The sequence below is a fragment of the Scyliorhinus canicula genome, chromosome 15 (assembly GCF_902713615.1).
Source record: "Scyliorhinus canicula chromosome 15, sScyCan1.1, whole genome shotgun sequence".
NCBI lineage: Eukaryota > Metazoa > Chordata > Chondrichthyes > Carcharhiniformes > Scyliorhinidae > Scyliorhinus > Scyliorhinus canicula.
In genome coordinates this window covers 142,239,285-142,816,000 of record NC_052160.1, presented here as the reverse complement: position 1 = coordinate 142,816,000, position 576,716 = coordinate 142,239,285, and the positions used below count along the sequence as shown (strand labels likewise).

Below are 576,716 nucleotides of genomic sequence, written 5' to 3'. Positions count from 1 at the left end.
CTTGCATCGGAACGGTTATTTGCCAGCCACGTTAAAGAGCCTGTTTCATCTCGTTTCCATTTGGGTCACTGTGGCCACCATCACTGTTGTGTTGTGTGTGTATTTCCGTGGGTGCCTGCTTTCCTCGACAAGGCTGTTGGGGGCCTGGTCAGGAACACGGAGATCTACTTTTCCACCGGCTTAACAGGCTGATGGGGATGTTGTTCTGAGGGCGGAGGGGGGAGACCCTGCTAGAAAGTAAGACTGAACAGTTTCTGGGTGCATGGAACAGGTCACACGAGCTGAGTGCCACCCCGCAGAGGGCCGTGATTGTCCTCAATCACTGGAAGATGAAAATAAGCCCCTGAAATCTTGATATTCTTGAGAATTAGAACCACCAGAATGACAAGGCATTTACTGCAGTTAGATCATGGCCCAGTAGAGCCAGAAGCCACCTCATTGTTCCCTGTACAGGACACACATTTCATTTTAATGGGAGTGCACTATTATTTTGGTGAGTAGAACAGAATTTTCTACAAGACCTGAACCACCACGGTGGCCAAAAGACAGATTTTATGAGAGAATCAACAGTCGATTGAGAATTCACTGCTGGCCTCAATCAAGCTACAACAGTGCCCCCTGTACGATGCTGTTGACATTGTCTCACTCGGGCCCAGTCCGTACTTTCTGCCAGTTGAAAGCTTGACAGTATGTGGTTAGGAGATGGTGAATTTGCCACACAGGAGAATCTCTGTTGCCCGGCATGCTCCAGGAATGAGAGGGGCCGCTTCATCAAGTATGCCTATATATCAAATCTGGCATGGACAAGATGGGCTGAATGGCCTGCTTCTGTGCTGTAACTTCTCTATCGTTAGAACATAGAACATAGAACAGTACAGCACAGAACAGGCCCTTCGGCCCTCGATGTTGTGCCGAGCAATGATCACCCCACTTAAACCCACGTAACCCGTATACCCGTAACCCAACAATCCCCCCATTAACCTTACACTACGGGCAATTTAGCATGGCCAATCCACCTAACCCGCACATCTTTGGACTGTGGGAGGAAACCGGAGCACCCGGAGGAAACCCACGCACACACGGGGAGGACGTGCAGACTCCACACAGACAGTGACCCAGCCGGGAATCGAACCTGGGACCCTGGAGCTGTGAAGCATTGATGCTAACCACCATGCTACCGTGAGGCCCCGAACCGTTCTATGTTAACTGAGAGGGAAGGGGAGTTCTGCAAGTTCCCCTCCAATCCCCTCACCACCATGAAGGCGGCACAATGGTTAGCACTGTTGCTTCACAGCGCCAGGGTCCCAGGTTTGATTCCCCGCTGGGTCACCGTGTGGAGTCTGCACGTTCTCCCCGTGTCTGCGTGGGTTTCCTCCGGGTGCTTGGGTTCCCCCCCCAAGTCCCGTAAGATGGGCTTGTTAGGTGAATTGAACATTCTGAATTCTCCCTCTGCGTACCCGAACAGGCGCCGGAATGTGGCGACGAGGGGATTTTCACAGTAACTTCATTGCAGCGTTAATGTGAGCCTACTTGTGACACTAATAAAGATTATAAATATCACCGTTCCTTCTCTGCCGCTGGGTCAAAATTCTGGAACTAACAGCACTGTGGGTGTACCTACAACACAGGGACTGCAGCGGTTCAAGAAAGCAGCTCACCACCACCTCCTCAAGGGCAATTAGGAATGGGCAACAAATGCTGGCCCGGCCAGCGAAGCCCACGTCCCGTAAAAATAAACAAAAATCGCAACATGATGCAAAGAAAATAATTGACAGAGAAAAAGATTCACTCTTATTAGCATCAGAGTGAGGAGTAATTTTCTTTAAGATACAACACATGCTGCCCACCCTCTGTGCAATCGGTGTGCCGAATTTCAAGTCAGCTGCAAACTGGAAATTGAGACCAGAGAGTTGTCGCGTCATCGAAATGTCCTTTCCTCACGAAAAGAAACAACACAATGGTGTCAGTGACTTCACACAACCAACGGGCAGGAACAGAGAGTGAGGAAAGTAAATCCCACAGAATGCAAACCAGGTCAGGTCACCCTGAATGTTTCATGTTCTGTTGGATGTTGTCTCAAGGTACCAGCTAAATTATACTCAGAAGCATATCTTGATCAATCCGCTCATTAGGTTTTTTAATAGCACGTCCAGTGCAGCCTGACCTTGTCAGGAACACAGAGACCTGTTCTTCAAACCTGCTGAACAGGATGAAGGGGTTATTTTACTGACAGCAAACCAGGAGACCAGTGAAAAGGTCGGGCTGAACTATGGTTTGTGGTTATAATTGTGAGTGTACCTCCCACAATGAATGAAGAATAAAAAGCCCCTGAAGTTTTGATATTCCCGAGAACTGGGTCCACCAGAATTACATGGCCTTCACGGTACAGAAATGACCAAGGCCATCTTTTTTCCGCCACATGTGCTGACTATTTATTTTCTGTCGATTTGTTTGAGTCCCATGTCACTTGGAGAATCGAGTGTCGGGCTAAAACCGAATCGGTACCCATTCCGATGTTCTCGTCCCCCACCATAGGAAGCAGTAAGTTACACGCCCCTTGCTGATGGGAGGATGCAAACGTGTTATTTGTACCCATTTGCATCCTATTAACAGGAAGCCTGATTTTCCAGGGCCCCATGGTGCTCCCAACCCCTCGACTGGGGTGCATGCAGGCACATATTGGTGCAGGTATTTTCCAGAATGGCCTTGACGTGGTGGATCCTGCGGTGGGTCAAGGGGGTGTGGGTATTTAAGGTTGGTGCCCCCAAAGCCCATCGGAGATCCTCCCCCCCCCACAAAACAAATCCTGTCCACCCACAAGCCCCCCCAGTCAGGCGCCACCATCAGACCCCCCACCAGACCCCTATAATCAGACACCCCCTCCAGATCAGAGACCTCCCTATATTAAAGAACCCCCATCAGAGATCCCCATATCAGAGAGCCTCCATATTCAGAGATTCCGCAATCAGCAACCCCTATTTCAGAGACCCCATAACAGAGACACCCCCATATCAGAGATTCCCCATTAAAGACCCCCATATCAGAGACCCAACATCAGAGAACCCTGCCCCCCCCCGCCCCCCATATCAGAGAACCACCCATCAGTCACACCTACCTGGAAGCTAAAGAGCAGTCGAGGCAGAAAGAATGAAAAATCGTTTTTTTTAACTTACCTGTCACTTACACCTGCTGCCTCAGGCAGAAGTGTGGAAAGGAGCAACTGTCACTTCATACGAAGCCTCAGATTCTTTGATCTGCGAGGCTTCTATTTACTTTCAAGGCTAAATAGCTTTTAATAGGCTGTAATCTTCTAGACAGCCAAGTGTCGAGGTTGTTTATTGTAATTTCCCTTCATGCTTAAATACATCTCAAGTACCCTGCTATCAAGTTAACCACAATGTTTATAACATTCAGCTATGATTGACAGTCATCACCACATCAAAAGCAGTTATGTGATTTCTGCTGAGAAAAGAGAAAGTGAAAGTACTTACCTCTTAGGGTCTGATGGGGGTGGCTAATGGGGGGATTATATGGGAGTCTCCGTTGGGGGTCCGATGGGGGGGGTCTGATATGAGGGTCTGATGGGGGGTCTCTGTTGGGGCATTGATGGAGGGTCTGATATTGGGATCTGATATGGGGGTGTATGATGGGGGGCCTGATGGGAGGTTCTGATGAGGGTGTCTCTGTTAGGTGTCTGATGAGGGGTCATAGGGGAGGTTGGGTTACCCTCAGATGCGTGTGGTGTGGTGGGGGGGGGGGGGGGGGTGACCCCGAATTCCCTTGGTGTTGGAAGCGGGGCGGAGGATGACCCTACCTGTCAGTGGGGGAGGGATAGGATTTGCTTTGCAGTGAGCAGAACGGGGCAGCCGCTGGACCTTGATATCGGGCCACCTGCTCAAAGTGGCAGCCGAACGGAGCCATTCAAATCCGGCAGGAGAACTTAGTTCCCCAAAAGTGGAAATTCCAGGATCTCCTGCCCGGGAATTTCCACATCCCAAATGTGTCTCATCCCAAAGGATCAAGCAAGGCTTTGGGGAAGAAATGTTTGATAGGTTGAAATTAAAGTAATCGGTTCCGAACAATTGGATGAGTTAAATATGGACAAATGGAAGGCAGGATTAACCAAGAGAAGGAGTAACAATGAAAACCTTCCTTTTTAAAGTTCACCAATCAGTAAATACCACAAGAGCAATTTAGGGATGACTTGCCAGTCACACTCGCACCCCAAGCTGTGCCCATTGACTCCCCACCTCCATTGATACCTTAACAGTGACAGGGAAGGGTCAAGCAGTCTGAACACACTTGGGCTAATTGAGGCCCTTATAAGGCTAATTAATGGCCACTTAATGACTTCCTTTGGCTGCCGCTGGTATTTTACCAGAAGGAAAGGCATGGAGATCCCAGCAATGGGATGAGCCCAAAAGAGACCATGGTACTTCATTTATCAATGCCCTCCTGAAACATTCCTTTCCCCACCCCCCACCCCTCCCTTCCCACCCAATAGAGCCTTTCAGGCTGGCCACGGAAAGATCCATCATCGCCTTCTCCCCAGCTCCGCCAACGATGATTGTTGGGGACTGGACGCAGTTCCATCAGTGGCCACTGCTCTCAGTGGCACTGCTGCCGGAGAGGGCTGCCAGCCATGTGGTCGGTCAGCAGCTCTCGGACGTGGGATTCAGGCAGGAATCCTACCCCGAGCCAATTAACAACCCAACAGCTGGAAAATCGTACCCAATCAATTGCTTTTCAAGTTCATTCGCTGTTCTTATTTGAGCAGATTTATTGATTGATTGATTGATTTGTTTATTGTCACGTGTACTGAGGTACAGTGAAAAGTATTTTTCTATGAGCAGCTCAACAGATCATTAAGTACATGGGAAGAAAAGGGGATAAAAGAAAATACATAATAGGGCAACACAAGATATACAATGTAACTACATAAGCACCGGCATCGGATGAAGCATACAGGGTGTAGTGTTAATGAGGTCAGTCCATAAGGGAGTCATTTAGGAATCTGGTGACAGTGGGGAAGAAGCTGTTTTTGAGTCTGTTCATGCGTGTTCTCAGACTTCTGTGTTTCCTGCCTGATGGAAGAAGTTGGAAGAGTGAGTAAGCCGGGTGGGAGGGGTCTTTGATTATGCTGCCCGCTTTCCCCAAGCAGCGGGAGGTGTAGATGGAGTCAATAGATGGGAGGCAGGTTCATGTGATGGACTGGGTGGTGTTCACGTCTCTCTGAAGTTCCTTGCGGTCCTGGGCCGAGCAGTTGCCATACCAAGCTGTCATGCAGCCTGATAGGATGCTTTCTATGGTGCATCTGTAAAAGTTGGTGAGGGTTAATGTGGACATGCCCACAAATTAGCAGCTAATTTGTGCCCAGCAATATCCCACAAATAACAAATAATAAATGCCCACTTACACTATTTGGGCGGCGTTGATTGGTTGAGGGAGAGACTCGTCCTCACAGTTGTAGTTTTCACACTTCCTTTGTAAGGCTCACATGTGGCCACTGCACCCCTGTGATGCCAACGTGACGTCAATCAACAAGGCCAGGGGAGTGCGAGCTCCAGAGGTGGAGGATATGTTTTTGAGAACCACAATAACCCGTGTGTGCTGTGACTAGTCAAGTGGAAAATTCGCTAATCTGGTTTCCAGTCTCTGAGGCATGAACGGCAGAACAATATAAAGGTTTCCTTCTCTTTCATCATCTCATCTGTTTCAGGCCAGTTTTTGATCTTTTCAATGTTTGGCTTGGTGAAGGTGTCAGATGACAATTCTGAATCAATGACATTATTTTGGACAATCTGAGTTGCTGGGAAGATTTGATGTTGTCATTGGAACCAGAATGTTTACGGGATGTTTTGGTTCTGCATGGCCTCAGATCTCAGGCCTCAGTGAGGCCCAGACTAAGGTGAATAACCAGCTTCTCAAGATATATGATCATTGTTTTTTACCTTTACATTAAAGGACACTCACTGATGTGTTTAAATGTGGCAACCAGGTGCGGATTTATAAGTGCAGCTGAAAATGAGTTCACCATAAAGATAAGCATTGTTAATAAAAATGTCCAGTGCTCCACTTGTGACTAAGCTGATTTGAAATGACTGAAATTGACTTAAAAATACTTTACTGTACCATTTACAACTGTCATTGATAGATAGATAGATAGAGAAATACAGCACAGAACAGGCCCTTCGGCCCACGATGTTGTGCCGAACTTTTGTCCTAGGTTAATCATAGAATTTTGGACACTAAGGGCAATTTATCATGACCAATCCACACAACCTGCACATCTTTGGACTGTGGGAGGAAACTGGAGTACCCGGAGGAAACCCACGCACACACGGGGAGGATGTGCAGACTCCACATAGACAGTGATCCAAGTTAAAATCAAACTTGGGACCCTGGAGCTGTGAAGCAATTGCACTATCCACAATGCTACCGTGCTGCCCTTAAGAAGAAATTAATCTACACTCCATTATTCTACCCTAATCCATGTACCTATCCAATAGCCGCTTGAAGGTCCCTTACGTTTCCGACTCAACTACTTCCACAGGCAGTGCATTCCATGCCCCCACTACTCTCTGGGTAAAGAACCTACCTCTGACATCCCCCCTATATCTTCCAGCATTTACCTTAAATTTATGTCCCCTTGTAATGGTTTGTTCCACCCGGGGAAAAAGTCTCTGACTGTCTACTTTATCTATTCCCTGATCATCTTATAAACCTCTATCAAGTCGCACCTCATCCTTCTCCGTTCTAATGAGAAAAGGCCTAGCACCCTCAACCTTTCCTCGTAAGACCTACTCTCCATTCCAGGCAACATCCTGGTAAATCTCCTTTGCACCTTTTCCAAAGCTTCCACATCCTTCCTAAAATGAGGTGACCAGAACTGCACACAGTGCTCCAAATGTGGCCTGACCAAGGTTTTGTACAGTGGTGTACTGTGGTCCAGGGTATTTCAAAGTGGAGGTTGCGACCCGCCAGTGGGACAGGGGGGGCAGTTGGGAGGGTCACGGAGCATTCGGTCGCGTCACTCCGGCGGTTGTCCCGTTCATGGGAGAGCGCTCAAGGACTGCGACCAACTTTCACATTGAGAATGGCGGCCTTTTAACTGAAAATAAATGAGGCTGAGTGGAGTCTTCCAGCCAGAAGCGGCAGCAGAGAGCAGGTCACACGCCCTGCATGTTCACCTTACATCAAGTGCCCGCCATGGGATCGGCCCGGTGGCACAGTGGTTAGCACTGCTGCATCACAGTGCCAGGGACCCAGGTTCGATTCCAACCATGGAGGACTGTGTGGAATTTGTCCATTCTCCCTGTGTCTGCGTGAGTTTCCTCCGGGTGCTCCAGATTTCTCCCACAGTCCAAAGATGTGCAGGTTAAGTGGATTGGCCATGATAACTTTGCTCCTGAGGGTCTGTGAAGATGAATCTTTCTTTTAGAAGGTAAGAGACAGCCAGAGACTCAAATAAATAGTTTAACTATTGGACAGGATCTCACAACACAATCTGCTGGAGAGAGCTGCACAGGTGAGTCCAGGGTAGGTCAGAGCAGTGCTAGTGTTATTTCTGTATAGAACTTCAGGGCCTCTGGTTAACAACCTACAAAGAAGAAACTTAACTCGGGAACAAAGCAGTATAAAGATGATTTTTTGAGGTATGGCTTTGTCAGTTGTACCAATGCAAACAAGGATGCAAAGCCCAGGTGTGTTATATGCAGAGAAGTACAGGTAAATGAGAGGAGAAGTTTCAGATTTTGAAAGAGAATTGGTCGGTGAAATTTTCTTTTTGAGGTTGAGACCCCAGAGTCAGTTATTAACTTAGAACTGACTCCAAATTAAAAGACTGTGGTGCTGTAGCTGACCTGTGATACCACATTAAAAACATTTCGAAAGCAAATGAGGCTGCCAGCATTCTGGATTGGCATCCAATGCTGAGTAAAACAAGCATTTTGTTGCTACTGCCCTTCACAATGACCCACATGTGTGAAGTTGGATTTTCCATTTTGACAAAGATAAAGACGGCACAAAGGAACTGGCTGGAGTCTGCACCTGAAGGCCCTGCCTTCTCAATCTTTGCTCCCCACCTGAGGTGTGGTGACCCTCAGGTTAAATCACCACCAGTCAGCTCTCACCCTCAAAGGGAAAAGCAGCCGATGGTCATCTGGGACTATGGCAATTACGATTATTTACACCTGATATGCACATTGCCCTCTCCTCCCTTGAACTTGATTCAAGTGAGATCATGATCCTTTTGAGATGATGACCATGATGACCAGGCAGGCTCACTTTTCGCACACACTTAGTGTGTGTTGTGTAGATTGGCCAGCGTGAGTCACGAAGGTCGGCAGGCATGAGTCGCGAAGGTCGGCCAGCGTGAATCGTGGAGGTCAGCCACATTGTTCAGTTGTCTTACTGGATGAAGTTGTATAGAGCAGACTTCCACATTATTATTCCTAAAAGACCTCAGTTTGTAGCAGATTTTGCATCTCAGGATGGTTACTTTGCAAATCTGGGTGCAATACTTTCACGTCAAGAGTGTACCATCCACAAGATGCAATGCAGCAACTCACCAAGGCACCTTCAACAACATCTTCTAAACCCGTGAGCTCTACCAGTTTGAAAGACAAGGGCAGCAGATGAATGGGAACATCATATGCAAGGTTCTTTCCAAGCCACCATCACCCTGACGTGGAACTTTATTGTCGTTCCTTCACTGTTGCTGGGTCAAAATCTTGGAACTCTGTCTAACAGCACTGTGAGTACCTGCAACACATAAACTGCAGCAGTTCAAAAAGACAGCTCACCACCAAGATTTCAAGGGCAATTCTGGATGTGCAATAAATGCTGGCCTCGATAAAACAGTTTCTAACAGCCCTGCTGGCTGTATGTTCCGGAGAAATTCAATTCCCATATCTGCTGTAATCATTCTTTTGTGGAAGAGTAACTGCATTTTGATGTCTCATCCTAGAAACGTTTGAGCAGCTTCAAGACAGTGTAAAAGCCAATAGGGGATGGGGTATTTGACTCTTCCCTGAGTCTGTTCCTTTTTAATTCCACTTGAGTGGAATGCAAGTTGTAGACCTGGTTCATTTGCAGCTATTCATTGTCTAAATAGCATTTCAGTTTATTGGGTTTGTAAAAAATCCAGCTGAAAAAAATGTTTTTTTTAAGCACATCCTCGTAACATTGTTGTGTGAACAGGCATGGCAGCTAATCTGTGCACAGTAATCTGGACCACAAAAGTCAAATATTAAATGCCCACTTCAATCTATTTTGGAAGTGTTGACTAAGGGATAACCTCTTCTGTTCTCTGAATCATCTCATAGGGCTTTCTGTATCCTCCTGAATGGGTCCTTGATTTACATCTCACCAAACAAATAGTGCCTTAGACAGCTCTCCTTCCAGATGGATCCATTTCACACATCCACCTCGTTCTCCATCCAATCTCACAAGTGATGAGTGAAAATATGACCTATATTTACAAAAGTGATCATTTTGCAAGGTTAGGTCTAGCAATGAACTCATAAAATCCGGGCCACAACATTCCAGTTCTATTTTCGCTGCTCGAGAGGTCCTCTATTAGGAGTAGGGTTCCACAAAGTTAGCCCTAACGGGTTTATTACAAGGGTGACAACATGATGGTGAGGCGGGCAGATAAGTGCAATGTGCAAAAGGTGTGAAACGATACATTTGAAGACATAATACAGAAAGACAGTGAATGGTGCATTGTCGAAACGTGTAGATGAGTTTGGTGTCCAGATACTGATGATAGGGTAAGATGAGAAAATGGTTCTAATGCATATGATGTGGAGATACCAGCGTTGGACTGGGGTGAGCACAGTAAGAAGTCTTACAGCACCAGGTTAAAGTCCAACAGGTTTGTTTCAAACACGAGCTTTCGGAGCACAGCTCCTTCCTCAGGTGAATGAAGAATACTCTTCTATCACCTGAGGAAGGAGCAGTGCACCAAAAGCTAGTGTTTGAAACAAACATGCTGGACTTTAACCTGGTGTTGTAAGACTTCTTACTAATGCATGTGGGTTGCTTGGGTTTGTAAATAGAAGAATAGATTTGAAAAACAAAGAGATCATGTCAGAACATTACACATCATCAGTTAGGCCTCAGCAATAACACTGTGAGAAATCCTTGGTTCCGCATTTCAGGTAAAATATAAAGGTCTCAGAAAAGGTACAGAGAATGTTTACCAGGATGGCACCAGGGAAAGATGCCTTTAGTTACTATTAAGGAGGGGAGGTATAAATTAAGAAAACACTGGCAGTGTTTCGGAGCACTGCGTGCGGTAAATTAAACTGGCTGTAATTCATTGGGTTTCCATGTTCAGGCCAGCAGAGCACCCCCACCCGTGGGTTTCCTGGCAACGTGAGGTGGCTTGAATGGAAAATCCCACTGACAAGCGGTGGGATTATGAATCCTGCCACTAGCGAAAGGCACCCCCCCCCGAGAAACAGGCAGGAGATCCAGCCCCATATGTCTAGTTCCTCGAAGCACAAACAGGGCAGCATGGTAGCACAGTGGTCAGCACTGTTGCTTCACAGCTCCAGGGTACCAGGTTCAATTCCCGGCTTGGGTCACTGTCTGTGCGGAGTCTGCACGTTCTCCCTGTATCTGAGTGGGTTTCCTCCGGGTGCTCCAGTTTCCTCCCACAAGTCCCTAAAGATATGCTTGTTCGGTAATTTGGACATTCTGAATTCTCCCTCTGTGTACCCGAACAAGCGCGGAATGTGGCGACTGGGGGCTTTTCACAGTAACTTCATTGCAGCGTTAATGTACGCCCACTTGTGACAATAAAGATTATTATTATCTCCTCTTAACACTGTTCGGCTGGGAACAGAGAAGGTTAATAATTGATCTACCGTAGATCGTGATGTATAAGTCAACCCTCCTTTTCATTCACGTCATGCTACACTCACATCAGTCTCCAGTTTTCACCTCACAAATTAATTTAAGTTACCGTAATTGGGTGTAAGGTATCAAGCAGACAGTACAGGTGGTGTTTCAAAGATGTGCAGGAGTTTAATGTGCCCACGCAGAATAGAGCCCACAGGGCAGATGATAAAGATGGAGACCACAGACACCCACCCCAGCGGCTCATTTCTATACTCAATGTATAAGTTGACTTTCATTTTGGGAGGGACCTTTTGGGGCTTCAACACCAACTTATATGAACAAAGAACAATGAACAATACAGCACAGAAGCAGGGTCCTTGGACCCTCCAAGCCTGTACCAGTCATGATGCCAGTCAAAGAACAAAGAACAGCAGGCAGCCTATAGGTATAGAGATTTTCAAGATGATGATGGCATGGTGGTACAGTGGTTAGCACTGCTGCCTCACAGCGCCTGGGCCCGGGTTAAATTCCGGTCTGTGTGGAGTTTGCACTTCCTCCCGTGTCTGCGTGGGTTTCCTCCGGGTGCTCCGGTTTTCTCCCACAGTCCAAAGATGTGCAGGTTAGGTGGATTGACCATGATAAATTACCCTTTAGTGCCCAAAAGGTTAGGTGGGGTTACTGGGTTCGGGGGATAATGGGCGGGGGGGGGGGGGGGCCTCGGTAGGATGCTCTTTCCAAGGGTCAGTACAGACTCGATGGGCAGAATGGCCTACTTCTGCACTTTAGGATTCTATGATGATCGTTTTTTTTAAAAAGTAGAGTGAGGAGAACTATTCTCTCTGGCAAGTGGGTCAATAATCTCTTAACCCAATAGAATGAAATAATTTGCAAAAGATCTGAAGGGGAGATGAGGAGAATTTGCTTCCTTCAGAGTTGCCAGGGTCTGGGAAACTCCACCTGTAGCAGCAATAGAAGCTGCTTTCATAAATAATGTGAAAAGGAATTTGAACAGTAAGTTAGGCTGAGGAGTTTACAGGGACACGGATTAACGTGGACTGCTCTTTCGAAAAGGCAGAATAGGGGCAGTGGGCTGAATGGCTCCATTCTGCGCTATATGTCTCCCTATGTGCCCTAATTTATCTGTTAGTAAATGTGGTCCATTTATTCAATGAAGGCTCAATAATTTTCTTTTTTAAATAAAAATTTGAAGTGCCTAATTCTTTTCTTTTCCCCCAATTGCAGGGCAATTTAGCATGGCCAGTCCACCCACCCTGCACATCTTTTGGGTTGTGGGGGTGAGACCCACACAAGCACAGGGAGAATGTGCAAACTCCACACGGACAGTGACCCGGGGCCGGGATTGAACCCGGGTCCTCGGTGCCGTGAGGCAGTAGTGCCGACCACTGCGCCACCTCCCCAGGCCCAACACATTTCCGACTCAACTGGGGAACGCGTGTGGATTGATTTGTGAATTCAGGCAGTCATACAAAATGAGGTGTGAGTGAACCTCGCAATTAGTGCCCATTGGTGCTTTGGGTTTGCGTCGACTACAGTCTGCCTAAGCATCATTTACATTTGTCCCTTTTTTTAGTTACCAGCAAAGGAGACTTTTGTTTCTATTCATTCGGAGATTGATACAAATGCAGGTCTCTGAGGAGAAAGGGTTGTATTGTAAACCACGGCAACACATAGTCTCTCAAAGAGAAAAAAATCAAGTCTCCTTTCAGGCTGACCTGTCATTTCTGTCAACTCTTTACTAAACTTCACCTCATTATGGTTCGGTTTAGTATTTTAATCTTCAGCTGTAAGAATTTAAAGGGACCATGGGACCCTCTGAGCTATTTGCTCGGAGCGATCTCAGCCCTCTTTACGTTGCTGAGTTTTTAAGATGCCTTGGTCGTAAAAATCACTTTACGGATAAAATTCAAAGAACAAACATGTGTTTCTCCTGTGTGCAGTCAGTCGAATTCAGGGTTCATTTGCCACGTTGGTGGGCATGAATACCACACGAAGAAAAACAGGCCTCATTGTGAAACCGGAGAAAAAGAAATACATTCTCTGAAACATTACACCATGAATTACTTGAAGTGCACTGATGTGGTTATGTAGACAAAGCGGTAAACAGTTCATGTGCTGCAGGTTCCCATGGCAATGAGATGAATAGCCAGCTAATTTGCAGTTATTTTCCAATTTTCTGTGTCTATATATTATTACAGTGTACAGTAAAAGTACACAAAATACTGGTTAATCACCACCCATTCGCTCTCGATAATACCTTCTCTTGTTCCTCCTTGTAAGGCATTGAAATCCGTTCCCTTTGTTCTTCTCCTGTAGGTAATGACTGATGCAGGGTTGCCAACCCTCCAGGATTAGCCTGGAGTCTTCAGGAATTGTAGATCAATCTCCAGGATAAGTCTGAGCATAACTCGGGAGAAAAAAACGCATTGGGACGTTAAAAAGGTTGGGGTTTTTTCTGTGTCATTTCCTTTGACCATTTCTCTTTTGAAAATGGAAACAGCTGGGCATCATCCGATTGGACAATGAGTCTTATTTGATTCAGTGAGTTAAAGGATGGGCGTGTTGGCCGTATAAATGGCTGGAGCATTGAGACAAGGCATGCGGAGAAAGCCCCAGGAATACGTTTAATCACAGTTGGCAACGTTCGATCCATGTGGATTCCATGAAAAATGTCCTCTTACACCTTATCCAGGGGTGGTTCTCCACATGTGAAACTTTGGAGGGCGTGGAGAGAGAGAGGTAGCAGCTGGATGACCTTGCACCACGCCTGACCTTTTTACCTGGACTCTGCACGCACACATTTATGTTATCTGGGGAGATAGCATTAGTATAGGACTGTGACCCTTATCAGGCATCAAGGTTGTGGAACAACAGCAGCTGCTCTAGGTACAGAACTAACAGCCAATAAACAGAGTTAAGAATGTTCTAGACGGAACAGTATTTTCTTTAACGTGTAGATCCGAAAAATAACAAAGAAACCAAGGTTGAAACCCAATAATCGGAGTCAAATCCCAGTTATAAACCACCTCAGTGTTACTCTCCCAGTTGAAATTACAACCTTGTTATTCAACATCTGGAACATATAAAGTTCACTTCATGTTAAAAATTCCCCAAAGGTACTTCAAAGGTGAAGCGAAGATCGGAGGCTGACAAATTGTAGGGTGTGAACCAAGATGGTGTCTGATTATAGAGAGCAGATTTTCAATGCAAAGAGTGAAATGAATGAGGCGGAGAGTGTTTGGGGAATTAGTTCTAGACACTAAGGCAGCTAAAGGCCATGCCACAGATGGTGGAGCAGGGGGCGGGGAGTCAGAACCAGAGGATACAATGGACAAGAGGGGATGCAAGGCTGGAGAAGACTGTACAACTCGTACTCGGCCAGATTGTGGGTGGATTTGTTGATGAGTATAAGGGGCGGGATTCTCACAGCCCACGCCGGACTGGAGAATCGCCGGGCCGGGCGCGAATCGCTCGACACCGCCCCCGACGGCGGTCCGCCAATTCTCCGGAGAGCGGAGAATCAGCGGCATTCACAGCAGTCACATGCGCAGAACCACGGCGCCCATTTGATGTCGGCATCGGCAGCTGGAGCGGCATGGATAGCTCCAGTGCTGTGCTGGTCTACTGAGGGGCTCAGAATCACTGCTCCTGAGGGCCTATTGACGCTATCGTGAAATGCGACGATGTCAACACTTAGCCTCAGGATCAGAGAATCCCGCCCAAGGACTTTAAGTCCAATCCACTGTAAGCACAAGAAAGTTGTGCAGTAGAGCAAGCGGGGAGTCCTGCCCACATAGAACATAGAACAGTACAGCACAGAACAGGCCCTTCGGCCCTCAATGTTGTGCCGAGCCATGATCACCCTACTCAAACCCACGTATCCACCCTATACCCGTAACCCAACAACCCCCCCTTAACCTTACTTTTTATTAGGACACTACGGGCAATTTAGCATGGCCAATCCACCTAACCTGCACATCTTTGGACTGTTTCTGTTACTTCCTGATTTCTCCTTTTTCATCGATGATTCACAACTATGATATTCAATAAACAAGCCAAGGCATGTTTCAAACTATTTTAGTATTTCTCCCACCTGTTTATTCCTTATTCTTATTGATCCTGCAAAGTGATCTTCACTTTTGGCCTCATTGACATTAAAGTTGAAGGCTAACTCTTTAAGTGTGAGATTGGTTGCTAACACTCCTGTCTCTGAATTCCCACTCTGGCACACAAGCAGGAAAATCAAGCTGACACTCCAGTGCACTGACACCCTGTTCCATTGTTGGAGACACTATATTGAATGTGATATTGAACCGAGGGTCCACCTGCCCTCTCAGCTGGATGTAAAACAGGATGTTACTGTTGTGACCTGACCAATATTTATAATCTTTATTATTGTCACAAGTAGGCTTACGTTAACCCTAACCCAAATGATGTTACTGTGAAAAGTCCCTAGTTGCCACACCCTGGTGCCTCCTCGGGTACACGGAGGCAGATTTCAGAATGTCCAATTCACCTAACAGCACATCTTTCAGGATTTGTGGGAGGAAACTGAAGCACCCGGAGGAAACCCACGCAGACACGGGGAGAACGTGCAGACTCCACACAGACAGTGACCGAAGCCGAGAATCGAACCTGGGACCCTGGCGCTGTGAAGCAACATTGCGAACCACTGTGCTACCATGCATCCCTCAATTAACATCGCAACAACTGATTGTCAGATTGGCTGTGGGAGTTTGGATACAAATTGGGTGCTGTATTTCCCAGATTAAAACAGTGACCAAACTTTTAAAGTACTTTGTTGGCTGCATCAATGTCGCCATAGTCTCAGGTGACCATCAGCTGCCCCCCCCTTTGAGGGGGTGAGCTGACTGGTGGTGATTTAACCTGAGGGTCACCACACTCAGGCAAGGGGCAAGGTTGAGAAGGATAACCCATGGATAACCTCAGCTGGTACGGGAGTAAACTGCATTGGACATCCTGTGGTCATGAAAGGCGACATATGCAAGTCTTTCTTTTCTTTTCAAAAATGTGAACAAGCTTCACCAATGTTGCTTAAAAAATGCAATGACTCTGAATTCAGGTTTCTAATCATAAGGGAGGGGGTGGCGTGGTGGCGCAGTGGTTAGCACTGCTGCTTCAGGGCTTTGAGGACCCGGCTCGATCCCGGCCTCAAGTCACTGTCCGTGTGTAGTTTGCCCATTCTCCAGGTGTCTGCATGGGTCTCACCCCCACAGCCCAAAGATGTGCAGGGTTGGTGGATAGGTCACGCTAAATTCCCCCTTAATTGGGGGAAAAAAAAAGAATTGGATACTCTCAATTTATTTTTAGAAAGTATTCATAAGGGAGATGGGGCAGACATTGAATGTGAGTGTGGTACAAAGGGATCAGGCGTATGAGTGAAACTGTTCCATTATATACCTGCCAGATTTCCCATTTCGGGAATGGTGTTTAGCAGATGGCCAATCCCTACCATCTGTTTTGCACCCTGCCCAACTCCATTTCACCCTCGCTGTTCAGTACTGGTCTCCACAAATGGGGACGAGATGGTATGGCACTCATGGGGGTCTCCCAGGGGATTGGAAGCCCACAGGTGCTTGCACTCTGGGCAGGGTGGTACCCTGACACTGTTGGTAGGCAACCTGGCACTGCCTGCCTGGAGCAATGACACTGCCTGCCTGGAACACTGGCAGTGTCACCTGGGTGCCAGCCTGGCACTGCCAAGGTGCCCAGATAGCACTTTAAGCTGACTTTTTTGCGCAGTGGTGATCGGGCCAGGGGTGCCCTGCCTGGGTGTTGGGGGGTGCGGAGGACCCTCCCATAATGCGTTGGGGCTTGGAGGGTTTGGGGGTCGCTTCAGGGGCTCCAGAGACTGGGACGCCATTAACAAACGACGTCTCAATCTCTCACTGCACTAAAGAATTCCAGCAAGTGGAACTCCTCATGCATAAAACAGGGCAAAGTGCGGCGTCGGCCGCACACTTCCTGCTGAAACCCCCTGTCTAACCCGGGTGCAGTTCTGTAGCGGTGTGTTTCTCACTGCTGCAAGGCCAGGAAACACGCTCGCTATGGAACTTTATTCCCATTCATTAAAACCCTGCCCTCTATTTCAAGACCACCAAGCAGAGCATCAGCGTGCCATTAAATTCCTTGTTTGAATGTCAGATTCTTTGTCTTGTGAGTATTTCTCCCCTCCTCGTCTGAAGACATTAACTGAGGTCAAAAATTCCACAGGTGCTGGTCTCCCATCCAAATGATTGTGTGCATCTTATTGCGAAGTGAGATGGAGTGTGCTGAGAGGAGAACAAAACCTTTGAGTCTGACACTGTTCTCACCCATGTCCATTAACTCTGTTGTCCAATGATTATCACAAATGGCAACTTCAGATCGATGTATTCTCCTTCCTCGCTCAGAGAGGCCGAGACTAATTATATCATCCTGAGCACCACGTTAGCGAAGATAACCAACTCAAAGTGCAGACACATTTAAATCCCATCATGGCTTTGCCCCTCCCTATCTCTATAACCTCCCCCAGTTCTCCAACTTCACTACCTGTTCTTTTAACTCAAGCCTCTCCTCCATTTGCCTTAACCTATCTCTGGTGGGTGTGCTGCCTTCTCCACCTCCTTTTCCTTCTTTAAAATCCCTTTAAAACTCTCTGTTTGATCAAGCTTTTGGGCAGTCCTCCTCGTGTCTCATTCTTTTGCTCCGCCTCCATTTTTAGGAAGGCTTTGGGGCATTGTTCTACCTTTGAAGGCGTTATAAAATTCAGGTTGTTGTTGTTGGTATGGCGTTAGAAAGTGCCATTCTCAATGGAGCGATTAAACGGAGCCCCAAAGAAGCTTTGCATTAGTTTTCTTTTCAAAGTGATCTTTATTTAACGCGAAAATTGGCAAAGTCTGGGAGCGAGAAAGTCTCACATTGTGAGTAGATGGATGGAAACAGCCAAAGGAACGAAAATGAAGATAGGTTAAATGAACACTCTGTACTTTTGTGAATACGCAAGGCCATTGTTCAGCTACATTTACAATGCAACGTCCAATTCATTTGTAATATTTCACCTGGTTCTGTGCAAACAGTGTGTCGGAAGAAGGAGCTCACTGAACTGTGAAAAACACACGTACAAAGGTTGACGTGAGTACATCATATAATCAGCAGCTGGGCTCTCCTGTATTCACAGCTGTAAGGTCGGGCGAATTTCCCGAGGCAGGTCAAAAGTAACATTTGGAACCAAAGGGACTGGCGTGGAAATTAATGTAAATGCGAACTGAAAATGGAATTGAATGGTCGAAGGAATTTTGGATCCACCCCATATTTCTGCAGAACCCTGTTGACATTGTCAGAGTTCAGTTTCCAAAACTGTTGCTTGCAGATTGAGTAGCCCGGTACTGAACATAGAGATACCTGTCATTGGACTGTGAATAGCTTCTGACTGTGATGTCCAGAAACTCTTGCAATATTAGTTTCCACTTGCGTGTCAGCCGTGGCTCAATTGGCAGCAAGAACACGGCTCAGTCAGAAATCTCACTCCAAAATCATGAGCCCAAAAGTAAGGTGACACTGAAAGGAACATAAGAACATAAGAACTAGGAGCAGGAGTAGGCCATCTGGCCCCTCGAGCCTGCTCTGCCATTCAATGAGATCATGGCTGATCTTTTGTGGACTCAGCTCCACTTTCCGGCCCGAACACCATAACCCTTAATCCCTTTATTCTTCAAAAAACTATCTATCTTTACCTTAAAAACATGTAATGAAGGAGCCTCAACTGCTTCACTGGGCAAGGAATTCCATAGATTCACAACCCTTTGGGTGAAGAAGTTCCTCCTAAACTCAGTCCTAAATCTACTTCCCCTTATTTTGAGGCTATGTCCCCTAGTTCTGCTTTCACCCGCCAGTGGAAACAACCTGCCCGCATCTATCCTATCTATTCCCTTTATAATTTTAAATGTTTCTATAAGATCCCCCCTCATCCTTCTAAATTCCAACGAGTACAGTCCCAGTCTACTCAACCTCTCCTCATAATCCAACCCCTTCAGCTCTGGGATTAACCTAGTGAACCTCCTCTGCACACCCTCCAGCGCCAGTACGTCCTTTCTCAGGTAAGGAGACCAAAACTGAACACAATACTCCAGGTGTGGCCTCACTAACACCTTATACAATTGCAACATAACCTCCCTAGTCTTAAACTCCATCCCTCTAGCAATGAAGGACAACATTCCATTTGCCTTCTTAATCACCTGTTGCACCTGTAAAGCAACCTTCTGTGACTCAGGCACTAACACACCCACATGCACTGGTAATGTCCTCAAAAAATTCCACTAAATTAGTTAGGCATGACCTGCCCTTTATGAACCCATGCTGTGTCTGCCCAATGGGACCATTTCTATCCAGATGCACAGCGGCATGCTTTAATATTTTATCGTTTAAATAATAATCCCGTTTGCTGTTATTCCTACCAAAATGGATAACCTCACATTTGCCAACATTGTATTCCATCTGCCAGACCCTAGCCCATTCACTTAACCTATCCAAATCCCTCTGCAGACTTCCAGTATCCTCTGCACTTTTCGCTTTACCACTCATCTTAGTGTCATCTGCAAACTTGGACACATTGCCCTTGGTCCCCAACTCCAAATCATCTATGTAAATTGTGAATAATTGTGGGCCCAACATGGATCCCTGAGGGACACCACTAGCTACTGATTGCCAACCAGAGAAACACCCATTAATCCCCACTCTTTGCTTTCTATTAATTAACCAATCCTCTATCCATGCTACTACTTTACCCTTAATGCCATGCATCTTTATCTTATGCAGCAACCTTTTGTGTGGCACCTTGTCAAAGGCTTTCTGGAAATCCAGATATACCACATCCATTGGCTCCCCATTATCTACTGCACTGGTAATGTCCTCAAAAAATTCCACTAAATTAGTTAGGCATGACCTGCCCTTTATGAACCCATGCTGCGTCTGCCCAATGGGACCATTTCTATCCAGATGACTCGCTATTTCTTCCTTGATGATAGGTTCCAGCATCTTCCCTACTACTGAAATTAAGCTCACTGGCCTATAATTTCCTGCTTTCTGCCTACCTCCTTTTTTAAACAGTGGTGTCACGTTTGCTAATTCCAATCCACCGGGACCACCCCAGAGTCTAGTGAATTTCGGTAAATTATCACTAGTGCATCTGCAATTTCCCTAGCCATCTCCTTTAGCACTCTGGGATGCATTCCATCAGGGCCAGGAGACTTGTCTACCTTTAGCCCCATTAGCTTGCCCATCACTCCCTCCTTAGTGATAACAATCCTCTCAAGGTCCTCACCTGTCATAGCCTCATTTCTATCAGTCGCTGGCATGTTATTTGTGTCTTCCACTGTGAAGACCGACCCAAAAAACCTGTTCAGTTCCTCAGCCATTTCCTAATTTCCCATTATTAAAATTCCCTTCTCATCCTCTAAAGGACCAATATTTACCTTAGCCACTCTTTTTTGTTTTATATATTTGTAAAAACTTTTACAAGGAGTGTTGCACAGCTGGGTTTGTTCTCTTTCTGAGGTGCTGTTAAAGTGAGGCTCCCTAGTCTCGAAGGTGGCTGTAAAAGATCAATGTGGAAGAAGTTATTATTTTTTCAAAAAACAATATTTTATTGGTTCAATGTACACCTGAATTCACATTTGAACACGTGAAAAGAACAAATAAATGACAGTTTGCCGTGACTACTTTGCCACAGATTACAAGTCACAGACCTCGTCAGTACAAAACCAAATATAGCTGACGGAAGTCTCCGTTCCTGACGCTGGCGTAGAATTCATGGACTTTCACGAAAGCAAAACTGGCGCAGCACCTGGACCGATTCAGTGACTGTGGAGGGGCTAGCACCGGCGCCACGTGGAACACGATCGATTCCAATGACAAATGGTGAGGGATTCGTCAGGTCCGTGATTGACACTCGGGAGGCTGACGAGCTGTCGCCACATTTATACATCACATTCCCCACACACGCTCATCCCAGCCAACAAGATGGCACTGGTTGTGCTGGAGCGCGCCCATACGGCTGATGGGTCGACTGGGGCCAGAGGGCACCTGGGGGGGGTGGCCTGGGGGGACATCCATATGACCCGTGGCCCTAAGTTCACAGGCGGCATGTGGCGCAGTGGTTCGCACTGGGACTGCGGCACTGAGGACCCGGTTTGAATCCCGGCCCTGGGTCACTGTCTGTGTGGAATTTGCACATTCTCCCCGTGTCAGCATGGGTTTCACCCCCACAACCCAAAAGATACGCAGGTTAGGTGGTAAATTTCCCCTTAATTGGGAAAAAAAATAATTGGGTACTCTAAATTTATTAAAAAAGAAATTCGTAGTTGGCTGTTAGCAGAGTGCCCAGCTTCATGGCTGCCTTTCCGGCTGCGGCAATGATGTTCCGTGCCTGTCCACCTCGACCCCACAGCCCACCTCCTGGCCACCCCCTGCTGCTCTCCCCCGGCCCTGGCAGTAGACCCCCGGCCAGCAGCACACCTGGCAGCAAACTATGGCGATGTTGGCACTTTCCGTACCCCCTCTCTCCCCCTCAGCAGCCGCGGCACCAGTTTCATGATTTTTAAAAGCACAAGTGAACCTCGGCGTCGGGAATTCTCCCCGGTGGAGATGGAGAATCGCCGAGGCTCCGAAAGCTGTAAAGCGCTTTGTCATATTCTGAGGTTTTGAAAGAAACAATCGAAAATCAAATTTTCTGAAATTGAAACACTTGCATTTTCCAAGGACAGGTTTGTTTCATGCCTGCTGTCAGGACATGGAATGATGCAGCAGAGAAGACCATTCGGCCCATAGTGTCGGTGCTGGCTTATTGAAAGAACTATCCATTCAATCTGAAACTCTTGCTTCTTCCCAATGCCCCTGAACTTTCTTCTGTTTCAAGTAAATATCCCTTTCCCTATTGAAATTTGTGACTGAATCAGCATTTCCCACCCTTTCAGGGAGCGTAACCCTGATTATAACAACTCATTGTGCAAAACAGAAATCTTCTTATCTCTCCTCTGGTTCTTTCACAATTATCTTAAAATGACATTCTCTGTTTACTTGCAGTGGGAGTGACGGGCGTCATTGTGACAAAGATAAATTATTCCCCCAGCCGTCTCAGCCTGTTGCCGTGGTTGAACAAACCATTTTCCCAATGACTCTCCACCCTCGTCCAGCTGGGTGGGCCTATATTCACTTGACGCCATTCTTGCCGATTTAATCGCAGATGGAGGATCACCTGCAATGGTTTCCCTTCACACTTCCACACCATTAATTCTGGTGTCCCCAAAGGGTCTGTCCTTGGCCTCCTCCTATTCCCATCATGCGATGCCACTCAACAATATCATCTAAAAATTCATCAGTGATTTTCAAATCTACACTGACAACAGCGAGTTCGTTTTTGAAACTTTTGTTTCAATTAAGGGGCAATTTAGCGTGGCCAATCCACTACCTTGCACATCTTTTTGGGGTGTGGGGGTGTGACTCATGCAGACATGGGGAGAATGTGCAAACTCCACACGGACAGTGACCCGGGGCCGGGATCGAACCCGGGTCCTCGGCGCCGTGAGGCAGCAGTGCTAACAACTGCGCCACCGTGTCGCCCTTGACCACAGTGAGTTCTAACTCATCAACAGCACTCTCCTGGCTCCACGCAAACCTCCAAACAACCCATCCATCAATGCACCTGTCTGCAGATTGTATATTGGACTTATTAATGATCTCAAAACTTATTGAACTGGAGCGGGAGCAATACAGAATGCCTAACAAGAAGTCTCTAAATTACCGGACTCCTTGTCCATTATCCAGTTTCAAGTTTTACTCAGGTGTTGGAGAAATGTAACAGATGCCTCTGGGGTGCTGGAGGTTTGAAGAATAAATGGGCCTGAATACAACCCAACCGATTGTAAAGCACTGGCCTTTGCTGCGTTTGTTGTAACTGATTTGACAAAGGGAAACCGGGAGACACACAACCATACAGTGTGGCTTCTTTTAAGTAACGCGTCCATCTGTTGTACCACGGAAACCCTCATTAAACTACACACTGTACACGTGAAGCACCCAAGGGGGTAAATTATCTTTGGGTCAGCTTTTGTGTTTGAAGCCTTATGTCTATTTGTTTCTGCTGACAAGCTAAGAGGAGCGACGAGAGTAAACTATTTGTTGCAGCTTCTGCCAGAAGTAATCGGCGTCGCCAAACAGATGGAGTGATCGGCCAATGGTGATGCAGGGATACAGCCGCTACTGTCTCGGTTCCAGTGTTAATGTGAGCCTACTTGTGACACCAATAAAGATTATTATTATTAACAGCTTCTTAGAGGACTCAGCAACAACATCTTACTTTCACATGGCACTCTTAAAAATCAATGAAAATGTCTCAAGGCGTTTCACAGAAGCATTGTAGAATCATGGAAGGATTACAGCAAAGAAGGAAGTCTTTTGGCCTGTCAACACCCTGCTAGCTCTTTGCAAGAGCAGTTTCGCTTGTCCCAATCTCTGGCCCTCTACCTGCAGCCCTCCTGAATATTCAGGAGCATGCCCAATTCATTTTCGAAAGTTACCAGTGACTCTGCCTCCTCCTCACTCACAGAGGGTGACTTTGCCTCCTCCTCACTCACAGACAGTGACTCTGCCTCCCCCTCACTCACCGGGAGTAACTCTGCCTCCTCCTCACTCACCAGGAGTGACTCTGCCTCCTCCTCTCACTGGGAGTGACCCCGCCTCCTCTTCACTCACCGGGAGTGACTCCGCCTCCCCCTCACTCACCGGGAGTAACTCTGCCTCCTCCTCACTCACCAGGAGTGACTCTGCCTCCTCCTCTCACTGGGAGTGACCCCGCCTCCTCTTCACTCACCAGGAGTGACTCCGTCTCCTCCTCACTCACCGGGAGTGACTCCGCCTCCTCCTCACTCACCAGGAATGACTCCGTCTCCTCCTCTCACCGGGAGTGACTCCGCCTCCTCCTGACTCACCGGGAGTGACTCCGCCTCCTCCTCACTCACCAGGAATGACTCCGTCTCCTCCTCTCACCGGGAGTGACTCCGCCTCCTCCTGACTCACCGGGAGTGACTCTGCCTCCTCCTCGGTCACAGTGACTCCGCCTCCTCCTCATTCACAGGCTCTGTATTCCAGATTGTAACCACTCGCTGAATAAATACATTTTCCTCACGTCCTCTTTGGTTCCAATCAGTGCCCCCTAGTTTGTGACTCTTCCATCTCGATCTACAGGAACCAGACCCCTGGAGACCAAAGGAGAACAGCCTTGGCTATATAATAATAATAATAATAATCTTTGCTGGTGTCACAAGTAGGCTTAGATTAACACGGCAACTAAGTGACTGCGGCTCACAAAGAAGTGGCCACACTCCGGCGCCTGTTTGGATTCACAGAGGGAGAATTCAGAATGTCCAATTCGCCTAACAGCACGACTTTCGGGATTTGTGGGAGGAAACCGGAGCACCCGGAGGAAACCCACGCAGACACGGGCAGAACGTGCAGACTCCTCACAGACAGTGACCCAAGCCGGGAATCGAACCTGGGACCCTGGCGCTGTGAAGCAACAGTGCTAACCACTGTGCTACTGTGCCGTGTGCTGGATGTCAATGGGCAAGAAAGCTTTACCCCAGTTAGAGTTGATGCTCCCATGAGAGGAAGGATTGTCCTGTGGGAGAAAAATCCACCAATTCAATCTGGATGCAGATGAACAAAAAGTAAAGATAGCTGTGGGCCAGCGTTTTAAGGTCTTGCCCCCCCCGTACGGAGCCATTTAAAACTCCATTCGGTTTGGCTTGGGCTGTAATATCCCGCTGGGTCCATGGGTTTGACCTGAATATCTGTTGTGGGTTTTGTTAGCAGCGAACACGTGCAGAGTTGTTTTTCTTCATGGTTCCAGTGCTGTGCTGCTGCCTTTATGTAGGGCAACGCACAAAAAGGCTTCAGCTTCGACCGAGGTTTACCACTTCACTGCAACGTGCAACTTGAAAAAAAAACTCCACTCCACTGCAGGTGAAAAGAAGGGGCTCCCATTTCAACTGGAAATCAAACGGCATCTCCCAGCTGTGTCAACAAGAGGGAGTCTGTGAAACCACACACTGCAGAGGGAAATCAAAAGAGCCATTCACCAGAGCTGGTCACATCGATCTGTTATTCTACCCAACAAATGGCCCAAAGTGTATGATTGCTGAGAGCTCAGGTGGAACATTAACAAAATACAGCCTGGCTTGCAGCAATTCAAATCCTCTGCAACAGGAAAGGTCTATCAGCTTCCCCATTGATGCCACAGCAGGCGGCGCTTGTTAAAAGGCTAAGATGTACAGTGATCCGTGGAAACACATTCCCTTTCAATTTTGTACAGGTGGGGAACACAAGGATTGCTGCACTCCCAGTATTTCTGATTGAATGTTCGCACGTTATAGGTGGATTTTGCGCAGTATTAATTATCAAATGGATTCAACAAGGAATGTGCTGTTGCTGCACCTGTTTCCTGAATGCTTTGTACCAATCACATTTGTATAACTGAGCATTGAAAGGGGGCCTTTTAGACATGTGCAAGACATCAAATGGGTGCACATGAAAGATAAAATTTAATAGGCCTTACTGAGGGAAGAAGGAATACAATCTGAGTCAATAAACTAAAACTGGGAACATAAAGCTCCTCTGTCCAGCAGGAGCCAAATGGGCTGAATGGCCTCCTTCTCTGCTGTCGTGACTCTCTGGCTCTAAGATGACGGCAAATTGTTGGAATGGATTTCCAGGAAGGAGCAACTTTGGAGTGATTTAGATGTCAGGAGCTAAGAAAGGGGAGGAGGGGGGCATTTTTCCAAATATTTTTATGTTTGTCCTTCGAAAGGTGATTTTGTGGCTCAGTCGGTAAATGCATGGAATGATTCACTGAGCTAAACAGAAGAGGGAAATCTGAGATTCCCCCTTGACTTGCTGATTTAGCCTATCTCACACTGAGTTGGTGTGGGGGGAGGGTAGCTGTGCCATCAGCTGCCGGGCCCTAAATTCTGCAATTCCTGCCCTTAACCCCTCCTCCTCGTTACCTCCTCTTTCTTCCTTTAAGATTCTCTTTCAAACATATCTCTTTGATGAAACTTTTGGTCATCTGTCCCAAGTGGCTCACTGCCAGTCTTGTTTGATAGCTCCCCTGTGAAGTGTTGTGCATTGCCTTCCTATATTAAGGTGCTTTATAAATACAAATTGCTGTTCTGTTCACTGATGATGGTCGTTGTTGACTGTATCTATATTCCTTCATGTGCTGTAATGGGCCAGCATCTTCAGGAAAGGGGTGAATAAGCAGTGAAAGAGGGGGCAAAAAGGAGTGATATGTTTGGGTTTTATATAGGCTATGGCATTGAATTTGCGTTCACTGACCTTAATTACTTACGTGAGGTCATTGAACTTCTTTCAGTGTTGCATATTGGCCAGGGGCGGTGCGGTGATTAGCACTGCTGCCTCACGGCACTGAGGTCCCAGGTTCAATCCCGGCCCTGGGCCACTGTCCGTGTGGAGTTTGCACATTCTCCCTGTGTTTGCGTGGGTTTCACCCCCATAACCCCAAAAAATGTGCAGGGTAGCTGGATTGGCCACGCTAAATTGCCCCTTAATCGGAAAAAATCAATTGGGTATTCTAAATTTAAAAAAGAATAAAATTCTCTTTTTTTACAAACCAAAAGAATAGGTTTTGCATATTGGCCTTTGAGACTACACGGCCAGCCATAATTACTATCTCCTCTCCTTGCCCACTCAGTATCTGTCTGTGCGGAATCCTGACTCCTTATGGGTAGAGCACATCCGTTTTCAAGACCATCTCCTGCACCGGCCTCTCCAGTGCTGTGTCATGGAAAACCCTGTACTGTAGTATGTTCCCTGCCCAGCTGCAGATCTGACACTTTCCTCCCCCAGCCACTTGCCTCTACAGCCAGAATGCAGATCCTCTTTAAGAGGTGCAATCTGACTTTACTTAGTGCAGGCTACATTGAAGTGATGACACAAACTATGACACCCTGCTGAGATCTGCAGCCTCTCAGTATCATGGTTAGCACCAGACTACCATTTAAATTAACGGGCAGCGCAAGATTTGAGGGCCTTATCGAAATTCCCCTCACCCCGCCACAAAGTCCCTTTCTCCAAGGCCAGTCAGCAGAAGAGGAGATGACTGAGTCACCACTCCAGAAGGACAAGTCACCGCTCCAGGACGAGTGAATATGCTGCCTTCGACCTGGCTCACTTGTGGCGCCGTTGGTTAATGTCCCAGCCTCTGAACCAAGAGTTTTAGGTTCAACTCCCACTCCAGGTCTTGATGGCCAAGGAATGTCTTCATAATGTAGCTAAACAGGTTTAGTGACTATTGTAAATCCTCCCAACATATGACAAAGGCAGGCAATAAGACAGGGAGCGATTCCCGGTCAACCCTGTGATGGAAAGGAATTGGAGCCTCTCCCAGCACTATCCATAGCTCCAGGCTGCAACATAAATGTAGAAGTTGTCATAATATACATCTATGAATAGAAAAAAGTGAAAATTGCTTATTGTCACGAGTCGGCTTCAAATGAAGTTACTGTGAAAAGCCCCTAGTCGCCACATTCTGGCACCTGTTCGGGGAGGCTGTTACGGGAATCGAACCCTGCTGCTGGCCTGCTTGGTCTGCTTTCAAAACCAGCGATTTAGCCCTGTGCTAAACAGCCCCTGGCTGTGTATATAATGGAGTGCAGACAGGCAGTCCCGCCTATCCGTGTGCAGGCGGCCCCTGATCCACCCTTGCGGCGATCAACCAGAATTCGTCGCCCGCCACAGAGACTAAACTTATCGACTAAACTTTTGCACAACTTTGTTACCTCCTCGTTTTGACCGCTGTAAATAGAACGTTACATTTTCCAGCAGAGGCTTCAGGGTGAGGATGAACAGTTTTCAGTCCTTTTTGACCAATCTCCGCATCCTCTCGCAGTACTGTCACTATGACTCGACAACTGAGTCCATGATCCGGGATCAGATCATTTTCGGGGTCCACTCCGATTCCCTTCGCCAGCAGCTCCTGAAAGTCAAGCAGCTCACCCTCACCATCGCCATCGAAACGTGCGTTCTCCACGAACATTCGGTACTCCCACATCAGGGCGGCAGAAACGGCAAACCTATCCTCCCACGAGGCTGAATGGGTGCAGGCTATCACACAAATGCAGGGCCTAAGTATCGACGAGAGTGGCCATTTCACGCGTTTTTCCCGGGCCCCTGCGCAAGCGCGCCACGACCGACGGGACGGTGAGACCGACGACCAGACGGCGCAGCAGCGTACGTCGTTCGACCGCACTGTGCATGCACGATGGCGCACGGAATGCGCTGACATTGGCATCATGACGTGTCCGAATTGTGGCTCCGCCCATTTAAAGCGGCAATGTCCGGCAAAATCACGACGGTGTCTACAGTGTGGCAAGCTTGGCCACTACGCAGCCCTCTGCAGATCTGCTCCACTGCCCAGCATCCAGCGATCCCAGCCATGACGCAGAAGTGTCCGTTCAATACAGCAGGCCATGCCAGACTCCGATCCCGACAGCCCAACAGATCCTGATGCTGAGTGCCTCAAATCCCCATTCCGGGTGGGCATCATTACGAAGCATGCACTGCCTTTCTCTAAGGTAGTGAAGCACCTCTCGATCCTCAGTGTGGATCCCGATGACAAGTGGTGTGCTGTCCTCACAGTTAACAAGGCTCGCATCCGGTTCAAACTGGACACCGGCGCATCGGCGAACCTCATCTCGAAATCCGATCTCAACACTATCTGTGTCAGACCAAGTATTCTTCCACCGATCTACCAGCAATCCTGCCGACCCCTGCGACCACCGCATCAGCGGCAGTCCCGCCTATCCGTGTGCAGGCGGCTCCTGATCCACCCTTGCGGCGATCAACCAGAATTCGTCGCCCGCCACAGAGACTAAACTTATAGACTAAACCTTTGCACAACTTTGTTACCTTATCGTTTTGACCTCTGTAAATATCGTTTTTACTAATTAATCTGCCCTATATCTGCACTAGCGTCACCTTCCTATGTATATAAGTTCCCTGTTGCACATTCTGTATATAGTCACACACATATCCACATCCACACGCACCTTAATATTTATTATCTAAACAAAAGGGGGGGAGATGTCATAATATATATCTATGTATATAATGGAGTGCAGACAGTGATTGACAGACAGGATGACCAGTGAGCACACAGAACGGAGCAGCCAATCACCAGACAGGACACTACCACTATAAAGCCAGAGTGCACTAGGTTTCCCGTTCTCTCTGGACCCAGCCACTGAGACAGTCAGAGTTCGCGAGCTAGTCAGTGCAAACACCATGTGGTAGCTAGTAAGTCTGGTCAGGCTAGTTCTAGGTCTCAAGTCAAGTCAGTATAGTAGTTAAGACGTTAAATAAAATTGTGTTTCATCTTATCATGTGTTGGAGGTCTGTCTCTCGCTACACTGCATCAAGTGCAGTCCACATCGACCCAGCCTGCCCAACACATCAGAAGTGTACATTGCCACAGCAATTTAGTCTCATTAGGGGGCTGGTTGAGTTAGTTATAGAGTCATACAGCACAGAAAGAGACCCTTTGGCCCATCACGTCTGCGCCAGCCATCAAACACCTATCTACTCTGAACCCATTTTCCAGCACTTGGTCCGTAGCCTTGCATGTGATGGGCTAACAGCATGGAGTTCAATCCCCATTCCAGCTGCAGTGACTTTGGGACCTGCCTCCTTAACCCAATGCAGGTGAAAACTGCAACCCTGAGGATCAGACCTTCCTTTGGGCGGGGACCTCAAGAAGAAAAATTGGTTTACAAGACTTGCCAAGATGAGCACGTCTGTCCAAAAGTGATCTTATTGGTCTGGCTGCAAATTAAATAGTTCCACTCAAAGTGTAAGTAGTAGACATCAACTTATCTAATTCTATCTTCTTATCATCCTTTTAATCATTCGGAAATCCAAGAAATAGGTTCACTTAAGTTTATTATAAACTTGAAGGTTAAGGCCACTCCGCAGCATACACCAAGAGGGTCCCAGTTGGGGGCTAGCGACAGTCCTGCTCCCGGTTCAGATGGGTATTTAAAGGGTTAAATAACAAGCCCCATCTGGGTGGACCTACGCCCACTGATGGCGAAGCTCATATTCTATGAGTCTCACTGGGGAGGTCTATCACTATATCCCTGTGGGTCTCGTGAGGATTATCATATCCCCCCACCACAAATCCAAATCATGTCCCTCAGTGTCCTGTTGATGGGGCCTTCTTTGCCATTTCATGTGTGGCCATGTGTCTGCCAGTGGCAGAGCTGGGCTGGGGTGCGTATAGCGAGTCGGGGAGCGTCTGTTCCACGTGGAGCGCCGAAGGGCCACAGCTGGGGTTTCTCCACACATCTTCTCTACTGAGTAGCATAACACTCCGTATGCTTCACCCGATGCGTCTATGTATCTACATTGTGTATTTATTGTACGTTAATGTTTTTCATTACGGAATGATCGGCCTGAACTGTACGCAGAACAATACTTTTCACCGTACCTCGGTACACGTGGCAATAAATCTAAACCTAAATGTTTGGCTACACCATCCCCTGGGAGTTCTGTCGTCTGGTATCCATATCGGGGGCCAAGTCTTCATAATCCTGTTGGCTCAGACATTGGTTCCTGGCGGGCTATACCGCTTGTCTGTCGGATGCATGAAGGATGGTGAGGGTACCGATTTGCCTGGCGTGGCTCCCTCTAAGATGGGCTCCCTGAACCTGAGGTGGTCTTCGTGTTTCAGACGTTTTTTTCCCTTGTCTTGATGATACCGGCTGTTTTTCACCACCCTGGGTCCATTGAGAGCTGTCCCCGATATTACCGACATGTACGCCGTCTCCCGGTCTGAAAGCTCTGTCTTGCGTCCAGTGGCTGTGACTTTTTTGTTTTGTAAGTCTTGTTTTGCGTCCACTTTCCCGTTGAGACTCAGGAACGTTAAACTCAGATGGGTCCTGAGGCGTTGACCATTGAGTAGTTCCTCTAGAGCCACATTGGTTGGTTGTTACGTGCAGCATGGTCCTGTAGTTAAACACAAATCATGCCAGCTTCATATTGAGACTGTGTGCTGCTTCCTCATGCCGCATTTTAATGGACCGCCCGCTTGGCTAAACCATTCGAGGACAGGTGGTATTGGGCGAGGTGAATGTGTTCTGCTCCATTGGTACACATGAATGCTTGGAACTCCTTGCTGGTAAATACGGTCCCATTATCCATGACAAGTTCCTTTGGTATTCCGTGGGAACTGAACGACAGGTGCAGTTTTCCACTGTGGCTCTTGAGGTAGTGGAGGCCATCGGTACACGTCCAGCCATTATCAATGACCGTCTATGAGAATCAGGAACATCGAACCCATGAACGGTCCAGCAAAACAAGCATGCCCCCACTCCCATGGCTGCCCTCCCACTCCCAGGGCTTCCCTCCCATTCCCAGGGCTGCCCTCCCATTCCCAGGGCTTCCCTCCCATTCCCAGGGCTGCCCTCCCATTCCCAGGGCTTCCCTCCCATTCCCAGGGCTTCCCTCCCATTCCCAGGGCTGCCCTTCCATTTCCAGGGTTGCTCTCCCAGTCCCAGGGGTGGAGCGAGGCCAACAGGAGGAGGTTTCATCTCTCCTGGCAAGCCGAGCACAGTTTTACCATGTTCCCGATGTCCTCGGTCAGTCAGTACACGTCACCACACACATCTCCTTCATCTTCATTTTCGAGACGCTAGGATATCAGTTATGTCGTTCTTACAGTATTGTACGTTGACCTGGTTGTGGGACGACCACTCGCGCTTCCCACAGAATTATACCAATGTCTATGCTGAGTTTTTGCCACGTCATAAGGAAGGGCTATCATTTTCCGTGGGGGCTCCCTGGATCCCACTGCTTGTGGTGCAAGTTCATCAGTGCAGAGTTCCTTTGTGTCCGTATGTGGATCTGTTTGGCTGTCACAGGTAGGGTTTAAGGTTACCACAACTTTGTCCATCATTCGTGGGGGTGGGTTTATGGACAATGGTAGCTGACTTAATGAAATGAAAAATGAATGAAAATCGCTTATTGTCACAAGTAGGCTTCAATGAAGTTACTGTGAAAAGCCCCTAGTCGCCACCGCTCCTGGGGGATGCATTAATGCATACTCATCGGCTGCTAATAGTAGCATCCAGTGTTGGACCCAGACCCAGGCTATCGGGGCAATTGCCTTGTTCTCCTTGGTGAGGCCCAATAGGAGTTTATGGTCCATAGTAATGGTGAAATGGGGTCCGAACACACATTGATGAAACTTCTTCACTGCTGATACCATGACCAAAATTCCTCTTTCACGATCTGGCCGTATCACCCCCTCCTTGTCAGCCAGGGATCCTGGACACTTACCCTATTGATTGCTCAATGCCATTGACCCACCTATGGTATAGACCACTCCAATTCAATAAGACGAAGCTTCAAAGGTGAGGATGAGCGGTCTTGAGGGTTCAGAGCATTCCAGTATTTTAGCTGTCAGCAATTGCCTTTTTACCCTGGTGAACATTTCTGCCTGTAGCGTTTGCTAAGAGTGCGTAGAGGGCTGCAAGCAGGGTAGCTAGATTTGGTATGAATTTCCCACAGTAATTTACTGGCACCAGGAATGATTTTCGTTCTGCTTTGTTTGCCGTTGTTGGGGCTCCTTTATGGCCTGTACTTTCCTTCAACTCGATGCAGGCCATCCCTATTTATGCAATATCCAGACTACGTGATTTCCTTTGCCTGGAACACGAACGTGTCTCTCTTTAGCAGGACGTCTGCATTGGAGAATTGCTGGAGAACTTCTTCCAGGGTGTTGTGTGGCCCCCGGTCAGTTTTGCCTGCAGGTCCTCGATGTGAAGCCAGGGGTACCAGTCCAGGCATAAGGCTCTGTTCACCGTTACCTTGTAATTGCTGCAAAAGCAGACAGACATGTCCAGCTTCAACACCGGGACCACTGGTGCTGCCCATTCTGTGAATTGGACCGGGTGTACAATGCCTCGGGTCTGCAAACTATTGCCATTCGGACTCCACCTTCGTTAGGAGGGCGTAAGGGACCAGACATGCACTAAAGTACTTGGGCTGGATCTCTAGATTGACATAAATTTTTTCCCAGGCCCTTTTTATTTTCCCGAGGCCTTCCTGGAAAACTTTCCTGGATATTTCCCAAGGACCTCGTATAAGTTGCCAGTGCACATCTTGAAGATCTGCAGCCAGTCGAAGCAAAGTTTCTGCAACTAACCTTGGCCTAAAATACTGGGTCCTGGTGCTGTACCACAATCGGACTGTTGTTGGTGGGTGACTAAAGTCACGATGGCTCCGATTTTAAATGGTTCCACTGTATATGTTGCCAATCTGTCCCTGGTGTCAGGTAAGCCTGAGGGTGTCCATTCGGATTGAGAACAAGGTCTCCTGTGGCTCCTGTGTCTAGGGGGTGACCCTTGACCTGAAGTTGAATCCGGATCGGGGCCACCTTCGGGGCAGTGATGCAGTTCCGTTCTATCAGCTCTTCCTGGTCAATGTCAAAGACCCTGTTCAGAAGTGGCTTCATCTTCTGGCTGGAGCAGTATGCGTCCTGCCAATTCTGGCGACCTTGGTTTTGGCATGTCTTGCAACCGCATGTGCAGCAATGCTGTGACTGCTCTCTCTAGTCCTCTGGGGAGATCTCCCATCTGCCTGTGGTAGCCCGTGGCCATCGAGCCTTGTCTTGGCAACGTTTACCTGATTGTTGACATAAAGGTGGGTGGATCACTTGAGCAGCGTCCCTAGGGGGCGTAGTTCTCTTGTCCAGGGGTCATCCGACACTGTTGGCATTGTAATTGATGGAACCCTGGAGTTCCTGGGCTCCTTTGTTTGTGTTTTCATGAGATATAGACAGCTCAATGGCTCTTTTTAGGTGCAGGGTTAGATCTGCCAATAGGTGAGGCTTTTGATGATGCTGAACGTTGGTGCCCCTCAAGCAGTCAGGAGAATCCCCTGCTGTCAGTCTTCTCTGTCCAAGCGTTTCTGGAAAGAAGTATCGCATTCGAAAAGCAAATTGACCACAATCCTGTCCACCTGCATTGTGTAGCGCCAACTTCCCGAACAGCGGAACCTTCGAATCTCCTTAGATTTCATTTTCTTGTCGAACTATTTGGTTGCGGCAAGGTTGGCCAGAAACACTTTTTTTTCCTTTTTCCTCATCGCCAGTATACTGTTCCAGGAGATCGAGAGAAAAGATTCACTTAACTTTAATATAAACTTAAAGGTTAAGGCCGCTATTGCGGGATACAACAATAGGGTCCCTATCGGGGACCAGTGAGAGTCCCAGTCCCAGTTTGGGCCGATATTTAAAGGCCTAAGTAATGAGCCCCAGCTGTGTAGACCTCCGCCCACTCACGGGGAAATTGGTATTCCATCAATTCCCACAGGGAGATCTATCAGTGTATCCCCGTGGGCTTCGTGAGGGTTATCACAATCCTCTTCACTCCCATTTTGATGTCTCAATACCATGCATGGTAGCATAGACTGAAATTCAAAGAGTGAGGTTTAAAAAAAAATTTAGAGTCCCCAATTATTTATTTATTTCCAATTAAGGGTCAATTTACCATGGCCAATCCACCTGACCTGCACATCTTGGGGTTGTGGGGGTGAAACCCACGCAAACACGGGGAGAATGTGCAAACTCCACACGGACAGTGACCCAGAGCCGGGATTCGAACCCGGGTCCTCGGCGCCGCAAGAGTGAGGTTTTGACTGAAATTTCAAGGGTGCGGTTTTGAATCTCAAAGAGTCCAGAAAGTTTGCCAAACAACCGGTACAACTGGGACACACATACAGACTCCGCCTCATTTGTGACAGGGTCAGCCACCAACCGGGAAACACGTGGCTAAACGGGCTCACTATGGGACTTTGTTCCCATTTAGTTAAATCGCACCCATGGATGAAGGCTCCTGTGGAGCATTATCACTGGCACAGGCCTATTGAGCATGAATGACCCTGTTCCTGTGGAATAAATCCACTGTAAATATCTCTCCAGTGGGTGCACATTGGATTCAATTAGCATAAAAGCTGTGTAACTCACCGTGAGGGTATTCACCTGTGCTGTTTCTTTCAGGTAAAATGTTAAATTGAGGTCTTATTTGTGGTGATATGCCTGTAGATAATATTACATATACCCAGCAGTGTGACCTCCTACCAGCAGGTGGCCTTGTACTCAGCAGTGTGACAGGTGGGGTCAGACAGTCGCACATAAGGGTAGTTCCAGGAGAGTGTACTGTAACTCAATGATAACTTGGTCTGTATCTGATCATTACCTTACCACGTGTACATTCATAAATTCTAGTTCTAGCGAAGTCACCAGCAGTCCTGTAGATTCATTGCAAGACAAGATCACGGAACACAACACTATGTTACTTGTTCACCTGGGCTTTATGGAGCTTATTTGAAGAACAGCCCCCAATGCCATGGCTGGCTTCACCTGAAGTCAACTAACTAATCATTCATCTTGTTTGCCATTTGTGGGAGACTGCTTCTTGCCAAGTTAGCGTCTATTCTGTGTCTACAGAACAGCAGGTACGCTCCAAGAATAAATCACTGGCTGCAAAGTTCTTTGGGATGTTTCAAGAAATGTTAGCTACATCAATGCGAGCTGCTTTTTTATAGCAGCACAGGACCGAAAGGCAAATTGTTGTATTAGAATCCGAGGGGAGAGCAACTGCAGAGAAATTGATTCCTTGCCACTTTCTGTTAGTAATCTGAGGTTATAAAATGATTGGCACCCTGATGGTTATCCAGTGAGGAACTAAGCCATTCAAAGCAAGACCGTCCTTTGCTTGATCTCTGGGCTGCACTGAGCTAATTGGCTTCAGCAGAAATGATAGTTGGACAATTTGCCTTTAGAGTGTTCAATGTTTCTGTGTTTGATTATGGGAATCTGATTACTATTGATGCTCACTGTGCTTGACTGGTTAAGCCTGGGTGTGGACTTAGAGGAAAGTTAGCAAACGGTGGAAGGAACTGGGAGCTTGAGTTGGAAATATCAGTGCAGACATTGGGTGACTGCAAAGATATTTTAAAGAATTCCAAAAAAGTTCTTACATATAGAATGCAGTGCCATCTCAGCACAGATATAACAGCCTCATCGTCCCTGGGTTAACAAAGGGAAAGGTCAGCCATGACTCTTCCTCCTGTTGGAAATGTGGGGGCAGAAGGGGAAGGCAAATTAGACCTGTAACCCTATCGAGGAAGCAACATCTCCAGGGGGGGTGATGGAGAGATCAGTGCCCACACAAGAATTAGCAAAACCGCATTGATTTTCAAGTGGCTTCACATGGTGTGAACATCCAACAACCATCAACACAGCCAAGAAGCTGCTACTTGACATGTTCATTGTAGATCCAATTCCAATCTATGCCAGCGAGGTGTAGAAGAGAACACCAAATGTGCCATGAAAGCTGGATGCCTTTCACCACTGCTGCCTATGTAAGATCCTAGATGCCACATGAAACAATAACATCACCAGTGAGAAAATGCTACTCAGGACTGGTCAGACGCCTGTGTGGGACATGGTGGCAGAGAGAACATTGAGACTGGCAGGTCAAAGAACAAAGAACATTACAGTACAGGAACAGGTCCTTCGGCCCTCCAAGCCTGTGCCGATCATGAGCCTGTCTAAACTAAAAAACGTCTGCAATTCCGGGCTCCGTCTCCCTCTATTCCCATCCTATTCATATCTCCGTCGTGGTGCCTCTTAAACGTCGCTATCATATCTGCTTTCACCACCTCTCCCGGCAGCAAGTTCCAGGGGCTCACCACCCTCTGTAAAACAAAAACTTGCCTCTCACATCTCCTTTAAACTTTCCCCCTCGAACCTTAAACCTATGGTCCCCATGGTAATTGATTTTTCCATCCTGGGAAAAAGCATCCGACTCTCCCCTTTCTATGCCACTCAATTTTGTAAACCTCTGTCGGGTCGCCCCTCAACCTCCGTTGCTCCAGTAAAAACAATCCAAGATTATACAATATATTTACATATTTCATGAATCATATATTTATTGTCCTGGACTTACGACCCACCAGAGAGTTAGTAGAATGGACACCACCAGATGGAAAAACAAGATGGGGATGGAGCGGTAAGTCTAAGGAAGTATCTTAGTGCCTTCATGATTAAATGCTATAAATGGGCAGCTAAATCCGAAGATTACACCAATTTTCCAACTGCAACCTATTTGGATTAGGCTATGGGAGGTGGTGGGGGGGGGGAGGATCAACAAGCGCAGCACAAACCTAAACTGCGTACTCACCAACCATTTGGCAGATTCAATCAAGCCTTTGCACAAATGCACACTTGTTTTCCATTTTCGTGCAGATGTGGAACTGCAAACAGATGTTCAGCCTTCAACACCTTTGGGAGAGGCAAGTGGGGGATGGGGGGGGGGGGGAGCAGGGCTGAGAAAATGTAATTAAACAAAAGCTGAACATGTGAGGGGGTGGGTCTCTCTTGAGTGTGTTGCGTCTCCGAGCTGCCAACCCAGTTAACCCCAAAAATGCTCAAGAGAAACAAGAAGAGGTTTTTTCAGTTCGTAAGAATGTGACAACCGCATACATTCGCTGGTATGAAATAAGCTGGCATAACTGGCAAAATTGTTCCTCTTACAGGTCTGCCCGACTTTGCCACAAACAGCCCGCAGAAGCTTCCCTCTCGTCGTTTCAATTCAGTGACTGAAATAGAAAATAAAATACTTGCTTAAAGGACAACCGGGTGAGTGTTAACTGTGGGTGGGCTGATATAGGTCAGTCAATGGCGTGGAATTTTTGTTTGCTCTGCCCACATAAACAGGGGCACCCCCCCCCCCCCCCCCCCCCCCCCCAGCCAGCTGAATCAGTTTCCAGCACAGCAAACAATGCTTGAGCTCAATCGAAGTGTAAGTTTCCACGTGAGGTTGATAGCCCACAGCCAGTGACACCCCTCACCCGTCCATGCTAGTAGCTAATCCAGCCTGGCTGAAACTGTTAAAGGGAAATGAAACCAGAAAGAGTCAAGTCATTGAGCTGTTGATGGAGAAATGAAAGCCGGGAATATTGGCTAACTGTTTTTCTAGGTGTAAGGCAAGGGGGGGGGGGGGGGGGGGGGGGGGGGGGGTTGGGGAGTGGGTTGCCATAAGTTTGTGTCGATTCTAATGTGTTTCATTTTGCACTGCTAAGTAAAGTGGAGCACAGTAAGAAGTCTTACAACACCAGGTTAAAGTCCAACAGGTTTGATTCAAACACGAGCTTTCGGAGCGCAGCTCCTTCAGGAGCTGTGCTCCGAAAGCTCGTGTTTGAATCAAACCTGTTGGACTTTAACCTGGTGTTGTAAGACTTCTTACTGTGCTCACCCCAGTCCAACGGCGGTATCTCCACATCAAGTAAAGTGGAGTCAGGGTACCCTCCCCCCCCCTCCCAACAATCTAAGCGGTCTGCCGATGAAAGCGTTTGAGAACCACTGACCGAGAGACAGCGAGCGGGGGGGGGGGGGCCTCCGCAAACACAAAATAAACGAAAAGTCAGTTGCTGGAGGACAAGGAACACAATGGCTGTGCTTTGTTTCAGAGCAAGATTTCAGTGCCTGCCACCTGGGGAAAGGCAGAAACCTCTGTTCCACGTCCTGGGGGAATTTTCTCGTTAATTTTAGGTGTTGCTTGAGGTTTGACAACGGTGGGTTGCAAAGGTCAAATTGGTGATGGAAACACGGCACTTGCAGTTCTGCTTTATTGCTTCTTAAATGTTGCCTTGAGAAAAGGAACCATTGGCACCCCACAGAGCGGGCTCCTGAAATAAGACCATAAGACCATAAGACATAGGAGTGGAAGTAAGGCCATTCGGCCCATCGAGTCCACTCCACCATTCAATCATGGTTGATTTCAACTCCATTTACCCGCTCTTTCCCCATAGCCCTTAATTCCTCGAGAAATCAAGAATTTATCAATTTCTGTCTTAAAGACACTCAATGTCCCGGCCTCCACCGCCCTCTGTGGCAATGAATTCCACAGACCTACCACTCTCTGGCTGAAGACATTTCTCCTCATCTCTGTTCTAAAGTGACTCCCTTTTATTCTAAGGCTGTGCCCCCGCGTCCTAGTCTCCCCTGCTAATGGAAACAACTTCCCTACGTCCATCCTATCCAAGCCATTCATTATCTTGTACGTTTCTATTAGATCTCCCCTCAACCTCCTAAACTCCAATGAATATAGTCCCACGATCCTCAGACGTTCATCGTATGTTAGGCCTACCATTCCTGGGATCATCCGTGTGAATCTCCGCTGGACCCGCTCCAGTGCCAGTATGTCCTTCCTGAGGTATGGGGCCCAAAATTGCTCACAGTATTGTCTATTGTTACTGACATTCCTAAATTCACCCAAGTTTGCCCTGAACCACAATCGTTCATAATTCCCTGGTGGGGTGCTGCCAAAGGTAAAGGTGGCACCAGCGATAGAGGAGGATTCATCAATTCCCTCCCTCACCTTCTCCCCCTCTCTACCTCCCCTCCTTTGGTTAGCTCCGCGCATCATCTTTGGTGGCTTGAAGTCAGGTTTTGTTTGGTAACTTACCTGTGAAGTGACTTGAAATGTTTCAGCCACATTAAAGGTGCTTTGTAAAATGCCAGCTATTGTTGAATGTCATGCTAAATCAGTGGTTAGCACTGCTGCCTCACAGCTCCAGGGACCCGGATTCAATTCCGGCCTCGGGTCACTGTGTGGAGCCTGCACTTTCTCCCCGTATCTGCGTGGGTTTCCTCCGGGCGCTCCGGTTTCCTCCCACAGTCCAAAGATGTGCAGGTTAGGTGGATTGGCCATTCTAAATTGCCCCTTAGTGTCCAAACAAGGTTAGGTGGGGTTACGGGGAGGGTGGAAGTGTGGGCTTACATAGGGTGCTCTTTCCAAGGGCCAGAATGGCCTCCTTCGCCATTGTAAATTCTATGATGATGATTCTATGATGCATGTTAATACAAACCGATTTCATACAATAAACAGCAGTAATGTAGCTGATAATCAGAGAAATTAAACCTAACCTAACAATGCGGTTGAATTGTTTGCACACTCTGTTAACAAAGTTGGTTTTCAGTTCCACGGGGCAAATATTTGACAATGTGTTTGACCCATTGTGGGGTGCGCTCTCCGTGAGAATTAACTACACCATGCACTCTTGTGGAGCAGGATTGCAAGAACCATCTTGCATAACCGGTTTTTCAAAGCAAGATGTGCTAGTCTCTGCTGCCTCCTAGAGGCAGAAAGCATTTCGCAACAGGGGTGAGATTGCAGAGGCTTTGCGATTTGCATGTTCTTGTCAGGCCCTTTAGAAAGAAAGAATTTGCACTATTATGGCAGTTTATGATACCCTTACAAAGTACAAAAACTTCGGGCAGCACGGTAGCATAGTGGTTAGCACTGTGGCTTCACAGCGCAAGGGTCCCAGGTTCGATTCCCGGCTTGGGTCACTGTCTGTGTGGAGTCTGCACGTTCTCCCCGTGTCTGCGTGGGTTTCCTCCGGGTGCTCCGGTTTCCTCCCACAGTCCAAAGGCGTGCAGGTTAGATGGATTGGCCATGCTAAATTGTCCTTAGTGTCCCAAAAAGGTTCGGAGGGGTTATTCTGTTAGGGAGATAGGGTGGAAGTGAGGGCTTAAGTGGGTTGGTGCAGACATGATGGGCCAAATGGCCCCCTCTGGACTGTATGTTCTATGTAAAACTGGAGTCAATACGTTCTAGTCACAGTTCATGTACATACGACAACCAATATGCAAGATTTCACAAACACCAAGGAAATAATTGAGAAAATCATTGGCTTTTGTGGATTTGGTTGATGGGAAAATTTTGGCCAGGACACTGGGAGGATTTGTCTACTTTTCGTGCTGCTCCATAGGACCTTTAACATCCATCTGGGAGAACGAGACAGGGAGCTGGATTCTCTGGTCCAACATCCGCATGTTTCCCAGCGGTGCGCCGTTCGCTGGCTGCAGGATTTACTACTCCTGCCTCTTGTCAATGGGATAGAACATAGAACATAGAACATTACAGCGCAGTACAGGCCCTTCAGCCCTCGATGTTGCGCCGACCTATGAAACCCCTCTAAAGCCCATCTACACTATTCCCTTATCGTCCATATGCCTATCCAATGACCATTTGAATGCGAGTCCACTACTGCTGCAGGCAGGGCATTCCACGCCCTTACTACTCTCTGAGTAAAGAACCTACCTCTGACATCTGTCCTATATCTATCTCCCCTCAATTTAAAGCTATGTCCCCTCGTGCTAGACATCACCATCCGAGGAAAAAGGCTCTCACTGTCCACCCTATCTAATCCTCTGATCATCTTGTATGCCTCAATTAAGTCACCTCTTAACCTTCTTCTCTCTAACAAAAACAGCCTCAAGTCCCTCAGCCTTTCCTCATAAGGGGCGGGATTCTCCGTAGCCCTTCGTAACGCGGGTTGCCTGCGAGAAAAATCGGTGTTAATGACTCCGGCGTAGGGGCCTTCTTTAAGGCCGCTATTCTCCGTTCCCGGAGGGGCTAGCAGCTGACTGACGCGATACGCGTCAGTTTCTCCAGCTGCGGAAGTGGTGAGACCCGGCGTTTTTGGAGGATAAGGAGGAGAGAGACAGGGGGGGGGTGTGTTCCGGCATTTGGGTGTGTTCCGGCATTTGGGGGGGGGGGGGGTGTGTTCCGGCATTTGGGGGGGGGGTGTGTTCCGGCATTTGGGGGGGGGGGGGTGTTCCGGCATTGGGGGGGGGGGGGGTGTGTTCCGGCATTGGGGGGGGGGGGGTGTTCCGGCATGGGGGGGGGGGGGTGTGTTCCGGCATTTGGGGGGGGGGGTGTGTTCCCGGCATTTGGGGGGGGGGTGTGTTTCGGCATTTGGGGGGGGGGGGGTGTGTTCCGGCATTTGGGGGGGGGGTGTGTTCCGGCATTTGGGGGGGGGGGGTGGGTTCCGGCATTTGGGGGGGGGGGGGTGTGTGTTCCGGCATTTGGGGGGGGGGGGGTGTGTGTTCCGTCATTTGGGGGGGGGGGGGTGTGTGTTCCGGCATTTGGGGGGGGGTGTGTTCCGGCATTTGGGGGGGGGGGGTGTGTTTCCCGGCATTTGGGGGGGGGGTGTGTTCCGGCATTTGGGGGGGCGACGGATGCCCGGGGCCAACGCACCGTCGCCCCCCCCTCTGTACGCCGCTGCCCCCTACCCCAACCCCCCCCTCACCACCCCTACCTCAACCCCCCCCCTCACCACCCCTACCTCAACCCCCCCTCACCACCCCTACCTCCCTCCTCACCACCCCTACCTCCCTCCCCACCACCCCAAACTCCCTCCCCACCACCCCTACCTCCCTCCCCACCACCCCTACCCCCCTCCCCACCACCCCTACCCCCCCTCCAACGCCGGGTCTCCCCCTCACCGCCGGGTCCCCCCCCCCCTCAACGCCGGGTCCCCCCCCCCCTCAACGCCGGGTCCCCCCCCCTCAACGCCGGGCCCCCCCCCCCCCTCAACGCCGGGCCCCCCCCCCTCAACGCCGGGTCCCCCCCCTCAACGCCGGGTCCCCCCCCCCCTCAATGCCGGTACCCACACCCCGTCCCCCTCCCTCTGAAGGCCGGTACCCACACCCCCCCCTCTCTTCTCCTCCCCCCCCCCTCTCTCCTCCTCCCCCCCCTCTCTCCTCCTCCCCCCCCTCTCTCCTCCTCCCCCCCCTTTCTCCTCCTCCCCCCCTCCCTCCTCCTCCCCCCCCCTCTCTCCTCCTCCCCCCCCCTCTCTCCTCCTCCCCCCCTCTCTCCTCCTCCCCCCCTCTCTCCTCCTCTCCCCCCTCTCTCCTCCTCTCCCCCCTCTCTCCTCCTCTCCCCCCTCTCTCCTCCTCTCCCCCCTCTCTCCTCCTCTCCCCCCCTCTCTCCTCCTCTCCCCCCCCCCTCTCTCCTCCTCCCCCCCCTCTCTCCTCCTCTCCCCCCCCTCTCTCCTCCTCTCCCCCCCCTCTCTCCTCCTCTCCCCCCCCCTCTCTCCTCCTCTCCCCCCCTCTCTCCTCCTCCCCCCCTCTCTCCTCCTCCCCCCCCTCTCTCCTCCTCTCCCCCCCCTCTCTCCTCCTCTCCCCCCCCTCTCTTCCTCTCCCCCCCCTCTCTCCTCCTCTCCCCCCCCTCTCTCCTCCTCTCCCCCCCCTCTCTCCTCCTCTCCCCCCCTCTCTCCTCCTCTCCCCCCTCTCTCCTCCTCTCCCCCCCTCTCTCCTCCTCTCCCCCCCCTCTCTCCTCCTCTCCCCCCCCCTCTCCTCCTCTCCCCCCCCCTCTCTCCTCCTCTCCCTCCCCTCCCTCCTCCCCCTCCCTCTCTCCTCCCCCTCCCTCTCTCCTCCCCCTCCCTCTCTCCTCCCCCTCCCTCTCTCCTCCTTCCTCTGTTAGTGGGGGGGGGGGGGTGCGGCGTTAGTGGGGGTGTGGGGGTGCGGCGTTGGAGGGGGGTAGGGGTGGTGAAGGGGGTAGGGGTGGTGAAGGGAGGGGGTTGGGGTAGGGGCAGCTGCGTGCAGAGGGGGGGCGACGGTGCGTTGGCCCCGGGCATCCGTCGCCCCCCTCCTCTGCACGCCGCGGCCCCTACCCCAACCCCCTCCCCTCACCACCCCTACCCCCTTCACCACCCCTACCCCACTCCAACGCCGCACCCACCCCCCACTAACGCCGCACCCCCCCCCCCCCACTAACGGAGGAAGGAAGGGGGGAAGGAGGAAGGAAGGGGGGGAGGAGGGGGGAGGAGGAAGGAAGGGGGGAAGGAGGAAGGAAGGGGGGGAGGAGGGGGGAGGAGGAAGGAAGGGGGGGGAGGAGGAAGGAAGGGGGGGAGGAGGAGAGAGGGGGGGGTGTGGGTACCGGCCTTCAGAGGGAGGGGGACGGGGTGTGGGTTGCGGCGTTGAGGGTGGGGGGTTGCGGCGTTGAGGAGGGGGGGGGGGAACCCGGCGTTGAGGGGGGGGGGGAACCCGGGGTTGGGGGGGGGGGAGGGGAACCCGGCGTTGAGGGGGGGGGACCCGGCGTTGAGGGGGGGGGGACCCGGCGTTGAGGGGGGGGGGGGACCCGGCGTTGAGGGGGGGGGGACCCGGCGTTGAGGGGGGGGGCGGTTGCGGCGTTGCGAGAGATGGGGGGGCGGCATTGGAGGGGGGTAGGGGTGGTGGGTAGGGGTGGTGGGGAGGGGGTAGGGGCGTTGGAGGGAGGTAGGGGTGGTGAGGGTAGGGGGCAGCGGCGTACAGAGGGGGGGGGCGTTGGCCCCGGGCATCCGTCGCCCCCCCCCCTCTGCCCGCCGCTGCCCCTGAACCCCCCCGATGCCGCAACCCACCCACCCCCCCGATGGCCGCAACCCACCCCCCCGATGGCCGCAACCCACCCCCCCGATGGCCGCAACCCCCCCGATGGCCGCAACCCACCCCCCCGATGGCCGCAACCCCCCGATGGCCGCAACCCACCCCCCCCCCGATGGCCGCAACCCCCCCCGATGGCCGCAACGCAACCCCCCGATGGCCGCAACGCAACCCCCCGATGGCCGCAACCCCCCCGATGGCCGCAACCCACCCCCCCGATGGCCGCAACCCCCCGATGGCCGCAACGCAACCCCCCGATGGCCGCAACCCCCGATGGCCGCAACGCAACCCCCCGATGGCCGCAACCCACCCCCCGATGGCCGCAACCCCCCGATGGCCGCAACGCAACCCCCCGATGGCCGCAACCCACTCCCCCGATGCCGCAACCCACTCCCCCCGATGGCCGCAACCTACCCCCCCCCCCCCGATGGCCGCAACCCAACCCCCCCCCCATGCCGCAACCCACCCCCGACACTGAACGGCGTCAACCATCATCAATGGTTGACGCCGTTTTAAATCAACTGTGATTTTCGCCGACGTGACCCGTGGCCACGTCGGCGGGACTTCGGCCCATCCGGGCCGGAGATTTAAGGTCAGTGCAAATAAAATGAAATCCCGCCGGCGCCAGCTGTTTTCACAGGCTGCCGGCGGGATTTGCACAACGCCGGTTTTTTACCGGCGGGAGAATTCGAAAACCTGCGGGAGCGGAAATAACGCCGCTTCCCGCCAATTCTCCGACCCTGCGTGGGGTCGGAGAATCCCGCCCATTATCTTCCCTCCATACCAGGCAACATCCTGGTAAATCAGCTAAAATCGCTGGCTTTTAAAGCAGACCAAGGCAGGCCAGCAGCACGGTTCAATTCCCGTACCAGTCTCCCCAAACAGGCGCCGGAATCTGGCGACTAGGGGCTTTTCACAGTAACTTCATTGAAGCCTACTCGTGACAATAAGCGAGTTTCATTTCATTTCATTTCATCTCCTCTGCACCCTTTCCAATGCTTCCACATCCTTCCTATAATGTGACGACCAGAACTGCACGCAATACTCTAAATGCGGCTGCACCAGAGTTTTGTACAACTATTTCCCATTGAAGACACCCCACGGCCGCCGGGAAATCCACAAGTGGAGGGTGTGCTGCCAGCGGGAAAAGAGAATCGTAAAGGCCGGAGAATTCTGCCCAGGGTTTCAGCTTAATAGCAGCACCTCCAACAATACAGATGTTTTATTTTAATTATTCCAATTCAGGGGCAATTTAGCGCGGCCAATCTACCTACCCTGCACATCTTTGGGTTGTGGGGGTGAGACCCACGCAGACACGGGGAGGATGTGTTAACTTCACACGAACAGTGGCCCGGGGCTGGGATCGAACCTGGGCCCTCGGTGCCGTGAGGCAGCCGTGCTAACCCACTGTGCCACCGTGCCGCCCTACCCCCAACATTCTAGTGCTCTGACAATACTGGACCGAAACCCCAGCCTAGATTATGTGTTTAAGTTTCAGGAATGTGGCTTTGAATGCTCTTAGAGGTTAGAATACTACCACTAAACCAGGTCTGACATGTTTAACACATTTCAAATAAACAGGCAAGCTATCTGGATATTGTAAACCAGAACAGTAGCACTGGAATTCTCTGCGTGGAATTTCCGACTTTCAAGAAGAACAGTGTCATTTTGGAGAAATTGATACATTTCTAACATTTTTGAATCCCGGCTCACGCAGGACACAATGAAACAATGGGTTAAACTCTGCTCTAATAAAGCTATCTTCATGTTAACCTCTGAACAGAAAAACTTGGTTTGTGTACGGAGCTCAGTAATTCTAATTGTTCTCATTACTGTGGTAGTATGACTAGAGGTACTACAGTACCTGGGAATGTGAGCTACCATTGGTGGAGAAGGCTCGCTGCTCATTGGCCCAAGTGTTTGCCTTTTCATTGGTCAAGACATAAGGTAACCCCGCCCAATGAGGCGGGGTATAAGAACCCGTGTTTCCCAGCAGCCGGCCTTCTTTCTGTACTCGAGCTGCTGGGGAAACATCTTGTAGTCAATTCGGACTACTCCTTCGTTTCAGTAGTTATTGATCGTGCATCAATTACATACGTGAGCCCCAGGGTTTTCACGCCTGTTGCCTGTCCAACTTTCTTGTCCGGCAGGTGTATTAATGATTATGGAAAGCGAGGCGGGTTGATTAAGTTCGGACACAAATCCACCCTGATCTATTGAAAAGGTGGAACAGGTTCACGGGTCCACTCTTCCTGTGGGACTATTTGGAATGTGCAACTAGTTCCATAAAATAATGTATATTATCCTTAAGGAATTTCTCGTGCGATAGTTTTTCTCAGTCCGATACCCATATTGAATGATCCACACAAGGGTGTCATTGAAAGATCCCAACTAAAGCAGTTCAACTAATTAGCATATCGATACTGTGTCGGTGGCTTATTCAAATCTTCGGGAGGTTAGATGGTGTGAAGGCAGGTGCTTAATTCAGGAATTCTCTCATTCTAGCATCGCATTTATATAGATCAAGTGTATTCATTCCTATTTCTACAAAACTTGCTGACAGATTAACATTTTCATTCATTCTAAAGACATTGGGATTGCTGGCAAGGTTGGCATTGACTGGCCATTTCCAGTTGCTATTGGGCCTTCTTCTAAAAGCTCTGCAGTTGTGTGGTAACGGTGCTTCTCCAATGTTGTTAGGTGAAGAGGTCATTCTTTGCAGAAGTTTAATACAACTGAGTGACTTACTCTGCAACTGCAACAGTGTTGAGGTGGAACTGCCACTACAAATAGATCACCGGATTACGAAAAGGATGTTAAGAAATCGGACAGGGCACAAAGGAGATTGTCTGTGTGGTGTTTGCACGTTCTCCCCGTGTCTGCGTGGGTTTCCTCCCACAGCCCAAAGATGTGCAGGTTAGGTGCATTGCCATGATAAATTGCTCTCAGTGTCCAAAAAGGTTAGGTGGAATTACTGGATTATGGGGGTGGGGTGGAGGTATGGGCTTGGGTAGGGTGCTCTTTCCAAGGGTCGGTGCAGACTCGATGGGCCGAATGGCCTCCTTCCGCACTGTAAATTCTGTGAGACAATGCTCCAGTGGAGCACAAACACTAGCATGGTGGGCTGAATGGACTCTTTCTGTGCTATTTGTTTGAGAGATTCCTATGTAAAACGCTTAGGGCACTAGTCAAAATAGCAGTTGGATCCCAGTGACATCAAAATGCAATCTACATAGTTAAAGAAGGACCCTTCCTCTCTCAAGGAGGCATGTTCGCCTTTTGCCTCAGCAGAGAAGGTGGCAAGGGAATGAGATGTTGACAGATAAGTTACCGAGCTGGGTTTGGACCACCCACTGTTTTTTAAAAATTTAGAGTACCCAATTCATTTTTTCCAATTAAGGGGCAATTTAGCGCGGCCAATCCACCCAACCTACACATGTTTGGGTTTTGGGGGCAAAACCTACACAGACACGGGGAGAATGTGCAAACTCCACATGGACAGTGACCCAGAGCCGGGATCGAACCTGGGACCTCGGTGCCATGAGGCTGCAGGGCTAACCCACTACGCCACCGTGCTGCCCTTACCCACTGGGTTTTTGCTGGACCAGTAGTGGTGTTAAAATTGACCCAGCAGAAACAAACATAGGTGGAATTGGGCTGGATTTTCTCTTGGGCGTCGGGACGCCATTTGGTTCTGACGTCAGGGTCCTGGCGCCCCAGGGAAAATTCGGCTCATCAGCTGACAGCAAGGGCAATGGGCCAATCTTCTGCCAGGCAGCATCTTAATTGTCCGCCTCTGCACTGGCGCCATGCTATCAGTGACTGCGGGCAGGCTCCTGATGCTGCCAGCCCAGGCTCCTGATGCTGCCAGCCCAGGCTCCTGATGCTGCCAGCCCAGGCTCCTGATGCTGCCAGCCCAGGCTCCTGATGCTGCCAGCCCAGGTAGAGGGATGGCAAGTCTGGATCTTCACCTGGAGGGATTGGTGCTGCGGAGGCGGTTCGGAACCTGAGAGGGTCCCACAGTGAGGAGGCGCTCTCGGGGGATGAAAGTAAAATGTTACCTGGTATCAAAGCAGTCGGCCTCTCAAAAATGGAGGGACACCCATCTGGCGGAATTGTTTGGGCCCCAGGGGAGGCCTTTCCTGTCAACGGCTCTGTCATTGGGGGTTGCTGCCCCTGACTCTGATGACCATACCCCTCCAGCTCCGACAGGAGGATCGCCTCCGTTGACATGGTGGGGGAGGGGGTGGGGGGGGGGGGGGCTGCTCTGTCAGCGGATAAATGCTGGCAAGGCTGAAGATTCGTCCCAAACTCCCCAATGAACCTCCAACCCAGTCCCGGGGACATTTCGTCCATTATTTTCTGTGAAGTAGCAGGAGCTCATTAGCACCACCAGGGGGTGACAAAGTTTAATATGACTGATTTGAACGACTTTTTCAGAATATTTGAGCAGATTTAGGGCGTTATTCACTGATTCGATTGATATTATCTTATTGGCATTGAGAAATGTTGTCCCTTAACTCCTTCAGACCAATATTTTCATTTTCTTTTGGAATGCTGATCAATTGGTAAAACGATTAAGTAAATAACTCAAACTGGCCTTTTACGGACGGGCAGCATGAAACAATGCACGGAATGGGGAAAAGATGATTCGGCCCATCGAGCTGCCAAAATTGTGGTCAATTCTGCTCCGCCTGGGCTTCACACAACTCCACACAGCCTCACAATGGTAACTGGCGGATGAATTTCCAACCTTAATTCCTTCATTTCTTCATCATTGCACAAGCTCAACGACTAGTCTCGCCAGTCTTCCCCTCAAAATAAATTGGCTAATGCCTACAGCGAAATACAGGGCAGAGGAATGGCGCACCAACATGTTGACAGTGATTGTTTTTGTTTAAGAAGAGTGTATCACACACCGTGGGCTCTGACACATCGCTCATGCTTCCTTCCCAGCAGATAACGGAAATAAAATCCCAATCAGTTATTTTGCCTCTGAGCAACGATATAAAACGTGCAAAACGCCGCCCCAGTCGGCCAATACTCTTGCTGCACTGGTGGGCTCAGCTCTTTAGTGCAAGAAATGTGTTGAGTGCCGCATCGGTGGGGCATTCACGACCGAGGCTAAAAAACCCGGCCCCGTTAGATAGCGGGGGGGTTCTTGGAGCTGCGGGCACCAAGAACAGGTCTCTGATTTTTTTGCACAGCAAGTTGTGCCCAATGAATATTCTTGATGTTTATTAATGTTGCTTCATGAACGTTCGGTGGCAGCCATGAGCAGAGTGGTGGCACGAAAGGTGACTCTCATCTAAGAACTTCGACTACGGCCTTTTAACCCCAACAATTGGGCATCGACTACCTATAATCCCCCAGTTTAACCCCCCTCCCCCAATTGCCCACACTGACAGGCAGGATGGGAAAGAAGCAATCGCCCTGCCAAAAGGCCATTGGGGATGAGGGGAGGGTAACCTCAACCTCCGAGCAGGGAAACCCATGTGGAGGCCCAGAACCTGGTGAGGATCGAACCCACGGCACTCCCACCGCAGACCCAGCACAGACCCAGTGCTGACCCAGCGCAGACCCGGCACAGACCCAGCGCTGACCCAGCACTGACCCAGCGCAGACCCAGCGCTGACCCAGCGCAGACCCAGTGCAGACCCAGCGCAGACCCGGCGCAGACCCAGTGCAGACCCAGCGCAGACCCGGCACAGACCCAGTGTAGACCCGGCGCAGACCCAGCACAGACCCGGCACAGACCCAGCGCAGACCCAGCACAGACCCAGCGCAGACCCAGTGCAGACCCAGCGCAGACCCGGCACAGACCCAGCGCAGACCCGGCACAGACCCAGTGTAGACCCGGCGCAGACCCAGCACAGACCCAGCGCAGACCCAGTGCAGACCCAGCGCAGACCCGGCACAGACCCAGCGCAGACCCGGCACAGACCCAGTGCAGACCCAGTGTAGACCCGGCGCCGACCCAGCGCAGACCCAGCACAGACCCAGCGCAGACCCAGCACAGACCCGGCACAGACCCAGCGCAGACCCAGCACAGACCCAGTGCAGACCCGGCGCAGACCCAGCGCAGACCTAGCACAGACCCAGCGCAGACCCAGCACAGACCCAGCACTGACCCAGCGCAGACCCAGCGCAGACCCAGCGCAGACCCGGCGCAGACCCAGTGCAGACCCAGCACAGACCCAGCGCAGACCCAGCGCAGACCCAGCGCAGACCCGGCACAGACCCAGCGCAGACCCAGCACAGACCCAGCGCTGACCCAGCGCAGACCCGGCACAGACCCAGCGCAGACCCAGTGTAGACCCAGCGCCGACCCAGCGCAGACCCAGCACAGACCCAGCGCTGACCCAGCGCAGACCCAGCACAGACCCAGCGCAGACCCAGCACAGACCCAGTGTAGACCCGGCGCCGACCCAGCGCAGACCCAGCACAGACCCAGCGCAGACCCAGCGCAGACCCAGCACAGACCCAGTGTAGACCCGGCGCCGACCCAGCGCAGACCCAGCACAGACCCAGCGCAGACCCAGCGCAGACCCAGCACAGACCCAGCGCAGACCCAGCACAGACCCAGCATAGACCCAGCACATACCCAGCGCAGACCCAGCACAGACCCAGCGCAGACCCAGTGCAGACCCGGTGCAGACCCAGCGCAGACCCAACACAGACCCAGCGCAGACCCAGTGCAGACCCAGCACAGACCCAGTGTAGACCCGGCGCCGACCCAGCGCAGACCCAGCACAGACCCAGCGCAGACCCAGCACAGACCCAGCACAGACCCAGCACAGACCCAGCACAGACCCAGCGCAGACCCAGTGCAGACCCGGTGCAGACCCAGCGCAGACCCAACACAGACCCAGCACAGACCCAGCGCAGACCCAGCACAGACCCAGGGCAGACCCAGCGCAGACCCAGCGCAGACCCAGCGCAGACCCAGCGCAGACCCAGGCGCTGATGGGGCAAATTGACAAAATTCATCACCCCAAACTCCAGAGACACAGGGAGGAGATGGGAAGAGACCTCCCACAGCTGTTGACACGGCAGTGGAACCTGTGACAGTCCCATGAGGGGGGCGATGGACATATGATGAGGGAGCTAGAGGCCCAGTATACAATTACCTGGGACCTCAAAAAAAGCCGCCACGGGTCAAGGGGACCACATCGTGGCACTCGAGGCCAAGCTAGGGAGCCTGGTCAGAACCCAGAGGGGGCTGGAGGGCATAATTGATGACCAGGAGAACCAAACTCATTGGCAAAATCTGAGAATCGTGGGGCTGCCGGATGGAGGGAGCACATAGCAGTGATACTCAGGAAACTGGTTGGCGAGGTGGGCTTTGCCAAGCCCCTGGAGGTAAACCGCACCCACAGGTCGCTTCGGCATCAGCCCAGGTTTGGGGAGCCACTGTGGGCGATAACTGTGAGGCTCCACAGGTACCAGGACAAAGAGCAGATCCTGAGGTGGGTGAAGAGCGCGAGCGGGTGCACGTGGGCAGGACATTCTATCTGCCTGTACTAGGACATTGGTGCCGACCTGGCCAAGCGTTGGGTGGAATTCAACGGTGCCATATCCACGCTCTACAAAAGTGGGGTACGGTTTGGCATGGTCTACCCTACCAAGCTTCAGGGTAAAGAGCATTACTTTGACACCCCGGAGAGAGCCAACAAATTTGTCCAGAAAAATGGATTGAGCAACCAATGATAGAGGGCAAAGGTCAGATGCGGGCTGCAAGAGGTCGAGAGGGGCGGAGCAAACACAAGCAGAGGTTCAGAAGGAGAAGAGATGGGGGAGAGAGGGAATCAGGGAATAAATGGGGGAAACTGACTGATAGGGGAGCTGCTACACTAGCGAGCAGGCTGGTGTACCGGAGTACCACGAAGGAGGAACCCGCGGCGTGCCTCCCGGGAGGGAGGGAGGGACGGCCTAACAGAGGGGAAGGGAAAAACAGAACTTCGGGGGAAACAAAGGGTGAAAAGAGGGGGAGGGGGGTTTGGGAAGGCAGAGAAGTGGGTAAAGGGAAGGGGGAGGGAGGATTTGGAGGGAGGAGCACAAGGATAGGGGATACAAGGGGAGAAACAGAGGGGGTGAAGAGGTGGGGGTAGGGTAGAGCGCTCATTGCAACAAACGACATGTGGAGATGGCGAAAAAGAGGAAGCAGTCCGTGGCCATTTTGAATGGCCCGTGAGTGAGGGTAGGCCCGAACAAACAGGGCCAGGCCCACAGGGTGACTATGGTTGATCCCACAGGAGAGGAGAGGCAGCCCCCCCCCCCAATCCAGATTGTAACATTTAACGCGTGGGGCTACAACTACTACCTGTGGTAATGAATTCCACAGGCTCACCACTCTTTGTGTGAAGAAGTGTCTCCTTATCTCTGTACAAAATGGTTTACCCTGAATCCTCAGGCTGTGGTTCCTGGTTCTGGACACACCCATCATTGGTAACATCTTCCCTACATCGACCCTGTCTAGTCCTGTTAGAATTTTATAAGTCTCGATGAGATCCCCCCTCATTCTTCTGAACTCCAGGGAGAACAATCCCAACCTAGTCAATCTCTCCTCATATGACAGTCCCGCCATCCCTGGAATCAGTCTGGTAAACATTCGCTGCACTCCCTCGAGAGCAAGAACATCCTTCCTCAGAGAAGGGGACCAAAACTGCACACAATACTCCAAGTGTGGCCTCACCAAGGCCCTGTACAATTGCAACAACACATCCCTGGTTCTGTACTCGAAACCTCTCGCAATGAAGGCCAACATACCATTAGCCTTCTTTACCGCCTGCTGCACCTGCATGCTTACCTTCAGTGAATGGTGCACAAGGACACCCAGGTCCCGCTGCACACTCCCCTCTCCCAATTTACAACCATTCAGGTAGTAATCTGCCTTCCTGTTTTTGCTTCCAAAATGAATAACCTCACACTTATCCAAATTATACTGCATCTGCCATTGGTTTGCCCACTCGCCAAACTTGTCCAGATCTTGCTGTAGGATCCCTGCATCCTCGTCACAGTTCACCCTACCACCTAATTTGGTATCATCTACTAACTTTGAGATGTTACATTTTGTTCCCTCATCCAAATCATTAATATATATTGTGAATAACTGGGGTCCCAGCAGCAATCTCTGTGGTATCCCACTGGTTACTGCCTGCCAATTTGAGAAGGACCCATTATCCCACTGTTTGTTTCCTCTCTGCCAACCACTTTTCTATCCACCTCAATACATTTCCCCCAATCCCATGTGCTTTAATTTTGCAAAATAATCTCTTATGCGGGACTTTGTCAAACGCCTTCTGAAAGCCCAAATATATCACATCGACTGGCTCCCCCTAGTCGACGGTACTGGTTACCTCTTCAAAGAATTCAAACAGATTTGTCAAGCATGATTTTCCCTTCATAAATCCATGCTGACTCTGACTGATCCTGCCACTGCTTTCTAAATGTTCCGCTATAAAGTTCTTGATAATGGATTCAAGCACTTTCCCCACTACCGATGTTAGACTTACTGGTCTATAATTCCCTGCTTTCTCTCCACCTCCCTTTTTGAATATCGGAGTGACGCGAGCTACCCTCCAATCTGCAGGGACAGTTCCAGAGTCTATAGAATCCCGGAAGGTGACCACCAATGCATCCACTATCTCCAGAGCCACCTCCTTAAGTACTCTGGGAAGCAGATTCTCAGGCCCTGGGGATTTATCCACCTTCAATCCCATCAGTTTTCCCAGCACCATGTCTCTACTAATGTTGATCTCCCTCAGTTCTTCCCTCTTACTAAACCTTTCATTCTCCAACATTTCTGGGACCTGATTTGTGTCCTCATTTGTGAAGACAGAACCCAAGTATGTATTTAATTGCTCAGCTATTTCTTTGTCCCTTATTATGCATTCCCCTGTTTCTGTCCCTTTCTTAATCAATCCCTTTGTCCTTCTTTGCTGAATTCTAAACTGCTCCCAATCCTCAGACCTATTATCTTTCTTGGCCAATCTGTATGCTTCTTCCTTGTATCGGATATTATTTCTAATTTCCTTTCTAAGCCATGGATTGGCCCTCTTACCCCCTTTGCTTTTGTGCCAGACAGGAATGAACAGTTGCTGTAGTTCCTCCATGCGTTTCTTGAATGTTTGCCATTGTCTATCCACTGTTATCCCTTTAAGTAACTCTCCCCAATCTATCAAGGCCAACTCACGCCTCATATCCTCATAGTTCCCTTTATTAAGACTCAGCACCCTCGTCTCTGAATCAACTACTTCATTCACCATCTTGATAAAAAATTCTATCATGTTATGATCGCTCATCCCCAAGGGGTCTCGTACAGCCATATTGGCAATAATTCCCTTCTCATTACACAGTACCCAGTCTAAGATGGTCTGCTCTCTAGTTGGTTCCTCCACATATTGGTCAAGAAAACCATCCCGTATACACTCCAGGAATTCCTCCTCTATGGGATTGTGGCTAATTTGATTTGCCCAATCTATGTGAAGATTAAAATCACCCATGGTCACCGATATTCCCTTATTACATGCATCTCTAATTTCTTGTTTAATGCCATTCCCAACCTCACCACTGCAGTTTGGAGGTCTATAGATGACATCCACTAATGTTTTCTGTCCCTTGGTATTTCTCAACTCTACCCATACAGATTCCACATTGTCAGAGCTAATATCCTTTCTCACTATTGTGTTAATTTCCTCTTTAACCAGCAGTGCCATACCACCGCCTTTTTTTAATGCCTGTCCTTCCTAAATACTGAGAACCCTGGGACATTCAGTTCCCATCCCTGTTCACCCTGCAGCCATGCCTCCGTAATCTCAATTATATGATACCCAGTTATATCTATCTGCGTGATTAGTTCATCCACTTTATTGCAAATGCTCCGTGCATTAAGGCACAGAGCCTTTAGGTTTGTCTTTTTCACAATGTTTGTCTTGCTCCCAATATTTCTCTCTACTGCCCTGTTTGAATTTTGTCTTTGATTTCTCCACCTATCACTTTTCTTATTCATTTTTCTACCTTTTGCTTTTGTCCTTGCTCCCTCTTTCTCTGACTCCTTGCATAGGTTCCCACCCCTGCTGGCATTTTAGTTTAAACCCTCCCTAACTGCTCTAGCAAATAGAGGTCTTCAGTTCCAGTCCTGCCCAGGTGTAACCCGTCCAGTTTGTACAGGTCCCACCTCCCCCAGAACTGGCCCCAATGCCCCAGGAATCTGAAACCCTCCCCTTCACACCATCTCTTCAGCCACGTATTCATCCTATATATCCTGTCATTTCTACTCTGACTAGCACGTGGCACCGGTAGTAATCCTGAGATCATTACCTTTGAGGTCCGATTTCTTAACTTCCTTCCTAGCTCCCTGTATTCTGACTTTAGGACCTCATCCCTTTTTTTACCTCTGCCGTTTGTACCGATGTGTACCACGGCCACTGGCTGTTCACCCTCCCCCTCCAGAATGTCCTGTACCCTCTCCGAGACATCCTTGACCTTAGCACCAGGGAGGCAACATACCATCCTGGAGTCTCGTTTGCGGCCACAGAAACGCCTGTCTATTCCCCTTACAGTTGAATCCCCTATAATTGTTGCACTGTCACACTTATTACTCCTCCCCTCTGCACCAGAACCAACCGTGGTGCCACGGGTTTGGCTGTTGCTGTTTTTCCCTGAAAGGCCATTTCCCTCAACAGTATCCAAAGCGGTATATCTATTCTGCAGGGGATTGGTCACAGGAGACTCCTGCACTACCTGCCTCGTTCTCTTGCTCTGTCTGGTGGTCACCCATTCCCTCCCTGCCTGCGGAGTCCGAGACTGCGGTGTGACCACCTCTCTATATGTGCTATCCACGATGCTCTCCGACTCGTGGATGCTCCACAGTGTCTCCAGCCGCCGCTCCAGCTCTGAAACTCGATCTTCCAGGAGCTGTAACTGGAGACACTTCCTGCACTTCCAGACATTCTCCCCATGTCTGCGTGGGTTTCAACCCCACAGCCCAAAGATGTGCAGGTTAGGTGGATTGGCCATGCTAAATTGCCCCTTAATTGCAAACCAAAATAATTGGGTACTCTAAAATTATACAAAAAAAAAAGAAAACGATGGTGAAATCCTGGACCTAGACACCCATCGAAGTATTATGAGGGTCACTTTAACTGCGTACAGGATCCAACAATGGACAGTTCGATCCCCAGGACAGGAATTGTGTCAGGTACGACCTGAGAATTGAACGCCTTTATGGAGCAGATGGAGTGGGTTGGGTTGCCGGGGTGTGGGGCGCTGCTGACCTGTGGAGGTTCATCACCCGAGAGAAAAATAATTCTCCTTTTTCTCCCACGTGCACAAGGCCTATAACACATAGGGAAAAGGCTGTTTCCAGGGATAACACAGGCAGGCTGCTCTGTGATTCTAATCTCCGACCATGTGACACACTACATGGACGTGAGGCTGGTGAATGGACGAGCTCAAAGCGCCCCTTAATGGAGGCTGGACGCAGGCTCCCCTCCCCGATAAGGAATTCTGCACACAGATATCCCAAGCCATCGACGGTTATGTAACCTGCAACTAGATTGGGGAGGCCTCACCTTCCACATTCTGGGAGGCACTGAAGGTGGTGATGAGGGGCAAAATCATAGTTTATAGGACAGAAAAGAATGGGGAACCAAACAGCAGCTGATAGACTCAATACTGGAGGTATCCCCCCCCCCCCCCCCCCACCCCTCCCCCGCCGTGGAGCTGCTGATGGGATGGAATTTGACCTACTCTCCACAAGGAAGGCAGCCCTCCAACTCCACCAGGCAAGGGGCGGAGGGGGGGGGGGGGGGGGGTGGCCCTTCCACAAACACGGAGACACGACAGCTGCATGCTGGCACGCCAGTTGAGAGAACAGGCAGATGCAGAAGAGATAGTGCAAGTTAGGGTCAGAAATGGTAGGAGGTTAACAAGTGTTTTTCAAACTTCTACCGAGGGCTATGCACCTCCGGACTCGGTGATGGTTCCTCAACAGACTGGATATACCGGTGGTGCGGGAGAACAGGATACAAGGGCTGGAAGCACCGCCAGAGCTGGGCAAAACTGTGGAATGCATTAATTCCACGCAGCCAGGGAAAGCGCTGGCACCGGATGAGTTCCTGGTAGACTTTTACATTTACATCTCAGACGTCTGTCTGAGCACTGCCCCCCCACCCCCTCCCCCCCCCCCCACCCCCCCCTCACACACACACACTCCAGGAACTCCAGGAGCCCAGCGATGCTGGCAATACAAAAGATATGGAACCAATTCAGGCGCCATTTCAAACTTGTTGCAGAGGCCCCATCTGCAACAACCATAGCTTCACACTGGCGAGGATCGATGCCACATTTGGGACATGGGGGAAGACAGAGGGGCACTGAGACTCAAGGACATGTACGCGGACAACAGACTGGTGACCCTGGAGAACTCTCTAGACAGGCTCCAACTCCCAAAAGGGAATGAGCTCAGGGATCTCCAGCTGGGCGACAGGGAGACGGAAACGTTCCCCAGAGACCCGACACACATTTCTGGACACAATGGTAGTGCTGGACTGGTTCGGGGACGATAAACGTGGCGACATCTACGGATGAGGCATGGAAAAAAATCAGGACCCCACTGGACGAGTCCAGACGGAAATGGGAGTATGAGCTGGGCATGGAGATAGGGGGAGGACTCTGGATCGAGGCACTGCACAGGATTAACTCCGCCTCCTCCTGCACCGGGCTAAGTTGATGCAACTCAAGTCGGTGCACAGAGTGTACCTTACGAAGAGGCGCATGAGCGGGTTTTTCCTGGAGGTGGAGGATAAGTGCGAACGGTGTTAGTGGGGCCCGGCCAACCACACCCACATGTTCTGGTCCTGCCTCAGACCCGGGGTTCTGGGTGGCCTTTTTTGAGGCCAGGTCCAGGGTGGTGGGGGTCGAAATGGAGCCGTGCCCATCAGTGGCGGTCTTCAGTGAGTCAGAGCTCCCAGAGCTCTGGACAGGGAAGGGGCTGGACGCCCTGACCTTCACCTCACTGATCGCCGGGTGGAGACGTCTACTGAGCTGGAAGTGAGCAGCGCCACCCAGATCCTCGGAGTGTCTCTTCGACCTGGCCGAATTCATGCAATTAGAAAAAATAAAATACTCGAAGGGGATCTGAGGAGAGATTCCACAACACATGGAAAAAGTTCACAAAACACTTTACAGAGATGTTCGCAACCAGCATCAACCTGGGAGGGGGGGGGGGGGTGTAAATTGTCTTGGCAATAGTTGTGAATACATCTGTAAAGTTGTGTGTAACTTGTATCACTAAATGTTACGAGTCCTGACCAGAACACTTCTATTTACATTTGAGTGTATCTTATAGTTTTTCAGAAAAGATAGAACTGGGCTCATTGATACAGATGCGGGACAGCCTGTGGTACCTGCATTGATGGTGTTACCGTGTTGATTATTGTTGTTGTTTCCCTATTCTGCAAAGTTTTGACATTAAGTGCAAAATGCCAATAAAAATATTTGAAGAAAGATAACGTTGCCTCGTTTAATTTTTATTTCCACTGCTCCATTCCTGAGTTATTTTTCTTCCTCCACTTTCTCATCATTCCCTCAGAGGGCTCCTCGATCTCGAGGTTTCTTGATTGTCTAACTTTCCCTTTGACGTTTCCGTGGAGGTGTTTATTGATTCGTCGCTGTGCCCTTTTTCTGGTAGCCAGCTGAAACGAGATCTCACGGTGCGGGGAATGGTACAAGGGTGCTGTACTGCTCCACAATACAGTGCAGCATAGTAATTCACCAACTTACTGAGACACTTGATCACTCCTCTGGCAGGATCCGAAGGACTTTCAGATCATCTGTAATTACAACTGTTAAAATTAGATTAAAATTGAATGAAACATGAAGAAGTATATTAAGGTGAAACATTTAGAAAAATGATGAAGGGGCTGGGTGGAGACATGAGTCTAATTACATTTTCTTTGAACTTGGAGCCATTCGCCAATTAAGCAGATGCATTGAAGTTCCTCACTCTTATCAATGTGATGGATTAGTGCCAAATGAGTGTGCAAATGTCTCAAGTCAATTCAAAATGAGTCCAAAATAGCACACCAGCTTTAAACATAGCTATGGTAAAATGGAAAAGCCACGAGAATAGACAGGGAGGGACACATGGGCGTGATTCTCCCAGCCCTGCGCGGAGCCGGAGAATCGGCACAACAGCACCACGCCTCCCCGACGCCGGCGTGCGATTATCCGAGGTGCGGAGAATCGGCACCATTTGCGCCGGCGCGTTTGACGCGGCGCTGGTCGCGGGCCACTGTACGTGGCTGGGCCGCCGATTCTCCGGCCCGGACGGGCCGAACGGCCGCGCGGAAAAAGCGGAGTCCCGCCGGCGCTGTCCATACCAGGTCGCTGCTGGCAGGAACGCTGGGCAAAGGGTCGGGGGGGGGCGGCCTGTGAGGGGGGCTCCGTCCCTGGGGGGGGCTTCCGTTGGGGTCTGGCCCATGATCGGGTTCCACCGAATAACAGGCCGGCCTCTCCCCCACCCCGGGCCTACTTTGTAGCGCGTCCGGCCCCAGAACCCCCGCGCCATGTTGCGTCGGGGCCGGAATATTTAGTAAGGCCACCGCGCACGCGTGGGTTGGCGTGTTGCCAGTGCGCCCCAGGAAGTAAGGCTGGAGCAGCGTGAACCGCTCCAGCACCGTGCTGGCCCCCTGTGGGGGACAGAATCGCTACTGCCCGTGCCCGTTTCACAACGTCGTGAAACGCGATAGCGTTCACAACGGCACGGACACTCTCCCGCGATCAGAGAATCGCGCCCATGAAATTCCAGTGCTTCATGGAAGATGGCTATTCTCAAGGGGGAGCTGGCACATTGCCGTGACACAATAAAAAGCCACACGGTATCCAGCCTGTGCTACAACTAAATGGCAATAACTTGGGGCCAATATTAGGTGCTTTTGGAAATGTTTCGTTTCCAAATTGCCAAAAGATATTTTATTATCTTGATGCACATAAAATGATTACTATATTTTGATTAATTCCAGCAAAAATCATTCTCAATTGCTTAATGTTTTATAGTCACAAATTAAAGAGACTGACTGCCATCCTATTTATTCAGGCATCAGTCTTTGGCAATGGACATGAAAGGACAGATTATAAAGTAGGGGAAGGAGTGAGGATCAAGCAGTTGATATAAAAAATTCTAGTTTCTTCAGATCTTATCCAAAGATACGTTTGGAAAATAGTCCTGATCACACATATGAGAAATTCGCAAGGGTGGGAGGATGAAGAAACTTTCTGTATCTGATTTGTGCCTTTTGCTGTTTTGCCAACACAGCATCACATCGGGTTACAATTACTGCTGAAGAGTTGCAATGTAGAGAAACACACAACACGCTCTCATTAACAACAATGAAATAAGTGACCAATTAAACTGTTCCAGTGGTGCTCGTTGAGGGTTAAATATCAACAAGAGCAGCCCCTATTCCTGTTTTAACTCAAGCATGGGATCTGGCCGACACCAGAATCGGGAAACGCGATTGGGCGGAGAATCGGTTATGACGGCAAAATTGTAGTGGGCGCCGGTTTTGCGGCAAATCGCAATTCTCGGGCGCCTCGACAGCGACGTCAACGCGTTCCACTCCGCACGTACGGTAAACACCTTGTCATATCATTAGTGGGTCTGACCCGGTATTCTTCGGGGCCTCCTCAATTCTCCGCCGCTGCGAGGGGAATTATCGATGACGAGGTTTACTTGTGCTTTTAAAAAACGGAAACGGGCGCCATGAGGCTGACGAGGGAGAGAGAAGAGGGAATACACAGAGAGGCACGACCGTGGGCTGCCAGTTCACAGTTTCAAAATCCTAGGGGTGCACATCACGAACAATCTGTCCTGGTCCACTCACGCCAACGCCATGACCAAGAAAGCACAACAGCGCCTCCACTTCCTCAGGAAACTAAGGAAATTTGGCATGTCCACACTGACTCTTACCAACTTTTACAGATGCACCATAGAAAGCATCCTATCTGGCTGCATCACAGCCTGGTATGACAACTGCTCGGCCCAAGACCGTAAGAACCTTCAGCGAGTAATGAACGCAGCCCAGTCCATCAAGCAAACCCGCCTCGCATCCATTGACTCTCTCTACACCTCCTGCTGCCTTGGGGAAGCGGGCAGCATAATGAAAGACTCCTCCCACCCGGGCTAATCTATTTTCCAACTTCTACCATCGGGCAGGAGATACAAAAGTCTGAGAACACGCACTAAACAGGTTAAAAAATAGCTTCTTCCCCACTGTTACCAGACTCCTGAATGGTCCTCTTGGGGACTGTTCCGATCTCTTTACACATCTCTCTACTGAATAGTACTACACTCCTGTATGCTTCTCCAATGTCTGTGTCTATGTATTTCCATTGTGTATCTAACATATGTCCCAGGTTTTTTTTGTGTCTGGAACGATCTGCCTGGACTGTACGCCGAACAATACTTTTCACAGTACCTCGGTATATGTGACAATGAACCCAAATCCCAAGTGCTGCACTAAACAGCCAAGATTAGAATCATAAAAGCATAGAATCATAGAATTTACAGAGCAGAAGGAGGCCATTCGGCCCATCCAGTCTGCACCAGCTCTTTGGAAAGAGCACCAGGCTTAAGCCCACCATCCTATCCCCATAACCCAGTAACCCCACCTAACCTTTTTGGACACTAAGGGCAATTTATCATGGCCAATCCACCTAACCTGCACGTCTTTGGACTGTGGGAGGAAACCGGAGCACCCGGATGAAACCCAAGCAGACACCGGGAGAACGTGCAGACTCCGCACAGACACGGACCCAGCGGGGAATCGAACCTGGGACCCTGGAGCTGTGAAGCAACTGTGCTAACCACTGTGCTACCCTGCTGCCCACTTAATTATTGGATAATTAAGTATTCCTCCCTATGATATAGAAACCAGAAGATCAATTCAACCAGAATATAAAATTAGATCTGAAACAATTTCCCTAATTAATCTGTGATGGTTTTCTGCTAAATCTGCCATAAAATCTCCGGAATGCCCTTATGGCTTGTGGACAATTGTCAACGTGGAGCAACGTAGGCCAAGATCTACATTGAAAATCCTTTGAAGATAAATTATGACATAGGAAATTGGAAATGTATATCTCAAAACTCAAACAAAACAATCAAACAAGCATACATTTAAAAAAGGATGTTTGCGACTGACTTAAATGCCTTGGCTGTTTCTTGAGACAGATTAATTTGTTCCAACATCTCTTTGGACTTATTCAAGAATAAAGTTTGTAGTAAATCCTTGCATGTCGTCTTGGTGCTGTCCTGTTTTGCATACTAGCCAGACTGGGACATAATTGGAGTTTAACACCAAATGTTCTGTGGCAAATGTCGCGACTCCGTGGGCTAGAGGGCAATCAATTCCGACCCTACTTGACCCGCAGTCGCAACACAAGAGAAATCAGATATTACTTAAAATACACAAGGTCCTTTACTAAGCCCCAGTAAACTGCAGTCACGAGCTTTGTAACTTTTAAGCACAGCTAAACTTTTACATTGTCCAGTAACATAGTTAAATAGGCACAAAAAATACAAATGACTATCTAATATGCTTCCTAAGCCATTCTTTCTAACTATCCCCACTCTCTCTACACACACGCAGACAAACAGCACAGAGGAAAAGGTTTTCATGCAACATAGGGAGATGGTAAATTAAAGCAAACTTTATTACTAACACAGTATGGAAATATCTTTAACATTGAACATGAAAAATAGCTCACAACTACCCCTTAAACAATGTTAATCAATACAGTGACACAATAACCCTTAACTGCTATCTTTACTACCACTCAAACAACAGAACCATCCCAATCCACTTTTAAATACAGTTAGCACTCAGCAATACATACTGTGGAGAGATGTCTTGAAAACCCCACTTTGGGAAAGGAATATCTTTTGAAACTGCTTTAAAGACCTGACCCCTTGTCAGAATAATGCGGAATCTCTGGCTGTATTTCTTCAGTAACCTTCGCGCTTACCTTACTGCCAAAAACTAAAACTCTGATAGAACCTTAATATCCGACTGCTTCAACCACTGGCTCCTTCCATTAACTGCAACACCTCATTAAACTTAACACAATGTCTCCAATTAACTACTCTGCAGGTAATCCTCTTAATATAAATACAAGTCCATTTGCCCAAACTTTTATGATGCTTTAATTGCACCTCTGGCTCAAAAGGCCTACCTGTCTTGCAAACCAGGATTTAAAAAAAAAATACTACAACAGCAGTCATACACACATTAACCCAACTTTGTACCCCCTTACTACACCAAATACCAATCATACAATATATCTGAAATTCTTCATTCATCAGGCCCACCTATTCACCCATTAAGGGTCGTATCCCGCCAAGCCTCAATTTCTAGGCTGGCGGGTTTGGGTGTGAGCAGGGTGGGGATGTGACAGCTAAACATTTCCCCATCTTGGGTGGGAAGGTGGGTACACTTTAAAGTTGAGATGACCTCGCATCCAGGATGTTGGAGTTCTGAGATCACACACCCCCCCCACCCACCACCACAACCTGGTCTATTCCCCCCCCAATGGCGCAATAGCCTCCCTCTCCCGACCCTCACCCCGGTACCCTTACCCTCCCACCCCCGGGACCCCAGAACCTACCTTTTCAAAGCTCCCGTGACTTAGTTCCAGACAGAGCACTGCAGTGCCGCCTCTGGCCACTGCAGCGCTGTGCATGGCCGGGCGAAAGAGCTGTTCGCCAATCTGATTGGCAGACAGCTCTCGTGGGTGGGACTTCCTTCCAATAGCGGACAGAAGTCCCACCCCCTGCCGATCAATGCTCAGGTGAGCACTAAATAGCATTGGGAGTTCGAGGGTTGGCCCTGTGCGTAAGGCACTAACTCTCAGGATGGCAAGCACAAATCATTCGCCATTCTTAAAATCTTACCCAATGAAACAGAATTTGACACCAAGCAACGTAAGGAGATATTAAGACAGGCGAGCAAGAGCCTGCTTTTAAGCAGAGAGAGCAGAGAGGTCGCGAGGCAGAGGTCTTGAGTGAGGAAATCATCGGGATGAGGCAGCTGAAAGTACGGTTGCGAATTGTGGAGCAATGAAAATCCATGTGTACAAGATACCCGAATTGGACAGCATTGATCTCAGAGGGTTGCAGGGCTGGAGGAGGTTACAGGAATAGAGTGGGAGGCAGGGCAATGGGTAAATTTGAAAACAAGGCCAAGAATTTTAAAACAGAGACATTGCTGATCAGGGTGACAATGTTGGCCCGTGTGGCAACAATGCAACTAAACATGTCAACAGCTCATCCAAACTCATGTTATTTTACTATTGAATGCCATTGCGCTGACCTCAATTGCTATTTAATCATTCGTACCTTCCTCGCTATCACAGTCCTCCACTTTTGTTCTATTTATCCGTTTGCATTTCTTTGCTTTACTTTCTGAAAACCCATCGTATCTCAAATGTTTTCCAGTTCTGTTGAAAAGTCATCAACCCGAAACGTTAAATCTGTCTTTCTATCCACAGACCCGCTGAACCTTGCCAGCATTTTCTGTTTTTATTTCAGGTTTTACAATCCTCAAACCACGCTCACATGTTCTGGTCTTGCCCCAGACTTGTGGGGTACTGGACAGCCTTCTTCGAGGCAATTTCCAAAGTGGTGGGGGTGAGGGTGGAGCCATGCCCGACAGTGGCGGTCTTCGGGGTCTCGGACCAGCCAGATCTATTCCTGGGGAGGAGGGCGGACGCCCTTGCCTTTGCCTCCCTGATCGCCCGCTGTAGAATCCTGTTCGGCTGGCGGTCAGCAGCACCGCCCAGAGCTGCAGACTGGCTGTCTGACCTCTCGGAATCTCTCCAAATGGAGAAAATCAAATTCGCCATCCGAGGGTCAGACGACGGCTTCCACAGAACGTGGGAGCCATTCACCCAATTGTTCCGGGACCTGTTTGTGGCCAACGAACAAGCAGAAGAATAACCAGGTAGCCAAGAAACATGGGAAAGTAGCAAAAGCATGAGAGGGAGAGATAGACCGGGAAGGGGGGGCAGCTAAACCTAAGAGGAAAGAAAGGCGAACCACAGGAGGGGGGGAGGGGACAGAAGCGGGGGTGGGGTGGCGGAAGAGGGAAAGGACAGGGAACAAGAGAGGAGAACCCTGGAGGTGGGGGGTAGGCAGGGAAATGACAGCAGGTAGGAGGGCACGGGATACGACAACAAACTTGGCATCTACAGGAACAGAGAACAAGGAGAATATAGGCGAAAGATCGGAGGAACGGCTTGTCTTGTTATGCTCTTGGCGTAGCATAAGCGGCTTCCTTGATGTTCACTCTGACAAAGGAAGGTTCAGACGTGGAGATAACTTCAACACGTTTATTGAACTATTTACAATTCTCCTACTTAGGTTCGCCTCTACTGTTAATCCTGTTATAGCTACTCAGACTGACAAACCAGTCTGCTACAATCCACGTGGTGGGTGTGATATTGAATCAACCCTGTGTCTGTACTCACTGAGCGTCTCCACTGGAAATAGGAAGATCATGTGTGCTGTGTCCTTTATATATGGGTTGGTGTAATGCCCTCCTGTGGTGGTGTCACCTCTGTGTGTATCGTGAATGCCCATTGGTCATGTCCTATCTTGCTGATTGAGTGCCTGTTAGCCATGTCTCTGGTGCTCCCTCTAGTGTCTAGCTAGTCTACGTGTACTTACATTAACCCCTTGTGTATCTACAGTGATGTATATCACCACATCCCCCCTTTTTTCGTGTTACATATTTTCTGTACACTTAAAGGAAATTGAACAAAAAACAACAGGTAGATAAGCGATGCTCTGTACAAGTTATGAGAATAGTCATTAAACAATAAGTCCAAACCATATGTATGAGTCCAAAACCCATCAATTATCATGGTCAACTGTCTTTCTTGGTGGGTTGGTGAATTTGACGGTGGCATGTCCTTGTGAACGCCATCAGTGTCCCTGTGCATCAGGAACCAAGAAGTGGTCAAATCACTTTGTTGTCTGATTTGGAGTCTTTTTTTCTTCCGATGTTTGTGATAGCGATGTTGGATGGCATCTGTCCTGAAAGTCAGGTTGCCTGTTGGTAGTGCAGCAAACGTGAATTGGGAAGATGCATCGTCCTGCCATGGTATGTCATTGTACCGAGCTGAGCAGTGACAGTGTCCCTCATGGGCAGAGTTGTACCATGTCGTACCAGTCGTAGTCCCATTGGTGTAGTCTTTGTCGTGCTTGCTGTCAACTATGTTGCCTTTGGTATGTGTCGTGTCGTTGTCTTTGATATGGTTTTCAAATGTCGTGATGTTGTGTTTGATAGTTCTGCTCTTGTGTTCGCTACACTCAAGGACCACACTCTCTGGATAAAACGAGTCCTTCACACAGTTACTCGTGTCAGCATGCTTTGTGGCATCTGCTGTCACCCTGAGCGTGCCATCACTGAGTTTGCAGCACTCCCTGTCTGGAGTCAAGTCCGGCTTACGTGAATCAGCTTTGGCGTTTGGTTGCTCCCCATCTGGTGTCTGGTCTGTTTCACCTGAGTCAGTGTTGGTTTGTCGATGCTCCCCGTCTGGAGTCAAAACATTCAGGAATGCATTTACTTGTGGAAAGGCTCAAGCGAATGAGGTTGGAAGTAACGTGGTGTCACCGGAGTCACCAGTGGTCTCATGGTGATCGTCGAGTGCCTCTGTACACACTAGCTGAGGCCTGTCACATTGCACATCTTGTATGGGAAGTGGGATGCTATCGTCACTTGTCTCACATACAGTGGGTAGAGCCTCAGTAGCTTCTTGTTGTTCACTTGAGCTGGGTAGACTGTCAGAGTCTTCTTCTGGTGGCTCAAACAATGTGGGTGGACTGTTATAGTCACTTTGTTCTTCACTGGAGCATGATAGACTGTCATAATCTTGCTGTGCACTGAGCATGGCAGACTGTCATAGTCTTGATGTTGACTTGAGCGTGCCGACTTGCGTTGTCTGCTGCTGGTTGCTCAGAGGAGGTTGCTAGACCCTCATGGTCTTGTTCATGCAAGGACTGTGCTTTGGAGTCTTGCGTTTCGTCTATCGTGGAGTCTGTCCACAAGCTCGCTATGGAGACTTGTGACACTGGAGTCACGTTCTGTGTGGAGTTGTGCAGTTGCCTTGCTGTGGAGTCTTTCATTGCTTCCTGTGTAGAAGCTGGAACCCTTTGTGATGCGTGAACCACTCTCGGTACGGAGTCGGGAACCCTTAGCGATGCGTGGACCACTCTCTGTGTGGCAGCAGGCCGCTCTCTGTGGGCTTGTACCACTCTCTGTCTCTGGGTGTCAGGCCGCAGCATAATCCTGCACTCACGAGTCGGGATGTCATATATGCTGGGCTGAAGATCCTCAAATCCGAAGAATGAATCCGCGTCTGTGTTGGATTCAGTACGGGGGTCGCCATTTCTAATGAAAAAACCTTCGTCTGAGTCGTAGTCCTCTAGGACCATATCATCATTGTTTGTGTTGGAGCTGGCATTGGGCTCGTGATGTCCAGAGAAGAAATAAAGGTCAGTGTCGTAGTATTCATCTCTTTGGGTGGTGCTAACTGCTTGTTGCAGGGTTCTGCGGAGGTTACTTACAGTTCCTGGTTGAATTTCAGGCATTGTGCTGCCATTCCAGGTGAAAGAATCTTGTTTTACGGCTTTAAGAATTTTGTTTCGTGTTTTGGGACATTTTCCCTTTAAGTGGGCCTGGCCTGAGGCCTCTGACCTCATGACGCATGTGACGTTGGTCGTAGGATGCGATTGGGCATGCTCAGATCACTGTTCCTTTACTTGGGGCCTTTTTCTCCACTGCGCATGTGCAGCACCTTTACCAAGATGGCTGCAATTCAAAACTGTAGATTTCTGCTGCCAGCCTAGCTCGTGGTGAGTTTTGTTGCTTCTTTTACTGTTTTTTTTTGTATTCTCCTCGTAGAATTCTTGGAATTTTTTCAGGGGTGCCTGGAAATCGTTCTTGTTTTGCCCCTTTGAGTATTTGAAGGTGTGGAAGATTTCAGCTGCTTCTGGACCCGCGATGGTAAGCAGAAGCTTTATTTTCTCTGCATCCACCACGCCATCTAGGTCGGACGCGACCAGGTAGATCTCAAATCTCTGCCTGAACCAACGGCAGTTTTCACTGAGATTGCCTTTGTACCTGAGCTGCTGCAGAACCGGAATCCCGAACATCGTGTTGCCTGGCTGTTGTTGCTGGTTGTCACTGTTTGCTGAGTTGTAACGATATGGATTTAGCAGGTCACTCCGTTGGTACCATGTCTTGTTATGCCCTTGGCGTAGCATAAGCAGCTTCCTTGATGTGCACTCTGACAAAGGAAGGTTCAGACGTGGAGATAACTTCAACACGGTTATTGAACTATTTACAATTCTCCTACTTGGATTCAACTCTACTGTTAATCCTTCTATAGCTACTCAGACTGACAAACCAGTCTGCTACAATCCACGTGGTGGGTGTGATATTGAATCAACCCTGTGTCTGTACTCACTGAGTGTCTCCACTGGAAAGAGGAAGATCATGTGTGCTGTGTCCTTTATATATATTGGTTGGTGTAATGCCCTCCTGTGGTGGTGTCACCTCTGTGTGTATCGTGAATGCCCATTGGTCGTGTCCTATCTTACTGACCTATTGGTTGAGTGTCTGTGAGTCATAGCTCTGGTGCTCCCTCTAGTGTCTAGCTAGTCTATGTGTATTTACATTAACCCCTTGTGTATCTACAGTGATGCACATCACCACACGGCAGAAGCGGAGGTGAGCGCGAGACGGCAACGGCAGCGAGATCCGTCCGGTAGAAGCAAGTGACGACACCAACACCAAACCCATTTGAGTATTGCCCACTGTAATTGTTTCTCCGGCACCCAAATGCATATTTACCTCCCCAGTCTCCATCCCCCCCCCCACCCCCCGCTTCCCCCCAACAAACATCCGCCTACTTATGTGTTGTAAATAATTTTGCCAGCTGTACAGAGTTGCTGCTGTTGAGCTGGTGCACAATACCCTAACAGTTATTCTATTTTATTTTTTATTTTCTATTTTATTATTACTTTTTTTTTGGCATGTTTGGGTGTGCCCTTCTCTTCTGTATATGTATATATATATATATATTTCTTATTCTGTGTACATAACGGTAAATATACTTTGTTCAAAAACCCAATTAAAAAACATTTATAAAAAAGGTTTACACTCCTCAGGGTATTACTGTGAAACACAAGTATTGGCCGATAACAAACAGCCTAATTTACATTAAAACTGATTTTTAAAAAACGTGCTCCTGTGTGAATAATTTGTACCGTAACAAGGACATTTTATACAAAGGTAGACATTTAAAATTGTGCAGTGCTGTTTCAATGCTCCAATGCCACTAAAGTGTTCAGTCAGACGATTAAGTAGGTGGCAAACTGCCTATTAGCATTAATTCAAGCTAAAGAGACTGGGCAAAAGCTTTATGAAATTGGATGCCTTCCAAGGTCTAGATTGGATCGTTCTTTATAACGCAAAACCAAAGTTGTATTTAATTAACAGTAATTACCATATTCTGAAACCCCCCCTCAATTTTAGATTCTATTGAAACTGATGGTTAGGGTGTCCCTCATTGAACAAAGAACTTAGCAGAACTCGACCCAGTGAAAAAGCTGTCTTGTTATCTCAAATAATTGGACGCACAGTAAGAAATTATTTTAAAGAAATCCATTGGCACAAAGGTTCTATCTGACTGATCATGCCAGCTCTTGAAGTATTTATTTGGCGTTTTGTAAGATTAGCAAATGAGGATTACATTATCATTGCACACGGAAAACCATAGACTTTAACTGTGTCCTTTATATTCCAGACTGGAGTCTCGATGAGGAACCTCAGTCACCACAGCCAACAACATGCCCAACTCAGAATCAGCTTTGCTAAAGTGAGATTACATCAGTGTATTTACAACCCGCTGGATTCGCTATTTCTCTGCTTTTGACCTTGTGACTCCGTCATCGCTTTGCTGTTGCATCATACCCATCCCAAAAGCTGCTTCAGCCTGACACTCATGTGGAGCTGTCGGAATCCCAATGCCCGTACAGACCAGTGAAAGTGGGTCTGTGGTCGACATTGGCCGCGATTCAGCCGGCAAAAGTTAAAGACCGTTTTTGGGTGCGTTTGGTGGGATGTTTTGCGTTGGCGAGATTGCAGCCTGGATTCAGCGGCACTTAGTGCCATAAATCAGCGCCACGTGAATCTTGATATTACTGGCTCCCTCCGTCTGATTCGCCTGACTTGTGTTCTGCTAAGTTCATCATTCACTGAGGGACACCCTAACCATCAGTTTCAATAGAATCGAGTTTCAATAGGGTCAGTGCACTCAATGACAAATCCTCCCTTCAAGCAGTGAATGACTACATCTTCATCTTGCTTGACTTTCAAAGAAAATGGGGAGGGATTCTCTGCCTAGTCCAGCTAGAATCGCGGAACGCGCTTGGGCAGGGAATTGCGCGTGAGCCAAAAATCCGTGGCTGGTGTCAGGCGCCCAACGGACTGCCCATGCTCCGGTGCCCAAACAGTGGTGTCAATGTATTCTACTCCACACATATAGTAAATACCGTTGGCATATCATTGACCAGTCTGAGCCGGTAATCTCCGGGGCCTCCGCGATGCTTCGCCTCCGCCAGGGGGAATTACCAATGGTGAGGTTCACTTGTGGTTTTAAAAATCGGGAAACTAGGCCGTAGCTGCTGAGGAGAGAGAGGAGGTAGGACATGTTCCCAGAGGCTCGACTGTGGGTTGTCCGTCCTGCCGCTGGCTGGCGGGGAGGGTGGGGGGGTGCGGGGGAATGTCTGTCAGGCCCGGGCGAGTAGCGGGGAGCAGTGGAGGGTGACCAAGGGATCGCCATGAGGCCGGTGTGACCCCCCACCCTGCCCCCCCTCCGGGACCAGGGTTTCCAGACACAAACCGCCATTGCCATGTCCTGCGCACCCCACTGACCGCCCACCATGGCCTGTGGTTGGGCAGAGTGACACCAGCCATAAGGGTGCCCCCACCCCACCATCCCGCATTCCAACCCCCCCACCACAACTGGGTGACACCCGCCGGCGGGGCATCACGCGGCCCAACCAAGGGGGGCTGCCCACAGAATCCCCGAAAGGAGGGCGCCGCAGGGGCCGCAGAACGTACCTCTGGCTTGGGTAGCACCAGCCACCGACACCCTTGCGGCAGGGGTGGGTGCTGGTACCAGAGGCCCTCATGGTGCTGGGCACTGACGGGCTAGGGGTGCGGGGTGGAGGGCAGAGTGCCTGAGGGAATGGCTGGGGGTGGGGGTGGGGGATGATGGGGGTTTAGGGGCACAGGCGGGGAGCGGCTGCAGTGCAGGTCAGGGCCATCATGGAGCCTGTTGGACCTGACCGACACACCTGTTGGGCACTATGGTACACAACATGCGAACATATCTGCCTTTCACCCCCTGCAGACAATGGACTTTGGAATCCAACCAGGAATGGTGGCCTTAATCCTGGCTGCTGCAGCCCTTGGCGATGTACTGAGGCTGTCTGAGTTGGAGCTGCTCAGCAAGGGCCCTGCAGCCCTTGGTAATGTACTGAGGCTGTCCGAGCTGGAGCTGCTCAGCAAGGGCCCAGCAGCCCTTGGTGATGTACTGAGGCTGTCCGAGTTGGAGCTGCTCAGCAAGGGCCCTGCAGCCCTTGGCGATGTACTGAGGCTGTCCGAGCTGGAGCTGCTCAGCAAGGGCCCTGCAGCCCTTGGTGATGTACTGAGGCTGTCCGAGTTGGAGCTGCTCAGCAAGGGCCCTGCAGCCCTTGGTGATGTACTGAGGCTGTCCGAGTTGGAGCTGCTCAGCGAGGGCCCAGCAGCCCTTGGTGATGTACTGAGGCTGTCCGAGTTGGAGCTGCTCAGCGAGGGCCCAGCAGCCCTTGGTGATGCACTGAGGCTGTCCGAGCTGGAGCTGCTCAGCGAGGGCCCAGCAGCACCGGAACCAGCCCCAGAGGAACAGGACCCACCCGGTGAGGATGGAGAGTCAGCCGCCCAACAGGCCGAGGAGGAGGTGGAAAGGAGGCACCACATCAGGCCTTGTGTGCCACAGGCCCAGGGGGTGATTGACGGGATACATGTCCCCCTACGAACACCAGCCCATGACAGGCCGGTCTTCACAAACCGAAAGTGGCTCCACTCCATGAACGTGCAGCTTGTGTGTGACCATGAGCTGCACATCATGCACGTCTGCGCCCGATACCCGGGCAGGGTGCACAATGCCTTCATCCTGGCACACTCAGCGGTTCCTGACACCTTCAAGGCGCACCCCCCCCCCCCCCCCCCCCCCCCCCCGTGAGGGGTTGGCCCCTGGGTAACGGGTTATCCGCTGATGATGCATATCTGGAGGCTGCAGATCGACGTGCAGACCCACTACAATGACGTCTATGCCATGACCAGAGGCACGATTGAGTGGTGCTTTGGCATCCTGAAGATACGGTTCAGGTGCCCGATGGGGCCCTCCAGCACAGAGCTAGAAGGGTCTCCCACATCGTGATGGTCTGCTGCATCCTCCACAACATCGCGCAGCAGAGGGGTGACGTGCTAAGGAACAGGATGAACACCAGGCCTCGTCCAATGAGGAGGATGTGAGAGCTGACCAGGATGGGCACGGCATGGGGCCCAGGCAGTAACCGGAGTCCATACAACCTGTGCACCAGGGCCGGTGCACACGGACACTCTAATCGCAACCAGGTTCACCGACTAGAGGACCTGGCCGACGGCAGGAACATCTCATCACCCCACACCACCCCCCTCTCCAACTGATCACCCCCTCCCACGACCAGCCTCCCTGCTCCACCACCGACCCCATAATGATTTGTACCCTAGCCTCTAACGCCATCTTGTGTGCTGCACCTGTGCCAACTTAACTGGTGTCTACCATTCTGGCCTCAGGGGCCCTAATGATCCATCTCAGTGGATCGCCAGCTGGTACAGCAGAGTTGGAGGCGGCCTGCTGCGATTCCAGTCCTGTCACATGGCTCCCCTTTGGTGACCTTCCTCTCGAGCGGCTAGGCCTGGATGGGTCCGGCAGTTGCTCGGGTGACCCAGGTGATGTGGTGCCACCCTGTTCTGCCCACTGCCCACCAGATGCGCCAGGGAGAGGAGGGGTGGAGTCCGAGGCACTGCGTAGTTCCGGCACCTCCCTTGCAGGGGTCAGCTACATGGGCCTCATCATCTCCTCCTCCCTCGGGGTGCCAATGGCCTCCAGGTGCCTCCGTGGGATGGAGGTCTGACTGAAGTGAACCCCTGGTGCACGCCTGCCACCTGGCACAGCCAGTCCTGGAGGTCCGCTCTCATCTCAACCAGGGTCTCAATGCTCGACGGCACTGCCCAGGTGCTGACTGACCTGAGCCAGTCCCAGAAGGAGGTGGCACAGTCCCTGTGCCACCTCCTTCTGGGACTGGCTCAGGTCAGTCAGCACCTGGGCAGTGCCGTCGATGCACGCAGTCATAATCATTGTGACTGGGCCAAGCCCTGGAGCATCGCTACAATGTCCAGGTGGCCCTGGTATAGAGCTGCCTGTGACAGGGCAGCCCTGCCTGTGCCTCAGCCACTGCCCACAGAGCGGCCCAGGCCTTGGACATCTGACCCATGGCCGAGACATTCATCCCCAAGGCCTCCACCACGGACGCCACCCATGTGGTGTTGGCCTGGGTGGCACGCATGGTCGGCACTGCCTCCTGGCCCTGCACATGGTTGGACTCCTCCAACTGCCTCTGTAGGCACTGGATAGTTGCTGACACTCCCTCATGTAGTCACTGGCTCTGTATTGTATCTCCATTATCGATGGGACCGCCTTTTGCAGAAGCCCGAGACCCGTCTGGATGGCAGCTAGTCCCTGGGGAGGTGGGGTGGGGAGGTGCCACACGTACCATAGGGGCACTGCAACTCAGTGGGGGCTCACTTTATTCTGCGATGCTAACCTCCGCCTCGGCGACTGCCCTCTCTCCAGTCCCACCGGCCAGGAGCAGTGCTCTCTGCTCCTTGATGGTGAGGGGTCGCAGGTCAGATGGTCCCCCTCCGGCCTTCTCTCTCTCTCTGCGGTTATGCACCACCTTCTCTTGGGGCGGGGTGGAGACAGAAAGCGCACAGTGTTAGGCAGTCGGACGCGTGCAGCACAGGGGGTGGGCAGTTAGTGGCCAGGGCACCCGGCCATGGCGGGCGATATGGGTACTGGAATGTGGTGCGGGGTGGGGCGCGAGAGCAGACTGCTGCCAGGTGGGGTGCGGGCAACCTGATGTGGGGGTGTTTTGTGTGTGTGAGATGGGGGTTGGTGCCAGGGGCACGGTGCTGGCCACTCACCCTGGCTGCCCTGAGGGGGTTGTGCAACTTCATCCGGCACTGCTGGCGGTGGGGCCCACGGCGCTCACATCCTCTGCCACCTGCGCCCAGGCCCGGTGAACAGAGTCGGGTGGCAGCCTCCTTCCCACCCGGGGAACAGGGTGACCCACCTCTCCTCCTCCACAGCATCCAGCAAGGACTCCAGCTCACCGTCCACAAACCGGGGTGCTGCTCTTCGTGTTGCCACCTTGTTGGCTGGGATGAGTGTGGGGGTGGGGGTGGGGGGGGGGGGGGGGGGGGCGGGGGGGGGGGGGGGGGTTGCGGGGTGCGGGGGTGGGGGGAGGGGTGGAGTGTTGATATGCGGCTGTAGCTTGTCAGCCTCTTGAGTGGCAATCCCGAATCCGGCGAATTGGACTCAGTTTTTCATTGCAATCGATCGTGTTCCATGTGGTGCCAATGCCAGCCCATTAACTGATCCTGAATTATTCCGGGACCGGCGCCAATTTAGTTGTCGTAGAAATCCCGACGACAGCGCTTCAGTTTCTGAACTGGTGGATCTCCCCGTTATATCTTTCAATACTGTAAACCATCATGTCTTCGTACCTCGCACACATCTGAGCTCCGGCAATTAAATGAGTGACCTTTTCCGAATGTGAGAATGTTTGCCATCAAATCCAATTATCTCCAAATAAATCACAAAATTAAATTATAAGTGAGTTGAATTATGATTGGGTTGTATTGCATTTAAACTGCATTTTAAAAATTAATTATTGAAGCCTTTGCCTGTACACGGATGGATATTGGCCACCAATTAAACATCAATCTGCCCAAGTTCTTGCATAATCTGGAATATGCACATGCTGGTTTGTATTTAAATGAGCTATAATTACATTGAACAAAATAAGATGCATTTGCATTCATATCTTTATTGCAAATAATTGTACATTTTGTATGCATGTTTGAGGGAAGTGTGCAATCTGTTTGGTTTGCAGCATAGAGCTCAGTATGGAATGTGAACGCTATTTGGGTATTGAAGGTTGAAGACTTACCCCATTCCTGTACAAATGTGATTCTGACAAAACCTGTCCACCCAATGATTGACATAAAATTACACTAGAAAATTGCTATAAACACACGTCCCGGCTTATCACTGACCAGAGCTCCTAAAACAATTGTTTTTCACATTTATATGTACATAGTATGGACAGAAAAACAATATAGTCAGTTTGATTTTAAGTTGCTTAGCGGCTGATGCAGAGGAGACGGATCTTGACGGTTTTTATTTATATTTGGTTGGGATTCATTACTTCACTGATAGGTCTTTTTGAGATCTGAAGAGGGATGGCTAACATAGGGCCTTTGGTAGGAAAATGAGCTGGTTTAGCTCAGTGGACTAGACAGCTGGTTTGTAATACAGAATAAGGGCAGCAGTGCAGGTTCAATTCCCGTACTGGCTTACCCGAACAGGCGCTGAAATGTGGCAACTAGCGGCTTTTCACGGTAACTTCATACTTGTGACAATAAAAGATTATTATAGGGTAGCAGAGTGGTTAGCACAGTTGCATCACAGCTCCAGGGCCCCAGGTTCGAGTCCCGGTTTGGGTCACTGTCTGTGTGGAGTCTGCACGTTCTCCCCGTGCCTGCGTGGGTTTCCTCCGGGTGCTCTGGTTTCCTCCCACAGTGCAAAGATGTGGAGGTTAGGTAGATTGGCCATGCTAAATTGCCCTCAGTGTCCAAAAAGATTGGGTGGGATTGCTGGGTTACGGGGATAGGGTAGAAGTATGGGCTTAGGTAGGGTGCTCTTTCCAAGAGCTGGTGCAGACTCGATGGGCCGAATTGCCTCCTTCTCCACTGTAAATTCTACGATTCTATGACCTGAAACCTAATGATTCATGTGGTCTGAAACTGTTTACAGTGTCGAGGAGGGGAACACTTGATCAAGTTTAGCCAGTCCAGCAAATTGCACCTAAATCAGTCCTGTGTTCTTAAATTCATATCTATTGAATTAATTTGTTGTCAGTTCTTTGTGTAGCATCAGAATGAGTCAGGAAGGATGACAGGAGCCTGGCCCAGCTGAACAAGCAAGAGTGAGGGGGGGGGGGAAAGTGGGGTGAGAGGTCGATCACAGAGGTTGAGGAATGACCACTGATGCAGCTTAAGGAGGTGGAGGAAGTGAACCAGGGTCACGAGAGGACTGTGGGGGGCGGGGGTGGGGGGGGGGGGGGGGGGGGGTGGGGGACACGTCAGCAAGCACAGAACAAGGGATCAGACGGAACTGGGCCGTGTGTGGAGGTTCGAAAGTTCAAAGATTGGTAGGTGTCGAGAGAGAAATGATGTCAGTGTTGGACTGGGGTGAGCACAGTAAGAAGTCTTACACCAGTTTAAAGTCCAACAAGTTTGTTTGGAGTCACTAGCTCTCGGAGCGTCGCTCCTTCACCAGGTAAGCCTTTCATCAGAGAAATAAAGACTTTGGAACTCAAGCCATGTCATTGGTTCAGATGATAGCTGCCTTTTACATCAAAGATGGACTCATGCCTCTGAGGATTGTCTGTCTGCATCGGGATTGCTATTTACGTTAGCTGGGTACAGAATGTGTACATAGAAAAGTAGAGTGCAAAAGGAGGCCATTCAGCCCATCGCCGACCCACTTAAGCTCTCATTTCCACCCTATCCCCGTAACCCAACCTAACCTTTTTGGTCACTAAGGGCAATTTATCATGGCCAATCCACCTAACCTGCACGTCTTTGGACTGTGGGAGGAAACCAGAGCACCCGGAGGAAACGTGCAGACTCCGCACAGACAGTAACCCAGTGGGGAATCGAACCTGGGACCCTAGCGCTGTGAAGCCACAGTGCTATCCACTTGTGCTACCGTGCTGCCCCGTGCAGTGGTGAGTGTGGAGGAGCATGGTGAAAGAAAAGGAATACACACAGTCCAGGATGTTCTGAGGCTCATAGACTGCGTGTGGGAAAGGCTGGAAAGTCATGGAAGAGAAGTTTAGGAGTAAATTTGTGAATATTTCCATCAGGTTCTTAAGCATTTTATCTGTAGGGAAATTTAGTGAAATGAAGAACTGTCAAAAAAAACAACATTAGTAGAATGTGACTGAGCCATTCATTAAATCAAACAAGAATGAAAATTAAAGATTGTTGTGGGATATGATTGGATAATTGTATGAAAACACAATGGTTTCTGATTTCGCAAAGTACAATGTTATATTTAAAATTACAAGAAAATATCAATAATACAGATATTCCACAGTATATTTCTGTAGCACATAGACAGTTTAACAATATCAGTCCTTTCTTTTGCCCAAACCATTCATGAATCAATATTTTTCTTTAATTATTCTGAGAGAGACTTGTTCTAGAATGCAAAGCAATTTTGTGATCTGCAGGAAAATAAAAGAGGACAAAAAGATAATATATTTGCCTAGCAGTACATGTGTTTTGTGCAGATGTATCAACATGGAACATACAGTGCAGAAAGAGGCCATTCGGCCCATCAAGTCTGCACCGACCCACTTAAGCCACTCTATCCCCATAACTCAATAGCCCATCTCACCTTTTATTTTACACTAAGACAATTTACCATGGCCAATCCACCTAACCTGCACATCTTTGGACTGTGGGAGGAAACCTGAGCACCCGGAGGAAACCCACGCAGACACGGGGAAAACCTGCAGACATAGACAGGGCATAGACAGAGTGGATCGTCAGAGGCTTTTCCCCAGGGTCGAGGGGTCAATTGCTAGGGGGCATAGGTTTAAGGTGCGAGGGGCAAGGTTTAGAGTGGATGTACGAGGCAAGTTTTTTACACAGAGGGTAGTGGGTGCCTGGAACTCGCTGCCGGAGGAGGTGGTGGAAGCAGGGACGATAGTGACATTTAAGGGGCATCTTGACAAATACATGAATAGGATGGGAATAGAGGGATACGGAACTCGGAAGTGTGGAAGATTGTAGTTTAGTCGGGCAGCATGGTCGGCATGGGCTTGGAGGGCCGAAGGGCCTGTTCCTGTGCTGTACTTTTCTTTGTTCTTTGTTCTTTGACCCAGCGGGGACCCTGGTGCTATGAAGCCACAGTGGTAGCCACTGTGCTACCGTGCTGCCCATCAAAAAGAAGTTATTTTAATTCCTGGTACACACAATATAGCAATATTTATAAACCTCTGTAGCTGAACAGGAACTGAGCTCAAGAGATCAGCAGTATCTCTGCACATGTGGATGGGTCATCTCGTCCAACTGACCCCTGAACTGGGGCCAATCTCAATGTCAACATCGCTGTGAGTGGAATATGGTGATTGAATCATGGAATAGTTACAGCACATTATTTCCGCATTGGTTTATTGCTGACTGTGGGCTGGTGGAACACGGTGACTCCATGAAAACAGTGGTGTTAATTACTGACAGATGTTCCCTTCCCAGCTGCATTAACATTTTCCTTAAAATAACACTTCCCTCACCAGGGCACAATGACAGATATGTGTGACATGGCACTTATCATAGAATTTACAGTGCAGAAGAAGGCCATTCGGCCCATCGAGTCTGCACCGGCCCTTGGAAAGAGCACCCTACTGAAGCCCACGTATCTACCCTATCCCCGTAACCCAGTAACCCCCACTTAACAAGTTTTGGACACTATGGGCAATTTAGCATGGCCAATCCACCTAATCTGCACATCTTTGGACTATGGGAGGAAACCGGAGAACCTGGAGGAAACCCACGCAGACACGGGGAGAACGTGCAGAGTCGGCGCAGTGACCCAGCCGGGAAACAAACCTGGGACTCTGGAGCTGTGATGCAACTGTGCTAACCACTATACTACCACTTGAAGGAGATTTTAAAATACTTTATGTCTCTGCAGTTGGTTCAAGCTCCCTGACTAAATCAAACACCTCTTTCCCCTCTTTTTCACTCGGGATGCATTTTGTTTTTAATCAGATGTAGAAATGGCCGGGGATATAGTCCATGGATTGGTTCTTGGCCCTTGAATCAACTGGTACACGAGGCAGTACACAGCTGTCCACAGTCGCACTTAAAACATGTAGAAAACAAATTCAGCCCGATTTCCGTTGCTGGTGTCTATCCAGTCACTCTTGCACTGAAGTGCAGTTAGAATCACAAAATCCCTACAGTGCAGAAGGAGGTCATTCTGCCCATCGTGTCTGCACCAACATTTTGAATGAACCCATGTCCACTCCCCCAACCTCACCTAACTTGCACATTCCTGCACAATACGGGGACATTTATCGTGGCCTATCCACCGAACATACACATCTTCGGGCTGTGGGAGGAAACCGGAGCCCCCGGAGGAAACCCACGCAGATACAGGGAGAACGTGCAGACGCCGCACAGACAGTGACACAAGCCAGGAGTTGAATCTGGGACCCTGGCGCTGTGAAGCAGCTGTGCTACCCACTGTGCTACCGTGCTGCCCACATGGTGAGGGCAGGATTAGCCATAGTTATGATGCCTCCAATAATAAATTACCCTGCTGACGCTCACTCTCACAGATGAGGACATCCGGTGAGCAGTTACCAGACTTCCAACACATTGGGTTATACCCTGTGTAACTTGGCACATTTAAAATAGATCAACAGAAACTGGCAGGACAGGGATTTGGGAATCGGTTGTTAATCATTAATTCATACTAATTGAGTGCTCAAATGTATTCAGATGGTGGGTATGAACTGGGAATTCACATGCATTCCTGCATGTCGGAACAATAAACTATGGTTGCTGGGTTTGGAGGTGCGTGTTTGCAATGTGTGTCTCTGTAAATAAAACTTGATAAAGTGTACAGAGATTAAGCTCCAGTTCTAATCTTCGTCAGTTGCCTCTCTGAAATTGAGCATCAGCATTGAAATGGATAAACTTAAAGTTCCCAATCTTGTCACCCAGGAATATAAGGTGCTAAATCTCAAAAAGAATTGTGGTGTCTTCATTTTTGAAATAGATTTAAAGATTTGATAGCAAAGAAAAATCAATAGATCGTTAAAATAAAAAGAAGCGCCATGCCATGGGTTTCCTGTTCCTTTGTAACATACTGAGGAAGTAAAAGCAATGAAATAAGAATGATTCAAAATAAAGAATGGAAATGGAAAATTCAATAGAAATTACGATTCTTTCACAAATGCTAATCGAAAAATAGGTGAAGGGTTGTATCCTACATTTTGGACGCAACGTCGATGTACCCTGGATCCAGTATTAAGTTTTAAAAAAATTTAGAGTACCACAATTATTTTTTTTCCAATTCATGGGCAATTTAGCGTGGCCAATCCACCTGCCCTGCACATCTTTGGGTTGTGGGGGTGACACAGGGAGAATGTGCAAACTCCACATGGACAGTGACCCGGGTCTGGGATCGAACCCGGGTCCTCAGCACCGCAGTCAGCAGTGACTCAGTATTAAGTCAGTAAACTACTAAATTAGGTAATTTGGACATTCTGAATTCTCCTTCTGTGTACCCAAACAGGCGCCGGAATGTGGCGGCTAGAGGATTTTCACAGTAACTTCGTTGCAGTGTTAATGTAAGTCAACTTGTGACAATAAAGATTATTTTTTTAAAAATACACCAGAGGACTGTGATGACAACCCCATGTACATTGAGGCATGAATTAGATAGGGCCTTCCAAAATAGGGCATAGAAACCATCTGTCGAGCTACCTGAGCTAAACCAGCGACTATCTGCGCCCAAGATGTGGAGATGCCGGCGTTGGACTGGGGTGAGCACAGTCAGAAGTCTTACAACACCAGGTTAAAGTCCAACAAACCTGTTGGACTTTAACCTGGTGTTGTAAGACTTCTTACTGTATCTGCACCCAAGGCAAAGGGTTGGCGTATTTTACCATTTAATGGAATGTAACTAGATGGCAGTTCAATGAGCCCAGGCTGTGAAGCAAAAAGTTAATAAGGGTCTCAGTGGAAATTCCTGATGTGAGGCGCATTAAATTGCAAGAGCTGGGCATTTTGTTTAATTGCCCTGCCTATAGCTGGGGAGGTGTAAATAAAGTTAGTTCAAAAAGGGACTGCCTGCAGCTGAGTATGTGTTAGTCTGATTCAGTGATGGGTATGATGAGACGTGACTTGCTGCTGTAGCTTATCCTGCAGCCAATCATACACCACTTATACTCCGATTGCGCACCCGAGTACTGTAATGCACGATAGGATGTTCCAGATGCGATTCCAGGAACGATTTCTTGTGTAGGACCAAGGAGGAATAGCTCTCCACCTTGCTGCAATAAATCACCTGCTCCAAGTGGCAGATAACATAGCGAAAAGTCTCTTAAGATAAGAAGCTAGTTGTCTAGTCATTTATATATTCCAGCTATAGAAGAAAGTTCGCATGATAAGATTGGTGAATACACATTAAATGTTTATTATCCTTGCTCGGCGAAGGCATTGATGCATTTCTGGTGGGATATTATCTTGTCTGATGCTGTTACCGTCCAGTCGAATCACTTGAATCTTGGAGAAGCTCATCCATCCCATGGTTTTACAGAAGCTGTCCACAGTAAACTCTGCAAACACCACAAACTGAAACGTCAGAGACACGCTTGGAAATGTACAAAGTGCATGTGTAACTGATACTTAAATTGCAGCGCATCAAATACAATCAAACTCTTTGGAACGTCCATCATTGAAGCCGTTCATAAAACACATTACTGAGCTACATTTCTTATTGTTCAAATCACTCAGTTCTTTGAGTCAGTCACAGTATAAATATGGCATCAGAGTATTTGCATCAGTTCGACAATACTCCTGTGCTAAGAGAGCAGACCGAAGGGGTAGAGACCTCCTGGAGAAGTTCATCCATGAAAACAATGGCAAACAGGAACAGACCCACTGCTCCATCAATCGTCTCCCATGCAGCTGTGGTTTGTGTGCACAACATTCACCAGAGTCACCATAACTACAGCGAAACCTAGTGGTCTCCCAAGAGATGCAAAATATCAGATCAAAACCCAGGCCAATTTTGGGGGAAAAAATCCTGGAAAATTGCTCTCCGACCCTTCTCCTGTAACACCCCTTCTGCTACCCCCCCCATCTCTCCCTCATGACCCCCCTCCATCCTTCCCCCCCCCTCCCCCCCGCACCACCACCTATTCCAGCCACCAAGACGCATCTAAAATAACACTCTTGTCTTAGTTCAATGCAGTACCTAAGCTCGAACGATTGGATGCCCCAGACAGAAAAAACGGACAAATTTAATCCCTCAAGAATTAGTGAATTTTGATTGGCTGGGAAGTAATTAAAAAAAAATTCTAAACCTGATTCCAATTCTGTTTTTAATGGGTGAGAGAGATGGTGTTGGGGACGGAGGACGTCCATTCCTCCCTCAGGGGAGGGACTGTCATTGAAATCTTTTACAGGGTTTTATTTTTGATGAATGTTAACTGGGTTTCTGGATCTCGGGAAACCTGATGGGTGAAAAGAGGTTTCGAGGGCCGGATCCATAAGGTAGAAGTGATTTTCCAGCACTTCTTGTGGGTCTGGAGGAGCAGGAGTCTTTTCTCAAGACCCAACAAGCAAACAACTTCACAGAACCAGCGATTGGCCAACGTCATTCCCTCATCTACCCCAAGCCCCAACACCTACAACCTCTGCCCCCTCCATGATCTCCCCTCCCCGATCTCCTCCTCCCTCACTTCTGGTTACTCCTGGCCCTGGTGAAGCATTGGGGAATATTCTACTAATTGTAACCTAATTGTTGGCACAGGCTCAATGGACAAACTCCCTTTTTCCTGGCCATCAGTTTTGAATAATGGCAGCAAATCATTTGAGTGATGATTGATAAGCACCAGCAGTCAGGATTTTTTTCTCACATCTAAATTGTCATGTCCAGCAATTTAAGTGCGGTGGAGCGTATGTCAGTGATCTCCTCCCCTGCGATCTCCAGGTCAAGGCAAAATAGTTTCATGACAGTGCCAGACTGTTACATTGGATTGGATTGGATTTGTTTATTGTCACGTGTACTGAGGTACAGTGAAAAGTATTTTTCTGCGAGCAGCTCAACAGATCATTAAGTACATGGGAAGAAAAGGGGATAAAAGAAAATACATAATAAGGCAACACAAGGTATATAATGTAACTACATTAGCACCGGCATCGGTGAAGCATATAGGGGTGTGGTATTAGCAAGGTCAGTCCATAAGAGGGTCATTTAGGAGTCTGGTAACAGTGGGGAAGAAACTGATTGGAGTCTGTTGCTGCGTGTTCTCAGACTTCTGTATCTCCTGCCCGATGGAAGAAGTTGGAAGAGTGAGTAAGCCGGGTGGGAAAGGTATTTGATTATGCTGCCCGCTTTCCCCCAGGCAGCGGGAGGTGTAGATGGAGTCAATGGATGGGAGGCAGGTTTGTGTGATAGACTGGGCTGTGTTCACAACTCTCTGAAGTTTCTTGCGGTCCTGGGCCAAGCAGTTGCCATACCAGGCTGTGATGCAGCCAGATAGGATGCTTTCTATGGTGCATCTGTAAATTTGATATGGGTTAAACCAGCCAAGGGGCTGGTTTAGCACACTGGGCTAAATCGCTGGCTTTTAAAGCAGACCAAGGCAGGCCAGCAGCATGGTTCAATTCTTGTACCAGCCTCCCCGAACAGGTGCCGGAATGTGGCGACTAGGGGCTTTTCACAGTAACTTCATTGAAGCCTACTCGTGACAATAAGTGATTTTTATTTCATTTCATTTAATGTGGACATGCCGAATTTCCTTAGTTTCCTGAGGAAGTATCGGCGCTGTTGTGTTTTCTTGGTGGTAGTGTCGACGTGGGTGGACCAGGACAGATTGTTCGAGATGTGCACCCCTCGGAATTTGAAACTGAACATCACAAGGAACACTCTAATGCCGATTAGGGCAAAATAAATCTGCTGTGTTTACCCAGCCGAGTGTCACAGCGGTCCAATAAGAATGTGTGAAAAAAAGTGAAAGTTGTCTTTTTGAGAGAGCTGACTGGTGGTGATTTAACCTGAGGACTGTCACACCTCAGGGAAGGGACAAGGTTGAGAGGGCAGGTCCTTCATGGATAAACTAGGCCGCTACAGGAATTGAACCTGTGCTGCTGCATCCTGAACCAGCTGCCCAGCCAACTGAGCTAACTGACCCCCACAACAGTGTGGTGAACTCTTCACTGCCCTCCACACAGGTAGAAACACAAACACGCAGACACACTAATAGGCACAAACACTCAGACACAGATACGCACAGCACAAACACAAACCCACAGGCACAAACACACACAGACACACACACAGGCACAAAGACAAGCACACGGGCACACACGCCACATGCACAGGCACCAACACACACAGACATACACACATGCACTTAGGCACAAACACACAGACACACACACATAGGCACAGACACACAGGCACACATGCACAGACACACACACACAAAGACAGACATACACACATGCACTTAGGCACGAACACACAGACACGCACACATAGGCACAGACACACAGGCGCACACGCACAGACATACACACACACAAGCACAAATACAGACACACAAATGCAGCAAGAAACAAAGCTGCATTTCTCACTCAGCCTTTTAGAAATGATGTCACGCCCCCTCCCACACACACACACACACTCTTACCAGGGAACCTAGAACAGCATCTCCCTATGGGAGGGGCGAATCTTTGCAGAGGCTGATATGTGCAATGTTATTGGATCCATAGAAGAAGTAAATAAAAGAGTATTTTAGTCCTTTCAGTCCTTTCCAGAACTACAAAATGATGAAAGTGGAGTTTTTGACGAATTGAAGGGCGATGATGTGACACCACCTCTCCAGCCCTGGCACAGCCTGTTAAAGAAGCAGGGACATCTGAATGATGCAAGAACCCTCTCTCACTTCCCCAAACCCTTGAATTTAATCTGAACTGTTTTGTACGTTTTTTTCCTTTAGATTTGACACATTCCTCTAATCAGCTCATAACTCTGTGCATATCGCTGGATATACATTTTCAATGTCTGACAATGAAACTAAAGCTATGGCCCGAATACATTTCTCTGATTTAACACAGTTATTGTCACACCTACTCCCCAATTCTGATTTATTGTCCAGCTGCCCATAAAAGCTTCCTTTTCCTGAAGTGCATTCATGAGGGTTAGCAAAGTGAATTAAAGAGCAATGTAAGTACCACACAGAGAAGGAGGAGTCAGCGTAACCCCAAAAATAGTTCTCAGTGACGGAGGTCAAATCGTAAATTACAGCTAAAACAGACCGACATTTATCATCATAGAATCATCAAATCCCTACAGTGCAGGAGGACGCCATTTGGCCCATCGAGTCTGCACCGACCCTTCGAAGGAACACCCTACCTAGGCCCACTTTCCCACCCTATTCCTGCAACCCCAGCCTAAGGGGAAGTTCAGTACGACTAGTCCAACTAACCTACACATCTTTGGAATGTGGGAGGAAACCGGAGTACCCGGAGGAAACCCCCGCACACACGGGGTGAATGTACAAAGTCCATATAGCCACCCAAGGCCGGATTTGAACCCGGGTCCCTGGCGCTCTGAGGCAGCAGTGCTAACCACCGTGCCGTCCTTCTCTGGGTTTATTGAAAGATTTTTAGGAATCCCTGGCTGCATGCAGGTAGCAACAAGATCCACTGTGTTTTGAAATAAATAAGTGAGTTCTGAGGTGGTTCACACCATTATTTTCTAAAGGTGTTTAAAAATTAAAAAAAAAAAATAGAATTTACAGTGCAGAAGGAGGCCATTTGGCCCATCGAGTCTGCACCGGCTCCTGGAAAGAGCACCCTACCCAAGGTTAACACCTCCACCCTATCCCCATAACCCAGTAACCCCACCCAACACTAAGGGCAATTTTGGACACTAAAGGCAATTTATCATGGCCAATCCACCTAACCTGCACATCTTTGGACTGTGGGAGGAAACCGGAGCACCCGGAGGAAACCCACGCACACACGGGGTGAACGTGCAGACTCCGCACAGACAGTGACCCAAGTCGGAATCGAACCTGGGACCCTGGAGCTGTGAAGCGATTGTGCTATCCACAATGCTACCGTGCTGCGTGTTCTCTGGGGTATAATTCCACAATGGATTGTACCTATAACCAGCATCTTGCACTTGGTCCAAATGGCCGCTTTTCATGTGTGGCACTAAATATTGAGTGTCGAAACCTATTGTTAAGAGGGGACATCACAGCTAAACATTACCCTGACCTCGTGACAACCTCTCGTGCAAAGAGTGAAAAAGGGAGTTAGCAGGAAATGTTGAGCAGTTGATTGTTATTTTCTCTGCTAGTCCAAGGGACATTGTAGCCAATTTTAATACATTTAACGCCACCTATGAATAGTCAACTGAGGTTTCCTTTAGTTTTTATTAAGTAGATGTGTGATATTAGTTAATTGGTAGCGTTAGATTTAATTCTCTGTGGACAATGTGGTGAAGTGAGTGGCAGTATGACATGGCAATGGACACTGTTCAATATTCGCTCCTGAAATGTAGCTTTACTTCAGGTGAAAAAAAACCTCACATTTATGCAGCATTTCCACGTCCATGGGATGTCCCAAGTGCTACACAGCCAATGATGTACTTTTGAAGTGTATTCACTGAAGTAATGTAGGATACACAGCAGCCAATTTATATGCTACAAGTTCCCACAAACAGCGATGCGATAATGACCATATGTTCAGCTTTTGTGATGCTGATCGAAGGATAAATGTTGTCCAGGGCACTGGGATAACTCCTCTGCTTTCCTTGCAGATAGAGCAGATTTTACGTTCACTTGAGAAAACAGGCAGGGCTTCAGGCTTTGATCCAAAAGACATGACCCCTGACAATCCCTCAGAGAGCTTTGAGTTCTTGCACTCAAATTCTGTAGTGAGGATGGGAAGGATAATATTTCCCAGCTTCTCTATTATTGGTAACAAGTTGTGGACGGGGACAGTTAGGAATTTCCTTTATTCCTTCAGCGGATGTGGGCAGTACTGGTACGGCCGGCACTTGTTGCCCATCCCTGATTGCCGTTGACCTGAGGGCCAGTTAAGGGTCAACCACATTGGAGCCACATGTAGGCCAGACCAGGTAAGGGCGACAGATTTCCTTCCCTTGACCACATTAGTGAACCAGATGTTTTTTTTTAAAAACAACAATCAATAATGGGTTCCTGGTCATCATTAGGCTTTTAATTTCAGATTTCTTTTTATTGAATTCAAATTTCACAATCTACTGTGGTGGGATTTGAAACTGGGTCACCAGAGCATTACCCTTGGTCTCTAGATTACTAGCCCAGTGACAATACCACTACGTCACCACCTCCCCTTTGGGGTCAACATCAGTGAAAACGTTTAGGAGAGCATGGTAGCCCATTCATAATGGAGTCCTATCCCACTCACCTTTGATCTTGTTGGCATGAAGGTACAGGTTTTCCAAGTTCTCGTTGACAGGAGGAATCTTCTGCAGTTTATTATGTGAGAGATCCAACTCAATTAAACTGGACACATTAAATGTGTTCAAAGGTATCCCGTTATCTGTCAGTTCATTATTTGACATCCTTGCATACTGAAGTTTAGGAAATTGCTTGAAGTATTCATTGGGAATGACACTGATGTGATTGAAATCCAGGTAAAGCTGGTGGAGTGAGTTTGGAAGTACATCAGGAAGCTTCTTCAGATGGTTGTTGCTGAGGTCCAAGAAGGATAAAGACTTCAAAACTTTGAGGGACCCTCCAATATCTTCCAGCTGATTGTCGTTCAGCAGTAGCATCGTTAAGTTGTCGAGCCCTTCCAATGCATTGGGTGGAACCTTTGAAATCATGTTCCCCGCAACTCTCAGTTCCCTCAGCGACTTTGGCAAGGGGAAAGGAATTGTGCTCAGGTTGTTATGGTCTAAGTATACTCGCTCCAGGTTTGTCAGCTTGGAGAATACATTGGTGCCTATCTTTTCATTGGAGATTTTATTCCCATGGAGGACGACCCAGACCAGGTTGGTGGCATTGTCAAACACTCCTTCTGGAACACCATCAATCTGATTGTTCTGCAGGTAAACGTACTTCATCCGGGCTGGCACCTTGGGGATATATTTGAATCTGCGAGTGTCACAGTACATAGCCTTGGGAAAGATCCGCGGACACGTGCACTCAGCAGGGCAATCGGTTGGCAATGGAGGCTCCAGCTCCGCCTCAAAATAGCGATTACTGTATGATCGAGAATATCCCATAATACGCGAGAGCCAATTGAAATATCCATAAGTGTACTGACAGGCACCTCCCCCAAACAGGGCTGCAAATACCAGCATGTGAGTCAGCTTCATCCTGGGGAATTAAAATGGACAGAGTTAATTTTGGCACCTTCTTACTTTGTGAATACGTTAAGATTAAATCGGAGCAAGACTGTGACTTTACAACTGGCTTCACTTAGAGTGGGCATTGAAGAAAGCCACGAGAGTTGAAGGAATTGTTGGTAAATATTAATAATGATTTACAAACACTGTCTATAAATATATATTTTTCATACATTGGTCCAATCATACGTCTTTGCAACACAATGAGAGGCAATTGACCTGTTTTCCTTTTGCTGGTTCTGTAAAGAGCCCGTTCATTTAGTATCAATCCCCTGCTCTCTCTCCATGGGCAGGATTCTCCGCAGCCCCGTGCCACAAGGGCGGAGAATCCAATTAAATGCCGAAACCGGGCCCGCGACATGATCGCGGAGTACTCCACGCGGCTCGGGGCCCATTGACAGAGGCCAGTCCAACGATCCCCCGCTCCCAACCGGCCAAGTTCCCGATGGCGTTGTTCCAACCACCTATCACCGGTCGGGATGCTGGCATGGCGGCTGCGGACTCAGTCCGCGCCCGCCCTAGTGGGGTTGGGGGGCATAGGGAATCGGACACCGGGGGGGCGGGGGACCTTCTAGGCGGCCGGGGGACAGGTCGGCGTGGTCGGATCTTCAGGCGCACGGCCGACAGGGGTGGGGGGGGGGGGGGGGGGGGGGAAGGGGGGGTCTACATTTTCAATCTGCCTCCACGGTCTGAATCTGCCATGGTGGTCGGCACGGCAGCTGGAGGCCGCCACCGTGCTCATGTGCGGACTCAAAACCAGAAGTGCGGGTTATCCACAGCTAAAGCTACGTGAACTACTCTGGGACCCTGCTCGCCCCCTGCAGCTCAGTGAATCTGCTCCACTTTTTCACAGGAATCTTCAGGGGAGGGGGGGAGGGATAGCCCCATTTTGGGAGAATCCAGCCCCATATCCTTCCTGAGTTGTTCCTTTTTTAAATATCTACTCTTTTCACTTTGAAACCTCTTATGGAATCTGCTGTCCTCACAGACAGCAGTGATGGGCAACCTGTGGCCGGGGAGGCCACCTACGGTACATTTGGGTTCCAAGTTCAATCCAAGAGACATTTTGTTGACATTTTGTTGACCTTTGGCCACGGGCAAGGTCTGCCACATTCCACTGATTTCCGTCTGCCTGTTTCGTTCCTGCCAGTATGACTGGTAAAGCGAGGGAGAGTGAAGTGAGGTGAGTGCTGATTGCTCACAACATTGACTGTGAGAGCCGTGCTCTCCCTTTGTGCCCAAAGTGTAAATATTTATTTTGTTTTTACCATTTGATGTTGGTGACAGTTCTATTAATATATCAATGATGAAGCATTTTCTATAACTCATTACAAAATATTTGGCGTGCATTAAATGTATTTAATTTTATTCATGTGGGTCAGGGTGAGTGAACAAACCTGATTTAATCTTGCGGCCCACAGCGATGAAGGAGGGCTGCTCACGCGGCTCACTCACTAGCCGAGGTTCCCCATCAGCGACATGTAGCCTATTAATCCACTGCATTCAATAAAACTACCAACCTCTGACTTTGTTCTTTTGAGTTGTTCTTTAAAATATTATGCCCCCAGTGGAAATAGTTCTTGCCTGTTTATTTTATCACAGCTCTTCATACTTTTGAGAACTTTCATTTGACATTGTTGTTACTTACCCTGGACTGATGATGCTCCAGACTAGCCTATTAGCTAAAGTCTATCACCTTGTCGCCACTCCACCATATCTCAGCCAGTGAAAGCAAAATACTGCGGATGCTGGAAACCTGATATAAAAATGGAAACTGCTGCAATGATTTAGGAGGTCTGCCAGTTTCTGTGGAGAGAGAAATCTTGTACACTGGCTCCTTGTTACATTAATTTGTGTTGAATCCACAGTAAAACAGCTAAAAATAGGTCACCCGTTACTCAAATAGACAAGGTTTAATTCATTGGATTCCTGAATTTATCTGACCAACTCAACTTAACACTCAATCAAACACACTGGGCTAAATCGCTGGCGTTGAAAGCAGACCAAGGCAGGCCAGCAGCACAGTTCAATTCCTGTACCAGCCTCCCCAAACAGGCGCTGGAATGTGGCGACTAGGGGCTTTGCACAGTAACTTCATTGAAACCTACTCGTGACAATAAGTGATTTTCATTTCATTTAAGGTGAATGGCCCAGAGTTTACAAATGGCAGTGAAATGTCACCATTGACCTCAATGAAAGTTGTCCGCAAAGATATAGTGATATCTGTGACACTGATTCCCCCTTCCCAATGTCAGTCTTAATCTGAGGCCCAGTCAAGGATATCTCCAGGCATCCTGTGACAGTGATGTTATCAATCAAGGTCGGCAGCCAATGACTTTTAGGTATTCTTACAGGCAGCAAACCAGTAAGTTAAAAGCATTGGTTATCTCCAATATCAGTAAGAAGTCTTACAACACCAGGTTAAATTCCAACAGGTTTGTTCCAAATCACTAGCTTTTGGAGCACTGCTCCTTCCTAGATTTGAAACAAACCTGTTGGACTTTAACCTGGTGTTGTAAGACGTCTTACTGTGCTCACCCCAGTCCAATGCCGGCATCTCCACATCATCCTTAATATCATTCTACAGCGATCGAAATATAGATAGGGACATGAAATAGCTTTAAAAATATAAAAAAATTTTTTTTACAGTACCCAATTCATTTTTAAATTCCAATTAAGGGGCAATTCAGAATGGACAATTCACCCACCCTGTACATCTTTGGGTTGTGGAGGTGAGACCCACACAGAGACGGTAAGAGTGTACAAACTCCACACGGACAGTGACTCGGGGCCGGGATCGAACCCAGATTCTCAGCGCCGTGAGGCAGCAATGTTAACCACTGCACCACCGTGCTGCCCCTTGCTTTAAAATTAAAAAAAACATTTTCAAAATATTAACTTTTTATCACAATGGACAGTTATGAGACGATCAATGCCAGCCTCCCAGACGGTCTCAATCCATTGCAGTTTGCCTATCACCGCAACCGGTCCACAGCAGATTCTATCTCCCTGGCTCTACAATCAACACTCGAACACCTCGACAAGGACACCTACGTCAGACTGCTGTTCATTGACTACAGCTCTGCCGTCAACACCATTATCCCAACAAGACTTATACCCAAACTCTGCAATCTTAGACTTGACCCCTCCCTGTGCAGCTGGATCCTTCACTTCCTCACCAACAGGCCGCAATCTGTCAGGATCGGCAATAGCATCTCCTCCACAATAGTCCTCAACACCGGGGACCGCAAGGATGTGTGCTCAGTCCTCTACTGTACTCCCTATACACACAACGGTGTGGCAAGATTTAACTCCAACTCAATCTATGCGCATGATACGACTGTGGTGGGTCATATCTCAAACAATGACGAATCAGACTACAGGAGGGAGATAGATCACTTGGTTGCATGGTGTACAGAAAACAAGCTCTCTCTAAATGCTGGAAAGACCAAGGAACGGATCATCGACTTCAGGAAGCGTAGCACGACACCCCCCCCCCCCCCCCCCCGCCCCCCCCGCCAGTCTGAATCAATGGCTCTGAAGTGGAGATGGTCGATAGCTTTAAGTTCCTGTGGGTCACCATCACCAACAGTCTGTCCTGGTCCACTCACGTTGATGCAACAGTCAAGAAAGCCCAACAACGTCTCTACTTCCTACGGAAGCTAAAGAAATTTGGCATGTCTGCATCGACTCTCACAAACTTCTCCAGATAGAGAGCATCCAAGATCGCAAGAAACTGCAGACTGGTGAACTCAGCCCGATGCATCACACAAGCTTGTCACCCCCACATTGATTCTGTCTAAACCTCCCTCTGCCTCAGGAAGGCAGACAGCATTATCAGAGACCCCGCCCACCCAGGCATTGCCTTCTTCCAGACCCTTCCATCAGGCAGAAGATACAGAAGCCTGAAGACCCACACATCCAGACATAGGAACAGCTTCTGCCCCACAGCTACTGGACTCCTTAACGACTCCCCCTCGGACTGATCTGTTCCCTGTACGAACACTATTCACGACGCCCTATGCTGCTCTTGTTCCTGTATTTGCTTTGTTTGGCCCTTTGTTCTGCACTGTAACCAATCACTGTTTGCCGATGTACCATTTGTAAATGTACTCTGTCGATTATTCTTTTTATGTCTCCTATATACGTACTGTGTATGTTCCCTCGGCTGCAGAAAAATTCTTTTCACTGTACTTCGGTACATGTGACAATAAAGAGATCAAAAAAATAAAATAAATAAATAAATCAAATGTAAACTTAATTTCTTCGGGACCAGTGGAGCTCTTAAGCAGTAATTATGAACATAGTCTGCATTTTAAAAACCCGATCACACCTCAGGCACCAAAGTGTAACTATTTCAAGAATTTTTATAGTGAGATTAATGGTGTGAAAGCGCTAGTTCTCGTCAGTTCAATTATTTTAATTGCTTGCAGACTTGGGGGACGTCAACTCTACGCCCTGTGGGGAAGCATAGAACTGCGCATGTGCAAAATCCAGGAGCTGCGGTCAGATTCAGTGTAATAATGACAGCAACAATATAACCATCATTACTATTGCAGGATTTGGGACATAATGGCGCAAAATGGATTGGATTGTTCACCTGCTTAAGTAAATTACTCCAAGCAGCATAACATCAGGAATCATATTTGAATCCATGCCAGTGGACCCACCAGCACTGGACACAGACATTGTTTGTTCATTCCACCCAATCTCAGTCCGATTGTGAATTTTGCATCCAGCATTGCTCATTCGGTCTATTTTGCATGTCATTGCCGGGTGGGATGTACCATTCGGCAGTCATGTGGGATGCTCCCATCTCCCACCAACCCCCCCCCCCCCCCCCCCCCCCCCCACTCCCCAGCCAAGAGTCCTGCTGGTATGAATTGATGCAAGTGTCGAGGAGCGCGGACCTGGCGGATTGCATTTCGAGTGGTGGCAAGGTGGTCAATACCTTCCCAACAATTGCCGCCAGGGTGCCGAGGGGGGCCCTTCCTGGGAGGTGGGGGTCGGGGGGCTTGTGCTGAGCTGGGGGGGGGGGCTCAGATTGGGGGTTTTCCCGAGGATGGGAGTCCTTTGGTTGCTCTCCACATCTGCAGCCTTTAAAACCCATTAAACAGTTAAGAAGTGTGCAAAAGTTAAAGTTTTCCCATAATAAAGTGAAAACGTGATCATCTGTACCCCCAAACCATTGAGACTGTCACTCATCATCTCATAAGTACACATTCTTAATAATAAAATGACTGTGTTCTTGTCTACATCCCTAAATCATTTAAGCAGGAGATCTGTGTGCAAAAAATAGAAGTTTCTCATAATAAAGTGAAAGTGATCCCATCTGTACCACAAAACCTTTAAAAATGTTTGTTACAATGTCAAGTTTAAACGTTTGTGAGATGAAGGTATAAGTAATCCCTTTAAAGTGGTAGAAACCTTTTAAGTGGTTTTCACGGTCAATTTCATTGCTATTGATATCAGGAGTCTTAATGCTTTGAACTGGATTGTTTACAATGAATTTCACACTCCAGTGCCTGTTAAAAGCATCATGACTGACAGCTTTCTGGAACATCAAAGCGATGAATCAGATTGTTTATTTTTACAGCTCAACATGCATCCATTAAGTCATGTGAGCAGCTGTTTCTCCAACTGCAATGTCATTTATGAGCCTGTCACCTTGTTCTCGAGGGCTTCATATAAAGTGAAGGGGCAGCCCCTACGCTGCTCTTTCCTCGAGAACAGTCTCATTAAAAAAATGCGGTAACTTATCCCTTTTCAAAGCTGTCCCATGTGAAACAAAAGGGCAAATTGTGTTGGCCCAGCACTCAATAAATAATAAGTTGTCGTGATCAGAAGGAAGAGTGTTGAGAAATTCTTTGCAGTTACAGCTTCAGGTTAAAGAGCTGACGTGACTTATTTTGAATGATTCACAAATCATCTATCTGTGCCCGATTTACTGCTACACATTTTGTCTGTTGTTAAATTTACACTGGATTATCATTGAAAGGGACTGCGCAAAGTCTGTTCAATCTGCTCCTACTTCAGGACAAAAACCACACACAGCTGCCACAGTTATTAAACCAGGTGCAGACTGTCGTAGGAATGTCCCTTTAAGAACTGTTTGTCTTCTCAAATGGCTGCAGTGATGTCATTGTGTGGGTGGAGCTGGATGGTGGCTCTGGTTTTTACTTTCGTTTTGAGCTGGGAGCTGGCTGTGGCTCTGAGTTTTACTTTCGGTTTAGACAGTTGGAAGGTGCATTCAGACTGCAAGGATCTTGGAGTCGCTCTCTGCATGTTAAAAAGGTGTCTCCAGATCACTTCATAACTTCAAACTAATAACTGTGCTCTGGAAGGAAGTCAAAACTACTGTTCTGTGGTAAAAGGGATTGTCTGATTTATGGATGTTGCTACTTGAGTGAAACAGTAAAGGGAAGTTATTAAGGGTTAAATATAGAGTACTGTAGCTGTGTGGGGTATTTAGGTTTGTAGTTGATAAAATGCTGACCATGTGTGCCTTGTGGATAGCACAATTGCTTCACAGCTCCAGGGTCCCAGGTTCGATTCTGGTTTGGGTCACTGTCTGTGTCGAGTCTGCACATCCTCCCCGTGTGTGCGTGGGTTTCCTCCGGGTGTTCCGGTTTCCTCCCACAGTCCAAAGATGTGCAGGTTAGGTGGATTGGCCATGATAAATTGCCCTTAGTGTCCAAAATTGCCCTTAGTGTTGGGTGGGGTTACTGGGTTATGGGGATAAGGTGGAGGTGTTGACCTTGGGTAGGGTGCTCTTTCCAAGAGCCGGTGCAGACTCGATGGGCCGAATGGCCTCCTTCTGCACTGTAAATTCTATAAATTCTATGATTAACTGAGTTCATAGAATAAACGTTGTTTTTGATTTAAAGCGTTTAAGGCCTCTGTTGAATAACACGTGAAAGGTAGACCCTTGTGCTCCCCATAACCAAAATCTATAAACAGTTGTGGGTCAGGTGAACTCCATGATATACTTTGGTGGTCTCCAAACCCTGGTCCATAACATCGACTGAAATGGTTAGGCCATCATTGGGTAATGCAGCCAATCTGATTGGAATGAGTTGGTAACCTGCTCTGTCGCTGTGGGGGCAATTTGGCCTCTATCATATGAGTCACCCGACCAGATACCCCTTATTTGTGACTGGCCAATGTCCAGGATTGTATTTGTGGACTGATTCAGATTGTGAGAAGCCTGTAAACCCTTCCTTTACTACTTCCTTTCTTGCCCCAGGCCTATCGCACACGGCACAGTTTCTTGCATTCATTTTGCCAATAAAAATGCTCCAAAAATTCACGATTCCCTGAAGGCATTTTGTGAGGTAAAAGGTTTCAATATTTTCTCCCCCAGAGTTCAGCTGCTGCAAGAGGAGACCACGGGTTAGACAGTCACAAGCTGGTGGTTTTCCCTCACACTGGAGACTATTATTACTTAACAAGACTGTAAAAGAAACCTAAAATGAGAAATATACTAGTTTATTCATTTCTGGTATATTGATGGAAACCCACAGAAAGGTTTGTGAATAATGCCCCTTTTGAGTATTGCGGAAGCAAAAACATTAACTTAAAACAGGTTCATGTTACTTTGAGAATGCTGCACTTAGAAGGCAAAAAAAAGTTTCCATATTCCACTATCCTGAATCTTGTTGACATTAAAAACAAGAAATGGAGAAAAAACCTTTTGAAAAGTCATAAGAAATTCAGTCAAAACCAAGGACAGAAGGCCCAGCTCCTTATAATTCCCACTGAAACCCCGTAGGTTTCCTGACCGCGTGAGCTGGCCACAATGGGAAACCCCTTCTCCCGCTAGCGGGAACAGAGAATCCCGCTACTGGCGGGGCGCACTGTGCTGTTAAACGGGGCTGGCGGGATGGAGAATCCTGCGCATTGCCTCGCTGTCCAGGAGAACATATTTGAAGAGAGGCGGGGAGGATCCCCGATATCTTGACTATTCCCTTGACCGACAGCTCCTGAAACAGATATGTTGGATCTTCATTTCTTTCTTTATGGAACAGGGGCTGCTTTGTCGGTCTTTGGAAAATAGCAATTTACTGCTGCCTGCTTGGTCTGTCATTAAAATTGGACTGGATTGTCACTGAAATGATTGATTCGGCCGGGAATTAATCTAAGGCACCCTGAGAAATTGAGATTGTTTGCACTCATTTTTCAGATGTTCCAAGTGCTCTTAAAACTCCAAAATGGTGTCTGCATTGTGAATTGGATTGGGTACCATGTTGGCCATGGCATTAGCATGTACACAGGTCAACTGATGTTGCAATTTGACACCAATTAAGCCATTTTGGAGCTCAATGCTCCAATCAATATCCTCTTTCAACTTCAAAAACAAGTTTAGTAGCTGGAATTGCACCAGCCTCCTATCACCCCCAGCATTATTTGAAGGAATTATCGACTACTTCAGGTTAATCGCTTGTTTCTTTCTTATGGCTACTGCTATTATTCTGCAAACATTCACCAGAGATGTTTCAAATTGCACGATAAAAGCTGCTCCATGCCAAGGGTGTTGCGTTAGGGGTTCCTCTCAGACTACAGCAGGATTTGGGGAATGAATGGAGGGTAAGCAGAACAGGGCCTGCTGCTGAAAGCAGGAGAGGGAGGAAAGGGAGTAGATCTCTCAGCCGGAGGCAATACCACCCGCAATGTTCTTGAAGCAATTCTGTGACCTAAACCTCAGCGTGGAACAATGGGCGATATTCTCCATTTGGGAGACAGTGGGGAAGGACCCAATTGGCATTCTGCACCCGAAAATCAGCTCACCACGATAGGAAGATCTTGCCGCGTGAATGGCCGGAAACCTCCGACTTAAGCGTAAAAGTTTCCTATGCCCCCCCACCAGCAGTTTACTGGTGGGTAAACAGCCGGAGGTCCTAAAATTGGATTGGTGCCGCTGTGAATTTCCCAGCGTGGATCTTGCGCTGGTGCCCACAATGGTGGTTTGGGAAAGCCACAGGAGGCTGTTGTGAAGCTGATCTGCACCCTGCCAATGGGGTGACGTTGAAGGCCCAGTAGATCTTTTCCCACACCCGATTCTCCATGACACCAGTCGGAATCATGCCTGGAACAATGTGGGTGCAGATGTTGGCACTCACCTGAAAAATGCCTGGGGCTGCCTCCCGAATTCAGAATGGAGGCCACCATTGACCCTGGAACATCACAGCAATGGGTGGGGGCAGCATCGTCAGTTGGAGCTCCTGCACAACATGGACCAGTTGTAATGGCACATGGGGGAGTCCCCCCACAATCCATTGGCGACCCCAGGTGATTGGAGACAGGGCAGGGTGGTACCCTAGCACTCCCCCTTGCACCTGGGTACTTTGGCATTCCCAACCTTGGCATGGCCAGGTTTCCCGGGCGGTACTACCAGACTGGCATCACCAAGATGCCCAGGTGCCAGGTTGCCCTTTCCAGGGATAGCCCAGGGGGGGCTTGTCCATTAGAGATAGGCTGAGGGCAGGCCCACGGTCCCTGAAGAGTTAAGTTGGGTGAAGTGGGTGGGCCCAGAGGTTGCAGTGGATATGCTGAAGGGGATCGAAAGTTTGGGGTTGCCTTTAAAAATGGAGCCCGTGTTTCACCTTAAAGTGACTCAAAGTGCGGCCGCGACGGGGAGTTCAACGCTGAGGCCAAACCAATGGTTGGGGTCTTTCTTGGTGCTGCAGGTGCAGGAAACACTCCGCTAAACACAGCGTTTCACTCGAATCCATAAGACCATAAGACATAGGAGTGGAAGTAAGGCCATTCGGCCCATCGAGTCCACTCCGCCATTCAATCATGGCTGATGGGCATTTCAACTCCACCTACCAGCATTCTCCCCGTAGCCCTTAATTCCTCGCGACATCAAGAATTTATCTATCTCTGCCTTGAAGCCATTTAGCGTCCCGGCCTCCACTGCACTCCGCGGCAATGAATTCCACAGGCCCACCACTCTCTGGCTGAAGAAATGTCTCCGCATTTCTGTTCTGAATTTACCCCCTCTAATTCTAAGGCTGTGCCCACGGGTCCTCGTCTCCTCGCCTAACGGAAACAGTTTCTTTGCGTCCACCCTTTCTAAGCCATGTATTATCTTGTAAGTTTCTATTAGATCTCCCCTTAACCTTCTAAACTCCAATGAATCCGCTGACTCGTGCCCTGTGACTTATTTTCGAAAAGAACAAAAGAAAGTATCCTGATAATGACACTTTATCTCTTGCACATGCAGCATATTCCTGATACAATTCATCACGTCCTTGGCTATATCTGCTACCAATTTTCAAGTTGCCGTGATTCTGCAGGATAAGAGATTTCGGTTTGAGAATCATTCTTTTTTGTTTTTCTTTTTTTAAAAATTTAGAGTACCCAATTAGTTTTTCCAATTAAGGGGCAATTTAGCATGGCCAGTCCGCCTACCCTGCACATCTTTGGATTGTGGGGGTGAAACCCACGCAGACACGGGGAGAATGTGCAAACTCCACACGGACAATGACCCAGGGCCGGGATTCGAACCCAGGTCCTCAGCGCCGTAGGCAGCAATGCTAACCACTGTGCCACCGTGCTGCCCCTAGAATCATTCTTTATTCTGAAATTCAAACCTATTTGCAGAGGGACTTGGAAAAATAAACAGCTCACTTCAAATTAAAATTAGATTGTCAAAATGGTTAAGTTATGTCTTTTTGATTCTCTGAAGCGATTGTACATAACATTTAACATTAATTCCAAGCAATGGCCCCTGGAACGGATTTTAGATTTTGTTATTTTAAAGCTCAGCAAAGAGAGAAAATGGCCCATTTATAAATTGCTGGAAAGTTCGCCAAATTTTAGTCAGACTTCAGACAAGTGTGATAATATCCTTCAGATTCCTCGAAGAATGTAGCTTTTGATCCTACAGACTTTACTCTTCTAATCCTGGACCGGAAAAAATAAATCATGTTTTGTACTTATTGATTCTTTAGATATTAAACCTGACTGGTTCCAGTATTTTGCAACATCCAAGCAACGGTCTCTGTTTAAAGCGGTATCTTGCGATATTTGAATGTGAATTTTGCTTCATTCCAGATTCAGTTTTTGTAACAAATTTTATTTTGAATCTCTCCTTCCTCCAGAAGAGTCTATCTCTGGGACCAGCCTGCAGTATTGCTCCCATTGTTCCCAGAACGTTGACTGTTGACCCACGATACAAATCAGCAAAAACTGGAACAAAGTTGCTTCATTTAAACCATCATGTCTGAATCGCCCCATCACTATTCTGATTTAAATGCTTAGGGCCTGGATAATTCAACTTATGTAGACCGACACAGAATCTACAGCACGGAAATACACCATTTGGCCTAACTGATCTATTCCAGCACTTATGCTCCACACCAGCCTCCTCCAGTCCTACTTCATCGCAACTTATTGACTTAACCTTTTCCTCAAACTTAAAAGCAAAGCCCCATTAGAGCAGCACATACAATAGAAGTACCGTGAGGAGTTCAGAGACTGTTGTTTTGTTGCTCCATTCAAACCTTCCTCAGTTTTCCAGCAAAATGGCCCGGTGATTTAATATGAAGGCAAACAGCAAAGCGGGCATGGACTAGAATGGGCACATGTAACCAGCATGAACTCACATTACTACCTGTCATATTTTTTAAAGATCTGAGTTAGTTTAAAATAACTTGATTCTTTAGCCATGTTGCAAAACAGGAATCAATAACTTAATGCACTAATTATGGTGAACCTGATTTAACAGGTTTTGTCTCAAAAGTGCACCCACAAATTATTCCATAACCCAGATTAACTGAATATTGCAATAAGTAAATACCTTAAAGAAAAACACACAATAAGTACAAAAATTGTGTATTTTCTGGTACCAACCTGAACTTCGCATTAAAGCTCCTGTTAGCTTTGCTCCAACTGAGGTGTCTCATTTCAAGGAGCCGTTTAAAATTCTACAGGTTTATGAATGACTTCACGCCAGTGACAGTAAGCAGTCCGATTACTGGCCTGCTCCCAGTTATAATATACAAGTGTCCTTTTATAACCGTGTGGCAACTTGGTACCACAGACATTTGTGAGCTATCTGTGAAAGAGATGATTATTTTGTTGCCCTTTACATTTCTTGATTGACTCTGTCTCTCTCATAAACGTGGACTACAATTAATAGCATGAGGGCGGAGGTTTCAAGCTGTTTTATACGAATGGACTGAGAAGAAAAACAAAGCTTCGTAACGACACCTTCATCAATTTGTTGTGTCTTTTGAAAAAAATGTAAACAAAGTGATAATCCCGAATGATACACATTAAGAAGGACAATGCTTATGCTCAGTGACAACGTCCCATTGTAATAGTTTCACGCTCAGTATTATTTCTCATTCCGAGTTCAAAGTGATGAGCGAGACCCCTCAATTCCCCAGGGATCTCTTTGATCTTTGCTCTGAAATTTCAGTTCCGTGTTTCCTGCTGTTACAGTTTGAGAGATGTCACAACCACAACACAGCTGAATAAAGTCCACAAAAGGAATCCATGGAGCCCTAAACCCTCCATTCATTTTTCTTTAAATGAAATAAAGATTTCAATTATAAAGTACAAGAATGTAATTCATTTCCATAATAATAATCTTTATTAGTGTCACAAGTAGGTTTACATTAACACTGCAATAAAGTTACTGAGAAAATCCCCTAGTCGCTACATTCCGGCGCCTGTTCGGGTACACTGAGGGAGAATTCAGAATGTCCAATTCACCTAACAAGCATGTCTTTTGGGACTTGTGGGAGGAAACCGGAGCACCCGGAGGAAACCCACGCAGACACGGGGAGAACATACAGACTCCACACAGGCAGTGACCCAATCCAGGAATCGAACCCGGTTCCCTGGAGCTGTGAAGCAATAGTGCTAAACACTGTGTTACCATGCCACCCATCAAGAACATAAGAAATGGGAGCAGGAGCCGTCCATTCGACCCTTAGACCTGCTTTGTCATTCAATAAAATCATAGCCCATCTTTTACCGTAACCACATCTTCCCACGTTAGCCGCATTTCCCTTCGTACCCAAAAATCGATTCATCTTTGTCGTGAATATACTCCACAACTGAATATCTGTGTAGTCAGAGGGTTCCAAATTCCAACAACCTTTTAAAACAAAGACATTTCTCCTTAACTTAGTTCTAAATGGTCAACCCCTTATTCTGAAACTGTGAAACCAGTTCTAGATTCACCAGCCAGGGGAAACAATTTCTCAGTATCCACCCTGTCAATCTCCTTATGGATTGGATATGTTTCAATTAGATCATCTCTCATTCTTCTAAATGTTAGAAAATAAAGACTTAGTCTACTGAGTGACTCCTCAAAAGACAATCCTCTCATTCTGGACTGAAGATTCACATCAGTGAAGAAAATTGCCTGAAAGTGCATCATTTAGACATAATGACAAGTGAATGCAGGCTGAGACAAAGAGTCAGACATTATGAGGGTTGGTCAAACACTTTGCTGAAGGAATGGTTTTCAGAAATGTCTTGAAGAGGCGGCACAGTGGTTGGCACTGCTGCCTCACAGTGCCAGGGACCCGGGTTCAATCCCGGCCTCGGGTGACTGTGGAGTTTGCACTTTCTCCCCGTATCTGCGTGTGTTTCTTCCGGGTGCTCCGGTTTCCTCCCACGGTCCAAAGATGTGCAAGTCATGCTAAATTGCCCCATAGTGTTCGGGATGTGCTGGTTTGATGGGGTTGTGGAGATGGGGAGGAGGTGTGGGCCTGGGTGGTGTGTTCTTTCAGGGTGTCCGTGCAGAATCGATAGGCCGAATCTAGGAATTCTAGGTTCAAAGAAGGAGTGAGAGGTGGCGGAATTTGGAGAAGGTATTCTGGGCCTTGAGGACCAAGTAGATGAACACACAGACACCACGATGTGATGAAGAGGACAGGCAAGAGGTCAGAATAGGAAAAAACAAACATCCAAACAGCCTGAAGGTACACTGGCCGTGTGACAGAGAAGCGAAGCTGGCTATTGGCAGTATACATGGAGCTGATCTCACGTCTTCAGCAGATGCTACAAAGGGACTCCGGTACTCCAGCCTCTGTAAGCTCCAGCTTATCTAAAACTCTGCCATATCACGCCAAATCCGACTCAACTATTACTGTGTCCCTCATGTCGATTGGCTTCTAGCCCTCAAAATCTCCAAAGAAAAGGATGGGGGCAAAGAGTTAGCTCCTTCAAGGATTCCACAGGCCATGGTGCAAGGTGGCAAGTCAACACCTACTGAAAATAGCTGTCCAAACCAATTGTTCACTAGAGTGTGGTGAATCACAATCCTAGTAATTCACACTGTGTTATGTGGTATTTGTTGTGTCTATGTAAGCTCGGAATACGAGCAGTTGCGCGGTTCTGCCCATAGGGGGAGATGAGGAGTTTGTACTGGGCTCCACCCGTGGCTCTGCCCATGGTTCTGCCCATGGCTCCTCCCACAAACTGGAAGTATAAAGATCTGCAGTTGTGAGCCTGCTGCCAGTTCATCTTATCGCAGGCAGGCTCAGTTGTAAGACTATTAAAACCACTGTTCACTTCCAACCACGTGTCTTGTGAATTGATGGTCACATCACAGAGGCAGTGAAATTGTCACTCCTTCAAGCTGCAGCAGAGATGAAGGCTGTAATGCTAAGGAAAATAATTGGAATGAGAAAGAGTAAAAATATTGCTGGGGGTAAGGCCCTCAACAATGGAGGTGAGGAAAGGGTTGAACAAATCAATGATTGCAGATTTTTGTTGCAGTGAATGGCAAACCGAAGGTTAGCGACAATGTTGGTGCGAATTGTGAATGCTTTTGTGCTGGGAGGGTAAACCTTCTCCTCATAGATCCACAGCACCAATTACTGATGGATTTAAAAAATAATGTACTGGCATGTCTCTGACAATCAGAACTGTTGCTTATGAATCCCAAACGGACTTTCTCCACTGTTGTCAAACAATTTGGTGAGAGGGATCTCGAATTGGCACGAGGCCAATCATTTCCATATGTGAGGGATCTAATCCCTGTTTCGAATGATCACCCACGCTGTCTACAGAGGCAGATTGGGATTAGGATTGGGATTATTACAATTTTGGAACTGCTCGAGACTTGTTTGAGGTTCAGAGGTATCTGACTGGACAATTATGGTGATTGATTGATTTACTGATCAATGCATTTTGGCTGGTCCACATTTTTTTCAATAGCCGGGACAAATGGTGTGACTTAAATTTGTTCATTTTGTGCAAAGGGCTCGACAGCCTCTGGAACTTCAAACATGTCGTAAGTCTACTTTGCACTTTACCCCTACTTGTTGTTTCTTTAGCTAATCTGGCATATAACACATGTATGGCATGTAGAGAAATGCAACATTAATAGAGGTGATTGACGTCAACAAATCCTCCAAAAATCTGAAATAAGCAGGCTGCTATCATGCCCTCATGCTGCAGAATCAGACTTTACAATCTTTGCTGAATAAACAAACTGTAAATTTTACATTGACAGCAAAGAGACATTTGTACAATGCATCTTACCCAACAAAATAGCCTAGATAATGCAGCTCACAGAAAAAAGGGCCTGCTAAACTAGATGAGAGCCTTCCTTTAATCTCTGGTTTATGGTAAATTTCATCGCAAAAGCAAACAGCGCTGATCTCCCGCTGGCAATTCTTTTTTAGCCTTTTAGCCATATGGACAATTTCTAAAGCAGTGGGGATTCATTGCTGCAAAAAAGGTTTAATGACCTCTCTCAGGGTGTGCAGAGTGAAATCTGGACAGCACGTGTTGAAGGTGCTCCGGATTACAGCTGTGCTTTTGCAGTTGCAACAAGGTAAACGTTGTCGGGGGTTTTCAGATCGGCAATGCAAACTTTGACTCACTCGATTCATTCGTTGACATGGAAATACACCGCAGCTCCACGCAGCAGGTCAGAAATTAATGTGACATTTCAACCTTGCTTTTTCCTGTTATTTTTCTCTTTCAAACTCTGGCTGCAGCCTGCACCGGATTTCATACGTTTCATGTACACATCACGCAGAGAACAAATGGGTGTGAAATGTTGACACCAAGAAACAAAACACATGTGGTCTTGGCACCGATGGCAGTGATCGGACAGGGCAGATGTTGACACGCATTTGGGCAGCGCAGCATCGCAAGAATAAAAGCAAAATATGGCAGCTGCTGGAAATCTGATAAACAGATAACCCTGGACAGACACAGCAGGTCTGACAGCGTCTGTGGAGAGAGAAACCGAGTTAATGCGCGCGATTCAGTGACCTCATTGTCCCCGCGCAGATCCGGGCGAGCCGGATGAATAGTGGGAGAGGGTAAAATCGAGATTTGCGGTGGGAGCGAACCGTTTTGCCATTCACCCAACTCACCCCCGATAACGAGTTCTGGATCTCGCCCAAACATGGCGAGAATATCATTAACCCTCATTTGCATTCATTTCAATCTCATTAGCGAGATTGAAGACGAACGCAGCGGCCTCCTGGGAATTACCCAACCTCACAGCGGGAAATCAGATGGGCGTGGTTTAGTACTCCTTTTCAAAAAAATGAAGCTGCCGCAAATGCTGCTGAGGGGAAGTGAGTAATTATTTTAATTTTTCAGCAGGCAGCTCAAGGGAACCAAAGTTGCTATCTCAGTGCTCGGGGTGGGGGGGGGGGGGGGCGGGGGGCAGAGTAGGGAAAACCCCAGGAGGGTTGGGCTTGGTCAGGACGCTATAGCGTTCCAGGTCAGAGGTTAGATCTGTGCCGGGTGGGGGGGGGGGGGGGGGCGGTGAGGGAATTTTCATCTGTGAGGCCTTCAAACCATCTTTAAATATTGTGGAGACCCGTAACAGGGGCAACTACAGCTCCAACCTGTCTGTTTAACAAACACTTCCAGGTCAGAGCCCTGTTGTGGTTTTGTCCTGAAAGTCCATTTCACTCCCTTTGACTGTGAGCAGCCTCCAGCTTCACAGCTCAAGGTTGTTTCAAATGAGGGATTAGCCTTGTTAGTTGTGATAGAACTTCACATTCTTCAACTCTCAGGTGCCACCTAGCAGGCACACGTGCCGTGCCTCAGAGGATAATTAATGCATTGCATGTCGAACAAACTTTAATGGCTGATAATGTGCCTGAGTGTCAGCAGCATAGAGGCAGCACCATAAAGGCAGCTGCCAACAATCAAACACTAAAGAGCAGGACTTTAGCACTGCGAATCTTCTCGCAGTCAAAGGGTAAGTGTGTGGATAAGTGGAGGACAACGGAGCACAGTCCCCCTAATATCCCAGGCAGAGGGCTGGAGTCTGGGGCTCCTGATGTGGTCTGCCAGCACAAGTAGCTCACTGGGAGGCATTCTGAGAGAAGATAGTGATGGTAAGGATGGGGGAGGGTTGGGGAATTTGAGGCTCCCAGGGTGGAAGCCCTAAATGAAGCCCTTCTCGAACTCCTTCCAACTAAAATTTTGTTTGCTGGAGGAGATCCCTCTGACGCTGCCCTCATGATGTTTGTGGCAGCCGAGAGGCGCCATAGAAGGCCGCAGCAACAATGCAGGCTGGAGAAAGAACCCTTTGTGCAGGGGCCTGACACATACCCTGAAGATCCGGCCACGCATCAGGCTGAGGAGAGACCCAGAGGAGGAGGCCAGTGATGCCCAAAGTTGTACAGACATCGTTGATCATTCGATGAGCTGACAGACACCATGTGCCACGGAAAACCCCGTCTCAACAGAGAGACAGTGCAGCACCTGTGCCGCAGACATGGCACCCTGAGGAGGAGGAGGACACCCTCTCCCGGTGGCCATGAATGTCACTGCATCCAGGTCACGACAGGATCACTACAGTGCTCCTGTGTGGCATATCACAGTCATCCGCACACAGGCTCATCCAGGAGGTGACGGATGGCCCGTCTGTCAAGGCTTCTATTTCACACATAGAAACAGACATGGAAAATAAAAGCAGGAGGAGGCCATTCGGCCCTCTGACCCTGCTCTGCCACTCATTATGATCATGGCTGATCATCAAGTTCAATACCCTGATCCCGCCTTCCCACCATATCCCTTAATCATTTTTGCCCCGAGAGCTACATCTTTTAAAAAATAAATTTAGAGTATCCATTTGTTTTTTCCCAATTAAGGGGCAATTTAGCGTGGCTAATCCTCCTCCCTACTCAGTGCCGTGAGGCAACAGTGCTAACCACTGTGCCACTGTGCTGACCCCCAAGAGCTATATCTAATTCCCCCTTGAAATGACACAATGTTTTCGCCTCGACTACTTTCTGTGGTAGTGAATTCCACAGATTCACCACTCTCTGGGTGAAGAAATTTCTCCTCACCTCAGTCCTAAAAGGTTTACCCCTTATTCTCAAACTATGACCCCTAGTTCTGGACTCCACCCACCATCAGGCACATTCTTTCTGAATCTACCCTGTCTAATCCTATTAGAATTTTGTAAGTTTCTATGAGATCCCCTCTCACTCTTCTAAACTCCAATGAATATGATCCAAACCGACTTAGTCTCTCCTCATATGACAGTCCCGCCACCCCAGGAATCAGCCTGGTAAACCTTCGCTGCACTTTCTCCATAGCAAGAACATCCTTCCTCAGATAAGGACACCAAAACTGCACACAATACTCCAGGTGTGGCCTCACCAATGTCCTATACAATGGCAGTAAAACACTCCTACTCCTATACTCAAATTCTTTCACTGTGAAAGCCAACCATTTGCCTTCTTTAATGTCTGCTTTACCTGCATGCTGATGCATGAGGACACCAAGGTCTCGCTGAGTAACCACCTCTTTCAGTGACACCCATTCAAATAATAATCTGCCTTCTTATTTTTCCTACCAAAGTGGATAACCTCATATTTATCCGCATTATACTGTATCTGCCATGCATTTGCCCACTCACTCAGCCTGTCCAAATCCCACTGAAGCATCTCTGCATCCTCCTCACAGCTCACCCTCCCACCCAACTTTGTATCATCTGTAGATTTGGAAATGCTCCCCAAATCATTAATATATAATGTGAACAGTTGGGGTCCCAGCACCAATCCCTGCGGTACCCCATTGGACACAGCATGCCAATCAGAAAAAGACCCATTTATTCCAACTTTTTGCTTCCTGCCTGCTAACCAGCTTTCCTGTCGATCTCAGGATACGACCCACAATCCCATGCACTTTATATCACCCTTGACCTGGATCAGGCCCACAAAGGTGGGGTGGTACAGTGGCACGGTGGTTAGCAATGATGCCTCACAGCTCCAGAGACCTGGGTTTGATTCTGACCTCGGGTGACTGACTGTGCGGAGTCTGCACGTTCTCCCCATGTCTGCGTGGGTTTCCTCCGGGTGCTCCGGTTTCTTCCCACAGCCCAGAGATGTACAGGTTAGGTGGATTGGCGATGCTAAATTCCGCCTTTGTGTTGGGTTGCAGGAATAGGGCAGGGTATTGGGTCCAAGGCGACCTTTCAAAGGGTCAGTACAGACTCAATGGGCCAAATGGCCTTCTTATGCATTGTAGGGATTCTATGATTCTAAGGTTGCAGGATTTGCTGCCATTGCTGGGATGCCCCAGGTCCAGGGAGCCATCAATAGCATATAGTACGATCCCACACCAGACCCCAGTTCAGAGGCTGGGCAGGAACCCCAATATTTAATTCACTCAACTCCTCAGGCCCCTGGGTCATTATACTGGCAATGAGGTAAAATAAACTTGAACTCTGATTTTGGACGGTCCAGCTGCTCCATGATAGTGCCATGCAGCATTGTGTTGGACGGACGTTCGAAAACTTCCGCTCTTTGGGAAGTTAGAGGCCTTCAATGTAGGCCTGGAAGATTGGGCCCAGTAAGCTGAACGAATGAGGTACCTTTTTCCAGGCTAACGGCAACAGTGGAGATGTCTGACAGAAAGTAATCCTCCTGACTGCCTGCAGAGCCCTGATCTTTGGCATCGTTAAAAACCTCAACTACCCGGCTCTTCCGGAGGCAAAATATTTTGCAGAATTGTTGGCATTGGTATCTAACCATCATGACCCAAAGAAAGCCAGTGATTATGCAATGGTACCGATTCGTTACTGCTGTGCAGGCTCCGGTGGTGTCAGTTTCAGACTTTTTAACTCGACTCCGAAGGCTGGTTGAGCATTATGTGCCTGGTCCATCCCTTGCGGAGATGTTAATTGACTGGGTGGTGAGTGCGATTAATAACATGGCCACTCAGAGGAAGCTGTTGTTGGAGTCTAAATCTGGTTTGAAGAGAGCCATCGAACTAATGCTATCCCGCGAGAACGCAGAGAAGGGGGTTTAGGAACTCCAAGCTTCCATGGGCTACAATGTCCATGGTGTTGCTTGACCCCTGGATTGGAATCCAGCGCCCTCTCAGGGAAGTGCTCATATGACCAGATTGCAAAAAACAGCAACCAACGATACAATACCGCGACGTAATGCAATGGTGTAGGGTCATCACAGACCAACGTGACACCTCTCCATAGGATGACAGTGAGTACCGGTCACATTGCCAAGCCTGCAGTCACAGAACGCACGGCAACCAAGGCCGCCAGAATCAGCAAAGAACCCCCCGCCCTGGACAAAGGATGAGGTCGCCTCGATACAGAGTCTTGCATGTGGCCAATCTGAGGAGGATGACATGATGCAGTTCAACTGCATCATGGTCCCTAACATGGCACCGATTCAGGTCAACCTGCAGGTAAATGGACACCCCTTAGTAATGGAGACAGACCCAGGGGCTGCCGTCCCCATCATCAGCCAACAGACCTTTCACCGCTTTGCCCAGGAATCCTGCCAGTTAACCTGCGCACTACTAAGGCCAGGTTGACGACATATAGTGGGGAACGATTGTGCATTATTGGAACCACTGTGACCCTAGTAACCCATGGGCAGCAGGCTGCCGTTAATAGTGGAACAGGGACCGGGACCCAATCTGTTGGGCCTTCGTTGGATGCAAACACTTTGCTTTGATTGGCAGCAGAGTTTTCGGATGTGCACCGGAAACCTATATGAGGTCCTCGGGAAGTATCCGGAGATACTCCAGGAGGGTCCAGGCAAAATCAAAGGAGCCAAGGCGCCCATTTATGACAACCTGGAGGCCCAGCCCAGATACTTCAGATCACGACCCTATGCCTTCCTGTCGAAGGTTACAGTGCCTGGAGAGTTTGGGCATCATAAGCCCAGTGTGATTTGCAGAGTGCGCCACACCAGTGGTCCCAGTGTTGAAGCCGGATAAGTCAGTTTATCTCTGCGATGATTATAAACTGATTGTCGCATGTGGAGGATTTTTGCATGAAACTGGCTGGGGGCTACTTGTTCATAAAACTAGATAGGAGCCATGCGTCTCTTCAGTTCGAGCTGGGTACCTCAACTCGAAAGTCCGTGACCATAAATACCCAAAGGGGCTATACGGGCACTCTCGCCTTCCCTCTGGAGTCTCTTCTGCTTGAGTCAGAGATTGATGGAAGGCACCCTCCAGGGGCAATCCAAAGTGGCAGTATATCTGAATGAGGTTCTCTTTACGCCGGCCATGAAGAAAGAGCACTGAGGCAATCTGGATGAGGTCCTCAGACAATTCTCCCAAACGGGCGTTCTGAAGAGAGATAAATATATCTTTCAGTCAAAGGCAGTTACGTACCTGGGTTACCGCGTGGACAAAGTTGGCTTTCACCCAGTGGAGGGAAAGGTCCATAAAGGGAGCCCCAACTCCACAAAACATGACAGAATTAAAATTGTTGTTGTGACTCGCAAGTTATTACAGGAAGTTTATTCCGAATTTGGAATCCCTGCTGCCACCTCTTCACATCTTATTGAAGAGGAACCAAAAGTGGACTTTGGGAGCTCCATACGAGGAGGCGCACGCCAGGATGAAGAGACAGCTGTTCTCCTCCCAGCTGCTGGCCCATTAAGATCCTTCCCGACTGCTCACCCTCATGTGTGACGCCTCCCAATGTGACATCGGAGCGTGCTGTCCATCGATGGGCCGGAACGCTGCTACGTCCAAATTGAGGAAGAAGGCTTGGCCATGATATATGCCAGGAAGAAATTTCACCAAGATGTCTATGGGCAGCATTTTATCGTCATCATGAACCTGAAGCCCCTGATGGGTCTTTTCAAGGGGCATAGTGCCAGTCAATTTCAGCGCCAGGCTCTATTACTAGCAGTGTATGGATATATTCAACATCACCCAGGGGTCCAACTAGCACACGCTGACACCCCCAGCCATCTCCCACTGCCTGTGAATCCCCCTCTCCTCCAGTTGTGGACAAGGTTGTGGCGACTCTAAATTTTATGGATACTCTACGAGCTGCTCAGATTCGCACGTCGACTTGGAGAGGTTCCCACACTGGGGAAACCTGGCCATATTATTTTGCATGATGGATAAGAGGGGCCCCTCTCCCAGCAACCTTGCAGCTCTATGTCAGGAAGCAGCAGGTGCTGAGTGTGGATGACATCCTGCGACTTGGGCGATCCTGCATGGTGGGCACCCAGGGGCTTTGAAGATGAAGATATTGTCGAGGAGCTGACATCGGGAGAGTGGTGAAAAGATGCCCGGCATGTAAAAAGTAGCAGAAACTCCCTGTATCGGCCTCGCTTCATGCCCGGGAATGGCCAGGGTGCCCTTGGGTACAGTTACATGATGTCTTCGCCGGACCTTTTATGGGTTCCGTGTTTTTAGTTCTTGGTGACGCCCATTCTAAGTGGCTAGATGTGGACTGCATGGCCCCCACCACCTTGAAAGCCACAATTGAGAAATGATGGTGCTCATTTGGTCCCCTTGGGATACTAGAGGTGCTGGTATCAGCTCATGGAGGCTGCTGAATGGGTCCTGGGTTCCAGTACGAGCGAGGAGTTATTAGTGTTTGTGCATGCCAGCGGGGTAAGGCATGTCCAGGCTGCCCCATACCAGCCGTACTCAAATGGCTTGACAGAGCGGGTAGTACAAACATTCAGGCGTGGAATGCGGAATCAGACCACGGGCTCCCTGGATACATGACTGAGGAGGTTCCTTTTTCATTACCAGACTGTGTGGCATAACGTGACAGGAACGGCACCGGCAGAGCTGCTGATGGGCCGACACCTCTGAACTTGCTTGAGTCTGACTTTCTCGAGCCTTGGTGGAAAGGTCGAATTACAGTTGGATAGTCAGAAGAAACATCGCCTCCACAGGATGCCTGGGAGAAGTTTCCAATCAGGGGATGATATACATGTCTGGAATTTCGGAGACGCCTCCTAGGGATTACATTGGAAAAAACAGGGCCCGTAACTTACAAGGTTAGAACCCAAGCGAAGATTCACGAGGATGATCCCCAGAATTAAGTATTTGTCATACAAGGAGTGGTTGAAGACTCTGGGTCTGTACTCAGTGGAGTTTAGAAGGATGAGGGGGGGAACCTTATTGAAACATACAGGATATTGTGAGGCCTGGATAGAATGGACGTGGAGAGGATGTTTCCACTTGTAGGAAAAACTAGAACCAGAGGACACCATCTCAGACTAAAGGGACGATCCTTTAAAACAGAGATGAGGAGGAATATCTTCAGCCAGAGGGTGAAGAATCTGTGGAACTCTGCTGCAGAAGGCTGTGGAGGGCAAATCACTGAGCGTCTTTAAGACAGAGGTAGATAGGTTATTAATTAATAAGGGAATCAAGGGTTATGGGGAGGAGGCAGGAGAATGGGGATGAGAAATGTATCAGCCATGATTGAGTGGCCTAATTCTGCTCCTATATCTTATAGTATGAAAGGCAGAGAGCCCACCTCGGAGGAAGCTATGCCAGGGCCTTTGGTACCTCCACCACCTATTGGACCTCTCTGTAGTCAAGGTGAACAACCCACAGTGGTCCAAGGTCCGGACCGTCAGGATGATGACGATTCGGGCTTGGAGATGGGCACCGAAGTGTCCATGCTCACGGACAATGCCATGGCCAGAACTGAACCCGTGGCAGTGTCCATCCATCATTCCCCTTGGAAAAGGCAATCAACGAATTGCTGCACGCCCCCTGACCCAAACACACCGCTGGCAGAAGCACAACCACTTGGAAAGTGGTGAAGAGGCTTCCTCAGATGGTTACTGAAGGGGAACTTTCAAACTTGGGGGTGGGGGGGTAGGGGTGTAATAACCCTCACGGGGATACCCTAATTGCTCTTCCCATAGGACTTGTGGGTGGAGACCTGCCCAGCCGAGGCTCTTAATTATCTTGGATAAAGGCTGGTCCGGACTGGGAGCGGCAAGGTGGTCAAGCCGAATAATACTTTGTGTATATTTACTGCCTTAGGGCAGATTCGTTTGACCGTGAATAAACTAGCGTTCACCCAACCACACCCAAGTGGTGAAAATGAAAATAAGCTGTGCGGTTAGAACATAGAACATACAGTGTAGAAGGGGGCCATTCAGCCCATCGAGTCTGCACCAACCCACTTAAGCCCTCACTTTAACCCTATCCCCTTAACCCAATAACACCCCTAACCATTTTTTTTGGACACTAAGGGCAATTTATCATGGCCGATCCACCTAACCTGCACATCTTTGGAGTGCGGGAGTAAACCGGAGCACCCGGAGAAAACCCACACAGACACTGGGAGAACGTGCAGACTCCGCACAGACAGTGACACAGCAGGGAATAGAACCTGGGACCCTGGTGTTGGGAAGCCATAATACTAACCACTATGCTACCGTGCTGCCTCTAGTTCTTCCCCAGTGAGCCATCACTGCAATTTAATGTACCTCCCCCCCAATGCCTTGTCATGTTTCAAGAGGTGACTTGGCTCCAAAATTCTAAAATATGCTTGTCTCCTGTTTATTCGGAGCTAAGAGGAGAAAGTGGCAAACTCTCCACGGTCCCAGGCATCTCCCACTGCCACCAATACACCAGACGTTTCCTGGTTGCAGCTGACCTTCCTCTTCTGCCTGCTCGATAGCTGGTCCCTTAATAATCAAACTGTGCTAGAAGCAGAAAGCTGCAAGAATGCTTTGAGGTAGTGGTGGTGCTGCATGCTACTACTCTCACTTATTTTCCAAGCTTTTGAGTCATTGTTTGAAGATGCTGATGGTGAACCTAATGGGTGAAAGTGTAACCTGGATTGTCCATCGACACCTCTAATAATTAATATTAACTAATAGTAAAGAACGAGACTGCAAACCAATTTGTCAGGCTCCTGCTGTCAGCTTCATTAAATTTGCACACGGGGCATTGTTTCCTCAATTTGAGAGCTCAGTCCAATTTCCAGGGCAAAGCCTTTTCTAAGTTTAAATTTAGGATTGTCGCACCGTGCATGGAATCAACAGTTCTGCTCTTCTCAACAATCAGAATTCAACCTCGGAGTCACATCATTAACTCCCACGAGTAAATACGGGAGAGGCAATAAACACATTTGCCTTTTGTGTGCTGGTTCTCTGAGGTGTCTATCCAATTGATTATTTGAATTTTGACCTTGACCTCTTCCACACATACTGTCCCCAGTTCTTCCCATCTTTGATGCCTGCATTTCATCTTTGATTTGAAATTTAAACTGAGCACATTTCTACCATAGTTCCATCGCTCACAGTTAATTACGTTCACAGGAGTTCATTGTGTGAAAGAAATGTAACGCACAAGTGTTTAGAGTCTTGGCATGGAGACATTTCCAAAATATCATTGTGCCAGACATCCAGCTGCCCATAATTTATTTTCTCGGTGGCTGCCAGAACTCAGGCAAATTGTGTCTCCCAGGAAGGAGTTATTACTCAGTGCTAATCGAATTCAAACAATTCAAATGTGTCTTTGCGATTCTTTCTGAGGTGAAGATTTATTTGCCCTTTTATACATTTCTGTTCTTAAAGTACTAATTCAAGATACGACAGCATTGGGGCTGAAGCTGGACCATTTTTACAATCAATTTTCTGGTTCATTGTTTTGAGCTGTTTCACTCTCCAAACATCATCTGACTTTCCAACATCAAGCATCTGTTCCTCCAATTGCTCCTGCATTTATGGATCCAAGAATTAGTCCAATTTTCACCTTCAGAACAGCCTTACTCTGATTCACTTAATAGACCTGAGCAACTCAGGCGATTAAGACTGTACTCGCTTTTTTCACCCAATTGACGCAGTGCAGTAATTTGATTAGATTATATTTTACATTTCTACCTTTCTTCCAATGTGACAATGGAGCTTTTGGTGCAGTCAACGTACAGTAGAACTCTATATTGCTTTGCCCAGTTTTCCTGTCTTCATTTCCCACATATCCCTGTCCAGGTCAATACGTCCCTCCTGACATGGCTTGACAAGACTTGCAGTTTGAGTTTCGGTAATTTAATTAGGTTAACCTTTTGGCAGCAGGTAGTTGTTGTGTATTCGTGTTTGTTCCCAGTTGGAAAAATGTCACTTCAAGAGTCCGATCACATGACGTGTTGATGATGTCACTGGTCCTTTGTGCGGGCAAACGGGTAGTCTGCCCAATGGGCTGTAGGGTAAACACCTTTAAATAAAGTTCTTGTTTGTTTGTACCTTCATTGTCTGCAAGCCTATCCTTCAAAAAATACCAAATGGAGGCGGCACGGTGGCACAGTGGTTAGCACTGCTGCCTCATGGCGGTGAGGACCCGGGTTCAATTCCGGCCCCGGGTCACTGTCTGTGTGCTGTTTGCACATTCTCCCCATGTCTGCAAGGGTTTCACCCCCACAACCCAAAGATATGCAGGGTAGGTGGCTCGGCCATGCTAAATTGCACCTTAATTGGAAAACTAAATTTATAAAAAAATACCAAAAGGAAAACTGTCGATGAGGAGTTAGAACCTTGCTGGAAGACTCCTGGAGAACTAAATAAAACAGAAAAATTATCGACCCTTGTGCAGACATTGGAAAAGGGTTACGAAGCTAAAAGCTTCGCTACACCAAATCTGGTGACGGATCGGTGTCAAGTATTGGTAGCAGCCATCAAAAGAACCAAAATTTAAATGTAGATTTCAGAGGAAACAACATTGAAAAGAAGCTCGCCACATGCTCTGCCCAGAAAGACCTGAGCAGTGCAGGGAGCTCTGTGAGTAGAAAGTAACCGGCAACAATAGTTTAGAGCTGGGGTTTTCCAAAACTCAGAAAGAAACAGGCTGAACTCAGGGGTTTGAAAAAAGAACCGAGATAGTGTGAACAATTTTGTGGTATATCGGGCTTACGCAAGCCTGTTCCATTGTACAAATGACAGAATTTTGTGCCGTTGGACCTTATGGTTAGAACAGTGAGTGGTGTAGATCATGTCCTGAAAGATTTGATTATTTTGTCCAAGCGAATAAAATTGTGGCAGAAATTGTAGTCCCAACTTTCCCCAGTACAATGTTGGCGGGGGGGGGGGGGGGGGGGGATATTTAACCTCCTGTGAAGTCTGGTGCAGCCAGAAAAACCACGCTTCGAAAACCCATGATGACATTGTGGAGAAATTGCAGGCTTACCTCTCACCTAAACCTTTGGTCATCATCGAGAGGTTCAGGTTCCAAAAAAGGAACCAACAAGAAGGTGAATCAATCAGTTCATAGTTATTTTGCAGCAATTAGCTGGATACCGTGAATTTGGAAATGTCTTGAACGACACCATTAGAGACAGACTAGTGTGTGATTTAAGAAGCAAAGTTATCCAAAAATGGCTGTAACCAGAAAACAATTTAAACCTAAAGAAGGTTCAGAAGTCACGATCTCCATGGAATTAGCAGTTACGGAAGCCCAACAATTAGGTTTGAGCACTCACTGGGTGGCATGTGACACAGTGGTTAGCACTGGGACTGCGGCACTGAGGACCCGGGTTCGAATCCCGGCCCTGGGTCAGTGTCCGTGTGGAGTTTGCACATTCTCCCCATGTCTGCGTGGGTTTCACCCCTACAACCCAAATATGGGCAGGTTAGATGGATTGGCCATGTTACATTGCCCCTTAATTGGAAAAAAAAATTGTGTACTCTAATGTATCAAATGGAAAACTGAATGGAGGGAAAAGGATCCACGTGATACGAAAGGGACACAAAATGGACCAGTGTCACAGTCAGAAGACAAACTGATATTGAACGTACTGGCCATTGCATTGCATATGGGCAGCACGGTAGCGTAGTGGTTAGCACTGTTGCTTCACAGCTCCATGGTCCCAGGTTCAATTCCCAGCTTGGGTCACTGTCTGTGCAGAGTCTGCCCATTCTCCCCGTGTCTGCGTGGGTTTCCTCCGGGTGCTCCGGTTTCCTCCCACAATCCAAAGATGTGCAGGTTAGGTGGGTTGGCCACGCTAAATTGCCGTTGTTGTCCAAAAAGGGTAGGTGGGGTTATTGGGTTAGGGGGATAGGGTGGCGGTGTGGGCTTAACTAGGGTGCTCTTTCCAAGGGCCGATGCAGACTCGATGGGCCAAATGGCCTCCTTCTGCACTGTAGGATTCTATGATGTATGATCTATTCTATGAATACCATAACGAGCTTTGAAATGCCCTCTCCAGTGCTAGCTCTGGCATGCCCTCTCCAGCCCCACATTCTCTCTATTGCTGTGCCCACTCACACATGGCACAAGGAATAATCCAGAAATGACCACCACTGAGTTCCTCTTCTTTAAATTATTCTCGAGCTCCTTATACAATCTACTGGCTCATGTTTCCAGGCCCTTTGTAGATGACCTGGGTTGTGGAAGCCATCTTCCTGCTTCCATAGCCAGCGACAGAAAAGTTCGTGGGTTAGATGGCCACAGGGAGCTCAAACGGGGGGCTCCCATTCGAGCGGCTGGTTTAGCACAGGGCTAAATCGCTGGCTTGGAAAGCAGACCCAAGGCAGGCCAGCAGCACGGTTCCATTCCCATACCAGCCTCCCCGAACAGGCACTGGAATGTGGCGACTAGGGGCTTTTCACAGTAACTTCATTTGAAGCCTACTTGTGACAATAAGCGATTTTCATTTCATGATTTGCCTAAGCAGCTAATTGTGGGTCAATTCTGAGAGAATTTTGCCTCCAGAAGGTTTGATGAGCACTCCATGGAAATGGGTCCCCCTAACTCTCCACTGCTACCACAGGACCCCAGCTTCCCCCAACCATCCCCAAACCCATCTCTCTTCGACAGTGACCTATCATTGAGGCGTCTCACCCTGCAGCTGCAGCCTTAGCCATGGCCACCACGGGCAGTGATACCGATGAGGCTGATGAAGTTGCTGAGCTGCCGGCAAAATGCAGCCCCGGTTCTCACTATGAGCCAGTCTGATCCGCCTCTCACCTGTATCCAAATACCTGCGCTTTCCAGTCAAAGTGACAGGAAGCTAATCAAGAGCCTGTTGATCTCCACAGCGGAGGTTCCGTGACATGAATTGTAGTCCCTTCTAAATACCACCTTGGGTAAGGTTAGTTAAATTCTTTACAGACTCCGATCAAACCTTCCTGCACTAATATTTCTCACTTGTTCACTGAGTTTACAAACTGAGCTGGGGAAACATTGCTGTTGACCAGTTAACATGGATTGACTTCAAAACTGAAATGTGAGTGTCAGCTAAATGAGAAGAAATCATCCCCTAACAATAAGAAAAACTTACACATCAAATCAAATTTCTTAAATTACTGATCAGAAAAATAGGTCTCGATGATTGTGGGAGATGGAAGTTCAATTTTCCTGTGCTTGATTATCTGAGTCTCATAACTGATCTTTGCTAACTGTGCTTGATTGGTTGAGCCTGGTTGTGGACTCAGAGCAAAGCACACATGCACTACATATGTGTGGGTTTCCTCCGGGTGCTCCGTTTTCCTCCCACAGTCCAAAGATGTGCAGGTTATGTGGATTGGCAATGCTAAATTGCTCTTAGTGTCCAATTAGGTGGGGTTACGGGGATAGGGTGGATGTGTGGGCTTAGGTAGGGTTCTCTTTCCAAGGACCGGTGCTGACTTGATGGGCTGAATGGCCTCCCTCTGCACTGTAAATTCAATCATAAGCGACGAAAAGCAGAACTGTAGGTATGAATGCAGATGGTTTGCGATTCCAGAGATATTTTGTCAATAAACCTATGTCATACTTGTTATATTACGTGATCATAATATGTCGTTACTCTTTGCTTTACTTCCAGAATGATCTGATGGTTAGATTTCAATGAAACTACCAATCTTCAATTCCAAGCAAAATAGATTTAATGAATAACAAATATAAATACTAATGAGTTTGTTCACTCTTACAGAACTGTAACTGATGATAAAGTAACTCAGAAGAAGTTTTCACAATGTTTAACTACACGTGCCAACTAAGCTATATCTCTCTGACACTCTGCTGTCCAGTCACTCCTGGTTTTAAGAGAGTGAAGATTCTCTGAGTTCAGTTTATATAGCTGAATCTGGTGCTGCCATCTAGTGGTTGTCTAACACTATGAATCAGTTGTTAACCCTTCATTAACCAGCAGGTATACAGATCACGACAACACTTAGGAACCAGCATCATCTCTGCATTACTCTGAGGCAAAACAGTCATATAAAATGTGCAACAACAGCAATGTTTTTTCACAAAGATATTAATAGTTAAGAAGACAAAAAGGTGGAAAATAGATGCATGAGTCCTGACTGCAGCTCCCAGCACCTGATTGGTTTAGTTCTGTTCTGAATATCTTTAACTGAACATTCATATTAACTGTTCTCCTCGTTGCTCTATCATGAGTTACAGTTTCCATTTTATCTGAGGCAGTCTGTTCCTCTCTCTTCCATCACCGTTACCCAATCTGAATCCTTGATCTCCAGGTTTTGAAATGAAATGAAAATCGCTTATTGTCACAAGTAGGCTTCAATGAAGTTACTGTGAAAAGCTCCTAGTCGCCACATTCAGGCACTTGTTCAGGGAGGCTGGTACGGGAATTGAACCGTGCTGCTGGCCTGCCTTGGTCTGCTTTAAAAACCCAGCGATTTATCCCGGTGTGCTATTCCTTCCTCTCGGTTGTTCATTGACCGCCCCCCCCACCCCCCCCCCAACCTTTTCCTGAACTAATAAAGTAAATCCTTCTCCAGTCCCCTCCCCAGCTGAATAAATTCAATAGCTGAAAACAAAACCCAGAATATCAATGAACAACTACGAGAGGGAAATTTGGCTACAGGCGTAAAACCATAAATGAAGTAAAACCACATGACACCGATTGCCTTCTGAGATACCCTCAATAATGACACAGGAGAGAAGATTGGTAATTCAAAGGCTTTCATGGAGGTTGGGGGGGGGGGGGGGGGGGGGGAGTATCCGGGATGACTAGGGTGATTGGTGGCGGCGCTGGCCTGGGGGGCAGGGGGCGCTATGGGGGGGGGCAATGTCGGGGTCGGCAGTCAGTGCGGGAGGGGAGCGTCAGTAGGAGGGGGTGGGGGGGGGGGGGGGGGGGGGGTCGGTGGAGAAACCGGCGGGGTCGGTGGGAGAGCCAGCGGGTGCCAGATCTCGCAGGGAGACGGTATCCTGCCTGCCGTCGGGGTGCTCGACATAGGCGTATTGAGGGTTTGCGTGTAGCAGTTGGACCCTCTCGACTATCGGATCTGTTTTATGGCTCCTCACGTGTCTCTGGAGTAGAACTGGTCCCGTCAGACAACGTGGAAGCAAGACCCCAGAGGTGGACTTCCTGGGGAAGACAATCAAACGATTGTGGGGGGTCTCGTTCGTGGCCCTACAGAGGAGCGACCTAATGGAGTGCAGGGCATCGGGTAGGACCTCCTGCCAGCGGGCGATTGGGAGACTCCTTGACCTTAGGGCTAGAAGGACAGCCTTCCAGACAGTCGCGTTCTCCCTCTCCACCTGCCCGTTTGCCCGCGGGTTATAGCTCGTCGTCCTGCTCGAGGCGATGCCCTTGCTGAGCAGATATCGACGCAGCTCATCGCTCATGAACAATGTACCCCGGTCGCTGTGGATATAAGCGGGGAAACCAAACAGTGTGAAGATGCTGTGCAGTGCCCTGATCACGGAGGCTGAGGTAGTATCGGGACAGGGGACAGCAAAAGGGAAGCGGGAGAATTTGTCGATGACAGTGAGGAAATAGATGTTGCGGTTGTTGGACGGGAGGGGCCCTTTGAAGTCCACACTTAGTCGCTCAAAGGGCCCAGAGGCCTTTATCAGGCGGGCCTTGTCTGGTCGATAGAACTGCGGTTTGCATTCCGCACAGATCTGGCATGCCTTAGTCATGGCCTTGACCTCCTCTGTGGAGTAAGGTAGGTTGCGGGACTTGATGAAATGGGCAAGCCGGGTGACCCCCGGGTGGCAGAGGTAATTGTGGATGGCTCTCAGGGCGTCTTTTGCACGTTGGCAACGTGCTGCGGGACAGGGCATCCGGGGGCTCATTGAGCTTCCCCGGGCAATATTTAATATATAGGTGGAGAGCTCTTTCCTCCACCTCAGAATTTTGTCATTCTTTATTTTGCCCCATTGTGCGTTATCGAACATAAAGGCGACCGACCGTTGGTCGGTGACGAGGGTGAACCTCCTACCGGCTAGGTAGTGCCTCCAGTGCCGCACGGCCTCCATATGGCTTGTGCCTCCTTCTCGACTGCAGAGTGCCGAATTTCCGAGGCGGTGAGGGTTCGGGAGAAGAACGCTACTGGTCTGCCCGCCTGGTTGAGGGTAGCAGCCAGGGCGATGTCTGATGCGTCGCTTTCTACCTGGAAGGGAATGGCTTCGTCCACTGCGTGCATGGCGGCCTTGATGATGTCGGCCTTGATACGGCTGAAAGCCGACTGGGCCTCAGCCGTCAGCGGAAAAACCGTGGTTTTAATGAGTGGCCGGGCTTTGTCCCCATATCTGGGGACCCACTGGGCGTAATAGGAGAAAAGCCCCAGGCACCATTTGAGTGCTTTGAGGCTACTGGGGAGGGGGAGTTCCTTAAGGGGATGCATGCGGTCGGGGTCCGGGCCTAGGACCCCATTTTCCACGATGTAGCCGAGGTTGGCGAGCTGGGTTGTGTGGAACACGCATTTCTCTTTGTTATATCTGAGGTTGAAGGCTCGGGCAGTTTGGAGGAACTTCCTCAGGTTTGCGTCGTGGTCCTGCTGGTCATGGCCGCAGATGGTGACGTTGTCCATGTACGGGAAGGTAGCCCGTAAGCCGTACTGGTCCACCATTTGATCCATTGCCCTCTGGAAAACGGATACTCCGTTTGTGACACCAAAAGGGACCCTGAGAAAGTGAAACAGCCGACCGGCTGCTTCAAAAGCCGTGTAGGGGCGGTCCTCTGGGCGGATAGGGAGTTGATGGTAGGCCGATTTTAGGTCGACCGTGGAGAATACCCGATACTGGGCGATTTGAGTCACCATTTCCGCTAGGCGGGGAAGTGGGTAAGCATCGAGTTGCATAAAGCGGTTTATGGTCTGGCTATAATCCACTACCATTAGCTGCTTTTCCCCAGAGCGGACTACCAATACTTGAGCCCTCCAAGGGCTGTTGCTGGCCTCTATGACCCCCTCTTTTAGTAGCTGCTGAACCTCTGACTTTATAAAAGTCATGTCTTGGGTACTGTACCGGCGACTCCTGGTGGCGACGGGCTTACAGTCGGGAGTGAGGTTCGCGAAGAGGCGGGGTGGCGCCACTTTGAGTGTCGCCAGGTTGCAGACCGTGAGTGGGGGCAGGGGTCCGCCAAACTTCAGTGTCAGGCTCCGGTGGCTGCACTGAAAGTCCAGACCGAGCAGCAGGGGGGCGCAGAGGTGAGGGAGCATGTAAAGTTTAAAATGGGTGTATTCAGCGCCTTGAATTGCGAGGTCAGCGACACAATACCCCGTGATTTGAACCGAATGGGACCCTGAGGTGAGGGCGATAGTTTGGGAGTCGGGGTGGGTGCACAGGGAGCAGCGCCTTACCGTGTCTGGATGAATAAAGCTCTCCGTACTCCTGGAGTCGAATAGGCAGGGAGTGTCGTGGCCATTGATTTGTACCCGCATCATCGAGTTTCGCAGGTGCTTTGGCCGCAATTGATCGAGCGTGACCGCTCCAAGTTGCAGGTAGTCAGAGTCCTCGGTTAAGTCGGACTCACAAAATGGCCGCCCGGAGTCACAAAATGGCCACCGCCGTCGGTCGCACATGTCAGGGTTCGTAGATGGCCGCTACCAAGATGGCCGCTCCCATGACTCGCACGAGGTCGATGACACGTCGGAAGTAAGCATGTCCAGCCACTGCGCGGACGCGTTGTGGGGCCTGTGAGGCCGGGAGCTTGATTTCTGGGCCCGGTGAGAGTTTTGTTTGCGGCCTTTGGGCCCAGCCAGGCAGACTTTAGCGAAGTGCCCTTTCTTCTCGCAGTCGTTGCAGATCGCGGAGCGGGCCAGGCAACGTTGATGTGGGTGCTGACCTTGCCCACAGAAATAGCATGGGGAACCCCCGGAGTGAGCGCATCGCCGCGTGGCGCAGGCCTGCAGCGTGGCCGCGTCTGGAGGGGATCGAGAGGGGCTCGCAAGGTCCACGGAGTATGTACGGAGGTTACGGTGGGCCGTTTCTAGGGAAGAGGCGAGCGTTACCGTGCCTTGGAGATCCTTTGCCCCGTCTTCTAGTAGCCGCTGCCCGATGGACGAGGACCTGATACCGGACACAAAGGCATCGCGAATATACAAGTTCATGTGGGTTTCTGCCGTCACTGCTTTATGGTTGCAGTTCCTCGCGAGCGCAGTGAGTCTCTCCACGTATTCGTCTAGAGTTTCCCCGGAGCGCTGGCGGCAGGTCGAGAGCAAATGTCTGGTGTGTACCTCGTTAATCGGCTTTACAAAGCTTTTCTTTAGTATTTCGACCGCAGTTTCGTATGTCGTAGCGTCCTCGATCACGGAGGAGAGTCGGTGGCCCACCCGGGCATGTAGTAATCTCAGCTTGCGAGTGCCGTCGACATCAGTCTCTGAGGAGTGTAGATAGTCCTCAAAGCACCGGAGTCAATATTTAAACATTTCCGGGGCCTCGGCGACCGAGCGTCTAGGTTGAGTTTCTCCGGCTTTAGAGCGCTGTCCATCTTGATGTTTCTGGTAATTAAATTGAAGCGCCCTCAATTACGTCACAGGAGAGAAGATTAGTAATTCAAAGGCTTTAATTACCAGAGAACCGGACAGCTGCCGAGAAGTGTGGTCACAGCATGCTGCCCAGTGAGCCTCATCTTATATACCGTTTCCTGGGGGCGGAGCCAGAGGCGGAGTCCCCCAGGGTTCCAAGCCCGGTCTTAAAGGGCCAATGTATTAAAGGCAAGGTACAGTTACAGCAGTTACTAATACCATTCAACACACCTTCCATCTGAATCTCGCCACCAGGAATCCCCCGATTACCAAAACGGGACACCGGGGTGGGATTCTCCGCATCCCCAGACTCATGTTTCTCGACGGCACGCCGCTTGCTGGTGACGTGATTCTCTCTTCCCGTCGATTGTCAGTCTGCTTTCCCATTGAAGCCATCCCACACCGCCGGGAAAACCTACGGACACGGGTGAGCTGCCTGCGGGAAAATGGAATCCCAACGACTGGAGAATTCCGGCAAATAGCTCATCTTGCAGCAAGTCTTCCCTTTAATATCAGCTCATCTCCAATTAGAAACGGTCAGCCTCGTATATTTAAAGAAAAATCTGTTTAGAAGAGGACAGATTATATGTTTGTTTCTCGTTCTGTTCTTTTAAGACCTTCAAATTGCGGACTGTGAGGGCTGGCACGGAGGAATGACCTTTATTAAAAACATAGCTTCGAGAAAGTACAACACAGCCATTCCATCATGCGGATACAACATCGTTATCCATCTGGAAGCCATTTAGATGGAAAGATTTTTTCCAGATAAACTCACACAGGGCACTCTGCTTCAAAACCTTACTGATCTGCCCCCAGAAATGCTTTACAACATCCAGGGGATCTGCCAAGCACATGTGAAGAATTATGAAAGAAATGCCTGTTAAAGGGCCAGCTGTCTTACCGATCCCATCAACAGCTCGGAAAAATGATATGTGCTGAATGATTTTCCAGCTTCTGACTGGGTCCTGGTGGTGGGATTAGGTGGTGACATGAAATTAGTTATTTTCGAGGATGCAGTCGTACAAAGATTCCACTTTCCAACAGCAGTAATTTGACTCGGGTTCCTGGTCCGCTGTGCCTCCGCAACACTCCGAATGCAATCAATGTCAATGAGAACTGAGCGATTGCTGAACCTACGTCAACAATTAATGCCAAGTTATCTGCCAATATCAATTAAAAATGAATGCAACATTCTGGTTTTATCCTTTTCTGACAGTGAGGTGTATATTTTGATTTAATATAGTTCACATCAATCTAAAAACTTTTAATGCTACCTCTTAGCATTTGGTTCCAAACTATCCATTAAGAGAAAACCTATGTTGAACATATCCAGCCCTGACCTTAAAAACAGAGCTATTCATGCCTGTAGGGAACTTTAAATCAATCATCTTAAGTTGTCTCATTGTTTCATTGCTGTCTAACTAATGCGAATGATGAATACTTCGCACTAGGTTCCATGCACCTATTGTTTGCATTGTGAAGTTTTTATTTAAACAGCTTTTACTGCAACCCTTCACATATCAGAAAGTACAAATATGCTATAATATCCCGGACGAGACAATACAGAGTGGGAATGTTCGTCTTCCCCGTACTCCTTGCGGAGCGCGAGCTCCCCCCGCTGGGGGCGGGGTATCTCAATTACCCAGTGTATATACGTTCGGCCAGTCAGGCACCAAGCAGAGAGGAAATAAAATTTTGTTCATATTTCACTCAGTGTGGACTCCCCATGTCCTTATTAAACTTACGGATTTACGATTTAGGAGCAGACGTGAGCCATTTTGTCCCTCAATCCTGTTCCACCATTTAATAAACAAAGAATAATGAACCATACAGCACAGGAACAGGCCCTTCGGCCCTCCAAGCCTATATTGGTCATGATACCATCCTTGGCCAAATCCTCAGCACTTCCTTGTGCCGTATCCCTCTATACACTGCCTATCCATGTATTTGTTGACATGACTTTTGAACGCCGTTAATGTATTTGCTTCCACAACCTCCCCTGGAAACGAGTTCCAGACACTCACCACCCTCTGTGTAAAAAACCTGCCTCACACATCTCCTCTAAACTTTGCCCCATGGACCTTAAACCTATGCCCCCTGGTGACTGACCCATCCATCCTGGGAAAGAGTGCCTGCCCATCCATTCTATCCATGCCCCTCATCTTTTTGGATCTCAATATGATCCAGGCAATCGACACACCCTTCTCCAGACTCAACATCCACCAATTCCTTCTCTTTGGTGAATACTGATGCAAAGTATTCATTTAGTACTTCACCCTTTTCCTCTGGCTGCACACATAGATTCCCTCGCCTGTCCTTCAGTGGGCCATCCCTTTCCCTGGCTACCCTCTTGCTTTTTATGTACGTGTAAAATGCCTTGGGATTTTCCTTAACCCTATTTGTCAATGACTTTTTGTGACCCCTTTTAGCTCTCCTGACTTCTTGCTTAAGTTCCTTACTACTTTCCTTATATTCCACACAGGCTTCGACTGTTCCCAGCCTTCTAGCCCTGACAAATGCCTCCTTTTTCTTTGTGATGAGGCTTCCAATATCTCTCGTTATCCAAGGTTCCCGAAATTTGCCGTATTTATCCTTCTTCCTCACAGGAACATGCTGGTCCTGAATTCCTTTCCACTAACATTTGAAAGCCTCCCACATGTCAGATGTTGATTTACCCTCAAACATCCGCCCCCAATCTATGTTCTTCAGTTCCTGCCTTATATTGTTATAATTAGCCTTCCCCCAATTTAGCACATTCACCCTGGGACCACTCTTATCCTTGTCCACCAGCACTTTAAAACTTACTGAATTGTGGTCACTGTTCCGGAAATGCTCCCCTACTGAAACTTCTACCACCTGGCCAGGCTCATTTCCTAATACAAGGTTCAGTACAGCCCCTTCCCTCTTTGGACTATCTACATATTGTTTTAAGAAGCCCTCCTGGATGCTCCTTACAAACTCTGCCCCGTCCAAGCCCCTGGCACTAAGTGAATCCCAGTCAATATTTGGGAAGTTAAAGTCTCCCATCACAACAACCCTGTTGCTTTTACTCCTTTCCAAAATCTGTCTACCTATCTGTTCCTCTATCTCCCACTGGCTGTTGGGAGGCCTGTAGTAAACCCCCAACATTGTGACTGCACCCTTCTTATTCCTGATCTCTACCCATATAGCCTCGCTGCCCTCTGAGGTGTCCTCCCATAGTACAGCTGTGATATTCTCCCTAACCAGTAGCACAACTCCACCATCCCTTTTACATCCCCCTCTATCCTGCCTGAAACATCTAAATCCTGGAACGTTTAGCTGCCAATTCTGCCCTTCCCTCAACCAGGTCTCTGTAATGGCAACAACATCATAGTTCCAAGCACTAATCCAAGCTCTAAGTTCATCTGCCTTACCTGTTATACTTCTTGCATTAAAACATATGCAGTTCAGGCCACCAGTCCCACTGTTTTCAGCAACATCTCCCTGTCTGCTCTTCCTCAGAGCCATACTGGCCCTATTCCCTAGTTCTCCCTCAATGCTTTCACCTTCTGACCTATTGCTCCGGTACCCACCTCCCTGCCATACTAGTTTAAACCCTCCCGTGTGACACTAGCAAACCTCGCGGCCAGGATATTTATGCCTCTCCAGTTTAGATGCAACCCGTCCTTCTTATACAGGTCACACCTGCCCCGGAAGAGCTCCCAGTGGTCCAGATAACGGAAACCCTCCCTCCTACACCATCTGTTCAGCCACGTGTTTAGCTGCTCTATCTTCCTATTTCTAGACTCACTGGCACGTGGCACAGGGAGTAATCATGAGATTACAACCCTAGATGTCCTGTCTTTTAACTTTCTGCCTTGTTCCCTGAACTCCTGCTGCAGGATCTCATCCCCCTTCCTGCCTATGTTGTTAGTACCAATATGTACAACGACCTCTGCCTGTTTGCCCTCCCCCTTCAGGATGGCCGCTACCCGTTCAGAGACATCCTGGACCCTGGCACCAGGGAGGCAACATACATTTGAAGATTTAAGGGAATAAGCCTTGCAGAGGTAAGATGGTTCCTTTATTTTGAAAAAATAGTCTTTAAGAGGTTTGGAGCTAAAATTGGCCTGACCCTGTTTCGGGGCGTGATGGTCATTTCAGAGATTTCATAGAATTTACAGTGCAGAAGGAGGCCATTCTGCCCATCGAGTCTACACCGGCCCCTGAAAGAGCACCCGACCTAAACCTACACTTCTACCCCATGCCCGTAACCCAACCACCCGACCTAACGTCTTGGACGCTAGCGAACAATTTAGCATGGCCAATCCACCTAACCATCACATCTTTGGACTGTGGGAGGAAACTGGAACACACGGAGGAAACACACGCAGAGATGGGGGAGAACGTGCAGACTCCGCACAGACAGTGAACCAAACTGGGAATTGAACCTGGTTCCCTGGCGCTGTGAAGCAATAGTGGTAACCACTGTGCTACCGTGCTGCCCACACTTCACATCTGTCTGTGCCCAGCCTGTTGAGGCAGACAGAACACAAATTTGGTGCTGCCTCCTGATATCCTTGATTGCACTGCTCAACCGAATGGAACCCATGCTGCTGGTTGACTGAATTCCCAACCGAGGGGGCGGTGGGGGTGAGGTTGGCGCAGCTTCCAGCTAGCCCCCAGCTCTGAAAGGCAGATTGCCCTTCTTAAATTGCAGTGGCATCAACGGTACAGGAGCTGCTGTTTACTACCTGAGGTATGATTGGTTGCAAGAATAAACAGAAAAATTGAATTTTTGAAATTGAATTGAAATAACGGTGGGTATTTCAGACGCCTCGCAGGTTCGTGGATGCACCAATCGAGGCTGTAGTGATGGACGCAATGTGTGGGAGAGGCCATGATGCCACAGGAGGCCAGGAAGGCCAATGCAAGGAATCTGATCCCAGGGCCACGACAACATCGCTGGTAAGTGTTCCGTGATCTCACGCAGGGAAGAATTGTAGTGAATGCATCCTGACGTGACATGTGCCCACCTCACCACCCACCTCTAATCCTCTCAACGCACCGTGGGCGGAATTCTCTGTCCATCAGCCGCGTGATTCTCGGCCACGCGCCGTTCGCTCGCGCCGGGATTGAATCTTCCCGGTGATTGTCAGTCGATCTTCCATTATAGCCAACCCACGCTGCCGGAAAACCCGCTGGCGGGGGTGCGCTGCCAGCAGGAAAAGAGGGTGATGACAGGTAGCTATTTTAGTGCCCAATGGAGCTCGACAGGCTCTGTGCTGGGTCCACTATTGTTTGCCATTTATATAAATGACATAGATGACTATGGGGGGTAGGATCAGTAAGGTGCCTGGGAGGGGGGTAGAGGTGAGTTGCCTCACATCCTTTAAAAAATACCTGGATGAGCAATTGGCACGTCATAACATTCAAGGTTATGGGGCACGTGCTGGAAAATAGGATTAGATAGGCAGGCCAGGAGTTTTTCATGTGTCGGTGCAGACTCGATGGGCTGAAGGGCATCTTCTGTACTGTAGTATTCTGTGAGGAATAGGCAATCTGACTCCTTATCCCAGCTCTGCTATTTAGTCAAGGATTGCAGCTTCATGACCCATGGTGCCACAGTTATTCACCCAGACTGGCACCTTAGCAATCCTGGTGTCGTGGACAGAATTGATGTGTTTTGTTTCTGCCCATGATCAGTGTCTTTTCTCCTGCGCTGAGAATGATGATCCCAATTTACAAATACAAAAGGCTACTTATTAACACACACTTCTCCCAAAGGTTTAAATGTAACGTCATACTCACTGAAATCACCCACACAATTACTCACACAAAGATTTGTTACAGATGAAGGAAAAATCAATACAGTTGCAATTTATGAATCTTTCAATCTCCTTTGTAACAAGCCTGCAGTTTCTGAGATGAGTTGAAGATAAGTGAAGTTCTTATAAAGTTGCAAAGCCTCTTGTAATTGAGCTCCAGGAGGTTGGTTCTCAGATGAATTTTAAGTTTTACCAGTCCGGGATTGTCCTCCCCCCATTCTGAAGGAATGGCTGTTGATTACCTTGGCTGCTTCGTTGGCATGCAGCTAGATTGAACGCCATCTGGTGGCAACTTTAGAGAAAGGCCGAGGGCAACGCCACAAAAGAGCATGTGGCCTGATATTCACAACCTGCTCAGGCATCATTTTTATTTAAAAAAATCTTTTTATTGGCATTTTCAACATTATATACACTGACTTTCGTGTTTATATATTGTACAGTGTAAAGTAAAAAAAAAGACTTTGCTTTACATTACTTGATTTACAATTACTACTGTCCAGTTCGGCATGTCTTCCCCCCCCCCCTGCACCCCCCACCACCCAGTCCCCCTTTCCCTAACCCCTCCCCGTTTCCCCCGCCCACCCTCTCTTGCTATCTTCCCTGGTCGATTCTGCTCCCACCCGTCTCCCGCCCCCTTTCTCTTCTCCCTTAGTCGACTTTGGCCGTGTTGATTTGTTTTGTGGATGAGTGGGGGGGGGGGGGTTCCCCCCTTTCCCCCCATGTTGTCCCTCTTTGTCCGTCTCAGACTCTGCCTTCTATCCCCCCTCCCCCCTGGGTGGTGCATCATTGGCATTCCTCCTTTTTTTTGTTTTTCCCTCTCTAATCCTTCCAGTTCCCTCTCTACCGGCTGTTGCTGGCCTCGAACAGGTTTTGGAACAGGCCGATAAATTTCCCCCATGCAGTAAGGAAGCCTTCCTCCGACGATGGGCGTATTTGATCTTCTCCAGGTGGAGAAATTCCGAGAGGTCAGCGAGCCAGTCTGCAGCTGTGGGTGGTGCTGCCGATCGCCAGCCGAGCCGGATTCTCCGGAGTGCGATTAGGGAAGTGAAAGCAAGGGCGTCGGCCCTCTTCCCCACGTGTAGCTCTGGACACTCTGATACCCCGTTCAGGCATCATGACTGCCCAAACTTTAGAGGCCAGTGGTAGAATCAGTTATTGCAGGCGGTCAGTCACTGGGCACTGAGGTGGGCTTCTCCCAAGCCAAGGGGAAAAAGACAGTTTGTGAGCCAGTTATCAGACGGTGAGGTCTGACACGTGTTTGCCTGCGGGGGACTCAGATGAGGATGTCAATGGGAGAATGGAGATGTACACACCCACTGAGATGCTTGGTGAATTGGCAAGTTTGTCAGCGAACCTGCTGAAGGAGTCTGACTTCAGCTTGGCACAGGGCATCACCCAGAGTTGGGAGCCCATTATTTACAGCAAGGCAGTGGGGGCTAGCCCCCCGAGAGTACTTGCTGAGACAGCACAGGTGGAACAATCGGTGGCCCCGGTCTCAGTTTCCAATTAAAGCAACCCAATATTACAGTGTTGCACTGGGGTTTCAGATCGAGGCTAGGGAATCCATGCTTGCTCTTACACGGGTCAGACTGTTGCCATCGTGACTGTGAGTCTCTATTGACAGGGTTATGCGACATTCCAGCAATCTGACCTCCAATGGATTACAAGGATTACTGAGGTGCCATGGACATGAGCATGTGATCATGAACCTTCTGTCCAATAGCAGAGCAGACCCAAGTGATCACATGGCTTACTCCTGTTCCTCTTTCCTATGTTTTTATCTTGATTCTCATTGTTTAGTGTATAATTACATTGCATCGAGACTGTTGGTGTAAGTAGATATGCTTGGCTGTGGCATTGCAATTATTGTGTAAAAAGGCAGCCTGAATCTCGAGCCTGGGCCACTCCTAACACCACGTGAAGGTGGAGCGATTCTCCCGCAAGAAACTGTGAGACGAATGGGAGATTTTAAATCATGAACAGTCTCATTTAATTACTGACAGATTCCTTTCTGATTTGATCATGTTGATAGGGGCTCAATTTGCATTAATTGCCCACCAACTCCTCCAGATCATAGATCATAGAATTTACAGTGCAGAAGGAGGCCATTCAGCCCATCGAGTCTGCACCAGCTCTTGGAAAGAGCACCCCACCCAAGGTCAACAACTCCACCCTAGCCCCATAATCCAGTAACCCCACCCAACACTAAGGGCAATTTTGGACATGAAGGGCAATTTAACATGGCCAATCCACCTAACCTGCACATCTTTGGACTGTGGGAGGAAACCGGAGCACCCGGAGGAAACCCACACACACACGGGGAGGATGTGCAGACTCCGCACAGACAGTGACCCAAACCGGGAATCGAACCTGGGACTGTGAAGCAACAGTGCTAACTAACCACTGTATTACTGTGCTGCCCATCTCAACCGAGGCACTCTCAATTACGACGCGAGAGCAAGGTCAGTAATCAAAGGCTTTAATATAAAGAGAACAGGACTGCATTCGAGAGAAGTGTGCTCGCAACATGGAGCCTTATCCTATATACTGTTTCCTGGGGGCGTAGCCAGAGGCGGAGTCCCCCAGGGTTCCAAGCCTCTTAAAGGGGCAAGGTATTAAAGGTAAATACCAATCATCACATCAACATAAAAAGATCAACCTACCATAAGGTAGATTTCCATACATTTGTACTAATTGAATGGCAGTGACTGTATAAAAGCTTCCTTTATGATGCCCATTGTTTTATTCTACATTGCGAAGGATCATAAATCAAATTAGTCCTGACTGAGCACCAGAAAAGGGGATTACTGAAGCTAATAAGGGATATATTTCCATGGCAAATAAGAGGATTGACAAAATTCCATTGTGAATCATGCTGCTTCCAGCAGCAGTCTTTTTAATCGAAAAATGGCATTCCTTGTCCTATTGAGGTGATGCCTGATGGCGCAGAGAGCTGGAGAATTTGTTTTATTTTGCACCTACCTGTGGTTGCAGTCCCCACAGAGTCAGCAGCACTTCTGGACTCGTTCTGCAGCCTCCTGATGGGGAAAGATAAGTTACAAGCAGAGATAGATTGGCTGCCAACACCGATTGCCTCTTTTGTGCTCACTTCCATTTTAACATATAAATTTTCTGAAATGAGAGCTGATGTAAATGTAGCCATTGTTTAATGATTCCGAGGCACTAAACATTTTGTCCAGTTCATTGAATTACTTACCTGAAAGTATGGCTCCTAAATTACCTCACTGCAGTATTGTGCTCTCGAAATGTAGGGCGCCATCGACCAAATTCGTTCTAAGTGTGGTAACGAGTGGGTATCGCTGAGTGTTTCCCGACGGCCGACCCAGCGAGGCCGTTACCAATGCCTAACGTTAATTAGGGCACTTAATGATGCCCCACGGGTGCCACACCGCAAATGACTGTCCCACCAGCAGCTGCCCGCTAACGAGGGGGAGCAGCATTTAAACTGACCCCGCTGCACAAACCCCAGAGAGTGCGCGGCCACGCCTCTGCACAGACCAGCTCCACGGTTCGGAGGTGCCGACCTGGTCCAGACAGGATACCCTGTTGCCCCGAGGGGATCGGCAGGTCAGCCACAGGTCAGCCAGCATTGCCTGGGAGACAGTGGCAGCGACCGTTAGCACGGGGACTGTCACCAGGAGGACCGCCACCCAGTGCCGCCAGAAGCTCAATGACCTCCACCAGACCGCACGAGTGAGTTGGCATTGACCTCTGACACTGGTCCCACTTGTTTATCACCACCCCCAATGCCCTTGCACCTGACACCGCGCCCCCTGCACAATGCCACGGCGTGCTCCAGCACACCCCACCCATTCCCGGCAGTGGTGCACCCACCAGACCTCCCGCCATGCCAACCCCCCACCCCGTCATGCCTTAAGCTTGCAACTCACAATGCCCTCTCTGTGCCCCCGCAGGAAACAGACGGGAAAGGGCCCAGACTGGCGCCGGGGTGCCAGACAGCAGGGTCCTCACCCCCTGTGCGGAAGGGGTACTGGATCTCCTGGTGGTGACCAAGGACAGAGTGGTCCCTGACGTCACAGAGGTGAGTATCCACTGTGTCCGCCCAGGTGACCTGTCACAGGTGAGTTGATCACGCCAGGGTGATGACCCTTCCCAATGACTGACCATTCTCCTACAGGATCACCCTCTGATTGTGCCAGCCGATCCGGGGTGCCCCCCACCCCCACCTGGGTTCCCCCCCCCTCACCCCCTTCCACCTCGGAGGTCACAGCTGTCATTCCCACCTCCCACCAGCACAGACACACAGCTCAGTGGGTGAAAGTAGTGGACGGGCTCCTGGGGCACAATCTGGTGAGCAGCACACTGCTGCTGATGTACATCAGGGGGAGGCAGGAACGTTCAGGGGATGTCTGCTGGGTCCCAGGACCTAGCTGGTTGGGAGGGCGCGATGGTCTGGATGGGGGGGGGGGGGGGGGGCGGGGAGGGGGGGGTAGTGTGAGACGTGGGGGCACAGTGGGGGCACATGGGTGAGGGGGGAACGGTGGGTGGGAAAGGAAGATGGAGAGACCCGTCCTATGAGAAGTGGGCAAGGATGAAGGCCTCCCTGGTTCTCCGGGAATGCCGGAAGCTGGCCACCACCACCCGTCCAGTTCCTCCTCATTCTCCTCCGGCATGTCGCCCTGCCACCGTGTCATTAGCAAGTCTGAAGAGCCAACTGGTCATCCTGCGACAGTCCCAGGGCATAGCTGCCGTGCACCCCCCCCCGGTGAAGAATGCAACACATGTGCACGATCCTCAGGCAGTGGTTGTGCACAAGTTGGACATTCAGGGAGTTGAACCCCTTCCTGTTAATGAAGCGTGGTCCCAAACCCTTGGTCCGCACAAGTTGACATGTGTGCCATCTGTTACGCCTTGGACTGGGGCAGCCTGGCGATAGTCGAGAATCCTGATGCCCAGGCACCTTGATGGCCTTGGTCCAGGTTAAAGTTTATATAGTCAGCTGCCCAGGCAAACAGGGCGTCCGTGACTTCCCAAATGGACTTGTGGGCTAAAGGTTGAGAAATGCCGCACAAGTCCCCACTCGAGCCCTGGAATGATCCTGAGGCATGGAGGTTCAGGGCTGGTGACCTTGACTATCACCTGGAATGGGCAGCCTCCTCCTCCACATGGTGCCAAGCCCACAAGGAAATGGCACAGGTGCCGCACTGACCCCTTGTTGAAGCACAGTCTTCTGTGGCACACGCTCTCCGTCATCTGCTCAAAGGACCAGCGATGCCTGTGCCTGTACACCTTGGGCCGCTGCCGGCCCCCACCTCTGGGTCCCCCTGGATGTGGGGCGGAATCCTGCACATGTTGACGTTGCTGCTACCGCCTTCTCTGTTGTCTGGCCGCCTGACCTGCCATCCAACATGCCCTGCACACGCACTCCCAGCCACAGCAGGGGGGCCTGGACACCGAAGTGCTTAGATCACGGGTGGCCGTTCAATAGGGGGATCTTCCCGTTAATGGATTGGAGATTGTTCTGAATCAGTGATTGTTGGTTCCTTGACATGTTGTGGAATCCGGATCTCACCAATGGGAGTGGGCCGATTAGATGGGAAACTGATTGGCGGCGGGCGTGGTTCCTGGTTTCAGACTCTCCCGCTATCTAACCGGCCCACTCGTTTTCGCAGCCGGCGCGATATGGCCGGTGGATCGGGTCCGAAGATTTGCAACCTTCGCAAAATTAAATTGTACCAAATTTCAATGAATGACCAGGAATTGGGACTGTGTCCCACATTATTTTAGTTAGCAAAGTCAGCTGTCAGCTTTACAACACCTTCTTACCGCAGTTCACATTCCAGTTGGTGTAACTGCCAGTGATTTTGACACTGCGTTGGGTCTGACTTTGTCCAGATTTTTACTGAACATGGATTCAATGCAAAAGGACCGATCCAGTTCCCGAGTGATTCCACCTCCAGAATGTGTTTCATCCTGAGTTGCAGAAGCCTTCTCTTTGAACTTTGCAAGGAGGCTGTTGCTTTCATTGAAAAAAGATACAAAGGCCAAAGTCTGCCTTCAGCCGTGGCAGGAACGGGCGGTGGCGGATCGGTTGCCCATTATTTACCCTGCCTAATCGCCTTTAAAAATGTGACAGGAAAATCTTGTGAAGTGTGCAGCAGGCAGCCAGACTGATAGCATCTGTTTCCCAATGAATGTGGTGGAAAGTGAAAAGCGACCTCAAGGACGGCAGATTAATTGAAAGCTAGTCCAACTCTGAAAGGTTTCAATGCATGACTGAGCTTTGAACTGGCCAGCTTGTTTTTACAGAAATCTGTGTTAACAGTAATGCTGACTCTGTATTTCCTGAAGTGAACCCCTTTCAGCACATGAACACTGCGGGAAGCAACACGCAAGGAGTTCATTTGTCGTACTTGGTTTAATTTGGTTTTGCTTCTGGATTCAATGAGCGTCTTCGCCCGATCTTAATGACATTTCTCAAGGACCTATTGAAGATGCTCCTGCAATCTTAGCTGGAAAACACTTACTGGAAGCATGTAATCCTCCTCTCTCTGCTACTTAGTGAAGGCATTAACAATTTACAACAAAAAAAGCAACACTGGCCTTATGCCAACAGAAAAGCAAATGGATGTGATACTCAATTCCATAGTTCCCATTACCTTGGTGTGGCCACTGCAGTTTTGCCTCCAAAATAGTGTCCACGGCATGTGCTTACACTACTTAAGGGCAGCACGGTAGCATTGTGGATAGCACAATTGCTTCACAGCTCCAGGGTCCCTGGTTCAATTCTCCGCTGGGTCACTGTCTGTGTGGAGTCTGCACATCCTCCCCGTGTCTGCGTGGGTTTCCTCCGGGTGCTCCGGTTTCCTCCCACAGTCCAAAGATGTGCAGGTTGGGTGGATTGGCCATGCTAAATTGCCCTTAGTGTACAAAATTCTATGATAATCGATGATTAACCTAGGACAAAAGTTCGGCACAACATCGTGGGCCGAAGGGCCTGTTCTGTGCAGTCTATGTTCTATGTTCTGGTGCTTGCTGTATGGGGAGTGTCTGTTGGCAGTATGTTTCCCTGGGGCAACACCTCAGCAATCAGAGCTATGCGTTGGGCAGCTGAATGCCCCACCGAGACTACACTTAGTCCCATTTCCTGCACCAAAATATTCCTCTTGCCAGTTCAGGAAGAGATCGAGACGCCATTTAAAAATGGAGCCCTATCTCTAGACCCCCTACCACGACTTCTGTACCACCCAACGACCCAACTCACCGATTAGAGGGTCATCGGGCCCCCTTGCATCCCACCTCATAAGGGCAGGACACCCGCATGCCCAACCCCCAGCTCAAGCAAGATGCCGTTGGGGATCTTGGCACTGAAGCATGGCAGTGCCATATGGGCACCCTAGCATAGCCAGGTTGACACCCAGGAGACACCAGCAGGGTGCCAGACTGGCAGTGCCACGGTTGGTACATGGGTGGCATCAGGGATGTCAATGTGCCCCCTGCCCAGAGCCTGACCACCCAGGGTCCCTTGGTCGCCTTGGTTGTTCCCCAAGTGCTGATACACCAGTCCACATTTGTGGAAAGTGATAAATTGCAACCGCTCGGGGTCTCTGAGGCAAGACGGTTCGATCCCAGGCGTGGGGTAGATCCAGCGTAGATGTATTCAAGAGAAACCAACTGCTCACGTGAATGTGAAAATCAGGATTCTGACCTCAATGGGTGCAATCCAGAACACGACGCCTCGTGAGATCTCTGTAAATCTCATGAGAGGCCTTGTTGCGAGATTTAGTGGCCTCACTGAATGCTGGGACGGGCGCGATGAGGCCGATAGATCATGCTCACTATCTCTTCCTGTGGGCAATAACTCTTTGTTGGGTGAGTTATGGCTGTACTTTGAGACTTCCTTTGGTGAAAGGGGCTATATAAATGAAAATGTTTCTTTACAACTCGAGAAAAATATTGGAATTTCCCCAATTATTTTGAAGTTTGATGCCACTGATGAACAATGTCTTCTTTTAATTAACAAAATGGAAGATTGAACACATTGGCCAGGATTCTCCAATCCAGCACCAAGTCGGAGAATCGGCAGGGGGGTGCGCAAGAATTGCGCCATGCTGCTCCGACGCCGGGCTGCCGATTCTCTGGCCGCCACTGCAGCGATTCTCCGCGCTCAACGGTCTAAGTGCCCGGCGAGTTCTGCCGGCGTGCTTTACGTATGGTCCCACCCGGCGGGACCTCGGAGTTCTGGCTGCGGGGGCCGTCCTGGTGGGGGCCGGGGGGATCCGACTCCGGGAGGGGGGGCTCTACAGTGGCCAGGCCCGCAATCGGTGCCTACCGATCGGCCAGCGGGCTAATTCCAGGGGGGGCCTATGTTCCTCTGCACCAGGCCCCTGTAGGGCTCTGCCATATTGCCCAGGGTCTGGCGTGAGACGGCAACTCATGCTCATGCGCAGACACGCGCCGGCCATGGCGTCTGGCTTTCGAGCGCACAGCACTCCGGCGACGTACTCGCCCCCTAGGAAGGTGTGAATGCCTGGGCCTGGAGACCCATTGACGCCGGTGTCGCTCGCGCCGGTTTTGACGCTGGCGTCAACGCTTGCCCGGGATTTCGGACAATCCTGGCCATTAAGTTTTGGTTGGATATATGTATCCAAGAGGTTTCACATGGAACCAATGAGGGAGAGTAGACGAATTGAACAACTCTTTCAGTGATCTAGTGTAGGCATGATTTGCTGAATAAGTGTTTGTGCTTTAATATTCTCGGGAACACATTCAACAGAATAATTCATGCATTCATATTAAACATCAACTTATCTTTCTCCAGAATCTGGAATTGTATTCAAGTTGGAATAAAATCATTTCATTGTCCTTCCATTTTCAGAATTGAAGAACTGAGCTTTGCTTAAATTTACTCAGGAGTCTTTAGGTCCATCTTATTCTACTGGTTCCAAAATCTGAAGAAATAGCTCTCAGCACACAAACAATACTTTACACTCACTGCTGTCAAGATACTCTGTAAATTCATGTCATTCTGTTCAAGGTTTTGGTGCTTACAGCTTTCTGCATTGGAACAATGAACACGATACATATTACCACTGGCCCAACACATACATTCCCATCGATGCAGACCTCACCCCCTGTGGAATTCTGGAGTGTTGCACACCTGGTGTTGTTGCTGAGAGAATGATAGTGTTGATAAATGCATGGTTTCCGATGCGTTAAATAGAGTATTTGGGCGGCACGCTGGCACAGTGGTTAGCACTGCTGCCTCACGGCGCCGAGGACCCAGGTTCGACCCCGGCCCCGGATCACTGTTCATGTGGAGTTTGCACATTCTCCTTGTGTCTGTGTGGGTCACACCCCCACAACCCAAAAAGATGCGCAGGATAGGTGGATTGGCCATGCCAACTTGCCCCTTAATTGGAAAAAAAATGAATTGGGTGCTCGAAATTTACTTTTAAAAATAGACTGTTTGCCATCAAATAATACCAAAATATCAACATGGATATTCTGTAACATTTTTATTATGCAAACTGCAATGGAAAGCTTGCTCCAAAGCTGTTCTCTTTATGAATGCATGTTATTTGTGCATATTACAGTACATGCCCCTGCAGAATAGTAACTCAAGAAATGGCAAACGTATTAAAAAAAACGGTGAAAAAATCCACATAAACTATTAGCAGAGTGAGTGTGAAAAGAAAATGTCGCTTCTATGTTTTAATTTCATATTTGCTATTCAGCAGTTTGAGTAAGGAAGTCTACTGCACAGATGGAAGTATGTGATCTGGCGGTTTGTATCTGGGACCAGTTTTCAGCCAATGTTCATCATGAGGCTTCAGTTAGGTCTTTCCAGTTGGATGAATATCCAGTCCACAGCACAGCGGAAGACTCCAGGCTCGATTTCCCAGTAGGGAATAGGGTTCCCGTACAGGCTAATCCTGCTGTACGGGCTCTTCATTGGGTCATCCATCTGAGGGCAAAAGTCACCATCTTTTAAGTGAGCTATCTGGTTGTCATTGAGATAGAGGGCCTGTGATTGGAATCAGAAATAAAAGAAAACCCAATTAATTCTGAACACAACAATATCGGAAAACAAAACAGAGCTCAGTGTCATCATCATCCCTAATTGCCCTCAATTGCAGTGATTTGCTGGGCTATTTAAGAGTCAGCCACATTGCTGTGGATCTGGAGTCACATGCAGGCCAGACTAGGTAAGGAAGATAGACTAAACCAGTTGGGTTTTTAACAACAATGGTTCCATCATAGTACATCACCAGACTTTCAACAAAAGAAAATCCAATTAAGGGACAATTTAGCGTTGCCAATCCACCTACCTGGCACATCTTTTTGTCTTTTGTGGGGGCGAGACTCACGCAGACAAGGGGGGAATGTGTAAACTCCACACGGACAGTGACCTGGGGCCGGAATCAAACCCGGGTCCTCGGCACTTTGAGGCAGCAGTGCTAACCACTGCACCACCATATCTCTGCAAGAGCAATCCAACTTGACCTTTGCCTCTGCCTTTTCTCCGTGGCCCTGTTAAGTTTTATCTTCAGATAATTGTCCAATTGTCTTTTCGAAAGCCACGATTGACTCTGCCTCCATCATACTGCCACGCAGTGCATTCTGGATCCTAGCCAGTTGTTGCGTGAGAAAGCATTTTGGCGTGCCACCTTTGGTTCCCTTGCCTTTTATCTTAAATATCCCCTGGTTCTTGGTCCTTCTCTGCCCATATCCTCATATTTTGAAATAAAGCGACAATCTTTCACTGCTCTGTCCATCTAGTGCACATTGCATAGAAAACTTGAACACATGCATATTCCACAAGTGGTGAAATAACCATGGATGAAACTGAAAGAGGCCAAGATGTCTTAGTAGACTTGACACTAAATATGTTCAACCAAGGCAGAACAATAAAGAACAAAGCCAGTACTATCAATGAAAGAAATAAAGAATTGAAATTAAATTAAATGAAAATCGCTTATTGTCACAAGTAGGGTTCAAATGAAGTTACTGTGAAAAGCCCCTAGTCGCCACATTCCGGCGCCTGTTCGGTGAGGCTGGTACGGGAATTGAACCGTGATGCTGGCCTGCCTTGGTCTGCTTTCAAAGCCAGTGATTTAGCCCTGTGCTAAACCAGCCCCAGTACAGCCCTATAGCACAGAAGGAGGCCATTCGGCCCATTTAGTCTGCACCCCAACCTAGACCCACTCCCCCGTAAACCCGTGACCCCACCTAACCTTTGAACAGTAAGGGGCAAATTGGCATGGCCAACCCACCTAACCTGCACATCTTCGGACTGTGGGAGAAAACCGGAGCACCCGGAGGAAATCCACGCAGAGCAGGGGAGAACATGCAGACTCCACACAGACAGTGACCTGAGGTTGGAATTGGACCCCGGTCCCTGGCGCTGTGAGACAGCAGTGCTAACCACTGTGAAGCACCTTTCATAACCTCAAGTCATTCCAAAGTACTTTGTAGCCAACTGTTGTATTGGGGGAAGACAGTAGCCAATTTGAACACAGCAAGCTCCCATAAACAGAATCATAGAAGTGACGGTGCAGAAGGAGGCTATTCAGCCAATCAAGTCTGCACCAGGAACAGCAAATAAGTGACCAGAAAATCTGATTTAGTGATGTTGATTGAGGGGTAATTTTTAATCAGAGATAACCCTCCTGCTCTTCAAGATTGTGTCATGGTAACATTCACCCCCACCTGAAAGAGCAGACAGAGACACATGCTTTCATATCTTGTTTAAATGATGGTGCCTCTGGCAATGAAATTCTCTCCCTCAGTATTGAACTGTGTCGCCTAATACATTGATGCTGAAGTCCCTGGAATGGGGTTTGAACATACAACCTTCTGACTCAGAGGCAGAATTCTACCACTGAACGTCAGTGTGCTAAACAACATAGTGTGCTAAACAACACAGTGTGCTAAACAACATAGCTAAAACAGTGAGGTATAAACCAGAGAAGATTGTGATCAGACTGATGTTACAATCTCTACAGGGACTGATAACTTTCAAAAAGAGATTTGAACTCACAGAAAGGAATGGCATGCCAAGATTTCACGTTTTGAAACATTTACTGTAGTAAATGAGTAAATTATCACTCTTCACCCAATGCTATTTTCTGGTGAGCAATTTATACTCTAAACTACGGAAAGGGCTATTCACATTTTATACTGATCACCCACCTCACTGTTCCTGGAATTATAGTTCTTATAGCAAACAGTTCCCTACTGTCCCCCACTACCAATGGGTTCCTGTATCCCTGTTTCATCAAGTTGTAAATCTGGTGACTGTATCTGGGTGATATCCACTGGTTTTTAAAAATACCCCACCAGCAGTAAAACCTGCTGGGATGATTCTTCTCTCCTCCTCCCCCCCCCCCACCCCCAATCCAGTCATGCCAGGAAATATCGTCCAGAATTCTTAGCTGTTTGCAGAATGTGTCTCTTTGACAAGAGATCATCTCCCTCCCACGTCCAGCTGTGGTTGCTCAAAATCCAAAACAGTCCCTTCCCTGTGCTGGCCACATGCAACTGCTGTCTGCAACGTTCATTGATGGGTAGACGACTCTGTACCCTGATCTCAAAAATGGATTCCTCTGCCATCTTTGCCATGTCAAATGAAACACATCAACATTGCATCCTGGTAGAAATGTCAATCTTGACCATAACTCGCTTTCATTTTCAAAGTAACTGGGCAGTTTACAGCACAGCTGGATACAATCCAATATGTTCAACACCTTTCTGGGACTTTGGATGACTCAGGGTCGACCCATTGCTAACTCAGAGACCGCTGCCATTATCCCACCACCTTCTTTGCACTTTCTTCATCTTAAAGTCCATTTGGACTTCCCAACAATCAGTTTAAAACGACACTGGGTGGCACGGTGGCACAGTGGTTAGCACTGCTGCCTCAGGGACCCGGATTCAATTCCAACTTTGGGTCACTGTCTGTGCAGAGTCTGCCCGTTCTCCCCGTGTCTGCGTGGGTTTCCTCCGGCTGCTCCGCTTTCCTCCCACAGTCCAAAGATGTGAAGGTTATGTGGATTGGCCATGTTAAAATTGTACCTTCGTGTCCAAAAATGGGCAGGTCAGGTGGGGTTATTGGTTCATGGGGATAGGGCGGGGGAGTGGGCCAAGGTGGGGTGCTCTATCGTAGGGTCAGTGCAGACTCAATGGGCTGAATGGCCTCCTTCTGCACTGTCGGGATTCTGTCAGCCTATGAAAACTATTGAAGCCTTCCTTTGATTTCTAACAATCAAGCCACACAGGCTTGCTGTAAGGCAGTCACCAGAACAGGTCACATGATCCCCTACATTTAAATTAAATTTAAAGTTCCAGTCCTAAATCCCTCCTAATTGGATCATTTCCCAGTGCTCTGGTCAGATCCCACCTGGGATAATGCATTCAGTACTCATTGCCAGGAACTAAAAGAGGCATTTCTAAGGATTGGAGGCAATGCCACAGTGCACTGTGAGCGAACTGAGTTCCAGCAAAAGACTGGAGAATTCTGGCTTTGAAACCAGGAAAGGAAGGAAATGAATCGTTATTTTCTAACTGTTTAATTGAAGGAATAGAGAACGTTAACCCAGAACAATAGGTCAACCTGGGAGAGTAAAATGAATTATCATTGGTTTAACTAAATAAAAGGTCAGCTGTGGAATGATTCAAGAAATGTTTTCAAATAAAGGTGATTAATGTGTGGAATAAACTTCCAGAGACAGAGTACTGGAGCCACGAACCATGGAATATTTCCAAATGCCATTGGTTGGGATCTCTTTCGTTGGATGAGTAAATATTGACTGAATGGCATTTCCTCATCCTTAGTTCAATCGTTTATTCGCCAGCAACGCCCTCTGCCAAGTGGCTTGGGGAACATGTTGCTCAGTGATGAAGAAATACAGCTTGAGATATTGAATGTTTTTATCATGAGGACATTGCCATTCATTCAGTGGCTGCAGCCAACTTGGAGTCTGGAGCTTTTCGCTAACATTCTGGACTGTGCTACAAAATGACACAGATCTTTGCTTCCTATAAAAGCAAAATAGCGATGGTCTGCTTCATTCACGAGCCAAGGGAAGCTGAAAGGTTTTGCAGAGGAGAAAAACAAAGGTGTTTATCACATGGGGAAAAATACAAAGTCGCCGTTTGGACTTTGCAAAAATCGAGAAAGCCATCAGCAAACTACAAAGCTTTAAAAAAATAAATTTAGAGTACCCAATTCATTTGTTTTTCCAATTAAGGGGCAATTTAATACTTTCAATCCACCTATCTGGCACATCTTTGGGTTGTGGGGGTGAGACCCACGCAAACACGGGGAGAATATGCAACTCCACATGGACAGTGACGCAGAGCCGGGATCGAACCTGGGACCTAGGTGCCATGAGGCATCAGGGCTAACCACTGTGCCACCGTGCTGACCCGCAAACTACAAAACTAATAGTTTTTCATCTGCTCCATCAGTAAGAAACCCAAGGGATACCAGAGCAGAAATATATCAGGCAGGGGCAGTACGGTGGTGCAGAGGGTTAGCCCTGCTGCCTCACGGCGCCGAGGTCCCAGGTTCGATCCTGGCTCTGGGTCACTGTCCGTGTGGAGTTTGCACATTCTCCCTGTGTTTGCGTGGGTTTCACCCCCACAACCCAAAGATGGGCAGGTTAGGTGGATTGGCCACACTAAATTGCCCCTTAATTGGAAAAAAATGAATTGGGTACTCTAAATTTATATTAAAAAAACAGAAATATATTGGGCAGAAACATAGCTTCGATACCCCTGAATTTAAAAAGAATAAGAGGTGATCTTACAAAAACAACAAAGTAATGGTTAAACAGAGTTGAACAGAGCTTTGCTCAGACCCGATCTGGAGCACTGTGCTCATTTTAGGGCCCTGTACCTCAAAAAGAGTATATTGGCCTTGAAGAGGTGCAGGACAAGATTTACCAGAATGATATTAGAGTTCAATTATAATATAAGAATAATGATTATTGTCATTAACATTACAATGAAGTGACTGTGAAAAGCCCCTAGTCGCCTGTTATAACCTGCCTGCTTACCACTGGCTGGGGACTAATGACAATCCCACAATCCTTTGGGATATGAGCTTCCCCAATGAGGGGGGCGGAGAAATCATTAGCAGACTCCCTGCATAAATAGAGCTGGCCAGATTGGAACCAGCAGAGATGGAGAAGTCAGCAGCAAGGGAAGCTGCTGCTGCTGCTGCTGCTGCTGCTGCTGCTGCTGCTGCTGCTGCTGCTGCTGCTGCTGCTGCTGCTGCTGCTGCTGCTGCTGCTGCTGCTGCTGCTGCTGCTGCTGCTGCTGCTGCTGCTGCTGCTGCTGCTGCTGCTGCTGCTGCTGCTGCTGCTGCTGCCGCTGCCGCCGCCGCCGCCGCCGCCGCCGTCGCCGCCGCCGCCGCCGCCGCCGGCGGCTATATATGTTATTGTACATAAATGTTATTTCTTTGTAGCCTTAAAACTCGTGCTGGATTCTTCGTGGCCCTCGCAAAATTGTTTGGGTACACAGAGGGAGTATTCAGAATGTCCAATTCACCTAACGGCACTTGTGAGACTTGTGGGAGGAAGGAGACCTTCGCAGGCACGGGGAGAACGTGCAGACTCCGCACAGACAGTGATCCAAGCCGGGATCCTGGCACTGTGAAACAACAGTGCTAACCACTGTGCTACCATGCAGCCCTGAAGATAGGTTGTGTAAATATGGTTTGCACTTTCTTGAACTTAGAAGGATAAGGGCTGACCAAATTGAAGTCTTGAAAATGATAAAGGGACTCAGTAGGTTAGACTGTGTTGAAACTATTTATTCTGGTGCGGGAATTGAGAACAGGAACTAGGCTGTTCTAGAGTAAAGGTAGGAGCAAAGAATCGTGGAAATCAGGAACTCTTTCCCGAAAGGCTATGGAACCTCAGTCATTTTATTTTTCAAAGACTTAGATCACTAAATTTCAGTTGAGTGAGCATATCAAGAGCTATGAAGCAAATATGGGTAAAGAGAGTTAAGTTACAGAACAGGCATGGCCAATTTGAATAATGGGGCAAGCTCAAGGAACTGATTGGCCTATTCTTGCTCTTATTTATTTATTTGGCCTGCTCTTGCTCTTCTCTTCATGTTCCTGGGTACACCAGGGGGAAGTGAGCTGGTTTTCAGCATGTAATAATACGAGGTAGTGACAAGGTGGCTTCTTAAATAATGAAGTGATTTATCGGAACAAACAATCTATCTACAGCACCAGCAGTTGAAGTACACGTCTTCACACCTTGACTCCCAGGTCCACACTCCTCGGGGCCCCTGCTCCTTATGCCCCGTGCTTTCTACCCATTGGTCAGGTTTTGTGTGCTCCCGCATGGGTCACGTGGCCCCTGAACGATCACCCCTTAAAGGGGCCGTGCTACCACATACCCCCTCCCAATCACCCCCCCCCCCCCTCCCCCCCTCCCGCAATCCCTCAGCACTATATACATTACCGGATAACAGGTAATTATTTATTTTGTGCTTCTTCCCAATGAGGGAAGAAGCACAAAAGGGGTAGTAAGGTGCAATCTCTCATAAGTCTCTTTGGGTGACTTCTGGGGTCTGGTGGAAGGCCTCAGTTCTCTGACAGGTTCTCCCACCATTTAGGTAGTGGTGTCATGAGCAACGGAAGGTTGTTTAAAGGTCGCAGAAGGTATGTTGGTGCAGACACCATCTCCAGTTCCCTCGGAAGTAGCAAAAATGGCCTCTTCTGAACCAACCCATTTCCTCATTTCTGGCTCTGATGAAGAAACATTGGCAGTAACCACTGGATCCATGCCTTGCTGTTGGGGCTGCAGCCTCTCTCCTTCTGATGTGGTCCAGGTGCTTTCACACCTGTCTCCATTGTAGGTCCACCAAATACGATACAGGCCCAGACCTTGCTGAGATTCTCCCAGGTAACCATGATGATCCAACCCCAAGGTTACTAACAAAAACGAGATTATCTGCTGTGAATGAACTTTGGCCGAGTCAGGGTATTTCTTTTGCGTAGTTTGTCTCATAAGAACATAAGAACTAGGAGCAGGAGTAGGCCATCTGGCCCCTCGAGCCTGCTCCGCCATTCAATTAGATCATGGCTGATCATTTGTGGACTCAGCGATTTACGCGGTGCGGCTGGGGTGCCATTGCCAGAGGCCCTCCCAGTGATGCTCCGGCCCCAACCGGCCGAATTCCCGACGGTGTGGTTCTAACCACATCTGTCTGGTCCGGACTCTCGCGCGGCGGTTGATGGGGGGGGGGGGTGTTGGGAGAATCAAGTACCGGGGGGGGGAGGGGTGGGGAGGGGCATATAGGCAGCCGGGGCAGCGATCAGGCGGGTTAGATGGAGCGGCGCGGGCCAGATCGTTGCACCTTCTTTGTTGGTCCAGCTCCGCCGGCTAAGTCCGCCATCGCGTTCGGCTTGGCCGCCGCTGTGCGCATGCGCAGACTCGGAACTGCTGCGAGAAGCACTCCCGGGCCCTGCCAGCTCCCTGCAGGCAGGTGAATAAGTCTTAATTTTTTTCAGGAAAGTCTTGCGTGAAACGCCAACATCTTTACGCCGGCGTGGGGACATAGCCCCATTTTTGGAGAATCCAGCCCCATATATCTTTCAAATATGTTTAACTCGATTCCTCACTGTTTCATGAACTTATCAACTGAACCATTGGAATAAAGTGAACCAAAAGTTTATAAGGGGAGGGTAAATCCCATTATCTCAACTGGAATTGGGTTGAATTATGGCAGAAATGACAGGTTGATGAGACCTATTGCCACCTTGGCAATGGAATTTTTCTTTCCCCAATCCCCATCAGGACTGCCCTCTCATTCCCAGCCCTTCCTGTGCAATACAGACCAAGCCAACAGGCATCCCTTCTTAATTCCTGCATTTTCCAGAGTGTAAGTCCTGGGCACTGGCAGCAAGGAGCGTGAGGAAGTCCCCTCCTGCCCAAACATTACCCTGAAGAAAACAATTCACCTCCACTCCCCACTCAATTCTTCTGAAAATCATAACTTGGAAAACATTATGTGGAGATGCCGGTGTTGGACCGGGGTGAGCACAGTAAGAAGTCTTACAACACCAGGTTAAAGTCCAACAGGTTTGATTCAAACACGAGCTTTCGGAGCGCAGCATTCACCTGAGGAAGGAGCTGCGCTCCGAAAGCTCGTGTTTGAATCAAACCTGTTGGACTTTAACCTGGTGGAAAACATTGACTAAGTATTTGTATGTTACAACCAAGTCATGTAATTATCCAGTGAAGTGATTGTGTTACATTGCTCTGTGACTGATATTCAAGAATTCATTATTTAATGAGGGAATTAGTAGAGGTGCCCCCAAATTATGGAGGGCTTTGATTGATAAATAAGAAGGAACTGTTTCTATTGGCAGGGGGTGTGTGACAATAGGCTCCTTGGCCACCTTCCGAATCCATGACCACTACCATCTAGAAGGACAAGTGCAGCAGAGACATGGAAAGACCACCAGCTGGAGGTTCCCGTCCTAACCACTCACAATCCTGCCTTGGAAATATATTGACGTAACTTCACCGTCGCAGGGTCACAATGCTGGAACACTCTCCCTGTGAGTGTACCCACACCACACCGACTGCAGTGGTTGAATAAGACAGCTCACCACCACCTTCTCGAGGACAATTAAAGATGGGGAATGAATGCTGGCCTGGCCAGCAACACCCACATCATGCGAGTGAACAAAAAATGGACACTCAAGATAATTGTTTAAAAGAAGCAGTGGTAATAAGAGTGGAAATCTCTTCATGCAATAAGTTATTTTGATCTGGAAAGGACTGCCTGAAATGGTGAAGGAACAAAATACAATGGTAATTTTCAAAGGGGAATTGGATAAATGCTTGAAAAGAAATATATTGCAGAAAAGTTCCCCTATGGAGGAAGGAGCAGGAAGTCAAACTAATTGAATAGTCCTTTCAAAGGATCAATGCAGGTATGACAAACCAAATAGTCTCCTTCTGTGCTGCCTGATTCTCTGGAGCAGTCTCATGAAAAGCTACAGTGCCTGACATCCGAGGGGCTCTCCCATATAAGTACTATTCAGCTCCTATTAACATTCCAAGATAGAAAGTGTAATTGCATGCATGTCACTGGTCTAAACTCAATCCCAAGGGCCGACAGGAATGTCTGAATACTTCAACTGAGTCAAAAAATCTGTCTGAGCATTTAACAAATTGGTTTTACGTTTTGAGGAATAAGTTGATCTCTTTCCACCTTTTCCTGTCTCCGTAAGCAGACACAACAGAAAGTGCATCAAGACTCTGCTTCCCTCGCTGCCATAAGGGAAAACCTATCCACTGGTCTCGCATTCCAACATTACCGAGTTCATCTCCTGAACGTCAGCACCTTACCATGATGTTTTTGTGCTGGGGGAGGCCTGGAGGAATAGAAAGCAATCTATTGTTGTCCAGGTGGAGATCCTGGAGTTTAGGCATGTGGCCGAGAGTCTTGTTCGCAAAATACCTGATTTTGTTGGAACTCAGCCTCAACCTGCAATGAGTAAAAGGAAGAGATAAGAACCAAAAATAGACCGGTGCAACATCTTGCTGTGAAAACGCAAGCAAATGCCTTTACTGAGTGACGGCAGATTAGTCATTTGTCAAAACGGGAGTGAATGATTTCATTGCGCCTGCTTCACCAGTGATCCTCTCTATCCATGGCAATTCCAAAGAACCTTGTTCAGTTCAAGGGTAAGCAATTCCCCATGGCAAAAAACTGGACATCAAATGGAGCATACAGCTAATCAGACATAGAACGTGAGATTCCTGCTTTAGGAGAAGAATGGAAAAGCTGACCTCTGCCCTGGAGTGGGTGAAAGATTTGTGGTGGATTCTGATTTTACGTAAATGAATTGCAGTTCCTCTTTGAATTCTGCGGGGGCGGTGGGGAGAACATCCTGTTGCTAAGTGAGTTTCAGGGAGATCTTAAGAATGATCATTGCTATTGAAAGGGGTTGATGGCGGTATAGCAAGAACTTCACCAGGCCAATTCTCTAGGGGCATGTGTTCAAATCTCACCATGACCATTGGTGGAACTTCAATTCAATTAATAAATCTGGGGTATAACATAAAGATAAGTGAGAAGGCAAGTGTTGAGGGTGACACAAAGAGTCTACAGCGGGAGATAGGCAGGTTGAGTGACTGGGCAAAAACTTGGCAGATGGAGTATAATGTAGGAAAATGTGAAGTTAGGCACTTTGGCAGGAAGAATAAAGGAGCAGAGTATTATTTAAATGGAGAGAGACTGCAGAAAGCTGCAGCACAGAGGGATTTGGGGGTCCCCAAACATAAGTCACACAAAGCTAGCCGGCAAGCAAGTAATAGGGAAGGCAAATGGCGTTCAGAAGAATGAGAGGCGACTTTATTGAAACATATAGAATTCTCAGGGGGTTTGACAGAGTCGATGCTGGGAGTTTGTTTTCCCTTGTGGGAGAGTCTAGGACCAGAGGGCAGAATGTCAGAGTAAGGGGTCACCCACTTAAAACAGAGATGAGGAGAAATTGCATCTCTCTGAGGGTAGTGAATCTGTGGAATTCTTTACCCCAGAGAGCTGTAGAGGCTGGGTCGTTAAGTATGTTCAAGACTGAGATGGATAGATTTAATCAGTAAGGGAATCAAGGTTTATGGGGATACGGCGGAAAAGTGGGGTTGAGGACTACAATTTCACATCAGTTATAAGCTTATCAGATGGCGGAGGAGATTTGATGGGCCGAATGGCTGACTTCTGCTCCTAGTCTTATGGTCTTTTAAAGCTAGTCTCAGTAATGATGACTATGAAATTGTTGTAAAAACCTATCTTGTTCACTAATGTCCCTTGGAGAAGCAACTCTACATCCTTACCCAATCAGGCCTCCACGTGACTCCAGGCCTACAGCAATGTGGTTGCTTCTTAACTGTGCTCTGAAATGGCCGAGCAGGCCGCTCAGTTCAAAGGGCAATCAGGGATGGGCATCAAATGGTGGCCTAGCCAATAACACACACATCCCATGAAAGAATGAAGAAAAAAAAAACATTGCCAAGCAACAATCCTTGAAAAATATTGATAATTTCCAACAGAAGCCTCATTACAATCAGAGAATGTTTCTGACACAAAGATAGGTCACTTGGTTCAACATGTCGGCGCCGGCTGAAAATCATACCACTCTCCTGCTTCCAACACTGCGGAAAGGTAAAACCGCCATAGTCCCAGATGTCCTTTGGCTGCTTTCCCCTTAGAGGGGGAGAGCTGACTGGTGGTGATTTAACCCGAGGGTCACCACACCTCAGGCAAGGGGCAAGGTTGAGAAGGCGGGGCCTTCATGAATAACCTCAGCCAGTACGGGAATTGAACCCGCACTGCTGGCATGGCTCCGCATCATCAACCAGCTGTCTAGCCAAGTGAGCTAAAAACCAAGTGAGCTAAAAGAGAACCTGAAATTCTCTGCCTGAAAGGGTGGTAGAGGCGGGAACTCTCACTTTTAAGAAATATTTAGATGCGCATTTGAACTGCCCTTGCATTCAAGGCCAAGTGCTGGAAAATGGGATGAGAAACGTTAGGTGCTTGTTGCCCAGTATGGACGCGATGGGCTGAAGAGCCTCTTTCCGTTCTGTAAAACTCTATGTCTCGACTTCAGCTGTATATCTAGACACCCTCTAAGTGAATTGAGGATCTCTGCCTCGACAACCCTTTCAGGCAGTGAGCCCCAGACCCCTACAACCATCTGGGTGGAAACAAAATGAGCTCTATTGGGAACTGAAGTGACTTTTTCATGAATGGCCTTTTCTGGCTCACCTTCACCTTTGAAAATGGCCTCAGTCAGGGTCAGCGCCTCTGATCCACCCTTTTAATCAGAAATGGCCCATCATGTCTTCAGCTGGCCCAGTCCATTGAGCCTGGGAATGTATCAGTGCAGCTGGGTGTGACTGGGTGTTCCACTCTGCTACACTTGCACTGGCAGAGCAGAACCTCAGGAGTCTTGACCCAAACTAATCTAAGTTGTTCTGGGTCCAAGCCAAATTGTGAGCGGATAAATTGAAGTAGGGTTGGATTGTTTGTACTTCGAACTTCCTGCATCCATTGATTGTGCGCTTTGAAAACATGTCCAGATCACAGCTGTGCGTGCATCAAACTTCCCGCATGCATAATTGTGAATTTCTGACAGACTTTAACATCTGTTTTTTGTTTCCAAATTGCATCATTCTTGGACCAGCAGCATCACAACATAACGTCAAAAATGAATGGATTCCAACATCTGTCTTAAGCCTAGTTCGCTCTCGTCGATGTTGACATCTGGAGTGATTGGAAAAGAACACAGCGCTATAAAAACCTATTGTTCGCCGAGGATATTCCTCACCTGCGCCTAGACATGTAATGTGAGGGCAGAATTGGGTGAGATGTTTAGGGGTCTTCTTTTCCCAGCGAATGGTGTAGCTGTGGATCAGGCTGACTGCTTGTGGTGAATGCTGTTTTACTGAATTCCTTCAAACAAGAGCAGGGAATATATATGAGTAGGTTAGGGATCACCTTGTTACAATCATGAGGTTTATAATATTATATTTTGGGACTGGAGTTTTAAATCTGGGTATAATGAAGTGCACCATGTCACCTGTTCTGCTGTCTGTCTGACAGCAAGCTTGTATGGTTTTATTGCTAAACTTCAAAGGAAATCTCAAATTGTTTTACTGAGAAGGCACAAGGTACAATTGTTGTAGATAATGGCAGTCATCTTTGAGTATATCTTGAATAGTCCCTGAGTTCCTTAAAGTCCCAGAAGGGTGTTGTTAGTATCCAATTGTAGACGGGAGGGCTATAAACTATCCATTTACTTCTAAGGTGAGAGTTGGGACTAAAGACATGTTTCATGTTACCATGAAAAAGAGGACAGAGAAAACTATTTTTGAGAACAGGTTGAAGGCATGCCCTAGAAATCCCATGTACATGGCAGGCAACAGTTTGTTTAGTGTGGTCTGTAGACATGTAAGAGGCACAGAACAAGATACAAGGCAATCAGCCCTGAATTTGAAGCAGAGAAAATGCTGACTCTATCATTCACCATACAGAAAGTGGGTGAGACTTGAAAATTTAAAGGATGCTGGAGGATTTGCCTAGCTTGGATTAGTGGGAAAGAATCTGTATTGTAACCCTCACAATGGGAACCCTCTGTGATTAGAAGCCGTCCAACTGGGAAAGTAAACAGGGAGAAACCCATTGGGAGCTTGGAGCTGGACAGTGTGCTATAAGGACCTTAATTCTGTGGCGAGAACAATGTGTGATAAAGAGAATGTGTAAAGAAGTATGTACCTTTCTGTAATTTTAACTATAAATGCTACAAAAAGAAAATGAGGTTTAATCAACAGTATTATTTTTGAGTAACATGTTGCGGAAAATTTATATTATACAAAATCTTATCGGGTTATTCTTTCAGTGAATTATTGGAAGTTCAAAGCTTTTAAAAAAAGTTATCTGTCTCTGTGGATATTGAAACAAGGTAGATATCTCAAATCAGAGACAATATCATTCACTGGACTAGTTTGAATCACTTATCAGACAGTCAGAGATGAAGGTTTTCCCTGCATTCCTGATATAGAACATAGAACATACAGTGCAGAAGGAGGCCATTCGGCCCATCAAGTCTGCACCGACCCACCCAGGGCAATTTATCGCAGCCAATCCACCTAACCTGCACGTCTTTGAACTGTGGGAGGAAACCGGAGCACCCAGAGGAAACCTACGCAGACACGGGGAGAACGTGCAGACTCCACACAGACAGTGACCCAGCAGGGAATCGAATGTGGGACCTTGGCGCTGTGAAGCCACAGTGCTAGCCACTGTGCTACTGTGCTGCTTTGTACTTGGTTCCCCACGGTCGGCTATTGCAGAAAATACGGAGGCTGGGGATTGAGGGTGATTTAGAGATGTGGATCAGAAATTGGCTAGTTGAAAGAAGACAGAGAGTGGTAGTTGATGGGAAATGTTCAGAATGGAGTTCAGTTACGAGTGGCGTACCACAAGGATCTGTTCTGGGGCCATTGCTGTTTGTTATTTTTATAAATGACCTAGAGGAGGGCGCAGAAGGATGGGTGAGTAAATTTGCAGACGACACTAAAGTCGGTGGAGTTGTAGACAGTGCGGAAGGATGTTGCAGGTTACAGAGGGACATAGATAAGCTGCAGAGCTGGGCTGAGAGGTGGCAAATGGAGTTTAATGTGGAGAAGTGTGAGGTGATTCACTTTGGAAAGAATTAGAGGAATGCGGAATATTTGGCTAATGGTAAAATTCTTGGTAGTGTGGATGAGCAGAGGGATCTCGGTGTCCATGTACATAGATCCCTGAAAGTTGCCACCCAGGTTGATAGGGTTGTGAAGAAGGCCTATGGTGTGTTGACCTTTATTGGTAGAGGGATTGAGTTCCGGAGCCATGAGGTCATGTTGCAGCTGTACAAAACTCTGGTACGGCCGCATTTGGAGTATTGCGTACAGTTCTGGTCGCCTCATTATAGGAAGGACGTGGAAGCTTTGGAACGGGTGCAGAGGAGATTTACCAGGATGTTGCCTGGTATGGAGGGAAAATCTTATGAGGAAAGGCTGATGGACTTGAGGTTGTTTTCGTTAGAGAGAAGAAGGTTAAGAGGTGATTTAATAGAGGCATACAAAATGATCAGAGGGTTAGATAGGGTGGACAGCGAGAGCCTTCTCCCGCGGATGGAGGTGGCTATCACGAGGGGACATAGCCTTAAATTGAGGGGTAATAGATATAGGACAGAGGTCAGAGGTGGGTTTTTTACGCAAAGAGTGGTGAGGCCGTGGAATGCCCTACCTGCAACAGTAGTGAACTCGCCAACATTGAGGGCATTAAAAAATTTATTGGATAAGCATATGGATGATAAGGGCATAGTGTAGGTTAGATGGCCTTTAGATTTTTTCCATATCGGTGCAACATCGAGGGCCGAAGGGCCTGTACTGCGCTGTATCGTTCTATGTTCTATGTTTCCTTCCTTTCCTCCAAGATCATATTGTTCCAGGTGAGTGCGAACTCGTGATGGTTTGGACACCGGAACTATTGGGACCAGCTGGATAGACCCATAGCTCCTTACCCATCATGGGTTCTGGGGGTTCACTGATAATAAACATTAGCAAGCTGTTCAACATTGCTGCCAGGCCAAATGCTGTACCACCCCCACTTTCCATTGAATACATTGAAATGGTTAGATCATGTCTGTTGTGCTAGGGCTATGACATTAAATCCCAAACAAAAGGAGGAAAGGGAAAGGCAAATAATTCACTTTGTGGAGTAACGGTTAGAGGTTGTAATCTGATCACTCCCAATTTTAAGGGAAGTGCATGTCCTCACTTGGACTGCATAGTTCAGTCAATCTCTGGACAATTTTAGACTATTTTTGCATTGCCTGATCACTAATTCCATTTTAAATCCCTCACACCATCAGAATGCACTGGAGCACGTGTCTGAAATGTTTTATCATTTGATTCAATGAACCCCGGCAATTGTTAAATCTTCCTGTGGTCGTTCAGCACTTGTGACAGGAGGCTTTCAGTGTAGTTTATTAAAGCCTCAGTTACATTCACTACTCGTCGTGTGTTCATTGATGGCATATCAACATTCATGGAAGATGTATGCATGTTTTCACTTTAAAATAGTTGTGGGGGTTAAATGCATGCAGCCACAGAGCTAGCAATTCCTCATTCAGTTCCGATGAAAGGTTCAAATGGCCCAGCTGAAACGTTGACTCGTTTTTTTTCCCTTTCACAATGACGCCTGACGCGCTGAGCCTATTGCAGTGTAATTTTCTGTTTTTATTTCAAATGCCGCATTTCAGGGTTGATTGTAAATATTGTACCTGATCAAAGTGCTGAGGTTTTTGAAGTCATCCACTTCTACTTTGAGGATTCTATTGCGGTCGAGGTGCATCTCAGATATTGAACTTGGCAGATCTTGGAAATAGAACAAAATAAGCAGTCAGGACATATTAACAGTTTAGTCGATGACTTACACAAGGCCCTTCTCTTACTTTCATTACGAGTAAGAGGTTTAAATATTGCAGATTTGATTCAGCTGTGTCATTGGAAATAACTAACTCTCGACCGGGTGAGTCTCAAAATATTCCAGGTTATCCCCGGCAGTGAGATATCCGACATCCCTCACCTTTCGGAACTTCGGAAAGTCCTGTCTCAGTGATCCGGAGATATGACAGAGTTTTCAAGCCTTGAAAGGCTCCCTTTGCAATTCCTTTTGCCATCAGTGGGTTTCTACTTAACTCTACAGAGATTAGAGACATTTGTTAGGTAAGCAAAGATTTTCACTGGATGTGATTATTTCCCAAGTTTTGAATCTATTTTAAATGCCCCGTCGAATTTGACAACGCAGAGGATGACCATGTGGTTCATTTTCATCCAAACATTCAACATTTTCTTTCTTGTTTTTAAATATCTATCAATTTCCTTGATAAAAGCTATCGCGGATTCTCCTTCTGCCAATATTTTGGGAAGGCCATTCCATGTGTTAGTCACTACCTGCTGAAAAGCATTCATCGTACAGTTCTATGTTCTATGTTCTCTCCCCTGCTCTTTTGGGGAAGAATCCAAACATATTTTCCATAGTTGACGATTTGACAACCAATGGACAGAAACATTTCCTATTTAAATCAAATTTGAACCATCCAGTCAGATTTCTTCATGGGTGTCACTGTCCGAAGGAGCGGAAAACACAGGTTCTCTCGTCTTTTTCAGCCCCTCATCCCTGACCTGTACCTGCTCCACAGCCTTAATATTCTTCCCAGGATAGAAATTGCAAATAGGCTGCCACCTTTCTTAGAATGTTGCCAGGGCCGGAGGCTTGTCGCTACGAGGAGAGACTGTGGAGGTCGCGTTTTTTTCTTGGAACAGAGAAGGCTGAGTGGTGACATGATTGAGGTGCAAAACTGTGAGGGATAGAGGTAGGGTAAACAGGAGGAGCCTGTTTCCCTGGGCAGAGAGTTCAAAAGCCAGGGGTCATAGATTCAAGCTGAGTGGCAGAAGGATTAGAGTGGACATGAGGAAGCACAGGGGGTGGTGAGGGTCTGGAATTCGCCGCCTGAGTTGATGGTGGAGGCAGAGACCCTAAACTCTTCTTAAAATTACCTGAGGGGCAGCACGGTGGCGCAGTGGTTAGCATTGCTGCCTCGCGGCGCTGAGGTCCCATGTTCGATCCCGCCTCTGGGTCACAGTCTGTCTGGAGTTTGCACATTCTCCCCATGTTTGCATGTGTTTCGCCCCCACAACCCAAAGGTGTGCAGGGTAGGTGGATTGGCCACACTAAATTGCCCCTTAATGGGAAAAAAATGAATTGGGTACTCTAAATTTATAAAAAGAATTAGTACCTGGATCTGCACCTTAAGTGCTGTAAGCTGCAGGGCTATGGACAGGGTGCAGGAAGGTGGGATTAGAAAGGGCACCTGGGTGTCTTTGGGTCGGCATGGACACGATGGGCTGATAGGCCGTCTTCTGTGCTGTATCACGTCTATGGTTATATGGTCCTATGCTTTTTGAGAAAATATAATGCAGACCAATGAGCTGTACCCGAACAGGCGCCGGAATGTGGCGACTAGGGGCTTTTCACATTAACTTCATTGCAGTGTTAATGTAAGCCTACTTGTGACAATAATAAAGATCATTATTATTATTATTATTATTATGTTTCCTTCTGACAGATTATCTGCAATTTAAGCAACCGTGGATTCAACCCAAATCAGTGTGTTTGTGTTACGATCCCTGTTGATGTTGTAACTGATGGGAAGATCCCAGAATGGAACACTGGCTCGAAAGGCCATAATTGTTTTACCTTTTTTTGTATAAAATGTGGTGGAACAGAGTCATGGGACCATTAATTAATTTTAACCACAAGGAAAAATAATTTATTAAACATGAAACATTTGGACTATAATAAAAATCGCCTTAACCTCCTCCTTAATTTAACAAACACACATATATTTGAAGGTGAACATGGATTACTAAATAGATCTTAAGCTCCAATGGTCTCATTAACACAAAAAGTCCCTTGTAAGCACACAAGATGTCGTGGTTACAATAAACACTCCACTCTGAACCCAAGTTAGTGCTTTTGGTTTTTCTCCTCAGAATTCCCCCCAGATGATTGTCACATGAGAGTTTCCAAACTGCACTCCCAAAAACCTGCTTTAAAATCTTCTCTCATAATAATGCTTTCCCTTGGTGGGTTACATTCCAAAATCCAGTCCAGGTTTTACAAATGACACCTTTAAACAAAGTTTCTATTCCACTTTTAACAGCGAATCCACTCCAGAATTTCACACCAAACCCTTTCGAATTTCTTGATGTGGAGATGCCGGCGCGTTGGACTGGGGAGAGCACAGTAAGAAGTCTTACGACACCAGTCCAACAGGTTTGTCTCAAATCATTAGCTTTTGGAGCACTGCTCCTTCCTCAGGTGAATGGAGAGGTATGTTCCAGAAACATATATATAGACAAAGTCAAAGATGCAAGACAATGATTTGAAAGCGAGCATTTGCAGATAATTAAGTCTTTACAGAACAAGAGATAGGGGTAACCCCAGGTTAATCGGTAACTGGGACCTTGGATTCATGTTGCATTACATTCACCCCCACCATCTGGCCTGGGCTTGTGAAATCCCACCAACTGTCCTGGTTTGAGACAATTCACATCTCTTTAACATGGGGTTACCCCTCTCTCTGGATCTGTGAAGATTTAATTACCTGCAAATGCTCGCATTCAAAGCATTGTCTTGCATCTTTGACTTTGGCTATATGTCTGTTTCTGGAACATACCTCTTCATTAAACTGAGGAAAGAGCAGTGCTCCCAAAGCTAGTGATTTGAAACAAACCTGTTTGGCTTTAACCTGGTGTTGTCAGACTTCTTACTTAGAATTTATTGGTCTTAGCTGCTGTGCAAACTGTTCACATTGCTTTAACTCTCGATCCACAGGCTCTGTATTAAAATGACATCAACTGCTTCATCCACCTCTGAAGTCTGCTGTCCCACTTTAAATCTAGTTACTGCAATTGTCTATTTAACTCAGAACACTTTGTTTACTCTTCCTTGAGTTCTTCCGAACAATACCTTGGACGCTGTTTACTTCACACCGGACTTCTTTGACAGTCTTTCTGTCTCAATTCCCAGGTTACCTGGACTGTATTTTATTCCTTAGCAAGCTTGCATCTTTGTTCCTCTTCCTGTTCAGCTTCTCCTAGCAGGGTTGAGAGCTGTTCACTCCTCAGTGACCTGGCTCAAACTGCTCTGGCTTCCAGTTAAAACTCAGAACAAAGGAAAGCCCCTCCCTCTGGAAAGTGGCCTGTTGTGAAGCATATTCTATTCAGACCAGGGTGGCACAGTGGCACAGTGGTTAGCACTGCTGCCTCATGGCTCCAGGGACCCGGGTTCATTTCTAGACTCGGGTGCTGGTCAGTGTGAAGTTTGCACTTTCTTCCCGTGTCTGCGTGGGTTTCTTCCGGATGCTCTGGTTTCTTCCCCCACTCCAAAGATCTGCAGATCAGGTGAACTGGCCGTGCTAAATTGCCCCTTTTGTCCAAAGGTTAGGTGGGGTTACTGGGTAATAGCAATAGGGGGGTCGGCAAGGGCTTAAGTAGGGTGCTCTTTCCAAGGGCCAGTGCAAACTTGATGGGCCGAATTGCCTCCTTCAGCACTGTAAATTCTATGATTCTATGATGTTTCACACCGTAGCCCTCTTTAGGCACAATATAAACACAGCTGGAACTTAACCAACCCACACACATGCAAGTACCTTTGTCCAGCCTTAAAACTAACTGTAGATTTTACCCTTCCAGGCACAGAAGCATTAAATTAAACACACCTAAAACTATACCTTATTTCTAATGTTTACCAATACAAATATGAATCCCTTAAAACTTCCTGTTTTCCTAAAGTTTGTGTAGAAAGGTAGCTGGTTATTAATGCGATATCCGTGCAGAATGTCTGAGATACTAATCCAACATTACAACTGACATTATACAACCCAGTTAGCTGCATTCCATTGATGACTGTTTCATTTCCACTCAGAAAAGAACCACAGGATTTCAGCGAGTACCCGATCTTCTAATCTCCAGTAATCCGAATGACCCAATTATGGAACCTGACTATTCATTCCTGTCTGACTCTGACACCCACCAGCCGGTACAGATATTATCAACTACAAAATGGACTGGCTGAACTGTTATGTAAACCAACATGGACCAAATCTTAATTTCTGTAAGATAAATCGTGCCTCGCTCAGAAGAAAAACATTATTGGAGCACGTGTCTCAGGTTGCGAATTGAAACGTGTCCGAGAGGAAAGATTGCCTATCCAACCAACCGGGCGAGACAAGTATATTTATTGTTGGAAAAATAGCTGCTAATCAATAACGATTGACTGAAATAACCTGGGCGCGATTCTCCCGACTCACGGAAATTCGGAGAATAGCGGGTGTCGCAAATTTTTACGGCGACGCTGGTCCGACGCCCTCCCGCTATTCTCCGAACCCCGCACAAACTCCGAGTCGCCATTCCCGCCAAACGCCTCTATTACGCCCCCGACACGACCAGAATCGCTACTTATTGCCCCCCCCCCCCCCCCGCTATTCGCCGGCCCGGATGGGCCAAAGTCCCGACTAAATCGCGCACTGTTTACACTGCGTCAAACACACCTGTTTTTAAGTTCGTCAACCAGTCGTGCTGGCTGACGACTGCTTCCAGGAGGTTAGCGCACCGCTCAGCGCACCGCTCAGCGCACCGCTCGAGTCTGGCCACAACGGGGAAGGCATCCCTGAGAACGGGAGGGGGGGTCCAGAGCGGGGGGGAGACGGAGGGGGGAGTGGGGGAGATGAGTGGGGGAGACGGAGGGGGGGAGTGGGGGAGACGGAGGGGGGGGAGATGGAGGGGGGAGTGGGGGAGATGGAGGGGGGAGTGGGGGAGACAGAGGGGGGAGTGGGGGAGACGAGGGGGGAGTGGGGGAGACGGAGGGGGGGAGTGGGGGAGACGGAGGGGGGGAGTGGGGGAGACGGAGGGGGGGATGGAGGGGGGAGTGGGGGAGACGGAGGGGGGAGTGGGGGAGACGGAGGGGGGGAGTGGGGGAGACGGAGGTGGAAGTGGGGGAGACGGAGGGGGGAGTGGGGGAGACGGAGAGGGGAGTGGGGGAGACGGAGGGGGGAGTGGGGGAGACGGAAGGGGGAGTGGGGGAGATGGAGGGGGGAGATGGAGGGGGGAGTGAGGGAGACAGAGGGGGGAGTGGGGGAGATGGAGTGGGGAGTGGGGGAGATGGAGGTGGAAGTGGGGGAGACGGAGGGGGGGAGATGGAGGGGGGAGTGGGGGAGACGGAGGGGGGAGTGGGGGAGACGGAGGGGGGAGTGGGGGAGACGGAGGGGGGAGTGGGGGAGACGGAGGGGGGAGTGGGGGAGACGGAGGGGGTAGATGGAGGGGGGAGTGGGGGAGATGGAGGGGGGAGTGGGGGAGACGGAGGGCGGAGTGGGAGTGGGGGGGGTGTTAGGGAGAGAGTGAGCAAGTGAGCCGTCCAACCCCGTAACAAAATGTCTGCCACCATGCCATGGTGTGCCGGTCACGAGGATACGGCCGCTGGTTCCCCTGTGGCTTCCGGCCACAGGCCACTGACGCACCCGTGAGGAGGACATAGTTTACTGGCCATTGGATGCAGAAAGTGACCAGGGGTTAGGCTGCCCGCGTGTCAGCAGCGCGACCAGGCCACCGGGACACACAGGTATCCCGTGGCTGGCGGCTGCCGAGGTGCCGACTAACCTCCGTCTAACATGTCCCGTTTCTCTGCCCCCCACCACCCTTCTGTAGGTTAGCACAATGTCTGTGAACAGAACGGTTATGTTCTGCGCAGTGGTTGGGGCCGCTGCACTGCATTTGGAGATGCAGCAGCATCCACACCCACAACCCGCAGTGGATGCAGGGCCAGCTGCAGCAGCAGAGGGAAGGGCCGAGGAGTTGCCAGTCGTCGAGCAGCAAGGGGGGGAGGAGGAGCAGGAAGAGGAAGAGGAGAGTGTGAGGGTGCAGCCACGGCGCCAGAGGCGACGACCAAAGCCGAGGGTGTACCGTGTCCGGGTCTCTTTCCTAACAATGACGGACATCACCTGCAGGAGGAGACCGGCTGAGTAGGCAGATGGTGATACATATCTGTCACCTCGTGGCGCACCTCGCCCCACGTGGAACGGGGGGAAGACACGCGATCCCAGTTGCCATCAAGGTGACGGTCGCTCTTAACGTCTATGCTACCGGCTCCTTCCAGTCTCCGAGCGGGGACGTCTCCGGGATCTCCCAGTCATCGGCGCACAGGTGTATCCGGGATGTGACCGACGCCCTCTATGCCATCGCTGACATCTACATCACCTTTCCCGAGGACCAAGCAAGTCAAGACTCACGAGCTCGTGGATTTGCCAGAGTGGCCGGGATACCGAGGGTGCAGGGGGCAATCGATTGTGTTCACGTCCCCATGCGCCCGCCTGCAGGGGACAGGGACGTGTTCACAAACAGGAGGGGGACATACTCCATTAATGTCCAGGTGGTATGCGATCCCCACATGAGGATCATGAATGTCTGTGCAAGGTTCCCAGGGAGTGTGCATGACTCCTACATACTGGCGCAGTCGTTCATCCCTGCGATGTTTGAGGGACGTCACCCCCGGCTGAGGGGCTGGTTGCTAGGCGACAGGGGTTATCCGCTGAGGTCTTGGCTGATGACGCCTATACGGAGGCCTCAGACCAATGCGGAAACACGATACAACGAGGCCCATGCAGCAACCAGGGGTGTGGTGGAGCGCTGCCTTGGCCTCCTGAAGATGAGATTCAGGTGCCTGGACCGCTCCGGAGGGGCCCTGCAGTACCAGGCTGAAAGGGTTGCTCGCATTGTTGTGGTCTGCTGTGCACTGCACAACATCGCGATGCAGAGGGGAGATGACCTGCTGCATGAGGCGGAGGGAGAAGCCAGTGGCAGTGGTGCCAGCACAGAGGAGGAGGAGGAGGAGGAGGAGGAGGAGGAGGCTGGCGGAGTGGTGGGCGCAGCACGCAGACACGACCCAGGTGCTGGTGATGTCCAGGAGGCGGCACGACGGACCCGGCGAGGACGGCGGGCACGCGACGCCTTGGTGGCAGCACGGTTCTCGCGTCGCATGTGACGTCCCCGCTAAACACCAAACCACCACCTGCATCGCTGGTCGTGCAGAGGGTCAACACACAACTGCCACCACCACAGACACCCCCCCACCCCCCCCCCTCAGTGTACCCTGCTCCACTTCGACATCACCCTTACCACTGGGTCCAGATGGTATGGCACAACATTGATGGCTGTGTCAGCGGGTGTGATCAGTGCCATGTGGAATGATGACAGCCCGCTCTGCGAAGAGCTGTGAGCTCAGAATCGTTAGAGAGAGTCTGACCCATGGCAATAGCTGAACCATCCACCTTGGTGGCCGCTGAGTTCGTCATGGACACTCCATCATGTGCCCGCGTGGGCTAACTATGGGAGGGGGTGGGGGGAGGGGCAGGGACTGCACACCCGGCACCGAAGTTTCACCGCTCGTCAACCCCAGCGACACTCGGTCACCATCACGATTCCTGTGGCTGTGGAACAATCATACGGTATTACAAGTAAGGTGGAACAGTGCGTTTAATATTAACAATAATTTACAGGTGCCCTACCCCCTACAACTAAACTGTGCCCTTCACCCGTGCCAACTTACTCAGTGTCTATCTTTGTTGCCTTACGGGCCCTACCACTACGTCTAAGTGATCCCCCAGATGATACAGCAGGAGTGCAGGAGGATTGCTGCGAATCGCCCCCCTCGACTCGTTTCTCCTTGGCCAAGCGTTTCCTGGAGCGACCCAGCCTTGATGGGCCAGGCTGCTCTGCGGGCGTCTCGGGTGGCGTTGTGCCACCCTGCTCTGCCTGCTGCCCACCCGATGCACCGGGGATGGGACGGGGGGAGGCCGAGAATTCCGGGACGTCCCGTGATGGAGTTAATGGGACGGGCCCCGAAACCTCCTCCTCCCTCGGGGAGCCCGGTGGCCCCCGGGCCTCACTTTGGGACAGAGGTGCGAGCGGGGAGGTGCCCCGTCGTGCCCCCGACACCTGGCGATGCCAGTCCTGGCCTGCAACGATATCGACCAGGATCCGAAGGTTTGCAGACACGGAGTCCAGGGAGTTAGACATTCCCGCCAGGGACTGTGCGACCTCAACCTGTGTGTGCACGACACCATCCAGCACATGTGTCAGGCGGTTGATGCTCTCGGCGACTGACTTCTGCGACTGGCCAATGACCTGGTGAGACTGGGCCAAGGCCTGCAGGGCGCCGGCAATGTCGTTTTGCCTCTGGCACATTGCTGCCTGTGAGAGGGCAACCCTGTCCAGGGCCGAGGATGACGCGTGCACATTAACCCCAACGCCTTGCATAACCTGACCCATCGCAGAAACCGTTTCACCCATTGCCTCCACCGCGGATGCCACCCGTGCGGTGTCGGCCTGGGTCTCTGCCATGAGCGGCACCACTCCCTGCTTGTGGACGCGGTTCGACTCCTCTAACAGCGTCTGCAGAGTCTGGAAGACAGCCCTCATCCCGTCATTGTTTCCCTGGGTTTCTTGAGGCATCGGCTGTGCGGGTGGGTTGAGAAACTCCAGGAACTCCGAAAACGTCTGGGAGCCAGCTGCATGCTGGGCCTGGCCTGGCCTCCGCGAGTCCGGGCCCTCGGTTGCTCCGACCTCCACCTGCTGTACCTGCTCAGCTGTGATGTGCGAACCAGACTGTGACCCAGGAGACTCATCACTAAATAGGCCCGCCGGGGTAAGTGTCTGTGGGATGGTGGATGGTGTGGGAGATAGCAGTGCCGCAAGCCCGATTTTGTCGCAATTTAGCGCCTCCTCTATGGTGTGGGGCCGCTCAGAGTCCGGAGGGTTATCGCTGACCATTTCTGTGGCTTGTGGTATCGCCACCCTCTGGGCGTCCTGCTCCGCAGATTGGGTTGGGGAGGATGAGGCTCCCCGCTGATCGGGCACCCTCTGTCGCTCGTCCCCAGGTGAGGTGGCGGCAGATGCCTGTGTCCGTCTGCAGCCAGACGGCCCTGATCGTTTGGCATCACGTCCTAGGGAAGAGAATGAGACGGGTTATTTAGATTTGCTCGGCAGGCCGCTGGACGGTCCCAGTGGGCAGCGTGTGAAGGGACAGAGGATGGGGGAGGTATCCCAGTGGGCAGGGTGTGTGAAGGGACAGAGGATGGGGGAAGTATCCCAGTGGGCAGGGTGTGTGAAGGGACAGAGGATGGGGGAGGGGTGGGAGTTTGTCAAGGAGGGTTGTCTCACTTGTTGCAGCTCCGCCAACCTCGCATAGCGCGACATCCCGGGTGGCAGACCCCCCAACAAGGTCCAGTGCCCTCAGCTCAAATGTGGTGAGGGGGTGCAGGTTGGGCGAACCCCCTCCAGTCTTGTGCCGCTCACGGGTGTTGTGAGCGGACTTGGCCTGTTGGGGGAGGGGACATAGGTAGATCATTACAATACGGCAGGTATCAGCAGTCCGTTCAGATACTGGCACAGTTTGGGGGTCAAGTTGTCATAAGACCATTGCATCTCTCCACGGAGGCCAGAGCGCTGGGTCTGTGACAACTTTGTGGACCACCCTCAAATAATTCTGCCCCAATCCCCCCCCCCCCCCCGTGCCAGGGGGGGAGGTGGGTGATTAAGTTAAGGGGGGAGGGATGGTTGTGACCAGGGGGCACCTTCTTGGCACTTACCCTAGCAGCCCTGGTGAGGTTGTGCATCTTCTTCCGACATTGCTCTGCAGAGTGAGGGGTCTGCCCCACAGCACTGACGGCAGCAGCCCCCTCCCGCCAGGCCTGGCGTACCGCGCTGGCAGGTTGGCGATGCCCTCTACGCGGGCAGATGATGCCCCTCCTCTGCTCGACGGCATCGAGCAGCGCGTCCACATCAGCCTCTACAAACCGAGGGGCAGCTCTCCTGGGCTCCGACATCATGGCCGACAGATTCTGTCCTCGCCCGCGCCTTTTTACGGCGTTGGGCGGCGTCACGTGGGCGTGATCGTGTCGTCGTCGCGTTGCTTTGTAATGGCGCACATAATTGACGCGGCCACGTTCCTAGCCCATTTCCCGGAAGTGAATACGTCGGGAAATGGACCCTTCCCGACCGTTGTGGAACGCGGCCGTTTTTCCCGCCGATTTCGCGATTTTTCGTCAGTCGGGAGAATCGCGCCCCCTGATTTTCCCACTCCACACAGGCAATATAAATCAGGAGATGGGGCCTACTTAAGATATATATTTTTTTCTTTTAAAAAAAATTTAGATTACCCAATTATTTTTTCCAATTAAGGGGCAATTTAGCGTGGCCAATCCACCTACTCTGCACATTTTTAGGTTGTGGGAGCGAAACCCACGCAGACACGGGGAGAATGTGCAAACTCCACACGGACAGTGACCCAGGGCCAGGATTCGAACCTGGGACCTCAGCACCATGAGGCAGCTATGCTAACCACTGTGCCACCGTGCCGCCCCACTTAAGATATGGATGGAAACCTCGAAAATTGACTGTCGAGGTAATCATGCAGAACCACAAGGGTAAGGATCTCAGGATGATAAACAGGACAAATCGTGAACATTCCCAAACACATCCATGAATTAAAACTTCAAGCAGTCTTCAAAACCCATTAACGGGCTGTTAGGAATGATTCATTCTCGTGAGAGGATCAAGTGGGGAAGATGGCTAAACTGCTCCCAGCCATATATATATATTTGAACCATTTAGTTTTACAGGAAGGTTGAACAATTGCACTGGTGGTATGACCGACAACATTGTCATGAAAGCAGCATTCTACATTTATTTAAGACGGCATTTGATCCATGATGCAGAGGGTTGAGTTAAAAATGTTCCCATATGGCAAGGTGTGATACCATGGCCCCTTTAAGGGGGTGGGCCCCACATATCACGTGACTGGCTTGGGGGCCAATCGCATGGGAGTGCGTGAATCACGGCCAATGGGGAGTTTGTGCAGGACCCTGGGAGCAGTACCCCGGGCTGTGTGGAGCAGGGAAGTGAAGAGTGAAGACCTGTGTGCAGTGCTCTGAGCCTGTTAACTAGCTGCCATTGCCTTCCTCAATAAAGCTGTTTGTTAACGACTGGATGCCTCCAGTATGTGTCGCGAGCCAGCGCATTGGCGACGAGGTAAAGTCTTTCGATCACAGCCGACAGTCATTGTGAATCGAGGGGGGAAGGGAGGAACAGCTGAGAAAGTAGAAAAGCTTCAGCAAGAGTGGCACAGTGGTTAGCACTGCTGCCTCACAGCACCAGGGACCCAGCTTCAATTCCGGCTTTGGGTGACTGTCTGTGCAGAGTCTGTACATTCTCCCCGTGTCTGCGTTGGTTTCCCCAGGGTGCTCCGGTTTCCTCCCGCATTCCAAAGATATGCAGGTTAGGTGGATTGACCATAATAAATTGCCCTTCAGTGTCCAGGGATGTGCAGGTTAGGTTATGGGGTTACGAAGATAGGATAAGGTGGACAGGGGAGTGGACTAGTGTAGAGTGCTCATTCGAAGGGCTGGTGGAATGAATGGTCTCCCTCTGCACTGCAGGAATTCGATGATTTTGCAAAGAGTCAGAATCATGTAAATCAAGCTTGGAAATGCCTGTCGTTGGGAAATTAGACCTATTTGACCATGGAGCTGAGTCATCGTCAGTAAATCGAACGGCACCAATTCTTCTTTGCAGCGAAGGAGATCCCAGGTGAGGACAAGCAGAAGGTGATACTATGGACAGTTTGTGGGCCCGAAATGTATAATTTGATTTGGAACCTCACATCCCTAGAGGCAGCCGACTTGAAGACCTTTGACCAGGTAGCGAAATTGGTTCAATAACCTTACAACCAAGGCCCTCGATCATCCTCCAACGTTCGAAGTTTAACTCTGCAGTGAGAGTATAATGAAGGGTCTGTCTCAGTTTTCACAGCCAGGCTTCACAGCTTTCTCAGCACTGTGACGTTTGGGACCAAACTTAGTGGCATGTTGCACAACCGGCAGGTTTGTGGGATCCATCACCTTAATATTCAGAAGAAGCTTCTGGCAGAAACAACAATTACGTTGGAAAAAACAATTGTGATAACTCGGTCGGCGGATTGTGCTGAAAAAGGTGCCATTAGTGGGTTTCACCCCCACAACCCAAAAATGTGCAGAGTAGGTGGATTGACCACGCTAAATTGCCCCTTAATTGGAAAAAATAATTGGGTAATCTAAATTTAAAAAAAAAGAAAAAAAAAAAAAGGTGCCATTGAGCTTCAAAGCGTGGCGGAGGGGGAGGTTAACTAATTATGGGTTGGTATGGCCGTGAGGTCTCCGGCAGGATCAACAGGCACAGTTCATAGGCAGACACTGTCCTTGAGACAGGAGCAGAACCCAAGGAGTTGGAAAGAATTGGGTGTCTGGCTGAATCCGAGGTGGATTGTGTCCATCCCCAGGAGACCCACCATGTTCGGACGTTCGTGTGCTTGAAGCAGAGTTAAAGAGATTGGAAGAGCAGGGGATAATCAAGCTGGTTCAGTTTTCAGAGTGGCGGCGCCCATAGTCCCTGTCCTTAAACCTGATCAGTTGATAAGGATTTATGGGGACGATAAGCTGACCATAAATCAAGCTGCCTGTGTCGATTGGTATCTGATTCCCCGAATTGAGGACCTCTAGACCAAGCTATTAGGGACCTCACCTATTCAGAATTGTGCCTCGGTTATGCCTACCTGCAACTAGAATTGGATGAGGAGTCTCAGAGGTTTGCTGCAATCAATGCCCACAAAGGCCTCTTCCAGTTTATCGGACAGCCATCGGCATTGCTTCAGCCCACGATGGAAAATATCCACCAGGGAATTCCCAAGGTGATGGTTTACCTCAATGATGAGCGAGTCACCAAGACACCAGAAGAACATATGACCAGCCTGGAGGAAGTATTGAAGAGGTTTTGTGATGCAGGGGTTGTCCTAAAACATGAAAAATGCCCTTTACAGGCCTCATAATTGATGTACATAGTATTTTGCATGGATGTAACAGGGTTATACCTACTGGAAGATCAGGTCAAGGCAATACAATGCGTCCTTGCTCCCAAAACGTCAGCGAGCTTAAGTCCTTCCTCGGTATGGTCAATTACTCTGGGAAGTTTATTTCGGATTTAGCCACAATAGTGACACCATTACACCAGCTATTCAGGAAGAATCAGTGGTGACAATGGAGGGAGCCCCAAGAGAAAGCCTTCAGAGTTGTGAAGTAAGCATTACAGTCGTCAAACCTCTTGGTGCATTTTGATCCGGGGGAACCAATCGTGCTGACGTGTGGTGTATCTCCTCACGGTATAGGGGCTGTTTCATCCCACAATATGGGAGATGGCTCAGAACTCCCAATCACCTTTGCTTCAATGACACTTTCAGAAGCAGGACAAAACTATGTCCAGATTGAGAAGGAGGGTTTAGCGGTTATATTTGGTGTGATGAAGTTCCACCAATCTGTATACGGTCGACAGTTCGACATAGTGACTGACCACAAGCCATTGCTGGGCCTGTTAAGTAGGATAAACCCATGCCGCCCGCAGCCTTGGCGATGGTGCAGCTTTGGGCCTTGTTGGCAGTTCACAACTATGCTTTTCAGCACTGGCCTGGGATGGAAATTTCTAATGCTGGTGCATTAAGTCACCTGCCCCTATCCAAGAATATTCCGCCACCACCGATGCCCCAGGAGATCATTCTAGCCCTAAACTCCCTGGACACCCTGCCAGTGTCTGCGGGGCATATCTGCAGATATGTCCTTTCAAAGGTTAAATTAATGATACAGTCTGGCTGGCGATACGAGAAGTCTGAACAGCTGGGAGCAGATGAGTTGACATGTGCAGACAGCTTGATTCTGTGGGGTTCACAGATGGCCATTCCGATTCAGGCCAGGGGACCCCCTCCTCCAAGTGTTCCACAGAACCCACCCAGGGCAGACAAAGACAAAGATGTTGGCACGCAGCTACGCCTGGTGGCCAGGCATAGACAAAGCCATTGAAGAACCAACACAACAGTGCCACCCTTGCCAAATGCAGCAAACCTTGCCATCTTCCGCCACGCTTCACCCCAGGGAATTTCCAGGTCACCCATGCGCCAGGTAAAGTCGGCCCATTCCTGGGAAAGATGTTGCTGGTAGATGCTCACTCTAAGTGGTTATCAGCTCAGGAGATGGGTACCACCACCTCAGCAGCCACGGTAGATGCCTTACGTCAAGTGTTTGCCATTCAGGGCTTCTCGAGTCAATAGTTTCGGACAATGGCACCACATTACCGGCGATGATTTCCAGAATTTTGTGAGAGAAAATGGCACGTGGACAGCTCCCTACCACCCAGTGTCGAACTACCTGGATGAGAAAGCTGTTGAATGCCATGAAAAAGCAATCCAATAAACCATTTGGCCAGAGGTTGGCTATTTTTTTGTTGTAACCATATATTCAACCATGGGGGTCACACCCGCTGAGCTGCTCATGGGCCGCTGTTTGATAACCCGATTGGATCCTGTATTCCCAAATTTGTCGGGGAGGATGGAGGCACGTCAGGCCTCCCAGAAGAGTCAGAACAGAGACAGGACAGGTCATCTGGGCAGTATTTTTTGTATGAAATTCTGTTGCCAATTCACCTTGGTTAGAAGTACGGGTTGTGGCCCAGTCAGAGCTGCTGTCCTACGTGGTCAACAGGGAGACTGTTAAACAACATGTTGATCACCTGAGGAACCGAGGGGAGGTGTCCGCCAGCGTGGATTCGACAGTCCAGTGAGCATCGTGAATACTCCTTAACTCAGCCCAGCCAAGGGGAGCCAGAGACTCACAGGAACATAGGGCAATTCAGCCCCTCGAGTCTGTCCTCCCATTCAATGAGGTCATGTCTGATCTGTGACCTAACTCCATGGGCGCGATTCTCCGCCCCCCACGCCGGTTGGGAGAATAGCGGGAGGGCCTCCCCACATTTTTCATGCTCTCCCGCTATTCTCGCCCCCCCCCCTCGCCTGACCCACGTCACAAATCGCCGCTCGCCGTTTTTTAAGGCGAGCGGCGATTCTCCGCGGCCGATGGGCCGAGCGGCCGGGCCTTTATGCCCGTTTTTTCACGGCAGCAAACACACCTGCTCGCTGCCGTCGTAAAAACGGGCGCTGGATGCCCGTTTGGGGCGGGAGCACCACCGTTGTGCTCGGGAGGGGACAGGCCCGCGATCGCTGCCCGCCGATCATCGGGCCTGCGTCCAAAAGGGATGCACTATTTCCCCTCTGCCGCCCGACAAGATCAAGCCGCCACATCTTGTCGGGCGGTGGTGGAGAAATGCGGAACCGCGCATGCTCGGGTTCTGTCAATGGCGTGATGACGCCACCCGCGCATGCGCGGGTTGGAGCTGGCCGCGCGTCACCTTAATGACCGTCATTAAGGCCGCGACGCCGTGATTCCCGAGGCGCCGCTCCTAGCCCCGATGGCGGCGGGGGGGGGGAGAATCGGGTCCCGGGAACGCGCGTGAAGGCTGCCGTGAAACACAGCCGGTTTCAAGGCAGCCTTTACGACTCTCTGCATTTGCGGAGAATCTCGCCCATAATACCTACCTGTGGCCCATAGCCCTTAATATCTTTGCTTAACAAAAATCTATCTATCTCAGATTTAAAATTAACAACTGTTCCAGCTTCTACTGCTGTGTGTGGGAGAGAATTCCAAACTATAACCTCCCTTTGTGTGAAGACGCTCTTCCCAACATCTCTCCTGAACGGTCTGGCCCTAATTTTTAGACTATTCCCCTAGTTTTAGAATCTACAACCAGTGGAAATAGTTTATCTTTATCTACCCTGTCTTTCCCTGTTAATATGTTGAATACTTCGATCAGATCACCCCTTAGCTTTCTAAACTCTCGCAAAAACGGGTCCAGTTTGTGTGATCTCTCCTCATAACTCAACTCCTGTAGTCCAGATATCATTTTTGTAAACCTACGTTGCACTCCCTCCAAGGCCAAAATATCCTTCCTAAGGTGTGAGGTAGGGACCTGTAGGGCCCAGAATTACTTCTGGCAGCGGCCCGTTTACGACGTCGTAAAATGCGACGCCGTTTACAACGACGTGGAAACTCTGCCACGGGATGGGAAAATCCCGCCCCTGTTGTATAGTGTTCTGTGCCTGTTATCTATCTGCCTTCACCTTTCATCAATAAACCTCTTTGTTTATTACTGGAAGCCTCCAGTGTCTGTCTCAAGCCGCCACAGCAGGAATATAAAAATCCAGGAATTTTCACCCACAACAAAGTTTTGCATAATTTGCAATGGTCATGAATTTGAGGGCCTTTTCTAACAATTAAATCTTCCACAATAAACCAATTCTTCGGTCAAAATTATACACACAGGATTCAGAATTTTTCATACCGAGAGCAAACATGTTGGACATTCCATCAAAGGGTTTCTTTTTCACATAGTTTATTTTGTTGTCACATATATGGAGTTCAAGTAGAGTCTTTGGCATGTTCTCTGGAACACTGCTGATTAGATTCTTGGAAAGATATAACCGTCTGAGATTGTGAAGTGAGGAAAAGGCCTTGGGGTGGATCTTCCGCAGTCTGTTGTTCACAAGAATTAAAATCTAAATTAAATTAGAAACAAGCAAAGAGGAAATGAATGGAGAATTCAGGAACAGACAGCGGTGTAATTTTCTGAGTGCACAATCCCAGCCGGCACCCTCCTCCATTGTCGGTGAAAATGTGGCTGGCAGTGGCCTGTGATCAGGCTGCTACCAGGGACTGTAATCAAATTGAGAATGGTGGCCCATCTCCGAGAGCTGCTAGTCCAGTGAAAGGACGGGTAGAATCAGAGCCTCAGCTCCATCACTGGTGCAAGTGGCCAGTGCTGGGACTGAAGATGAAAGAGAGAACTCTTCAGTGCTGAGGCACCCTCAAAGACAGGTCAGTTTGTTTCAGGCTCCAGTGATCATGAGGGGTCCTCACGTCTCTGGGACCATGTTGAAAGGCCACCAGGCGGTCTCCCCACGCTTAGTGCGCCGTGCCGACACAGGCAAACTGCAGCAGGGGCAGGAAATCTTTAATTGTGGATTCAAGTATCTCAATTGTAACCCATCAGGCAGTTTACTGAGGTTCCCAACACTTATAATATGTCATTATGGCGGGAAAGGATCATGCTCTCTCCTAATACCCTCCCCCCCTATTACTCAACATCCCACCTCCCGTTCCATTGCCACAAGATCGATATAGTTTTGAGGCACAAACAGACACTGGGACATATCCCACTGGAGCAGTGACGGTTAAGAGGCGACCTGTTCAAAGTTGCTAAAATGAGGATGGGTTTCCTCTGATTGTGTAGTTAATAAAAGGTGGCCAGTAATTTTGAAATGCCACAAAGAGGAAACGGAGAGGATTAGGAGAACTATCTTCAGCGGAGAACGTGGGTTCATTACCACAGGGAGTGAGGCAGATCGGGTTGGGGGGGGGGGGGGGCGGTTTCAGCCTGGATTGTTGGGGGGGTGAGGGGGTCAGTTCTGAGTGGCGGGGATGACAAGGGGGTGGGGGATGTAAGCCGGATTGGATTGGGTCGGAGGGGGTTTGGGGGGGGGGTGGGGGAGTCTGGGGAATCCCATATGGGTGGGATGTCGGGGTAGGGAATACAGTGAGGTGTTCTTACTTTGGGAATCTGACTCTTTGGAGTCAGGACGTTACGGGCCATGAATCAGAGTATTTTGTAATTTTAGTGAATATAAGCTTTATATAATTAAACAGAAACAAAATCTGACCCATCAGGAATGAACATAAGGTTGTTTCTGGCTGTTTATTTCGGGGTGAATATTAGTGTCAGCCTTCCATCTCAGAAGACAATGGCATGTGCCGTATCGGTCAGTTCTGCATTAGGTATCGCCTGGTGTGACTCAGAGGCCCCACATGGCTGTCCCTGCCACATGAAGACCGAGAATCTGCGCCATCTGCTGGCCACAGTCTTCTCTGGACCACCTTTTCGGCCCTCCGAGCTTTTCGTTTCATCTCGCCTCTTCCAGTCAGTCTCCAAAAGGTCCCAGCCATTAGCAACTCTCACCCAGGCCTCAGGGGAAAATTGCCTTCTAAAATATCAGACTGATTCTCACCCAATGGGAATGTTTAGTTTCCTCACCTGAAGGTTCTTCAGATTTTTGAAATCATTTTCCTTCAGCTCTCTGATTTTGTTATTCTGAAGATCCAGCAAGGTGGTTTCAGGTAAAATGTATGCAGGTACTTTTGCGAGACCTATAACAGACCAGAAGGTTATCTTAAATAATCTTTGACTCAATATTAAAGTTAGATCAGCTCTAAAGATGGCATTAACTTCTGGCTGAATTTAATTTGCACTGGAAATTGCGCATATGATTTGATTGCGGAGCTGCCTTTACATCATTTACATGGGCGGCACGGTAGCACAGTGGGTAGCACTGTTACTTCACAGCTCCAGGGCCCCAGGTTCAATTCCCGGTTTGGATCACTGTCTGTGCGGAGTCTGCATGTTCTCCCTGTGTTTGTGTGGGTTTCCTCTGGGTGCTCCGGTTTCCTCCCACAAGCCCCGAAAGACGTGCTGTTAGGTGAATTGGACATTCTGAATTCTCCCTCTGTGTACCCGAACAGGCGCCGGAATGTGGCGACTCGGGGCTTTTCACAGTAACTTTATTGCAGTGTTAATGTAAGCCTACTTGTGACAATAAATATTATTAAATAATTCTTGCTCATACTCCAGGTAACAGGCCACAGTAACACAAGGGTGACCATATTTCCCTCTGATGAATGCAGCACGCAATAGAACCATAGAATTCCTGCAATGCAGGACACCAATCAGCCCATTGAGTTTGCACCGGCCCTCTGAAAGAGCATCCATCCAGGCCCACGCCCCTGCCCTATCCCCGTATCCCCACCTAACCTTTTACACATTAGGGACTAATTTAGCATGACCAATCCCTCTAACCTGCACATCTTTGAACAGTGGGAGGAAACCGCAGCACCCGGAGGAAACCCACGCAGACACGGGAGAGAAAGTGCAAAATGTGCACAGTCACCCAAGGCTGGGATCGAACCCGGGTCCCTGGAGCTGTGAGGCAGCAGTGTTAACCACTGTGCCACCGTGCCGTCCCACCTGGTAGAATTACTCATATTCAAGCCTGTTCAACAGCAATCAATCAGAACACTGTGCAAATGTTCAAATAAGATCAAGTTCACTGAAAAAAATAATGCACGAGAAGAGGCATAGCTTTTGGTCATTTTTGTCTGAAACATCAGCACGAACATCAACATCGGGGGCCTCACGGTAGCATGGTGGTTAGCATCAATGCTTCACAGCTCCAGGGTCCCAGGTTCGATTCCCGGCTGGGTCACTGTCTGTGTGGAGTCTGCACGTCCTCCCTGTGTGTGCGTGGGTTTCCTCCGGGTGCTCCGGTTTCCTCCCACAGTCCAAAGATGTGCGGGTTAGGTGGATTGGCCATGCTAAATTGCCCGTAGTGTAAGGTTAATGGGGGGATTGTTGGGTTACGGGTATACAGGTTACGTGGGTTTAAGTAGGGTGATCATTGCTCGGCACAACATCGAGGGCCGAAGGGCCTGTTCTGTGCTGTACTGTTCTATGTTCTATGAAATGTTATAAAATGAGCACTTCTCAAAGTCACACTGTCGACGTTGGAGCTAATATATTCACATTATTGCCTTGGGTTTAGCACAGGCAGATGTAAACTTGGGTTGGCAAAGTCTTTTAATGAATTCCGAGTTGGCCTGGGAGTGTGCCTGTGGTACACGGTATATTAAACCAACAGTCCCTCACTTGCATGTATTTGATCAGCTGTGTAATTTGCTTAACAAAAAATTCTGAAACTCTTGCAACGGGTGCATTTTCCGACCCTGAACACGGCAGGATTCGTCAAGGGCGGGATGGAGAATTTAACAGGCCAGTAAAACGTCCATTGCCCTCGGGCAGGAACGTTCGTTCCCTGGGTGGGAGAGACCAGAACGGAATTGTACACTTATTATGCTCAAGTCTTCTCGTGTATTTTTGTCTGAAGATTCTGAGTAATATTACTATGGCCACAGCGAACAATTGAAAAACGTGCTGCACATGTTTGACCTGAATTATCTGACTGTCTTCATTTACTGAAGAGATTTTTTTCTCAATGCTGGAATTGTTTTTCTAATCATCATTAAAAGAACGTGCATGTTCCTGTGACATTTCCAGATTTATTTTGAATTGATTTGATTTATTATTGTCACATGTATTAGTATACAGTGAAAAGTATTGTTCTTGCATGCTGTACAAACAATGCGTACCGTACATAGGGAAGGAAGGAGAGACTGCAGAATATAATGTTACAGTTATGGCAAGGTGTAGAGAAAAGATCAACTTAAGACGAGGTAGGTCCATCCAAAAGGCAGGAGGGAAGAAGCTGCTCTTGAGTCGGTTGGTATAAGTATCTCTTTTGTATCTCTTTCCTGATGGAAGAAGGTGGAATAGAGTAGGTCTGGGGTCCTTAATTATGCTGGTTGCCTTTCTGAGGCAGCGGGAATTATAGATAGAGTCAATGGATGGGAGGCTGGTTTGCGTGATAGATTGGGCTACATTCACAACCTTTTGTAGTTTCCTGCGGTCTTGGGCAGAGCAGGATCCATACCAAGCTGTGATACAACCAGAAATAATGCTTTCTATGTGCATCTGTAAAAGCTGGTGAGTGTCGTAGCTGACATGCCAAATTTCCTTAGTCTTCTGTGAAAGTAGAGTAAAAATCCTGTCCATCTCCCCATGTGTGCGATGAAATGGCAGTGTGGTAGTGGGTGATCTGGTGGTGTGGATAGACATGGATACATGTGCTTGACAATATAATTCCTAAATCAATTTGGAATAATACAAAAATATAACATCATCTGATGCTTACCCTTAGTTTGTTTCAGAAGCAGTATTTGGGCAATTTGGTAATATGAAATGCAATAGACATGAGGGGGGCAGAAAATATGGGACAATTTTCTACATTTAAAGAGAAGATTGGGATACCTAAACTGAAATATGGGCCTACCCCTTTAAAGACCAGGACGGGATTCTCCGACCCCCTGCCAGGTCGGAGAATCGCCGGGGGGGGGGGGGGGGGGGGGGCGTGAATCCTGCCCCCGCCGGCTGCCGAATTCTCCAGCACCGAGGATTTGGCGAAGGTGGGGATCGCGCCGCGCTGATCGGCAGCCGCTGGCAGTGACCCCCCCCCCCCAGCGATTCTCCGGCCAGCGAGTGGCCACCTGTTTTCGGCCAGCCCCGCCGGCGTATATTACACCAGGTATTTGCCGGCAGGACCTGGCTGTGCGAGTAGCCTCAGGGGTCCTTGGGGGGAGCGCGGGGAGATCTGGCCCCGGGGGTGCTCCCAAGGTGGCCTGGCTCGCGATCGGGGCCCACCGATCCGCGGGCGGGCCTGTGCCGTGGGGGCATTCTATTTTTGTGTGTTGGCCACTGTGGTCCTCCGCGATGGCCGACACGGAGATTAACCACCCCCGCGCATGCGCTGGGATGATGCAGCTCACGCTCATCCGCCAACTCGCGGAGGCCCTTTGGCGCTAGTTGGCGTGGCGCCATGTCCCTTCCCCACCATCCGGCACGGCGCAAACCACCCCGGGGCTGGCCTAGCCCCTTTGGGGCGGTCCGATGCCGGAGTGGTTCATGCCACTCCTCGGTGCCGGGACCCCCCGTCTTGCCGGGTACAGGAGAATCCCGCCCCGGTTGTAAGGGGATTTGACTAGCTGGATGCTGAGCGGATGCTTCTTCCTTAGAACATAGAACAGTACAGCACAGAACAGGCCCTTCGGCCCTCAATAGAACATAGAACACTACAGCGCAGTACGGGCCCTTCGGCCCTCGATGTTGCGCCGACCTGTGAAACCATCTGAAGCCTATCTGACCTACACTATTCCATTTTCATCCATATGTCTATCCAGTGACCACTTAAATGCCCTTAAAGTTGGCGAGGTCTACTACTATTGCAGGCAGGGCGTTCCACACCCCTACTACTCTCTGAGTAAAGAAACTGCCTCTGACATCTGTCCTATATCTCTCACCCTCAATTTAAAGCTATGTCCCCTCGTGTTGGTCATCACCATCCGAGGAAAAAGACTCTCACTGTCCACCCTATCTAACCCTCTGACTATCTTATATGTCTCTATTAAGTCACCTCTCAGCCTTCTCCTCTCTAACGAAAACAACCTCAATTCCCTGAGCCTTTCCTCGTAAGACCTTCCCTCCATACCAGGCAACATCCTAGTAAATCTCCTCTGAACCCTTTCCAAAGCTTCCACATCCTTCCTATAATGTGGTGACCAGAACTGCACGCAGTACTCCAGGTGTGGCCGCACCAGAGTTATGTACAGCTGCAGCATAACCTTGTGGTTCCAAAACTCAATCCCCCTGCTTATAAAGGCTAGCACACCATATGCCTTCTTAACAGCCCTATTAACCTGGGTGGCAACTTTCAGGGATTTATGTACCTGGATGCCGAGATCTCTCTGTCATCTACACTACCAAGAATCTTGCCATTAGCCCAGTACTCTGCATTCCTGTTACTCCTTCCAAAGTGAACCACCTCACACTTTTCCGCATTAAACTCCATCTGCCACCTCTCAGCCCAGCTCTGCAGCTTATCTATGTCCCTCTGTATCCTATAACATCCTTCAGCACTATCCACAACTCCACCGACCTTCGTGTCATCTGCAAATTTACTAACCCATCCTTCTACACCCTCTTCCAGGTCATTTATAAAAATGACAAACAGCAGTGGCCCCAAAACAGATCCTTGCGGTACACACTAGTAACTGAACTCCAGGATGAACATTTGCCATCAACCACCACCCTCTGTCTTCTTTCAGCTAGCCAATTACTGATCCAAACCGCTAAATCACCTTCAATTCCATACTTCCTTATTTTCTGCAATAGCCTACCGTGGGGAACCTTATCAAACGCCTTACTGAAATCCATATACACCACATCAACAGCTTTACCCTGATCCACCTGTTTGGTCACCTTCTCAAAAAACTCAATAAGGTTTGTGAGGCATGACCTACCCTTCACAAAACCGTGTTGAGTATCGCTAATCAACTTGTTCTTTTCAAGATGATTATAAACCCTATCTCTTATAACCTTTTTCCAACATTTTACCCACAACCGAAGTAAGGCTCACAGGTCTATAATTACCAGGGTTGTCTCTACTCCCCTTCTTGAACAAGGGGACAACATTTGCTATCCTCCAGTCTTCCGGCACTATTCCTGTCGACAAAGACGACATAAAGATCAAGGACAAAGGCTCTGCAATCTCCTCCCTGGCTTCCCAGAGAATCCTAGGATAAATCCCATCTGGCCCAGGGACTTATCTATTTGACATTTTCTAAAATTGCTAACACCTCCTCCTTTTGAATCTCAATTCCATCTAGCCTGGTCGACTGAACCTGAGTGTTCTCCTCGACAACATTGTCTTTCTCCAGTGTAAACACTGACGAAAATATCCATTTAATGCTTCCCCTATCTCCTCTGATTCCACACACAACTTTCCACTACTATCCTTGATTGGCCCCTAATCTTACTCGAGTCATTCTTTTGTTCCTGATATACCTATAGAAAGCCTTAGGGTTTTCCTTGATCCTATCCGCCAACGACTTTTCGTGTCCTCTCCTCGCTCTTCTTAACTCTCCCTTTAGGTCCTTCCTGGCTAACTTGTAACTCTCAAGTGCCCTAACTGAGCCTTCATGTCTCATCCTAACATAAGCCTTCTTCTTCCTCTTGACAAGTGCTTCAACTTCCTTAGTAAACCACGGCTCCCTTGCTCGACAACTTCCTCCCTGCCTGACAGGTACATACTTATCAAGGACACGCAGTAGCTGTTCCTTGAAAAAGCTCACATTTCGATTGTACCCATCCCCTGCAGTTTCCTTCCCCATCCTATACCTCCTAAATCTTGCCGAATAGCATCATAATTGCCTTTCCCCCAGCTATAATTCTTGCCTTGCGGTATATACCTATCCCTGCCCATTGCTAAAGTAAACATAACCGAGTTGTGATCACTATCACCAAAGTGCTCACCTACATCTAAATCTAACACCTGGCCGGGTTCATTACCCAGTACCAAATCCAATGTGGCCTCGCCCCTTGTTGGCCTGTCTACATACTGTGTCAGAAAACCCTCCTGCACACACTGCACAAAAACTGACCCATCTATAGTACTCGAACTATAGTATTTCCAGTCAATATTTGGAAAGTTAAAGTCCCCATAACAACTACCTGTTACTCTCGCTCCTGTCAAGAATCATCTTTCCAATCCTTTCCTCTACATCTCTGGGACTATTCAGAGGTCTATAGACAACTCCCAACAGGGTGACCTCTCCTCTACTGTTCCTAACCTCGGCCCATACTGCCTCAGTAGACGAGTCCTCAAGCGTCCTTTCTACCGCCGTAATACTTTCCTTGATTAACAATGCCACACCCCCACCCTCTTTTACCATCTTCTCTGTTCTTACAGAAACATCTAAATCCTGGAACCTGCAACAACCATTCCTGTCCCTGCTCTACCCATGTCCCGAAATCGCCACAACATCGAGATCCCAGGTACCAACCCATGCTGCAAGCTCACCCCACCTTATTCCGGATGCTCCTGGCGTTGAAGTAGACACACTTCAAACCAGCGTCCTGCTTGCCGGTGCCCTCTTTCGAACTTTTTAACCCTATCCCTGACCTCACTACTCTCAACATCCTGTACACTGGGACTACAATTTAGGTTCCCATCCCCTTCTGAATTAGTTTAAACCCCCCCGAAGAGCACTAGCAAATCTCCCCCCCAGGATATTGGTACCCCTCTGGTTCAGGTGAAGACCATCCTGTTTGTAGAGGTCCCACCTACCCCAGAATGAGCCCCAATTATCCAGGAAACCAAAACCCTCCCTCCTGCACCATCCCTGTAGCCACGTGTTCAACTTCTCTCTCTCCTTATTTCTCACTTCACTAGCACGTGGCACGGGTAACAACCCAGAGATAACAACTCTGTTTGTTCTAGCTCTCAGCTTCCACCCTAGCTCCCTGAATTTCTGTCCCCACATCCCCACCTCTCTTCCTACCTATGTCGTTGGTACCTATGTGGACCACGACTTGGGGCTGTTCCCCCTCCCCCTTAAGGATCCCAAAAACACGATCAGAGACATCACGAACCCTGGCACCTGGGAGGCAACACACCAACCGTGAGTCTCTTTCGTTACCCACAGAACCTCCTGTCTGTTCCTCTAACTATGGAGTCCCCAATGACAAGTGCTCGTTCCTCTTCTCCCTTCCTTCTGAGCAAACGGGACAGACTCTGTGCCAGAGACCTGCACCCTATTGCTACCCCTGGTAAGTCGTCCCCCGCAACAGTATCCAAACGGTTACTTGTTATAGAGGGGAACGACCACAGGGGATCCCTGCACTGCCTGCCGGTTCCCTCTCCCTCCCCTGACGGTAACCCATCTACTTTCTTCTTTTACCTGAGGTGTGACTACCTCCCTATAACTCCTCTCAATAACCTCCTCCGCCTCCCGAATGATCCGAAGTTCATCCAGCTCCAGCTCCAGGTCCCCTAATGCGGCTCTCGAGGAGCTGGAGTTGGGTGCACTTCCGCAGATGTAGTCAGAAAGGGACACTAGAGGGACCCTTTCCTCCCACATTCTGCAGGAGGAACCATTCTAACTGCCCTAGCCTCCATTCCCACTGAACTAACTTCCCAACTACTGAAAAATAAAAAAATAAAAACTTGTAGTTTAGCAATCCAATGGACAGAGCTTTTTTTTTTGGTTAGAGGAGGAGGATGGGTGGGAGAACCCTACATAAGTAGTGTTTCGGGTAAGCTGTCACTCGAGAACAGCCCCTTCACAAACCACCTTCAACTTACGCTGACCGCACTGCACGTATGCAAATCTCCCCGGAACAGCCAATCAGAAGCTCTGCTCTGCTGCCCTCTGCTGGTTGCTCACCTTCCGTCAACTCCTCGGGTCACTGATGCAGGTGCACCTTCAACTTATGCTGACCGCACTGCACGTATGCAAATCTCACCCGGAACAGCCAATCAGAAGCTCTGCTCTGCTGCCCTCTGCTGGATGCTCACCTTCCGTCAAACTCCTCGGGTCACTGATGCAGGTGCACCTTCAACTTACGCTGACCGCACTGCACGTATGCAAATCTCCCCGGAACAGCCAATCAGAAGCTCTGCTCTGCTGCCCTCTGCTGGATGCTCACCTTCCGTCAAACTCCTCGGTCACTGATGCAGGTGCACCTTCAACTTACGCTGACCGCACTGCACGTATGCAAATCTCCCCGGAACAGCCAATCAGAAGCTCTGCTCTGCTGCCCTCTGCTGGATGCTCACCTTCCGTCAAACTCCTCGGGTCACTGATGCAGGTGCACCTTCAACTGACGCTGACCGCACTGCACGTATGCAAATCTCCCCGGAACAGCCAATCAGAAGCTCTGCTCTGCTGCCCTCTGCTGGATGCTCACCTTCCGTCAAACTCCTCGGGTCACTGATGCAGGTGCACCTTCAACTTACGCTGACCGCACTGCACGTATGCAAATCTCCCCGGAACAGCCAATCAGAAGCTCTGCTCTGCTGCCCTCTGCTGGATGCCTCACCTTCCGTCAAACTCTCGGGGTCACTGATGCAGGTGCACCTTCAACTTACGCTGACCGCACCTGCACGTATGCAAATCTCCCCAGAACAGCCAATCAGAAGCTCTGCTCTGCTGCCCTCTGCTGATGCTCACCTTCCGTCAAACTCCTCGGGTCACTGATGCAGGTGCACCTTCAACTTACGCTGACCAGCACTGCACGTATGCAAATCTCCCGGAACAGCCAATCAGAAGCTCTGCTCTGCTGCCTCTGCTGGATGCTCACCTTCCGTCAAACTCCTCGGGTCACTGATGCAGGTGCACCTTCAACTTACGCTGACCGCACTGCACGTATGCAAATCTCCCCGGAACAGCCAATCATAAGCTCTGCTCTGCTGCCCTCTGCTGGATGCTCACCTTCCGTCGAACTCCTCGGTTCACTGATGCAGGTGCACCTTCAACTTACGCTGACCGCACTGCACGTATGCAAATCTCCCAGAACAGCCAATCAGAAGCTCTGCTCTGCTGCCCTCTGCTGGATGCTCACCTTCCGTCAAACTCCTCGGGTCACTGATGCAGGTGCACCTTCAACTTACGCTGACCGCACTGCACGTATGCAAATCTCCCCAGAACAGCCATCAGAAGCTCTGCTCTGCTGCCCTCTGCTGGATGCTCACCTTCCGTCAAACTCCTCGGGTCACTGATGCAGGTGCACCTTCAACTTACGCTGACCGCACTGCACGTATGCAAATCTCCCCAGAACAGCCAATCAGAAGCTCTGCTCTGCTGCCCTCTGCTGGATGCTCACCTTCCGTCAAACTCCTCGGGTCACTGATGCAGGTGCACCTTCAACTTACGCTGACCGCACTGCACGTATGCAAATCTCCCCGGAACAGCCAATCAGAAGCTCTGCTCTGCTGCCCTATGCTGGATGCTCACCTTCCGTCAAACTCCTCGGGTCACTGATGCAGGTGCACCTTCACTTACGCTGACCGCACTGCACGTATGCAAATCTCCCCAGAACAGCCAATCAGAAGCTCTGCTCTGCTGCCCTCTGCTGGATGCTCACCTTCCGTCAAACTCCTCGGGTCACTGATGCAGGTGCACCTTCAACTTACGCTGACCGCACTGCACGTATGCAAATCTCCCCAGAACAGCCAATCAGAAGCTCTGCTCTGCTGCCCTCTGCTGGATGCTCACCTTCCGTCAAACTCCTCGGGTCACTGATGCAGGTGCACCTTCAACTTAACGCTGACCGCACTGCACGTATGCAAATCTCCCCAGAACAGCCAATCAGAAGCTCTGCTCTGCTGCCCTCTGCTGGATGCTCACCTTCCGTCAAACTCCTCGGGTCACTGATGCAGGTGCACCTTCAACTTACGCTGACCGCACTGCACGTATGCAAATCTCCCCAGCACAGCCCAATCAGAAGCTCTGCTCTGCTGCCCTAGTGCTTGGATGCGCACCTTCCGTCAAACTCCTCGGGTTCCACTGATTCAGGTGGCACACTTCAAACTACGCTGACCGCACTGCACGTTATGCAAATCTCCCCAGAACAGCCCATCAGAAGCTCTGCTCCCCTCTGGTGGGACTGTTCTGCTCTGCTGCCCTCAAATGTTGTGCACGAGCCTGATCACCCTACTCAAACCCACTGATCCCCCACCACTATACCCGTAACCCAAAAACCCCCCCCTTACCTTGACTATTTATTAGGACACTACGGGCAATTTCGCATGGCCAATCCACCTAAACCCGCACATCTTGGACTGTGGAGGAAACTGGAGCACCCGGAGGAAACCCACGCACACACGGGGGGAGGACGTGCAGACTCCACACAGACAGTGACCCAGCCGGGAATCGAACCTGGGACCCTGGAGCTGTGAAGCATTTATGCTAACCACCATGCTACCCTGCTGCCCCTTGTGGGAAGGTGAGGAGTAGCGGACATTGTTTAAAAGTTAGGGCTCTCCCATTTCAATCAGAGATGGGGGGGAAGAGTCGTTTTCTCTCTGATGGTTGTTACCCTGTGGGATTTTACTCCCCAGACAGTAGTGGAGGCTGGGTCAAAGCTGATTTGGAGGAGTTTGTAATCAACAAATGGGCCAAAGGTTCTGGGGGGAAGACAAGAAAGTGGATTTGAGGCCACAGTTAAGTCCACCATGATCTTCTTGATTGGTGGGGCAGGCTTGGGGTTGAAAGGCATTACTCTTGCTCCGAATTCTTGTATTCTTGTGTTCTTATCAACAAACATCAGGGGCAGAGATTCCTTTCAATCTGTTTTCAGGATGGAATTAGGTGTCACGCATGGAGTGCACTCAGCAGGGAGGTCTAAAGCTGGTCCCACATTAAGCAAAGAAACCCCGTTAACCGTGTACGGATGAGCTGTCGACACCTGTCCTGCTTCCACCAGCAGTTTCCTCATTTCCAGGCCTTTACATTGGCAGCAACATGAGGAAGTGAAGGAGCAAAGGGTGGGGCACGGATGGCGGGAAATCAATCAAAAAACCTTCAGCGCTGGGGGAAGGGTTGGTCGGTGTACACTTGCTCCTCATGGCTGGACAGGAATGATTTTTACACATTGTTACTCTGAGTTTGTTGAAACTCCCCTCATGCCACTCTCAACACTCAAAATCTACTCTCATCAGCTCTGGTAGGTTTGTCATGTTCCGACATGTGAGATTTAAAATACATCATGTACTGGATCACGCCAAGGTAACCTTTCAGTTCTTTCAACTCTTTTGGAACTTCCATCTCTGAGACGGCTGTGACTTGTTCATGGCACAGCTTGACTCTGTCCAGCGTGTACACCATTCCGATGAGTATGATCCCAGACCAGAACCCAACAATGGATCGGATACTGGACAGAAACCTCAATATATTATTTAATTTGTAAGACTGTGAAGAAAGTATACCTTGCTCCTGGAGTGATTCCACGCACAAATAGGGATATGGCATATTAAAACAAACATTAGTACTAACACAGTATTACTAACTTTAACCTTATAACATAGGTTGGCACAGTGGCACAGTGGTTAGCACTGCTGCCTCACAGCATCACGGACCCAGGGTTCAATTCCAGCCTCAGATGACAGTCTGTGTGGAGTTTGCACTTTCTCCCCATATTTGTGTGGGATTCCTCCGGGTGCTCCGGCTTCCTCCTTGAGGAATCCCATACAGATGTGCAGGTTAGGTGGATTGGCAATGCTAAACATTGCCCCTCAGTGTTCAAAGATTTTCAGATTGGGTGAGGTTATGGTGATAGGGCTGGGGAGTGGGCCTTGGTAGGGAGCTCTTTTGGTCTGTCCCCAATCAAAACTTTAACTGAACTGTTTGGAAAGGAACTGCTAGTCCGTCCACAGACAGATAATTAACTGAACTGCACTGAGAGCAACTGCTTGTGTTTAGTTCCCATTCCAATCCAAAACTAAACTCAAACCCCAGAAACTGCTTCAGCCCCTCCAATTAACAACATCATCTTACTAAGCTGAACACAATGGGCGGGATCTCCTCCCTGCCAGATCTGTTTTCTGGTGCAACGTGCTCCCGCTGGCAGCGGGATCCTCCATCCAGGCAGCCGGCCAATGGGGCCTCCCATTGTGGCCACCCCCATGTCGTCAGAAAATCCGCGGGCATGAGTGCGCTGCTGTCAAAGCAGAGGTCCCACCAAGGGAGACTATCGCCCAATGTATCTAATTATGTGATCCCCAGAAAACCTCTTCACATGTAGATTAATTTCTTCTAAGGGCAGCACGGTAGCATTGTGGATAGCACAATGGCTTCACAGCTCCAGGGTCCCAGGTTCGATTCTGGCTTGGGTCACTGTTTGTGCGGAGTCTGCACATCCTCCTCGTGTGTGCGTGTGTTTCCTCTGGGTACTCCGGTTTCCTCCCACAGTCCAAAGATGTGCAGGTTGGGTGGATTGGCCATGATAAATTGCCCTTAGTGTCCAAAATTCTATGATTAGCCTAGGACAAAAGTTCGGCACAACATCGTGGGCCGAAGGGCCTGTTCTGTACTGTATTTCTCTCTCTATATATATATATAAACAAAAGTCCATTGCCCAAACTTTTAAGGTACTTTAATCGCACGTCTTCTAACCACAAAGCCTGGCTGCTTTGAAAAGTAGGATTTTTAAAACGTGACTGCAGCAGTCTCACACATACTATCCCAGGCATTTAACCCTTACTGCACCAAATACATATATTACACTGTATCTGAAACTCCTCCATTCATCACATGCAGAACTGGCATTCTATCATCTTAACGATGTCTGCAATTAGCTCGATTCCAGCTTTCCTGGTTCTTTCCTGGTTTCAGGGTGCTGGTGATGGTCTTTTCCACCTACACCATAGCTGTAGCTATCATCAACTGTGCTGACTGCAACTTTACTGGTTTGTAAGTCTTGTCTACTTCCTGCTGGAACACATCCTGCTCATTTTAAGGCCAAAACGTTAACACAGAGATTCTGTTGAAAAGAGGTTTTGAATGTTGTCCTGATGAAGATTCATTGAAAGTTCCTCGTCAGGCTTCATGCATTTATAGCGCCGAGCTATCTGAAAACCTTTGCCTCTGCCAGTGCTGGTGTTACCTCTCCCAGAGCTGGCGTGGGGCAGTGATTCTTTCTAGTTGCTCGATTAATATCTTTGGGCAGCAAGCAAATCTGTAGCCTCAACCACCCACGGTCTGCCAACTGCAGTCCTTTTTCTGCTCAGGACCTCCTTTTCTGTTTCTGCTTAAATAGGACCTCCCTTGGCCCCACGACACGCAACGCCTGCCTTTTGACCCCCATTTCCTCTCCCTTTCCTCAGCCTGGGACTCCTCTCTGAAATGATACCCAGCCTCTGGGTCACCGGATTGTCAGTTTTGCGGTATTTTCTTTTTATGTCGGCACACCAGGCCCCAAATCCTTGGCACAAAGAACTTCCAATGCTGTACCACGCAGGCGCAGCCCATTCCCTGTCTGCACACACACGGCAACTCCCTGTGGTATTCTTTGTGTTGCTTATTTCATAGAACATAGAACATAGAACACTACAGCGCAGTATGGGCCCTTCGGCCCTCGATGTTGCGCCGACCTGTGAAACCATCTGAAGCCTATCTGACCTACACTATTCCATTTTCATCCATATGTCTATCCAGTGACCACTTAAATGCCCTAAATTTGGCGAGTCTACTACTGTTGCAGGCAGGGCGTTCCACACCCCTACTACTCTCTGAGTAAAGAAACTGCCTCTGATATCTGTCCTATATCTACCACCCCTCAATTTAAAGCTATGTCCTCTCGTGTTGGTCATCACCATCCGAGGAAAGAGACTCTCACTGTCCACACTATCTAACCCTCTGACTATCTTATATGTCTCTATTAAGTCACCTCTCAGCCTTCTCCTCTCTAACGAAAACAACCTCAAGTCCCTGAGTCTTTCCTCGTAAGACCGTCCCTCCATACCAGGCAACATCCTAGTAAATCTCCTCTGAACCCTTTCCAAAGCTTCCACATCCTTCCTATAATGTGGTAACCAGAACTGCATGCAGTACTCCAGGTGTGGCCGCACCAGAGTTATGTACAGCTGCAGCATGACCTTGTGGTTCCCGAAACTCAATCCCCCTGCTTATAAAGGCTAGCACACCATATGCCTTCTTAACAGCCCTATTAACCTGGGTGGCAACTTTCAGGGATTTATGTACCTGGATGCCGAGATCTCTCTGTTCATCTACACTACCAAGACGGTTGGTGTAGTGTTCACAAAGACCATAAAATAGCTTCAACTTAAACAAAGCTATAAATTTATCAACACTACTAACTTCAATTCGGCACGTACTCCTCAAGAACACACAGTTGATTAGTATCATCTAAACTACAGTCATCTACAGCTAATCTCACGACTGGTTTAAACTATGATCTGCTCTCACTTACACTATCTGTACTTCTGACTCTCACTAGCTAACTCCTGCACACACTCTCCCACAAGGCTTAGCATCACTGCCTTATATATTTGTAACTGTAGCTCCCCCTAGTGGTTACTCTCAACCTTTCAGTTACCCTTGCAGTGCTGACAGTTATGATAATACAACACCCCCAAGACCTGTCAGGAATTGGAGATCCTGGCCCACACTCACCGACCAGGTAAACCTGCCTCTTGTAACAATCTGCTTCCCTTTTGCAAGTGTAATTTTCTGTTGACTCAGAAGCGAGGAGAGAAAGCAGTTAAACTTTGTTTTTATTAAAATCTGTGGGAAAAACAAGTTGGCCCACTCCACAAGCAGCAATATCTGTCAATTGGAGTTGACCATACTCGCACCAAGGTTTACAGTCTAGACAGCCCCACCCTCCTGGCTGAGGACGGAATTATATGCGGAGGACAGAAACATGGGGGAAATTGCTGATGAGAGTTTAACTCGACCACTTTTTCTCCACGAAGATGGAGATGAACATGAACTTAGTATCGAATTTCAACTGAGGTTTGAAATTTTAATCTTCAGGCCCACAAAGATCACTGCCTCAGCTGAATAGCTGCAAGCCGCAACGTTTTATCAAATAGACAGGACAGTAATCCGTTTACAGCCTTATCTGCTTCTTTGCCCAGTTACATACAAAACGGCTCCACAAATATTCACCAGGGTCATGCAAGGCCATTGTACAGGACAAGGCAGGGTCAAGCAATGCAGTCTAATTTGAATCACATCCATTTTCAACTAATTTGGATGTTTGCATAAACCCATTTCAAACATCGTTAAGCTGGTGGTCATGCATACTTTTGAAGCCACGCATTCTCCCACAGTTAGTCCCTTTTTTAATTTCCTTCGAAACAGAATGAAGCTGACACTGTTTGAATGCGGCAATAGCCAGAATGGTAGTTATATTCACTCTGCAACATGACTCCTCTCTGCTTGGTAAAGGAAATTGCCGGTTCAGCTACTCTTAGCTTCCTTCCAAATCAGATGTTGCAATGACTACTGTTCTGATCTTGCTCATTTTGTTCATATTTTCCGACTAAATGCTGTCCTCAGGGTTTACCATTTCTAAAAATCTGTTCTTGATTAACTGAAGGAAGGACCATGTGAAAGTGCGATAACATTTACTGACTCGATTGTACAAATTCCACACGCCAATCTTTCAAAACATCATAGGTCGCAATCAGCCCCTCAATGCCATATTTAGCCGGAGAGTCAGGGAGTACGGCCCTCGCATCTGTGCCAGTGAAAAACAATCAGCTAACTAATGTAGTCAGACACAGAGGCTTTGCTGGATTCTAACTGCTCCATTCTTAATCGATCAACATTTGGTGGCTGTTCCTTCAACTGCCTGATGCCTAAGCTTAGAAATACCCTCCGTTAACTTCACCAACTCACTTTCCCCCTCAGACATTCCTTAAAACCTACCTCTTTGATCAAGCTCTTGGTCATCAGACCTAATATCTCACATGTGACTCAGTGCCCATGTCGCTTTGTACTTCTCTTGTGAAATTGCTTGGGATGTTTTATTATGTTAAAGGTGCTATATGAATATAAATTGTTGAATGTTGTGGAATGTGCTGCCTGGAAGTGTGGTGGAGGCAGGTTCAGTGGAGGCTTTCCAAGGATATTAGCTGATTACTTGAATAGAAACATTGGGCAGGAGTATTGGGAACAGACAGGGAATGGCTTCATCACAGAATCCCTGTAGTACAGAAGGAGGCCATTCAGCCCATCGAGTCTGCACCCACCTTCCGAAAGAGTACCCTACCTATCCGCCATCCTAGTCCCATAACCCCATCTAGCCTATGGACACAAAGGGGAAATTTATCATGGCCAATCCATCTAACCTGCACATCTTTGGACTGTGGGAGGAAACCGGAGCACTCAGAGGTAACGCACACAGACACGGGGAGAACGTGCAGACTCCGCACAGTTACCTGTGGCCGGAATTGAACCTGGGTCCCTGGCGCTGTGAGGCAGCAGTGCTAACCACTGTGCCACGGTCCGGCCAATGCTTGCTCAGAGAGCTGGTGCAGACATGATGGGCCAGCCGACTTCCTTCTGCACCGGAACAATTCCGTGATTCTTCTTAACTCCAATGAGTTTCGGCCCAACCTGCTCAAACTTTCCTTATAAGATAACTTCTTCCCCCCCACAATTGAAGCTTCTCTGAACTGCTTCTAAGTAAGGAGACCACGACTGTACACAGTGCTCCAGATGTGGGGCCAAGTTCTCCGGTCCCCTACATGATGTTCTCGGCCGCGCACCGCGCATCATCAGGGGGATTCTCTGTTTCCACCGCTTGTCAACGGGATTGAAACCACCCCACGTCACTGGGAAAACCACCGACGGGGGTGCGCTGCCAGAGGAAAAAGTGAATCCCGACAACCTGAGAATTCTGGCTGTGAAATGAAATGAAATGAAAATCGCTTATTGTCACGAGTAGGCTTCAATGAAGTTACTGTGAAAAGCCCCTAGTCTCCACATTCCGGCGCCTGTCCAGGGAGGCTGGTACGGGGATCGAAACGTGCTGCTGGCCTGCTTGGTCTGCTTTAAAATCCAGCGATTTAGCTGAGTGAGCTAAACCAGCCCTGTACAACTGCAGCAAAACCTCCTTACTGTTATACTCGATTCTGCTTGCAATCAGCAACAACATTGCCTTCCTAATCTCTTGCCCAGCTGAACATCGGCTTTTTGTCATTCATGGACCAGGACATGCATATCCTTCAATACGGTAGAGCCCCTCTTCATTTAAATGACAGATACTTTTCTATTTGTCCAACCAAAGTGGGCAAGTTTACATTTTCCCCACATTACACACTATGCACCAAACCTTTGTCCACACACTTAACCTAAATCACTCTGTAGACTCTTTCTGCCCCTTTCAGAACTTACTTCCTGACCTGTCTTGTGCCATCAGCAAATTTAGCAACCATAAATTTGGTCCCTTTATCCAAGCTCCTGACAAAGACGGCAAATAATTGAGGCTTCGTTTATGATCCCTGTGACACTCCACTAGAACCAGTTGGCTGATGCAAAAATAACCCATTAATTCCTGTCCTGCTCCCTGTCAGCTCCTACAAAGAACCTTACATTTGTGGTGACTGTGGATAAAGGTGAAATTCACAACATTCTGGGTACTGAATGTTTGTGGCGGACAGTGGAAATAGTGGTAGCCTTCAGGGGGCCTTGGGCCTGGTCAGGGGGCTGACCCTGGGCCTGAGGTGTGGGGGGGTGAGGGACTTTGCATCTGTGGAGACCCGTAACAGGGGCAACCACAGCTGCTGCCTCTCTGTTTTACCAAACACTTCCAGGTCTGAGCCCTCTTGTGGCTTCTATCCTGAAAGTCAATTTCACTCCCTTTGACAGTGAGCAGCCTCTAGCTTCACAGCTGGAGGTTATTATAAATGGCGGTTTAGCCTTGTTAGTCGTGGTAGCACTTCACACTCTTCAACTCTCAAGCGCCTCCTCAAGGACACACGTGGGACAAACTTTGATGCCTAAACAGTGTGCCTGAATTCTAGGAGTCAGCTGCCAACAATCAAACACTGAAGAGCTGGGCCTCAGCACTGGGGGTCATCTTGCGACCAAAGGTTAAGTATGTGATTCAGGGGAGGTCACCTGAGCATGGCCTCCCCATTGTCCCCGGCAGAGGGCTAAAGTCTGAGGTCTATGGGCTCCTGGTGTGGCCGGGGACGAGTGTTCAGAGAAAGGTTTGTCAGCACACCTCCTCGCTGGATGACACTCTTGGGAGAAGGTGAACACGTAAGGTTGGGGGAGGCTTGGGGGAATTGTAGATTCCAGGATAGAAGCCCTACGTGATTGTCGGTCTCTTTTCTTCTCCATTTTCTTCCAGATCAAAAAATGCTTGTTGGTGTCGATCCCGCAGAGACTGCCCTCTTGTTGCTAGTGGCAGCCAAGGAGGCAGTCGCCGAGAAGGCAGTAACAACGACACAGGTGCAGGATGGAGATGGCACCCTATGTGCTGGAGTCTGCCACACACCCTGAAAACCCGGCCACCCATCAGGAGGGACCCAGAAGGGGAGGCCAGCGACGACGTCCCAAGGCGTACAGGCATCGTTGGCCACTCAATGAGCTGACAGACACCATGTGCTGCAGAAGTCTAAGTGTCAGCAAAGAGAGACAGTGCAGCACCTGTACCCCCTCCTTGTGGACATGGCCCCCAGTGAAGGAGGAGGACACCCGCTCCCGGTGGCCCTGAAGTCACCTCAGCCCTCAACCTTTATGCCTCCTGGTCATTCCAGGGCTCGAGCGGGGAGCTGAGTGTCATTTCACAATTTACAGCCCATAGCTGCACACAGGAGGTGATGGATTCTCTGTATGCCCGGGAGGTGATGGATGCTCTGTATGCCCGGGAGGTGATGGATGCTCTGAATGCCCAGGCATCTAACTGTCACCTTCAACCTGGACCAGGCCCACCAAGATGCCCGAGTTGCAGGATTCTCCACCATCACCCGGATGCCCCAGGTCCAGGGTACGATTGATGGCATGTATGTTCCCCTGGGCGCACCGGGGCATTAGGGAGTGCCTTATATTAACAGTAAAGGGTTCCACTCCCTGAATGTTCAGTTCATGTGCGACCACCACCTCTGTATCAGGCACGTGAGCGCATGCTTCCGAGGGAGTGTGCATGTCAGCAACATCCTGGGGCACTCGGAGATCAGTGACCACCCCAGGATGATGGTCTGGCTCATGGGGGGGACAAGGGATACCCGCTGTGGTCATGGCCAATGATGCTGGTGCAGTGACTGAGGTGGAGACCCGCTATAATGAGGCCCATGTTGCCACCGATGGTGTCATTGAACGGTGATCGGATTGCTGAAAATGCACTTCCGATGTCTGTACCGCTCTGGTGGTGCCCTGCAGTACACGACCCAGAGGGTCTCCCGCTTTGTGGTGGTCTGCTCTGCCCTCCACAACCTGGCACAGAAGTGGGGTGTCATGCTGGAGGAGGAGGAGGGACATACAACCTCATCTGAGGGGGAGGCCGATCAGGAAGGGCTGGCAGATGAATCTGTGGAGAAGCCAGAGGATGGAGGACAGGCAGTGGCAAGGGTCATCCTGCCAGGTCGAGCAGGGAGGCCCTAATCATCTCCAGAGTCTCATAGGACAAGGCTGGGTCTGTGGGACCTTCAGGCCATCTTTAAATATCTTTGTGATCTTTTGCGGTTTGCTGCTACGTCTCGGTGTGTCCCAAGATCCACATCAGAGGTGGAGGAAACCTGCTGCCTTCTGTGCCCTGTGGTCTCTGGAGGGCCTGGATCCAGAGGGCCTCGGCCGTCTTACCGACATCACAGATGTCACCGTGCCACCCTATTCTGTCCACTGCCCACGAGATGGTAACCTGCCCTTGCATCTTGGTGGAGGGCGTTGGTCTTATTCCAACATTGGTCGGCGATCCTCCTCACAAAGCTGCCTGAAGTGGCAGCTGCTGCCACTGCCTGCCCGGTGGTCCCCTGTCCTCCCTCAGGAGAACCTATTTCCCACCTCTCATCCACAGCGGCGAGAAGCCAAAGCGAGGAGCAGGTCTGCTCACTGCCGTCCTTGTGTGTTGACTGGGAGTGAGTGGTGAGGGAGGGTTTAAAAGCAGCTCCCCCTTGTTAGTGGCGTGGCACTGAGGTGCGAGTCTGGCGAATCAGACGGCGCGACAGCCAATCACGGCGAGAATCTCATGGGGAATTATTTTTGGATTATGTGCCATTGAGTACGGGCCGCAATCTCGCCTACGCGGCTGTCGAGAAACTCCCCGTCAAACATGCCCAAATGATACTTTGAAATGTTTCCGTTAAATCGTGTCCATGATTTTCAACTTTCATCTGACTGGGGTTTTTGCAATTTGATATTAAACAGAAAAAAACTACTTTAAAATGTATGGCCACGTTACAAGGTATCGGTGAAACACAAACACAGAGACACACCAAGCGCGTCACTATCTCAAGAAGATAAATTAAAATGCAATGTGCCGCTTATTGAAACAAGTGGTGCAGGGAATGTGAAGGAAGTTTTCAACAATGTAAACAGCCCAAGCTATCTATCTATCTATATCTATCTCTCTATGAAAATCTGCACTCTCTCCCCTTCTGTCTTTTGAAACAAGTGTATTAACTAGTCTTGACGTGAACTTCTGTGAGCCTCCAAACGAACCGAGATCGTGTAACAATTGCAATATAAGAACTAGGAGCAGGAGTAGGCCATCTGGCCCCTCGAGCCTACTCCGCCATTCAATTAGATCATGGCTGATCTTTTGTGGACTCAGCTCCACTTTCCGGCCCGAACACCATAACCCTTAATCCCTTTATTCTTCAAAAAACTATCTATCTTTACCTTAAAAACATTTAATGAAGGAGCCTCAACTGCTTCACTGGGCAAGGAATTCCATAGATTCACAACCCTTGGGTGAAGAAGTTTTATATCTGACCACATCCGCACATCAACACCAAATCGGCCACAATGTTGAACAATCTACCTCTCGAAGAGAAGCTGAGGACACTTGAATGTACATTTAACTTATTTTTATTGAAATCTAACTTCTCTTATTTCTGATGTGTGTGAAATGGTGTTTTTTCTTCTTTATATCGGGTTTAGTGGACAATAAATTTGCTGTTTCTTTAACTCAAGAAGACGTTTGTGAGGGTCACGAAGAATCCACCAGGAGCTTTATTTATCACAATATGTACAATGCTCACTATTGATTCTTTCTCCAGTCGGTACCACATTGGCCAGCTCCATTTATACAGCTTCACTGCTAATGATTCCCCCCCCCCCGGCACCCCCAATTGGGGGAGCTCATGGGTTGGATTTTCTGTTTTTGGGACTACGTCTCCACGCCGTCGTAAAAACTGTGGATTTTCACGCCAGAAAAACTGGCATGAAAGGGCCACATATTCCCAGACCAGCAGGGGGCGAGCAGGGACCCGGCGTAAAACTAGCAGCTTTTGCTGCAGATACGGGCCCCCACTCTTCTGGGTTGGAGGTCGCGCATGCGCACGGCGGCGTCCTCCAGCGGCCACACCGTGCTCCATGCTCCATGGCGGACTCAGACCATGGAGCTGGACATTAAAAATGGACCCCCCCGATCGGCCGCCCGCCCAACCTTGACTGCCCACCCAAACATTGGCCGGTCACATTTAAGGCCCGCCCTGCCCTCCGATCGGCCCGCCCCCAACCAGAGCGGTCGCTGACTGAGTCCGTAGCCACCACTATAGTTTCCTGACCGGCAGGACCATGAGTGGTCCACGCCGTCGGGACTTTGGCCGGATGGGGGTGGGCTTCCAACAACGGCCGCAGAACCTCTCCGAGCATGCCACCTTTCGGGGCCCGCAGAATCTCTCCGTGTACGCCACCTTTCGGGGCCCGCAGAATCTCTCCGTGTACGCCACCTTTCGGGGCCCACAGAATCTCTCCGTGTACGCCGCCTTTCGGGGCCCGCAGAATCTCTCCGTGTACGCCGCCTTTCGGGGCCCGCAGAATCTCTCCGTGTACGCCGCCTTTCGGGGCCCGCAGAATCTCTCCGTGTACGCCGCCTTTCGGGGCCCGCAGAATCTCTCCGTGTACGCCGCTTTGCGGGGCCCGCAGAATCTCTCCGTGTACGCCGCCTTTCGGGGCCCGCAGAATCTCTCCGTGTACGCCGCCTTTCGGGGCCCGCAGAATCTCTCCGTGTACGCCGCTTTTCGGGGCCCGCAGAATCTCTCCGTGTACGCCGCTTTGCGGGGCCCGCAGAACCTCTCCGTGTACGCCACCTTTCGGGGCCCGCAGAATCTCTCCGTGTACGCCGCTTTGCGGGGCCCGCAGAATCTCTCCGTGTACGCCGCCTTTCGGGGCCCGCAGAATCTCTCCGTGTACGCCGCTTTGCGGGGCCAGCAGAATCTCTCCGTGTACGCCGCTTTGCGGGGCCCGCAGAACCTCTCCGTGTACGCCGCTTTTCGGGGCCCACAGAATCTCTCCGTGTACGCCGCCTTTCGGGGCCCGCAGAACCTCTCCGTGTACGCCGCTTTTCGGGGCCCGCAGAATCTCTCCGTGTACGCCGCCTTTCGGGGCCCGCAGAATCTCTCCGTGTACGCCACCTTTCGGGGCCCGCAGAATCTCTCCGTGTACGCCACTTTTCGGGGTCCCGCAGAATCTCTCCGTGTACGCCGCCTTTCGGGGCCCGCAGAATCTCTCCGTGTACGCCGCTTTGCGGGGCCCGCAGAACCTCTCCGTGTACGCCGCTTTTCGGGGCCCACAGAATCTCTCCGTGTACGCCGCCTTTCGGGGCCCGCAGAACCTCTCCGTGTACGCCGCCTTTCGGGGCCCGCAGAATCTCTCCGTGTACGCCGCTTTGCGGGGCCCGCAGAACCTCTCCGTGTACGCCGCCTTTCGGGGCCCGCAGAATCTCTCCGTGTACGCCACCTTTCGGGGCCCGCAGAATCTCTCCGTGTACGCCGCCTTTCGGGGCCCGCAGAATCTCTCCGTGTACGCCGCCTTTCGGGGCCCGCAGAATCTCTCCGTGTACGCCGCCTTTCGGGGCCCGCAGAACCTCTCCGTGTACGCCGCTTTTCGGGGCCCGCAGAACCTCTCCGTGTACGCCGCTTTTCGGGGCCCGCAGAATCTCTCCGTGTACGCCGCCTTTCGGGGCCCGCAGAATCTCTCCGTGTACGCCGCCTTTCGGGGCCCGCAGAACCTCTCCGTGTACGCCGCTTTGCGGGGCCCGCAGAACCTCTCCGTGTACGCCGCCCTTCGGGGCCCGCAGAACCTCTCCGTGTACGCCACCTTTCGGGGCCCGCAGAACCTCTCCGTGTACGCCGCCCTTCGGGGCCCGCAGAATCTCTCCGTGTACGCCGCCTTTCGGGGCCCGCAGAACCTCTCCGTGTACGCCGCCTTTCGGGGCCCGCAGAATCTCTCCGTGTACGCCGCTTTGCGGGGCCCGCAGAATCTCTCCGTGTACGCCGCTTTGCGGGGCCCGCAGAACCTCTCCGTGTACGCCGCCTTTCGGGGCCCGCAGAATCTCTCCGTGTACGCCGCCTTTCGGGGCCCGCAGAACCTCTCCGTGTACGCCGCCTTTCGGGGCCCGCAGAACCTCTCCGTGTACGCCGCCTTTCGGGGCCCGCAGAACCTCTCCGTGTACGCCGCCTTTCGGGGTCCCGCTGGGATCGGGAAACCGGCGCCAGTCCCAATTCCGTGCAGGGAAAGAGATTCTCTGGTCCGGCGCCGGTCGCGATTTCGGCGTTGGGATGCGGAGAATCCAGCCCCATATTCCCCAAGGAACATGGGGTAACCAATTGTTCCAACCAATAGGATCTGAGCAGGTTATAACAAAAACCTTGTTGGATTGGCTCCTTATTACTCACTGCTTCAATGGTTAAATACATTCTGATTTGTAAAAGTCATAACCCCATTAAAAAAAGAGACTGAAACCTTTGTTGTGAGCAGCCAAGGAAGTTGAATAGAGGGGAGCCAGTTCAACCACTCTCCTGCAGTTAACAAACATGTGTGTCAACATTAGGTGAGGACTAAGCTGTCATGGCCATTGAGTGTTGCTCATTGACTAGACTCAGAAAGAGAAGGGTTGCTTGGGCAAGGACATTACATGGTGTTATGTTTCTTTGTTGCCACAATGAGGAAGAGTGTGGAGGTGCCCCCACTCTGGTATACTTAGGGTGTTGCTCAAACAACTGAGATGGTGATCTGATCAAAGCTCGCGCACACTCTGCTGACCTCGCTACACATCACGTGACACTGAATCAGCAAGAATGTATTCCCAGATATGAAACACATCGTAATCCAACATCAGACAATGCATTCGGCAAAGGAAAAGAAAGTCATGGACATTAAATGAAAAAAAGTCAGAATTTATATGGAGCTGAAGGGCCCTTCAGTTACTGCAATGTCGAAAGAAAGTGTTTCTGCCCCAAATGCCCTTGTGTACTTAAAGCAGGAGATATTTTCTGAATGAATTTTGGAAGGGGACCAATCAGAATGAGAAACATGTGCAATTTCAATTCTGCTTTCTTGCAGTATAAATGGTTTGAGCTTTGCTTACCTAAATTCGAACACTGCACCACACTCATGTGACAGCGACACCTGGGTGGACATTTGTATCGACGGACCACAGGAAGCTCAGGAGTTGGTTCGGCTGCAGATCCTGATTCCTCTCCCACAAAGTCGAAGAAGCTAGATTGCTTGAAGGGTTTCGCCTGGCAGAGTACGAAAGCCACTAGGCAGGATATGAAGACCTGAACCGCTCCACTCATGGTGACTGAAATGAAGAGAACAGCAGGATTACAGCATCTGTGCAAGTTGTTGCTGCTTGCACTGGTCGAAGGTCTAACTTACATCCCTTTCAACAACACTCCCTGTCCTTAACATACCCCATTTGCACAATTTCCCCAGACAAAGGAGGGCCTTACTTTGAGGCAGTTTATTTACTCAATATAGTTTTATACGCTCGCTCGTCGTCTTCCCTTCTGTCACGTACAAACTCCTCCTCAAAGAGCATGTTGGCAGCCAATGGAAGTGTGCGTCTCAATGCTGCTGCATAGCACTCACCTGGGGAAATCCACCTCTTTGTAACCTTCACCAGCTCGCTAGTCTCCAGGATCTTGGCATCCCTCCAATTCTGGTCTTCACCTAACTCGGTCCAAACCTAACCTCTCTGCTTCTCTAAATCACTCCCCCCCTCCCCCCTGTAAAACACTGCTGAAATCCTACCTCTCTGAACACCTCCTCATCACAGGCCATAATATCTCTTCATCTGGTTCCGTGTCAACCTTTGTTTGATCTCACTTCTGTAAAGTACCTTGGGCCTTTTCGCCACCTTAAAGATGTTCTATAAATGCAGGTAATTATTGTTGCTGAGACTGCCCCATCAGTTCTTCCCACACTGCACAGGCACATTTGAGCACTAATGGACTTTAATCGGGTAAATTCACGAAAATAGTCAAAAAGCAAATATTGCAAAGCATTGATCTTTTAAAATGTATTTTCATAGCCATCAAATTGAGAGATTTTTTTAAAGTAAGAAGTCTTACAACACCAGGTTAAAGTCCAACAGGTTTGTTTCAAATCACTAGCTTTTGGAGCGCAGCTCCTTCCTCAGGTGAATCACCAGCGCTCCGAAAGCTCGTGTTTGAGACAAACCTGTTGGACTTTAACCTGGTGTTGTAAGACTTCTTACTGTGCTCACCACAGTCCAACACCGGCATCTCCACATCAGAATTTTTAAAGACACAGAATTACAATCCTTTTCCAAGAATTGCTTCCTGTGAGAAAGCGGGAATATTATATATACAAGATTAAATGGGAATGAGGGAACAAGAAAGGTGCTCCTAACCCAGCCAGACTGTCCCTCACAAACTGGCTGCCCTGTACATCACAGTGGACACACTTCCCACCCACCCAGGGCCACGCTATTTACCAATAAACTCCAACTGAAGTCAACAAAACAAAATATATGTTTTAAGATGGGCTGGTGTAATACGTCAGCAGTAACTCAACTGGTAGCACATTCGCTTCTAAATTGTAGGGTTCTGGGTTCCACTTCAGGACAAGGCAGACATTACGATTGTGCTCTTCTAATGATTGGGTAAATAAAGGGTGGCACGTGGCAGGGTGGTTAGCACTGCTGCCTCATGGCGCTGAGGTCCCAGGTTCGATCCCGACCCCGGGTCACAGTCCGGGTGGAGTTTGCACATTCTCCCCGTGTCTGCGTGGGTTTCACCCCCACAACCCAAAGATGTGCAGAGTAGGTGGACTGGCCACGCTAAATTGTCCCTTAATTGGAAAAAAAAATAATTGGATACTCTGAATTTATTAACAAAAACCAAAGAATGATTGGTAAACATTTTGTGGGTTCATTGATTTAAACGAGGCACTTGTGAACATATCCACATGGGTAGAAAACTTGAAGACATCTGCAGCAGGGCTGTGTGCACTGCGTTCTGCTCAAAGTGAAACGGAGGCTGGATCATATGACACACTTCCCTTCCACTGATGTCATGCTGCTATCCCTTCAAGGCATATTAAAGATTCTCTCCGCCCCCTCTTTTAAAGTCATAGAGCCATAGCGTTTTTACAGCACAGAAAGTGGCCCCTCAGCCCATCGTGTCTGCACTGCCCATCATGCACCTAGCTACTATAACCCCATTTTCCAGTACCTGGCCTTTAACCTTGTATGCTGCGGCATTTCAAGTGCTCATCTGAACACTTGTTAAATGTTGTGAGGCTGTGAACTTGTTGTCCCAGCTATAAACCTGGCAATTCCACACACACATTTTATCTCTGAAAGTTGATCATCACCTCTTGCAGCTTTAAGAGAAGCTCCTTACTTTCTAAGTGAGTAAAATGGGTAAGAGGAGGTAAATTGCTATTCACTGCTCTGCCAAACATGAGCTCTGTTGGTTTGGAAGAGTTGCACTTGAAGGTGTTTCTCTCAGATGTAACATTGCAATGTGCAGACCTTGCTTATTCAGTCACATTTAAGAATTTGGAATTTTACCGTGTGCATCATTCATTCAGCTTGGCTGTTAGATCTAGGGTGATGGCGAGATGTAGTGTGATTGATATTCCACTTCTCATATAAATCCTGAAATGGCTTAACAACAAATCACAGACCATTGCCCATAATGATTGCTCGAGGCACAGCAAATAAACTGAAAATAGTAGTTAGAGTGTGCATGGCAGTTGTGCCTAATGTGTTGTCAAATAATGGGTAATTGGTAGAGTAATCGACGATGACAACAAGATCAGTGCCATATACATGAATGAGATCAGATGAGCTTTTGGACCAAGAAATTTCTTCTTTGTGTTCATTGTGTGGACTTGAAAACCCACTTAATACCACATTATGCTCTTCACATGCCTCACACTTCTTGGCAACGACTTCAATGCCTTAGCTCATTCCCAGCTGTTTGCGGGATTCTCTGTCGGCGGGATCCTCTGCTTCGCCGGCAGCGCACCCACACCCACGGTATTCCCGACGGCTTGGGCTGGCCACAATGGGAAACCCCATTGGCCGGCTGCTGGAACAGAGGATCCCGCTGCCAACGGGGGGGGGGCACCACGCCAGAAAACGGGGCTGGTATTGTCAGAGAATCCCAACCTGTCTCTCCGCGAGTCTTCTCCTCCAATCTATGTCCACGTGTCAATGATGAAGTTGTTGAAGAATATCAGGTCCAAAAATGCCCTGGGAGATGCCCAACCATCCCGATTAGGCCAAAATGGTCTCACGTGTCCGTGAATTGAATCAGGCCACATTTCAGCGATGGTTTTCCACAGTTTCTGGGGTTTGCGTGGCGCAAAATGTACCAGATCAATTTGGAGAACATCTTCAAGTTTGATGTCAATGAAGTAAATCTGTGTATCTAAGGATACATCTCATGTTTTCACTGGGTTAGGCAATCTGCTAAGTGTATCCGGTGCGACCATCACGTTACCTGGCTTGTAGCTAACCTTACAACCATAGCCTTGAATCTTTAACGAGGAACGTTGAAATCGTGACGGTGTATTGGTCAATGGTTTTCAGCAAAACATCTCCAGTGGCTTGTGGTCGGTTTCCACCACAAAGTTGATCTGCCACACGTTAATGGCACATTTCAGACAGTTGGACACCAATCCATCATTGCATGCTGCTTCCATCAATAAATGAAGGTGAGGTCATGTTAATGCTCTGTTCATCCAACAACAGCATTGGCAATACAGATACATTCTGGCACAACGCATAAAATGCAGAACATATGAGCTTCAACGAGATCCAGGATAACAGGATGGCAGCACGGTAGCATTGTGGTTAGCACAATTGCTTCACAGCTCCAGGGTCTCAGGTTCGATTCCGGCTTGGGTCACTGTCTGTGTGGAGTCTACACATCCTCCCTGTGTGTGCGTGGGTTTCCTCCGGGTGCTCCGGTTTCCTCCCACATTTCAAAAGATGTGCAGGTTAGGTGGATTGGCCATGCTAAATTGCCCTTAGTGTCCAAAATTGCCCTTAGTGTTGGGTCGGGTTACTGGGTTATGGGGATAGGGTGGAGGTGTTGACCTTGGGTATGGTGCTCTATCCAAGAGCCGGTGCAGACTCGATGGGCCGAATGGCCTCCTTCTGCACTGTAAATTCTATGAATTCTATGAATATATAACCCAAAGGAAATAATTGAAAACAGTATCACCCAAAATGGGTCTAAAATGTAGTCAGCTCCTCGGACCTCTCCGCGAGATGTACCGACTGGTAACCATGCTTGTCATCAAGTTTGCAAAGTATTTTGCACCTGCTAATCTTGGATTTAACACTTCTGATGCAAGGACAACATTTCAAAGCTGCATTTAAAGTCATGAATCGAGATATATTCTCAGTGATCCATCCTCTAAGGCACTCGTGATTGAGATGCACTAAACGATGCACTCTTCGAATAATTCTGTCTTTCTCCATCTTGCCCAGATTGTCCTTCAATTGTCTTGTCAACTGATGCTGCATTTATCTGGTGGATCAATTGACTGACTTGCATTCTCCTGCAAGTGTAATTTTCCAGCTGCTCAAAACTGCTGCTTTTGTCAAAACATTCTGGGTATTTTCATCCGGATCGCAAGCCTGAGGCACAAAACATCTGAGGGTCATCTGAACATGTCAATCAAGCTGCATTTAAACAGCTCACAGCACTTGATCTCATTCAACCTGGGAGGTTGGAGGCTAGAAGACTGGCTCCCAGATTCTCAGAGGGGCCCCTCACCCAAGTGCTGGATGTCGCGGAGGAGAGGCGGGTCACAGTCTATCCATGTGTTGACAGGAGACCCTCCAGTAAGGTCACCAATCCTGCCCTGAAAATGGTGGCAGGAATGGTCAGTGCCAGCAGCCTGACCAAGAGGATGGGAATTAATGTAGAAAAAAATTAGTGACCTACAATGACCTAACGAGGTTTAGCTCAGTGGGCTGGACAGCTGGTTTGTAATGCAGAACAAGGCCAGCAGCGTGGGTTGAATTCCCGTACCGGCCTCCCAAACAGGCGCCGAATGTGGCGACTAGGGGCTTTTCACAGTAACTTCATACATGTGACAATAAAAGGTTATTATTATTGGGCAGCATGGTAGCACAGTGGTTAGCTCCGTTGCTTCACAGCGCCAGAGTCCCAGGTTCGATTCCTGGCTTGGGTCTTTGTCCGCGCAGAGTCTGCACGTTCTACCCGTGTCTGCGGGTTCCTCCCACAGGATTGGCCATGCTAAATTGCCCTTAGTGTCCAAAAAAAGATTAGGAGGGGTTGTTGGGTTGCGGCGATAGGGTGGAGGTGAGGGCTTAAGTGGGTCGGTTCAGACTCGATAGGGCGAATGGCCTCCTTCTGCACTGTATGTTGTATGTTCTATCAGCAACCCTTCTGCCACATCCCGGAATGTCACCTCAATCCCACAGGTCACCACTCCTCAGGTTCCCAGCCACCTGACTTCCAGCATCATCCTGAAACCTGCCCCCAGCATTCCTCATCACCACCCCTTCCTGCATAAATGTAGTGCCCACATGTGCCAGTTGTCGTCAACCTCTGACCCGTCAGGCGGCTGGCTCACATCATCCCCATTTGTGTCTATAAAACCTCAGGAAACCCCAGAAGGTAAATTAAACAACGTCCAACTCATAAAGATAAAGTAAAGGCCGTAATGCGGCTTACAGCTCACAGGTTCCAGTCGGGAATACCGGAAGTGCCGATCCCCATCTGGGTCGGCATTCTAAAGGACAGATTTACGAGCCCCAGCTGTGTGGATCTCTGCCCAATAGCGGGGGAGCTTGTATTCTATGTGTCCCATGGGGAGATCAGTCCATGTGTCCCTGTGCATCCTGTGAGGGTTATTATATCCGCCCCCACACACCAGGTCCAATGATTTCCCTCCAGTGGGTTGTTGGGGGGGGGGGGTCCCCTTTGCCATTGTGGCTGTGCTTCCACCAACTGTGAGGCAGGGCTGGGGGACAAATATCAGGTCAGAGAGCATCCTTCTTGTGCAGAAAGACAACGGGGCAATATTGGGGGTCCGGCTGATTGTGACCTTCTCCGAGAGTACTGCGGGTTCTGTGTCCATATCCGACGCTGAGTCATCCATGGCCTGTTGGTCCACACATAGGTCTCCAGTGGGAAATGTTTCCTGACTAAGGGACAGCAAACAGGATGGTCAAGGCACAGATTCATCCCGTGTGCCATTCTCCGGGGAGGGGGCCCCTGCCCTTGAGCTGGTCCACATGCTTCTGCACAGTCCACTCTCTCATCCTGACTGTGCAATAACCTGGCCCCGCTGCCCCCACTATAGTCCTGAGGACCCACTGGGCGCCGTCCCCGAAACTCCGAACGTGAACATCCCCTGGTTTAAAATATGTGATCACGGGTTCCCTTGAAACTCAGCTGGCACGGTTTCTATCAACAACCGAACGATGCGAACTCAGCGTGTGAGGGTCAGCTAGCGGCCTGTGGAGGAGGGGGGGGGGGGGGCACCGATCGGCGGGCCGGCCTCTCTGGCTCGGGGAATCATTCCCTACGCGCCAGCCCTGTAGTCCTGCGTTGAAGGAGGCCACTGCGCATGGGCGGATCCCGCAGCACCCAGTTCGTACCGGGATCGGCAGCTGGAGCGGTGTGAACCATTCCAGCGCTGTGCTGGACCCCTGTAGGGGCCAGAATTAGCCCTGGGAGTGATGGCGTTTATGACAGATTGAACACTCTGCCGCGGGATGAGAGTATCCCGCCCAGAGTGTGCCGCAGGAAACTCCGCCTCAACAAGGAGACAGTGCGGCATCTGTGTCATGTCCTCGTGGACTTGGCACCACTTGGAGTTGGAGGGCACCCGGTGGCCATCAAAGTCACTGCAGCTCTGAACATCTACGCTTCAGGGTCATTGCAGGGCCCGAGCGGAGACTTGTGTGGCATCTCACAAGCCACACCCCACAAGTGCATCCGTGAGGTCACAGATGTCCTGTTTGCCCGGGCAGCTAACTATATAAACTTTTAATGTGGACCAGGTCCACCAAGGTGACCGGGCAGCAGGATTCTCTGCCATTGCTGAGATGCCGCAGGTCCAGGGAGTAATAAATGACACGCATGTCGCCTTGCACTCGCCGGGCAGTCTGAGAATGTTCTACATCAACAGGAAGGGGTTCCACTTCCTGACCTTCCAGCTGATGTGAGACCACCATGTGAGGATCACGTGTGTGTGCACGCTTCCCAGGGAGTGTGCACGATAGCTACATCCTGTGGACAGTCCCGGCCTCTTCGAGGACCATCCCAGGATGGCCGGTTAGCTCTTGGGGATAAGGGAGGACCTGGCTACTGATGCCAGCATGAGGGCTGATAACCGATGCAGAGACCCGATACAACAAGGCCCATGTGGCCGCCTGGGTGTCATTGAGCGGTTCATCGGACTCCTTAAAATGCGGTTCCGATGCCTCGACCACTCGGTGGTGCAATACACCCCCCAGAGGGTCACCCGCTTCGTGGTGGTCAGCTGTGCCCTCCACAACCTGGCGCAGCAGCAGAGCGATGTGCTGGACTTGGAGAGGGAGCAACATGAGGCCATCTCCCAGGAGGAGGACGGTAAGGAGCCGATGCAGGAGGGGCTGGAGGACGAGCCTCGGGAGGACCTACAGGATGAGCCAGGGGATGGTGGACAGGTGGTAGCGGCGAGGGTTCGGCAAGCCCAGAAGGCCAGGGGAGACCACACCCTCACCTTCACCCTCACCTTCACCCTCACCTTCACCCTCACCCTCACCCTCACCTTCACCCTCACCCTCACCATCACCCTCACCTTCACCCTCACCTTCACCCTCACCCTCACCCTCACCTGCTTCACATAGGATATCCTGGCAATGCCCACCTGCGACATGCTTTGGAGTGCCTCGCCAACGTCCACCTGAGACTGGAACACGTACCCCAGCATGTCGGACACGTACCCCAGCAAGTCGGACACGTACCCCAGCATGTCGGACACGTACCCCAGCATGTCGGACCCCAGCATGTCGGACACGTACCCCAGCATGTCGGACACGTACCCCAGCATGTCGGACACATACCCCAGCATGTCGGACACGTACCCCAGCATGTCGGACACGTACCCCAGCATGTCGGACACGTACCCCAGCATGTCGGACACGTACCCCAGCATGTCGGACACGTACCCCAGCATGTCGGACACGTACCCCAGCATGTCGGACACGTACCCCAGCATGTCGGACACGTACCCCAGCATGTCGGACACGTACCCCAGCATGTCGGACACGTACCCCAGCATGTCGGACACGTACCCCAGCATGTCGGACACGTACCCCAGCATGTCGGACACGTACCCCAGCATGACATACCCCAGCATGTCGGACACGTACCCCAGCATGTCGGACACGTACCCCAGCATGTCGGACACGTACCCCAGCATGTCGGACACGTACCCCAGCATGACGTACCCCAGCATGTTGGACACGTACCCCAGCATGACGTACCCCAGCATGTCGGACACATACCCCAGCATGTCGGACACGCACCCCAGCATGTCGGACACGTACCCCAGCATGTCGGACACGTACCCCAGCATGTCGGACACGTACCCCAGCATGTCGGACACGTACCCCAGCATGTCGGACACGTACCCCAGCATGTCGGACACGTACCCCAGCATGTCGGACACGTACCCCAGCATGTCGGACACGTACCCCAGCATGTCGGACACGTACCCCAGCATGTCGGACACGTACCCCAGCATGTCGGACACGTACCCAAGCATGTCGGACACGTACCCCAGCATGACATACCCCAGCATGTCGGACACGTACCCCAGCATGTCGGACACGTACCCCAGCATGTCGGACACGTACCCCAGCATGTCGGACACGTACCCCAGCATGACGTACCCCAGCATGTTGGACACGTACCCCAGCATGACGTACCCCAGCATGTCGGACACATACCCCAGCATGTCGGACACGTACCCCAGCATGTCGGACACGTACCCCAGCATGTCGGACACGTACCCCAGCATGACGTACCCCAGCATGTCGGACATACTGCCGAGGCCCGAGGCCCGAGGCCGTGACTGACTACGCCATGCTTTGGACACCTTCATGCTGCCAACGTCGTGCACCAGGCTCTCTACCATCGCCACACAAACAGTGTTGGCCTCAGTGCCACTCATTGTCGGCACTCGTTGTGCCTGCTGTCTCTGGGACTCCTCCAATCATCTATAGACCTGCTGGAGTGTCGCGAACGTCTCCTCAGAATCTCACGGCCGCAACCTATCCACTGCATCAGCACCGGGTAAACCTGGTCCAGAGGCTCAGCATCTGACTGGGATCCAGCAGCCCTCCAACTGCTGTCTCCCCTGGGCGTTCCAGCCTCCACCTGATGTACATCAGCAGCTGTGTGGTGCTCTCCAGAATGTGCCTCAAGGAGACCTGACCACTACACAAGCCCACCGAGGTGTGTGTCTCTGCGCTGGTGGAGGTTGGCATGAGCGGCTCTCCCTGGTAATGTGTGGTTCGGGGCACGGTATAGTGCTGGGTGGGAGCACTGCCAAGGGGCTGGTGCCAACCCACCCACCTGTGCGGACCAGTGGAGGTCATTGATCTTATGCCACTTGGTGCAGGTAGTCCTGGTGATGCTCCTTGAACTGGTGGTCACTGCCAGACCCTCCCAGGCGACACTGGCTGACTTGCGGCTGACACTCCGAGCCCCTCAGGCGCTTGCCCGCGTCAAACAATCCGGCCAGGTCCGCATCCCCGAATCGTGGGGCTGGCACCCTCAGTGGCCTGGCTGTGGGCTGTGTGGGGTTTGCTCCCCCTTGTTGGTGGGGATCTGATGGGTGCAGTCCCGGTGAATCAGCTGGCGGGACCATCATTCACAGCACAAAGTCTTATTTTGTGTTATAGTTAACATTTTACAGCAGTGACGGCCATGCTGGGCCAAGGGCCGAGAAGCTCGTGGCTTTTCCCGCTCGTTACCACACTTCATAACTTTCCATTAAATCGCGCCCTTCGACTTGCTCTTCCAATAATTTCATCGTCCAGCTTCTGTTTTTAACAGAGCTGAGAAAGTTGTTTCCTCCCTCTCTACTAAACTCTACTACCTTCAATCCTGTGAAAACTAAATCCAAAAGATCTTTATTTTTTTAAATGTATTTTATTCCAAACATATTCAAAAATATAACAACACAAATCAATAATGTTCTCAACTCCCCCACAGTTTGGACAATTTGTAATGATGTGTATATTGACTGGGACGCAAAGAGTTAACAAGTTAATGATAATGCTTCTTACCACTAGGGGGAACCACAGAACAGTCATATATATATCATGTGACTTGGGATATTCTGGGAATTAGGAGTGAGAAGAATGTCAGACATAGAGAGCAGTTCTGTACTTGAGAAGTTCGGTAAGTTAGAGATAGAATCGTTTAACATAGTAACCTTATACTTCCGACCCAGCCACCACGTCACCCCCGACCCAGCCAGGCCGTCACTCCTGGGCGGTGTTACCGACCCAGCCAGGCCGTCACTCCCGGCGGTGTTACCCACCCAGCCAGGCCGTCACTCCCGGCGGTGTTACTGACCCATCCAGGCCGTCACTCCCGGCGGTGTTACCAACCCAGCCAGGCCGTCACTCCCGGCGGTGTCACCGACCCAGCCAGTCTGTCACTCCCGGCGGTGTCACCGACCCAGTCAGGCCATCACTCCCAACCCAGCCAGGCCGCCACTCCCGGCGGTGTTACTGAGCCAGCCAGGCCGTCACTCCCGGCGGTGTTACTGAGCCAGCCAGGCCGTCACTCCCGGCGGTGTCACCGACCCAGCCAGGCCGTCACTCCCGGCGGTGTCACCGACCCAGCCAGACCGTCACTCCCGGCGGTGTCACTGAGCCAGCCAGGCCGTCACTCCCGGCGGTGTTACTGAGCCAGCCAGGCCGTCACTCCCGGCGGTGTCACCGACCCAGCCAGGCCGTCACTCCCGGCGGTGTCACCGACCCAGCCAGGCCGTCACTCCCGGCGGTGTTACCAACCCAGCCAGGCCGCCACTCCCGGCGGTGTCACCGACCCAGCCAGGCCGCCATCCCCGGCGGTGTCACCGACCCAGCCAGGCCGTCACTCCCGGCGGTGTTACTGAGCCAGCCAGGCCGTCACTCCCGGCGGTGTCACCGACCCAGCCAGGCCGTCACTCCCGGCGGTGTTACCAACCCAGCCAGGCCGTCACTCCCGGCGGTGTCACCGACCCAGCCAGGCCGTCACTCCCGGCGGTGTTACCAACCCAGCCAGGCCGCCACTCCCGGCGGTGTCACCGACCCAGCCAGGCCGTCACTCCCGGCGGTGTCACCGACCCAGCCAGGCCGTCACTCCCGGCGGTGTTACCCACCCAGCCAGGCCGTCACTCCCGGCGGTGTTACCGACCCAGCCAGGCCGTCACTCCCGGCGGTGTCACCGACCCAGCCAGGCCGCCATCCCCGGCGGTGTTACCCACCCAGCCAGGCCGTCACTCCCGGCGGTGTCACCGACCCAGCCAGGCTGTCATTCCCGGCGGTGTCACCGACCCAGCCAGGCCGTCACTCCCGGCGGTGTTACCAACCCAGCCAGGCCGTCACTCCCGGCGGTGTCACCGACCCAGCCAGGCCGTCACTCCCGGCGGTGTTACTGACCCAGCCAGGCCGTCACTCCCGGCGGTGTCACCGACCCAGCCAGGCCGTCACTCCCGGCGGTGTCACCGACCCAGCCAGGCCGTCACTCCCGGCGGTGTTACTGACCCAGCCAGGCCGTCACTCCCGGCGGTGTCACCGACCCAGCCAGGCCGTCACTCCCGGCGGTGTTACTGACCCAGCCAGGCCGTCACTCCCGGCGGTGTCACCGACCCAGCCAGGCCGCCACTCCCGGCGGTGTCACCGACCCAGCCAGGCCGTCACTCCCGGCGGTGTCACCGACCCAGCCAGGCCGTCACTCCCGGCGGTGTTACTGACCCAGCCAGGCCGTCACTCCCGGCGGTGTCACCGACCCAGTCAGGCCATCACTCCCAACCCAGCCAGGCCGTCAACTCCGGCGGTGTTGCCGACCGCCAATCCAGCAATATCCTTCGCTGAGCAATTAGAGAGGCGAAGGCCATCAAATCGATCCACTTCCCCCCTCTCAGCTCCAGCATTTCCAATACCCCAAAGATCAATACCATTGGGTTTGGCCTGATCTCCGCCCCCACAATCTTCCATCGAGTCCCAAACACGACTCCCAGAATCTCTCCCACTTCTCACAGCCCCAGAACATTTGCACAGAAAAAGCTGAAAAAGCTGCGTCTAACTTGTGCGTCTTGCTTCCCTCTCCTGGGATATCGGCACTCATAGAATCCCTATGTTACAGGAAGAGGCCATTCTGTCCAATGAGTATGCACTGACCCTCTGAAATAGCGCCCTACTTAGACCCACTCCCCTGCTCTATCTCAGAAACCCACCTAACCTGCACATCCCTGAACACTAAGGGGCAATTTAGTATCACTAGTCCACCTACCTAGATATCTTTGGACTGTGGGAGGAAACCGGAGCACCCGGAGGAAAGCCATGCAGACACGGGGAGAACGTGCAGACTCCACACAGACAGTGACCCGAGCCGGGAATCGAACTTAGCACCCTGGAGCTGTGAAGCAACATTCTGATGAATCTACGCAGTACCCCTGCCAATCACATACCAAAATATCGTTTCCAAGGTCAGATTTCAGAATTATATATCAGGGCTTTGTAAATTGACAGTGAAACTTCCTCCCCTTAATTGCCGGGTCCGTGGCCGCGCATGCGCACGGCGGCACCCTGTGACGGCCAGGCTCTACAACACAGCGCTGGCCGCGTGGACTCGGTCTGCCAGATAGTGCCCCGCTGAAAACCCTCTTGCCACCCCCGGACCACCCGCCACCAGTCCTCCAGTCCTCCCCCCCCGCCCCCCCCCCCTCCCCCCCCGCCGACTCTGGCGGCGTGCGACACAGTCCGCAGCTGCCAAGCCAGGTTCACGAACGTTGAGAGAACACGTGCCCCACGCCGTCGGGAAGTCGGCCTATCGGGGCCGCAGCACGAAGAAGGTCCTCAGGTAACATTTTTGAGGGGCCTGAGCATCTGAAAAATTGCGGCGCCCCCAATTTCGGCATAAAAATGGATTCTCCGGCTGATCGCCAAACGCGATTTTGGCATCGGCAATCAGAGAATCCCGCCCAAGGGCTTTATCGGAAAACATCTTACTGCTGTGGCCATATCATCCACTAGGCGTTACAAGGGAGTGCAAACCGTATGATGCTGCTTGGCTTCCTGTGGTAATATACTCAGAATCTTCGCAGATTAAGCAGTTAGAATTAAACCTGGTCTAAATTAGCTTGCCTAAGCCGGAGTGATGTAGGGCTGCAACAGTTGACCTCAGCCAGCCTAGACATGGGTGGGGCAAACCAGGTAACGTTAACATTTATGGACCTTACCTGGGAACCCCTGATAGAACCTGTACATTGTACAAAATGAATAAGGGCAGAACTGAGCTGTGATGTTCCCGTTGTCAGCGCTTGCTGACCCTCGTTGTCTAAGTCCACATATTCAGTAATATGTCAGATGAGCAAGGAACTGGAGAGTGATTGTTGATATTCTCCTCCAGCAAAATCGGTCAGCAGAGGAAACGGTAAAACAAGGGGATAGGGCCATGTAGGAACGTGGTCCAAATGGAATGATTGAATGTTAGCCGTTATAATCAGAATATTAAGGGGAGGAAGTTTTACTGTCAATTTACAAAGCCCTGATATATAATTCTGAAATCTGACCTTGGAAACGATATTTTGGTATATGATTGGCAGGAGTACTGTGTAGATTCATCAGAATGTTACCAGGGTTCCAGGAGTTATATATGGAGGAGATTACTTAAATCAGGCTGGAATTTCCTGAAATGAAGATTGTGAAGTGATGAGTTTTTAGGATTTTGAAAGGAATTGATCGGGAAGATGGAGGGAGACTGCTGAGGGAATCTACAAAGGGGATTTACCTGTAAAATCAGAGCCAGCTATTCAGGAGAGAAGTTAGGAAACATTGTTATACAATTGCATTGTCCCCCTAAAAGTCATGACTGCTAGCTCAATTAATAATTTTAATGGTTTAGCTAAGGCGGATGGATAGAGTTAAGGTACAGGTGAGCTGCGATTTTGTTGAATGGCAGTACAATTCTCCCAGAAGGCCAGCCCAGACAAAAGAAATACTAATCTGCAATCTCATAATGATATTGCAATGTGTCAAGCTCAGCCATGGGGCATTAGGAATGGGATTGAAGGGAAGCTGAACATGTCAGTTCGAAAACAGGGAAGAAATTTGAGAGAGGATTAAAATGAAAAATTCTAGAGAATGGTGGCAAACTACATGTGATGGAAATATTGAGACATCCAGAAAGTGAGAAAGCTGATCTGTACTAAAATTCAGACAATGACTATAACACAGATTATACGGAGAGAAATGGTTCTGTTAATAAGGCCCGTTGCCATGTCATTCCATGAGAAACAGATGTCGATATATATATATTTGTATTATATCGGCAAGGACCTTACCCAACGAAGGCCAATATTGCACCTTTGACTAGGCTCCCCTCTACTGGATACGTGCATTATTACACAACAATCGTATATTAAAGACCACAGTTAGACTTCTTGGACAGGTAAATCCATCCGGGTCTGACTTCCTCAATGTTTTCCTTCTAGCCCCTGAACCTCAATGTAAACGCAAAACGATTTTAAAGTCCTGCCTTAATTTCCACTAGCTCATTGCCACCCCCTCATCTCCCAACGAATTAAGTATGAAGTTTTCAACCGTTTTTTTCAAATCCCACTGCAGCCTCTCCCAGTTTCATGGTCCAACTCAGTTTTCCCCTTTTCTGACCCGTGCATTGACCATCCTTCTGCTCTATCTATCTGGCACCATAACAGCCGAACCACAGGAATGTTACAGTGCAGAACGAGGCCCAACGTGTCTGCGGCGGCCAAATTTAGAGGAAAAAAGAAACCAGATGCTCATTTTAATCCCACTTTCCAGTACCTGGCCTGTAGCTTTGCACGTTACAGCACTTCACATGAAGATCCAGGTGCGCTTAAAATGAGTTGAGCATTTCAACCTCAACTACCAATTCGGGCAGTGAATTTCAGACGCTGACCATTTTCTGGGTGAAAGGTTTTTTCCTCATATCTCCTATAATCCTTCTATCAATCACCTTAAATCCATGTCCCCAATCATTGGCCCCTCAGCCAGCAGGAACAAGATATTCCTGTCCACCTTGTCTGGGCCCCTCATATTTGATACACCTCAATTAGGTCACCGGGTAGCCTCCTCTGTTCTAAGGAAATCAATCCCAACTTACCCAATCTCTCCACAGAGCTGCATTTTAAAACCATGGCGACATTCTTGTAAATCTCCTCTGCTCTCTCTCCAGAGAAATTATGGGCAGGATTTACCAGCTGTTGCGGAAATTCCAGTCCCACGGCGGTGCACGGGTTTCCCGGAAACGAGGGATGCTGTCACCGGGAAATTCCGTGACAATGGCATTCCACCTCCCTTGCCGAAAAACATGCGGTGTGGTGTTCTTTGTGGTTCTGATCCGAGGATGGTTGGTGTAATGTTCACAAAGACCACAACTAGCTTTTATATTGAACAAAGCTAAGGATCTATTTACACTACTTAATTGGATTCGACACTTACTCCTATATAATAAACAGTAGATAATAAACATACAATCTGCACTCATCTACTACTAATCTCTACACTAACACAATAACTATGATCTGCTCTCACTCACACTATCTTTCCTACAGTCTGTCTTTAACCTATCACTCACAAGGCTTAGCATCAATGCCTTATATAGTTCTGCATCTAGCTCCCTCTCGTGGTTGATTTGGGGATAGCATTAACCCTTACAGTTCTGTACATTTATCATAATATCACATGCGGCAGCGTTTTTGGTAAATTCCGCCCTACATCCTTCCTTTAATGTGGCAAACGGAACTGTACACAAAACCCCAGCTGTGGCCTAACCAGCGTTTTATGCAATTCATCGTTACATCCCTGCTTTTATATTTAATACCTCACCCAATAATGGTAAACATTCCATACGCTGCCTTGACCACCTTCTCCACCTGTCTTGCCACCTTAAAGAACCAGTGGACATGTACTCCAAGGTCCCACACTTCCTTAAACCGTCTCAATACCTTCCCCTTTACTGAGCATTCCCTTGCGTTATTACCCCTCCCAAAATGCATTACCTCACTTTTCCGGATTGAATTCCATTTTTCACTTCTCTGTCCACTCAGACAAACCATAATTCTGGAGTCGACAGCTATCCTCTTCACTATCTGGGCGGAACGGTGGTTAGCACTGCTGCCTCACAGCGCCAGGAGCCTGGGTTCTAATCCAACCTCGGGTGACTGTCTGTGTGGAGTTGCAGGTTCTCCCTGTGTCTGCGTGGGTTTCCTCCGGGTGCTCCGGTATCCTCCCACAAGTCCCGAAAGATGTGCAGATTAGGTAGGGTTATGGTGATAGGGTGGGGGAATGGGCGTAGGTAGGGTGCTACAACACTTGTTGTCATTTTTATCCAAGAATGGTATTCAAGATATGTTGGTTTGTTTAATTGGAATATATCTATCTATATAGGGGCAGGATTAGAAAACAAGGAAAATATTCAAACCGTTAAATGTGAGCTATATCTTTGTTGCTAGTGTGTATAATTCTGTGTTTGAATTAAAGTTTGTTTTATCATAAAAGCTGTCTGCTAGTCAGTGTTGTCATTCATAAATGTGCAAACTAAAAAGTTGGGTTCACGTCCGGAATCCTATAACAAATCGGGGTTCTCATTCTCGGATCCAAAAGAATTGGGTTCTAGTCTTGGATCTTTACAAAACCATTGGAGTTTTGGTCCGGATTCATAACACGTGTGCATCCGCAGTCACTAGGAACATGGGACCGTCCACTGGGTCAATATAGTCTGTAATGGGTGCGTCGGCCTTTCCTGCAGTGACTAGTGGTGAGCTTCAGGGGTCGGTGGGATCACAACTTTTCAAAAGGTACATTAACGATTTGGAAGAAGGAACTGAAGGCACTGTGGCTAGGTTTGCAGATGATACAGGTATGCAGAGGGACAGGTAGTATTGAGGAAGCAAGGAGGCTGCAGAAGGACTTGGACAGGCTAGAAGAATGGGGAAAGAAGAGTCAGATGGAATACAATGGGGAAAAGTGTGAGTTATGCACTTTGGTAGGAAGAATGGAGGCACAGACTATTTTCTAAACGGGGAAATGCTTTGGAAATCAGAAGCACAAAGGGACTTACGAGTCTGAGTTCAAGATTCTCCTAAGGTTAACGTGCAGGTTCAGTCGGCAGTTAGGAAGGCAAATGCAATGTTTGCATTTATGGTGAGACGGCTAGAATACAAGAGCAGGGATGTACTTCTGAGGCTGTATGTGGCTCTGGTCAGATATCATTTGGAGTATTGTGAGCAGTTTTGGGCCCCGTATCTAAGGAAGGATATGCTAGCCTTGGAAAGGGTCCAGAGGAGGTTCACAAGAGTGATCCCTGGAATGAAGAGCTTGTTGAATGAGGAACGGTTGCGGACTCTGGGTCTGTACTCATTGGAGTTTAGAAGGATGAGGGGGGATCTTATTGAAATCTGTAGGATACTGCGAGGCCTGGATAGAGTGGACGTGGAGAGGATGTCTTATGGTCTTACGGTCTTAATGGTTTCAGTGGTGGTGATTCTTAATTTTGCACAGGATTGACCTTGCCCCACTTTCTCTTCGATTTGTGCCTCTAACCAGCAAAATAAGCGTGTGCTTATGTAAAGATGAGACGTGAAGGTTCAGTTAGGGCGCTTGAGAGTTACAAGTTAGCTAGGAAGGACCTGAAGAGAGAGCTAAGAAGAGCCAGGAGGGGACATGAGAAATCTTTGGCAGGTAGGATCAAGGATAACCCTAAAGCTTTCTATAGATATGTCAGGAATAAAAGAATGACTAGGGTAAGAATAGGGCCAGTCAATGACAGTAGTGGGAAGTTGTGCGAGGAGTCCGAGGAGATAGGAGAGGTGCTAAATGAATATTTTTCGTCAGTATTCACACAGGAAAAAGACAATGTTGTTGAGGAGAATACTGAGATTCAGGCTACTAGACTAGAAGGGCTTGAGGTTCATAAGGAGGAGGTGTTAGCGATTCTGGAAAGTGTGAAAATAGATAAGCCCCCTGGGCCGGATGAGATTTATCCTAGGATTCTCTGGGAAGCTAGGGAGGAGATTGCTGAGCCTTTGGCTTTGATCTTTAAGTCATCTTTGTCTACAGGAATAGTGCCAGAAGACAGGAGGATAGCAAATGTTGTCCCCTTGTTCAAGAAGGGGACAACCCCAGTAACTATAGACCAGTGAGCCTTCCTTCTGTTGTGGGCAAAGTCTTGGAAAGGTTTACAAGAGATAGGATGTATAATCATCTGGAAAGGAATAATTTGATTAGAGATAGTCAACACAGTTTTGTGAAGGGTAGGTCGTGCCTCACAAACCTTATTGAGTTCTTTGAGAAGGTGACTAAATAGGTGGATGAGGGTAAAGCAGTTGATGTGGTGTATATGGATTTCAGTAAAGCGTTTGATAAGGTTCCCCACGGTAGGCTATTGCAGAAAATACGGGGGCATGGGATTTAGGGTGATTTAGCAGTTTGGATCAGAAATTGGCTAGCTGGAAGAAGACAAAGGGTGGTGGATGAGGGGAAATGTTCAGACTGGAGTCCAGTTACTAGTGGTGTACCACAAGGATCTGTTTTGGGGCCACTGCTGTTTGTCATTTTTATAAATGACTTGGAGGAGGGCGTAGAAGCATGGGTGAGTAAATGTGCACATGACACTAAAGGCGGTGGAGTTGTGGACAGTGTGGAAGGATGTTACAAGTTACAGAGGGACATAGATAAGCTACAGCGCTGGGCTGAGAGATGGCAAATGGAGTTTAATGCAGAAAAGTGTGAGGTGATTCATTTTGGAAGGAATAATAGGAAGACAGAGTACTGGGCTAATGGGAAGATTCTTGGTAGTGTCGATGAGCAGAGAGATCTCGGTGTCCATGTACATAGATCCCTGAAAGTTGCCACCCAGGTTGAGAGGGTTGGTTAGAAGGCGTACGGTGTGTTAGCTTTTATTGGTAGAGGGATTGAGTTTCGGAGCCATGAGGTCAAGTTGCAGTTGTACAAAACTCTGGTGCGGCTGCATTTGGAGTATTGTGTGCAATTCTGGTCGCCGCATTATAGGAAGGATGTGGAGGCATTGGAAAGGGTACTGAGGAGATTTACCAGAACGTTGCCTGGTATGGAGGGAAGATCTTATGAGGGAAGGCTGAGGGACTTGAGGCTGTTTTCGTTAGAGAGAAGAAGGTTAAGAGGTGATTTAATTGAGGTATACAAGATGATCAGATGATTAGATAGGGTGGACAGTGAGAGCCTTTTTCCTCTGATGGTGATGTCTAGCTCAAGGGGACATAGCTTTAAATTGAGGGGAGATAGATATAGGACAGATGTCAGAGGTAGGTTCTTCCCGTACCAGCCTCCCCGAACAGGCGCCGGATGTGGCGACTAGGGGCTTTTCACAGTAACTTCATTGAAGCCTACTCGTGACAATAAGCGATTTTCATTTCATTTACTCAGAGAGTAGTAAGGGCGTGGAATGCCCTGTCTGCAACAGTAGTGGACTCGCCAACATTAAGGACATTTAAATGGTCATTGGATTGACATATGGACGATAAGGGAATAGTGTAGATGGGCTTTAGAGTGGTTTCACAGATCGGCGCAACATCGAGGGCCGAAGGGCCTGTACTGCGCTGTAATGTTCTATGTTCTACGTGCCGGTTATATCCAAGACCATCGTTGTAACCTACCAGCTGCTAAAGAAGGCATACCTTTATACGGCCCAAAGATTGGCGTCAAGGGTTGATGATCGGTCAAAAGAGTAAAATAGTGTCCTAAAGGTAGTGGTCACACCTTTTTACCCAGAATATGATGCCCCAAACCTCTTTTTCTAGCTGAGCAGAATTCCTTTCTGTGCTCATAAGAATTTATGAAGCAAATGCTATTCAACCTTCCTCTCCTGAAGCATTATGTGCGATACAACTTCCACAACCCCAAAGGGTGATACATCACAAGCAAGTTGTAACTTCAGCTTGGACCTGTTGTGAACCAGCAGCTCTGGATTCTGCAAGGCATCTTTTACCTCCTTGAATTCATTTTCACATTTCTCTGACCAGTGCCTTACCTGTTTGGCACATAAAAAATGTTAGGTGGGGTTATGGGGTTGCGGGGGAGTGGGCCCAGGTAGGGTGCTCTTTCAGAGGGTCAGTGATGACTCAATGAGCCAAATGACCTCCTTCTACACTGTAGCTGTTCTATGATTCTAGTCTATGAAATTCCCTTTCATTACATAAGTTCATAAGATATGGGAGCAGAATAGGCCATTCGGCCCATCGGGTCTGCTTCGGCATTCTATCATGGCTGATATGTTCCTCATCTGCGGCCTACAATGTTACAGACCAAGAGCTGGATTGCGAAATCAGCCCGAGCATCTCCTCCCCAGAACACATGACCTAGGAGCGGGAGTCAGCAATTTAGCCTTGCGAGCCTAAACACCCTGAATGTGATCATGGCTGATCCCATCCTGGCCTCCACTCCACCGTTCTGCCCGTTCTCCATAACCCTTCAACCCATTACTAATTAAAAATCTGTCGAACTCCTCCTTAAATGTACTCACTGTCCCAGCATCCCTTGCACTCTGGAGCAGCGAGTTCCACAGATTCACAACCCTTTGGGAGAAATAGTGTTTCCTCAAATCTGTTTTAAATTTGCTACCTCTTATTCTAAGATTATGATCTCTTGTTTTCGAATGCCCCAGAAGAGGAAGCATCAGCTCCACGTCTACTTTATCCATACCTTTCAGCATCTAGTATACCTCAATTAGATCTCCCCTCATTCTTCTAAACTCCAGAGAGTACAGGCCTAACTGTTCAATCTCTCCTCTTATGACAAACCACTCGTTTCTGGAATCAATTTAGTGAAACCCCACTGAACTGCCTCCAATGCCACGGCATCTTTCCTCAAACAAGGAGACAAAAACTGTGCGCAATACTCCAGGTGCAGTCTCACAACACTTCCTTATCCTTATACTCAATTCCTTTTGCTATAAATGGCAACATCCCATTTGCTTTCCTTTTTATCTTCTTCCTCCCCTCCTGTGCGCCAGATGGTTCTGATGACATTCTTCTGAGGAACCAACATCATCACCAATACCCAAAATGGAAAACCGATAGATGAGTGGGACCCCAGGGGATTCCTGCATCACCGGCCTGGTCCTGTCAGACTGCCTAGTGGCCCACCCATTCCCTTTCTGCCACCAGGCTCCTAAGCTGCGGTATGACTACGTCTCTGAATTTACGGTCCATGTGGCTTCTAGCTTAGCGTCATGCACCGTGGTGACTCCAGCCAGCACTTGAGCTCTGAAACCTGGAGCTCAAGTTTCTTCAGCTGGTGAAACGTTCTGCACATGTGGCCGTCTTATACGCCGGTCGTGTCCACAGCTTCCCACATATTACAGGACATGTATTACACACGACTAAACTGTCCTTCCATGTCTTCAATTTACTTCCCTTATGTTAAATTTATTTTACTTTTGCTTATCTGTATTACTTTATTTTACCTGGCCTTGCCTTAACTTTACTTCGCTATTTCTTGTGTTTCTTATTGAAATCTAAGAAGCTACTTTTTAAACGAAATGTGTTTTTCCTTATTTCAGCCACTTAAAGACCCTCCCTAACAGAAGTTTCTCACCAACCAATGAACTTATGTTTCTCCCTTATTCAAGCTCAGCCCCCTCATACAGCTTCTTTGTCCCCCCAGAAATTTACAGCGCCCTGCACATCTTTGGGTTGTGGGGGTGAGACACACGCAGACATGGGGAGAGTGTGCAAACTCCACATGGACAGTGACCTGAGGCCAGGATCGAACCCGGGTCCTCAGCGCCGTGAAGCAGCCGTGAGAACCACTGCACCACCATGCTGCATTCGGCCCTTCTCCTTCAGGTGGGTCCCCTGTTGAAGATTATGTCATCTTTCATACTTTTCAGGTGGGTGAAGACTCTGGATCTTTTCACTGGGCTGTTAAGTCCCCTGATGTTCAAGGTGACTATCTTGATGGGGGGTTCCTGTCCACCCCCTCCTGCAGGATCACCCATACTTACCTTGTGAATGTGCCCCTGCTCTCCGGGGTTTCCCTTTGTCCAGGGGCCACCCAACATCGCAGCCATCCATGTGTACGCCATGCGGTTAAACCCCTGCACCCCAGGGTCTCCCTTTATTTGGGGACCTCCAAAATGGCTGTTTACGGTGCCTTTGTGTTCCTTGCTGGCCTGTGTGATCTGTCGTAGCCAGCCTATCGCCCTTTCCCCCACCCCCTTTGTCCCTCAGCTTTCCACTTGGTTCTGTCTCCCCCCCTCATCCTTGTGAGTGTCCCATCCCCCCCACAGCTTTTCCCCCACTGTTTACTCCCCATTGTCCCCTCATCTGTGGTATTCTCTTGAAATGAAAATGAAATGAAATGTAAATCGCTTATTGTCACGAGTAGGCTTCAATGAAGTTACTGTGAAAAGCCCCTAGTCGCCACATTCCGGCGCCTGTCCAGGGAGGCTGGTACGGGGTGCCACCAGGCACCCTCTCCCCAATAGGAGATGTGCCGCAAGCACCTCCCCCCCCCCCCCCCCCCCCCCCCCCTCCTCGCTCGTATCTTTGAGTGCTGCTCACCTGCTGGTGTGGTTTCGGGACTTGTGGGAGGAAACCGGAGCATCCGGAGGAAACCCACTCAGACACGGGGAGAACGCGCAGACTCCGCACAGACAGGGACCCAACCCGGGTATCGAACCTGGGACTCTGGAGCTATGAAGCAAAAGTGCTAACCACTGTGCTACTGTGCTGCCCATATGCTGTGGATGAACTCCTTTGCGTCCGCTGGTGTGGTGAAATAGTATTCCCTGGAACCCCCAGAGCTTGGTGGAATACAGGATTTTGAAATGCACCTTGTTTTTATAAAGGGCTGCCGTGGCTTTTTTAAATTCTGCCCGGCCCTTGGCCATGTCTCCCCAGTGTCCTGGTACACCCAGATCGAGTGACCCTCCCAATTCCAGGTCCTTGTGTGTCTCGCCCAGTTTAATCCTTTCCCAGTCTTGGTAATGGTGCAGCTTCGCAATGGTGGCCCGTGGCTTTGGGCTTTGGGCTTTGGGCTTTGGCCGGAGTGATCTGTGGGCTCTGTCAGCCTCTGAGGGCTTGGGGAAGCTGTCCCTTCCAACCAGATTGCCTGGTATCTGGGCCACATGCTCCGTAGGTTTCCTGCCCTCGGTTCCCTCCTGTAGGCCCACAATGTGGAGGTTCTGGCGACACGGCCGATTTTCTTGGTCCTCGACCTTTGCCCTCAGTGTCCCTTGCATTGCCACCAGCCTTGCCACTTCCTTCTCTATTGAGGCAATCCGATTGCTCTGGTTGGTTGCGGCCTTCTCCAACTTGCTTGATCATCGCTTCCTACGTCTCCAGCCGCCTTTCCGTCTTCTCAAGCGCTGCTTGCAGGGTTCCTAGTGCCCCCCGCTACTGTCACATTTACCGTTGTCATCATTTCCATTTTAATGGCATCCTTGTGCTCTTGAAGTTCCTGCATCAGGAACTCCCTCCATTCGTTCTTCTGGGGAAGACCCTGTGTACGCTCCGGCATTCCTTCCCACTCAGGTGTGGTGGGGCCTCGTCGCCACACGTGCTTGACATCACCTCAGTCCTTCTCTCACAGCTCTTACTGCCTTTGCTGTCTGTTCGGCCCCAAGTGTCGCTGCTGCTAAACATGTCTTGATGGTGTTGGAGGAGGTTGAGGGTTTTTTCCCCTGAATTTAACGGGCAATTTTGGGTTGAAAGTGCCTAAATTTGTGTTTCGAGAGGCAGAGCCACCTTTCATGCATCTGTTCAGCACATCTCCGACACCGGAAGCCCTCATGTATCACGTTTCTAAGTTCCCCTGTGAATGATCAATCTAAACTCTCACATCTAGTGATTCCAAGTAAACTGTCTGAGAAACATGAATAGTTTGGGGAACTTAACCTCAAATTAACATTTGTGGTCTTTAAATTATAAGACAAGAGAAACACGAAATGTAAACCATACATTTCTGTGTCTATAATTGCAGATTAACTTTTACTTTGGTAGTTGACACTCGGAGTGCTCACATTGACATCTATAATTTCGCAACCACATCACAGCACAATTCTCAGGCTTCATGTTATTTTGATAGAACAAAGGGACTTTTTTTGGGATCCGTGTTTAATTCCAACAATGGAACCTTGTTTGATTTCCTCACACCGTATCGCTCAGCAAAGGAAAAGGAGTCGTTCAAATATTAATGTTTATTTTTAAAGAAGTACATTCTCTTCCATTTTTATCCCCGTTACCCACATGAATCCTACTTTCTGTTAATTTTCCACAGATATGAAAGCAAAGATTGTTGTGGCTGGACACTCACTTAGCAGCTTGGACATCTAGCCAATTACGGAGCAAAGAATCTGTGAGTTAAAGGGTGAGGAAAAAGCAATCTTCCTGACGGTGATCTGGTCATAACGTCTGCAAAGCTAAAGTGAAGTTATCCCTGGTGCGAATGTAATTGACACATATTAACTCAATGGGGCTTATAGTTGTAAAATCGCACACCTTTGCCTTATTTCTATATTTCTAGCAAACATTAATCTCCACAGGAAAAACAGATTGTCAGCCCAGCGCTGATTATTAACTTGAAGAAAAAGCATGCAGTTAATGGGATGTTACTTGTGTTTAGTGAGGCGGGGTGTGTAGCTATAAATGTGTTGCATGTTTTGTGATGCTGCATGTGCCAGAAGAGTTGGAACACAGGGGTACAATCAGGAAATGATTATTTAGCTTAATGTCAGCTTAAACCTTTGTGCAGAAAGTGCATTAAAACTTTTGCGAACCACAGGTAAAGCAGAGAAAGGTGAAGCAGGCACTCAGGTGAGGCTGCAGGGAAATAGTTTGTTTCAGAGGAATTCATTTTATTGAAGTAAAAGCAAAATACTGCGGACGCTGTAGGTCTGAAGTTAAGGGCGGGATTCACCGACCGACCCCGCCGCTTGTTTTTCGGCGGCAGAGCCGGCCCATCAGCGGCATTTGCTGATCCCACTGTTGGCAAAGGGATTTCCCGGTGACTACTCCCCCCCACGATTGGCAGGAACCCGTGCGGAGGTGTGGACAGCCAATAGGCCGCGCCCAAAAACAGGAAGGGCTGGAAAAACTCAGCAGGTCCGGCAGCACCTGTGCACCCAGAAACAGAGTTAACGGGCGCGATCTGTCAGCTTCGCGATGAGGCTGGCAAATCTCAAGATAGAGAGAGCGAGGCTTTGCACGGGATCTACCGGCCTCTTCACGCCTCAGGAGATCTAACGGGATCTCGCGATGTGTCGCGATCTGGATCTCGCCCATTGAGGAAGGGATCCAGATTTGCATATTCAAGTTCACAGTTAATCTCACTTGAATATGTCTACGCTGATCTACCCAGTGGTCAGAATCTAATGACATCGCCTCAGAGACCCCCAGCGGGTGGCGTTTCGCACTGGTTTCCACAAACATGAACCAGGATTACTGGAACTTGGGGGTGTGTCCCAGACAGGTGATTGGGGGCTCGTAGGTGGTCAGGTTCTGGGCAGGGTGGTACCCTGGCACCCCCAATGCCACCTGGTCACTGTAGCACTGTCAGCCTGTCACCATCGCTGTGCCACCCAAGCACCCTGGCAGTGGCACCTCTATGCCACCCTGGCAGTGCCAAGGTAACGCTGGCAGGGGCACCGTCAGAGTGCCAGGCTGGGGGTGCCAAGGTGTGCAGGTGGCATCTCACCCGTGCTGGGGATCGGGGCCCTGGGGGTGCCCTGACCTTATGAGGTGGAGTACGGGGGGCCTGATGACCCTCTTATTGGGGCATTGGGGAGGATCTGGAGGTCGCGGTGGGGAGTCCAGAGATCGGGGCGCCATCGTTAGTGCAGGAGATGGGTCTTAGTGCGGTCTCGGCCGGGCGTTCCCCGCTGAGGCTCTGAAATGAAGCAGAGTCCCGTTTAGTAGCGGGACGTTCCCAGCCTTACCAACACCGGGAAACACCCAGCTAAACATCTCCGACATGGCAGCCTGTTTCATTTCCTTTAACTCGCGCCCAATGTTTTGAGTCCAATGTGGCTCTGCTTAGGAACACAGTTTTTAATAATTTTAATTGGACATGGTTCTTGAATGGCACTTTCTAGACTGAGGTTGTATCTGCTTCGTGAGTGAGCAACCCTCATTCGTAATATTCCGAGTTCAATTAATATAAATATGATTTTACACATTTATGTACTTTAACAGAGTAGTGAAGACTAATATGAATGCTACGGAGCAAGTTAGGCTTTTGCCTTAACTGTGGCAGTCGTCACTGAGTCAGCCCAGCTGTATTTTTCCTAAACATCACAAAACCGTCCATTGACCTAAAACATTGATCGTTCACATAAGGGGGTAGTGGGTGTGGATGCCTGTTTGGATGGCCCAGATGGGCAAATGGCCTGTTTATATGCTGTGCATTCTGTGTAAATATTTAATAATAAAGGGCCACCAATTTTTATCCCTGTTGTTTAGACTTTTACCATATGTTTCACTCAGCTAAATTCACATGTTCACAACTTTTTTGGATTCTCTTCAAATTCACTGACAAAGGACTTGGAAGAGACTTGTCAAACTCCTGGCTGTGATATCGGCAGAGAATGAGGCATTGTTGATTAAATTGTCTTTCTCCGTCTCAGTGAAGCAGGAACATTCAGATACAAAGTTGCTCCCTCGAGCAACTCAATTAAGAATCGACAGAATTCATAGTCCACAGTGGCTGGAGGTTTTGAGGCTCAGTTGTATAACTACATACATATATATGATACATACGATATAACAACATAAGGCAGCACGGTAGCTCAATGGTTTAGCACTGCGGCCTCACAGCGCCAGGGCCCCAGGTTCAATTCCCGGCTTGGTCTGATTGGAGTCTGCACGTTCTCCCCGCGTCTGCGTGGGTTTCCTCCGGGTGCTCCGGTTTCCTCCCACAAGTCTCGAAAGACGTGCTGTTAGGTGAATTGGACATTCTGAATTCTCCCTCAGTGTACCCGAACAGACGCCGGAATGTGGCGACTAGGGGCTTTTCACACTAACTTAATCGCAGTGTTAATGTAAGCCTACTTGTGACAATAAAGATTATTTTAAAAATTGAAAATAATTCTATGCCTGACATGTACAAAGAATAATGAACCATACAGTAGAGGAACGGGCCCTTCAGGCCTCCAAACCTGTACTGGTCATAATACCACCCTTGGCCAAAACCCTCAGCACTTCCTTGTGCCGTATCCCTCGAAAGCCATCCCATCCATGTATTTGTCAATGAACATCGTTAATGTATCTGCTTCCACAACCTCTCCTGGCAACACGTACCAGGCACTCACCACCCTCAGTGTAAAACGCCTGCCTCGCACATCTCCTCTAAACTTTTCCCCACGGACCTTAAACCAATGCCCCCTGGTAACTGACAATAGATCGGCAACATCCAATGCCGAGTCACCCATGAATTATTCGTCATACTCGTGACCCATCATATTTTAAGTAATTTTTTCTTAAAGATTATTTTGCAATCCAAGAAATAGCATTTACAATTCAGCATGCTTAAAAAAAAAAGGTTCTTTTTCAAAAGGAGAGCCATGGCTTTCTTTTAGAATTACTCTTAGGTGGACAAGAACCCAAACTCTGCTAGGAAAGCACGGCAATTGGATGGGTTTCAGTCAGTTTCCTGTTTCTCTGAACTAACGGTGCACAGCAAATCCAGTGAAATAACTCACAGAAAAAAAACACATAATGTTCTGTCTTAGAGTGGCAGTGTTAAAACGAGCAGTGCTAGCAGCCTTTGTTAAACATGTTGCACAAGACTTTGGTTTCTTGGCACAGTTTCTGCTTTGTCCATCCACCCCATGGTTGTGAATTGTTCCACTCAGTGAGCTGAAAACATATTTAACTAAAAATAACTACTTTCTGAGTCAAAACATCAAATAGTGCCCCAGTATGTAGTCTAGACAGCAGAGGTATGTGTTAGCCACAAAGCATCCGCTATGTGCCTACTCCTGCCCACAGTGTGAACTCAGAGCAGGCCTATTATTTGGATTATGCTCTCATACGCTAACCTTTGCACCCCCTTCCATTGATTAATGCTGGTCCATTCAAATATGTTTGATTTTAACTATTAGGGGCTGATCATATACCAATGCAGCCAGTGTGTACTTGTGACTAAAATATATCTAATCCAGTCTAAAAGTAGTTGCATTTTTGAATTGGAAAGTTGTTTAAAGTGTGGTATCTTTCTCGTCTTACATTCCACGCATGATCCAAATATGAAGAAAATGCCTCCAGATGACGATGACTGTCCTTTATGTCTTGGGTTGGGTATGAAATATGTTTTTAGGAGGGGGTTTCAATCAGCTCGACGTCTGATTTGTGATGCGGAGCGAGGCCAACAGCGTGGGTTCAATTCCCGTATCGGCTGAAGTAACTCATTCAGGCCCCGCCTTCTCCACCCTGACCTGAGGTGTGATGACCCTCAGGTTAAATTACCATCAGTCAGATCTCTCTCAAAGGGGAAAGCAGCCTCTGGGACTGTGGCAACACTCACGTTTTGGGATATATAGCCCTTTAAGAACATTCCTTAAGAGGATATGTTTCGATTGGTGGTCCTAACATACCACTTGTCTGTATTTACATTGTTTTCCCTGGGTTTCCACAGCCCAAAGATAGAGCAGACAAGCTGGGAATTCACTCCCATATTCTCACTAAGCCCCTCGAAGGAGAGCCTGACAATTAGTGTTTCTTTAAAGAAGGTTCATCTCCTTCCCAGGTGTGAAGCTAGTTTGTATCTCCGCTGAATGAAGTTTCCTTATTTTCCGCACCTCATACAGAAAAGTACAGTCAGACCATTATCGAATCCCTGGTTGATCACTTGCACACACACACACAACCCCCCCCCCCCCCACCCACCCGCCCCCCGGATGAGACACAACTGCAGTTGAGAAGATGAATCACCCAGGTGATCAACCTCTGGACCTCCATCAGTGCTACCGCCAGGTGGGTTATACAGAGGCCTGCACGATTGACCCAGCGTGACCCCTTAACCTCTGTGGGGAGTGGTCGACCTCCACTCATTGTCTTGTTACTTCAGTCTGATTTTCTGAAATGTGCCTCTTTTTACTGACTTCATGGAAGAGGCTTCTACTATTTTTCAAAATCAACGTGCTCTGGTTCATTTAACTTCTGAACGCGTACAATGGAGAGGATTAACACCGAAAGTTATCTGTGAGTTAGCAGAATTGCTTAGGAACCTCAATCTAACCAAAAATGTACTATTCCAGATGAAAAATCTGGCCCAGGATTCTCTGATCCCACGGCCAGGTTTTGACGTCGATGTCAAAAACAGCACGAGCCACTCCGGCATCAAAGGGCCTCCAGGCCCAGGTATTCACCCCTTCCTGGGGGGCTAGTACGGCGCCAGAGTCGTGACCGCTGCTCCGGCATTCGAAAGCCGGCACGCCATGACCGGCGCGGGTCCGCGCATGTGCGTGGGTTCCCGTCTCCGCGCCGGGCCCCCGGGCAATATGGCGGAGCTCTGCAGGGGCCCGGCGCGGAGGAACCTAGGCTCCCCCCCCTGGAATTAGCCCGCCCGCCGAACGGTAGGCCCCCATCGAGAGCCAGGCCACAGTGGAGGCCACCCCTCGGAGTCAAATCCCCCTGTCCCCCCCCCCCCCCCCCCCCCACCAGGACGGCCCCCACAGCCAGAACTCCGAGGTCCTGCCGGGTGGGACCATACGTAACCCAGTACGACAAGAGATTGCAGTGCTAATGTAAGCCTACTTGTGACAATAATAAAGATTATAATTAAGATATGTGCTCCACTTTGTGCCCTGTTCACATTTCAATTATGAGTTCAACTTCAAACCTCATGGGACTCGGTCAAACTCGGCGGGCACTCGGCCCCTTCGAGGCACGGAGAATTGGCGGGTGGGGGGGTCTGCTTTCAACGGCTCCCGACCGGCGCGGTAGCGACCCCACGAGCTCTGGAGAATCGGCACCGGAAAATCAGCGGCCCGGCGTCAAAGCAGCGTAGCATGATTCTCACGCCCCCCCCCCCCCCCCCCCCCGCGATTCTCCGACACGCTGCGGGATCAGAGAATCCCGGCCCCTGAGTCTCTAAGAATCATACATTCTGCCTTATCAGTCTGTAACACATCTCTGTGTATCATATGAACATATACGCACACAAACATTCGAATTAGGAGCAGGTATAGGCCACGAGTGTGTTCCGCTTCATGACAAATCATGACCGGTCCGTTTGAGGCCTTTAACCCCTTTGTCAGTCAAGAATCGATCTAACTCAGAAATTTAAAATAATCAACAATCCGGCCTCCACTGCTCTCTGAGAAAGAGAATTCAACAGTCGAATGACCCACTGAGAGAAAACAAATTCGCCAAATTTCCATCTTAAGTGGGAGACCCCTGTTTTTGAAAACCGTGCCCCCTAGTTCCAGTCTCCCCCATAAGTGGAAAATCCTTTCAGCATCCACCCTCTCAAGTCCCCTCAGGAATCTGTGAGCCTCACTCTTCCAAACTCAAATGGACAGAGGCCCAGTCTGTCCAACCTTCCCTCATAAAACGATCTCTTCATCCCAGGAATTAGCCGAGAGACACTTCTCTGCACTTATTCTAATGCAATTATATCCTTCCTTAATTATGGAGATCAAAATTGTACCCAGCACTCCAGATGTGGCTTCACTAAAGACCTGCACAATTGTAGCAAAACTTCCCGACTTTATATTCCATTCCCCAGAATAAATGACAGCAACCCATTCTAATCTCTTGTCGTACTGGCATAATCCTGTTACATGAGGTTTGAAGTTGAACTCATAATTGAAATGTGAAGAGGGCACAAAGTGGAGCACAAATCTTAATTATAATCTTTATTATTGTCACAAGTAGGCTTACATGAGCACTGCAATGAAGTTACTGTGAAAGGCCCCTAGTCGCCACACTCCGGCGCCTGTTCGGGTACACAGAGGGAGAATTCAGAATGTCCAAATGACCTAACCTGCACGTCTTTCAGGACTTGTGGGAGGAAACCGGAGCACCCGGAGGAAAGCCATGCAGACACAGGGAGAACGTGCAGACTCCACACAGACAGTGACCAAGCCGGGAATCAAACCTGGAACACCGGCGCTGTGAAGCAACAGTGCTAACCATCTCTGCCATGCTGAGTTAGCTCCACATTATTACAATTTCGCAACTCTTCCTTGAGGCTTGTTGATGCTCTGTAACTACAAATCTGTAAAGGGGAATATTTTTATTCAGGTTTTCCATCTCACTGAGGCTTAAAGCCAATGTTCATCCAACAACCTGCTCCAAAAACTCTGCGCACATGCTGGCAGATGTGACAAATTCCGTCACAGCAATTCACAACATTCTAAAACGATCCGTAATATTCTTAAAAAAGGGTCAATTTGCCCCACCTCCCAACATTAACAGATGGAAACTTGACAGAAATATCAAGGATCTGGATCTGGACCTGCACCAAAAATTGAGCCAGTTCTTCCTCAGGTCACACTCTGTACACGGGTCCCGTTGAAACATCATCCATTAGGTTTTGTGATATATTGTTCACAGACAAACAGAGGTGAAACCATTACTTCTGCTCAACTTGAGTGGGTGAGATAAATACAGGTTAGCTGTGAAAAGCCACCCCTCGAACAGATCTTAGTTTCAAACTGTATCTGATTTCTGTGTTCCCAGTGAGGGATGTGTTAATGGACTGGACACTTGCTTGACTGATTTGATTTGGAAGGCTTAAAAATATATTTATTCGTATGCACAAGGAAAACCATAAGTCAAAAAAAAAAACAAGCAGAGTAATGAAATGTAGTTGGGCCAAATAATCTAAATATGCTCCTTGTATTCAGCCACTGAGATTTCTTCTGTGTACTGTCTAGTAAACTCAAATATGCATTTACAGAAGGAACACATTTATGAATTTAATACACTTAATTCATAGAGGAAACCTTAGCCCCAAGTCAGGTTTCTTGTGATCTTGCTGACTATAAGCTGCCTTGTTTCTCACCTTTCATTTAGTTGCAATGGATGGTGCTCCTTCACCATGACACGCACTGAAACTAGACCAAAAACATCCCGGGATTGGGATTGGGAACACCTAGTTACCCAAGGACCAGCTGCGGAATTCTCTGTCGGCGCGATCCTTCGTCGGCGAGAATCGTTGTTGGCGAGATTCTCCATGGCAGGCAGTGCACCCATGCCTGTACCCCGCCAGAAAACGAGGTTGGTGGGTCGGAGAATCCCACCCCCGATGACGCATTGCAAAGAGCCCGCGACCATATACACATTTAAACAATACACATTAAAGAGGACAACCCATCTCTCCTCAAAATCTGTTAGTGGCCATTCATTGTTTGATTGCCTAACCCTTTCCTCATAGAATCGTATCGCACAGGAGGAGGCTAGTTTTCTGACCGTACCTGCCTCAGCTCCTTTAAAGAGCTGTTTAATTAGTCCCACACCCCTGCCCTCTCCCCATAACCCTGCATTTTATTTTCCTTTTCAAGTATATATCCAATTCCCCTTTGAAAGCCACCATTGAACCTGCTTCCACCCCCTCTCAGGAAATCCATTCCAAATCACAACCACTCGCTGGGTAAGAACAAAAATCTGCCCACCTCTCCTTCTTGGCATTTCATTTGCAAATTATCTGATCACTGATTCTCCTGCTTGTGAAAATGGTTTCTCCTGGGCTGAAAAAAACACTTATAAATGAGGCATAGACATGACCACTTATTTCTATTAGAATTACATGGTAGCAAAAAATTGCACAAGAGAAATATTTTTTTGGTTAAACCAGAAGTACGACTGCTGTCTTTAATAGACCAGTGTCGAGTGGTCGTCAAGTCGCGAACAGAAATAAGGTAGATTCACCTCCTGTGAAAAAATACAAACAATGTTCCCTACCTGGTGGCTCTGAAATCTGATCTTCAGAATGTCAGGTTAATGGGTTAGACCAAGGCTCCGGATTTAGTCCATTCAGGAATGGCTTAGGGACCAAGTGAAGTCCAGTGAAGGTAAGAGAAAAAAAAACAAAAGCCTTGCAGGGTCTCTACCCTCACAACCTCAGTGTGTGTGGAGGTGGCTCATTGGAATAACAGTGCCTCTAATCATATGGAAGTGATAAATTCTGAATCCAGGCCAAGAGTAACTTTTATGGCCTAAACTGGCACTTAAAATGTCCAGCCCCAGGGAGTGCTGAGGTGGAACCTTTCTGCTCTCCTTTCCTTTGAAACATTTCTTTTCCTTTGCTTGAGAAAAAAGATATTGTTTGGCCAGTTAATGCTGCCTCTTTGTGAAAGAGACAATTATTCTTTGCCTGCTTGATCTTGGGTGACCAAAGTCCAACATCACACAACGCGCCTGACACAAAACCCCAATTTTGGAATGGGTTCCAAAATATTTTTGTGAAATATTCCACTGGAATCATGCAATTTAATTATAAACAGCCATGCGGATAAAAAATAATGACCGATTTCCACAGAATGTTGTAATTGCCCGAACAAGGAGAGCCATTAAAAAAAGGGCTGTTAACACGGCAAAAATAATCCGAATGAGATTTATGACAGTTTGCAGGGCAGCCACCTGACCAAATGGAGTTGTGCCTGTTTCTAAAGGTGGGATTTTCTGCCTGGTGCGATCTTCCTGTTCCCCCGAAGGCTGCTCCCCCGTGACGGGTTCCCCAGGGGGCCATTCATTTAAATGGTTCCACAGCACTTTCCCTCGTTTAAGCCAGCAAAATGGCAACTGGGAAAGCAGCTCCCCGATTTGCAGAGGGAGCCCTCAGTCGTTGCTGTATGCGGGGGGGGGGAGAGGAGAGGGGGAAGGGGGGGGGGCATAACCTCGGACTGGCAGGAGGTTCCCTAGCAAGGGGACCAGTCCTGCCAGGGAGACAGGGGAAGCGCAGGTCAGTGTCAGACGTCTGGCTAAGAGGACGGGAGCGCAGTGCAGAAAAACAATGAATATCCGACTCCGATCGGCCAGGGTAAGTGCTCCCGGTGTGTTCTCTGTACTCCACCCTTCCCCTCGCTCCCCAGAATGTCAACTTGATCAAACATTTTGCAGAGCCCCTGCACCTCACCTCCCAGCATCAGCCTCAAGCCCCCCTGACCCCTCCCCCCCACCCCCATCCGGTCCCTGCACTACTCATCAGAACCCCACTCTGTTTAGGCGCAGTGCCGACACATTCCAGGTGTCATTGAACTTTGACCCACCAGCTCACATTGTCTCATTTATGTTCCTGTGGGAGAAGCTTGCTCACAACTGCCCCGAGTGAGAGAAAATGGGCGGTGGGATGCCTGGATTGAGGACCCTGACTTCACATGAGGAGAGAGCCCTGGAGCTCACAGGGGAGAAGTGGGAGGGAGCCTGTGCGAAGAATGAAGTTTTCCTGTGAGAGAAAACGAGGAGCCACTGCACCTTTTTCCAGATGACCAGTGCCAAGTGATTACTGTGGAGTCCTTGACCAGGCCATGTACTAAATCCATGTTCCCTGCCTGAGAGGAACATCAACCAAAGAGCCTGACCCATCTACCAGTAATATCCCACCACCCACCCTCAACACTACCTCAGAGGAGAACTCAGAAGGACACGGATGGAGCATTACAGCTTCCACATGCACCATCCACCATCGTAGAGAGACACACTCTGTTGGGTAAACTTCGCAGGCAGGCTTCTAGTCACCTTCTGATGCACATCAGGTGGTGGCAGGTCTGTCCCAGGGATCGGGCAGGTTCCGGTCTGCTGTATCCCAGTACTGAGCGGTGCCCCAGTCCATTGTCGTGCCTCGAGACACGTTCGACCCTCAGCTACTGAAGATGCAAAGGAAGAGCGAGGAATACCAGAAGGGAGTACCCACGACTACAGGGCCAAATTGAGGAGTCCCAAAGCCTTCAGTTGCAGGAGACATTGCTGGCGATGAGTGGCATCCAGGCCAACATGGCAAAGGTGGAGTCCGCAGCAGAATGGCTGGGGGCAGGAGATCAGATCCATGATGGGAGAATTCCAAAGCATGGCTCAATCCCTGAAGACCATGTTTGAGAGCTTGAACTGTGTGGTGGAGATAATGATGGGTACCGGGACTGGCAAGGTCAGGTGATGCTGAGGCTTCTGGAGCTCACTCCAGCAGCTCCAGAAGGGCAGCCCTTCCATTCCATGGAGTAACACAGAAACCCACGAGCATCCAGAGGGAGGAAGATTTGCTGGAGCAAGTGTCCAACCTGAACCCTCCCTTTCTTAGACCAGCACAACTCGGGGGCTGCGGGCAGAGCAGGGTGAAGCAGCACCACCAGCGCCACCTGAAGGTAGGATGTGGTCCTCCATGTCCCAGTGCCCCAGAGGACACCTGCCTAGGACATCCCTGACAACAGGGTGTGGAGGGCAGAAGGCCATCTCCATCTCTGATGTACATCCTGGGAACACACCCAGACTTAGTGTGAGGGTTCGCAAGTGTAAGGAATTGTATGGGCAGAGTGTGAGGTAAGGCACAGGCAATTGGGGGTCATTATCACTATAACGTCTGCACGTGTCACGGAATTAAATAGTATTGTTCTTCACAACATTCTTTAACCCTCCTCCTAACACTTCTCCCCATCTGGACACAGCTGTCCTCGGTGGCCCACAATGTCCGCCAGGCAGAATGTTTCATTCACAGTGATCGGACTCAGGCATGTAGCCACCTGGGTTGGCCACTTCCTGGTTCCAAAATGGATGCCCGCTAAGAATGCTGGGAAATTCAGCCAGGCACAGGGAAACAAGCAGGTGCAAGATTTCCTGTGGATTAAGACTTGCAAAGACCCAGACAGAACCGAAACCAGCAACGATCTGCATATTAATGAGCGATCCCCAGGAACAATTGGAAACATTAAAGCAATCAAGCCCAAACCAGACTCCCCGGTGCCAGCGGGAGCCAGGACAAAGGAAGGTCAACAGCCACAAAGGAACTGCCCAGCAATCAGGGAACAGCTCCAGTATTGGAGAAATCGATTCAAGCAATTGGGACTTGGTCTAATTGATTGGGACCATGTCCGGGTCCGCCCAAAAGGGCGCAAAACCCCTGGGGACTATAAAATAGAGTCTCCAAGTTCAGTTCGATCTTTTTGGCAGCTCTCAAAGAACTCTTGACCGCGACTCTCAACAAGGAGAGACCTGCCTAGCAGCTGCACCAACCAAGTAAGTCTCCAGTCAACGTACGCTACGAGATAGGCGCTCCTAGCTACTAGTCTATACCAGCTTTGAAGCCTGCAGCCTCAGAATCGAACGAAAGGCCATTATTCCCCATACCTGGTGGGCCATTTCCAAAGCTAAGTATAGGTCTTTTAGTGTAAGAGATAGTCTAGTAAGTAGTGTTTTATGCATGAGTAGTGATTGACTGTGTATAATAAATGTGTTTTGATTTGAAACTTACTAACTGGTGTATTGAGTTATTGATCAGCACTTGGCTTTGAACCTCGTGGTGGTATCATAAATATACCTGGCGACTCTAGAGCAAAGATTATAAAACAGAGCAATTAAGTATAAAACACACTTAGCAACATTTAGCAACAGGCATGATTCAGTGACCCTCACCCCATTCCCCCTCCACTGCACAGGGACAAAGGAATGTTGGCGGAATCTCACTTAGGTATTTGCCGGGGAGTCAGGGTACTGGCAGCAGACAGACAGGAGTCAGACATAAACAGCAGCTGAGGAGCCTCACAGACCATTTCTCATTGCGAGTCATCATCACTATCGTCCTGCATTGACTGGGCAGCAGGCACTCCAGGACATCCCCAGCCCCCGCTCCCAGATAAGTAAGGTTTCTGCAACCTTTGTTCCCGGGTCGCAAAGGGCTCAGGATGTCCTGCAGCGGGGGAGTGAGGAGAGAAATGCTGGGCCCTGCTCCATGAGGCGGAAGGCAATGAGGGCATCCCTAGCTCTCCAGCCCATCCGCACACTCACCCCTGCCTGCTCTTCATCTTCCAGATCCTCAGGAACCTCTTCCTGAACTCCCTCCTGAACATTCTCCTCTTCCGAGGACACAAGCCACTCCTCTAAGTCTTCTTCATGAAGCTAATCGCCCTGCTATAGAACCTGGTTGTGTAGGGGACAGAAGACCATCACGATGCAGGAGACCCTCTGGGGAATGACTGGAGGATTCCACCGTACCTGTTGAGACATCAGAAGTGTATCTTTAGGGGGCCAGTGCGCCGTTCCATCACATTTCAGCTGGCACTATGAGCCTAATTGTAGCGAGTCTCTGTTGCAATCTCTGGCTTCCACACTGGCATCATCAGCCAAGATCTCGGGGGCACATTCTGAGTTCCCTACAAGCCATCCTTGCAGACCCATTTTATCCTGCCCCTGGATGACATAATGAAACAAATGGAATCTCCGCTGCCTGTCCCTGCTTCACCTGGCATTGCCAGCCCTGGCTGTTCCCCATGGTCCGCACCATCGTGTCGACGCCCTTGGCAATGCTCCTCAGTGACTGGGCCATGCTCTGCAGTGAATCGGCAATGCCCACCTGTGACTGGGACCAGCTCCACAGCACCTCGGCCATTCCCATCTGAGAGCGGGACATGTCCCACAGCACCTCATCAAGGTCAGCCTGGTAAAGGGTGACATTCGGGTGACCAGTGAAGCAGACATTCTGTGAGACCCTCAGCCATGGCCGTCAATGATCCCAGGAGACCACCTCGGAGGAGAGTTCCGAGGCAGACGCAATGAATGCGTCACAGCTGTTATCCCCACCCTCCACCAGCGCAGATACACGCACTTCGATGCGACATATTACTCGACAGGCCTCTGGGGCACAATCTGGTGAGCACCACACTGCTGCTGATGTACATCTGGCGGAGACATGGAACCCCAGGCGAGAGAGCAGTCGGAGGGCTGCTTGATCCCAGGACCCAGTTGGGTCCCAGCCTGATGCTGAGCCCCTGGAACAGGGTTACCCGGAGCTGATGGAGACGATGGGGAGCGGCAGGACATTCAGAGGGAGATGTTGGCGTCACTCCAGCAGATCCATAGCCGATTGGAGGAGTCCCAGAAGCTATGGGCACAGGAGCTGGCACCGGAAATGTATGGCACCGAGGCCAAAACTGCGAGGGTGGCGGCGGCAGTGGAGAGCCTGGTGCACGATGTCGGCAACATTAGTAAAGGTGTCCAAGGTGTCGCGCAGTCAGTGGCGGCAATGGCTGAGGGTTTTGGCAGAATGTCTGCTTCGCTGGTAACCCCAATGCCACCCTTTACCAGGACCACCTTGATGAGGTTCTGTGGGACATGTCCCACTCTCAGATGGGAATGGCCGAGGTGCTGCGGAGCTGATCCCAGTCACAGGTGGGCATTGCCGATTCAATGCAGAGCATGGCCCAGTCACTGAGGAGCATCGCCGAGGGCGTTGAAACGATGGTGCGGACCATGGGGAACAGCCAGGGCTGGCAGTGCCAGATGGTGCAGGGCCCGGCAGCCCAGATTCCATTTGTTTCCTCCAAGGGCAGTATAAAATGGGTCTGGAGACCCATTTGCCAATGTGAGAATAAGGAGTTTAGGCGATGGTTTGCGGAATGTTACGGTGAGCTTTAAGGAGGATGACGAGATGATTCAATGTGATTTTGACAACGTGAGTGAGCGTGAGTGGGCAAATGAATGGCAGATGTAGAATAATTTGGATAAATGTGAGGTTAGATAGCAAAAACAGGAATGCAGATTATTATATGAATGGCCATAAATTGGGAGAGGGGAATGTGCACAACGAGGCCTATGTGTCCTTGTGCACCTGTCGCTGAAGGTAAGCATACAGGTACAGCGGGCAGTAAAGAAGGCAAATAGAATGTTGGTCTTCACAGCGAGAGGATTCGACTACAGGAGCAGGGATGTCTTGCTGCAATTATACAGGGCCTTGGTGAGGCCACACCTGGAATATTGTGTCCAGTCTCCATATCTGAGGAAGGATGTTGCAAGAACCTCCATACACCTCCTGATCCCTCCTCTCATGGGCCCCCCCATAGGCCCGGACCCTTGGCACTGACACCCTGGCACCTGGGCACTGACACCCTGGCACCTTGTCAGTGCTCCTGCCAGCTTGACAGTGCCACCCTGGCATCTTACAGTGCCAGAGTGGCAGTGCCAAGGTGCCATCCGGGCAGTGCCAAAGTGCCCAGGTGCCAGGGGGAGAGACAAGGTTACACTCTGCCCTGTCCCTGACCACCCAGGAGCCTACAGCAGCTTTGGACACCCTCTCCCCCCCCCCCCCCCCCCCCAGCTGCTGTTCCGCCTGGTGCTCGTTTGTGCAGACTGTACTAATCGTCGCTCACGGGACCTCTGGCTGGTGAACCCATTCAATCCCAGGAGGCTGGAGGATTGGGCGTCCGTCTCGTTAATGGAGATTGGTCCTAATTGGTGATAATTGTTTTCTCGCCACGCCTAGGTGAGTTCCGGGGTCCGCCAATGGGAGTGAGCCTTTTCGATGTCAATTCACTTGGCACCTGGTGAGATTTCCACTTTAGGCCGCTCCCGTGATCGAACCGACTGCCACGGATTCTCGCCAAGTGCGACAAGGGCATTAAATCAGATATATGTTTTCAAGAAGCAGTTAGATCTAGCACTTGAGGGATATGGGATCAGGCTATTTGGTTGGATGATCAGCCATGATCATAATGGATGGCAGAGAAGGCTGAAAGGGCCAAATGGCCTCCTCCTGCTTCTATTGTCTATATCTAGATTCACAGTCAGAAAGTCATACAGCTCATAATAGGCCCTTTGGCCCATCGAGTCTGCGCTGGTCAAAAATAACCACCTAACTAGTCTAATCCCATCTGCCAGCACATGGCCCATAGCCTTGTGATCGCAAGCGCACATCTAAATGCTTCTTAAATGTTATGAGGGTCTCTGCCTCCATCGCCCTTTCAGGCAGCGAGTTCCAGACTCCCACCACCCTCTGGGTGAAAAGGTTTTTCCTCACATCCCGTTTAAACCTCCTGCTCCTGACCTTCAATCTGTGCCCCCTGGTCATTGATCCTCCACCAAGGGGAAAAGCATTCTTCCTGTCAACTCTAATCAAGCCCCTCATAATTTCATACATCTCTATCATGTCGCCCTCAGCCTCCTCTGCTTTGAGTTTTACACATTTCGCTCACTTCCTCACAACTGCAACCATCCACAGCCTCACTTGATGTTTCAGGTGCTGTGTGTAAGTCAGACGGCGTTGAAAAATGAACTGACAAACTTGAAAATGTTGGCCAGGTCATCAGTGAAATAGAGAGATTGCTGCTTTGTTAAATGTGTGACGTGGAGCTGTGAAACAGAAGAGGAGGCCGGATGTGGGAGGAAATACAGTCCAGGTTCTGATTCGAGTTCCATTTCTCAACATGGCAAATTAACGTTTTCACTCAACCATTCAAGCAACCCCATCAAAGATGAAAGGAAAAAAACGAATAAAGTCAGAATAAAGAGATGCAGGATCTTAGTGTAAACATTACTTTGTGGTCAAGTAGTGCGAAGTTTCAGACAAAAGAAGGAATTAGGGTAAACTTAGACACTCCATTTAAAGTGACATTGCAAGCAGACAGTGAATTTACTCACAAATCTTTCCACATTGCTCTGGGTCTGCTTGGCTCCCTAGGCATTTCTAGCTGTGCAATAAACACTTAATTGCTCACAGAAGCAGCGGCAAGAAAATCAGAGAATTTACTTTGATCAAATGCTTTTGGTTCAAGCTTTTCTTATTCAAATACTGACTTTAATGCCAGTAGGATGAATCCTTAACTACACATTCCCCTTCTCCAGGCCCAGTTAAAACTATGCAATGGCATAAAGGCTAACTTTAACTCACTCAGGCGAGAGGGACACTCAATCTAATGGGGCCTTTTCTTCAGGCTCCGGGGATGCCACCTGGGCCTGTAACATCCACTTTAATTGGAGGTCCTTTCAAAATTCTATGCTCGGTCAACCTAATAGCAGGTGGAGATGGAACAAGAAGAGGTGGGTAGATTTTACTTTTGTAGTTTCCCTGTGGGTCCTGGCTTTATCTTGGCAGATTGACAACCTCCCACCTCCCCAAGCGCCCACCTAAAAACTGGCAAGTCATGCTGCAGTTGTATAGAACCTTGGTAAGGCCGCACCTGGAATATTGCGCACAATTCTGGCCACCACAATGCAAGAAGGATGTGGAGGCTTTGGAGAGGGTGCAGAGGAGGTTTACCAGGATGTTGCCTGGTCTGGAGGGTGTTAGCTATGCAGAGAGGCTGAATAGACTTGGACTGTTTTTATTTTTATTATTATTATTAGAACGGCGAAGGTTGAGAGGTGACCTGATAGAGGTCTACAGGATTATGAGGGGCATGGATAGAGTGGATGGGCAGGCACTCTTTCCCAGGGTGGAGGGGTTAGTCACCAGGGGGCATAGGTTTAAGGTCCGTGGGGCAACGTTTAGAGGAAACGCGCGAGGCAGGTTTTTTACACAGAGGGTGGATGGTGCCTGGAAAGCATTGCCAGGAGGTATTGTGGAAGCAGATACATTAATGGTGTTCAAAAGGCATCTTGACAAACACATGGATCGGATGGGTATAGAGGGATACGGCACAAGGAAGTGCTGAGGGTTTTGACAAAGGTTGGTATCATGACCAGTACAGGCTTGGAGGACCAAAGGGCCTGTTCCTGTGCTGTATTGTTCTTTATTCTTTGATCTTTGTTCTAAACACTACTTAGCCTCCTGCTGCCTGAGAACCTGCTCTATTTCCATTTTCGTTCGTCAGTACCCAAAGGTCAGAGTTTGATAAAAGGGAAATGGGATAGGTTAGAAGAAGCAATTATTTCACAGATGCCTGTTAGGACATGATGTAAGAAAAATGGTGGGAGCAAACGGTTTAATCATTTTGAAAAGGCAAGGATAAAAATGTATCAAAAGATTATTTTGTGAAATGATACGGGCAAGGTAATGAGACAAATGAGATCTGTGTTCAGTGATTCACCTCAGCGGCAATGGGACCACTGCAGATGTTAACCTGTGGATTAGTTATCACCGCCCTTCTCCGCATATCCCTCCCGAATATAAATTCAGATATGAGAAAGGTCCTTACCATCACTGAGCTTGTAGTGGATGTTTAAATCAACATCTTGTCCTTGACAGCAACTTTACTGAAGGCTGATGATGCTTTCCTCCTAACTGAAGCCTCCCTACCTGACGACATCTTCAAATGCTTGCCTGGCGCAAACAGCTCCGATGGTAGTGTGGCAGTTACCACTGTTCTCCTGCATCTGTCCCCAACTCTTTTTGCATCTTCAGCACTTTGGAGCAGCTCACCTTGTTGTTACTTTAGATTTAAAAAGTCCTCATTGTCTGCACAGAAACCCACCCTGGGAAAGAGTCGGCCATTTGGCCCTTCGAGCCTGCTCCACCATTCAATATGATCATGGCTGATCCTCCATCTCAATACCATATTCCCGCTTTCTCCCCATACCCCTTGGTTCCATTAAAATCTAAACATTTACCTATCTCTTTCTTGAATACATTCAGTGATGTGGCCTCCATAGGCTTCTGTGGTGGAGAATTCCACAGGTTCACCACTCTTTGAGTGAAGAAATCTTTCCTCATCTCAGTCTGAAATGGTCTACCCCGTATCCCGAGACTGTGTCCCCTAGTTCTAGATTCCCCGACCAGGGAGAACATCCTCCCGGCACCTCGTCTATCCAGCCCTGTTAGAATTTTATACGTTTCAATCAGATCTCCCCTCATCCTTCTAAATTCCAGTGAATACTGGCCCAGCCGAACCAATCTCTCCTCATAAGACAATCCCACCAACCCCAGTATCAGCTGGGTGAACCTCTGCTGCTCTGCCTCAATGGCAAGTATATCCTTTCATAGGTAGGGAGTCCAAATCTGCTCGTAATACTCCAGGTGTGGTCTCACCAAGGCCCTGCATAACTGCAGAAGGATATCGCTGCTTCTGAACTGAAATCTTCTTGCAATGAAGGCCAACAAACCATTTGTTTTCCTAATTGTTGCACCTGCCTCTCCACTGTCATTGGCTAATGTACAAGGAAACTCAGGTCCCTCTGTAAACCCACACTTCCCAGTGTGCCACCAGATAAATAATACCCCTCCTTGATGTTGTTCGCACCAAAGTGTACAACTTAACATTTAGCCACATTGTACTGCATCTGCCATGTGTTTGCCCACTCACTCAATCTGTCTAAGTCACCTTGAAGCCTCCTCACAACTTACAATTCAGCCCAGATTTTTGACACCATATCCACTGTTTATTCCTGATCCATTCTACTAGTTGTATCCTCAAAATGCATTGGGCATGATCTAACCGAATGGGGACAGACTCCTGTAGCACGCGAGATTATCCGGGTGTTTTCCGTGTTAGGAGCGCCGAGAAACACCACTCCATCTAACGCCATCCGGGTGGACTGGGGCCTCAGTGGGGAACTCAAATGGGGAGATCAAGGCTGATGGAATTTATCCCTGAAAAGTGCAAAGTGATGCCCTTTGGAAGGAGTGGCAAGGGGTGGCACAGCGGCACAGTGGTTAGCACTGCTGCCACACAGCGCCAGGGACCTGGGTTCAATTCCAGCCTCGGCTGACTGTGCGGAGTCTGCACGTGCTCCCCGTGTCTGCGGGGTTTCCTCCGGGTGCTCCAGTTTCCTCCCACAGTCCAAAGATGTGCAGGTTAGGTGGATTGGCCAAGCTAAATTACCCCTCAGTGTCCAAAGATGTGTAGGTTTGGAGGGTTATGGGGACAGGACTTGGGAGGGTCCTCAGTGGGGTGTTGTTTTGGAGGGTCGATGAAGACGCGATGGGTCAAATGACCTTCTTCTGTGCTGTAAGAATTCTATGAAATCAAGGGAGTAGTCAATGACACTAGGAAGCTCAGAGGAACACAGGGAATTTAGGGTGGTTGTCCATAGACCTGAAGGTGGCAAGACAGGTTAATAGGGTAGTTAAGAAGGCGTATGGGTAGCGTAGGGGGGGTAAGCTATGTTAGTGTAGCGTAGGGGGTAAGTAATGGCAGGACCTGCGGGAGAGAGTGGCGGAATTTGTACTATGTATATATTTTTCTTTTCTTGTTATTTATATTGTGGATTTTGTTGCTGTTAAACTGCCAAATAAAACGTTTATTAAAAAAAAGGTGTATGGGACACTTGCGTTTATCAGTTGTACCATAGAATATCAGAGCAGGGAGATTATGTTGGAGCTGTACAGAACGTTGGTTCCCCCACAGCTGGAGCATTGTGTGCAGTTCAGGCCACCACACTATAGGAAGGGTGTGATTGCATTGGAGGGGGTGCAGAGGCGATTCACCAGGATGTTGCCTGGGATGGAGCAGTTGAGCTTTGGGGCGCAATCTATCAGGCTCGCCGCACCCAACCCGGGATGTGGGGGTGAAACCCACGCAGACAAGGGGAGAATGTGCAAACTCCACACGGACAGAGACCCAGGGCTGGGATTCGAACCTGTGACCTCGGCGCCGTGAAGCTGCAGTGCTAACCACTACGCCACCGTGCTGCCCCCATTTACAAGTTATTTATGGCTGTGGGCCAAGTGTTGGAAAGTGGGATTAGTGTAGTTCAATGTAGTTTTGTTAGTGTAGACTCGATAGGCCAAAGGGCCTCTTCTGTACTGTGTGACTCTGTGACTATTATTCTCAATTCTAACAGAGAGCATTCGCACCTACATACTTCACTGAACAGATTCAAATCCCACAATAGCATCTAGACTTCAACTCTCTTTTGCTCTTTAACAGGCGCACATAATTTATAAAAATAAATTATACATGTAATATATTTATGTGTATTTCAGCTGTGTCTTCAATTTGCAGAAAAAATATCTCATTATTCCATATAATTCTGAATTACTTTCTGTGAATAACTTTTCACCTCGTTACATTTGATGAACAGCTGGTAATTTGTTTGGCTCAGTGGGAGGCGTGTGTGGCATTTCCCAGGCCGCTGCCACCCATAAGAGCCGCCGTGAAGTGACAAAGAACATACAGTGCAGAAGGAGGCCATTCGGTCCATCGAGTCTGCACTGACCGGCTTAAGCCCTCACTTCCACCCTATCTCGTAACCCAATAACCCCTCCTAACCTTTTTGGTCACTAAGCGCAATTTATCATGGCCAATCTACCTAACCTGCACACCTTTGGACTGTGGGAGGAAACCTGAGCACCCAGAGGAAACCCACGCAGGCACAGGGAGAACGTGCAGTCTCTGCACAGACAATGACCCAGCGGGGAATCAAACCAGGGACCCTGGCGCTGTGAAGCCACAGTGCTATCCACTTGTGCTACCGTGCTGTTCCATGATGAATGCACGCTGTGCAAGGCCCCTCGCACTTCATTAATTTCGAACAGGCCCAGCAGGACGAGAGGGCTGATGCACTATCAATTACTACAAGACGAGAGTAGAGAGTAATCGGGGCTTTATTACGCAGAGATGTGTTGCCTCCTGCAGCTGCTGCTGAAATGGCTGCAGCTTGGTGAGCACACACCTTTATACTCTGCCTACTGGGTGGAGCCAGAAGGCAGGGATTTACCCCCGTACCTCTACTACAGGAGCCTTACCGTATTACGTCTACTAATCATCATTACAACTACTATACAATCAGTGGTGACTACCACATTCACCCCCTGTTGAAAAAAGAGTCTAGTGGGGGGCGGTGGAAAAATTTACAGTTTGGTTGAAAAATTTACAGTTCAGATGAAATTTACAAGTTCATCTGGCCGGGTGCTTGATCCTCCGTTGTGGTCGCCTCGGTCCCGGTGGTGATACGGGCACCAACTTGATCGGCTGTGACTCCGGGAGTATGTTGTCCTCGTCTTCATCGCCGGGTGGAACCAGTGGGACGACAGATCGTCCTGGGGCGGGGGCTGTAGTGAGGTGCGCTGAGGGAGGGTGAGTGATGCCAGGGCAATCGGAGGGGTGGGGGGGTGTCGGGTGTTGGGCCGTGGGTGGGGATCCAGCTGGTGCCAGGTCCCAGAGAGAGACTGTGTCCTGGCGCCCGCCGGGGTACGCCCGTACTACGGGTTCGCGTGAAGTAGTTGTACCCTTTCGTCCAATGGGTCCGCCTTGTGGATCCGCACGTGTTTGCGGAGGAGGACGGGTCCAGGAGCTGCCAGCCATGTTGGGAGCGAAACCCCGGAGGTGGACTACCTGGGGAAGGCAAGGAGACGTTCATGGGGGGTTTCATTAGTTGCAGTGCAGAGTAGTGATCGAATGGAGTGGAGCGCATCGGGGAAGACCTCCTGCCAGCGGGAGACTGGGAGATCTTTAGACCGCAGGGCCAGCAGGACGGCCTTCCAGACCGTCCCATTCTCCCTCTCCAACTGCCCGTTTCCCCGGGGGTTGTAGCTGGTCGTCCTGCTCGAGGCAATTCCCTTGCTAAGCAGGAACTGATGTAGCTCATCACTCATAAAGGAGGAAAACCGGTCGCTGTGGACGAAAGCGGGGAATCCGAACAGGGCGAAGATGCTGTTGAGCGCTTTAATAACCGTGGCAGAAGTCATATCAGGGCATGGGATGGCGAAGGGGAATTGGGAGTACTCATCAACCACGTTCAGGAAGTACATGTTTCGGTCGGTGGAGGGGAGGGGCCCCTTGAAATCCTTGCTGAGGCATTCAAAGGGGCGGGAGGCCTTCACCAGGTGCGCTCGGTCTGACCGGTAGAAGTGCGGTTTGCACTCCGTGCAGACCTGGCAGTCTCTGGCGACTGCCCTGACCTCCGCAATGGAGTAGGGTAGGGTGCGGGCCTTTATGAAGTGAAAGAACCTGGTGACCCCAGGTGACAGTGACCATCGTGTAGGGCCCGGAGTCGGTCCACTTGTGCGCTGGCACATGTACCTCGTGATAGGGCATCGGGGGGCTTGTTGAGCTTCCCGGGGCGATACAAACTCTCGTAATTGTAGGTGGAGAGCTCGATCCTCCACCTTAAGATTTTATCATTTTTGATCTTGCCCCGCTGCGTATTGTTAAACATGAAGGCAACCAACTTGGTCAGTGAGGAGAGTGAATCTCCTGCCGGCCAGGTAATGCCTCCAATGCCGCACAGCTTTCACGATGGCTTGAGTGCCGAATTTCGGAAGCATGGAGGGTGCGGAGAAGCAATGCCGTGGGTCTGCCTGCCTGGTTGAGGGAGGCGGCCAGAACAACGTCCGATGCGTCGCTCTCGACCTGAAAATGGAGGGACTCCTCGACCGCGTGTATTGGCGATGTCTCCCTTGATGCGGTTGAAGGCCTGGTGGACCTCAGCCGTCAGGGGGAAAACTATGGAGTGAATGAGTGGGTGGGCCTTGTCCGCATAGTTAGGGACCCACTGGGCATCATATGAGAAGAACCCCAGGCATTGTTTCAGGGCCTTGGGGCAGTGGGGGAGGGGGAGTTCCATGAGGCAGCGTATGCGGTCGGGGTCAGGTCCTAGAACTCCGTTTTCCACAACATAGCCAAGGATGGCTAAGCAGTTGGTGCGGAACATGCACTTCTCCTTCTTGTATGTGAGATTAAGGAGTTTGGCGGTGTGGAGAAATCTGAGAAGGTTAGCGTCATGGTCCTGCTGATCATGGCCGCAGATGGTGACATTATCTAGGTACGGGAAGGTGGCCCGCAAACCGTACCAGTCAACCATTCGGTCCATCTCACGTTGGAAGACTGAGCCCCCGTTAGTGGCACCGAAAGGAACCCTAAGGAAATGGTAAAGGTGGCCATCTGCTTCGAATGCAGGGTATTGGCGGTCCGCCTTGCGGATGGGGAGCTGGTGGTCGTCGCGGTTGCGAGAGTGTGAGGCCGGGACTGGTCGAGGGTGATGGAGGCGAGCTGCGGCTGGTGCTAGAGGCCTCGGGCTGATCGGCGGTGGTGGCAGGCGATGAACGGCCAGACGAAGTTCCTGATGAGCAGGGGCCCTGAGGCGCCGTCCAAAATGGCGCCGAAGATGGCGGCGCCCACGGGGCACACATGGTGGGCAGCGTTAAAGATGGCGGTGCCCACGGGCCGCACGTGGTCTGCGGGGACGAAAATGGCGGCACCCAAGGGTCGCACATAGGGGGTGTAGGAACACTGGGCCTAGAAACAGCAGCGATCGACCGGGCCTGGCACACAGCAGTAAAATGTCCCTTCTTTCCGCAGGTCTTACAGGTTGCACTCCGCGCCGGGCAGCACTGCCGGAGGTATTTGGTCTGCCCACAGAAATAGCATTTGGGCCCCCCTGGGTTGGCTGGCTGATGCACGGTGCAGGCTTGGGGTGGGCTGGGGGTGGTAGCTGGTGGGGCCCACGATGTCCATGAGGGTGCCGTGCGGTCAGGGGGGGGGGAGGTTGGAGGGGGGTACTGTTAGCAAGTTTGCAAGCTGCGTGGTTGCCGTAAGGTCGAACGTACCCCCTTCTCATAGGCCCTGGCGGATGTATGCTGACCCCATGCCCGTAACAATGTGTCTCTGATTAAAAGTTCCGTATGTTTGACTGCCGAAACTGCCTGGCAATCACAGTTCTTCGCCAGGAGATGCAGGGCATGCCAGAAATCGTCAAATGACTCACCAGGGAGCTTCTGTCTCGTGGACAGGAGGTGCCTTTAATTTAACTTTGAGATCAGTTCACCCTTTTTCTAATCTCAGAATCTCAATTTTGCCAGTGTGTTTAGCCTCCCCCCCCCCCCACCCCCCACCACCCCACACCCATCCCAGCTGGCTGCCTGATCCAGCAAATGCCTGAGGGCCCCCACCCTAAATCTGGCAACTGGTTTCCTAGCTGCCACCCTCCTGGTTTGAATTAGAGCAAGTGTCATAGATCTATTTAAATGCAGCTCATTGAAATGCTCAGATAATAATAATAATCTTTATTAGTGTCACAGTGGGCTTACATAACACTGCAATGAAGTTACTGTGAAAAGCCCCTAGTCGCCACATTCCGGCATCTGTTAGGGTACACAGAGGGAGAATTCAGAATGTCCAAATGACCTAACAGCACATCTTTCGGGACTTGTGGGAGGAAAGCGGAGCACCCGGAGGAAACGCACGCAGGCACGCGGAGAACGTGCAGACTCCCCACAGACAGTGACCCAAACCGGGAATCGACCCTGGGACCCTGGCTCTGTGAAGCAACAGTGCTAACCCCTGGGGTGGGCAAATCAGACGCTTCCTGACTCAGGCGCCGTGTTTTCCACACGGGGATAGTAATTTTTTTAAATGCCTGGAAATTGCGGTCTGCCTCGCGTCACCAGGACCGATGGGATTCGCGCAGTTTTCCTCGCTGAAAACGCCACTCTTCCATTTTTGGGGGGGAAACTTCCATCAGTTCTTTCTTGTGCAAACTGATGTATTTTTGAACACATTTGAAAGCATTCCACACATCATTAAAAGTCCTGAAGGATTTCGAACGGATACAGTAGAATTCCTCAGGATAAGCCTAGAATCCTTGAGGACTGTTTGAAATTCTGTCAGCCTCCTGTTGAGATCTTCATTTAAATACTCTACTTTTATCTCTTTCTATTTTCACAGCTGTTCCACCCCATTTACTTCCTTCAAATGGGGAAAGCAGCTGGACTGGCCTGGGGCAATGCTGCAGCTTTGAAGACCACCTTAGCTTCAGACTGCGCCTCTCAAAGTGAAGGGAAGGAGGGATGTACACGTCTCCCAGTTGGGATTTCCCCTGTCTCTTACAGCTTGTCTGAGACGAATAATCAATGGCAGTGTTCATACCCAGATCCAAATAGTCACAACAGTTGTAGTTGTTTATTTTTATTCATTCTTGGGATGACTGGCATGGCTAGGACTGATTGCCCATCATTCATTGCTCTTGACAATATACTAGACCATGAATACCTAACACAATAAAGTCTTGTTGAATTGCATTAATCAGGATGAAAAGGGGGGATGGGAAATTGTCATCAAAGCAGCCTTGCCAAGAAAAGATTGAGGATGTTAATATTAATGGTGAAAAATCTAAGTTACAGGAAAAAGGCAGAGATTGCATTATTCAGTGGAAGGTTAAAATTTTGGAATGAAAAGATTTTGTATATTTGGGAGCTACAATCCTTTCAATTGTCAATTTTTTGGGTGCAAAGTTATTTGATCTGACGGTTGTAGAATTGATTGCCTGAATTTTTACTCTCAGTGGCAGAAACCTTGCCGACTCACAGGGTGCTAGCTCACTGCTGTCCTTGAATATAACTGCTCTGTAAAAACCTAGACAATTCTGCAGTGTGAATTTCATTTTCCCCAATGTTGTATTTGTTTCTGGCGCCAACTACAGTGGAGCTCTAGTGTTCGGCAACAGTGATTAGCTCAAACAGGCTAAACAGCCAATCACACCGAAGAATTCTCACAGACAGCAAACCAAGAAGTTAAAATTCATTGTTGTCACTTTTTAATCCTTCAGAGAGAGTAAAAGAACCATCGGGGGGTCGATGAATGTTGGGACTGTCCTGTTGAATGACCTACTCCTGGTCTGAAGTCATATCTAATACTCTGCATGGTGGTGGAAGACTGACTTGTGAATGATTTAATTATTCTGATTATGATTAAATATGGCCAAATTATTGTTGAAAGCATACATGTTATAAAACGTTGTCTGCACAATCTTCATAATCCTACATCGGGTTATTTTACTATACGATTGAATTGAGGGTGCGACCTAACCAAAAACAAAAAGTACCTTTCTGGGCGGGTTTAGCACCGGGAATGGCCCCGCTATCTAACAGCACTCTGTTTTATTTTTAGGTCTCAGTAGGGAACACCTGCCAAGGCCGCACTCAGCGTCATTTCCTGCACTGAGGAGCTTGTCTAGCGGAATCCTTCAGTGCAGGAAGACATCAATGCATCATTTCTAAATGCCTCCCAATCTCTCGACCCGCGACGCAACCCCTGATTCCCCAACACACACGCATAGGGGATCTTTGAGACCCCCACCTCCCCCCACACCACCCCACCCCCCCGCCCGCACCCCCCCCCCCCCCTCCCCCCTCAGCCCACTACCCACCTCATACGGTCAGGCACCCTCCCTCCCTGGCATGGACAAAATGCCAGCTTGGTACTGCCAACCTGGCACCCTTTCAATGCGACTGCCAGCCTGGCAGGCCCAGGGTGGCACCCATGTGGCACTGGCAGGATGCCGAGGTGGTGCTGCCAGGGTGCCAGGCTGGTGGTGCTAAGCTGCCAAGCTGGCATTTTGTCCATGCCAGGGATCAGCTCAGGATGTGCCCTGCCCTGCAGGTTTCATCAGCAGTGCCAGGGTGTCACCTTGCCCAGATGCCAACCACCCAGGGGCCTCTGATCCCCTGGGAGATCTCCCCAAGTACAGTTCTGCCTGGTCACCGTTTATGGGGACCAGTGCTAAACGGTGCTTGGCTCACATAACTCAGCAAGAGAACAAATTCCGCCCACTGCTGGCAGGATCCAGATCGCGACATATCACGAGATCTCGGTAGATCTCGGGAGGTGTAACGACCGTCGGGACGCCCTGATTCTGGTGGGACGTATGTAATAAAGGGTTCACATTAAAGAGCAGCTTACTTTCCGTTACTGAAGATCTTCTGTAACACAGGCTGGCTGGCTTAGCAATCATTTCAAACTTTTTCTTTATTATTATTATTAGGCCAACGTGCAGGGCATCAGGCATATCAATGCCTCAAGGCTATATTTTCAAACGGCAAAACCCACAGGATGTAAAGTCACCAATGGTTACTTCACTAAAATGTATATTCCAGAAGCCGTTCACGATGCTTCATTCATCGCCGCTACACTTGATGTTTTCAGTTCAAATGTTCATTGATATAAATTTTCAATAACACAAATAATTTGTTTGCATCCTCGTGCTTTGAGAGATACACAAGTGCTGACATCCTCACAATTTAGCTCTGTGGTACAGTGACAGCAACCAAGATGTGGCTCCTTTAAGAGAAGAGCTGATGCAGAAATATTCCAGTTAATGGGAACCATCTGTTCAAAGGAATAACGTTCATTTTATCTTGGAGTTGATCTACTCTTCCCCCATCTCTGGTCAGCACTAGTGGTTCATTGCTCTCATGCATTCTTTGATCTTTTAACTCCTTATAGAGGAGGAAATACTGGTGGATAGTTCAATTCTAAATTTGTTATCTGTCTCTTGTTCTTTGATGCCATTTTTCTTACCTCTTCAAGTTCCAATCCATTGCTATCTTTCCACACACCAGAAGGCTAATTGGAAAAATAGTTTGCTGTCAAGATGGAGTCCAGTTTGCCTCGGTCTCTGGGGGAAGCATGCAGCCTTCCCTCAGGAGCTACATTTTTGCCTCTTGAAGTGACGATTGGAGTCGCGGTTGTTTTGGAGTCAGCAACTTGCCCCCTGGCGTTAAACTAATTTCATGAGGGTAAACCGTTGATATGGAGACCGGTTTCCTATCCGATTAATGCCATTGGATGTGAGAACAGAGGCCGAGGACCAGATTAAGTGTCGGACCGATTTAGACTGTGCACAGCAGCCACCTCAATACATAGAAACATATACAGAAAATAGAAACAGGAGGAGGCCATTCGGCCCTTCGAGTCTGCTCTGCCATTCATTATGATCATGGCTGATCATCAAGTTCAATACCCTGATCCCGCCTTCCCACCTTTTAGCCGGAAGAGCTATATCTAATTCCTTGTTGAAATTACATTGTTTTCACCTCAACTACTTTCTGTGGTGGTGAATTCCACAGATTCACCACTCTTTGGGTGAAAACATTTCTCCTCACCTCAGTCCTAAAAGGTCTACCTTCAACCTCAAACTATGACCCCTAGTTCTGGACCCCCCACCATTGGGAACAATCTTTCTGAATCTTCCCTGTCTAATCCTGTTCGAATTTTGTAAGTTTCTCTGAGATCTCCCCTCATTCTTCTAAACTCCAATAAATATAATCCTAGCCGATTTATGTCACCTCATATGACAGTCCCACCATCCCAGGAATCAGCCTGGTAAACCTTCGCTGCACTCCCTCCATAGCAAGAACATCCTTCCTCAGATAAGGACACCAAAACTGCACACAGCACTCCAGGTGTGGCCCCACCAAAGCCCTATACAATTGTAGTAAAACATCCCTATTCCTATACTCGAATCCTCCCGCTATGAAGGCCGACATACCACTTGCCTTCCTTACTGCCTGCTGTACCTGTGTGCTTACTTTCAACGACTGATGCACGAGGACACCAAGGTCTCACTGAGTATCCACCTCTCTCGATTTACACCCATTTAAATAATAATCTGCCTTCCTATTTTTTCTACCTCACACTTATCCATGTTATACTACGTCCGCCATGCATATGCCCACTCACTCAGCCTGTCCAAATCCTGCTGAAATACCTCTACATCCTCCTCACAGCTCACCCTCCAACTCAATCTTGTATCATTGTAAATTTTGAAATACTACATTTAGTTCCCTTGTCCAAATCATTAATAATAATAATTGTTATTATTTGTCAGAAGTAGGCTTACATTAACACTGCAATTAAGTTACTTTGAAAATCATTAATATATAATGTGAACAGTTGGGATCCAAGCACAGATCCCTGCGATACCCCACTAGTCACTGCCTGCCTATCGTAAAAAGACCAATTTGTTCCAACCTTTTGCTTCCTGTTTGCTAACCAGCTTTCTATACATCTCAAGGCACCACCCGCAATCCCACGCGCTTTAACTGTACAGAGTAATCTGCTCTGTGAGACCTTGTCGAAAGTTGTCTGGATGCTGCAGGCTGTCCTAGAAAGGAGATCAAAGTCTTCCGCATCACTGGAGATGTGAGAGGAGAGCAGGAGGCCTGACACCGAGGGCAGAGCTACTCCTGACTTTGTCAATGCCAGCCTGATCTGCTGCTGCTGGTCGTTAGAGAGAGGAGAGAGGTCCTCCTCATGGAGGGTAGCAGGAGGGCGCCACTTCATTGTGCAACAGGTGCACGCCTGTTTAGTGTCATCTTCCTCTGTCTGCTCTCCCTCCCCCTGTCTCACCTCAGGATCCTCCCCCATGAACTGTCTCCTCCCAGTATCTCATCGTTCTCAATGTTGTAGCCACCTGGGGTGGCCACTGCCCAACACAAAATGGAAGATTACAAAGAATGCAGCGAAAATGGACATGTTGCAAAAGCAAGCAGCTTGCAAAAGCGCTTGTGTATTCTGACTGCTGCAGAAACCAGACAGCACTGTGAAAGAAAACAAGTTAGCATACTAATGAGGCAATACCCGGTGATTCCCAGGTACAATGGAAACAAGTTAACTCAAATCGCTACAGTGAATAGAAGGCCAGACTTCTTGGCGCCAAGAGAAGTCCAAAACAATAAGACCCAAGAACCGGCCAGTGATCGAGGGACTGTCCCGTTATTGGGGAAATTCAAATCAATCGATTGGGAAGAGACCCAATCGATTGCGAGTGTATAGAGGGTCCGCCCAGGTGGGCGCGAGACTCTGGGAGAGGTATAAGACAGAGACCCCGACCCCAGCTCACTCTCTTGACCAGCTCCTCTTAGCCAGCGCTCTCCTTGACCACCGTTGCAGCAGAAGACCTTGAGAAGAGGAGGCTTGGTCAGCAGCCACCACCAAGTAAGTGTCACACAACGCACGCTACGAGAGTAGACATTCCTGACTCCTTTAGTCCACACCGACTGGAAGCCTGCAAATCCAGGACAAAGCTAGAAGCTGTTATTCCCTGATCCGGCAGTTCCCTTATTCCAGATAAATATTGGCCTGTTAGTGGTAGGATTAACCTAGTCTTGTAGTTTATATGCATAATTAGTAGATAACTGTATTATAATAAATGTGTCTTGTTTGAACTTACTAACTGGTGATGGAGTTATTGGTCTGAACTTGAACTTGAAACTTGTGGCGGTATCTTAACGATACCTGGCGACTCTAGAGCTAAGGAACGAAACAGAGCCAAATTGAGAGTAAAGTACACTCACCCAGAATGAGCAACATTTAGTGGCGACTCTGCTGGGACTCGACCAGAAGTGCCCCCCCACCCCCCACTCCGAGAGAACCCAGAAATTTGAATCTGAAATCCAATTGGGAAAAGGAAAAACCACAAGTGTTCAAATAGTTCAAATCAATCCTCATAATTTGGAAGTGTGTTTTTGCATGCGTAACTGAGCAACAATGTCCATACCTCTTTAGAGGGTCATGTTATGGAGAATGCAGCAGGCATTCACAAAATGTTCAGGATACTCAGGGGAGATCGACCAGAATCCTATTTTTCAGAAGCTGAATGGCCTAGTCAGTGGTTGTCCTCCTGGATGGGTGGCATTGGTTGTATCACTTCTGTCTGTGATTCCTTTAGAGGGATCATCTCTTCAAGGGACACCCCTTTCCCTAAGACCCAAACTCGCAACATGTGAGAGTTGAAATGAAGATCTGAGGCAGCCTGAAATGGCGGAGAATGTCATTCCAAACATAAAGATTGAGGCATCACTGTTGTCATTGGATATTAATTAAACACTAAGGGAGTGGAAGCCCTTCCTGTCAGTGGCTCTCGCTGTCTGGTCACTCAGGGCCATAGTTGGCACCTGAGTGAAATCGGTGATGCCCTCCAAATGGGGCAATCCAGCAATAGTGGGAACACTCAATTCTCTCCGTCCCTGCGAGATTGCCCAGTTGACCCTCCTCTTGGCTCGGGGTGATGCCATGAGGCAGCCTCGACTCGCCCCCTCACTCTACACCCACCTGCCCTCAGCAGACCCACAGCAGACACATCCTGGAATCCCTTCAGAATTCCACCATCTCCTCCAGGAAACCTTCAACAAAATCTGCACGGAGTTTAATTGGCCCCTATCGGGAGCAGAGTGGACGGGTTAACATTGCCAGTAAAGCCCTGAATCGCTTTCCATTTGCCTTCCCTGCACTTCAAAAGGAGGAATTTTATTAACTGCACGGAACAATCTTTCTGGGTGATTTGATTGATGTTAAGTCAGCATTCTCTCACTACCCTTTGAAAGTTTGATACTTATCGAATGAAGAAAAGCTGAATTTTAGTCAGTATTTTCTTAGGAGGACTGCACTTCCTTTCTGCCGGATTACTTCCCAGCAGGACACAGGGCGGCCAAGATAAAGTCATGACCACACAGTCAAAAACAAAGACTAGATTCAGCGTCCTGCTGAAGCATCAGGAAGTGTTTGGAAATCTGTTCTACTCTAACGCATACCTTGAAACAACATCTTTTATTTATATAGTGCCTTTAACATGGTGAAACATCTCAGAGTGTTTTGTGGGTGTATTATAAAATGAAGTGGATGCAAAGCACTGAGCCATGTGAAGAGATATAGACCGGATTTTCATTGAGTCAGATGGCACAGGGAGCCTTTCAAAATGGTGGGCAGGTCCTGATTCCTGTTTTCCTGACCTCATTCCCGGGTTGTCTGATTTTCAGGAGTGCACCCGGCACTCCTTGCCGAGCCAAGTCTACACGGGTTTGGCTAATAGTCCCGAAATCCATGAACCTTGTTGAAACATCAAGCCCCAGGTATCTGACAGCGCTGGCTCTCTGACCTCTGCTGTCAATTTCACGATGAATGTTGCCATCCAAGCTTTTACACATCCTACTGTCATAAGGGAAAGCAAGATTCACAGGCAGCTGGAGGGGTAAGGGCTTAAGAAAAATGCCAATGCCGTGATCCAGGGGCTCTCTTTAAAGACTGTGCCCCGATCTCCAGTGTAAGTCAAAGGCATCCGCCCCCCCCCATGGCACTGAAATCCCCCACGCACATGGGTAATCCCAACCATGAACATTGAGACCTCCCCAAACCCAGAAGGGCAAGACTCCAAATTGATAAGGGGAACTCCCGCAGTGGAGCTCCCCAGAGGGCCCATGGGAAGTGCGAGGGGAGCAAGCCAGGGGGTACTGTTAGAGCCAGGGGAACTGCCAGGCCATTGCCAGGAGTCTCCTGTTGCCCACATTATTCATTGTTCACTAAGATAACAGAACACCCAGCTCCTTAAGTACTGTTTGCTAAAGATCTTGGGCGGGATTCTCTGTCGGCCAACGGCAAAATCGGGAAATGTGATTGTGCGGAGAATCAGTTTTGATGCCGGAATCGTGGCGGGCACGGGGTTCATGCCAAATTGCAATTCTCCGTCGCCTCGGCAACGACGTCAATATGTTCCACTCTGCACGTACTGTAAACGGCGTTGGCAAATCAATAGCCTGACTTGGTATTCTTCGAGGCCTCCACGATTCTCACCTCCTGACAGCGAGGTTCACTTGTGCTTTCAAAAATCGTGAAGCAGGCGCCGTGGCTGCTGAGGGAGAGTGAGGCCATACAGAAAGTGTCCAACATCGCCACAGTGTGCTAACAGTTATGTCGCTTGTCGGGGGATCCTGCCAGGGCCGGGGGGTATAGTGCGGGGTGGCCAGGAGGTGGGCTGTGGGGTCGGGGTGGACGGTACGGAACAGCATTGCTGCGGCCGGTAAGGCAGCCATGCAGCTGCACACGCCGCTGACCGCCCACTGTGAACTTAGGGACACGGGCCGCATGGGTCCCCCCCAGGCCACCCCTCCCAGATGCTCTCTGGTACCAACCAACCCATCATGGGATGGGCGTGCTCCAGCACATCCGGTGCCATCTTGTTGGCTGGGATGGTGTGAGTGAGGAGTGAAGTGTGTATATGTGGCTGAGTGTGAATCGGGAAACTGGCGAATCCGGCACTGTTGTTCATTGGAATCGATTGTGTTCACCATGGTGCCGGTGCTGGCCCCTCAGTGGTCACTGAATCGGTCCAGGTGCGGCACCAGTTTTGCTGTCGTCGAAGTCCACGAATCCTGCCCCGGCGTCAACATTTAGGGTGGGACTCTCCACTTGCCGACGGCAATTTTGTAATCGGCGATTGGACGGAGAATCTCTTTTTAACGACCGAATCGGGGGCGGCGCCTGTTTTTGGATGCTCCGCCCCCTTCAAAACAGCATCACCGCACGCCATTGGTATGGCTTCAGGACGTTACCTGAGGCACGCCCCCGATGCTCCACCCCCGGTGCTCCGTCCCCGATGCTCCGCCCCCGATACTCCGCCCCCGGTGCTCCGCCCCCGAAGCTCCTCCCCCGATGCTCCGCCCCCAATGCTCCGCCCCAATGCTCCGCCCCCGGTGCTCCGTCCCCGATGCTCCGCTCCTGAAGCTCCTCCCCCGATTCTCCGCCCCTGTGCTCTGCCCCTGAAGCTCCTCCCCCGATGCTCCGTCCCCGATGCTCCGCCCCTGAAGCTCCTCCCCCGATTCTCCGCCCCCGTGCTCCGTCCCCGATGCTCCGCCCCCGATGCTCCACCCCTGATTCTCCGCCCCCGATGCTCCGCCCCTGAAGCTCCTCCCCCGATGCTCCGTCCCCGATGCTCCGCCCCCGATGATCCGCCCCGATTCTCCGCCCCCAATGGCCCGAGTTCCCGACGGCGTGGGGCACATGTGCTCTCAGTTTTCAGGAACCCCGCATGACGGCTGCAGACTGTTGCTGTTCTTCTGTAAACTTGGCTTCAGTTCTTAGCTACACCCCATAAAACATTCATGTGCCTTCAATCATCCTCGACTGAAAGTCAGCAACTTGTAATATTGTTTGTTTTGCTTCTCAGCATTTGGGTAAACTGTCTGAATAAATCCTGCATGGTGGAAATGGCTTTTCTGGTTCAAGATCCATACATGTTGTAATTTTGTAAATTGTTTGATAAGAACACTTAGAAGTGTTTAGGAGATTGAAGGTCCTGCTGTGTTTCACCCTGAAATGTAATCTGCTTTGAGAGTCTGACAGCTGGGACCGTGACAGTCAATCTGCCGCTGTTTCCAGACTTGATCGTCCTGATATTTACACAGAGATATTGGGACGCATGGCATTGAGACAAAATCCGAGGGGTGAAGAGGAAGGCAAGTACTCATTAGACTTTCTTTAGTGATCTTTCCTGCATGGCAGGATTGAGAGGTCATACAATCTTCTCAATAGAGTTTTAGCAACACAAGAGGAGACCATTTGGCCCATCGAGCCCATGGTGACTCTCTTAAAAACAATCCAGTCAGTCCCAATCCCCTCTTCATTTTGGGAAGCTCTAAAATTTTATTTCCCTAAAATGCCCATCCAATTTTCTTTCAATATCATTGATCCAGTTCACTTTCTCCACTCTCCTCGGGAGCTACTTCTGTGCGATATGGGTGTCCCTGGCTGGGCCAGCATTTATTGCCCATCCATAAGGCCCCTTGAGGGGGCAGTTAAGAGTCAACCACAATGCGTGGATGTGGAGTCGCATGTATGACTGCCTCAGTATCTGAGGAGTCGCGAAAGGTGCTGAACATTGTGCAATCATCGGCAAACATCACCACTTCTGATGGAGGGAAGGTCATTGATAAAGTAACTGAAGACAGTTGGGCCTAGTACACTAATAATAATAAGCTTTACTGTCACAAGTAGGCTCACATTAACACTGCAATGAAGTTACTGTAAAAATCCCCCAGTCGCCACATTCCCACGCCTGCTCGGGTACACTGAGGGAAAATTCTAATGCCCAATTAGACGTGCCTAACAGCACATCTTTTGGGACTTGTGGGAGGAGACCGGAGCAGCCGGAGGAAACTCACGCAGACACAGGGAGAACGTGCAGTCTCCGCACAGACAGTGACCCAAGGCGGGAATTGAACCCGGGTCCCTGGCACTGTGAAGCAACAGTGCTAACCACTGTGCTATCGTGCTGCCCTGAGGAGCTCCAGGAGTGATGTCCTGGAGGTGAGATGATTGACATCCAACCACCACACTCATCTTCCTTTGTGCCGGGTATGACTCTTGCCAGCGGAGAGTTTCCCCCGATTCCCATTGACTCATGTTTTGCTCGGGCTCCTTAATGCCATACTCGGTCAAAAGCTGCCTTGATGTCAAGGGCAGTCACTCTCACCTCACGTCTGGCATTCAGCTCTTTTGTCCGTGTTTGAACCAAGGCTGTAATGAGTTCAGGAGCTGGGTGACCCTGGCGGAACCCAAATTGAGCGTCCGTGAGCAGGTTTTTACATAGATTTACATAGAATTTATAGTGCAGAAGGAGGCCATTCGGCCCATCGAGTCTGCACCGGCACCTGGAAAGAGCACCCTACCCAAGGTTAACACCTCCACCCTATCCCCATAACCCAGTAACCCCACACAACACTAAGGGCAATTTTGGACACTAAGGGCAATTTATCATGGCCAATCCACCTAACCTGCACATCTTTGGACTGTGGGAGGAAACCGGAGCACCCGGAGGAAACCCACCCACACACGGGGAGGATGTGCAGACTCCGCACGGACAGTGACCCAAGCCGGAATCGAAACTGGGACCCTGGAGCTGTGAAGCCATTGTGCTATCCACAATGCTACCGTGCTGCCCTCATTGCTGAGCGAATGCAGCTTGATAGCATTGTTAATGAAGCCTTCCATCACTTTGCTGATGCTGGAGAGTAGACTGATAGGGCGGTAATTAGCTGGGTTGGATTTGTCCTGTTTCTTGTGTACAGGACACACTGGGGCAATTTTCCACATTGCAGGGTAGATGCCAATATTGTAGCTGTACTGGAACAGCTTGGCTAGGGGTGCAGCAACTTCTGGAGCACAAGTCTTCAGTACTATTGCGGAATATTGTCAGGGTCCATAGCCTTTACTGTATCCAGTGCCTTCAGCCGTTTCTTGATATCACATGGGGTGAATTGTATTGGCTGAAAGCTGACATCTATGATGTTGGGGACCTCTGGAGGAGACTGAGATGGACCATCCACTAGGCACTTCTGGCTGAAGATTGTTGCGAATGCCTCAGTCTTGTCTTTTGCACAGATGTGCCAGGCTCCTCCATCATTGATGATGAGGAAATTTGTGGAGCCTCCTTCTCCAGTGAGTTGTTTAATTGTCCACCACCATTCACTGCTGACCCATTGGTTGTGGAATCGCTTAGCTCTGTCTACCACTTGCTGCTTATGCTGCTGACATGCAAGTACAGTAAGAGGTCTTACAACACATGGTTAAAGTCTAATGGTTGATTCACCTGAGGAAGGAGCTGTGCTCCGAAAGCTAGTGATTTGAAACAAACCTGTTGGACTTTAACCTGGTGTTGTAAGACTTCTTACGGTGATCATCCAGTCCAACGCCAGCATCTCCACATCATGACATGCAAGTAGTCCTGTGTTGTAGCTTCACCAGGTTGAGCATTTCACTTTTAATTGTACCTGATGTTGCTCCTGGCACACCCTCCTGCACTCTTCATTGAACCAGAGTTGATCCCCTGGCTTGGTGGTAATGGTAGAGTGGGGGATATGCCTGACGATGAGGTTGCAGACTGTGGTTGAGTACAATTTTGCTGCTGCTGATGACCCACAGCGCCTCATGGATGTCCAGTCTTGAGTTGCTAGATTTATTTGACCTCTATCCCTTTTATCAAAGTGGTAGTGCCACACAACACAATGGAGGGTATCCCCAATATTAAAATGGGACTTTGCGGGCAGCACGGTGGTGTAGTGGTTAGCAATGCTGACTCACGGTGTCGAGGACCCGGGTTCAAGCCTGGCCCTGTCACTATCTGTGTGGAGTTTGCACATTCTCCCTGTGTCTGTGTGGGTCTCACCCCCACAACCCAAAAAGATGTGCAGGGTAGGTCAATTGGCCACGCTAAATTAACCCTTAATTATAATAAAAGAATTGGTACTCTCAATTTATTTTTAAAAAATGGGACTTTGTCTCCACAAGGTCTGTGAGGTGGTCGCTCCTATCGATACTTTCATGGACAGATGCATCTGTGGTAGGCAGCTGGCTGAGGGTGAGGTGAAGTTTGGCTTTCCCTCTTGTTGGTTCCCTCACTATCTGCTGCAGTCCTACTTTGGCATCTATGCCCTTTAGGAACTGGCTATCTCAGTCTGTCGTGGTACGACTGAGCAACTCTGAAGGATGGATATTGAAAGCCCCCCCCCGAGAGCACATTTTGCACCCTTGTCAATCTCAGTACTTCCTCCAACTGGTGTTCAACATCAGCACAGGGGGGACAGTATGTCGTAATCATCAGGAGGTTTCCTTGCCCACTTTGATCTGGTGCCATAAGACCTTTTGGGTTTCAGGGTCAATGTTGAGGACTCTCAGGGCATCTCCCTCCCGATGGTATACCACTGTGCTGCCACATCTGCTGGACTTAAGCTGCAGTGAGCCAGGGCATACTCAGAAATAGTGATGGTGTTATTGTCTGGGACATTATCTGTGAGCTATGATTCTGTGAGTGTAACAAAGTCCGACTGTTGCTTGAGCAGTCAGCGAGACAGGTCTCCCAACCTGGGCACACAGCCCCGGTGCCTTTTGTGTTGCAAAGCATCCCAAGGTGCTTCACAACAGGTTAATCAGATTAAAGTTGACATAGGGACAAAGAAGGAGGGATTCGAACTGCTTACTAAAAGCTTGGTCAAAGAGGTAGATTTCAAGCATTGTCTAAAAAGGACAGAAAATCAAGCTTCAGGGAAGCAACCTCAGAGTTCAGGCCCTCGTAGCTGAAGGCATGACCATCAGTCCAACTGTTTTTTTAAATTGCGGATTACTCTGTCCATCTCAAAAACATGAACAAAATCAGTCTGAGAAAAGGCCTCTGCTTCTGCCACCCTGCTATTCTTTATTGTTCAAACCGCACTCTAAGCTGAGCATGTGCCTTGCATTAGGAATATAAGGGTTTCAAATTAACCCGAATCAAAAAATTTGCTTAAGCTTTGACTCAAGTTTATCACATCCTCTACGCTACTTCCTTGAAACACATTTTTGATATTGCATTTTGGCAATAGTCATAATAAGATGATTTAGCACAGTGGGCAAGACAGCTGGCTTGTAAAGCAGAACAATGCCAGCAGTGTGGGTTCAATTCCCATACCGGCCTCCCAGAACAGGCGCTGGAATGTGGCGACTAGCAGCTTTTCACAGTAACTTCATTTAGAAGCCTAATTGTGACAAAAAGCGATTTTTGTTTAATGTTTCGTCGACATCAGTATATTTTTCTCATTGAAATAAAATTATTGTGTGGAGCTCTCTATTAATGACATTTTGTAATCTGACCACACCTTCTTATAGCTCTGTAGAGGCGTTTGTAAAGTAATTTTGGTCATTCATCTGGGAGAAATTTGAGACAGTCACAATCCAATGGCCATGCTGGGCCTGAAAGGCAGCTCGCTGCAGCGCAACCGATTGAAGCCAGGAAACGCCTCTCCTGGGATTTACCCAGCTCGCAATGCCTCGCAAGATCCCATTGTGGGCAGGGTCACCTTTTGGCAAATCTGTATAATAGAGCAAGACACCTGAGGCTTTGAGATTCATCCCCTTTGCCTTGAGACCTCGGGCGAATGCTGTTCAGTGCTGGTCCCCACACACGGGGATCAGAGGAGCAGCACTTGTGGGGGCTTTCCCAGGGGATTGGAGGCCCCCATCTGCATGCCCTTTGGACAGGGTGGTGCCCTGGCAGTGCTGGTGCCACCTGGGCACTCTGGCAGTACCAGCCTGGCACCCTGACAGTGCCACCTGGGTGACAGACTGGCATTGTCAAGGTGCCAGGTTGGCACTCCCAAGTTGGCATTTTGTGCACATGTGCGATCGGGCCTGGGGTGCCCTGCGTGAGTTTGGGGGGGGGGCGAGAGGTGAGTGGGCTGGGACCCTCAGGAGTGCATTCGGGCTTGGGGGGGGGGGAGTTCAAGGCCTCGGAGTTCGGTACACCATTTAAATATGGCGTCCCAATCTCTTACTAAACTGAGGATTTCAGGCGTGCGGAACTCCCCCAGTGAACAAAATGGGTCTATGTGTGGCCTCGACCTCACGTTCCCCACTGAGGCCCCTTGTACAACGTGAGACGAGTTGCATAGCCATGTGTTTTTGTCGCTGCAAGCTCCAGGAAACAGGCGCGTAATCACGCTTGCTATGGGTCTTTGTTCCTATTTAGTTGAATTGAGCCCAGTGATTTCAGGTCATCCCTTAAGATGGGGACAGAAGTGCATCCAGAGAGGTTAAATTCAGCACTGTCATTTGTTCCATCTCTGTTAATACACATGCTTTGCCCATTATGCACTGAAACCCGTTGAGTTTTTTATTGTACAGCATGATTAAACTCGCTTTAAAACACACAGCTCCAAAACCTGCTGACAGCTCAGAAAATTCTCCACAACCTTGTTCCCAGTGAATATAGCGGGAGGATTGAAATGCAGCTTTAATAACACATTTAACTCGAGATATCCTTTCGCCTGCAAGTAAGTACCTTTTGTCTCCTTGGCCATCTACAATTTGAGAATTGTATTTCTTGAACTTCAATCAATTCAGTTCAGAAGGATATGCTTATTCGCTAGTTATTCCACCTTTGAAACTCCATGATGTGGAGATGCCGGTTTTGGACTGGGGTGAGCACAGTAAGAAGTCTTACAACACCAGGTTAAAGTCCAACAGGTTTGATTCAAACACTAGCTTTCGGAGCACTGCTCCTTCCTCAGGTGAAGGAGCCTGACGACAGAGCAGCGCTCCGAAAGCTAGTGTTTGAAACAAACCTGTTGGACTTTAACCTGGTGTTGTAAGACTTCTTACTACCTTTGAAACAATTAGTTTAGAAGACCGTCAAAGTTCACTGGGACAAAGAAAATGCGCTGATCAGACCTTTAATTGGTAGTCTGGGATTTAAAGTCTGAGAACTTGGGCAGCACGGTGGCGCAGTGGGTTAGCCTTGTCGCCTTATGGCGCCGAGGTCCCAGGTTCGATCCCGGCTCTGGGTCACTGTCCGCGTGGAGTTTGCACATTCTCCCCGTGTTTGCGTGGGTTTCACCCCCACAACCCAAAGATGTGCAGGCGAGGTGGATTGGCCACGCTAAATTGCCCCTTAATTGGAAAAAATGAATTGGGTACTCTAAATTTAAAAAAGAAGTCTGAGAACTCTACCGGGGTGAATAATGCCCTGTTTAGTTGCAAAGTGTAATAAATCCTCGGAGAACTTTCTCATTAGTTTGATGGGAAATGTTAGTCGGATTATTGTTCCTCGTACTGGAGAGCTTTTGCATGTCGAAGCACTTGAGGGGGAACCTGTTTTAAATAAAGTTTCTCCATTTCATATCAGACCCTGAGGTGAATCATCTGACAGAGTAGAAAGAAAAGTGGAAGATAAGACATCACTCGTAGAAGGATGCCTCAATAAAACCCCCCTAATCCACTATTCGCTTCAGTGAAGGGACCTAAATAAATTACATAGATGCCAAGCACTTTTGCTGTGATTGGGTTGGAGCAGCCTCTCTTTATCCAGGCAGCTGATTAAATTGTCCCAATTTGAAACAGTATGTGTCACCTTTTTACGTGAAATTGAAAGCGTTGGATTTCAGTTAGAATTGATTTCCGATGATCACAGCCAGCTCCCTGAATCCGGCTAATCCCTGCTAATTTAACTTTTACTCTGTAACGTTTATGCTGTGTGTGAATATGATCATCCCCATTCAATAAAAAAATGAGTAATAGTGTTATGACTTGTCACATCCAAATACAAAAAGATTTGTGTTAAATCCTACCTCTATTCTCACACAGCTGTACGATTGAAAACATGTGCGAAATCTTGAAGGTTGCAATGTTTTGAATTAGTCACAACTCTTTTGAAGATTATTTTTAAATTGCTGGTAAACCACCCCCCCACCCCACCTAAAAAGCTTCCCCATGAAATCTGGCGTCATGTTAAAAAATTTGAAATAATTCAAAATCACAAGTTCCATGTTATGACAAAGTTGTGTAAATACAGAAGCTCTGGTTTCTGAGGGAAACATAAAAATGCACCCAGAGCTCAGAGAGTAGACATACGTCTGGGATGTGATTTTGCTCAAAACTCAATTATCTTAAGCAACCCTACTAGAATGAAGTCTTACACAATACCAGGTTAAAGTCCAACAGGTTTGTTTCAAACACTAGGTTTCGGAGCACTGCTCCTTCTTCATTCACCTGAGGAAGGAGCAGTGCTCCGAAAGCTAGTGATTTGAAACAAACCTGTTGGACTTTAACCTGGTGTTGTAAGACTTCTTACTGTGTCCACCCCAGTCCAACGCCGGCATCTCCACATCATGTGCTGAAGGAGGGCACTACGGAGGACTCGAGCAGTCAGGCGATATGGACAGAGCTCAGAAATAGGAAGGATGCGGTAATAATGTTGGGGCAACAGACCTCCCAACAGCGAGGGCAGCATGGTAGCATTGTGGATAGCACAATCGCTTCACAGCTCCAGGGTCCCAGGTTCGATTCCGGCATGGGTCACTGTCTGTGCAGAGTCTGCACATCCTCCCCGTGTGTGCGTGGGTTTCCTCCGGGTGCTCTGGTTTCCTCCCACAGTCCAAAGATGTGCAAGTTAGGTGGATTGGACATGATAAATCGCCCTTTGTGTCCAAAATTGCCCTTAGTGTTGGGTGGGGTTACTGGGTTATGGGGATAGGGTGGAGGTGTTGACCTCGGGTAGGGTGCTCTTTCCAGGAGCCGGTGCTGACTCGATGGGCCGAATGGCCTCCTTCTGCACTGTAAATTCTATGATCTATATGTAAACAGATTATGGAAAATGTAGGAGCAACAGGGTGGTGGTGATAGGAGATTTTAATTTTCCCAATATTGATCGGGATACACTTAGTGTCAGAGGTCCAGATGGAGCAGAATTTGTAAGGAGCACCCAGGAGGGTTTTCTAGAGCAGTATGTAAATAGTCCAACTCGGGAAGGAGCCAAAGTGGACCTGGTGTTGGGGAATGAGCCCGGCCAGGTGGCTGAAGTTTCAGTCGGGGGTTACTTTGGGAATAATGATCACAATTCCGTAAGTTTTAGAATACTCATGGACAAAGGTGAGAGTGGTCCTAAAGGAAGAATGCTAAATTGGGGGAAGGCCAACTATACAAAAAATCAGCAGGAGCTGGGGAATGTGGATTGGGAGCAGCTGTTTGAAGGTAAATTCACATTTGATGTGTGGGAGGCTTTTAAAGAGAGGTTGATTAGAGTGCAGGACAGACATGTCCCTGTGAAAATGAGGGATAGAAATGGCAAGATTAGGGAACCATGGATGACAGGTGAAATTGTGAGACTAGCGTAGAGGAAAAAGGAAGCATACATAAGGTCTAGGCAACTGAAGACAGACGTAGCTTTGGAAGAATATCGAGAATGTAGGATTCGGGAATTCCCCAACCAATCTGAAACGAGGAATCAAGAGAGCTAAAAGGGATCGTGAAATAGCTTCAGCAAACAGGGTTAAGGGAAATCCCAAAACCTGTTATTCATATGTAAGGAGCAAGAGGGTAACTGGAGAAAAACAACAAGGACAAAGGAGGAAAGTTATGCATGGAGTCAGAGAAAATGGGTGAGATTCTTAATGAGCACTTTGCATCGGTATTCACCGAGGAGAGGGACATGACGGATGTTGAGGTTAGGGATAGATGTTTGATTACTCTAGGTCAAGTCAGCATAAGGAGGGAGGATGTGTTGGGTATTCTAAAAGGCATTAAGGTGGACAAGTCTCCAGGTCCGGATGGGATCTATCCCAGGTTATTGAGGGAAGTGAGAGAGGAAATAGCTGGGGCCTTAACAAATATCTTTGCAGCATCCTTGAAAACGGGTGAGGTACCGGAGGACTGGAGAATTGCTAATGTTGTCCCCTTGTTTAAGAAGGGTAGCAGGGATAATCCAGGGAATTATAGACCGGTGAGCCTGACGTCAGTGGTAGGGAAGCTGCTGGATAAGATAGTGAGGGATAGGATCTATTCCCATTTGGACGAAAATGGGCTTATCAGTGATAGGCAACATGGTTTTCTGTAGGGAATTCTTTGAGGAAGTGTAAAAGTTGATTGATGAGGGAAGGGCTGTAGATGTCATATACATGGACTTCAGTAAGGCATTTGATAAGGTTCCCCATGATAGGCTGATGTAGAAAGTGAAGTCTCATAGGGTCCTGGGTGTACTAGCTAGATGGATAAAGAGCTGGCTGGGCAACACGAGACAGAGAGTAGTAGTGGAAGGGAGTTTCTCAAAATGGAGAACTGTGTCCAGTGGTGTTCCACAGGGATCCGTGCTGGGACCACTAATTTTTGTGACATACATAAATGATCTGGAGGAAGGTATAGGTGGTCTGATTAGCAAGTTTTCAGATGACACTAAGATTGGTGGAGTAGCAGATAGTGAAGGGACTGTCAGAGAATACAGCAGAATATAGATAGATTGGAGAGTTGGGCGGAGAAATGGCAGATGGAGTTCAATACGGGCAAATGTGAGGTGATGCATTTTGGAAGATTCAATTCAAGAGCGAACTATACAGTAAATTATAAAGCTCTGGGGAAAATTGAGATCTGGGTGTTCAGGTCCATTGTACCCTGAAGGTGGCTGCGCAGGTCGATAGAGTGGTCAAGAAGGCATAAGGCATGCTTTCCTTCATCGGATTGGGTATTGAGTACAAGAGTTGTCTGGTCATGTTACAGTTGTATAAGACTTTGGAATACTGCATACAGTTCTGGTCACCACATTACCAAAAGGATGTAGATGCTTTGGAGAAGGTGCAAAGGAGGTTCACCAGGATGTTGCCTTGTATGGAGGGCGCTAGCTATAAAAAGAGGTTGAGTAGATTAGGATTATTTTCATTAGAAAGACGGAGGTTGAGGGGGGACCTCATTGAGGTCTACAAAATCATAAGAGATATAGACAGGGTAGATAGCAAGAAGCTTTTTCCCAGAGTGGGGGACTCAATTACTAGGGGTCACGAGTTCAAGGTGAGAGGGGAAAAATTTAAGGGAGATATGCATGGAAAGAAGGTGGTGGATGCCTGGAATGCTTTGCCGGCGGAGGTGGTAGAGGCGGGAATGATAGCATCATTTAAGATGTATCTGGACAGATACATGAATGGGTAGGGAGCAGAGGGATACAGATCCTTAGAAAATAGGCGACAGTTTTATATAGAGGATCTGGATCAGCGCAGGCTTGGAGGGCCGAAGGGCCTGTTCCTGTGCTGTAGTTTTTCTTTGTTCTTTGTTCTTGTTCTAGAACGAAACTGAATGGTATCTGCCATTTCAGACACCAGAGGAGCTCAAAAGGCAAGATCTGCTTTGAAGTGCTAAATGAATTGTGTCTCGCTGTCCTTTAACAAAAAGACGTTGATTGCATTTTGTACCCAAAGGGAAAATGCTGGAAAATCTCAGCAGGTCTGGCAGCATCTGTAGGGAGAGAAAATAGTTAACGTTTCGAGCCCAGATGACCCTTTGACAAAACTAAAAGACAGAGAAAATGGGAAATATTTATACTGTGGAGTGACAGAATAAAAGATGAGTCATAGCCACAGAAACCAAGGGAACAGTGTGCTAATAGTCACAGAAAGCAAGGGAAAGAGTGCTCCCCAGAGAGAACAAATGGTATGAAAGGCCAAACAGCAGAGAAAGTAACATCAGAGGGTAAACTATGATAGATGGAGATGTGGGAGGAGGGGAAGGGGGAAGCAAAGGGGAGAAAAGGTAAGGAAAGGTGGATAAGATAGTCTTGGGGGGGTTGGTAAATATATATATGTATCTTCCGTTTAGGCACGCCTTCTGGTCTCAATATCGAATTCAATCACTTCAGATGATTAGCTGTACACCACCTCGACCCATTTGTTTTCATCCCATTTAATTTTAACTGTCTTTTAGCATTTCTTTCTTTTATGTCTTTCCTTATATATGACGTGGAGATGCCGGCGTTGGACTGGGGTGTGCACGGTAAGAAGTCTTACAAAAACCAGGTTAAAGTCCAACAGGTTTGTTTCGAATCACTAGCTTTTGGAGCACAGCTCCTTTATCAGGTGAATGGTAGAAGGAGCAGTGCTCCGAAAGCTAGTGATTCGAAACAAACCTGTTGGACTTTAACCTGGTGTTGTAAGACTTCTTACCGTTTCTTTATGTATGTAGAGAGAGACTGCCCTGTGGAGGGGTTTCCACCACAATGGCCAGTTGGCCGCTGAGGCCATTTTATAATTTTAAGACTTCAAAGTTGCGGAGAGGGTGTCTCAAGTTGGCCCTCGTTCCCTCAGCTAAACTGCAAGTTGCCTCTTCCGAGGAAGAGGGCCTTCTCTTGGCATTCTGGCTTCAGAGGCCCATCCACTCTCCTTAACTGGATTACAAACCCACCCTCTGATCACGAATTGGCCAATTCAAGAAAAATCATTGCAGGGTAACTGTTTCATACAGAGTGTGGGATCCTGACCCCCATTTGATGCTGGTGTAGGGGCTCCAATCCAAAACACAGTGAGGGGATCTCCAGGTATCTAGCACAGTTTTAGCAGCCAATCACATTGAAGTATTCTCACCAACAGAAAATCTAGAAAAGCATGGAATTCTTTCGCTTGCCGTTCTAAATTTTACAGACGTCAATTTTTAAAATGTGTGATTGGAACAGACACAGGAGGTTGAAGTAGGAGTTGAACTATCACAAAGAAGCTTTAAAAATAATTTGTAAATGCAAATTTTATAATACTGAAGGAATTTAACATTCATCAAATATAAAATTACACTTTTGGGGTCAGTGAGACTCTTTGGGATATTTGTGAAACCTCCCACTATGGGCGGCACGGTAGCACAGTGGTTAGCACTGTTGCTTCACAGCGCCAGCATCACAGGTTCGATTCCCGGCTTGGATCACTATAGGTGCGGAGTCTGTACGTTCTCCCCGTGTCTGCGTGGGTTTCCTTCGGGCGCTCCAGTTTCCTCCCACAAGTCCCGAAAGACATGTTTGTGAGGTGAATTGGACATTCTCAATTCCCCCTCTTTGTGCCCGAACCGGCGTCGGAATGTGGTGACTAGGGGATTTTCACAGTAACTTCATTGCAGTGTTAATGTAAGCCTACTTGTGACAATAAAGATTATTAAAATTAATTGGCACAGTGGTTAGCACTGTTGCTTCACAGCGCCAGGGACCCGGATTCGATTCCCGGCTTGGGTCACTGTCTGTGCGGAGTCTGCACATTCTCTCCATCTCTGCGTGGGTTTCCTCCGGGAGCTCCGGTTTTCCCCCACGGTCCAAAGGTGTGCAGGTTAGGTGAATTGGACATGCTAAATTGTCCCTGGGTGGCGTTACAAGGAATAATAATAATAATCTTTATTGTCACAAGTAAGCTTACATTAACACTGCAACGAAGTTACTGTGAAAAGCCCCTAGTCGCTACAGATAGGGTCGAGTTTGGGCCTCGGTTAGATGCTCTTTCAGAGGGTCGGTACAGACTCGATGGGCCGAATGGCCTCCTTCTGCACTGTGGGGGTTCTATGATTCCGCGGTACGGTTTGCTATTTTGCAAACATTATTTAGTTTGTCAAAAGCGGTACCCATTTTGCCAACTTTAGCTGCTTAATCTCTTCCAACATAGTATCAGTGCCAATGGAATATATACCATAGCGGAGGTCTGTGCTCCATCTCGCTAAGCTTACTGCTAAAATTAGTAACATCCGCACTCTCTGTCATGACTCTCTTTCTCTGGAGATATTTTTAGTCCAACTCGTTATCCAATTTGTTAATGACGGCTGTTTTTCTTTATATTTCTGGCAATTGTGCTATCCTAACCACAAAATCTATGTCACCCAGAGAATGTTCCATCATTTCTCTTCTTTGCTTCAGCACAACATCTAGTCTCTGGCCCCCTAGAATGTCAGACGCATCACCGCTTTAATTTTAATCACCCCTTTGACCTATTTTCCACCTTAGCAAACTATTCCACTCCAATATGGTGTTCCTTAATGACACTTTCCTTTCTGAGGAAATCTATAATAGTGTGAAATTACTACAGTGTCAGTCCTTCCAGATTGTGAAAGAGTTATGTTAATAGGTTCATAATAAATGTTCATATGTTGTTTATTCCTAGTTTTGCCAGGCTTTGAAATAATTCAATGACATGAGTCTGAGTCGATTACTGAACAATGAGGCCCTTTCTTCCCCACCCCCAGGAGTCATGATGTGGAGATGCCGGCGTTGGACTGGGGTGAGCACAGTAAGAAGTCTTACAACACCAGGTTAAAGTCCAACAGGTTTGTTTCAAACACGAGCTTTCAGAGCGCAGCTCCTTCCAGGTGAGGAAGGAGCTGTGCTCTGAAAGCTCGTGTTTGAAACAAACCTGTTGGACTTTAACCTGGTGTTGTAAGACTTCTTACTGTGCTCACCCCCAGGAGTGGCATGTCTGCTGGTTATCTGGGGCGAAATTCTCCGACCCCACGCAGGGTCGGAGAATCGGCGGGCAGCGGCGTTAATCCCGCTCCCGCAGGGTTTTTAATTCTCTGACCGGCCAAAAACCGGCGCTGTGCAAATCCCGCCGGCAGCCTCTGAAAACAGCTGGCGCCGGCGGGATTTCATTATATTTTTGTTTCCACAAATCTCCGGCCCGGATGGGCCGAAGTCCCGCCGACGTGGCCATGGGTCACGTCGGCGAAAATCACAGTAGCTTTAAAACGGCGTCAACCATTGATGATGGTTGACGCCGTTCAGTGTCGGGGGGGGGTTGCGGCATCGGGGGGGGGGGGGGGGGGGGGGTTGCGGCAATCGGGGGGGGTTGCGGCATCGGGGGGGGTTGTGGCATCGGGGGGGGGTTGCGGCATCGGGGGGAGGGGGTTGCGGCATCGGGGGGGGGTTGCGGCATGGGGGGGGGGGGTTTGGGGGCAGCGCTGTGCAGAGAGGGGGGGCGACGGATGCCCGGGGCCAACGCACCGTCGCCCCCCCCGTACGCCGCTGCCCCCTACCCCAACACCCCCCCAACCACCCCTACCTCCCTCCAACGCCCCTACCCCCCTCCCCACCACCCTTACCCCCCTCCCCACCACCCCTACCCCCCTCCCCACCACCCCTACCCCCCTCCAAAGCCGCCCCCTCATCTCTCGCAACGCCGCAACCCCCCACCCTCAACGCCGCAACCCCCCCTCATCGCCGCAACCCCCCCTCTCAACGCCGGGTCCCCCCCCCCTCAACGCCGGTACCCACACCCCGTCCCCCTCCCTCTGAAGGCCGGTACCCACACCCCCCCCTCCCTCTGAAGGCCGGTACCCACACCCCCCCTCTCTCCTCCTCCCCCCCTTCCTTCCTCCTCCCCCCCTTCCTTCCTCCCCCCCCTCCTTCCTCCTCCCCCCCTCCTTCCTCCTCCCCCCTTCCTTCCTCCTCCCCCCCTTCCTTCCTCCGTTAGTGGGGGGGGGGGGGTGCGGCGTTAGTGGGGGGGGGTGCGGCGTTGGAGGGGGTTAGGGGTGGTGAAGGGGGTAGGGGTGGTGAGGGGGGGGTTGGGGTAGGGGCAGCGGCGTGCAGAGGAGGGGGGCGACGGATGCCCGGGGCCAACGCACCGTCGCCCCCCTCCTCTGCACGCCGCTGCCCCTACCCCAACCCCCCCCTCACCACCCCTACCCCCTTCACCACCCCTACCCCCCTCCAACGCCGCCCCCCCTCCAACGCCGCCCCCCCTCTCAACTCAACGCCGCAAACCCCCCCTCTCAACTCAACGCTGCAAACCCCCCCCCCCTCCTCTCAACTCAACGCCGCAAACCCCCCAACGCCGGGTCTGTCTCTCTCCTCCTCCTCCCCCCCCCCCCCCGATGCCGGTCTGTCTCTCTCCCACCCCCAAATGCCGGTCTGTCTCTCTCCTCCTCCTCCCCCCCCCCCCCCACCAAATGCCGGTCTGTCTCTCTCTCCCCCCCCCCCCCCCCCCCCAACGCCGGGTCTGTCTCTCTCCTCCTCCCTCCCCCCCCCCCCAAATGCCGGTCTGTCTCTCTCCTCCTTCTCCCCCCCCCCAATGCCGGTCTGTCTCTCTCCTCCTCCTCCCCCCCCCCCCAATGCCGGGTCTGTCTCTCTCCTCCTCCCCCCCCCCCCCCCCCCCCATGCCGGTCTGTCTCTCTCCTCCTCCTCCCCCCCCCTCAATGCCGGTCTGTCTCTCTCTCCCCCCCCCCCCCCCCCAAAATGCCCGGTCTGTCTCTCTCCTCCTCCTTCCCCCCCCCCCAATGCCGGTCTGTCTCTCTCCTCCTCCTCCCCCCCCCCCCCCCCCCCCCCCCAATGCCGGTCTGTCTCTCTCTCTCCCCCCCCCAAAATGCCGGTCTGTCTCTCTCCTCCTCCTCCCCCCCCCCCAATGCCGGTCTGTCTCTCTCCTCCTCCCCCCCCCCCAAACGCCGGGCTGTCTCTCTCTCTCTCCCCCCCCCCCCAAATGCCGGGTCTGTCTCTCTCTCTCCCCCCCCCCCCCCCCAAAATGCCGGTCTGTCTCTCTCCTCCTCCCCCCCCCCCCCAATGCCGGTCTGTCTCTCTCCTCCTCCCCCCCCCCCCAAACGCCGGGCTGTCTCTCTCTCTCTCCCCCCCCCCCAAATGCCGGGTCTGTCTCTCTCTCCCCCCCCCCCCCCCCAAAATGCCGGTCTGTCTCTCTCCTCCTCCCCCCCCCCCCCCCCCCCATGCCGGTCTGTCTCTCTCCTCCTCCTCTCTCCCCCCCCCCCCAAAAACGCCGGGTCTCACCACTTCCGCAGCTGGTGAAACTGACGCGTATCGCGTCAGTCCGCTGCTGGCCCCTCCGGGAACGGAGAATAGCCGCCTAAAAGAAGGCCCCCACGCCGGAGTCATCTACACCAATTTTGCTCGCCGGAAATCGGTGTTACGACGGTCTGCAGAGAATTTCGCCCCAGATCCGGCAGAAGGAGGTTAAAGACCTGGCCAAGGAACTGGAGGAGACCTGTGGCACAGCAACAATTGGAAAGATGGCGGAGGGGGAAGGGTTGTTGCAAGCTGGACAACCCCAGCAGCCGATGCCGTTTATCAGCGAGGAATTCTGCCAGCAACGAAAGAAGATGCAGGAAGATCGGTCGAAGGCCATCGAGGGAGCAGTAACACCCTTGAAAGGATCGATGGAAAGAGATGAGAAGCGTCTGGAGGCAAAGGGGTTGCAGATCCGGGAGATGGAGAAGGTGATGGCGGATCACCATGAATTTGAAGAGGGCAGAATTGGTGGTGGCATTGGGGCAGAGGTGGGCTCCTGAGGGATCTTTGCAAATCGTTAAGGGCAAAGGTAGAGGAGCAGGAGAACAGATCCAGAAGGCAGAGCCTGCGTATCGTTGGTCTGCCTGAAGGTGTGGAAGGCACGAGTGCCACGAGATACGTCTCAATGATGCTGGCAGGGTTGGTGGTGGAGGGGGTGCTGGAAAAGGCCCTGGAGGTGGATAGAGTGCACAGGTCCCAAGGGCAGAAGCCAAGAGTGGGGGAGCCTCCGCGGGCGATGATTGTGAGGCTCCATAAGCTCATGGAGACGGAGAAGATCCTGCGGTGGGCCAGGGAGAAGTGGAACTGCGAATGGGAGAGGAACAGGGTCTGAATCTATCAGGACATTGGAGCGGAGCTGGCGGAAAGGAGCATCGGGTTCAACAAGACCAAAGCGGTCCTCTACCGAAGGCCGGTCAGGTTTGGGGTACTGTACCCGACAAACCTGTGGGTGACCTTCGAAGGCCGGGTGCACTATTTTGAAACCCCAGAGGATGCCAATGACTTCATTAGAGACCAGAAACTGGGGGAGAACTGAATGTTGATGGGAGATGGAGGAGCTGGAACAACAGAGTTTGGACGATGCGGGTAGTGTGGCGGCCGGAGGGTGAGGGGTTTCTCTTCTCAGGTGGGGTGATTTTGTTGTCATTGTTTGCTGAGGTGAAATAGGTTTATAAGGGGCCAACTGCCCCCCCACCACCTGCCGTTTGTGGAGATTTTCCTTTTGGAGGGGGTGACCTGTAGTTTTGGATGTGTTTGTGTGGGGGAGGGTGGGATCCATGGGGAGCCGTTTGCGCAGACCAAAGAGGAAAGGTTGGGGGAGGGCTGGAGGGGTGGATAGGAGGAGCCTTTGGGTAGGAGCTGCCTCACTGGTAAGTAATGCTGGTGAATGGAAGTGAGGTAGGGGAGGTGGCTGTAGGGGTTGGTCAAGTGAGATTGGGGGAGAGGGGGAGGGGTTGGGAGGACACAACGTGGCAGTGAGGGAGTAGGAGCGGGGTCAAGAATGGAGAAGGGGGCCATCTTGGATGGGTGCGGTTTAGGGTGAATTTAAAGGGGGCAGAATTGGAAGGGCAGGGTGGCAAACGGTAGAGGGGAGTGGAGGGGAGATCCTCCGGTGATGGTGAGTGGGGTGTTGGAGGGGACGCCACTGGTGCTAGTGAACGTTTATGCGCCGAATTGGGATGACCTGGGGTTTGTGAAGGGGTTGCTGGGAGCGATTCCAGACTTCGAAATACATCAGTTGACTATGGGGGGTGATTTTAATTGTGCACTGGAGCCGAGGGTGGATAGGTCGAGCTCTAAGTCAATGGGAAGGTTGAGGATGGTGAAGGAGCTGGAAAGATTTATGGGAATGGTGGATCCGTGGAGGTTTAGGAACCCGGGGAAGAGGGAGCATTTCTTCTTCTTGCACGTGTACAAGGTACACTCCAGAATTGACATTTTGTGGTGAGACGAGCGACGTTGGTGGGGGTGGTAGGGACGGAGTTTGCGGGAATAGTGATCTCTGACCATGTGCCGCCCTGGCTGGAGGTTAGACGTAGCTCAAGGCAGAAGCAGAGGCCGGGACGGAGGTTAGACTTGGGCTTCTAGTGGATAAGGAGTTCTCTGAGAAGGTTCAGTCAATGATCAGAGACTAAGTGAAGTTGGATCACAATGTGGAGGTATCTGCGGCCCCATTTTGGGAGGTGTTGAAGGCGATGTTTCAGGGGGTAGTTATCTTATTCAAGGCGCACAGAGATCGGAGAAGGAGGGTGGAGTATGAACGGTTGTTGGACGAGATAGTCGAGGTGGACATGAAATTTTCGGACGCCCCCATCAAGGTGGGTTTGGCACAGAGAACGAAGTTACAGGGGCATTTCAATAGGCTGATGATGGGGAAGGCACTGGGCAGCTACAGAGGGTGAGGGGGTGCAGTATGAACGAAGTTACAGGGGCATTTCAATAGGCTGACGATGGGGAAGGCACTGGGCAGCTACAGAGGGTGAGGGGGTGCAGTATGAACGAAATTACAGGGGCATTTCAATAGGCTGATGATGGGAAGGCCCTGGGGCAGCTACAGAGGGCGAGGGGGTGCAGTATGAACGAAGTTACAGGGGCATTTCAATAGGCTGATGATGGGGAAGGGACTGGGGCATTTCAATAGGCTGATGATGGGAAGGCACTGGGGCAGCTACAGAGGGCGAGGGGGTGCAGTATGAACGAAGTTACAGGGGCATTTCAATAGGCTGATGATGGGAAGACCCTGGGGCAGCTACAGAGGGTGAGGGGGTGTATGTATGAATGTGGAGAGAAGGCGAGCCACATGCTATCCCACCAGCTACGGAGCCAGGCTGCGTCTAGGGAAATCCTGAGAGCACGAACACATCTCTTGGGGATGTTTAGCGAGGTGCTGGAGAAGAGGGAACTGCCAGAGACGCTGACCCAGGCGACGATCACGCTAATCACGAAGAAGGGGAGTGTGGATCATACAGGCCCATATCACTGTTAAATACGGATATGAAAGTGTTGGCTAAGTTAGTGGTGGGAAGGATGGAGGGATGCGTTCTGAGGGTGATTGCAGAGGACAAAACGGGTTTTGTGAAGGGCAGGCAAGTTTCCAGTAATATTAGGTGGTTATTAAATGTAATCATGATCCTGTCGAAGGGACGGGCACCAGAGGTAGTGATCTCTAAGGACACGAGGGAGGCGTTTAATCATGTGGAGTGGCGGTACCTGTTTGAGGTTCTGGGAAGGATTGGGTTGTGGCCGAAGTTTGTGGTGTGGGTGCACCTGCTGTACATGGCCCCAGTGTTGAATGCGCGGACAAACAAGATGACTTCACGGAGCTTCGGGCTGTACAGGGGAATGTGGCAGGGGTGTCCGCCATCACCGCTGCTGTTCATGCTGGCGATAGAGCCCTTGGCAATGGCCCTTTGGGGGTCAGTAGAGCGGCAGGGGATTGTGAGGGGAAGTAGGGAACATCGGGTGTCACTGTACGCAGTCGACCTACTGCTGTTCATATGAGACCCACTGGAGAGTATGGGGAGAATTATGGACATACTGGAGAGGTTCGGGGCCTTCTCAGACTATCAGCTGAATGTCGGAAAGAGTGAGGTGTTTCTGGTGAATGGGGCAGGTCAGGGAGCCAATCTGGAGGTGTTGCCATTTAGGGTAGCCAGGGATAGGTGTAGGTATCTGGGAGTCCAGGTAACGAGAGAGTGGGCGATAATGCACAAATGGAGCCTGACAAAGTTGGTGGAGGAGGTTAGGAAGGACTTTAGGAGATGGGATACGTCACACCTGACACTGGCGGTGAGGGTCCAGGTGGTGAAAATGAACATTCTGCGATGGTTCCTGTTTATATTCCAGACCTTCCCGATCTTCATTCTGAAGGCCTTTTTCCAGAAACTGGCGCAGCGATTTAGAACAAAGAACAAAACAGCACAGGAACAGGCCCTTCGGCCCTCCAAGTCTGTACCGGTCATGATACCAACCTTGGCCAAAACCCTCAGCACTTTCTTGTGCCATATCCCTCTATATCCATCCTATCCATGTGTTTATCAAGATGCCTTTTGAACACCGTTAATGTATCTGCTTCCACAACCTCCCCTGGCAACAAGTTACAAGCACGCACCACCCTCTGCGTAAAAAACCTTCCTCGCACGTCTCCTCTAAACATTGCCCCATAACCTTAAATCTATGCCCCCTGAGGATTGACCCTTCCACCTTGGGAAAGAGTGCGTGCCCATCCACTTTATCCATGCCACTCATAATCTTGTAGACCTTATTAAGGTAACCCCCAACCTTCGTCTTTCTAATGAAAACAGACCAAGTCTATTCAGCCTCTCCACATAGCTAACACCCTCAGACCAGGCAACATCATGGTAAACATCTTTCTGGTAGTGTGGCAACCAGAATTGTGCGCAATATTCCAAGTGCGGCCTTGCCAAGGTTCTCTACAACTGTAGAATGACTTGCCAGTTTTATACTCGATGCCCTCTCCAATGAAGGCAAGCATTCCGTATGCTTTTTTGGCTACCTTGTCCACTTGTGTTGCCACCTTCAAAGATCTGTGGACATGCACGCCCAGATCTCGCTGACTTTCTATATTTGTTTTGCCATTTACTGTGTATTACCCCTCTATGTTAGACCTACCAAAATGCATTACCTCACATTTATCTGGATTAAACTCCATTTGCCATTTCTCTGCCCAAGTCTCCAACCTATCTATGTCCTGCTGTATCCTCTGACAACCCTCAACACGATCTGCTACTCCACCAACCTTGGTGTCATCCGCGAACTTACTCATCAGACCGGCTTATGTACATTACAAACAACAGAGGCCCCAGCACAGATCCCTGTTAGGAGCTTATATGGGCTGGGAAAGTATCGAGAGTGAAGAGGGCCTTGCTGCAGCGGCAGAGGCAGAAAGGGGGCTGGCGTTACCCAATCTCCTGTACTATTATTGGGTGGCAGTGCAGAGAAGATGAGACGGTGGTGGGAAGGAGAGGGGTTAGGATGGGTTTGGATGGAGATCCCTACAGGGATCACGCTGTCCCCTGTGGGTGATTGAACTGTCCTCACCCAAGCTGGCGGGATGAAAATGCAGGTAAACCTTGTGAGTTTTGAAGTTTCTTATTTCCCTCCTGAACAAGTTCCTTTGATTTGTTACAATGTTTTTAGCATTGTTCTCGTGTTTTATTTGCGCTTGACATGGGGTACACGTAACTAATGACCAGAGCTCTGCTTCTTAAACAAAAAGGCAAAAAAAAAGTTTAATTAGTTAGCACAGTTGCTTGACACTTTTTAATGGTCAGTTTTTATTAATTATTCTATGTCATAAATGGTCAATTTATTGCTTTGATATTGCTTTAACTTTGCTCAGCAAGTTATTTAAGGGCAGCTTTTAATAATCTTTATTAGTGTCACAAGTAGGCTTACATTAACACTGCAATGAAGTTACTGTGAAAAGCCCCTCGTCGCCACATTCCGGCGCCTGTTCGGGTACACAGAGGGAGAATTCAGAATGTCCAATTCACCTAACAAGCACGTCTTTCGGAACTTGTGGGAGGAAACCGGAGCACCCAGAGGAAACCCACGCAGACGCGGGGAGAACGTGCAGACTCCGCACAGATAGTGACCCAAGCTGGGAATCAAACCCGGGTCCCTGGCACTGTGAACCAACAGTGCTAACTACGGTTCTACCATGACACCCACCTGTGCTATCGTGCCGACAACACTTAACAAGCACCACAAACATCAAGGGCTTTTCAGCCTTCATGCCAGTAAAACTGTGAACTGGAAGTGTGGACTCGGTTTCTCTCTCCAGAGATGCCTCCAGGCCTACTGAACATTTCCATTTAGATTTCAGAATTCCAGTATCTGCAGTTCTTTACTCTCCTATTATATGCCCCATGCTGGTCATTTATAAGTGTGGTTAGTTTAAATTTCGAATGAGAACATATTTATTACTCACTACAAAGTGCATTTTTTCTGTTAACTAAACCCATTTGTGTGGTTAGAAATGGCAAATTATTGCAGGTAAATCATTTAGTGCTAATTTACTGGAAGATTTTGATAGCTTTAAACTTGCAAGTGAAACCAAGATCCATGCACCAATAGACTATGTCACTGTTCGGTCAACGGATCCTCATTTGAACACAGGATTGTTGTTTGAGGTGCTTGTGAAGTTCCAGTGTTTTAACTGTTGCCATCCGGATATTATTTCAGGCTGGTTCAAACAAGCAGAGCTGCTTGCATTACATGGACAATCAAGTTGAATGTCAATGTTTGACAAAGCTGTGGTTGTGAAGTGTATCATACTGAAACCTGAGCTTTCAATATGTTTTGTAATACCGGCATAGAGTGCAAAAGTTAAATAGTTTTGGGAAACCTTTACGAGACACATGATTCCCAATTGGAGCTGGGGGGGGGGGGGGGGGGGGTGTTGTTGAATAAGGGACCTGGAACAGAAGAAGCTCCAGGGCCCGTGTGTTCTCTCCGTGGCCCTGCAGCCAAGCTCGCCCCGCATTCTGGGGCCAGCTAGAGGCCAACAGCAAAACCTCTGCTGCCCATCAACAGGCCTTATTTTATTTTTCTACCTGCTGAAATTCTGCATCAGTCCGCCATGTTTTTAGTTATTGCAATCATTAGTTAAATGGACCACTAAGTTAAAATCTAAATAGTAACTAATGTATTTATTTTTCCACCATCACAGGATTGAATTCTGTTATTCATCTCGATCTGAGTCATAATCAACTGTTGGATTTCCCAAGAATCTTCCAGTTACAATGCAGCATCTGTACTGCACCAACAAGTATTTCAAAACCCTCCCGGAAGATTGTTTGGCACAGTTTCAGTAACCCCTTTATTGAGCCACAACGGGTTTACAATGAGGGTCTAGACCCAAATAATTTCAACATCTCCACCCTGATTGAACTGGGTCTGTCCCATAACAATTTCAACTCCATTCCATATGTCCACAAAAACCTTCAATATCTCTACATGGAAGCCAATCAAACCAATGGCAATAAACTTTCACATGTTGCAAAATTCCTTTGCACTTCATTACACCACCATTGTCATTTTGGAAGAAGTTCAGCGATGCCTCTGTTGCCAGTTGCTCATAAACTAAATGTAAGAATCTTCATTCCGCCATCATACTGCTGCTACTGTGCGTCAGTGTGGAGGGAGTGAATGCTTCAGAAGGGGTGCCAATCAAGTGGGCTGCTTTGTCTTGGAGCATGTTTAGCTTTTTGAGTGTTGCTGGAGCTGCACTCATCCAGGCAAGTGGGGAGTATTCCATCACACTCCTGACTTGTGCCTTGTAGATGTTGGGCAGGCTTTGGGGGGGGGGGGGGGGGGGTCAGGAGGTGAGTAACTCGCTGCAGGATTCACAGCCTCTTACCTGCTCTTGTATAGATGAGTATAGATGAATTTGAGGGGAAAGGGAGATACACATGAGAAGATAAGGGTTAGTATAAGGGTTAGATGGAGAAGGGTGGGATGGGACTTGTCCACAGCATAAATGCTGGCGGAGCCAAATGGCTTGTTGCTTTGTTGTAAATAATATGTATTACTTTGGTTTAAAACAGAAATGAGAAGGAATTTCTTCAGCCAGAGGGTGGTAACTCTGTTGAACTCATTGTCACAGAAGGCTGTGGAGGCCAAGTCACTGAGTGTCTTTAAAACAGAGATAGATAGGTTCTTGATTAATAAGGGAATCAGGGGTTATGGGGAGAAGGCAGGAGAATGGGGATGACAAACGTATTAGCCATGATTGAATGGCAAAGCAGACCCGATGGGCTGAATGGCCCAATTCTGCTCCTATGTCTTATGGTCTTGTGGTTCATTCCTGATTGCTCCTGGTCCCAATGACACTTTCTACCATAAAATAACCCTTCCAAAAGGGTGGAAGATATCAAATGGAATCAAAGCTGAGGTAACCCATGTTCTCCATATGTAACATATATGTCTGCATGTTCAAAATATTGTGTGAGGTCTACACACACACATGCACACACAAACAAACACACACACACATACACACGCACGCACACGCATCACTGTGGTATTATCATAAATGTAAGAACTGCAAGGGTTAATGAAATGTCTAGATAAACCACTAGATGGGGCTACAATTGCAAGTATATAAGACATTGATGCTAAGTGGGGGGAGAGAAGTGAAGAAGTTAGCTAGAGACAGACTGAAGTAAATAAAGTATGTAGTAAATATAGTATAAAAATGAGTAAGAGCAGATCATAGTTTATTATAGTGTAGAGATTAGTTGTAGATGAGTGTAGATTGTATGTTAACTATCAACTGCATATTATTAAGGGTACGTGTTGAATCCAAATTAGTAGTGTTAATAAATTTATAGTTTTGTTCAAGTTAAAGCTATTTTGTGGTCTTCGTGAACAATACACCAACCATCCAGAATTTAGCAACACCACAATTGCGAGGATAGATTAGGGAAGCTGGGACTGTTCACCTTGGAGAAGATTGAAGTTTATGGAGATCTAGTCAATGTATTCAAAATCATGAGAAATTTGGACAGAGTAAATAGGGAGAAAATGTTTTGCTTGCCCAGAGGGCCAAGAAATGGAGAACATCGATTTAAGTGACATGAAGAAAATCTTCTTTATGAAGCATATGGTTAGGACCTGGAATGCACTGCTCAAGTGTGTGGTGGAGGCAGATTCAATGGAGATTCTCAGAGAAGAGTTGAATTGTTATCCGAAGAGAAAAAAGTTGTCCGACTACGGGGATAAGGTGGGCAAATGTGTCTGGACTTCCACAATGCTGGGCATAGACACGAGGGGCTGAATGGCCTCCTTCTGCGTTGTAATCATTATATGATTCCATGATAGGGTCTAGAATTCTAATTTAAATTACTTTCATCAAGGTTTAAAATAATTTACCCAGATGAAATAAGTCTCAGTCAAGTTTGACATTTAAAGGTGGTGCAGTGGTTAGCACTGCTGCCTCATGGTGCTGAGGACCCAGGTCACATTCTCCCCGTGTCTGCGTGGGTTTCACCCCCACAACCCAAAGATGCGCAGGGTGGGTGGATTGGCCACGCTAAATTGTCCCTCAATTGGGAATTTAAAAAAAACGTTGACACTTAAAATGATCTTAAGCTCCCTGATATAGAATCAAAGACGCAAGAGGGATATTGGCCAGCATTCTGTTTGGGAGACACTGTTTAGCTGCCGGGACTGAGTAGCGTGCGATTTGCACTTCCGTTGGTGGCGCTATTCGGTAATTGAGTCAGGACACACAAATGGACCAGCAATCTGCCAACGCAGATTGAGAGCAATTCCCTACCCAACGGCCGATGTAACCACTGGGTCAGAGTTAACGCTGAAGATTCTGACAGCGGGAGTTGTTTTTAAGTGCCCAATTTACCCCACGCTCACTGCAGCCACAGAGATGGCTCACAGAAGACCTGCCCCGCCCAACTTCAGGAGTCCAAGGTGGACCTACAAATCAATGCCAGTGAGGAATGGAGGAACACCCTTTATCCCAGGGTGGGCCGCAGTCTCAAGCCCGTCCTCCTGAACTTCACCTGGAGGTTATGGCAGAGGCAGTCAGCGCTGCCAGCCTCACTAGGAGGTGACAGCTCGTGACCTGGGGGGACGGTGCGTCACTGGTGAGACCTCTGCCCTAAGAGAGGCAGTGTACCAGGGACAGTTTCAAAGGCCACGGTGCAGGTGTCCTCTAGTTGGGGTGAGCTCTGCAAATCCCCTGCTTCCTCAGCAGTGGGACAGCACTCCTGAGGAGTACAAATACCTGGGGGGCCACACTGATTGAGGTTGGCCATGCCCATCCCCTTGGGCAGCACGGTAGCACAGTGGTTAGCACTGTTGCTTCACAGTTCCAGGATCCCAGGTTCGTTTCCTGGCTTGGGTCATTTTCTGTGCGGAGTCGGTATGTTCTCCCCATGTCTGCGTGGGTTTCCTCCGAGTGCTCCGGTTTCCTCCCACAGCCCAAAGATGTGCAGGTTAGGTGGATCGGCCGTGATAAACTGCCCTTCGTGTCCAAAATGGTTAGGTGAGGTTACTGGGTTACGGGGATAAGATGAAGGTGTGGTGTGCTCTTTCCAAGGGTCGGCGCAGACACGTTGGGCCGAATGGCCTCCTTCTGCAATGTAAATTCTATGTCTATGTCTCTGCTGTACTGTTCTATGTTCTATGGCTATAATACAGTTGGGGTGTGAGGGACTGCCTCGGTGGGCTCGCTGATGATCAGAGGCTCTCTGAGCATTCACAGGACACAGAGAGCAGACAGCAGTGTGAGCAGCCTGGGGCCTGTAAGCAGCACCAAAGGGGTGCGTTGAAACCCACGCACTGCGGCAATGGCAGCCTGAGCCAGGCCACACTGATCCCATGGGGGTCACTCCGAGTCAATGGTCTTGGCACCAAGTTGTTCCCCACTTCTCCTTCCAGCCAGTGTAGGCACACCCCATCGAGCCCGACATACATGGAGACTTCCTGAAAGATCTTTTAGCCTCCCACTCCCCTTCCGCAGCTATGGCGCCCAGGCTTTGCTTGTAAATACTTCCCCCGTCGTTCCCAGGGGACCTCTGCTTCAGAGAGGCGGAGCATCGCCGATGGGTGGAGCATGAAGTGTCCAAACCGCTAATGTTACTAAAATCCATGTAAATGGCGGTTTTGAGTGGATCTGCCAATGCAGGGCGCAAACATCGATATCGTCGCCAGCGAGGGACCGGAGCAGGGTGTCGGCGCGGGGGCGGAGAATGGGGCATCAGACCCGCGATCAGGTCCGACGCCGGGACGCAAACCTCCGCCGACCGGATAATTGGCGGCAGTCGGTCGAGCGCGGTCGCGCGGCGCCGGTCGGGGGCCGTTGAAAGAGGCCTCCGCACTGATTCTCCGCGATCGCCCAGCCGAGTTCCCGCCGGTGTGATTCACGTATGGTTCCACCCGGCGAGAGCTTGACGTCGCAGCTGCGGTGGCTGTTCTGGTGGGGGAGGAGGGGGGATCAGTCTCCGGGAGGAAGCCTCCATGACGACCAGGCCTGCGATCGGGGACCTCCGATCGACGGGCGCGTGCGATCGGGGAGGGCCTACCTTCTTCCGTGTCGGTCCACTGTGTGGGTCCGCCATGTTGCTCGGGGCCGGTGCGGACCCGTGGCCGGCAGTACAGGGCCGCGTTTCGGCAGCCGGAGCTGCGTGGAGCACTCTGGTGACATTCAGGACCCTGTGGGCCATGGAATCGCTGGGACAAGAGGCCCATTGACGCCAGCGTGAAACACTCCGGTGTTTACGCCAGTGTCAACACTTAGCCGCCGTGTTCAAGAATCCGGGCCCTTGATTTTTCAGTTCCGTGCAATTCTCCTCCCAATCGAGATTCGCTCCTCCTGCTCCATGAAGCAGTGAATTCAGCCCAATTATGTTCAGTGAATGAGGCTCTCTCAGGATGTGCGTGCTCATAAAATTCCTCCCCTTTTATAATCATACTTCGATCACAGACGTTTCTCGCTGAGGAAAGAATAGTCAAAACTCGGAAAATCCATTGCCACACACCTGCTGACCGATTAAAAAACTGAGGCCAGGATTCTCTGACCCCCATCCCTGTTTCAAGGTCCTGTCCAACCATGTTCTCCAATAGTGGGTGGGAGTTTGATAATGAGTCTCCGATCTGAGATATTAACCATTTCTTCCCGCACAGATGCTGCTTTTCCCAAAAGGTGTTGCCACTATTTGCAATTTTTCTTTCAGACATCCGTAGGGGGATTCATCTGGAACATTTCTAAGCGTAATTTTGGTCATTAGTCAAAGCTATATCAGCTCATTTTCACAAAAACCCAAACGCACGGTACCACCCCTCATATGTCCCTCAACAGAAACAGAGGATAAGCCAGAGAACGTCTTATCATATCCAGAACCTTGTCATAGAAATGATCTGTCCATCAATGTGTGACTTGTTCTCCATCCAGGAGCTGCAGTTGTGCCGGCCCCTCCCTCACAGCCCAATCTCACTGGAACCAAATCCTGGCATCCACATATTCCGCTGGCGCTCAAGGTGCAGTTGAACATCCTTGACTTGCAGCGTGTTTAACCCGCGGTGACGTGCCAGTTTAATGCAGCACTCACAACATCAGCAACAAAAGCATCAGCAATCTGCAAAAGCATTTCTTCAACAGTGTCATCAGGTGGCCCATTTGGATCAATGTCGCGCACCAGGTTCCACAGCGCCTTCTTGCTTCAAACCGGATTGCCTTCTGGACTCACACGTCCCCCTGAGCCCGGTTTCCCAGGACCCAGGTATCTTAGAAAATATTACCCTTCTTTCTGGCCACAGAATCATAGAATCCCTACGGTGAGAAGGATGCCACTCGGCCCATCGAGTTTTCACCGACCCTCTGAAAGAGCACCCCAACCAGGCCCACTCCACCACCACTCCATCTAATCTTTGGACACTGAGGGTCAATTTAGCATGGCCAATCCACCTCACCTGCACATCTTTGGACTGTGGGAGGAAACTGGAGCAGCCGGAGGAAACCCACGCAGACACGGGGAGAATGTGCAAATTCCACACAGTCACCCGAGGCCAGAATCAAACCTGGGTCCCTGGCACTGTGAGATAGCCGTGCTAACCACTGTGCCTCTGTGCTGCCCTAGGAAAAAGAAGGAAACAGCAGCCTCCAGGCATCTACAGCCACCAGCAGGAGCAAGCAGCAAACACAACCTGCAGCTGTGAAGTGGTCTCACAACTAACAAAGCTAATTTATAATTTGAAATAGCCTTCAACTGTGAAGCTAGAGGCTGCTCACAGTCAAAAGGAGTGAAATTGAATTTCAGCATTGAAGGTACAGCAAGGTTCTGTCCTGGAAGTGTTTGGTGGGACAGGCAGGCTGCAGCTTACCCCTGTCATGGCTCTCCATTAATATTTAAAGATAGTTTGAAGGCCTCACAGATGCAAAACCCCTCTCCTCCTTCCCCCGGCCTGGCCCCAGGGGCGACCCCCTACCTGTAACACTTCAGCACTCCTCCCCCCGCCAAGCAAACCCAACCCACATGACGGGTCCCCCCGCAAAGCACTGGTCCACCAACTCCGATGCCCTTGAACTCACTTTTCCTCAGAAGCCATCGCACCAGCTTCATATTATTAAAGCGGAGTACTAAACAACGCCCTCATGATTTCTTGCTGCGAGTCAGGTAATTCCGAGGAAGCTGCTGCATTTGATTTCAATCTTGTTAATCAGATTGAAATTGTTGCAAATGAGGGTTAACGATATTCTCGCCATTTTCGGGGGAAATCCGGAATTTGCCATTAGGAGCAGGGCTGGTGAATTGCAAACAAAGAGGCCAATCCACCAACCCACAAATCTTAGGACTGTGGGAGGAAACCAGAGTACTCGGAGGAAACCCACTCAGACACGGGGAGAAAGTGCAGAGTCCACACAGACAGTCACCCGAGGCCGGAATTGAACCCGGGTCCCTGTCGCTGTGAGGCAGCAGTGCCAACCCATGTGCCACCAACGCTTCCAAAACCGGTTTAGCACAGGGCTAAAGAGCTGGCTTTAAAAGCAGACCAAGGCAGGCCAGCAGCACGGTTCAATTCCCGTACCAGCCTCCCTGAACAGGCACCAGAATGTGGCGACTAGGGGCTTTTCACAGTAACTTCATTTGAAGCCTACTTGTGACAATAAGCGATTTTCATTTTTTTCGTTTTCATGCACCTGATGAAATACAGAAGACCTAGTTGGGATTTTCTACCGCTATTTTCAGTGGACAGGGAAGCTGCTTGGAGCAGAGGATCCAATGGGACCCCCCAAATGGCTCTTACGACGGTGAGATTTCCCGCTCTGATTATCCTTGCCAATTATATAATGGGGTTCGCTCCATGAAAGTTTAGAAACTCTAAGACCATGGAGCGGGATTCGCCAATCCCGGGCCGGGTTGGAGAATCACCTGGGGGGGGGGGGGGGGGGGGGCGCGAATCCCGCGATGCCGCTCCAAAGCTAGGCCCGCCGGAGAATCGGCACAAATACAGCCGGTGCGGTCGCAGGCCCCCTGGCGATTCTCTGTGCTCCACAAGCCGAATGCCCGCCGAGTCCCGCCGGAGTCATTCGCGTGTTGCTCTACCTGGCAGGGCCTCGGCGTTCTGGCTGCGGGGGCCCTCCTGGTCGGTGGGGAGGGAGGAATTGGGAGGGGGGGGGCTTCCATGATTGCCAGGACCCATGATCGGGGGCTACCGATTGACGGGCGGGCTAATTCCGGGGGGGGGGGGGGCCTATGTTCCTCCGCGCCGGGCCACTGTAGGGCTCCACCATGTTGCCGGCATAGAGACGGAAAACCACGCGTATACGCGGACCCACGCCGGCCATGGTGGGCATGTGCAGACCCGCGCCGGCCATGGCGGACATGCGTGGACCCGTGCCAGCCGTGTCAGGGCACATATCAGCAGCTGGAGCTGCGTGAAGAGCTAGTACCGTGCTGGCATCCTGTGCGCTGCAGGAGTGCTGCCCCTAGTGGCCAGACGACACCGTAATAAAACGCTCCGGCGTTTACGATGGCGTCAACACTTAACCCCATTATCGGAGAATCCCGCCCCATACCTTTTTATCTAATTAGCAGGCTTCCCAACTTCATTCTATCTCTACATTCGACAATCTCCCCGCTGGCCAGCGTGATGTCACATCGGTGGGGTTTACAGCAGGTCCTGACAAACAGCAACCTGGCAAAGAGAACCCTGTAGGAGGCGGACAGATAAGGACAGCCCCCAGGGAGGGAGAGGGTCACAACCGGGCGATACCCTGACAGTTCTCCCAGGGACAGTGCCAGGGAGCACTGCAGGGGAGGAGGGGCTGGCACGGGTCCACGCATGTCCGCCATTGCCGGCGCGGGTCTGCACATGCCCACCATGGCCGGCATGGGTCCGCGTATACGCGTGGTTTGCCGTCTCTATGCCGGCAACATGGTGGGAAGAGCTTTCAGCCAGATTGTACCGAGTGGTGACAGACTTTGTACCATCACTGGCCCAAAAGACCCTTCAGCTGCCATCGATGAATACTCACTCAGTACAGTGTAAAGTCCCGAACCATAAATTTGAGGAATTTGCTTTGTTGTATCATGCAGGGAATTGCGCAGCGCCAACAGCCATTAGGATCTGATCCAGAACCATTTCAAACAGATCGGTGATAGACCAACACAGCACCGAGACTCCTCAGGCAGCAATAACACTTCCAACTCAGTTCCAAAAGAGATAAAAGGGAAACCTTATGTTGGAACGTGAAATGAAAGCTGAAGGGAATGCGATGCAACTCAGTCAGTCCGACAAAGAAAAGCTACTTGCATTTATACAGTCTTTTCACTACATCAGGAATCCCGAACAGCTTCACTGACAATGAATTACTTCCATGTTCCATCACTTTGTAATAAGAAAAAGCCAATTTGCATAGAACATTGCCCCATAAGCATCAATCAGAGACTGAGTCATACAATCTGTAATCTGTTCGGGAGGCTATGGAATTATGGCATTGTCACGGGACTAGTAACCCAGAGACCCAGGGTGATTCTCAAAGCCTATATGGTTCACCAATGTTCTTCAGGGAAGGGATGTCCTGGTCTGGCCTACATGTGACTCCAGATCCACAGCAATGTGGCTGATTCTTAAATGCCCTCTGAAATAAATGACCAAGGACAATGAGGGATGGACAATAAATGCTGGCCCAGCCAGCGATGCCCACTGTTCCGATACCCTGGGCTAGGGCGCAGTCAATTCCAGCCCCACTTGACCCAGAGTCACAACACAATTCAACCAACCAATAATTCTCAGAAAAATACCTGAGCCCTTGATTGTCAAATAATTACAGTCACCAGGGTTATAGGTTTAAGCACAATTACTTTTTATTTACAAGAACTACAGTGAAATATGCAGCAAATACAACTGTTTAACAATTATTTTCCTCTCCCCACCCCGTACCTCTACACATACACACGCACACACACACAAGACACAAACACGGAAGGGAGGAGAGGAGTGTTAATCATAAATAATGATGTGGAGATGCCGGCGTTGGACTGGGGTGAGCACAGTAAGAAGTCTTACAACACCAGGTTAAAGTCCAACAGGTTTGTTTCAAACACGAGCTTTCGGAGCACGGCTCCTTCTTCAGGTGAATGGAAAGGCTTGTTCCAGAAATGTTTTTATAGACACAGTCAGAGATGCCCCGGAATGCGAGCACCTGCAGGCAATCAAATCATCAAAGATGCAGAGAGAGAGGTAACTCCAGGTTAAAGAGGTGTGAATTGTCCCAAGCCAGTTCAGTCGGTAGGCCTCTGCAAGTCCAGGCTTGTTGGTGGGGGCCGAATGTAATGCAACATGAATCCCAGATCCCGGTTGAGTCCGCATTCATGCGTGCGGAACTTAGCTATAAGTTTTTGCTCAGCAATTTTGCGTTGTCGCGTCTCCTGAAGGCCTCCTTGTAGAATGCTGACCCGGAGATCAGAGGCTGAATGTCCTTGACTGCTGAAGTGTTCCCCAACTGGAAGGGAACAGTCCTGCCTGTTGATAGTCGCACGATGCCCGTTTATTCGTTGTCGCAGTGTCTGCATGGTCTCGCCAATGTACCACGCTTCGGGACATCCTTTCCTGCAGCGTATGAGGTAGACTACATTGGTCGAGTCGCACGAGTATGCGCCGCGTACCTGGTGGGTGGTGTTTCCACGTGTAATGGTGGTGTCCATGTCGATGATCTGGCATGTCTTGCAGAGATTACCCTGGCAGGGTTTTGTGGTATTGTGGTTGCTGTTCTGAAGGCTGGGTAATTTGCTGCAAACAATGGTTTGTTTGAGGTTGCGCGGTTGTTTGACTTATAGCAAAGTTCCGCACGCATGAATGCGGACTCAACCGGGATCTGGGATTCATGTCGCATTACATTCGGCCCCCACCAACAAGCCTGGACTTGCAGAGGCCTACCGACTGAACTGGCTTGGGACAATTCACACCTCTTTAACCTGGAGTTACCTCTCTCTCTGCATCTTTGATGATTTGATTGCCTGCAGGTGCTCGCATTCCGGGGCATCTCTGACTGTGTCTATATAAACATTTCTGGAACAAGCCTTTCCATTCACCTGGGGAAGGAGCCGTGCTCCGAAAGCTCGTGTTTGAAACAAACCTGTTGGACTTTAACCTGGTGTTGTAAGACTTCTTACTGTAATCATAAATAAGAGAGGAAAATAAGGTATTTTTTCAGATAAGTGTTTCCAGAACCTTACTCCTGTTTAAACTTTGCTTTCAATTCGAGACTTTACTGTAGTTTCATTCAGGCATCTGTAATTTTAGGAATACAGCACTCACAGCCTTTCTAGAGAAAGAGAGCAGGTCCTGGTCTTTGCCTGAAATTGTATCGATTTTCCTACAGATTCATTCATTCAGGTTCTCTGCAGCTTCAGGAATACAGCACTCACAGCCTTGACGAGAGGGACAGAAAAAGCTTATCCTTGCATTACTGTGTCCAGGAGTCAAACTGACACTCCTTGGGATTTTGAAACCTTACCACTGGCACAGGATCCAATTGCAACCTGATATCGGGCAGAGTACAGCGCTCTAGGCCAATTTATTGTTCCCCAGACAATCAATCAAACTGAGTCCCAGCCCATCTATCTCTCACTGGTACCACCAGGTCTGAAGCTTCTCTCTCCCTCTTTCTGCTGCTTGACTTAAAGATACATGTCCATTAATCATCCGTGGATCAAAAATGATAACGGCAAAATAAGAGAAAGCGGAAATAAGGGAATAAACAGGAAAGCCCCTGACACACCATCCCATAATTGAATAAAAAATAATAATGGCAGTTAAGGAATTAACTCTTCTGAACAAGAGTCACATGGGCTTGAAGCGTTAATTCTGTGTCCCTCTCCACCCACAGATGCGTTTTCCGTTGTTGTTTGGGATGAAAAAATTGGTTTCAGAGCTCATCCAACAGATGGCACCTTTGAATGTGCTGCTAACACTGCCCCCCCCGCCCCCCCAACCACCCCCACCCCCCCCCACCCCACCCCCAGCACTAACGCAGTGAAGAATCAGCCTCGATGCTGTGCTCAAGTCTCTGGACTTCGAACTCAAAGGGCTGAGGATAAAAAAAAGACAGATTAATGTTTCTGGTGGAACCTTTCATTCCTGCAGGCTCTGTTTCGAATTCCTGTTGAGATTGGATTGCTTTAGAATTTCAAAAGTTAACGCAAAGGGGTACCTTTTCCTACTCTGGGCCAGATGTGAGGCATCTCGCCCATTATCAGCACCTGCCAGAAAATCACAGGTGTTTCTGCTCTGCCCATTTATTTGGATGATAAGTGGATGGCTCCCGGCCAAATGCTGACCCTCCGCAGGTAAGGAACCCCTCCCTCGGTGACCAGACGTCACATCGGCAAGGTTTACAACACATTGAAAATCGGGAAGCAGTCGAGGGACCACACAGAGGGCGTTCCTGGGGGGGGAAGGACATGCCCGGGCAGTGCCAAGCAGACCCTTTGGGGAGTCCCATTGGGGGAATTCCCCATATGTGGGGGGCGGGGTTCCCCACAGCAGAAGCTCTTTAGAAAGGGCGTCCGTTGTTTGCGGTGCCAGTGTTGCCGGTTCCATCAGGCCCCAGCCCATCAGGGTGTCTGCGGAAACCACAGTCCCAGCATTTCTGTGCACAAAATGTCAGAGAATCTGGGGAGAAAACTCGGCTGTGCAGCTGGAAAGTTAGACGCTGACTTTCTCACCCCAGCCTGCACTCTGTGCACAGAGCACCAAATTCCACCCTATATGTGAGATTAGATTCAAGCCAGTAATTTAAATTAGGTCTGGGCGGGGGATTTGGGGAAGTGGGTTCAGATGACATAATATCCCATAATATAGGATCTATCTATATCTTTAAAAAATTTTTTTTTAGAGTACCCAATTATATATTTTTTAAATTAAGGGGCAATTTAGCATGGCCAATCCACCTACCCTGCACATCTTTGGGTTGTGGGGGTGAAACCCATGCAGACACAGGGAGAATGTGCAAACTCCACACGGACAGTGACCTAAGGCCAGGATCCGAAGGATCTATCTATATCTGATGTCTATGCCTAAATTCCAGTCTTGAAATTACTCAGCATACCTTGTGATAAAAACTCTGTGAATCTGATCAACAATTTGTTTGCTCGCTACCCTCTGGGGACGCCTATATATCGGATGCTTTTTATACATCCAGCATCCAACACGAATATCTTATCTTCGTCATGGCCCCCAGTCATCTGACTCGACCACACAGCAGATTTATAGGACCCTTACAGTGCAGAAGGAGGCCATTCGGCCCGTCGAGTCTCTACGAACTCTGTGAAAGAGCAACCCACCCTCGTCTCAATCCCCCTGCCCCATTCCCGTAACCCCACCTAACCTTTTTGGACACTAAGGGGCAATTTATCATGGCCAATCCACCTAACCTGCACATCTTTGGACTGTGGGAGAAAACCGGAGCACCCGGAGGAAATCCACGCACACACAGGAAGAAAGGGCAGATTCCGCACAGACAATCACCCGAGGTTGGAACCGAACACGGGTCCCTGGTGCGGTGAGGCAGCAGCGCTAAACCACTGTGCCACCCGTGCTGCCTCAGACGTTGAACTGGACTTAGCAGAGCTATCGGCAGGTCAGAAAGTCAGGCCTGGGAGTGTAAAAATAAATCCCTTACACCTGTCTTTTTAGACAATGCAAACTCGTTTCTTCCCTCAACAGGCTCTGATATCCAAAATTGACAAGCGGAGGCAGAAGCAGAAAATGGGGGGATTTCCACCCCACATGTTTCCACCTTCAATTCAGCTGGCGGGAAGCGCAGAAAATCCCGCCTAAAGCAAATCAGATATTTAAAACGTATGTTTCTGTGGGAAAATAGTATGGAAAAAAATAGGTCCCCAAAGGTAAAATTAAAATCGTAAAGCATATTTTGGTTTTGTGGGATTAATATTCCACTAACTGTACGGTGGAACTTGAAAATCCCAAACTTTCTGATTCTCGATTTCCACAGATGAAAGTTACTTTCAATTTGTCAAACGACATGAGATACCCTCAATCACGACACAGGAGAGAAGATAGATGATTCAAAGGCTTTAATCATCTGAGAACTGTACAGCAGCCTAAAAGTGTGCTCATCACATGCTGCTGAGTGAGCCCCATCCTATATACCGTTTCCTGGGGGCGGAGCCAGAGGCGGAGTCCCCCAGGGTTCCAAGCCCGGTCTTAAAGGGCCAACGCATTAAAGGTAAGGTACCATTATAGCAGCTACTGATAACATTCATCACACGACACAATGTTTTTTTAAGAAAAGATTTGATTGCGTACATATTGTGTGGGGTTTCTTACCAATTTTGGAGAAAAGCAGTCTGACGTACTCTCTCCATTTGGATTTGAAACTTGTGGTTCCTCTGTATCATGAAACTGAGTTTAAAAAATGCCCAGAATATTATGTAGGATTACATCGTCCATTATTTAGGATTATGTAGGATCACATTACATATCACAGCGCAGGAACAGGCCAATCAGCACTACCAGTCCAAGTTCTTTTTGTAATAAGCAGTCAGTTCCGCCAGAGAAATCCCTGTGGACAGGGCGACAGCTTCTCGTTCAGGAGCCAACAATATGTTCTGAGAACCACTCTCTGAGCCTCCGTGAACTGCATCATCACAGTTTCTAATTTGCTGCTCATTGTGGGATGCAATACTTTAAGAAGCACAGGCTCAAAGTCTTTGTCTGCGTGTATACCCATTCCACAAAACCTGCGCCCCACCAGATGACACGCAGCCGCAAAAATGGCAAAATTCTGCCCAGAGATGTGCACACACCATCTGGCTGAGTAGGGTATTCTCAGCTGGGCGGTCCATTGGATGAGATGTAATGCTGCACTGGAGCCTCCTCCCATTTTCCTCATCTAATTCTATTCTGGTAACTTTCTATTCCATTCTTCCTCATGTGTTTATCAAACTTCCCCTTTCAATGAATCTATTGGCAGGGATTTCCACATTGTCACCATTCTGTGGTGAAAAACGTTACTTGTGAATTCCCTCATGGACTTCTTGGTTGGCTGTCTTATATTGCTGACCTATAGTTTACCCCAGAAACATTCTCCATGGTCGGAATCCCGAGGCTGCTCTTGCCGCCTGTGGGATCGTCACCAGTGCGGAAAATCTCCTGAGAATCGGGATATTAAATTCTGATTGTGGCCGGGGTTCTCCGAGGCCGGGTCAGAGAATCGGCGGGTGCATGGCAGATTTCCACAACGCCGCTCCGACGCCGGGAAGCCGATTCTCCAGCGACCGGAGATTCATCGGCAATCGCACACGCGCAGTTGCCATGGCGCCGGTTGGGGGTTGCTGAAATAGGCCCCCGCGGCGATTCCCCATGGGCGATGGGCCGAATTCCCGCCGAGTCCCAGCGGCGTGGTTTTAACCTGGTACCAACCGGCAGGAGCTCAGACCCGCAGCCGCTGTGGACGTCCTGGTGGGAGTGCAGGGGGATCTGACTCAGGGGTGGGCCTCCACGGGGTCCAGGCCCGCAATCGGGAGCTTCCGATCAGCGGCCGGTTGTGATATGGAGGAGGCCTACCTGCTTCCGCGTGAACCCGCTGTAAGTTCCCCGACATGTTGGCCCGCGTCGGTGCAGAGACAGCCGTCGTGCACATCCGTGGATCCGTGGAGGCCGTGCAGGGCCGCCTTTTGCTGCAGGAGCAGCGCGCAGCAATCCAGCACCGTGCTAGCCCCCTGAACAGTGGTGAATTGCTGGGCCAGGAGGCCCGTTGATGCCAGCGTACACCACTCCAGTGTCTACGCCGACGTCAACACTTGGCCGGGATTTCGGAGAATCCCCGCCCAGGACTGTCGCCCTGTCCACAGGGATTTCTCTGGCGGAACTGACTGCTTATTACAAAAAGAACTTGGACTGGTAGTGCTGATTGGCCTGTTCCTGCGCTGTGATATGTAATGTGATCCTACATAATCCTAAATAATAGACGATGTAATCCTACATAATATTCTGGGCATTTTTTAAACTCAGTTTCATGATACAGAGGAACCACAAGTTTCAAATCCAAATGGAGAGAGTACGTCAGACTGCTTTTCTCCAAAATTGGTAAGAAACTCCACACAATATGTACGCAATCAAATTCTCCCTTTTGGGGACTAAGTCCCCACGCCAGCCAGTAAACGGGCGAGAATCACTCCGGACTTTTTCCTCGAAAGTCCAGGGTGATTCTCCGTTTTCCAGGGGATAGCAGATCCCCAGCATGCGTCCCGCAATTCTGGCTGACAGCAGGGCCCTGTAGTACAGACCGTGCGGCCGGAATTGGGTCCGCGCATGCGTGCGGCAGCCTGCGTGAGGTCCGCTGACATGGCGGAGCCACTCAGCGGGCCCGTGTGGAATAAGGTAGGTTCCCCCCAGATCGTGATGGCTGATTAGTGGACCCCAATCGCGGGCCTGCCCTTCGCTGAGGCCCCCCCCCCCCCCCCCCCCCCCCCCCCACTGAGTCAGATTCCCCCCGCCCCCCACCAGGACTGCCACCGCGGCCGCGGGTCCGAGATGTAAACCACTCCGGTGGGAGTTTGGCCAGTTGTCCGCGGAGAACCGCCGCGGGGGCCTGTTTCAGTGCCCCCCCCGACTGGCACCGGAGCGGCATGGCGGGAACCGTCTGTCTGGCGTTGCAGCGGCGGGGTGGGAATTTCCCGCCGTTTCTCCGACCCGGCGCGGGCTTGGAGAATCCCGGCCCGTATCTCCCAAATGTCTCCGTCCCTCGCCGGCACCGCCACTTTAATGAATTTGAAGTCATTTCATTGTAATTACCGGCCACACAGAATATTTTAAACGGCGCCAACATAACATCACATTGACGAAGTTTACAACAGGTTGGGCCAGGATCCCTCCGGGGGAGGGGGCGAAGGTGTATAGCCCCTCCCGGGGGAGGGGGGGGGGGGAGAGTGCGGGGGAAGTTGAGGGACAAACCCAGGCACTGCCCACTGACAGTGGGGAGGTGCTGGGAATGAATTTCCAGGCGGGAGGGGGATGCTGGGAATGAATGTCGGGAGGGACATTTCCTGGAAATGAATGTTGGCAGGGGGTGGGGCGGGATTGTCGGCAATGAATATCCAAGGGGGGAAGGGAGGGGTTCCGGGACGGAATATCGAGGGACAGGGGATGGGTGTGTGTGTTGGGAATGAATGTCACGGGAGGGGGGATCCGACCGCAAGGCTTCCATCATGTGTGCCGGGGTTGTTGCATTGCAGTGGTGGCCGTGGCTCCCTTTAAATGTGGCGTTCCGATCTGGGTGGAGTGGGTTCCTGGTTCCCAACTTGAAGAGCTACCACCCTGCGAGAGCAATGATGTCAACCACGCCCACTCACATTTTGGAAAAGAGGCTCAAGATTCAGTCAGAAAACTGTGGTGTGGAAGTGCAGAGCTCCCCGCCAGCTCTCTGTTAGAGCCTGACACTTTGCCAAATCCTGGTCAGATTCCCCCCTGTGTGTTTATTCTGTCAAACCTCCCATAATTTTAAATATTAGGTCATCCCTTAACCTTTTATCAAGGTCCATTGAACCTCTCCCCCGAACGTCCAAGACACTCGTTAAAATTACTTGCCAGACATTTACCTGTTCTGATGGTCTTGCTCTCTAAATATTAACATTTTAACACCCAGCATGCAGAGCTTCACCCTCCTGGGGAGGAGGATTTGTATGTTGAGACCGGGTATTACTTGATTGGAACCATATTCCATCCGCCAGTCTGAGGTCCAAGGTTCAGTGTGAACATAGCAAGAACTGCATCATATTTCTCTTATTCTGTTTGTTTTCCTTCCTGTGTTTAGCGGACTCTCTGCCAAATAGCTAAGCCACTGCTAAAATAGTCTGCTCTGGCGATATTGATTGGGAGTTAAACATTGTCCAGGGAGCCTGGGCGGCCTCCCTTGTTCTCCTTATAACTAGTGCCCTGGAATCTTTAAAATACACCTCAGCAAGCAGACAGAGCCTCGGTTAATATCTGATCCAAAAGCTGGCACCTATGACAATGCAGCACTCCTTCAGTACTGCACAGAAGTACGAGCCTAAATCTTGGCTGGGACTGGGGCTTGAACCCAGAACTTTGGGGCTCAGAGGTGAGAGTTGTCATAATATCCACTCATGTATCTAATGAGGTGCAGACAGGCAGTGATTGGCACACAGGATGACCAGTAAGCACACAGCACAGTGCAGCCAATCACCAGACAGGGCACTACCACTATAAAGCCAGAGGGCACTAGGTTTCCCGCTCTCTCTGGACCCAGCCACTGAGACAGTCAGAGTCCATGAGCTAGTCAGTGCAAACACCATGTGGTAGCTAGTAAGTCTGGTCAGGCTAGTACTAGGTCACCAGTCAGATCAGTATAGTGTTGACCTACAGCTGAATATGTTTATCAGTTCTATAGTTGAATAAAACAGTGTTGGATCTTCTCCAGTGTTAGACGTCTCTTTCTAGCTTCCCTGCACCGAGTGCAGTCCACATCGAACCAACGTGCCTAACACATCATGGTACCAGAGTGAAACTGATCTTGACGGACCTACCTCGAGTGAATCAGCATTGACCAGCAAGCAGCCATCCGGCGAAATGGAAAACATCCAACCTCCTCCGCAGCTCCGCATCTCCGACAACCTCAGCGCCAATTGGAAGATCTTCAAGCACAAATTCCTCTTGTACATCGAGGCCTCTGACGTCCAGCATCGGATGCCAGGAAGATCGCGCTATTTCTCTCCACCGCGGGGGACAACGCCATCCACATCTACAACTCCCTTACGTTTGCTGAAGGCGAAGACAAAACGAAATTCAAAACAGTCCTGCTGAAGTTCGACAGCCACTGCGACATTGAGGTGAATGAGAGCTTTTTTTTTTTAACAAACAATTTTATTGAGGTAGTTTTTCGGCATTGTAAACAGTTACAGACATCAACAGAAAGTAAGCAAAAAAAAGGCAAAAATGTGCAAACATCCACGTACATTCAATACTTCAATCGTAACATACTGCACAAGCCCGCTCCTCTCCCACTGGTACTACCCGCCAATTTATCCCTCCTACTCTACTCTAACCTCCCCCCCCCCACCCCCCTGCTGATGCTCACTCTCCCGCAAAGAAGTCAATGAATGGATGCCACCTTCGGGCGAACCCCAGTACGGATCCCCTCAAGGCGAACTTAATCTTTTCCATACCCAGGAAACTCGACATTTCCGAAAGCCACAACTCAGTCTTCGGGGGCTTTGAGTCCCTCCACGCCAATAGTATTCGTCACCGGGCTATCAGGGAAGCAAAGGCCAAAACATCGGCCTCTTTCTCCCCCTGGACTCCCGGGTCTTCCGAAACCCCAAAAATTGCCACCCCTGGACCCATCGCCACCCTTGTTTTTAGCACCCAGGACATGATCCCTGCGAATCCCTCCCAGTACCCACTAAGCCTCGGGCATGCCCAAAACATGTGTACCTGGTTCGCTGGTCCTCCTGCGTACCTAGCGCATTTGTCCTCTACCCCAAAGAATTTGCTCATCCAACCCACCGTCACGTGGGCCCGGTGAACGACCTTGAATTGAATCAGGCCGAGCCTGGCACATGTTGCGGTCGAATTCACCCTACTCAGGGCTTCTGCGCACAGCTCATCCTCCATCTCCCTGCCTAGCTCCTCCTCCCATTTGAGTTTCAGTTCCTCCGTCAGGGACCCTTCCCCCTTCATGAGCACCTTATAAATATCAGAGACTCTACCTTCCCCTCCTTCCCCCCTAGAGACTATTCTGTCTTGGTTTCCCATTGGCGGGAGGCGTGGGAAGGATGGGACCTGTCTATGGACAAAGTCCCGCAACTGTAGGTACCTGAAATCAATTCTCCTTACCAGACCAAATTTTTCCTCCAAGCTCCTCAAACTCACAAAGCTCCCTTCCAGGAGCGGTGAATGAGAGCTTTGAATGGTATGTTCCCAGCAGAGGCTTCTGGGTAAGGATGAACCTTTTCAGTCCTTCTTGACCCATCTCTGCGTCCTAGCGAGTCATGTAACTATGACTCGACGGCAGATTCCATAATCCGGGATCAGATCGTTTTCGGGGTCCACTCCGACTCCCTTTGGCAGCAGCTCCTGAAAGTCAAACAGTTGACCCTCCCTGTCGCTATCGAGACGTGCGTTGTCCATGAGCATGCTAAGAATCGTTACTCCCACATCAGGGCGGCAGAGACTACAAAGCTGGCCTCCCTCGAGGTGGAAAGGGTGCAGGCCATCGCACAGATGCAGGGCCTGAGCATCGAGGAGAGTGGCCGTTTTGCGCGCTTTTCCCGGATCCCTGCGCATGCGCGCCACGACCGAGTGGATGACGAGACCGACAACCCGACTGCGCAGGTGCGTACGTTGACCGACTGCACTGCGCATGCGCGATGGCGCATGGAACGCACTGACGTGGCGTCATGACGTGTCTGAATTGTGGCTCTGCCCACTTAAAGCGGCAATGTCTGGCAAAAGGATGCCGGGGTCTACAGTGTGGCAAGCTTGGCCATGACGCAGCCCTTTGCAGATCTGCTCCACCGCTCAGCAGCCAGCGGTCCCAGCTGCGGCGCAGAAGTGTCCGATCAATACAACAAGGCATGCCAGATTCCAATCTCGACAGCCCAACAGACCCTGATGCTGAGTGCCTCAAGTCCCCATACTGGGTGGGCATCATAACTACACATGCGCTGCCTTCCACCACAATGGCGAAACGCCTCTCGATCCTCAGTGTGGATCCCGATGACGAGTGGTGTGCTGTCCTCACAATTAACAAGGCTCGCATCCACTTCAAACTGGACACCGGCGCATCGGCGAACCTCATCTCAAAATCCGACCTCGACACCATCCGCGCCAGACCAAGTATCCTTCCACCAGCCTGCCAGCTCCTTGACTACAATGGCAATGCCATAGCTGCCAGTGGCTCGTGTCAGCTAGGGGTATCCAATAAGGTGATCAAGGCAACACTGCGGTTTGTAATCGTCGGGCCTGACAGAGCATCGCTGCTCAGTGCTCGAGCCTGCAAGATCCTGAACCTGGTTCAGCGCGTCCACACCATGTCATCATCACCGGCGACGGCATCGCCTGATGAAAACCTGCAAGCCGACATAAATGACATTATCACGCAGTACCACAGCGTATTCGATGGAATGGGCACGCTCCCATACCGATATAAAATCCTGCTCAAGCCGAACGCCGCCCCTATAATTCATGCACCACGCCGGGTGCCGGCACCCCTCAAGGATCGTCTGAAGAAGCAATTACAGGACCTCCAAGACCAGGGCATCATATTGAAGGTCACAGAGCCCACAGACTGGGTCAGCTCCATGGTCTGTGTAAAGAAGCCGTCAGGGGAGCTTTGCATTTGCATTGATCCTAAGGAACTAAACCGCAACATCATGCGGGAGCACTACCCGATCCCGAAACGTGAAGAATTGACCAGTGAGATGGCTCATACCAAATTCTTTACAAAGCTGGACGCCTCCAAGGGTTTTTGGCAAATACAGCTGGATGCGTCCAGTCGCAAGCTTTGCACGTTCAACACCCCGTTCGGTTGCTACTGCTGCAACCGGATGCCTTTTGGTATCATATCTGCTTCCGAAGTATTTCACCGCATCATGGAGCAGATGATGGAGGGCATCGAGGGGGTGCGAGTATACTTTGACGATGTAATTATCTGGTGCACAACACCCCAGGAACACATCGCTCGTCTCAAGAAGGTATTCCAGAGAATTCATGAACATGGTCTCCAGCTCAACAGGGCCAAGTGCTCATTTGGTCAATCGGATATTAAATTCCTAGGTGACCACATCTTGCAGCAGGGCGTGCGGCCAGATGCCGACAAGGTCTCGGCAATCAACACCATGAAGACCCCGGAGGACAAGAAGGCGGTCCTCCGCTTCCTCGGGATGGTCAACTTCCTCGGGAAATTCATTCCCAATATGGCATCCCACACAACGGCCCTCCGCCATCTCGTCAAGAAGTCAACGGAATTCCAGTGGCTGCCCACGCATGAAGAGGAATGGCATGAGCTGAGGGCAAAGCTCACCACAGCCCCGGTTCTAGCGTTCTTCGACCCAACCAAGGAAACCAAGATATCAACTGATGCAAGCCAGGACGGCATTGGGGCGGTGCTCCTTCAGTGAGATGACTCCTCGTCCTGGGCTCCAGTGGCGTATGCCTCCAGGGTCATGATGCCCACTGAGCAACGATACGCTCAGATTGAGGAGTGTCTGGGCCTCCTGACAGGGATAGTCAAGTTTCACGTCTACGTTTATGGCCTGCCAAAATTCACGGTAGAAACGGACCACAGGCCTCTAGTCCACATAATCCAGAAGGATTTAAATGACATGACACCTCGGTTACAGCGAATTCTTCTTGAGCTACGCCGCCACGACTTCGAACTTGTCTACACGCCAGGCAAAGAGCTGATCATTGCAGCTGCCCTATCCAGGTCCATCACCAAACCGTGTGAACAAAGTGACTTCATCTGCCACATAAAAGCGCAAGTGCAGTTGAGTGCCACCAACCTTCCGGCCTCTGATGAACGGGTGGTCCAAATTCGTGAGGAGACGGCCAAGGATCCTCTGCTGCAGCGTGTGGTGCAGCACCTTACCAATGGCTGGCAGAAGGGTCAGTTCTATAACGTAAAAGACGACCTGATGGTGGTGGAGGGAATCCTTCTGAAACTCGACAGGATCGTAATTCCTCAGAGGATGCGGGCTATGGTGCTCAGCCAATTCCATGAGGGTCACCTTGGGGTCGGGAAATGCCGACGCAGAGCTTGGGAGGCGGTCTATTGGCTGGGCATCAGCCAGGACATTGCCGACACAGTCCTCAACTGCTACACCTGTCAGAAGTTTCAACCAGCTCAACCCAAAGAAACGTTGCAGCAACACGAGATCGTGACCTCTCCGTGGTCCAAAGTAGGTGTAGACCTTTTCCACGTCAAGGGGCGTGGCTACGTACTCCTGGTCGACTACTTCTCCAGTTACCCAAAAGTGGTGAAACTGTCTGACCACACATCGAAGGCAGTGATTAAAGCCTGCAAAGAAATGTTCGCCAGGCATGGGATACCGCTCACGGTAATGAGCGACAACAGTCCTTGCTTTTACAGCCAGGAATGGTCTGATTTTGCACAGTCCTACAACGTCCATCACATAACCTCCAGTCCCCACTACCCGCAGTCAAACGGGAAGGCCGAAAAAGGGGTCCATATTGTAAAGCGGTTGCTGTGCAAAGCTGCAGTCTCAGGCTCCTACTTCAACCTGGCACTGCTGGCATACAGGGCAACCCCACTGTCCATTGGGCTGTCTCCAGCGCAGATGCTCATGAATCGCACCCCGAGGACCACAGTTCCAGGCATCCATGTTCCAGACCTTAACCATCTCACGGTCTTACAGAAAATGCAGCAGTCACGGGCCCAACAGAAGGCCACATATGATGCTCATGCCACGGATCTACCCGAGCTGGCTCCAACTGATCATGTTCATGTCCAGTTGCCTGAGGGCGACTGGTCAGCCACAGCTGTTGTGGTCAAACAAGTGGCCCCAATATCGTTCCTTGTCCGCATGGCTGCTGGCTCCCTGCTATGGCACAACAGACTGCGAAGAGTTCCACGCCTGCTACCTGATCGAAGTGCCCCGCTGCCTACGATGCTTCCTCCGGACGTACCCTGCCACGAGGCCACTGATCTACCAGCAATCCTGCCGGCCCCCACGACCACCGCGATGACAGCGATCCCACCTCTCCACGTGCAGGCGGCTCCTGATCCACCTCTGCGGCGATCAACAAGAATTCGCCGCCCACCACAAAGACTGAATCTGTAGACTGAACTTTTGTACATTTTGTGACTTCATCGAATTAACCTCTGTAAATATTGTTTTGTTTGCCATGCATCTGCACTATCGACCTTCCTATGTATATACATTCATTTAGACACCTTTTGTATATAGTCAGGCATATGTATATATATATACACGCACGCACATCTTAGTAGTTAGTTATCTAAAAAAAGAGGGGGAGATGTCATAATATCCACTCATGTATAATGAGGTGCAGACAGGCAGTGATTGACACACAGGATGACCAGTAAGCCCACAGAACACAGCAGCCAATCACCAGACAGGACACTACCACTATAAAGCCAGAGGGCACTAGGTTTCCTGCTCTCTCTGGACCCAGCCACTGAGACAGTCAGTGTCCACGAGCTAGCCAGTGCAAACACCATGTGGTAGTTAGTAAGTCTGGTCATGCTACGACTAGGTCTCCAGTCAGTTCAGTATAGTGTCGACCCACAGCTGAATATGTTTATCAGTTCTATCGTTGAATAAAACAGTGTTGGATCTTCTCCAGTGTTAGACGTCTGTTTCTAGCTTCCCTGCATCGAGTGCAGTCCGCATCGAACCAACCTGCCGAACACACCAAGAGTGCTTTTGGAACAGACACAGACAGTTCAGACCAACTGGTCAATGTAGGGACCATAGAAAAGTTATGTTATGCTCTCCGCAAACTTCCTCCCAACCTAATATATCTCATCTTATCAGAAAAACCTGTTATTCCTTTTCCCCTCATTTCTTGGCTAACTTTCTCTGAAGGTTGATACTATTCACCTCAACAGCTCCATGGTAGCAGGTTCTGCTGACTAAAGTTGTTTCTTCTGAATTCTTTATTGGGTTGGCTGGTGCCTAACTTAGGTTTATGACCCTTCAAATCAAAGGTTCTTTCTTTCTCAGAGTCAAATAGAACTGAACAAATGCTGTCTGATATTTATCTGTTAGAACTTGACATATGTTAGTTGGCATAAAATAAACCCACCAGTGTGTCTTGGATGGGGGCTCATGAACAGGGGTGGAAATATATACTGGTCCTTAAGTCATGTCAAGCAAATGTTTCACAAAAGCAAACCTTTTGGATTCAATTCTATAAAAGCCTTATGTGTAAACAATATAAAATGTGATGTGGAGATGCCGGCGTTGGACTGGGGGGGCAGAAGTAAGACGTCTTACAACACCAGGTTAAAGTCCAACAGGTTTATTTGGAATCACTAGCTTTCGGGTAACTCACCTGATTAAGGAGCAGTGCTCTGAAAGCTCATGATTCCAAATAAACCTGTTTGACTTTAACCTGGTGTTGTCAGACTTCTCACTATAAAATGTTACAGACAAAATGCTTGAACTAAAGCAAGCCTCTCCAGGATTGTTGGACATTTCATGATGTTACTGATGAATCTCACAATACTGAATAGTTCCGATGCTTCCTCGAAGTAACTTGACCTGTGTTCAAGCAATGATGCCCAACAATTTACAAGATGTATTTGAAAAAGATCATGCTCCAATAACCAGATCTCTTCCCTCAGAAACTTTACAAAAGGGCGTTCAATTTTTTCTTTCAACAAAAGTGTTTCTCCTCTATCCTGACTCGTGCTGACAGCATGACGGACATCATCAGTTGGCTAGAAATCGCTGACCAAACCATCCGGCCGAGGCCCTCTTTCACCATCTGTGTCAATCATCTCTCTCTGATCACACTCCTCCCTCCTCTAGTCCCTCAATGCTGTCGCTGCCAATGCTCAGATGCTAATGGACAAGAAAAAATAACCTGCATTTACATAGCATCTTTCACAACCTCAGGGAATCACAAAGAGCTTTACAGCCAATGCTGTGGGTTTGAAATGCAGTCACTGTACAGACAATCTGTGCACTGAGCAATATCCCACAAAACGGCAACAAGGTCATAACTTGGATGCTTTCCAATGTTGTGAGTGGTAAATGTTGGTTCTCCTTTGAATAGTACCCGGGCATGCGCGACCAGAAAATCATGACCAATGTAACACACGTTTATCACAATCCTAACTAGAACGTCGAATGCATTAAAATATATCCTGCATAATTTTTTTCAAACCTTATCATAAGCGCAGACTTTAAGGGCCGAATGGCCTGTGTCTGCTTTATGGTCTGTACTGCTAAGAAATCATACATTACTTGGTGAGTAATAATTAGCTGTATTTATAATAGACAGAACGGTTCGGTTAAGAATATAAAATATTGGGGAATGTCAATAAGGAATGATTTTTTAAACACGCTCCCTGATTCTTGCTGCAGTAACGTTTTATGCTCAAGATATTGAAGGGGTTTTTTCACTCCAGCTTTAATGGTGCAATTAGGCGATTGTCTTCTTGCAGCAATGTTCGAACTGCTGTGGAATTCATAATGAAACAAGCAGGAGGGCCTCCCGGAGGAAGCAATCCCACACAACTTGGATTTGAATGAACTGGAATCCAAATACATCCTGGTGGGAGAAGATGCAGCAGGTTCACTGAAGACTGATATTTGTAGCGTTAAAGCATCCAGAGAAATCAATTCTGAACATGATCAAGATATCAACAAACACCAACAGGTACGCCGGGATTTGCCATGTCCTCCACGCCATGTTTTCCAGTGGCAGAGGTGGCTCACCATTGGCTGCTGGTGGAATCTTCCGGCCCTGCCATTGTCTACAGTGTCTTGTGTGGCTCGTCTTGTTTAGGTAATACATCCACAACTCAGAAAAGCTGGTCTTCAATATTAGTCAGAAATTTATTGCCTATACTTCCTTAGGAAACTATGAAAATTCGGCATGTCCACATTAACTTTCACCAACTTTTACAGATGCACCATAGAAAGCATCCTATCGGGCTGCATCACGGCCTGGTATGGCAACTGCCCGGCCCAGGACCGCAAGAAACTTCAGAGAGTCGTGAACGCAGCCCAGTCCATCACACAAACCTGCCTCCCATCCATTGACTCCATCTACACCTCCCGCTGTCTGGGGAAAGCGGGCAGCATAATCAAAGACCCCTCCCACCCGGGTTATTCTCTCTTCCAACCTCTTCCATCGGGCAGGAGATACAAAAGTCTGAGAACACGCACAACAGTCTCAAAAACAGCTTCTTCCCCGCTGTTACCAGACTCCTAAACGACCCTCTTATGGGCTATTCTGATTAATACTACACTCCTGTGTGCTTCATCCGATGTCTGTAGCTATGTATTTACATTGTGTACCTTGTGTTGCCCTATTAAGTATTTTCTTTTTTCTTTTATTTTCATGTACTAAATGATCTGTTTGAGCTGCACGCAGAAAACTATGTTTAATTGTACCTCAGTACATGTGACAATAAACCAATCCAATCCAAATGCTGAAAACACTCAGAAAGCCCTGGCCTGGAACATTATCACAGAGGTTGCTGGCTCTTCAGGGTACTTATAGAAGTTTCTACTTTCATTACTGATTTCCGGCCTAGGCAGTATTTCATATTTAGATTCAATCGTTACTTGGTGAGGAAAATCTGCCAAATGGAAGGTGCTTAGAAATCAGGTTAGAATAAAAAAAACAGGGATCGTAATTTTATTTTTGTTTTGATCCTTCGAAGTGGGTTGTTTGAAATGCAACAGAGATTATTTATGGTGTTACACTTAAACTATTCAGCAAATGTGTTGCCAAGATGTCACTTGTTTTTCAAAAGTCCAAATGATCTAATGCTCTGACTTATGACTAATTGTTGTATCCATATTCGTAACCAAGGATTTGCAACAGCAATAAAAACAAGTCACCCTCATTCAAGTATTTGCGTAAGTGAAGTTGGAACACACGTAAAGCACATCACCTTTATTCATCAAGTCTTTTGTTTTCCAGTAATCATTCAAAGCGGATTACAGTCAGCGAGATTCTTCAGGGGCAATTTTCAGTGGTAATGTTTCCCAGTTCAATTACACCATTGAATGACAGTTATTGACTGGCAGAAGAACAATTCATTTATTCCCCTCGGTTGTGAGGATGGCCTTTGAAAAATACAGTCAACAAATCAAAGAATGCATTTCAAATGCCAACCTTGGCAGTGCTGCAGCCTGGAGACATTTATTTTAGTCATTTGATCCGTTGATAGTCACAATCCATTTCAGAAAATCATGACACAGGATAATCTTTGAAATACCCTTCAGCAAAACAAGCCAAAGTTTTTTTTAAAAAGAGTAATCTCGATGCAACGGTGCTCAGAGCATTCTCCTCTACCGGCATAACCTTTGACAGAAAGAGTGGAATTGGTGCCAAACTCCTGCCAACGGAGGGAGAGAAGCCAAGAGGGAATTTTTGCCCACCATGTTATTAGTACGTGTCAAAATGAGAAGTGCCATTGCTTTAGAACAAAGTGCTTCCTCATTTTAGGGAAAACAGAAACTAGTTCTTAAGCCACAGGCCAAATGTAAATCACATTGCCTTTCGATTGAACTTAAACAAAATCTCAGAAAAGTGTTTTCCACCTGCAGTGGTTGCATTTTCCTCAGCAGATATTCCTGAAATTAGAATCGGATTGTCAGCCCATTTTCAAAGAGATATTTTATAACCAGAAGAGAAAGAAACGTGCCACAGTCTTCAGCGAATTTGACACCATTCTGATATGAAAGCAGCAGTTGTTTCAACCTATGGGGCTACATTGCGCCCTCAAGCATGTCACGGTTAATTATTTACATGTTCGGTATGAATCACTGAATAATGTGGATTCAAGTGACCAATTATGCGACTGATTTGAAAATGGTGACGTTAATGAAAGGAAGATGAGAATAAACAATTCTGGGAAATTAGGGACTATGTTGGTGAGGCATTTCGAATGGTTTGACTTCATGCCATTTTAGACTTGCATTCTGACTCCTATCCGACTCATTTTCCATTAAACCAGGGATTTTAAAAATAAAAGCAAATTACTGCGGATGCTGGAATCTGAAACGAAAGGAAAAATGCTGGAAAATCTCAGCAAGTCTGGCAGCATCTGTAGGGAGAGAAAAGAGCTAACGCTTTGAGTCCGATGACTCTTTGTCAAAGCTAGCCACTTGTTTTCTAAAGCTAGGCCCAGTCAACCTATTCTGTTCCTACTTCATGTCAATGATGTCCTCGACCCTCTCACTCTTTTTGCTGCTTATTACATTTTAAACTCCGTTCTTTCCGCCAGATAACACATTGGGTGTTGAATGTTTCTTTTCCTATTCATTATGTGTGGGCATCACTGACTGGACCGGCATTTCCAGCCCATCCTATTTGCCCCTGAACTGAGTGCATTTAAGAGGGCATTTTTTTAATGAGTCAACCACATTACTGTGGAGATCTAGGGTCACAAGTAGGCCGGACCAGGTAAGAATGGTAGGTTTCTTTCTCTAAAGGGGATTTTTCATGGCCATCATTGGGGTTCGGAGATATAAAAATCTGAGAATACGCTCAAACAGATTCATAAACAGCTTCTTCCTCGCTGTTACCGGACTCCTAAACAACCCTTTTATGGACTGACCAGATTATACTACACCCCTGTATGCTTCACCCGATGCCAGTGTTTATGTTTGTGAGTAGCACAAGTGGGTAGCACTGTGGCTTCACAGCGCCAGGGTCCCATGTTCTATTCCCAGGCTTGGGTCACTGTCTGTGCGGAGTCTGTACTTTCTCCCTGTGTCTGCGTGGGTTTCCTCCACGTGCTCCGGTTTCCTCCCTCAGTCCAAAGACGTGCAGGTTAGATGGATTGGCCATGCTAAATTGCCCTTAGTGTCCAAAATCGGTTAGGAGGTGTTATTGGGTTACAGGGATAGGGTGAGGGCTTAAGTGGGTCGGTGCAGACTCAATGGGCCGAATGGTCTCCTTCTGCACTGTATATTTTATGTAGTTACATTGTGTACCATGCGTTGCCCTATTATGTATTTTCTTTTCATTTCATGTACTAAATGATTTGCACGCAGAAAAATACTTTTCACTGTACCTCGGTACACATGACAATAAACAAATCCAACCCAATTAGATATAAATTCCAGATTTTTATTGAATTCAGATTTCACCTTATGCCCATGGGGGATTTGAACCCAGGCCCCAGACAATTACCTTGGGTCTAATGGATCACCAGTCCAGTGACAAATCCACCACACCGCCGCCTCCTCTTAAATCACAATTCTCTCCCCATTGTGGGAGTTCATTTTTCCCCTTCAAAGATTATTTTTTTTAAGGAAAGGCTGACTAACAGTTTGTGGTTCCACTCTTAATGTTTGCCATCCATCAATATGAGTCAATTCTTAACCTCACTTTCACTTTAAAGAGAATGTCCACATCTGCAACACTGCTTACCAACCGCTGAACGGTATAAAGTCAATCATCTGACATCTGAATCTTGGATATCTAGGGAGGTCTACTCCAGTGCATTTATTGGGAGCATAAAAAAAGAAATAATATCATGAAACATGTTAGGGGTGAATCAACGGAAGAAAATGTGTCATTTTGGACGTGTTTAGAACATAGAACATAGAACATTACAGCACAGTACAAGCCCTTCGGCCCTCGATGTTGCGTCGACTTGTGAAACCACTCTAAAGCCCATCTACACTATTTCCTTATCATCCATATGTCTATCCAATGACCATTCGAATGCCCTTAGTGTTGGCAAGTCCATTACTGTTGCAGGCAGGGCATTCCACGCCCTTACTACTCTCTGAGTAAAGAACCTACCTCTGACATCTGTCCTATATCTATCTCCCCTCAATTTAAAGCTATGTCCCCTCGTGCTAGACATCACCGTCCAAGGAAAAAGGCTCTCACTGTCCATCCTATCTAATCCTCTGATCATCTTGTATGCCTCAATTTAGTCACCTCTTAACCTTCTTCTCTCTAACGAAAACAGCCTCAAGTCCCTCAGCCTTCCCTCATAAGATCTTCCCTCCATACCAGGCAACATTCTGGTAAATCTCCTCTGCACCCTTTCCAATGCTTCCACATCCTTCCTATAATGCGGCAACCAGAATTGCACGCAATACTCCAAATGCGGCCGCACCAGAGCTTTGTACAGCTGCAACATTATCTCATGGCTCCAAAACTCAATCCCTCTACCAATAAAAGCTAACACACCATCTTCTGAGCAACCCTCTCAACCTGGGTGGCAACTTTCAGGGGGTTATGGACATGGACACAGAGATCTCTCTGTTCATCCACACTACCAAGAATCTTACCATTAGCCCAGTACTCTGTCTTCCTATTATTCCTTCCAAAATGAATCACCTCACACTTTTCTGCATTAAACTTCATTTGCCACCTGTCAGCCCAGCTCTGCAGCTTATCTATGTCCCTCTGTAACTTGTAACATCCTTCCGCACTGTCCACAACCCACCGACTTTAGCATCATCTGCAAATTTACTCACCCATTCTTCTACGCCCTCCTCCAGGTCATTTATAAAAATGACAAACAGCAGTGGCCCCAAAACAGATCCTTGTGGTACACCACTAGTAACTGGACTCCAGTCTGAACATTTCCCATCAACCACCACCCTTTGTCTTATTCCAGCTAGCCAATTTCTGATCCAAACTGCTAAATCACCCTGAATCCCATGCCTCCGTATTTTCTGCAATAGCCTACCGTGGGGAACCTTGTCAAACGCTTTATTAAAATCCATATACATCACATCAACTGCTTTACCCTCATCCACCTGTTTGGTCACCTTCTCAAAGAACTCAATAAGGTTTGTGAGGCACGACCTACCCTTCACAAAACCGTGTTGACTATCTCTAATCAAATTATTCCTTTCCAGATGATTATACATCCTATCTCTTGTAAACCTTTCCAAGACTTTGCCCACAACAGAAGTAAGGCTCACTGGTCTATAGTTACCGGGGTTGTCTCTACTCCCCTTCTTGAACAACGGGACAACATTTGCTATCCTCCAGTCTCCTGGCACTATTCCTGTAGACAATGATGACTTAAAGTTGAAAGCCAAAGGCTCAGCAATCTCCTCCCTAGCTTCCCAGAGAATCCTAGGATAAATCCCATCCGGCCCAGGGGACTTATCTATTTTCACTCTTTCCAGAATTGCTAACACTTCCTCCCTATGAACCTCAAGCCTTTCTAGTCCAGTAGCCTGTATGTCAGTATTCTCCTCGACAACATTGCCTTTTTCCTGCGTGAATACTGACGAAAAATATTCATTTAGCCTCTCCTATCTCCTCGTGTTTGGCGGGATGTTCCTCGATGGTCGAGTTGGCGGGATCGCTGTTCAACGGTCTCGCATAAGCCTGCACGAGATTCACACCGTGACTAGCTCTCTCGCCGTCTGATCCGCCAGACTCAGTGCCTCGCTGCTGAAAAGGGGGAGCTGCTGTTAAATGCTCCCTCACCACTCACTCCCAGACTATACACAAGCATGGCTGCACGCAGACCTGCTCCTCACTTTGGTGATGCCACCTGGCCAGACTTCTTGACACTGTGGTTGAGAGGCGGGTCATCCTGTTTCTCCGAGGGAACCAGAGGACCAGCAGCAGGGTCAATAATGCCACCGGGAGGCAGTGACAGCGGATGTCGGTTCAGGCAGCTTGACCAGGAGTAACCCGTCCAATGTCGAAAGAAGACCAACGACTTCCATTGAGCCTCAAGGGTAAGTTACCACCTCTCTCCTGGCATCAGTCATGCCTGGCGCCCCTTGAATTCCCAAAGTTCCCCTCACCGTCCATCCTCCCAAGAGACCACCTCGGAGAGAGAGCTCCAAGGAGACCCACGACATCACAACACTCACCCCACCTTCCACCAGCGCAAAGACCCACCTCAGTGGGCAACATTAGCGGACAGGCTTCTGGTGAACAGCACACAGTTGCTGATGCACATCAGGTGGAGGCAGGAACCTCCAGGCAAGACAGCAGTTGGAGGTCTGCTGGATCCCAGGACTCAACTGGATCCCAGTCAGATGCCGAGCCTTTGGACAAGGTTCTCCCAGAGCTGAAGCAGATGATAGGCCAGAGCTGTAACATTTAGCATGGGATTTCAGGTGCATTCCAGCGAGTGCATAGCTGGTTGTAGGAGTCGCAAAAGCTTCAGGCGCAAGAGATGGTGCCAACAATGTGGCACACAGGCCAACATTGCTCGGGTGGTGACTGCTGTGGGAGGTCAGGAGCACGACATCAGGGTCTTGAGTGGTGGTGTCCAAGGCATGGTTCAGTCAGTGATGGTCAAGTCTGAGGGCCTTGACATCATGTCCCAGTCACTGAGGGATGTGGCCCAGACCAGGTGATAATTACTGAGGCACCCCATTCAGAGGATGGGTGTGAGCGTGATATCATTAGGAAGGCAGAAGTCAGACTTTTGCAGATTCTGAGGTGGACCAAAGCTCAGCTCACAGCGACTGATCATCACTCTCCTTCCCTGTGTATGGATCCGCTGATTGGCCGATACAGGCCCATCATCCTGAAGCGATGATAGGCAGACCCTTGGAGGGCGGAATTGGCTGGTCGGGGAGGGGGCGATGTCACGCGGTGGTGGGGAATGGAGGGGAGTTATTAGGGGAGGGGGGAAATGAGAAGGGATTGGGGGGTTTGGGGGAATTAGGAGGGTGAGGGAGGGAGGATTGGGGGGATTTGGAGTGTAGGAAGGAAATGGGATAAGGGGGGGAATGGGGGTGGGTGGGGGGAGAGGGTTGTGCTTGCTGACAGACAGAGGCTCGCCCTATGAGGATCCAGGGAGTTTGAGGGCTGCCTTGGTCCTCCAAGCATGCCGGACACTTGCTGTCCTCCACCCTCCAGTTACAAACTTAACTAAGGTGCAGAATAATATCCCAAGAAGGGATAGTGATGGATGGGTTCAATAGCAAATGTTAACTTGGATAATCCTGTTGTTTTTAAAGTGATAATTGTGGTGCTTTTTAAAAATTGTTTGGGGTGTGGGTGTTCCTGGCAAGGTCAGAATTTACTCATCCTTTATTGCTTTTGAACTGAATAATTTATGAGGTCATTTCAGAGTCAACCACATTGCTGTGGGTTGGAAGTTGCATGTAAACCAGATGGGATTATTTGACAACAGTTCCATGGTCACCATTAATGCGACTAGCATTTAATTGCAGACTTTTTGTCAATTCACCTGGTGGGATTTGAACCCATGCACTGACCTGCACCTTGGAATTACTAATCAATGTGACAGCAACACTATGCCACAGTCTTTCTCTCTCCCCCTCCACTCCACCACTGCCCCCAATATGGATCTCTAAATTACCATTGACAATATATCGCAAAAGAGACCATTGCAAGGTTCAGCGGTGTGGAATTTGAGGAAGGAAAGAAAATTGGATTAAAAACTGGTTAAAAGGGTTAAAAACAGTAGGAATTTGCGTGTTCTCCCCGTGTCTGCGTGGGTTTCCTCTGGGTGCTCCGGTTTCTTCCCACAGATGTGCAGGTTAGGTGGATTGGCCATGCTAAATTGCCCCTTAGTATCCAAAAGATTAGGTGGGGTTACTGGGATGGGATGGAGGCGAGGACTTGTGAGCTGGTCTTTCGGAGGATCGGTGCAGACTCGATGGGCCGAATGGCCTCCTTCTGCACTGTAGGATCTTTGATTATATGATTCTAATGCAGCCTTGCTTTAGTTTGGTGACTGTTACTATTCACCATATATACAATTTACTGTTTCGCTATCTACACCTATAATCAGTAATATTCAAATTTTTAAATGGCCCTAAAACGGAGGCGCTGTCAATAATGCTGAGCGTTTAATAAGTCACAAGGGACGCTGATTAGCTGTTGCAATTTCATTCAATTTCAGTTGTTACACTTTTACATTTAAAGTAGTAAATTATTTTTTACATGCTTTTGGATGACTGGCGAGCTGAGAGATATGGAAGTTCAAGTTTAAAACATTAAAATTGACGCATAATGTGATATGCTGATTTTTCAAAGTGAGTTATTGTATATTGTGCCCACAGAGGAGTCCACACGAGAGGCTAAAATAAACTGTTTGTTTATTGAACAAGAAACTATTCATACGTTGTACGCAGGTCCCAGTCGGAACTTTTCCGCTGGGTTCCCACTCGGACCGAACTTTTATACACAGTGACCATGGCTCTGCTAATGGCTTCCCCTCAGTCAGGAAGCTCATACTCAACCAAACGCACGTGGAGACTAATTGGCCCGACCCCGTAGGTCTTGTGCAGGTTATAACACTATATTATTGCCTTTATGACAAGTGATACAGAATATATAAGTTGCGATGTAATGATGGGTCTATGGAAACTTTACCAATGCACATGTTGGGCTCCACTTGACAAGAAGAATTCCGAAAGAAGGTATTGTGAAGATAAACAAGAATGTTGTCTGGCATGAGAAAACATGCATTAAGGATAACTGGGATAGGGGGATGGAGGTGACGAAATTGGTGGGACTTTTATTTTTAAAAGAGATAGCATAAAAAGATGGATTGATCATAAAGTTTAAGATGAGGAATAGGATAGGATAGCTATCAACGGGTTGGTCAAGGGGAAATGGGTTGAGTGCTAAACCTGGAAGATTTAGAACGCTTGTCCCCAAGAAGTTCGATTAGCAAGTTACTACTCCTGTTGAAGTAGATGTTGGAACAGCCAACAAATTATACAAACAGTGACTTATTTATTGCTACTCTGTGTGGCCAACTGTGTGAAATACTTGGTTCCAGATGAAAATTACGCTGTACAAAAGGATCTGTTTTGCCAACTGGACTCTTGTCTGAATAGGAGCTGGCTTTGAGTCTTCCAGTGAGAAGGTTGGAAGTTCAGAGTCCAGCTCTTGTTGTTTCAATTGGGTCAGAGAGGCAAGGATGTCAGGCTGACCTTTCCTACTGGAGGACTCCCTATAAGGACCCATCAAATGTCAGCTTCAGAGGCAAAGTAATCCATATTCCAGAGTGCTAAACTCCCAAAGACATAACAGCGCATAACAGATTAGTTAGTCAGTAAAGAATGTGGCCAAAATATTAATCATTCCAAAATTGCCACAAGTATATTTTGAAATGTTATAAAGTGAAAATCCTTCCATGTATTAACTGCAAATATCAGTATTGACTCAAGTGGAAGCATTCTCACCCCTGAATGATGCGTGCAAGCCAGCACACAATCCAGATTGATGGGATGTTAAACCACATCCCGGCTTTCTGTCTCAGATGGACGAGTCTTCCAAAGGCCTGGCCACTGTTTTATCCCTGAACCTGTGTTTTTTGTTGTGTGCATTATCTGATTACCATGAAGCAGATGCAGTTTCCCCACGTTGAACACCTCATTGGCTGAAAAACATTTGGAGCCATTCTGAGGCTGCGATTAGTGAGGCATAAAAGCAAGTTCTGGAAATTAATCATTGGTGAATGTTGGGAACGATTGTGATATTTATTGGATGCTCCGAGGGGAGAATTAATGAACAACAGATCAACCCTTGAGATAATTTGTTTCATGAAGCATTTACTTTAAAAACCCTTACTTGAAATAATGGCAAACATCCCAAATATTCTTGAGACAAACACTGCCCGCCTTTTTGTTCAATCCACTTTCAGGGGGAAGCTGCTATTGGACAAATATGTCAAAGGCAGAAAGATCCCACAATGTTTCGAGGTGAATGATTTTCCTGGCAGCCGTGTTAAATTCCTCTCCAGGACGAGGATATGGGCTGCTTTTTCCATCAATGGTGTCATGTTTATCAGGGCATTTAGTAATGTCTGTCTGGTCCTTTCAAAATCCACCGGAAAAAATTATCCTTGGCCTTTTCCAAACCAGCTCTGGATATTTCCTTGAGGCTTATTTTGTACTAAGCGTCATTCAATTTCAAAATTTAACAATCCGATTTGCAAAGCAAGTGTCTGGGTCGCTCGTTGGCCCTGCATTGATTCATAGTCTACCTCAGGCTTGAGTTTCCCTTTAGAGACCTTCCACACCTGGTTACGCATTCAGCTCAAAGGAATTTTATACCTTTCGTTGAAAAGCAGAGGAATGCAGAGATAATAATCTGTGCAAAGGAAGTTAGCTGTGAAGTAGGATTCGAAAAGCTGCAGAAAAAGATAATGGGTGGAATTTAACCTTATTTTCTCAAGGTGTCAGGCGCAGCTTGAAAACCGGTGTTTAGCACTGCAGATGCACAGACCAGTTTTCTCCCCCGACCTTGAACTTCTACAAAGATAAATAAATGATTGGGCGGGGTTCACCTCGTCGTCCTGGCAGGGTGGGGCCTGATAGAGCTGCCAATCGGCTCCACTAAGATGAGGGCTTTAAAGGACTCCTCGATCAGAACTGAAGATTTACTCCCCCACCCTCCCAACCCCCAATCCAGCTCTGATGTGTTGGGAGCTACACCCCCCACCACCGGACAATCATCGGGGGCTCCCCCAATCACAGGGCCTCTCTCTCCACCGACTGATGTGTTATCTGTGTTGGTCTAACATCGACTGCAACTGGATGCAGTTAAACGAGAAACAGGCTTCCGACACAGGAGATGGTCCAACACTGTTTTATTGAACCTGCTGATTGCTGTACATAATCTGCTGTGGGTTGACACTCTATGAACCTAACTGATAACCTCCAACTGGCTTGACCAGACTAGCTCTCTATCACATGGTGATGATGTTCACTGGCTTGTGGACTGTGACTATCTCCTTAGCCGTGTCCTGTATGAAAGGAAGAGTCTGAATGCCCTGTGGGCTTTATAGTGGTGGTGTCCTGTCTGGTGATTGGTTGTTCTGTGTCGTGTGTGTTCATTGGTTATCCTGTGTGTCAATCACTGCCTGTCTGCATCTCATGATATACATGAGTGGATATTATGACATCTCCTCTTTTTAAAATAATTTTTGGAACGTGGCTGTATATACTTGCATAATTCTTGACGATCGTCTCAGAAGTGGAGGGGGCGACGCCGGCACCTGGACAGGCGGGATGGCTGCCATCTCGGTGGCCTTGTGGACAGGTGGGATCGCTGCCAGATCGGTGGAGCGGACCTGCATAAGGCCGCGTAATGCCCAGGCTTTCCACACTGTAGACATCGTCTTCCTTTGGCTGGACATTGCCGCTTTAAATGGGCGGAGTCACAATTTGGACACATCATGACGCTGACGTCACCGCATTCTGTGCGCCATCGCGCATGCGCAGTGCGGTCGGCGATGTTCGCATATGCGCATCGGGGTCTTCGGCCTCGTCGTCTACCCAGTCGTGGCGGGCATGCGTAGAGACCTGGGAAAAGTGCACGAAACAGCCACTCTCCTCGATGCTCAGGCCTTGTATTTTTGCGATCCATTCTGCCTCGTGGGAGGCTAGTTGCATTTCCTGCCGCCCTGATGCGGGAGTAACGATTCCTGGCATGCTCATGGACAACGCACGTTTTGATGGTGATGGAGAGGGTCAACTGTTTGATTTTGAGGAGCTGCTCCCGCAGGGAGTCGGACTGGACCCCGAAAACGATCTGATCCCAGATCATGGAATCAGCCGTCGAGTCATAATTACAGGACTGCGCTAGGATGCGGAGATGGGTCAAGAAGGACTGAAAAGGTTCATCCTTACCCTGAAGCCTCTGTTGGAAGATGAACCGTTCAAAGCTCTCATTCACCTCACTGTCGCAGTGGTTGTCGAATTTCATCAAAACTGTCTTGTACTACGTCTTGTCTTCGCCATCGGCAAACGTGAGCGAGTTATAGATGTGGATGGCGTGGTCCCCCACATTCGACAGGGATAGCGCGATCTTTCGGGCATCCAATGCTGCCTCGAGGTCGGAGGCCTCGATATATAGGAGGAACCTCTGTTTGACGACTTTCCAGTTGCCGCTGAGGTTGCTGGAGATCCGGAGTTGCGGAGGAGGTTGGGTCTTTTCCATACTGCTGGATGGCTGCGTGCTGGTCATTGCAGATTCACTCAAGGTAGGTTTGTTAGAGTTAATACCTCCCTGGTTCCATGATGTGTTATCTGTGTTGGTCTAATTTCGACTGCAACTGGATGCAGTTAAACGAGAATCAGGCTTCCGACACAGGAGATGGTCCAAAACTGTTTTATTGAACCTGCTGATTGCTGTACATAATCTGCTGTGGGTTGACACTCTATTAACCTAACTGATAACCTCCGACTGGCTTGACCAGACTAGCTCTCTATGACATGGTGATGATGTTCACTAGCTTGTGGACTGTGACTATCTCCCTAGCCGTGTCCTGTGAGAGAGGGAGAGCCTTAATGCCCTGTGGGCTTTATAGTGGTGGTGTCCTGTCTGGTAATTGGTTGTTCTGAATCGTGTGTGTTCATTGGTTATCCTGTGTGTCAATCACTGCCTGTCTGCACCTCATGATATACATGAGTGGATATTATGACACTGACCACCACCACGGAAGTATCATCGGCGTTTCCCCCCCCCCCCCCTCAGTGGCCACCTCTCTCCCCCCCCCCCCCGTGCCTGAAAGTCCCCACCTCACCTCATGCTCTTTCCCCCCCAAACAACGCATAAATGGAACCCCCCCCCCCCCCCCCCCCCCGCCCCTCATTGGAGCTATCACTGGCAACACCCCTTGGCACATGTTGGCACTGCTGGGTTGGCACTGTGCCGAACTGACAATGCGAAATGGCAGTGCCAACCACTGTCAGGGGGCAGTTCCTGGGGGCCATGCCATGGGGACATGACATGGGGACAGGTCATGGGCAGTGCCAAGAGGCCATTCCAGAGGTCTGTGCGAGTGGGCAGTGCCAGCGCACTGGTATATTACCTTTGCACCCCCAGATGGAACCACTGGGCTGAGTCCCATATTTAAAAAGGTTTTGTAAGCTTCACCAAGGTATGAATATTTAGTGGGGGGGGGGGGGGGGGTCATGTGGTGGGGAGGACCGCTAATAATATTAAAATTTGTTATACCCCATTCAAATGAGGTCTCCGCCCTTTGTGGGCGTGGACCTCGTGATGAATGTGACGAGAGGTGGGGAAAATCGGGAAACATGGACTGGATTCTCCGCCTCGTCCATCGCAAGATCGCCACAGGCGGGACGCGGACAATGGAAAAGTCCATTGGCCTCGGGCAGGATTCTCGTGCACGGCCGGAGAATCCCGCCCACGATACCACCGGAGAGAATCGCGTTTCCCGGTTTCCTCTCGACTATCTGCCAGCATCACTGTTCTCTCCAACAGCCATGATGTGGAGATGCCGGCATTGGACTGGGGTGAGCACAGTAAGAAGTCTTACAACACCAGGTTAAAGTCCAACAGGTTTGTTTCAAATCACTAGCTTTCGGAGCACGGCTCCTTCCTTAGGTGAATCACAAACATGTTGGACTTTAACCTGGTGTTGTAAGACTTCTTAATGTGCTCTCCGACAGCGATCATGCACCGAAAATCACCCCCACTTTGTGCAAAGTAATTACATAGAACATAGAACATACAGTGCAAAAGGAGGCCATTCGGCCCATCGAGTCTGCACCGACCCACTGAAGCCCTCACTTCCACCCTATCCCCAGAATCCAATAACCCCTCCTAACCTTTTTTGGTCACTAAGGGCAATTTTGCACGGCCAATCCACCTAACCTGCACGTCTTTGGACTGTGGGAGGAAACCGGAGCACCCGGAGGAAACCCACGCACACACGGGGAGAATGTGCAGATTCCGCACAGACAGTGACTCAAGCTGGGAATTGAACCTGGGACCCTGGAGCTGTGAAGCAATTGTGCTATCAACAATGCTACCGTGCTGCCCAAATTGTAACCTCTTCATATTTTGTGTGTTGACAGAGTTAAGGTAAATTAAGAACATTGCTTCATTTCAAGATGAGGACTAAACAAACACTTTTACACAGATCATGATCAATTAGGAGCTATTGTCCATGCAAAATAATAAGCAAGAATCAGAAGGAATTGTGTCATTCAAATGTCTTGGACCGAGTGGCTTTATTGATCTTAGGTTTGCATTTATTATGTAACTCTGACCCGCACTTTTCAGGTGGTGAGGCCTTGCTATCTGCATCACATCCCCAGCAGCTCCAAGTGCCCCGCAGCCATATCATACTCGACTGCAGGCGGCACATCGTCACTCACTCTGGAGGAAGGCTTGTCTTCAAGAACTGACAGCCAACCTGCCTGGCCAACAGATCTCCAGCCCATGCAGTGACAGCGCTGCAGTGGACAGAAGAAGAAGCGCAGGAGGATGCCTGCGGTTAAGACCAGGTACCGGAGGCTCAGGTAAGTTCAAGGAATGCCAAAATGGGGAGGTTGGGAAGGGGAGGGTGTTACAATTTGTTGTTAAACCATTTCAGGGTATGTGGGAAAAGTGGAATGTCAAGTGCCCTACCACTTCTCCTCATTACCCTATATCTGATAGCCTAACTGAATGGGTGATTTGTACAGTGAAATCCTTGGTTCTCAAATATAGACAGCTCAAGCAAGATCTTTATTTTTTATTTTTAGAGTACCCAATTCTTTTTTCCCAATTAAGGGGCAATTTAGCGTGGCCAATCCACCTACCCTACACATCTTTGGGTTGTGGGGGCAAAACCCACGCAAACTTGGGAAGAATGTGCAAACTCCACACGGACAGTGACCCGGGGCCGGGATCGAACCCAGGTCCTCAGCGGCATGAGGCAGCAGTGCTAACCACTGTGCTGCCTGCTCAAACAAGATCTTCACACTGCAGCGTTACATCTGAGAGTGACACCTTGAAGTACATGTTTGGCACACCAGTGAGGACCAATTTACCTACTCACACCTATTCTACTTTCTCAGAAGCTAGAGAGCACCTTCCAAAACTACAGACGTGTACCATAAAAACACAGTCCAGGATATCGACATTTACAGTTGGGACAACCTGTTCACATCCGGCGTCCCACAGAAGGTACAGGCAACCAGCCAAGGTGACAAGGATTTGTTCTGAACAAAGACCCTCTGAAGTCATTACACACAAAGATGCAAGATTAAGGGTAACTGAGGACAAATTAAATCCTTTCCAGCTCAATAACCGCTGGACGGCCCTGTTACGTTTCGGATTAAATGTAGAAACATAGAAAATAGAACCAGCAGGAGCCCATTCAGCCCTTCCAGCCTGCTCTGCCATTCATTATGACCATGGCTGATCATCAAGTTCACTGACCTGATCCCGCCTTCCCCAACTATCCCTTGATCCCTTTAGCCCCAAGAGCTATATCTAATTCCTTCTTGAAATTACAATATTTTGGCCTCAACTACTTTCTGTGGTAGTGAATTCCACAGATTCACCACTATCTGGGTGAAGAAATTTCTCCTAATCTCAGTCCTAAAAGGTTTACCCCTTATCCTCAAACTCTGACCCCTAGTTCTGGACTACCCCACCATCGGGAATGTTGTTTCTCAATCTACCCTGTCCAATCTGGTTAGAATCTTGTCAGTTTCTATGAGATCCCCTCTCACTCTTTTCAACTCCAATGAATATAATCCTAACCGACTTAATCTCTCCTCATATGACAGCCCCGCCATCCCAGGAATCAGCCTGGTAAATCTTCGCTGCGCTCCCTCCATAGCAAGAACATCCTTCCTCAGATAAGGATACCAAAACTGCACACAATACTCCAGGTGTGTCCTCACCAATACCCTATACAATTGTAGTAAACCACCTTTATTCCGACACTTGAATCCTCTCGCTATGAAGGCCAACATACCACTTACCTTCCTTACTGCCTGCTGTACCTGTGTGCTTACTTTCAGCGACTGGTGCACGAGGACACCAAGGTCTCGCTGAGTATCCGCCTCTCTCAATTTACACCCATTCTATAAAAATCTGCTTTCCTATTTCTGCCACCGAAGCGGATAGCCCCACATTATCCACATTATACTGCCTCTGCCATGCATGTGCCCACTCACTCAGCCTCTCAAATTCCACTCTACATCCTCCTCACAGCTCACCCTCCCACCCTACTTTGTATCATCTGCAAATTTGGAGATAATGCATTTTGTTCCCTCGTATAAATCATGAATATATAATGTGAACAGTTGGGATCCTAGTGCAGATCCTGTGGTACTAGTCACTGCCTGCCAATCAAAAGAAGACCCATTTATTCCAACTTTTTGCTTCCTGATGCTAACCAACTTTCTATCCATCTCAGGATACTACCCGTATTCCCACGCACTTTAACTGTACATACTAACCTGCTATGTGAGACCTTGTCGAAAGCCTTCTGAAAGGTAAAATAAACCACATCCACCAGTTTTCCCTGGTCATCTCTACTCGTTACATAGAACATACAGTGCAGAAGGAGGCCATTCGGCCCATCGAGTCTGCACCGACCCACTTAAGCCCTCACTTCCACCCTATCCCCGTGACCCAATTACCCCTCTAACCTTTTTGGTCACTGAGGGCAATTTATCATGGCCAATCCACCTAACCTGCACGTCTTTGTACTGGGAGAAAACCGGAGCACCCGGAGGAAACCCACGCAGACACGGGGACAACGTGCAGACTCCGCACAGACAGTGACCCAGCGGTGAATCGAACCTGGGAACCTGGCGCTATGAAGCCACAGTGCTAGCCACTTGTGCTACCGTGCTGCTTCAAAGAATTCCAGTAGATTTGTCAAGCATGATTTCCATTTTGTAAATCCATGCTGACTTTGTCTAATTACACCACTGCTTTCCAAATGCTGTGCTATGAAATCCTTGATAATGAACTTCAGCAACTTCCCCACTACCGACGTTTGGCTCACTGGTCTATAGTTCCTTGTTTTCTCTTTACCCCCCATTTGAATAGTGGGATTACATTCTCTACCCTCCAATCTGGAGGAACCATTCCAGAATCCAAATAATTAGATCTCAAAGGCAACCAGGAACAACATCCAAAAATGGCAATTGCATATATCACCGTGAACAATTATTGGTAACTCCAGACTAAGTTACTATTACAAGATGTGTGAACACCAGGAGAATACTCCTATGCTTTAGAGACTCATAGATTCATTAGTTCTATACACTTGTGTAATGGTAACGAAACATGATCATGTCTTGCAAATAGTTATACTTATTAGGAAGGGAGAAAGCATATTTATAAAGAAAGGGAGATGTCGGAATGGGCCATGAAGGGATAACAGCATGAGATCACTAAAAAGGAAATGTGACATGTGATCCAGTCTTAGTTTTACTTTTGCTTTGAGCTGAGCTCATACACACAGCTCTGATGTCTTTAAGCTTTATACCTCTAATAACTGTTCTCATGTGCCTGGTCTCAATAAATTAACCCACAGCATGTTTACCTAATCATTTGTGAGTGAGTGGTGCCTTATCGCATTTTTATAGCACCACATCCCTCACTGAGGATGATAACATCAATCTAGAGTTTTCCTTGAAGTGATCATTATTATTGTACAACTTAAGCGAGAAAAATTGTCGAGGGGGGGGGGAGGGGAAGTTGAATTGCTGTAATTGTTTTGGCTGTTAATTACTGCACATTCCATTTTCAGAAACATTATTCCCATTCAACTATTAAACCGATTCGGCAAATGTGTTAATCTTTTCTTTTTCTGTGATAAATGCATATTCACCTTCCAAATGCAGCCCTGAGTCACATCCCTAGTTTGTGTTTTTATTGAATTTATGCTTCCAATAATTTACAATTTTTTTTTTTGCAAAATTCATTGAGCAACTATTCTGCCTGATACATTAAGCTGTCCTTAGGCTCTAAGCTGGGGATTGCTGAGAATTCTACAGTTTTGTCGGAATGCCACTGAGGCTGAGAAATTCTGCAAAAAATAAATTCCCTTGAGATTAAGGGCGGCGAATGTTTACTCTGGACAAAGTAAGGCATTTCCAATCCCTGTTCGTTTCAATTGGGATGGGACTCAACTCTGTTAAAATTGGAACTAAACTGCAAGAAGCTGGAAATACTCAGCTGCTCTGGCAATGTCTGGGCAAAGAGAAACAGAGTTGAATTTCAGATCACGATCTTACAACAGAACCCATTTAAAATTGCTGGAATAGAGAGGGAAGCAGCAGCTTGAATTCTATGTTTTCCTGCACACTATCCAATGATTCACGAGGGACACTGGACGATGCCCATCACAGTTCTAAGGGTCCTTCCCATTTATTCCCTTAATTCTCCTTTCTTTTATATTTTGCCTTAACATTTTTGATCCATGGATGATTTATGGACATGTGTCTTTAAGGCAGCTGCTTTGATTAAAGCATAAGAAAGCAGAGGATTTCCGCAGTAGTAGAGACCACTGTGTTAGTCTGTGCTGGTTCAAACCGGAGCTGTGCACTGTCCAGCGCCAATGACAGAGATTGGCTGGAAGTCGGTTTGATTGATTTGGCTGATGATCAGTGAATTGGTACAAAAGGCTGTGCCCTGCCCAGTAACAGGTGCTGATTGGACATAGTTATTATCGGCTGGTGGAAGACTTTTCAGAGTCCCGAGGTTCCAGTTTCATTTCAGTTTTGATTTGGCCCATCAAGTCTGCACCGGCCATTTGAAAGAGCACCCCACTTAAGTCCACACCTCCACCCTATCCCCCTAAACCACCTAAACATTTTGGACACTAAGGGCAATTTATCATGGCCAATCCACCTAACCTGCAACACTTGTCACGACTTCTATCTTTTCAACTTCATCCTTATTATTTTACCCATTTGAGCCTCTCTGTATTTGTCTGTCTTGTGTGTGTAGGTGGAGGATGGGACAGTTAAAGTAGGTGGTATGTGGTAGGTTGTTGTTGACCATAGAATTGTAGATTCCCTACAATGCAGAAGGAGGCCATTCGGCCCAACAGGTCTGCACTGACCCTTGGAAACAGCAGCCTACCTAGGCTCACATCTCCACCCTATCCCCGTAACCCCACCTAACCTTTAGACACTAGGGGCAATTTATTACGGCCAAACCACCTAACCTGCAATTCTTTGGACAGTGGGAGGAAACCGGAGCACCTGGAGGAAACTCATGCATACAATCACCTTAAAATGATGTCCCCTCGTGACAGCTATTTCCTCCCTGGGGAAAAGTCTGGCTATCCACTCTATCCATGCCTCTCATCACCTTGTACACCTCTATCAAGTCACCTCTCTGCATTCTTTGCTCCAGTGAGAAAAGCCCCAACTCCCTCAACCATTCTTCATAAGACATGCCCTCCAGTCCAGGCAGCATCCTGGTAACTCTCCTCTGTACCCTCTCCAAAGCATCCACATCCTTCCTATAATGAGACGACCAGAACGGGACACAATATTCCAAGTGTGGTTGAACTAGAATTGTATAAAGCTGCAGCAAAACCTCGGGGCTCTTAAACTCAATCCCCCTGTTAATGAAAGCCAACACACCATACGCCATCTTAACAACCCTATCAACCTGGGTGGCAACTTTGAGGGATCTATGTAAGTGGATCCCAAGATCCCTCTGTTCCTCCACACTTCCAAGAATCCTGCCTTTAAACCTGTATTCAACATTCAAATTCGTCCTTTCAAAATTAATCACTTCACATTTATCAAGGTTGAACTTCATCTGCCACTTCTCAGTCCAGCTCTGCATCCTGTCAATGTCCTGTTGTAACCTGCAACAGCCCTCAACACTATCTGCAACTCCACCAACCTTTGTGTCATCGGCAAATTTATCAACCCACCTTTCCACTTCCACATCCAAGTCATTTATAAAAACCACAAAGAGCAGAGGTCCCAGAACAGATCCTTGCGGGACACCACTGGTCACCGACCTCCAGGCGGAATACTTTCCATCCACTGCCACTTGCTGTCTTCTTTTGGCCAGCCAATTCTGTATCCAGACAGCCAAATTTCCCTGTATCCCATGCCCCCTAACTTTCTGAATGAGCCCACCATAGGAAACCTTATCAAATGCCTTACTGAAAGCCATATACACCACATCCACTGCCCGACCTTCATCAATGTGTCTCGTCACATCCTCAAAGAATTCAATGAGGCTTGTGAGGCATGACCTGCTCTTCACAAAGTCATGCTGACTATCTTTAATCAAAATATATTTTTCTAAATAATCATAAATCCTATCTCTCAGAATCCTTTCCAATATTTTGCTTACCACAGACGTAAGACTGATGGGTCTGTAATTCCCAGGGATTTCCCTATTCCCCTTCTTGAATAGGGGAACAACATTGTACCTCCCTCTAATCATTCGGTACTAGTTCAGGGGAGAGCGAGGACGCAAAGATCATCGCCAATGGCGCAGAAATCTCATACCTCACTTCCCGTAGTAACCTTGGGTATATCCTGTCAGGCCCAGGGGACTTATCTATCCTGATGCTTTTCAAAGTTTTCAGCACATCCTCCTTAATATCAACCTGTTCGAGTCTATTAACCTGGTTCACACTGTTCTCATGAGCAACAAGGTCCCTCTCCCTCGTGAATATTGAAGCAAAGTATTCATTTAGGGCCTCCTCCATCTCCTCAGACTCTAGGCGCAAGTTCCCTCCACTATCCCTGATCGGCCCTACTCTCACTCTGATCATCCTCTTATTTCTCACATAAGTGTAGGACGCCATGGGGTTTTCTCTAATCCTTCCTGCCAGGGCTTTTTCATGCCCCCTTCTAGCTCTCCTCAGTCCATTTTTGAGTTCCTTCCTGTCTACCTTGTAAACCTCTAGAGCCGAGTCAGATCTTTGCTTCCTCAATCTTACGTAAGCTTCCTTCTTCCTCTTGACTAGAAGCTCCACTTCTCTTGTCATCCAAGGCTCCTTCACCTTACCATTCCTTCCTCGTCTCAGTGGGACAAAACTATTCAGCACTCGCAGCAAGTGCTCCTTAAACAACCCCCACATTACTGTTGTGCATTTCCCCAAGAACAATTGTTCCCACTTTATGCTCCTCAGCTCCTGTCTAATAGCAGTATAATTTCCCCTCCCCCAATTAAATACCTTCCCATACTGTGTGTTCCTATCCCTCTCCATGACTATGGTAAAGGTCAAGGAGTTGTGATCGCTGTCACCGAAATGCTCTCCCACCGAGAGATCTGACACCTGGTCTGGTTCGTTGCCGAGCACCAAGTCCAATATCCAATATGCCCCCCCCCCCCCCCCCCCCCCCCCCCCCCCCCCCCCGGTCGGCCTATCTACATATTGAGTTAGGAATCCTGTCTGTACACACCTGACAAAATCTGCTCCATCCAAACCATTTGCGCTAAGGGGGTTCCAGTCAATATTAGGGAAGTTGAAGTCACCCATGACAACAACTCTGTTACCTCTGCACCTTTCCGAGATCTGCCACCCAATCTGTTCCTCCATCTCTCTGCTGCTATTGGGGGGTCTATAGAAAACTCCCAATAAAGTGACTGCTCCTTTCTTGTTTCTGACTTCCACCCAGACTGACTCAGTGGACAAACCCTCCTCAACTACCTCCTTTTCTGCAGCTGTGGTGCACTCCCTAATTAACAGTGCCACTCCCCCTCCTCTTTTACCTCCCTCCCTATTCTTCTGAAAACATCTAAACCACGGAACATCCAACAACCATTCCTGCCCCTGTGAAATCCATGTCTCCGTAATGGCCACAACATCGTAGTTCCAAGTACTGATCCATGCTCTAAGTTCATCTCCCTTATTCCTGACACTCCTTGCATTGAAACAGACACACTTTAACCCATTCCACTGATGACCTTTTCCCTATCAACTGTCTATCCCTCCTCACAGACTTGCTGCATACTATTTCTGCCTGTTCAATAGCTACCCTATCCTCTGATCCATAGCTCTGGTTCCTATCCCCCTGCCAAACTAGTTTAAACCCTCCCGAAGAGCTTGAGCAAACCACCCACCCAGGATATTGGTGCCCCCCCCAGTTTAGGTGCAATCTGTCCTTCACGTACAGGTCCCACCTGTAGGGGCTGTTTAGCACAGGGCTAAATCGCTGTCTTTTAAAGCAGACCAAGGCAGGCCAGCAGCATGGTTCAATTCCCGTACCAGCCTCCCCGAACAGGTGCCAGAATGTGGCGACTAGGGGCTTTTCACAGGAACTTCATTTGAAGCCTACTCGTGACAATAAGCGATTTTCATTTCATTTCACCTTCCCCAGAAGATATCCCAATGATCCACATATCTGAAGCCTTCCCTCCTGAACCAGCCCTGCAGCCGCATGTTCAGCTGCACTCGCTCTCTATTCCTTGCCTCACTCGCACGTGGCACCGGTAGCAATCCTGAGATCACTAGTCTGCTTGTCCTGCTCTTTCGCTTCTAACCTAACTCCATAAAATAGCTTTTTAGATCCTCATCCCTTTTCTTAGCTATGTCATTGGTGCCTATGTGCACCATGACATCTGGTTGTTCCCCCTCCCCCTTAAAAATCCTGTAGACGCGATCCGAGATATCCCTGGCCCTGGCACTCGGGAGGCAACATACCTTCCGGGAGTCTGGCTCGCGACCACAGAATCTCCTATCCATTCCCCTAACCATTGAGTCTCCTATCATTATTGCTTTTCTATTCTCCCCTCTTCCCTTCTGAGCCCCAGAGCCAGACTCAGTGCCAGAGGCCTGGCCGCTAGGGCCTTCCCCCGGTAGGTCATCCCCCCCAACAGCATCCAAAACGGTATACTTGTTTTGAAGGGGAATGGCCATGAGGGATCCCTGCACTGTCTGCCCGTTCGTTTTCCTTCCCCTGACTCTAACCCAGCTACTCTTGTCCTGTACCTTAGGTGTGACTACCTCCCTGTAACTCTTCTCTATTACCCCCTCTGCTTCCCGGATGATCCAAAGTTCATCCAGCTCCAGCTCCAGTTCCCTAATGCCGTCTCTGAGGAGCTGGAGTTGGGTGCATCTCCCGTAGGTGTAGTCAGCGGGGACACCGGTGGTATCCCTCACCACCCACATCCTACAGGAGGAGCATGCAACTGCCCTAGCCTCCATCCCCTCTGATCTTACAGAATGTACTTGCCCTGTGGACCAACTGGAACTCCGCCCTCCGACTCTGCTCCCAGTCAGCTGTGCTCTCTGTGAACTCCCGGCTCCCTTATCGCTCTTTGAGGAAATTAAATGAAAGGAGCACCTTGCTCCCTCCTCACCGAACTCCCTCAGTCACTGAACTCTCACTTGAGCACTCAAATGCACCCAAATTCAGCACTCAGTGCAAACAAAAAAGTTGTGTAGTGACTTCGGGACGAGATGGGCTGGAATTGATCGCACTAGCCCAGGATGTCGTAACACAGTGATTAGACTTTCAAAAGATCAGTCACAACTTGCAATGCCGTCTGCAATTTGAAGTTAAAATGCAATCGGGATCAGAATGATCTAACCAGCATGCAACTTTGACTTTTACAAATTGGCCCCTGCCTGTTTGGGTGATCAGTTATCAACCGGTGATTTACAATTGGCGAGGGTAGCTGTAGGAGCAGGGAGAATGGTGTCGAATAGGTATGGGCCACCCTTTCAACGTCTGATCACAAAGCTTTGCCCATCCCACGCCCAGCTGGTATTCGTGCCTTGGGTTTTCTTTTTGGAAATAATTTTTATTACATTTTTAACCTTTCATATGGCAGTATATAAAGGACATTAACCGTAACAAACATTATACAACAAGATCCCATCAATAAACACTTTTTACAAAGACTTTCATCTCCACCCTCTCCCACGCACCACCAGGGCTACCTGCCACCCCCCCCCCCCCCCCCCCCCCAGCCCCCCCCCCCCCCACCAGAAACAAATAAATCTCCCTTAAACTCCAGCAGTGATCAATTCTTTGAAATACACTACGAAAGGTCGCCACCTTCGCTAAAACCCTTCAGTCGACCCTCTCCAGGTGTATTTGACCTTCTTGAGCACACACACTCCACCTAGCCACACCGAAGCCTTCAGCCGTGCTGCCATATTCAAAGCTCAAGACGATACGTCTCCGAGCCACCAACCAAGCAAATGCCAGGAATCCAGCCCCTGCTCCCGTCCACCGTTCCCACACTTCAGAGATTTAAAAAAAGTCGCCACCAGTGGGCAGGTTTCACCTCCACATTCACGATCGCCCACATGGTGTCTAGAATGGGCCCCAAAACTCCACCAGCCTGGGGCACGACCAGAATATACGTGCATGATGTACGGGCCCTCTTGACCCACGCTCGCACCTACCTCCCGTCCCTTCAAAAAAGCGGCTCATCCTCCCTCTAGTGAGGTGACATGAAAAACTCCCTTTAGCTGAATGAGTCTCAGCCTCGCATGAGACGATATTGCATTCACCGTCCTCAACGCCTCGCACCACACCCCTCCTCTAGTATTCACCCTCAATGCCTCGCACCACACCCCTCCTCTAGTATTCACCCTCAATGCCTCGCACCACACCCTTTCCTCTAGTATTCACCCTCAACGCCTCGCAACACACCCCTCCTCTAGCATTCACCCTCCTCAACGCCTCACACCACACCCCTCCTCTAGCATTCACCCTCCTCAATGCCTCGCACCACACCCCTCCTCTAGCATTCACCCTCCTCAATGCCTTGCACCACACCCTTTCCTCTAGTATTCACCCTCAATGCCTCGCACCACACCCTTTCCTCTAGTATTCACCCTCAACGCCTCGCACCACACCCCTTCCTCTAGTATTCACCCTCAATGCCTCGCACCACACCCCTTCCTCTAGCATTCACCCTCCTCAACGCCTCGCACCACACCCCTTCCTCTAGCATTCACCCTCCTCAACGCCTCGCACCACACCCCTCCTCTAGCATTCACCCTCCTCAACGCCTCGCACCACACCCTTCCTCTAGCATTCACCCTCCTCAATGCCTCGCACCACACCCCTTGCTCTAGCATTCACCCTCAACGCCTCACACCACACCCCTCCTCTAGTATTCACCCTCAACGCCTCACACCACACCCCTTCCTCTAGTATTCACCCTCCTCAATGCCTCGCACCACATCCCTTCCTCTAGTATCAGCCCCAACTCCTCCACTCATTTTACCTTCGTCCTCTCAACTGAACACAACTCCACCCCCGCTGCACGCTGGTACATCCCGGACGTACCCTCCACCGATCCTGCGCAGGATAAAATCCGTTCCAACAAGGAGGACGGCTAAGCCACCGGAAAGACCGGAAAACTACTTCACCCCGATCCGCACCTGAAGGTATCCCAATCCGTCTGCGCCAAAGGCCCATGGGGCGGGTGCTCCGTCCTGCCACACCATGCCACCGGCAGTGGCATTGGCAGTCGGCCAATGGGTTTTCCCATTCTGGGCCCCCCACACCGTTGGGAAATCCGCGGGTGTGTGTGCTGCCAGGGAAGTGGAGGATCCCGCCGATGGGGAATCCAGCCCCATACTACCCCTTTAACTCCTCCAAACCGCTGCTCCAGAGATAGATCTCCCACCTTCACCAGCCCCCTCTCCTTCCAGGCACTAAGTGTGACATCTGGCCTTGCTGGTTTGAATACGTAATTGGCACAGGTGGGAGCCAACCGCGATGTTGCCCCAATTCGAAATGTTGGCAGAGCTGCCTCTGGAGTTTTAACGTGCCCACCACAGCAGGAATTGTTGAATAGTTCATCTTCGCTACCGAGAATGGCGCCGTTACCAGCGTTCCCAAGCTCATCTCCCTAACTGACTCCGATCCCATCTGTACCCAGAGGGCCCTCTCCACACCAGCACTTTCTCTGTGTTAGCCGGCCAATTGTAATCTAACAGACTCGAGAGCACGAGGCCCTCCAGGTCTGCTTCAAATCCTCGGGACCTTTCCCGCCCAGATGAATCACGTAATAAGTTGGTTTACCTCTTGAAAAAATGATTTGGGGCAGAAATAGTGGGAGGCACTGGAACAGGAATTGGAATTTAGGCCGTGTATTCATTCCAGCCGACTGAACCCAACCCGCCGGTGATAACGGGAGACTGTCCAACCTCTACAGGTCAGCCTTGACCCTCCCAACCAAGCTGCTACAATTCAGCTTTGGTAACCATCCCCACTCCCCCGCCACCAGTATCCCCAAATAGCGGAAGCAGGTCCCTGCAAAGCGAAGCAGCAACCTCCTCGATCTACTTCCCCTTCCCTCGACTCCTACCACAAAACAGTCACTTTCCCCTATATTCTGCGTGTAGCCAGAGACATCCCAAAATCTCTGCACAATCTCCATGATGTTCCCAATAGATGTCTCCGGATCCCTTACATATAACAGCCAAACGTCAGCATATAATGATACCCTGTGTTCCATCCCCTCCCTCTAAATATCCCATTCCATTCCTTCCAGGCCCTCAATGCCATGGCCAATAGCTAAACAGCCATTACAAACAGCAAAGGTGACAGTGGACATTCTTGCCTCGTGCCCTGATATAACCAAAAGGACTCAGCGGTCATATTATTAGAGCCAACACTCACGAATGGCGCCGTATACAGCAGCCGCACCCAGGACACAATTCCGAAATCCAGCCCAAATTTATCCAATACATTAAAGAGACATCCCCACTCCACCCGGTCAAACGCCTTCTCTGTGTCCAGAGATTCAATAATTTCTGGTACCATTCCGGTACAGAGGAAAGCACCACATTAAGCAGCCGGCGCACGTTCACCGACAGCCTCCGCCCTTTCACGAAGCCCGTCTGATCTTCCCCTATCAACTCGCGGAGGACCGACCCAGTCTTAAAACCAACACCTTGGCCAGCAATCTGGCCCTACGTTGCACAGTGAGATCGGGTAGTATGGCTCGATCTGGCCCTACGTTGCACAGTGAGATCGGGTAGTATGGCTCGATCTGGCCCTACGTTGCACAGTGAGATCGGGTAGTATGGCTCGATCTGGCCCTACGTTGCACAGTGAGATCGGGTAGTATGGCTCGATCTGGCCCTACGTTGCACAGTGAGATCGGGTAGTATGGCTCGATCTGGCCCTACGTTGCACAGTGAGATCGGGTAGTATGGCTCGATCTGGCCCTACATTGCACAGTGAGATCGGGTAGTATGGCTCGATCTGGCCCTACGTTGCACAGTGAGATCGGGTAGTATGGCTCGATCTGGCCCTACGTTGCACAGTGAGATCGGGTAGTATGGCTCGATCTGGCCCTACGTTGCACAGTGAGATCGGGTAGTATGGCTCGATCTGGCCCTACGTTGCACAGTGAGATCGGGTAGTATGGCTCGATCTGGCCCTACGTTGCGCAGTGAGATCGGGTAGTATGGCTCGATCTGGCCCTACGTTGCGCAGTGAGATCGGGTAGTATGGCTCGATCTGGCCCTACGTTGCACAGTGAGATCGGGTAGTATGGCTCGATCTGGCCCTACGTTGCACAGTGAGATCGGGTAGTATGGCTCGATCTGGCCCTACGTTGCACAATGAGATCGGGTAGTATGGCTCGATCTGGCCCTACGTTGCACAATGAGATCGGGTAGTATGGCTCGATCTGGCCCTACGTTGCACAGTGAGATCGGGTAGTATGGCTCGATCTGGCCCTACGTTGCACAGTGAGATCGGGTAGTATGGCTCGATCTGGCCCTACGTTGCACAGTGAGATTGGGTAGTATGACCCACACTCTTTGGGGTTTGTGTCCTTCTTCAAAAGCAGCGAAATTGACGCTTTCCCCAATGTCCCCGGGAGAGCGCCCCATTCCAAAAAGTCCTTAAACAGGCCCAGCAACATTGGACCCAATTGACTTTACGCCTTGGTTAAGTTTATATTCTTTACTTGTTTTGATGTTATCGCTAAGACAAATTTGGGCTGATATTTTCTGTAGTGTTTCTATTGTCCTTCCAAAGACAAATCAGTGCAATTTACTGTTGGGTTATCTCTTGTCCGATTTCCACACCCTGCTCCATTCTTGGTTCGAACACACGATGAAAATGAGTTCCTGGCCGTGCACGCCCTGCATTCAAAACAACATACTTAATATTTCTGCACTTGCTTCAATCCACAAATGGTCATGAAACATTTTTCTGATTTTAGTTAATACTCGCACATGCTTCACAAAACATTGTGAAGCATAAGGCACTGAGGGAAGGACAGATGGAGCCAAGTCAATTGAAACTAAGATTGAATGTGTTTGAGGCCACCCGGGAGAATATATTAAGCATTCAGCAATTTCAGTCTGTCTCTATTAGTATGCTTTAACCCTTCCATCAGCACAAGCCTACTCTTAGATCTGAATGCCAATGGTCTCCAGCTACAAGATCTGAAAGGGATGATGAAAATAGTAAGTAGATAGTTCGTGGCAATGGATGGCAATTGTGAATAATTGTATGGCTGGAGATGTAATCACGGGACTCTCTCCACACGCCACCCATTAGTCAGTCAACACATCCACCCTTGTGGTGCACTGTCTTCCTCCACCAATTGGAAAGCAAAAAGACTAATTTCCCTGTTGGATGACGACTGTCAGCCAAGCAGCATTTTTCCCATTTTCAATGGACTGGATTCACCATTTTTGAGGCTAAGTGCCGATGTGGCATGGGAACTTTTACGAAGTTCTACATTTTACGATGCCAAAATCGGCGGGGAACCCTCCCCAATCCTGTGACCGGTGAGGGGCGAGCAGCCATGCCAGGTAAAATTCCTGGCTCCAGCGATATAAATGGCTGCCGAATTGCTGGGTCCATGGCCGCTCATGCGCACGGCGACGACCTGCAGTGGCATGCTGTAAAACATTGTGCCAGCCATGCACGGACCCTACCTGCCAAATACTGCCCCGCGGGTCACCTCCAGGCCACACCCCACCAGTCCCCCCAGGCCAGCAGCATGGCTCCCGGCCGACTGTGGCCACAGCCACCACACCGTGTTCCCGGCCGCTGAGACCACACATCCCACACGGTCGGGAGCTTGGCCCATTGGACGTGGAGCATCAAGGAGGGCGTCCAGGGGTGGCACGGTGGCGCAGTGGGTTAGCCCTGTTGCCTCACGGCGCCGAGGTCCCAGGTTCGATCCCAGCTCTGGGTCACTGTCCGTGTGGAGTTTGCACGTTCTCCCCGTGTTTGCGTGGGTTTCGCCCCCACAACCCAAAGATGTGCAGGCTAGGTGGATTGGCTATGCTAAATTGCCCCTTAATTGGAAAAATGAATTGGGTACTATAAATTTATAAAAGAAAAAAAAAAGGAGGGCGTCCAGGTGATGCGCCAACGCTGTTCCAACGGCGTGCAATGTGTAACGCGATGATGTGTAACGCATTTCGAAGGTTGCGGAGGAAAGAAAACTGATGTCGAACCGGCGGCGCCCCCGATTTCAGCGTCGGAAGAGATTCTCCGCCTGATCGGCGATAACGATATCGCCATCGGGGACGATGAATCCCCCACCAATATTTTTATAACTGGTAAAGCTATTCGAGAAAAATGTTCAATCACGGGTCGGCGCAACATCGAGGGCCGAAGGGCCCGTACTGCGCTGTAATGTTCTATGTTCTATGAAAATAATATTTCTAATGTCCCTTGGATATTACTTCAAGTTTACACACAACAGTCTTCTGGGATTTGATCTTCAAATCTCTGAGACGCCAATCCGGAAGGGTTGAAACCATATGAGAGGCCCAGATCTGTTGATCTACTGATCATTAATCTCCACCATAGCTGAGCTCGACTGATTGACCAGGGCTCAGGCTCACTGATATTGTTAGCGTAGTTTGCTGGCAGTATGGCTGCTGCTGTTGGCTTGACCGTCTTTGGGCCAGCTGAAGTCTCGCAGAGGCAGTTACTGTTGTTCCCCCCCCCCCCCCCCCCCCCCCCCCCCCCCCCCACCCCCCACCACCACTGATGAGACTGGCAGAGCTTTGATGGCATGTCTGATCTGGAAGAAGGCATCTTTGACAGTACAGCACTCCCTCAGTACCACACTGGAGATGGGGTTGTGAATTTGTGACTCTTGACTGAGCCTGGGCTGATGCCAGTCATGAATAATGGAATATTATGAATATGTTGATTATTCATCCATTAATATCACTGACGATCATTTCTAATCTACATTAGGTTTGCATGGTTGGTCCATTATGTGCAACGTAAACAGAAAGTGACAGATATGAATTAATTTTGACTGTTGTGTCTTTAGCCGTCTGATCTGTTTCATTAAATTCTCTTTGTTACTGTTGTCAGTCCCTCGCATTAGCAGTCGACAAGATGCTCGGGTCATGCAGCAGAAAATGGGGTTACAGCTCCTCAAATGACAGCGAGTGAAATACTTGTGATTATTGCCGCTTTAAAGCCCCAATTTGCATCAAAATCCACTTGTTTATTACTGCAGATTGAACCACGTTCTTTAAACTGCACAAGAGAAATGGAAAACAAACCACAGAACATAGAAAAATACAGCACAGAACAGGCCCTTAGGCCCACGATGTTGTGCCAAACGTATGTCCTAGATTAAGAACAAATTAATCTGCACCCCATCATTCTACCGTAATCCATGTACCTATCCAATAGCCGCTTGAAGGTCCCTAATGTTTCCGACTCAACTATTTCCACAGGCAGTGCATTCCATGCCCCCACTACTCTTATATCTTCCACCATTCACCTTAAATTTATATCCCCTTGTAATGGTTTGTTCCACCCAGGGAAAAAAATCTCTGACTGTCTACTCTATCTATTCCCCTGATCATCTTATAAACCTCTATCAAGTCGCTCCTCATCCTTCTCCGTTCTAATGAGAAAAGGCCTAGCACCCTCAACCTTTCCTCGTAAGACCTACTCTCCATTCTAGGCAACATCCTGGTAAATCTCCTTTGCACCTTTTCCAAACCTTCCACATCCTTCCTAAAATGAGGCGACCAGAACCTCACACAGTACTCCAAATGTGGCCTGACCAAGGTTTTGTACAGCTGCATCATCACAAAGAACAAAGAACAAAGAAAAGTACAGCACAGGAACAGGCCCTTTGGCCCTCCAAGCCCGTGCCGACCATGCTGCCCGTATAAACTAAAATTTTCTACACTTCCTAGGTCAGTATCCCTCTATTCCCATCCTATTCATGTATTTGGCAAGATGCCCCTTAAATGTCACTATCGTTCCTGCTTCCACCACCTCCTCCGGCAGCGAGTTCCAGGCACCCACTACCCTCTGTGTAAAACACTTGCCTCGTACATCTCCTCTCAACCTTGCCCCTCGCACCTTAAACCTATGCCCCCTAGTAATTGACCCCACTACCCTGGGGAAAAGTCTCCATCCACTCTGTCTATGCCCCTCATAATTTTGTAGACTCTCTCCCCATAGATGTGTCAATCCCCAACCTAATCCCACTACCCCACTCCTCCCCAAAGCCGTGTATCAATCCCCAAACTAATCCCACTGCCCCACTCTCTCCCCATAGCCCTAAATCAATCCCAAACTAATCCCACTGCCCCACGCTCTCCCCATAGCCCTGTATCAATCCCCAAACTAATCTCAGTGCCCCGCGCTCTCCCCATAGCCCTGTATCAATCCCCAAACTAATCCCACTGTCCCGCTCTCTCCCCATAGCCCTGTGTCAATTCCCAAACATATCTCAATGCCCCACTCTCTCCCCATATCCCTGTGTCAATTCCCAAACATATCTCAATGCCCCACTCTCTCCCCATATCCCTGTGTCAATCCCCAAACTAATCGCACTGCCCCACTCTCTCCCCAAAGCCGTGTATCAATCCCCAAACTAATCCCACTGCCCTGCTCTTCCCCAAAGCCGTGTATCAATCCCAAACTAATCGCACTGCCCCACTCTATCCTCATAGCCCAGGCTCTTAAATTCAATCCATCAGCAAAAGCAATGTTTGAAAAATTCAGCATGCGGAGGGAAGCAACAGAATCCGAATTTGCTGCATCTACTCATAGAAAAGTTGAATTTTTGAGACCAAACTTTGAAGCCAAAAGACATGGGGCGGGATCCTTCCGCAACTGGCGGGGAGGCCTGTACCGGCGCCAGGAACGGTGCAAACCACTCCGGCGTCGGGCCGCCCAGAAGCTGTGGAATCCTCCGCACGTCCGGGGGCTAGGCTGGCGCTGGAGTGGTTGGTGCCGCGCCAACCGGCGCCGAAGGGCCACTGCCAGCTGGCGTGAGTTGGCGCGTGCTCAGGACTGCCAGCGTGTTCTGGCGCATGCGCAGGGGGTTTCTTCTCCGCGCTGGCCATGTCGGAGCCTTACAGAGGCCGGCGCGGAGGGAAAGCTGGCCCCCACGACACAGGCCCACCCGCAGATCGGTAGGCCCCGATCGCGGGCCAGGCCACTGTGGAGGCCGCCCCCCCCCCCCCCCCCCCCCCACCCGAGGACCCTGCTAGACCGCTGACAAGCCAGGTCCCGCCGGGATGGACCATGAAAGGGTGAGACCGCTCGGCCCATTGGGGCCCGGAGAATTGCCGGGGGGGGGCCGCTGCCAACAGCCCCCAGCCGGCACGGTGTAAACCCCGCCCCCGTCCGAAAGCCAGCGCCGGAGAACATGGCAGCCGGCGTCGGAGCGGCGGGGCATGATTCATGCGACCCCACAGCGATTCTCCGACCCGGTGGGTGATGGAGCCAACTTTGGCACGGGTCATGTTTTCGAAGGTTTGACATGGGCTTGATTTATACCCATGGAAATGTATTAAAAAAAGATGGTTGTGGAGTTCTTTGTGATTCTTATTATCAGGATGGATGTGGTAGTGTTCACAAAGACCACAAAAGCTAAGTTCAATAACAAAGATAGCATTTATCACACAACCTACGCCTATAGAAAGCAATAACCTAGTAATTTACAATCTACACTCTACTATGTTGTCCTTGTGGGCTCAACCTATGGACCATTGTATTATATCACATCACATTGTATCATGTTGGTGCCCTTGTGGGCTTCGCCCCTGGCTCCGCCCCCTCAGGGGAGGTATATAGAGCTGCTGCCCTGCAGGCGGCTCTCAGTGCAGTGCAGTCGCAGGCAGGCACAGTTCTAGCTGATTAAAGCCACAGTTCACTTCAACTCCCCGTCTCGTGTGAATTGATGGTCGCATCACTCTCCCCCTGCACTCTCTCGAAATCTCCGCTGCACTCTCTCGAATCTCCTCCTGCATTCTCTCGAACTCTCCTCCTGCACTCTCTCGACCTCTCCCCCTGCACTCTCTCGAACTCTCCTCCTGCACTCTCTCGACCTCTCCCCCTGCACTCCCTCAATCTCTCCCCCTGCGCTCTCTCGATCTCTCCCACTGCACTCTCTCGACCTCTCTCCTGCACTTTCTCGATCTCTCCCCCTGCACTCTCTCGACATCGCCCCCCGCACTCTCTCGACCTCTCCAACTGCATTGTCTCGATCTCTCCTCCTGCACTCTCTCGATCTCTCCTCCTGCACTCTCTCAACCTCTCCCCTGCACTCTCTCGACCTCTCCCCCCGCACTCTCTCAACCTCTCCCCTGCACTCCCTCGATCTCTCCCCCTGCGCTCTCTCGATCTCCCCCCCTGCACTCTCTCGACCTCTCTCCTGCACTTTCTCGATCTCTCCCCCTGCACTCTCTCGACATCGCCCCCGCACTCTCTCGACCTCTCCAACTGCATTGTCTCGATCTCTCCTCCTGCACTCTCTCGATCTCTCCTCCTGCACTCTCTCAACCTCTCCCCTGCACTCTCTCGATCTCTCCTCCTGCACTCTCTCAACCTCTCCCCTGCACTCTCTCGACCTCTCCCCCTGCACTCTCTCAACCTCTCCCCCGCACTCTCTCGACCAATCCCCCTGCACTCTCTGGATCTCTCCCCTTGCACTCTCTGGATCTCTTCCCCTGCACTCTCTGGATCTCTCCCCCTGCACTCTCTGGATCTCTCCCCTGCACTCTCTGGATCTCTCCCCCTGCACTCTCTCGATCTCTCCCCCTGCACTCTCTGGATCTCTCCCCTGCACTCTCTCGATCTCTCCCCCTGCACTCTCTCGACCAATCCCCCTGCACTCCCTCGATCTCTCCCCCTGCACTCTCTCGATCTCTCCCCCTGCACTCTCTGGATCTCTCCCCTGCACTCTCTCGATCTCTCCCCCTGCACTCTCTCGACCAATCCCCCTGCACTCCCTCGATCTCTCCCCCTGCACTCTCTCGATCTCTCCCCTTGCACTCTCTGGATCTCTTCCCCTGCACTCTCTGGATCTCTCCCCCTGCACTCTCTGGATCTCTCCCCTGCACTCTCTGGATCTCTCCCCCTGCACTCTCTCGATCTCTCCCCCTGCACTCTCTGGATCTCTCCCCTGCACTCTCTCGATCTCTCCCCCTGCACTCTCTCGACCAATCCCCCTGCACTCCCTTGATCTCTCCCCCTGCACTCTCTCGATCTCTCCCCCTGCACTCTCTCAATCTCTCCCCCTGCACTCTCTGGATCTCTCCCCTGCACTCTCTCGATCTCTCCCCCTGCACTCTCTCGACCAATCCCCCTGCACTTCCTCGATCTCTCCCCCTGCACTCTCTCGATCTCTCCCCCTGCACTCTCTCGATCTCTCCCCCTGCACTCTCTGGATCTCTCCCCTGCACTCTCTGGATCTCTCCCCTGCACTCTCTGGATCTCTCCCCTGCACTCTCTGGATCTCTCCCCTGCACTCTCTGGATCTCTCCCCCTGCACTCTCTGGATCTCTCCCCCTGCACTCTCTCGATCTCTCCCCCTGCACTCTCTGGATCTCTCCCCTGCACTCTCTCGATCTCTCCCCCTGCACTCTCTCGACCAATCCCCCTGCACTCCCTCGATCTCTCCCCCTGCACTCTCTCGATCTCTCCCCCTGCACTCTCTCAATCTCTCCCCCTGCACTCTCTGGATCTCTCCCCTGCACTCTCTCGATCTCTCCCCCTGCACTCTCTCGACCAATCCCCCTGCACTCTCTCGATCTCTCCCCCTGCACTCTCTGGATCTCTCCCCTGCACTCTCTCGATCTCTCCCCCTGCACTCTCTCGACCAATCCCCCTGCACTTCCTCGATCTCTCCCCCTGCACTCTCTCGATCTCTCCCCCTGCACTCTCTCGATCTCTCCCCCTGCACTCTCTGGATCTCTCCCCTGCACTCTCTGGATCTCTCCCCTGCACTCTCTGGATCTCTCCCCCTGCACTCTCTGGATCTCTCCCCTGCACTCTCTGGATCTCTCCCCTGCACTCTCTGGATCTCTCCCCTGCACTCTCTGGATCTCTCCCCCTGCACTCTCTGGATCTCTCCCCTGCACTCTCTGGATCTCTCCCCTGCACTCTCTGGATCTCTCCCCTGCACTCTCTGGATCTCTCCCCCTGCACTCTCCAAGAAGCCTGAGAGGCATTGACCGGGGTTCTCCCTTTTGGGGACTAAGCTGGCGGTAGACCTGGTGCCAACCACTCTGGCGTCAGCAGCCCCTGAGAGTGCAGAATTCTCCGCACCTTCGGGGGCTAGGTGGACGCCGGAGTGGTTGGTACTGCTCCAGCTGGCGGCGAAGGGACGGCACGACCATGCGCCGATGGGCCGGCGTATTTTGGCGCATGCACGGGGTGTTCTCTTCTCCGCGACAGCCATGACGGTTCCTCCAGGGGCTGGCATGGAAGGAAGACGTGCCCCCACAGAACAGGCCCGCCCACAGATTGGTGGTCCCCTATCGCTGGCCAGACTACCGTGGGTCGGATCGCCCCGCTTCACTCGAGGACTGCCCCAGCCGACTTACCTGCCAGGCCCCGCTAATATGTGAGTTGACTGATGCGTGCCGGCGGGACAGCCAAAAACGGACAGCCGCTCGGCCCATCGGGGCCCGGAGAATTGCCGGGGGGGGGGGGGCGCTGCCAACCCAGCCGGGGGGGGGGGGGGGGTCAGAGAAACCCGCCCATTCTCTTTTATAGATCTGCTCCCCAGTTCCATCTGGTGGTAGAATATAGTGTCACATTAACTCTTAATGTGCCAGACATTACACATAATGTCATAATGGTCAGAATGGAAGAAGGTAAACAGCAACAACACTAAAGTGATCATATTGTTGATCATTCAGAATCTGATCACTTTCATATTTTGAATAAATAAAATCAAAACTTACAAATATAAACAATTTAAATATTTATTTACCAGTATTCATTTTCAATCATATTTATATATTTACAATGAAATGGAATCATCAACAGCTCCAAGATTGTACTTTGATTCTCAGATATTTGGGGTTTGATCCCTGAAAAAAACTGGCCTTAAATCAGATCTATAAACAATTCTGGTTTTGATGCCAAAAGGCACAGGATGCCACTTTTACAAGAGATCGATTTTTACAGGATGGTAATAACAGATCTAATCATTCCCAAAGGAAACATCTCGAAGTTATTGGGCGGAACCCTTAACTAGAACTTGACCTCATGAGGCTGGAGTAGAATGGGGCCCTCTTATTGAACAGCTTTCCTCTGTATTTCTCTGCTTGTCACAGCTTGTTTCCTCACAGTCTTTCCTTTTCCAATTAAGGGGCAATTTAGCGTGGCCAATCCACCTGATTTGCACGTCTTGTGGGGTGGAGACCCAGACGAGACTGTGCAAAGTTCACGCGGACAGTGACCCGGGGCCGGGATCGAACGTATGCCATTCAGTATCGAGAAGACCTTTAATTGGATCCTAAAGGTGAAGCCCCAGTGTAACTCCCCACACTAAACATAGTAAGAAGTCTTACAACACCAGGTTAAAGTCCAACAGGTTTGTTTCAAACACGAGCTTTCGGAGCTGTGCTCCGAAAGCTCGTGTTTGAAACAAACCTGTTGGACTTTAACCTGGTGTTGTAAGACTTCTTACTGTGCTCACCCCAGTCCAACTCCGGCATCTCCACATCCTCACTAAACATCACAGAGTGGATGGTTTAGCACAGTGGGCTAAACAGCTGGCTTGTAGTACAGAACAAGGCCAGCAGCGCAGGTTCAATTCCTGTACCAGCCTCCCCGAACAGGCGCTGGAATGTGGCGACTACGGGGTTTTCACAGTAACTTCATTGAAGCCTACTTGTGACAATGAGCGATTGTTATTATTATTAGAGGTTAGCCTAGAAACTGGCAGTGCTGAAACCCAGGGGCACGATTGAAGTAACTGTCGGCATTACCGAGACAGAATGCAGTCACCAGATATAGGTAATCGAAATCAGAAACCTCTACGACAAGCCCATTTAATGAGCATTGAGACCCAAAAAGTCAATCAGGTGCTGGCGCCACTTCATGCAAGGACCTTAATGACACTTTTTAAAAAAACGACTCTCAATGAGCCTAGTCCACGCCTGGCACTCGTTTCCGCAGTGGCCACAGATGTTTCTCCATTGCATTATTCACCACGCACAACAGATACGCAGCCGGGGAGAATTATTCGCAAAAGATTTGCATGAGAAAATGTGAATTGGGCACGAAACGTCACGTCAGCCCCTTCTTGCTTTCTTTTAACGTCGCTTCTGAAATGGGAAAATTATTCTTGGTGGGATTCTGAGCACAAAGCCACATCACAGCAAGTGTGCGAGCACACCTCACTTTTTAATTTTGTACCAAATTGGATTGCGATGTAGAAATCCGCATGGGGCGCTGAAACCTTTGAAAGCTGGCAAATCATTTTCTACCAGCAGCAGGTATGTGCCGTCACAGTTGGATGCGAGGGGATTCTGCTGCCACATAAGAGTTGGAGAGTCTCACGACGGGCATTTAAAAAACTTTATTGCTGTTTAATATCCTCAGGTTTGTCTCTGCAAAAATCACTGCAAATTGATTTTCTGGACCAATTTGCAGTTTAGCGGCAGATGTTGGATTTAAGCAGTAATAGACTTTGGTCAAGGGTACAAATTTGAGCACACAGTGGAGTATTGTTTAGAATACCAATGCCTGTCCTTCAATGCTGGGCTGCTGTTTGAAGGAGACAGCAATGATTTCTGCTGAATAAAAACAGAAAATGCTGGATAAACTCAGTCAGTCCCTGGAGAGATAAACGTTTAACATTTCGAGTCCGTATGATTCTGCTTCAGACCTGAAATATGAGCGCAGCTATCCCCTGAGGCTCCCCTGCCACTTGACGCTGCCAGTCCTGGAGGCTCGCTCTGGTCTCGATTGGGTCTGCATGCTCGTGGCCATGGAGCACAGGGAGTGGACCATCTCCATCTGGGACTGCGCCACATCACCCATTGACTGTGCCACCACCTTCTGGGATTGTGTCACATCAGTCAGTGACTGCGCCATCTCCCTCTGGGACTGCGCCACCTCCCTCTGTGTCTACGCCATGTTGGCCAGCGCCTGGGTAATGCTGCTGACATTCCCAGCCACGGCCTGTTGTGACTGGGTCACACTGGAAATTATCGCTGCAATGTCCAGGTGACTCTGGCACATGGTTGCCTGTGAGGTGGCAGCCCTGTCCTGGGCCTCGGCCAGCGCCCGCACAGAATGCCCCAGGCTTTGGACATGCTGATCCATGGCCAACACTGTCGTCCCCAATGCCTCCACCTCGGACACCACCTGTGCGGTGTTGGCCTGGGTGACATGCATTGCCGGCACCGCCTCCTGCTCCTGCACGCGGTTGGACCCCCATCTCCAGCAGGTCCTGTAAGACACAAGACAAGGCGCATGGTTACACCACTGGGCCGATGGGGTGGGGGGGGGGGGGGGGGGGGGAGTGCATTTGGTGGGGGTGAAGGTGGGGGTGGTCTGGGATAAAGGTGGGTGTGGGGACAATGTGGGGGTGGCGGTGAGGGTGGTGGGGGTTTAGCATGAGGGTGGTGAGGATGTGAGGGTGGTGTAGGGGTAAAGTTGGTGGGGGGGGGTGGCACGTGTATCATGGAGAACTGCAACTCAGAGGGTCTCACTCCTTGACCCGCGATTGAACCCCATCCGGCGACCTCCCTTCCCTCCGGGCCTCTGACCATGTCCAGTGCCCACTGCTCTGCCACAGTGAGAGGCCGCAGGGCCAGCGGTCCCCTCCAGCCTTCTCCCCCCACCGGCGGTTGTGCGCGGCTTCTCCTGGGGGGGGGGGGGGGGGGGGGGGGGGGGCAAACAGAAAATGACAGCGTTAGACAGTCTGACACATGCAGCCCAGGGGGGTGGATAGCTGGGGCCACAGTGGCCAGGGACCCAGTCATGGCGGCCAGTATGGATGTCAGCATGTGGCGCAGGGTGGGGGTCCGGCCGCTCACAGATTGGGGGGTGGCGGTAGGGTTATGTGGCATGGGAGCTGGTCCTTGGGGCACAGTGTTGCCTACTCACCCAGGCCGGCCTGAGGGAGGTGTCCAGTTTGTCCCGGCAATGCTGTCCGGTCTGGACGGTGTTACTGGTGGTGTTGACCGCCTATGCCACCTGTACCCAGGCACGGAGAATGGCTGCAGCTGGCAGTCTCCTACCCAGACTGCAGTACAGGGTGGCCCGCCTCCTTCACGGCGCCCAGGAGGGACTCCAGCTCAACATCCATGAAGCACGGGGCTGTGCGTCTTGTTGCCATCTTGTTGGCTGGGATGGTGTGTGTGGGGAGTGCTGTGTGTCTCTGTAGCTTCTCAGCCTCCTGTGTGTCAATCAGGAAACTGGTGAATCCTGCACCGTTTCTCAGTGGAATAGATTGTGCTCCATATGGAGTCGGTGCCAGCTCCTTGACAGTAACAGAATCGGTCCAGTTTTGGCTGCAATTTGCTGCCGTGGAAGTCTACGAATTCTATGCCAGCGTCAACACTTAGGGTGGGATTCTCCGCTTGCCGACGCCAAAATCGCATTCTGCGATCAGGCGGAGAATCTCTTTTTTATAAAATTTAGAGTACCCAATCAATTTTTTCCAATTAAGGGGCAGTTTAACGTGGCCAATCCACCTACCCCGCACATCTTTTAGGTTGTGGGGTCAAAACCCACGCAAACACGGGGAGAATGTGCAAACTCCACACGGACAGTGACCCAGAGCCGGGATGGAACCTGGGACCTCGGCGCCATGAGGCAGCAGTGCTAACCACTGCGCCACCGTGCTGCCGGGCCCGGAGAGAGAATTCCTTTGACGCCAAAATTGGGGGTCGTTCCAGTTTTCGGATGCTCCGCCCCCGCGAATATGACGTCAATGGTGAGTACGCTGCACACCATTGGGACGGCGTCAGGCTGTCACCTCAAGGCCCTCCGCAATGCTCCCTCCTCAATGGGCTGACTTCCTGACAGCGCGGGACACGTGTGCTCTGAGTTTTCGTCAACCTCGCCTAGCAGCTGTGGACTTTGTCTAGCACCGCCACAGTGGGGGTGGGGTTACAATCCGCTGGTCGTAGGAGCTTCGGGGGGGGGGGGGGGGGCTCTTTCTGGCAGGTCGGGTCCGCACGCGGCCGGCTCCACGCTGTACTGCGCGACCACTGCTGGTCGTCGCCGTGCACATGGGCGGACATGGACTCGGCTATTCTCCGCCCATTTTTTGCCGCCGAGTTTTTGATTGTGAAACTAGAGGTGGGCACAAGCAGCCACGAATATTCCCCTGAAGAACTTCTCCCTCCAAACGTCAGAGGTGCAGTGCTGGTGAATGCTGGGTCTGGCTTGGGAACGATGGACTACTTGTACCAGGTGATGCAGCAGTTGGCACCACCTTTTGCTATGATCTCTGAACCTTTATGCCAGATGTTGATTTCAGGGCTGCACGGGTGGTGACCTGTGCCCACTCCCATGGCCGCCGCACACAAGTGCATAAGGGAGATGACATGCGCTATTTGCGAGGGGCCATCAACTTTGACGGGACCAGGGGGGCCAGAATGCCTGGGCCATGGATTTCACCCACATAGCTGGCCTGCCCCAGGTGCAGGGCATCATTGACTGTGCCCAAGTGGCTCTGCGCTCCCCATGGTGACATGGGGCACAAGTTATGAACAACAAAGTATTTCACTCCCTCAATGCTCAAATCATTTGCGACCACGCTTGCGCGATATGCAGGTATCTGCCCATTTCGCGAGGAACGTCCATGAACGCTACATCCTGGGATGCATGCAGATCCCACTTATTTTTGAGGCAGAGCAGCGGCTTGAGAGATGGCTCCTCGGAGATAAAGTGTACCCCCTCAGGAGCTGGCTAATGATGCCAGTGTGGAGGCCACAAACACACTGAGACTCGCTACAACGAGACTCTTGACTCACACGTGCGCTGGCGGAGCAGGCAATTGGCCTGCTCAAGATTCAGCTCCGCTGCCTGGACAGGTCAAGGGGGTCTTCCAGTACAGGCCCCAGAGGGTGTCTCACATTATTGTGGTCTGTGGTGCTCTGTAACATGTGGAGAGCAGCTGGACCAGAAGGAGATGGAGGAGTGCCACCTTTTCACGGATGTGCCTATCCTTGTGGTGGTGAACATTGAAACAGTCCAGCTTCCCTCCTCTCAGTCTTCCCTCTGCCTTCCATCATTCACCTTCTTCATTCACCTCCTCTCCCCTCTGCCTGCCATAAACAATTCTCAACCCACACCCTCTTGCACTTCCCTCATTCCTCCCCTTGTCTTCATCTGCCCACCCTCACCTCGCAACCCATCCCCAGTTGGACTTTTGCTGCGGTGGCTCCATGGGTCCCGCAGCACCGCGCTGTTCAGACAGACTCTGATGTCTGGCACCAGGGAGAAGGGGACTCCAACCCCAGGCGCAGTACTGAACCAACTCGGGGACAAAGGAGGGTCCCTGGGTCCAGCAGCGCAGTGTTGTCCATGAAGACCAGCTTGGCATGGAGATGGAGGACAGGAACTGATGTTCCCTGTACAGCACAGCAGGCGCAATGCAGCACTATGGTAGGTTTTGCGTGTTGCACTCACCTCGAAAGCTCTGGAGAACTGAGAACTGTCTTTTACCAGTTGGGTTTGACGCCAATGTAATGTCCCGCTGATGTGATGCAAGATGGAAGACCATAAGTTGTGCTCAAGCAGTGCCGGACGAACATCAGGGGGCAGTGCCAGGGATAAGTGCCCAGTTAGTGCCACAGCCAATGTCAGGGGGCAAGGTCACTGCCTGGGTGTTACCCTGTATGATCGTCTCCCCCCGAACGATGCCCTCACCTGAGTCCTCTGGTTGGTCTGCCTGGCAGGAGGAGGGAGTGGTTGTAATTCACATTGTCGTGCCTCCATGCCGATGTGAATGGGGTTGGAGTGGGATGACTGGGCATAGAGGCCTGATAACTACATTCCAATTTATGAGGGTGGGGTTCCTGACATTGAACGCCGGTATTCCCGTTATGGCACTGGCGAGGGGGCAGGGAACGCCCTGACACCTGCCGGCAAAACACGAGCCCGGGCCGGATTCTCCGCCGCAGCGCCAGATTTCTGCCTCAACTCACTGGGCAGATGCTCCGTTACGTCGGCCGGTCAATGGGGTTTCCCATTGTGGGGCAGCCCCACGCCGTCGGGAAACCCCCGGGCTCCGGCAAAACGGAGCATCCCGCCGGCGGAAAATCCCACCCGGGATTATCCACTTCAGTCACTAAACCCACCTGTGAAGAACAGGAGCAGAAAATCCCAGCCACTGTTATTGGTAATCAATACCATCATTAAACAATACCAAGTTAGGAATAGCATGGATTAATGCTGAGCTGTACAACCTTTACTGCATCTTAAATGCTTCTTAACAAAGAGTACAAATGGTGAGGCCAATGTGAAATTTTCAACTTCCTGCCTCTCCATTGTTCAGTGTCTGTCGGTCCCAAATTATGGGCACTTTGATGGTGTGAATTTCTGTCCTCCTTGAGGAATGGACTCAGACTGTCCAAAATCTTTCCATTTAAGCTGTTCCCACTGACAGAAAAGAAAAAAGAAATTCGGAGGTACTGTAGCGTCAGACCCAGCTCCCAAGGAAAGGTCAATGTGTCAGTCACTGTGCTAACCTTTCCTGAAAGGTCAATGTGTCAATCACTGAGCTAACCTTTCCTCCAACAGATTATTAAGGGGCATTTAGCGGAGCCAACCCACCTACCCTGCAGACACGGGGAGAATGTGCAACAAATGTAAACTTCTGTGTATTACATTAAATAATAAATAGGAATAAATAGGAATTTCTGTTTGGGATACAAATAAAAATAATCAGCCTTACTATCTTGAAAAATACATTGAAATTCCAACCCAGTGTACACTTGGAGTGAGCGTGAAGGAGATTTGCTGGATTGATACCAGGGATGAAGAACTGTAGTTAGATAGAGATAGCGAAGAATCTGAAGTTGTCCTCCACACTGGAAGAAAAAGTGAAAGGGGGATTTAATAGACTTAATTCAAATTCTGAAGAGTTGATTGAGTGAAACTGTCTCTCGTGACAGGAGGACTGACAATCAAGGGACACAGATTTTAAAAGCCAAGGGGGAATGGGGGAAGAATATTTCAAAGCAGCAGGTTACACTGATCAGAAATAAACTGCCTGAAGCAATGGTGGAAGTCGATTCAATTGTAACTTTCAAAAAGATAATAGTATACATACTTGAAAAGGAAAGAAATTGCAAGGTAATGAGGAAGGAGCAGGGAAGTGGGACTAATTGGATAGCTGGCACAGCCATGGTGGGTTAGAACAAAGGACAAAGAAGAACCATACAGCACAGGAACAGGCCCTTCGGCCCTCCAAGCCTGTACTGTTCATGATACCAACCTTGGCCAAAACCCTCAGCACTTCCTAGTGCCGTATCCCTCTGTACCCATCCTATCCATGCATTTGTCAAGATGCCTTTTGAATGGCCTCAATGTATCTGCTTCCACAGCCTCCCCTGGCAACGCATTCCAGGCACTCACCACCCTCTGTGTAAATAAACTGTCTCGCACATCTCCTCTAAACTTTGCCCCAGGGACTTTAAACCTATGCCCCCTGGTGACTGACCCCTCCACCCTGGGAAAGAGTGCCTGCCCATCCACTCTATCCATGCCCCTTGTAATCTTGTAGACCTCTATCAGGTCACCCCTCAACCTCCGCCGTTCTATTGAAAACAGTCCGAGTCTATTCAGCCTCTCCGCATAGCTAACACCCTCCATACCAGGTAATATCCTGGTAAACCTCCTCTGCACCCTCTCCAAAGCCTCCACATCCTTCTGATACTGTGGTGACCAGAATTGTGCGCAATATTCTGAGTGCGGCCTTACCAAGGTTCCATACAACTGTGGCATGACTTGCCAGTTTTTATGTCTATGAAATCAATGAGTGGTAAATGGCTTTTTAGTTGATCCACACAATGTAGGAGGCTTCCTCTTCTTCTTTCTTACATGGTTCAGATGTTGGATGATTTGCGGTTCAACCTCTCTGCCTGGGATCCCACTAACTCTCCAGTGTCAAGCTGTTGCTTACCTTTCTGAATTGCAAGCAGCTTAATCTCCGTTCATTCCTTATTTCTTTCTCTGCTCCCCTCCTGGAGCAGAGCAGAGCATTGTCTAATCACGACCAGGTTACCTTCAACAAAAGGATGTGCATACAAATGAATGTACAAACAGCCTTAGAGTTTCCTGTGTTATTTTTAAAGCAGTGATTCTACTATCAGGTTTTAAGTTACCTGAGTTCATCATTCGAGCCTAACTTCTGTTAGTCCACAACCCTGCGATACGCTACCTTGGGAGGTTCGGGGCACAGATTGTTTCACTTTGTAAATTGTGTCCAGGCGCCGATTCAAATTCACTGATCACTCTTCGCAAGATTAAAAAATGAGGGGCAAAGATGTGCTCCTCTTGCAGTCGAAAAATAATTCCAACCTTAAGTCTACCTGCTCTCAGGAAAACCAGAACGGATTCCTGAGGCATTTGTTTTTTTTTCTCTCTGCCGAGATCTGTGATCTCTTTTGGGAGGAGGGTGACGGTAAGAGGAGGAGAGAAATTGTTCACAAGTGAAAATCGTCAACAGCTGTAATTTTTAATTTGTGGACGTGGCAACGTAGGTGGAAATGCTCCACAGCTTTCAAAACAACGTCCAATACTGCTGAATCTTCCTTCATGTACAGCACAGCAGATTGGCAACCAAGAGGCAGGTCATTAGTATTTTAAGCACATATTCCACTTCATCCTCCCCATCTCAATCCACTTGACTGTTCTTGAAGCTGCCTGACCTGCAGAGAGGAGATAGGATTTGTGTTGCGCGCACAAGGAACACATCAAGCTGAAGCCCTGAATCGGGATGTAACCCATGAAGCTCAGTGCTGAGAATAATGAGCCAAGCTGACACTATTTGCTTTTGGTGCATGCCATTTTTGCTTGACAATAGTTCCATTATTACTGAGTTGCTTCATCTGAAAATGTATAATATTAGTTGCTCTTGCTGCCTCTTCTGCTCCCTTAGAGGAGACATCTGCTTCTCGCTCCAAACAGTTGCACTGGTGGTTTCTGAGCCCAACTAGAATTTTCTTGTGAACCAGTGACTCTTTCAGTTAGCCATTAAGTTCTCATTTTCAAAGGCTCCAGTGGCCCTCGCTGCCAATGAATACAAGTAGGAAACTCAATCTCCACTACTTCACGTGCCTGGTTCACTCAACACCTGCCCCAAGGAATAGATGTGGAGACTGTTGGATTTAGGGGCAGGTTGGGCAGAGGTCCTGCTTCTGTGAATTGGCGCTTTCATGAAGTTATTGAGAAAGTAAACAAAACAAAAACAGCTCTATAGCCCTCACACCATACACCAACTCACCCCTCTGCCACTTCATGCCCCCAACAACCCTACATGGCCCAATGCCACCTTATGCCCTAACATTGATGACCCCATATGCCCATTATTCCACCTTATGCACCTCTAAACACCCATTCTGGTTGTTCATAGCCCCTTTGGCAACCTGTGCCTCCCAACCAATCCCATTGCACACATGCTCCTTACATTCCCGCATTTCCATAGCCCATCACGTACCTTATGCCAATTTAGTGCCAACTTGTGACAACCCATGATTCTCACCTTTTTACCTTACCCTATCAATGCCAATTCATCCAGTATCCACCAAGGGAAAACCGATGCTAACCCAAAATGAAGTGACAGCTATGTCAGCCCAAATGAAGTTTGGCAGTTCCAATGGGTTTAGCCATTTTGTTGACATCTTTGACAGACGTTGACAGCTTGACAGTTCAAAGATAGCATTGACAGTGGTTTGGCAGCTTGACAGTTCCTTGACAGTTTGGCAGTTCTGTAACAGCTTTGTCAATCCTTAACAGCTTTGTCAATCCTTTCGCAGCTTCACAGTTCCAATGCGCTTATGCATTTTTTCAACGCATCATGTCTACTTTTAACAATCCCAACGGGCATTTAACCTAACCCAAAAGGTGACTTACCTCCCCCAAAGAATCCCTTATCTCTACCAAGGGTGTCCTGGGACCATATCCAAAGGGGTACCTCTCCTGTTGAAAAGGTTACCCTGGCTACCAAAATGAATTCACAAGGTTCAGACCTGCTCCTGACCAAGTCTAATCTGAACACTTCAGGTTTCCAGCACCTACCTCAACAAAATCACGTGATTGAAGGAAGCTGCTGATTTATTTGATTTTATTTGTTCTGATTTATTATTGTGACATGGATTAGTATACAGTGAAAAGTATTGTTTCTTGCATGCTGTACAAACAATGCATACCGTACATAGGGAAGGAAGGAGACTGCAGAATATAATGTTACAGTTATAGCAAGGTGTAGAGAAAAGATCAATTTAATTTATGTGGATTTATGTGGGCAACTGCCTCTGTATAACCTGCCAACCCAACAAAAATGAAGGAGGCTGGATTTGGTGACAGGACTTCCATATTCAGGCCTTTACCTGCATCTTTACACTGCTGGACAGCCTGTCCACCCACACAAAAATTCAGGCCTTTGTCAAGGATCAAACACGCAGAGATTGTGTCGGGGAAGACAGTGTGTTGAGTTTTGTTAAATATCCAGTCGTTTGCAGGCGTAAATTCACAAATAGGTTTACATTATGAATGTCAATTCAAGGATGGGCATTCCACCCATGGTCATTTAGATCTTAAGAACTTTCTGGAAGTTCTGGAAGACATGAGTTAATCCAGCACCAAAAGTCATCTGACATTTGGCAACCATGTCATGTGTGTAATATATATGTCCAAATTTCACCACGCAGTCAGTCAATGTGGACTTTTGAAAATTGATTTTTAAATGTTGTTAACACGCTTCCCAGGATGGCCAATACTCTAAATGCATGCTTCGTCTCTAGAAGTCATCTTTATTTATGTAACCGTCTGTGTGTGTGAGGGAGTACTTTGTGGTCTTTACATTTTGGGAGGTGTGATAAAGACTATCCTTTCATTGATTGAATCTCACCTGAAACCCTGATTCACTTTTATTAAATATCACAACACAAAAAATGGGGAGAATATGAAAACGCCACACGGACAGTGACCCAGGGCCGGGATTCAAACCCGGGTCCTCAGTGCCATAGGCAGCAGTGCTAGCCACTGTGCCCCCGTGCCGCCCCTGTGCAGCCTTTCTAACCCTGCTGCTATGTCTCGGTGTCTCCCCAGGTACCATGGCAGAGGTGGGGGCAGCCTGCTGTCTGCCACGCCCTGTTGACTGTAGGAGACCTTGGTGGACATCCTGTGGAAGGCTGAGACGAGGAGGGCCCCTGGCCTGCTCACGCGCTGCACAGCTGTGGCGGTGCCACCTTCCTCAGCGTGCTGGGCTGGAGCTGATTCTGTCAGTGGAAAAGAGTGGAAAACCTCCGAGTGCCGCACCCTGGGGTGTCCCTGCCTCTGCCTGTGGATCAGACCGAGTGACGTGCTCGGCAGACTGCGATCCCAAACTATCCCGACTGCTAAGTCCCACTGAGCTGTGTGTCTCTGTATTGGTGGAGGGTGCGGGTGAAAGCTGTGACACCTCTTCCAACGGGACACCCAAAGGCCCATGAACTTATTGGAGCTGCTGCTCGGGCTGCTGTCGAGTGCCTGGTTGCTGGAGGCACTGGGCTGCTTGCCTGATGTACCTGCGAGAGAAGCGAATGGAATTAGTGTATTGCTGGAGCAGAACTCACCAGAGCTTGATGAGATGGATGGTGGTGTTGTGGGTCCTCACTTGGCTTTTTGGCGGAGGGCGGAGATCATTCTTCCACTTCCTGCACTGGATGCCTGCCCTCCTCCGCAGGGATCTCGCACAAACCAGCACTTCCACTGCCTCCCAGGCAGGTCTGCTGACCTTGCTGGAGGGTGTCCGCCCCGCGTGCGGGTTCAGGATGTAGCCCCCCTCCTCCAACATGTTGATCTTCATTTGCCCGTTTTTAGAAGCTCAGCAAAACTGCTGACCGGGACTAAAATTGGACAAATGTTCTGTTCGTGGCACAGGAACATTTCATATCACATCTGTTTTATGCTAAATTTGAAGACACACTGTCAGCCACTTAACGTATTAAATCCATCTTTCTAAAATGTCGTGGGCTGATTCTAATTGTTGAATTAGGAAATTGCATAATGCTGCGTTTGAATGATTCAAACAAAGAATTCCAGCCACAACTCTCCTCCCACCAACAAACTAGCTGCTCATTTCCAACATTCCCTCTTTATTGTAGATTTCCAGCATTTCCCGGTGTTTGTCACATTTCTTCAGAATATTTATGTTTTAGAACATAGAACAGTACAGCACAGAACAGGCCCTTCGGCCCTCGATGTTGTGCCGAGCCATGATCACCCTACTCAAACCCACGTATCCACCCTATACCCGTAACCCAACAACCCCCCCTAACCTTACTTTTATTAGGACACTACGGGCAATTTAGCATGTCCAATCCACCTAACCCGCACATCTTTGGACTGTGGGAGGTAACCTGAGCACGCGGAGAAAACCCACGCATACAGGGGGAGGACGTGCAGACTCCACACAGACAGTGACCCAGCCGGGAATCGAACCTGGGACCCTGGAGCTGTGAAGCATTTATGCTAACCACTATGCTACCCTGCTGCCTGAAAAGAGATGTTGGGAAAAGTGAGGGATTGTCACATACTTATGAATCAGTAAATCTCGCTGCTGGGCAGGGTCATCTTTCATATTGAATTAAGTTAGTTACACTGTTGTGTGTGCATAATGACATCATTCTACAATGCCTCAGGCAGCAGATGGGCTGTGGTCATCATTCAGGGAAATTTTGAGAGAGCCGATTCCATGTGATTTGAAGGTCACATCCCCTAGGAGGAAACCATAATCAATCTTGGCCCCGGCTCACTGTCTGTGTAGAGTTTGCACATTCTCCCCGTGTCTGCATGGGTCTCACCCCCACAGCCCAGAGATGTACAGGGCATCGGCCAGACTAAATTGCCCTTTAATTAGAAGAATGAATAAATGAATAAATGCCGGCCCAAGCAGGGCCCGAAGTTATTAGTCGCCCCAAGAACGACAGGATTGGGAGAGGGGTACTGCAGGGGACAGGGTATTGTACATTGTTCAATCAATTCTTATTCCAATACCGCTGGCTTCCTCAAGTTACTAAAGGTATATTCTGCAGTAGTTTTGAGTGAATAAGAATTTGTCGGATACCACCTCCATTTGTAGAACATTGCCTCCAGTTCTCGCACTATCAGACACCAAGAAATTTCATAAGGAATCCTCCATCTAACAAACCATCATTTGGATTGTCTGTTTGCCGACAATCGTGTTCGGCGAACGGCCGGAGAATGCGTTTTCCCGACCAAATCGGGGGCGGCCCCGCTTTCGCGATGCTCCGCCCCTCCCAAAGCATCGTACTCCAGGAGTACGCTGCGCCATGCATCGACGGGATCTAGACATTGCCTGAAGCCCACCCCCCGCCCCCCCAATGCTCCGCCCCTGACTGGCTGAGTTCCCGACGGCGTAGGACACATGTTGTCGCACCCGGTCGGGAACCCCGCGTGGCGGCTGCGGACTCTCTTCAGGCAGTATGCTCACACCCGTAACAGGCCCCAGTAGCCCCAAGTCATGGCTCCTCAACACCAAGGGCTTAGCGCCCACCCCTGAGGCCTTTGCCAATATCCCCCAGGCCTTTGCCTGTACCCATTTGCCAACCTCCCTGTTACTCTGCGAGCACTGCGCTTACCTCCAAACTCCCCTCGGAGGCCTGCTCATTAGGTGTATGCCTTTTGAAAGTGCCGTGATCCGCACCGTCTTGGCATCACGTCGCCATGGGTGGAGTTTGTGATGGGGGAAGATTCCTGTATAGAGGCCCAACAATGATATGCTGATGTATGTAAATGAGATTCCCGATATTGCATGGCAGGAAACGCGGCCCGCCACTGACAGCGGAGGGGACGAGCTTTCCCACCGACGCAAAACCTGACTTCTCGTGCGGTGTTCCACTCCCATTGCTGAACTCACCCAGTGTAAATGGGAAGGAGAAATCCCAGCGACTCTATACTTCCGTGAACTCAGTCCCCTCGGAAAAGCTCTGCCTGTTTATGTTCTTGGATACCCGAAGGTCAATCAAGAGAAAAATGCCAAAAAATATTCATCCAACCTCACATCTCCACCAGGCTCAAATCTCAGTTTGAGGCCCTGCCTCCATATGTGGAACTGTCATTTTGGTAATCATTCTGTTCTTCACAGGCTTCTTGCTTGGGTCACTACATGTTTATCAACCAACTACTGAAATCGGATGCTAAACTCTCTCCAGGTTTTCCAAAGTGAGTTAATAGATTGCTTGTAACAGTATCGTTGGGTAGGAATTCCCTCTGAAGAAAATTCAGTTGACACCAAAATGGTCCAACTAAATACAGTGATACAGTCAAGACAGGTGAGAATAACATTTTGTGGTTTAATGTTGGATGTCTTCAAATGAGAACATTCTGTTCTACGCTTACAATACATTTAAAAAAAAACAGATTCTTCTCAGATGCTTGCGGACAGGAAATGGCATCTCAAAAGATAATAAAACATTTGGGAAAGATTTCCTGTGTTTGCTATTTTTTGTAACAAAACCTTACCGCTCCCTGTAAAGGTTTCACTAGAAACGACAAGCAGAGGAAATCAGCCCATATTTCAAGTTTGTGTGGCCTGTGTCACTGCGTTTTCCATCTTCTGTACAAACCGGTCCTGTAGTCACACTCCCGGCTGAGGTTATTACTGGACAGGAAGGTCCTGGAATGGGGCCCTGGTTCAATAGACTTTTGTTTTAGAAACATGGATAAACAGAATCACAGGACTGCTAATTAGCTTTTTGCAAAAGAGTTAAACATTTATAGAAATGGTAAGATTGACTATAATACAATGCTCCTTTATCCTGTCTATGGCTTCACAAATGCACTCAAATTTTTAATAATAACACAGTTACAGAATGTATTTTATACTATATTCTTTTCGGTAAATACACAATCCATGTAATCTAACTGCGGTCAGACACACCACACTCTGAAACCAAGTGTGGTCTGAAATCGCTGGCTTTGAAAGCAGACCAAGGCAGGCCAGCAGCACGATTCGATTCCCGTACCATCCTCCCCGAACAGGCGCCGGAATGTGGCGACTAGGGGCTGTTCACAGTAACTTCATTGAAGCCTACTCATGACAATAAGCGATTTTCATTTTCATTTCGAGTGGCAGATGCCACCCAAAGCAACTTCTGTGGATTTCTCATCAAAACCCCCCAGATAATTTTTGTGAGCAAACTGGTCTCACTGGAACTGGAACACAAATGTTTCCAAACTCCATTTTCGAAAACACACACCTTGGAATCTTCTCCCAAATAATACTTTTTTTTCCCGATGCCTTCAGCACAGATCCACTTCCAGGATTACCAACTCTCCTTTCAGTATTCCCCTGCCTTGAATTTCTATGTGCATTCAAGCTTCCACACAATCTCTCAAGTACCAACAGAGCATCACTTATTCACAGGCTGTATTAAGCTAGCACCAAATTTAGGATTGCTTCAGGGGTTTGGCTTCTCACTAGCCAACTCAGTAGCCAAGGAAGACACAGCCACACAATGGTTGGCACTGCTACCGCACAGCGTCAGGGACCTGGGTTTGGTTCTGGCCTTGGGTGACTGTCTGTACGGAGTCTGCACTTTCTCCGCATGTCTGCATGCTCCAAGTGCTCCGGTTTCCTCCCACAGTCCAAAGACGTGCAGGTTAGGTGGATTGGCCATGATAAATTGCCCTTCGTGACCAAGAAGGTTAGGAAGGGTTAATATGTTATTAGGTTATTAGGTTATTAGGTTGGAAGTGAGGGCTTAATTAGGTCGGTGCAGACTCGATGGGCCGAATGGCATCCTTCTGCACTGTATGTTCTATGTTCTATGTAGTAACCTCCCAGGCAGTGCATTCCTGAGCATTACCACCCTTTGGGTGAAAAAATGTTTTCTTAAATCCCCTTTGAACCTCCTGTCTCTCAGCTTAAAATTATATCCCTTGTTATTGACCTTTCAACTAAGGGAACAGTTGCTTCCTATCCGCCCTGCCCATACCCCTCAGAATCGTGTACCACCTCAGTCAGTTTCCCACTCAGCTTTCTCTGCCGCAAAGAAAACAACCCCAGCCTATCTAGCCTCTCTTCATAGCTCAAATGCTGGTTTAGGGGCTGGTTTGGCACAGGGCTAAATCGCTGGCTTTTAAAGCAGACCAAAGCAGGCCAGCAGCACGGTTCAATTCCCGTACCAGCCTCCCCGAACAGACAATGGAATGTGGCGACTGGGGACTTTTCACAGTAACTTCATTCGAAGCCTACTTGTGACAATAAGCGATTTTCATTTCATTTTCAAATGCTCCGTCCCAGGCAACATCCTGCTGAATCTCCTCTACACCCTCTCCAGTGCAATCACATCCTTCCTATTGTGAGGTGACCAGAACTGCACACAATGCTCCAGAGATAGCCTCACCGAAGTTTTGCACAGCTCCAACATAACCTCCTTGCTCTCGGCCACGACTTAAAGGCACATGTCCCCTATGCATTCTTAACTACTCCATTAACTTGTCCTGCTGCCTTCAAGGATTTGTGGACAAGCACCCCAGGATCCCTCTGAGCTTCCTTGTGTCCTGCCATTCATTGAGTACTCCCTTGTCTTGCTCCTCCTTCCAAAGAGCATCATCTCACGCTTTTCAGGGTTAAATTCCATCTGCCGCTGAGCTTCCCATTAGACTAACTGTATGTATCTTCCTGCAACCTAAGACCTTCTTGTTCACTATTAACCACCTTGCCAATCTATGTGTCATCCGCAAATGCACTTATCATCCACCCCCACATTCTCATCTACATCTTTTATATATATCACGATCAAAAAGGGACCCAGAACTGATCACTGTGGTACGCCCACTGCACATTCTCCTCCAGTCACACAACCAGCCTTCTACCAGCACCCTCTGTCACCTATTACTTCAGTTTTTGTGCATTTGTCCTTTTGTCTTCAGTCTTCCTCGGACTTTTTTTCTCATTCCCTGATTTCCAGAACTATGGGATGGATTCTCCGTCGGCGGGACCCTCCGCTTCACCAGGAGTACACTCGATATCCCGAGGGCGTGAGGGTGGCCACAATGGGAAACCCTACTGGCCGGCTGCCGGGATGAAGGATCCCGCAGCTGGTGGGGAGGCACTGCGCTATAAAATAGGTCTGGAGGGACGGAGAATTCCGCCCTCTATATTCTTTCGCTTCTGGGGCTTGCTCTCTGCATCTTATTCCATTGTTCTGCCTCTCTGCTTCCGCCAGTTCCTGTGAGAGCTTCATCCTCTCCAGCTGCTACTGGGTCCAACTTCAAGCTAAACTCAAAAATTATTTCTGACCTAAAGTGGCCCCGTGGTTGCTAAGCAACAGCCAAGTCCTCCTTTAACACTTGTTTGTTTTTACGTCAAAAACCTTTTAATCACAATGCAGGTGCAGTTTGAAATGAAACTAAAACTCCCAGACATGCAAGCCACTTTGTTTCACCTGCAGCAAACTAAAGCTTTAACTCTCCCTTACACAGAAACAAAAAACAAACTCATTTAAACTCATTCCCTATTTCTTATACTCAAAAATATCAAAATAGATTACTTCAAATACCTCTGTTTTCTGACACAGTATATTTCATTTTCCTACCTCTCTCCCTTTCCCTGTTACCTCCTTTTAACATTGCTGGGGATTGGAAACTGAGGACCATGGGCGGTCTTTCTTGAATGGGGGAAGGTTGCTGCGGGAAGGCCTACTACTGATATTTAAAGGAATGCAAACGAAGTTCCCGACATTGCATGGCGGGAACGTATTATGTCACTGGCAGGTGGCAGGGACAATCGATCTGGGAAATGCTGCCTGCGCAAATTGTGCTTTCGGCCTCTCGTGGTATTTTGTGCCCTGTCGCCATTTACGCCAGCAGCAAATGGGGGCCACAAAATCCCTGTCAGTGTTTCTTGTCTTGTGGACGAATGTGGCAGCCACAGAATAGCCTCGATGGATCCGCCCATAGCATTGACAAATGAGTGTTCAGAAAGGAGATCAATTGATCATCACCTAGCTTGGTGCCGTCTCCCGCGAAATATTAAACCAAATCTTGATTTGTAGCTCCAATTGCGAATATTCCAGATGAAGTCACTGTGGGTGGAATGGGGATGCTCACTTGTCCTGTACACCGACTCTTTTCTCTTCAGAAGTTGAGATTCCTTGGTCACAACTAGAGACGAGAATGTTGGTTGGACAGGCTGAGGAATGACAGCTGAGACACTGATGTGTCTTAACAATAAGTTACTTAGCTATAACTGAACTATGTACAGACATACATGTAGTCATGTATGTTACTTTGCTGAAGTTAGGGACGTTGTCTCTCTTGACTCTTGGTCATGTGTCTTTTACATCGTCATTATGTGTGGTGCTAATGGCAAAGTCCACAACGTTAACCCACCCTTGCTACCCTAAAACTACAACTAGTTCTCCATTTGGACCTGCCCCGGGTTGTCGCTCCCCCCCCCCCCCCCCCCCCCCCCCCCCCCAATATAATGAGGGTGAACTTTACAAGCTGGGAGAGAGGTCGGCTTTCAGAATGGTTTTGTATCTGAGTTTGGGACGTCCCATGGTGCGGGTCCTCGAGATCAGCAGCCTTTGCAAATAAAATGGATGGTCAGTCAATCTTTTCCTTCCCAAAATTAAACTGACTGTTTGGATTTATGGTGACAGAACTTCGCACATACATTCTTTGCCTGGAGCATCTTGGGCATGATCCAGCAGTGACATTTCTGCATATTGTTTTACTTCTATAGTCCAGTCGACCAAAGGATCATTGAACTCCTAATCTGTAATGACCAATATTTATGCTGCGGTTGGGATCAGTTTAGTCAGCAACAACCACAACAGTGAACCTGTGGCCTTTCCAGGTCAGTATCACACTGGGTGGTGTATTTAGTTGCTAAGCAATCAGTCCTCTGCAAAGGTCATGTTTGAGCTCTGGAAAGAGTTCAAGAGAGAACCATTGGTTGAAACACATCCAAGTGCTTGTGAGAGTTGAAACAGAATTCCTTCGGTGTTGACCGGTTTTTGTGGACAGTTTCTGGAGTTCTCTGGCTTCGCTGTCAGGAAGTGGGCAGCTCAAGTCAAACTGAAAACACAGATTTCCCTCCAGGTTTGTGGCCATCAGGGAACCACAGAAATCTCTGAAGCTGAATAACCAATGGGAGGCCCACGCAGTACAGGCTGCCTTTAATCCTTTGTTAATCCCTGACTCAGGCATCACGCACAGCAAAATAATGTTAGTCGATGTGTATACTTGTCAACCATCCAGGAATGGGCAGAATTCCCACGTGACATACTTTAACTTGCATGAGCGCTTCCAGATGTAAAGGATACGACCCTCACTGTCGGAATGTTGATACATTTGATTGGCATTGTGCCAGATTGGAAACGAACAGTCAGAAAATTGTAGCCAAGCGAGAGATAAGCTTCAGAACAGTGTTTCATTGCGCTGAACTAAAACACTGGTTTTCAATCTTTGACCGAGAGCCAGGAGGGCGGCAACTGAGATGAACAGCAAGGCGTGGGAGATTTTAACTCCTGCGGCTTATCTGTGTGTTGCTCACCTGCCTGAACCTAGTACAAGGTGATTAATGCACGATCAATTACGATGAGACGAGAGTAGAGAGTAATCGAGGCTTTATTAAGCAGAGATGTGTTGCCTCCTGCAGCTGCTGCCGAAATGGCTGCAGCTTGGTGAGCACACACATTTATACTCCGCCTACTGGGCGGAGCCAACAGGCAGGGGTCTATCCCCATACCTGTAGTACAGGAGCCTTACAGTATAACTTCTCATATACATATTATATACAAACAGTGATGACTACCACATTCACCCCCTGTTAAAAAAGAGTCCAGTGGGAGTGGTGAAAAAACTATTTACATGGTACGTGAGCATTTTTAAAGTGTACAGTTTGGTGAAACTTCACAAATTTCGCCGGTCGGGTGCCTTGATTCTCCGTTGTGAGCGCCGCAGTCCCGGTGGTGATGCGGCGCGGGCGTGGTCACCGGTGACTCCGGGAGCGTATAGTCCTTGTCTTCATCCCCGGGTGGAACCAATGGGAGGACGGATTGTTCTGGAGCTGGGGCTGTGGTGAGGTGCACTGGAGGGAGGATGGGTGGCGCTGGGGCAGTTGGGGGGGGGGGTGGTGGAGAACCAGCTGGTGCCAGGTCCCTGAGGGAGACTGTGTCTTGGCGGCTGTCGGGGTACGCCACGCTGCGGGTTTGCATGTAGCAGCTGTACCCTCTCGACCAACGGGTCCGCCTTGTGGAGCCGCATGTGCTTGCGGAGGAGAACAGGTCCTGGAGCTGCCAGCCACGTTGGGAGCGAAACCCCGGAGGTGGACCTCCGAGGGATGGAAAGGAGATGTTCGTGGGTGGTTATATTAGTCGCTGTGCAAAGTAGCGATCGGATGGAGTGGAGGGCGTCGGGGAGGACTTCCTGCCAGCGGGAGACCGGGAGATGTTTAGACCGTAGGGCCAGCTGGATGGCTTTCCAGATCGTCCCATTCTCCCTCTCCAACTGCCCGTTTCCCCGGTGGATCGCTGTGGATGTAAGCGGGGAAACCGAACAGGGTGAAGGTGCTATTGAGGGCATTGATGACTGTGGCAGACGTCATGTCGAGGCATGGGATGGCAAAGGGGAATCTGGAGTGTTCGTCGACCACATTCAGGAAGCACGTATTTCGGTCGGAGGAGGAGAGGGGCCCTTTCAAATCCATGCTGAGGTGTTCAAAGTGATGGGTGGCCTTTACCAGGTGCGCTCGGTCTGGCCGGTAGAAGTGCGGTTTGCACTCCGTGCAGACCTGGCAGTCTCTGGCGACTGCCCTGACTTCCGCAATGGATTGGGTAGGTTGCGGGCCTTTATGAAGTGAAAGAACCGGGTGACCCCCGGGTGACAGAGACCATCGTGTAGGGCCCGGAGTCAGTCCACTTGTGCGCTGGCACATGTACCTCGGGATAGGGCATCTGGGGGCTCGTTGAGCTTCCCGGAGCGATACAAAATCTCGTAATTGTAGGTGGGGAGCTCGATCCTCCACCTCAAGATTTTATCATTTTTTTGATCTTGCCCCGCTGTGTGTTATTGAACATGGTCAGTGAGGAGAGTGAATCTCCTGCTGGCCAGGTAATGCCTCCAATGCAGCTCAGCTTCTACGATGGCTTGGGCCTCCTTCTCAACAGAGGAGTGCCGAATTTCGGAGGCATGGAGGGTGCGGAAAAAGAATGCCAGCAGGCAGGGATCTACCCCCGTACCTGTCGTACAGGAGCCTTACCGTATTACTTCTCATAAACGTATTATATACAAACAGTGGTGACTACCACATTGATGTGCTGGCTGGCAGGCAGGAATGGGTTTCTAGTCTACAATGAGGCCATCATCAGCAGATAAATGGTTCAGGAAGAAGGTAGGAAGGGATTAGGGTGAAAGGGAGAGAGAAACACAGGGATTGGGATTCCTGAGGTTTCAATGTGTAGCCCAAGGTGCACCCTCTGACTCACGAAGAACATAAAGGACAAGAGAGATTTATGGCCCTCCTCAGACCCCGACACCTCTTACAGCAGATTGAATTTGTAAAGAAGACAAAGTAGATCCCCTGTGCAAGTATCTGATTAACATCAAACCCAATGCTAACTTCATCAAACCCCTAACTATATATTTAAAGGACATCGTAGTCGCTCACTGTGTGTCCCCTTTGACTGTACAACAGAAGCACACAAAGATTGCTGCATGGGTGGCTCGGTAGCACGCTGGTTAGCACTGTTGCTTCACAGCGCCAGTGATCCAGGTTCCATTCCCGGCTTGGCTCACTGTCGGTGTGGAGTCTGCACATTCTCCCCGTGTCTGCGTGGGTTTCTTCTGGGTGCTCCGGTTTCCTCCCATATGTCCTGAAAGACGTACTTGCTAGGTGAATTGGACATTCTGAATTCTCCCTCTGTGTACCCGGACAGGCGCCGGAATGTGGCGACTAGGGGCTTTTCACAGTAACTTCATTGCAGTGTTAATGTAAGCCTACTTGTGACAATGATAATGATTATTATAACCACAACCAACATCTTTTGTGATAGGGTATGACTCCAATTTTACTCGGGTTCCTTGATGCCACACACTTTGTCAAATGCTGCTTATTTTTAGAGTAAACAGAGTAATCTGTGAGCAGATTATTACTGTGTAAGTGATACTCGACTGTCAACAATACCTTCCATCACTTTACTGATGATTGAGAATAGACTAATCTGGTGATAATTGGTCGCAATGGATTTGCCCTGCTTTTAGTGAACAGGACATGCCTGGACAATTTTCCACATTGCCTGCTAAATGCTAGTGTTGTAGCTGAACTGGAACAGCCTGATTAGAGACAGTTAGTTTTTGAGCATAAATCTTTAGTACCACAGCCAGAGTGTTGGCCAGGCCCATAACCTTTCCTGGATTCATTGGACTCAGTTGTTTTCTGATGGAGTGAATCAGATTAGTTGAAGACTGACTTCTGTACGGCTGGGGATCTCAGGAAGGGGCCAAGGTTAATCTATCTACTTGGCCACCCCCTGTCCAGTTACAGTTATTTCAGCTTTATTTTATTGCAGTGACATTCTAGGTGACACCATCTTTCAGGGCACGGTTATTCATGACATTGTGTCCTGTTAGTTGTTTAACTGTCCACCACCACTCACAATTGGATGTGGAAGAACAGTGGCTGCATTCTCCATTTCAGCGGCTAAGTGCCGGTTCAAACGGAGACTCCACGGGCGTTTTACGATGTCAAAATCGGCAGCGAACCCGCACCGATTCCAGGACCAGTGAGGGGCTAGCAGCGGCGCGGGATGAAACTCCCGACTCCCACGTCGGAAACGGACGTAAAATGGTCGAGTCCGTGGCCGCGCATGCGCAGGGCGACGACCTGTGGCTGTCGCGCTGTACAACATGGCACCGGCCGTGCGCGGACCTGACTCGCCATCTGCGACCCCACAGGCCACACACCCCCCCCCCCCCCCCCCCCATCAGTCCCCCAGCCCTCGCAGATGCCCCTATTTGCACGGCTCCCGGCCAAGTGTGGCGGCTCTGGACACAGTCTGCGGCCGCCATGCCGGTTTTCCGACGGCCGAGACCACACATTCCCCGGCAAGTCGGGAACGCAGCCCATCGGGGATGAGCATCATGGGAGGGCCTGCTAGTGACGCCCCAACAGCGTTCCAATGGCGGCGGTGCGCAACATGATTCCGCTATTTCCGCGGGGATGGAGCATGGCTGACTGGCGTGAAACCGGCACTGGCCCCAATTCGGGCGTTGGAATGGATTCTCCGATTACGCTATCGGCGCTGGGCAATGGAGAATCCCGTCCAGTAGAGTTTTGATTGCGAAATGGCAAAGGCCTGTCTATAACACGCTGCTCCTGCTGACTGGTTAATAAGTTCCTGTCTTGTGACTTCACACTGACACTTTATTCTGAGCTACACCTGGTATCGCTTCAGGCAATGATCTACTGCAACTCCTCATTAAACCACTGATAATCCCTGTTTCATTGGTAAACACAGAGTGAGGGAAATTCTGGGCCATGAGTTTACAGGTGGGGTAAAGTGAAATACTGATGACCTACAATATCTCATTGATAGCCAGATTTGAACTGCTCGGTCTGTTGTGATTCTATCACATTTGGCACAATGATAGTTCCACACAACATAATGGAGGGTGTTCTCAGGATGAAGATGGGACTTTATCTCCAAGAATACTATGCTGATGTCACTTGACACGTACTTTCACATACGGCTGTGACAGATAGATTGGTGAGAACAAGGTCAAAGTAGACTTTCCCAGTGTTTTGGTTTCCTTGCCACCTATCACAAGGTCAATCTGACAGTTAGGCCCATCAGGATTTAACCAGTTTGGTCAGTAATGGTGTTGTTGTGCAACTCCTGCTGATAGGCATTGACGCCCCCGCCCAGAGTACATTCTCTGCCTTTCTGCACTCAGTGCTTCTTCCACGTTGTGCTCAACATGGAGGAGTGCTGACTCAGTATGAGGGTGGCTGGTAGGTGGTGATCCATGGAAGATTTCATCTCCGTGTTTGACCTATATGAGACCTCATGGGGTCCACAGTGAAAGCTGAGGGATCCGAGGACCATTCCATCACAAATGCAGTACCTCTGTGTTGCCAGCTCCGGTGGATCTGTCCTCTTGGTGGGAAAGCAGAAACTCAGGGGTGATGATGCAGGGCTATAGGACTTTGCCTGAAAGGTATGATTCTATGGGCATGACTATCTCACCGTGTCACTTCACTAGGCTGTAAGACAGCTATTGGGGTTTTGGCACAAGTCCCCAGTGAGGACGATTTGGCAACGTTGACTAGGGGAGGTGTGTCTTTTGCATGTCGATTGCTGAGATTGGGGACAGCTGGTCCATGCAATGTTAGTGTTGTTCTGTAGCAGTGTGATATAACTGAATGACTTACTCGGCCATTTCAGAATGAGTTTAGAAGCCAACAACATTGCTCAGTGTGTGGAATCACAATCGGCCAGACCAGGTAAGGGCAGCAGATTTCCTTCCCAAAAGGACATCAGTGAATCACCTGGGATTTTTTTTATAACAATAATCCAGTAGTTTCATGCTCACCATTACTGACACCAGCTTTTTATTCCATATTTCAATACACTGGATCATTAATCCAGGATCTCACGTTACGAATCCAGTAACATAGCTAGCATTCTGTCATTATACACATGGCTTTCTTCAAGCTGCACACAATTCTAATTTAGAAATGTATCAACGTTCTTTCATTGCCACGAGGGGAAAAACCTTGGAACTCCCAAGCTAACAGCACGCTGGTGGTCGCCATTAATCCACATGACTGTAACGGTTTAAGAAGGTGAATCACGCCCATCTTCTCATGGGAGTTATGAATGAGCAATGCTAGCCTTGATATAGATGCCCACTGATGCACTATCAATTGACCACAGAAGCGAAGTTGTAGTCCGAAACTGAAGGCTTTAATAGACAAGATGTTTCCCCAACAGCTCAGGTACAGAAAGGAAGCTGTGGGGAACACACGGGCTCTTATACCCCGCCTTACAGGGTGGAGCTACCTTACAGCTCTAACCAATGGGTGACTAGTGTTACATACCATTGGTCCAATGAGCAGCGAGCCTTCTCCACCAATGGTGTCTCGGCATTGCTAGTTACCGTAATACCTCTAGTCATACTACCACACCCACATTGCATGAACATAAAATTGTGGCCATCTTCAAAAAAAGTAGACAAGACAGGCCGCGGGACAGAGGTTATCACTGTTGTCATAGAATCATAGAATTTACAGTGCAGAAGGAGGCCATTTGGCCCATTGAGTCTGCACTGGCCCTTGGAAAGAGCACCCCACCTAAGCCCATGCCTCCATTCTATACCCGAACCAAGTAACCGCACCTAACCTTTTATTTTGGACACTAAGGGCAATTTATCATCGGCAATCCACCTGACCTGCACATCTTTGGACTGTGGGAGGAAACCTGAGCACCCGGAGGAAACCCACACAGCCACGGGGAGAACGTGCAGACTCCGCACAGGCAGTAACCCAAGACGGGAGTGGAACCTGGAGCTGTGAAGCAACTGTGCTAACCAATGTGCTACCATGCTGCCGCTGATCCACCACAGAGAAGGTCATTGTAAGAGTCCTTTTCAATCTCCACATCACAGGGGCTGGTTTAGCACAGTGGGTGAAACAGCTGGCTTGTGATGCAGAACAAGGCCAGCAGCGCGGGTTCAATTCCCGAACAGCCGCCGGAATGTGGCGGCTAAGGGCTTTTCACAGTAAGTTCAATGAAGCCTACTTGTGACAATAAGCAATTATTATTATTACGTCGCTGAAGAGCTCCTAGTGGAGTGAACAAAGTTGATTCCATCCATCAAGAGGCACAGTGGACATGGCCTTCATAGCAACATTAATCCAATAAAAATGTCGAGGGCAGCAGCAACTGCTAACCATGGCTCTCTCTGCTCTAACAAAGGCCTTTGAATCTACCAACCAGGAGGGAATGGGGAGTATCCACCTCACATTTGGTTCCCTGCAGAAAGTTGTCACTGTTCCCTGCCTGCTGCACAGCCAATGGGATTGGTACCAATCGAACTGCCACAGACCCAACAAGAGTGCAAAAGGAGGCCAAGAAAGAATGGGTCATCACAGTAATGCTCCTTTTCATCTTTCTGACCGCAACCCACCACCCCATCCCACGGAGCTACTCGCCGGAGTGGATGAGCAGGAAACTACGCAACTTAACATTCCTCCATTCTAGATTGCGGTGTTAGATTCTCCGGCCTCACAGCTGCGTGCTTCTTGGTGGTGGTAGGTGTTGTGCCGTCTGCTGGCGATGTGATTCTCTGCTTTATGAGTATTGTGTGCAGTTTTGACCTCCTAGTTTGAGGAAGGACATTCTTGTCATTGAGGGTGTCCAGCGAAGGTTCACCAGACTAAGTCCCGGGATGGCAGGACTGACATATGAAGAAAGACTGGATCAACAGGGCTTGTATTACGGGAGTTCAAAAGAATGAATGGGGATCTCACAGAAACATCTAAAATCCTGATGGGACTGGACAGGCTGGATGCGGGAAGAATGTTCCCGATGTTGGGGACGTCCAGAATTAGGAGTTACAGCCCAAGAATAAGGGGCAAGCCATTCAGGACTGAGATGAGGAAGAATGTTCAGAGAGTTGTGAACTCGTCAAACTCTCTACCACGGAAAGCTGTTGGGGCCAGTTTGTTGGATATATTCAAGAGGGAGCTAGACATGGCCCTTGCGGCTGAAGGGATCAAGGGGTATGGAGAGCAAGCGGGAGTGGGATACTGAATTTGCATAATCAGCCATGATCATATTGAATGCTCGAAGGGCCAAATGGCCCACTCCTGCACCTATTTCCTATGTTTCTATGTAGATACAGATTTAGATCATCACCTTAGGCCTGACAGACCAAAGGCTTACGGTAAACGCAGGCCTCAGTGCCTGAAACTCAATGCTTGAGGCCTGATTATAAGGGACCTGGCAGCTGTGCAAAGCTCCCCTGTGGCTGTGTCTTCCCTCCCCTTTCGAAACATATTCCACTTGTGTCCTTCAGACTCCTGGCCTTGTGCAAGGCCTCACAACCACTTTGTTTGGACAACCTTTGAAATGGGCTGTCCCGTCCAGTAAACAAATAGGAAATTGAGACGGGGGCCCCGTTATGCCTGGGAAATAACCAGGGTATCCCTGGGTGAAGGACAGAGAAGAGGTTCAGTGTCCCGGGCTTTCACTCCTTTTTTGGCTCTAATCCTTGGAAATGAGGATTTCCCAGCTGCAAGACCAGGAAGACATCCCTCGTTTTCCTTTCCAACCCATTTATACTGATAGTTAGTGGTTATTGTTTCCACAAGCACAATGTACTTAGCAGGGAAACAGCTCTTCCTGACATATCCCATCTCGCTACTAACACCTAATACATTGTTGTTCTTCTTACCAAAACTGTTAAAATAACCTTGGAGGCATTTCAGGAAAGCCTTTACATTATGCATGTGCCTTCAAAGCCGTAAGTCTGGGTGCTGCACCACACTCTTGTCATTGGATTCACTCCATCATGATGAGTGAGCATTAACTGCAGCTCGTTGGCCATGATTGCGGTTCGATGAGTTCCAGCTTTGCAATTTCGGATAACCGTTACTGGCAGTAAAATGCTATGTGAAAGCAAAGGAACATTCAGAGGGTGTGTGAATGAATGTGAAAGGGCTAGCAGGCTCCCAAGAATAAAAACAAAATTCAGTCTTCTGCGACCAAGATGCACATGCACAGCAGGACGAGAATTGGCAGTCGCTGCAGAGTTCATTTCGAAGCTGGGTGAACTCAGTGGCATTTCAGGAGTTCAAATGCCAGTTTGGGAAACCCTACCTTGCAGGCTGGACTGATGATCACTTAACTAAGCTGTTTCCTACCCTGGATCTCAGTGTCTGAATTTGTCAAACGCTGATGACAACCACAATACACTTTCCCTTGTTCATCATTCAGTTTGATATCAGATATTATGTTTTTTCTGGCAGATTGAGTTGCTTTGAGTTGAGCTGATTTCATCTGTTACTCATTATGAACCTTGCTTTAAAAGTATCCATTACCTTCGTCTTCAATCTTTCTTTAACGTCCTGCCTGATGTGACACTCGCAGCACGCTGACCCAACAGAGCAATTGGTGTAAAATGAGAAATGTATACCCTAAAAGACGTTTTGAGTGCAAATTCACAAAGATTCTCCCAAAACTGCATTGAAAGAGATAAGTCCATGGAAGTTATTTTCCCATTGAGGTCCCTGAAAATAACATTTTCATGTGAGGTTTTTTGCAGTTCAGCAGATTTTAGGAGAGCATATGGAGAAGTGTATCAAATGGTCAAACATCAGGAGGGCTGAGGCAGTCTGTGGGACACCAACAGAGTTGTCAGTCATTCCGACACAAGGCATGTAATCTTGACATCTGTGATTTGTTTCAACGCGCATCAGCCTATTTTTCGCATATATTTAGGAAATAAAAATGCTTGTCATTTCAAAAGAAAAGAAAAGACTTGTGTTTATGGAAGCACTTTCACAACCACCAGACGCCTCAAAGTGCTCGACAGCTGGTGTGGTGCTTTTGAAACGCATTCACTGCTGTCAGGTAAGAAATGTGGCCGCAGATTTGTGCACACCAAGCCCGCACAAACAATAATGCAACAATCATCGGATAGTCTGCTTTTGCTACGTTGGTTAAGAGTTACATATTGGGCAGCATAGGGGAACAGCTCCCCTACTCTTCCTCAATATAGTGCCATGGGATCTTTCACACCCACCTATTATGGGCCAGGGTTTAGAGACCACCAAAGTATATCATGGAGTTCACCTGACCCGCAACTTTTAATAGATTTTGGTTATGGGGAGCACACGGCCCACTCTACAGGTATGATGCAACAGAGATCTAAAAGTATTTTTAAACAAAAACAATGGGCGGGATTCTCCGACCCTCGGGTGGGTCAGAGAATCGCGGGGGGGCATCGTAAATCCCGCCTGGCCGCCCCGCGATATTCTCCGGCCCCCAAAAAATCCCGTCGATGCGAATGGCGCCACGCGCCTTCGAGAATCGAGGACCAGCGCGACGCAACGGGCCGGATGGGCTGAAGTCCCGCCGATGTGAACACGGGTCACGCCGGCGTAAATGAAACCACCTATTTAACGGCACCAACCAGTCGTGCTGGGGGGGAGGGGGGGATAGACTGGGGGTGAGGGGCTGGGGGGTAGGGGCTGGGGGGGGAGGGTGAAGGGGGTGGGGCTGGGGGGGTGACAAGGGGGGTGTTGGGGAAGGTGCGTGATGGAGAGGGTGCGTGCCGGGGAGGGGGAGGTGGCGGGGAGGGGGGTGGACGGGGAGGGCAAATGATGGAGAGGGTGCGTGCCGGGGAGGGGGCTGTGGGGAGTGGGGGGGAGGGACCGGGGAGGGCGAATGATGGAGAGGGTGCGTTCTGTCATAATATACACACAGGTATATGATGGTGCACAGACAGGCAGTGATTGACACACAGGATAACCAATGAACACACAGAACACAGCAGCCAATCACCAGACAGGAGACGACCACTATAAAGCCAGAGGGCACGAGATTTCCCACTCCCTTGGGTTCCAGCCTCTGAGACAGTCAGAGCTCGTGAGCACCAACTAGAACATACACCATGTGGTAGTAAGATAGTCTGGTCAGGTTAGCCTCAGGTCTCCAGTCAAGTCAGCATAGTGTCAACCCACAGTTAAAGTAAAACAGTATTATAGTTAAGAATTCAATAAAATCGAGTTGCATTTCTTCAAGTGTTGGAAGCCTGTCTCTCTCACTGCTATAGTAAATGCAGTCCTTGCAGACCCAGCTTACCCAACACATCATGGTACCAGTGAGTCGTGCTCGAGTTTGACGGACCTACCTTGAGATAGTCTGCCTTTGACCAGTGATCAGCCATCTGGTAACACGGACAGCGTCCGCCCTCCCCCCGCAGCTCCACATCGCCAGGAAACCTCGGTGCAAACTGGAAGATTTTCAAGCAGAAGTTCCAGCTGTATCTTGAAGCAACCGACCTCGAAGATGCATCGGATGCCAGGAAGATCGCTCTCTTCCTGTCTACAGCCGGGGACCACGCTATCCACATCTTTAACTCCCTCACCTTTGCTGAAAGCGAGGACAAGAGAAAGTTTAAAACAGTCCTGCTGAAGTTCGACAGCCACTGTGACATCGAAGTCAACGAGAGCTTTGAACGCTCTGTGTTCCAGCAGAGGCTTCAGGGTAAGGATGAACCTTTTCAGTTCTTCTTAACCCATCTCCATATCCTCGCGCAGTCCTGCAACTACGGCTCCACTTCCGACTCCCTGACCCCCCACCAGATCATTTTCGGGGTCCACGCCGATCCTCTTCGGCAGCAGCTCCTTAAAGTTAAGCAGCTCACCCTTACCATCGCCATCAAAACCTGTGTCGTCCACGGGCACGCTAACAACCGGTACTCCAATATCAAGGCAGCAGAGACGGCGCAGCAAGGCCCCCACGATGCTGGTGGGTGCAGGCCGTAAAAAAGCTCCAGGGCCTGAGACTGGATGAGGGCGGCCATTTCGCGTATTATTCCCGGGCTCCTGCTCATGCACGCCACGACCAAGGGGACGGCGAAGCCGACGACCAAACTGCGCAGGTGTGCACATTGTTCAACTGCACCGCGCATGCGCGGTGGAGCATGGAGCGTCCTGACGTCGTCGCCATGACGTGCAACAACTGTGGCTCCGCCCATTTAAAGCGGCAATGTCCCGCGAAATTCTTGACGCTGTCTCCAGTGTGGCAAGCTTGGCCACTACGCAGCCCTGTGCAGATCTACTCAACTGCCCAACACACAGCGATCCCAGCCGCAGCACGGGAATGTCTGGTCAGTACAGCAACCCATTACAGACTCCGACTCTGACATGGTTCCAGATCCCGACACCGAGGGCCTCACATCCCCATTCCGGGTGGGCATCATCACCGAGCATATGCTGCTTTCAGCAAAGAAGGTGAAACAGCTCCCAGTGATGAGCATTGATCCGGACGACGAGTGGTTTGCCACCCTTACGGTCAACAAGGCTCGCATACGCTTCAGGCTGGACACCGGCGCTTCAGCGAACCTCATTTCCAAGTCTGACCTTGACACCATTCGTGTCAAGCCAAGCATTCTTCCACCGGCCTGCCAGCTCCTCGCCTACAATGGCAATGCAATTGCTGCCAGTGGCTCATGCCAGCTTACGGTATCCCATCGTTCTACAAAAGCAACGCTGCGTTTTGAAATTGTAGGAACCAACAGAGCTTCCCTGCTCGGTGCTCGGGCCTGCAAACTCCTGAATCTTGTGCAGCGGTTTCACACCATGTCGCCCGCTGAGGCAACGGCCTCGCCAGATGCTAACGTCCAAACCCAATTAGATGACATCATAGCACAATACCATGGCTTCTTCAAAGGTATGGGCACACTCCCTTACCGATACAGATACTACTGAAGCCGAACGCCACACCTGTGGTCCATGCACCCCGTCGGGTGCCGGCACCCCTTAAGGACCGCCTCGAGCAGCAGCTGCAAGACCTCCAGGACCACGGACTGTGTTACCTCCATGGTTTGTGTCAAAAAACCCTCAGGGGAACTCCGCATTTGTATCGACCCCAAAGATTTGAACCGTAACATCATGAGGGAACCCTACCCTATCCCTAAACGAGAAGAGCTCACCAGCGAAATGGCTCACGCCAAGTTTTTCACGAAGCTGGATGCCTCCAAGGGGTTTTGGCAAATACAGCTGGACGCGTCCAGTCGAAAGCTGTGCACATTTAACACCCCGTTCGGTCGTTACAGTTACAACCGAATGCCCTTTGGCATCATCTCCGCCTCGGAGGTATTCCACCGAATAATGGAGCAAATGATGGAGAGCATCGGGGGGGTGCGAGTGTACGTCGATGATATCATTATCTGGTCCACGAATCCTCAAGAGCACATTGATCGCCTCAAGCGAGTGTTCCACAGGATCCATGAGCATGGCCTCCGACTCAATAGGGCCAAATGCTCGTTCGGTCAATCAGAATTCGTCGCCCACCACAGAGACTGAATTTATAGACTGAATTGTTGGACTGAATGTTGCATTACCTTGTGATCCATTTACACATCTGTACATATTGTTTGTTCCTAATTTGTTATCTGCCCTCTATCTGCTCTAGACACCGTTCCATGTAAATACGTTAACATACTTTGTATATAGGCAGGCTCCTGTACATACCCACTCACTATTTATTGACCTACACACATTTTTTTTTAAAGTAAAAAAAAGGGGTGGAGATGCCATAATATACACACAGGTATATGATGGTGCACAGACAGGCAGTGATTGACACACAGGATGACCAATGAACACACAGAACGCAGCAGCCAATCACCAGACAGGAGACGACCACTATAAAGCCAGAGGGCACTAGTTTTCCCGCTCTCTCGGGATCCAGCCTCTGAGACAGTCAGAGCTCGTGAGCAGCAACTAGAACATACACCATGTGGTAGTCAGATAGTCTGGTCAGGTTAGCCTCAGGTCTCCAGTCAAGTCAACATAGTGTCAACCCACAGTTAAAGTATGTATAATAGTTAAGAGTTCAATAAAATTGAGTTGCACTTCTTCAAGTGTTGGAAGCCTGTCTCTCTCACTGCTGCAGTAAACGGAGTCCTCGCAGACCCAGCTTACCCAACACATCACGTGCCGGGGAGGAAAGGGGGGTGCCGGGGAGGGCAAATGATGGAGAGGGTGCGTGCCGGGAGGAGGGGGGAGGCTTGGGGAGGGTGTATGCTGGGGAGGAGGGGGGGGGGGGTTTGGGGATGGTGCGTGCCGGGGGGTGGAGGGGGGTGGCTGACCGCCTGGCCATGTGCCAGCTGGCAACAGTCGCGACCATGCAGCCCATGGGAACACCATCCTGTTCAAGTTCTCCTTTCAAGCCACATACCATCCTGCGAAGGCAAGGCCCAAGGAGGTAGAATCCACATATATTTAGGAGTTTATCCTTTAGCGTTGAGAAAATAGATACACGGTAACAGATGGCCCAGAGGTCTTCATACAAAAACAAGGGAAGTCCTAGCCTCTGATTAGAAACAGACAAGGTTACCATACGATCACCCGGTATAACTTGGGATCTTTCCTTTTTTGGAAATAGAGATAAGCTCAAATGCCTCATTTACTCACAAAGACCTCTTTGAAAAGATCATAACTCACTTTAATGACAATACATCTTGGTACTATCATCGTTATCTATTAAGAAGGCATTCTTAAAACTTAACACAGAGCATCATGAAAGGCTAGTGTGCCTCTGCTTGTCAGAATTGAACATTATCAGACATCTGACAGAAAAAGCAGATGCTGTGGGAATGTAGCTTTTTCTCAGCTGGAGACGGCAACTTTTAAAGATCACCATTTCTCCATTAAAAGGTTTAAAACCACTTGATGAAAATATAGAAGCAAGTGACATTAATTAGGAATGATATTGGGATATATTCTCAGTACTCATTGATGAGATAAGGTCGGGATTCCTCGTTTGGGAAGCAAGGGCGCGATCTACCCAATTGGGGACAGAGTCGGTCGTGCGTGAGATTGGCCGGGTGTTTCCCAGCGCTCCAAGCGCCGTGAAACAGCCTGCTCTGTGACAGCCATCTGGGTAGATCGGGGGTCTCAGTTGGGAACTTCTTGACAGCGTCACACTCAGCCACGTTTTCTCCGCCGAAGAGATCGGGTTGCCGCTTCAGCTCAGAGCAGCGAGGGATCAGGACATCATTTATAAATGGCGTGCCGATCTCTCAAGCTCCCAACATGACCACCGAACCACCCACCACACGCAAGACCCAGCTCAGTATCAGGCCCCCCCCCCCCCCCCCCCAACGCTTGCGCAGGGCGCACTCGGCCTAAACACCACTGCGTGAAAAACGCCAGCTTGCCACATTGTCAGTGTAAGCCTGGCTCTCCGGCTTGCTCCAAGGTGCCCAGGTTGTCCCTGCCAGATGACAGTGCCACCTGGGCACCTTGGCAGTGCCAGGCTGACACTTCCAGGATTCCAGGCTGGCACTGCCAGTGTGCCAGTGTGCCAGGCTGGCAATGCCAGTGTGCCAGTGTGCCAGGCTGGCAATGCCAGTGTGCCAGTGTGCCAGGCTGGCACTGCCTGTATGGTCAGGGCGTTTAAAAATAGTCCCATTGTCAGGCCCCTTCACACAATTCAAGCCCCAGCAGCTATGTCGTCCAATGCTGGAGGATTTGCATGTCCTGAATTGTGAAACAGATAGTGTTCCCAATAGGAACGCAAATCGTACATCACTCAGTCCCGGCGGGAACACTTAGCGTGGGATCTACTGCTCGCATGGCATGGCGCAACACGACCGGTAGATGCCGGGAGATCTCACTTCCGAGATCCTCCTGGCTTCCTACACCTCGCGGGATCTAACGCAATCTCGAAAGACGTCGCGACATAAATCCCACCCACTTTCTGCCAAATCTGTATGTTGCAACAATGGCTGTCTGAGACAGGCCACCCCGATCCCGAGGGGTGAGGCCCTGAGTCCATGGACCTGGCACTAAGTTTATCCCAGCTACTGTCCATAGCCCGGGCAGCCAAGCCCCAAAAGACCAACAATTTGGGAGGTTTCTTGAGGGTTTTCTTAGCCTCCCGCCCCCCTCAGCAGCAATGGAATGGCACAGTGGTTAGCGCTGCCCCATCACAGCGCCAGTGACCCGGGTTCGAAACCAGCCTTGGGTGACTGTGTGGAGTTTTCACTTCCCCCCCGTGTCTGCATGGGTTTCCTCTGTTGCTCCGGTGGTCACCATAAATTGGTGCCCATACCGATGCCCCCTCCACTCCCATATTCTTCAGCCACTGTCCCCACACCCTCAGGGCAGACACTACTACCGGGGTTGTGGCATACCGAGCTGGCAAGAACGGCAGAGGTGCCGTTACCAGTGTCCCTAAACTTGTGCCTCTACATGAGGCCGGCTCCACCCGCTCCCATACTGACCCCGCCTCCACTACCCACTTCCTGACCATTGCTATGTTTGCCGCCCAGTAGTAGTTTGTGAAATTCAGTAGGGCCAGCCCCCGCTTCCCTTGACCCCAGCGGATCCAGCAGCGCCTTCTGTACCCGCAGGGTTTTACCCGCCCGTACAAACCCAGAAATCACCACATTCACCCTCTTAAAGGAAGCCTTGGGGAGAAAAATAGGCAGACACTGAAATATAAATAAAACCTCAGGAGAACTGTCACCTGTACCGTCTGCACCGTCCCCGCCAGTGACAACGGGAGCATATCCCACCTCCGGAAGTCCCCTTCATCTGCTCCACTAACCGAGCCAGACTCAGCTTGTGTAGCTGGTCCCATTCCCGCCCCACCTGGAGACCCAAATACCAAAATCTCCCTCCCACCACCTTGAACGGCATCTCCTTCAATCTCCTCTCCTCTCCTTGCTTGAATTGGGAAGACCTTGCTCTTACCCATATTCAATGTGTACCCCTAAAACTGGCGGAATTCCTCCAGGATCCCCGAAATCTCTCCAATCCTCCCCCAGCGTGCCAGAAATATACAAAAGCAGGTCGTCTGCGTATAGCGAGACCCTGTGCTCCACCCTCCCCCCCCCCCCTTCTATCCCCTGCCAGTCCTCCGATGCTCTCAATGCCATCGCCAGTAGTTCTATGGCCAAGGCAAACAACAGTGGGAAGAGTGGACATCCCGGCCTCGTCCCCCGGTGCAGCCTAAAATAATCCAAGCTCACTCGGTTCATCCGCGTGCTCGCCACAGTACAGCAACCGGACCCAGTCCACAAAACCCTGCCCAAACTCAAACCTCCCCAGGACCTGCCATAAATATTCCCACTCCACCCGATCAAAGGCCTTCTCCGCTTCCATGGCGACCAATACCTCCAACTCTCTTCCCTCGGAGGGCATCATTATCACATTTAACAGCCTTTTAATGTTCGCTGCTAAATGCCTCCCTCACTGCATTGAATATTTGATAGATAGCCATTAAGGATCTAGCTCTAACATTATATTTTAAAATAATTTTTTTACTGAATTCAATGTTTTTCATCTCTCTGTAGTAATTAACATTGCGATGTATTTACCCACTTTAAAGTGTATTACACACGAAACAGTGCTTTAATAAACATGTAATTAAGTCAGCAAAGTATAATGTCCCATATCATTTTCTCTAAGAACCGGCTCCTCTTATATACTCTGAAAGTGAATGATACAATTTTTTAAAGAGAGTTCCCCAGACCCTTATAATATCTGCAGCATTATAACTCGGCCTATATTTATTCAACAAGTTATCTGGAAGAAGGTGATATCTCCTGATCATCATCTTCCTTGAGGAAGAGTTGGTCTGCTTTCCCAGACCCAACATTAGTGGCCGGGATTCTCCATCCCGGGATGCCCGGATCGCGTTCTTCCCCAATGGCACGGTGAATCGAGCGTCAGGACAAAATCGGGTTCGACGTCAGGCACCGACCCAATTGCGATGCTCCAAAACCCCCCACCCCACAGCTGGCAGTAAGAACGAGGTCCATGCCGCATGCCAGCAGGAGCATGTAAATAAATGCAAATGGGTCACAATTCGCTATTTGCATCCATTTCCGGCCTACCATGATTCCCCGGTCCCGGGAACCACGTGGGCACGGATCTCTTGTGGTCTCTCCGCGCACATCAAAAAGAGCTAAGTGCAGTGGCATCACACGCTTGAGTGTTTGAAATGCACTTAGTGCTTGGAATGCACTTACCTCTCTTTGATGTGGTCAACATTTACAAACATTGGGGTTTCACCACCTAAGCCAATAAATCATGAAGGGAGATGAATGAATCAAAGTTACAGATGGTTTTTAGAAGGTGTCAATCACAGACCACTACTGGAAAGCTATTAATGGTTTGTAGCTAATGGATCTGAGGTCACCAGACACAGATCACAGCTGGCCCTCTTCAAGAAATGGACATGTGGAGCTGCAAGATACGTCCAACAGCTGTAATTCTTCTCACTACCCCAGTCTGGACTGCTGTCTAGCTTCCAGACAGGGAACTCTTTTCTGGGGGAGTGGGGGGTGGGGGTATGTATGTGTGTTGATGGGGGTCTCTAGGGGGATCCTTTAAGCAGAAGGTCCATGTGGGGCTCTCCATATTACAGGGGTCCCTGTGGGGGTGTCTCCCTATTATGGGGTACCTGAGGGGGGGGGGGTCATGTCACCACCGTACCTGGGGATAGGGGGGAACCCACAAAATCTGGGTATGGGGCGGTTGCTGTGTGGTGCGGGGGGGTGGGGTTCGAGGCCGATTTGCGCCGCAGGGGTCGCCAACCGGGGATCCCTGATATTGGCCCGCCTGCTCAAGGTGGTGGACTGACAGCAAGATTCTTTGGAATCCCTCATATTCCATGCCATGGATAAATGTACATGGCATGGCACACTGAATTGCTTACCATAAGGCATATGAAAAGAATTGAGCCATTCAGCCCATTGCATCCGCTCCACCATTCAATCATGGCTGACATGTTCCTTATCCCCGTTCTCCTGGCTCCTCCCCATAACCCCTGATTCCCTTTTTAATGCCCTAACTAATGAAGAACCTATCTATCTCAATCTTAAAGATGCTCACTGATTTGGCCTCAACCTTTTGCGGCAAAGAGTTCCACAGGTTCACAACTCTCTGGTTGAAGAAATTCCTCCTCATCTCAGTTTTAAAGGATCGTCCCGTCAGTCAGAGATTGTGGCTTCAGGTTCTAGTTTTTCCTGCAGCTTTTTCATCTTCCAGGAGGATCCGAAACCGGTTGCAATTCAGCTCCGGCGGGAGGACATGGGGCGGTTTTCTCTGATCCTGAGGCGAAGTGCTGACGCCGTTGTAAACGCCACCGCGTTTTACGACAGCGTCAACAGGCCCCCAGGAGCAGCGATCCTGAACCCTACAGGGGGCCAGCACGGCACTGGACTGACTCACGCTGCTCCGGCTGCTGATACCGGCGCCAAACGTGGGCCGCGGGTCTGCACATGCGCGCTGTAACCGGCACGAACTCACGCATGCGCGCAAGTTCCCGCCTCCGCGCCAGCCCCGTCGCAACATGGTATAGAGCTACAGAGGCCTGACGCGGAGAAAAAGAGCCCCCCCACTCCCCCCTCCCCCACCCCCAGGAGAAGCAGGCCCGCCGATCGGTAGGCCCCTGCGGACCAGGCCACAGTGGAGGCCCCCCCGGAACCCCCTCCCCCCCCACTAGGCGTCCCCCCGCAGGATGGATGCTGAGGTCACGACGGGTAGGACCACATGTGAATGGCTCCGGCGGGACTCGGCCTATCTCAGAGGCCACTCGGCCCATCCCGCGCGGAGAATCACCTGCGGCCCCCGACCGGCGCTACATTTACCGCGCTGGAGGTCACCGGAGAATCAGAGGACCGGTGTCGCATGAATTGTGCCCCCTCCCCACCCCCGGCGACTCTCCAACCCGGCCCGAGGTCAGAGAATCCCGCCCATAGTCTCCCAAATGGAGGATCTTACCCACTGTCTCTGAGAAGTGGCCATTTTAAACGCAGGTTAGGGTAACTGTAAGGTGAGAGATCCCAATCTGGAGTAGCCCCAAATGTCGGGATCCGATTATAATTTGCTTCAACTCTGCTCTTCCTTCAATGTCAAACTCCTGGACCTCCCATTGGAGTAGCTACACCACATGGATGACAGCGGGTCAAGAAGGCAGCTCACCACCACATTCTCAAGGGCAATTAGGGATGGGGAATAAATGTCGACCAATCCAGTGATGCTCACTGTTATGTTCTGCTGCTTCGGATAACACAGGCTGTTACTTGATGCAGTCTTAACTAAAGGATGCTCCAGACTCTGAAATGAGTTCAATGTGTTCACTGAACTATTAACACAGTTCTCAAATGAGTTTGACTCTCTGCTAATCTAACTGTAGTAACTCAGTCTAACTGTACCAGCTTGCTCTAAGCCACGTGCTGGGGTGTGATGCTGCTGATCAACCCTGTCTAACTCTCTAGATGTTGGCTGTGGAAAGAGGCAGGGTGTGAGTGCCTCATCCCTTTTATAGTGTTTATGTCATACCCCCTTGTGGTGATGCCGCCTCCGAGTGTCCTGACTGCCCATTGGTTGTGTCCTATTCTGAGTGTTCATTGGTTGCAGGTTTGCATATCATGACACTCACATCTAACAAATAAATTGTTAAAAAGTTCTGCATTTGGGTTTCAGCCTAGATTTTTGTTGAAGTGTCAGGCAACATGTGGCAACTATTTTGCACAGAGAATGATGTCACAAACAGCACAAGGGATGACGATTGATGGTGACCCTCTCATGAAGACCATTTTCAACAGTTAATCTGTTTCGGGAGGTCTTGGTTGAGGGAAAGTTGTTTTTTTTCCTTTAAATAGAACCACTGATCAGGAAGGTACGGCCCGAGATTAAATTCTCACCCAAGTGCCGATGCCTCCAACAATATAGTACTCAAACAGGATAGAAATGTCAGAATCACACCATCGATTAAACTTGAATCTGCAGCTTTCTGAATCAGTGTTGTCAACTGAACCAAGATGATGTTACTTCAGTGAACCAACAAATTCACTTCCATATTGCAGATGGCGCTCGGTGCCAAGCTCTGCTCTGCACATTTGCCAAGCTTTTTTCTTGGCTGTTTAGTGTACCATCAAAGTAAAAATTCCTGATTCTATTACTTGGGGCTGCAATTGGTCGAGATCAGTTACATAACAGGCTCAAAGCTAATCAAACATGGCCTTTTTCATCACGATTGCTTTTTATTTTCAATGGAAACTCATTTACTCACTCTTCCACATTGCCAGCGCAAATCAAAGAACATTCACGCTCAGTAGTTGCCAAAACTGCTGTAATAATAATAATCTTTATTATTGTCACAAGTAGGCTTACATTAACGCTGCAATGGAGTTACTGTGGAAACCCCCTCGTCGCCACATTCCGGCGCCTGTTCGGGTATACAGAGGGAGAATTCAGAATGTCCAATTCACTGACAGCACGTCTTTCGGGACTTGTGGGAGGAAACCGGAGCACCCGGAGGAAACCCTACGCAGAAACGGGGAGAACGTGCAGACTCCGCACAGACAGTGACCCAAGCTGGGAATCGAATCCGGGTTCCTGGCGCTGTGAAGCAACAGTGCTAACCACTGTGCTGACATAAGTTGACTCAAATGGGTTTCCCATTGCACACAGCTGTACCAATCACTCCAACCATTTCCACTTCTTTATAATCCAACTTAAGACCACGGGGTCTGCACCATCAGATCCCTATAGCCTCACCTGAGTACGATATCCCCAGATGAGAGGGCAGAGTTACACCCTTACCTAGGGGACATTGGACCATAAATACCTCGGCCCGAGTGTGGGCAGGGTGGGAGAGACCCTTTGGGAAGTCGGGGTGTACTGTGTAGGTGAACAAATATTGCGTTTTTCTAATCCATCATCGTTTGCCTGGCACTTTACAGCATTCCCCAGTGAAAGCAATCTCTCTTAAACACTGCAGAAATCTACCCTTCCCCCATTGAAGAAAGAAACATAGATGAGGGATCAATCTTTAAGGCCATTGTTCAGCATTCATGGAGCTGAAGCTGCTGTTACAATAAAATTCAAATGAAGATGGTCCTTTTGGCTGCAGCCCTCATTACCAGTTGCAATGAGGTGTGGGTCATTATGCCCAAAGTGATCCATTCACATTGGGAATTTTATTCCTCTGAAGCCAGATAAAAAATGCGCAGATTTGCATTTAGCATTATTGTGTGGTAAAAGTGCATTTAAAAAATAATAAAAGTGGGGGTCTTCAATCAAGAGGTATCTTCATGGGCAAGGCAGGAAGAGCGCTGTTCAATCCGTGATAAGTAGAACGCAGAGACCACAGCAGAAATTACTAACAAGTTTTATTTCAATTCAATTCCAGTACTCCCCGAACGGTCTCCTTCCCCAACCTGCACCGAGGCTAGGGGGCTTCCAACTGGGGGATTTCATATTCGGGAGCGGTCATGGGAAGTTGTATTGTCCTGATCCCGCGACCCCCGTTGGGGTTACAGCAGGCACATTGTTATTCTTAACAGTTGTGCCTGTTCAGTGGAGCCAGGAACTACATTCCTCAAGATAGTGACACTAATTTGCAATGCCTTATCATTTTGAGTCACTGCATGGAGTTCCAAAGACCTTAATATGGTTGTCTCCAGATGTTGACAGGAACTAATGTTGGCAGAACCCGATGTACAAGAACAAAAAAAAACTTGCTGCCAAATCTCAAACTGTCAAAACACCGAAAAAGCTGAAGAAAAGCGTGTCCCCAGTTAGAAAATGTGAAGAGATGTCTATAACTGCTGATGACTCCTGACAATAAGTACTTTTCAAGAATCCACCAGAAAGGCAGACAATCTGTCGTTTATACCTTCACTAGGAATGTATATAAACCATCCACATTGTAAAATGAAGAGGTTTAGACTTCTGAAATGTCTGCCCAGAAAGAAAACCTCGGAGGCTATTTCAATTTTCCTTTAATCAGTCTCCACAGAATTGCGTATCCCTCGCACAGACCCTTGAGAGGCAGAAGCAGTGAAATGAGGCATAAATATTGGAAAGAATGTGGGGAATGCAATGATGAAAGAATGCACTTATTTCACTGAAGTGAACGTTATTAAATATGGCAATTTGTGCTTGAGCATTTTGGGGGTGTGGATTCAGTCTTAAGGAGTTGGCTGGGAGATAAAGGATGTATTGTTGCTCCGATGGAGTCTGAGAGACTAGAAACAAACTGAAACATAACAAAAACATACGGCACTATCAGTCGAGGCTGCATTTACGAAGAAGCAGGCAGATTCTGGAGGGTCGTGGTAAGCATGCATTTTGCTGCACGTTTAACATTCAACAGCGTTGATCTAAATAGACAAAAAAAATCTCTCCAAAAGTTTCTCGGATCAAATGTTAGCGGTTTTATGATTGTTGCTGACATTTTTGATGGAATGTATTAAGAAAACATTGGAGATTTCTGGAGATGTTTAGTCCAGTGAGCTCGAATATTCAGAAGGACAATTTCTCTCAGTCCACATTTGTCAGTGCGAATACATTTGTTTTTAACAAAACACTTTTATTTCTACTTTGATGGATAGGAATGAAACTTTAAAGTTACAGCATTTGCTTAAGCTTGAATAAACATCAAGATTCTTTTGTTCCTGAAGTTGAACTTTCATTGCAATAGATGGCATGCAGTTTTACTAAACATATGAAGAACCCATTGTAAGGGAAGCTTGCTCGTGCAACAGAATTTATTGTAATTAATTACTAACGAGCTTGCCATTTGCCTTGACCAGGGGCCAATAGCTGAGGAATATCACCTTTCAAACTCATTACATTGTCTGGTCCGTTTACATGTTTTCTGCTGTTTTAAATCAAACTTTAGTAGCCAGCTTACAGTTCTGCCCACCAAAAGAAACTTATTAATTACTTCAGTTCTGCTGCGTCTCCCTTGCCAAATACTTCAAGTCACTAATTTTCAAGCAGCCTTCCTGTTTTCCATCTGAAAGTGGCACTCAAGTCAATTGGATCTGAGATTTGAACTGCTCCGTTTTATTTACTTTGCCTGAACCCAGTTTTCGCTAGCACTGCAAGCTGAGGCTTTTAGCTGTCCCCTCACACTTTTGAGTGTCCAACCTCACACACCTGCTCCAGTTACACCATCAGGGATCCTTCGAATGACAAGTAAATGAAGAATTCCGAAGTTGCTCAGATAACTGAAAGGGTTTGAGTCATTGAAACGTCAGGAAACTACAGCACAAAATAAACTTAGATCATTAGAGAGCAAATAGGAGAGCTGTTAGACCTCTAATATATTCTGATTCATCGCTGTGAAGTTCCCCTGTGCTTTAGCCTAATTCTGTGTTGTGAACAACTGCAGATTCAGCTGCTCGACAGACTGTTGTGTGAAGATTGCTTTACTGAACAATGTTATTCCTTTATCGACATTTCCTCTGGGAACACATTGTTTTTCTGAGCTTAGGAGAACTGACTGGATTCCTTTATGATTCTTTGAAAGGATAGTTTCGTGAACAGTTTATCACCCTCCAGTTTTCTTTTTCTCTTCCCCTCCCTTTCCTCTCGGTTCCATTGGAATTCCCTCCTAAAGGCAACGGCCCAAGTTGTGGTAAAGAATTCCCAGGGGAGGCTGCAGAGCTTTAAACCTTCTGATTACATACTGTCCTCAGGAAAGGAGTGGAATATTTAACCCCCCCCCCCCCCCCCACTAAGATGCATGATTGAAGTCCGATGCAGGACAAATAAGTGAAGATGTGATTAGGAGAAGGTCTGCTCGTGCACATGTGACTGGGAAACACATCCACTGGTGCCTGAACAACTTAGATACATATTCACTAGAGCGTGGGTGACATGGATATACATTCATCAGTGCATGGGTGATATAAATACATGTCTATTGGTGCACATGTGACTGGAATATAGGTTCAATGGAACAGCTGTGAGCTTAAATTAAAAAAAATGTAGAGTACCCAATTCATTTTTCCCAATTTAGGGGCAAATTAGCATGGTCAATCCACCTACCCTGCGCATCTTTGGGTTGTGGGGGTGAAACCCACCCAGACACAAGGTAAATGTGCAAACTCCACATGGACAGTGACCCAGGGCCAGGATTGAACCCGGGTCCTCAGTGCCATGGGCAGCAGTGCTAACCACTGCGCCACCGTGCTGCCCGATCTGCGAGCTTAGGTAGTTGACGTTGGTTGATTATCTCCCACAGCAGCACCACAGCCCAATGTTGCCGCTGAGAAATTCCCCCCATGTTTGCATTGTCCATCAGGATAACAACCAGGAGCCAGAAACTGGTCAATATGATTTTATTCCCAAACTCAGAGGGACAGATGTCAAGTTAGAAACACATCCACACATGTATCCTGACCCAGAGTCACCAACTCAACACAGACTGAATAATCTTGGGTGGGAATTTCCAGCTCTGCCTACTGCTGAGATCGTCCGATCTCACCAAAAGTCACTAGACTTTCTACAGGTGGATTTGTGAGCATTTCTTAAATCTGGTTCAACAGGAGTTCCAGGCTAGCATCAAATGCATCAGGTGTGAAACTCATGGACAAAATTAGGTGAGGTGAGAGTAACAGCCTTTGACATTAAGGTAATATTTGTTTGAGTGTGGCACCAAGGAGCCCTAGCAAAACTGATGTCAGTGGTAATTCTTAGAAAATTTCGGACAAAGGAATGTGGTTGTGGTTGTCAAAAGCCGATTATCTCAATCCCAAGGCAATTGTGCAGATGTTTCTCACAGTGGTTTCCTGGACCAAACCATTTTCACCTGTTCCATCAATCAGTGAAATGGGGAAGTCCATTGATGATTGCTCAGTGTTCTGTACCATTTGCAACTCTTCAGGTACTGAAGTAATCCATGCCCATGGGCAGGAAGACCTGGACAACATTCCGACTTGCGCTCATAGGTGGCAAGTAACATTCCTGCCACACAGGTTTCAGGCAATGATCATCTCCAACAAGAGAGAATCTATCCATTTTCCCTTGAAGTTGAATAGCATTATCATTGCTGAACTCCCCTGCATCAACATCCTGAGCATGACCATTTATCAGTCGCTTAATCATAAAAGGGCGACAAAAGGGTCAGAGGTTATAATGCTGGATAACGCACCTCCTGGTTCCCCAAAGCATGCCCACCATCTACAGGCACAAGTAAGGGCTGTTATGGAATACGCTCCACTTGCGTGGATGAGAGCTTCAATAATATTCACGAAGCAGCCCACCTGATTGACATCCCATCCGCCACCTTCTACATTCACTCCCTCCACCATTGATGCACGGTGACAGCAGTGAGTACCAACTACAAGATGCATTGCCGCGACTCACCAAGGCTCCTTCGACAGCATCTTCCAAACTGAGGATCTCTACCACCTAAAAGAGCAAAGGTAACAGGTGCATGGGAAAACCATCACCTGCAAATTCCCCTCAATCCATGCAGCATTCTAACTGGAAATAAAATTACTTTTCCTTCAGCATTGCAGATGAAAAACCCTTCCCATCTGCACCTACACCACATGGAATGCAGCGGTTCAGGAAAATGGCTCAACATCACCTTCTCAAGGGTAAATACATAGATCACATAGAATTTACAGTGCAGAAGGAGGCCATTCGGCCCATCGAGTCTGCACCAGCTCTTGGAAAGAGCACCCCACCCAAGGTCAACACCTCCACCCTATCCCCATAACCCAGCAACCCCACCCAACACCAAGGGCAATTTTGGACACTAAGGGCAATTTAGCATGGCCAATCCACCTAACCTGCACACCTTTTTGACTGTGGGAAGAAACCGGAGCACACAGAGGAAACCCACGCACACGGGGAGGATGTGCAGACTCCACACAGACAGTGACCCAAGCTGGAATCGAACCTGGGACCCTGGAGCTGTGAAGCGATTGTGCTATCCACAATGCTACCGTGCTGCCCAATTAGAGACGGATAATAAATGTTGGCCTTTTCAACAATGCCCGCATTTCATGAACATACATATAAAGAAAGTGCTCTACTCCAGGACAGCTTACATGCTGTTGCTTTCCCAAATGAGTCATTAAAAGGCAAACTCCGAGCAAGTTAGGATCTTTAGAGGAATACGAATCTCATCCACAACCCTCCGATGTTTTTAACACTTTTAAAAAATAAAATCCCTTTGAAAATCTGTGAGTTTGCCTTTGAAAGAAACACAAAGCAAGATGCTAAATGAAGAAATTACTTTTTTTGGCATAGAAATATGTTATAATAAGATTATGTCCATAATATGTGTCTGCAAGAGGTATAAACCAAACTGCACCATTAATAAAGTCCTTTACATGAAAATGGAAAATTTTATGACATGCTTGCAGATTTTGCCAATGAACTTTGGCGAATTGCTTTCTGCTGGGTAATCTTACTTATTCCTTATTTTGCCTCTGTTTAGGCATGACTGCGTCTTTAATCCATCTTTACTTCCATTATTTATAAATTCAGTATACAATTTCTAATTAGTTTTGGGTCACTGTTTCTGTCTGAAAGTCCAGCCAATAGTTTTTGCGTCACAGTTTTGCGGCCAGTATTGTCCAGGTTCTCAAAGTTTCCACTGATCCAGAGGGATTGAGATGAAGAAAGTTTGATAAAGTTCTACAAAGAAATATGACATAAACATCGCAATCCATATTGTTTGTTGCAATGTCCAACAGATCAAAGCTACACACTCTGATTGAAGCCATATCACATTTGCTTCCATTTCTTTTTAATTCATTGGATATGGGTGTCATTGTTAAGATCATGATGTGGAGATGCCGGCGTTGGACTGGGGTGAGCACAGTAAGAAGTCTTACAACACCAGGTTAAAGTCCAACAGGTTTGTTTCAAACACGAGCTTTCGGAGCACGGCTCCTTCTTCACCTGAAGAAGGAGCCGTGCTCCGAAAGCTCGTGTTTGAAACAAACCTGTTGGACTTTAACCTGGTGTTGTAAGACTTCTTACATTGTTAAGATCAGCACTTGTCGCTTGCCCCAATACAACTGAGTGATTTGGAAGCCATATCTGAGGACAGTTAGGAGCCAATCACAATTGTTGCGGGACTGGATACAGACCAGCTTGGGTAAGGATGTCTGAATTCCTTCCCTAAAGGACATTGGGCTGGATTTTATGCCCCCCATCCCTTGGTAGGTTTTAAAGCAGAGGATAGCTCCCCGCCTTCCTGCCCACTCCCGACATGTCACCTAATTTATATAAGGCAGTGGACAAGTTGGTGTGGGGAAAGAATGATTGGGAGGGGGGTGGGGAGAGGTGACCTTCTTTGGGACATCTCCTGTGTCCCAAGGAGACATCTCCAACCTTCCCCAGGTCACAACCCAACTCTGCCATTTTAACCCTACTGCCCCTTGTCCACTCAAAAGCAGCCAGCCCCACCTAGCTGCCAGCCAGGCCCCGCTAGAACTCCGGACATACCTTAAGCCCAGCTTCCGTAACCTCCCCTTCCTCAGGGAGTGGGCTGTAGATCCAGCAGTGGCCACTGCTCAAACCTGGTCTGAGCAAAGCTACCAGAAAATCCAATTGACAAGACTTCCAGATGCAGGGGGAGGGTGGGGAAGTAATTAACACCATGCCAATGGTTGCGGGGAAGCTAGCCTTTCTGTGGGCAGACTCCCATCCGATGGCTTAGTCAGGGAGGGGGGGGTGAGGGAATAACGCGCCCTATAAAATACAGCCCATTAGCTTTACAGTATTTCTGTGGCTCTGCGGTTTCCATTACTGATGCTAACTTTTTAAACTTTTTACTAACTTCTAGATTAATTTGCTTCACTGAATTTAAAATCTCCAGCTGCTGCTGTGGTATTTGAGCTCATATCCAGCCTCTGAAGTACCATGAGAATGACATAACCACTACACTACTGTACCTTCACTTCTATTTTCCACTTCAACCTGATGGTTCCTATAGTCCACATTCCTGTAAATTATACCCCATGGATTTTTCTTCTGAATGTTGTTTTGAATCAAAAATGTTCACAGGAATAAAGTCAATGATCTAAGACAAAGTAGATCATAGATTCTACAGTGCAGAAGGAGGCCATTTCGCCCATCGACCCTGCCCTGGCCCTTGGAAAGAGCACCCTACTCCATCCTATCCCCTTAACCCCACCTAACCTTTTTTGGCCACTATGGGGCAATTTAGCACGGCCAATCCACCTAGCCTGCACATCTTTGGACTGTGGGAGGAAACCGGAGCACCCGGAGGAAACCCACGCAGACACAGGGAGAACGTGCAGATTCCCAAGCCGGAATCGAACCTGGGACTCTGGAGCTGTGCAGCAACAGTACTAACCACTGTGCTACCATGTTGCCCACAGATCTCTTACTTTCAGAGCAGTTTGAAGGAATACATCAAAAAAATGGCAGGAAAATAACAAGCATTTGAATGCAGGAGTTTTGATCAATTAAGGCACAAAATAATAAGTAGGAAAAGTTGCCCATTTATAAAACTGATCCACAGAAATTTCCTTTTCAACAACCTTTACATCCAAAATGCTTCAACGTGTCCCAAAGGAAGATTTGGAAGTTTTGCTATTACAAATATAAACTTTTGATCTGCTCCAGACCCAACTTTTCAGCTCTGCTGTCAGAAAGTTCTCTGTGTTGCCAAGGGCTTCGGTCATGTTTTGGGTTTGATGCTCGGGGACATGGAGCAACAGGACTGAAATTAATGTAAAGTAATTTGGCATTGAATGTTGACTGAGTCCTAGTGGGCTGATTTAAGATTTAGGATGCCTGTGCAATTTTGAGGCGGTTTGAATCCTATTTTATCATATAAAATAACTGATGACTTCATTCGAGCATTTGGCAAGTTGACAAATGTCAAGCTGTCTTTGTCTCTTCGTTTTGCTTGGCACATGGTAAACTTGGCAATGGAGTAGGATTACTGAACTTTTAAAATAACTGCTCAGTCCTGTCTGTTAAGGTAGATGTAGAAGATCCCGTGGTGGTGTTTGAAGAAGAGCGGAGGCAGGGCGGGGTGCGGGGTGGGGGGTGAGTTTGGCAGTGTCATTTTCCTGTACCAGGAGTGACTACACTTCAAAAACAATGTACTTCATTGGCTTGAGACATTTTGGGCAGTTCTGAGGTTGCGAAACACAAGACACTGGGCGGGATTCTCCCGACCTCCCAGCCGTGTGTTTCCCTTTGGCGGGAGGCGGCGCACCATTCACTGGTCGTCGTGTTCTCTGTTCTCACCGCTGTCAATGGAATTTTCCATCTGATGCACGATCAATTGAACAAAGATTAGAGTTGGATACAACTGAGGCTTTATTGCTCTAACATGTGTGGCCTCCCACAGCAGCTGGCGAAATGACTGCTGCATGGGGGACACACATATTTATACTCCGCCTACTGGGCGGAGTCAGCAGGCAGGGACTACCGTCGAACCTGTAGTACAGGTCCTAAGATACATCACCTAATAAAGGTGTAACAGTGGTTTACCACATTAACCCCCTGTTAAAATTGAGTCCGGCGGGGGTGGTGGAGAACGATATACAGCAATGAATTTATATTTACAATATTTGAGAGCAAAAAAATGTCTTTTGAAGTCCAGTGGACCAGTTAGAGGTTTGACCGGTCCGGGGCCTTGATGTTCCGCTGGGAGCGACGTAGTGGTGGCGGCGATGTCGATGCTGGCCTGATGTTCGGTGTCTCCGGGAGCGTGCCGAAATCCTCTTCACCCTCGGGCGTGGGCAGGGGAAGGACGGATGGTCCCGGGGGAGGTTGCTGCTGGGAGCGGCGGGGGAGTGGAGGGTGGCGTCGGGCCGGAGGGGTGTGTATATGTGGAACCTGCTGGTGCCAGATCCCTGAAGGAGACAGTATTCTGACGGCCGTCGGGGTACGCCACGTAGGCATACTGGGGTTTGCATGGAGCAATTGCACCCTCTCCACCAATGGGTCCGCCTTGTGGAGTCGGACGTGCCTACGGAGCAGGACTGGTCCTGGAGCTGCGAGCCAAGTCGGGAGCGACACCCCGGATGTGGAATTCCCGGGGAAGGCAAAGAGACGTTCATGGGGTGTGTTGTTAGTGGCTGTGCACAGTGGAGACCGAATGGAGTGTAGTGCATGAGGGAGGACCTCCTGCCAGCGAGAGGCCGGGAGGTTCCTGGACCGTAGGGCCAGCTGGACGGCCCTCCATACCGTCCCATTCTCCCTCTCTGCCTGTCCGTTTCCCCGGGGGTTATAGCTGGTCGTCCTGCTGGAGGCGATACCCCTGCTGCGCAGGAACTGACGCAGCTCATCGCTCATGAATGAGGATCCCCTGTCACTGAGGATGTAGGCGGGGAAACCTAACAGAGTGAAAGTTGTTTTGAAGGCTTTGATGACGGTGGCAGACATCTTGTCGGGGCATGGGATGGCGAAGGGGAATTTGGATTACTCATCGACCACACTGAGAAAATCCGTGTTACAGTCGGCGGAGGGGAGGGGCCCTTTGAAATCCACGCTGAGGCGTTTAAAGGGGCGGGAGGCCTTCACCAGGCATGCCCGGTCCAGCTGGTAGAAGTGCGGTTTGCACTCCGCACAGACCTGGCAGTTCCTGGTGATTGTTCGTACTTCCTCGACGGAGTAGGGCAAGTTGCGGGCCTTGATTAAATGGTACAACCATGTGACTCCCGGGTGACAAAGGCTGTCGTGCAGGGCCCGGAGTCGGTCTACTTGTGCGCTAGCACATGTACCTCGGGATAGGGCATCTGGGGGCTCGTTAAATCTCGTAATTATAGGTGGAGAGCCCGATCCTCCACCTCAAGATCTTATCGTTCTTGATCTTGCCCCGTGTGTGTTATTAAACATGAAGGCTACCGACCGTTGGTCAGTGAGGAGAGTGAATCTCCTGCCGGCCAGGTAATGCCTCCAATGCCGCACAGCTTCAACAATAGCTTGGGCCTCTTTTTCGATGGATGAGTGCCGAATTTTTGAGGCATGAAGGGTGTGGGAGAAGAATGCCACGGGTCTGCCTGCCTGATTGAGGGTGGCGGCTAGGGCGACATCTGATGCGTCACTCTCTACTTGAAAGGGCAGTGTCTCGTCTACTGCGTGCATCCCGGCCTTGGCGATATCGGCTCTGATATGGGCGAAGGCCTGTTGTGCCTCGGCTGTCAGGGGAAGTGGGTGGACTGAATGAGTGGGCGGGCCTTGTCCGCATAGTTTGGGACCCACTGGGCGTAGTATGAGAAGAACCCCAGGCAACGTTTGAGGGCCTTGGGGCAGTGGGGAAGGGGAGCTCCATGAGGGGGTGCATGTGGTCGTGGTCGGGCCCAGAACTCGTTCTGGACCACATAGCCGAGGATGGCTAAGCGGGTCGTGCTAAACACGCACTTCTCCTTGTTGTAGGTGAGGTTTAGGAGAGTGGCGGTGTGAAGAAATTTGGCAAGGTTGGCATCGTGGTCCTGCTGGTCATGGCCACAGATGGTGACATTGTCTAGGTACAGGAAGGTGACCCGCAAACCGTACCTGTCGACCATTCGGTCCATCTCACTTTGGAAGACCGAGACCCCGTTAGTGACGCTGAAGGGAACCCTGAGGAAGTGATAGAGGCGACCGTCCGCCTCGAAGACAGTTAATGGACGGTCTGATTTACGAATAGGGAACAGGTGGTAGGCGGATTTGAGGTCTACCGTTGAGAAGACCCGGTACTGTGCAATCTGATTGACCACATCAGATATGCGTGGGAGGGGGCACCGATTGATGGTCTGGCTGTAGTCCACGACCATTCTGCGTTTCTCCCCAGTTTTAACGACTACCACTTGGGCTCTCCAGGGGCTGTTGATGGCCTCGATGATGCCTTCCCGAAGCAGCCGCTGGACCTCGGACCTGATGAAGGTCCTGTCCTGGGTGCTGTGCCGTCTGCTCCTGGTGGCGACGGGTTTTCAATCCAGGGTTAGGTTCGCAAAGAGGGAAGGGTCGCGAGGCCACACAGAGTGAGGGGTGGTAGGGGCATGCCAAATTTGAGGGTTAGGCTCTGGAGATTGCACTGAAAGTCCAGGTCTAGTAGTCGGGCAGCGCAGAGGTTAGGGAGGACGTAGAGGCGGAAGCCGCTGAATTCTACGTCCTGGACCGTGAGTGTGACCGTACATTACCTCCGGATCGCCACGGAATGGGATCCGGAGGCCAGGGAGATTCTTTGGTTGGCGGAGTGTACCGCGAGGGAGCAGCGCCTTACCGTATCCGGGTGGATGAAGCTTTCAGTGCTCCCGGAGTCCAGCAGGCAAGAGATCTCGTGGCCGTTGATTTTCACGCTGGTCGATGCGGTAGCCAGGTTGTGCGGACGAGACTGGTCGATTGTCACTGAGGCGAGTCGTGGTCGGTCGTCGCTGGCATCGAATGATGGTGAGCCTGGGGGCCCAGGTCCTGGAACGCTGTCGGTGTCCATGTGCCTTGGGGGAGACAAGATGGCGGCGCCTGAAGATCTTGAGGGGGACAAGATGGCGGCGTCCCTGGGCCGCATGTGGTCTGAGGGCAGGAAGATTGCGGCACCCACTGGCCGCGCGTGGTCCAGGTAGGGGAAGATGGCGGCACCCATTGTGTGCAAACGAGGCGGGTTGGGGTGATAGCGGCGACTGCACGGGCCTGGCACACCACGGCGAAGTGACCCTTCTTACCGCAAGCTTTACAAAGGGCAGCGCGGGCCGGGCAGCGTGGTGCGTGTGTTTCTGTTGGCTGCAAAAGGAACATCGGGGGCCCCCTGGGTGCGCTGGCTGGCGCGTGGCGCAGGCATATTAGCTGGGTAAGGCCCCCGCTGGGGCGACCGTGTGTGGGGTCCACGATGCGTAGGAGGGGTGGGCCGCACGGCCGGAGTTTAGGCCTGAATGTTGCGCGAGGCAACCGTCATAGAGCGAGCTAGCTTCTTTGTCTCAGCGGGATCGAGCGTGGCCCCTTCTAACAGTCTTTGGCGTATGAGGTCGGACCCAATCCCCAGAACAAACGCGTCCCGCATAAGGAGATTTGAATGTTCAGTGACCGTAACGGCCTGACAGTCACAGTCCCAGAGGAGTGGGATTAGGGCTCGCCAGAAGTCTTCGATGGACTCACCAGGAAGTTGAGAGTGAGTGGCGAGTACGTGCCTGGCGAAGAGCGTGTTCGTCTTCTGAGCGTAATTTTCTTTGAGAAGCGTCATGGCTTCGGCGTAGGTCGGCGCGTCCTGGATCAGTGGAAAAACGTTGGAGCTCAACCTTGAGTACAGAATCTGTATCTTCTGAGCCTCAGAGAGAGCGCTGGGCACCGAGTTGACATTCGCCTCAAAACAAGCTAGCCAGTGATTAAAGTCCTTTTTGGCGTTGCTTGATTGTGGATCCAGCTGCAGGCGAGCTGGCTTGATACTAGGGGACATAGCCTCAAAATAAGGGGAAGTAGATTTAGGACTGAGTTTAGGAGGAACTTCTTCACCCAAAGGGTTGTGAATCTATGGAATTCCTTGCCCAGTGAAGCAGTTGAGGCTCCTTCATTACATGTTTTTAAGGTAAAGATAGATAGTTTTTTGAAGAAGAATGGGATTAAGGGTTATGGTGTTCGGGCCGGAAAGTGGAGCTGAGTCCACAAAAGATCAGCCATGATCTCATTGAATGGCGGAGCAGGCTCGAGGGGCCAGATGGCCTACTCCTGCTCCTAGTTCTTATGTCCTTATGTTCTTATGATACGGAGGTCCATCTTTTGAAAATCTTAGAGCAATAAATTGATGCACTATCAATTGAACAAAGACTAGAGTTGGATACAACTGAGGCTTTATTGCTCGAAGATGTGTCGCCTCCCACAGCAGCTGGCAAAATGGCTGCTGCATGGAGGACACACATATTTATGCTCCGCCTACTGGGCAGGGACTACCGGCGAACCTGAAGTACAGGTCCGACCATACATCACCTAATAAAGGTGTAACGGTGGTTTACCACACCATCGAAGCCACCCCATGCTGGCAGGAAACTCGCGAGGGGGTGGGGTGGGGGGGGGGGGGGGGGGGGGGGGGGGGCGTGCTTCCAGCCAGACCAAAGAATCCTGCCGCCAGCGAACAGTCGGAGGATTCCGGACACTAGCTCTCCACCAATGAAACATCCATTCACTGTGGCTTGCTCTTGGTAGGTACATAACAGACAGGTAGAATTTCAACCAAAGGCATCAGATAACATTTCTGTGTGCTTTTTTGTGCCTCATATTGTACAATTGTGGAAGCACGCACACGATCCCAGCTACAGTCACTCACATGCTGCAATCTTCATTCCCTTGCCTGCATCATAGTGCAATATTTAATGGAGGTAATGGGGCTCAAGAGCCAGGGAGAGCCCCTTTTAGTGAAAGCCTCCCCAAATTAAGTGCCCTGAATGGACAGCGTTCTCCTTAACTGGAGACAGATGTCACACCTGCTGAGAGCTGCCGGCCAATCACAGGCTGGCATCTCCACTGAACCTCAGCACCACTTGGGAGCCATTGGCTGCTAACAGTGCGACACCCTCCTGGGCTGAGGAACGTTGCTGAGCCCCAGGCCACGACGGATAGCAGGCCGGTGGTCATGGAAAAACAGCAAAACTACAAAATGGAGGGTCCCAGTAAAACCTTTCCAAACGGGTCATGCGTACCTTCAAATGGAACTCCAACACTACTGGTGGGAATGTTACTGATTTTTTGTGGGGATTGAACATTTTGAATAGGTTTTAATTGTGGATCGGGATGTTGTAGTGGTTTTGGCAGTAAGGGTGGGGGGGGGGGTGGGGGTGGGGGTAGGGGGGTGGTCCTTTGCATCCCATCCCCCCTTCCTGACCCTTCACCATACTGGGTCATTTAATCAGGGATGAAGGGCCTTTGAACAAGTAATCCTTCCCCCTGCCTCCGGGAGCCCACAAGTAACCCTGCACTGGGTGGAGTGGAAGTTGGAAGCGGCGAGTGGCAGTGTCCACAATGGCAAACCTGCAGCTGGTTAAATGCACGCCCAGTACCACACTCCCACTGGGGAGGGTATTAAACTCCACATGCTGGAGAATATTTAATGGAGGAGACTAGGATCTTGCCTGCCCGCTGGAGAGACAGAGAACTCCACAGCAATCCAGACAGAGGCAGTGAAAAAATAAACGCTACTTTAAAATTCATCTGGGCAATACACCTGCTGGCTGAGGCAGGAAAAGCAATACCTGTAAATTCCTAGAAGGGGAAAGCCACAACAGCTGGGTTTAAACCCCCTCAGAACTTTGGTGTGCAAAGCTTTCATTGATTTTACTAGGCTGTGATTGACAGCTTGCACACATCCAGCTATCTGGATTATTTAAACCCTTCATGCTTGAGTGGATCTCGAGTAGCCTTCTGTGAAACTAGTCACAATTTTATCAACATTGAGCTATGATTGTCAGCTCTTGAACATCAGCAAAGGCAGTTAAGTGCTTTCTGCAGAGAAAAAGAGGAAGGGACAGCATTTAACTGCCTTTGATGTGGTCCCAGAGCACAATTGCTGTACTATCTTAGTCCAGTTCATAGTAGAATTTGAATGGTCTGTGGCAAACTATTCACTTGCCTTTCTTCCAATGGCAACATCTTGTGTAGTAACATCACCAAACATTTTAAAATCAGAGTCTCTGGTCATTGACTCAGATAAATCACTTTTTCCTCACTTTCCCATTCTTTTTGCATTTCTTGCATCTCTAGTTCAGTTTTTTATTTGTATTCCTCGTTGTCATTTTAGCCAATTCAATTATCTCACATTTCAAAGAATTTGGTCTATCTGACAACTTTTGTACATTTAAACGTTTCACTATGTTTTCAATAATCTCATCTTTCCTTACCCCTGCATGTAAACCCAATTCTAATTTAAGGATTCACAGACCCCACTATTTAATGACAAATTCCAGGACTATTATTACTATTCAGAATCCGATAACTTGCATTCCACGTTTCATTATCTTCCAATGAATTACTAATATTCAGCATTCAAAAATAATTTCTCCAAGATTAGAAATCCCAGAGGAATTGGGACAGGAAGAATGTTTACAAAGACTGGAGTTAAATAAACAGGTATTGTTCAGAAGAATTCAAGGAAAAGTACACAAAATGTTCTGAGTTTGAGAGACAAGTTTAAAAGCCTCCACTTTTGAAGTCCTACTTTAAACCTGGTTACAACACTTGTCTCTTAAACTCACTTTACTTTTTTCATGTAAAAAATGTAAAACTCATTTTACAAAGAACACTTTGTTTACTTTTCCTTTAATTCTTTTTAAAACATGGATGAACAGAGCCACAGGACTGCTAATTAGTTTTAACAACAAGGAAAAAAAGTTCACTAAAATTAAAAGTTGGATTATTATACAATACTCCTTTACTCATCTATCATTTTAACAAATGCACACAGATTTAAGATTAAGATGGATTACAAAGTAGATCTTAAGCTTCAATGGTCTGATGAACACAACAAGTCCCTTCTCAGCAAACAAGATGACTGTGGCCAAATACACACATTCTGCACTGAACCCAAGCTCATGCCTGTGGATTCGGCAGCACGGTAGCATGGTGGTTAGCATCAATGCTTCACAGCTCCAGGGTCCCATGTTCGTTTCCCGGCTGGGTCACTGTCTGTGCGGAGTCTGCACGTCCTCCCCGTGTGCGCGTGGGTTTCCTCCGGGTGCTCCGGTTTCCTCCCACAGTCCAAAGATGTGCGGGTTAGGTGGATTGGCCAGGCTAAATTGCCCTTAGTGTCCTAAAAAATAAGGTTAATGGGGGTTGTTGGGTTACTGGTATAGGGTGGATACGTGGCCTTGAGTAGGGTGATCATTGCTCGGCACAACATCGAAGGCCGAAGGGCCTGTTCTGTGCTGTACTGTTCTAATTCTAATTCTAATTCTAATTTCTCCTCAAAATCCCTCCGGATGATGGTCACGAGAGTTTCCAAACTGCACTCCCAAAACACACACTTTAAAATCTTCTCTCATAATAATGTTTCCCCTTAGCAGTTTGCATTCCGAAATTCAGTCCAGGTTTCACAAATTACTCTTTTAACCCAAGCTTTTGCTCCTCTTTCAACAGAGAATTCAGTCCAGGATTTTACAATAAACCCTTCTGGAGTTCATTGCCTTGACTGCTGTGCAAGCTGCTCACAATTGCTTTAATACTCGATTAATACTGTATTAAAATGGCATTGGATGTTTGATTCACTTTTGAAGGCTGTTGTCCTACTTTAAACCTGGTTACTACACTTGTCTCTTCTCAAAAAATGTAAAACTCATTTTACAAAGAACACTTTGTTTACTTTTTCTTTAATTCTTCTGAACAATACCTTGGCCACTGGGGCTGGTTTAGCTCACTCAGCTAAATCACTGGCTTTTAAAGCAGACCGAGCAGGCCAGCAGCACGGTTCGATTCCCGTACCAGCCTCCCGGACAGGCACCGGAATGTGGCGACTAGGGGCTTTTCACAATAACTTCATTGAAGCCTACTCGTGACAGTAAGCGATTTTCATTTTGTCTTAAACATTCTTCCTGTTCCAATGCCTTGGTTGTCCGGACTGTCACTTGCACTTTCAGAAATCCTGCCTCTTTGCAGCTCACGTCCTGTCTCGCCTTTCTTCTGGCAGAGTTCACGCCCAGAGGTCCTGTCTCCAACTGCAATCAAATTAGGAAAACTAAAACTTAAATCTTCTGTACCTTACACGGCCCCAGTTGCTAGACAACACCCACATGCTAATTGCTTGTATTTATTCTTCATGCCATAGCCCTCTCTAAGCACAATAAAATCACACTTGCAACCTAACCAACTCATACACATGCTAACATCTTTGTCTAGTGTGAATCTAAATATAGTTTTTACTCTGCGAGGCACAGAAATATTAAATTAAACCTACTTAGAACTGTACTTCATTTCTAATGTTTAACAATACAAATATAAATGCCTTAAAACTACCTTTGTTTCCCTAACAATGCATGTAACTGTTCAAAAACATGAGTCATTAGATGACATGCAATGCATTATATTTTGGTTTTAAATGTTGAACAGTACATAGGTATATAAATACCAAATTGATTTTTTTATTCAAAGTGCTTCACTGCAGTGTTTATTAACCAATATGTAATTATAGTAAAGGAGGCATTACATTATTTTATATGTGACATTCTGTAATATTTTCCATAGTAGTCTTTAAAATCAGCTTCCGCACTTTAATTATTAAATGACATTTGTTTAACTCAATATATTTAATTAGCATTTCCGTGTCAGATGCTCATAAATGCCGGCAACAGGAACATTACTAATTTCCTTCGAGACCAAAGATCAGACAAATAGCGTTCTGCTAATCCAGCCAGGCAGGACACACTGTGCTCATAGACACAAACTTTGTGCGGCTGCCAACGACCCCCCCCCCCCCCCCCCCCCCCCACCCCTGCCCTACACGCTACCGACATAATTCTGGTCAAAAAATAAATAAACATTGAAACCTTGTTTCAGCTGTTCTCCTGTGGACATGAACAATGTTTACTTCACAACCCGTCACCGAGAGATGAACAGGCTGCCACCGAAATGGACATTTTGGCTTCCTCGATTACTTAATGGCACCGCCCAGTGTAGTACTGAGCTGTAGAGTGTTGCCAGTAATTTAGGTTGTCATTTCAGATCTTCAGCATCTGCTGTGCCTGGCTTCTGCTCCTTCTCCATCTTTGTTGACCCTGTCCCACCACGACTAGTCTGCAGAAGATGCCAGCAATACGCTGCCAGAGGGAATGATATGAAGTGCACCATTTTAACATGAATCCCATTTTTATTCTGTGCGCCGAATGGCTTCGGCAACTCCGAAAGATCCTAAGCGATGCACCAGCTGCTCTTATTTCTTCTACGGCAGAGAATGGAATCCTTCAGCGTAAACTGAGACCTTCAGTGCATAGCCAGGAGGAATTAATCAGTCTAGGTTTGTGAAAGAGTGAGATCATTTGGAAAGCAACATAGAAAGAAATCCGTCATTGTGCCACAATTGCTGAACTGTACCCAATGATTTGGAATTGAAAAAGGTTACTGCTGCAATTTCTGCTCGATACATTTCAGGCACGTCAGATGTTTGTGCTGTACTCCTCCACTTCTTCAGTGTTTCTGACTTTTTTTCTTTGCATATTTAGCTTCTCAACTATTCAAAAGTAAAGCTTGGTCATTATTGTGGACTATATTATTGGACGAGCGCGCCATGTGTGAGGGTCCCCAAACCACCATTTTAACATCCGTGCTGGCCCCAATGAAAACCAACTCCTCTGTTAACATCCCAGAGAGAGGGATTTTCAATTGATAATATCCCAGTCTAATTTGTAATCTTAAAAAAGAATCCCATCCTGCACACGACAATAAGGTAACAAGACATCTGAGCGATATAATCAACTGTGAATCTGGACTTTGTTGGGGCAGTGTGGTGGGTGCTCTGCTCTGCACTAGACTGTGGTACACCTGACCTAGGAGCGATTCTTTACTGGGTGCCTGGAATAGAACCCCAGTACAGTTGGATGTTTCCAGCTGAAAAGTCATTTAAAGAAAAGAAAATCAGACTTATATTGAACAGAACCCGCTATAGATGGGTTACTTCCCCCGCCTACAGAGAGGCTGGCTATAGAAATGCACATGAAGAGATTGTGTTGTTTAATTCTGGCATTAATAGCAATGGGCTAATACTCACTTGGAAATAATAAAAAGCAGAACGCACTAGGCTACCTTGTCCAAGAATTGATGTCATAAAAGTTTCATAAGTTTGTCTGGCACATCTTTGCACTCCTGGAGAATGTCTTGGAGTGTTTGAAGGATTTGCAACTTAACAACCTGATAGGCTATATTTGGGTTAAGGAACAAAAAACAAAGGAAGTTACAGCACAGGAACAGGCCCTTCGGCCCTCCAAGCCTGGACCAACCATGCTGCCCGTCTGAATTAAAACCCCGACCCTTCCGGGGAACATATCCCTCTATTCCCATCCTATTCATATATTTGTCAAGACGCCCCTTAAATGTCACTATCTACTTCCACTATCTCCCCCGGCAACGGGTTCCAGGCTCCCACCGCCCTCTGTGTAAAAAACTTGCATCGTACATCTCTTTTAAACTTTGCCCCTTGCACCTTAAACCTATGCCCATTAGTAATTGACTCTTCCACCCTGGGAAAAAGCTTCTGACTATCCACTCTGTCTATGCCCCTCATACTTTTGTCGACTTCTATCAGGCCGCCCCTCAACCTCCGTCTTTCCAGTGAGAACAAACTAAGTTTCTCCAACCTCTCCTGATAGCTATGGTTCCCCATACCAGGCAACATCCTGGTAAACCTTTTCTGTATCCTCTCTTTTGGTAGTGTGGCGACCAGAATTGAACGTTATGGGCGGGATTCTCTCAGCCTGGGGCTGGGCCGGAGAATCCCCACGACCGGCGCGAATCATGCCACGCCGCCCTGATGGTGGCAGGCGATTCGCCACAGATCAGAGAATCAGCGTCATTGGCACCGGCGGCGGTCAGGGGCCGCTCTGCGCAGCCAGCCCACCGAGCGGCTGTTGTAAAAACGGCGAGTTCCGCCGGTGCTATTCACACCTGCTCTCAGTAGGCGGGAACTCGGCATGGAAGGGTCGGGGGTCGGTCTGTGGGGGGGAGGGGGGTCTGTCCCGGGGGGGCTCCGATGTGGCCTGGCCCGCGATCGGGGCCCACCGATCGGCGGGCCGGCCTCTCTGGCTGGGGCCTCGTTTCTTCCGCGCCGGCCCCTGTAGTCCTGCGCCATGTTGCGTTGGGGCTGGCGGGTTGACGGAAGGCACTGTGCATGCGCGTTGGCACCGGTGTCACTGCGCATGCGCGGATCCCGCAGCACCCAGTTCGCACCGGGACCAGTAGCTGGAGAGGCGTGAACCGCTCCAGTGCCACGCTGGCCCCTTTTGCGGGCCAGAATTAGTCGTCGGGTTGGCATGTTCATGTCGGCGTAAAACGCGATGGTGTTTACGACGGCGTGGACACTCTGCTGCGGGATTAGAGAATCCTGCCCTATATTCCAAGTGTGGCCTAACTAAGGTTCCATACAGCTACAACATGACGTGCCAATTTCAAAACTCAGTGCCCCGACTGATGAAGGCACACATGCCGTATGCCTTCTTGACGACCTTCTCCACCTGCAGAGCCACTTTCAGTGACCTGTGTACCTGTACACCCAGATCCCTCTGCCTATCAATGCTCCTAAGGGTGCTACCATTTATAATATACTTCCCATCTGTATTAGACCTTCCAAAATGAATTACCTTACATCTGTCTGGATTAAACTCTATCTGCCGCCTGCTGGATAGATATGGTAATGAGTTGGTGAGAGGTATCGTGACGTAGCAGTGACATCATGGGCTAGAGCAGATAAAACAGTCTGTACTCAAGAAGGATGCACCTACCTAGTAACTGATCGTGTATATGGTGTTGTTACACCACCCTGGTCAAGGGTGCTGTCAATTCCAGATCCACAGGCCCTGGAGTGAATTAACCAATAATTTTTCTAAATATTCCCAATGTCTTTGGCCTTTGGCTGCCCAATGGTTAAGGTCACCTTGGGCCCCACCCACTCAAAAATCCACCAAAATGGGCGAAGGGTCCGGAAACCCTACAGGAACTATCTTGAGGGGTCTATGCTGCCGCGCATAGAAGTAACGTAGAAGGCAAGGTTGTCCAGCGGGAAGCACAGTGTATATATGATGCTGAAAGATGGGGCACTTCCAGCAGTACTGAAAGTCTAATGATTTCAGCAGAAGAAGAAGACAAGAGAACATTTATGAAATGCAAACAATTCAAGAAATTGGAAGGAATGAAGGAAGCAAAATGACAGAGTTCCTCGGTGAAGTTAAGGATCCTGATCAAGAGCTTTGGTCAGACACTGTGGCAGTTAAAGGTTTTAACAATGATTTCAAAATTGATACCTTCAAGCTGATCATCTGGACTGCTTCCAAGCAGTACCCCTCTAGCCATCAGATATCAATTTGTAAGGTGCAGGAGCCTGCGACGATAGTCTGTGCCTCTAGTTTGGTCTGATATTGTCTCTTGCCATCCCTTCGCAGAGGTCGTACCTGGATTTCTTGTGTAGGCCAGGGTCGCCTGACTTGAACGCCTCAGACCTGTCCTTCAGTAGGGAGTCAATCTCCCGATTAAGCACTGGTTTCTGGTTGGGGAACGTACGTACTACTTTCTTTGGCAGGCAAAGTGCTGTTAGTTTCACATCTGACCACTTCAAAATCACTCAACCGTGAAAGGAGATGAATGGAAATCACTTAATTCTGTTTGAAATTAGTTTCTGAAATGTTGTCAGGACATCATGGGCGGTATTATCTGATTCTGAGGCTCAGTCCCCACTTCGACCTGGGAATGGTGCTGTTTTACACCAGACAAAATGGTGTAAAACGGCCACCGATCCTCCGTTTTGTTAGGGGCTGGCATGCTGGCAGCGTAGAGCACCTGGCTCTAGCTGCCAATACGGCCTGGAGAATTACTGGGTCCATAGCTGCACATGCACAGGGCGGCGGCCTGCAGCGTCACTGCCGTGCTACATGGTGGAGGCCGCTCCCCTTTTGTCCGGCTCGCGTGCCCCGGACCAACACTCACAGTGCCCCCAGCCCCTGATAAAGCCCCCCCTGCCCACGGATCGGCCCCGGATTGAGTTCGCAGCCACCACGCCGAGTTCCGACGGATGAGACCCCACGCGACCAACGCCGTTGGGGCCTCGGCCAGTCGGGGGCAGAGCATCGGGGAACGGGCCTCAGGCAATGTTCGTACGTTGTGCGGTGTACTCTCTGAGTTCGGCGCTTTGGAGGGGGCGGAGCATCGTGGAAGCGGCGCCACTCCTGATTCGGTCGGGAACTTTGGTTCTCCGGCCGATCGACGAACGGGATTTTAGCGTCGGCGACTGGAGAATCCAGCCACAAATCTGCCTCATTTCCTACGATGTCTATTGGAATTTTGTCATTCTTTTTGTCATCCAGATTTGTTTGAATCTCAGCTAATATATACTTTTTTCGTCCTCTATGTTGATGGTACTTTAGCTTTGCAGGACGTTCCCCAGTGTGCTAAGAGGGAGCCAAAGATTCCTGAATGAACTCTCTTTATGTGCCACTTTCAACACCTTTCTCAGCTTTAATCACTTCTACAATCCTTTTGTCTTTTTATCCACAATAGGGCAGCACGGTAGCATGGTGGTTAGCATAAATGCTTCACAGCTCCAGGGTCCTAGGTTCAGTTCCCGGCTCGGTCACTGTCTGTGCGGAGTCTGCACGTCCTCCCCGTATCTGCGTGGGTTTCCTCCGGGTGCTCCGGTTTCCTCCCACAGTCCAAAGATGTGCGGGTTAGGTAGATTGGCCATGCTAAATTGCCCGTAGTGTCCTAAAAAGTAAGGTTAAGGGGGGTGGGGTTGTTGGGTTACGGGTATAGGGTGGATACGTGGGTTTGAGTAGGGTGATCATTGCTCGGCACAACATCGAGGGCCGAAGGGCCTGTACTGTGCTGTACTGTTCTATATCTTTGCCAATCTCCACCTATTGCTGGCCCCCTATCCAGCCCCACCACTCCACACCCCCACACAACAGTATAAATCTGACATTATTTCCAGTCCTCTAGCTTTAACAAAGAGGCATCCAGACTTGAAACATTCGCTCCCTTTTCTCTCCACAGATGTTGTTAGATCTGTTCAGATTGTCCAATATTTTCTGTTTTCATTCCGGAGTGAATGCTAGTCTATTCTCTTCCTGTCCAAGGGACCGCAAGTGTTGATATTCTTCAGCCTTCTTGGGTCAGTCATTCAGTGGAAAGTTTACATTCTCTTTGCACAGTTCCTGTCGAGCTCACACCCTCTGCCAGTAGGCCTGGAAAACTGCTGCCCCACTCTACCAATTATGAAGTTCTCCAGGAATCAAATGAGCACCCCCACATAGACCCAATGTTCTCACAGGCAGCTGAGAATACTGCGACTCCTTTATAACAGGGTCTTGATGGTAGGGGGGGGGGGGGGGGGGGGGGGGCGGTGAAGACAGACTTGGACAAAATCTGTAAAGGATGTTACAGAAGTTTTAGAAAGTAATGTCAGCAGTTTAACAATGCTATTAAAGAAGTTGACATTACACTCGGAGGGAGGGGGTGCATAATGGGTTCATAATCATGAGCAGGTGATGGGTAGCATTGTGTAACAGTGGCATCAACAGTCATATGTCAGTGACCTTGGGGACCAAGGGGGTGGGGGTGAACCCACCTCGAAGCTTATCTTGGATATTGTGTTCATAAAATAGTTTCAAAACAACCAGCCTGAGTCAGACTATTTATTCACTGATGCGACAATCAATTCACACGAGACGGGGAGTTGAAGTGAACAGTGGCTTTAATCAGCTAGAACTGTGCCTGCCTGTGACTGCTCTGCACTGAGAGCCGCCTGCAGGGCAGCAGCTCTATATACCTCCCCTGAGGGGGCGGAGCCAGGGGCGGAGCCCACAAGGGCACCAACATGATACAATGCGGTGTAATACAATACAATGGCCCATAGGTGGAGCCCACAAGGGCAACAACATAGTGCAACGCAATACAGTGGTGAATGGTTGCTGTAATACATTCACCACACTCATGATAAAAGTGAAAGCTTTCCTGTTTAGCTTAGACCAAAAGACCAACCCACAAGGCGTTACACACAATCCTTCTGCAGCCATCAAACCTCGAGTAGGACCTGAACCCAAGGCCTTCAGACTGAAAAGTAAGAGTATGATTGACTCAGTTACAAGACCATTTTTTTCGACGTCTATCCTTTGTGTGCAGGTTTATTTTATCAGGCATGGTGCAGCTCTATATTTTAATTGTATCTCTGCTTTTGTCCAATCATCTTGTTGGATACAAAATAAAAATGCAGGCAAATGTGATTGTTTGTTTTGCAGGAACACGTTCAACTGGATCATGACCCATTTTGGATACATACTCTCCATCTGTCTTATTCTGACCACAGTTGTCCATTGTCAGCGTCGTCAACCGAAACCCAAGGCCCCAAAGCCCTCCAAGCCACCCAAGCTGCCCAAACCCCCAAAACCACCCAAACCCCCAAAGCCTGGGAAAGCCATGGCCATTGACCCTACAGAGCCAAGTCATGTTACAACGCTTCCCCCACCTCTGCCACCAGGCCCAATGTCAGTGTTCCCGGATTGCCCAAGAGAGTGTAAATGCCCTCCTGACTACCCCAATGCCCTCTACTGTGACAGCCGCAATCTAAGAATTGTCCCCATCATTCCACCCAGGATCCACTATCTCTATCTCCAGAACAACTTCATAGAAGGCCTTCCTGAACGAGCTTTCAGGAATGCCACTGAAATCAAATGGATCAATTTGGACAACAACAGGATTTCCAACCAAAAGGTCGATAAGGAGGTTTTTAACATTCTAAACAAACTTCTCTTCTTGTACATGGATAGAAACAAGTTGAATGGAGTTCCCCCAAATCTTCCATCCAGCCTAGAGCAACTCCGACTGTCTCGCAATCAGATTTCCAAAATCCCGTCGGGCAGCTTCAGCAAGCTGGAGAACCTCACTTTGCTCGACCTGCACCATAACAAGCTATCTGACAACGTCTTCAACAAAAATACATTCAAAGGCCTCAAAAGCCTAATGCAGCTCAATTTGGCTCACAATTCCTTGAAGAAAATGCCTCCAATTGTCCCTCAGCATATCTTCCAACTCTTCTTGGATAAGAATCAAATCAAGGAAATACCTAATAACTATTTCAAGGGTTTACACCATTTGGCCTTTTTAAGGCTGAATTTCAACCAGCTGACAGACCAAGGAATCCCCAACGGTCTTTTTAATGTATCAACACTCCTAGACCTCCACCTGTCCAACAACAAACTCAATTCTATACCGATGTTTAGCACAAAGTTGGAACACCTGCACCTCAGCCACAACCACATTGAAAGTAAGTTCTCACATTTTGTCTTTTGTACAGCAAAGTAATCCATTCTGAATTAGGAAGAATTCAATTTCATCTATCTGAGACATTGTTGGCAGCAATGGAGTGGGAGGAGGTGACGTAGTGGTATTGTCACTGGACTGGCAAACCTGGGGTAATGTTCTGGGGTCTTGGGTTCCAATCCCACCACTGCTGCTGGTGAAGTTTGAATTCAATTAAAAATTCTGGAATTGAAAAGTCTAATGATGACCACGAAACCGTGGCGCGGAATGTGAGGGATTCCCAGGGAATCCCGCTATCGGGTTGCCATTTTGAATGGGTGGCCCGATAGCGAGATCCCGTGGCTGGCCACCGTCCCCCTCCCCACCCCCAGATGTCTCCCACCCACCCCCAGGTATGGGGGTGACCGGAATCCCCCCCCCCCCCCGGCCCTCCCCCCAGGAGGAGTCTCGAAACAACTGAGCCACAGGAAACATTCCCATTTTGCCCCATTCCCCAGACTCCAGTCATTGGCTGAGATTTTCCACTCCCCCACCCCCACACCCACAGCGGGTTTTCCGGCAGCGGAGGCAGACCCATTGGCAGGCCGGCTCCCCAGCTGCGCAAACGGCCATGCCTTCAGCCGGACGGGAAGATCCCGGGCAATACCTCTCAGACTGCGATGGATCCCGAAACGTGATGATGCCATTCCCAAGTGTGATGACATCGTCCCGCAGACGATGATGATAATTTTAATGACCAGGAAGCCAGCCAGCGGTTTTTTTCAAAGAACGTAAAGTCTGCCCACGGCAGTAACTGTCTACAATTCACAGCCCCCACCCGTTGTGACAATCGACATGACGGTCCTGCTCGAGCCAGCTTTTCTGCTCGATCGTACGAGCCCCAGATGGGTGGGCCTCCGCCCGCGAGCCCCATGGGAGATCGATGATGGTTTCGCCGTGGGCCTGGTGAAGGTTATTCCAGTGATCAGTGATGATAACACCACCCATCACTCACCCCTGTGTGTAACGTCATCCCCGCACATCACAATGACATCCGGTAATTGTGACCACTGGCAGTGACCGCCCTCTGACTCACTGAATTAGGAGTGATGGTCATTTAAGTGCAAAGTGGTAAGAGGATTGGAGCAGGGCAAGCAGACGTAATTAATTCTGCATTTTAAGAATTCTCCCCTTATTTTGGTATCATAATTTCACAAAGTTTAAAGCGAATTTGGAACCAGTGAAGCACATTGAATTTTAGGATTGGATAGGAAACAGGCCATTCGGCCCAATCAGTCAATGCCAGTGTTTATGCTTCAATTGAGCCTCTTTCTATTTTCCCTTACCTAAATCTGTCATCATAGCCCCCTATTCCCTCTTACTCATAGAGTTATAAAATCATACCGCACAGAAAAGGCCCATCGAATCTGCGCCAGTCAAAAACAGCTATCTATCTATTCTAATCCCATTTCCCAGCAATTGGTCCATAGCCTTGTCTGCCTTTGGATCGCAACTGCACATCTAAATACTTCTTAAATGTTATGAGGGTCTCTGCTTCCACCACCCTTTCAGGCAGCGAGTTCCAGACTCTCACCACCCTCGGGGCACAAAGGTTTTTCCTCACATCCCCTCTAAACCTCCTGCCCCTTACCTTAAATCTGTGCCCCCTGGTCATTGGTCCAACACCAAGGGGAAAACTTTCTTCCTGTCTCTTTTATCTATGCCGCACATAATTTTATACACCTCAATCGCATCGCCCCTCAGTCTCCTCTGCTCCAAGGAAAACAACCCCAGTCTATCCAATCTCTCTTCATAACTAACACTCTCCAGCCCAGACAACATCCTGGTAAATCTCCTCTGCTCCCTTTCCAGTGGCTATCACATCCATCCTATAATGTGGATTCCAGAACTGCGCACAGTATTCTAGCTGTGGCCTAATCAATGTTTTATACAGTTCCAGCATAACCTCCCTGCTCTTAAACTCTATGCCTTGGATAATAAAGGCAAGTATACCATAAGCCTTCTTACCCACTGTATCCACCTGCTCTGCTACCTTAAGGGACGGGTGTACATGAACACCAAGGTCCCTCTGATCCTCGGTGCTTCTCAGGGTCCTGCCGTTTATCACGTATTCCCCTTGCCTTGTTTGTTCTGCCCAAGTGCATCGCCTCTCACTTATCTGGATTGAATTTAATTTGCCATTGATCAGCCCATCTGACCAGCCCGTCGATATCCTCCTGCAATCAAAGGCTATCCTCCTCACTATTTACCACACCACCAGTTTTCATATCAGCTGCAAACTTACTGATCAACCCTGTACATTCATATCTAAATCACTTATATAAACCACAAACAACGAGAGCCCCAACACTGATCCCTGCGGGACCCCACTGGACACAGGCTTCCTGTCAGAAAAACACCCCTCGACCATCACCCTCTGCTTCCTGCCACTCAGCCAATTCGGGATCCAAGTTGCCAAATTTCCTTGGATCCCACGGGCTCTAATCAATCTCCAATGTGGGACCTTATCAAAAGCCTTGCTGAAGTCCAAGTAGACGACGTCAACTGCATTTCCCTCACCTACACACCTGGTCACGTCTTCAGAAAATTCAATCAAGTTGGTCAGACATTACCTCCCCTTAACAAAACCATTGTGACTGTTCTCGATTAATCCCGGCCTCTCCAAATGCAGATTAATTCTGTCTCTCAGAATTGCTTCCAAAGGTTTCCGCACCCCTGAGATTAGACTAACAGGTCTGTAGTTTCTTCTCACATATGTTTGTCCGGCTTCCCTGAGATGCATCCATATTAGTCACTTCAGCCACTCCCTGTGTTGGCGAGTTCCAAATTCTCACCACCACTTTGGGAAGATTAATCTTACTGGATATTGGCTGACGTTGGTCGTGGTCTTCCCCACAAGATAACTTCTCAGAATTTTAAATATCTCTATGAGATGAGCAACACCCCTTCCCCCATCACCCCCCCCCCACTGACCCCGCCCCCTCTGCCCTCAGCCTTCTTTTTTAAAGAGACCCAATGTGCCAACCCTTTCCTGGTTTGTACAGCTGGTTCTCACATGGATGTTTCTCTGCGGTGCACGATTAGGAGTTGGGTGGTGGAAAACTGAAGTGTCATACTGCCACCAATGGAAGGCTGGTGTAATTACAGTGTGACTGGTTTACAGAGACACGTGTCACCATAAAAGTGGACACAGGAGTTTATGGGAACGTTTAATGCATATGGGCCGGGATTCTCCGAGCTCGCTGGAGAATCGGTGCCAATCGCGCCCACACAGTTGCCGCGGCGTCGGTCGGGGGTCGCTTAAAAAGGCTCCCGCGGCATTTATCCGCGGGCGACCACCCAAACTCCCGACGGCGTGGTTTACATCTGGTACCACCCAGTGGGAGCTGGGACCCGCGGCCGCTGTGGCGGTCCTGGTGGAGGGGCAGGGGAATCTGACTCGGAGGAGGGGGGACTCCGTGGTGGCCAGACCCGTGATCGGGGGCCACTGATCGGCAGGCCATCGCGATCTGGGGGGACCTACCTTACTCTACGTGGGCCCACTGTGTAGTTCCGCCATGTGAGCGGCGCCCACGCCGAGGTGGGCCGCCGCGTCGCTTGCAGCCGCCGTGCAATGCTCGGCCGCGCAGTCTGGGCAGCAGCACCCCGCCACCAGCCAGAGCTGAGGGATGCACACCGGGGCTCTGCTAGCCCCGTGGAAAATGGAGAATCACCCCGGACTTTCAAGGAAAAAGTCCGGATTAATACTCACCCGTTTTTCAGCGGGCGTGGGACTTATTCCTCAAAAGCGAGAATCCCGGCCACGGTTTTCAAAATAAATCATGTTTGTATATCAGTATTAAAGTCACTTTTTTTCTTTCCTTATAGAGATCAATGGAACTGAAATCTGCCCATGTTCCCTCGACAATATTGCTTTACATGCCCATGACTTTGAAATGATACCACGCCTTCGATATCTACGATTGGATGGGAATGCGCTGGCGCCCCCAATACCAATGGACATAAGGATGTGTTTTAGACTTCTGCAGGCGATAGTGGTTTGAAATCTGGATCCCTGCAGGTTCTTTTTCTTCTCTTTAACCTGGGTAAATTTTTCAAATAGAGCCATTGGTCCAGCTTTCTTTCTGTCAGATTTTATTGCTATGATTGTGTGAAATGGTCAGGCACAAAGTACTGCAGAAATACTTTCTTCCCTGTCACAATAGCATTGTTTCCACTGGGACAAGGTCTGAATTGGATCCAAGTGGGAGATCCTCACACTTGTGTTAAACCAGTGACAATGCACGCCACCTTCTGCCCCACAGGAGAAGTATTGAAAAGAAAGACAAGACCAGCCAATCTGTTCAGTCTGTTTCATACAGACATGGCTCAGCATCCATGCACACCAACCAATCCTGAAAGAGACAAGGGAAAACATGTTTTAATAAAGCACTAGTTAATTATTGAGAAAAAAACAATATTGTAACTGTGTAAGAATCTTGAACTGACAGAACATAGATAGAAATCCTTTGAGATCTCCTTTCTGATTCTCAAGTATTCCAACCATGGGGTTGTATTGGGTCTGAGTAATATTTTAAGTGCGCTTGCGGTGTTAAGACTATGCGCAAACGATGACCTATTGCCTCCTGCCGTGGTGCAGACCACAAGACTCCATGAACACCATGTTTACTAATCTGGTTTCTGTTAGAAGTTAAGTTGCCACTTTATCTGTGAAATAGCTGTGTAATCACTGCTGGAAATGTTACAACCTTCATGGAATCATAAAATCATAGAATTTACAGTGCAGAAGGAGGCCATTTGGCCCATCAAGTCTGCACCGGAGCATGGAAAGAGCACCCTAATTAAACCCACACCCACCCTATCCCCGTAACCCAGCAAACCCATCTAGCCATTTTGGACATTAAAGGCAATTTTAGCATGTCCAATCCACCTAACCTGCACATCTTTTGGACTGTGGGAGGAAACCGGGGCACCCGGAGGAAACCCACGCAGACACGGGGAGAACGTGCAGATTCCGCACAGACAATGACCGAAGCCGGGAATCGAACCTGGGACTCTGGCACGGTGAAGCAATTGTGCTACCCACTGTGCCACAGTCCCGCCCAATCTATTCCTCTTTTCTCTTTCTAAGTTGTTGCCTATTTGTCCCCATGTCTCAATTTAAAAATTAAGGGATGAATGAGTTTCCATGTAAATTGAACCATACTAGAGCTGTGCTGGGTTACCAGTAGAATTCTATCTCGCTTGCAAGTCTGTCACCAATTATGCCGAATATTAATGCAACTTAATAAAGGTTTTAGAAGCAAAAAATGCATCATTCTGAGCCAGTTGTGGTTTATCTGGTCCCAGGAAAGGTTTTTGTCATTATTAATTGTTGACATTGTGTAGCTTTACCCGGCACACAGACTTAATCTTTCATGCACAGTGAGTTAGCGGTCATCAGCCTACAGGCTGTTGAATTTGTGCTGACTTTAAAATGATTAAACAGTCATTTTTGTCCCGTTTCACCAGCTGGCTCCATTGATGTAAAACTAATAGACAAGATAATAGCAGACATAATTATCACTTCCAAAATTCATTAGTGCGAGATCCAGAATGGAAGGACGAAATTAGCGTTTGTAGTGTAATTCAAACATGTTAAATTGGATCTATTTTGCATTCTGCTTGATTGCTCCAATTTATTCAAAGTCTGTCTACCCTCACATTGCTGCTTCTGTTTGCCGCCTGAGCCAAATCCAAGAAGGCATAAGCACCATAGTGAGATCCCCAACCCTAACACAATCTTCACAAACTACACTGCAGCCTCCACGATGCGAGGCTCACAGTCCCAAGGGTCAATCAGTGGGCCATTGGCGAGGGTATTTCACTCTTACTTTGAGCTGTGCGTATTTTTTTCACAAACTCAAAAGTTTGCAGGAAGAGAAATTTGGGTCAAAATGTGCAGGTGAATAAAACAGAAGAACTAAAATAGGGAGCAGTTCCGATTTTAATTGAACATTTTCAATTATTCCTGTCCAGTAATAAACAGCCCTGTATTCATTCTAAGTGTGCTAAACGAAACAGGGTTCCAGAATAATGCTTCAGGAAATATTAGGACATGAGAAATTTGTTTCAGCTTGCAAATATTATTATCTTCTTGAAACTAGTAAATGCATGTTTTGCATCAACAGCAATACATGTCTTCAACAAAACTGGTTTGATATAGTTTGGCCTTGATTTTGCATCCACAATCAAAGTTCCTGAGTTCTGCTTTCATCTATACCACAACTCTATTCTGGTTCAATTTATTAAAATTTCATTCCTGGGATATCATTGTTGATAGCAAGGCCGTTATTTATTTCCCATCATATAGTTGCCCATGTGAAGGTTGTGTTAACCTTCTTATTGATTGGTTACAGTCTATTACATGAGGGCATTTCCAAAATACTTTTAAGCAAGGAGCTTCATGATTTAAATCCAATAACGACGAAGGGTCAGCAATCGATATGTCCCAGTTGTGATGATGTGTGATTTAGAGGGGTATTTGGGGTTTGTAGTGTTCCTGTGCACCTGGTCCTTCTAAATTGTATAGGTTATGGGTGGGATTTCTGTTAGTGAAGGCAACCTCACATTGCCAGCGGCGGGATCTACCATTCTTACCGCTATCAACGGGGTTTCCTGTTGTTCGCATCCTCCGCCACCTGGGAATCTGCATCTTGGCCATTGGCCAGATTGGAAAATGTCACCAGCGGAAATGGCCTGGAAACCCCACCCTATGCGTTTGAATAGTCCATCTAAGGAATCATTGGCAAGTTTCTGCAGTGCATCTTTTGTGGTTTGCCAATGTAGGAGTGAGTTCTTAAGGTGGTGAGCGGGATGCCGATTAAATAAACCGCTTTGTCTGTCACAACCTTGATAGTGCCTTGTGGATGGTATAGTGGCTTCAGGGACTCGAGCATTGAGCCATTCATTGCAAACCGCACATCGCTGACCTTCTCTGGTAGCCATGAACTTCATGCATCTGGTCAAGTTTAATTTCTGGTCAATGATAAACCGTAGAAAGTTGATGGTAAGTGGTTTAATGATGTTAAAGTCATGCAATTCACACGGACATCAATTCATCCTGAATTAATGTATTACAAAGGTCTTTAAAGCTGCAATATTTTATAGCCAGATAAGGTTTTATTTTAATGATGCCCACATATGTCTGCCTCGCCGATACATCGAGTAACAAATACATGGAATATTAAACCTAAATAACTAAAAATGTCAAAGCTAAAAAGTGCCTGGCAAGTCTTCAGTTGACAAATATCCATTCTCAGAGCTTTGCTTTATACAATGATAGATTACTGCTATTATCATCTTTGTTTTGAAGTTTGTTTATTTTTAAATTTATTTTTCAAATATTAATTGTATAATAACTTTCAAAAAATGTCACGCCTCTTGCATGCATATTTTATTAAGCAATATTTGTAGCAATAATTATTAGCCAACATATTTTACTATAACAAATTGCAGCTTTAAGCCCCTCCCTCATAGACATTGATATGCAAATTGTTTGTATTTGCTTTGTTTTATCCATTTATTTGCAGAGATCTGTAATTTACTGCAGTGCAGTTTAAAGCATTTCTTGCACAAACTCGAATAATGTTGACATTGCTTACTCCACGTTTAATAAAAATTAAATAAATGGAATTACGGTTCTTCAGCAAAAAAAACGGACATTGAGAGATTTTTTGATCCTTTAAAGCTGCTTTTTGGTGTGTGGTCCATCTGGAATATCATCAACAGGAGATGAATTGTAGAACCATTCAAACATGTGGGATAGAAGCAAGAGAAAGAAAAATAGGAAAAGATATCTCAGCCAATGTAATTCTCACCAGCAAAGAGACTTTACTGCAGAATTTACATTTTAAAAGCTGATCGGAAATCTTGAGGCAACACCAGAGAATGTTGCAACTATTTATCATAGAACATACAGTGCAGAAGGAGACCATTCGGCCCATCAAGACTGCACCAGGTTCAATTTCCCGCTGGCACACTGTGCGGAGTCTGCACGTTCTCCCCGTGTGTGCGTGGGTTTCCTCCGGGTGCTCCGATTTCCTCCCACAGTCCAAAGACGTACAGGGTAGGTTGATTGGCCATGCTAAATTGCCCTTAGTGTCCAAAAAGGATAGGAGGGGTTATTGGGTTACGGGGATAGGGAGGAAGTGAGGGCTTAAGTGGGTCGGTGCAGACTCAATGGGCCGAATGGCCTCCTTCTGCACTGTATGTTCTATGTTCTATGTCTTTCACAAAGAGGAATGTATCTCAGTGAACGGGATCAGATACAATGGTCATGCACAAATCACCCATCAACCTATAGCCTTTGATGTCTCCAGTTCCTTGAAAACAGATGGGATGATTTTTGAATCTGGATCTGTTGGATTTCAAGACAGTTGGCTTGACACCACACTGTGAAGAATTACATTCAGCACTTTATAATGCTTTAGAAATATATGCTCCTTGAGAATATGCATGATTTGGAAACAATTGGGTCTGTTGTTCCTTGCTTTGCTACTTTTTCAAGCCTTTTGATTCAATGGATGCTTTTCCTGTACAGTTAGTCAAGAAGGATTACAATTGGAAATAGGTCTTCTGGGTATCCCCCTGTATCTGAAGAAAATTTGAATTGTTGGGAAGCATACTGTTGCACCTTGAGTTCAATAAAAGCTACTCTAAATAGGTTGTGCTGGATTCTCCACTGGAGGGATTCTTCATTTCGCCGGCAGCGCGCCCACGCCCGGGGATTTCCTGGCGACGTGGGGCTACCCAAAATGGCAAGCCCATTGGCCAGCTGGCGGGACGGAGAATCCCGCTGCTGGCGGACCGGAAAACTGGTGAGGTGGGATGGAGAAACTCACCCGTTGTGTCTCATAATTAATACAGACCCAGTGCTCTAAGGAAGAACAGATGTGACATGAATGTCAGGGAGAGCTTCCTATTGCACAATATTTTTATTATTTCCATCTTTTTCTGAAGGCTTTGAGTCAAGCTTAATGACTCATTGTCTAAACAATTTTGCTTGGCGTCATGTGCACAACAAACTCCAATAAGGAGCAGTGAGACAAGCGATTAATTATTCTTTTGGTGGTATTGGTTTGAGGCAGATGTCAGGAGGACACGGTGGACGAAATTGACCAGCTGTTTCCGTTTGGCGGGATCTTCCAGTCCTCTCGATGTCAATTTCCTCACCCCACCCTAACCCCGGGGAAAATCCCGCCCGTATCTGTTTGCTTTTCAAAATTATAGTATCCACCTGGACTTTTATCAGGCAACCGGGCGTCACTGTCAGTAATACTACACTGCTTCATTTATGTTGTGAACTCGAATTCCTGTTGCAGAGTTTAATTCACCATTATTCGGCCTGAGTCTTTTAGTGCACAATCAATCGACGGTGCTTTGTAATCTACTGGTTTATTAGTGTTGTGGAGCACAACCATATTCAAAGGACCTGTATTAGGTTCATTCACTTGTCAATGTTCAATTTGCTATCCTAAGAAAAGACAGGAGATAGGGTTACTTCTCAGAATCTTTGGGGTAGAGAGGGAAAATCCATGATGCGGATGGTTATGTACTGACCCCTGCTGTGCAATTTGCAGCTGAGGATATAAATTAAGATATGGCACAATTGTGGTCAATTGGAATTATCCCATGATTAAACAGTCTACTTGCTCCTCATGCTCGACACCTCCCCTACCATCGCCCCCTGGTCCGGCTCTTACATGAAGAATGGTTACCTTGGTGATATGTTGGAAGTGGCCTAGCATAGGGTTAGTCATACCACCCATTCAGCATTAATGATCTGAATCTCAGAAAGTCTGCAGGCCTGCGCCGTACGCATGTGCGGACTCCAGCCAAGTATCCACAGCTAAAGCTGTGTGAATCACTCCAGATCCCTGCTCGCCCCCTGCAGGTTAGTGAATTGACTGCTCTTTTTTATTGGAAACTTGGGCGTTGAACGCCAGCGTAAAAACGCTGGCGTGGGAACATAGCCCCATTTTGGGAGAATACAGCCCAATGCATTTCTGTATGAAATTGATTGGGGGATTTGCATTTCAAAGGCTGTCAAGGGGATTTGAAGCTCTTTGAAGTGCAATTGGCTTTTGGAGCAAGCCTCTGATATTTGTAACAGCTGCTAATTTAGATACTTTTGTCTGAGGCAGTAGATGGTAGAGAAAGGTGAGTGAAAATGCAATGATGTTTCACTGCACTGCCTGGACTGATCTCTATCTTTCAGGGAAGGATGACTAAAGGGGGTCTTTGCTTTGGTCTCTGACGCGAGTTTGATGGAGGGTATCTATTGTGGGGTCTCTGATGTTTGGTCTGGTGGGGGTCCCTGATGATGGATCTAATGGGGGTCTCTGTTGGGGAGTCAGACTCCCATATTAGAGACCCTCAACAGAACCCCCTCCTCATCAGATTCCCATAAGAGAGACCCCCATCAGGCTCCCCCACCAGAGACCCCCCCCCCCACCATATCAGGGAACCCCCATCAGTCACTTCTCCCTGGAAGCTAAAGAGCCCTGCATGCAGAAACAGTGCAAACTCACTGCTTTTTCACTCACCTGTCCCTTATACCTGCTTCTTCAGACAGAGTGTAGAATGCAGCAGCTGTTTCTTCATAGAAACCAAACTCACCGCACATCACAAGGGATTTGATCTGTGATGCTTCTATTCACTTGCAAAGAGAACTAGATTTTAATAGGCTGTAATTAACAGAGCATTAGCTTCTGGACAGCCAGGTGCCTGGATTGTTTGTATTCATTTCCCATCATGCTTGAATACATCTCAAGTAGGGCAGCATGGTGGCACAAGGGCGGCACAGCGGCACAGTGGTTAGCACGGTTGCCACAGTGCACCAGGGACCTGGGTTTGTTTCCAGCCTCGGGTGATTGTGTGGTGTTTGCACGTTCTCCCCGTGTCTGCATGGGTTTCCTCCGGGTGCTCCGGTTTCCTCCCACAGTCTAAAGAAGTGATGTTTAGGTGGATTGGCCATGCTAAATTGCCTCTTACTGTCCAAAGATGTGCAGATTAGGTGGGGTTATGGGGATAGGGATGTGGACCTAGGTAGGGTGCTCTTTCAGAGCTGGGTGCAGACTCGATTGGCCAAATAGCCTCCTTCTGTACTGTTGAATTCTATAAACATATTAGGAAATACAACCAGAAACTTAGTCAAAGGTCTACATTTTGAGGCGATAATGTGAGTGGTTTATGGAGGAAGTTCCAGAGCTTAAGGATTTAATAGCTGAATGGTAGACCAATTTAAAAAATGGGTGGCACAGTGGCACAGTACTGAGCACTGTTGCCTCACGGTTCCAGGGACCCGGGTTCGATTCCAGCCTTGGCTCACTGTCTGTGTGGAGTCAGCACGTTCTCCCTGTGTCTGCGTGGGTTTCCTCCAGGTACCCCGGTTTCCTACCACAGTCCAAAGACGTGCAGGTTAGATGGATTCTATGATTCTAAGCACCCTGTTGTGAATCTAACCATGATGTTTCTGGATTCTGTGGACATAAACAATCCGGACACCTGGCTGTCTGGAGACTATTTTTTTCTCTTTTAAATGAATTGGAAAAATTCCACACTTTTAAGTTTCTAAAGATTGGTGTTTACTTTTGCCATGCTGTCTGGTACAGATTCTACTGCAGTTGTGAAATGTAGCCCCCTGGAACACTTACATATACAACTTGCATTCCTAGATAAGTAGTTCCTTGCTACTTACAGATAGTTACAGATAATATGACAATACATACCGCACAGATGCTTAACTGACCACTGAAATTGCCTCACAAATCATTTAATACAAGGAGCAATTTGGGATGGGCAGAAAACGCTGGTTTCTCCAGTAACACCCATATGCCATGAAAGAATAATAAAATTATCTGGACAGGTTGAACAGTCCACAATTCTGGCGGGGGAGGTCTGCCACAGCCACATGGAAAAGAACAATCTGAATCCTCAAAATAACATATTGGTCTTTGAGGCTCACAGGGCACTTTTATTTGTGATTTATTGTAATCTCCCACACGGTACCTACAAAGTGGGAAATCTCATCTTCCCCAAGCTCCCTGCGGTATATGAGCTTCCCACTCGGGATGGGGTATCTCAATTAACCCATGTATAAAAGGTTGGCCAGTAAGGTGCCGACCAGAATAGGAACCCGGTAGGGATCTCCCAGGTAGTGTACACATCCTTTGTGTAAATAAAAGTTTGTTTCTTACTTTACTCGGCATGGACTCCAGTACCCTCATTAAACTGGCGACGAGGAGTAAACTGTTTTGTTGTCGACGCTGCGACCTGCTCAGCTGAGCCACCTCCCTGATTATCTGGACCCAGGTTCGGATTTCTTTGATTTGCTGTGCCTCTGTTTGGTAGGTTAGGTACATTTAACCCAGCGTTGAAGACTGGAACCAATAGGCAGAAGGAAGGCGTCATTTCTTAGGTGGCCAACAATATCACGGAGAACGAGCGCCAGACGGTCACTTTGTTGATGGCCAGTGAAACGTAGGTGATCCGGAATCTCACGTACCCGGCCATGTCAGATGTGCAATAATTCGACCAGCTCGTGACACTTGTGGCGCAACACTTTATCCCAACCCCATCGATAATCGTTCAGAAATATCCTTTCAATACGGCGGAGAAGCCCACCTGTGAATCCGTCACTGAGGTTGTATCTTGGCTATGGAAGATAGCCGAGTTATGTGGGTATGGAACTGTTTTGTCCGATATGCTCTGCAATCGTTTGGTCTGCGGCATTCTACAGTCATCTATCATTGTCCTGAATGAAGTAGCTCGACTAAGCAGCAAAATAGATGCTCCTGCCATGCACCAGTGTCTCTCTGTGTAAGTATTCTGTGGGCTGCATTTAATTGCTGAGTCCACATTGCAACATGTAGTGGAACATGATGAGTAAGGGGAGAGGCAGGAGCATCTAATCCGGAACACAAAGGGATACTATTTTGTAACCCCTAATTTATGTTATTATTTTGTATTGTATGGCAAGGATACGCAAGTGTAGCAGTTATATTACTGTGTTCGTTATCCAGACAGCATGAGTCCAAATCCCACTAATATCAGTAAAAGTGGCCAAGAAACAGCTTTAATGTCCAACCCATCTGCTCACCAATGACTTTTCTAGAAGGAAAGCTGTAATACGTACTCTGGACTGTGAACTCAGTTCCAAACCAATGTGCTTGAATCTTAACTGCACACTAAAGTGGTTCACTTGAATCAGTGCCTTCCTCAGGGAAACTAGGGATTGGCAATAAATACTTGCCTTGTCAGTGATGCCCAAGAATTAATTAAAAACCTTCAACCTTGGGCAATATTCCCACTGCACTAAATGTAGGGCACTCAGAACGTTTACTGAGGGAGGGAGCTGGTGTAGCAGGAATGTCTTTTTGGAATCAGAAGCAGAATTGATCATTTAAAAACTGACTTGTGAGGTTTATGGAGCGGTCGGGACACTCAATGCCAAGTACTAATGGGCAGTGCATGCACATTCCAACTGTACCTTTAACACAGTAAAATTCACAAGAACTTTATCGAACATCATTCAGTGTGACAACAAAATCTCCTCCGGAAATGGGACAGGCACTTCAGGGAAATAACAAAGCAAGATTATGAGAATGGGACTGAATGGGCGGATTGGCCTCCTCGTATGGGAATGGGACTGACTGACTGGATTGTAAGTTGCGAGTGATGGAGGTCAATCATCTCAGTCTCCCGAGACTTGGTCCCGTCTGTAGTACAAATGCTAAAAGCCACATGATATGCGGGAGCCATCTCACCAGCTTGTGTGTGTCTAATTTTTTAAACAAACATAGAACATAGAACTGTATAGCACAGTACAGGCCCTTCGGCCCACGATGTTGAGCCAAACTAGTCTGAAACTAAGATCAAATCAACCTACTCCCAATCATTCTAGTGCACTCCATATGCCTATCCAATAACTGCTTGAAAGTTCCTAAAGTGTCCGACTCCACTACCATAGCTGGGAGTGCGTTCCACGCCCCAACCACTCTCTGAGTAAAGAACCTACCTCTAACATCCTTCCTATATCTTCCACCATGAACCTTATAGTTATGCCCCCTTGTAACAGCTACATCCACCCGAGGAAAAAGTCACTGAACATCCACGCTATCTATCCCTCTCATCATCTTATACAACCACAATTAAGTCACCTCTCATCCTCCTTCGCTACAAAGAGAAAAGCCTTCGCTCCCTCAAACTTTCCTCATAAGACCTATCCTTCAAACCAGGCAGCATCCTGGTAAATCTCCTTTGCACCCTTTCCAATGCTTCCACATCCTTCCTGTAACCATCAACTGAGAGTACATAATATGAGATATCTGTACTGGGCATGAGGGGCTGATGAGTGGCAAGTAACATTCATGCCAGGAGTTACCATTTCGGACAAGAAAGAAGCCAACCATTTTCCCTTGACATCCAATGGCATTACCATCGTTGAATCTCCCACTATCAAGTTCATGGAGGTTACCATTGACCAGAAACTAAACTGGACCAGCCATATAAATACAACAGCGACAAGAGCAGTTGGGAGGCTAGGAACTCTGTGGCGAGTAACTCACCTCCTGACTCCCCAAAGCCTGTCCACAATCTACAAGGCACAAGTCAGGAGTGCGATGGAAAACTCTTCACTTGCCTGGATGAATGTGGCTTAAATAACACTAAAGAGGCTTGACACTGTTCAGGACTATACAGCCCCTTTAATTGCCACCTTATCCACAAACGTGAACATTCACTCCCTTCACCTTCACACACAGTGGCAGCAGTGTGCCATGTATAAGATGCACTGCAGCAACTCATGACAGTTCCATCAAACCCCCGTCCAGATTTGCAACCTCCACCATCTCGAAGGACAGGAGCAGCAGATGCCTGGGAACAACATCACCTGTAAGTGTACAAGTTCCCTCCAATTCACGCATCATCCTGACTTTGAACTATAATCACTGTCCCTTCACTGTTATTGGATCAAAACCCTAGAACTCTCTTCCTAAGAGCACTGTGGGTGTACCTACTGTTCTGTAATGTGTTAATAGAATAGATATGCTAAGGATTGACATCGACCAGAGGTTTGAGGACTGGGTTCCATGGGACCCCTCCAGACATTCCGCTGTAGGTCCCACTATTTTACATTCTAAAAACAGCTGTCTTTCCAGCTTGATTTGCGCTCACACTTGGAGTGGAATTGACAGGTGATTCGTTATCTCTTGCCAGGCAAATTTATGCATGGAAGGGATTACGAGGGATTCCCTCATGAATCCCGCTGTCGGGCTGACATTTTGAGTGGGTGGCCCCATTGTCAGGTCCGACGGCTGGTCCTCTTCCCACCTCCCACAATGCAATTCCCCCCTCCCCCACAATGGGATTTTCTGGGTCACCCCCCACCCCACACGGTATGAAGGTAACCTGATCCCCCCTACCAGAGACCCCATAAGAGAAAGCCCCACCAGAGAATTTCCATTACAGAGACCCCCACCAGCCCACCAGTGACCCCCACCCCCCCCCCCCCCCCACCCCCCCATACTACAGAGACCCCTGCCTGGAAGCTAGAGAGCAGTTCAGACAGAGACCGTGAAAAAAAAAATCACTGCTTTAAAATTCAACTGTGCCTGCACCTGCTGACTCAGACGGAAAAAGCAGCAACTACAAATTCCCAGGAAGCAAAAAATACCCCTCAGATCTTTGATCCACAAGGCTTTCATCTGCATCAATCTGACATTGTTTTTACTGGGCATTAATTCGCAGCCTGCACACAGACAACTGTCTAGATTGTTTAATTTTATTTCCCTTCTCACTTGAGTGGATCTCAGGTACCCAGTTGTGAAACTAACCACAATGTTTATAAACATCTGGCTGTGATTGACAGCCCTTGGATCACATCAAAAGCAATTAAGTGCTTTCTGCCAAGTGAAAGGTGAGCACTTAACTGCTTTTGAGTTTAAAGCAGTGATTATTTTCATTGTCTCCGCCTGGACTGCTCTCCAGCTTCCAGGAAGGGGTATCTGTAATTGGGGGGGGGGGGGTTAGTCTCTACTGAGAGTCTCTGTAATGGGGGTCTTTGGTAGAGGTCTCTCTTATGGGGGCCACTGGTGGGGATCCCTATAATGGGGGGGTTCTGGTGCTGGTCTCTCTATGGAGGGGTCTCTGGTTGGGTGCTCTCTTATTGGGGTCTCTGGTGGGGGTCTCTGTAATGGGGGTTCTCATGGCGGGTCTCTCTTCTCAGGGACCTCTGGTGTGGGGTTGTCTATGGGGGGCCTTTGGTGAGAGGTATCTGTTGGGGTGGGAGTGCAGGATTGCAGGTGGCATTACCTGCACCAATTCTTGTCCACATGATTCCCAGCCCAGAGGACTGGAGAAACACGCAGTCTAGGAGAATCCAGTGCCCATTAATAGGATGCAATTGGGTCATTTTGACTCATTTGGATCATCCCACTTGCGCAGGGAGCGAACCTCGATACCGTCAGCAACGGGGGACCCGAGCATCGGAATAGGGGCGGCAATCCCATTTTTTTGACGATGGTGGATTCTCTACCGCATCAGGAACTCCGCTACCAGCAGAGGGCGGCAGAGCACCCGGCCCAATTTAAACTCACAGCCAAGTGAGAGGCCGGAGCCATGGGTGCTGCGAGACGGGGGGGGGGGGGGACATGAGAGAGGGAGTCAGGGTTCGAGAGAAGGAGCAGAGGCCCAAGACAGGGAATGGGATTCCGATAAAACCAGGGCCACAGCTGCCTAACAGAGTCCGAGAGGGGCCAGGGTGATGGGGACCCCAGAGAGTCCAAGAAGAGAGAGGGCTGTGGGCCTAAAAAAGCCCATGTGGGCTGGGACCATGAGAGAGAGATGTATGTGTGTGGTGACGGCAACTGTGTGTGGGGTGAGCGTGGGTGTGTTACTATTAATAAACATATACATATATGACATAGAAATATCTTTGAAGTTTGTATTTGTAAGTTTGTACCTATTGCACAATAATAACAATTATTTTCTTTATTGTTTGATTCTTCGGGTGGCACAGTGGCACAGTGGTTAGCACTGCTGCCTCATAGCCAGCACCAGGGAGCTGGATTCAATTCTAGCCTCGGGTGACTGTGCGGAGTCTGCACGTTCTCCCTGTGTCTGCGTGGGTTTCCTCCGGGTGCTCCGGTTCCCTCCCACAATCCAAAGATGTGCTGGGTGGGTGGATTGGCCGTGCTAAATTGCCCCTTAGTGTCCAGGGATGTGCAGGTTAGGTTATTAGGTTGTGGGGATAGGGTGGGGTGGACGGGTGAGTGGACATGGCTGGAGTGCTCTTTCGAAGGGTCGGTCCAGACTCGATGGGCCAAATGGCCTCATTCTGCACTGTAGGGATTCTATGACTTTCATCAGAATGTTTCTGAAGAGTTCCGTTAGTCGTCCTGGAGGTCTAAAGGCTGCTGTGGCTGGAAAGGTTTGGGAACCTCTGACGTATCAGTGACATCAGCTGTCATGTGCAAGATACTCTGTACAGAAGAGAGGCAGCACTCAAGAGACATGTACTGTCACAGTAACACACCTTGTATATCACAGTAACACACCTTGTATATCACAGTAACACACCTTGTATATCACAGTAACACACCTTGTATATCTTGTACATAATTTAAATAAACTGCTTTTCATTAACTACCTGAATCAGGTTATAGTCCCTCTTCATAAGATAAGGACTTAGCCCGTTCATTAAGCATCTGCACCACATGGACTGCAGTGGTTCAAGAGACAGTTCCCCAACACCATCTCAAGGGCAGTTAGGGATGGGCAACAAATTCTGGCCAGGCCAGAGACACCCACATCCTGTGAAAGAATTTACAAAAAGGCAGAAGAACTCGGGATGCTTCCAGGCAATTTTTAAAATCACAGGGCAGAAGGGAGGCCCCTCCAGTGATATCACTGGGGTTGCCGGGGCTATCTCTCCTATCTACGGCCTCGCTTTGAGTCATGGAGGCATTGGTTCAGTGAAGCTGGCACTCTCCTGGGGTGAAAGGGCCTGCCCGGCTATAATATGACTCTTAACAGGGTCTATAATTATGCAAATAAGCTTCCCACCCCTATGAGGTACACAGCTAATCCACCTCAAATGCCATTCACTAGAAAACTCCCCAGTGACAAAACTGCGTTGTGGTGTCCACCCAACACAGTTCCCTGCGACATTACTGTACATCCCCAACTGCCAACCAGTCACCAGGGTCAGATCAAAATCTGCCCTGTCACTCGACAGCTCATGGAGCCGATTGATGACTTCAATTTACATGGGTTAATGATGCACCCAATTGCTTCCTACAGGCACCTGGGACACTTAGTTGTTGCACCTCCCCACCCCCCTCCCCCCCGCCCCACCCACACACACACACACAAAATGGCAGCGGCTGGAGAGGCATTGGGTGTGCAATATTGAAGCTTTCACCAGTTTATAGCCCTGCTCTGGTGTCTTGGCGATAATGAAAGTTGACCCCAATATCTAAGATGTGACTGTTGATATTAGCTTGTTCCCCAGCCTTAAACCCAGGAATGCCTCTTCTCCCAGCCTTAAAATGCCCTCATTTGGGCATTCCATAGCCCCCAAAATGCCTCCGCTTCTGGCCTCAAAGCCAGGAACACCTCCCTACTGACCTCAATCCCAGGAACACCTCCTTCCTGACCTCAATCCCAGGAACAACTTCCTCCTGACCTCAATCCCAGGAACACCTCCTTCCTGACCTCAATCCCAGGAACAACTTCCTCCTGACCTCAATCCCAGGAACACCTCCTTCCTGACCTCAATCCCAGGAACAACTTCCTCCTGACCTCAATCCCAGGAACACCTCCCTACTGACCTCAATCCCAGGAACACCTCCTTCTACAGGAGGCTGGTTTAGCTCACAAAGCTAAATTGCTGGCTTTTAAAGCAGACCAAGCAGGCCAGTAGCACGGTTCGATTCCCGTACCAGCCTCCCCGGACAGGCGCCGGAATGTGGCGACTAGGGGCTTTTCACAGTAACTTCATTGAAGCCTACTCGTGACAATAAGCGATTTTCATTTTTCATTTCATTTCCTGACCTCAATCCCAGGAACAACATCCTCCTGACCTCAATCCCAGGAACACCTCCTTCCTGACCTCAATCCCAGGAACAACTTCCTCCTGGCCTCAATCCCAGGAATACCTCCCTACTGACCTCAATCCCAGGAACAACTTCCTCCTGACCTCAATCCCAGGAACAACTTCCTCCTGACCTCAATCCCAGGAATACCTCCCTACTGACCTCAATCCCAGGAACAACTTCCTCCTGACCTCAATCCCAGGAACACCTCCTTCCTGACCTCAATCCCAGGAACACCTCCCTCCTGGCCCAAAACCCAATATTATCTCCACTCTCCGCATCAGCCCAAAAGAGTTTCAATCTGTTTATAACGTTCAGTCTGCCAAGAGTTGAGCTTTATGTCCCAGTCCATCCAAGCTCCAAATTTGTTCAACAGGGATTCTGTTCCTTGGCCCCTTGTTGTGTTCTGCACTAAAATACACTATTCCCTTTTCAAGAACAGGAATAAGAGTGAGCAATGCCTTTTGAGATCAACTAATGAAAATAAAATAGATACAGTTGTAGAAATAAAGCCTTGGACCTGACAAGCCATTGGCATGTCCCTTCCTTGGAAGATAAGCAAAGTGACCTTGCAAAAGCAGCACTGAACAGGAAGGGCATTATGTTCTTTGTGTGCTTTCCCTGCTTCATTCCAAACTGTTTTGCCCTGTGGTAAAATTCCCATAAAACCTGGCAACAACCCAAGCCTTGAATGCAGCAGTGCACGCAGACAAGTTGACGTTGATTTGGAAAAGCCACAGGGCTGCTCCTGTTACTGCTCATGCAGCCAGTCCACGTGGGCGCTGTGTTCGGTCACAGACCTATCCAACCCGCTCGCCACACAGCTGCCCTCAGCCTGCAGAATCCACAGGAGCACATCAGCCTCTGTTGGGGCAGAGGAACTGTGTGTGGACGATTGCTTCGTCAGTGTTCGTAAAGGCGAGAGGCCAAAAGTTGTTATTTGTTGAAGAATAAAACATCCTTGACAAAAGGGCGAGAAACTGCCCTTCACATCCCAAAATATCAGGAGAAAAGAAATCATTTCATGTTGAGATAATGTGGAGGGTGTACGCTGCTGGGGAAGTGAGTTTACAGAGATACCTGGAGCTCTGGCTATCTGCCAACCTCCTTCACTAACTCCAATTGACCTTTAACTAACTTACAGCAATTACACTTGGTGACTTTAAGGGGACACGTAGAGATATTGGAAGAAAGCAGCAGCTATCAGTTGGTTAGCAGTATATGCCAAACATTTTTCTATCACGCTGCTACAAAGATGTGGGTGTAACTACACCCCATGGTCACCAGTGGTTCAAGAAGGCAGCACACGACCATCTTCCCAAGAAATGGGCAATAACCAGCAAAGACCACGTCACCTAAAAATTAATGAAAAACAATGCAACATTGTGTTAGAAAAATACCGTGCATGCTGGAATCTGAAACAAAAACAGACCATGTCGGAAAAACCCAGTGAGTCTGGGAGTGTCCATAGGGAGAGAAAACGGAGTTAGCATTTCGTGTCCACACAATCCTTCTTCAGAACTAAAGAGAGGGAGAAATGAGATTATATAAAGGAGAGGGTGGAGCAGCTGGGAGAGTGATTAGAGGGAGCTGGGAGAGATTTCAACAAAGATGTCGCAAAACATCGAATAAGTGACAGGCGGCCAGTGGGGGAGGGAAAAGAAGAGGTTTTGCATAAAAATTTTTTAAAAAATGTTTGGGATATTAAAAAAAGTAAAGATGGGGGTGAATGGTCACAGTCCAAAGTTGTCGATCTCAATGTTGAGTGCTGAGGGCTGTACGGCACCCAGTCGGAGGGTGAGATGCTGAACTGTGCATTTTATGGAATATTACTGCTGCCCTGATAACATCACCCGATATTCCAGTGACGTCGACGATCCATTCGCACATTTTGTAAAATGACAGCAGTTTTACTCCTCCATTTTAATAACAGTCTGGCTTCTACAAAGCTGAATGAAGCTGAGCTCCTCTTGTCATCACTGCAACTATCGTTTTATTTCCTGGCTAAAAAATTCTGCCACACATATTAATTCTTCAGTGTGATCACGCTTCAGAGATTTGGGGCATGGTGGTTGTTGCGATCTGTCGTGAAGGTCACCACCAAATAAAACAATCCCAAAGAGATTACATGCAGTGACTTTTTTGACTCTGGCGCTTGTGATGTGACCAGGTTGGTTATAGGTTGGTCAAGCTTTGCTGATTATCCATGGCATGGCTTTACTCCGTTCCTGTATTGAAAGGGGCAGCACGGTAGCATTGTGGATAGCACAATCGCTTCACAGCTCCAGGGTCCCAGGTTCGATTCCGGCTTGGGTCACTGTCTGTGCGGAGTCTGCACAACCTCCCCGTGTGTGCGTGGGTTTCCTCCGGGTGCTCCGGTTTCCTCCCACAGTCCAAAGATGTGCAGGTTAGGTGGATTGGCCATGCTAAATTGCCCTTAGTGTCCAAAATTGCCCTTAGTATTGGGTGGGGTTACTGGGTTATGGGGATAGGGTGGAGGTGTTAACCTTGGGTAGGGTTCTCTTTCCAGGAGCCGGTGCAGACTCGATGGGCCAAATGGCCTCCTTCTGCACTGTAAATTCTATGTAAGTACATCGTAAACTGATTGATTGATTGATTGATATTTATTGTCACATGTACAGTGTACCGAAGTACAGTGAAAATTATTTTTCTGCGGCCAAGGGAACATACATAGTATGTACATAGTAGACAAAAAAGAATAATCGACAGAGTACATTGACAAATGGTACATCTACAAACAGTGATTGGTTATAGTGTGGAACAAGGTCAAACAAGAGCAGCATAGGGCGTTGTGAATAGTGTTCTTACAGGGAACAGATCAGTCCGAGCGGGAGTCATTGAGGAGTCTAGTAGCTGTGGGGAAGAAGCTGTTCCTATGTCTGGATGTGCGGGTCTTCAGACTTCTGTACCTTCTGCCTGATGGAAGGGTCTGGAAGAGGGCAAAGCCTGGGTGGGAGGGGTCTCTGACAATGCTGTCTGCCTTCCTGAGGCAGAGGGAGGTGTAGACAGAATCAATGGGAGGATGGCAAGCTTGTGTGATGCGTTGGGCTGAGTTCACCACACTCTGCAGTTTCTTGCGAGCTTGGGCCGAGTAGTTGCCATATCAGGCTATGATGCAGCCAGATTGGATGCGCTCTATGGCACATCTGTGGAAGTTTGTGAGAGTTGATGCAGACTTGCCACAGTGGGGACTGTTCCAGCCTGTATCGATAGCTCTGAGTTCAAGTCCCACCCCGGGATTTATTGGCCAGGGGGACATATCTTCACAATGTGGCTAAAGAGACCGAGTGTAGACAAGCTAGCAGCCTGTCCCAAGAGGTTCTAGCTATGGGAAGAGACATGAGAATGTGCTCTGTCTGCCTCATGTGCCTGTGGGCACCAGAAGAGATGATGATAATGAATGATTTGATTTTTATAAGTTTATAGAGATAAATTTTAACGAGCGAGCGACTGGCGCCAGGTCAGGATACAAGAAGTTCTGAGACATATATTGGGGGTGCATCTGCTTAAATTTCCAGATTCCCCGCCCAATAGCTCTGACCTTTTTTTGATGTCTGGATTCATTGGTATTGTAGGGCACAGCTAATTCTGTATCAGTGAACGTAAATAGTTAGCATCGAAGAGGTTATTAGCAATGGTTATCCACTGCTTGCTCTTCAACCACTTAGATCCTCAAAGGGAAAGTCCGAATGTTTTTAAAAAAAATATTCCTGATGTAATTATTTGTTTTTGAATAATTGAATAGCGTTCATTTATTTTAATCCTTGTTGAGACCCTGGTGAGTAAGCACAGCACACAGCGATTATATCCTTAACTTTCTGAGACTAGCTGCAAAACATCAGAAGAGTGAACAAACCCATAATTTATGTCTCCATTTTAATAACGTTGCATTCATTGGAATGTTGGTTGGGTGAAGTGAAGAAAATAGAGTGGGAGGTGGATTTTCTGGCATATTAAACATTGGCACAGGCTGAATCGCTTGCTTTCTGGTATAAATTCAATGTAATTATTCGGGACAGAAATTAATAGTTACGAACCCTCATGCTTATTAAAATTTCACTGGGTTGAAATCGTCTCCAGATTACTGGTGTGGAATTCCCGACTTAATCAAGTAACTGCACATCAGGTTCTGTTTCTTCATCCATTCCGGTAACTGCAAAGTTAGATATGAATATACCTTTACATTCTCTCTTCATTCTCTCATCCACAAAGTCAGTTGAACCAAATTGAGAACCAAATTGTGCGTATGCACCCATCCGATTTTGGCCTAACGCACATTTTGCATGACTAAGGAGTCAATTTTCATGCTTAAGAGATTTCCATGCAGGCAGCTTGCTCCCACTCTCATTAATGTATGCTGCACTTGGCATGACACAGATCCCCAATTGTTTAGAACTCTCCACCCCAAGAGAACATTGGAAGCTGTGTCATTGATTACATTCAAAGGTGAGTTAAACAGATTTTTAATTGACAAGGGAGTCAGGATTGGAGTGGGAGAGGCGGAGGGTACGTGGGTAGAGGCAGACAGGAAATTGGAGTTAATGCTTCAATCAGATCAACCATGATCTGATTGGATGGCAGCGTGGGCTGGAGGGGAAGACTTGACTACCTCTGCTGCTACTTCTTATGTTCCAGGGGAGTGGTTAAGAATGGGGTTCACAGTGCTCAGATTCAGAAGGTTTGTTCATATATGTATGGTCAAATGTACTGAAGAACATCACGAGGCCCCGTGTACTTGCCATTTGTGGTCAAGGATGAATTAGAGATCTGGAGCTTTGTTGGACCCGAGCAGAGTGACCACAAGGAACGAGTGTTTGGAGGCAAAACAAAAGATTCAATAACACAGCTAGACTCTCCACTCCCCAAAGGGTACTCCCGTCTGGCCGACATCCAGCGCCAGTGGGACATGCAAAAAGGCAACTTTAATGAAGCTACTTAATGGGCTGGTAGCTCAATTCTGCACCCCTGAGTATGCTCTATGCCTCACAACCGGGAATCACGCCGCTGTGATTTGGTGCAAGTCTTTACAGATGGGACACAGGCTCCATGGCCTTGAATGAGAGCAAGGAAGTTAAAAAAGGTTTTCTCATTATTCTGGCTAGCTGGGGGTGTATGCCTACAGTTCTGGAAGTAGAAGAGAGCGATTTGGTGTCAAGGGTGTGTATTGTGGTGTCCCTTCCCTGCACCACACCCCTGCCATCCTTCCCAGGTTGGGTGCCCTGCCAGAACCTCCCGTTTCGTCAATGAAAGCATTTGCCATGTCCCTCATTGCCTCGCTCATTTCCCTCTGTGACTAGCCAAGGTCAGTCAGCGTCTGACCAATGCTCTTGATGTCCTCAGCCATGACCCTTTGTGAATGGGCCAAGCTCTGGGCACCATAGCAATGTCCATGTGCACCCTGGACATGTCCGCCTGTGGCGAGACACCTCTGTCCTGCACCTTGGCTCTCGACCACACAGTGTGCCTCAAGCCTTGGACATCCTGAAACATCAAGACTCTGACTTCTTGCCCTGAGGCCTTCCACCATGGGCGCCACCCCTTCATTGTTGGCCTGGGTGCCACACATTGTCAGCAAAACCCCCTGCGCCTGACGGTGATTGGATTCCTCCAGCTGTATTTGCAGGCACTGGAATGTTGATCACCCCTCCTGTAAATTGTGGCTCTGAATCTGAATTTGCATCTGTGATGGGATCATCTTTTCCAAAAACACAACATCTGTCTTGGCGGCAGCTGTTCCCTGGGATCGGGCCACCTTCTGGCCGTTTGCTCCCCCGGGGGTCCCTGCCTCCAGAGGGCGACCCCGGAGTCTGATCAGTAACATTACCCCTCGAGGTGATAGTCTCTGTGATGGTAGATAGTGCTGGTGAATGCAGGGCAGAGGAGTCAGTGTCTTCCCCGGAACTCTGCTCCGAGATGTTGTGAGGGTCTGGATGGGGGGGGGGGGGGGGGGGGGGGCGCGGGGGCAGTGACCCCAGGCAGCCCGGCCTTGTCTTGTGGAGATCCTGGAATTCAAAAGACATGGCATCAGATTTTGGAAAGGACAGGATTGTGAGAGAGGCTAGATCTGAGTTGCAATCAACTCTCACTTCCTCGCTGCGTGCTGAACTCCATGTCAGCCCCTCCCCTCTGCTTGGACTCCCCCGTAAGTTCCATGGCCCTTTCTTCAAAAGAGGTGTGAACCAAAATGTCTGGGATGCCCCCGCCTGCCTTCAGACGCTCCCTCCGATTATGGCCAGCTTCATCCATAAAGGACATAGTGAGAAGCTGTAAATCCAGTTTGCTGGAGGTGAGGGGGGGGGGGGTCTATAGCTGATGGCATGAGTGGGCACGGCAGGACATGTGTTGGGGGTTCTTGGAGGGTAGGTTCTGAGGGACATGATGGCAGGTGGAGTGTTACTGTCACCTCGGGAATTGGGGCCAGAAATGAGGTGTCAAGGCCAGGATGGGGCACACAGGTGGTTACTCTTTCGAGCTGCCCGAATCAGGTGCCTGGGGATCCAGGACTGGGGCAGGCTGCACGTGGCCAGCGTGCTGACCCGGCACTCTCAGTGGCAGTGCCACTTGCCACGATCCTCCGAAAGTGGGAGCATTTAGACTCTCAAACGGAGACCCCAGCCAATGCTATTAAGTAGGCCATCGGGCTAATGAAGATGCAATTCTGACACCTGGGCCTTCAGGTGTCACCTTCCAATCCCCTCCTGCAAGGGTTTTAGCTGTTATTTCCATAACATCGTCCACCTGGGAGTTATGGACCTTGCTGATGAGGCCATGGATGTGGGGAGGGGGCACTCAGAGGGGGAGGAGCTTGAACAGAAGTGAGAGAGGAGGAGAGGTTGGAGATGGAGGGAAATGATGCTGAACAGACTGGTGTCTCTGCTGCATGGCAAGGTGGCCTCCTCTTGTCACTATCTGAGATGAGGACTTCCCCTCTCTCCCTCACAGCCTGCAGCAATATATCAAGTTAACATCCATGAAGTGAGAGGCAGCTCTGTCCCGAGTCCCAGGCCTCTGGCTCCCCCTGTGCTATCCCACGTCGCTCTGGTGAAGTGGAAGTTTTGGTACAATCGACAAGAGTTCCCCCTTCAGACGACCAGCAGCCTCAGTGATGGCTGCCAGAAGGAGTCTCAATGAGTCCCATATTTCAACGGATCTGCTCCCTTCCCAGACCTGCTGGCTCAAAGTGGACAGCAAATCTGTGTCCATATCAATGGCTTTCCCAGGCAAAAACCTTTCATCAGTTTTCTACCGGAGGCAGGTTGCTGACCCGACAACAAACCTTGTATCTCCGTAGCGAAAATTCAGCTCATTGAGACAAAGGAACTCACAGGGGTAAAGAAAATGTTTGTCGGAGCCTGCATGATTGAACTCTGACCTTTCATGGCAGGGGCGCAAACTCAGCCCAGAATGTTGGGACAAAAGCCTCTCCTGTCAGGAGCTTTGGGAATCCAATGCAAAATGAAATGGGGAACTCTCGATCCAGTCCCTCCTGGACAAGGGCCGAAATTGACCGAGAACCATTGACAATCCCGCTCAAATGCGGGGTTGAAAGTCCTTTGCAGACGATGGATTAAGCGTCACCTCTGCAATCTTGACCCTGGATACTTTTCTTGACAATGGCAGACGGGATGTCACTGAACAGTAATAAGTGGCGCACATCTTTCGATGGAAAGGACAGAGCAATCAGCCGACTGAAAGACACCCACATTGTGGTTTTAGCATTTGCACCAGCAGGCTTTCCATTAGTTCTGAAAGGTGTTGCTGAAATTACAGCAGCGGAAGGGCTCATTACCAGAAGCTCTCTGCCGCTCTTTCTGCCTCACCTCCCACACAAACAAATGGAACATAAATGCTGCCATCACATCAGGACACCCACCATCAGCAGTGCAAGATTACTGGCTGCACGCACAATTGCACTTCAGCTCCTTTTTTCCTTCCTTTTGGTTGAGCTCATTCAAAATGTGCAGCGCACACAAAGACCGCCTGCTCAAATATATATATATATATATATGCTTAAACCAGTGATGCTTCAATTCCATCGTGTAGAAACACAATGAGCACCATCATCTGGAGGCAATAGTGGGCATGTTATCAAAAGGTGAATTAATTGTAATTACTCATGGTTTAAACCTTTATCTTCTTCCGATCTGTTATTTGTTGTGTAGTCTAAGTTACCTTACTGCTTGCGATAAGCAGAGATATCCAAGCTTCTCAAAAGGTTTTGAGGTCACTCGTTGAGCTCTGCTGTGTTTTATATTCAGTTGTGACTTGAGTCTTTGGCTCGCTAACTTACTCATACATCATTTAATACATCATGTCCTATTCTGTCTTTGGTCTCCTCGAATCATTGAATTTACAGTGCAGAAGGAGGCAATTCGGCCCATCGAGTCTGCACTCACCCTTGGACAGAGCACCCTACCTATGCCCACACCTCCACCCTATCCCCGTAACCCAGCAACCCCACCTAACATTTTTTGGGGAATTTATCATGGCCAGCCCATCTAATCTGCACATCTTTGGACTGTGGGAGGAAACCGGAGCAGCCAGATGAAACCCACGCATGGGGAGAACGTGCAGACTCCGCACAGACAGTGACCCAAGTCGGGAATCGAACCTGGGACCTTGGCGCTGTCAAGCAATAGTGCTAACCACTCTGCGACCGTGCCAGCCATGTACCGGCCTTTGTACCAGCTGTTGCTCTCCCCTCTACTCTGGTGAGCTTTTATCGAATGCGGCAAGCACAAAAGAATTTGCTCTTTACGCAGGATCCTTGATGGCTCATGGATTGCCAGTGAAGTGCAGTCCCTGCTGTAATGTGAGCAAACATGGCAGCCTAATTAGTTGCTGCCAGACTCAATTTACAAGAGTGCGAGGGTGTCCAAACCAATTGCTGGACTTGATCTCCCGCACCCAGTCCCGAAGCTGCAGCATCCCTCACTTCAAAATAAACTGGTTGCCAATTTGAGATCTGGTTAACCGAGGTGTCAAACTGAAACAGATGTTTGACCTCTTGAGTATATTAGTCAGGGGTTGAATGCCAGTTTTAGCACCCTGATGAAAAATCTGGCAAGAACTGAACGGAAGGTAACACATGAAGAGGAATACAGCCTACATTCAACTGTGCCCTCCCTACTGGCAATACTCCGCCACTTGCAAATTGCTTTTTATGGCAAAATTAGAGCATAAAAAGTCACCGACTGGTTTTAATGGTTACTTTTAAAGTGAAAAACACAATATTTTAGTTTCAAAGACGTCCGATGCGTAACTACTTTGTCTTAAATGTGTCCATGACTTCCCCATCCCTACCTGTGTAACCTCCTGTAACACTCCACAAGATCCACGGCCCTTCCATTCTGGACTCTTGCACATGTTCTATGGATGGATCCACCATTGATGGCCACGAATCCAGCTCCTTAGGCCCCCTAAACCCTGGAATAATCTCCCTGAACCGTCCCGTAACTCCCCCTCTCTCTGTTCCAGTTCTAGATTCTCTGACAAGAGGACACGTGGGGGTGGATTTACAAGCTGTTCACGCTGACGGAATATTCCGGTTCAATGCCGGTGCACAGGTTTCCCAGCAACAGGGGCAGGTGCTGTCACCGGCAAATCCCGTTGGCAATTGCAGGGTGGGTAGATGCTGCTGGCGGTCCACCTCCGCTGTTGAAAAACCCGTGGCGTGAGTGGTCGGTAAATCCCTCCCATTCTCTCCACATCCACCCTGTCATCACCCCTCAGGACCTTAAAGGATTCGATTGAGTGGCCTCTTACACTTTGAAACTCCAGTGGATACAAACCTAACCTCTCCAATCTTTCCTCATAACACAGCCCACCCATTCCTGGTATTAGTCTAGTGAACGTTCTCAGAACTGCTTCTGACACTTTTCCACCTTTCCTTAAATAAGGAGACCAGTATTGTACACAATATTTCAGATGTAGTCTCACCAATGTCCTGTACAACTGAAGTATAACCTCCCTGTAATCAATTCCCCTCACAATAACATCCTATTAGAGTTCCTAATTACTTGCTGTACCTGCACATTAACTGTTATAAACTGCTCGTATCCTATTGGCTGGGGATAATTGGTTACCCCCGTTGTATTTTTGGGGCCAATCAACTAAATAGAAGAACATAAATTAACTGAGGGATGGTGACCACATGTTGCTTGGGGAATATGAGCTCCCCCAATGAGGGAGGGGGGAAAACAATGGCCGTGCAGCTGTATAAGTAGGGCTGGCCAGTGTTGTACCGGTTAGAGAGGGAACCAGTCCTGAACTATTGGTACTGTGTCCATATTGTTGTAAATAACGTTACTTTCTGTTTTACCCCAAAAACTCCTGCTGGATTCTTCATGGCCCTCACAAAATTAACCATTTGTAATTCATGCACTGGAACGCCCAGATCCCTCTGCACCTCAAAGCTTCGCAATCTCTATTTGTTGTTGTCTCGTTCAGATACTGACGTGGCAGATACACGTGAAAATACGAGCCTCAAGTAAGACACTTTTATAACGCACATTTACGCTGCATTCATACTGCAAAATAGCTTCCTGCAGTGGCCTAAACTTTGGGTCCAGAAGGACTGAACCCCGCCTCATGAATCCAGGGTTGTCCCGCGATTCTGCTGACGCTCTGAACCTATTCTTTAATGTTCTTCAGTTAATGTCAGGACAACATAGGCTCCACATATTACAGAACCAGAGCCATTGCCTTATCAATGCACTGAAGAGGCTTCTTGTGCACAATGGGGGCTTATTATTAAGAATTATATGCCAGCAGCCATGCATGATCATCGACAATATTTGCACCTATCTCAGTTTCAATATTATTAATGCTATGTCACATGGTGGTCACAGAATCATAGAGTTTACAGTGCAAAAAGAGGCCATTCGGCCCATCGAGTCTGCACCAACCCTTGGAAAGAGCACCCTTTTTAAGCCCATACCTCAACCCTATCCCCGTAACACAGTCACACCACCCAACCTTTTTTGGGCTCTTTGGAAAATTGGGTATGGCCACTCCACCTAACCTGCACATCTTTGGACTGTTGGGCCTCACCGCACTGAGGTCCCAGGTTCGATCCCAGCCCTGGGTCATTCTCCCCATGTCTGTATGGGTCTCACCCCCACAACCCAAAGATGTGCAGGGTAGGTGGATTGACCATGCTAAATTGCTCCTTAATTGGAAAAATTAATTGTGTACTCTAAATTTAAAAAAAATATCTTTGGACTGCGGGAGGAAACCGGAGCACCCAGAGGAAACCCACACAGATACGGGGAAAACGTGCAGACTCTACACAGACAGTGCCTCAAGCCAGCAATCGAACCCAGGTCCCTAGTTCTGTGAAGCAACAGTGCTAACCACTGTGGTACCGTGTCATTCCTGTCCCATAAGATCTCCTTTGTGTTTCTCCAATTTAACTTGGGGTCACCAGAACGCTGGTCCCTCACCCTTCACCATCTCCAGCCATTCTTGCCCACTGGATGATAACCCTTACCCACTCCTGACAGGACATGGGTGGGGACACTTTGCTTACAGGGTAGGCCCTAACATGGGTGTTCTCTCCAATCACAGCTGCTGTCACTTGGATTTGGCGGGTGATTTTACAGTTGGATGCCATTCCTGCCACTAATCCACTCCACTGGGTGCTGGGGGCGAGCGTCAATACATGTTGGCTTGCCTGTGCCAGCAGCTATCTTACTATTTGCCATAGGATGTGAGACTCACATTTTACAAGTTGTGAGAGAGAGTCAATCCTGCCTGATTCAAACCACTGGATCCCACTGAACGGCTACTGTATCAACTCATATCCAGTGATAAATGAAGACATGCAAGAGGCATAAAGAGAAAGGCATTATTGCAAAACTCTAGCAAAAGGCTAGCTAAACAAAATTGGTGGAAAATTAGACTTCCACAAGTCAGAATTTTAATTTGCTAGCATGCAAAGCACCCATTGCTTCAGCTATGTGGAAGTGCGTAGCGTTTCTGCTAATAGAGGCGTTCACTATTATGCAACTCATAGAGTAGGGAGTAAATTGTATCTGGAACACCTGGTAAATTGTGTTTGCACTCAGTGGGCAGAATTTAATTCCACCCACCAATGCAGGAAACCTGGCAGTAGGGCCCACTTACTCACTGGAGAGGCCGAGCGTCGATCCCTGAGCGGTGGGAAAACCTCCCAGGATTAAGTTGGAGTGGGACGGGATCAACGGGGGCAACCCATGGCGATGGGATGCCAATCAGACTCATTGACAAAACCATTGACACCATACTATACTGTATCAACAAGGGCTTAAGTGGGCTGGTGCAGACTCGATGGGCCGAATGGCCTCCTTCTGCACTGTATGTTCTGTATTACCGGCCAGTGGAGGTTCAGATGTTAAATAGCAGCCGCACGGATTTTCCATGTGTCCGAAGGGGCTGCAGCAAACACTGTTGAGTTTGCCGGTGGCTTCACAGTGCGAGAGATTGGGGGGAATGGGGGGTGGGTGGATGGTGATGCCTCATTGTCAGGCGAGGGACCCAATCTTAGGAAGAGAGGGGACCATCGAAAGGCATCTCCCTTTCCGGTGACACCCACCTTGTGGCCCCCTTTTCACCCTCAGTCACCTGAGTCCAGGGATCGAGCGATGCTCCCTGGTGAATAAGGGGGGACAGTCCCAGGACATCACCGCAAGAGTTCCTCAGGGTAGAGTCCTAGGTCCAACCATCTACCGCTGCTTCATCAGTGACCTTCCTTCCTCCAGGGTTTGCTACCATCCCCAAACGATGGGTGGGGCCACATCAGGAGCAGCAAGCTGTATTATAGCTCAGTTGGCTGGACAGCTGATTTGTGATGTGAAGTGAGGCCAGCAGCGTGGGTTCAATCCCTGTACCGACTGAGGTTATTCAAGAAGGCCCTGCCTTCTCAACCTTGCCCCTCGCTTGAGGTGTGATGACCCTCGGGTTAAACCACCACCAATCAGCCCTCCCCCTCAAAGGGGAAAGCAGCCTATGGTCATCTGGGACTATGGCGAGTTTATCTTTACAGCAGTAAACATGCAGCTTTCCTGTAATGCAGTTTAATATGAAGAATGCACCATCTGGTGGATTTTCTGTAAACTGGCAGAATGGAACTTGAGTGCATGCGGACAATCCGGGGGACAATTCCTGCCAAATTAACTCTGGAATGTGTCCTGTTTTTACTGTTGACACTGAGTACAGCACAAGTGATGTAGCTGACAATATTTTAGATATTGGTTTGATTGCTTAAACACAGTGAAATAAACAGCACATATTTACGTTTCTACGTGCATGGTCACCATGGTTACTTTGCAATAGAGCTCAGCACAGTGTCAATTAAATGCCAAGCTCTCAAGCTAAATTTCAATTTCATACAAAATGTTTAATTTACTCAAGGGTAGTGAGATAATAATGTCACCGTGTTACTTACACCTCACTGTGCATGTCTCCAACACCTCACTATGTCTGTCACTAAGCTGCAATGTGATTTAGCTAAAGTGGATTGTAAACAGCTCCCCGAAGGTAAATCCATGTCACACCGGGAGGCATTCAAAGGGTGGGACGGAAAACCCACAGCTCCCGGAATGTGAAGGTCTTAAAAGAGAGATCAAAGGAGTTTCATCAATGACCTTCCGTCCACAAGATGTTCAGGAGTGGGGATGTTCACCAATGATCGCAGTGTTCGGTACCATTCATGACTCATAGAATCAGAGAATTTACAGTGCAGAAGGAGGCCATTCAGCCCATCAAGTCTGCACCAGCCCTTGGAAAGAGCATCCTACCTAAGCCCACACCTCCACCCTATCCCCGTAACCCAGTAACCCCACCTAACCTTTTTGAACACTAAGGCCAATTTAGCGTGGCCAATCCACCTGACCTGCACATTTTTGGACCGTGGGAAGAAACCGGAGCACCCGGAGGAAACTCACGCAGACACGAGGAGAAAGTGCGAACTCTGCACAGACAGTGACCCAAGCGGGAATTGAACCTGGGACCCTGTAGCTGCCACTGGGCTACTTTGCTGCCCTCAGCTGCTGAATTAGTCTGTGCCCAAATGGAGCAAGAACTGGACAACATTCAGGCTTGGTCTGATAGACGGCAAGTTACATTCGTGCTTTACAAGTGCCAGGCAATGACAATTTCCAATAAAATATAATCTAACCATATCGCCTTGACATTCAATGTCATTACCATCGCTGAATCCCCCAGTATCAACAACCTAGGGGTTACCATTGATCAGAAATTGAACTAGGTCAGTCATATAAATACTGTGGCCACAAGGTCAGAGGCTGGGAACCCAGGGGTGAGTAACTCATCTCCCGAGGCTCCAAAGCTTATCCGCCATCTACAAGGCACATGTCAATAAGTGATGGAATACTCCCCCCTTGCTTGGCATAGTATAGGTCCAACAACACTTAATAAATTCAACACCATCCATTCCACGTCCTACAACATTCGGAGCACTGCTCCTTCCTCAGGTGAATGAAGAGGTGGGTTCATTTCATTTCATTTCATTTTCAACATTCAGTGGTGGCTACGAGATGCAATGCAACAAACCACCAAGGCTCTTTCAATGGCACTTTGCAAAACTGTGATCTCTACCACCCAGAGGGACAAGGGCAGCAGATGCCTGGGATCATCACCATTTGCAAGTTCTCCTCCAGCTCACTCACCATCCGGTCTGAAATGTATCACTGTTGCTTTGCTGAGTCAATCTCTTGACACTCCCTCCCTAACAGCACAGTGGGTGCATCTACACCACACGGACTGCAGCCATTCAAGAAGGCAGCTCACCCCCACCTTCTCAAGGGCAATTAGGGATGGGCTGACCCACCTCCCATGAATGAATTTTTAAAAAGAAGAACGAGAGACAATACTGTGGATAGAGAAGTCCAAAAAGTGTGTGGATGAAATTAAAAAGATAATTTGGAAAGCCAATGGAGGGCATGAAAATATTTCTGAGTGACATTAAAGAATACACAAAGATTTTTTTGCATACACTGAAAGAAAATAAAAAAACACTAAAGACATGGCATAGTTCTCAATGAATATTTAGCCTGGATTTTGGGTGGGATCCATCGCATGGGGGATAGAAAATGTGGCAACTCCTCAAAACATCCATTGATTTTGGGCGATCACGGCAGGACTGGATCATCTCAGTCTCCGTGTCTGTTTTCACAGAAGAGAGAGAGGTCACAGGTCACAGAATTTACAGTGCAGAAGGAGACCATTCGGCCCATCGAGTCTGCACCGGCTCTTGGAAAGAGCACCCCACTTCAGGCCACACCTCCACCCTATCCCTGTAACCCAGTAACCCCACCTAACCTAAGGGCAATTTATCCTGGCCAATCCACCTAACCATGCAGATCTTTGGACTGTGGGAGGAAACTGGAGCACCCGGAGGAAACCCACGCAGATGATACAGACATTCCAATCAGAGACCAGGAGGAGTGTTCTCCAAAGGACATCTGGGAACAAGGGAATGTTCCCTTCCAGTCGGGGAACAATCCAGCAGTCAAGGGCATTCAGCCTCTGATCCTCTCCAAGGCGGCCTTCAGGACGCGCGACAATGCAGAATCGTCAAGCAGTAACTTGTAGCTAAGTTTTGCACACACGAGCACGGCCTCAACCGGCACCTTGGATTCATGTCACATTACATTCAGCCCCCACCATCTAGCCGGGCTTGCGAAATCCTACCAACTGTCCTGGCTTGAGACAATTCACACCTCTTTAACCTGTGATTATCCCTCTCTCCAGTCGCACCGTTTGGACCTGTAAATACCTAATTACCTGCAAAGACTCGCATTCAAAGTATGTCTTGCATCTTTGACTTTGTCTATATATGTTTCTGGAACTCACCTCTTCATTCACCTGAGGAAGGAGCAGTGCTCCGAAAGCTAGTGATTTGAAATAAACCAGTTGGACTTTAACCTGGTGTTGTAAGACTACTTACTGTAATATGGTTGTATCCTTAGAGGCAACAACAAAGATGGCCGATGAGGGCAACATAATTAATGAATTTTAGCAAGGCTTTTGATACCATCCCACAAGGCAGACTGGTCATGAAAGTAAAAGTGCACGGCAAAGTGGCAATTTAGACCAAAATGGGCTCAAAGTGGAAGATAAGGTGTGTTAGCAGGAGCGAAGTCAAGGGATGTTTCTGTGACTGGAAGGCTGTTTCCAGTGGAGTTCCACAGGGAACAGGTCCCTTATATATAAATATATCAATGATTGTAACTTGAAAATAATGGGTGTGGTTAAGAGTGCTTAGATGATACAAAACCGGACATGCGGTTGATAGTAAGGAGGAAATCTATAGAAAATACTCAATGGACTCGTCAGGTAGGGTGAACTGTGGCAAATGGAGTTCAAGTTGAAGAGTTCTGAGGTAAGGCATTTGGGGAAAGGTTAACAAGACAAAGGAATAGACATATTGGTACGATACTGCAAAGTACAGAAGGACCTTGGAGTGCACGTCCACAGCTTCCTGAAGATGATTGGACAAGTGGGTAAGGTGGTAAAGAAGGCATCCGGTATACCTGACCTTTTGTAGCCAAGGCATAAAATACAGCGGCTGGATTTTATGTGCCCCCCCCCCCAACACCAGGTGTGCAGGTGTGTTTTTGGCAGGGGAATATATTGGTGAATAGCCTAACATCTTCCCAACCCAACCTTGAGCAGACCCCCATAACACACGAGGTGCGTGGGTGCCAAAATCAGCAGCCCTCTCACTATATTCAAGTGAACAATTAAAGGTCAATTAGACGTGTTAGCAAGCCCATTGATTGGCAATATGCACTGCCCACACCATAATACGGTTGGGATGGGCAGTTGGGCTGGAATGGGCAGGCCATTTCTTTTTGTGGCCTAGATGAAAAATGGCAGGAAGGAAGAGCGAGGGCACTTCATTCAGGGAGTGTCCTGTGTGCATCTGAGCCAAACTTCTAAAATGTCACCCCCATCTTCCTTCCATGCCGTCTGCCCTCCAAACCACCCTCCCTCACCCCTTCCCTGGCCTCTCAGGCTTACACTACCCTAAAAGCTCAAAGCTTACCGTTCTGAGGCAGCTATCATTCTAGATTGTCCCACAAGAGAAAACATCTGCTCTATGCCTATTTTGTCAACAATTTTTATCATCTTATATACTCAATTGGAGCTCCTCTCGTTCTTCTAAACCCAAGAGTGCAGAGGTTTAAACTGCTCACTCTCCCTTAGTAATGTTACGACAGCCTGGGCTAATGCACAGTCCCCAGAGGCCCCAGAGTCCCAACATAAATGAATTAACCAATCATTCGCATAAAATCTCTGAGATCTTTGACCCTTGACTACTCCCATTACTTACAGGCACCATATTTGTTAATAAAACACAAAAAAACTGTTTATAACAGGAGACAAGACACGCAATGATTATAATAGAATATCGGCCAGCGAATCTATTACTCCTCCACTTTACTGTCCCATCCTCTATCCAAACACATGTAAAACAGACACACAGAGGAGAAAGGGATAAAATAATTGGGATTAAAATGGAAGAAAGAGAGATGAGTGTCCTTGTTGCTGATATTGAAATTGTTGTAGCCAGCTATCTTTCCAGGACGCAGAGTGCTGAAACCACCAGTTGGATTGATATCAAAGTTGTTCTGGCTGGAGCATTCAGGCAGGACTCTCAGGCTGTGGGATTCCCCTCTGGGGAGTCACTTTAAGTTGTGTTAACCTGGGCCTTCACACGGAAGATCCTCCTCAGGTCTGTTGAATTCTGATTTGCTTCCACCCGCACCAGATTAACTGTCAGCCTCGTTGAGATAAGGCTAGACTTCTCCACATGAGAGTTTCAAAAGGGTTTTCAAACAACCCACCTGCCTGCAGCTGGTGGCTGGATTGGATCTTTAATTTTACTTGTCTCCATTTAAACCCTGCTCTCAGCTTGGATTTTTAATCATACTTGCAGTCCAGTTTACCTTGAACGTCTACCATCTCGGTTGAAAGGAAACATAACCCTCAACTGGGGCATTTGAGAGATAATCTCCTCTGAGAAAAATTCCAAAAGAGTTTTCTTCAGCTCTGTGTCCAAAATTAAACTAAAACCCCCGCAAATAAATCTGCCGTTGCAGAACATTCTGGAACCACAAACACCAAACAGATCCTGACAGTAATACAATCCCCTCCTCTCTGGAATCAATCTACTGAACCCTCGATGAACTGCCTCTAATGTAAGTTCATCTTTCCTCAAATAAGGGAACCAAAACTGTCCTCCAGCTGCGGTCTCCCCAATGTCTTGGTCAGTTGCAGAAATACTTCCTTACTTTTAAACTCTATTCCTTGAGCTATAAAACCCAATATTCCATTTGCCTTCCTTCGTACCTGCTTTGTCTGCATACTAGATTTCTGCGATTCACGTATGAGGACACCCAGCTCCCTCTAAATTCTGAAGTTTCTCCATTTAAGATTATTTGCCTTTCCATTTAGTCTGACCAAAATGGATACAATCAGGTTTATTTACATTAAACTCCATCTGCCAAATTTTGGCTCACTCACCTAATCCATCCATATCCATTTGTACATTTCTTCTTTCCTCATTGCAACTTCCCATTCCACCTACTTTAGTTTCATCAGAAAATTTGGCAGTAGAATCTTCTAACACGGCATCCAACACATTTATGGTAAATAGCTGGAAATGAAGGATCGATCCCTCTGGCACCCCACTAGTTACATTTTGCCAACCACAAAAGTATCCTTTTATCGTGTTCCTTTGTCTTCTTTTCATCAGCCAGTTTCCTATCCAAGCTAATAAATACCTCACTGTGTGTCTATTACCTACACCTCACTGTGTGTGTATCACTGACACCTCTCTGTGTGTCTATCACAGACACCTCACTGTGTGTGTATCACAGACACCTCACTGTGTGTGTATCACTAACCCCTCACTGTGTGTGTATCACTAACCCCTCACTGTGTGTGTATCACTGACACCTCACTGTGTGTCTATTACCTACACCTCACTGTGTGTGTATCACTGACACCTCACTGTGTGTGTATCACTAACCCCTCACTGTGTGTGTATCACTAACCCCTCACTGTGTGTGTATCACTGACACCTCACTGTGTGTCTATTACCTACACCTCACTGTGTGTGTATCACTAACCCCTCACTGTGTGTGTATCACTGACACCTCTCTGTGTGTCTATCACTGACACCTCACTGTGTGTGTATCACAGACACCTCACTGTGTGTGTATCACTAACCCCTCACTGTGTGTGTATCACTGACACCTCACTGTGTGTCTATTACCTACACCTCACTGTGTGTGTATCACTGACACCTCACTGTGTGTGTATCACTAACCCCTCACTGTGTGTGTATCACTGACACCTCACTGTGTGTGTATCACTGACACCTCACTGTGTGTGTATCACTGACACCTCACTGTGTGTGTATCACTGACCCCTCACTGTGTGTGTATCACTGACACCTCACTGTGTGTGTATCACTGACACCTCACTGTGTGTGTATCACTGACCCCTCACTGTGTGTGTATCACTGACACCTCACTGTGTGTGTATCACTGACACCTCACTGTGTGTGTATCACTGACCCCTCACTGTGTGTGTATCACTGACACCTCACTGTGTGTGTATCACTGACCCCTCACTGTGTGTGTATCACTGACACCTCACTGTGTGTGTATCACTGACACCTCACTGTGTGTGTATCACTGACCCCTCACTGTGTGTGTATCACTGACACCTCACTGTGTGTGTATCACTGACACCTCACTGTGTGTCTATTACTGACACCTCACTCTGTGTGTTTCACTGACCCCTCACTGTGTGTGTATCACTGACACCTCACTGTGTGTGTATCACTGACCACTCACTGTGTGTGTATCACTGACTTCTCACTGTGTGTGTATCACTAACCCCTCACTGTGTGTGTATCACTGATACCTCACTGTGTGTGTATCATCAGCACCTCACTGTGTGTGTATCACTGACACCTCACTGTGTGTGTATCACTGACACCTCACTGTGTGTGCATCACTAACCCCTCACAGTGTGTATATCACTGACACCTCACTGTGTGTGTATCACTGACACCTCACTGTGTGTGTATCACTGACACCTCACTGTGTGTGTATCACTAACCCCTCACTGTGTGTGTATCACTGACCCCTCACTGTGTGTATCACTAACCCCTCACTGTGTGTGTATCACTGACACCTCACTGTGTGTGTATCACTGACACCTCACTGTGTGTGTATCACTGACACCTCAATGTGTGTGTATCACTAACCCCTCACTGTGTGTGTATCACTGACACCTCACTGTGTGTGTATCACTAACCCCTCACTGTGTGTGTATCACTGACACCTCACTGTGTGTGTATCACTGACACCTCACTGTGTGTGTATCACAAACCCCTCACTGTGTGTCTATTACCTACACCTCACTGTGTGTGTATCACTGACACCTCACTGTGTGTGTATCACAGACACCTCACTGTGTGTGTATCACTAACCCCTCACTGTGTGTGTATCACTGACACCTCACTGTGTGTCTATTACCTACACCTCACTGTGTGTGTATCACTGACACCTCACTGTGTGTGTATCACTAACCCCTCACTGTGTGTGTATCACTAACCCCTCACTGTGTGTGTATCACTGACACCTCACTGTGTGTCTATTACCTACACCTCACTGTGTGTGTATCACTAACCCCTTACTGTGTGTGTATCACTGACACCTCTCTGTGTGTCTATCACTGACACCTCACTGTGTGTGTATCACAGACACCTCACTGTGTGTGTATCACTAACCCCTCACTGTGTGTGTATCACTGACACCTCACTGTGTGTGTATCACTGACCCCTCACTGTGTGTGTATCACTGACACCTCACTGTGTGTATATCACTGACACCTCACTGTGTGTGTATCACTGACACCTCACTGTGTGCGTATCACTGACCCCTCACTGTGTGTGTATCACTGACACCTCACTGTGTGTGTATCACTGACCCCTCACTGTGTGTGTATCACTGACCCCTCACTGTGTGTGTATCACTGACACCTCACTGTGTGTGTATCACTGACACCTCACTGTGTGTGTATCACTGACCCCTCACTGTGTGTGTATCACTGACACCTCACTGTGTGTGTATCACTGACACCTCACTGTGTGTCTATTACTGACACCTCACTGTGTGTGTTTCACTGACCCCTCACTGTGTGTGTATCACTGACACCTCACTGTGTGTGTATCACTGACCCCTCACTGTGTGTGTATCACTGACACCTCACTGTGTGTGTATCACTAACCCCTCACTGTGTGTGTATCACTGATACCTCACTGTGTGTGTATCACCAGCACCTCACTGTGTGTGTATCACTGACACCTCACTGTGTGTGTATCACTGACACCTCACTGTGTGTGTATCACTGACACCTCACTGTGTGTGTATCACTAACCCCTCACAGTGTGTATATCACTGACACCTCACTGTGTGTGTATCACTGACACCTCACTGTGTGTGTATCACTGACACCTCACTGTGTGTGTATCACTAACCCCTCACTGTGTGTGTATCACTGACCCCTCACTGTGTGTATCACTAACCCCTCACTGTGTGTGTATCACTGACACCTCACTGTGTGTGTATCACTGACACCTCACTGTGTGTGTATCACTGACACTTCACTGTGTGTGTATCACTAACCCCTCACTGTGTGTGTATCACTGACACCTCACTGTGTGTGTATCACTAACCCCTCACTGTGTGTGTATCACTGACACCTCACTGTGTGTGTATCACTGACACCTCACTGTGTGTGTATCACTGATACCTCACTGTGTGTGTATCACTGACCCCTCACTGTGTGTGTATCACCAGCACCTCACAGTGTGTGTATCACTGATACCTCACAGTGTGTGTATCACTGACACCTCACAGTGTGTGTATCACTGATACCTCACTGTCTGTGTTTCACTAACCCCTCACTGTGTGTGTATCACCAGCACCTCACAGTGTGTGTATCACTGACACCTCACTGTGTGTGTATCACTAACACCTCACTGTGTGTGTATCACCAGCACCTCACAGTGTGTGTATCACTGACACCTCACTGTGTGTGTATCACTAACCCCTCACTGTGTGTCTATCACTGACACCTCACTGTGTGTGTATCACTAACCCCTCACTGTGTGTGTATCACTGACACCTCACTGTGTGTGTATCACTAACCCCTCACTGTGTGTGTATCACTGACACCTCACTGTGTGTGTATCACCAGCACCTCACTGTGTGTGTATCACTGACACCTCACTGTGTGTGTATCACCAGCACCTCACTGTGTGTGTATCACTGACACCTCACTGTGTGTGTATCACTAACCCCTCACTGTGTGTGTATCACTGACACCTCACTGTGTGTGTATCACTGATACCTCACTGTGTGTGTATCACTAACACCTCACTGTGTGTGTATCACTGACACCTCACTGTGTGTGTATCACTGACACCTCACTGTGTGTGTATCACTGATACCTCACTGTGTGTGTATCACTGACACCTCACTGTGTGTGTATCACTGACACCTCACTGTGTGTGTATCACCAGCACCTCACTGTGTGTGTATCACTAACACCTCACTGTGTGTGTATCACTAACCCCTCACTGTGTGTGTATCACCAGCACCTCACTGTGTGTGTATCACTGACCCCTCACTGTGTGTGTATCACTAACACCTCACTGCGTGTGTATCACCAGCACCTCACTGTGTGTGTATCACTAACCCCTCACTGTGTGTGTATCACTGACCCCTCACTGTGGGTGTATCACTGACACCTCACTGTGTGTGTATCACTGACACCTCACTGTGTGTGTATCACTAACCCCTCACTGTGTGTGTATCACTGACACCTCACTGTGTGTGTATCACTAACCCCTCACTGTGTGTGTATCACTAACCCCTCACTGTGTGTGTATCACTGACCCCTCACTGTGTGTGTATCACTAACACCTCACTGTGTGTGTATCACTAACCCCTCACTGTGTGTGTATCACTAACCCCTCACTGTGTGTGTATCACTAACACCTCACTGTGTGTGTATCACTGATACCTCACTGTGTGTGTATCACTGACACCTCACTGTGTGTGTATCACTAACACCTCACTGTGTGTGTATCACTGATACCTCACTGTGTGTGTATCACCCACACCTCACTGTGTGTGTATCACTAACACCTCACTGTGTGTGTATCACTGATACCTCACTGTGTGTGTATCACCAGCACCTCACTGTGTGTGTATCACTGACCCCTCACTGTGTGTGTATCACTAACACCTCATTGTGTGTGTATCACCAGCACCTCACTGTGTGTGTATCACTAACCCCTCACTGTGTGTGTATCACTAACACCTCACTGTGTGTGTATCACTAACCCCTCACTGTGTGTGTATCACCAGCACCTCACTGTGTGTGTATCACTGACCCCTCACTGTGTGTGTATCACTGACACCTCACTGTGTGTGTATCACTGATACCTCACTGTGTGTGTATCACTGATACCTCACTGTGTGTGTATCACTGATACCTCACTGTGTGTGTATCACTGATACCTCACTGTGTGTGTATCACTGACCCCTCACTGTGTGTGTATCACTAACCCCTCACTGTGTGTGTATCACTGACACCTCACTGTGTGTGTATCACTAACCCCTCACTGTGTGTGTATCACTAACCCCTCACTGTGTGTCTATCACTGACACCTCACTGTGTGTGTATCACTAACCCCTCACTGTGTGTGTATCACTAACCCCTCACTGTGTGTCTATCACTGATACCTCACTGTGTGTGTATCACTGACACCTCACTGTGTGTGTATCACAGACCCCTCACTGTGTGTGTATCACTAACCCCTCACTGTGTGTGTATCACTAACCCCTCACTGTGTGTGTATCACTGACCCCTCACTGTGTGTGTATCACTGACCCCTCACTGTGTGTGTATCACTGACACCTCACTGTGTGTGTATCACTAACCCCTCACTGTGTGTGTATCACTGACCCCTCATTGTGTGTGTATCACTGACCCCTCACTGTGTGTGTATCACTAACCCCTCACTGTGTGTGTATCACTAACACCTCACTGTGTGTGTATCACTGATACCTCACTGTGTGTGTATCACTGACACCTCACTGTGTGTGTATCACTAACACCTCACTGTGTGTGTATCACTGATACCTCACTGTGTGTGTATCACTGACACCTCACTGTGTGTGTATCACTAACACCTCACTGTGTGTGTATCACTGATACCTCACTGTGTGTGTATCACCAGCACCTCACTGTGTGTGTATCACTGACCCCTCACTGTGTGTGTATCACTAACACCTCACTGTGTGTGTATCACCAGCACCTCACTGTGTGTGTATCACTAACCCCTCACTGTGTGTGTATCACTAACACCTCACTGTGTGTGTATCACTAACCCCTCACTGTGTGTGTATCACCAGCACCTCACTGTGTGTGTATCACTGACCCCTCACTGTGTGTGTATCACTGACACCTCACTGTGTGTGTATCACTGATACCTCACTGTGTGTGTATCACTGATACCTCACTGTGTGTGTATCACTAACCCCTCACTGTGTGTGTATCACTGATACCTCACTGTGTGTGTATCACTGATACCTCACTGTGTGTGTATCACTGACCCCTCACTGTGTGTGTATCACTAACCCCTCACTGTGTGTGTATCACTGACACCTCACTGTGTGTGTATCACTAACCCCTCACTGTGTGTGTATCACTAACCCCTCACTGTGTGTCTATCACTGACACCTCACTGTGTGTGTATCACTAACCCCTCACTGTGTGTGTATCACTAACCCCTCACTGTGTGTCTATCACTGATACCTCACTGTGTGTGTATCACTGACACCTCACTGTGTGTGTATCACAGACCCCTCACTGTGTGTGTATCACTAACCCCTCACTGTGTGTGTATCACTAACCCCTCACTGTGTGTGTGTCACTGACCCCTCACTGTGTGTGTATCACTGACCCCTCACTGTGTGTGTATCACTGACACCTCACTGTGTGTGTATCACTAACCCCTCACTGTGTGTGTATCACTGACCCCTCACTGTGTGTGTATCACTGACCCCTCACTGTGTGTGTATCACTGACACCTCACTGTGTGTGTATCACTAACCCCTCACTGTGTGTGTATCACTGACCCCTCACTGTGTGTGTATCACTAACACCTCACTGTGTGTGTATCACTAACCCCTCACTGTGTGTGTATCACTGATACCTCACTGTGTGTGTATCACTAACCCCTCACTGTGTGTGTATCACTGACCCCTCACTGTGTGTGTATCACTGACACCTCACTGTGTGTGTATCACTGACCCCTCACTGTGTGTGTATCACTAACCCCTCACTGTGTGTCTATCACTGATACCTCACTGTGTGTGTATCACTGACACCTCACTGTGTGTGTGTCACTGACACCTCACTGTGTGTGTATCACTAACCCCTCACTGTGTGTCTATCACTGATACCTCACTGTGTGTGTATCACCAGCACCTCACTGTGTGTGTATCACTGACCCCTCACTGTGTGTGTATCACTAACACCTCACTGTGTGTGTATCACCAGCACCTCACTGTGTGTGTATCACTAACCCCTCACTGTGTGTGTATCACTAACACCTCACTGTGTGTGTATCACTAACCCCTCACTGTGTGTGTATCACCAGCACCTCACTGTGTGTGTATCACTGACCCCTCACTGTGTGTGTATCACTGACACCTCACTGTGTGTGTATCACTGATACCTCACTGTGTGTGTATCACTGATACCTCACTGTGTGTGTATCACTGATACCTCACTGTGTGTGTATCACTGATACCTCACTGTGTGTGTATCACTGACCCCTCACTGTGTGTGTATCACTAACCCCTCACTGTGTGTGTATCACTGACACCTCACTGTGTGTGTATCACTAACCCCTCACTGTGTGTGTATCACTAACCCCTCACTGTGTGTCTATCACTGACACCTCACTGTGTGTGTATCACTAACCCCTCACTGTGTGTGTATCACTAACCCCTCACTGTGTGTCTATCACTGATACCTCACTGTGTGTGTATCACTGACACCTCACTGTGTGTGTATCACAGACCCCTCACTGTGTGTGTATCACTAACCCCTCACTGTTTGTGTATCACTAACCCCTCACTGTGTGTGTATCACTGACCCCTCACTGTGTGTGTATCACTGACCCCTCACTGTGTGTGTATCACTGACACCTCACTGTGTGTGTATCACTAACCCCTCACTGTGTCTGTATCACTGACCCCTCACTGTGTGTGTATCACTGACCCCTCACTGTGTGTGTATCACTAACCCCTCACTGTGTGTGTATCACTAACACCTCACTGTGTGTGTATCACTGATACCTCACTGTGTGTGTATCACTGACACCTCACTGTGTGTGTATCACTAACACCTCACTGTGTGTGTATCACTGATACCTCACTGTGTGTGTATCACTGACACCTCACTGTGTGTGTATCACTAACACCTCACTGTGTGTGTATCACTGATACCTCACTGTGTGTGTATCACCAGCACCTCACTGTGTGTGTATCACTGACCCCTCACTGTGTGTGTATCACTAACACCTCACTGTGTGTGTATCACCAGCACCTCACTGTGTGTGTATCACTAACCCCTCACTGTGTGTGTATCACTAACACCTCACTGTGTGTGTATCACTAACCCCTCACTGTGTGTGTATCACCAGCACCTCACTGTGTGTGTATCACTGACCCCTCACTGTGTGTGTATCACTGACACCTCACTGTGTGTGTATCACTGATACCTCACTGTGTGTGTATCACTGATACCTCACTGTGTGTGTATCACTAACCCCTCACTGTGTGTGTATCACTGATACCTCACTGTGTGTGTATCACTGATACCTCACTGTGTGTGTATCACTGACCCCTCACTGTGTGTGTATCACTAACCCCTCACTGTGTGTGTATCACTGACACCTCACTGTGTGTGTATCACTAACCCCTCACTGTGTGTGTATCACTAACCCCTCACTGTGTGTCTATCACTGACACCTCACTGTGTGTGTATCACTAACCCCTCACTGTGTGTGTATCACTAACCCCTCACTGTGTGTCTATCACTGATACCTCACTGTGTGTGTATCACTGACACCTCACTGTGTGTGTATCACAGACCCCTCACTGTGTGTGTATCACTAACCCCTCACTGTGTGTGTATCACTAACCCCTCACTGTGTGTGTATCACTGACCCCTCACTGTGTGTGTATCACTGACCCCTCACTGTGTGTGTATCACTGACACCTCACTGTGTGTGTATCACTAACCCCTCACTGTGTGTGTATCACTGACCCCTCACTGTGTGTGTATCACTGACCCCTCACTGTGTGTGTATCACTGACACCTCACTGTGTGTGTATCACTAACCCCTCACTGTGTGTGTATCACTGACCCCTCACTGTGTGTGTATCACTAACACCTCACTGTGTGTGTATCACTAACCCCTCACTGTGTGTGTATCACTGATACCTCACTGTGTGTGTATCACTAACCCCTCACTGTGTGTGTATCACTGACCCCTCACTGTGTGTGTATCACTGACACCTCACTGTGTGTGTATCACTGACCCCTCACTGTGTGTGTATCACTAACCCCTCACTGTGTGTCTATCACTGATACCTCACTGTGTGTGTATCACTGACACCTCACTGTGTGTGTGTCACTGACACCTCACTGTGTGTGTATCACTAACCCCTCACTGTGTGTCTATCACTGATACCTCACTGTGTGTGTATCACTGACACCTCACTGTGTGTTTATCACCAGCACCTCACTGTGTGTGTATCACTGACCCCTCACTGTGTGTGTATCACTGACACCTCACTGTGTGTGTATCACTGACACCTCACTGTGTGTGTATCACTGACCCCTCACTGTGTGTGTATCACTGACCCCTCACTGTGTGTGTATCACTGACACCTCACTGTGTGTGTATCACTGACCCCTCCCTGTGTGTGTATCACTAACCCCTCACTATGTGTCTATCACTGATACCTCACTGTGTGTGTATCACTAACCCCTCACTGTGTGTGTATCACTGATACCTCACTGTGTGTGTATCACTGACACCTCACTGTGTGTGTATCACTGACACCTCACTGTGTGTGTATCACTGATACCTCACTGTGTGTGTATCACTGACCCCTCACTGTGTGTGTATCACTGACACCTCACTGTGTGTGTATCACTAACCCCTCACTGTGTGTCTATCACTAATACCTCACTGTGTGTGTATCACTGACACCTCACTGTGTGTGTATCACTGATACCTCACTGTGTGTGTATCACTGATACCTCACTGTGTGTGTATCACTAACCCCTCACTGTGTGTGTATCACTAACCCCTCACTGTGTGTGTATCACTGACACCTCACTGTGTGTGTATCACTGACCCCTCACTGTGTGTGTATGACTAACACCTCACTGTGTGTCTATCACTGACACCTCACTGTGTGTGTATCACTGACACCTCACTGTGTGTGTATCACTGACCCCTCACTGTGTGTGTATCACTGACACCTCACTATGTGTGTATCACTGATACCTCACTGTGTGTGTATCACTAACCCCTCACTGTGTGTGTATCACTGACCCCTCACTGTGTGTGTATCACTGATACCTCACTGTGTGTGTATCACAGACACCTCACTGTGTGTGTATCACTGATACCTCACTGTGTTACAGACTTTACTTTTTATGCCTTGAATTGAATACCTCATGTAGTGACCTGACGGACACTTCATATAATCATAATATTTAACATTTTGGAAGTAGTTGTTAAAAGTGCTCATAGCTGACTTGCCTCCAGTGTCGGATATTTAAAAATGGATTTTAGATTATTAGCTGTTCTCAGAAGGTTGAAATTGTAAGATGAAGAAAATAAATACAGTTAAGAAGGCAGAACAAATGTAACCTTTGAGCTACATGAATAAAATTGGGGTCCAACAACCAACATCTTTATGATTGTTGCCCATTTTGCAGGGATTACAGAGCTGCAGTGGAACGGACGTGCCTCCGAGGGGCAGTGTTTCAGATAGCTGCTTCCCCAACTGTTGGACAGTGACGCCAGCTGATACATCAGTGAAACTACAGATGCTACTGATGTGTATTAATTTAATCTATATCAAATGGAATCAAATAGGATCTCCATTGTGATAGAATAATGAGTGCTGTGACCAGCGTTAATGAGTTACAGCATTATTCTTGTAAAGAGGTTTTACTATGGATTAAGCAGCAGTATAATGGTAATGTGTGCAAGGCAATAGCAGTAATAAGGAAGTTACTGGCGCCATGCTGGATCCTGTTCTTAAACAACATGGACGTTCTGCAAACTCCAGCATTCACAATATGAAACCCTTCCCAATGGCAAAGTTACAATATTGATCAGTTTGCATCCAGATTTATCAATGGTGTTAGTCCATGAAGTTCAGCCCCTCTGTTTCAGGCTGTTCACTGTCCTTCTTAAGGGAGAAATCATTGTGAGGACACTTTGTGTCTTGGGACAATGTCCATCAGGAAGCCGGATTCCACAAGCATTCAAGACAGAAACTTAATGAAGCAAAAAAAAAACCAGAAATATAGAATTGCTGATTTCAGCTTCCTGAAATATAGGAACAAGCTGGATTTAGGAAGAGGAAAAGGCCATTCAATCCATCGAGACTGCTCTGCCATTCGTGAGGATCATAGCTGACCTGGCTGTGGGCACAAATTGCTTTAAAAAACACCATAAGTTTCAAATGTGTTTTAATTATTATTCGAACTCCAACTCCAAATCTTCACTTTAATTTATAATAGTCTATAATTTGGCCTGAGATTTCGCAACATTAATTATTACCAGCTGTGAAATCCTGGCCAAATTATAGAGACTATCAAAAATAAAAGTGAAGACTTGAAGCTGAAGTTTGAATGTTAATTGAAACACGTTGTCTGTTTTCCAAAGCAATTTGCACCCACAACCAGACCAATTATGAATGGCAGAACTTCTTCTCATTTGTGGACAATTTCTGCTCTACTCTGCTGAACTTTCCATTGTAAACATGTTGGTTACAGAATGGTATGTGTTAAAGAAGTCTTTTGCGGTCTTCTGTAGGTTAACTGTAACTCCAACTATTAGAACTAGATACACATGTACAGTAAATGTCCCAATGATGTTTCTCCAGGGTTGCATACAGCAATGTCCCAGAGATTGAACTTCAATTCTTGGCAGCACGGTAGCACAGTGGTTTGCTTCCTCACAGCTCCAGGGTCCCAGGTTCGATTCCCGGCTTGGGTCACTCTCTGTGCGGAGTCTGCATGTTCTCCCTGTGTCTGCTCCAGTTTCCGCCCACAGTCCAAAGATGTGCAGGTTAGGTGGATTGGCCATGATAAATTGCCCCTTAGTGTCCAAAAAGGTTAGGTGGGGTTACTGAGTTAGGGGGATAGGATGTAGATGTGAGGTTATGTAGGTTGCTCTTTCAGAGAGCCAGTGCAGGCTCGATGGGCTGCATACCCTCCTTCTGCACTGTAAATTCTATGATTCTGTGATTCTATGAGACTCCAGGCTAATCCTGTAGGGTTGGCAACTCACTCACCCACTCACCCACTCACCTAGCCAAGCATTCACTCGCTTGTTCACTCAATGAAAGACTTGGACCTCTAAAAACTTACCTTAAATGTCGTGGTTACTGGTGTGATAAGGAAGCTTTTTCATCCATCTTCCATCTCTTTGTTGCCCAGTGATTTTCTCCAGTAATGTCTGCATCATTGTTTCAGCGGTGGACGGAGTATGCCTGAGAAACACTGAAAGGGTCGGCTCACAGAAATCTTTACATGCAGAGTCAATGGGCTCAGAAACAAGACCGAGAGACTTCTCACATTAATGATCGCACTTTGCAATAACGTGAGGTGGTGATATTAGTTGCTTAAACATTAATACTGTGCAAGTTAGAATTGCGTAAATCACAAATTTTATTGAACAATGCCCTTTGGTCTACGGATAACAGTAGCAGCAATAACCAGCTTCAGTTAAATGCTGGAGAATATGCCTTTAGAACATGGGCGGCACGGTAGCACAGTGGTTAGCACTGTTGCTTCACAGCACCAGGTTCCCAGGTTTGATTCCCGGCTTGGGTCACTGTCTGTGCGGAGTCTGCATGTTCTCCCCGTGTCTGTGCGGGTTTCCTCTGGGTGCTCCCGTTTCCTCCCACAAGTCCCGAAAGATGTGCTGTTAGGTGAATTGGACATTCTGAATTCTCCCTCTGTGTACTCGAACAGGCGCCGGAATGTGGCAACTCGGGGCTTTTCACAGTAACTTCATTGCAGTGTTAATGTCAGCCTACTTGTGACAATAAAGATTATTATAACATACAAGAACTGCGTTTGGAATCCAAGTACCTCTGATAGAGAACTGCTCGCACAGCATGGTAGTGGTCGATCAGTGCAGGCATCGAGACTTTTGGATCATTATCGATGGTAATCACATCAACATCACGGCAGATAGGGTTGAGGTGAGCAGAGAAATTCGGGGAACAGGTTGCTGGTATGGGACAGCTGACTGACCCCGAAAGAAAGGACAATAAACACAGCTCCTAATCCCTGATTGCCACGAGTGTGATAGGAAAAGAGTTCACATGGAAACAGACTTATTTTTAACAGATGGGGCTGTAATAAACCAATTAGTGACACATTACATATTTGTCCACCTCCCTGCTACAAATCATTACTGCAGCCTTGTGAGGCAAAGAAAGGTTTTAGTTCCCCAGTTTCTTAATTACCTGTGTCCACGGTGCTCAAAGGAATTATGTAATAAAACTTGCCCCTTAACACCTGGTGGAAATACAAGAAAGTGTTGCACATGCTATGAAAGATAAAGCAGGCAGATATCTCTTTTGAGCCCATTACAGATAGCACAATTCCTGAGAAAAGTGGTAGCTTTTTTACACAGGCCTTCTGTTCGACTTCCCAGCATTGCTGTTGCTCATTCAGACAGCTGGGAGATTGCTTCACACGTGTCACAATTGCTTGAGGGGAATTTTAATAAAGGAGCTCCCTCGGCTATGTTTCCCTTTTCTGTTTTTTTTTGCCCCTCCCAGCAGATTACACGGCTTTGTTGGTAGTAGGAAGTATCCAGTTGGGATGCTCAAGATTGTGAGCCAGATCAGGTGATCTTTACAAATTATTTTCACATGTTCAGATGTGGGCACTTAAATCAAGACAGCTTGGTTACAAATCAACAACTGGACTACAGGAGCCCTGAGGAGCTGGTATCAGAAGAAACCTTCTCCCAGCAATGAGGAACAATCATACATACCAACAATGATTGTTACATAATCTTTTTTATTATTCTCACAAGTAGGCTTACATGAACATTGCAATGAAGTTACTGTGAAAAGCCCCGAGTCGCCACATTCCGGCACCTGTTCGGGTACACGGAGGGAGAATTCATAGAACATAGAACATAGAACAGTACAGCACAGAACAGGCCCTTCGGCCCTCGATGTTGTGCCGAACAATGATCACCCCACTTAAACCCACGTAACCCGTATACCCATAACCCAACAATCCCCCCATTAACCTTACACTACGGGCAATTTAGCATGGCCAATCCACCTAACCCGCACATCTTTGGACTGTGGGAGGAAACCGGAGCACCCGGAGGAAACCCACGCACACACGGGGAGGACGTGCAGACTCCACACAGACAGTGACCCAGCCGGGAATCGAACCTGGGACCCTGGAGCTGTGAAGCATTGATGCTAACCACCATGCTACCGTGAGGCCCAAATTCAGAATGTCCAATTCACCTAACAAGCACATATTTCGGGACTTGTGGGAAGAAACCGGAGCACCCGGGGAGAACATGCTGGCTCCGCACAGACAGTGACCCAAGCCGGGTATCGTACCTGGGATCCTGGCGCTGTGAAGCAACAGTGCGAACCACTGTGCTACATTGAGCACCTCAAGCAGTTCATAGACTGTATTTTGTTGTCAGTATAATGTAATAATGCTCCTTGCTGACATTAAAGAAAATTGTCTGTAGGGCAGCATGGTGGTGTACTGGTTAGCACTGCTGCCTCACGGCGCTGAGGACCCAGGTTCGATCCTGGCCCCGGGTCACTGTCCCTGTGGAGTTTTCACATTCTCTCTGTGTTTGTGTGGGTCTCAACCCCACAACCCAAAAGGTGTGCAGGGTAGAAGGATTGGCCACGCTAACTTGCCCCTTAATTTTCAGGGAAGATAAATTATAGCTCTGAATTGTCTTATTCACTTGTAAGGGTCCTTCCAGTTCATTCCTTTCGTTCCTATTTTGTCTTTATTATTTTTGCTCCATGGATCCGGCGTAGCGGAGTGGCACCAACCACTCCGGCGTCGGGCCTCCCCAAAGGTGCGGAATTCTCTGCACCTTTAGGGGCTAGGCCCACGCCGCAGTGGCTCCCACTCCGCCGACTGGCGGCAGAGGCCTTTGGCACCATGCCGACCAGCGTCAGAGCTGGCCGAAAGGCCTTCACCGGTTGCCGTGAGTCCGCGCATGTGCCGGAGCGTCAGCAGCCGCTGATGTCACCACTGGCGCATGCGCGGTGGAGGGGGTCTCTTCCGCCTCCGACTCGGTGGAGGCCATGGCGGCAGCGAAAGAAAAAGAGTGCCCCCACGGCACAGGCCCGCCCGTCGATCGGTGTGCCCCTCGCGCCCCCCCCCCCCCCCCCCCCCAGGACCCCGGGGCCCGCGCGCGACGCCTGCTCCCGCCGGCACAGAGGTGGTTTAAACCACTTCGGCGGGAGAGGTCTGACAGTGGCGGGACTGCGGCCCATCGCGGTCCGGAGAATCGCCGCGGGGGGCCCGCCGAACGGCGGGGCGCGATTCCCGCCCCCGCTGATTCCCGGGTGGTGGAGAATTCCGGACACGGCGGAGGTGGGATTTACGAAGGCCCCGGGCGATTCCCCGACCCTGCGGGGAGTCGGAGAATTCCGCCCCAGGTTTGCAATGGTATAACAGGACGGCTCTGGAAGCTGCTCAAGCATTTATTCAGGTGGAGGACCTGCCTTTGGTTTATTTACAAGGGCTTCGAAAAGACAAGTGAATTAAAAATAGAGGTGTTGGCTAAAGCTAGGGAAATAGAGATAATTGAAGCAATTACTCAGCATTTAAATTTGAAAGAGATGCAAGAAACACAGCCTGGGTCATGGCAAAAATATTAGTGGAATTATTTAAGATCCAGATACAAATGAAACAATTAAAAATACAGGACCTTGTCTTGCCTGAACCTCAGATATAAAACCAATTGATGAAAGTATTCCACTGAAAATACAGCTTTAAAAGTGCCCCTTTGTTCTCTTTGTTTTTTGGAGTGTGACTAAAGATACAAGTGGAATTAAGTACCGAAAACACTAGTGTGAATGATGTGTTGTGAAGCCTTTTTGAGTCTCTGTTCATCTTCAGCCTGAAGAAGGTTTGACTTGTGAAGTTCTCCTGCGTGTTGCGGTGTCCAATTAAAGAAAGATTTTGGTCATTAAAAAAAAGGAAAAAAAAAAGAAATGCAGCAAAAAGAAAGAGAATTGGAGACGCGGCAAAAAGAAAGTGATGGAGCTTGTCAAATGGAAATTGAAATAAGGAAGCTGGAATTAGCGAGAGAGCAAAAAGCAAAAGAGAGAGAGTTTGTTTAAAACACTGGAAATCAAAAGGGAGCTGCCAGGAGCTGAAAAGGAGCTTTACCCTAGAAGAGAGCGCAGTGGGATTATGCTTAAGTTTATGCAGGCCTTACCAAAATCTGAAGAGAAGAAAGTAGAGGCTTTTTTCATGGCCTTTGACAAACTAGCAACACAAATGAAATCGCCAGAAGATAAGTGGATATCACCCATGCAGAGTAAATTGATGGGGGGGGGTGGGGGGGGGGGGGGGGGGGGCAGGAAACTTATGCTTCACTGTCAGGAGGGGGGGGGGGGGGTGTCATGAGAGTGTCACTTTAAGAAATGTTTGAATTCTCATGTTTCTGCAGTGATGTCAGAGTGTGGGTGGGGCTGAGCTTTGGCTCTGCTTTTTAGTTTCACTTTGAGAAAAGCTTGGGTGTGTCAGTGCTTTTTTATTGGTTTCGTTTTCAGTGTTGGAGCTGAAGCCGGACCGAGTAGGTGTACTGCTGTTCTCTCTGCCACGAAAAAACTATCTCTTGGATCATTTGGTGAATTCAGAATTATAAATGTTCTCAGTAGTGAATGTAAACCTGATGTGCTTCTGCTAAAAGGTGTTTCTTTTGACTGCTGGATGTTGTTTAGAAAGTTATCAAGGATTACTCAGTGTTGTATTCTTTGGGAGGTTGTATTTGAATTGATGGTTGCTAAGATGTTCCCTGCATGTTTTAAAAATGTTAACTTGAGTTCATAGAATAAACATTGTTTTGCTTTAAAAAATACTTTTCCATTTCTGCTGTACCACATCTGTAGAGTGGGCCGTGTGCTCCCCATACCACAATCTATTAAAAGTTGTGGGTCAGGTGAACTCCATGATACATTTTGGGGTTCTCTTAACCCTAGCCCATAGCTGGTGTAAGCATTACCATGAGGTAAAACAGGCTATTCTGGGAGCACATGAATTCATTCTGGAGGCATAATGGTAAAAATGTCAGAATTTAAGGAAGCAGCCAGGACAGACTTATGGTGAACTTGAAAGGTGGGGACGAGCATTGAGAGTTACCACTACCTATGAGGCTCTGAGGGAGGTCATCCTCTTGGAAGAATTTAAGAATTCACCACCCTCTGTGATAACAACTCATGTTGAAGACCAAAGGGTTATGACCAACAGACAAGCAGCAATTATGGCTGACGTTTATGAGCTGATTCATAAATTTTAACTTTTGCTGGAACCATTCTGGCAGCACGGTAGCATTGTGGATAGCACAATCGCTTCACAGCTCCAGGGTCCCAGGTTTGATTCTGGCTTGGGTCACTGTCTGCAGAGTCTGCACATCCTCCCCGTGTGTGTGTGGGTTTCCTCCGGGTGCTCCGGTTTCCTCCCACAGTCCAAAGATGTGCAGGATAGGTGGAATGGCCATGATAAATTGCCCTTAGTGTCCAAAATTGCCTTAGTGTTGGGTGGGGTTACTGGGTTATGGGGATAGGGTGGAGGTGTTGACCTTGGGTAGGGTGCTCTTTCCAGGAGCCGGTGCAGACTCGATAGGCCGAATGGCCTCCTTCTGCACTGTAAAATCTATGTAAAATCATCCCCATAATTTTGAAAAGGATAGGGATTGGGAGAATGAAAGGAAGGCAGGTAGTCAAGGTAAGGGATAGTTGGGAATGCTCCGAGATCTCCTCCTCAGACCAGGAAGGAAGGCACTGAGGGTGGAGGTGAGATTCAAAGGTCTAAGTGTTAACATTGCAATAAAGTGGTCACGTTCTCTCAGCATGTTGGAGGTTACTGGGAAAAAGCCCACGGGACTTGTTTTAGTTCATAAGGAGAATTTTGAAAAGGGAACAAAAGTGGAGAATACTACAAGGCAGCCAGTAGCTCTAACTGGACTTAGGGAGCCAGAGATAAACACTCCTGGAGGAGCAGTCATAAGGAATGAGGCAGATATAAGATCTGTAGGGTTTTTGTCCAAGGGGATGATCACTCCATTTTCATCAAATGATGTAGCCAAACCCATAACTATTTTAAGGAACACAGAAGTAGAATTGCTGCGGTGCAGAAGGAGGCCATTCGGCCCAGTAAGTTTGCATCGACCCTCCTGAAAGTGCATCCGATGTGGGCCAACACCCTATCCCCTTCACCTCATTTAACTGGCACCTCTTTATTTGATTTGGATTTGATTTATTGTCACATGTACCGAAGTACAGTGAAGAGTATTTTTTCTGCATCCAAGGGAACGTACAGAGTGCGTACATAGTAGAAAAAGAATAATCAAAGAGAACATTGACAAATGGTACATCGACAAACAGTGATTGGTTACAGTGCGGAACAAGGGTCCAAACAAAGCAAATACATGAGCAAGAGTTGCATAGGGCAACATGAATAGTGTTCTTACAGGGAACAGATCAGTCCAAAGGGGAGTTGTTGAGGAGTCTTGTAGCTGTGGGGGAAGAAGCTGTTCCTATGTCTGGATGTGCGGGTCTTCAGGCTTCTGTATCTTCTGCCTGATGGGAGGGTCTGGAAGAACATAATGCCTGGGTGGGAGGGATTTCTGATAATGCTGTCTGCCTTCTTGAGGCAGTGGGAGGTGCAGACAGAATCAATGTGGGGGTGGCAAGCTTGTGTGATGCATTGGGCTGAGTTCACCACAGTTTGCAGTTTCTTGCGATCTTGGACTGAGCAGTTGCCATATCAGGCTGTGATGCAGCCAGATTGGATGCTCTCTATGGCACATCTGTAGACGTTTGTGAGAGTTGATGCAGACATGCCACATTTCTTCAGCTTCTATAGGAAGTAGAGCCGTTTATACAGAGAGTCACTATAGCATGGCCAATCCACCTAACCTGCAACTTCTTTGGCCTATGGGAGGAAACTGGAGCACCCAGAGGAAACCCTTGCAGACACGGGGAGATTGTACAAACTCCACACAGACAGTCACCCAAGGCTGGAATTGAACTGGGTCCCTGGCATTGTGAGGCAACGATGCTAACCACTGTGCCACCATGGCACAGGCGCTATACAAACACTCTGACTGGAGAAGGATTTGGTTTTCCCTCTGGAGAGTTCAATGAAAGCTAAGGTGTTAGTGAATGGGATAGATGGAGATTATATCCCAGTTCCATTGTATAAAGTGCAATAGCAGTGTGATTTATTGTCAGGTCCAATAGTTTGTTGGAGTGGTTAAGAAGTTACCAGTGGATGGAGTAGACTTACTTTTGAGGAATTATTTGGCAGCAGTGAAAGTTGCAGCATCACCCACGATTACAGAGAGTGCGAGTGAAGATAAAGGGACAGAGCAGTTACAGGAAGTGTCCAGATATTTTTCAGCATGTGTAGTGACCAGAGAAATAGCTAAACAAAGCTCACTGCCAGAGGTTAACATTACACCACAATTGGATTCAGGATAGCCAAACCTATCCTTGAGGATGCGGATAAATCTGAGGAAGTCTTTGATAGGACTTCATTAATTGAGGCCCAGGAGGCAGGCCCAGAATTATTTAGATTACTACAGTCAGCTCTCACAGAAGCTGAAGCTGAGGAGCTCCAAGATTACGTTCAGAATGGAGTTGTGGAGAAATCCTCATCGACCTGCTGACGAGGAATTGATGATTGTTCTTCAGATATCGTAAGGAAATACTGCAGGCGGCACTAAGATATGTAAGAATTCGGAAAACTCAGCCATTAGTCAACAGGCATGCATTCTGGTCAGGACTGCACAAGGATGTAGTGAAATTCTGGAGAACCTGTCATACATGCCTGGTAATAGTCAAACCACAGCATGGGATTAAACCAGCACCTTTAATACCCATGCCAATGCTTGATGAACCATTTAGTCAGGTATTGTTAGACTGTGTGGGACCATTGCCTAAAGCGAAGACAGGGCATCAGTACAGTAGATCACACCCAGAAACGTGCCTGGTAGATCACGCTTGCTAACTGGAAGAAGGTGATATCTCTGAATGGTTCATTGTTCAGTTTCTCAGACCCAAAATAAGTGTCTGTGTGAAGTGGCTGCCTCAAACACGAGTGAGGGAGTTTTTTGTTGAGGGAGTGCTGCTAATCCAGGATAGTCCCCCTCAGGGCTAGATTGCTAATTCACTTCAAGCATGCATGGTAAAGCAGCCTGATGTACATTCGCACAACCTGGAAGTAAATCGTTCACCTTTTGCTTTAATGTTTTACAGGTGGCAAAATAAATTCTTGGGGTGTACACATGGGGTTAAGGTAGGAGATGGGGGCAGCCTGGTGGCGCAGTCGTTAGCACTGGGACTGCGGCGCTGAGGACCTGGGTTTGAATCCCGGCCCTGGGTCACTGTCTGTGTGGAGTTAGCCCATTCTTCCTGTGTCTGCGTGGGTTTCATCCCCACAACCCAAAAATACGTGCAGGTTAGGTGGATTGGCCACGCTAAATTGCCCTTATTGGAAAAAAAATAATTGGCTACTCTAAATTTATTTTTAAAAAGGAGATAAAATTAAAACAAACTTTAAAATATATCTATTAAATATATGTGGGATTTGTTAGCTTAATGATGAAAATTGAAGTTGAACAAACAGAAAAAAGGAGCCAGTGAAGCTGCTTGGCGGCAATAATGAACTCGATCTGCACTCACTCAACAAGTTATTCATTTTCCATGGACTTTTACAGTGAAACTAACATGTACGAGCGCACGCTGTTGACAGTTCAATCATTTCCAATTGATGTCAGTCCTGGATAATGGGGGAAGGGAGTCAACATCCTCGGGAGAAACATTGAGTTACAGGCAGCAACTTCCGGGTTTGCACATTTAACGGTGGCCCCCAGCGTTCTCTGTCAGTTTAAGTGGAGCATAGAAAATGGGCGTCGCCAGTTTCATCACCATTCGTGCCCCAAAGTCTGAACCTACACATCATCTCAGTAAGGAGCAGACACAGCCATGAGTCAGAAGCACCACTATTAGCTTTGAGCATATAACCTAGACTGACCTGCAGTATGGTGCTCAGTGTATGGTATATTGCAGGAGTTCTGTCCTTTAGATGTTAAATTAAACTGAGGCCATGTTTTGTTTGCCCCTTTGAAGATCCCATGGCTGGACCAGGCAAAGATTAGGGATTTGCCCCTGTCCACACTCTGAGCTCTGGCTTTGTAACTCTGATAAAGGAATAAAAAAAGTAATTTCTGTTGGTATCTTGGCCAAGTTTCCTATTTCGCATAATCTCATCGAAAGCAGAGTGACAGTGATCTCATTTTGATCTCATTTCTGTCTGTGGGATATTGCGGAGTGTGAAATGGTAAACTGCATTCACCTAGGTAACAACTGCCATTGCCAGTCACTCGGGTTGGATGTATTAGCATAGATAGCTGGCTTGTAAATCCTCTTATATAACACCAGCGCATTGAACAAGTGGAAGTCTTTCCTGTTACTATGGCACCAAAGCTACAGTTGTCATTTATCAAGCCAAAGGAGCAAATTTTGATTCTTCATTCCTGGAATCCATGGAAGGTATTTTTTTTAAGTTGAAAAATAACATTGATTACTGGCTGATTCCCTGAGTTACTTTGCTGCGATCGAGCCACGCAAGTGCCAAGCAATGACTATCTCCAATAAGAGGGAATCAGACCATCACCCCTTTGACATTCAATGGAATTATCATCACTGAATCCCCCACAAACAGCATCCTGGGGGTTACTATTCACTCGAAACTGAACTGGACTGACCATATAAATACTGTGGCTACAAGAGCAGGTCAAAGGCTAGGAATCCTGCAATGAGTAACTCACTTCCTGACTTCCGAAAGGCTGCCCACCAATAACACGGCGCATGTCAGGAGTGCGATGGAATACTCCGCACTTGCCTGGGTAAGTGCAGCTCCAACGACCCATACTCGACACCACCCAGGACAAAGCAGGCGAGGTAGTGATGTGAGCGGGGGGTGGGGGCAGAGATTCCTGCCCAATATCTGGCTCTGGGGTAAAACAGTAAAGATAAATCGACACTATCTCGGAGAAGTGAAGGGGATTTCACCAGTATCCAGGGTACATCATATTCATTTCCCAACTAGCTTCACCAAAACCAGTTTATCAACGCATTCCTATTGGATGTTTGTGGGAGCTTGCTGTGCAAAAATTGGTTGCCAAGTTTCCCACAGATCAGCAGCTTTAAGCTCCACCTTACAAACATCGTCTATAATTTATCATTAACTTGCATTAAATTGCCAGCACCCCTCAGAGGTTTGAGGCAAAGTGTGTTTTCCAAAGAGAAAAGGGTTTTAGGGGAAATGCTCCTGTGATGTTGGTTGATGTAACGAGGAAACTGCATGCTAAATCTAATCTAAAACCGTACCAGATGTGACAATGTTAGATGGCATTGTCAAGTTTAATTTCCTCTAAAAGTCCCACAATATTGTAATGTAGTCATGTGTGAAAATTGGGTTGCGTTCCTCATCGCTGGCTCCCTTCACCTTTAATACGAAGAATCAGAAAATTATACTTTGGTCTCTTGTTCACTTTGTTCTGGTGCCATAGATATTGCCCGCCTTTACTGGATGCTGGAATGTTGAATAAAGAGGCCCTGCTGGTAATGCGGAAGGAAGATGTGGCCATTTTGTGTCTGTGCCAGTGATGTAGAACGACGGTTGAGCGGCTGGTGTTTGCTAATGCGGGGCTGATTCTCGACAGGCCCTCCCGCACCATCTGGACCTTTTCGGTTTGTCACTTTTAATTAGAGTTCCTTTTCTTTTTCCACCACTGTTTTCAAACCATTAATCAGGGCCTTTGTCCAGCTGGAATGAAAATATTTTCCGTCTAATTGAGTGTAATGTGAGTCGAGCCATTCCTGAGCTATATGTTGCACGGAGGCAAAGTGGTTCAAGCAGGCCCTGCTTTTGTTTATTTTTCTGTGGAGTCAGTTAAAATGGTGCTATTTCTATTATGTTACAAAGTTTGAAAGATGTACCTAACTTTGTGAAAAAATTAGATTTATTCTTCAACAGCACTGAGACCGTGATTTAAAAAGTATAACATGTTTTGAAATCGACTGAATTATGTTTTCCCATTGGATCTTGGCACTAATACAGACTGCACCAAACATTGTTGTTCATATTTAGTCCAACGTCCATCGTGCTGCCCTCTGTCTATAACTCCTTAATGGTTTCTGAGCAGTTTGGACACTTGTGGATACATGTCTCAGGTCCTCAACCACTTCTCCGCAACCCCGTGACCCCACTTAACCTTTGGACACTAAGGGCAATTTAGCATTGCCAATCCACCTAACCTGCACACCTGTGGACTGTGGGAGGAAACTGGAGCACCCAGAGGAAACCCACACAGGCACGGGGAGAACGTGCAATCTCCAAACAGAAAGTCACCCAAGGTTGGAATCGAACCCGGGACCCTGGCGCTGTGAGGCAGCAGTGCTAATCACTGTGCCACCCTCTAACTTGCCTTAGAGAGCCAACACGAGAAATTAAAAGAAATCTGCAAAGTGCAGGTACATTTTGAGCAAAAGGTGTCGAAGCTCAGATCAGTAACTCTTTATAAAAAATATATGGCTGGCATAACTAATGGGAGTCATATCTGAAGAGAGAATTTCAACAAAATCTATTGAATATTCCATCAAAAAGGAGTGATCCCTATATTGTGGTGCTGGATGTGTCTGAAGGACAGGAGGGGAAGGTTGAAAAATGGGAATGTGATGAACAGAAGAATTATCTGATTCACTTTGGAGAATCAGGTCTTTATTATGTATAATTTTACCACGGGAAATTTCTGGAATAGAATGATAGAGGCGGTGATATCTCAAGTTGAACTGGATGGTATTTCTTGTCAATGGTTGCTTGCACTTTTCTGAATGACAGCATAATTATAGTATCAGTTTAGTTGTTTGAACTCAAATTTAAAAAATAAATGCGAGGTTTCGCTTTGGGTGGATACACGGTGCAGGTATCTGGGAAGAAAAGGAACATGGGTGAACTCCATGAACCTTTGATGTCCTTGGAAGAGGCTGACACTTTGCAGACATGACTGCCAACAGGGTTTGAAGTTAATTGGCAGCCTGTGGCTGCATGTGCCAATGCAAAGCACCAAGTGACATATCGCACCCCAACCTTGCTTACTGGAGAAGCTTTAGCACAATAAATTATGTGTTCATACTCAGTAATTTTACTCCTAATTGTACGAAACTGTTTGATGTGGGTATTATTACTCTAAAAAAAATGTGCCAAATTCTGCAGAGGGTTCGGGTGGTGAACTCAGGTGGGTGGAAAGCTGATCAGAATGTTAAAGCCTGGAAGTTAAGCAGCTGCGTGGCTGGAGCACGCGTTCCTCCATCGGTGGCCGAGCAGCTGGAGTGAGGGCAAGGGAGGGAGGAAAGTGATTCTGACTCCCTCCATGCCCGCCTCCAGACTGTGTCCACCAGATCCTGATGTCAGCTGGCGGGAGGAGGAGACCTCCCTCAGTAACCCGGCCTGTCTAGTTGGAGGTTGCTGCAGAGGTCAGCAGCAGTATTGGAGGCAATAGAGGTGGAAACTAAATGACCTCTTGAGATCCGCACAGTTGAGTAAGTCCTCACTCTGTGTGTTAGTGCACAAGTAAGCTACAGGAAAGGCTTGAAAATGCTGGAGCCTTGCGAGAGCCTTTGAGGTCCAAGGCAGCAGTATGCACCACTGTCCCCGCAAAATGTCCCAATGCCTCTGTGAGCTGTCATGGTTGTTCAGGGATCGGGGTGGTGGGGGGACGGCCTTATATTGGAGGAAGGTACTCAGCGCTATGGCTGCAAACTATTTCGCAGAGTATGCCTTCCTCTTGGAGCTTTGATACACACAAGCTACTAACTGGGTCACATGGGTACATCTTTTTTAGATGTTATCATCAGATAGGCCTTTGCCAATGTGCTAATAAACTTACTATCCCTTGGGCAGCACTGTAACACAGTGGTTAATACTATTGCCTCAAAGCTCCAGGGTCCCAGGTTCGATTCCCGGCTTGGGTCACTGTCTGTGCGGAGTCTGCACGTTCTCCCCGTGTCTGTGTGGGTTTCCTCCGGGTGCTCCGGTTCCTCCCAGAAGTCCCGAAAGATGTGCTGTTAGGTGAATTGGATTTTCTGAATTCTCCCTCAGTGTACCCGAACAGGCGCTGGATTGTGGCGACTGGGGGCTTTTCACAGTAACTTCATTGCAGTGTTAATGTAAGCCTACTTGTGACACTAAAGATGATTATTATTTTTGTGCATAGGTTCAGTTTATCACTAAGTGTTCTAGGAAATGTATGGAGAAAAGAATCATTGATTGTCAGTGATGAATTTTGGTCAAGGTGCAACAATGACTGAGGAATCGAGATGGTGAATGTGCTGATAGGACTTTCCCAGTGAGCTCACAGTCTAAATTGGGACACAGGCAGTGCACCCATCTGTGACCACTGGAACCACTATCTTATTCCAGCCTCCTTTGTGTCACAGTTTTCCATGATCTCCTGGATAGGCCCTTGCACCTCTCCATTGGGTGTTTCCTCACGGGGGCAGTTAGCGGGGGCTGCCCCACTAACTTGCATCTTCTCTTTCTCCAGGGAATCCCCTTTCTGAATGGTGAAGGTATAAGGAATGCAGCATTCAATGACAATCAGTGAAACTCTGGCTGGTGTGTACTGCAATACTCCTCCTGATCTATCCAGTAACTCACCTTCAGGGCATCTCCTTGTCTGTTCCAGGGGCAGCCACCACAGACATTGTGAGTCATCTCTTCAAAGGGTATCACTGGTCAGAAAGAAGACAATCATCCAGGGTATCAGGTCCATCGAGCACGTCAGGTACCTGGGACTACCGGATAATGTAGTAGTTGTGGCTGGTACTTTGCGCAGACCTGCATAATTCTTTGACTGTGGTTGCAAACTGATTGGACGTTTAAAGTGTTTAAGGAGCCCTTCCTGTTCAGAAACGTGCTGGGCCGGGCTATCTTAATGGTGATAATGCGGCCTATTGGGCAGCATGGTAGCACAGTGGCTAGCACTGTGGCTTCACAGCGCCAGGGTCCCAGGTTCTATTCCCCGCTGTGTCACTGTCTGTGCGGAATCTGCACGTTCTCCCCGTGCCTGCGTGGGTTTCCTCCGGGTGCTCCGGTTTCCTCCCACAGTCCAAAGATGTGCAGGTTAGGTGGATTGGCCATGATCAATTGTCCTTAGTGTCCAAAACAAAGGTAAGGAGGCGTTATTGGGTTACGGGGATAGGGTGGAAGTGAGGGCTTAAGTGGGTTGGTGCAGACTCGATGGGCCAAATGGCTTCCTTCTGCATTGTATGTTCTAATCCTCCCTGAACCATGGGGAAACCTGCTCTTGCTGCAACGTCTCTGGCTCATTCCAGTTGACTGTGGCAGACCATTAAAAATTCCCTTTGGAACATTCTACTTGTAAAGGCTTTAATGCAATGGTGTGCAGCTGTGTAATCCCAGTGAGTATACACAAGCAGCCATAAAATATCCAGTGGCAAATATATTCAACAATGGAAACAGTAAGAAGTCCAACAGGTTTGTTTCGAGTCACTAGCTTTTGGAGCACTGCTCCTTCCTCAGGTGAATGAAGAGGTGGGTTCCAGAAACATATATGGACAAAGTCAATGATACAAGCCGATACTTTGAATGCGAGTCTTTGGAGGTAATTAAGTCTTTACAGGTCCAGATGGAGAGACTGGAGAGAGGGATAATCACAGGTTAAAGAGGGGTGAATTGTCTCAAGCCAGGACAGTTAGTAGGATTTTGCAAGCCCAGGCCAGATGGTGGGGGGTGAATGTAATGTGACATAATTCCAAGGTCCCAGTTGAGGCCGTACTCATGTGTGCGGAACCTGGCTATAAGTTTCTGCTCGGTGAATCTGCGTTGCTGCACGTCCTGAAGGCTGCCTTGGAGAACGCTTACCCGGAGATCAGAGGCTGAATGCCCTTGACTGCTGAAGTATTCCCCAACTGGAAGGGAACATTCCTGCCTGGTGATTGTCATGCGATGTCTGTTCATCCGTTGTCTCAGCATCTGCATGGACTCGCCAATATACCACGTCTCGGGACATCCTTTCCTGCAGCGTATGATGTAATCGACGGTGGCCGAGTCACACAAGTGTGTACCACGCACCTGGTGGGTGGTGTTCTCAAGTGTAATGGTGTTACCCATGTCGATGATCTGGCACGTTTTGCAGAGCTTGCCATGGCAGGGTTGCATGGTGTTGTGGTTGCTGTTCTGAAGGCTGGGTAGTTTGCTGCAAACAATCATCTGTTTGAAGTTGCACGGTTGTTTGAAGGCAAGTAGTGGGGGCATGGGGATGACCTTGGCAAGATGTTCATCTTCATCAATGATGTGTTGAAGGCTGCGAAGAAGATGTCGTAGTTTCTCCGCTCCGGGGAAGTACTGGACTCGAAGGGTGCTCTGGCGATTGTGTCCTGTGTTTGTCTTCTGAGGAGGTTGGTGCGGTTTTTTGCTGTGGCGTGTTGGAACTGTCAATCGATGAGTCGAGCGCCATATCCCGTTCATACGAGGGCATCTTTCAGCATCTGTAGATGTCTGTTACACTCCTCAATGGAAACAGTCACCTTTAAGGACACAGGGATTGCGTAACCATTGGGAAGTGAGGTCACTCTGGTTCTGGAGAGGCTGAGTCTGTGGCACTGTGTTTCTGACATTTGGAGGGAACTCATCCCTGTCTATATACTCAATTGGATGCATACATTCTACTGTGCCTCCGTTGCAGCATTGTGTCTCCATCAGTGACATCTACCAGTGCTGGCCTGTGGTCCTCATGCCCTTGACCATTTCCCTTTCCCCCCCTCTCAATAGCTTCCTGGTTTAGCACAGGGCTAAATAGCTGGCTTTTAAAGCAGAACAAGGCAGACCAGCAGCACGGTTCAATTCCTGTATCAATCTCTACAAACAGGCGCCGGAATGTGGCAACTAGGGGCTTTTCACAGTAACTTCATTTGAAGCCTACTTGTGACAATAAGCGATTTTCATCTTCATTTTCATTTCTTCGTCTCCTCCACACTGGAAGGTGTGTCTTCACGGAGACCATTTTGTCCATGTTTTTATAAGGTACGGCTGAGATACAGTGAGAAGTCTTACAACACCAGGTTAAAGTCCAACAGGTTTGATTGGAGTCACTCGCTTTCAGAGCGCAGCTCCTTCCTCAGGTGATTGGCTGAGATACAGGTTAAGTTTCTAAATGCACCTTTCTATGGGTTAAATGACATCTCAAAACAACAAGGATATCCTCTGGAAAGACAGCTCCCAACAGCAAATGCTAGCAGCACACACAACAGCCTGAATGGCTAAGGTCAAAATAAAGACTCAGCTGGTGACTTTTTTTACCCATCTTTACTATCTTTCAGTGAAAAGAAACGAGGTTCCCACCTGGCCTGATTCACACTCGGGAAATATTTTCTCGCTCTCAGCATGTACTATTCCAGTCACTGCCACATTAACAAGCTTAACTAAACAATTAAATTAAATTTGAATAAGGTAGGTGGGCTCCTGATCTCTTGACCAATGCACCTATCGTATTATCGTGTTCTGGACGTGATGTCTTCAGGAACGTGTCTAATAATACTTGGGCATGGGTGTGGTATAAGCCTGTTTTTGCTGTGTATCATTGAGCCCACTATAAATGTCTCTGGTTTGCGAAAGGGAAATCAGGTTCTTTATCTTTCTCTATGCAATGAAATTCTGAAAAGCAGACTGGAGAATGTTCAATCTATTTTTCCTTTTCAGTTATACCGGTTGAGGGGTAAACATTCCCCACGACTGATGGCTGAGACCTTTAAATCTTCAGCGACTCAATCTTTGGCAAGGATTAGGGATCTGATACTAAAACAAATGTTAGCTGGATGAGTTCTCTCTCTGCCGTTGATTGTGGACGTCCATGCGGACTGTATCTGGTGCATTGCCACGATGTTCCATATGAGGGCATCTTAAGCCTATAAACTCAATGAGGGAGACGTTCCCAGTGTGTTTTACACAGAGCCTGATGCAATAAGAAATCAGGCATTACTTGGCTGTAATTTCCGAAATAAACATTGACAGTCAAGATCACACGAAACATGAACAGGTTTCTATTTCTTTGTCCTGAAACAATTATTGTCTTTCCTGAGTGCTACGTGAAGGAAAAGATGGGGATTAAGATGTGAGTTTGGCGTTGTGTTAATTTTAAAAACTGCTGCTCTCTGCGATTTTAAAAAGTCAATGGAAGAAGCCGAATCATAAATAAATAAATGATTCCAATCAATTTTTCCGTTCTGCTCTGTCTTCTTTTGATTGTGGTGAGTAATATCCCATATGAAAATGCAAATAAGTGGACCTATTTAGTAAATTGTTAATAATTAAACATGTCTGAGCATGCATTTGCATTAACAAATGACCTAAGGGCTTACGGTACAAGGTGTTAGTTTTCCATTGCATTGCTTTACAGTGGTAGTCATGTAGATTGATACGAATGATTAGCTCCGGCTCTTCTAACTTCCCGTCCTGAGCATTTCCAATGACTTATTCCCCCAGCAACTTGTTCAAACTAAAATTGCCTGTCAAAGCTGAAGGTCCTGGAATGAGGAAGAAATCAATGATGGTTATGTAAGGCAATTCAGTTTGGCAAAAAGTATAGGAGCATAAAGACTGGAGAGATGCTTCTATATGAAATGAAATGAAAATCGCTTATTGTCACGAGTAGGCTTCAATGAAGTTACTGTGAAAAGCCCCTAGTCGCCACATTCCGGCGCCTGTCCGGGGAGGCTGGTACGGGAATCGAACCGTGCTGCTGGCCTGCGTGGTCTGCTTTAAAAGCCAGCGATTTAGCCTTGTGAGCTAAACCAGCCCCTAATGCGAGTGACAGTAAGGATCTGCTTTGCTCTCAATAATAATAATCTGTATTATTGTCACAAGTAGGCTTACATTAAAACTGCATTGAAGTTCCAGGCAGTGGGTAATCTCATCAGCCTATGTGTTCTTATTCAGTGCATTATGTTATGGGCCAGGGTTTAGAAAACTCCAAGGTATATCATGGAGTTCACCTGACCTACAACAGTTTATTGGATTTGGCTAGGATGAGCACAATGGCCTGGCTTTCAGGTGTTATTCAACAGAGTTCTTGGGCGCTTTTAATCAATAAACAAGCTTTATTTTACAAATTTAATTAACCTTTGTATAAGCACGCACAGTAAGACTTTTTACCAACTACAAACGTAAAGACTCCGCACAGCTACAGTAATCTATATATAACACTTAATAAATTCCCCCTTAACTGTTCCAATTCAATAACACAATCCAAGTAAAACCAGAAATTCCTTTTGAAAGGTGTGGTCCAGCACTCAACCGTCTTACTGGTATAAGATTTGTTAGTGATACTCTGTTCCCTTTTCAAACAGCAGATTTGAATTCCTTCCAGAAAGCAATTATTTCTTTTAAGTTGCCAAGCAGTCTGGAAACAGCTTTTAAATTGAAGATAGAGAAACACTTCTTTCAACCTGTGCAGTCTAAAACCAGTCCAAAACTCAAAGCGAAAGTAAAACTCAGAGCCACAGGCCAGCTCCACCCACACAATGACATCACTGAAGCCATGTGACAAGGCAAAAATATTTCTTAAAGGGACACTCCCATGACAATTATTTGTTTCTGGTTTTCCAAGATAGTGATAGCACAGATTGTTCTCCTGAGCTCCGTTAAAAACATGGATTGGTAATGTTTGTGCTGATTGCCTTTTGGCTGAGACATTAAGCAGAGGCCCCACCTGCCCTCTCAAGTGGCTGTGAAAGCTCCCATGTCACTATGTTGAGGAAGAGTGCGTGAGTTATCGCAGGTGTCCCGGCCTCAAACAGCATCACAAAACTATGATGAACACCGGAGATGGATGTTCAAGAAGGATTGTGGGGAGAAAGGCCTCAGAGGTTTGCATTTCTGCTCCACCCCCATGACTGTAGACGGAGTGGTCACCTGATAACGTGACGACCCGGTTACTTAACAGGTCAAGTGACAGGAGTGCCAGAGTTCTCCCGGTGTGCGGTCAGAGTTCCCGCATGGAGTAGCTTGCTCAGCTAGTCAATAAAGTATTGTTTGTTACAAATCCTTGGTTCGTCAGTCTTCCCACAGTGATCATGGGAGAATTATATTTTCATGACATTTTGTTACCTGCATCGGTCAATTTCGCAACTGTGGATGGCGCGTCCAAACCAAGAGGGATGCATCCTGGATGCCTGTAAAATGGAAGGATTTGGCAGCAAGGACACCCAGCCAGTGACGGTGAGGTCTTTCTTTAATTGGCACCTGATGATTAAATGTCATCAAAGTTCTTTTCCTAAATTTAAATTTTATGAAAAATGACACAGCACAAAAGCAGCATTAATATTACGCCTATACAAACAAACAACTTGACTATCATCCTGTCTTATATACCCCACTTTAGGAAGAAAATCAAATCATGGAGAGGATATCGAATACATTTCCATGGGATAATACAAGAAATAAAAGACTTACCTCTGAGGAGTGATTGGTTAAGATCATAGAATTTACAGTGCAGAAGGAGACCATTCAGCCCATCGAGTCTGCACCGGCTCTTGGAAAGAGCACCCTACCCAAGGTCAACACCTCCACCCTATCCCAATAACCCCACCCAACACTAAGGGCAATTTTGGACACTAAGGGCAATTTAGCATGGCCAATCCACCTAACCTGCACATCTTTGGACTGTGGGAGGAAACCGGAGCACCCGGAGGAAACCCACGCACACACGGGGAGAATGTGCAGACTCCGCACAGACAGTGACCCAAGCCGGAATCGAACCTGGGACCCTGGAGCTGTGAAGCCATTGTGCTATCCACAATGCTACCGTGCTGCCCTGGAGTTCTTTCCATGAGAAAAGAGAGAGTTAAAGGAGAGGCCTGTTGGAGATGTTTGAAGTCACGAAGACATTCAATAAAGCAAATATGATTAGGAATAAGCCAATGAGCTCCTTGAACGAGAGTTACAAACTTCTGCTGGTATCTGAGTAACTATTTGAAGGATCATCATGAAATAGAAGAGATCAGGTTATTTGTTTTTCATCTGAAGATTTGTTAAGATGTCAAAAACTCTGATGAAAACACCATTTTGTTTTCAAAGGAAATTATTATTTTGCATCATATGAATAGTGTAAAAGAATAGGCCCGTGAGAACTCTTTCAGAATGTCAGCAAAGGTGCACAGGACTGAATAATCTCCTCTTCCATTGTAAAATGTTATTTTTCGATCTAAATCTTTTGGGGAATTTATAATCCAGACAACCTTTTCTACGTTTTTGATAACTGTTCAGTGGCAACACATTTGGTTGTGGGTTTAAACTCCACTTGTCAAACCTAGTTGTTTCCCTCCAGTACAATAGTGAGGGGAAGTTTTTAAAATTCATTTATGGCAAGTGGGCAGTGCAGGTTGGACCAGCATTTATTGCCCATCCCTAGTTGCCCTTCAGAAGGTGGTGGCGAGCTGCCTTCTTGAACCGCTGGAGTTCTTGAGGTGTGCTATTGAGGAGGGAGTTCTCGGATGCTGCCCCAGCGACAATGAAGGAGTGGCAATATATTTCCAAGTCAGGGTGGTGAGTGACTTGGACGGGAACCTCCAGGTGGTGGGGATCCCAGGTATCTGCAGCTCTTGTCCTTCTAGATAGTAGTGGTCGTTGGTTTGGAAGGTGCTGTCTAAGGAACCTTGGTGAGTTACTGCAGTGCATCTTGTAGATGGTAAACATGGCTGCCATTGTTCATCGGTGGTGAAGGGTTTGAATGTTTGTGGAAGGGGGAGCAATCAAGCGGGCTTCTTTGTCCTGGATGGTGTTGAGCTTCTTGAGTGTGGCTGGAGCTGCACTCATCCAGGCAAGTGGGCAGTATTCCATTACACTCCTGACTTGTCCCTTCTCGATGGTGGACAGGTTTTGGGGGGGTCAGGAGGTGAGTTACTCACCGTAGGATTCCTAGCCTTTGACCTGTCCTGGTAGCCACAGTATTAATATGTTGCATTGTCCAAAGTGTCCTTTTTTAGATGTTAAACTGAGACCTCATCTGCACTTTTGGTGTGGGATGGCTTCAATGGGAAATCCCGTTGACAAGCGGCGGGAAGTGAGATTCCCGCCACCAGCGAATGGCACACCGCAGGGAGACTCGTGGCTGAGGTAAAGGAGAATACTGCCCGTTATCTTGTATTATACCTGGTCAAGTTTCACACCGAGGATGTCTTATGTTGCCAGGGGCTGAACAATGCTCGTAGGGTTGCATTTATTCTCCAGCACGAGATGCCCTGAAAAGGTAGTGGTCGACCTTCATCTTGAACTGCTGCAGTCCTTGTAGCAACAGTACCCCAAAAAGCTTGGGGATTGTGCTTGACCATGACAGGCTGTGTGGTGGAGGAGGCAGCGTTTCTGATGGGAAATTTGCCGGTGCCTCTCTGACAGGTGTGAGTCTCTTGTTGGGTGGGGAGCACTACAGATAAATGACATGATGCTGACAGTGGAGGTCTGATTCCCAACCCTGGATGTGAGGTATGCGGGAGATTGCCTCCTGATTGGGGATGATTTGCCCGGGGGTGAAGGTGCAATCCGGAATTCCCAAGGAAGCACTTACTTTCTCTGCAAAATAGTCCTTGAATCCCTCCATTTGTCAAGTTTCCTGAGGCCAATAGGAGATGCTATCAGCCTTAATCGGAAGTTACCAGCTTCAGTATAATATTCAGTCGGTCAGTATACCTTTATCAAACCTGGACGTGGGTGGGTCAGTCGTGGATTGGGGTCAGCGCCAAGATTTTTAACATCTCACCTAGTCCGAACACAACTATTTTTGAGAGTTATGGATCACTCTATTTTGTTAGGGAGGAAAGTAAAATGTTGACCCAGTGACTGTGAAGCATATGGTAAAATATATCCAAGTCAGGGTGATATGTGACTTTAAATGCACCCTGAGGCTGATAATGTTCCCATGGTTTTATTGTTCATATCCTTCTTGACGGCTGAGGTCAGGAACGGAGTTGCTATTGAAGTAACTTCATGTACGATCTGCAGGATGCTGTGAATAGACCGTACATGCAGCAGACATGCTGTGCAAGTAATGGAAGAGATGCTGTGTAACACAACCAAAATCTACAGAGTCAATATCAATGTTGTTGTAAGGGTTTGTTGTGGGTCATGCTAAGAGGTTCGGAGGCTAATGAGGTTGAACAGTGGCGTTTATTGGTAATGAATAACTATTTATGTATATATATGAAGTGTAGCCCAAACTCCAAATTAACTTCATGTTGACCTCCCCTTGGCTCCTTGCGTACGGCTCTGTCTGCTGTCCACAGTGATGTGTCTCTCTACATTATACTGCGTGTGGAGCTATCTACCCAGTCCCACATTAACCCTTGCTATGCCAAGCACCCAAAGGGTGGGATTCTCCTGGTCCCCCAGCCTCTTGTCAGTGGGATTTCCCATTGAAGCCTCTCCATGCCTCCGGGAGACACGCATTAAAGGGGGTGCGCTGCTGATGGTGGGAAGAGCGAATTGCAATGGCCGCAGAATTCCTGCCAAGTGCTTCGAATCCCCCCCCCATGTTAAAAGAGTGACATTTTCCTGTGCGACTTTGTATCCGTATTTCATGGACCCGACTTGCAGCGCCCTGCTGGGCTGATTAAACTATTTTGGGATGCTGACCTTTGACACTTTAGTGCAGGCAGTTTTTGCGTTCGGTCATTGTGTGTTATGCGACAAGGAACATTCCGAGGTGCCCCCCTCATTTTATACATTGTTTCCCTAATGAGCAAAGTTTCACAGAGTTGGAATATTATTTTGGCCTGTGCACCATTATCTTCAATTATATACCTGCACGAAAATGCCACATTTGTTAACAAAGGCCGTGTGGGCGGAAAAGCTCTTTGATTCCATTGATCTTTACATTAGGTGCCTTTTCTTTCCCAAATTAATGTCAGAGAATGTAAACCAGCTCCATGGTAACAATCCACTGTTCACACATTGAATTTTCTGGCTCACATAGTTGCTATAAAAAGATCTTTTACAGCCATGTGCAGGATTTATTGACTCATTCTTGGGTCATTAGAATGAATCATTATCTACATCCATGCAAATTCGAAGAGATGTACGAAATAAAGGGAGAACATGCTGGAAATACTGAAGAGGTCTGGCAGCATCTGTGTAGAGAGAAACAGAGAGTTTAGGTTGGTGATCTATCATCAGAATGGTTGAGTTTTTCAGCATCTGAAATCCATGACATTTCAGCAGAATGAGGGAAAGTTAGAGATGTGACAAATTTGAAGCAAATGTAGAGGCAGAAAAAGAGGGAAGAACAAAGAATCAAAGAAAGGGCCTGCGATAGACCATACGACAGAGAGCAGAATTAGGCCATTCGTCCCATCAATGATGGCTGATATGTTTCTCATCCCCATCCTGATAGTGTGGAAGGCAAGAGAGATTGCGATGCAAAGCAGATGTAGAGGTCCCATTGCAAGGTCTCACAACTCTAATCACTCTATCCAGTAAAACAACCTTCCATTTTACTCCTGTACTTACAACTAAAATGACCACAAATGAAATGAAACGCAGCTGCTAACTTCCACACAGCGGCAACCTCGAGCGGATTTCCACTCTCGATGGACTTACCCATGCTGGGACTCCGAAGCCCCTGTCTTGCCCAACCTTCCTCACTCAGGCTGACTGAGACAGGAGTAGCGAAACATCAGTTGCATCAGTGTGGAGTAACCGGGGCGCAGACAGGTAGGAAACAGCCGCTTAGGCACAAAGAGAGTCCATGTTGGCGAAGCTCTGCTACATGCTATTAAATGGCGGATTACAGGAGACACACCCCCCCACACCCCCCCCCCCTCCCCCACCCCCAGCAGACGTACTGCCCTTTGCCCAGAAACTCCAAGAGCTAAGCATGGAGGATGGTGTTATACTATGGGGGGCTCGTATGGTCAACCCATCGCAGGGTCAGGAGTCCCTCGTGAATGATCCACACAGTGGTCACCCGGGTGCCCTGAAATTGAAGATGCTGGTTCGGAGCTATGTCTGGTGGCCTGGCATCATTGGGGACATAGAGCGAGTCATAATAGTTAGATCAAATAGTTTGGATGGCGTAGTGTTTGTGCAGTGTGTCCAGGAAGCTTTTCTAACACAGTATGTAGATTGTCCGACCAGAGGGGAGGCCATATTGGATTTAGTACTTGGTAATGAACCAGGGCAGGTGATAGATTTGTTAGTGGGGGAGCATTTTGGAGGTAGTGACCACAATTCTGTGACCTTCACTTTAGTAATGGAGAGGGATAGGTGCGAGCAACAGGGCAAGGTTTATAATTGGGGGAAGGGTAAATACAATGCTGTCAGACAAGAATTGAAGTGCAGAAGTTGGGAACATAGGCTGTCAGGGAAGGACACAAGTGAAATGTGGAACTTGTTCAAGGAACAGGTACTGCGTGTCTTTGATATGTATGTCCCTGTCAGGCAGGGAAGAGATGGTCGAGTGAGGGAACCATGGTTGACAAGAGAGGTTGAATGTCTTGTTAAGAGGAAGAAGGAGACTTATGTAAGGCTGAAGAAACAAGGTTCAGACAGGGCGCTGGAGGGATACAAGATAGCCAGGAGGGAACTGAAGAAAGGGATTAGGAGAGCTAAGAGAGGGCATGAAAAATCTTTGGCGGGTAGGATCAAGGAAAACCCCAAGGCCTTTTACACATATGTGAGAAATATGAGAATGACTAGAGCGAGGGTAGGTCCGATTAAGGACAGTAGCGGGAGATTGTGTATTGAGTCTGAAGAGATAGGAGAGGTCTTGAACAAGTATTTTTCTTCAGTATTTACAAACGAGAGGGGCCATATTGTTGGAGAGGACAGCGTGAAGCAGACTGATAAGCTTGAGGAGATACTTGTCAGGAAGGAAGATGTGTTGCGCGTTTTGAAAAACTTGAGGATAGACAAGTCCCCCGGGCCTGACGGGATATATCCAAGGATTCTATGGGAAGCAAGAAATGAAATTGCAGAGCCGTTGGCAATGATCTTTTCGTCCTCGCTGTCAACAGGGGTGGTACCAGAGGATTGGAGAGTGGCGAATGTCGTGCCCCTGTTCAAAAAAGGGAATAGGGATAACCCTGGGAATTACAGGCCAGTTAGTCTTACTTCGGTGGTAGGCAAAGTAATGGAAAGGGTACTGAGGGATAGGATTTCTGAGCATCTGGAAAGGCATTGCTTGATTAGGGATAGTCAGCACGGATTTGTGAGGGGTAGGTCTTGCCTTACAAGTCTTATTGAATTCTTTGAGGAGGTGACCAAGCATGTGGATGAAGGTAAAGCAGTGGATGTAGTGTACATGGATTTTAGTAAGGCATTTGATAAGGTTCCCCATTGTAGGCTTATGCAGAAAGTAAGGAGGCATGGGATAGTGGGAAATTTGGCCAGTTGGATAACAAACTGGCTAACCGATAGAAGACAGAGAGTTGTGGTGGATGGCAAATATTCAGCCTGGAGCCCAGTTATCAGTGGCGTACCGCAGGGATCAGTTCTGGGTCCTCTGCTGTTTGTGATTTTCATTAACGACTTGGATGAGGGAGTTGAAGGGTGGGTCAGTAAATTTGCAGATGATACGAAGATTGGTGGAGTTGTGGATAGTGAGGAGGGCTGTTGTCGGCTTCAAAGAGACATAGATAGAATGCAGAGCTGGGCTGAGAAGTGGCAGATGGAGTTTAACCCTGACAAGTGTGAGGTTGTCCATTTTGGAAGGACAAATCTGAATGCGGAATACAGGGTTAATGGTAGGGTTCTTGGCAATGTGGAGGAGCAGAGAGATCTTGGGGTCTATGTTCATAGTTCTTTGAAAGTTGCCACTCAAGTGGATAGAGCTGTGAAGAAGGCCTATGGTGTGCTAGCGTTCATTAGCAGAGGGATTGAATTTAAGAGCCGTGAGGTGATGATGCAGCTGTACAAAATCTTGGTCAGGCCACATTTGGAGTACTGTGTGCAGTTCTGGTCACCTCATTTTAGGAAGGATGTGGAAGCTTTGGAAAAGGTGCAAAGGAGATTTACCAGGATGTTGCCTGGAATGGAGAGTATGTCATACGAGGAAGGGTTGAGGGTGCAAGGCCTTTTCTCATTAGAACAGAGAAGGATGAGGGGCGACTTGATAGAGGTTTATAAGATGATCAGGGGAATAGATAGAGTAGACAGTCAGAGACTTTTTCCCCGGGTGGAACACACCATTACAAGGGGACATAAATTTAAGATAAATGGTGGAAGATATAGAGGGAATGTCAGAGGTAGGTTCTTTACCCAGAGAGTAGTGGGGGCATGGAATGCACTGCCTGTGGTAGTAGTTGAGTCGGAAAATTTATGGACCTTCAAGCGGCTATTGGATAGGTACTTGGATTAGGGTAGAATAAGGGAGTGTAGGTTAACTTCTTAAGGGCAGCACGGTAGCATTGTGGATAGCACAATTGCTTCACAGCTCCAGGGTCCCAAGTTCGTTTTCGACTTGGGTCACTGTCTGTGTGGAGTCTGCACATCCTCCCCATGACTGCGTGGGTTTCCTCCGGGTACTCCGGTTTCCTCCCACAGTCCAAAGATGTGCAGGTTGGGTGGATTGGCCATGAAAAATTGTCCAAAATTCTATGATTAACCTAGGACAAAAGTTCGGCGCAACATCGTGGGCCGAAGGGCCTGTTCTGTGCTGTATTTCTCTATATCTATATAAGCAGTTATCTGGCATGGCAAAAGCACCAAAAGCTCCCACCAGCGGCCTCCCTTCACCCCTGGGCAGACTGCATGCTGATTTCACCAGGCCATTTAAGGGGGTCCATGTTTCTCATCATTGTGGATGCCCACTCAAAATGGCTCGGTGTTTATAAAGTGACGTTGACTACATCAAGGGCCATCGTCGAGAAGTTCAGGTGCTCGTTCCGAACTCACAGGATCCCTAAGGTCCTGGTTGCAGACAATGGAATGTTGTTTATGAGTGAAGAGTTTTCCACATCCACATCCACTTTGGGGCCTCACGGTAGCATGGTGGTTAGCATCAATGCTTCACAGCTCCAGGGTCCCAGGTTCGATTCCCGGCTGGGTCACTGTCTGTGTGGAGTCTGCACGTCCTCCCCGTGTGTGCGTGGGTTTCCTCCGGGTGCTCCGGTTTCCTCCCACAGTCCAAAGATGTGCGGGTTAGGTGGATTGGCCATGCTAAATTGCCCGTAGTGTAAGGTTAATGGGGGGATTGTTGGGTTACGGGTATACGGGTTACGTGGGTTTAAGTAGGGTGATCATTGCTCAGCACAACATCGAGGGCCGAAGGGCCTGTTCTGTGCTGTACTGTTCTATGTTCTATGTTCTAAGTTGAACGGAATCTGGCACATCAGAACCGCCCATAGCTTCCCTCACCTGACGGCCTGGCTGAAAGGGCAGTTCTGACATTCAAAAGAGGCAGGAAGAATCAGATCTCTGAAGACCGGTCAGAGAAAGGCTGTCAACCAACCGGTGCACGCTACTCGACCCAGACCTGCTGCAGGCAGAAGCGCAGCCTGGGGTGAAGCGGTACAGGAGGCCCCCCCTCTAACTGCAGCAGAGGGGGAACTTTCAAACTGAAGGGAGGGGGGCGGGGGAGAAGCGTGTCATTACCCCACAAGGCACAAAGGGGACCCATTATCGATTCCCCCATGGGGCTTGAGGGGTACGAGCTTCCCAAGTCGGGGCCGGAGGGCCACTCAGCTGGGGCACATTAAGCCGAGCATCAAAGCCGGCCTGAGCAGGGACCGGCATGTAGGTTGTCCCCATGGCAACAGTGATTGTAAATAAATACTGCTGTGGGCAGACTTTGTGTTTTAAAATAAATCTTTTCCTTCCTACCGTTGGCTTCCTTGGTCATTAAACAATAAACTGAAAATAGCACTGAGAATATGTGCGACAGTTGTGTTTGATGTATTGTGCAATTGTCAAGTGATAAGATAGTTGGTGAACGAGTCGACAGTGATGGTGTCAACGAATGGACATGAAAGAGGTCAATGTCAGTGTTCAGACTCAACCATTAGACCGTCTCTCCTGCCAGTCTTCTTGTCCAATCTATGGCCCTGGGCGAGTGATTAAGTTGTTGAACAATATCAGGTTGCAAAGATTCAAATATGATGAGCTGCTTTTAACTAGGCTCTCCCAAGAGATACCGAGCACATCCCAAGAATGCCAAAGTAAGCAATGCAGCAAGGAAGTAAACATTTTTAAAAATTTGATTAAAAAGAGGGACATTTTCATTTGAAGGCGAACTCATTGATTGTAACATTGGGCGGAATCCTCTCGTGGTAGTAAGTTTCCCAAACACCAGACGGAAAGTGAGCCGATCTTTCGCTCGGAGCACTGGCTACGTGCAATCACACAGCAAACAGCCAATTAGCTCTGCACAGTTGAGGGGCCCAGCCAATAGTGTGGCAGGGTTAAGTAGGAAGTCACCAGGTCCACTGTTATCTCACTATGGTTGAAAATTGGGCATTGTTTGTGAATGGCATTGGGGCACGGATCCGCTCGCTGCTCGCCAGCAGCACCATTCTGTCTGGACACAGGGATTTTAAATTTGAACCCATGCCACTCCTCTACACCTTGGATCCTAGGAGCAGCAAGCCATCACCTTTCATCCTCCCTCCGAAACCCTTCACCCACCCCCTCACCCTAGTCCTGCCTTCCATAACCCGTCAGACATGCGCTGTCATTCTTGATTAATCTGGCGATGTCCACTCCGTCACCAACAAGCTCCTCCCCTCTCTAACCCCCCTCCCGCACCCCCCACCCACCCAGACCCTACAACTACCCCGCTTTCACCATCAGCCTTCCAACCATTATCCCCAACCTTCCCGCAATCACCCTTGATTTCTCCTATTTGAGGCTTGTGTTATCTTCGGCCGTGAATGACCTTGCCTCTGTCTGGCTCCCTCCCTCTATCTCCCACGACCTTTCTTAACACTGCTATGGCCTGGCCCCTCTCCTTCGAACATCCATGCACCAATCCAGTGGACAGCCACCAGCCGAGCTCAGCAAAACAGCTCAGCCACCTCTCAGCTCCAACAAAGCTCCTCATTCAAGAAACCCAGATCCTGCTCACTCCAAATCATCTGGGAAAACTGCCTCACCGGCTGCATGCCACCTTTAACCAGTAGTGAAACCGGAGACATGTGTTTTCCTTTGCTTTGTTTTATTCTTGGGAGAGATGCAGAGATGACACACCAGATTCTACAAAACCTCAAAATGTCTCCGGCTCATTCCTGTTTCCCTCTAATTCCTTTCTGTTTTTCTGCAACCGGTAAATAACCACAGGCAGTGAATAGTTAACGGATGTTTATAATCCTGAGTCATTCAATTGAAAAATTGAATGGTTCACTGATGCCTTAATTGCAAAGGTTGGTTCCTGTCACTTGCCATTGGGAACTGTCATCTTCCTTTAATCCTCTTCCAACTTACTTCTCAACTTTCATCTTGTTGGGAAACTGACATTTCTCCTCCTGCACCATTAATTACACCCGCCCATCTCATTTCCCGCTCCTGAGAGCTTCACTCGATTCCACCCTGAATTTATTTTCTCAAAGAATCATGGGGGCCAAATTTTCAACATCATTGTACCTATTAGGGGCAGCACGGTAGCACAAGTGATTAGCACTGTGGCTTCAGAGCGCCAGGGTCCCAGGTTCAATTCCCTGCTGAGTCACTGTCTGTGCGGAGTCTGCACGTTCTTCCCGCGTCTGCGTGGGTTTCCCCCGGGTGCTCCAATTTTCAGTCCAAAGACGTGCAGGTTAGGTGGATTGGCCATGATAAATTGCCCTTAGTGTCCAAAAAAGGTTGGGAGGGGTTATTGGGTTACGGGAATACGGTGGAAGTGAGGGCTTACGTGGGTCGGTGCAGACTCGATGGGCCGAATAGCCTCGTTCTGCACTGTATGTTGTATGTTCTAATCTCTGGCACCAAGTGGGTACAGTGGTAACCAATTTCGCAGGGCAGAGGCTACACCCTAATCCGCCCTGGCATTAGGGTCCCTGTTAAATGAGTCCATACTGTTACTTTAGTGGTTTCGCAAAATCTACTTTTAATAAGGGCGGCAAGTGACAGTGGTTAGCACCGTTGCTTCACAGAGCCAGGGTCCCAGGTTCGATTCCCGGCTTGGGTCGCTGTCTGTGCGGAGTCTGCATGTTCTCCCTGTGTCTGCGTGGGTTTCCTCCGGGTGCTCTGGTTTCCTCCCACAAGTCCCGAAAGACATGCTGTTAGGTGAATTGGGCATTCTGAATTTTCCCTCTGTGTACCCGAACAGGCACCGGGTGTGGCGACTAGGGGCTTTTCACAGTAACTTCATTGCAGTGTTAATGTAAGCCTACTTGTGACAATAAAGATTATTATTGGTATCATTTCAGCTCCAGCTCCTTAAGTTTGTTTATTTCGGTCAGACCTTGCAATGTGCAAACTGGAACTGTTACTTGTCAGTTTTGAGCTGCCCAAGGAACTCAAAGGTCCTCTCCAAAATGAAGCCTCAAACCCTTTTGCCAAAATTATTAATTTTTGGAAAGTTGAGGAGCAGACCCACTGGGTTTCCCGAAACAATGGCAGGCTGTTGTCAGTGCTCCCTTGCCCCTGTCAATATCCTTCCCACTCCCTTCTTCTGCCCCAAGTGTGAACGTGGGCCCCAGGCACCATCTGAAATTTGCTAGGCCCCAACACACGGCGCTGGAATACCCCAAGAATCCCCACCACACTCCACAGTTTTGATGCCCGTGGATTGATTTGGTTTGGTTTTCAGGTCTCTGTATGAGCTGGCATGCCATGCTGTGTGTTAAGACATAGGAGCAGAATTAGGCCACTCGGCCCATCGAGTCTGCTCCACCATTCAATCATGGCTGATATTTTTCTCATCCCCATTCTCCTGCCTTCTCCCCATAACCCCTGATCCCCTTATTAATCAAGAACCTATCTATCTCTGTCTTAAAGACACTCAGTAATTTGGCTTCCCCAGCCTTCTGCGGCAAAGAGTTCCACAGATTCACCACCCTCTGGCTGAAGATATTCCTCCTCATATCTGTTTTAAAGGATCGTCCCTTTAGTCTGAGATTGTGTCCTCTGGTTCTAGTTTCTCCTACAAGTGGAAACATCCTCTCCATGCCCACTCTATCCAGGCTTCGCAGTATCCTGTAAGTTTCAATAAGATCTCCCCTCATCCTTCTAAACTCCAACGAGTACAGACCCAGAGTCCTCAACTGTTCCTCATCCGACAAGCTCTTCATTCCAGGGATCGTTCCTGTGAACCTCCCTTGGGCCCTTTGCAAGGCCAGCACATCCTTCCTTAGGTACGGGGCCCAAAACTGCTCACAATACTCCAAATGGGGTCTGACCAGAGCCTTATACAGCCTCAGCTGTACATCTCTGGTCTTGTATTCTATTGTGTTGTCGCAATGGTCCCTTCTCTGAGGTCATTCACCGGGCTTCATTCACTGGCACCAGTTAAAATAACCAATGGATGGTTATACCTTTTGAGAGAGAAGTCAAGTCCATCACAACTTAGCTGAGGCCCAGTTAAGATTCTGACTTGTTATTTTCCAGAGTGACCAGAAAATCTGCAAAGAACAAATTTAACATTTCAGACACACAACAAAAAAAGGCAAACAGAGATTTTACCATTAAACAAACGGTGATGGAAGATACAGCTACCCAGCTGCAGGCAAGGGTCAGACTACAGAATTAAATGACAGCCAGAATATTAACACATACAAGGTCTCATCTTTCCTCGTGATTGCATGGGTTCTTTACTTTAACATTGATACTCGTGATAAGGTGAACAAGACCTAACTACAGTAACTCTGCTTAACTACACTAACCATCTGAGCTTCTACTCCTGTCCTGGTGACAGTACACCCGAAAGAGAGAGAGAGAGAGAGGCACAATGCGGTTGCTTTTATACCCCTGTTGACCCGGCCCTCTAGTGATCATCTGGTGCTACTGATTACACATTAACCCCTTATGTACATGCACATGCAGCGATCACTACAGGGGGAAAGTGACCTCAACGCACGATCCTTTCCTTTAATTAAAATGTTGTCCTCACAGGCCAGTCACCAAATTCCCCTCGGGCTTAATTGCCGAAATTGGATCTTCTCACACCCAGGGGGCTGGCTCAATGTCTCCCAGTGCTTCTCTCAAAAGTGGATTACTGTCGCTGAAATAATTCAGGAATTATTTACGTTCATAAAAAGAGAAAGACTGGCATTAGTGTGACAAATTCATGACCACCTGATGTCTCAAAGCTTCTTACAGGCGATGACGTACCTTTTGAAGCTTAAGCACTGTTGTAATGTGGGAACTGCGGCAGCCATGTTGCACACACAGCAAGATCCCACATACAGCACCATGATAATGACCAGAGGATCTGTTCTTGGTATGATGCCAATCGAGGAACATCAGACTGGGGGTAAAACACGTCTTCTAAAAGAGTACCGTGGGGGTCTTCTATATCCACCAAGCCGGCAAATGAGGCCACAGTTACATGCTCCATTTGATAAAACAACAGTGCGATACATCACTGCGAATTGTCAACCCTGATTTCTGTGCTCACGCTCGGCTGTGGGACTTGAACCCAGGACCGATGACTCAGAGGAAAGAGAGCGAGTGGCTGAGTCACAGCCGATTCATGGATGTATGACTATATTCTGTAACAAACAAAAATCAGCTCAGGTCACCGAGTCCAACCCCAGTGGAAAGTGGATAGGAAAAAAACAAAACGCTTTTTTTAGAACAGGAATGGGTTTTGTATTCGCTTCAGTTCCGAACTTCTCACTCCTTTCTTCATCCAAGGACACACCCGCCACATCTCTGCTGTCATAATATACACATCAGTATATCATGGTGCAGACACACACTGATTGACACACAGCAAGACCAATCAACACACACAACACCGCAGCCAATCACCAGTTAGAGAACACTCACTATAAAGACAGAGGGCACTAGTTTTCCTGCTCATTCGGGATGCAGCCTCTAAGAAGGACAGAGCTCACAGCTTGTAGCACAGATCTTCACCATGTGCTGATAGTATAGACTAGTTAGGATAGGCATAGGTCTTCAGTTTAATCTAACATAGTATCGACCCACAGTGAAAGAATGTTCAACAGTTTCTGGCTTAATAAATTAGTGTTGCACTATTTCAAGTGTTGGTAGCCTGTCTGTGTTACTACTGAGGTAAACGCAGTCTCCACGGATTCAACACATCACCTGCGTCCTCCTCCATCCTTACAGACTTCTTAGATCTCTAAGCTCATCCAATTGTACCATCTTGTCCATCCCCAGTCTTAATCGCTCTACTGTTGGCAGCAGCCCTTGGCCCCCTCGGGTCTAAGCGATGAAATTCCCTCCTCAAACCATCCCTGCCGCTCTTTCCTCTTTTTGGCATGGTGACCACATTGTCAAAAGTGAAAACCGGGGCTGCCGAAGGGCATTCTCCCTCCATAACACAAACCCATTTCCCTTTGCAGCTCCTCAGGGGCAGCACCTTCTCCATTTTTGTTATTGTGCTTCTTCAAACAAGTGAAGTGGGCACCCACCAACTCCTGAGGGAACCATATTCTGCCGATGTGAACAACTCAGATGAGTGGCTCCCGCCTTCCTGTCGCTCATTTTCTACCCGCCTCACCCGGAAAAGTTTTCCATGTGTTACCTGAAAATGTTTTATGTCGCACTGGGGGGTAAGGGGGAGGTTGTGGGGGGGGGGGGGGGGGGGGGGGGGGTGGAGAGAGAGGTAGAGAGGTAGAGAGGCGGGCCGGGGGGGGGGGGGGAGCGGCACACAAACTGCTCCGACTGTGGGTCAAAGGGCGAGATCTAAGGTCAATTCAAACTTGTTCCGCCCCTGTAGAGTAAACGGAAAAGCTGTAAACCGACACATTTGAACCTTGTTGAAGAAATTGGGAGGACATTGAAACGGTTAAGAAACAGCCGAGACAGAACTGGCAATACCGGCAGTTTGCTCCTTGAAGCCTACTGCGGTAGCGTGGGCCCTTTAAGGAGGTGTGACCAGCTCGGGGCCAATCATGTTTAAGTATGCAAACCCCGACCAATGGGTGGTTTGCCCGGGTCCTGGTAGCAGAACCCTGACAGAGTGGACCAATGAGCTGAAGCGGAAAGACTTCCGGTCGCTGACCCTGGAAATGTGTTCGGCGATCACCTGGAGAATCCCCGTTCACGACCAATTCGGCGGCGGCCTCGCTTTTGTGATGCTCCACCCCCTCCAAAGCAGCGTACTCGGAGAGTACGCCGCCTGCCGTACCGCCAGCCCCCCGATGCTCCGCCCCTGACCAGCCGGGGTTCCCGACGGCGTGGGTCTCTCACTGTCTCACCCGTCGGGAATGCGCGTGGCGGCTGCGGACTCAGTCGGGGAGGGACGATTCGCAGGCAGGGGGGGGGCCTCAACTGCGGCTGGGGACACTGTTGGGGGAGTGGTCCGGAGCTTGCGAGCCAGCCAACGGGGCGGCACTATTTTGCAGATGGGGTCCGCTGCAGGCCCCCGCCATGCGCAGGCGCGGCCACAGACCTGGCAATTCTCCGGGCTGTATCAGCAGCTGGAGTCGGGTGCTCTATGATGTTAGACCCCGGCCAAACGGAGGATAGGTGGCCGTTTTGCACCGAATGTCTGGGTGTAAATCACCACTGTTACCACGCCGGCAAGAGGACATAGCGTTAGAATCAGAGAATCCAGACCCAGTTGTACAGTGCTCTGTGCCTGTTATCTAACTGCCTTTGCCTTTTATCAATAAACCTCTTTGTTAACGACTGGATGCCTCCAGAATGTGACTCGAGCCACCACACTTGCGACAAGGTAAAAGTTTTCGATCGCAGCCGACAGTCATTGTGAATTGAGCGGGGGAGGAAGGAACATTTGAAGAAGTAGAGAAGCTTCAGCAAAAGTCAGAACCTTTTAAACTGTGAGTGGAAATGCCCATCGTTGGGAAACGAGACCTATTTGACCACGGGGCGGAATCATGGAGTCAGTACATTGAACGGCTCCAGTTCTTCTTTACCGCGAATGAGATCACACCAAACATGTAATTTGATTTGGAACCTCACTTGCCTAGAGGCAGGCGACTTGAAGGCCTTTGACCAGATAGTGAAATTGGTTCCATAACATTACAACCCAAGGCCCTCGATTATCCTCCAACTTTAGAAGTTTAACTCTGCAATGAGGGACTATGAAGAATCAGTCTCAGTTTTCACACCCAGGCTTCGCCAGCTTGCTCAGCACTGTCACGTTTGGGACCGCGTTTAGTGACAATCGCAGTTATGTTGGAAAAAGCAATCGAGAAAACTCAGGAGAGAATAGAAAACCGGCATCAAACGGCGGTGCCCCCGATATGGGTGTCGGAAGGGATTCTCCGCCCGATCGCCCGTTACGATATCGGCGTTGGGCAACAGAGAATCCCGCCCACAGTCTTTAAGCTTGACATACACAGGGGGAGATTTTGAAGATACTCAGGTCAGCCAATACCTCAGTGGCCTAAAGAGGGCAGGAAGACACCCTACTTTTGGTTGTCGTGGATGGACATTGACCCAGTCTGTTGGGAAGAGACTGGTTACAGAAGATAAGGTTCATACACATTATATCAGAAGGTTGAATTAGAGTTAAAGAGATTGGAAGAGCTGAGGATAATCAAACTTTGAATTTAGCCACAACATTAACACCAATACACCAGCTATTCAGGAAGGATCAGTGGTGACAATGAGGGAGCGCCAAGAGAAAGCCTTCCATGTTGTGAAGCAAGCGTAAGAGTCGTCAAAACTCTTGGTGCATGTTGATCCGGGGAAATCAATCGCGCTGACGTGTGGTGTATCCCCTCACGGTATAGGGGCCATTTTATCTCACTAAATGGGAGATTGTTTGGAACACCTGATTGCCTTTGCCTCAAGGACCCTTTCTGAAGCAGAGCGAAACTACGCCTAAAGTGAAAGGAAGGTTAGATTCGGTGTGAAGAGGTTCCAGCAGTATGTGTACGGCACACCTGTAGCTGGACCCAAAGTGACCCGGTCCTTTCAAAGGTTAAATGAATGATACAGTTTGGCTGGCGGTACGAGACGTCTGAACAGCTGAGGCCCTACTTGACTCATCAAGCTGAGTTGGCATGTGCAGACGGCTTGATTCTTCAGAGATTACGGGCGGCTGTCCCGCTTCAGGCCAGGGGGCCCCTCCTTCAAGTGCTGCACAGCACCCGCCCAGTGCAGACAAAGATGAAGATGCTGGCATGCAGTTACATCTGGTGGTCAGACATAGATAAAGCCATTGAAGAACTAGCACAACAGTGTCACCCTTGCCCAATGCCTCCTGCCACCCTTCAGCCCAAGAATGGCCAAGTTGCCCATGGACCAGGTTATGTGGGTGCATTCCTGGGCAAGTTGTCTTTGTTGCTGGTAGATGCCCACTCTACATGGTTATGGTGACCACCACCTCAGCAGCCACGGTAGATGCCTTGTACCATTCATGCGCTTTTCCGAGTCAATTGTTTTGGACAATGACACCACATCACCGGCGATGATTTCCAGAATTTTGAGAGCAAATGGCACGAGGACAGCTCCCTACCACCCAGTGTCCAATAGTCTGGATGAGAATGTTGTTCAAACTTTCAAGAATGCCATGAAAACGCAATCCGATAAACCACTTGGTCAGACGTTGGCTAATGTTTTGTTGTACAACTCAGCCACGCATTCAACCACAAGGTTCACAGCCCCGCTGAGCTGTTCATGGGCTGTCGATTGAGAACCCAATTGGATATTGTATTGCTAAATTTGTCGAGGAGGGTGAAGGCACGTCAGGCCTGCCAGAAGAGCCAATGGTCAGAGCAATGATGTAACAGATCGTTCCGGGTGGGAATCCCGGATTCAGTCTGAAATTACGCTGCCGGTTAGAAGCACGGTTTGTGACCCAGTCAGAGCCGATGTTAACAGGAAGACCGTCAAAGAGCATGTTGATCACCTGTGGAGTCGAGGGGAGGTGTCCCCCAGTGTGGATTCGACAAGTCCAGCGAGCATCGTGAGTACTCCTGTAACTTAGTCCAGCCGAGGGGAGCCTGAGTCTCCCATTTCTGTTCAACCTGCTGCTCCTTTCGAGGCCAGTGAGGCCAGTTCACCCATCATCTAAGTGATCCTTCCTAAGGTGGCATCGACTGTGGACCACTCACTTGCCCAAAAGAGTGCTGAGCCTGTGGCTGGGCTGTGGAGGTCTGGGACGAGCCGGGCATCTTTGGAAAGCTTGACGTTTTGTTGGACTCTCTTTCCTTGATTGTCCCTGTTAACCATTGTAACTTTTGGGGTAGTGTGTTAAGAGGTTTAAGGGGGGAGGGATGTGGTAACGTGGCCCCTTTGATGGGGCGGGCTCCATGGACCATGTGGCTGGCTTGGGGCCAATCGCCCCAAGGAGTGTGCAAACCTCAGCCAATACCCTGAATACCCTGGGAGCAGGAGCCCGGGCAGTGTGGAGCAGGGAAGTGAAGCATGGAGACCTGCTGTATAGTGCTCTGTGCCTGTTATCTAACTGCCTTCGCCTTCCATCAATAAACCTCTTTGTTAATGACTGGAAGCCTCCAGTGTGTGTCTCGACCCATCACACCTTCTTAATAGTCCAAGCAATTGCTTGTTTACCAATACCTCCTCATGTGGCTCATGGTCCTGTGAAGCATCTTGGACACCTTTCTGTATTTAAGATGCTCTATAAATTAAAACTTCTTTTATTTTAATTCAAACCATTGGATTTTTCAAGCATTCTAAATTGCTAAAATATCTCATTTAATATATCTCATTTTAATTTCTGCTCTTAGATCAGGAAACATTTCAATTTATTTGGTCATTCAATTTTTTTTCAATACTGAATTATTGTTTTGCTATGTTGCAACTACCTGATAATTCTATGTTTGTAAGGACAATAAATTACTTTTAATTATCTGAAATAATGGGCAGTAATTTACCATTCGGGGCATTGCGTGGCAAGGCAGCTGGGAAAGTCAGTGTGATTCCTGCTGGGCAGTGGGTGAGATGTATCCATCTGATTTCCCGCTTTTCATCTCATTCATTATGCATCAGTGACAAGCTCACGAATCTCACGGCGGGGCTGGGGTCAAAGTTCCTGAAGCCATTTTAATACAGCACCCGGACTCCATATTCAAACAGCACCTTGTTCAGGGGGAGCCTCCTGCGCCATGCGCTGCCCGTCATCTGCTCGAACGACCAGCAACACTTGTATTCCCTGGACCATCACGGGCCTCCCATACCGCGCCTCACCCTGGTGGCCTGCTTCGGTCCTCAGGGTGTGGGGTGGGGTTGGTGCCTCGAGCCTCTGTCGACGTTGCTGCTGTCACCATCTCAGGCGCCTGGCCGCCCATCCTACCAGCAACACCACTCGGGCAATTTCCGTGGGGTGCAAAATACTGTCCATACTGTTCAATGTCTGTAAGGAATGGGATAGGGTGAGAGACTGACAAACAAGGATCCTCAATTCCCCCTTTGACCCCCCCCCCCCCCCCCCCCAACGCCTCCCCAACCGCGGTATGCACTGACCATGCACACCCGGCTGCAGCAGGGCCCCACACTCACTGGACCCCAGACGCTGTACCCCTGACACAGCACATAACGTTACTTGGACCGGGGCTGGACCCCTCCCATTGCACTTCCCCATCCTCCAGCTGTGGACATGTCCCCGGGGCTGGGGCCCATCCCCTGGTTGTTCGGATGTTGGCTGCTGCATCCATGGTGTTGCTTTCCGCAGACTTTGGGCATGGTGTACAGCCATCACCGTCTAATTGAGGTGCTCGGCCCGCCCACCCCCCCCCGCCACCCGCTCTGAGCAGAGGGGCAGCAAGCCCAGAAACTACCCCCCCCCCCCCCCCCCCCCCACCAACCTGGGCTTGTTGCCTGTGAACAAAGATGGCTGCTCACCTCCTCGGCTCACTGCAGATATCCTTCCACCAGGTTCACGTTTTTCAAAAGGAGCACTAATGGGGGCCAGCGTGAGCACTTGCTGGAGAGGCCGCTGAATGAGTCGAGGCCGTTGGATATGGGGGTGACTCCCGTTAATTGTAAGGAAATGGGGCTCAAGTGGTGATTGTTGGTTTCTCACCTCACTATGGCTGGATCCCGATTTCGCTCACGAAAGCGCAAACTGTTTGGCGGCCGCCGCTGTTCTTCTTTTGGGCCTCATCCGGCATTCACCGGCCTGGACGCTCTCTCGCACGAGCGCAACGAGGCCACTGAATCGCGCCCGTAACCTTTGCACCTTCGACAGATATTATTTGACCTGATGAGAATTGTGCATCAAGATTAGTGACTATCTTGATGCTCCCACTCTGAAGTCTGTAGTTTGTGGATGTTATCAGTATTTGTTGCTGCCAAGATTGGTGCCTTTTTTGCCTGACTGCACTTTGCAATGATGTTTAATTTACGATTAATGATTTGGGGAAAATAATGTTCATCATTAAACACCATAGACTGCCATGCAGCAGAATGTTTTTCTTCTTGTTTAAGGCTGATTTTCTTTCCTTTATTAATTTCCACTCTCCCAATAAATGACGCTGGGCGATGGAAGTTGGTTCTATTCGTTGTCATTTGAAGAGTCTGTGAGAGGGGAATGAGTGATGTCAGAGGTATGCGCTCACCCCGATGAACCCGTCACTCAGCCGTGAGGATCATGTTTTGCTCCCGAATGGCTGGTGAGCGGTGGTCCACGGAATCTCTTTGAGATGACAGAATGCAAATCAATATGTAAATCATGGCATGACCGTGCACTCATTGACTTTGGGTTATTAGAGATGATCGGCCTTTGTAAGCTAGACAGTGTCGAGGGCTGTCACACTGTGAAAGCGATGCTCCAGCACATCTCCTAATGAGAGCTCAGCAGCATTGATGAAAGCAATAGGTTATCATTGTCTGCTGTGTCAAAGCTGTCTGACTCATCTATCTCCCAAATGACAAATCAATGCAGGACATAAACTTGGCACAGTCCCCGACGGACGGAAGGTCATGAGTGTTTGTCAATAATCACATGAACCACTCCCTGTGAGGACAATGCTAACATAACTCACAGCTTTGGGTGCATATTCGCATGTTACTAATCACTGTGTACTGATGTCCGATGGTATCTTGTGGTTCAGCATTAAGCTGCAGCCTGTCATAACCTCCACAAAATGTATGGGGATGGACCAACTTTTCCTCCCCGTGAGCCTCACAGAATACAAGCTTCCCCACTGAGGGGCAGGGCCCCATCAGCGGAGTAAGGGATTCTGCCATAAAAAACGGCCCAGGGGGCAAAGACATCGAGACTCGAAACGTTAGCTCCTTTCTCTCTCCAGAGGTACTGTCAGACCTGCTGAGATTGTGCAATATTTACTTGTTTTGGCCCAGACAGGAGCTGAGCAGAATGGTCCCGGCTGGGGCCTGGTGTGTACTGTGTATATAGTTTACTTTGTAATAAAATAAGTTCCTACGCTTCTCGTTTTGGACTCCTCCATGGCCACGAAACAGCCTGGAGAGCTGACGTTTGGAGACATGGTGCTGTCCAAATGCAGCTCCCCCTTGAGATGGTCCAGTGCTAACCACTGACAAATATTTATCCACTTGGAGCCATCTTGCTCAGCTGCTGTCACACTGGCATGAGGACATCTCTGTGTGAAATAGTGTTTCCGTCTCTTGGAGGAAGCCATTGTCATTGATATATTGGCACCATTGCTGAACGGACTGCAGTATATGAAAAAATGAAAATCGCTTATTGTCACGAGTAGGCTTCAATGAAGTTACTGTGAAAAGCCCCTAGTCGCCACATTCCGGCGCCTGTTCAGGGAGGCTGGTACGGGAATGTAGTTGCATAAGGATGTGTGCTAATGGAGTGTTTATCTCATTCCACAGCATCAACATGTTCCATCAGCTACTGTGCTTTCCAAGCATGACCCCATTATTCGGGTTGAAGGTAACTTATGCTTCAGTTACCTCGTGATTATTGTGAGATTGATGACCTTTCTTGATATATTGAAGATGACAGTGTTGCTGCGCCCCCTGCGTTAAGAGAACTGTGAATGTGAGAACCTGCCTTCACCTTTTTGCTCTTGAAATCTCTTTGTTATGAGGTTGTCATGGGCATGTCAGCCTGTGCAAGGGCATCCTCATGGGGCTTGTTGGAAGCCTTGACCTCTTCAGTTTCATCCCCTTCCGAATCCTTCTCAGTCCCAGGAGATGTGCAACACATGCCCCCTTTGCAATGCCAGGGCGCAGCAAACAATGATGATGCTGGATATTCTCTGCGGTGAGTATTGGAGAGCCCCCACCTGACTGGTCCAAACATCTGAAACACATTTTTAAGAGGCCAATAGTCCACTCTATTAAAGAACATGTGGCTGAATGTACAGTATTGTACCTCTCCTCAGATCCACTTTGATAAACAGGTGTCATTAGCCATGTCTTCTACGGGCATACCTGATTAGCGAGAGCATCCTCAAGTATCTCTGACACCTAGGAGTGACTCAAATGTATGGGTTGTGTGACATCCCTGGGCATCAAGCACAAACATGCAGGATCTGCTTTCTGTGATGACAAAGCCATGTAACATTCAGAAAGTGAAGTTATTTTCTGCTAATTAATCTCACAGGCTGCTGCCAGGGTGTTCCTCAAGGCCACATGTTTGCAGTTAATGCAGCCCTGCATTTGCGGAAAGCCTGAGTTTGTAGCGAACCCCATATCTCTGGCAGCCTCACTTGCATTATCCATGCAGAACTGCAAGCAAAGGTGAGCTGCGCAGAAAAAGATATCCGTCACCTTCCTTATGCATTTTGTATTCGATTGTGAGATTCTGCAAAGGTTCTCAGTGGATGTCGTGGAACAACGCACAGGCAAAAGTAAGTTCAGTACGATCTTAACCTTCAAAGCAACCAACATTGGATATCCTCCAAGTCCATGTGGCATGAGGTCCTCACATAGACGGTGGCAAATATAATGTAACACATCCCTCGGTCAGTGAAGATGCCGGTGACCCTGTTTCTTCTCATCTCCGTGTGTGAGCTTCATCTTCCGTAGATGCTTGGTCATGTCAAATGTCATGTTGGCATCATGGTCTTCCCCCACCCCCCCACCCCCCCACCCCCCACCCCATCTTCCCTGAGCTGTGCCAATTGACTATTCTTCTAATTCTAATGAAAGCGATTAAGAAGGCTGAATTGCCAAGAGTCCTGAATTCGCTACTCCTTGTTGAATAAATCAGTAAATAAAAATTTGCTTGAATGATGGGCTCTGGTGGGGCGCTGTAACAAAAAAATCAAAATGTTAAAGGAAACCTAACAAAATGAAAACAAAATGTCCATCCGGGATGATGATACACCCCAACCCTTGGGGCATCTATCGGTTGCAGAAGGCCCTCCTCTGTGTATTTGTGAATAGATGCTATTGAGCAATTAATGGTTGTTCCTGTGGAATGATGTCTCTCCATATACAAGGCGAGAATGCAGTCTCTAGTCTGACGTCATCCGAGATGATGGCATGTAGCTGAGCTTTTCCCTCTGACATGACTACATGTTCACATTGGGGACCTTTATTAGGGTCATCAAGACCCAAGTCGGAGGATCCACGGTCAGTCTTGTGTTGTCTGCCAGTGTCCTTAATACTAGCTATCCTTGCACCTATATCATGACACTATATATGATGCCTTGAATGCTATGACCAATGCATTGGGAGCATGGAGACTTGTGCTGCCATGCTGCCTCAACACAGCAGATGAGGCCATTGATTCTTTTGACCATACAATCCAATTTTATGACCTACAATGCATTCTGACCTGCCCCTGTAAGGATCAGATGCCAATTAACACCATATGCACCTCAGCATCTAAATGTAATGGATTGTCACATGAATTCATACAATTAGAAAAGGAGTCAAGCTTATTCGCTGTGCCTTAGATCCTTGAGCCCTTCACCCACCTGTGTCATGCTCCTCATGGTCTGAGCAAGACAGATATGGGCCCTTCAATCAACCAGAATTGCTGTGCTGGTCTCCTCCATACGTTCTGAGACCCTCCCCCTCCCCCTGATTTCTTTTCCAGCTTGTTATTTAAACCTCGGGCGTGATTCTCCGCACCCGGGAGAAATCGTGAGGCTGGCGGCAAAAACGGGCGGGTTTGACGCCAGCCTCCGCCCCCCCCGACCGGGAACCAATTCTGGTCCCCGGTCGGGGCTAGCATCCCGCGGCCGTGAACTCCGGCATCGCGGGCTTAACGAATTTCGTTAAGCCCGCTAGCCAGAGTTTGCGATGGCTGACATGTCAGATGACGTCAGCCGCGCATGCGCGGATTGGATGACTCCAACCCGCGTATGCGCGGATGACGTCATCACGCATTTGCGTGAAACCCGCGCATGCGCGGGCCGGTATTCCCCTCAGCCGCCCCGCAAATGGATACAGCGGGGCGGCGGAAGGATAAAGAGTGCGCGGGGTAAGTACCCGCTGCCCGCGATCGGTGGGCACAGATCGCGGGCCCATGGCACCCTTGGCACGGCCGTGGTACTGCCGTGCCAATCGGTGCCATGGTTCCCCAGATCGGGACTTTACGGCCGTTTTTATGAACGGTCAGACCAGGTGTGTTTGACGTTCATAAAAACGGTCGTAAAGGCCTTGGAATTCGGCCCATCGGCCAGCTGAGAATCGCTGCTCGCCATAAAAAAACGGCGGGCAGCGATTCGTGTCAGGAGGCGTGCGTGGGGGGGGAGAATAGCGGGAGGGCGTTAGACCAGCGTGGCCGTAAAAATTTACGCCGCCCGCTATTCTCCGCACCGTCGTGAGTGCCGAGAATTGCGCCCGATTTCTGTCAGATGAGATCAAAAATGGTGCTGCCAACCTTCACCTGGGGGAACCAGCCTCCAACATCCTCGATCATCCACCTAGTCACGTGCATTCTCCTCCCCCCTCATTGCCTCCTAATTCCCAATCCAACTGTCAATATCTAGATTCCCCCATTACCCTTGATCCCATCATCACATGTGTCAATATTCCTGCACTCGCTCTGAACCCTTTACTGTTGCTTCCCTGTGCCCTTTATCAACTTGACCCCTCTCTTTCTTGAGGCCACGGGCACACTAACGTTTTTTGGCATATCCCAACACCACCTCCCCCCCAACCCCCCCCCCCCCCCCCCCCCCCCCCCGCTACCACCATTACACAATGAGACCATCCAAAACCCTTTATGACTTTTCAGCTGCCAACTTACAGGATGAAAACTGTAACCGTGACTCTACCTCATAGTAGCATGGCTCTGACAGCCGAGGGTAAGTTCTTTAGGTGACCAGCTACATTCTGCCACCAGACTGCACATGACCATCATTGTCCAGAGCGGCCTTCCCCACCTTGGAAAGGGACCAAGACATGTGTTTCATGAAAAGACCTCAACCATGGCCTGCAAAGCCTCAGGATAGTTTCTTTAAAATGCCCGACAGCAAGGACTCAGGCCCAGAACAGTCTGTTCAATCTCCCCCCCCCACCGAACAGCAAGGCCTCAGTCCCAGGACAGTCTGTTCAATCTCCCCCCCCCCCCCGAACAGCAAGGCCTCAGTCCCAGGACAGTCTGTTCCATCTTCCCCTGACAGCGAGACCTCAGGCCCAGAACAGTTTGGACTCTCCTTCAGGCAGTATTATAAGTCTTGCCCCAGGACAATCTTTCTCTACTCCCTGCTGTTACTTTACCACTCCCTAATTCTGCCTCTGCCTTCTCTCCACCTTGCCCCTGTTCCACCCACCTACACCAGTGAGACACCCTCAATTACGACTCAGGAGAGAAGAATGGTAATTCAAAGGCTTTAATTACCAGACAACCAGACAGCGGCCGAGAAGTGTGCTCACTGCACACTATCCACTAAACGTAACCTTATATACAGTTTCCTGGGGGCGGAGCCAGAGGCGGAGTCCCCCAGGGTTCCAAGCCCGGTCTTAAAGGGGCCATCGCATTAAAGGTAAGGTACAGTTATCATTCATCACAACCAGCACCACCCTTCCCCCTCCCCACTGGCCTGCCTCCAACTCCTCCCCCCCCCCCCCCCCCCACCTCCACACTGGTATTGCCTCCTGTGCCTAACCTTGGCTTGGCTAGTGATGCACAAACTGATATCTCACAGCAATGCTGTCAAAGTTGATGACCTCAAAGTCATTCATGAAATGGAGCTGGCCAGGGGGGGTGCCATTTATATACCGTCATAAATCAGGCCCTTCTCATTATCCACTGGTCTGAGGCACATTGAAATTGGTGGGGGAGCATAATTCTGATGAGTTTGCCTTTTAACAAGCATTCATGAGATGCAAATGTTGTTCCTGACATAGCTCAGTGGGAAACCCGGCTGGCCTTTAACCCCCGTCAAAGGTGGGAGAACTAAATTCCAAACTAATTTCCTGCCGGTGGGAAGTTGGCCTTTTCCATCATTTCAAATTTGGTTCCCCCCTGCCCCCCCCCCCCCCCCCTCCTGGCGTGATTCCAGCCATTGACAGACGTGGTAAATTCTACCCGATAATACAGTGGATTGGATTGGAATAGATTTGGGATTTGTCTATTGTCACGGGTACAGAGGTACAGTGAAAAGTATTTTTCTGCGAGCAGCTCAACAGATCATTAAGTACATGAAAAGAAAAGGAAGTACATTAGCACCAGCATCGGGTGAAGCATACAGGGATGTAGTGTTAATGAGGTCAGCCCATAAGAGGGTCATTAGGAGTCTGGTAACAGCGGGGAAGAAGCTGTTTTTGAGTCTGTTCCTGCGTGTTCTCAGACTTCTGTATCTCCTGCCCGATGGAAGAAGTTGGAAGAGTGAGTAAGCCGGGTGGGAGGGGTCTTTGATTATGCTGCCCGCTTTCCCCAGGCAGCGGGAGGTGTAGATGGAGTCAATGGAGGTTCGCGTGATGGATTGGGCTTTGTTCACGACTCTCTGAAGGTTCTTGCGATCTTGGGCCGAGCAGTTGCCATACCAGACTGTGATGCAGCCAGATAGGATTCTTTCTATGGTGCATCTGTAAAAGTTGACAGTAGGTCATGTGGACATGCCGAATTTCCTTAGTTTCCTGAGGAAGTATAGGCGCTGTTGTGCTTTCTTGGTGGTAGCATCAACGTGCGTGGACCAGGACAGATTTTTGGAGATATGTACGGCAGGAATTTGAAAGTGCTAACCATCTCCACCTCAGCCCCGTTGATGCTGACAGGGGTGTGTACACTGCATTTTGATCTTTGAATGGTACTGAGGAAATCATTGGAATGGGTTCTGTTGAGGAGTTATAAAAACTTAACAAGAATCAAATTTACATCAACAGAAATCCTGCCATAAATACTGGCTTCGGAGGGTTAGCATCAGCAGAGATACAGCCACAAGTGCATGAAGAGGCCTTGGCGGGTTAGTGAGCAGGACTGTTTGTGGGGGCAGTTAAACTAGTAGGAATTTAGTGGTGGGTTTTCATTTTCAATTTCCTGGGTGGTAATCTATTGAAACGCCTTATTCTTCCTGTCGAGAACCCATCTGATTCGCTTTCCAAAAAGACGGGTGGCCCATTCCACCAGATTACCACCAAGCAGCAACAACCAAAATCAGTAGTGAGTGAACGCTCCATGTTCCAGTGGTGGAGACCACCCTCCATTGGTAGGCGGCAAGACCCGGATGTCTACGGCACCTTGTGTAGTTCGCCTGTCCTGCCGCCGGGGAACCCCTCGCGGATCGTGGCCTTCAGCAGACCCAGACAATCTCAGTGGTGGGAGGAGCGTCCAATGAGCACTGAGCTCATGATGCCACATGAGCTCCTAAACTGTCTTGTCTTGGGGCGGCACGGTAGCACAGTGGTTAGCACTTTTGCTTCACAGCGCCAAGGAACCGGGTTCGATTGCCGGCTTGGGTCACTGTCTGTGCGGAGTCTGCACGTTCTCCCCGTGTCTGCGTGGGTTTCCTCCGGGTGCTCCGGTTTCCTCCCACAAGTCCCGAAAGACGTGCTGTTAGGTGAATTGGACATTCTGAATTCTCCTTCAGCGTACCCGAACAGGCGCTGGAATGTGGCAACGAGGGGGTTTCACAGTAACTTCATTGCAGTGTTAATGTTAGCCTACTTGTGACAATAATAATAAAGATTGAAAAATATTGAAAAATACCCAGTGTCCTCCATTTTGTGTGCCTCCGCTCTGCCTTTTTCCTGCCTTGTAAAACTTAAAATTTTCCAATCTGTTTAAAATTGTAACATACACGAGACTCACGGTGCAGGGTCGATTAGGCTCCCCATGAGTCTCGTGGAGCATGAAATGAAAAAATGAAAATCGCTTATTGTCACGAGTAGGCTTCAATGAAGTTACTGTGAAAAGCCCCTAGTCGCCACATTCCGGCGCCTTTCCAGGGAGGCTGGTACGGGAGCTTCCCTGCTGAGGGGCGGAGTGTGGGTTCGGCCTGGAGTCCCTTCTTGGACCAGCACATATAGCGTCCTCGTCCTTTCTGTGAATAAATCTTATGCTCCCTGTATGGCCGCTTTTGTGAACCCAACAGTAACCTTTAATTGGGATGCGGCACAATATCGAAAAAGTAATTTAAATACTCTCTTTCTTTAAAATTCCATTCATTCCTTTTTACCAGACGGCCTCTCTGTAAAAACGACAGATGAATTTCTTTCAGAGTACGCAGAGTACAAAGAAGACAAAGGGTGGTGGTTGATGGGAAATGTTCACACTGGACTCCAGTTACTAGTTGTAGACCACAAAAATCTGTTCTGGGGCCGTTGCTGTTTGTCATTTTTATAAATGACCTAGAGGAGGGCGCAGAAGGTTGGGTGAGTAAATTTGCAGACGACACTAAAGTCGGTGGAGTTGTAGACAGTGTGGAAGGATGTAACAAGTTACAGAGGGACATAGATAAGCTGCAGCGCTGGGCTGAGAGGTGGCAAATAAAGTTTAATGCAGAAAAGTGTGAGGTAATTCATTTTGGAAGGAATAACAGGAAGACAGTGTACTGGGCTAATGGGAAGATTCTTGGTAGTGTGGATGAACAGAGAGGTCTCGGTGTCCATGTACATAGATCCCTGAAAGTTGCCACCCAGGTTGAGAGGGTTGTTAAGAAGGCGTACGGTGTGTTAGCTTTTATTTGTAGAGGGATTGAGTTTCGGAGCCATGAGGTCATGTTGCAGCTGTACAAAACTCTGGTGCGGCCGCATTTGGAGTATTGCGTACAGTTCTGGTCGCCGCATTATAGGAAGGACGTGGACGCTTTGGAAAAGGTGCAGAGGAGATTTACCAGGATGTTGCCTGGTATGGAGGGAAAACCTTATGAGGAAAGGCTGATGGACTTGAGGTTGTTTTCGTTAGAGAGAAGAAGGTTAAGAGGTGACTTAATAGAGGCATACAAAATGATCAGAGGGTTAGATAGGGTGGACAGTGAGAGCCTTCTCCCGCGGATGGAGGTGGCTAGCACAAGGGGACATAGCCTTAAATTGAGGGGTAATAGATATAGGACAGAGGTCAGAGGTGGGTTTTTTACGCAAAGAGTGGTGAGGCCGTGGAATGCCCTACCTGCAATAGTAGTGAACTCGCCAACATTGAGGGCATTTAAAAGTTTATTGGATAAGCATATGGATGATAATGGCATAGTGTAGGTTAGATGGCCTTTAGTTTTTGACTTCCCATGTCGGTGCAACATCGTGGGCCGAAGGGCCTGTACTGCGCTGTATCGTTCTATGTTCTATGTCATTGCAAGGAGTGAACTCCAAGTTTGATCTAAATTGGATTTTCATTTCCTATTAGCAAAACACCAATGGGAGAAGAAATAATGTAATTTATTTCTGGCTGATAACAGCAGATCTATCGGCTATTAAATGAAAAAAAATGATTCCCTTATTTTATTCTTTGCAGTGCCATCTGTTATGACAATCCAACTGAAATTTCTGTTTGGCTGCAGTGCCATTTGTCAAAAGTTTAAATACGCTAAACTTGCACCCCTCTGCTACACTCCTAATGAAATCCTGATATGTGCGAGGAAAAGAAAAGTCGTTTTAAGAGATTCATATTGGTAAACATTAGAAATAATAGTTTTAAGTGGGTTTAATTTAATGGTCCTGTGCCTGGAAGGGTAAAACCTACAGTTATTTTCATGTTGGACAAAGGTGTTTGCATGTGTGGGGTTGATTTCAAATTCAATTGTGCTTAGAGAGGGCTACAGCATTCAGAATAAATAAACCAACAGTGGTTGCTCAGTAATTTTGCCTTGTAAGGCAGAGAAGCTTTTAAGTTTAGTTCAGCTAATTTGATTGCATTTGGATATAGATAGTGAGAGCGAAGGCAGTTCTCACAGGTCTGCTTGGAGCAGTTAGCTTTAGAAGGCTAAAGAGGGAACATGTCTCTCAACCTTGCTAGAAGGAAAGCCATACTATGGTGTAATGGTTATGAAAACAGACGCCGGAAATCTAAAGTCCAGCTAGTTAAGGAAACTAGAGAAATGAATAGAAGTTACCAGGAGGTCTGCAGTTAACAGAGCAGAGGAAACTGGAAACCAGAACAGATTACTGTTAAATAAAATAACCGGGAGTTGAAAAGGCATTGGATCGTGAGAGAAACATCGGAACAGGAGTAGGCCATTCAGCCCTTTGGGCCTGTCCCACCATTCATTTAGATGATGACTGATCTGTGATCTAACTCCATATGCCTGCCTTTTGCCCATACCCCGATCGCCTAGGATATCTGCCGAGCTACCATTCCACCTGGTCTCTGTTCATGGAGACCAGTACTGTATGATATTGGCTAGGGGCCCAGATTTTCAATTTCTGAGATAAGTGTTAACGCCAACGGAGAATCCGTGAACTTCTGAGACAGGAAAATCGGCACCGCACCTGCACCGTTCTACTATCAGTGAGGGGCTAGCACCAGAGCCTCGTGAAACACATAAACATTACACTCCCGACACACATATTGATAGAGGTTGAAAAGGTGAGACAGGTTGTGCTGGAGTGCCCATACAGTTGATGGGTCGGCTGAGGCCAGAGGGCACCCAGATGTGTTCCCCAGCGGGGTCACTTATATGACCAAGGTTACCAGGTTTAAAGCAGGCTGTTGGCGGCATGCACAGCTGTATGGCTGCCTTGCCGGCTGCGGTAATGGTGTTGTGTACCAGTCTATCCTGACCTCACAGCCCACCTCCTGGTCATCCCCCAAGACACCCCCCACCCTGGCAAAGGCCCCCCAGCCAGTGGCACGGCTGTCGGCGAAGTATGGTGGTGTTGGGCACTATCCGTACGCCCTCTCTCTCAGCAGCCACCACGCCAGGATTACGATTTGTGAGAGCACACGTGGTCTGCGCCGTCGGGAACTCGGCCTATCGTAGGGGCAGCGCCACGGGTGGGCCCACTAATGATATGTGAACGGTGTTTAAAGTACGCGTGGCGTGCGTTGCATTGAAGCTGTTTGAGGTGATGGAGCATCGCGATTTGGCGGCGGAAACTATTCTCCGTCCAACCACGTGCCCCAATTTCGGTATCGGCTAATGTATAATCCCAGCTGGGATCTTTTTGGTGAGGCCAATAGATGCCAGGTGGCCGTTAGATCCGGCGCAGGAACGGTTAAGTGGCTGCTACAACTCACTTGGCCGTGCGAGACTGGGTCCCAGCCATTGTGGCTATCAGGAATCCCCGGGAAGGTCTCTCCTGGGATGTCCCGGCTGCGCGCGCCCCAGTTCTGGCAGGACACGGCCGGTAGTTCGTATTCAATATAACTGAACACACTCAGTGCAACAAAGAAGGAACAATAAATGCTGACCTGCCAGTGTCACCCACAACCCAAGGTGAAATAAAAAGAAAACCTATTTCTTAGTAATTTTATTTCTTGGGCGCAATTTAGCAGTAAAAAATCTGTGCCTGGTTTTAGGTTTTAGCCGGGTGTTTCTTGGTGGCAGGTGTGATGAGAAACTTCCAGCCTTTCAACTATGGCACTTGGGCTGAGGGGGTTTCTCTCTGTCAATTGCACTCGAGTCATTTCCTGCTGGGGAGTTCATCAGGAAAGGCTCCTCGCAGATCGGGTGCCATTTTGTATGGCTGCCTTGATCTTCCCACCCCCCCTTTCAGACCCCCCTCCGCTTTTGAACCGCGACTCCCACCAACCTTGCGGAGACCCCTCGGGAACACCCCATCACCAACCTCCACCGGGTAAAGCCCACCTCGGGCTCGATTCCTGGCCGTATCCTTCTGACAGTCAAATACCCTGGCACTGCCACCCAGGAACCTTGGCAATTCCCCTGCCTCTCTGGCAGTGCCAAGTGCCCAGGAGCCAGAAGGAGCGCCAGGGTGCCACCCTGCTCTGTCCCTGACCCCCTGGGGATTTCTAATGACTTGGGAGATCCACCCCAGTGCCATTACGACTTGTCCACGTTTTTGGAAACCAGTACTGAATGGTAGCTTGGTCCTGGTTCTGGGAGAATCCCATGAATGCATATTTAAATGAGACATCTTGCCAGACCCTTGTTAAATCTCACGAGGCGTTTTGAGCGTCGCAAATTTCGCTAGAGGCACTTATGAGGTTCGACGGCCTCATGCTGATACCAGATCAGACGTGAAGAGGCAATTAAACCTTGCCCCTTATTTCTGATTAGGTAGAAAGTAACATTCATGCTGAGTCAGGCAATGACTGCAACTAAAGGGAATCTAACCCTTGACGTCAGAGTTGCTCAAAAATGATTTGGTCGAAGCTTTGCACCTTGCAAATCAGGACAGTCACCAATCTCAGGGGAAATAACAACTTTATTCTGGATGTGAACAAAGTGTTGATTGGTTGGCAAGTTGGCAACAGAAGGAAATTTTTGAGCTTCCTTTTCCAAAAAGAACTATGGGCTGGGCTCTCCACTCGCCGAAGCCGTAATTGCGTTCGGCAATGGGCCTGAAAATCCAAGTTCCCGACCAAATCGGAGGGGGGGGGGGCGCCACTTTCGTGATTCTCTGCCAACTCCGTGCCACGTATCGGCGGGCTGAGACCCGCCCCCCCGATGCTGCGTGCCCCTCCGACTGGCCGGGATCACGACGCCGTCGGTCACGTGTGGTCTCATCTTGGCGTGAAGACTGCGTACCCAGTCCCGTGCCGCCACAATCAGGGGAGGGCTGATCCGTGGGCGGGGGGGAGGACTGTATTAGGGACTGGGGGCACTGTGGTGGGGGGGTGATCCTGGGAGTGCGAGCCGGCCAAAGGGAGTGCATTATTTTGCAGGCGGGGTCCGCAAGCGGCATCCGCCATGTGGCATGGCGTGGCCGCTGCTGGTCGCTGCCATGCGCGGTAATGGACCCGGCAATTCTCCCGGCCGTATCGGCAGCTATAGCCGGGTTTCTCCAAGCTACCGGCAAGCTAGCCCCCAGCAAAACGGGGAGTTGGTGCCGTTTTACGGCATTTTGTCACCGTTCCCATGCTGGCATGTGGACATTACCCCAGAATTAGAGAATCCAGCCCTATGCCTTTCCGGAACCTAGCTGTATTTTTTGTTGTTTTTGAGTGGTTATTATGGCATACATTAATTAACAATTTAAAAGCTTTCCCGGTTGCAGATTTTTAAACCTGTTGTACTTAATATGTATGAATAAGGCTTGAATGAATTGGAACTTTAATTTTCACATTTAAAGAGGAAAAATATGGGGCTGGATTCTTCGCTGTCAGGATTCTCCTTTGCCCCGGTTGCCCTGGGACTTTTTGCACTGTGTGCTTCTGAACAGTTTTGTTTTGTGGCTGCTCCATGGATCAGGACTCTCTCAAAGCTGAGGCCAAAGTGCCTTTCTAATAATAATAATAATAATCGCTTATTGTCACACGTAGGCTTCAATGAAGTTACTGTGAAAAGCCCCTAGTCGCCACATTCCGGCACCTGTTCAGGGAGGCAGGTATGGGAATTGAACCCGCGCTGCTGGTCTTGTTCTGCCTTACAAGGCAGCTGTTTAGCCCACTGTGCCAAACCAGTTCTTTTAGTCTTTTAGGGAAAAACAAATGTTTCCCGTTGAGCAGATTTGTTGTAGGTTTAACTGAGGGCTACTGGTTGAAAGAATAGGCTCCATAACACAGCCACAAATTGCAAATCTGTCCGTGAGTCCTCTGGTGCCTAATTGGTCAGTAGTTGATGAATACTAGCGAGCTGTAATGTGGACTGCTTTCTGACTGTGACATTTGACTACATTTGGTTATATTACCAGAACATTGAAGTCCTTAACAGCTGTATATTCAACTGATTACAATGCAGTTTCTATTGCATAAGGATAGCACAAATCAGCATTAAGGAGAGGTGCCAAAATAAAACACACTCCATGTAATGTTTGGCAGATACACTGGTCGGTATTTCAAACAGCAGGGTTAAGCTAATGTTCTGAGCGGCCAGAGCTCCCTACTTTCAAACTGCTGCTCAGCATGCAGATGGCCGACCTGAGTATGTTGGTTTACGCGCTTGGCAGTTTTGACAAGTTCATTATCTTTATAAATTTGTTCAGTCGTGCAATAAATAAAATTGTCCTCTCGGCTAGCTTTGTTGGAGATAACAGCTGCTGGGTGCAGACTGTGGAGTCCCTGGTGTGTGCACAGGACATATTCTTTACTTGTTAAACCCCCCAAAAAGATATTTATCCTGAAAGTAATAGCAAGCCATCTGCATTTTATGAAGGGAATGGTTGCCATTATGTTGCTTTATTCTGTAAGCAACTGTCAGTACTGTGACAAAGATTTGCAATTAGGCACAAGAGGTTTATGAAAGCAACAGCCTAAAAGAAAAGGTCATTGCGAGGCTGTTGAACTTCAAGTGGTCCAAGGCAGCCTCTTAGTATCAAGCCTATGGTTCAGGTAGCAAGCCCCCCATGACCTTCTCAGGGATCGTCAATAAATGCTAACCTATCCAGTGATGCCACGCGTGTTTTGAACATGCCGAGGACGCTATAAGCCTTGCATTATTCTTTAAATTTCAGATTATAGTTTTGAATACGCATGATTTAAATGTTTTAATTATTTCCAAAATGATTCTTTCCATCAAAGGTCATTCCAAGTGAAATGTTGTCCTGTTTTATTAATCAGGACCACTTGAGGAGGCCATCAGGAGTCAGCCTCATTGGTGTGGGAACAGGGTTTCCTTCGCTAAAGGACATTAATCAACCAGTTAGTCACTTTAGCTGACATCAGCTTTTGTTAAATTCCAATTTTTTGCAAACAAAAAATACTGCTTTTGCGTTTTGGAATTGACCTGCTGTACTCCGATTTGTTTTACAGTTTTTGGGTTATCAGCCAAAGTTTCTGGATTACAAATCCCCCTACGCCGTGACTACCCCGCTGTATCCCCACACTATGAGTAACATTTTGAAGTTAGTCAGCGTTGTTAAATAGGCCAAAAAGCAAGGTCTCACACTCGGCACATCACAGAATTGTTACGGTGCAGAAACATCTGCATCAGCTCTAAAAACGAGCATTATAGCTCAGAGCCATTCCCCAGACTTTTCTATGCCCCGCTGCACATTGTGTCTATTCAACTAATCATCTAATACCCTCTTGAATGCCTTGATTGACCCTGCCTCCACCACACTTCCAGGCAATGCATTCCAGACCCAACCACTCACTGTGCAAAAAAATATTTTTTCACATCATATCTGCTTCTTTTGCAAAGCACTTTATCTCTGAGCCCTGTCGTTCTTGGTGCTTTTACGAGCGGGAACAGTTTCTCCCTGTCTATCCTGTCCAAACTCATCATAATTTTGAACATCCCTATCAAATGTCCTCTTAGCCTTTCTCTCTCCAAGGAGAACAGTCCCATCCTTTCCAATCTAATAATAAAAATCTTTATTGTCACAAGTAGGATTACATTAACGTTGCAATGAAGTTACTGTGAAAATCCCCTCGTCACTACATTCCGGCGCCTGTCCGGGTACACAGAGGGAGAATTCAGAATGCCCAAATTACCTAACAAGCACGTCCCATTGAAGCCATCTCATGCTTCCAGAAAACCCAAGGGCAGGGGTGCGTTGCCAACAGGAAAACAGAATCCCAGCGGCCGGAGAACTCCAGCCCCTCTTCTGCACCTTTCCAATGTGTTCACCTCCTTCCTATAGTGTGGAGCCCAGATCCGATATGAGGAGCCAATTTACCTTCTGATGGTCGAAAGTTAAAATTCGAAATTCCCTACCCTTCAAATAGTGTTATGGGATCTTTTCCGCACACTATTTTAGATACTTTATCTGTGATAGAGCAGACGGGGCCTAGTTTTACCAGCACACCCATAAAACAGCACCTCCAACAATGCGACATTCCCTTTGGATTCCACTGAAGCCTCACCTTAAACTCACAAACTGTAAGAAAGCTGCCAGTGAACTAAACAGAGACGTACAATATTATTGTCGGAGTACTTACTGAATTCCTTTACCTGCTCTTCAATAAAGGCATTTGAAATAAAAACCTAATGTTTCAATTAAACAAATGATAATATTGATGTGAATGTTAATGATAATTTCTGAAAGAATAATTTTCAAACTTGCATTCAAACATAGTACAGCATGTATTTATTAAGAATCTAGCTGTGTATATTGAAGATTCTGGGACATGACAAAGACAGAGCGTTCTCCACTCCATACCACAATGTCACAGTCCAGACTATTGCTAACACATTGTACATTGCCAAACTAATGCATTCTTACTGTACATTCAGTAGCAATACTGGTTATGTTTCTCTATAGGTTTTCACCATATATATTGTTTCTATTTTCTGCTTTGGTACTAATGGACACATTTACCCTAACAGTGAATAATTGGCATCCGTGACAATGTAAAAGTTAATGGCCGGATCTAATACTTTTGGTAGAAGGAAAACAGTACATTGGTCCAGCAGCCTCATTAAAGAGATAATGAACTTCAATTTTGAAAAGTGCATTTCATAATCTCAGAATATTTTCCAGCTGCCCAGTTGCTGTTGGAATGTACGAAACATGGCAGCTAACTCATACCCAGTAAGCTCCCAAAAGCTGTGGCTGGGATTTTCCCCTACCCGGTGGGGCGGGGGTCCCGGCGTGTTGGAGTGGCGTGAACCACTTTGGCGTCGGGCCGCCCTAAAGGAGCGGACGTCTCCGCACCTTTAGAGGCCAAGTCCTCACATTGAGGGGCTAGGCCCCGCCGGAGTGGTTCCCGCTCTGCCGGCTGGCGTGAATGACCTTTGGCACCACGCCAGCCGGGGCCGAAAGGACTTCGCCGGCCGGCGTAAGTCTGCGCATGCGCCGGAGCGTCAGCAGCTGCTGACGTCATCCTGGCGACTGCACAGGGGAGGGGGTCTCTTCCGCCTCCGCTATGGTGAAGACCATGGCGACGGCGGAAGAAAAAGAGTGCCCCCACGGCACAGGCCCGCCGGCCGATCGGTGGGCCCTGATCGCGGGCCAGGCCACCTGGGCACCCCCACATCTCACGCCCGCGCGCCCCCCCCCCCCCCAGGACCCCGGCGCCCGCCCGTGCCGCCAATCCCGCCGGTCAGGTAGGTGTTTTGATTCCCGACGGTGGGAGAGGCTTGTCAGTGGCGGGACTTCGGCCCATTGCGGGCCGGAGAATCGCCGCGGGGGGCCCGCCGACCGGCGCGGCGCGATTCCCGCCGAATCTCGGGTGGCTGAGAATTCGGGACACAGCGGGGGTGGGATTGACACCCGCCCCGGGCGATTCTCCGACCCGGCGGTGGGGGTCAGAGAATCCCGCCCTGTGTTTTTGATGTTGGTTGAAGGATAAATACTGGCCAGGGTATCAGGAAGAATTTTTCTGTTTTCTTTTTAAATAGTTCCATGGAATCTTTTAAATCTGCCTGAGCGAGATGGCAAGTTTCCATTTACTATCTCAACTGAAAGACAATACCCCTGACACCATGGTCAGCTTCCCTTCAAAGGCAACACAGCAGAGTAAGGGTCACATGTCTGGGTGACCAATTGGGACTCAGAGTGTGGAATAACCTGGTGGTGAGAGAGGCTCCTAAGCAGAGACATTTTGGGAGCAAGTCATAGCCATGCAGCTGCTGCACAATTCTAATTACTAAATACCTTTTGTGTGCATTCAGAAATTCTGTGAAAGTGCATCTTTACACCTTGAGACAAGAATATTTTATCCTGACACTGCCTTTGGCCCGACACCTGTGAATATCCTGTTTCGATCGAAGTCTGAAAATAAAGTACTCATCAAAATTCCTCTTTTGGGGGAACAGACATATTTGACTCCTCCACGGAGGACTGGTCATACATAATACATTGAGTGCCTTGGGTATTATTTCCAAGCAAAAAAAATTGGGGAAGAGGTGAAATGCAAAGGAATTCTCCTGAGGAGCTCAGAACTATTACCTTATTTGCAGTCTTACAGTCGCAAGTGCTCCTGTCTCCAAATCATTTAATGAGTGTGTGGATTTGGTGAAGGCACAATTGCAACCTCAACCATCAGTCATACTCCAGAGATTCTAATTCAATTTGAGCGCGAGATCTCCAGGTGAATCGATGACAACTTACATTGCTAAACTGAAGCAATTATCTGAGTATTGTAATTTTGGAGCCACCCGAAATGACATGTTGTGGGATAGGTTAGTCTGTGGGTGAACAATGATGCTATTCACTGCAGATTGCTTGCAGAGGTCGGCATAGATTTGAAAGAGCAATGGAGATAGCGTTGGCCATGGGAAGCACTGAAAATGGTGCAGAAGAGCTTCAGAGAACACAAAGTGGCTTTGTTCGCTAGTTAGGGCAGGAGCCTGCAGTCAGCCACGGCACCAAAGCTGCTGAACCAGCCACAATGCAGGAAACAATTCAGCTGCCACAAAACAGAAAGGTACAGAATAGGCAATCAGTCAGCAATGCCTAAAGTGGGCTGTTACTGATGTGGAAGTAACCACACTCCTGAATTATATCAGTTTAAGGAGGCTGAGTGATTTTATTGTCACTAAAGAGGCCATTTCATAAAGCAGTGTGGAGCTAAGTCAAAATCACCAAGTAATCGATTAACCCAGATGTTACAAGTATACAATGTAGACTAGTACCAATGCAGACAATGGGGCTGTTTAGCACAGGGCTAAATCACTGGCTTTGAAAGTAGACCAAGGCAGGCCAGCCGTACAGTTCGATTCCCATAACAGCCTTCCCGAACAGGCGCCGGAATGTGGCGACTAGGGGCTTTTCACAGTAACTTCATTTGAAGCCTACTCGTGACAATAAGCGATTTTCATTTTCATTTCAAGAGCCTAGCACCAGTCATTCAGATGTTCACTCTGTTTAATCTAAAAACAGGCAAGATAGACCCTATTATTCCCTATTAGGGAGTCCAGAACTGCACGCAAAACTGCTGGTGTGGCCTCACCATCATTCGCGACTCGGCCTATACTGAAATAATCCGTGTCTATATGTAGCAAGACCTGTAGCAAGGTTAGGTAAGTAGTAAATAACATTTGCACTACACAAGTGCCAGACAATGACCATCTCTAACAACATAAGAACATAAGAACTAGGAGCAGGAGTAGGCCATCTGGCCCCTCGAGCCTGCTCCGCCATTCAATTAGATCATGGCTGATCTTTTGTGGACTCAGCTCCACTTTCCGGCCCGAACACCATAACCCTTAATCCCTTTATTCTTCAAAAAATTATCTATCTTTACCTTAAAAACATTTAATGAAGGAGCCTGAACTGCTTCACTGGGCAAGGAATTCCATAGATTCACAACCCTTTGGGTGAAGAAGTTCCTCCTAAACTCAGTCCTAAATCTACTTCCCCTTATTTTGAGGCTATGTCCCCTAGTTCTGCTTTCACCCGCCAGTGGAAACAACCTGCCCGCATCTATCCTATCTATTCCCTTCATAATTTTACATGCTTCTATAAGATCCCCCCTCATCCTTCTAAATTCCAACGAGTACAGTCCCAGTCTACTCAACCTCTCCTCATAATCCAACCCCTTCAGCTCTGGGATTAACCTAGTGAATCTCCTCTGCACACCCTCCAGTGCCAGTACGTCCTTTCTCAAGTAAGGAGACCAAAACTGAACACAATACTCCAGGTGTGGCCGCACTAACACCTTATACAGTTGCAGCATAACCTCCATAGTCTTAAACTCCATCCCTCTAGCAATGAAGGACAAAATTCCATTCGCTTTCTTAATCACCTGTTGCACCTGTAAACCAACTTTTTGCGACTCATGGACGAGCACACCCAGGTCTCTCTGCACAGCAGCATGTTTTAATATTTTATCATTTAAATAATAAACCCTTTTGCTGTTATTCCTACCAAAATCGATAACCTCACATTTGTCAACATTGTATTCCATCTGCCAGACCATAGCCCATTCACTTAACCTATCCAAATCCCTCTGCAGACTTCCGGTATCCTCGCACTCTTTGCTTTAACACTCACCTTAGTGTCGTCTGCAAACTTGGATACATTGCCTTGGTCCCCAACTCCAAATCAGCTATGTAAATTGTGAACAATTGTGGGCCCAACACTGATCCCTGAGGGACACCACTAGCTACTGATTGCCAACCAGAGAAACACCCATTAATCCCTACTCTTTGCTTTCTATTAATTAACCAATCCTCTATCCATGCTACTACTTTACCCTAAATGTCATGCATCTTTATCTTATGCAGCAACCTTTTGTGTGGCAACTTGTCAAAGGCTTTGTGGAAATCTAGATACACCACATCCATTGGCTCCCCATTATCTACCACTCTGGTAATGGCCTCAACAAATTCCACTAAATTAGTTCGGCACGACCTGCCCTTTATGAACCCATGCTGCGTTTGCCCAATGGGGCAATTTCCATCCAGATGCCTCGCTATTTCTTCTTTGATGATAGATTCCAGCATCTTCCCTACTACCGAAGTTAAGCTCACTGGCCTATGATTACCCGCTTTCTGCCTACCTCCTTTTTTAAACAGTGGTGTCACATTTGCTAATTACCAATCCGCCAGGACCACTCCAGAGTCTAGTGAATTTTGGTAAATTATCACTTGTGCATTTGCAATTTCCCTAGCCATCTCTTTTAGCACTCTGGGATGCATTCCATCAGGGCCAGGAGACCTGTCTACCTTTTTCCCCATTAGCTTGCCCATCACTACCTCCTTAGTGATAACAATCATCTCAATGTCCTCACCTGTCATAGCCTCATTTCTATCAGTCACTGGCATGTTATTTGTGTCTTCCACTGTGAAGACCGACCCAAAAAACCTGTTCGGTTCCTCAGCCATTTCCTCATCTCCCATTATTAAACCTTTCTTCTCATCCTCTAAAGGACCAATATTTACCTTAGCCACTCTTTTTTGTTTTATATATTTGTAGAAACTTTTACTATCTGTTTTTATATTCTGAGCAAGTTTACTCTCATACTCTATCTTACTCTTCTTCATTTTTAGTAGCTTTCTGTTGCCCCCTAAAGATTTCCCAGTCCTCTAGTCTCCCACTAATCTTTGCCACTTTGTATGCTTTTTCCTTAAATTTGATACTCTCCCTTATTTCCTTAGATATCCACGGTCGATTTTCCCTCTTTCTACCGTCCTTCCTTTTCGTTGGTATAAACCTTTGCTGAGCACTGTGTAAAATCGCGGTAAAGTCTTTGCTCCCAGTCTACTCTTCTCTCATCCCATTGTAATCTCCTTTGTTAGAGCACAAAACACTAGTGTTTGATTTTACCTTCTCACTCTCCAACTGTATTTTAAATTCTATCATATTGTGATCGCTCCTTCCGAGAGGATCCCTAACTATGAGATCGCACTTATTGATTTCTATTTGCTCTATCAGTTAATCCGTTTTGTTTCAAATGCCACATACCTTTCGGTGCAGAGCTTTTAATTTTGTCTTATTATTTTTGTAGCTTACAGTTTTACATCCTGATCTACTCTTAGATTTGTACTCTCTGTACCTTCCTGCCTTGGTGTGTTTATCATTTCCCACATTAGTACCTTCCTCTCTTACCTTGTCTCCATGCTTTGGTACACTACATCTTCCCAAATTTGATCCTTTTCTACCCACTATTCAATTTAAGACTCTTTGCTTCTATTGTTATGCAGTTCACTAGAACATCAGTCCCAGTATGGTCAGGTGTAGACCGTCCCAATTGTACAGATCTCACTTTCCTCAGCACTGGTGCCAGTGCCCATAAACCCAAACCCACTTCTCCCATGCCAGCCTCTGAACCACGCATTCATTCCTCTAATCTTATTTGTCCTCTGCCAATTTGCACGTGGCTTGTGTAATAAGCTAGAAATGATTAGCTCTGAGGTTATGCTTCTTAATTTGGAATCTGGATCTTCATGCTGACTGTGCAGAACCTCTTTCCTTGACGTGCCTGTTGTTGGTACCTACATGGATCAGAACTACCTGATTCTCCCCCTCCCACTGCAAGTTCCTCTCCAGCTCAGAGCAGATGGCCCGGACTCTGGCACCGGGCAGGCAACACAGCCGCCTGAACTCTTGTTCCTTGCGACTGAAAGCTGTATCAATCCCCCTCCAAATACTGTTCCCGTACTACATTATCTTGTGCTCTCCCAACTTGAATGGCTTCCGGCACCTTGAATGTTCTGCTGTAGATTTACCGTATTTGTGATGTGTCATTTATATTTCTGAGTGGCGTGTGTCATCGTCAAGGTTGTTGTGGAGGATATTTAAATGGAACTGTGTCCGTATGATACCCATAGTTCTTTATAAGAGGCTTTCACAAAGGAAAGTAATGAATGCCTGATAGAACATTCCAGCCTCTTTTGGTAAACTCAAAAGATATTTTAGCCCTGAGCAGTTTGAGAACATGGGGCTCTGTCTGATCACTCAGTGTTGTAATTAATGTTGGATTATTAGAATTTAATCCACAATGATTTAATGAAAGGCAATAGCACTCATTCTGGGCACAGTACTAAACATAAATTGTTATGTTAATTTTGATTTAGTCATTCTGCTGGTCTCTACTCACTCTGTTTACCATTTTGGGAAGGCGACATTGAATTCCTAACCTGCGTGAAACTACAGCCAAACATACCCATGTTCTGAACAAATGTTCTGATCTTGTCAAAAGCACAATTTCCACAGCAGTTTCATGGCTTACATGACCTTTTTCTTGTCCCAGGGGAAGCTAAAAGTGATGACAAGCTGTTTGAGGGACAATAATCAGAAAACCGTGCTGTGTGCTCAGAATGTTAAAGACAATGATCACATTTTCGAAGCACATCTGGTGCTGATATCTTTGGCAAAAGCTCAGACGTTACTGCAATTTGCATGTTACAGAGCCGATTTATGATCTGTTCTTACATTAAAGGGGTTAATGCAATGGTAAAACCATGTTGTCGCCCAAAACTGTGCATTGACGTTCCTAAGGGACAGTGTCCATGTTACTGTGTTACTGCGCATTGAGACTTAACAGTGCGTTACCCCGCAATGAGATTCATAACGGAATGTTATTGCGCATTGAGACAAGTAACGCAGCATGTTGTCACAGTGGTTATTACTGCTGCCTCACAGAGCCAGGGAGCTGGGTTAGATACCAGCCTTAGGTGACTGTCTGTGTGGAGTTTGCACATTCTCCCTGTGTCTGCGTGGGTTTCCTCCGGGTGCCCCGGTTTCCTCCCACAGTCCAAAGATGTGCAGGTTAGTTTATGGGGTTATGAGGAGAGGGCTGGTTGGATAGGGCAGTGGCCTATGTAGGGTGCTGTTTAAGAGGGTCGATGGGATGAATGGACTCCTTCCGCTCGATAGGGATTCTATGATTCTATGATACCCTGCGACTGCTGTGCTTTCTACACCCATGTTAAACACATGTGAAAAAAAGATCAACACGTATACTTCACAATGCTACGTGATAATAAAACAGGAGAGAAATACCAGCTCATTCATTATTTTTTTCATGAAACGCCACTGGCAAGGCCAGCAATTTGTTTTGCCTATCTCTAATTGCCCTTGAGCTGAATGGCAATTACGAGTCAACCACATTGCTGTGGATCTGGAGTCACATGTAGGCCAGACCAGGTAAGGACGACAGAGTTCCTCCCCTAAAGGGCATTAGTGAACCAGATGGGTTTTTACTTAATCGACAATGGTTTCATGGTCACTACTAAAACCAGCTTTTAATTTCAGATTTTATTAACTAAACTTTAATTCCACCAGCTGCCCTGGCTGGAATCGAACCCAAGTTCCCGGAGCATTAGCCTAAGACCTGGATTCCGAGTCCAGTGGCATTAACACTACACAACCCTTGTCAAAGCACAATTCTTGTCCCCACTCATTGCCTTGTGCAAACATTTTGGCAAAGGTTATTTCACGTTAAACTTCAGCGTAGTTAGTTACTATTGAAGAGGCAGATGGATGCCTGACACATTTTGCATCTCCTAACCTCTCCTCTCCCCTAATGCTCAGTTGTCACCAATGGCGCAGGAAATTGAACTTACAGTTATGGACATTAACATTGGCTGGCTGAATGGTACATGAGCTGATGGGTGGCACCTTAAAGGGCTCGGGTGTGCGATGTGCTTATTTCTTAATATTAGGTAGGCAATGACTTTTGCTCACTAGCCTGTTCAATGAAGGTTCCAGAAGCTATTGAAATGTCTATCATTCGACGAATAAACATTTTCAGTTGTAAGGATTTTGAAGAAGTCATTTGGGAAAAGGGTAAAGGGTAGAACAAGTAAATTACCAAGTGCAATGAAGGGTGAACAGGGATTAAGGCCGCAGTCTATATTGAATTGCGGTAAAGATAACATGCAAAAGAAATCTGAATATTTTATCCCTCGGCATTATTGGAATGTTAACAATGCAAGTTCAGCATTTCTTTTCATAGTGTGCGCCTGGGGGGGCTGAAGTAAAATGACAATGTAATCTGTTTAATTTATGACTGCCAACCTGTCTACTTTGTACGAGTCTGAGTCTTTCTGTCTTCCACAGAATAAATATTGAAAATGTCCCAGACATATGTCAGAAGGCAGTCTGCTTTCAGTAATTTTGGTCCACAAATTCAAGAGCCTGGATGCTGAGGGTAGCAGTGCATGGTCTTGATTGCTATACCGTAAACATGCCCTTTATAAGTCTTCATAAGGGAAATATAAGAACAAAAATAGCATTTCTTTGCCTCAAATCTAGTCCTTTTCCCAGCCATGTGTACTTGACAATACTGCCTTCCGAAACCGCACCCGTTATTTACCTACTTACTTATTCACCAGAATATTTGCTGCAGGAAGTCTTGAATGAGGCACGGCCTCAGTCCACAGATCCTCTCAGTTCAATGTCGTCACCTTTCCTGGGTTAATGCAAATATTTCACTACTTTAAAAAAAAATTGCTTTGCACGAACGCACAGTGACCAAACCAGTAAACCCTGGGACCACCACCAGCAACACCACCCTGGACACCCCCAGCATTACCTGGGTACACCGGTACTGCCCGGTCACTATCCAAGCACCACCTGGCCACTGCACAGACAATGCCAGTGCGGTACCCAGGCACCTGACCTCCCTCAGAGGGCTGCTTGCCAGCTACCCGTCTTCAGGGACCAGTCGGGTTTCTCCCCGTTCTGACATCACTCTATTGTGGACGGGTGGGGTGGCGGGGAGGGGAGGGGAGGTGTTCCGATGTACAGGCCTGATATTGACATGGTGATATATTCAAATGAGGATAGATGTCCAGTCACTGACAGAGGGAGGGGGTCAATGATGCAAGGCGTTTACGCCGATGTAAAATGTCCCGTTTCACTTCTCGCCATATTTTTTCCTCCCCTCCACCAACAAGTCCGATGTGAACAGGAGCAGAAAATCCTGGCCGTCGACATCAATGACATTTATAAAAAAAACAATAAAACCTTCCAGTTTTCTTTTGTCTGGTTGAGATTCTGCCACACACAAATGTCCAAACATTATTCGAAAAAGTGTTTCCAAAACTCGGTTTGAACAAGTTGCTTCTAAGGTTTCACATCCAAGGGGATGAAGTATTTATAAAGGGGTGCCAAAATTAGTTGATTGATGGCTATAATTTCAAACTGCCTTGCAGAACTCAGAAGCATACAAAGGTTGCAACCATCATGGAATGTGCCTGGGGCTGGTTACAGGAATGAATTGGTTCTCTCACAATGGAATCAACGCGGGCAAGAAACACTTCCATGGAAAAGGTCATGGCCCAGGCATGACCCATGGCCTTTGGGTTCATGAGGCTCAATAATAGAGCCATTGAGATGAGGAAGTGCAGATCTCCGGCTGGCCACCAGGACACTGCCTCCCATTGCTACTGTCTTCCCGGGCTGAGGTTTTGCCTGCGGGTCAGGAATGCAAAGTTGCGAAAATATCTGACCCTGCAATCTTCAGAAATCTTCTGAGTTTCGTTCTGGGGGCTGTCCGGTACTAACTAAAGCCAGTCGGCCCCGGAGGGAGTTCAGAGACAGCCACAGGAGCTACCGTGAGCCCATATCAGTGTTCAATCCCCGTTCCCTACCCACGCCAATCATGCCAATTTATGCCCCCCCACCCATTCCTATTCCAGCCATACCTTCCATGCCAACCTATGCTCCGCTATGCACCCTCTCATACCCTTCATGTCAGTGTATGCCCCTTTATCCACCCCATAGCCCCTCATACCCTCCATGCCAATCTGTGATTCACTCCCTGTACATCCCCATGGCCCTTCAGAGCCTCTATGCCAACTTATTGTTCAACTCATGGCAACCCATGTCCCCCACTCACTGCCCTTTGCCTTTACATGCTCGTTACCAAATCACCCAGTGTTAACCAAAGGAAGACCTCAGGAGCCATGGTGAGATCAAATAATATAATATCTCAAGTATCTATTTCAGACTTCACCATATGAAAGAAAACACTTTAATTGATCATATGTAAATTCCTTCAAGTGCATAATCTTTTATAGAAAATAAACATTTCCTTCAAACACTTAATCCCATATGAAAACAAACATTTCTATTTATAGCCCAACATCAAATATAGTTAATGTATTTATAATCATTTGGAGTTGTCAATAGAACTATGAGCTCACAGGTCTCCCAGTGTGATAATGATAGGTTGCAGAAGCAATCAAGCAGCACTATTCCTACAATTACAACCCTCAGGCATGTATTAACAAGCAATGAAATAGCAAACACTGATTCTTGTCAATTGCAACTGGATGTTATTTTTTTGTCGAAACATTTAAAGGCCTGGGGATTTAAGTGCCTTGACAGCTTAACAGTTCTACAGACCTTATCCACTTTTAACACATGTTCATGTCTACTCTCATCAGTACCAAAGGGTACCTAACTTCTCCAACAGCACACCTAACCCTTCCTAAAGAGCATCTTACCTGCCCATAAGGGTATCTTACCTCTTCAAAAGGAAATCTCAACTCTCCAAATAACTCCTGCAGCTTTAGACCATTTTCTCAAATGTCTAAAGTCCATAACTTGGGCAGCAAGGTAGCACAGTGGTTAGCACTGTCGCTTCACAGCTCCAGAGTCCCAGGTTCGCTTCCCGGCTTGGGTCATTGTCTGTGTGGACAGTGACCCATGGGACTGCACGTTCTCCCCGTGTCTACGTGGGTTTCCTCCGAGTGCTCCTGTTTCCTCCCACGGTCCAAAGATGAGCAGTTTAGGTGGATTGGCCATGCTGAAATGCCCTTAGTGTCCAAAACAATTTATGTGGGGTTACTGGGTTACGGGGATACAGGGAGGCGTGGGCTTGGATGCTCTTTTCCAGGGCTGGTGGAGACTTGATGGGCCGAATGGCCTCCTTCTGCACTGTAAATTCTTTGATTGTATAAGTTATGTGTTGGAAATCCCAGTACTGAAAGTTGGCTCAGTTTGACTTCATCTGCACATGATGGCTCTGTGAACCATGGATATGAAAAAACCTACCCCGATTCCCCAACCCTCAGTGAAAACAGTGGAGCTCCACCACTATTTTGGCTGAGGTGCAGATCCCATCTAACTCTAATTCAGGCCCTTGGTTCAGCTAGGGGCGCTCAATGTAAGGAAAACTCCAGAAGTGCCTGTGCCTTGGTCACACGTGGTCCCTAATCAACTGCCACACAGAACCCATCTCCGGCAAAATCAGGTGGACGCAGCCCCATTTTGGAGATCCCAACTGATGCACAGCTTTCCCAACTTTCTTCGTGCCCCCGCTCTGAAGCCACCTCTCCTGTAATTCACCTGAAAGCTGTATTTGAATCTCATCCAAATTTACATGGAAATGGCTCATTATAGTAACCTTGAAGTGAAAAATGTTACGATTTTTGTTTGGCTAGATTTATTGTTGTAGCTTTGAGAATTACTCGGATTATCATTCCTTCATCATAATAGCAGAAACATGCTTGTCCATGACGGCAAATGGGTCCCAAGGCTCATTCTAAATTTGGTTGACTAGCATTAGGAGTCCTTTCGTTTGACAGAAACAGAGTTTAGAAACTGTGCTCTGATATCAGAATGGGCAAATCAGCAAGGATCCTGCACATTGAACACCCGATTATCCGGCTAACAATTACAGAAACACTCACAAACTTGGACTCGTTAGTCACCCATCTAAGTTCAGAACTGCGAGGAGACTTGATGCAGAGGCTGTTTCTGTCATTTTAAAGCTTATTTACAGACAAGCGCAGCTGTGCAATGTTAGGTCTACATGATGTGAATGTGGGAGTGGCCCCTCCTTTAAGGCAACATCCCTATTGCCTAGCCCAAGAGAAGCTGGCCTGGAGAGATTATCTACTCGTTGGAGCACCAACTAATCGATGCTGAAAGCAGTATTCTGGGGGGGGCTCCCCAGTTATGTTTGTGCCCATGCTAGACAGCTCCACAAGACTCAGCATTGACTGCCGAAAAGTTAATGGATGTAACGAAAGCAACTCCCATGCACTTCCCTGCGTGGAAAGCTGCATAGATAGGATAGGTAAAGCTGACTATATTACCAAGGTAGCTTTAGTCAAAGGGATACTTACGGGCAGAGTCCCTTTACCACCTGCATCGAGGAAATGCCCACCTTTGTACCTCTGGATGGGCTGTACCAGTGTCGAATCTCAGCAGTTAGATTCCAAAACACCCCAGTTACATTCCAAAGTCTAATGAACCAGACAGTGCATAGAACATAGAACATTACAGCGCAGTACAGGCCCTTCGGCCCTCGATGTTGCGCCGTCCTGTGAAACCCCTCTAAAGTCCCTCTACACTATTCCCTTATCGTCCATATGCCTATCCAATGACCATCTGAACGCGCTTAGTGTTGGCGAGTCCACTACTGTTGCAGGCAGGGCATTTCACGCCCTTACTACTCTCTGAGTAAAGAACCTACCTCTGACATCTGTCCTATATCTATCTCCCCTCAATTTAAAGCTATGTCCCCTCGTGCTGGACATCACCATCCGAGGAAAAAGGCTCTCGATGTCCACCCCAGCTAATCCTCTGATCATCTTATCCAATTGTGCAGTGTCACTAGACAACCTCCCAGTGTACTGCGACACCTGAGAAACTCAGTGGAGCAACTGGAAGCCCTCTTCCATATTTTACTGTCAGCTTCCCTAGTAGCGAATCCTGCAAAGAGCGAGTTCGCTAAGGCTCAGGTGACTTATCCAAGACATGTGATTGGTGGATCAATCAAGGGCAAGTGCTTCCCACAGCTGCAAAGTTACAAGCAGAGTTCCCCATTCTCACAACAAAACAGGAATTCACGTGACTCTTAGGGATATGCGGATTCGACGGTAAGTGTATCCCAAACTTCAGCACGGTGACTGCCGCACTGACAGACCCATTTCAGAAAAAAAAACTAATGTGGTATGGAACGAGAAATGGCAGACGGCTTTCGGAACGCTGAAAGTAATTTTAATGAACAAACCAGTCCCAGCAGCCCCAGCCTTTACTAAGCATTTAAAGTAGCCATCGATGCTAGTGACCTTGGGGTAGTGACTAACCTCCTCCAGGAGAATGAATCAGGAAGTGTTGCGACCCCCTGGGCAAGTGTGCGGTCAATTCCAGCCCAACTTGACCCGGAGTCGCAACACAAGTGAATTAACCGATAATCCTTAGGAAAATATCCAAAGTCTTTGGCCCTTGGCTGCCCAATAATTGCAGTCACCGGGTTTGTAAATGTAAAGACAATTACTGTTTATTAATAACAAGGTCTTTAAATAAGTATGCAGCAAATGCCACTGGTCAACTACTAAATAATTCCTAATGCCCCACCTTAATTACCACAAATCCCCCCACCCTATACACACACACAGACATGACAGACAAACACAGAGGGCAAGAAAGGGGTAAGGAATCATAAGTAAAAGGGACAAACAGTCTTTGTTGCAGATGGTTGCCTCTAGTACCTTACTGCTCTTCAAACTCTACTTTTAGTTCGAGGCTTTACTGTAGATTCATTCTGGTCCCTGTAGTTTCAGAAATACAGCTCTCACAGCCATTTTGGAGGGAGAGAGGAGTGAGGAGGGAGAAGAGAGAGAGAGAGAGAGAGAGTTCCCGCCTTTGTTTGCAGCCTGCAATGGTTTACCTGTAGATTCATTCATTCACGTTCTCTGTAGTTCCAGTAGAGGGTGATTGTGAACACCCTCTCTAGAACTTAAAGAGGCCCATGAACTTAAAGAACTTAAAGAGAACTTAAAGGGAAGACATTCCTTCCCATCTCTGTCTTAACTGGGTAACCCTTTACTCTGAGATTATGTCCTCTGGCCCTAGATTCCCCCATTGTGGTAAGCAACCTCTCAGCATCTACCCTGTCAAGCCCCCTGAGAATCCTATATGTCTCAATAAGGTTGTCTCTCATTCCTCTGAACTCCAATGTGGACAATCCCAACCTACTCAACCTCTCCTCATTAGAAAATCCCTCCATAACCCATGAACTTTCTAGTGAACCTTCTCTGGACAGTCTCCAATGCTAATACATCTTTCCTTTGATAAGTGGACCAAAACTATTCACAATATTTCATGTGTTATGATCCCAGGTGATGTTGTAGCTGGATGTGAAGATTCCAAAATGGAACCTGGCCCAAAAGATGCTAACTTTTACTTTTTTCATGAAACATGGAGGAACAGAGTCAGAGGACTACTAATTAATTTTAACAACAAGGAAAAAAAACATTTGCTAAGCATGAAAAAATTGTATACTCCTTTGCTTTTCCCTCATCTTAACAAATATACACAAATATTAGGATTAACAGGGATTACCAAAGTATGTCAAGGACAAATAGGAATCAGTAGATGTACTGTATTTAGAGCAGGCTCGAAGGGCTGAATAACATTGAACAGTACAGCACAGAACAGGCCCTTCGGCCCTCGATGTTGTGCCGAGCAATGATCACCCTACTCAAACCCATGTATCCACCCTATACCCGTAACCCAACAACCCCCCCTTAACCTTACTTTTTAGGACACTACGGGCAATTTATCATGGCCAATCCACCTAACCCGCACATCTTTGGACTGTGGGAGGAAACCGGAGCACCCGGAGGAAACCCACGCAGACACGGGGAGGACGTGCAGACTCCGCACAGACAGTGACCCAGCCGGGAATCGAACCTGGGACCCTGGAGCTGTGAAGCATTTATGCTAACCACTATGCTACTCCTGCTCCTATCTTATCTGTTCAGATCGCAAACCATGAACCAACAGAAACGGTGGGACTGGGTCTCTCTTCCTTTACTGGAGGAGTTCGGCTGAAGTTACAGTGAGAGGTTAGTAGGAGCCCCATTGGAATTCAACAGCTTCATAATACAGGTGTAAAAACAATGGACAGACAAATTTTGCTATTGTACTTAAGATGCAATTCCATGGCCAGGATTGTGGGTGAGGCTGAGGGAGCTGTCTGCAATTATTAACTTTCCTGTTGTCCGGCAATGGCATCAGCATCTGGTGGTCCGCCGCGATGTCCTCACTCTGCCCCACCGCAGGCTCTGCCTCTGACCCGTCTCTGCAATAATCCTCCCTGACCTGTGGAGCTGCCTCATGTCTCTCAGCCTCAACTGCCCCCCTCCCACCCCCCCTGCCAAATCAGATTGTGCAGGGTGCAGCATGTGATGGCTATGAGGCAGACACACTCTGGAGGATACTGCAACGCTCCCCCGATCAGTCCAGGCATCGGACGCACATCTTGAGCGGCCCGTTGATCCTCTCCACCACCGCTCTCGTGGATCCGCAACTTCTGTCTGTTATATCCCTCCTCGGCCTCAGTTCTTGGGTGACAGGTTGAGGTCATCAGCCACCTCTTCAAGGGATAACCGTCATCATCCAGTGGCCACAAATAGCCATGGTACCTGGGAGTGCAATAAGATGCAAGCATCATGTGAGCTCACAGGGTAATGGGCACAGACTTGTAGAATCTGTGTCCTGTCAACACAGACGATCTGAACATTCATTGAGTTGAATCTCTTTCTGTTTATGAAAGCTGCTGGCATACCTGCTGGTGCTTTGATGGCCACAGGAGTGCAATCTATGACACCCCTGGATGTGGGGGCACCCAGCTATAGCTGGGAAGCCTCACCCTCTCACCTCCTGGCACACCTCATTTGTCCGGTGGCGAATGACCATGCGGACATGTGTAAAGGTGACCATCAGTCACCAGCTTGGCATATCTGCGTGCAGCTGATTGAGAGATGCCTCACACACGCCCCACTGAGGTGCAAAATGAGCAGAAGGCTGAGACGTTGAGAACCACGTTAACCTTCAAAGTCAGTGGCCTGGGATGTCAGCCCAGGCAGTTTGAGGCCACTTTGGGACTGGTCTTGTCACATGTTGCCATCATTGTGACTAGGGGCCTTCTATCCCACCCTTCGATGAGCATAAGCTCACAGGCGCCTTCCCGTTTGATCTGCCCGATAAGCTGGAAATCACACTGGGCAGTGCAAAATTGCTATTCATTGGTTGCTTGTGGCTAGAATTGACCTTTAAATTGTCGGCAGAAGCACATAGATTTACATGAGCAAATTGGAAACATGCTCGAAGGTGTCAGGAAGCACGCCCAATGTAAAGCTGGATTTAATTTCATTTCTTTATGGCAGAACTGACGTGAATTCCACAGGTGACAGCGTTATCGGGAAACCTGAACTCTTGAACATTGAATGATTTGCATCAGTATTGGTTTATATTAAAACAAACAGGTGAGGTGCCAGCAGTAATGGTAAAAATAAACAGTTTGTTTGGATAAAGAAACAGTTGAAACATAAACTTACCAATTTTTAAAAATGTTTCATAAGTTTGACATGAATGAATAATTAATAGCGGAATAGGAAGTGATGAATTTCTGGGAAATTCTAATGACAGCGCACCAGATATAAGTGCATTTTGTGCATTTCAGCGTGAAGCAAATGTTCCTGTTATATCCCATTTTCCTTTAATATGCAGTCAAATGAAATCTGGTGTCACGCAGTTCAAATCATCTGGTTGAGCAGTGCTTCAGTTCAAATTACATAACATGTCCACCAGTGCCTGTCATCTCTTTCTATCGGCATGACAACCCATCCTCCTTCCCCCACTGTCAAAGAGAAACTTACAATGGAATAAGGCTTCTCTATAAACTGCAGTTAAAGATGCTCTTTACCATAGTATTCCTACAGTGGAGAAGGAGGCCATCGAGCCTGCACTGACCCCTCTGAAAGACCACCGTAAGTAGGCCCACTCCCCCTCCCCATCCCCATAACTCCACCCCACCTGCATCTTTTTGGACTGCGTGTGGGGGGAGAGACTGGAGCACCCGGAGGAAACCCGCGCAGACACGGGGAGAACGTGCAGACTCCACACAGACACAGACAGTCACCCAAGGTCGGAATCGAACCCGGGTCCCTGGCGCTGTGAGGTAGCAGTGCTAACCCACTGTGCTACCGTGCTGCCCAGAATTATTCGTGGGCTGTGGATTTTACTGGCAAGGCCAGCATTTGTAACCCATCCGTAATTGCCCTTGAGAAGTTAGTGCTGAGTCACCATCTTGACAGCTAAGTGGTCTGCCAAGCTAGTTTAGAGAAATGTTAAAAGTGAATCACGTTTCTGAAGATCTGGAGCCATATACAGGTCAGTCCAGAGGTCTTTCCCTGAAGGGAATTGCCAGATGGATTCATAAGGCAACTCAATTGGATTTTCACTATTATTGACATTAGTTTTTATACTTCAGATTCATTTAATTTACTGGATTTAAATTCCTGAACTGCTCTGGTAGAACTTGAACTTGTATTTCTGAATCATTTCTCCAGGCTTCCAGTTTATTAGTCCAATAACGTAACCACAAATGCCACCATTCCTAAACAAATTCTAATTTAATAACAGATTGGTACAATTTCCAAAGAAGAAAAACACCTTTTGGTTTAAATGATCATGCCTAACTAGTGTACTCATCTTAACTTAGTGTGTCCCTGTCCAGACAATACTCTCCTCTGGTGCTACCCTGATTAGAGTACAGCCCAAATGCAAAAGAGCAACCTGTCTTTAATTCACCTTGTCATATCCTTGGAGTATAGAATCAGAACATGCAAAGGTCTTGGGGAGACAGTGGCGCAGTGTATTGTCGATGGACTAGTATACCAGAGACCCAGGGTAATGCTCTTGCGAACCAGGCCCAAATCCCACCACAGCAGATGGTGAAATTTGAATTCAGTAAAAACCTGGAATTAAAGTCAATGATGACCATGAAACCATTGTCGATTGTCGTAAAAAAAAAATCTGGTTCACTAATGTCCTTTAGGGAAGGAAATCTGCTGTCCTTACCTGGTCTGGCCTACACGTGACTCCAGACGCACAGCAATGTGGTTGACTTTTAACTGCCCCCTCAAGGGCAATTAGGGATGGTCAATAAATGCTGGCACAACCAGCGACGCCAAATAAAAATAAAAGTAAACTTATAAGAGAAGTAAGGCACACAAAATAAATTACGTTAGAATAGTGATAAAAAAAGTAACATTAAAGTTTCAAAACTAAAATAAGGCATATCGTGGAAAGAGGAAGAAATAGAAAACATGGAAAGAACATTAAAATGTCCCACTTGGGGTTAAAGAAATCCAAGGGTGTGGGGGAAAAGCAGGAACAGGTTACTGAGTTGGATGGTCATGATCAGCCATGGTCAGAATGAATGGTGGAGCCGGCTCGAAGGGCCAGATGGCCTCTTCCTGCGCCTATTTTCTATGCTTCTATGTTACATTTTACAAAATACAATTGAAAATTGTTTCAAAAGAATTTATTTTGATTTCATATGAAAAATGAAAATCGCTTAATGTCACGAGTAGGCTTCAATGAAGTTACTGTGAAAAGCCCCTAGTCGCCACATTCCGGCGCCTGTTTGGGGAGGCTGGCACGGGAATCGAACCGTGCTGCTGGCCTGCTTGGTCTGCTTTAAAAGCCAGTGATTTAGCTCAGTGAGCTAAACCAGATATAGATAGTAATAAACCACTCCATTATTGTTGTAATATTAGAGTTGCTTTGCTAAATCTGTATCAGCTGAGAAGCTGTCGCGCCATCACAACCAAATCTCTGAGACTTGCTGGCGCTTGAAAGATTGGGCTTTAAACAATGGCTGGAATTCTCTGGCCATTTCCGGGTCACTCTTCCCACCGACAGCACATCCCCCGCTAGCGGGTCTCCCAGCAACATGGGGTGGTTGCAATTGGAAATTCCTTTGACAAGCGGCGGGTGTCACAATATGTGGATATTGTAGAGTACATAAAGGGTTAATGTAATGTTACTACTCTAGTCACTAGATGGTGCTGTAGAGCAACCATATAAATATCACATGCCTCCTTGACTTCTGGGAGAGAGTGAGAGCGAGCAAGAGAATTAGAGACAGAGTAGCTGTGAGATAGCTTAAGTGATAGCATAGCTTAGTATTGAAGAAGTGTAGTGTAATTTTTATTTTACGAATTCCTTCGTAATATGTTCAAATCGAATTCAGTGTAGTGTTATAAATTAACATTGTTTGTTAAACACCGCTTGCTGTTCTTTGTTAACATTACAACCTTCACCATCCTGAAAGAACAGAAGCAAAGAACACAACAGCGGGAAGATAAAATCCGTCCGCCAGCTGACGGTGTGCAGCCAAGAGACGCGCGGCTGGGGACAGGAGAACCCCGCCCAACATCAATAAGAGACTTTACAGATGCCTGCATTGTGTCACAAGGCCTTGGGTAGGCCTAGACCACAAAATTGCAACAGTAAACCCTTTGAGGCATAGCAGGGCAAAATTGGACTTGGCTGGATTCCTTTTCCAGGCAAGAAACATCTTGGAAACATTGCACTGCTTAGATCCTTCAGAGGTGTTTCCAACCTCAACGTAACATAAGGTAAGCTTGCTTGAGAATGCTACTGTTTTGAACCTCTTTTGTCACCGCTCAGGATTTGCTAGTTTACTCAAATCATGAATAAACATGAGCAACGGAGAAAACAATTACAATTTAATAATTTACCTGGACTTAATCATTTACCCGCACCAAATAAATAGTCAGCAGTAGCTTTTCTAATGGCTAAAATAAATTACAGCGTTACATGGTGGTTAGCATAAATGCTTCACAGCTCCAGGGTCCCAGGTTCGATTCCCGGCTTGGGTCACTGTCTGTGTGGAGTCTGCACGTTCTCCCCGTGTGTGCGTGGGTTTCCTCCGGGTGCTCCGGTTTCCTCCCACAGTCCAAAGATGTGCGGGTTAAATTGCCCGTAGTGTCCTAATAAAAGTAAGGTTGGGGGGGGGTTGTTGGGTTACGGGTATAGGGTGGATACGTGGGTTTGAGTAGGGTGATCATTGCTCGGCACAACGTCGAGGGCCGAAGGGCCTGTTCTGTGCTGTACTGTTCTATGACTAAACTATTGAACTAGCCAGTTTTTACTGACATGTTTTCCACAGTACGATATAAATGCAATAGGAAATTATAATTTTTATTAAGCGTTGTGAACTTTTGGCTTCTGCTTATTTGTTAGTTCAATGACTGACTTCAGATCACAAGGACATTGAAGTCCAATCACTCACTACAGCAGAAACTGCAGGATGAGTTTGTTCAAGTGTTCATTGAGGGGCGGCACCTGGCACAGCGGTTAGCACAGGAACTACAGCGCTGATGACCCAGGTTCGAATCCCGCCTTGGGTCTCTGTCCGTGTGGAGTTTGCACATTCTCTCCTTGTCTGCGTGGGTTTCACCCCCACAACCCTAAAGATGTGCAGGTTAGTTGGATTGGTCATGTTAAATTGCCCCTTAATTGGAAACAAAAATGATTGTGTACTCTAAATTTATTTTTAAAAAGTGTCCATTGAACACATTCACAATTTTCAAAGATGGTATAACACAGTTGTAAAGAAAGTCTTCAATCTGTAATGAATGTAAGAAATTGTGATAGAATTTACAGTGCAAAGAAGGCCATTTGGCCCATCGGGTCTGCACCAGCCCTTGGAAAGAGCATCCCACCCAAGCCCACACCTCCACCCTATCCCCACAACCCAGTATCCTCACCGAACCTTTTGGACACTAAGGGGCAATTTATCATGGCCAATCTACCTAACCTGCACATCTTTGGACTGTGGGAGGAAACCGGAGCACCCGGAGGGAATCCACGCAGACACAGTCACCCGAGGCTGGAATTGAATTCGGGACCTGGAGCTGTGAGGCAGCAGTGTGAACATGTGTGCTACTGCGCCACCTCTTACAGCTTGTATTATTGCAGTAATGTTATTAACACCTAGGTGTGTGCTTTGAGTGCAGCTGGTGTAGCTAATGGAAAGGGCCAGGTCTCTCTGGACAAACGAGTTGCATCCAGGGCTCTAAGCTGGGCAGAAGCTTTTCAGCTTGGTGTCTTAAAAAGGTTTCTCTCTCCAATGGCTCTGCACCAAGATGAGCAAGCAAAACCTGATTGTTAACTTTAAACATAAGTGGCATTTGAAGTATATGGGTTTGCTTAATTGGAACGTAGAGGATGGTTTCAGCAAACGCGTTAGTGTTGTACCTGTTTACGGTAAAGCTATTTCTTTGTTAATGTGTTCAAATTCAAGTTTGTTTTAACATAAAAGCTGTCTTTTAATTGGTGTTATCACTGCTGTGGGGCAGTAACATTTCCTCACAGTTTTACCAAATTTAAATAGTTTTATTTTAGTCTGGGATCTTAACCAAAATTAGAGTTCTAGTCTGGACTCATAACAAGTCTGTGGCCTTAAACACACATCAATCACCACGGGGCCGATCAGAGTGTATTTATTTAGTTTCACTTTTTACTGAAAGGACGTCTAAATTGATCCCTCTTGAAATTCTGCCAAACCTTAAAGGTGTCACCCTCTTCCTTTGGACCTGCTCCAAGTGAGGTGTGCTCACAGGGCTCGAAAAGGATGGGCTTCCATCCATAAAGAGGCTCAAGGTCTGGAGAGAAAACTGGCCTGTGCAGCTGGAGAAGTAAATGCCGGATGGAAAGAATATGATAAAATTCTGCCAAGTGAGCCAGAGAGTCCACGGGTTTTGAGATTCGGTAAACACAGAGGAAATCAGAGGTGTTAATTCCACAAGTAGTTTCGTCTCCAGCATGTTCATCAAAGGGATGGCACCCCACTCCTGGTCATTTAATTAAGAACTTTCCCGAGACGTGAGGTAATTCTGATCCAAAAGGCACCTGACTCTTTCTGGCCATCTTAGCAGCTGCTGATTTTGTCTTTTAAAACTTTACATTAAGTGGGCAGCACGGTATCACAGTGATTAGCACAGTTGCTTCATAGCTTCAAGGTCCCAGGTTCGATTCCCGGCTTGGGTCACTGTCTGTGCGGAGTCTGCACGTTTTCCCCGTGTCTGTGTGGGTTTCCTCCGGGTGCTCCGGTTTCCTCCCACACGTCCCGAAAGATGTGTAGGTTAGATGGATTGGCCATGCTAAATTGTCCTTCTTGTCCAGAAGAGGGTAATTGGGGGGATGGAGTGGAGGAGGTGTGAGCTTGGGTGGGGTGCTCTTTCCAGGGGCCTGTGCAGACTCAATGGGCCGAGTGGCCTCCTTCTGCACTGTAAATTCTATGATTCCTCTCTGATTTTTTATATAAAGCATGGCTTTGCAACAAACTTAGTGAACCATATGGATTTTTACAACAGCTGGTCATTTCAAAATAAGCATCAATGATGCTAACTCTTTATTCCAAATGTATTTATTTCATTAGTCAACTACATTTTAAGTTCCGCAGTCGAGTTTGAAGCCACGAAGCTGGATTATTAGCCACTGTGCTGCCATATCTGTCTGGATTTTGGTCCTAAACTGGTATCAGGAGGCTGAGGTTTTCTCTGAGATATTTTTTCTGTACTTTGCATCTGACTGCTCCAAGGAAATTATTCATTGCTGCTTCCTTGAGCCCGAGGTCTGCCAATGTAGCACACCGCATTTCTAATGCTTTCAAACATACAGGCCGAGAGACTCCACTGCCGGCGCAAAGAGGAATCCTGTGCTCAACTCAATCTCCATTCATTGCTGCGGGAACAGAGAATCCAGCCCACAGTTCCAGGAGAGTGCTGGAGGTGGGGCTGCCGGGAATTCCGACAGGTGCTATCATCCTTTCCTGATGTTCCGTTTCAAGGGAGGAAATTCAAGAACTGCCCGTCTCTGCCAAAACCTCCCAGCCCTCTGGGGTTCAGGTCGTGTGTAACTGGGTCCCAGCCTGTTTGTCCCAGGCGTATCCTAAATCAGGCATACATGTGCTCCATGTGTTTCTCGGGTCATGAGCACAATGGGTGGAACAGACTAGACAGCAAATTAATAACATTTGACACATATTCACTGTTGCAGTGCAGGAAACATGGCTTCCGACTCCCCCACGGAAAGGTCCTATAAACAGTGGGTGGGATTCTCTCACCCCGGGGCCGTGCCGGAGGATCGGCGAGACGGGCGCGAATCACGCCCCGCTGCCCTGATGCCGGTCCACCGATTCTCCGGTCAGCGGAGAATCGCCGACATTGGTGCCAGCGCGGTCGGCGCAGCGACAGTCGGGGGCTGCTCTACACCCCCCGGGGATTCTCCGCCCACGATGGGCCGAGCGGCCACGCGAAAAAAGCCAAGTCCTGCCCGCGCGTTTTACACCTGCTCTTAGCTGGCGGGACTTTTGGCGTGGATGCATCCGGGGTGGCCTGGTTGTGGGGGGGGGGGGGTCCGACCCCGGGGTGGGTGGGGGGCTCCGCTGTGGCCTGGCCCACGATCAGGGCCCACGGATCGGCGGGCCGGCCTCTTGGGCTGGGGGCCTCTTTTGTTTCATGCCAGCTCCTGTAGCCCTGGGCCATGTTGGGTTGGGGCCTGTGCAGAGAAGGTAGCCACTGCGTATGCGCGCATTGGCGCCTGTCCCACTGCGCATGCGCGGACCTGCGGCTCACATCTGATGCCGGGGATCGGCAGCTGAAGCGGTGTGGGTCGCTCCAGTGCTGTGCTGGCCCCATGTAGGGGTCAGAATCGCTGCTCCTGAGGCCATGTTGACACCGTCGAGAAACGCAACGGCGTTTACAATGGCGTCAAAACCTAGCCTCAGGGTCGGAGAATCCCACCCAGTATTGTTAATTGTTATTGTTAATAATGACCAGGATGTCATAACCTGACGTTGAGGAGGTCATGGGCCACTTCTGACACTGGGGGACAGATATTCTTTGGGGAATATGTACTCCCCCCACTGATTGGCGGGGTGCCCGTTTCAACATCCTGTATAAATCCAGAGGGCCATGAACTGGGAGCTGTCTCCAGTAATAGAGTAACTGCTCTGTACTCGTGTTCTGTTGCATTAAACCTGTTTCCTTTTGATTCGGTGTGGACTCCTTAGCGGATCTTTTAATATAGGCAGTATGGTTTAGTTATATTGAGAGAAGGAGAATTATTGACCAGGACGTGAGGAGTGACCTCCCTGCCCTTGGGTCTCTCACATCCACCTGAGAGGGTGGGTGGAACATCAGGGTCGGAATTCTCATGGCCGTTGGGAATCTCTGTTCCCACCGGCAGCGCAGCCCTGCCCTCTGGTTTCCCGGGAAATCCCATTGACAAGTGGCAGGAACAGATAATCCCCCCTCCGCCAGGAACAGATAATCCCCCCTCCGTCTCATTCAGAAGACGGCATCACCAGGAGTGCAACACAAGAAGCAGCGTTGTCCTGAAATTTGTGCTCAAGTCTCTGGAATGGAACTTTAGTTAATATTCCGCAACAAATGGCACTGTCGGAAACAAGAATTAGATGAGAGCTGAAGTTAACAAGTAAGTCGTGTGGGTGTCAATCTCTGTTACATAATCTAACACCTCTGCTTTGCATCAGTCTAATCAGTTCTCCCACAGTATAACGTTAATGAAATGGCTGTCACCTCTCATCCCTGCGGTAAAACAGCCTTCCTCTGCACTCCCCCAAATGCTACCATGAATATCAACACATATCTAGACTGAAGTGTTGCCAAAAAGAGCAGAGCAAAAAAAAATAAATTGAATTAATTGTTTACAAATATTCCAAAGGTACATATGCCTTGTATGAGACACTGCGAGGAATATAATCGAACAGGAAAGGAGCATACTGTCAAGTATTGCGCAGAATTATACATTGCCATTTTGTCATATGCCACCGAAAGACGTGCTTGTTAGGTGAATTGGACATTCTGAATTCTCCCTCTGTGTACCCGAACAGGCGCCGGAATGTGACAACACAGTGGTTAGCACTGTTGCTCCACAGCTCCAGAGGCCCAGGTTCGATTCCCAGCTTGGGTTAACTGCTATGTGGAGTCTGCACGTTCTCCCCGTGTCTGCGTGGGTTTCCTCCGGGTGCTCCGGTTTCCACCCACAAGTCCCGAAAGATAAGCTGTTCGGTGAATTGGACATTCTGAATTCTCCCTCTGTGTACCCGAACAGGCGCCGAAATGTGGTGACTAGGGGATTTTCACAGTAACTTAATTGCAGTGTGAATGTAAGCCTACTTGTGAGAATAAAGATTATTATTATTATAAGCAAGAAAATTATTGCATGCTGCCAATTTTTCTGAATCTGCAGAAAGTGCACAAAACCCAGGAAGAAACTCATTAATGTTTCCAATTGTCAAACTCTATGAAGGTTATTTCATTAAGGCCTGCACTTCAACATAAAAAAAAGTAAATATGCACATACATTCAAACCTCAATTCAACCAGGTGCTTCCTTGCAGCCAATGAATGTATTGAAATATGCAAGGATTCAAGGAGATTTGTATTTAATTTCTTTCAACATCATTAAGGCTCCAGTTTATTAAAATATGCAGTCCAACAATTGGGTAAATTACAGAAGAGAATGGGGTTATAACAGAGCACAGAAAGATAATCCTAGCAATAAAACAAACTTCACATTGAACTATGTTTTGTGACGTTTCAGCTGAAAAATCAACCATTGGGCATGATCAGAGTAAAACATCCAAACTTCAGTGTGCAAGGGATGGATGTCACCTCTCGTCATAGAATCACACACTTGTCACAGAACAGAAGGAGGCAATTTGGTCCATTACGTCTGCACCGACTCTCCAAATATGACTTGGTACCATTCCCCTGCCTTTTCCCCATTGTTAAAGCCCTTCCTGTTATTGCCTTCATTCCCATATTGTTTATTTTATTATTTTTGGTCCCTGGACCCACAATTGGAATGTGCCCAAAAACAGAGGCTTCAGGATGAGGCAGCGTGCGAGTCAGGACAGTGTGTTCCAAGTTTTGTATTTTGGGGAGGAGAAAACGGGCTCGACGGTGGTGAGTGATTCTTAAGAATCAGCTTCAGACCATAAGATCATAAGACATATTATGGGGCTGTTTAGCACAGGGCTAAATTGCTGGCTTTGAAAGCAGACCAAGCAGGCCAGCAGCACGGTTCGATTCCCCAAACAGGCGCCGGAATGTGGCGACTAGGGGCTTTTCACAGTAACTTCATTTGAAGCCTACGCGTGACAATAAGCGATTTTCATTTCATTTTTCATAGGAGCAGAATTAGGCCACTCGGCCCATCGAGTCTGCTCCGCCATTCAATCATGGCTGATATTTTCTTGTCCTCATTCTCCTGCCTTCCCCCCATAATCCCTGATCCCTTTATTAATCAAGAACCTATCTATCTCTGTCTTAAAGACACTCAGTGATTTTGGCCTCCACAATCTTCTGCGGCAAAGTGTTCCTCAGATTCACAACCCTCTGGCTGAAGAAATTCCTCCTCATCTCTGTTTTAAAGGATCGTCCCTTTAGTCTTTGAAGGGAGTCAGTTTGATTGGCTGGCCGGAAATCTGTGGGTTTGCCAAGGACAGTGTTTTGCCTGACAACAGTCAGCGATTGGTTCTTGTGGGATTGTTTCTAAGAGAGCTGAGCAGAAATGATTAGACCTTGAATGAAGAAGGAACTATCTCTCTCTTTCTCTCTCTCTTGCTCACTGCTGTAGTAAAGAACTGCTTTATTGTTCTAAACCCAGTGATGGCCTGGCACATTTTTACTATAAATTTGAAATGGCCTTGAATCTACAGAGAAAGTAGACAACCTTGCCTGAGAAAACTAGCTCAATCCTAGAAGGAAAAAGTATGGAAACAAAAGCTTTAATTCCAGAAAGACATTAACTGAAAGCCATCCTAGTGCATCATTTATCCTAATATTTATTGATATTTTCTTTACCTCCCAATGATCCTTTTCCCTCTGTGTTGTTTGTCTGTGGTGAGTGTGTACACTGAGAGTGGGGTAGTTGGAAAGGAGAGGGGTTGAGAAAGGGGTATTAGGTAGTCAGTAACATTTTTGTCAGTTCAATTAATCATATTACTGATAAATAATAAAAGGGTATTTCTGTTAAATTTTATGAAGCTGGTGACTGCCGTTTATTGGGCTAAGCCAAGGTCCTCAGGTATTTTAAAATAACATCTAATTTCGCTAGTGTTGCAATCCCAGGTCAGTGAGATTGCCATTCTTTGCTGTTGTTCCTCCTTCCATTCTGAATCTACTCTGTGAAACAATCGGATTGCACAGTGGTTTAGGAGCTGGAATGGATCAAGTGTGTCCTTGGTTACGCCTCACCCTTGTTCCTTTTGTGTGTGATGAGTATTGAAGACGTTGGTTCTGTACAAACCCCTGTCACCTCGGCTGGTTTCTCCACACCTTCCCTGGGATCCTAGATGTTTCAACTGTAAAGCTGGCCATTCTATAACTGCATTTTCATCCTGCATGTTGGTCATCTACTCTTCCCGCAATAAAAGTTTCCCCCTAGTTTCAGAGAGCGTAGAATGGCCGAGTGGGAAAATTGGTACACACAGGTCTGCTGAACATGCGCTCTGCCAATGACGGAATAGTTCCATTTAAAGGTACCGCTCTCAGGTGTAACGAAACAATGTGTAGATCCTGCTCAACCTGTCGACATTTGAGAATTAGAGATTTCACCACATGCATCAATCATTCCGCTTGGCCGTTAGATCTGGGGTAATGAGGAGAGGTAGTGTGATTGATATTCCACTTCTCATACATAACGCTGAAATAGCTAACCAGCAAATTACAGGCTGTTTTCTGTAATGATCTCTCCATGCACAACAAATGAATGAAACTAGCATTCAGAGCATGCACAACAGTTGTTGAATAGTAGGGTAATTGGTAAAGTAGTCTATGATGACAATTGTTGCTCTTTTATCTTTATTAATATTAACCACAAGACGCAAGTACGTTCCGTGTATGAGACAAATGACCACACAACCAGTATATTCGTTCAATTATTGTTTATTATTAAACATAGAGGGGCTGGTTTAGCACACTAGGGGCTGGTTTAGCACACTGGGCTAAATAGCTGGCTTTTAAAGCAGACCAAGAAAGGCCAGCAGCACGGTTCAATTCCCGTACCAGCCTCCCCGAACAGGTGCCGGAATGTGGCGACTAGGGGCTTTCACAGTAACTTAATTGAAGCCAACTTGTGACACTAAGCGATTTTCATTTAATTTCATTTCACATGGTACTACACATTAAACTATACCTAACAGCTTAAGTTACCTTTACTTAACTTTCAAGTGGCTCTGTGCAGGTTAGATAAGGCCTTTATCTGTTTCCTCACATGAGGCGCCTGGAAGTTGTCAGGTGCGTCTGAGCTGCGGCCCATGCTTCTGGTAGTGATCGTGGTTCCTTGAACTTGGCTGGTCGGTGTGCTGCAGTTGGTGGGGCAGAGGCCGGTCCCAAAAGAGACAGAAATCATGGTTGCATTGTCTTTTAACTGGCTTGAATTTTCCCGCCCCTTTGCCCCTTTTGTGGGTGGTTTCTGGGTCACTGTCAATCAATTCCTCAGGGCTCCACCCTCTGATTGGTCACATCCAATCAGGGGCTGCCACATCACTTTTGCGGAGGGCACTCAGTGGCCAAGCCTGGGAGGGCTCCGAGCAGGAGCTCGGTGCCGCCTAGTTTGGAAGATGATGAGATGGACCTGATGGTCCCATCCTTACTTTAATCGACTTGAATGGCCCATTTGCGGGTGTGAATTCCTGCATACTTCTGGGCTGCTGTTTGCAAAGATACAAGCTGCAGTTTATCTGTGTCCCAAACCTGACCACAATTCCCATGATTCTTTGCAGGCGGCCATTTTAGATGGCCACACAATGCTGTCAGTGCCATGAACATGAGAGAGGTTGGATATGACTTGGGACCAAGGATGGGTAGGAAGTGTGGTAGCAACGCTTGCCAAACTGGCAACGATCAGGTCACAAAATTTGTCACACGACACCAAATATACAGTATTAATAAAACAAATGCACTATTCCGATCCCAGATCAAACCCCAACAGTGGCTCGGGTGCTGGACCGAAACGCCAATATTTTACTTTATTTGAAAGACTGTGCGGAAAGAACGATTCACTCCAGGAATGATTGCACGAAGAAATAGAGATTTTGTATTTCTAAAACAAAACTTTATTATGAATACAGTATTAAACTTTTTAACTTCACACCCAAAAGAAACTACTTACAATTTACACCTTAAACACTACGACTCAATTTCCCATTAAACAACAACAATAAAAACATACAGATCTCAATCTATCTTACCATGGGTATGGACCCAGCATCAGGTAGATCAGAATTCAACTCCTCTCTCCAAAGTTTCTCCACAAAACTGGGGTGGGATTCTCCGCACCCCCCCCCCCCCTCCCCGCTGGGCTGGAGAAGCGCCGGGAGGGGGGGGGGCGGCGTGAATCCCACCCCGACGTGGCTGCCAGATTCTCCGGCACCGTTTTTTTGGCGGGGGCAGGAATTGCGTCGCACCGGTCGGGGGCCGTTGGCAACGACCCCTTCCCAGCGATTCTCCGCACCGCGATGGGCTGAGAGGCTACCCGTTTTCGGCCAGTCCTGCCAGTGTATATTACACCAGTTCCGTACCGGCGGGGCCTGGCTCTGCGGGTGGCCTGCGGAGACCTCGGTGAGGCACAGGGGGATCTGGCCCCAGGGGAGCAACCCACGGTGGCCTGGCCCGGGATCGGTGGCCACCGATCCACAGGTGGGCCTGTGCCGTGGGGGCACTCTTTCCCTCACCGCCGGCCGCTGTAATGGTCCGCCATGGCCGGCGCGGAGAAGAACTCCCTTGTGCATGAGCTGGGATGATGCCAGTACACGCTGGTGCCAAGCCCTTCGGCACCAGCTGGCTCGGGCGCCAACCCCGCCGGCCTAGACCCTGAAGGTGCTGAGGATTCTACACCTTCCGGGTGGCCCAACACCTGAGTGGTTCACACCACTCCTCGGCGCCGGTAAGGCCCACCCTGCTGGACAGCGGAGAATCTCTCTGCCTTCCTTGGCTCCATTCAGCAATGACCTCATCTCTCCAAGCTGAAAAACAAATCTCTGCAGGCACATTAACTCCCCAGGGACTTTCCCAGTCAAACCACAGTCTATGAGCCTAGACTGAAAAACACATTCCCAGGCCAATTTCACCTTCTAACTGCAAAAAGTACCCAGGTCGTGGAAAACATAAGTCTTTAAAACAAAATGACCATTGCGGTCAAACACACTCTAACCCCAGGCTTTTAACCCTTAAATATATCTGCCATCGCAAGGTCTGGACGTACAGTAGATTACCTCGACACTTTAGTGACTCATATATTCAGTTCTATTTACGCATGCAATGATAATTAAACATGAGGGTATATTGTAAATAGTTATACTTCTTTGGAAGGGGGGGTAAGTATATTTATAAAGAAAGGGGGATGAGTAATATGCCTTTAAGGAATATCAGCATGTCATCACTGGAAGGGAAGTATGTCTTGTGATCCAGGCTCTGTTTCACTTTGGCCTGTGAACAGAACACAGCACACATAGCTCTGCTGCAGGTGTCTTTAATTTTTTTCATCCATGTATATATGTTTTCAGAAGGTTTAATAAACCCCAGTATTTTTTAAATCTTCCAGTCATCACAACGCAGCTCTTTTGAAAACAAGTTTGTGTTTCTAAATAAAAGCAAAATACTGCGGGTGCTGGAGATCTGAAATAAGACCAGAAAGTGCTGGAAACTCTCAGGCGGTCTGGCTGCATCTGTGGAGAGAGAAACAGAGCTAAGGTTTGGAATCCGGGGCGGCATGGTGGCGCAGAGGTTAGCACTGCTACCTCATGGCGCTGAGGACCCGGGTTCGATCCCGGCCCCGGGTCACTGTCTGTGTAGAGTTTCCACATTCTCCCCATGTCTGCGTGGGTCTCATCGCCATACAAAGAGATTTATTTCCATAAAGCCTCAGTTTTGTTGAAGTTCCTGAGGTAATTAGAATAGAATAGAATAGAATTTACAGTGCAGAAGGAGGCTATTCGGCCCATCGAGTCTGCACCGGCTCTTGGAAAGAGCACTCTACCCAAGGTCAACACCTCCACCCTATCCCCATAACCCAGTAACCCCACCCAACACGAAGGGCAATTTTGGACACTTAAGGGCAATTTATCATGGCCAATCCACCTAACCTGCACATCTTTTGGACTGTGGGAGGAAACCGGAGCACCCGGAGGAAACCCCCACACACACGGGGAGAACGTGCAGACTCCGCACAAAGTGACCCAAGCCGGGAATCAAACCTGGGACCCCGGAGCTGTGGAGCAATTGTTCTAACCACAATGCTACCGAGCTGCCCCAATTAGAAACAATAAAAAACAATGCCGTGGGTAAATTTGATGAAGTGAAGCTGTTACTTGGCATATGGGTTTGAGAGAAAGAACTTTCATTTTTGTTCTGTTTTTCAAGACCCTAGGTCCCAACCCGACTTCAGGCCAGTGAAGTACCGTTGAATTGTGCCCACTGTTGTAATTTATTAGATTCCACTGTCATGTGTTGGTTTTGTGGTGGAAGCCATACCTTCTTTATGGATATACAATTGGGTGGAAAAAATAGATCTGCTAATTTCTGCTCCTTTGTGAAGCCATCGATTGTCAGAAGTGTGTGTGGAGGTATATTTTCTCGAGCTGTGTTCCTGCACTTGACACTGTGGAGCAGTGTTATCCTGCGATCGAGGTTTATCAGCTCTCTCCAATGTTTTGATTGCATGGTATACTGGTGAGGTAGGCTTATGAGAAACCATTCCAGGAAGGAAAATCTCCATTTATATTTGTTGTACAAAGCTCGTAAAGACCTTTGCAGGGGTGAATTCGATATATTACTTGTAGAGCGACATCACATCTCTGAACCAACAAGTGTGTGTGTGCTGATTTCAAAGGCCACAGAGGTGCTACAGGAATACCATTGTTGGTGCTGTAAACTATGACTCTCCCTCCTCTTTATGCTGAGCATTGGTGCTTAATCAAAACTGTACTTTGGTTGATAAGACTTTGGAATAATTATGTGTTTAATAGCCGGGCATCAATTGTCGCAAGGTTAAATAAAAACTTGGAAAAATGGACCATTTGTCCCTTTGAGCCGGTTCATTCATTCAATAAAATCATGGCTGAATTTCTGCATGAGCTCCCCGATTCCCACACTGACCCCTTTCCCCGTTGTGACATATCTATAGAGCAGAGAGGGTCCATTCTGAATTAACTTAAATACATAAAGATGCGGTTCCAGTACAGCGGCCATATCAAAGACTCTGACGATCAGAGCTGTCAATCAACCAGTATCATAGGAAATATTGTGATAGCCCATGTGCTTTTGAAGGACAAAGGGCAACAGTTTGTGTTGCGGTGGTGGCTCTTTTAAGAATTGTTTTTTTGTGGGATTTAATTTCTGGTAAAGTGCCTGGCTCCCAATAAGTGATTATGTCATGAGGTTGCCTTGGAGATAAGCAATAGAGCAACATCAAGTCAGCATAAATTAATTCTAAGGGTGTGATTCTGTGTTTCTGCAATTTAGGTTTTAGGTTTGAGAATCAACTGGGCGCAGAAAGAAAAAAACATCTCTCTCCAACAGAGTTCAGTGGAAACGTGTGAGCTGGCTAAAATTGTTTAAGAACATAAGAACTAAGAGCAGGAGTAGGCCATCTGGCCCTTTGAACCTGCTCCGCCATTCAATGAGATAATGGCTGATCTTTTGTGGACTCAGCTCCACTTTCCGGCCCAAATACCATAACCCTTAATCCCTTTATTCGTCAAAAAACTATCTATCGTTATCTTAAAAACATTTAATGAAGGAGCCTCTACTGCTTCACTGGGCAAGGAATTCCATAGATTCACAACCCTTTGGGTGAAGAGGTTCCTCCTAAGATCAGTCCTAAATCTGCTTCCCCTTATTTTAGATCATAGAATTTACAGTGCAGAAGGAGGCCATTCGGCCTATCGAGTCTGCACCGGCTCTTGGAAAGAGCACCCTACCCAAGATCCACACCTCCACCCTACCCCCATAACCCAGTAACCCCACCTAACACTTAGGGCAATTTTGGACACTAAGGACAATTTTAGCATGGCCGATCCACCTAACCCGCACATCTTTGGACTGTGGGAGGAAACCGGAGCACCAGGAGGAAACCCACGCACACACGGGGAGTACGTGCAGACTCCGCACAGAGTGACCCAAGCCGGGAATCGAACCTGGGACCCTGGAGCTGTGAAGCAATTGTGCTAACCACAATGCTACCGTGCTGCCTTTTTGAGGCTATGCCCCCTAGTTCTGCTTTCACCTGCCAGTGGAAACAACCTGCCCGCATCTATCCTATCTATTCCCTTCATAATTTTACATGTTTCTATAAGATCCCCCCACATCCTTCTAAATTCCAATGAGTATGGTCCCAGTCTACTCAACCTCTCCTCATAATCCAACCCCTTCAGCTCTGGGATTAACCTAGTGAATCTCCTCTGCACACCCTCCAGCGCCAGTACGTCCTTTCTCAGGTAAGGAGACCAGAACTGAACACAATACTCCAGGTATGGCCTCACTAACACCTTATACAATTGCAGCATAACCTCCCTAGTCTTAAACTCCATCCCTCGAGCAATGAAGGACAAAACTCCATTTACCTTCTTAATCACCTGTTGCACCTATAAACTAACTTTCTGTGACTCATGCACTAGCACACCCAGGCCTCTCTGCACAGCAGCATGTTTTAATATTTTATCATTTAAATAATAATCCCTTTTGCTGTTATTCCTCCCAAAATGGATAACCTCACATTTGTCAACATTGTATTCCATCTGCCAGACCCTAGCCCATTCACTTAACCTATCCAAATCCCTCTGCAGACTTCCAGTATCCTCTGCACTTTTGGCTTTACCACTCATCTTAGTGTCATCTGCAAACTTGGACACATTGCCCTTGGTCCCCAACTCCAAATCATCTATGTAAATTGTGAACAATTGTGGGCCCAACACTGATCTCTGAGGGACACCACTAGCTACTGATTGCCAACCAGAGAAACACCCATTAATCCCCACTCTTTGCTTTCTATTAATTAATCAATCCTCTATCCATGCTACTATTTTACCCTTAATGCCATGCATCTTCATCTTATGCAGCAGCCTTTTGTGTGGCACCTTGTCAAAGGCTTTCTGGAAATCCAGATATACCACATCCATTGGCTCCCCGTTATCTACCGCACTGGTAATGTCCTCAAAAAAATTCCACCAAATTAGTTTGTGAACTAATTAGCCCTTTATGAACCCATGCTGCGTCTGCCCAATGGGACAATTTCCATCCAGTTGCCTCCCTATTTCTTCCTTGATGATAGATTCCAGCATCTTCCCTACTACCGAAGTTAAGCTCACTGGCCTGTAATTACCCGCTTTCTGTTATGTTTATAAGGGATTTTACTTTTACTCACAGCAAGACTAAACAGGTTGCCATGCCGTAGGTTACATAACCAGTTGTCAGAGTTTATTACAGAGGTGTTGCTTGTTCACAGTCTGAGATGGAAGAGAGGGAAATCTCCCAAGTGCCTTTGATGGTGTTAGCACATAATCATGTGACAGACAATTCAGAAGAGCATTGGTTAAAATACATAACATCCCTCCCCCTTTACACCTGGAGTGCAACAACAGATAATAACAAATGTTAAATTAAACTTTTAGTCATGGTCAACAATGATTACTTCACCAAGTATTATAATTACAAAATTATATATAAATATGTATGCATCAGAACAAGGGTCTTTTAGGTGGACCTCAGTTCCATTGTTCAGGAGATTCTGTTTCCACACTCTCGTCAGTCTATTCCACACTTGTCTCGGTTACATCACCTCATGAAGTTGGATCTTCTTCGGCTTTGACAGATTCGGTTCAGCTGTTGTAGAATCTGAATTTGACTCAGTTATCATCATAGGTTCAGCCATTTCCCAACATTGAGGACCAATGTTGGGCTTTCAGATATCACCTCTGCAAATTCTCGTCATGAAGACAGCATCTGATCAGTGGGTCTCGTCCAAACGCTCTCATCATCAGTTTGTACCGTGGAAGAACTAGATCCTGTCTTAGTGAATATTGTGAGACAGTGGTTAGCACTGCTGCCTCACAGCACCAGGGATCCAGGTTCAATTCCGGCCTTGGGTCACTGTCTGTGTCAATGTTGCACGTTCTCCCTGTGTCTGCGTGGGTTTCCTCCGGGTGCTTCAGTTTCCTCCCACATCCCAAAGATGTGCAGGTTAGGTGGATGGGCCGTGCTAAATTACCCCTTATTGTCCATGGGTGTGCAGGTTAGGTTCTGTGGATCGGGCAAGGTGGACCGGTTAGTGGACAGGGATAGAGTGCTCTTTCGATGGGGCTGTGCAGACTTGATGGGTCGAATGTCCTCCTCCTGCATTGTAGCGATTATATGATTCTACGACACCCACTTCTCCTTTGAGGAGTAGTTTCTTGTTAAAACTTTTTCTCCTTGCTCAAAAAGTCTTGATTTTGATGTCTGTTCATGGCAAGTAACTTGGTTTTGTTTTTGTTGCTCCACAATGGTCGGAGTGTCAGGTGGGACGAGCAAATCAAACTTGGTTCTCAACTTCCGTTTTAAAAACAATATTGCTGGTGAATTTTAGATTGTTGGATGGGCAGTATTTCTATAGGAAATGAGAAACTTGTTCACTCTCTTGGCTAACGGTCCATCATCCTTCGATGATTTGATTTCATTCTGCAATGACTGTACCATCCTCTCCACCAATCCGTTTGTGGAAGGATGATGGGGTGTAGTTTTTGTTTATTGTACGCCATTCTTTAAAAGGTAGCCCACAAATTCCTTTGATGTGATCTTGGTTCTGGTAGCACTGACTAATTGTTCTGGTTTGTCAAAGCTTTCGATTGTCTTTTATGTAATCGTTGACTTCATTCTCATGGGGCTAAATTCTCCAGCTTGCGATACCGCAACCGCAAACGGCGATAGGGCAGAGAATCGGGCGGGCGGCCAATGTCGAGACCTGCACTCGGCGCTGAATCGGGCACCATGTTCCCGTTCCACCCCCCCACCGGTGGTGATAATGAGGTTTGCGTTTCCGCGCTGGTGGGAGAATGCGAAACCGGCATTAACATTCATTTAAATGTGATTAGCGCGTTTGATCCGCTATGCCACGGGCCACCGTGATGCTCCGTGGAAGTCACGGGGGCACTGTTTACTACAGGTATTTGCAAACGGGGACTGGGTGCCATGGCTGCTGAGGGGGAGAGAGAAGGTAAGCAATGTTTTAAACACTGCTAAAAATTGTACCGCTTGTTGGGGGTGGCTGCTAGGGCCGATGGAGTAGTGGGGAGCAATTTGCTGACAGCTCCGTGGATCCGGGGTGACCCCCTCGGGATCCGGGGTGGCCTGGCTCGGACCGCCGTTGCTACAGGATTTATTTTAAATGCACCCATTTGGTATAAGTTCCAGGCCCCTGGCTGCTCACTCTGCTGACTGCTCACTGTGTCCTGTAAATGTTCACAGAGCCTCTGGCCATTTGGGAGCCCACCCCTCTGGATGAGTTTGAACGGGAACATGTGAAGGGTTGAGCTGAAGTGCAACTCAGGGTCACCGTGTAGCCTGTTGGATCTGGATGGGTCAGGGAATACTCATATTGCTAACATGCCTTCTCATTTCCCTTCCACATGGATTGAATTTTGGAGTACAGCCAACAATGCTCGCTAGTTACCTGGCCACAGTTGCTGCTGTGGGTGCCAGGAGGTTGGAGGCACAGGGCTTGCTCTGGGACGACCCTGTACAAGAGGAGCAGGGGCCAACCGGCGAGGCTCCATGTGCCGGCCACCTAACAAGCCAAGGAGGAGGTGCGAAGGAAACGCCACACCAGGGCACGTGTATGCATTCAGAGCCTGACCTTTGAGGAGATGCCAGACGGCCTGTCCCGCCAAAGGCATTGGCTAACCATGGAGACCGTGCGCCACCTGTGCCAAATGGTGGCAGAGCTGCCACCACGGAGATATGGAAGCGGATACCCACTCCAATGTCAGATGTTCGCCCTGAACATTTATGCCTCTGGGTCTTTCCAGGGGCTGAGTGTCCGGGATCTGGCAGACATTCGTACACAATGTGACATATGCCCTATGTACCCAGCAGTGGATTATACAAACTTCAATCTGGATTAAGCCCACTAGGATTACTGGGCAGCAGGAATTGATGCCATCGCTGGCATGCCTCAGGCCCAGGGCTTGATCTATGGAACACGTGTCCCCGACGAGCAATGACTCGCCAATGGGAATGCAAACTTCATGCAATTCAGTCCCAGCGCCAACATTTCACAAAGGGAGAATTTCACTTGATGGCTCCTGCTTCCCTTTATACGTCGGCATGGTAGCGCAGTGGTGAGCACAGTTGCTTCACAGCGCCAGGGTTCCAGGTTCGATTCCCGGCTTGGGTCACTGTCTGTGCGGAGTCTTCACATTCTTCCCGTGTCTGCGTGGGTTTCCTCCGGTTTCCTTCCGCAAGTCCCGAAAGACGTGCTGTTAGGAGAATTGGACATTCTGAATTCTCCCTCTGTGTACCTGAACAGGCGCCGGAATGTGGCGACTGGGGGCTTTTTACAGTAACTTCATTGCAGTGTTAATGTAAGCCTACTTGTGACAGTAAAGATTATATTATTATATAGCCTCAGCCAGTTTCGGTTTGCCCAGAGGTTTGGTTTCCTTCAAAACCAGGAGGATCAATTTTCTATCTTTCACTTTTGTATTTCCCCTTTACAATTTCTGTTTTCAGTTAGGAGCTGCCCAGTAAAAAAACAACTGTTAAAAGCACAGAGTCCGTCACATATCAAATGAGTTGCCCTGTTCCTTGTCGGAGAAAAACTAGCCTTTTTGTTGCTGTGTTGAAGTGTAGTCAGGATTGATCCTATTTTAAACCTGGCTATATTTAAAACAATACCCCAATCTATCTGTAGTCAAGTGAAAAATGAAATACAGGAGTCCTTTATCTTATCAGAACACAGTGGCTTCACAATAGGGTTTCAATTTTCAAAATGAGACACTTTTAATGAGACTTTCCTCCCTTTTAACTATTATTTGTTCAAAAATGCATCTCCTGGGATTAAACACGGCAGAGAATAAATTGCAACATGGAATCCATCAACTGTGTGGTAGACTTCTGAGAAAAAGAATTACGCATTTAATTCTCAATCAGCATTTTAAATTTCAACACAAATATTTTTGAATATACTAAAAGATTAATTGGGGTATATCAAAACAAGATGTCAGTAGACTTTCTTTCCCACCCAGTAGGGGATATTTTGAACTGGCTGCCAGCAAGACTGTTAACGCTGTTTCAAAATCACTGGATAAATATTTGGTGAGGGTTGTGAATGAAAGTCATAGAGTGGTTATAAATTTGAGCAATTCATGACTCAATCCTCCATAGAACACGGTGATCCCTGTCTGCTGAAACCAGTGAGGTGCCAACTTTGGAAAACAAACACGGAGCTTTGGAAAAGCGGGGATTTAATTGGCTGGATTTAATGTTTTGCTACTTGAGATAAGTGGACGTTTTAAATGCTAGAAATATGCAGCAAGTCAGGCTGCATCCATGAGGAGCTAAAACAGAGTTAACGTTTCAAGTCTACATGGGTTTCCTCCGGGTGGTATGGTTTCCTCCCACAGTCCAAAGATGCGCAGGTTAGGTGGATTGGCCGTGATAAATTGCCCCTTGGTGTCCAAAACGTTTAGGTGGGGTTACTGGGTTACGGGGATAGGGTGGAGGTGCGGGGTTAGGTAGGGTGTTCTTTCCAAGGGCCAGTGCAGACTCGATGGGCCGAATGGCCTCCTTCTGCACTGTATAAATTCGATGAGTCCACATGGCCCTTCAGAGTTAATTTATAGTGAGGTAATGTCAAGTATTTTCGCTAGTCTCACCTGGGAGGATTCCGTGGTCTGAAAGAAGTTGGCATTGTTATTTTCAGTAAAATTGCAAAATTCTGCAGATGCTGGGAATCGGAAACAAAAACAGAATGCTGGAAATCCCCAGCAGCCCCGGCAGTATTCGTAGGAACAGGAAACAGAGTGAACGTTCCGGGTCCGTATGATCCATCATACTCAGGACTCCTCCCTCCCTCCCAGAACCATGATAGGATCCCCCTTGTCCTCACTTTCCACCAGCCTCTGTGATCAAAGGATCATCCTCTGCCATTTCCATCAACACACACCCCCCACTCCTCAATTTGCATTCCGCAGCGACTGCTCTCTGCGTGACACCCTGGGCACTCCTCCATAATCCCCCCACTCGCCATCCCCCTTCCCGAAGCATCTTCACTTGTAATCGCAGAAGATGCAACACCTGCCCCATTATCTCCTCCCTCTTCAACGGTCAAGGCCCAAAACCCTCAGTGGAATATCAGTGGTTACTCAGACCTTGTTGCTGGTTGTGAAGGGGCCCCCATAACAGTTCAAGCTTCAGGGCCCCAAAAATGTCGGTCCGTCACTGCTCCCAATGTTGTCTCCTCTACAGTGGGGAGGCTAAACGCAGTCTGGTTGACTGCTTTGCGGCATACCTTCGCTCCGTCTGCAAGCAGAACCCTAACCTACCTGTCGCTTGCCATTTTAACTCAACAACTTGCCCTCACATCCACATGTCCGTCCTCAGCCTGCTGCAATGCTCCAGTGAAGCCCAATACAAGCTGGAGGTGCGACATCTCACCTCTCTGCTGGGCACTCCACACTCAACATTGAGCTCATCAACTTTAGACTGTGAACTTTCTCCTGCACCTTAAACTCTTTTTTAAAACTGCCCCAAATGCCGAGGTCCCAGGTTCGATCCCGGCTCTGGGTCAATGTCCGTGTGGAGTTTGCGCATTCTCCCCGTGTTTGTGTGGGTTTCGCCCCCACGATCCAAAGATGTGCAGGGTAGGTGGATTGACCATGATAAATTGCCCCTTAATTGGAAAAAATGAATTGGGTAATCTAAATTAAAAATTAAAATGCGCAAAAAAAAACCCTCCCTCCCCCTCCCCCACTGGGCTGTCTGTCACTTATTCTTAGGCTTTGTGACATCTTTGTTGAGATCTCTCCCAGCTCCCTCTAATCACTCTGCCAGCAATTCCGCCCCTCTTATCATAGGATCATAGAACTTACTGTGCAGAAGAAGACCATTTGGCCCATCGACTCTACATCGGCCCTTGGAAAGAGCACCCTACTTAAGCCCAGGCCTCCACCCAATCCCTGTAACCCAACCGGATGAAGGGCAATTTAGCACGGCCAATCCACCTAACCAGCACACGTTTGGACTGTGGGAGGAAACCGGAGGAAACCCACGCAGACACGGGGAGAAAGTGCAGGCTCCGTACAGACAGTGACCCAAGTGGGAATCGAACCTGGGATCCTGGAGCTGTGAGGCAGCAGTGCCAACTCTGTTTTCTCTCCCTGTGGATGCTGCCAGATTCACTGGGTTTTTCCAATATTCTCTGCTATTGTTATTTTCAGATTGAGAGGGGCTGCTCCGTCACTTTTGAAATCAGTAATGATCCGGATTCAGACTAACAGCAAGAGTTAATAGTTTATATTGTGTATACATTGTGCATGTAATACAGTTAGATATACCAATAGCTGGGTTTCCAGGACTGGCTGGGAGGAACAAGGCAAAGAGAGTGGAGAAGCCTGTGGAGCTACAACCCTAGGAAGCAGCTGCTGACATGGCCCTGAGGGGGGAGATAGGTTTGTTTTTGGTGTGAAGGGAGAACAGAGAGAAATTAGTTGCTGTTGACAGCAGCTTCAGTTTGTCACACAGAGCGTGCAGAGTGTCAATGAAAACAGAGACTAAAGTGTGAAGAAACTGTGACGTCTCCCTTAGCGACACCATTCGTTAAGGCTATAATCATCCACATCTCCTCGCCTCACACCACCCAATCTCCTTGTCCTTGATGGGTTATGGGCCTTTCTCCAGAGCCTTCTCTGTTCTCCACCTCTTGTCCGTGTTCGGAGAGACCTTCACCTGCAAGAAACTGCAGAGTGTGCCAATGACAACTCTGTGAGACCTTTTCCAAAGGTGACTCTGCGCAAGAGGTCACTCAGCTGCTCCATGTGTGGGAGGGCCGAGGGAGTGGCAAGAACGCCGAGCCCACCCTGGACAAGGTGAAACAGCACTTTGAAGACCTCCTCAACCATTACGATGCTCTCAGTGCATGTACCATCCACCGCCATTCCAGCACAACCGCAGGCCGCTGTGAGGTCGAAAACACTGACCGGGGTTCTCCGTCCCGCCGCACCCATTTTCTAGTGCGGCGTGCCCCCGCCGGCAGCGGGATTCCCCGTCTCAGCAGCCGGCCAATGGAATTTCCCATTGTGGGCACACCCACGCTGTTGGCAAATCCGCGGGAGTGAAGGCGCTGCCGGCGAAACAGAGGATCCCGCTGATGGAGAATCCAGTCAGCCATCTGACAGCTGAAAAATAATAAGCCCCTGCTGCAAATGGAATCCCCGTTGAAACACTCTTGACACAAATGAACAACCTCATCTGCCTTGTCTAAAAGGAAGTGCGCTGGCCGAGGGTCTCTAATGGGAGTCTCTCTAAATGGGGGTCGCTCTAATTCACAGGTCTGTGGTAGGAGTCGCTACAATTAGGGAGCCTCAGGTGGGAGTCTCCCTAATTGGGGGGTTCTCTGAGGAGGGGGCATGGGGGGGGCGTCTGGTGGATGTGGGGTGGATAGGTCTTGCATTGTGTGGGAAGGGTGGCCTTCCAATGGACTTTGGGGGCAGCTCCCTTAAAGAATTAACCCCGTGACCCACTGTGAGGTCCGCCGTGTTAGCGCCACGTTTATCAAGAAACTGCACCGATTCTCGCCCATGTCATTCCCGGACCAGAGACCAGAGGATATGGTGCCGACCCACTAATAGGATGCAAATGGGCCATTAAGACCCCTCTGGCACAGGGCATGAACATTGATCCCCACGCCAGCGGGTGGGCTGGAGCATCGGGATTGGCACCCAACACGGGATTCTCCGCTAAATCGTAAATCGCCCTTCCAGCGTCGCAAAACGGTGAATCCAGCCCCTGATATTTTCCTGCTGTCTGCAGTCACCTCACCTTTCAGATGTGGCGGCTGTGAAGGCCAATCTTCTGGCCGCCTTTAAACACGTGCACAGACAATATGTGGTGCAGGTCACATCGGCAATATGTCTGACCGATTAGAATAAGCTGTCTGAATGGATTGCACATCACGGGCCTTCGTATCCAAGTGACAGGTGCATGCAACCTGCCTCCTGCCCTTGTGTCCCTGCTCCTAATGCCCCTCTCCTGCACCTCTCTTACCTTGTACCCCTTTCACCCAGCGCCCTCCCACATGCCCTCTACCCCATGAAGTCCCTCTCGTGCCTATTTCCGCATGCACTCAAACCTCTCGGCCTGTAATTCTATCAGCCGGGGAGAGCGGTTTGTTGGGGCAGTTTCTAAAAGGTCAGATGGGGTCTAGAGGTCAACTGGGGTCATGAAGATAAACAAGAAAATCCATCTTGAACTGCAATGCTTTATTCAATTGTCAGTCAGAATATAGGAAATCGAAGAGCAGCCTATATTGATGTAGAGCTCTTACTGGTCACAGTTGGAGGTCAAGGAAGGGATAGATTACCATTAAAGCCGGTTTGAATGTGGCAGCAGTTCTCCGGGATGACGCAGATGGCTATCCTATTCCCACAGCTGTTGTGGATGTGCTTTCCCTGCTTCCTGATGACTGTGGGAATTTCATCGCTTGACATTTTCCCAAAGATGTAACAGGGGCATCATGTGAGGTTTGGGGTTCCTACTGGGGGCAGGTCACCTCCCCTGGCCCGAGCTAATCGTTGGAAAATGTTTTAACTGGAACCTGTCCCTTGATCTGCTCAAAACATTCAGCTGGCAGCTCACAGATCTACAAATAACTGGAAGTCACTGAAGTAATTGCCTCGTGGCACTGTTCTACCAGTGAAGCCAAGAGCTGGCATGCACCTAAACAGAGGCAGAAAACAATATCGCGGATTGAAACATTCCGTCTCGGATATCTCACATTTGCTTCCTTTCCGCTTTGAGGAACGATCGAATGAACTGTAGCTTCCTTTTCTCTTAAAGCTGATTAGCCATCAACATTTATTTTTGTCAGCCCTGCATTCCAACATTTTTGGTACTAAACTTAGTATTAGCTATGTTCACATGTTAATGGCTGCTTACTTTTCAATTGTCCGAATTTTGACCGGCGGACGTTGGGGGTGCAAGGATCGCCGCAACGTTTGATGGATGCTGCTGTCTCACGGTGGCACAGTGGTTAGCACCTCTGCCTCACAGCTCCAGGGTCCCGGGCTCAATTCCGGCCTTGGGTGACTGTCTGTGTGGAGTTTGCAAGTTCTCCCTGTGTCTGCGTGGGTTTCCTCCGGGTGCTCCGGTTTCCTCCTCCAGTCCAAAGATGTGCAGGTTAAGTGGATTGGCCATGATAAATTGCCCCTTAGTGTCCAAAGGTTGGGTGGGGTTACTGGGTTACAGGGATAGGGTGGAGGCATGGGTTTAAGCTAAAGCAGGGGGCTCTTTCCAAGGGCAGGTGCAGACTCAATGGGCCGAATGACCTCCTTCTACACTGTAAATTCTATGATTCTATAACCATTCTGAGCAGAAGCAAAGCTACTCAAGTTATTTCAAGCTGAAAGCAGGAGGGAGTATTGTTAGAGTCAGACACGAAGGCTGTCTATATAACCCAAAGGGTGAGATTTGCCAGCCGCATTCGCTCAGCGACCGGAGAATCCCGTCCGAGGTCAACGGCTTCTTTATTGTCCGTCTCTTGCCCGTGGCGTTCTTGTGGCGGGCTGGGCAGAAGAACCCAATCCAACGTGTACGTGATTCTGAAACAGGAGAGGGGATACAATTGTCCCCCGACAATCTCGTGCATAAATGGACAAAGAACTTAGAATTCCTACAGCGCAGAAGGAAGCCATTTGGCCCATCGAATCTGCACCCACCCTCTGAAAGAGCACTCTACCGAAATCCCCCCTCCCCCCCACCCTAGCCCTGTAACCCCACCTAAGCTTTTGGACATTAAGGGGGTATTTATCAAGGTCAATCCCAGATGCTCCATGTGTTCCTATTTGCCAGCATGAATCCTCCAGAAGAAATGGAGAAAAGTATTTAAATGTGACAGGTTAGAATGCAATAAATACACACACACAAGTACAAATACACATACACAAACTCACCACACACACAAGCATAAATACACATACTCCTCCTCACCCCCCACACACACACAAACCTATAGGCATTGCTTTCTCATCGTGTCAGAGGTGAGTATTTTTTATCAGTGAATCAGTTGTTCCTGCTGCTAACCATTTGATTGGCCGCAACTAAAATGCTCTCCGTTGTCAATGGTCTGTTTTTTTGCAGTTGCCCTCAATAGTTTAAGTCATTTGAAATCCATATGCTTGTAGGATAAGCTGAAAATCAGGCGAGCATCGCAGCCTGCAAGTCCGCTGACAGCTTGATTTACATACAACTACACACTCAGTGGTCAGAATATAAAAAGCCTGGATGCTTAATGTGTTTTCTGCATTGTACTGACCTGGTGTTCCCTGATCCTCACGGACCTGAAGAAGTGTTTATGGAACAGCAGCCACGATGATGCACACAGTGATCCTTAACCTCAGCTGCACAATCTCTAAGATACCATCTCAAGGTGACCTTGCTTGGCCTTATCTCTGCTTTTATTGATTGCTTTGGTTAAAACATCAGACAACTCTGCAAGGCTCCTGTCTCGTGTGAGCACAGCATCCTGGCATACCAACGCAAACAGGTGCTTCCCATCGGGGGCACAGACTCTGAGCTGCTTGCCAGCTCACTGGAAGCAGGGGAAGACAACAGTTGTCCGGAGGCATGAGTTTAGTTTCCAGGGTAGGGTTGGGGGCAAGGAAGCCATTCACATTCCTCTTCAAGATGCTGAATAGTTTGCGATTAAATATTTAAAGAACGGTTGGAATTTAACACTGTTCGATAGCTTGTAAAATAAGTTCTCATGATGCAGGAACAGGAGAACAGCCTGCGCTGCCACCCCAATGGGCAAAGGACATTGGCACCTCCTGTCTAAACATCCACGGCACTCATTCTCGGAGCAATGTTTTGCAATTCTTGGTTTTCCTAAATTAGCTGGTCCGCAAGAGCATCGCTCAGGTGCAAGCTGATTCAATTTAATAGAAAAAAAACTTGCATTTACATTGCGCCTCTTATAACTTCAAGACAATGAAATATTTTCCCTGTGTAGTCAGGATTGTGACATTGTAAGTGCCGCAGCCAATTTTCAAACAGTGAGCCCCTACAGGCAGCAGTGTGGTAATGACCAAATGTGCTCCAGATTGATGGCTGAGGAGGAACTATTGGCCATGCCAGGGCATGCACGTTTAACCCATCTTTTGAATAACGGCATGGAATCGGTTCATTCCCCAGAGAGCAGTGTGACGCCTGTTCTGACACAGAGTACCTACAACCTCCAGAATTCCCTCAGGGATACACTGAAATGTCAGCCTAGGTTTTGAGATCAAGTTGTCGGATTGGGAATTTAAGCCAAAACCTTCTGCCTTAGCATTGTAAGCAGCATTAATCATTGCACCGCAAGGACCTACTGAGATGCAGGTGCATTAAACTTGGCCTGTCCTTTAAGGTCCTTTGGAAAACAAAAATTCCTGGGTAGAGATAATCTGCAAAAGTCAAATCTAGCTAGCTTTATCTGTTTATAAACTCCCTCCCTAATTCGAGGGCAATTGCTTGTAAAATCAGGCTCCAGATCAGAAAACTGTAACAGAAAAAGTTGGCTTGCTACATTTTATAATTGATTTGTATTTCTAACTAAGTACTATACCTTGATGTGTGACAGGCCCACTTTCTATACAAGCCTGGGTACAAGCTGATATCCTCTGGCAAAAAAACCCACCTCTTTAATAATACTTTAAAAAAAAATTCTGACTCCTAAAACAAATTAGGAACTATTTTTTTCAGTGGGAGATTTTCTGAAGGTTGAGAATGATTGTTTTTCTTTTTTATACTCCAACGAAATGTGACACAGATTTGTAATGCGACAAAGCTTGATGCCCGAAATGTAACGGACACAACTCAGATCATAATATTAATAAATACAAAGTCAAATAGCAAGTGAAATGTATAGTTGGTCACAAAGTAAGATTTTGTGTATGCAAACTTATATTAATAAAAGTCACGCCCAGTAACGACACATATTAATAACTTTAAACATGGACAGTATTCAATCAAAACTTTATGTGCCTGCCTTTTCTTTTGCAATTGTCATTCAGGAATGTTAAGATGGTTGTCAAGGGGAAAGTGAGTTTTGCAGTCTCTGCAGAGACCCAGAACTATCTCAACTCTCTGAAAAGTTCCTAATTGAATGACCATGCATGGGCTGCCTCCCTTGAATGGTCATACCAAGGTGAGACCGTTTGTGGAATTAACGCTTCCTATTGTTTTTGGACTTGCACAAAACTCAAAGTCTATAGACTCATCGGCTAGGATTCTCCGACCTTATCCATTGCTTCCCAGCTGCAAGCAAGAATGGAGGATTTGGGTCCCACTCAAAACTCCGTCCACTTTCAGTGGGGCCGGAGATTCCCAGCCGTGAGTGAGGCCGGACAGTCCAGGCCAGCGGTTCAGTGGGCGGTATTTTATGTCCCCGTCTTCGGTGGGTAAGGAGGTAGGAAGGGGCAGAGAATCCAGCAGGTGTCCAGTTTTACGCTGGATTATTTTTCACTATACATCAAAAAATATAATAGTGAAGCTAGCAGTGCTGCCAGAATTGAAACATAGTCAAAAGATGAGAAGATTCCACCCACTGTCTCCAAGCTTGAAACTTATCAAAGAGATCTGTAGAGAAACCAGTTAGATCATAAGTAGGTGTGAGTAGTATTCATCCACATCTCATTATGTAGCAATAGCTTTGGAATTGAAAGTAAGCCGGGTGGACAAGAAAAGTATGGATTATGTTGTCACATGATCAAAACTGTCTTCAGATATGAATTTTACTTACTCCGAGGACCAGGGAGACCAATCAATCTGAACAGTAAGATTGCACTGCTCCTTCCTCAGGTCATTATGGAAGGAGCAGTTCTCGGAAAGCTAGTGTTTGAAACAAACCTGTTGGACTTTAACCTGGTGTTGTAAGACTTCTTACTGTCCTCACCCCAGTCCAACACCGGCATCTCCACATCATGGCTACAATCAATCTGAAAGTAATGCAGTACGAAATAGCAGCAAAGGAAGCAACATCTATGCCTTAAAACTGGATACTGAAGCATCGTAAGGTCTCCATACCTGCTCCTTTTTAAGTTCACCAGTACAGAAAACCAACCTGCCAATGATGAAATGAAAGCAACCAACTTTGTGACATGCTGAATATCGACCTCTTCGAGGGAATCCTGCAATGACTTTGATATATGACTTTGGTCCGAGCTGCAAAATAACCTTTTCTTCAGCAAGTTGGTACAAGGTGAGGCAATCATGTGACTTACAAACTATTCCTTTATTTGTAACTTGTAACAGTGCACTATCCTTTTTAACTGCGTTTTCTTCTGGAGTGTGATTGCTGAGTGAGTGACATGGCATTAGATTTTCAGGGTAAACGTGCAAATAAATAACCCTCATTATTTATACCCACAAAGTATTGCTGCAGATTATTCAAATTGGCCATGTTCCCGGGGGTTGTGAAGCAAACACACATCTTCCTTTTCAGAAAATACTCTGATTACAGACAGCAAGTGAAGGGGACATGAATTGCAGTTCTTACTCATCCTTGTCTACGACAATGGCATTATGTTATCAATAACAAACAAATATGAATATGTCCACAAAATTGCACTCAGTACATTGAGAGCACACGAAGGGTTTGGTTAGTTGATCAATTGAAATGTGCTGACGGCTTGTGTGTCCAATCACTGCAAGATATTTCCTGATTTATTGCCAATCTTTGTGTCTCACCATGCAAAACATTACTGCCGTTTCCATCTGCCGTGGAGTCCAAGTGGAGGATATTTTAACGAAAAGTTTGTACATTTTAAATTCGAGGTGGACACGCAGCAGCTGTCGGGAGGGGCCTGACCATTTTAACAGGTGCGCCTCTTTGACATCCTGCTCGACCAACTCTCCACTCAAACCAGGAGTCCAGAGGTAACGTGTTTGCTTTGGGCTGTCAAAGGTCCAGGCGGCCTGCACCCCAATGTCAAGTAAGTCATGAGAGGGGTTTGTGGCTGGCAAGTAATAGGGGAGCCTGGGATGGCAGTGGTCCAATCATATTCATGGGACTTTCTGTCCTCACGATAATAAGCTTTTCATTTACCTTACATGGCCTCCAGTGCACATTCAGCAGGGCCATTTCAGTGATCGGACCTGTTTGCATTTTTATAACTTCCCCATTGTGAGACCAATTGGCCCCTCAAACATTGGAATAGCTGCAGACTGGGAAATGAACAGTAAATGTACTGCTTGGCTCTTAACTCCTGTTCCATCTTCCTTCCCCGCCTCTTACAGAGCTCACCTTTTCCCTATCATTCTCTTCATTGCCTCCTTTTAATGAATGAGTCGTGAATTGAAAGACGATGCAAGGTGGCACATTAAAGGATTAATATTATTGCCAAGGCGTGTCACTGGGAGAACCAGTCGTGGAATACAGAACTCTCAAGTTGACTGAATGTATGATTGGCCAATTTTCTTCACAACTACACTCCTTCCCTGTGAAGGACATGGCCGCCCCAGTAAGATCAGGAGGTATTAAACCCCAGATCCGCAGATATGACCGTGAAACCCCAGCACAACATACAGGAGTGAACTATACAGGGATGAAGGGGTTCATTGTAACGCCCCACAAGGGCCAGCCAGCCCAAGTCGTGGCTCATTAAAAGATGGAAAGAAGGCATTCTCAGGAACAGTTGTACAAGACAACTGCTATCGCACAGCTGAATTAAGAAATTGAGAATGTTATTATCATAAACAACTGGCCCTGGGCAACAGTCATTACACAGCACACTGACCAGAAGAACATAGAACATACCGTGCAGAAGGAGGCCATCGGCCCATCGAGTGTGCACTAACTCATTTAAGCCCTCACTTCCATCCTATCCCCGTAACCCAGTAACCCCTCATAAGCTTTTTTGGTCACTAAGGGCAATTTATCATGGCCAATCCACCTAACCTGCACGTCTTTGGACTGTGGGAGGAAACCGGAGCACCCGGAGGAAACCCACGCAGACACCGGGAGAACGTGCAGACTCCGCACAGACAGTGACCCAAGCCGGGAATCGAACCTGGGACCCTGGCGCTGTGAAGCCACAGTCCTATCCACTTGTGCTACTGTGCTGCGGTAGGAGCATCCACACATCCATCAACCCTGGAGCCAGGTATTCCTCACTGGGGTGGGGATGGCACTGGTTTCCATTGTGGAAGCAACAGGAGTGCTAATTACTTCCATCCAGTCTTGTTTAAACCTGGGTGTGGAATAAACACAAGATATGGAAAAATCTGAAACACCGGACGATCCAGCAAGGTGGCAACAGCAGATGTATTTGTCCCATCGGGTTGGATTCTCTGGCTGGCGTCACCAAGCAGAGTTCCCGATGAGGGGAGACTTCAGTGTCAGGGAGAAAATGGGATTGGCGCCTGTTTATGGTGCGACAAATCAAGACCAGTCCAACCCCCCGCCACCAGACCGCCCACCCACAAGGGACCCCCTAATTAAAGAGACCCCCCCCACAGACCCTTAAATAAAGAGAATCCCCCAAAGAATCCTTAAATAAAGAGACCTCCCCACATAATCCCTAAATAAAGAGATCACCCACAAAGACTCCTTAAATAAATAGTCCCCCCCCCCCACCCCCCCCCCCCCACAGATACCGCCAGAAGTGAGGCCGTTGACTGGAATCTGGAGAGCAGTCCAGACAGACGCAGTGAAAAGAATCACAGCTTTAACACACACCTGAGCAATACACCTTCTGGTTCAGACAGAGGAAGCAGCACCTGTCAATTCCTGGAAAGAGAAAACCACATCAACTGGGTTTAAACCCTCTCAGATCTTTAATCTGCAAATCATTCATTCATTTCCCTTTGATATTGATTTTAATAGGCTGTGATTGACAGCTTCCACACACTCTGAGCTGTCAGCATTGTTCCATTCATCCCTCTTCAAGGTTGAGTAACTTTGAGGTGGTCAGCCCTGAAAATAACCAAATGTTTATAAACATCAAGGTTTGATTGACAGCTCCTGGAACACTTCAAACAGAGTTATGTGCTTTCCATTCATCTCCTTTTACAGTTGAGTGACTTTGAAGTGGTCAGCTGTGAAATTAACAGCATCTAACTCTGTCTGAAGAAGTCTGACTGGTTTCTCTTTCCAGGAATTGACAGGCGCTGCTTCCTTTGCCTGGGCCAGCAGGTGTATTCCCCAGGTGAGCGTTAAAGCAGTGATTTTTTTTCCGCTGCCTCGGTCTGGAGAGCTCTCCAGCTTCTACTCAGGGCTCTCTCCTCTGGGGCATCTTTGAGAGGGGGGTTATTTATTTAGCGGATCGCTAGTGGGGCAGTGGGGGGGGGGGAGAGGGGGTCAGGCCACCCATGTAATCGGGGAAGTGGGATGATCCAGAAAATCTCGGGAGGGCTGAATAGCATTGTGTGTGTGTGTGTGGGGGGGGGGGGGGGGGGGGGGGGGGGGTAGGGGGTTGGGCAGCCATGGGATCTTGCAATCGGGATGCCCACTAAAAATGGTGACCCAATAGCAGGATTCCCTCGGAAATCCCTCACAATCATCGCCATGCAAAAAAAATGTGCTGGTTTAGCACAATGGGCTAAACAGCTGGCTTGTAATGCAGAACAAGGCCAGCAGCACGGGTTCAATTCCCGTTCCAGCTTCCCTGAACAGGCGCCGGAATGTGGCGGCTAGGGTACAGTAACTTCATTGAAGCCTACTTGTGACAATATGCGATTATTATTATTATTATTATTAAATGTTCACGGTTAGGGTTTGGGAATCACTTCCTGATTTTTGCTCCCAGTAGGAGAGCAATTCGGTGTAATTCAGCTCCGGGAGAACATAGGGGGTGATTCAACCACCGCGTTGCACCTGGGGCAGTTACGGGACAGCGTGGTGAAAATCGAGATTTGCGGCGGGCGTGAGCCATTTTGTGATTCACGTGACCCACTCCCAATGGTGAGTTCCGGATCCTGCCTAAAATTATTAATTTTAGAGAATATTATTAATCCTTGTTTGCATTTATTTCAGTCTCATTAATGAGGTTAATGTTGAATGCAGTGGCCTCCTGGGAATTACGCGACACACCAGCGGGAAGTCACGCGGGCGTTGGTTAGAATATCTACTATGCAGAATGAGGCCATTCAGCCCATTGAGACTACACTGACCCTCTGAAAGGGCACCCTACCTAAATCCACTACCCCGTAAACCCGTAATCCCACCTAACCTTTGAGCACTAAGGGACAATTCTACCATGGAGAATCCATTTAACCCGCACATCTTTGGACTGTGGGAGGAAACCGGAGCACCCGGAGGAAACCCACGCAGACACGGGGGAGAAGGTGCAGACTCCGCACAGGATCACTGAGGGTGCTGAGGGAAGGGGGAGAGGGTGGGGGGTAGGTCGGGGGTGGTAAGGGGGTTGAGGGTTGGTGGGGTGAGGGGGCAGCACCATCACGAGAGTGGGGAGTTGTAACCCGAGACTGGAATTAAAGCCAGGCGTCCGGCGCTGTGAAGCAGCAATGCTAACCACTGTGCCACCGCTTAGTTTTCCTTGTTAAAACTTTTTAAAAACATGAAGCCGGCTCAACGGCCACTGAGGGGCCGAGTACCGGATACGTCTGAACAAGACCAGAAATGTGAGTGTGGTTGGCCGGGCCTCCCTGTCTCCGTTTCATTTGTTCTCCACCTCCAGAAATAATCCGCTCATGGGGGTTCTGGTCAAGTGCAGTGCTGTGCACTCAGCCAACAGAACTGAGGTGCAGCCAAGCTTTGTGTCGTGTGCATTTTGTTCTTGTCATTCCTGAGATCCAACAACTATTGTGAGGAAGGGAACAGGAATGGAAAACACTTACACCCAGAGACAGGTCTGAATTTCCCACCTGCCAACACGTGAGAAGTTAATAATCATATTGCCAATATTTGTGTTGAATTCCATTCCAGCAAACCGTCACATTTAAATTGATTGTCCATGTGGTGTTCTTTATAGTTCAGATCCAAGATTGGTTGGCGTAGTGTTCACAAAGACCACAACTAGCTTTTGTATTCAACAAAGCTAATGATTTATTTACACTACATAATTGAATCCAACCTCTTACTTCTATATAATAAACAATTGACAATAAATATACAATCTACACTTATCTACCACTAATCTCTGCACTAATACAATAACTATGATCTGCTCTCACTCACACTAGCTTTCCTACAGTCTGTTCTCTATCCTTCTCCTCAACACTCTCCCAGAAGGCTGAGCATTGATGCTTTACATAGTGCTGCATCTAGCTCCCTCTGGTGGTTGATTTGAACATAACATTAACCCTTACAGTTCTGTACATTCATCATAATGTCACAGTCTTGATTTTCAAAGCACTCCATTGCATTGATTTTCCCCAGATCTGTAACCTTCTCCAGCTTTACATTCCTCTGTAATGTTTGTTCATCTCCATTTCTGACCTTGTGTGAATCACCTGTTACAATTACTCTGCCGGTACAGTGGTTAGCACTGTTGCCTCACGCCTCCAGGGATACGGGTTCAAATCCGACCTCGGATGACTGTCTGTATGGGGCTTGCACATTTCACCCGTGTCTGCGTGGGTTTCCTCTGAGTGCTCCAGATCCCTCCCACAGTCTAAAGATGTGCAGGTTAGGTAGGTGGATTGGTCATGATCAATAGTCCCTAATTGTCCAACGGTTGGGTGGGGCTCTGGAGATTTGGCGGCAGATAGGGCCGAGGTATGTTGCTCTTTCCAAGGGTCGGTGCAGACTCGATGGGTCGAATGGCCTCCTTCTGCACTGTAGGGATTTTACGATTCTACGGTTGGCAACCACCTTTTCAGCTGCTGAGATCCTAGACTCTGGAATGTCTCCCTGAACCTGGCCACCCCTTTGACCATGCTGTGTTCACCTGTCTTTATATCTCATTATATGAACCAAGTTTTGCTTGGCAATGCTTCGGTGAAGCACTTTGGGATGCTTTGCTACGGTGCAGGTGCTTTTTCAATGCAAGTTGTTGTTGGAGTTCCCAGCCCATTTTCTGCTGATGAACGATGTAATGCATTTTGGATTCTGCAGCATGTAATGAAAAAACAACACATTGAGAAGTAAGAGCTTTATTACTGTTGCCTTGTTACCAGACCTATCACTCTTTTGGAACACATATGTTAGAACAGCATGTTATTTTGTGTAATAAAACCTAATGATTGTTCACCATTGCATTCCTTCCTTCACTGCTAAAGGTGTGTGGGTAGGCAATGATAGATGCCAAATCCCTGCTATCAAATCTCATAACTTGACAAGAAATGTTGTTGCACTGTCTAAACTTGAAAAGTAGAGTTATATCACTGACTTATCCAGGATGAATTGGTGTTCCTATTTATCATAACCATAACCTTTTTGAATTGCTCAGCCAGATAATGTTTTGCGAAATTATGTTCCCTTAAGGCCATTTATGACAAGCTCATCAAAGTATGAATGAAGATTGCCACCTTGTAACATTGCACCGTTGCAGAGGAAGTGAAATATATCAGTGTTGGTGGTGTAAATATTGGATGCATCATTCCACTGCTGCTTTCTGCGAGACCCTGGAGGCCGTTTACTGAATATTTGTCCACAGTATCATCAATGAAATGGGGCTTTTAAAATCCTCTACCGTCTAAACTGTCTCTTCAGCACAGTAACAGTGGTTAGCCCCCGACTGAATGTAGCAACAACAAATTGTATCTATATAACATAGAAGGAACATAACACAATAGGTGCAGGAGTAGGCCATACTACTTGTTGAAAGTGTTTCACTGTTCTGTAAGATCATAGCTCACAGATCATGTCCCTGAAACCACCATCGCCATCCCTCAGTATGTCCTGTCTCGCTGGCATGATGGACCCAGCAGAGGTGGTGGACGGTGGTATACGGAGCAGAGGTGGCGGCACAGTGGTATACAGCCGGGAGGAAGTTGCCCTGGGAGATTTGAACATCAATTCTGGACCCCATGAAGTCTCACGGCACCAGGTCAAACATGGACAAGAGAACCTACTGCTGATTACCACGTATCGTTCCCCCCCCTTCGACTGATGAATCAGTACCCCTCCATGTTGAACACCACTTGGAGGAAGCGCTGAGGGAGGCAAGGGCGCAGGATGCACTCTGGGTGAGGGAATAGAATTCGAACAAGATCTAGCAACTCAAGACTGACATCCATGAGGAGCTGTGGACCATCAGCAGCAGCAAAATTGTACTCAGCCACTAGCTGTAACCTCATGGTCTGACATATCCTCCACTCTACCATTATCCCCAAGCCAGGGGATCAATCCTGGATCAATGAAGAGTGCAGGAGGGCAGGCCAGGAGCAATACCTAAAAATGAGTTGTCAACATGGTGAAGCCATGGACTACCTGTATGCCAAACAGCATTAGCAGCAAGTAGTAGATCGAGATAAGCTATTCCACAAACAACGGATCAGGTCTAAGTTCGGCAGTCCTGCCACATTCAGCCGTGAATGGTGGTGGACAACTAAACAAGTCACTGACGGAGGAGGCTCCACAAATGTACCCATCCTCAATGATTGAGGAGTCCAGCACATCAGTGCAAAAGTCAAGGCTGAAGCATTCGCGACAACTTTCTGCAACAAGTGTGGAGTCAACAGCACTATCGTGTGGTACTTACTCAACAATAACCTGCTCAGTTTGGGTTCAACCAGGGCCACTCAGCTCCTGACCTCATTGCAGCCTTGGTTCTGTAGCCATCTGGGATGGCCACTTCCAACTAAGTACAGAGCAACTCGCAAAGACTGATGGGTAAAATTGACAAGCCAAGAGTCAGGCAGGTTCAGAGCCTGAAATGCATATTTGTCAGCAAAGTCCAGACGGTATCGAAACTCCATCCCGTTAGCATGTTAATCAGACCTATTAGCAGGTGATGGCCCATCTCCCGCAACACAAAGGACTGGTACTCCAGTAACTGGGACAGTCCCAGACATTTCAGTGCCACTCCCTGTCCAAGGGAAACGCAAACAACAGGGTCAATGACCACTTGGGACACGCCCAGTCATCCAGATCCCCGCCCACTTATTGGCTAAGGAATCAAACGGAGTGATCAGGGATCACCCAATTAGGAAGGCCCAATTCAAAGGACCGCTCAAAAGAGCGCAAAAGCCCCCCGAGTGTAAAGGAAGAGTTCGCCATATGCTCGCTCTCTTTTGGCCATGGTACCCCGGTCACGGCCATCGCTAATCGCAGCAACACCAGAAGCAAGTTCGAGTTCAATGCCCACTACCAGAAGGGACGAGCCCAGCTGAGCAGCAGTTACCCCTTCGAACCCAAGAGATCCAGAATTGAACAGCGGCCACTGTTTCCTGACCTAAACCGGGTGCCCGAAGTTAAGTACAGGTTGTCTTAGTAATAGGTGTAGTTAACGAGTAGCTTTTATGTTGCATGATTGATTGTCTGTAAATAAAGTACCCTTGACCTTGAACTAACTAACTGGTGTTTGGCTCTTTGATCGATAGCCGGTTGAAACTTGTGGTGGTATCATTTGATACCTGGCGACTCTAAGCATTCGGACATAGACAATATAGAAAGACGGCAAATCCACTGATTGCCCTAATTGGAGCAGAGCCACAGAAAAGACCAAGTAGTAGAAACAAACGCACAACAGTTCAAACATGGACAAAAGAGTTGAACTCCAGAGATAAGGTGAGAGTGACTGCCCTTGACATTCAGTCAATATTTGACCGAGTGTGGCATCAAGGAGCCTGAGCAAAACTGGATTCAGGGGTAAAACCTCTCCGCTGGTTGGAGTCAAACCTGGCACAAAGGAAAATGGTTGTGTGTAGAAGGTCAATTAGCTCAGATCCAGAACATCACTGCAGACGTTCCTCAGGATAGTCCGAGGCCCAACCATCTTTGGCTGCTTCATCAATGACCTTCCTTCCATCAGAAGATCAGAAGTGGGGATGGTGGTTGAGGAATAATTATTGCAAGAGAATGGAAGAATCTGAGGCTCTTCTTCCACCATTTTAGGGATTACTCCCCCCACCCCCCAATCCCAGAGAAAGAGAAAATGGAGCCTTGACTTATGGGGCTGAATATTTTCACCTGCTCCAGGGTTTCGACTTCAGGACCAAATGCAGATTCCGAACCTGCACTTACCAGGATTCAGACTGGTACAGGATTACTCCTGGAGGTGACCTCCGAAGGAGCCACCTCCATCCTTGTGGTCAGATTCAGGGTGACGTGTGGGTCCCCAATGCTGCTGATCCAACCACAGGCCACAGCGCCAGAGCCTCAGAAGTGCCACCAAGATAGTTGGGCCCTGCTGAGGAAAATTGCCTATCTCGACGGCATCTCAAAATGGAGGCACCCTCAGAGGATAAATTTGATATTAAATCTAACAGGCGCCAAATTACAGTTACATTACTTGACAAGTTAAAACATAAACACATGTAAGAGATCTGTGTCTGGATCCTCCACTGAAATATCATCAGTTTCTCTCGTATTCAATTGTTCAAGTGTTCTATATTTGGTTGCCTGGTAGCTGATTTATGCTCAAAGCGCTTGATCAGTTAAGCCAGCATGGGTTTCCTCCGGATTCTCCGGTTTCCTCCCACAGTCCAAAGATGCGCAGGTTTGGTGGATTGGCCATGATCAATGGGTGGGGTTATGATGATAGAGCGGGGGAATGGGTTTCAGTAGAGTGCTTTTTGGGAGGGTTGGTGCAGACTCGATGGGCCGAAAGGCCTCCTTCTGCACTGTAGGGATTCTATGGAAAACAAAATTCTAGATTGCAAGCTGTTAGGCAACACATAAGGTTTCCATTGACATTTCATAAATGTCAATACATCGGAAAGCTGAGCTTCCACAACAAATTTTATGGAGTGGAAATGCATTTATTTGATTAATGTGCAGCGAGTATTTGTAGAACGATGGGAACATGGCATTTTAGTGGGGAAAATGGGATAGTCCTTTGTCGGAGCTTTGCACACTGCACTGAATAGCCTCAACTGCAATGATTCTGGTAGCCTCATGCCTTGGTATTTTCTTTGAGGCAAGCCTATGAACTCGGCTTAAATCAGGTCCGAGCACTGGTGGCATCCATTCGTGCAATCACCATGGTGGAGCTACAGAACCATCTCCAACCATTTGAAATGAAAAATGAAAATGAAAATCGCTTATTGTCACGAGTAGGCTTCAATGAAGTTACTGTGAAAAGCCCCTAGTCGCCACATTCCGGCGCCTGTCCGGGGTTTTCGTACTACAGTGTCACTCTGCTGCAGTTAATCACCGTCTGCAGTGTAGAATCTCCCAATATTGCGTTAGTATTCGTATTTGCAGCAGGAAATCTGCCAGCTATACTGTTATCACTGCTTATAAACGAAATGCTCCCATTGTGCACAGTTCTCGTGCTTGTATTATGGGATGTATCTGTACTCCACCAGCTGAGTGTCGGATGTATCCATACAGCACTGGAGAAATATTAGATTCACAGATTTTCTTTCAATTCTACCAGTTTTGTGGTTCCCACCCTTTAATGCCAACTTTTATGTCTCACTTTCCACCCACATTCCGGTTGACTGGGTCTGTCTTAAAGCTAAAATCCTCTCGGTGTGAAATGGATATCTGAAGCATTGGAGTGCTAGCTTTGACATTGACTGATGGCAACCTTTAATACACCAGAGCTGGCACTGCCTACAAAATGTAATTTAGGTCAAGCTTGATGTGTTTTACTTAATAATTTCAGCGACAATTTTGTGGGTTGCCATGCCATTTCTTCACCTTTTAATGATTCTGTGCAGAGGGCGACTTTAGCTTAATAGCATAGACTTTGGCACCTGGTGTTTTAAAAAAAAAACAACTGCACTACATCGATTTAAACAATGGCTGCGTCCTTTAATTTCTTTTCTCCTGGCACTTAGAGAGGACGGCATAAGAGTTTCGGACAGTTAAAATGTAATTATCTCCTGGGTAAGGCACTGCTGCTTCCAAATCGGTCATCACATTTTCGACGGTGGATGCCACACTCTTTATGTGAATGTTTAGGGTATGAAAATCTTTTCAAATCCATTGCTTCAACAGGCAAACTTGCGAATTTAAAAGGAAGGCCCTGCACAGCAGGGGGGGTTTTCCTTTATTTATGGGGCAGCATTCTCTGATTGTTGAAGCTGTTGTAAATGAGAGCATCCATCATGAATCCCAGGACTGTCAGCTCTCTGTGCCGAGTTACAGCCAGAGTCTGCTGCAGCAGGCCGTGGATTGACTTATTAAACAGTCCCCTGTTCTGCTCGCCACAATCCATCCGTGAAGACCTAACGCTCCTGCACTGTTAGGGTAATTTGCTGTGTGCCGCAGTCTCCATTCCTCACTCATTCCATCACATCATCGGAATCCAGGTTTATTTAAGAGGAAAGCTCAAGTAAAACTTTCACCCGCGCGTTGGTTGGAGAATAACAATTTGAAAATAAAAATAGCCAACTGGACCGTGATAGCTCCTGCTCGTCATATCTATTTGCTTCATATAACCTTGTTTTAGAAAATAATTTGCATATGTTGGGGGCAGTGAGAAAGACACAAATTTATGCCGTCGGAAAGTGGAAGTGACAGCTTTAAATCATACTTAAGGGAAATTACTAATTTCAAAGTATTCCTCAGCCACAAATATGTGTTTATTTACACTGTGATTTTTCTCAAAATGTGTACTTCTGATTAATTTGCAGTAATTTTCCACCAGAAATATGCAAATTTGCTGCTATATATATAAGTTCATTCTCCTTCGTGTCAGTTTTTTTCCCGAGTAGCTGCTTTAACCCATTAGGACCACTGCACCATTTTGAAACATGAGGGGACCAGGGTGGAACTTGACTTTTTTTTCCCTTCTACGCGCTGGCTCACTGGCTGCAAAGCCGGCTTCTTCTCCCATATTGTCCAGCGCTTAGAAGAAGAGGTCCTGGAGGTTCATGCCCCGCACCGTCGTGCTGGCGGGCAGGGCCTGGAAAACAGGCAAGGTCGGGTTTCCAGAGATCGGAAGAGCACACAAGAAAACCATCCCCCAGTCACAGCACGGTAGCACAAGTGGATAGCACTGTGGCTTCACAGCGCCAGGGTCCCAAGTTCGATTCCATGCTGTATCACTGTCTGTGCGGAGTCTGGGCACGTTCTCCCCGTGTCTGCGTGCGATTCCTCCGGGTGCTCCGGTTTGCTCCCATAGTCCAAAGATGTGCAGGTTAGGTGGATTGGCCTTGATAAATTGCCCTTAGTGACCAAAAAAAAGTTAGGAGGGGTTATTGGGTTGCGGAGATGGGGTGGAAATGAGGGCTTAAGTGGGTCGGTGCAAACTCGATGGGCTGAATGGCCTCCTTCTGCACTGTATGTTCTATGTATAGAAATGGGGAACATTTCTAGAATGTAAGCCAGAGTAAGCCCCACCCAACTCTGCCATCCACGGAACTTCCTGGGTTTAGCGGTCAGAGAGGAGCCCGGTAAGAGAGTTCAATGAAAAGGTTAAAGTAAACCTGTGCACGAGCACAATTCAAGTCCCAGCCACGACTACGCACAACAGCATGGCTCCTACCTAGGTCGGCACTAATGCCCAAATCCAGCATCGCACTGATAGGTCTCCGACCCTCAGCGGGGGAGATTATATTCTAGGAGGCTCAGGGGGATTAATCGGTTCAACCCTGTGGATCTTGGGCGGGATTCTCCGACCCCACGCAGGGTCGGAGAATTGGCGGGAAGCGGCGTCATTTCCGCTCCCGCAGGTTTCGTAATTCTCCCGCCGGAAAAAAACCGGCGTTGTGCAAATCCCGTCGGCGGCCTGTGAAAACAGCTGGCGCCGGCGGGATTTCATTTTATTTGCACTGACCTGAAATCTCCGGCCCGGATGGGCCGAAGTCCCGCCGACGTGGCCACGGGTCACGTCGGCGCAAATCAGAGTTGATTTAAAACGGCGTCAACCATTGATGATGGTTGACGCCGTTCAGTGTCGGGGGTGGGTTGAGGCATTGGGGGGGGGGGGGTGGGGGGTGGGTTGCGGCCATCGGGGGGGTGGGTTGCGGCCATCGGGGGGGGGGGTGGGTTGCGGCCATCGGGGGAGTGGGGTGCGGCCATCGGGGGAGTGGGTAGCGGCCATCGGGGGAGTGGGTAGCGGCCATCGGGGGAGTGGGTTGCGGCCATCGGGGGGGTGGGTTTGCAGCATCGGGGGAGTGGGTAACGGCCATCGGGGGGGTGGGTTGCGGCCATCGGGGGGGGGGTGGGTTGCGGCCATCGGGGGGGTGGGTTGCGGCATCGGGGGAGTGGGTAGCGGCCATCGGGGGGGTGGGTTGCGGCCATCGGGGGGGGGGGGGTGGGTAGCGGCCATCGGGGGGTGGGTTGCGGCATCGGGGGGGTTTGGGGGCAGCGGCGGGCAGAGAGGGGGGGGGGCGACGGTGCGTTGGCCCCGGGCATCCGTCGCCCCCCCCCTCTGTACGCCGCTGCCCCCTACCCTAACCACCCCCCCCCCCTCACCACCCCTACCTCCCTCCAACGCCCCTCCCCCCCTCCCCACCACCCCTACCCCCCTCCAACGCCGCCCCCCATCTCTCGCAACGCCGGGTCCCCCCCCCTCAACGCCGGGTCCCCCCCCCTCAACGCCGGGTCCCCCCCCTCAACGCCGGGTCCCCCCCACCCTCAACGCCGCAACCCACACCCCGTCCCCCTCCCTCTGAAGGCCGGTACCCACACCCCCCCTCTCTCCTCCTCCCCCCCTTCCTTCCTCCATCCCCCCCTTCCTTCCTCCGTTAGTGGGGGGGGGGGGTGCGGCGTTAGTGGGGGGTGGGTGCGGCATTGGAGTGGGGTAGGGGTGGTGAAGGGGGTAGGGGTGGTGAGGGGAGGGGGTTGGGGTAGGGGCAGCGGGGTGCAGAGGAGGGGGGCGACGGATGCCCGGGGCCAACGCACCGTCGCCCCCCCTCTGCACGCAGCTGCCCCTACCCCAACCCCCTCCCTTCACCACTCCTACCCCCTTCACCACCCCTACCCCCCTCCAACGCCACACCCCCACTAACGCCGCACCCCCCCCCCCCCAACTAACAGAGGAAGGAAGGGGGGGGGAGGAGGAGAGAGGGAGGGGGGGGAGGAGGAGAGAGGGAGGGGGGGGAGGAGGAGAGAGGGAGGGGGGGGAGGAGGAGAGAGGGAGGGGGGGGGAGGAGGAGAGAGGGAGGGGGGGGAGGAGGAGAGGGGGGGGAGGAGGAGGAGGGGGGGGGAGGAGGAGAGGGGGGGAGGAGGAGAGGGGGGGGTGTGGGTACCGGCCTTCAGAGGGAGGGGGACGGGGTGTGGGTACCGGCATTGAGGGGGGGGACCCGGCATTGAGGGGGGGGGGGAGACCCGGCATTGAGGGGGGGGAGACCCGGCATTGAGGGGGGGGGGAGACCCGGCATTGAGGGGGGGGGGAGACCCGGCATTGAGGGGGGGGGGGACCCGGCATTGAGGGGGGGGGGGACCCGGCGGTGGGGGGGGGGGGGGAGACCCGGCGTTGAGGGGGGGGGGGGACCCGGCGTTGAGGGGAGGGGGAGACCCGGCGTTGAGGGGGGGGGACCCGGCGTTGAGGGGAGGGGGGGACCCGGCGTTGAGGGGAGGGGGGGACCCGGCGTTGAGGGGAGGGGGGGACCCGGCGTTGAGGGAGGGGGGGACCCGGCGTTGGAGGGGGGTAGGGGTGGTGGGGAGGGGGGTAGGGGTGGTGGGGAGGGAGGTAGGGGTGGTGGGGAGGGTGGTGGGGAGGGAGGTAGGGGTGGTGGGGAGGGAGGTAGGGGTGGTGAGGGTGGGTTGAGGTAGGGGTGGTGAGGGGGGGTTGAGGTAGGGGTGGTGAGGGGGGGGTTGAGGTAGGGGTGGTGAGGGGGGGGTTGGGGTAGGGGGCAGCAGCGTACAGAGGGGGGGGCGACGGTGCGTTGGCCCCGGGCATCCGTCGCCCCCCCCTCTCTGCCCGCCGCTGCCCCCAAACCCCCCCCCCAAATGCCGGAACACTCCACCCCCCCCCCCAAATGCCGGAACACACCACCCCCCCCCCAAATGCCGGAACACACCACCCCCCCCCCCCAAATGCCGGAACACACCACCACCACCCCCCCAAATGCCGGAACACACCACCACCCCCCCAAAAGCCGGGTCTGTCTCTCTCCTCCTTATCCTCCAAAAGACGCCGGGTCTCACCACTTCCGCAGCTGGTGAAACTGACGCGTATCGCGTCAGTCAGCTGCTAGCCCCTCCGGGAACGGAGAATAGCGGCCTTAAAGAAGGCCCCGACGCCGGAGTCATTAACACCGATTTTTCTCGCAGGCAACCCGCGTTACGAAGGGCTACGGAGAATCCCGCCCCTTGTGTGGGTTATAATACCAGGGTAGTCCCATAGTGCCAGCGGACCCGGGGCGGGGGGGAGGGGGGGGGGGTGAGCAGTGCCAAGATTCTGTAAAAGCATAACAATCTGTGTATTTGTTTTCATTCACATCAATTTGAAATGTTACTTTTGTTCCCCTTTGAGACAGTGGATTGAGTCAGTCCCCAACAGAAGTCAGGTTGAAAGTTCAGCAGAGGGAGCTGGACATGACAATGTCCGCCCAACTCGAGTGAGCAACTGGGTTCAGAACCACATCAACAGCTGAGGTGGGAGCCTAAATTGGGCTCCTGAGGCCTGTTGCAACAATTGCCTTTGAGTTGTCTGCTGTTGGTATTCTTTAAAGAAAGACTTGCATTTAGGTAGCACCTTTCATGATCACTGGATGTCTTGCTGCACTTTACAGCCAATGAAGCCCTTTTGTCATGTACTCACTACTGCAGAAGAAAACAGCCAATTCTGCTCGTCTCGGAATCTCTGATGTCCACCAGAGTAGAACGATGGGGGCTCGCATTCATATATCCTCCAAAAGACAGCATTCCGACTGTGCAGCATTCCCTCAGTCAAACACAGGACTGCCATGCCTTTATTTTTGTGTTCCAGTCGAGTGGAAAGAATGATTTGCTCCAGGACCGATTACATGAAGTAATAGGGCTTGGTTATTTTCAAAACTAAACTTTGTTGTAACTACAATATTGAACTTTTTAACTTAACTCGCAGAAAGCAAGGCTTACAATTACCCCTTAATGCAACTATACAATTTCCCATTAAACACCAAGACAAGACACATACAGCTCTTAATCCATTTTAAAATTAGCGGGGCATAGAGTAATACTTGCTTTATAAAACAGATTCGGTTGGAACCCCTTCAGACTCTGGCTGAATGTCTTCAATTGGCTGCTTCAACTAGGTTGTTTCAGCCTCTTCCCTGTCTTCAGACAAGACTGCTCTGCTTTAAAATATCATTACTCTTTTTTTTTTAACTATCCTACTTACTATCCTACTTGTAAATAATTGTGGACTCAGTCAGGAAATCATAACTCAGCACCTCTCTCTCTCTCTCTCTCTCTCTCAAAGCTTCCCCAAACTCTCTGCCTTTCTGAGCTCCACCAACAATGAACTCATCTCCAGAAGCTAAAAAAAAAAAACCATATTATCTCTGCAGGCTGCAAAAAGCACATTAACTCCCCAGGGACCTCCACAGTCAAACCACAGTCGTTAGCCTAGACTGAAAAACACATTCCTTTTCAATTTCATCTGCTTGCCACTAAAACCACCCATGCCCAGCAGAACAGAACTCTTTTAAAACAAACACATTCTCACCCCAAGCTTTTAACCCTTAAACTATCCAATGCTCAGGAGTCAGTATTCCAAAAATATTCCAATCATCAAACCACAACAATGCCCCATTTTATACTATCAACTCAAGATGCATGGTAAGATAAAGTTCTGGATTCTTTCTTTGCTCTTGTGTTTGAGTGCCTTTTTCAATCATGTCCAACACCTTCCCCATCACCGTAATAGTTTGGGTAACTTTAATTTAATAATAATAATCTTTATTGTCACAAGGAGGCT

At 48.6% G+C, this 576,716-nt stretch overlaps 3 protein-coding genes and 1 long non-coding RNA gene across 6 annotated transcripts; 1 reads left to right on the top strand and 3 right to left on the bottom strand.

The window, feature by feature from the left end:
* Positions 1–17,771: 17,771 nt before the first annotated feature.
* On the bottom strand, positions 17,772–37,288 carry LOC119978084. The gene is made up of 3 exons (XR_005463375.1): positions 37,185–37,288; positions 20,340–20,458; positions 17,772–18,426 (listed from the first exon to the last, which is right to left on the bottom strand). It is a non-coding gene; the product is annotated as an uncharacterized LOC119978084 (long non-coding RNA).
* A 44,073-nt stretch (positions 37,289–81,361) lies between these two features.
* LOC119978081 (fibromodulin-like) lies at positions 81,362–100,822 on the bottom strand. 3 transcript variants are annotated; one of them, XM_038819464.1, is made up of 3 exons: positions 100,736–100,822; positions 87,934–88,850; positions 81,362–82,079 (listed from the first exon to the last, which is right to left on the bottom strand). In XM_038819464.1, the coding sequence occupies exons 1-3, from the start codon at positions 100,786–100,788 to the stop codon at positions 81,928–81,930; spliced, it is 1,122 nt and encodes a 373-aa protein (XP_038675392.1). In that variant the 5' UTR covers positions 100,789–100,822; the 3' UTR covers positions 81,362–81,927. The 3 variants fall into 3 exon arrangements, with proteins under 3 accessions (XP_038675392.1, XP_038675394.1, XP_038675393.1); XM_038819466.1 differs by lacking the exon at positions 100,736–100,822 and adding an exon at positions 90,528–90,576; XM_038819465.1 differs by lacking the exon at positions 100,736–100,822 and adding an exon at positions 89,099–89,230.
* Positions 100,823–139,057: 38,235 nt separating this feature from the next.
* Positions 139,058–399,901, bottom strand: LOC119978082 (decorin-like). Its single transcript, XM_038819467.1, has 8 exons — positions 399,597–399,901; positions 198,236–198,451; positions 173,759–173,871; positions 172,013–172,226; positions 155,727–155,840; positions 155,422–155,515; positions 148,940–149,078; positions 139,058–139,581 (listed from the first exon to the last, which is right to left on the bottom strand). The coding sequence occupies exons 1-8, from the start codon at positions 399,622–399,624 to the stop codon at positions 139,387–139,389; spliced, it is 1,113 nt and encodes a 370-aa protein (XP_038675395.1). The 5' UTR covers positions 399,625–399,901; the 3' UTR covers positions 139,058–139,386.
* LOC119978080 (proline/arginine-rich end leucine-rich repeat protein) lies at positions 383,268–411,518 on the top strand. Its single transcript, XM_038819463.1, has 3 exons — positions 383,268–383,477; positions 406,044–407,068; positions 410,932–411,518. The coding sequence occupies exons 2-3, from the start codon at positions 406,063–406,065 to the stop codon at positions 411,105–411,107; spliced, it is 1,182 nt and encodes a 393-aa protein (XP_038675391.1). The 5' UTR covers positions 383,268–383,477; positions 406,044–406,062; the 3' UTR covers positions 411,108–411,518.
* The last annotated feature ends 165,198 nt before the right edge of the window (positions 411,519–576,716 follow it).

Excerpts from the sequence above, each read along its gene's own strand:
- LOC119978081 (XM_038819464.1), bottom strand. The coding sequence starts at position 100,788 with ATGAGACACCTCAGTTGGAGCAAAGCTAACAGGAGCTTTAATGCGAAG. Across the intron at positions 88,851-100,735 it reads AGCTTTAATGCGAAGTTCAG|GATGAAGCTGACTCACATGC; the intron begins GTTGGTACCAGA and ends TTAATTCCCCAG. Across the intron at positions 82,080-87,933 it reads TCATGCCAACAAGATCAAAG|AGTTTACTGTGGACAGCTTC; the intron begins GTGAGTGGGATA and ends TGGTGTTTGCAG.
- LOC119978082 (XM_038819467.1), bottom strand. The coding sequence starts at position 399,624 with ATGTCCACAGGAGAACAGCTGAAACAAG. Across the intron at positions 172,227-173,758 it reads AAAATCTGAAGAACCTTCAG|ATTTTAATTCTTGTGAACAA; the intron begins GTGAGGAAACTA and ends AATTTAATTTAG. Across the intron at positions 155,841-172,012 it reads GTCCAACATGTTTGCTCTCG|AGTTAAGTAGAAACCCACTG; the intron begins GTATGAAAAATT and ends TAATCTCTGTAG.
- LOC119978080 (XM_038819463.1), top strand. The coding sequence starts at position 406,063 with ATGACCCATTTTGGATACATACTCTCCATCTGTCTTATTCTGACCACA. Across the intron at positions 407,069-410,931 it reads CAGCCACAACCACATTGAAA|AGATCAATGGAACTGAAATC; the intron begins GTAAGTTCTCAC and ends CTTTCCTTATAG.